The sequence below is a fragment of the Gorilla gorilla genome, chromosome 3 (assembly GCF_029281585.2).
Source record: "Gorilla gorilla gorilla isolate KB3781 chromosome 3, NHGRI_mGorGor1-v2.1_pri, whole genome shotgun sequence".
Taxonomy (NCBI): Eukaryota; Metazoa; Chordata; class Mammalia; order Primates; family Hominidae; genus Gorilla; species Gorilla gorilla.
This window is the reverse complement of record NC_073227.2, coordinates 121,251,778-121,828,493: the sequence shown is the minus strand read 5'-3', so window position 1 is coordinate 121,828,493 and position 576,716 is coordinate 121,251,778. Positions and strand designations below refer to the sequence as shown.

At 36.5% G+C, this 576,716-nt stretch overlaps 2 protein-coding genes and 1 non-coding gene across 5 annotated transcripts; 2 read left to right on the top strand and 1 right to left on the bottom strand.

Moving 5' to 3' along the window:
- Positions 1–153,267: 153,267 nt before the first annotated feature.
- On the bottom strand, positions 153,268–154,793 carry LOC134758402 (uncharacterized). Its single transcript, XM_063705704.1, has 2 exons — positions 154,642–154,793; positions 153,268–154,146 (listed from the first exon to the last, which is right to left on the bottom strand). The coding sequence occupies exons 1-2, from the start codon at positions 154,791–154,793 to the stop codon at positions 153,378–153,380; spliced, it is 921 nt and encodes a 306-aa protein (XP_063561774.1). The 3' UTR covers positions 153,268–153,377.
- PPP3CA (protein phosphatase 3 catalytic subunit alpha) lies at positions 153,904–478,117 on the top strand. Of its 3 annotated transcripts, none has more exons than XM_055385444.2 (14): positions 153,904–153,922; positions 305,340–305,540; positions 392,708–392,832; positions 401,982–402,093; positions 403,192–403,337; positions 407,804–407,943; positions 418,319–418,396; positions 420,957–421,051; positions 438,244–438,369; positions 440,439–440,513; positions 461,059–461,143; positions 469,198–469,295; positions 472,346–472,375; positions 475,480–478,117. In XM_055385444.2, the coding sequence occupies exons 2-14, from the start codon at positions 305,432–305,434 to the stop codon at positions 475,674–475,676; spliced, it is 1,416 nt and encodes a 471-aa protein (XP_055241419.1). In that variant the 5' UTR covers positions 153,904–153,922; positions 305,340–305,431; the 3' UTR covers positions 475,677–478,117. The 3 variants fall into 3 exon arrangements, with proteins under 3 accessions (XP_055241419.1, XP_004040243.1, XP_004040244.1); XM_004040195.5 differs by lacking the exon at positions 153,904–153,922 and adding an exon at positions 154,550–155,410; XM_004040196.5 differs by lacking the exons at positions 153,904–153,922; positions 472,346–472,375 and adding an exon at positions 154,550–155,410.
- On the top strand, positions 171,736–171,847 carry MIR1255A (microRNA mir-1255a). Its single transcript, NR_106389.1, has one exon. It is a non-coding gene; the product is annotated as a microRNA mir-1255a (primary transcript).
- Positions 478,118–576,716: the final 98,599 nt, after the last annotated feature.

Genomic DNA, 576,716 nt, shown 5'->3' with positions numbered 1-576,716 from the left:
TACATAAGTTTTGGCAGATTGTTTCTTACAAGGAATTGGTCCATTTCATCTAGGCTATCAAATTTGTAGGCATAGAGTTATTTATATTACTCCATTATTATACTTTTTAAGTCCTTAGGGACTCTAATGATATCCCTCTTTCATTTCTGCTATTATTAATTTGTGTCTACTCTCCTCGTTCTTAGTTAGCCTGGTTGGAGACATTAATTTTATTGGCCTTTTAAAAGAACCAAATTCTTATTTCATTGATTATGTCTATTAATTTCCTGTTTCAATTTCATTGATTTCTATTCTAATTTTCATCCTTTATTTCCTTCTGTTTTTTTTTTTTTGGATTTGATTTCATCTTCCTTTTCTAGTTTTGTAAAGCTGAAGCTTAATTATCTTAGATTTTTCTTATTTTCCAATATATGCATTTGATGATATAAATTTTCCTCTGAAAAACAATTTTTTTGCATCTCAAATTTTTATAAGTTGCATTTTCATCTTCATTTGGTTCAAAATATTTTTAAACTTCTCATATTTATTTTTTGACCTTTGTGTTATCTAAAAGTGTGTTGTTTAATCTCCAAATAATTTGGTGATGTTTCAGCTATCTTTCCACATTGATTTGTAGTTTAATTCCATTCTAATCTGAGCAAACATTGTATGATTTTTATTCTTTTAAATTTGTTCAGCTGTGTTTAATGACCTAGAATGTGGTCAAACCTAGTGGATATTCTATGTGACCTTGAAACAAATGTATAATCTGTTGGTTTGGGATGAAGTAGTAAATTTCAATTACTTCTGATCAATGGTACTGTTGAGTGCTACTACTATGTCCTTACTACTGATTTTCTGACTACTGAATTGGTCATTTCTGAAAGAAGGGTATGGAAGTCTACAAGTATTATAGGGGATTTATATATTTTTCCTATACATTTTTGTTTCTTGCATTCTATTCATTTTTGCTTCATATGTCTTGATGCTCTGTTAAGACATCTAACATGCTTATAACACTGAGAATTGATCTGTATTCTTTAAGAACTGATTCCTTTATACTTATATAAAGCCAATCTTTATTCATAATTTTACTTGCTCTAAAGTTTGCTGTTTGTGAAATTAATATAGGTAATTGAACTTTATTCTGATTGTTTGCATGGCATATCTTTATCACTTTGCTTTTAATTTGTATGTGTCTTTATATTTAAAGTGTTTTTTGTAGACAACATATAGTTGGGTGCTTTTTCATTCACTCTGACAATCACTGTCTTTTAATTGGTGCATTCAGATTATTAACATCTAAAGTGATTATTGACATAGTTGAATTAATATTTATCATATTTGTTACAATTTTTAATTTTATCCTTTGTTCCTATTTTGGTCTTCTACGGTTTTTCTGCCTTTTGTGGTTTAATTGAGCATTTCATAAAATTTCATTTTCTCTCCTTTCTTAGCGTTTCAATTATACTTTTATCTTTACATACTTTTAGTGGTAATTTTAGATTTTGTAATATACATTTACAACTAATCCAAGTCTACTTTCTATTAACACTATACAGCTATACATAGGTAATACAAATATCTAATGATTAAAAAATACTTCTCCAAGCAGAAGAAAGAATTTCAGAGCTTCACTACTAGTCTCTTGAGCTAATCCCGTCTGACAAAAATAAAGTAAAAAGAATTTTTAAGAATGAGCAAAGCCTATAAGAATTATGAAATTATGTAAAGTGATCAAACCTATAGATTATTGGCATTCCTGAAAGATAAAGAGAAAAAGTAATCTGGAAATTATATTTGAGGGAATAATTTAAGAGTATTTTCCTAACCTTCCTAGAGAGGTAGACATCCAGATATTAGAAATCCAGAGAACACCTGTGAGATATCATACAAGATAATTATCACCAAGGCAATTAGTCACCACACTATCCAAGTCAATGTTAAAGAAAAAAACCTTAAAGGCAGCTAGAGAAAAGGGTTAGATCATTTACAAAGGAAACCCCATAAAGCCAATACCGGACTTCTCAGCAGAAACCATACAATGCAGAAGAAACTGGGAGCATAGTTCTAGCATTCTTAAAGAAGTTCCAACCAAGAATTTTATATCCCACTAAACTAAGCTTTACAAACAAAGGAGAAATAAAATCTTTTCCAGACAAGCAAGTGCTAAGGGAATACAATACCACAAGACCAGCCTCACAGGAGATCTTTATGGCAGTTCTAAACATGGAAAGAAAAGAATACTTGCTAATACAGAAACACACTTAACTACATAGCCCATATACACTGTAAAGCAAAAAACACAATGGGAATTACAAAGCAAACAGCTAACAACTTCATGACATGATCAAATATTAACCCTGACTATGAATGGTCTAGACACCCCACTTAAAGGCACAGAGTGGCAAGTTGGAGGAAAAAAAAAAAAAAAAACAAGACCTACCTATCTGCTGTCTTCAAGATACCCATCTCACACATAACAACATCCATAGGCTCAAGGCATTGGAGAAAGATCTACCACACAAGTGGAAAACTAAAAAGAACAGGGGTCACTGTTCTTATATCAGATAAAACAAATTTTAAACTATCAACAGTGGAAAAAAAAAAGGACAAAGAAGGTCACTACATAATTATAAATGGTTCAATTCAACAAGACTTAACTATCCTAAATATATATGCACTGAACATTGGAGTACTCGGATTCATAAAATAAGCACTTCTAGACCTATGAAAAGACCTAGAAGGCTACACCATAATAGTGGGGGACTTCAACTCCCCACTGACAGGGTTAGACAGTTCATTGAGGGAGAAAGCTAACAAAGAAATTCTGGACTTAAATTCAACACTTGTCATTGGACCTAACAGACATCTATAAAATACTCAACTCCAAGACCACAGAATATACATTTTCCTTATCTGCACACATAAAGCTATCAAAGATTTACCACATCCTCTGCCATAAAGCAAGTCTCAATAAATTCAAAAAATTGAAATCATACCAAGCATATTTTGGGACCACAGTGGAATAAAAATAGAAATAAATAACAAAAGAATCTCTGAAAAACACACAATTACATGGGCAACTTGCTTTTGAATGACTTTTGGGTAAATAACAAAATTAAGGTAGAAATGAAAAAACTTCTTTGAAATGAATGAAAAAAAGAGACACAACATACTACAATTTCTGGGATGCATCAAAAACAGTGTTAATAGGCAAGTTTACATCGTTAAATGCTAACATCAACAAATTGAAAATTTTCAAATTAATGATCTAACATCACACCTAGAAGAACTAGAAAAACAAGAAGATACTAACCCCAAATCTAGCAGAAGAAAAGAAACATCTAAAATCAGAGCAGAGCTAAATGAATTTGAGACCAAAAAAATCCATATAAAGAATCAAAATGAAAAGTTGAGTCTTTGAAAGGATAAGAAAGATCGATAGACTTCTAGCTGGACTAACAAAGAAAAAAAAAGAGAGAAGCTACAAATAAGTACAATCAGAAATGACAAAGGAAACATTATAACTGATCCCACAGAAATACAAAAGATCCTTAGAGGCTATTATAAATACCTCCATACACAAAAAGTAAAAAATCTAGAGGAAATGAATAAATTCCTGGAAACATACAACCTCCCAAGATTGAATCAGAAGGAAATTCAAACCCTGAACAGAATAGAAATGAGTTCTGAAATTGAATCAGTAATACAAAACATACTAACCAAAAAGATCCTGCAACAGACGTATTCACAGCCAAAATCTACCAGACATACAAAGAACAGCCAGTACCAATCCTGCTGACACTATTTTAAAAAATCTAGGAGGAGAGACTCCTCTCTAACTCATTCTACAATGGAAGAATAATCATGATACTAAAATTTAGTAAACATAAAATGAGAAAAGAAAACTACAGGCCAATATCTCTGATGAACATAGACACAAAAATCCTCAACAAAATACTAGCAAACCAAATCAAGCGGCACATGAAACAGTTAATTCACCATAGTCAAGCAGGCTTTATTCATGGGATGCTCGCTTGGTTCAACATTTGCAAATCAATAAATGTGATTCACCACATAAACAGAATTAAAAACTAAATGATCATCTACGTAGATGCAGAAAAAGCCTTCAATAAAATCCAACATCCCTTCACAGTAAAAACCCTCAACAAACTAGGCATTGAAAGAACATACCTCTCAAAATAATAAGAGCCATCTATGACAAACCTACGGCCTACCTCGTACTGTATGGGCAAAAGCTGGAAGCATTCCCCTTGCGAGCCAGAACAAGATAATAGTGCCCATTCTCACTACTCCTATTCAACATAGTACTGGAAGTATTAGCCAGAGCATTCAGGCAAGAAAAAAAAATTAAAAGAGAATTCAAATTCTTTCTCTTCACTGAAGACGTATTTCTCTACCTAGAAAACCCTAAACAGTCTACCAAAAGGCTTTTAGACCTGATAAATGACTTTGGTAAGGTTTCAGGATACAAAATCCATGTACCAAAATCAGATCAGTAACATTTCTTTTTTTTTTTTTTTTTTTTGAGATGAAGTCTTGCTCTGTTGCCCAGTTTGGAGTCCAGTGGTGCAATCTCGGCTCACTGCAAGCTCCACCTCCTGGGTTCACGCCATTCTCCTGCCTCCCGAGTAGCTGGGACTACAGGTGCGTGCCACCATGCCCAGCTAATTTTTTTGTATTTTTAGTAGAGACGGGGTTTCACTGTGTTAGCCAGGACAGTCTCGATCTCCTGACCTCACGATCTGCCCACCTTGGCCTCCCAAAGTGCTCGGATTACAGGCTTGACCTACCACACCTGGCCCAAAATCAGTAACATTTCTATACACTAATAACATTCAAGCTGAGAGCCAAATAAAGAATGCAATTCCATTTATAATAGTCCTCCCCCCCAACCCCCACCACACACACACACACACACACACACACACACACACACACACATTCACACAATACCTAGAAATACAGCTAACCAAGGAGGTGAAAAATCTCTGGAAAAAGAACTATAGAACACTGCTGAAAGAAATCATGGTTGACACAAATGGAAAAACATTCCATGCTCATAAATTGGAAAAATCAATATTAAAATGCCCAAAGTGATCTACAGATTCAATGTTATTCCTATAAAACTACCAATTTCATTTTTCACAGAATCAGAAAAATACTGTTCTAAATTCATATGAAAGAAAAAAAGAGCCTGCACAGCCAAAACAATCCTAAGTAAAAAGAGCAAAGATGGAGGCATCACATTACCTGACTTCAAACTATAATACAAGGATACAGTAACCAAAAGAGCATGGTACTAGTACAAAAAAAATGTACACATAGATCAATGGAACAGAATAGATAACAAATGGATGTCATGGTGGCTCATGCTTGTAATCCCAGCACTTTGGGAGGCCAAGGCAGGCGGATCATCTGAGGTCAGGAGTTCGAGACCAGCCTGGCCAACATGGCGAAACTCTGTCTCTACTAAAAATGCAAAAATTAGCCGGACATGGTGGCAGGCACCTGTAATCACAGCTACTACGGAGGCTGAGGTGGGGGAAATCGCTTGAACTCAGGAGGAGGAAGAGGTTGCAGTAAGCTGAGATCACACCATTGCACTTCAGCCTGGGCAAAAAGAGTGAAACTCTCTCAAAAAAAAAAAAAAAAAAACTACAAGTTAACATCAGTCCTACAGAGCTGTAAAAGAACTCAGGTGTAGAAAATCTACCCAGCACTGCACTGAAAGAATACAGCTCTCCTTTTTGCTTATTTCTAAGTTTTAGGTGATTTTTCTGACAACATTAACATATCTTTAGTAATTCTTTCTCACTACAATACAATTAATGAGTTCAATGTATTTGTATTCAAGGTTGCTTCTAATCTTATTTGTTTGGGAAAAGGATACAAAATATAGAATCAGGAAATTATAGAAGCTCCTAATTCTCTTACTTTCCACATTTTAAAACATAAGTTCTAAACTTCCAGTTTCCAGTAATGCATGTAAGGAGCTTGGAAGTCACCAGACCATCCTAGTAAGTACAAAGTTGAGCAAACTGAAAATTCAACAATATTTCTTAGGCCTGTAAGAAAGTGAGGTCAAAGGGCAAACTGCTGCACCAAAATTGGAGAAACAGAGAGACAGATACAGAGAATCACAACTCACTGGAGCAGAAATTTTTATGGATACAAATACTGGGGTAGAAAACCTGAACTTTAATTGATGAATTGCTTAAGTTTGAGAGTTGGAAACTCCAGGGAAACCCAGAAATTTGATGTATCTCCTACACTTTTATAAGTTTACCTCCAGGAGCTGGAACAAGTTCTCACAGTAATTAGCAGAATAAAATTCACTCTGGCTTCAAGGAGGTTAAGAAGGAAAAGAAGCATTTTGAAATACACAAGAGAATTATGCTCTTAGTGAGGTCTTCCCTCATAAGAAACTAGTTACCGGAACCTAACCTACTGTGATTTTATCAGAGCCCAACTATCTGAGAAAAGGGAAATACCTAACTCCAGCCCCCTCTAGCCATCCTATTACAACTAAGGGGAGATTTAAAAAAAAACAAAAAACAAAACAAAACAAAAAACAAGATAAAACAATACTGGGAAACATTCCTCACATTGACTATCCAGAGGCACAGGCTCACTAAAAGGTTAAGACCTAACCATAGGATTATAGAATGCTCCCATTCCCCCACAGCTTACCACATTACTAAAGACCTACTCAAATCTGTTTATCATGTTCACCTATCAAGCAAAAATTGCAAAGCATGCTGAAAGGCAAAAAAGATAATTAGAAAAGACAGAGCACATATCAGAGCCATATATGGAAGGTAAAATAGAATTATCTAACAGAATTTAAAACAAATATGATTAATAAGCCAATTGCTCCTATGGATAAAGTAGATAGCATACAGATGAACCATGTAAGCAGAGAGAGAAAAATACTAAGAAAGAACCAAAGGCAAATGCTAGAGATCAAAAACACTATAAAAGAAATAAAAAATGCCTTTGATGGGCTCTTTAGTTGACTGGACATGGCTGAGGAAAAAGTTTCTGAGCTTTAGGATATATCACCAAAACATATGAAATTAAAAGGCAAACAGAACAAAGACTGGAGAAAAAACAGAATAGAATATTCAAGACCTGTAGGGAAGTACAAAAGGTATAACATGTGTAATGGAAATACCACAGGGAAGACAAAGAAATGAACAGAAGAAATATTTGAAACAATAATGTCTGAAAATTTTCACCAGATTAATGTCAAACAACAAAGTCAAGATCCAAGAAGCTAAGAGAACACCAAGCAAAATAAATGTACATAATAATAATAATAATCCTAGGGATATCATTTTTAAACTACAGAAAATCAAAAATAAAAAAAGTCTTAGAAAGAAACCAGAGGAAAAAGCACTTTACCTATAGAGGAGCAAGCATAAGAATTATATCTGACTTCTCAGAAACCATCCAGGTAAGAAAAGAGTGGAGTAAAATATTTAAAGTGCCGAGAGAGAAAAACAAAAACACCAAACTAAAATTCTGTATCCTGTGAAATCAGCCTTCAAAAGTGAAGGAGAAATAAAACTTTCTCAGACAAACAAACTTGAGGGAATTTGTTATCAGTAGACATGTCTTATCCCCTCACCCCGACCCATCAAAAAAAGTTAAAAGATGTTGTTTACAGAAAAGGGAAATTATATACATCGGAAGCTTGGATCTACATAATGAAAGGAAGAGCACCAAATAAGAAATAGGTAAAGTTCAACAAAACTTTTCTTTTCTTATTCATTACTTCTAAGAAGTAATATTTTGTTCAGAATAATAGCAATGTGTTTGATTATATATGCTTAGGTATATATATATATCCCATCTAAGGGATATATGTATTATTGTGTATATATATGTATATATAACTGTGTGTATACACATACATACATATTTGCTTAGGTATACTTAGATATGAGAAATGAGTGACTATGATACAAAGGATGGGGTGGAAGAATTAGAATTATATTGTTATTATAACATATTCACACAGCCTGTGATATAGTATAGTGTTATTTGAGTGTGGGCTTGGATTCATTACAAATGTATATTACAAACTATGGAGCAACAATTTTAAAAAGTTAAAAAAAGAAGTATAACTGATATGCTAATAAATGAAAGGAAATGAAATATACTCAATTAAAACCACAAAAGGGAGAAAAAGAGTAGAAGACAAAGAATAAGAGCAATATATAGAAAACAATAGCCAATATGATATTAACCCAAATATATAATCACTTTGAACATTAAGGGTCTAAATGCACTTATTAAAAAACAGAGATTGTCAGAATCAATCAAAAAACAAGACCCAACCAAATATTGTCTGCAAAAAACACACTTTAAATAAAGACATATACTTTAAAAGTAAATGAATGGAAAAGATATTCTATTGTAACATTAATTTTAAAAAGCAGAAGTATCTATGTTATTTTTAGACAGCTGACATTAAAGCAAGGAAACTTATCGGGGGAAAAAGAAGGAACGGCATTATGCGATGATACAGGGGTCAGTTCTCCAAGAAGATATAAGAATGCTTAATGTGTATGTGCCTAAAAACAGTGTCATAATACATGAGGCAACAATTGATAGAACTGCAAGGTGGTGTAGATGAATCCATTATTACAGTTGGAGAATTTCAGACTCCTTTGTCAGAAATGGACAAATCCAGGAGGCGGAAAATCAGTAAGGGCAGAGCTGAACTCAACAGCACCATCAATCAATGGGATATAACTGACATCTATAGATTATACTTCATCCAACAGCAGTTGAATATACATTCTTCTCAAGCACATGAAACATTCCTCAAGATGGACTGCATTTTGAACCATAAAATACTTTAACAAATTTAATTAAATGAAATAATAAAATGTCTGCTCTCAGATCACAATAGAAATCAGTTAGAAATTATTAACAGAAAAATAAATGGACAATTCCAAAATACATAGAGATTAAACAACACACAGTTCAAAGAAGAAATCTTGAGAAATTTTTAAATATTTTGAACTAAATAAAACTAAAAACATTTTTGAAGAAGCTTGTCAGTTTTTTTTTTTACAAAATGAAACATACTCTTAGCATATAATCCAGCAATTACATTTTTTGATACCCTAATGAGCTGTAAACATATACAAGGATGTTTAATTTATTCTTAATTACCCAAACTTTGAAGCAACCAAGATGTTCAACAGTACGTGAATGGATAAACTGTGGTATATGCAGACAATGGAATATTTTTCAGCACTAAAAAGAAATGAGTTATCAAGTCTTAAAAAGATGTGGAAGAAGCTTAAATGCATATCGCTAAATGAAAGAAGCCATTCTGAAAAGACTATGTACTGCACATGATTGCAACTATAAGACATTTTTGAAAAGCCAAAATCATGGAGACAGTATCTAGATTAGTGGTTGCCAGGGGCTATGGAGAGGAGAGGGATAAATAAGCAGAATACAAAGCATTTTTAGGGCAGCAAAACTATTCCGTATGATACTATGTTGGATATACGTCATTATAAGTTTGTATGAAGCCACAGAATATACACCATCAAATGTGAACCCTAAGGTAAACTGTCAACGGGGTGATAATGATCTGTCAATGTATGTTCAGCTGTAACAAATGTACCACTGTGGTGCAGGATGTTGATAATGGAGGAGGCTGTGCACGTGTGGGGGCAGGAAATGCATGAGAAATCTCTACTTTCAATTTTACTGTGGACTGAAGACTGCTCTAAAGTGCATTTTTAGGCCGGGCGCAGTGGCTCACGCCTGTAATCCCAGCACTTTGGGAGACCAAGGCGGGTGGATCATGAGATCAGGAGTTCAAGTCCAGCCTGGCCAAGATGGTGAAACCCCATCTTAGCTAGGCATGGTGGCTGGTGCCTGTAATCCCAACTGCTCGGGAGGCTGAGGCAGAGAATTGCTTGAACCCAGGAGGCGGAGTTTGCAGTGAGCCGAGATTGTGCCACTGCACTCCAGCCTGGGCAACAGAGCAAGACTCCATCTGAAAAAAAATTTTTTAAAGTATTTTTAGAATATGTGTATATATACATAAGTATATATATGTATTCCTTCTACTTCAGTTAACTGTCCCCCACAATACACACACATATACACACTCAAAGTAGAGAATTCAGAGCAAAAACATAAAAGACAATCTCCTCAGCTATCATGCAGTCCAGTAGCTCTTAATAGCTTTTGACTAATAAGAATGAAGTAAATGTTGTATTGTCCAAAAAGTGATTGGATCATTCAATTTCCTCCTTAAAACTGAAGATAGCCACTCAGCGTTTTTGGTTGTAAGGATGGAAGACTTACTCAGGCCCACCTTGAAGATATATTAAATTGGAATTGACAAATTGTTAAGGCAAGACATTGCTGCAGATGAGCTCAAGCCTCTACAGCTCTCTGTAGTTTCTCTCTCCTCTCATCTTCTCTCATCCCCTCCCCCCAACTCTCCTTTCTCTTTCTGTTCTTTCCCTTTCCTGAGCCTCCTGTCCTCTTCTCTCTGTGCCCTTTTCCCTTCCTCTTTCTCATGTAATTTCTATTTCTTGGCTTCTCTGCTTCCCATTGAATTTATGATTTGTTCTTCTAAAATATAGATAAAATGGCTGTTAACACTCCCTATTCAATATAAATTTTGAGAACTAGAATTATTAGTGTATATAATTATCAGCACATACATTAGGAAAAGCCCTTTGTACCACAATGTTATGGATTTTCACAAGCCCATGCTGAATATTCTTGGAACAGGGGCATTTCCAGTCTAATAAGTAGCTGTTCATGGGGAAAGGAAACTTAATTTCACTGAAACATGAAGGTAAGGAAAACTTTCAGGTACAGAAAAATACTAGACATGGCAGGCCCTGTGAATAATGAGTCCAATTAAAAAAATCTAAAAAATATATTTCATTTCTTATGACTTTGTGTAAATTTAAAAATAATTTATTAGAGCATGCATTTAATATATTTTCTGCTTTCAATATAAGGAAAAACACATTCATTTTAGAAAATATAGCTATTACAGAGCAAAATGAATAAAATTATATCTTTTAACTCTGACACAGAGACCACCACTGTTAAAATCTTGAACAAACATATCTGAGCAATCTGTGTATATATAGATACAACTGAAATGATATCTCTCTATATATATACTCATATATACTCACGTATATGAATAAATCTGTTGATAAAGTTATACAATTAACTTTATCAATCATAAATTATTGGCATATTCTTGGAGTTCAAATTTTTGCTTAGTATAAAGATAATATAACAAACAAAGCAATAGACAGATGTCTCCACATATTAATGAGTATTTCCTTAGGCTTCATTTATAGATTTGCTAAGTCCAAAATAAGCCAGTTTTTAGACTTTTGATATACACATATTTCCAAATTACCACCCAAAAAGTTTATGCCAATTTACATGCCCACAGGAAGTTCATAAGAATAGCATTAGTTACACATGATAAATTTTAATAGGCTCCATATTTTAAGCTTTAACAATTTGATCAAAACAATTTAAAATATATATGTAAAAAGTATGCATGACTAGTAAATCTATGAAAGACATATTTGACTTTTTCTGTTGTGAATTGCTTAAGCACGTCACTTTTTTATTGTTGATTTATAAAAAGTCTACTTTTAAGTGTATACTGATGTAACAAACCTGGACATTCTGCACATATATCCCAGAACTTAAAGTATAATTTAAAAAATTTTAAAATCTATTTATCATAGCGATATTGATCCAATATCTGATATCAAAACAGCAAGCATTTTTCACAATTTATCATTTGTCCTTTAATTTACTTGTTATGAAAATAACTTTACATTTTTTATTTAATTAAATATATCTATTCTGTTATAGATTTTTTATCACAGTAAAGAGAAATTCTACTTTACTGAGTTTATTAGGACTCACTAATAAACTATTTTATCTAATGCCTTTGACATTGATTACAGTAATATATTTTTAACCTATTAAATAAATTATATCAGTATAAATTATAACATATAATGCCTAAAAACTTTTGAGTTTTAGAAATATTTTAATATTGAAATGCTCAAATAAACAAACATTTTAAATAGTACAATGATTATCTATATACCTTTATTAGTCAGGGTTCTTCAAAGAAGCAGAACCAGTAGGATATGTATACACAGAGAGAGATAGAAATTTCTTTTAAATAATTAGCACATGCAATTATGGAGGTTTGGTAAGTCAAAATCTGATGGGGAAGTTGACAGGCCGGAAACTCAGGGAAGAGTTGTGGTTAGAGTCCAAAGGCAGTCTGTTGGCAGAATTCCTGATTGCTTAGAAGAAGTCAGTCGCTGTTCTATTAAGTCATTCAATTGATTGGATGAAGCACACCCATACTATGGAGGATAATCTGCTTTACACACAGTTCATCAATTTAAATGTTAATCTCACCCAAAAAACACCTTTACAGAAGCATTCAGAATAATGTTTGACCAAATATTGGGACACTGTGGACCAGCTAAGTTGACACATAAAATTATCCCAGTACCCATCATCTAAATATAATCATTGTTCCACAAAAGACCCCAAATAGCTAAAGCAACCCTGAACAAAAAGAACAATGCTGGAGGCATCACACTATCTGACTTCAAATTCTACTACAAAGCTATAGTAACCAAAACAGCAAGGCACTGGAATAAAAACAGAAATATAGACAAATAGAACAGAATAGAGAACCCAGAAATAAAGCCACATACCTACAGCCAACTCATTTTTAACAAAGGTTCCAAGAACATATAAAAGAGAAAAGAAAGTCTCTTTAATAAATGGTGCTGGGAAACCGGATATCAATATACAGAAGAATGAAACTAGATCCCCATCTTTCACCATATTCAAAAATCAACAGAAAATGGATTTAAGACTTAAATCTAAGACCTGAAACTATGAAACTACAAGAAGAAAGCACTGGAGAAATGCCACAGGACATTGGTCTAGGCAATGATTTTTTGGGTAAGACCTCAAAAGCATCAGCAGAAAGCAAAAATAGGCAAATGGGATTGCAACAAGCTGAAAAGCTCTGTGCAGCAAAGGAAACAATTAACAAAATGAAGAGGCAACCTACAGATTGGGAGAAAATATTTGTAAACTGTCCATCCAACAAGAGATTAATAGCCAGAATATATAAAGAACTTAAACAACTCAATGGCAAAAGCAACCAAAACTGAAATAATCATATTTTTAAATGGACAACAGACCTGAATAGACACTTCTCAAAAGAAGACATACAAATGGCCAACAAGTATGTGAAAAAATGTTCAACTTCACCAACCATCAGGAAAATGCAAGTGAAAACCACCATGAGGTATCATGTCACTCCAGTTAGAATGGCTGTTATCAAAAAAAGAATAAAGAAACAAATGCTGTGACGTGGACGTGGAGAAAGAGGAATGTTCATACACCGTTATGGGGAATGTAAAGTGGTACAGCTATTATGGAAAACAGTATGTAGTTTCCTCAATAAATTAAAAAATAGTACTACTATATGACCCAGCAATCCCACTGCTTGGTATATATCCAAAAGAAAGGAAATTATTATATCAAAGAGCTGTCTACACTCCCATGCTTATTGCAGCACTATTCACAATAACCAAGATATAGAATCAATCTAAGTGTTTATTGACAGGTGAATGGGTTAAAAAACCTGGCCATATGGCATGTTCTCACTTATATGTAGAAAGTAAAAACAAACAAACAAACAAAAAAAAACAAAAGTGAATCTTGTGGAGGTAAGGAGTAGAATGGTGATTATGAGACGCTGAGAAAGGAAGCAGAGATAAAATAAATAAAGAGAAGTTGGTTAATAGGTATTAAAAGATAGAAGGAGTAAATTCTAGTATTTGATAGTATAAGAGAAAAACTATAGTTAATAATTTGTGTGTATTTCAAACTAGCTAAATTTGTGGAACTTTGAACTTGAGGGAGATAATCTAGGGTATCTGGTGGAAGAAATTTCTAAGCAGCATAGCATTCAAGAGGTGACTTGGGTGCTGTTGAAGGCATTCAGTTTTGTAAGGAGAACTTACAAAACTGTAAGTTTTGTAAAGCACAAAAGTTCAGAAAATTTGTATTTCTATGTTTTGTTTTTTGTTTCAATTAGCTTTTGCTTGGTGGTAATATTTCTTTCATATACTTTTATTTGCAAAACAATTTTGCATTTCATCATCTACTGTTTTCTTATAGCATCTTGCTGTGGGATGTACATGTTCGTTTTTGCTTGTTTTTTTAAGATGTTAGGGTTTTTTTGTACTTTAATTAGAAGGGAGAGTCTATGGAAGTGGGTTTTCTGGTTTCTCAGTTTGATGGTTCCTTCTTCTGTTGCTGCAATGAACAGAAGTTGCTTTATTGCATCAAATCTTTTTGTGGCCAGGCTTTCACTAATTCTCTATTCCTGGCTGCTGTTTTCAAAGGACACTTGCAATTTTCATATTGCCTCCCTTTCTGTACTCCAGAAGTGGTGCCTTCCTAAGATTGCCAACTCCAGTCTCATGCACTCTGATGCCTGTTTTATTCAACTCCTCCATTGTGAGTCCTCTGGAATAGCCCATCTCACACCTGCTCTCAGCAATTCCCTGAGAGCAGGACTCTCTAATTCTGAATGTAAACTCTTAAACACTGATGTTATTACACTATTAGGGGCTCTGGCAACAACTCTGTCTATATGGTTTTCCCTAATTACATGCAAATTTGAGTGTATAGTCTTTCCATCTCCTATTTACTCTGTAGAACTAGGTTGTAAGACTTTTAATTTGCTCTTCTTTTACTATATGTGGATTTTAGGAGGAAGCACTAGGTGATTCCAATGTAGGTATTCCAACGTAAGCCATTATCCGAGGGAGGCTGAAATTCCTGGATTTCTTCAGCTTAATTTAAATTTTATAATCCACAATATTTAGAATAAAATAAGGGTGATTTTCTGTATGAATTCAGGATACAAAAGGCTTTCTTTAACAAGACTCAAGACGTGGAAGTTATATAGGATGAGATTGATAAATTCAACCACATTAATGTTAAGATTTTTGCTCAACAAAGTCAGCAAAAATAGACCAAAAAGACAACAAATTGGGCAACTAAAAGGACAAAAATTAATGTCTAATACATATCACTGACAAAAGATTGGGATCCAAAATGTAGGAATAAAATCAATGAATCAATGGGTAAATGACAAAAAAAATCTGATAGAAAAATGGCAAAGATATAAATAGTTATTTCATAAACAAACAAAACTCTGTGGTCAATGAACATATAAAACACATTCTAAACTGCTTTGGTAATTAAGGAAATGATAATTAAAACTACAGTGAGATATGAATGTGCCTCCACAAAATTAATCAAAAATGTACACAAGTCAGACAGTATGCAATAAAAAGAAATGAGCTATCAAGTCAGTAAAACTCATGGAGAAATAGGATAGTCATTATATTCTGGGGTTTGAGAGTAAGGATAAATAGTAATTGTAATGGGGCATGAGGAGAGCTTCTGTGGATAATATTGTTTCTTGATCTATATTCTGGTTACACAGCTGCAAGCAGTAATTCACTTGTAAAACTTATTGAGTAGTAACATATGATTTGTGCATTTTTCCATATATATGTTATATGATTAAAATGTTGAAAATTGCTAAGTTAATCATTAGAATAGAAATAAAACAGAAAGTCTTAAAACCCTGGTATGGGAATTTTTTTAACATTTATAAATCAAAGTAAAAATAATGAGTGAAATTTTTTAAATCAGATAAAAGTAAATATTTTTAAATGGCATTAATAATTTTAGGTAAGTCAGTAAATACATGCAGATTGGGGTAAACCCATTTTTATATAATTTATAAAAGATTAAAACAACACAACAAAAAAATTAAGTAAATGGATATACCATAAAAATACCAAGATAAAGAAATCAGGGGCCAGGCGCAGTGGCTCACACCTGTAATCCCAGCACTTTGGGAGGCCGAGGCGGGCACACTGCCTGAGCTTAGGAGTTCGCAACCAGCCTGGGCAACAAGGTGAAACCCCATCTCTACTAAAATACAAAACAATTAGCTGGTCATGGCCGTGTGCACCTGTAGTCCCAGCTACTCGGGAGGCTGAGGCATGAGAATTGCTTGAACCTGGGAGGCAGATGTTGTAGTGAGCCAATACCGCACCACTGCACTCCAGCCTGGGTGATGGAGTGATGGAGTGAGACTCTGTCTCAAAAAAAAAAAAAAAAAAAAGAAGTCAGGGAGCAGGGAGAACAGGTGCAGGGGTTCACACCTAATAATCCTAGAGCTTTCATAGGCCATGGCAGGCAGGTTACATAAACTCAGGATTTCAAGACCAGCCTGGACAGCATGGCAAAACCCCATCTCTACAAAAAACAAAACAAAACAAAACAAAACAAAATTTGCTGTAGTCCCAGCTTCTTGGGAGGCTGAAATGGAAGTTTGCTTGAGCTGTGTTTGTGCCACTGCACTCCAGCATGGGCAACAGAGGGAAACCCTGTCTAGACGGAAAAAAAAAAAAAAAAAAGAAATCAAGAGTGGCGGTTATTACCATAAAACAAAATAGAATTCAAGGGAAATACAGTATACAAAAATAAGAGAACAATTATATATTAAAAGTGCAATCCCCTAAATGATAAGAATCATTTAATTGTGTGAACCAACTTGCTAAGGTTCAAGTTTGATCAGTAAATAGCACCTCTCCCCTCTATGCATTGTGTCCAGAATTGATTCCTTCCAGTGTGTTCTCTGTCTCACTGACTTCAAGAATGAAGCTGCTGACTCTCACAGTGAGTGTTACAGCTCTTAAAGATGGTGTGTCCGGAGTTTTTTCCTTCAGATGTTCAGATGTGTCTGGAGTTTCTTCCTTCCAGTGGGTTCGTGGTCTCGCTGACTTCAGGAGCGAAGCTGCAGACCTTCCCGGTGAGTATTACAGCTCTTAAAGGTGGTGTGCCTGGAGTTGTTTTTTCCTCCTGGTGGGTTTGTGGTCTGGCTGACTTCAGGAATGAAGCTGCAGACTCTCACCGTGAGTGCTACAGCTCATAAAGGTAGTGTGGACCCAAAGAGTAGGCAGCATTAAGATTTATTGTGAAGAGTGAAAGAACAAAGCTTCCACCACGTGGAAGGGGACCTGAGCAGGTTGCCACTGCTGGCTCCAGTAGCCAGCTTTTATTCCCTTATTTGGCCCCACCCACATCCTGCTGATTGGCCCATTTTACAGAGTGCTGATTGGTCCATTTTACAGAGTGCTGATTGGTGTGTTTACATTCCTTTAGCTAGACACAGAGCACTGATTGGTGTATTTACAATCCTTTAGCTAGACACAAAAGTTCTCCAAGTCCCCACCCGACCCAGAAACCCAGCTGGCTTCATCTCTCACCATGTTCTGAACAAATTAAGAAATAGAAAGAGTTAAATAAATGGAGACTGAATTATCAAAGCTGATATTGGAAAAAGGGTATTTTTTTCCTGTGGATACCTAAGCTGTATAATAGTCAATCCCAGTATTAGACATTCACAGCAGTATTGCTAAACACTGCAGGCCTACCCTACAAGGGCAAGTTATTTACCCATAAGCTGATCTTACACCCATAAGCAATTGAGCACCCATAATCCCTATAGAAAGGTCAGTAACAAGAAAAAAAAAGAGAGGAAGAGGCAGAATCATGCCTGTCTAGTTCTTTATCTCTAAGTCATCAATTGCTGAAGTTACCCCCCAAGAGATAAATGGATAAGAAGGGTAAATAAAGGTCAGTGGTGATATGCTAATGACTCTGCCTCCATCTGGCAGAGATGGTTGTCACAAATATCCATATTTCTTTAATAATAATTTTTTTAAAATACTCCTTTGTTTCAGCTAGGTAGATGGATATCCAAATGGACATTGCATTTCCAAAGTCTTCCCTGTAACCTGATGAAGGCATATAAGCAGTTCTAAGCAATGGATTGAAAAAAGAAGTGATGTGTGCCACATTCAGATTAAGCCATTCAGGTTTATTTACTCTGTTGGCTGAGAGAAGGTGAAAACTTAGGACTCCAAATTGTAGTAGTCCATAGATAAGCCGATCAGCTGTCTTCAGCTCTGCCACCCTCAAGCCACATGTATAAGTCACTGTTCTTCAGGTTTTCTAGTTCTGACTACTTAGCCTCTACCCTAACTAATGCAAAACAGGTACCTATAAATGCAGTGATGCCAAAACGTAAACCTAAGACTGTTACATTAGCTATTAGTTGGTAGGAAATAATGGCAAAAATATTGTATGGTGGAAAGTTGACAATATTTATTGCACTATGATAAACTGTCATCTTCAGTAGGTTGAAGGATGGACTACGTGCTCACAGAGTGCCATAATTTTAGCAGAACTTATTGGTGTGTGTTGGAAGCTCCTTACTGCTTTCAAAAAATTCCTACACAAGCTAATTATAAGAAATGGCTCTAAAAAAGTGGAAATAGTTGGATAAAAGGTCCCAGCCTTTTTTCAGACCTTCAAATTAACAGTTTTCTACTAGACAGTGGGAAGAAACCCAGCATCAAAAAAAGAGTCATGTTCCCACTGAAGTCTAAGGACTGAAGTCTAAGTTTCCTGATGGCATAAAGGTAACTCAAATAAAACTGAGGAAGAAAATGGTGAGTCACACAAAAGGCAATTTAATAAAAGAGGGAAGCTGAAAGTTTTTTGCTGTTGTTGTTGTTTGTTTGTGTTTTGGGACAGTCACTCCATCACCCAGGCTGGAGTGCAGTGGTGCATGCTCGGCCAACTGCAACCACCACCTCCCAGGTTCAAGTGATTTTCATGCCTCAGCCTCCTGAGTAGCTGGAATTACAGGTATGCACCACCACGCTCAGCTAATTTTTGCATTTTTAGTAGAGATGGGGTTTACCATGTTGGCCAGGCTGGTCTCGAACTCCTGACCTCAAATGACCCTCCAATCTCAGCCTCCCAAAATGCTGCAATTACAGGTATAAGCCTGTAATTGCACACCCGGCCACACCCGGCCAGGAAGCTGAAAGTTTTAACAATTTTCTAAATGGACATCTTTTAAGATATAGATCAGGACCTTACTAAGTTGGAGAGGGCAATTATATTACCAAAAAAAAAAATCATATGTTTGACCCTCAAAAGCATGTCACTTTTCACTTTCATTCTCTGAAATAATTCGTTAACACCAAACCAAATTAACAGGAAGCAGTTGGTGAAAGCCACTCAGCTTCCAGTACTACTCCTGATGTTGCTGTAAAAGATGTTGAAATAATGTTTGCCTTTAGAAGACAAATCCAGAGACTAAACTGAATAATGAACTAGAGAGTTCTGCCTCCATGTAGAAAGAAAGAACTTTCTCCATAATAAGAGCTAGGAGTCAATACAAGTTCTTTCCAGCAAGATTTCATTATGGCTATGGCTCAGTGATGCTATGTGCTTCCTATTATTTCCTCTTCCATATAGGAATTACTTTAATTTGACTAGTTTTGGGAGGAATACAGATTAGACATCAATCAGGTCATAAATCATAGGGCAACAGGGAGCTATACTTTGATCTAGACACGGGCCACGGTTGGGATATTGGGTTGTCTCCCTTAAGGAGGGGTTTAGTGTATTCTAAGTGTAGAAGGTTCTGCCTGGATATGTGGGAACCAAAAAGAGCCCTTTCTGGCAGTGAAGACTAGTCCATAGATATCCATGCCTTCCTTCACTAATTATAGAACTCCTGAATTCCAGCTTTTCATATAGACTATACAAAAGATCAGTATTCAGAATCTATGGAGAATATTTAAAAGTCAAAAACATACAGAAGAAACAACTCAAAAGAAAAACAGAGTTCTTCTAGTTAAAGATGGCCAGTTGAACTCACAAATGACCATTGAATTCCCCTCCCACTTCCCACCTCACCCCCCCAAAGGTAAAAAAAAGTGAAGAGATTAAAGAGAAGAGAGAAAAAGTGCAACTCACAAAGGAAACAGGATCCAGGAAGGGGACAAGCCACAGCATTTTGGGAGCTGGAAAGCCATACGTAGCAGTCACTGACCCAGTGACTCTGAGCACACTGAGTCCTGAATAAGCAGAGGGAGGGCAAAAAAATCACCACTCTTCATGTCATGCTGCAAAGCTGGAAAGGCTCAGAAATGGCAGCAGAAGTCAGCTTGGGAGGTGAGGCTGAAGGTGGGATTAGGGATGGAGGAATGCTCAAAATCCAGAAATAACAGACTGGTTAATCTTCTCTCACTCTGTGCATGTAAGCAACTGCTCCCATACCCCATAAATGCCCTGGCTCCTCCCTCCTCCATGATGTTTATTTCCCATCAGGGCCTCCACTCAAGATTAAAGGATTATTATCTGGAGAGGGCAAGGTAGATGTATTGAATACTAGGAAATAGCAGGCAGAATTGAAGGCAGAGAAATTGTACTGAGAGAAGGAGCATTAGATGCAATTTGCATTGTGAGTGCTAAGAATTAGTAACTGCTTTTCATAAAAAATTTTTGCTCTGATGACTATGTCCTCTAGTTATTTTTATTTGAACTTACTTGATAAGTATGTGTGCCTCAAAATATTTGTTTTTGGCTCAAATCGTGGGTTTTATTTTCTTTCACGTACCAGTTTAATTCATTTATTTTTTAAAATAAGTGATTTATCTTGCCTTACTTACATATGATATATTATTTTATACATGTTTAGTAATGCTTCCTTGATGGTATTTTTGTTGCCAATTTCCTTGTTTACAAATATGTTTTTTCCTCTGTGTTCTGTTTTTGTAAGGTATATATCTCATTTTCATTCCCTATTTGTTAACTTTTAAGGCTTTGAAAGACCATATTAAATTAATCATAGTTTAATTAAAGTCAGAGCCAAGAATGAAATGGCATCATTTATATGCGTCCTCCTTCCTTCAAATGTATTAAATTCTTGTCTGACCACATGTGTTCCCAAACAGTTTCTCCACTAAACTCCTCTTGATCTGTGTTAGACTAATCTGGGGTTCTAAATCCAGGTAATTGTTATTTCGTGTTTTCTTTATATAATGTCTGTTTTATTTTGAGAATAGTTTTTTATTATATTCATTTGTGAAACAGATTTCTAATGATTTGATTTTTATATATTTAACTAGTTTATCAGTCAGGATCCAAAAAATACAGAAAAGTAGAAACTATTTTGCCTCAAGATGCAGAGAATTTAATGCAGGGACTTGGCTGCACAGGTGAAGGGTAGCTGAGAAGCCAAGCAAAAGACAACGAGGTAACCCAGAAATTAGAGAAAGCAAGGAGCCACTGCTGTCTCTAGGGACAAGAGGAGACAGTGATACTTGCCTAAATCACCCAGTGGTAATCATGGTAGGTCTGTCCTGAGAGAGCTGAAACCATCAGGGACCTACAGCCACTGCTGAATGTACTTCAGAGGAAGCTACCTTCCTTCATTTCTTAAATCTCCCACGGGGGCCTATCACTGGCTAAACCTCAGCCAAAAGTCATGACAAGAGGGGCTGGCAAGGGTTAGAGCCACATGATATATGGTAGAGCAAGGAGAAGTCAAGGAATTGATCTGAGGTCCACTTCCTTCAATTACTTAGTGTCTGTTCTCATCATTCTACTCATATTAATAACTACATGTTTCAATCTGACAGGCACTTATCCATTACACAAATGTAGATAATCCTACACTCTTCCCAACAAGGGGAGACACCAAAACCATCAGTCACTGAATCAGGATCAAGTTTAGGATCTTCAAGATAACCAGTCCTTACCATTCAGGTCAAATATGGTTTCTTGCAGACTAAGGCTTATAAATTAAGTTAGGTGTCGCCATCACATCTCATACAAAATAATAGTGGAAGGAGAATGGGGACTGTATTAGTTTATAATACAAATTTCTGCAGCCAGATTGAATTTCTCCTCAGAAAATGGGATTTTCTTTTCTATCACATGTCAGGCTGCAAATTTTGCAAACTTTTGTGCTCTGGTCTCTTTATAAAACTGAATGCCTTCAACAGCACCCAAGTCACGTTGTGAATGCTTTGCTGCTTAGAAATTTCTTCCACCACCTACCCTAAATCATATCTCTCAAGTTCGAAGTTCCACAGATCTCTAGGGCAGGGGCAAAATGCCACCAGTCTCTTTGCTAAAACATAACAAGAGTCCCCTTTGCACCACTTCCCAACGAGTTCCTTATCTCCATCTGAGGCCACCTCAGCCTGGACCTTATTGGTCATATCACTATCAGCATTTTTGTCAAAGCCATTCAACAAGTCTCTAGGAAGTTCCAAACTTTCCCACATTTTTTTATCTTCTTCTGAGCTGACCAAACTGTTCCAACCTCTTCCTGTTACCCAGTTCCAAAGTTGCTTCCATATTTTCAGGTATCTTTTCAGCAACACCCCACTCTACTGGTACCAACTTACTGTATTATCCTGTTCTCACACTGCTGATAAAGACATACCTGACACTGGGCAATTTATAAAAGAAAGAAGTTTAGTGGATTTACATTTCCATTGGCTGGGGAGGCCTTGCAATCATGGCGGAAGGCAAGGAGGAGCAAGTCACATCTTATATGGATGGCATCAGGCAAAGAGAAGGAACTTGTGCAGGGGAACTCCTCTTCATAAAACCATCAGATCCCATGAGACTTATTCACTGTCATGTGAATAGAATGGGAAAGACTTGCCCCCTTGATTCAATTACCTCCCACCAGGTCCCTCCCACAACATGTGGAAATTCAAGATGAGATTTGGGTGGGGACACAGCCAAATCATATCATTCCACCCCTGGCCCCTCCCAAATCTCACGTCCTTTTTACATTTCAAAACCAATCATGCCTTCCCAACAGTCCCCCAAAGCCTTAACTCATTTCAGCACTAACTCAAGAGTCCACAGTCCAAAGTCTCATCTGAGACAAGGCACTTTTGCTTATGAGCATGTAAAATCAAAAGCAAGTTAGTTACTTCCTAGATACAATAAGGGTACAGGCATTGGATAAATACAGCCATTCCAAATGGAAGAAATTTGCCAAAACAAAGGGACTACAGGCCTCATGCAAGTCCAAAATCCAGCAGGGCAGTCAAATCTTAAAGTTCCAAAATGATTTTCTTTTACTCCATTTCTCATATCCAGGTCATGCTGATGCAAGATGTAGGTTCCCATGGTTTTGGGCAGCTCTGCCCCTGTGACTTTGCAGGGTACACCCTCCCTCCTGGCTGCCTTCACAGGCTGCATTGAGTGTCTGAGGCTTTTCCGGGCACATGGTTCAAGCTGTCAGTGGATTCTGGGGTCTGGAGGATGGTGGCCCTCTTCTCACAGCTCCACTAGGCAGTGCCCCAGTAGGGACTCTGTGTGGGGGCTCTGATCCCACATTTCCCTTCTGCACTGCCCTAGCAGAGGTTCTCTGTGAGAGCCCCACCCCTGCAGCAAATTTCTGCCTGGACGTCCAGGCATTTCCATACATTGTCTGAAATCTAGGCAGAGGTGCTCAAACTCTAATTCTTGACTTCTGTGTACCCCAGGCTCAACACCATGTGGAAGCTGCTAAGGCTTGAGGCTTGCACCCTCTGAAGCTACAGCTGAAGCTCTATGTTGGCCTCTTTCAGCCACAGCTGGTGTGGCTGGGGTGCAGGGCACCAAGTCCCTAGGCTGCACACAGCACAGGGACCCTGGGCCCAGACCATGAAACCACTTTTTCCTCATAGGCCTCCAGGATTGTGATGGAAGAGGCTGCCATGAAGACCTCTGACATGCCCTGGAGACATCTTCCCCATTGTCTTGGGGATTAACATTGGGCTCTTCATTACTTGATTAATATATACATAGCTGCTATAATTTGTGAGTTTTTGTCTTGATCCAGGGCCACATTTACAAATTTCTTCTACCACCTGACACTGTTTCCCTTGCCCTCAGCAGTGCCTTAGTTGGTTGGTGTTTTTTACCTGGTGGGATAATATTACATCTTAATTCCAGATGTGGCTGTGTGCTTTGTGGCCCTGCCTTTTTCGATTTACTCCACTGACAGTTACTATCAGAATAAGATTACTAAGAGGTGTACAAGTAAAGTCCTAGGTTGCAGACATAATTCCAACTGCTCCCATTTGTAAAACTAATCCAAGTTCCTCCTCTATCTGTTAATTCTGTGGCTTGAAGGGCCTCAGATACTGAGGTGGTGGTCTGAACTTCTACTGATAGGGCCACTATTTTTTCTTCTGCCAGAAACATTCCACCATGGGAATAAAGAGCTCACCACTGCTATATAAGTCTTGTGGTAAAATCAATTCCTCGGTCAGAAGCAAAGTGTGGAATGCCATCATGGTAAATAAACTTTCTCTAAGTCCTCAATTGTGGTTGTTTGCAGTAGTAGCATGGCAAGTTAAGGAAAGAATGCAAACCCAGAACAAGTATCTGATCCAAGGAGGACAAATAATTGCCTCCTCTCTGATGGAGGAGAGGCAATGTAGTTGGCCTACCACTAAAAGATCAGCTGGTCTCCCTGGGAAATGAAGCCATAGGTCCCCAGAATTAGCTTCTACTATTGGCAAATTGGGCAGCAAGCAGGGACCGTCACCTTATTAACCTCGATGAGTGAAAAACCATCTTGTTAAATCCGTGCAAGTTTCCATCCCTGCCACTGTGGTCCTTTATACGTAGTTCTAAGGTGCCTGGAGAAACAGAATAGCTGACATAAGTTGGGCCAGCTAGTTTCACCTGATTTTTAAAAGCCTCCTCTGTAATGCCTATAATTTTATGAGAAATTATATGAACATGATATCATCCCACTCTGTACTCATGCAAGAGATTCATCCATATGCTTCTTTTCCAGACTCCCTTGCCATTAATCATCCAATCTTGTTTTTTCCAAGGTCCTGATCCACAAGCCAAGACATTAGTTACTGTCCATGAGTAAAATCCTTGAGCCATGCCTCCTGTCAGGCAAAGTGGAAAACTATGTGTATATACATATATGTATATGTATATATGTGTATATATATGTGTGTATATAAACACACACACACACATATTCATAGTTTTATATATATATGTATACTTTGTTTTCTTCCTTTACTAGAAGGCCACCTCTGAGTGGCCATGTAATATGGCAGTGGGGCAGTGGATCATTTCCAGCTGGTGCAAGCTTATACTGCAGAGTACTCTACAAACAAAGCCTGAGGTATTATTTTTTTCAGCTTATGTGAGCTATTCACAATAATTTTTCCGTAGGTGTGGGTAGAAGGAATTATGAAAATTAAGCATGAGTAGGCATCATGAGGGCCTGAGCAGCCTGTCCATGCAGTTTTCCTGTTCCTTCCATACCTGCTTGACCCTACTCTAGACCATAATACTTTTATTACAGACTGATTAATCCTGCACAATGTTATGGATGAATCTGACAACATGTATAATGGGGATCTCAGATTACACAGTACTTTAATGTCCCATGGTCTAGCACTCAGCCTCTACGAAGTCTCAATAGCAAGTCAGGAGTTTCTTCACAAAATAAAATAATTATCAGCAGAAGATTTTCCCCCAACTATAAGATTTGTGCCAGGCATCTTTTAGTGTAGTTTGCCAGAGTTCCCATATAACATCCTTATTTACCATTGATACTTAGAGCACCACTGAATACAGGGAATGACAGAGAGCAGCTTGCAAGAGCCTGACCCTGTTGCACAGCCTTCTTTTGCTTTATTCCCACTCAAAACATGCAGCAATAGGGTTGCTCAATAAATGGATCAGAGCATCATTCCCAAAAACCTCCAGACAATCCTGCCAAGCATTGTACCACTACCTTAATGGTAGGCAGTGGAAAGCACTTCTTACTTCCACTATGGAGGAAATATCGAAACATGCCTAAAATCTTTGGACTTCCAAAATTGACTCAGCTGGCAGACCTCCACGTTTTTATAGGTTTTACCTCAAACTCTAGCACACATGTATACAACTAAAGCATCTAGTGCACTAGATATTTCTCAACAGATCCAATCTGCATGATGTTATCAATGGAGCATATTCTGAAAGATAATCAACATGTCTTTAACCATAGACTGTATGATTAAAGAGATTTGGAAAGACAATCTTGAGGTAAATCAGTGAAGGTGCACTTGTATTCATGTCAAGGGAAAAATATCCACTTCTTGTCATCCGTGCTGCTGCCTATGCTCCAGCAGAATTTTTGCACACATGGATGCAGTCATTCCTCACATCCCTCTATGTCACTTCGTTTTGCCATTCTTCACGCAAAGAGGCTCATACTTATCTATCCTTGAATTTGACTGTAATTTGCTTTGAGCAACAGAATGCAGTAGAAGTGATACTGTGAGACTTCTAAATCTAAGCCTCAGGAACCTTGAAGCTTCTGCTCTTGCCCTTTCTACGTATAGACTGACTTGTAAAGAAGCCATAGATAGGATACCAAGGGATATGATAACTTTTTGGTTCTACTGTGGTGGAGGCTACAGGCAGTTGCAAGGGTTTCCCTTGTCTCACCTTCTTATATCATAACAGCTCTCACTCCACATATCAGGGAGGAAATGTAGGGAGTTTTCAATGGGCTAGAGTATTCCAACTCTGCATTCAGGATCTGAGAAGATATCCACAGGTTTGGTCTGTGGGCCCACTGGGCTCTTTGAGAGATGAAGTGAAGCTTGTAAAATATTCGACTCAGAAATGACATTGGTCACTGCCACTCAGAGCTCACTGACCAGTACTAATTATGTGCCTGTTCCTAACTAGAAGGGGCTGGATACTGTACAGAACACAGATATTTGTTGAGCAGTAAATTCTCTGCCACAACTGTCTTTTGCTTGCAGAAAACAAAACAAAAAAAAAGCACACACACACACACACAAACTAGCTTCAGTTTTATTCCTCTGTAGGTAACTTTCTCTCTGTTTTTTGTTTACCTAGCTATTTTATGGTATTTTTTTCTTTATCTTTGTTGTTTAAATGATTCCCAAGGTGAATATAAGCATAGACTTATTTTCATTGATTTTTCTGGGAACATAACCTACTACCATAAGTCCTGACTATTTCCTATCTAACTGTTTTCTGAAAGTTGCTAAATCCAGATTGTGGTATCAGTGTTATTAGCAATAAGGAAGATAGGAAAAACTGAGGGGTAAATGCAGAAAGCAGCTGAATGATGTACAGATCAAAACAAAAGAGAAGAGAAAGGCTAATACTTTTTCCTTGGCTTAAATGTTAAATTTCTGAGTCCACTGATAATGTGGGAAAATTATAAACTGTCTTTCTACTTTCTCAAGTGGTAAAATAAAATCTAAGTGTGCTATATGTAAAGCACATTGACTGAAGAATCTATCAGTGAAAAAATGTACAATCCCCTGAAGCCAGAGCAGATACTCAAGTTCTTTTCCAATGTCTGTCCCCACATCTCAGAGCTTATAAGGGTACACTGGCACTTAGGATATGAGACTTTGAATGATTGAAGTATACTGCTATGTTGCGATTTCACAAAATACAGGCATATATTTAATGCTCACCTACCAGCCTGTATCTTCCGTAATACGCCAAGTTGTTCAAAAGCCTCCTCAGAAATGCTTGGTTGTCTTGTACTGTTCTCACTGCCTGTACATTTCTCAGTTCAGCCCTAAATCCTACACATCATAGAAAACCACCAGCACAACATGCAAAAGAAAAAAAAAGTGGAAAGAAAATAATGAAAAAGAAAATGGATGTATCTACTTAAAGAAGTCTGGATTTCTTATTTTCTTATTGAAAGGTAAAATACATATAGAACAAAGCAGTTTCTGACCCATGTGTTTTCTCTGTCTCCTCTGTCTTGCCCATTTTCTCATTTGAGCAGTTCATAGAGAATAGAGAGAGCCTAGAGACAGAAGATACCATAAGCTAAAGGAGAATGAATCATTAAAAATGTGCTCTGTTGTACAGTTGTCACACTCCAGAGCTGTCCATTGCTTCTGAGCAGAACAACATGAACATTTCTCACAACTAATGAGGGACAGAATTTCCTTGTATTTATTTCCTTACCATTTCTGTTCATCAACGGATAGTTAACTATGTCTTCATCTAGCAGGAACATGTCTAGTAGAAATATGTACCTAAGTCTGATGAATATCTTTTACATTTCTCTGATGACTAATCCATTTTGAAAGAATAATAACATAGAAAATACTATATATTTGCTCAGTAGTCATTCCTTCTATTTAGAAGGAAAAAGAAAATTAAGTTTTTAAACAAAACTGCAATATTCTCTAATTTTCTGCTATTATTCACCATGTCCTCCCTCAAGCAGGTGGCTCCTCCATGTAAGAAATGGTAGCAAATCAGCTATAACATAGTTTTAAAAATCTTTAATCCAGCCATAATTTATCTTGAATGAAAATAATCCCTTTCAGATAAGAGAGTACTAGGATATGTCTTTACTAGAAAGGAATGATATTTATAAAACATAATAACAGTTTTATTTCCTGATAATAGCTTTATAATGTTATAGATAGAACTAAGGAGAATATGAAAAATGTGCTATAGAACCACAGATGGTATAAATAATGTAGATATTTTTGTCGACCTGTTATCCTGAAAGTCAATGCAAATTTGAGTATATTTATCAGAATGTTGATATTAGATGAATATCATCATCTGCCATTTTCCACTTTCCTATGAAATATATAATTATTACATTTCTCAAGTTTTCTATGACTACTTCTTAAATCCATAATTTTTAACTTCTTTCAAAATGTATATACATTTTTTATATTCTTATAAAGGTTTTAAGGCAAATATTTAGAAATAGATAAAGGAAGACTTTATGCCCAAAACTTAAACACAAGTAATATTCTCAATGGTTCCAGAATTCTTATAATGATAAAATGAGTTATAAATAAGATACAAGAGGCTGTCACTGGAAAATTGACAAGGGACTATTCATATCATAAAATTCAAGAGATACACTGGGGCTGAGACAACCAAAAGAAAAGAAAACCCTGTAAGGTAATTTTAAACTTTTATTTCTGAGAAAGCAATGCAAAGCTCAAGGTGATAAGCTAAGAATTTACTAAAAAAATTTAAGCTCCCTACTAATATCTTAAAAATCCAGGCAAGAAATAAAAATAGCAATATCCATGTACCTTAACAAAGTGATCTAGAAAGGTTAACTATAAAAGAAATAGAGAAACAAATATTACTGGAAAATGACATCTATTAGGAATGTATTCTGTTGGTGCAAAGTAATTGCAGTTTTTGCCATTACCACAATTACTTTTGTGCCAACCTAATACGTGTTTACGGAATAAATAAGAACACACACATGAATAAAACAATAAATACCAAAATGGGATTATAAAAAAATTAATATTCATTTATAACTTTAGAAAAAGCAGGATTCAATGAAGGATAGAATATTTTGTTAACACAATAAAGGATATTTATGTAAAAACAACAATCAAACTGTATGTGGAAAAAATTAATGGCTATATCATTAAGGAATACTAAAAGAATGCTGACGGTTTGATTTAATATTTCCGAAAGTGATAATGGAGTAAGACAAAAATATATTTCAGATTTAGAAAGGAAAAACTAAATGTATTGGTCTGTTTTCACACTGCTATAAAGAACTGCCTGAGACTGGATAATTTCGAAGGGAAAGAGGTTTAACTGACTCACGGTTCTGCATGGCTGGGGAGACCTCAGGACATTCGCAATCATGGCAGAAGTCGAAGGGAAAGCAAAGCACTTTCTTCAAGAGTCTGCAGGAGGGAGAATGAATGCAGGAGGAACTACCAAACCCTTATAAAACTAACGCATCTCCTGAAAACTCACTCACTATCCTGAAAACAGCCTAGAGGAAACGCCCCCATGATTCAATTACCTCCACCTGGTCTCTCCCTTGACCCCTTCACAGGTGGAGATTATGGGGATTAAGGTGATTACGATGCAAGGTATTTTGGGTAGGGACACAGCCAAACTATATCACCAAATTATTACTTAGAAAAATCAAAGAAATTAACTAAAATTATTTTTAAATAAATTTAAAATACTAGCCAATAAAGTGAGACAAGAAAAAATAAATAGCTAAAATTTTTATAAATAATTTTATAAGCACTAGTGAATGAAGAAAATTTTTTTTCAAATTTATAAAAAAGAAAAATGATCATCTACCTAGGAAATGATAATTATTTTTAGAGAATTTCATGAAGTTTTTGGCTATAAAATATCATACACAAAATCAAAACACTTTCTATATACTTGCAATAATTAGGAATTAAGCATTATTACAGAAATTCCAAGGTAAATCACACAGCTTGAACATGCTTACTTCCATGCCCTGTCAAAATGGCAGTAATTTAAGAGTTTACGGCATTAATTTATAAGGACAAAGGAAATGGGATTGGTGAGAAATGAGAGCAAAGAAAATGATAGTTTTAGAACCTGGAGAGCAGGTGGATCAGATAAGAAAAAGATAAGTGCTTCTGGGAGGAGAAGACAAGAAACAAGCCCTGAGGCTGTATGAGTTCAGTCAGGAGTGAGGCCTCAGGTGCCACTGAAGGTGAGACAGCAGGTGGAGATGATAATAGGTCTCACTGAATTTCTATTCCGGGGGGGAAAAAAAAAAAAGTAAAGCCTGGAATTCCTGGCCCCTCCTCCCATGTGGGAGAAAAGAACCTAACATTGAAAAGAGAACCCAGAGAAAGCAAAGTAGAGGCAGGGGGATAAGTACATGTTCAAAAGAAATATGATTAATATCCTCGGAGACTTTTTTTAAGAGATATTGTATACTTAACAAAAATAAAAGGATAACATTCAAAAAGACTAATGGCGTTGGGCACAGGGACCCAAGCCTCTAATCCAGCACTTTGGGACTTTGAGCGACCAAGGCAGTAGGATCACTTGAGGCCAGGAGTTCAAGACAGGCCTGGACAAGATAGCACGACACTACCCCATCTCCACAAAAAATTGAAAATTAGCTTGGCATGGTGGCACACACCCGTAGTCCCAGCTACTCTGGCTGAGAGAGGAGGCGTGCTCGCACCCAGGAATTGAAAGTTACAGTGAGCTATGATGGCACCAATGCACTCCAGCCCAGGCAACAGAGCAAACAATACTGTTTCTAAAACAAAACAAAAAGACTCATTGAGGACAGCTCTTATAAAGGTAAAGAAATAAAAGGCAGAAGGAAAAAAATTATTACATGTATTATTTTTCAAGAAGGCTGTTAAATAGAACATTTTTAAAAGAATAATAAAATTCAAGAAAGAAAAAAGAGAGCAGATAGCAATGGAAGTGGAGGAGAGGGAACTTGAAAAATGAAGACCCACTGAATGCTCAGCAGATTTAATAATGGAAAAGGAAAACTCACACCAAGATACCTCATTATAAAATTTCAGAATACCTAGAGGGGTAAATTTTCATGTTCTGAAACTTTTAGGAAAAAAAATATCATTTGCATAGAAGTTATAATTAAAATAGCATCATTTAATATTGTATAACTGTGCAGGTGTTTCCATTGAGGAAATATGAGGGAAGAATACAAGGGACTCTTTATAATTTTGGCTATTTCCTGTGGGGCTATAATTATTTCAAAATAAAAAGTTTACAAGATTTCTTCAGACACTGCAACAGCAACACTGGAAGCTAGAAGACAATTAATTAACTTAGCAAGGCCTGCACATATCTGATGGGAAATGATTTCCAACACAGAATTCTATCCTCAGCCAAACAATTATTCAAGTGTGAAAAAAATATATATTGTTAGATGTGGAAAGTCTCAAACAATTTTACTCCAAAGACCAATTTCTCATATTCCTGTAAGATGTTCCCTCACCAAATCAAGGGAATAAAACCCAAATGAATAAGACATGAAATCCAAGAAATATTACATCCAGATGAAAGAGAGGCTTAGGAAATCCTAACAATGCTGAGAAAAGGGCAGCTCTGGAACACAGTATGGGAAAACCAGAAAGCAAAAGACCAAGTTGGGAGTGAAGGCTGCCAGAAGCAATGTCTCCAAAATAAGTAAATAAAATCAACATACTATGTGATACATTTTAACCATTTGAAAAGAGATTTCTATTTCTTGTGAGAATCTGAGAATAAATTAATAATAATGGTTATATAGAAGAAAACAAGGCAAAAGAAAAATGAATTACTTAGCAACTCACAAAAAATAAAAAGATGACCAAGGAAAGCAATATGCAATGGAGTCATCATTTATAAATAATAATAGCAATGTCACAATAATACAAGCAGTGAATATTAATTTAACTAAAATGTTTGGGGTAGGTGGCATATAAAAGAGAGTACAATAGGAATCTATGGATAAGATACAAAATTCACAGTTCAAAAATAGCAATGTGATTATGTTTTTTAGAAATATAGAAGTAAATGAAAAACAAAAAGCTGAAATATTGGAAATGATTTCCTCCAGAGTATAACAATCAGATTGGGGCCAAGTGGAGCAAAGTGTTCTCATTTCTCATTTTAAGAACCATTTGACTTTCTAAATTATATTAATGAAATGCTTTGAATAACATTAGATTAAAGTAAAAATAAAATATAAAGAAACCTCTAGGTTCTCTTGACACAAAGTGAGCAACACCTAATTCATCTACCCTCAACTTCTCATGTTAATAGCAGTGAAAGCATTTTTCTTTAAGATTCAAAATTTCATAGGGACTGGAAACTTAATTTATAAAAGCCACCAATTTTCACAAAGTCAGATGGCAATGGCATTAATAAAATCTCAGAGGAACATCCTTGTTGGGGATATGCAAGAGGAGAAGACACGAGGAGAACTTCCACATTTTGGACACAGATTCCCACTACTCATTAGAAAGAGAGAAGCCTCCAAGCAAGGAGCTGCTTTCTCAGAGAATCACAGCTCTTGTAATACTCCCCTCCCCATCATCCTTCCCTTTAATAACTTTTTTGGCACCAATTGTGGAAATAATTTCATGGTAAAAGGCACTTGAGCTAAAAGCCACTTACGTGTGACAGTGTGGCTCTGACCTAAGAAGATCCATGGAATAGAACTCTTGAGAAATTACACGTTGGTTTGTTTTGGGTTTTTTTTTTAACTCACTGTTTTTAATAAGGAAAGAATCACAAAAACTTATGAGTATTAAAATTTATTTCTCACCAAAATAAGTCTAAGAAATAAAACCAGAAATTCCTTCTTCTGCCTAAAATATCCAAATTAAATACCAGCAAAATAGCAGAATTCTGGCTAGGAGTCCTACAGATTGAAAGAAAACAGGAATCTTTTCTTCATGAGATGTTCAATGACCTTGTCAACAATTCCAACCACCAACACACTTCCCCTACTCTCTCTGTCCCTCTCTCTTTTAGTTTTTCCAGAACACTTAGCATCATCTGACATACTATGTATTAAACTTAAGTATATTCTATTATCTGTAAGCTCTTCCTAAAGCCAAAATATAAGCTCCATAAGGATGGACATTTGTCTTTGTTGTGTTTTCACTGATACATAGCCCAGTGGCTAGAAGAATGACTGGCACATAGTAGACAATAACTCTTTGATGAATGAATGAGTAAATTTTAGCAGGCACCACGTGGATAATGGAAAGGATCAAGGACAAACTACACACTCAATTTACTGAGATCAGGCCTGAAGAGAACTTTCCTTATATCAAAATAAACAAACAGAAAGAAAAAAAGAACCATGAGGCCTAGAAAAAAAATAGTTTACAATCTAAAGGATCCACTATATGCTGGGCATTTTTAAATTGTATTATATTTTAATAGGTAATGTATTCAAATTGGTCAAAATCAAGACCATGGAAAGAAATACAAATGGAAATTCTGTTCCCTCCAATGTCCCTATCTTCATCCTCCCCATTTCCCCCAGCTAATCCCTATTGGTAACCACTCTCCTCATTCCTACTCCTGTGCTTCCTTCCACGGTTTCTTTATGCCAATACAAGCACACAGCAATGTAAATTCATATTTGTCCTTTATTTCAGAAGCATTTTATGAAATTTGCATTTTTTTTCCTTTTTAAAATTTTTATTTTAGGTTTGGGGATAAATGTGAAGGTTTGTTACGAAAATAAACATGTGTCATGGGGATTTGTTGTACATATTATTATATCACCCAGGTATTAAACTCAGTACCAATAGCTATCTTTTCTGCTCCTCTCTTCCTCCCACCCTCCCTGCTCAAGTAAACCTCAGTGTCTATTGTTCCCTTCTTTGTGTTCATAAGTTCTCATCATTTAGCTCCCACTTGTAAGTAAGAACATGCGGTATTTGGTTTTCTGCTCCTGCATTAGTTTGCTAACGATAATAGCCTTCAGCTCCATCCATGTTCACACAAAAGACATGATCTCATTCTTTTTTATGGCTGCATAATACTCCATGGCACATATGTAACATTTTCATTATCCACTCTGTCATTGATGGGCATTTAGGTTGATTCCATGTCTTTGCTATTGAAACATCCAGTGCTGCATTGAACATTTGCATGGATGTGTCTTTATGGTAGAATGCTTTATATTTTTCTGGGTATATACCCAGTAATGGGATTGGTGGATCAAATGGTAGTTCTGCTTTTAGCTCATTGAGGAATCGCCATGCTGCTTTGCATAATGATTGAACTAAGTTATACTCCCACCAACAGTGTATAAGGGTTCCCTTTTCTCTGCAACCTCACCAGCATTGGTTATTTTTTGACTTTTTAATAGTAGCCATTCTGACTGGTGTGAGATGGCATCTTATTGTGGTTTTGACTTGCATTTCTCTAACGATCAGTGATACTGAGCTTTTTCTCATATGCTTGTTGGCCTCGTGTATGTCTTCTTTTGAGAAGTGTCTGTTCATGTCCTTTGCCCACTTTTTAATGGGGTTGTTTTTCTCTTGTAAATTTGTTTAAATTCCTTATAAATGCTGGATATTAGACCCTTGTCAGATGCATAGTTAGCAAATATTTTCTCCTATTCTGTAGGCTGTCTCTGTATCCTGTTGATAGTTTATTTTGCTGTACAGAATCTCTTAATTAGATCCCATTTGTCAATTTTTGCTTTTGTTGTGATTGCTTTTGGTGTCTTTTTAATGAGATCTTTGCCTTGTTCCTATGCCCTGGATGGTATTTACTAGGTTGTTTTCTAGGGTTTTTACAGTTTCAGGTTTTACATGTAAGCCTTTATTCCATCTTGAGTTGATTTGTGTATATGCTGTAAGGAAGCGGTCCAGCTTCAATCTTCTGCATATGGCTAGCCAGTTATCCCAGTATCATTTACTGAGTAAGGGAATATTTTCCCCTTTACTCATTTTTGTCACCTTTGTTGAGGATCAGATGGTCATAGATGTGTGGTCTTATTTCTGGGCTCTCTATTCTATTCAACTGATCTATGTTCCTGTTTTTGTACGAGTGCCATGCTGTTTTGGTCACTATAGCCTTGTAGTATAGTTTGAAGTCAGGTAATATGATTCCTCCAGCTTTGCTCTCTTTGCTTAGGACTGCCTTGGCTATTTGGGCTCTTTTGGGGGTTCATATAATTTTTAAAATAATTTTTTCTAGTTTTGTGAAGAATGTTGTTGATGGTTTGATAAGAACGGCATTGAATCTGTAAATTGCTTTGAGCAGTATGGCCATTTTAATGATATTGATTCCTCCTATCCATGAGTATAGGATGTTTTTCCATTTGTTTGTGTCATCTCTGATTTCTTTGAGCAGTGTTTTGTAATTATCATTGTGGAGATCTTTCACCTCCCTGGTTAGCTGTATTCCTGGGTGTGTTGTTGTTTTGTGGCACTTGTGAAAGAGATTGCCTTTCTGATTTGGTTCTCAGTTTGGTTGTTGGTGGTGTAGAGGTGCTAGTGATTTTTGATCATTGATTTTTATCCTGCAGCTTTGCTGAAGTTGTTTATTAGCTGAAGGGGCTTTTGAGCCGAGAATATGGGATTTTCTAGATGTAGAATTATGTTGTCTGCAGACAGAGATAGTTTGACTTCCTTTCTTCCTACTTGGATGCACTTTATTTCCTTCTCTTGCTTGATTGCTTTGGACTTGCCTTCCAATACTATGTTGAACAGAAGTGGTGAGAAAGGCCATCTTGTCTTATGCTGGTTTTCACAGAGAATGCTTCTAGCTTTTGCCCATTCAGTATGATATTGGCTGTGGGTTTGTCATAGATGGCTCTTATTATTTTTGAGATATGTTCCTTCAATATCTACTTTACTGAGTTTTTAACATAAAGGAATGTTGGATTTTATCAAAAGTCTTTTATGCATCTATTGAGATAATCATGTCGTTTTGTCTTTAGTTCTGTTTACGTGATGAATCATATTTATTGATTTTCATATGTTAAACTAACCTTGCATACTAGGAATAAAGCCTACTTGATCATGGTGGATTAGCTTTTTGATGTGCTGCTGGATTTGGTTTGCAAGTATTTTGTTGAGGATTGTCGCATTGATGTTCATCAAGGATATGGGCCTGAGGTTTTCTTTTTCTTGTTGTATCTCTGTCAGGTTTTGGTATCAAAATGATGCTGGCCTCATAGAATGAGTTGGGGAGAAGTCCCTCTTCCTCAGTTTTTTGGAATAGTTTCTGTAGGAATGGTACCAACTCTTCTTTTTATATCTGGTATTTGGATGTGAATCACTCAGATCCTGGACTTTTTTTGGTCAGTTGGCTACTTATTACTGATACAATTTCAGAGCTTGTTATTGGTCTGTTCAGGGAATTGGCTTCTTCCTAGGTCAGTCTGGGGAGGGTGTATGTGTCCAGGAATTTATCCATCTCTTCTAGGTTTCCTAGTTGGTGTGTGTAGAGGTGTTTTTAGTAGTTTCTGATGGTTGTTTTTATTTATGTGGGTTCAGTAGCAGCATTTCCTTCATCATTTCTAATGTGTTTATGGATCTTCTATCTTTTCATCTTAGTCTAGCTAGTGGCTTATATAGTTTATTAATTTTGTCAAAAAACTAACTCCTGGATTTGTTGATCTTTTGAATGTTTTTTTGTGTCTCAGTTTCCTTCAATTCAGCTCTGATTTTTGTTATTTCTTGTCTTCTGCTAGCTTTGGGGTTGATTTGTTCTTGCTTCTCTAATTCTTTCAGTTGTGAAGTTAGGTTGTTAATTTGAGATCTTTATAACTTCAATGTAGGATTTAGTGCTATGAATTTTCCTATTCGCACTGCCTTAGCTGTGTCCCAGAGAGCCTGGTATGTTATATATTTGTTCTCATTTTCAATGCAGTTCTTGATTTCTGCTTTAATTTCATTATTTACCCAAAAGTCATTCAGGAGCATGTTGTGTAATTTCTATGAAGTCGTATGGTTTTCAGCCATTTTCATTGTGTTGACTTCTATTTTTATTGCATTGTGGTCCAAGAGTGTGTTTAGTATGATTTCAGTTTTTTACATTTGTTGAAGATTGTGTTATGCCTAGTTATATGGTCAATTTTAGATTATGTGCCATATGGCAATGTGAATATATACTCTGTTGTTTTTGGGTGAAGACTTCTGTAAATATCTATCATATCCATTTGGTCCAATGCTGAATTTAGATCCTGAATATCTTTGTTGATTTTCTGCCTCAATGATCTGTCTAATACTGTCAGTGGAGTGTTGAAGTCTTCTACTATTACTGTGTGGGAGTCTATGTCTCTTTGTAGGTCTCTAAGAACTTGCTTTATGAATCTTGATGCTCCTGTATTGGGTGCACATATTTAGGATAGTTAGGTCTTCTTGTTGAATTGAACCCTTTACTGTCATGTAATGCCCTTGTTTTCCACTTGTTTGGTAGATTTTTCTCCATCCCTTTATTTTGAGCTTATGAGTGTCATTACGTGTGAGATGGGTTTCTTGAAGACAGCATACCATTGGGTCTTGCTTTTTTATCCAGCTTGCCACTCTGTGCCTTTGAGTGGGGTATTTAGCCTGCTTACGTTCAAGGTTAGTATTGATATGTGAGTATTTGATCCTGTCATTGTGCTTTTAGCAGGTTATTATGTTGGCTTGTTTGTGTGGTTGCCTTACAGTGACACTGGTGTGTGTGTTTAAGTGCATTTTGGTATTAGCTGGTAGCATTCTTTCCTTTCTACATTTAGTGCTCTTTTCAAGATCTCTTTTAGGCAGATCTGATGGTAATGAAGTCTCTCAAAACTTGCTTATCTGAAAAGGCTTTTATTTCTCCTTCACTTAGAAAGCTGAGTTTGGCTGGATATGAAATTCTATGTTGAAGATTTTTTTTCTTTGAGTATGTTGAATATAGGCCTTCAATGTCTTCTGGCTTGTAGGATTTCAGCTAAGAGGTCTGCTGTTAGCCTGATTGGGTTCCGTTTGTAGGTCACCTGCCCCTTCTGTCTAGCTGCCTTTAACATTCTTTCTTTCATTTCAACCTTGAAAAATCTGAGGATTATGTGTCTTGGAGAAGATCTTCTTGTGTAGAATCTTGCAGGAGTTATCTGTATTCTCTGAATTTGACTGTTAGCCTCTGTAGCAATGTTAGGAAAGTTTTCATGGACAACATCCTGAAATATATTTTCAAAGTTGTTTTCTTCCTCCCCTCCCTTTCAGGGATGCCAGTGATTCATAGATTTGGCCTTTTTACATAATCCCATATTTCTCAGAGGTTTTGTTCATTCCTTTTTATTCTTTTGTCTTTATTTTTGTCCGACTTTCTTATTTCAGATAACCAGTCTTCAAGTTCTGAGAGTCTTTCCTCAGCTCAGTTTATTCTGCTGTTAATACTTGTGATTGCATTGTGAAATTCTCGCATTGTGTTATTCACCTCTGTCAGACTCGTTAGTTTCTTTTGTATACCAGCTACTGCATCCTTCAGCTCCTGTATTATTTTATTGTGATTCTCATTTTCCTTGGATTGGATTTTGCCATCTTCCTGAATCTCAATGATCTTTGTTCCTATCCATATTCTGAATTCTATTTCTGTCATTCCAGCAAGCTCAGTCTGGCTAAGAAATCTTGTTAGAGAACTATTACAGTTGATTGGAGGACATATGACACTCTGGAAATTTGAGTTACCAGAGTTCTTGCATTGATTCTTTCTCATCTCTGTGTGTGGGTGTTCCTTTATCTGCAGTGTAGACTGTGTACAGTCAATAGACTTCTTTTCTGGATGTTTTCATTGGGCCATGGCTTTGTGTAGGGTTATATTTGAAGCTGACTTCTTGTCTCTGGTTTCAGAGTGGGGGTATGTTAGTGAGATATTTTTAGTGTTGAAGCTTTGCAGTGTGATCCAGCAGATGACACTAAGGCTTATTGGTCAGTTGATAGATTCTCGCTCAGTTGTGTGATTTCCTTATATTTCCTCACAGTTGTGTTCCCTCTCAGTGCTCTGAAAGTGTGAGTTCCTCTCCCCCTTAAGTGCTGGCTGTAGTTCATGACTTAGCACTCCTGGGCTTCCTACTGCAGCTCTGGGGCAATCTCAGTGTTTATGTTTCTCCCCTAGCTTAGAGGCAGCAGTAGTGGTGGTGGCCAAGGGTAGTTTGCCTGACTCCTGGGGGCTCCACCCAAGAGAAATGCAGGTCAGCCATTGCTCAGTGCAATCAGCCCAAGATGGAGGGTTTGTGCTGTGGGCCCAAGCCAGGGGTTCCTTGTCTGGTGATGAGCTGGGTGGTGGGGGCAGTGGTATGGGACCCATGGAAGATGAACTGACCACCTCTCCGTAGGTCAACTGCAGCTTGTTGGAGGTATGCATAAAGCACTTAGCGTTCTTTATTCCTTCATTAGTCTGAGGGTGGCAAGGGCAGTTCCTCTGCAGAGGCACTGGCAGAGAGGCTTTCAGTTGCCCCTGGAGGCTCTGTTCAGGGTGTTGCTGAGTTGGTACTGGCTCGATAGTTCTGGCAGGCTTGGCTGGAGGCCCAGGCCTGAAAGACATGCTCTGTGAGGAGATATGGGCAGGGGCACCCATGTAGCAGTCAGACCATGTTTCTGTAGGGCTGCTGCAGTATGCTTGGGGCCCACTCCATTGCCTAGTTATCTCAGATTTTCCAGAACCTAGAGGTGTCACCAATGAAGGCTGCAAAACAGCAAACATAGCAGCCTGTTCCTCTCTCTGGGAGCTTTGTCCCAGGGAAGTATGGACTTGTTGGCAACCCAAAGGCACCTGTAGGAAGTGGCTGGAGACCCGGGTTGGGAGGTCCCATCTAGTAAAGAGGAACAGGATCAGGACCCACTTTAAAAAGCAGACTGGCCATGTTTTGGTACAGTATCTGTCCTGTGCTAGGGATCCACTTCAGCCACTGGGTGCCTCAGACACTCCAAAGCCCAAAGGCTGGAATGGCTAAGTCACCCCAACAGCAAAGATGGTGGCCCACCCCTCCCTCTGGGAGCACTGTCTCAGGGGGAATTGATCTCTGTCAGCTGGAGAGCTCAGGCAGGGGTGGCTGGAGGCTCCAGTTGGGAGGTCCTGCCCAGTGAAGAGAAAGGGGATCAGGCACCCAATTAAAGCAGCAGACTGGCCACATATTGGTAGAGGAGCTGTGTTGTGCCGAGGGATCTTTTCCACCCTGGGTGGGCTCAGACTCCAAAGCCTGAAGGCTGGAATGGATAAGATGCCCAAACAGCAAATATAGTGGCCCACCACTCTCATCCCTCCAGCCACCGCCCCTGAGATCATAATGACAGGATCAAATTCACACATAACAATATTAACCTTAAATGTAAATGGGTTAAATGCTCCAATTAAAAGACACAGACTGGCAAATTGGATAAAGAATCAAGACCCATCAGTGTGCTGTATTCAGGAGACCCATCTCACATGCAGAGACACACATAGGCTCAAAATAAAGGGATGGAGGAAGATCTACCAAGCAAATGGAAAGAAAAAAAAGAGCAGGGATTGCAATCCTAGTCTCTGATAAAACAGACTTTAAACCAACAAAGATCAAAAGAGACAAAGAAGGCCATTACATAATGGTAAAGGGATCAATTCAACAAGAAGAGCTAACTATTCTAAATATATATATGCACCTAATACAGGAGCACCCAGATTCATAAAGCAAGTCCTTAGAGACCTACAAAGAGACTTAGACTCCCACACAATAATCATGGGAGACTTTAACAACCTACTGTCAACATTAGACAGATCAATGAGACAGAAAGTTAACAAGGATATCCAGGAATTGAACTCAGCTCTGCACCAAGCGGACCTAATAGACATCTACAGAACTCTCCACCCCAAATCAACAGAATATACATTCTTCTTGGCACCACATCACACTTGTTCCAAAATTGACCACATAGTGGAAGTAAAGCACTCCTCAGCAAATGCAAAAGAACAGAAATTATAACAAACTGTCTCTCAGACCACAGTGCAATCAAATTAGAATTCAGGTTTAAGAAACTCACTCAAAACCGCTCAACTACATGGAAACTAAACAACCTGCTCCTGAATGACTACTGGGTAAATAACGAAATGAAGGCAGAAATCAAGATGTTCTTTGAAACCAATGAGAACAAAGACACAACATACCAGAATCTCTGGGACACATTTAAAGCAGTGTGTAGAGGGAAATTTATAGCAATAAATGCCCACAAGAGAAAGGAGGAGAGATCTAAAATCGACACCCTAACATCACAGTGAAAAGAACTAGAGAAGCAAGAGCAAACACATTCAAAAGGTAGCAGAAGGCAAGAAATAACTAAGATCAGAGCAGAACTGAAGGAGATCGAGAAACAAAAAACCCATCAAAAAAACAATGAATTCAGGAGCTGGTTTTTCGAAAAGATCAACAAAATTGATAGACCACTAGCAAGACTAATAAAGAAGAAAAGAGAGAAGAATCAAATAGATGCAATAAAAAATGATAAAGGGAATATCACCACCGATCCCACAGAAAAACAAACTAACATCAGAAAATACTATACACACTTCTATGCAAATAAACTAGAAAATCTAGAAGAAATGGATACATTCCTGGACATATACACTCTCCCAAGACTAAACCAGCAAGAAGTTGAATCCCTGAATAGACCAATAACAGGCTCTGAAATTGAGGCAATAATTAATACCCTACCAAACAAAAAAAGTCCAGGACCAGACGAATTCATAGCCGAATTCTACTAGAGGTACAAAGAGGAGCTGTTACTATTCCTTCTGAAAATATTCCAATTAATAGAAAAAGAGGGATTCCTCCCTATCTCATTTTATGAGGCCAGCATCATCCTGATACCAAAGCCTGGCAGAGACACAACCAAAAAAGAGAATTTTAGACCAATATCCCTGATGAACATTGATGCAAAAATCCTCAATAATATACTGGCAAACTGAATCCAGTAGCATATCAAAAAGCTTAGCCACCATGATCAAGTTGGCTTAATCCCTGGGATGCAAGGCGGGTTCAACCTTTGCAAATCAATAAATGTAATCCAGTATATAAACAGAACCAAAGACAAAAACCACATGGTTATCTCAATAGATGCAGAAAAGGTCTTTGACAAAATTCAACAGCTCTTCATACTAAAAACTCTCAATAAACTAGGTATTGATGGGACGTATGTCAAAATAATAAGAGCTATTTATGACAAACCCACAGCCAATATCATACTGAATGGGCAAAAACTGGAAGCATTCCCTTTGAAAACTGGCACAAGACAGGGATGCCCTCTCTCACCACTCCTATTCAACATAGTGTTGGAAGTTCTGGCCAGGGCAATCAGGCAGGAGAAAGAAATAAAGGGTATTCAATTAGGAAAAGAGGAAGTCAAATTGTCCCTGTTTGCAGATGACATGATTGTATATTTGGAAAACCCCATCATCTCAGCCCCAAATCTCCTTAAGCTGATAAACAACTTCAGCAAAGTCTCAGGATACAAAATCAATGTGCAAAAATCACATGCATTCTTATACACCAATAACAGACAGACAGACAGCCAAATCATGAGTGAACTCCCATTCACAACTGCTTCAAAGAGGATAAAATACCTAGGAATCCAACTTACAAGGGATGTGAAGGACCTCTTCAAGGAGAACTACAAACCACTGCTCAATGAAATAAAAGAAGACACAAACAAATGGATAGAAGAATCAATATAGTGAAAATCGCCATATTGCACAAGGTAATTTATAGATTCAATGCCATCCCCATCAAGCTACCAATGACTTTCTTCACAGAATTGGAAAAAACTACTTTAAAGTTCATATGGAACCAAAAAAGAGCCCACATTGCCAAGACAATCCTAAGCCAAAAGAACAAATCTGGAGGCATCATGCTACCTTACCTCAAACTATACAACAAGGCTACAGTAAACAAAACAGTATGGTACTTGTACCAAAAGAGTATGGTACTGGTACCAAAACAGAGATATAGACCACTGGAACAGAACAGAGCCCTCAGAAATAATGCCACATATCTACAACCATCTGATCTTTGACAAACCTGACAAAAACAAGAAATGGGGAAAGAATTCACTATTTAATAAATGGTGCTGGGAAAACTGGCTAGCCATATGTAGAAAGCTGAAACTGGATCTCTTCCTTACACCTTGTAAAATTAATTCAAGATGGATTAAAGACTTAAATGTTAGACCTAAAACCATAAAAACCCTAGAAGAAAACATAGGCAATACCATTCAGGACATAGGCATGGGCAAGGACTTCATGACTAAAACACCAAAAGCAATGGCAACAAAAGCCAAAATAGACAAATGAGATCTAATTAAAGAGCTTCTGCACAGCAAAAGAAACTACCATCAGAGTGAACAGGCAACCTACAGAATGGGAGAAAATTTTTGCAATCTACCCATTGGATAAAGGGTTGATACCCAGAATCTACAAAGAACTTAAACAAATTTACAAAAAAAAATAAAACAACCCCATCAAAAAGTGGGCAAAGGATATGAACAGACACTTCTCAAAAGAAGACATTTATGCAGCCAAAATCACATGAAAAAATGCTCATCATCACTGGCCATCAGAGAAATGTAAATCAAAACCACAATGAGATACCATCTCACACCACTTGGAATGGCGATCATTAAGAAGTCAGGAAACAACAGGTGCTGGAGAGGATGTGGAGAAATAGGAACGCTTTTACACCATTGGTGGGAGTGTAAACTAGTTCAACCATTGTGGAAGACAGTGTGGCGATTCCTCAAGGATCTAGAACTAGAAATACCATTTGACCCAGCAATCCCATTACTGGCTATATACCCAAAGGATTATAAATCATGCTACTACAAAGACACATGCACATGTATGTTTATCGCGGCACTATTCACAATAGCAAAGACTTGGAACCAACCCAAATGTCCAACAATGATAGACTGGATTAAGAAAATGTGGCACATATACACCATGGAATACTATGCAGCCATAAAATTGGTGAGTTCATGTCCTTTGTAGGGACATGGATGAAGCTGGAAACCATCATTCTGAGCAAACTATCACAAGGACAGAAAATCAAATACTGAATGTTCTCATTCATAGGTGGGAACTGAACAATGAGAACACTTGGACACATGGTGGAGAACATCACACACTGGGGCCTGTCATGGGGTGGGGGGAGAGGGGAGGGATAGCATTAGGAGAAATACCTAATGTAAATGACGAGTTAATGGGTGCAGCACACCAACATGGCACATGTAAAATATGTAACAAACATGCACTCTGTGCACATGTACCCTAGAACTTAAAGTATAATAAAAAAAAAAGAAAAAGAAAAAAACGAACAAAACAAAGTCATCTCTACCACTCTTTCTTTATAGCTTGCATTCTTCTAAAAAGTACTCAGCAAAATGATGAAGATATTCTATCTCCACATTTATGAAAGTCTAGTAAAGAAAAATCCTTCTTTTGGCTGGGCACGGGGGCTCACGCTTGTAATCCCACCCAGCACTTTGGGAGGCCTAGGCGGGCAGATCACCTGAGGTCAGGAGTTCAAGACCAGCCTGACCAGGCCAGGCGCGGTGGCTCACACCTGTAATCCCAGCACTTTGGGAGGCCAAGGCGGGCAGATCACGAGGTCAGGAGATCGAGACCATCCTGGCTAACACGGTGAAACCCTATCTCTAACTAAAAATACAAAAAATTAGCCGGGCGTGGTGGCAGGTGCCTGTAGTCCCAGCTACTCGGGAGGCTGAGGCAGGAGAATGGCATGAACCCGGGAGGCGGAGCTTGCGGTGAGCCGAGATCGCGCCACTGCACTCCGGCCTGGGCGACAGAGCGAGACTCCGTCTCAAAAAAGAAAAAAAAGAAAGACCAGCCTGGCCAAAATGGCGAAACCTCGTCTCTACTAAGAATACAAAAAGTAGCCGGGCATGGTGGCGCTGGACTGTAATCCCAGCTACTTGGGAGGCAGAGGCAGGAGAATTGCTTGAACCTGGGAGGCAGAAGTTGCAGTGAGTGAGATCGCGCCACTGCACTCCAGCCTGGTGACAGAACGAGACTCTGCCTCAAAAAAAAAAAAAAAAAAAAAAGAAAGAAAAGAAAAAGAGAAATCCTTCTTTCATATTCTTAGAACAGAACTAAATAAGTAGAAACAAAAGTCTGTCTCTGACCATTAGCAGAGAAAATAGCCAAGAGCTAACATCTACACTATTTTAAAAGCAAATTGTTTCCCTTTTGGAATTTCTTTTTCTCTTTTCTTTTCTTCTTTCTTTCTTTCTTCTTTTTTTTTTTTTTTTTTTTTTTTTTTCTAGATGGAGTCTTGCTCTGTCACCCAGGCTGGAGTGCAGTGGAGCGATCTTGGCTCAGTGCAACCTCCTCCTCCAGGGTTCAAGCGATTCTCCTATCTCAGCCTCCCAAGTAGCTGGGATTAAAGGTGCACACCACCACTCCCAGCTAATTTATTTTGTATAGTGTATTTTGTATTATTTTGTAGAGATGGGGTTTCACCACATTGGCCAGGCTGGTCTCGAACTCCTGACCTTGTGACCCGCCCGCCTCAGCCTCTCAAAGTGCTGGGATTACAGGCATGAGCCACTGCACCCAGGCCTGCAATTTCTTACATTGTAAGAAAACTATATTCAACATTTAGTATCAATCAAAGGCCTAAGAGAAATCTTAATCTCTGAATTTTTTGAAATTATCAACTGATTACTTTTGTTGAGTGCATAAAATTCTGTGGGTTAAAATTAGAAGAAGCATATGTGTATCCAGGAGAAATGTTTACATACAGAAATTTTCCCCCAGGAAACCAAAATTTCTTTCCTTGTATGCAACTGTAATTTGTAATAGAATTAAAACTCTAAATTCTAATAGAAAATATCCTGTATATAATTGTGCATTGGTGGTTTTATAAGGAAACAGTCAAGAGGCTAGAATTGTTAATGGGTTAGTAAAAGAAATGATAACACTGAAGCCATATTTAGTTAATACTGAGTTGATTTTAAAAGGACTAGTGCAGCAGGGTCTGGAGACAGACTTTATCAGCTGTCTAACACTAGACTACCTGTGTTCCAGAATCCTGAAAGATTTGCAAAGTCTGGGATTAATAGAAGGCTTGAAGTATATGGAGAGAGATGAGGTTAATGTTTAAAAGAAAGCTGATGGGGATAGAAAAGATTTCAGCCAAACATGGTGTCACTGTTAACAGTTTAAGAGAGCTATTTTTTAAAAAGATGCAAGGAGCTGAAAGTTGAACTTATTGGTGCTGGGTATCATTCATTTGCAACTGCAGCAACTAAGAAAGTGACTTTACTTATCTTTACTCTTTTTCTTTGTTTGTCAATTGACTTATTATGCCATATAGAAACAAAAAAAAAAGTGTTAACAAACCAGAAATAGGATTTTGCTTGGTGTTCTGGGAAAAATTTTAGGTTAGAGTTAAGTACTCTGAGAGCTTGGATCAGATCTCCTATAAAAATATTTGTACTTAAGAAAATAACTTATATTCCATGGCATTAATTTAGTAATCAAGTGTAGAAGCAGTATAGGGTTTCAAAGCCTGGATTTTGGAGCAAGCTGCCAGGATTGAATCTCAGCTATGCCACTTACAAGATGTATACGTTGCAAAAGTTACTAAATGTATCTGTGCCTTGATTTTCTCTTATGCAGGATGGGAAAAGTAATAACACTTAGCTCATAGGGTTATTGAGGGAGTTACATGATTTATTATCTGGCAAGCATTTAGAAGAGTGCATGAGACACAGTCATTGTTTTAGCAATATGATGAGAACTTTGGTCTAGAACTCAGTGGTTTTCAGATTACTATAAGCTATGGGAACTTGGTTCGAATTAAATGCCACACAGATGTCTAAATAATAAAATAGATGGAATTAGAGATGTTTTCATTGGACAGACAACAATGGATTTGAGAATCATGCCCTCCATCTTTCCAAACCTTCCCAGGTGACCCCTTAGACAACATTAAGAAACCACAAAATGATGGAACACAGTTTAAAACACTAATGAGCCCTTCCAAAGCTGCCATAGCTCATTTATCAGTGGGGAATTTTTTTGTGGCTCGTAATAGAAATCTGACAACAGTGGTTTAAACATAAAGATCTACCCTTTCATCTAGAAGTTGAGCAGCGGGCAGCTAAGGCCAGTATGGTACTCTCCAAGGCTATTAGGAAACTATGCTCTGTCCTTCTGGAGCTCCAGTCGACATAGTCATGATCCAGACAGAAAATTATAGGAAGGAGAAAAGGACAAAAGTAGCTTTTTTATAAGCTTCACTCAACATCTTTCATTAACATCTCTGTTTGTCCCTACATACAGGGGAGGCTAGGAAATATAATCTTTTAGTTGGTTGCGTTTCTACCTGGAATTAAGTAAGAATTCTATTACTAATGAAAGAGATAATGAATTATGCTAAGCCTTCACCTCTTACATATTAATTTTAAAATGCCATTGTGTTTTATGAGTAGAAGAAATGTTAAGGCTGCCTCTTAGATCAAATAAACTGCGGAAAGAATAGTACATCAATCAAAATCTGACTCTTTTAATTGGCTTTCAATCACCCTTAATTCTTACATGGCTTCTGAAAAAGTATATTAACTCCTCTGGTAATTAAAATGATTTTCAATGAAAGTCTGCCAAATTCGTTTGAAAGTGTTTTCTTCTTGGACAGAGAAGTAAAAAAAATTGTTAAAGAGCTGTCCATCTATAAAGTGAGGGTAATTTGAAGTTCTAAAATAAATAATGCATGACAGAAGTATATATAGCATGATGTCCAGCATGTTAGGTTTACAATAGATAATAATTCCCTATTTTCTATTTTGTTAATCTGAACCCCAATTTCTTCATCTACATTATGAGGAATTTAAGCCAAATAATACCTAAGGTTTCATGAAACTCAAACATCCTGTGAGGCTATAAGAAAATTCTAGAAATTCAAAACATTTTAGGGGAAAGGGGCTTCAGATGCCCTCAGAATTAGGTATTCAATAGGTAACTTCAGGAATCTAGACTCTACATAGACTAGTTGTACTACCGGGGCATGGCAAAAGCTAATTATTTGCCCAAGGTTAAACTTTTCGGGGAGTACATTTTAACCTATTGCCAAGATAAACTTATAGAACTGGAAAGGAGAGGAAAATACTTTTTACCCTCACACAATTCATTTCACCTAGCTCAGTTAATTATAAATGATTAGTTCTCTCATTCGTCGTATTCTTTGAGCTCCTACTATTTACAGGGCCACTACCACTTGTAGTACTTTATGAGAAATACAAATGAAATAGAAGTTGAAGGGTCTGCCATAGACAGTCTTGAAGCATGGCAAGCAAGAAAGCATTACATCAACAAATATTCACTTAGCTTCTCCTGTTTGTCAAATCCCAAATAAGAAATTGGGTATTAAATGTCAAATAAGACCCAAAGCTTGATATCATAATGAGTCTAGTCACCAAATGTTATGCTCAGGACCACTGTACCCCTTGCACAAATCACGTTACTTTATTACTCAAAACACACCTTAAAACATTGTCTAGCAAATAATTCTTCCTGTTTCATAGGTCTTCTATTCTTATCAATACTTAAAGCTGACTCGATTTCTTTAGACTGAAGAAACTTCCACTCCTCTGCAGAACAGATCCTCTGAGAGTTTTCATGGGATAATTATTATGTGTGCCTGCAAGCAAAGGATTTGGCTGAATAAGGACACTTCTCCTAGAGCACATAGGAAAATCAAACTCTGGAATTTGTAGCAATGTCAAATTGGGGGAAAAAAAAGTCTGCCTAAACCTTGAAGAAAACCCACTATCAAAGTAAAATTTCAGTTTCAAAATCAAAATGAGATTTTTTTTTTTTTGAGACGGAGTCTCTCTCTGTCACCCAGGATAGAGTGCGGTGGCACAACCTCAGCTTACTGCAACCACTACCTCCCAGGTTCAAGCGATTCTCCTACCTCAGCCTCCTGAGTAGCTGGGACTACAGGCATGCACCACCACACATGGCTAATTTTTGTATCTTAGTAGAGACAAGGTTTCACCTGTTGGCCAGGCTGGTCTTAAACTCCTGACCTCAGGTGATCTGCCTGTCTTGGCCTCCCAAAGTGCTGGGATTATAGGCATGAGCCACTACGCCCAGCCAAAATGAGATTTCAGATGTTTGCCAAGCTCAGTTCTCCAAGATATGACATGGGAAACTTGTATGTGTGTTACGCTGAATTTAGCTTTTATTATCATCTACTTTCTATAGCATCTTGTCTCCTTTTCCTTTTCTCTATTTTGAATTTCTACTTTTCAGTCTTTGTAATGAAAAACAGCTGGAGGTGCCAGACTGAGTATGATCTCCATCTCAAGTTCCATACCAAATTTCAAAGTCTTCTCCTTCCCCACATACAGTACCTTTAGGAGGCCTGGGAAATGTCTTTATGTCTCTTCTTTGACTTTGTTCTTGTATTTTATACTTTAAAATCAATTATTAAGCCTCTGATTCTAAAATCAATTATTGAATTTCTGGTGATTTTTGTGGATTTTTTTTGTTTTCTGTTGGAGGTACTATGAGTAAGGATAGGATTTATGGCTGGGTAATAGGCAATCAACCTAGAAGAAAGGAGAGATGGCCCCTATTCTGCAATAAATAGATCATCCCCAATAAAATTTCTTGCTATTGCTGTCATACACTGGACAAATCTAAAGCCCTTCTAAGAGCTGCTTGGCTACCAGCACTCATGGACCAAGATGTTAAGCATTGCAGTTTCAAAACATACAGAATATTTAGAAAATTGAGAGTATGTCAGAAATATTAATTTGTGTTTCTATCCAGAAACAGAGTGTCTAAGAGCCCAGAACAAGTTTTTATCAAAATTCTATTTTGAACTTCTATTCTCCTTTAGAGTTAGAAGAAAAAATGTAAATTCTAGGAATATTTATGTAAATTCTAGGAGTATAAGAAGTGCCAAAGAAATGAAAGGAAGCCATTATCAATACAACAATGAGTGCTGGAATTAAAACTCTCCGTGTAATATATGAGTTAAAGATATGATATTGTTAAATGAAAGTTGCAATACCTTTACATAGGATTGAAATCAACTTTAAAAGGTAGATGATAAGGTGACTGAGAAAAGGAATATGAAAGCTTTAGTGATGAATTGAATATCATGTTTCAAAGAAAAAAATTCATGTGTTTTATGAAATCAGGTATGTAGAGCAACTAATAGTATATGGATGCATGACAAAAGATAGTGTAAATAAATATATGAATAAGTATAAACATTAGAATTTGCTTTATAAAAAGGTCTGGATTCTGGTCCCCTTGAGTTAGTATCATATGTGGGTTTTTACTCTTTTTCCTGAGACTAAGGTTAAATATGAGACAATTCAGAGTGAATAAAGCAGGAACCAATAGAAAAGGCTAGATTCAGTAAAGAAAAGGAAAACTGCTATAAAGTAGTAACAGAAAAATGATTCAGATATTCTTTAGATTGAAGATCATACTCCAACGTCTTTCTGATTCTATTATATAGGCCCATGTAAATAGCAAAGAATAGAGAAACCTAGAAACAGAAGGAAAAAAGAGGGCTATGACAATATCATAAGACTCCAGTGTTATCAACAAGGTCAATCACGTATTTCAGGAGTATCGCTGTGTCCCAAAACCATGACTTGGCAATAAAGTACAGGAAGATCCTACTGCATCCTGCTTCTCTAGAAGTGTTCCAAAATAAAGTACTTGGATAGGAGGGCATGACTCCCCACCTCTCAGTTGAAGCCCAGTGCAATTGTCCAGCACCTGTTATTTCCAATATGATAAATCATGCATAATTAGTAAGGGTTTTCCTCTTTAGAATCCCTTGTGAAGATGAAAAATTTTAATCAAAAAGATCAGTCTTTCTTATACATCTACTAGGGTGACCTGGAAAGAGCACTGATGTTCATATCAGTCAACTGGATTTGGAATTCAGCTGGACCTCTACTTACTGTGTGCGCTCAGGGAAGGTAGTTACACAGTCTGTTCACTGTTGAACTAAAGGTTGCAGTAATAACAACTATTGTCCAGGGTTATTGTTCCTATGAGCTCGGAAGTCCTTTGTAAAACTGCCCATGAGCATCCTTTTCATATTCTCAACTAAAATCCACACATTCCATTTGATGAAGGAGGAGGAGAAGAAGGAAAAGGAGATTCTTATTGATATAAGTATGCTAATTCACTTGTTAGTCTTCTAAAATAGGAAATCAATGGACATTATGTTCTTGGAATACAAAAACAGATTTCTTCCACTTGCAACATAGAATCACTTTTCTTTTAGGATGGTATCTAGTATTAAGCCTACTGTGCTAATCAGCAAAGATTGGGAAAGTGTAGTTTTAAATTGATCTAAAGCACTTAAATATATGTCCAGCATTTTGCTACTAATGTTTCTAATGTGGACAGTAGCTGTGAAATGGTTAATTATGGCATAAATTATTTCTATAATTCTAGTAGAATAATAATATAATTTTTATATTTAGGTGTCATTCCCACACAAAGACTGTGGAATGCTTTAAAGATAACATGTCATCAAGTATGTACTCACTGTTTCCCTGGGGCATCCAAAATATCTCTTTTCTCCTAATGAAGGAAAAGAATATAAGTCTTATAAATTACTGAAATCAAGTAGAATGACAGTGTTAAAGATGATAATAGAAACCATAATGTTCATTTATCTTTATATATCTAAGAAATAGATACATATTTTTCTAGTGTAATACATGTGAACTAGAGAAACTCATCAAAGAGCTAGCAAATTATTAGAAGAGCATCAAAAAAGGAAACTACAGTTAATACCCAGGGAGAATTAGGTTTCAATCAAAATTTAACTGTATTCTCTGGGTATTCTGTGAATTTTTAAATTTATATCCAGAATAGGAAAGCTGGGTTTTCAGTAAGTGAGATGACCCACAAGTTGAGAGATAGGTAGATAGAGACACAATTTATTATTGTTTTATAAGTAGATAAATTGAACTTAAAAATTCTTCTTTTATCAGTTTTACTGGTAATGATAAAGGTTTCATAAAATTTCATAGCTTCTGCCAAAAATGATGAAAGTCACTTTGTGACTTATGCAAAATATGTTGTAGTATGTACAAGTTGTTACAGGTCATATATACTGAATTGTAAACATGAATAGGAAAAGGATAGAAATACTCTTCTTTGATAAAGGCAATGGTAACAAGACCCTTAACAGCTAGGAGAAAAATCAAGAGTAAGAAAAGTTCTTCAAAAGAACAAAACAAAGAAATGTGCAACCTGATCATAAAAGCATGTTGAAGCTTTGAGAAAGAAGAAAAGCTCTGGTCTCAAATGAAAAGAACGAATAATTCCTCAAGCATGGATCATAATTACTGAAGTTCAGGAGCCCTGGGCAACTTAGGTGTACAGATGACTGATTAAATGCGAAGCCGTATGGTACGAGTCTAAAGGTCTTAAGCATTTAGGTATTTCTCCTAATGCTATCCCTCCCCTTACCTCCCACATACCAACAGGACCTGGTGTGTGATGTTCCCCTCCCTGTCTCTATGTGTTCTCATTGTTCAGTTCCCACTTGTGAGCGAGAACATGCGGTGTTTGGTTTTCTGTTTCTGTTAGTTTGCTAAGAATGATGGTTTCCAGCTTCATCCATGTCCCTGAAAAGGACATGAACTCATGCTTTTTTATGGCTGCATAGTATTACATGGTGTATATGTGACACATTTTCTTTATCCAGTCTATCATTGATGGGCATTTGGGTTGGCTCCAAGACTTTGCTATTGTGAAGAGTGCTGCAATAAACATACGTGTGCATGTGTTTTTATAGTAGAACGATTTATAATCCTTTGGGTATATACCCAGTAATGGGATTGCTGCGTCAAATGGTATTTATGGTTCTACATCCTTGAGGAATCACCACACTGTCTTCCACAATGGTTGAACTAATTTACACTCCCACCAACAGTGTAAAAGCATTCCTATTTCTCCATATCCTTTCAAGCATCTGTTGTTTCCTGACATTTTAATGATCGCCTTTCTAACTGGCATGAGATGGCATCTCATTGTGGTTTTGATTTGCATTTCTCTAATGACCAGAGATGATGAGCTTTTCTTTTCATATGTTTCTTGGACACATAAATGTCTTCTTCTGAGACGTGTCTGTTCATATCCTTTGTCCACTTCTTGAGGGGGTTGTTTTTTCCTTGGAAATTTATGTTCCTTGTAGATTCTGGATATTAGCCCTTTGTCAAATGGATAGATTGCAAAAATTTTCTCCCATTCTGTAGGTTGCCTGTTCACTCTGAGGGTAGTTGCTTTTGCTGCGCAGAAACTCTTTAGTTTAATTAGATCCCTTTTGTCACTTTTGGCTTTTGTTGCCATTGCTTTTGGTGTTTCAGTCATGAAGTCCTTGCCCATGCCTATGTCCTGAATGGTATTGCCTAGGTTTTCCTCTAGGGTTTTTATGGTTTTAGGTCTTATGTCAGGTGAGCTAAGTTTCGACAAAGACTTTCTAGAAGAAAAAAGCATCCCTGAGATTAAAGTTATAGTGATTTGAAGGGAGGTAAGCTTAAGACTTTTTAATATTCATTGTCCAAACAAGTGTTGTTCAAGGCCTTGCATGAATTCACATGCTATGGCTCTGACTTTTATCAAATATACAATTCAAAGTTCTCTGTTGTCTAAAAATTGAAGATAACAAGTATCTGAAGTTTTAACCCTCAAAGTTCCTGGCAGCAAAGCACAATAGGGGTGATAACAGATAAATTTAATGAACAAACAGTTTACAAGTCATAGGCAAGTTTATATGTAAAAAAAGAGGATATGGTGAATAATCTCAGGGCTAGAGACCATAAAGAGCCAATGCTTAGAGAGAGAAAGGCAAGATTAATTAGCAAGATACATACTTGTCAGGGAGAATCTCATTTTAGCAGCTATGGCCTTTGGTATAGGAACAAAGCCATAGGCAGAACCACACTGAAGCAAAGATGGATGGAAGTAGAAAGGGGGATATACACCAGGACCTCTTTATTTTCCCATTCTCTTGTTTCCTGCCAATGCCTCCTATAGACTGAACCCAGTGGAAACCAGAGGGAAAAGAGGCCCATTGTTTTATTCCTTAGAAGGCAGCCTACCCAGAGCTTGCAGTGAGCCAAGACCGCGCCACTGCACTCCAGCCTGGGCAACAGAGCAAGACTTCGTCTCAAAAAAAAAAAAAAAAAAGAAGGCAGCCTCCCAGTGCACAGAGCAGGGTAAGAACAAAAACATAAGGTGGAAGAGTCAAATAGAGACTATCTAGTACAACCGCTGCCCATTCGAAACATTCTCAGAGTTGCTTCAGTAGTTTTCTGAAAGTCAAGAGAACATTTGGGCAAAAACAAGGTCCATTTATTCTATAATTTATTTTGTGCCTTGTTCATAATTAACCAACATAAGAGTTTAACTGGCAGTCTACAACTATAGAATGGTAAGTACATTAAAATATGGGGTATTGAATACTCCAAGGATAAAAAAGATGATTAAAAATAATGAGGAGTTTACATTATGGAATGAAACCTTTGTTTCTGTACTATAATCAAAACAATGACATAAAATGAAATTCCAGATGTGAGAATGAATTACGCTAGTATAGAATGGGCAAGAGAGAACATTAAAAAGTGACACCTTTAAGGCCAGGCGCGGTGGCTCACGCCTGTAATCCCAGCACTTTGGGAGGCTGAGGCGGGCGGACCACGAAGTCGGTAGATCGAGACCATCCTGGCTAACAGGGTGAAACCCCGTCTCTACTAAAAATACAAAAACTTAGCGGGGCGTGGTGGCAGGCGCCTGTAGTCCCAGCTACTCAGGAGGCTGAGGCAGGAGGGTGGTGTGAACCCGGGAGGTGGAGCTTGCAGTGAGCCGAGACCGTTCCACTGCACTCCAGCCTGGGGGACAGTGCAAGACTCCATCTCAAAAAAAAAAAAAAAAAAAAAAAAATCAGGGCAGTTAACACAAGGACATTTACAAATATGTAGTTCTTAGGTTTGCAAGTAAATGTTCTTATACCCAAAATGCACCTGGAAGTAAGCACTAGACGATGGAAGACATGCAAAGGAAGATACTGTTATAAAGATCAGTTTGTGTTAACAGATTTAGTTTTAGTCATAAGTTAGAGGACACAACATAGCCAGGCTCCTAGTTAATTTAAGCTAGAATACAGATAAATTGAACATATTCTTCAATGTTCTGGCCTGAAGCTTAGTTCTCTAAATTTCTGCTGAGGGCTATGTGACAGACTCTTTTCCAGAAGCTAGATGCAGAGATGAATAAACTATGGTTACTGCCCTCAAGGAGGCTGTAGGGCTAGTGGGGGAAAGGGATGCCTTAATCCTTTACTCTAAAATGTTCCATTGAAAGAGGCTCTGATGAGATGGGAAAAGCAAGAAAAATGGCCAGGGCTGAGAATCATGGATGCCCAAATCACACTCTGCCACCACAGTTCCTTCCTCAAGTTCCCTGAAGGAGATGTGTATTCAAGGAAAAACATCTGAAAAGGAAAAATCTTGAAAGCTTTGACAAACAAACTCCAGTAGAGTCTACATACTAGACACACTCTCCCACCATTCCCACAGGAGAGAACTACACTGATTGTCTCATGAATAAACTCTCTTTCTCCTCATTTTGACATTGCTAGCTTGTACCATAAGTAAAAAAATATTCCTATTTCTGTTATCTATTACTGTGTAACCAACCACTCCAAAACCTAACGGCTTAAAACACTACTGTTTATTTCATTTTCTCTTGTAATTCTGCAGGTTGATGAGGCTCTGTTCTTCTCCTCCACTTGATGTTGGCTGGGGCTGCAGCCATCCAAAGGCTCAACTAGGCTAAAACATCGAAAATGGCTCACTCACATGTCTGGCAGTCCATGCTAGCTATTGGCTGGGAGCTCAGCTGTGGCGGTTGTCAAGAACACCTGCCTGTACTTTCTCCACGTGACTGGGGCATTGCACAGGCTGTCAGCTGTTGTCTGAGAAAGCATCCCAACAACAAACATTTGAAGGAAAGGATGCAGAAGCTGCCAGTGAGCTTAACATCTCAGCCTAGAACAGGCACAGTGTCACTTTCACCTCATTCTGTTGGTTAAAGAGTTACGGGGTTGACCCAAAATCAAGAGAAAGGAAAATAAACTGAAATAGAATTACCAGCCATCTTTCATTTGCTCCAATCCTTGAACATAAAAAATTCACATCAGCAGTCCCAAGAATGAAGTGAGGGTATGATGATGATGGGGTGCTGCCGAGAGTAGCCCCAAGTTCTCTCTAAAGGCTGGGATCTTTTATATAGGGAATTTGAGTAGCAGTTTGTCAGTGTTATTATAATTGACCAATAATGTCAACCAGTCAAAGGCTGGGGGAGAATTGCTTAGTTACTGACTGACTAAATTATAAAGCAGAATTTGCAAGTGGAAGAATACAGGTGAATTGAAAAAAAAAGTCAAGGGAAATAAATGCTCAAAATGAGATGAATTTGGGGAAATAAGTTGGGAAGTTGGTGCTAGGTCTGACCTCCCTGACTCTGGGAAGGTCCAACTTTTCCCATAAAGTGAGTTTCAGTTAAGAGTAAATTAAAATGCTGTGGAATTAATATAACATTTAGCAAAAATGCCTTTTTGGAGAATCTGAAACTGAAAAATGCAATATGAATAAGGTTAATTCAGTGTCGTGTCATTTGAATTGTTATTCCTGTGTTCTTCAATGTTCTCTCTTTCCCTGCAACCACTTAAAGATGCTTTTTATTTTAAAAAAAACAATGATACGCTATGGCGTTTCTTTAACTGGAAGCACAGTCTGTCCCATCAATGGGACCTCTAGCCAACACTCTCTTACAGAATGTGAAGGAATAGAGACTGAAAGAAGTTGAGGGAACTTCAAGTCAAATGTGTTTTTTTCTATTTGAGCTCATTTAACTTTTCAAAATTAAGCCAAGTTAAAACACAAAAATAAACCTTACTATTTCAAACTCATTTAAGTGTTTGTATATATTACATCAATTAGTTTTAAATATGTTTTTTAAATTTGCTGCCTTTAAATGAATTTTTATTTTATTTGTCAGAGATTTTCTTGGGGAGCAAGCTTCCAAGTTTATAATGGAAGTAACAAGTAGATCAGCTTTCATCAGTAGAGAATTGCTTTTATAGGCAATATTTATTTCACAAAGAGAGGTTTGTCTGTATTCTCTAGCTGACAGTTTGTAGCTAGTAGCTGTTCTTTGGGACTACTTTTCTGCTATTACCTTAATATCAAAATATTTGAAATTAGTTTATTTAGTAGAGGGGAAAAGAGAGACTGTGAAACAAATAATTTCGAACGGCTGAAACAGGAGTAGTTAGGCAAAGTTCCAGAGAGCAGCCAAGGCTATAACTACCCAGCTCCTACTGACATCAATGTGAGTAATAAAACTAAATCCTCTGGAGATATTTTGACATTTTAGCCTGCAGTATCTTTGTAAATGTTTCACCGTGAAATTGTATTTCCAATTCCACAGCCAATACTCATTCTAACCATCTCCGTCCCATCCTCCCAAACATACAATAGCATCTAACTCTGGTCATTTGCAGTGATGACTTCAATTTATATAAACTGAGCATAGAGAAGGGTAAGGCAAGCAGCCATTTCTGATTTGCCCATTTCAAACAGTGCTGCAACAGTGTTTTCTTTCCTTTGGCCAATTGACAAAGGAACTGTGTATAGCCTTTACCAAGTGTTCTAAGCCCTACCCAAAGAATCTTCAAAAAGGATGATTGGTAAACACTATAGAAATGGGTCAATCCTTAAAACGGAACATGTGAACCTCACTCTCATGGACAGGAGAGAGAAATAGGAGAGACAGGAGAGAGAGCACACGAATGAGGTCTCTCTCTCTCTCTCTCTCCTATCCCTCTTTTTATTGCTTATTTTTTTTTTTTTTTTTTTTTTTTGGAGACAGAGTCTGGCACTGTCGCCCAGGCTGGAGTGCAGTGGCAAGATCTTGGCTCACTGCAAGCTCCGCCTCCCGGGTTCACGCCATTCTCCTGCCTCAGCCTCCCGAGGAGCTGGGACTACAGGCGCCCGCCACCAAGCCCGGCTAATTTTTTGTATTTTTAGTAGAGACGGGGTTTCGCCGTGTTAGCCAGGATGGCCTCTATCTCCTGACCTTGTGATCCACCCGCCTCGGCCTCCCAAAGTGCTGAGATTACAGGCGTGAGCCACCGCGCCCGGCCTTTTTATTGCTTTTAACCTTTCCCAAAAGAGCCCAAACCACATCTATCATAAAATAATATGTGCTGTCTGTTTATCACACTTCATAGATCTCTTTGCCGCTCACCTAATGAAGATGTATTTGGAGTACTAACCCTATAGGGTGATTGTGAGAATTAACGAATATGAAGTGCTGAGAAGAGTGCCTGGCAGATAGCAAATGTTCAATCCGTGCTATCTGTGCTTATAAATCCTTACACAGGATTTGGATTGATATGCCACTTAGTCTATGCCTGGGTCTCTTCTGAACTGATCATTTAAACCACAGAAACACACAATTTTGCCTACAGACTTTTGCCCATCCTACTTCCATGCATATAAAATCATTCAATTTTATATCCAGAATTTTTAAAAGTAGGTAAAAATAATGGAATTAGTGCAGCCAATGACTGGCAGTTTGGTAATATATATAAACCCCTTGGAAAATTCACTGCCTCAAGAAATGATGATGATAGTGGTTGTGATGGTGGTAGTGGTGGTGACGGTTCACGTTTACTGAGCATCACATGTCGTCCAGGAATTGTGCTTCACTTATTATATAGTTATGTCCAAACTACACATCAGCCTTTTGATATAAGTATTTCTGTATCTGTTTTTATAGTGTTATCCAATTACTCTACTCTACTTCCTTAATAGCATTGTCCCACCCATCACTGAAATGAAACAAAACCACCTATGGTCTCCTTATTGCTAAATCAAGTTAACCCCTTCTCACCTTATCCTGCTTCGTGATCTCACTATCTAGCAAGTGACACTATTGATCATTTCCTCTTCCTTAAAAATGCTCACTATCCTTGGTTTTCATGACATTTCCTTCCCCTGGATTTTGCCTTTGTCTACTTACTGTCATCACTTTTTTGTTTTTTTGTTTTTTTTGAGACAGAGTCTTGCTCTGTCGCCCAGGCTGGAGTGCAGTGGCATGATCTCGGCTCACTGCAAGCTCCATCTCCTGGGTTCACACCATTCTCCTGCCTCAGCCTCCCAAGTAGCTGGGACCACAGGTGTCCACCATCACACCAGGCTATTTTTTTTGTATTTTTTCTTTTTTTTAGTAGAGATGGGGTTTCACCATGTTAGCCAGGATGGTCTCGATCTCCTGACCTTGTGATCTGCCTGCCTCGGCCTCCCAAAGTGCTAGGATTATAGGCGTGAGCCACCGCACCCGGCCTGTCATCACTTTTAAGTAGGTTCCTATTCCTCTGCGTCCCTTAAGGGAGTGGCTTTCAAATATTTTTATTGCAACCACGGGAGGAAATATATTTTAGATCACAATTCTTATTCAAATACATATTAATACACTTCATGAAACAATGCTTCCTTCCAATGTTCAATGTATTCTGATATATTTATTTTATCTCATTAAAAAGAATACTGTTGGTCATAACTTACCAAATTAATTTTATTGTTTACACATTTTTCAGCTTTCTGTCTCAACATTATGTTTTCTCTTGCATATGGCTCAAACAAGTTTTGAAGTGACCAGTCTGCCTGGTCACAGCCATCTAAACATCTGTCACATACTAGCACATGGTGGTAGCAAAACCCAAGAGAATAGGTAATAGTCTTAGCTAAGCTTCAAAAGCTTAGAGGAGAATTATAATTAAGTCCCCAAAACATTTTTTAAATGATCCCATAGATGTCGAAGAGGCATTTTGCTAAATGTTTTCAATTGAATGAACAAATGCCATGTTAGGGAATGGGTATTAAGTATTAGAGATAGATATATTTTCTAATTTTGAATCAACAAAAACACTTAATATGAAAAAAGGCTTTAAAATTAGAGTAAAATATAATATCAGAATTATTTTCTTATTTTAATATTCCATTGCATTATTTTACTCCTAAAAGGAAAGCAAACAAACCTGTGTATCTCTTGTCATCACTTCGAACTTCACTTATTCATTCATGAATACATTCGATCAGCAATAGCTATTTAGCATTTTCTATGTACAAGGTAATGTGCTTGAGGCCACAAATCAAACAAGGATAAATTAGACATGGACTTGTTTCTCAAAGGTGTTTCATGTTATTTATTTAGTCATGCATTATGTAGTGATGGGGATACATTCTGGGAAATGTGTCATTAGACCATTTTGTTGGGCAAACATCGTAGAGTATACTTACACAGACCTAGATTGTATAGCCTACCACACAGCTAGTCTATGTGGTGTAGTCTATTGCTCCTAGGCTGCAAACCTGAAGAGCATGCTACTGTACTGAACACTGTAGACAACTTTAACACAATGGTAAGTATTTGTGTATCTGAACATATCTAAACATAAAAAGTTATAGTAAAAATGCAGTATTATAATCTTACAGGACCACCATTGTATATGTAGTCCATTGTTGACTGTAACATTATTACACAGCATACGACTATATTTATTTATTCATTTAAATATTTTAACTAATAGTTACTTTTTTAGTACTTTTCTGTTTCTCAAATATTTGGAGATATATGATTCATTGACTTTTTACTCGAAGATCAAGTCATGTTTTTTAATCATGCTCTTTTCATTGCTACTATAAATTCAAATCCAATCAGTCATTTTCATGTGTTTTTATTTGTTTTTTACATAAAACTCAAGTGTTCTTTTTATTCTGAAAAGGTCTTGTCACTTGACAATTAACATTTAGATCCAAATAGGTGAGTGATTAGCTATGATCCAGTTGTATTATATGCAGTAAATATTAATCGCCAACTAGATTTTAAGCCAGAAAACAAAATCCCAATAAAGTGGATTTTTGTCTATTTTTAAGATGTGTTTTCATGGCTTTAGCAAAATTAGACAACAACCTCCTATTAACTGTTTTCTAATCTCAAAGAAAATGAAAGATTGTGTTTTATCTTCCCAGAGCCTGCAGAGTAACAGTATTTTTAATCTAGTAGAATTCTTTTCCAGTCAATATATATAAACTCTTGTAAACAAATCATGCAGGATGTTATTAATGAGTAGTTCTATAGGCACTTTAGGAATGACTGTGCCCTGACAATGGTGACTAAAGACAGGGTTCACGCTACACTCTTGGCCCAGTATGATACGCCAGGTACAGCTTATCCGAGATGATTTCTCTGTTTGGAATGGCAGTCAACCATGGCAGTCCAGACGGTAGACAGAAACATTAGTTTAACACCATACCAAGAAGAGTCTAAAGATATACGTGCCCTACAACACAGCAAATCCACTTTGAAATATACATTCTTGTATACATGCCAAGAAAACCTGCATGTGTGAGGTTGTTACTCTAAGTGTTGTTTGTAACAGTGAAAACCTGTGCTTATTTGCAGCATTATTCACAATAGCCAAGAGGTTGAATCAACCTAAGTGTCCATTAGCGGACAAATAGATAAAGAAAATCTAGTATGTATACTTAACGGAAACTTATTCATCTATTAAAAAAACTGTGAAATTCTTTCATTTGCAGCAACATGGCTGAAACTGGAGGTCATTATTTTCAGTAAAATAAACCAGCACGTAAAGACAAATATTGCATATTATCACTTATATGTGGGAACGAAAAAAGTTGGTCTCATGGAGGTAGAAAGTAGAATGATAAATACCAGAGGCTGGGAAAGGTATGTGTATGGGAGGAAGGGATGAATAGAGGTTGGCTAATAGCTACAAACTTATAGTTAGTTACAATAAATAAGTTCTAATGTTCCATAGTAAAGTAAAGTGACTACAGTTAGCAACAACATACTGTGTATTTCAAACTACCTGGAAGAGAAGACTTAAAATGTTCTCAACACATAGAAATGATAAACACTCAAAGTGACAGACACCATAAATACCTTGAGTTTATCATTACACATTCTATGCATTTAATAAAAAATTATAGGCACCCCAAAAATATGTGAAATAGTATATATGAATTGTTTTAAAAACTTAGGGGAACTCAAATGTCTAACATACACACACACACAACATGAAATTCTATTGTATGAATACTGTAAAGTAAATAATCTACTTATAAATGCATCATTGAACATAAATATGACTACTGAATGACAAAAATATAATTTAGAGATATACAGATAATATGCTATAATCACATGCACAACTTTTAAAAGCACACTATGAGAATATGGTAAATTATAAAACATACATAGAAAAAATACACACCAATTTTAAAAGAGAAGTTTCTTCTAGAGAAGGAAGGAGAGTATGAGAAGGGAGGGAAAGAATTTCATTTGCACCCTTAATAGTCTTTTTAAGGATTTGAAATACATGTGGCCAAATGCTGACAATTGTTAAATCTGGGTGGTGAGTAATTTGCATATTTTAATTTATTCCCTTTGATCTTTCTTATAATTCAACCATTAGTGATTTTTAAACTGTATTTTGAAATAACACAAGTGGCATGGAAATTTGGATCAGATCTAAGCCAGAGTTAATATCCAGTGTAAGAAAATTGAGGCTGGAGTCATCGGAAAGTCTTCATTCATCGCATCCAACTGATAGCACAATTATGATTTCAGGAAGTTTGTCCAATTTGAAGCAGACTCTAGATGAGGTTATTTGTTAACCAGCTGGTGGGTTGGTCTGGGTTGTAGTCAGGAATTATAGATCTCACCCAAGATGGAAAATAGCAGTATCAAGAAGGAACCTAGTCACAAGTACCAGGTAATAGCTATAACACTAGCGAGATCACAAAACCAATGTAGAATGTGAATCCATCATTGAAAAATGATCAGGATGAAGTCTTGATCCCGTGTTAGTGTTATTTAATATAAAAAATAAAGCAGAATTATTTGATATGGAAAAAAGTTAGTGTATCGCCTGGGCTCCCCTGATAAGCAGGGAACACCAATAACAGGATTACAAAAATAAAACTAAGTTGAGATCATACCCACTGGTTTTTATGGCATTTCTCATTTCCTCTATACCTTTGTCAAACTCTACAAAATGAGGTATTATGCCATGTAGGCTCTTCATATGCATTGCTTCATTTTATCTTTATGTTTAGGTTTGATATTATCATCAGATTTCATAGATTAGGGAACTAAGGCATTGTTTCCAAGTATTAAAACTGGACTTTACACCCAAATAGGAAAGGAAGGGAAGGAAAGGGAAGTGAAAAGAAGGGAGAAAGAAAGAAAAAAGGGAAGGAAGGAAGGAAGGAAGGAAGGAAAGTAGGAAGGGAGGAAGGAAAGAAGGGTACCTATATACACTATATTTCAGTAGAAGAAACCTTTAAAATATTCAGAGAAAAAAATCTCTTGTAGTATAAGGCCAATAAAATGTCTTATTTCTTCCATATCCAAATCCATTGTTGCTATTAATACAAGCGGAAACATTGACCAACAGTGTCTGTCCCTAAAGAACTGGTAGAAACTATCCTTATGCAAACAACACTCTTGACTCTATTTCAAAGATTTATGTGGTCTTTTTTGCATCTTTAAAGTGAAAATAACAGATGAACAAATGTAAAATAACCATGAACCAAAAAGACATATATGAATGATTTCCCATAAATTTAAATCAACATTCAGTTGAGGAAGTAGGAAGAAGACTGAACATATACCAGTCCAATGAGAATTTTATTTTTACATTTTATGTTTGACATTCTAGTCTTATGAGAAAAACTCATTTTGACATTTTTTTAAAACAAAATGAAGTTTTAAAAGCTATAGTTGACTCGCATTTTTGTGAGTGTCTGATGTTCTCATGAGGAAAACTGCAGTGTAGACCGAAAGTCTGAAAGACTGAATATCCTTTGGGAATACAATAATTTGGGCAACTTGAGAAAAATGAGAGAAAAAAATTATCTAGAGAATAAGTTCCAAGTAATATAGCAAAATTATAAATGAATTATGGCTAACTATATAGGAAAAAACCTTTTTATTTGGAGATATTTTTAATATAGAGAACCTTTAACATTATCATAGGGAATAGTTTTGTTTTCAACAGTTGAAAATAAAATGCCTTTGTGTGATAAGAATGAATGGCAGCTCCTGAACTCCCTCTTGCTGCACACCCTTCACCACTACCCCCATTATAGGGAAGAGCCAATGAATTAGATAAATGTAATTGAGACTTTAATCGCTCTTTAGATAAGAGAAAGTGAAGCATTTTTGTGATTCTGGCAGGCCCCAAGGTAGAACAGAAAAGAAGCCTTATGATTTCCAGTGAAACTGTAAGGCCCTATGAACTCAAAGCTTTACTAATTGCAAAAAGTTCCTTCCTCAATATAGGTTTCCAATATGGTTTCATGATGGGGAGCATACGATTAAGCTGAAGTACCAAAGTAGAATAAATGTTACATTCCAAAAGAGATGTTAGATAAAATGCCAAAGTCATAAAGGAATTTAACTTGGGGGGACAAAAACAGTTACATGTTTCTTGGGCTTGTTACCCACACAGAGATTAAAAGAGCCAGGTTAGGTAAGGGATTAGTGAGGAAGAGGGTTTTTTGGATATAAATCTTTGGAGCTGAACAGAGAATAAAATAGTAAAGTTTGAGGGGATTGTAAGTAAGAGATATCCATACATGGAGGCAGACTTCCACATAAACCATAAAAACTCTCCACAAAAGAAATAATCAGCTTCAAACATTCACTGGGATTGGAAAATGTAGAGCTATCTTTTGGCATCAAAATAAGAACTTTTCTGCTCTCCACAATCTATCTATTCTCCTTCCTTTATGTCCACCCACCCTAAACCCAGCTGAGACAGAAAGAGTAGGCCGCAATTGAGGACAGAAATAATTCAGAAGAAAAGAAGTGACTGAACAATCTCCCTTCCCAACAGGCTTAGAATAAGAATAATGATGGGTCATGAAGTCACTAAAAGCAAGCAAAACAAAATACCCTGCACTTTTCCCTGAATGATAAAAATTAAAATAGGCTTCTTTACAGAACTTTAAATAAGTAACTCAATTTTAACTTTCTGTATACATTTATATAGGTAATTTTTCAAATTATCATTTACAAACCTATTTCATTTCTCTTTATTGAATCCCTACATATCAGTTGCCAGCTCTATTAGGAAAACAATTTTTGTCTTATTCTCTGTGCGTCAATGGTAACATGCATACAATAGACATCAAATAGTGTTTTTTTGTTTTTATTTTTTGCCTCTGCACTGAGCTAAAGAGGTAAGAGTAGAAATTTGAAGAACCAAAATATTACCACATTCTTTCACATAAGCACATCTTTTCATGCAGAATGACCCCATCTTGGAGAATGTAAACGTGAGACAAAAAGTTATATTTCATCAATATTCAATTTCAGTCAGCCTTCAGTATTCACAAGTTGCGCATCCATAAATTCAACCAACCACAAATGGAAATTGTGGGATGGTTGTGTCTGTACTGAACATGTAAGAACATTTTTTTTTCTTGTCATTATTCCCTAAACCAGGGGTCCCCAAACCCTAGGCTGCAGACCAGTACTGGTCCACGGCCTGTTAGGAACTGGGCTGCATAGCAAGAGGTAAGTGGCAGGTGACAAGCATTACCACCTGGGCTCTGCCAGTGCAACATTAGATTCTCATCTAAGTGTGAAACCTATTGTGAACTGCACATGCAAGGGATCTAGCTTGCACACTCCTTATGAGAATATAACTAATGCCTGATATGAAGGTGGAACAATTTCATTCCAGACCTGCCATGCCGCCCTGTCTGTGGAAAAATTCTCTTCCATGAAACCATCCCCGGTACCAAAAAGTTTGGGGTCCACAGCCCTAAACAGTACAGTATAACAACTATTTACATAGTATTTACATAGTATTACAAGTAATCTGAGATTTTACATATATGGGAGGACCTGCATAGATTACATGAAAATGCTACACTGTTTTGTGTAAGGGACTTGAGCATCTGCAAATTTTGATATTTGCCAGGGTCTTGGAACCAACTTCCATGAATACTGAGGGACGACTTTATATGGAATAAGTAAAGGAGTAAAAAACCTTACTGCATATAACATTGACAACTCAAATGAGGAATCTGTGCAAAAGAACAGTCTAGCAAGTAAAATTTGTGACTTGTCACTATTAATTACCTAATAATATAGCAATGTTGGCAATGTTCTTTTTGTGGCGGTCTTCATTATAATAAGTTGCCATTTAACCTTTAGGATGCTAATTTCAGAAGAAATTTATTTACTGAATCCATTTTATTTTGATCTGATTCAATTTACTTTCCATGTCAAGTTATTATTACTTCTAAACACAATATGAGTACTTACAAAATCATTCCACTTTTATTAGAAAATATTAGTGTCCTACAAATGCTATTAAATTTAATTACCAAAATCTAAGTAGTCTCTAAAAAAAGATTCTGTATTTAGGCCAGGCGTGATGGCTTATGCCTGTAATCCCAGCATTGTGGGAAGCCAAGGGAGGTAGATCATGAGGTCAGGAGATCGAGACCATCCTGGCCAACGTGGTGAAACCCCGTCTCTACTAAAATACAAAAACTTATCTGGGCATGGTCGTGCATGCCTGTAGTCCCAGCTACTCAGGAGGCTGAGGCAGGAGAATAGCTTGAACCAGGGAGGCGCAGGTTGCAGTGAGCCAAGGTTGCACCACTGCACTCCAGCCTGGTGACAGAGCAAAACTCCATCTCAAAAAAAAAAAAAAAAGATTCTGTTTTTATAATGGTAGTATAATGATGCACATCTACTTTCCACTAAACAAACTGTAAACATGCTAGCTCAGCCAAAATTCATGGAGAATTTATCCACTCTGGCATTCTCACTTCCTATACTTTGTGTTAAGTGAAAACTTCACACAAAAATTAATAATTCCTTATGGGCAGGACTTTTGTCAAACAGTAGTGTAGTGACACTAACATTATGTCTTGACTTTATAAACTAAAAATAAAATCCTAAGCCCTCCACCCACTGAATGGACACCCTCTTGGCCAAAGGGACCCCAGGAAACCTTAAAAATTGAGCTCCCAGTCATGATGGAATAGAGAGTTGGACAGATTACACCCTCATTACATGTCCAACTCATTACACCCTTTTCTTTTTGTGGTTTAGACACAACTGACACAACTGACCAAAACTAATGTTACAATAGAGATCATAAGATGCACAGAACAGACTCTTCTGGCAATAAGATACCAAACTATAAGACCTAAGGCCATGCCAGGCAAGGGTTAAGTCATGCACCCCTACACTTACAGAACAGACTATGTTCTAACTGCCATGAGGTTTTTGTTGTTGTTTTGTTTTGTTTTTCTAGTAGCTAAACAAGCACTGGCCTTAAGATTAGCAATATTAAAACAATTTGCAGCTACATCAGATGCTAACTGGCCCTTTGTTTCACCAGCCATAATTATAGCTTGGATTGAACAAGAGACTGATTTCAGTAACTTTCTCCTGATCAGTAGACCACCAACGATGAACTGGTTCTGGCTGGTTTACAGAGACTGTGCACTTGCATGTCTTTGTGTCCTGAAAAGACCTTTTGACATATAGGTCTAATTGTAATACATTTAAATGCTATGTCTCCACCCCAAAGTGAACATAGGTCATATGTTACATGCACGTTTTTTAACACTCATGTGTCAGGACCACCTTCATGAATATTCATAGCTCCTTCTATAACCTGTTGAATAGGTATGTTTAGCCAACCTGTTCAGCATAAAGCTCCTAACCCAGCCTCTCCTCCTTCAAAGTGCCTGTCTCTGGTCTTTGCTGGAGGCTGTGCTTCCCAGCCTGCAGGATGGCCACCTTGTAGGCTGCAATCCTTTCCCAGAAATAAGGTCTCCTCACCTTTCTAATTGTATAAATTATGGGACTTTTTTCATTTAACACCTTCATCTAACAAACCCTAGAGAGAAGTTGGTAATTCTACAGAGGACTTGGATTGGGTCTTTGTGAAAAAGCTTTCTCTAGCTCTTAAGACTTATGGAAGTTAAACATTTCCTGCAACAAGACAAAAGAAAGCTGTCTTAGTCCTTTCATGCTGCTATAACAAAACACCTGAGACTGGGTAATTATAAATAATAAAAATTTACTCTCTTACAGTTTTATAGGCTAAGAAGTTCAAGATTAAGGTGCCAGCAGGTTTGATGTCTGGTGAGAGCCATGTCTCTCCTTTCATGGTAGCACTTTGAATGCTGTGTCCTTACATAGCAGAATGGATGGAAGTATTAAAAAGGCCTAATTCTATGTGAGGCCACTTTTATAAGGGCCTTAATCCCCATTCACAGGGACTCTGCCCACATGATTTAATTACCTCCTAAAGGCCCCATACTTTAATACTATCACATTGGTGATTAAGTTTCAGTACATAAATTTAGGGATATTCAAACCATAAAAATATTTTTTTCCAAGTAAAGAATAACAAGCACTGTCAGGCTGGGAGATGAGTAAATGTGTCTGGGTTATGGGTCTGCCAGTTAGTTCAGAGAGAGGCCCTGTCAGGCTGCAGAAAGCCCAGAGAGGTAATTATCAGGGCTTCTTATACCTCTAAACACATCAACCTAAATCTTCAGCATAATTCTGTAAGATGGTTGCAAAAATTGCCTTCATCAAGGCAAGATATCAAGCTTTATAATCTAAGTTTCAAGTAAATATATTATTCTAATAAGTATATAGTGAGCAGGCATCACATATGTACAATTATATGGCAGTCATTTAATAATAACTTAGCTGAAAATATGTCTAGTCATTGCAAGACTTAGGAGAGTTTAAGTGTGGCAAATTAGAGCCTACAAAGGGCCCACAAAAAGATATTACATTAGGAAATAAATAACATTATTAATAAAACCTCTCTTCATATAACAGTATTAAAATTAATATAAATAAGAAATGAGGAGTACAGGACCTCTTTGTTTTCCATTCTGCAAGACAAGGAGACCATTTTTAAAAGCATTTAACATTTTCTGAAGAAATATTTGCTATTGAAGAGCAGCCTCCATCAGCTTAGAACGTACAGACAATCTTCTCTCTAGTAAATGGGGTAGAGAATGGTCTCTTAAAGTCACAGAAAACCAGACCACTACATTGTGCAGTGACTGAGAGGCCCTAGGTCAGTACTTCTCAGCAGTAAGTCTATGTAACAGAGCTGAAAAGCTAAAGAAATAAAGAAATCACAAGTACAAAATGGAACAAATGCAGTGGAGGTAGTTTTGTTATCAAAAGCTTATACCATTTAACCCAGCAATCCCATTTGTAGGCACTTATCCATTATAAATACTAGGCTATATGTGAAATGATATATAATAATGATTCACTGCAACATTGTGTGCCATAGCAAAAGTTTTGGAAAAAGAATTACCATCAACAGGGACTGATTTTGTAATTTACAGAACATTTATATATTGTCATACTAAGCAGGTATAAAATGGAACTATGAACTCATATGGGACCTTAAAGATTTTTAAAGTGAAAAAGAGTACAGAACATTATATATAGCTTTTTAAACTTTTACTTAAATGGGGAAAATAAGAATATATATTCCCATTTGTTTTAATTATGTTTGAAGAGATTCCAGACAGATATCCAAGAAACTGTAACACAAAAGTAATTTCAATGGTTACAATAGAGTAGGTATAAGAATTGGGTGAATGAGAGACAATGAAGTGAATACTTTTCACAGTATGTACCAGTCAGAATCCCAGAAGAAAACAAATGACAAACTCAAATAAAGCTAACTTCAGAAATGTTTAACAAAAAAATACTTACAATGGTGTGGAGAGAGTGTAGGGAAACCAAAAGGAATAATTCAGTACCAAGCCTAGTGCTGATGTGGCTGGGACTCCCCCTACATCTAGAGATTTGAGAGATGGAGCAGTCAGCCCAACCTGGAAGAGAGCACCATGTAAGAAAGCATTGGGAAAGGAGAATTGCCTTTCTGTGAAGACACACGTGGACTACGATGACCTCATAGAAAGGGATCCAAATAAATAAGTACCCTACCTCTTATTCCTCCTCCTTCAGATCTCCTTCTAGAGCTAACTGGAATCCAGAGGGCAAGGAACCCTGCTTATGTAACTCACAGGTATCAGACTACATGGGCATTAAAAAAGTGGATATAGTGCAGAGAGGGTATGGGCAAAAGGAAGAACATCCACTAGTGTCCTTCATCCATGTATAAAGATGACATCAGCAATTCAAGGGACATATAAAATCCCATCTGCTATCATACCATCATTGAGTAATGCCAATTTTGTCATATGCCCACCTGAAACTTAAAATTTCTAACCAGTCAGTGTTCTTAATATGAGATGGAGAATAGAAGGGAATAAAAAAGATTATGTAACATAAATATAACTGCTACTGTTTCCGTAAGACATAAATGGTTATTGAAAGCTGTATACTTGTATTATTCTTCCTATTACCAAGTATGATGTCAAGAAACTTGACTGGACAGATTTTATGCTGAGTGGGGTGACTCAAATTTCCATTATTGTAGAATTTAGTCCTTGGTTGTCTTGACCTTATTGGAATGATGCAGTGTTCTCTTGACCAGGACTATTTTTTTTTTTTTTTTTTTTTTGAGAGGGAGTCTCACTCTGTCACCCAAGCTGGAGTGAAATGGCACGATCTTGGCTCACTGCCAAAAACCTCCACCTCCAGGTTCAAGTGATTTTCCTGCCTCAGCCTCCCAAGTAGCTGGGACTACAGGTGCATGCCACCACGCCTGGGTAATTTTTGTATTTTTAGTAGAGGCAGGGTTTCACCATGTTGGTCAGGCTGGTCTCGAAATCCTGACCTCGTGATCCGCCTGTCTCAGCCTCCCAAAGTGCTGGGATTACAGACGTGAGCCACCGTGCCTGGCCTTGACCAGGACTATTAAGCAAGGGAGTAAAATGAGGTACCCTAGTGAAACTCCAAGGTTCCAGACATAGTCCTTCTTCTTCCAGTGTATGTTAACAACCCAATTTCTCCCAATACTTGGTACCAAATTACTGTATGGCCATACCTTGGATGACCATTAATGCAATGGAATAAAAGTCTAAAAATGGCCAGAAGCTTCCAATACTTCAAAATCATTATTTCCTTAAGTACTAGTTACTCCACATCCACGGTGCTTAAGGGCATGATGACGGAAGTAAAATTTCTTAAAACTCATTGTTAGATTTCATCACAAGAGTGGCTACTTTAATGTCAAACCCTTGTTTTTGGCTATAGGAAACAGTCATGATACATGGCCTGCTGGATTAAGACATGTGCCATAAATTAGCAAGGTTTTATCAGTAGTAAAACCTGTAAATAAGCCTAGCTAAGTATTTTATTTGTAGAGACAGAGTCTTGCTATGTTGCCCAGGCTGGTCTCAAACTACTAGCCTTAAGCAATCCTCCTGCTTCAGCCTCCCAAAGTGCTGGGATTACAGGGGTGAATCACCATGCCCAGCCGGAAATACTTTTGAGTTGCAAAGTACATGTTGCTCTAAAAAATTAAGATAAAGAATTTTGAACCTGCATTTACATTTTTTTGGTTAGTGTTTTGACTTGCTAAGCAAAAAGAAGAAAATATACATTCATCTCAAGTATACATGAAATAGTTTCCAAGATACATTAAATGTTAACCCACAAAACAAATCTTAACAAATTTAAGGGGATTGAAGTTAGAAATTAATAACAGTGAGAAAATAGGAAAATTCACAGAATATGTAGAAACTAAATAGCACACTCTTGAACAACCCCCAAGTCAAAGAGGAAATCAAAAAGAAATTTTTAAAATTTCTTGAGATAAATTAAAATAAAAACACTACTTCCCAAAACTTATGGGATGCAGCAAAAGCAGTTATATTAAGAATAAATTTTATAGCAACAAATGCTTACACCAAAAAGAAGAAAATCCAGACACAGTGGCTCATGCCTGTAATCCCAGCTACTCAAGAGATTAAGGCAGGAGAATAGTTTGAGCCCAGGTGTTCGAGGCTGCAATGAGCTATGATTGTGTGCACTTTGGCCTGGGTGACAGAGTGAGAACCTGTCTAAAAAAAAAAAATGAAGAAGAAGGAAAAGGAGAAGGAGAAGGAGGAGAGAAGGAGGAGGAGGAGGAGCAGGAGGAGGAGGAGAGGGAGAAGAATCTGAAATAAACAACCTAAATTTACACCTCAGGGAACCAGAAAAAAATAACAAACTAAACCCAAATTTATCAAAAGAAAGAAAATAATGAAGATTATAGACAAGTAAATCAAATAAAGAATTTTAAAACTATACAAAATAATTTTTTAAACTGAGTTGGTTTTTGCCAAAGGAAACAAAATCAACAAACCCCTAATTAGACTAAGAACAAAAGAGAGAAGACCTAAATAAAAAAAAATCTAAAAGGAAAGTAAATACATTACAACAGATGCCTCAGAAATAAAATAGTTCATAACGGACTACTATGCACCGGGTGCAGTGGCTCACGCCTGTAATCCCAGCACTTTGGGAGGCAGAGGCTGGCAGATAACGAGGTCAGGAGATTGAGACCATCCTGGCTAACACGGTGAAACCGCGTCTCTAATAAAGATACAAAAAATTAGCCGGGCATGGTGGCTGGCGCCTGTAGTCCCAGCTACTCGGGAGGCTGAGGCAGGAGAATGGCCTGAATCTGGGAGGCGGAAGTTGCAGTGAGCTGCAATAGCAGCACCACTGCACTCCAGCCCGGATGACAGAGCGAGACTCCGTCTCAAAAAAACAAGGGGGACTATTATCTATTATGGAGAATCATATAACAAAAAACTGATTAACCCAGAGTAAATGGACAAATTCCTAGAAACGTACAAACTACCAAGACTGAATCCAAAAGAAATAGCCTGAACCCACCAATAACAAGAGACAGAATTAGTAATCAAAAACTTCTCAAAACAGAAATGCCCAGGAAAATATGATGTCAGAACTGAATTCTACAAATCATTTATATTTTATGAGGCCAGAATCATCCTGATCCCAGAGCCAGAGGAAGACATCACAAGAAAAGAAAACTGCAGGCCAGTACCTTGGATGGACATTGATGCAAAAATCCTCAATAAAATGCTAGCAAACCAAAATGAACAACACAGCAAAAAGATTATATATCATGAACAAATGGGATTTATCCTTGGGATGCAGGGTTGGTTTAATGTATGCAAACTCACTGATATGCTACACCACATTAACAAAATGAAAGATAAAAATAATATGATTATGTCAATAGATTCAGAAAAATCATTTGCTAAAGTTCAATATCCTTTTATGATTAAAAAATATTCTTAATGAAATATGTATAGAAGAAATTTTTCACAACATAATGAAATCCATTTATGAACAATTTCACAGTTTACATTATAATAGATTACAGAAAACTGAAAGCTTTTCATCTAAGATCTGGTACAAGGCAAGGATGCCCACTCTCACAATTTCTAATCAGCACAGTACTGGAAGCACTAGCAAGAGCAATCAGACAAGAAATAGAAATAAAAGACATCCAAATCAGAAAGGAAGAAGTAAAATTATCCATTTGCAGATGACATAATCCTGTATGTAGAAAACTCTATAAGGCTCCACCTACGTCCACACACAGACTGTCAGAACTAATAAATTAGTTCAGTAAAGTAGCAAAATACAAAATCAACGTGGAAAATGTGTAGCATTTCTTTACACTTACAACAATTTATCTGAAAAAGAAATCAAGAAAACTATCCCATTTACAATGTCAATGTTAAAAAATGCCAAGAAAATCTAAAAAACTGTTCTTGATTAAGGAGACTAAAGGGATGTAATCACTAAATGCAGTTCATGATACTGGTTTGGATACTGAATCAGGGAAAAAATATTATGCAGGACATTATTGGGATAATTGACTACATTTGATAATCGACTATATATTAGACAAAAGCATTTTATCAATATTGATTTGTCTAATTTTGCTAACTGTACTATAGTGATGTAACAAAATGCTTCTCTTGTAAAATATGTAATAAAATTTTTAGAGTAATGGGACACAGTATCTATAACTTATTGTTAAATAATTCAAGAAAAAGTAGATAAAGCTACTGTGACAATATATTCACAATAAGTGGAACTGAAATTGAGTGAAGCATATAGAGAATTTCTCTGTTCTACTCTGACAATTTCTCTGTAAGCTTGAAATTATTTCAAAATAAAATTTTTTTTAAAAAGAATTCCAATTCTACATAAATTCATCTGAAAAGCAGAAAATGAGTTAACAATCTCTCGGTGTTAGCATAACTTCATATTTTAGTGTTAGCGTAATTTCAAACTCAAATTTCAGAAATGGCAGGAAGAAAAAGGGAAATTACAAACCAATTAATGAAAGTGGATTAAAAACTTTCTAAACAAGAAATCCAGAAATATGGAAAATATAGAAAAGGATACTATTAAATATATTGTGACTAATCAATTAATGCAATTTACCACATCCACAGGGAAGCAGAGGAAAATCAAAGTCTTATCATTACATGACAGAAAAGATAAAATTTAACTTTGTTCCATGATATAAATTCTCAACAAACTAAGAACATGGAGAGACTTTCTTTAATTTCACAAAATGTTTATAAAAACCTACCGCAATTATTATAGTTAATAGTGAAACTCAGAAGTTTTTCCTTTGAATGTAGCAACAAGATAAGCATGTCTGCTGTTATAATTTCCATATAATGGGCAAAATGCTGGCCTATATATAAATGCCACAGTCATGCAAACAAAAGAAATTAAGAATTAGAAAAACAAAAACTGTCATTATTTGCATATATGTATCACATGCAAATAATGACAGTATACGTATAAATTACAGCCTCCAAAATAATCTGCAGATAAATTATTAGAATTACTAATAGTTTATCAAGTTTTCAAGATAAAAAATTAATATATCAGTTGCATTTCTATACCAGTATAAGAAATTAGAAAATAAAAATTTTAAACATAACATGTACTATTACATTAAAATATGTGCAGAATTTAAGAACAAATCTAGTAAGAGAAGTGCAAAACCTATATGGAGTAATTTTATTGAGGAATATTAAAAAGAACTTAAATAAGTGGTGACATATCATAAACATGGATTGGGATACCTAATAATATAAAGTCATTAAATCCTTTATATTGATCTATATAACCAAAGCAATTTATATCTGAATCCCAAATCCTATTCCCAAACTTTCACCCCCACTGTAGAATTTAACGGGCAACATCCAAAATTTATATGAAAGTGATAAGTGACAAGAATAGCCAAGACACCCGTGAAGAAAAAACATCTAGGAGAAGATGCCTTAGTAGGTCCAAAGACATAGGTTTAATTAAGACTATGTTGTATTGGAGCAAAGGCCAAGAATAGATGAAATGACCATAAAAGAGAATGAAGATTATGTATATATGTGGACACTTGCTAGATAGTTAAGTGCAGAAAGAATGGTAAATGATATTGTGACAACTTAGTATCCCACTGGGAGAGTACAGTTGGATCTGTTTTTTTTAAATGGAACAAATTTAGTTTAAGGATCAAAGTGGCTTTTATTAGCAATTCATGAATAGGGCAGCATCCCATCCAAAAATTGAAAGAGCTTCATTAAATATGGCAGACAGTTAGGTTTTGTAAAGTAGCTTGAGTAAGAATAAGGTAACAGAATAATACAAAAAAGTGGACTGGTTAACATACTTCAGATTACCTCAGGTTACTTTCTTTGCAAGGGTTAATGTGATATGGTTTGGCTCCATGTCCCCACGTAAGTCTCATCTCAAATTGTAATCTCCATAATTCCCACGTTTTAAGGGCGGGACCTGGTGCGAGGTGACCAGATCATGGGGGTGGTGTCCCCCATGCTGTTCTCATGATAGCAAGGGAATTCTCACAAGATCTGAAGTTTTATAAGGGGCTCTTCCCCTTCACTTGTTCACTCTTCTCTCTCCTGCCACTATGTGAAGAAGGCCCATACCTGCTTCCCCTTCTGCCATGATTGTAAGTTTCCTGAGGCCTCCCCAGCAATGCAGAACCGTAAGTGAATTAAACCTCTTTCCTTTATAAATTATCCAGTCTCAGGTATTTCTTCATAGCAGTGTGGGAACAGACTAATACATTAAGTTGGTACCGAGGTACTGGGGCACTTCTATAACATACCCCAAAATGTGGACGTGACTGTGGAACTGAGTTGACAGGAAGAGATTGGAACAGTTTGAAAGACTCAGAAGAAAACAGAAGACGTGGGAAATTTGGACCTTTCTAGACACTTGTTGAATGATTTTGACAAAAATACTGATATGGACAATGAAGTCTGAGCTGAGGTGGCCTGAGATGGAGATGACGATCTTATTGGGAACTGGAGCAAAGGTCACTCTTGCTATGCTTTAGCAAAGAGACCAGTGGCATTTTGCCCCTGCCCTAGAGATCTGTGTAACTTTGAACTTGAGAGAGATTATCTTAAATTGGAACTTACATTTAAAAGGGAAGCAGAGCATAAAAGTTTGGAAAATTTGCAGCCTGATGATGCAGTAGAAAAGAAAAACCTGGCTGGGCATGGTGGCTTACGCCTGTAATCCCAGCACTTTGGGAGGCCAAGGTGGGCAGATCACCTGAGTCAGGAGTTTGAGAACAGCCTGACCAACATGGAGAAACCCCATCTCTACTAAAAATACAAAATTATCTGGGTGTGGTGGTGCATGCCTGTAATCCCAGCTACTCGGGAGGCTGAGGCTGGAGAATTGCTTGAATCTGGGAGGCAGAAGTTGCAGTGAGCTGAGATTGTGACATTGCACACCAGCCTGGGCAACAAGAGCAAAACTGTGTCTCAAATAACAAAAAGAGAGAGAGAAGAAAAGAAAAGAAAAACCCATTTTCTGGGGAGAAATTCAGGACTTCAGAAATTTGCATAAGTAACTAGGAGCCAAATGTTAATTTCCAAGACAATAAGGAAAATGTCTCTAAGGCATGTCAGAGACCTTTCCCAAGAGAAAAATGGCTTTGTGGGCCGGGTCCAGGGCCCCCCTGTGTGTGCAGACTTAGTGCCCTGCATCTCAGCTGCTACAACCATGGCTAAAAGGGGCCAAGGTACAGCTTAGGCCGTTGCTTCAGAGGGTGCAAGCCCCAAGCCTTGGCAGCTTACACATGGTGTTTGTTCTCCAGGTGCACAGAACTGAGGTTTGGGAATTTTCCTCTAGAGTTCAGAGGATGTACAGGTAGAGGTCTGCTGCAAGGGCAGAACGTCATGGAGAACCTCTGCTAGGGCAGTGTGTAAGGGAAATGTGGGGTTGGAGCCCCCACACAGAGTCCTAGTGGATTCTGCCTAGTTGAGCTGTGAGGAAAAGGGCACTGCCTAGTGGAGCTGTGAGAAGACCACCGTCCTCCAGACACCAGAATGGTAGATCCACTGACAGTTCGCACCGTGCACTTGGAAAAACTACCAACACTCAATGCTAGCCCATGAAAGCAACCAGGAGGGAAGCGTGACCTGATATGAGACATAGAGTCAAAGGAGAACATTTCAGAGTTTTAAGATTTGACTTGCCCCACTGAATTTCAGATTTGCTTGAGGCCTGTCGTCCCTTTGTTTTGGTCAATTTCTCCCATGTGGAAGGGGAACATTTACCCAATGCGTGTAACTCCATTGTGTCTTGGAAGTAACTAACTTGTTTTTGATTTTACAGGCTCATAGGCAGAAGGGACTTGCCTTGTCTCAGATGAGACTTTGGACTGTAGACTGTTGAGTTAATGCTGAAATAAATGAAGACTTTGGGGGACTGATGGGAATGCAAGATTGGTTTTGAAATATGAAAAGACGTGAGATTTGGGAGGGGCCCAGGGCAGAACAATATGGTTTGGCTCTCCCCACACAAATTTCACCTCCATTTGTAATCCCCATAAGCCCCATGTGTTGAGGGTGGGACCTGCTGGGAAGAGATTGGATCATGGAGGCAGTTTCCCCCATGCTGTTCTTATGATAGTGAGTGAGTTCTCACAAGATCTGATGGTTTTATAAGAGGCCCTTTCCCCTTCCCTTGTTCACTCTTCTCTCCCCTGCCACCATGTAAAGAAGGTCCGTGCCTGTTTCCCCTTCCGCTATGATTGTAAGTTTCATGAGGCCTCCCTAGCAATGCAGAACTAAGTCAATTAAACCTCTTTCCTTTATAAATTTCCCAGTATAAGTTATTTCTTTATAGCATTGTGACAATGAATGAATATAGTAAATCAGAAAGGACTCCCTTATTATTCCAGCTCAGGTTGACAATCCCTTTCCAATTGGTTATTGTAAATCTCTTACTTTTAAGAAAAAATGGTCTGTTTGCAAATTTTTCTGCTTCCTTAAAGTGCCAGTTTCATTATGTGGCACTTTGCACATGTGACTCCATTTTGGTTTGGTCTGTTCGGGCCTAGTGTATGAGCTCACTCCAAAATAATGTCCTCTCATTATTTTATTTAACGGATTCTTACCTTCACCATATGCAAATATGAATTCCCTAGGGGTAAAAAGCAAATAAAAACACATAATTAACAAATAAAATATTAATATAGGCTATATCTTCATAACTTCAAGGTAGGGAAACATTTCTTAAACAAGTACAAAAAGCAATATTCATAAAAGACAAAGGTTGATAATCTGGACTAAATTAAAATTAAGAACTTTGTTTTTCAAATGACACCTAAAATGAGTAAAAACACAAGACAAAAAGTGGAGAACATATGTACAACACATTTAACCCATAGTTACTTGTATCTTAATTACATACAAGTCAATAATAAAAGGAAAAAATACATGATAAGAAAATGGGAAAAGAATATGAACCAGCAATTTACAAGAGAGAAAATCTAAATTGCTAAAAATATACAAATATGTTCAACTTCACTGGTAAAATAAAAATGCAGATTAACATAACATGATGGCATTTTAAATTTCAAAATAAAACATAAAATATCATAATATTTACCTACACTTTGAAAATATATATGCACATATATGTGTATCACATACCTGTTATTATTATACCTATTACAAAGCTCAGAGCAGAAAAACTCATCCAGTTACACATTTAACATGCTACAATAATCTCACCAATTAATCACTGCTTAGATACCTCCAGATATAAGGAACTCAAAAAAATTCATCTAATCTTTGAACAGCTCAGGATTGGAAAGTTATTGCTTTTCTTATTTCTTATTTCTTATTTTATTATTTATCTTATTTCTTATTGCTGTGATTGATTACCTTCAGTTTTGAATGAACATTTGTCTTCTCATTATTTTCTCCACTTGAATTTTATCTTATCCCTATAACCAGGCAAATTCTTTTTTCTGAACAAAATACTTTATAAATTAGAACCATCCAGTAATAGCAAAATTGAATTCAAGACATGGTAGCCTTCTACTACTAGAAGTATACTAGCACAGGATGAATTATCATTTTTCACCATATTATGAAAGGTCATATGCATTAAATGACTTCCTGAGAGACATTTAAGATTGGGTTTCATCCAGGCAATAACTAAAATTCCTTACATTATTTCCTGGGGAAAGCAGCTGCAGCTGGATGTTGCAGCAATGGCAATAGCTTGAGGGGAAGAAACAGGGGACAGCCCTGGTGCCTAATGACCAAGAAACTACCTAGGCTAGGACTTGCTCACTGCTTACGTATGTATGAGAATTGGCACTCTAAGACTTAGAGCTGTGCTGTATAATAGAGAACCACTAGTCATATATGGCTATTAAACATTTGAAACGTGGTAGTAAAAGTTGAAATGTGCTATATGTATAAAATACATACTGAATTTCAAAACAATACAAAGAATCTAAAATCTCATTAATAATTTTTATAATGATTGATTATAAGTTGAAATAATATTTTGGATAGCTGCATTCGATCAAATATTTAATATTTACAGTATTATAAAATCAATTTCATCTCTCTTTTCACGTTTTAATGTAAATACTGAAAAATTTTAAATTCTATATGTCTCATGTTGTATTTCTGTAGGGCAGCACTGCCATAAAACCATAGTAGAGTTCACAATCTGGTACTCTGTAAGATGAATACTGCTCATGGAAGTATTTTGTTTATCTTTTACAATATTTTTTAAATTTAAACTTAATTGCCAATTTTGAAAAAATCATCAATATTTTAATTAAACTTAGATTTTATAGAATTATTTAATTTTACTTTTCTTGGAAATCCAAGAGATCAGGCATTTCTTGGGCTGTTTTAATACATGGCACCAATTGTTTGGAGTGGAAGAGCTGCTGACTCATTTTTAGACCAGATTTTCTACTTTACCATGGTCCCCAGCATTTCCTAATGCTAGTTTTTACTCACTTCAACATCTGCATTTAGCTGTTACCTACTTAAGTACTACAGACTTTTGAATTTGTAAGCCCTTCCCTTTAATATTTTAGCATTCAACTTAAAAATGAATAGAAGATTGTTGCTTTGTTTTGGGGATAGAAAAAGTAGATTTTAGTGATACAGACAGTCCCTGACTTACAATAGTTCAAATTAACAGCTTTTCAACTTTAGGATGGTGAAAAAGCTATATGCATTCACTAGAAACCTTACTTCAAATTTTGAATTTTGATCTTTTCCTGGACTAGCAATATATCCTAAGATACTCTCACAATACTGGGCAGCAATAGAGAGCCACAGTTCCCTGTCAGTCACAGGAGTAGGAGGGTAAACAACTGATACTCTTCAGCGTACTGTGTTGCCAGATGATTTTGCCCAACTGCAGGCTAATATAAGTGTTTAGAGCATGTTTAAGGTAGGCTGAGCTATGAGGTAGGTGAGCTGTGATATTTTTCGGTTAGATGTATTAAATGCACCTTCAACTTAAAGATATTTTCAACATACAATGGGTTTATTGGGAGGTTAACTCCATTGTAAATCAAGGAGCATCTGTATATTATTCCACTGGCCCATTTCTGACTCAGGTGTTAAAAAGTAGAAATCTAAATTGGCATGTGGAGAAAACACATGTACAAATAATTGTTGCCAATTAAATTAGTTGGTTAAATGAATTAGAAGAGGTTTCTCACTCACTTGCTGAAACAGAGGATTTTGTTCAAAATGTGTATGAGGATCCCACATCCTGAGATCAATTGGAAGTAGTGATGCCTGTGTTAACTAGAAGAGAATTCAAGAGTAAGTGGTTTGTTAATTCTTGAAGAGAAACCAAATGGCAGCCCCCCGCAAGCCTTAGAAACAAAAGTCAAAGGAAGCTACAAAGCAGAACAAAGAAACTTTAGGGAGGTGGTGCCCAAAATCAGAGACGCCTTCATTCCCCTTTGATAATCAGTGTATAATGTGGCCACCAGGGGAGACCTAATACTACCAAATATACTGGCATTTACAATTACTTAGTCAAGATAATAGTCCTTTATATACTCTGTCCTTCTCAGCATTAGATTCTCCTAATTACCAGTTGGCCATTTAGAGAGCTGGTCTTTCAAAAAAGGCACAATTGCACGTTGTTTTTTAGCTCAGCACTCTTCGTGACAGAATTATTGAGGAAGCATTATGCAAATCTATTGTTTACCAAAGCCATAAAACCATCTGGTCCTAGAGGTTCATTTTTTGTAGCTGACTTCTGGAAACTAGCGTGGGTTTAACTTCCTCTGTCCTTCCTATTCTAGCTGCCAAGCCACTGTTGACAAAACACAGGTGTTTTAAGTTACTCATTTTTGACTGGGCTTTTTATCGAGACCCTTGTTTTATTTAACTTTGTTCTAGTTTCTGTAAGATCACTTTATCTTCAGGATTTCCATGACTTAGTCAGTTTCTATACTTTCACATAGGCTTCATTTGAAAACCTTCTGAGTATTTCCAAATGTAGTCAAATACAAAGCGCGTTTGTAGGAAGCCATAAAAATGACCTGGGTAATATAACCAGGGGACATGGCCATAACATTCAGATGGCAGGATCTAGGTTTCCAAAATCAGCTCATGCTCCTACTTATACATCCATACATTTTGAATAACAGATACCAGGAAATCTAAGATTTTGTTGCTGTTGAGTAGGTTGAATAAGTGAATTTAATTTTCAAGATCACTACATAAAATTATGCTCTTTAATTTTCTTTAATATGTGATTTTTGGATACTTCTTTGAACATATCACTGTTCTTTAATATATCACTATTATTCCAAATCACAGCAAATTCTTCCCTTACTTAGGGTGTGGAATTATATTTCCGCCAACAGAATTTCTCCAATATGATCTCCAGAAGGTGAAGTATATCATAGCTATCATAGCATAGAAGCTGAATGATGTCACTTTTAGGCACTAAATACCCTAATGGAGGGCAGCTGTCAGTTTCCAGCAGTTGGGGATGCCCTCTAATCTTCATACAATCTATATAACCATGAGCAGGAAGCAGGAAGCAAAGGGAAGTTGTTTCAGTGATGTACACAAGTAAAGAGGTACATGCTACAATATTTTCTATGACATAAAATGTTACCAACACCTAAGGGCTTTTAAGACCATTGTAAACAATGTCAGATTCACTGCATTGTCCAAGTACTAGTAGAATAGATTGAACTTTCTGTGTGTCTGGATAGTTGCAAGTTAGATCAGAGAAGGAATTCTGGTGGCTTTTTGAGATAACAAAGTCAGACAATTTTTAATATAGCATTAATACCCATTATTTGATTATGATCTTTTTCACGAGTACCCCTGTTTTACCATTTTGGCTAAATGAGCTCGGTTATTTGAAATCCCTAATGCCTAGTATTTTCTTAAATTGTATAACCTGTGTTATATACTAAGCTTATTATGAGTTGCTGACTTAAAAAGGGAGTAGGAGAGCAATACAAAGAAGATGTGAACTTTGGTTAAAGTCAGAATCTTTGGAGTTGCCATTAGCTAAAAAAAGAAATAGTGGGAGGAGGATGTGGCTCTTTGCTCAAAGACTTATAGCGCTTTTCTGGCAGCCACATCCTGCCTGTGGCTAGGTCAACCCAAGTACCACATCTTACTGTTTTCTTGAATGATAAAACATTGTCTACAATTGAAGGGGCCTCTCTTTGCAATAAATCAATCTGATTACGAAAGGTTAATAAACATTTAGGGCTATAGGAAACTTGGGGCTTTGAGCTTTGCAAACATCATATATATGTGAAAATGTATGTAGCCAATATATTTATTGATAATTTAAAAATATGTCATTATAGAAGACAACTTGGAAAAATACATAAAGGTGGAAAGAAGAAATTTAAAGCTACCTCCTCTGATGTATTGAGAATAGCATTTATTTCTGCTAGTACATATGTATGTGTGAATGTATATATATGCACATATAGGAATGGTTTTGATTTTACAAATATGTATGTACTTATGTATTTACAAATGGAAAAATATTATCTGTAATTCACATATGATCATACTAAATATACATAATTGTTTCTTTTTATTTGCTTAATATTATAAGCATTTTTCCATGTTGTGTTCCTTGAAAACACTGATTGCCTGTGTAATATTTTATTACATCAATGATTCTCAAACATTAGCATGTATCAAAATTAAGTGAATACTCTTATTCTACCAAATCGTCTTTGCTACTTAATATATTTCTATGTTATAAGTTGTTAGTCAAACTAAAGTCTTATTTCAGTTTACATTTCTTTCATTACTGATGGCAGCAGCCACCCATCTGGAGTGGCTCCCGCTATGACACTGGATGCTGAGGCACTCCAGGGATCCGGCAGGAGTCAGGAATAGGAAGAAACCCCTCCCCGTTCCAAGTTGGAGGGATGGGATCCCTGCCCTCCCAGGCACACCTGCACCTGCAGGTGGCTACAGACCTGGGCATCTCGGCATTCTCGTGGGCCAGGAAGCCCCCCTGCTCCCACAGGATCGGATGTGCCTGCTCCTGCTGACTGGCGTCTCCCCTCTCCTGGTGCTTGCTCCAGTTTCACAGCAAAGTTGTGGCCAGACCCAGGCGCTGTCATGTGCCCACTCAATTTCAGAGAAAAGTTGTGGCCCAGCCTGGATGCTGTCATGAGCCAGCCAGGTATGTGAGTGCTGATACACCAGATCCCTGCTGCCTCACCTCCCTCTGGACTTAGGGTGCCAAGGAGCACAGGAGGGAGGCCAGGGTGGGGCTAAGGGCAGCTCAGCATGGGTCCTGCAGGCACCCCTTAGCACAAACAGCCTGGACATGGTAGAGGGCATGTTAATGGTGGCAGGAGGCAGATAGGCTTCTGGGCAGATACAAGTGGGTCCCTGGTGAAACCCCACCTTCAGGACAGGGATGGCCTGAGGCCTGGGGTCCAGGCTGCCAGTTCAGCAGACCAGAGCCAGAAATTATGGTGCTTTTTCTGGGTCCACCCATAGCTGCCCATGGACCAATCAGCATGCACTTCCTTCCCTCTGAAGCCCATAAAAATCCTGGACTCAGCCAGATTCAGGCAGATGAGAGGCTACCTGCCTGTGGAGAGAAGCTATGCACTGTGGGTCTCCTCTCTAATGAGAGCTGAATACTCATTGGGATGACTTGCCTGCAGATAGGGTGTGCCTACCATGGGTCTCCTCTGAGCTATTCTATCACTCAGTAAAGCACCTCTTGGCTTTGCTCTCCCACCACTTATTCACATACCTCATTATTCCTGGACACAGGACAAGAACTCAGGACTCGCTGAATGGTGGGGATGAAAGAGCCATAACACAAACAGGGCTGAAACACACTCCTTGCTCACCAAGTTGCGGGTAACAAGGAGGAAGACAGAAGGAGAGAAGAGCTGCAGCCCTTCAGGGAGCCCAGACCTAGGAGCTCCCCAAGCCAGGGCTGTGACCTTCTTTGGGGCTCTGCAGTTCCTGGTGTCTCCAAGCTTCCAGGTGCCACTGCATTTCCTGGTGCCAGCCGTGGAAGCTACTTGCCATATATCTGGTCCAGCCACAGCCTTGCAGGGAACAAGCACCCATGCCACAGTGCCTGGAGCTGCGTGCCCCACCGCAGCCGGCATGCCTGGTTGTGTGTAGTGGCCAGACCCCACCCTCGCTCACTCACACACCCCTTGCTTGGCTTGCCCTTGGCAGGCGTGGGATCCAGGCCAGTAGCACAAGCCAAATGCAGCCTGCCAAGCTTGGTGGGCAGAATGAGCCCAGCAGGCCAGAGCAAAACTCGAGCAAAGGCTCCACCAGCCACAGAGGTTTCTGGCCAGAAAAATGACACTGCAAGAATCCTGTGACATTACCAGTGAAGTGAAATAGTTTATCACATTTTAAATATCTGTTTGAAAGAATGATGAGCAAAATTCTATGGCTATTTTCTTCAAGCTGTAGGGGGCTTAAGATTTTTCTTACCTGTGTCTAGGAAGCCTTTATATTTTCAGGAGATGAGCCTTTTTTTGGTCATATTTGCTATAAAATTTTTCTTACTTGATTGCTCTTTACTCATTTGCTGTTTTTGATAGTAATAATTTTGTTCTTTTCAATTTTTATGTAGCTAAGTCACCTTTTTCTTTGTGATTTATTTTGTTTCTTGGAAAATAGGTGTTTTAGTCCATTTTCACACTGCTATAAAGAACTCTCCAAGATGGGGCAATTTATAAAGGAAAGAGATTTAACTGACACGTAGTTCCACATGGCTGAGGAGGCCTCAGGAAACTTCCAGTCATGGCAGAAGGTGAAGGGGAAGCAAGGTGTGTCTTACATGGTGGCAGGAGAGAGAGAGAGAGAGCAAGCGAGAGAGCAAGCAAGAGAGTGAGCGAAGAAGGAAGTGCCACACTTTTAAATCAACTATCATGAGAACAGCATCAGGAAAACCACCCCAATGACCCAATCACCTCCCACCAGGTCCCTCTCTCAACAAGTGCGGATTACAATTAGAGATGAGATTTGGGTGGGGGCACAGAGCCAAACCATATCAATAGGAGACCTAAAACAAATGAAATTTTTTTTGAATTCTCATTTTTATGATTTTTATGCTTGGCATTTGCTAAACACTGAGGAATTTCTTGCCTTACCCTTCCCTACTTCCTTCCTTCCTTCCTTCCTTCCCTCCTTCCTTCCTTCCTCCCTCCTTCCCTCCCTCCTTTCCTTCTTCCCTCCCTCCCTTCCTTCCTTCCTCCCTCCTTCCTTCCTCCCTCCTTTCCTTCTTCCCTCCCTCCCTTCCTTCCTTCCTTCCTCCCTCCTTCCTTACTTCCCTCCCTTTCCTTGTTCCCTCCCTTCCTTCCTTCCTTTCTTCCTTCCTTTTTTCTCTCTTTCTTTTTTTGTTTATGTTTCATACAAGGTGAATTGAGTCCCAAGTAGTTAATTACCCAACATCATTTATATTGAATAATCATTCCTTTTCCTATTAAAATGTGATGCATTGTCACATTTAAGTTAATTTGCATGCTGGAAAATTAGTTCTTAGTTGTTATTTGAAGGGAATGTGAACCGATATCAGATAGTTTTTAGTAAAGCACAACAGGAAATACACGCATGACCAATAATGAGAAAACCAGAAATCAAGCCATAGTAGAGCAATATCATCTCAATTTCAATATGTGTCTTGGCTTCCACTTAGGGTTCTAACCAGTTGTTTACAGGGTTTCCTTGTTTTGTTCACTGCCTTAAAGATAATGTTTTCACAGAGACCAGTAAAAAAAAAAAAAAAGTCCTATTGCTTTTGGCAAATATTGAGAGTTGCGCATGTTTCCCAGAGTGTGGGTAAAATGGGCACTCTTGTTTAAAAATCCCACTGTATCATTGCACAAAGTACATATTTTTATTGTCTGGCCTCACTTTTTAAGTTCTTTGTCATTTGGTCTGCCAAACACTAGGCTTTTTCAGTCTATCATAATTAATATCTTCCCACCCACCTTAATGCCCTAAAATATATCAGGACTGCATTATGGAGGCTAAGAGAGAGTAAAATAACCTCTTGGCATTTGCTTTGCTAAAGTCAAGTTCTGTTTACAAAATGTTATTGTTTACAAATGTAAACATCTTATAAGTAGCTGTCAAGAATTCTTTAATATTACTGTAGCTCCCTTATCAAAGCATCTCAATTGCAATGCTAGTAGAAAGTATCACTACAAAATCTAATTTCTAAGGCAATGACAGTTATTCAGAATTTTTTCAGTTAATAAAAGTAATAACTGTAATTATCTTTAAAACACTGAGCCTCAGTTGTTACAATGGTAAAACTAAGGAGAAATGTCAAACTTTCAGATGATTAACCAAAGTAATAACCAATTTTCAGAAGAAATGAATGTCAGAGTAAGAAAGTATTTTTTCAACTTGTTTTTTCCAAGAACTCACATCTTATAAATTTTGAAATGGAGAGCACTGTTATTAAAGGAGACAAATATCACATGTATAATTCAAAGTCAATGATATTTTCCAAATGCACTTAGCAGTTGCATCTGAGACTTTTTTTTTTTAATTTCCAATAACTCTGGCACTACAGAGATTTGTAAACACTCATTTTGGGATTTGTGGAAATTACATTCAGATACTTCATTCTGGATCTCCTGTTCATTTCTTTCCTTTTTGTATAATCATACTAATAATAACAATATCATGCCTTTTTTTTCTTTAGACGGAGTCTCATTCTGTCGCCAGGCTGGAGTGCAGTGGCACGATCTTGGCTCACTGCAACCTCTGCCTCCTGAGTTCAAGTGATTCTCCTCCCTCAGCCTCCTGAGTAGCTGGGACTACAGAGGCGCAACCATGCCCAGCTAATTTTTGTATTTTTAGTAGAGATGGGGTTTCACCCTATGTCCATGTGTTCTCATTGTCCAACTCACACTTATGCGTGAGAACATGAGGTGTTTGGTTTTTCTGTTCTTGTGTTAGTTGCTGAGAATGATGGTTTCCAGCTTCATCTGTATCCCTGCAAAGGACATGAACTCATCCTTTTTTATGGCTGCATTGTACTCCATGGTGTATATGTGCCACATTTTCTTTATCCATTCTATCATTGATGGGCATTTGGGTTGGTTCCAAGTCTTTGCTATTGTGAATAGTGCTGCAATAAACATGTGTGTGCATGTGGTTTTATAGTAGAATGATTTATAATCCTTTGCATATATACCCAGTAATGAGATTGCTGGGTCAAAAGGTATTTCTTGTTCTAGATCCTTGAGGAATCGCCACACTGTCTTCCACAATGGTTGAACTAATTTACACTCCCACCAACAGTGTAAAAGCCTTCCTATTTCTCCACAGCCTCTCTAGCATCTGTTGTTTCTCGACTTTTTAATGATCATTATTCTAACTGGCGTGAGATGATATCTCATTGTGTTTTTGATTTGCATTTCTCTAATGACCAGTGATGATGAGCATTTTTTCATATGTTTGTTGGCTGCATAAATGTCTTCTTTTGAGAAGTGTCTGCACTTCGCCTCATGCACTTGCACCTGATACCAGAATATTTTATCCAGATATTATATATTAAATTAATCTCAAAGTATTGATACTTTTAGGTAAAGGGAGAAATAGTTTACAAATTACATTCTCCTTACCAGCTTCACGTTATATATTATTACATTTGAAAAAAAAATCTGTTAAAATTATTGCACTTAAACTGAGGCCAGAGAGGCAAAATGACTTCCCCAGTGCTACAGAACTAGTAACGTAAAAGCCCAGTTGAGAACTGTACAGAGTCTGCCCTTGTTTTCTCCTTAAAAGTTGGAAATATTTGCCTCTTTTTGAGCTAATGAACTTCCTGAAAGGAGAAAGAAAACAAAATAGGAAAGGCTTCAGGTGAAAGGTAAGGAAAAAATCAGGGGAAATACAAAGCTAGGTGAAAAATAAGTGTTAAAAACTAAGCAGGATTCCTATTAATTGAACCAAAAGAATGAATAAACAGAAAAACATGGCAATTTACATGGCAAAATTTTGTATAGGAGCTATTATGTTAAGATGACCCAGATTATCTTCAATTTATGGAATACCTGTGGGTTTTAAAAACTTCTCTTACCTAATACAAACTTTCAAATGCCATTCATGAAAGCATTTTGCTCCTCACCAGGTTCTTCCTTCTTCTTTCATTATTTTTTTTTCCTTGTTTCTCCTCCATTTTCAGGCTGAGGAGAATCTTCAGATTTTCAATATTTCCTCCTTTTGTAATAACTTGAAGCTGGGTGTGTCTTCCCTATGTAAACAAATATATTTACCTTCTGACACATCCCACCTTCGTAAGTTCAACTCATCCTATTTACCAAAACCCTAAAATTCTGCCTAATTCTCCATGACATACTGTTAGTCACAGGTCAAAATTTCCCTCCATTTTCTATATTATGTCATTGTCCCTGGGAAAATTATACAACTGGTAAGGAAAAGTATAAAGGAATTAAACATAGGTGGAATTATTTTTTTTTTTCAGAAAAACAGGACAAAATGGACCAGAAAAAGAAGAAATATGAATAAAATGAGGGAAAATAAACATTATGGCACAAGGAGAAATTACATTTTAATGTGTATATTCCCCAAAAGATAATTTTTTAAACCAAATCTCCACTCTTAACTAAATTATTTTCTAGAAAAGCTTGCAAAAGTGATTTGAGTATAGAAAAGTTTCAAGATGGTGAAGCAAGGCCGCAATGTGACTTGACATGAGAGTTAAAAATATATTGTCTAGGGGGAGGAGCCAAGATGGCCGAATAGGAACAGCTCCGGTCTACAGCTCCCAGCGTGAGCGACGCAGAAGACGGGTGATTTCTGCATTTCCATCTGAGGTACCGGGTTCATCTCACTAGGGAGTGCCAGACAGTGGGCGCAGGTCAGTGGGTGCACGCACCGTGCGCGAGCCAAAGCAGGGCGAGGCATTGCCTCACTTGGGAAGTGCAAGGGGTCAGGGAGTTCCCTTTCTTAGTCAAAGAAAGGGGTGACGGACACAACTGGAAAATCGGGTCACTCCCACCCGAATATTGTGCTTTTCCGACTGGCTTAAAAAACGACGCACCACGGGATTATATCCTGCACCTGGCTCGGAGAGTCCTACGCCCACGGAGTCTCGCTGATTGCTAGCACAGCAGTCTGAGATCAAACTGCAAGGCAGCAGCGAGGCTGGGGGAGGGGCGCCCGCCATTGCCCAGGCTTGCTTAGGTAAACAAAGCAGCCAGGAAGCTCAAACTGGCACAGCTCAAGGAGGCCTGCCTGCCTCTGTAGGCTCCACCTCTGGGGGCAGGGCACAGACAAACAAAAAGACAGCAGTAACCTCTGCAGACTTAAATGTCCCTGCCTGACAGCTTTGAAGAGAGCAGTGGTTCTCCCAGCACGCAGCTGGAAATCTGAGAATGGGCAGACTGCCTCCTCAAGTGGGTCACTGACCTCTGACCCCCAAGCAGCCTAACTGGGAGGCACCCCCCAGCAGGGGCACACTGACATCTCACACGGCAGGGTATTCCAACAGACCTGCAGCTGAGGATCCTGTCTGTTAGAAGGAAAACTAACAAACAGAAAGGACATCCACACCAAAAACCCATCTGTACATCACCATCATCAAAGACCAATAGTAGATAAAACCACAAAGATGGGGAAAAAACAGAACAGAAAAACTGGAAACTCTAAAAAGCAGAGTGCCTCTCCTCCTTCAAAGGAACGCAGTTCCTCACCAGCAACGGAACAAAGCTGGATGGAGAATGACTTTGACGAGCTGAGAGAAGAAGGCTTCAGACGATCAAATTACTCTGAGCTATGGGAGGACATTCAAACCAAAGGCAAAGAAGTTGAAAACTTTGAAAAAAATTTAGAAGAATGTATAACTAGAATAACCAATACAGAGAAGTGCTTAAAGGAGCTGATGGAGCTGAAAACCAAGGCTCGAGAACTACGTGAAGAATGCAGAAGCCTCAGGAGCCGATGCGATGAACTGGAAGAAAGGGTATCAGCGATGGAAGATGAAATGAATGAAATGAAGCGAGAAGGGAAGTTTGGAGAAAAAAGAATAAAAAGAAATGAGCAAAGCCTCCAAGAAATATGGGACTATGTGAAAAGACCAAATCTACGTCTGATTGGTGTACCTGAAAGTGATGGGGAGAATGGAACCAAGTTGGAAAACACTCTGCAGGATATTATCCAGGAGAATTTCCCCAATCTAGCAAGGCAGGCCAACGTTCAGATTCAGGAAATACAGAGAACGCCACAAAGATACTCCTCGAGAAGAGCAACTCCAAGACACATAATTGTCAGATTCACCAAAGTTGAAATGAAGGAAAAAATGTTAAGGGCAGCCAGAGAGAAAGGTTGGGTTACCCTCGAAGGGAAGCCCATCAGACTAACAGTGGATCTCTCGGCAAAAACCCTACAAGCCAGAAGAGAGTGGGGGCCAATATTCAACATTCTTAAAGAAAAGAATTTTCAACCCAGAATTTCATATCCAGCCAAACTAAGCTTCATAAGCAAAGGAGAAATAAAATACTTTACAGACAAGCAAATGCTGAGAGATTTTGTCACCACCAGGCCTGCCCTAAAAGAGCTCCTGAAGGAAGCGCTAAACATAGAAAGGAACAACCAGTACCAGCCACTGCAAAAACATGCCAAAATGTAAAGACCATTGAGACTAGGAAGAAACTGCATCAACTAACGAGCAAAATAACCAGCTAACATCATAATGACAGGATCAAATTCACACATAACAATATTAACTTTAAATGTAAATGGACTAAATGCTCCAATTAAAAGACACAGACTGGCAAATTGGATAAAGATTCAAGACCCATCAGTGTGCTGTATTCAGGAAACCCATCTCACGTGCAGAGACACACATAGGCTCAAAATAAAAGGATGGAGGAAGATCTACCAAGCAATGGAAAACAAAAAAAGGCAGGGGTTGCAATCCTAGTCTCTGATGAAACAGACTTTAAACCAACAAAGATCAAAAGAGACAAAGAAGGCCATTACATAATGGTAAAGGGATCAATTCAACAAGAAGAGCTAACTATCTTAAATATATATGCACCCAATACAGGAGCACCCAGATTCATAAAGCAAGTCCTGAGTGACCTACAAAGAGACTTAGACTCCCACACATTAATAATGGGAGACTTTAACACCCCACTGTCAACATTAGACAGATCAATGAGACAGAAAGTCAACAAGGATACCCAGGAATTGAACTCAGCTCTGCACCAAGCGGACCTAATAGACATCTACAGAACTCTCCACCCCAAATCAACAGAATATACATTTTTTTCAGCACCACACCACACCTATTCCAAAATTGACCACATACTTGGAAGTAAAGCTCTCCTCAGCAAATGTAAAAGAACAGAGATTATAACAAACTATCTCTCAGACCACAGTGCAATCAAACTAGAACTCAGGATTAAGAATCTCACTCAAAACCGCTCAACTACATGGAAACTGAACGACCTGCTCCTGAATGACTACTGGGTACCTAACGAAATGAAGGCAGAAATAAAGATGTTCTTTGAAGCCAACGAGAACAAAGACACAATATACTAGAATCTCTGGGACGCATTCAAAGCAGTGTGTAGAGGGAAATTTATAGCACTAAATGCCCACAAGAGAAAGCAGGAAAGATCCAAAATTGACACCCTAACATCACAATTAAAAGAACTAGAAAAGCAAGAGCAAACACATTCAAAAGCTAGCAGAAGGCAAGAAATAACTAAAATCAGAGCAGAACTGAAGGAAATAGAGACACAAAAAACCCTTCAAAAAATTAATGAATCCAGGAGCTGGTTTTTTGAAAGGATCAACAAAATCGATAGACCGCTAGCAAGACTAATAAAGAAAAAGAGAAGAATCAAATAGACGCAATAAAAAATGATAAAGGGGATATCACCACCGATCCCACAGAAATACAAACTACCATCAGAGAATACTACAAACACCTCTACGCAAATAAACTAGAGAATCTACAAGAAATGGATAAATTCCTCAACACCTACACTCTCCCAAGACTAAACCAGGAAGAAATTGAATCTCTGAATAGACCAATAAGAGGATCTGAAATTGTGGCAATAATCAATAGCTTACCAACCAAAAAGAGTCCAGGACCAGATGGATTCACAGCCGAATTCTACCAGAGGTACAAGGAGGAACTGGTACCATTCCTTCTGAAACTATTCCAATCAATAGAAAAAGGCGGAATCCTCCCTAACTCATTTTATGAGGCCAGCATCATTCTGATACCAAAGTCTGGCAGAGACACAACCAAAAAAGAGAATTTTAGACCAATATCCTTGATGAACATTGATGCAAAAATCCTCAATAAAATACTGGCAAAACGAATCCAGCAGCACATCAAAAAGCTTATCCACCATGATCAAGTGGGCTTCATCCCTGGGATGCAAGGCTGGTTCAATATACACAAATCAATAAATTGTAATCCCGCATATAAACAGAGCCAAAGACAAAAACCACATGATTATCTCAATAGATGCAGAAAAAGCCTTTCACAAAATTCAACAGCCCTTCATGCTAAAAACTCTCAATAAATTAGGTATTGATGGGATGTATTTAAAAATAATAAGAGCTATCTATGACAAACCCACAGCCAATATCATACGGAATGGGCAAAAACTGGAAGCATTCCCTTTGAAAACTGGCACAAGACAGGCATGCCCTCTCTCACCACTCCTATTCAACATAGTGTTGGAAGTTCTGGCCAGGGCAATTAGGCAGGAGAAGGAAATAAAGGGTATTCAATTAGGAAAAGAGGAAGTCAAATTGTCCCTGTTTGCAGATGATATGATTGTATATCTAGAAAACCCCATTGTCTCAGCCCAACATCTCCTTAAGCTGATAAGCAACTTCAGCAAAGTCTCAGGATACAAAATCAATGTACAAAAATCACAAGCATTCTTATACACCAACAACAGACAAACAGAGAGCCAAATCATGAGTGAACTCCTATTCACAATTGCTTCAAAGAGAAAAAAATACCTAGGAATCCAACTTACAAGGGACGTGAAGGACCTCTTCAAGGAGAACTACAAACCACTGCTCAAGGAAATAAAAGGGGATACAAACAAATGGAAGAACATTCCATGCTCATGGGTAGGAAGAATCAATATCGTGAAAATGGCCATACTGCCCAAGGTCATTTACAGATTCAGTGCCATCCCCATCAAGCTACCAATGACTTTCTTCACAGAATTGGAAAAAACTACTTTAAAGTTCACATGGAACCAAAAAAGAGCCCACATCGCCAAGTCAATCCTAAGCCAAAAGAACAAAGCTGGAGGCATCCCACTACCTGACTTCAAACTATACTACAAGGCTACAGTAACCAAAACAGCTTGGTACTGGTACCAAAACAGAGATATAGATCAATGGAACAGAACAGAGCCCTCAGAAATAATGCCACATATCTACAACTATCTGATCTTTGACAAACCTGAGAAAAACAAGCATTGGGGAAAGGATTCCCTATTTAATAAATGGTGCTGGGAAAACTGGCTAGCCATATGTAGAAAGCTGAAACTGGATCCCTTCCTTACACCTTATACAAAAATCAATTCAAGATGGATTAAAGACTTAAACATTAGACCTAAAACCATAAAAAACCTAGAAGAAAACCTAGGCATTACCATTCAGGGCATAGGCATGGGCAAGGACTTCATGTCTAAAACACCAAAAGCAATGGCAACAAAAGACAAAATTGACAAATGGGATCTAATTAAACTAAAGAGCTTCTGCACAGCAAAAGAAACTACCGTCAGAGTGAACAGGCAACCTAAAAAATGGGAGAAAATTTTCGCAACCTACTCATCTGACAAAGGGCTAATATCCAGAATCTACAATGAACTCAAACAAATTTACAAGGAAAAAACAAACAACCCCATCAAAAAGTGGGCGAAGGACATGAACAGACACTTCTCAAAAGAAGACATTTATGCAGCCAAAAAACACATGAAAAAATGCTCATCATCACTGGCCATCAGAGAAATGCAAATCAAAACCACAATGAGATATCATCTCACACCACTTAGAATGGCAATCATTAAAAAGTCAGGAAACAACAGGTGCTGGAGAGGATGTGGAGAAATAGGAACACTTTTACACTGTTGGTGGGACTGTAAACTTGTTCAACCATTGTGGAAGTCAGTGTGGCGATTCCTCAGGGATCTAGAACTGGAAATACCATTTGACCCAGCCATCCCATTACTGGGTATATACCCAAAGGACTATAAATCATGCTGCTATAAAGACACATGCACACGTATGTTTATTGCGGCATTATTCACAATAGCGAAGACTTGGAACCAACCCAAATGTCCAACAATGATAGACTGGATTAAGAAAATGTGGCACATATACACCATGGAATACTATGCAGCCATAAAAAATGATGAGTTCATGTCCTTTGTAGGGACATGGATGAAATTGGAAATCATCATTCTCAGTAAACTATCACAAGAACAAAAAACCAAACACCGCATATTCTCACTCATAGGTGGGAATTGAACAATGAGATCACATGGACACAGGAAGGGGAATATCACACTCTGGGGACTGTTGTGGGTTGGGGGAAGGGGGGAGGGATAGCATTGGGAGATATACCTAATGCTAGATGACGAGTTAGTGGGTGCAGCGCACCAGCATGGCACATGTATACATATGTAACTAACCTGCACAATGTGCACATGTACCCTAAAACTTAAAGTATAATTAAAAAAAAAAATATATATATATATATATATATAGTCTAGTGGATGAAAACTCTCTTCACTTGCATTTATTCTCACAAATTGTTTCAGGGAATAACCTACATCCACTATATTACAATTGGGTTTTGAACTTTCAAAATGTGTATTTTATTCATACTTTCTTGTTTTCTTCACAATATCTCATCTTCATTGACCTAGTAATTATAGGATTGCAGTTAAATGACCCACCTCTGGAAAGATAAAATCTCAAACAAATTTAGAAGATTAACATTTTGCCATGCCATATGGTGGGAACCCAAAAATGTTTGTTTTAATAACTGATTTTGGAGAAGTATTTGAAGTTGAGAGTTCAAGAATGGAATAGTAGGTAGAAGTTGTCAAACAAGCTTTCTTTGTTTTGTTTTGGTTTTGAGATAAGGTCTCCAACCTTTGCCCAGGCTGGAGTGCAGTGGTGTGAACTCGGCTCACTGCAACCTCTGTCTCCCAGGCTCAAGCGATCCTCCCTCTTCGGCCTCCCAAATGGCTGGGATTACAGATATCAGCCAGCTAATTTTTTTTTTTTTTTGAGGCGGAGTCTGGCTCTGTCACCCAGGCTGGAGTGCAGTGGTATGATCCTGGTTCACTGCAGCCTCTGCCTCCCGATTTTAAGACTCCTGTCTTAGCCTCTAGCGTACCTGGGACTATAGGCACCTGCCACCATGCCCAGCTAATTTTTGTATTTTTAATAAAGATGGGTTTCACTATTTGGTCACACTGGTCTTGAACTCCTGACCTCAGATGATCCACACACCTCAGCCTCCCGATGTGTTGGGATTACAGGCATAAGCCACCATGCTCGTCCTTTTTTTTGTAGAGACAGAGTTTCACCATACTGCCCAGGGTGGTCTCAAAGCCCTGGGCTCTAGCAATTCCCCCACCTCGGCCTCCCAAATTGCTGGGATTATAGGTGTGAGCCACCACATCTGGCCATCAAGTACTATTAAATAACAAAATGAGCTATCATTTATTCTAAATATATATATATACATATCATTAAACAACAAAATGAGCTATCATATATTCTAAATATATATATACGTATGTATCATCAAATGGGAGATCAATGGAGAAGATCATTATTGAAACACTTAATCAAGTATTCTGAATGCCTTTTCACTACTGTTGGAGGAAGAAGCACTGAGAGAGAGAGAATAGGAAGGCCTTGTACCACCTTAGTGAGTATAGTAAAATCACTCTTATTTGATAAAATTAGTAGGAGTAGTTGGTCAGGTCATTTTATAAAGGTTAAAACAATCATATAAATATTATATGTGTGTGTGTGTGTGTGTGTGTGTGTGTGTGTATAGTCATGAACTCTGAAGACTGAGATTCTACCCTTCTTGAAAGCTAACAAGTTAGCCTGCCACAGTTTCTTGGATGCCAGCAGAAGACAAGAAGCTCCTGTATCAGAAAAAAAAGTGTCAGAGCACAGCAGGCCACACATTTGTTCTTGTCCCACCAAGTCCCATATAGGTAATGCCAAATGGCCTGGGAGGATGCTACACAGGAGATGAGTTGTATCATAGCAGAGGAATCTCCAACTTGGGAAACTCCAAACTTCTGTAAGGGGGATAGAAGCAAGACTGCCCAACCTTTGTCTGAGAGGTAGATATTAGCTTTATGATCCTTTACTGCAAATAAATCTACCTTTAGCTCTAGGGAGAGACACTATCTGTATCTTCCAAAGCTGTTATGCAAATACACTTGGAAAGATAATCATGGCAAGGGCTGCTAATGCCTCTGCTAAGAATATGTGCAGAAATGTGAGAGACCCATGGAGAATTATCTGCCAACACACACAATAATTTTTTTAAAACAATTAACATAGAAAATATGAATGTATTAAATCATACACATAATTTATCCTCTGCTCTTTCTATTTAAGTTTATTTAAATTATATTAATTTTTTTCTTTTTAAGCAATTTACATTTCTGGAATTTTGTCAATGCCAGTGCATGCAACTTTTTTTTTTTTTTTTTTTGAGATGGAGTCTTGCTGCGTCACACAGACTGGAATGCAGTGGCGTGATCTCAGCTCACTGCAACCTCTGCCTCTCAGTTTCAAGTGATTCTCCTGCCTCCGCCTCCCGAGTAGCTAGGATTACAGGTATGCGCCACCATGGCCACCTAATTTTTTTTTTTTTTTTTGAAATGGAGTCTTGCTCTGTCGCCCAGGATGGAGTGTAGTGGCAGGATCTTGGCCCAGTGCAAGCTCCGCCTCCCGGGTTCACACCATTCTCCTGCCTCAGCCTCCCACGTAGTTGGGACTACAAGCGCCTGCCACCACACCCGGCTAATTTTTTTGTATTTTTAGTAGAGATGGGGTTTCACCATGTTAGCCAGGATAGTCTCAATCTCCTGACTTTGTGATCCTCCTGCCTCAGCCTCCCAAAGTGCTGGGATTACAGGCATGAGCCACCGCGCCTGGCCAATTTTTGTATTTTTAGTAGAGATGGAGTTTCATGACGTTGGCCAGGCTGGTCTTGAACTCCTGACCTCAAGTAATCCGCCCACCTCAGTGTCTCAAAGTACTGAGATTACAGGCGTGAGCCACCATGCCTAGCTGCAGCTTTGTATTTATAGGAACCACTCTGTCTTCACACACATTTAATCATATAATATTATTATTAATTAAATAATTGTTTATGTATTACATAATAATTTTGTAATATCAGTTAATTATGTAGCTATAATAAACAAAATGATGTAGTCAAAAGAAACAAACACAAATGTTTGGGTACCAGACTAATTCTTAGTAAGCAAAAAAACTGAAAACATGAAAGCAGAGTGGCATAAAAATACTAGAGTAGTCAGGCAGCATCGCTAATTCAGTGTGGTATGAGTATCAGTGCGTTATATAGAGGAAATGGAAAACATTGGTTAAAACAGCTAGCCAGAGGGCAGTGTATCTACTACAATATGTTGATATTCTAATATATTCTCATTTAGTTGTTTTATTGAGGCCCCTGTGTAAAACTATGCCCAGTAGGTGGAAGATAGAGCCTACACTAAAGTGGGTGCATATTCTGAGTGTCAATGATCAATGTTGGGAGGATCTTAGACAGAAAATAAATTTAGGTTTTTTATTTTAATTTTTATTTTAAGTTCTGGGGTACATGCTCAGGATGTGCAAGTTTGTTACATAGGTAAACGTGTGCCATAGTTGTTTGCTGCACCTATCAACCCATCACCTAAGTATTAAGCCCAGCATGCATTAGCCAGTTTTTCCAATGCTCTAGCTCCCCCTATTCCACCCTCTGACAGGCCCCAATGTGTGTTGTTCCCCTCCATGTGTCCATGTGTTCTCATTGTTCAGCTCCCACTTGTAAGTGAGAACATGCAGTGTTTGGTTTTCTGTTCCTGCATTAGTTTGCTAAGGATAATGGCTTCCAGCTCCATCTACATTCCTGCAAAGAACATGATCTTGTTCCCTTTTATGGCTGCATAGCATTCCATGGTATATATGTGCCACATTTTCTTTATCCAGTCTATTATTGATGGGCATTAGGGTTGATTCCATGTCTTTGCTATTGTGAATAGTGCTGCAATGAACATATGTGTGCATGTATCTTTGTAATAGAATGATTTATATTCCTTTGGGTATATACCAAGTAATGGGATTGCTGGGTCAAATGGTATTTCTGGTTCTAGAACCTTGAGGAATCGCCATACTGTCTTCCACATTGTTTGAACTAATTTACACTCCCACCAATAGTGTAAAAGTGTTCCTATTTCTCCACAACCTCGCCAGCATCTGTTGTTTCTTGACTTTTTAATAATCTCCATTCTGACTAGTGTGAGATAGTATCTCATTGTGGTTTTGATTTCCGTTTCTCTAGTGATCAGTGATGTTGAGCTTTTATTCACATGTTTGTTGGCCACATGAATGTTTTCTTTTGTTGAGCAGCTGCTGTAATAACATGTCACAAACACAGATTGGGTAGCTTAAACAATAGAAATTTCTTTTCTCACAGTTCAGGAGGCTGGAAATCCAAGATCAAGATGCAAGCAGGGTTGGTTTCTGGAGAGACCTCTCTCCTCAGCTTGCAGATGGCACTTTCTCAGTGTGTCTCACATGCCTTCTCTCTGTGTATGCATAAAGAGAGAGAGCTCTGATGTCCTCTCAATTCCTCTCAGATTAGAACCCAACCCTAACAACTTCATTTAACCTTAATTACCTCCTTAGAGTCCCTGTCTCCAAGCAGTCACACTGGAAGTTAGGGCTTCAACCCATAAATGTAGGAAGTGGAGCACAATTCAGTCTGTAACAGATTGATGGGAGAGAGAACTAGTAAATTTCTCAGCTTTGCTCTCTATGAAAAGATGGCAAACTCCTCTTCCATTGCCATGGCAAATTTGATACCATCTATCACAAAACATCTAAAAATCATGAGCAAAATATTTTGAAGATTTTGTTAAAAACACTACCGAGGTGGCTGGAAACTGAGAGACATCTTAGAAGAAAAGATTGTTGTAAAAATGTTAATTTAACTTGAAGCTAGTGAGAGTCTAAAGACATTTTTAAATCTCTGATAAGGCCAGCCTTGCATAGCTGGGTAGGTGAGAAGTATCGTGAAGATATGAGACTCAGGAACCAATCAATCAGAAGCCACATTTTCAGGACTAGGATATGACACAAGCAGATTTAATATAGGGTGCCATGAGGAAGGGTAACAGCCATCATTGTTGAGTAGAATCTGGGCGACTAGAGGGGGACCTAAGTCTTCAGGTAGGAATTAGTGTTGAAGGCTTATGACCAACCCGAATCTGATGGTTTTAATAACCTTACACTTTAGTTATCCTATCTTCAGTGATGTCTTAAATGCATGATTGCTTGATTCAATTGCAGGTGAATAAAATTGCCTGTGTTCTTAATATTCTAGTCTAGTCTTATTTCTCTGAATAGCACCTTATTTATCTGTAGATTAAAAACCATTTATGTCAGGCGTGAATAAAACCGTTTATATTTATAATTCAAAGATCAAATCTAAAGGCAAGGCTTACTACATTTTTTACCTCTATTCTGAGAAGTTGAAACTATTTTATTTATGGTTTGTTTACTTATTATCAAAGGAAGAGATGGTAGAAGGCTTTATTTTGTACCTTGTCTTTAAATGGGGAGGAGATTTGTATATTTTTGTCTCCCTGACTAAACTGAAGTTAAAAAAATAAAATGACTTGCAAAAAGGTCAAGACTACAGGCAGGATATTATCTCTGCCTCCCCCTTTTTTGTCATCAGATTACTTGGCAACTCTCCTGAATACGTCTACTCTCGTCAGCCTCCCTTCAGGGGGAAAAAACAACAGACTGCAGTGGTTTCTTGGGTTTGAGCTTTGTGGGCTCAGGCTCCTGCTCACACTGTAGCATGACTAACAGGAAGTAGAACCCATCCTACCTCACACAGCCAGGTCACTATGAATCTTTCAAAGTTCTTCTGCCAAACTTATGGAAACTTTGTGTATCAGCTGAATAAATACAGATCTACCAGAGCAGATTATCTGATCACCCCTCCACCTTCATATAACTTTCGAAGTATGAAATAATTAATTAATTTAGGATGATCCACTGCATTTGCTACTTATGGCTATGTTAGATACTAATTGACAATAAGGTACTTTGGGGAATCTTAATTAAATATTGTTATTTTATTGGCACAGACTATTTCATTCTGACGTGAGGAAAATCAATAAAACTGTCTAGAGCTCAGTAAGGAGAGTACTTATTTGTGGGTAAAAGGCTATGATACTTTGTGGCTAGGCAGGTAAAAAGAAGAATATTTATATATGCAAGATATAACTTTTGAGAGGGTCATTTCTTTGTTTTATTGCTACACGAAGTATACAAGTTAAATATTACTGGCCGTTTGAACCACTGGGTAAGACAGCAGTTCTACTTGGATAGAAAAGATTTATATCTATTGTTACTATGCACTGTTTTCATTGAAGACAGTAAGGAAATTGTAACCATGCATCAAACATGCATCTCTTAAAAATATAAAATGTTAGAAATCATTTTAAAGGTATATTTTTTGAGAACACAGTAAAACCTGAAATATCCTGATTTACATATTTTTAGAGATTTTATTTTATTAGTAAAGGCTGAAAAACCCTGACTGATTTATATTTTTTCAGACACCTTCATTTTTATTTTATTGAGATTTGAAATGTATAGTGTTTGGAAAGTACATGAAAACTCATACAAATCAAAATTCCTGCCCAGAATTTATCAACAATATCATGTCCATTGTATACAAGTGTCTATATGTGTGAGAGAGAAAGAGAGACTGGAGTCATTTGTATGTTTATTAAGGTATTTTAAATTAGCTTGTCAATTTTAGATTTTAAGTATTTTTTTGTGTGTGTAGAAACAAGTTGAGATCAATAAATAAAAAAATCCAAAATTTTATTTTGCAATATCTATATTATCAGAAATGAAGACAAAGTATTCCAATAACAAATAAATAATTAAATGATGAGTACAAATTTCAGAAAAAAAAACAAAACCAAAAACCTCTCTTCCTCTGCCTCTTTCCCAAAACACTTGTCTCGTATTCTGGAAGGTGACTGCAGAAATTATTTTACCAGTTCTTTTCCTGTAGCGGACCAATTTATTGATGACTCTGCTTTAAAAAAACAAAGAAACAAATAAACCAGACACACATGCACACACACGAATCCCCACCAATAAACAAAAAAACAAAGACATGCCCCCCAAAGGAACTCTTTATTTTCTTCAGCAGCTCATTATGTCAAAAGACTGGGCCTGGTGTGGTGGCTCATGTCTGTAATCCCAGCACTTTGGGACATCGAGGTGAGCGGATTACCTGAGGTAGGGAGTTCAAGACCAGCTTGGTCAACATGGTGAAACCCTGTCTCTACTAAAAATACAAAAATCAGCCAATGTGTTGGTGCATGCCTGTAATCTCAGCTACTAGGGAGGCTGAGGTGGGAGAATTGCTTGGACCCGGGAGGTGGAGGTTGCAGTAAGTTAAGACGGCACCACTGCATTCCAGCCTAGGTGATGCAGTGAGACTCCATCTCAAAAAAAAAAAAAAAAAGAAAAAAAGAAAGAAAGAAAGAAAGAAAAGAAAAGAAAAAGATCAATTGGATTGATCTGACCTATGAGGGATGGCAGAGAAGCAAAAAAAATGGATTAGTAAATAAATAAATGAAGATCTAACATTAAGGCTTGTACTTCTCATATACCATTAGTGTTACTACTTCGACATTTCTGAAAGCAACTCTAATAGTGATAGCTTCACATTAATTTTTTGTGCTCTATATAGGATATGGGATTTTCAGTTTCTTTTCGTGAAAATGTTTGACATAAGTATTTGTTATTTTTGTAAGTATTCTCCTTTCTCAATCACCTTAATTTGTTCTCTACCATCTGACTTTCTGTTATCCTGATATGCACATAATTTCTGGGTTTTTTGTTTGTTTGTTGTGTTTTGTTTTGTGAGACAGAGTTTCACTCTTGTTGCCCAGGCTGGAGTGCAATGGCATGATCTCGGCTTACTGCAACCTCCGCCTTCTGGGTTCAAGCAATTCTCCTGCCTCAGTCTCCCAAGTAGCTGGGATTACAGGCATGTGCCACCACACCTGGCTAATTTTGTATTTTTAGTAGAGATGGGGTTTCTCTATGTTGGTCAGTCTGGTCTCGAACTCCCAACCTCAGGTGATCCACCCACCTCGGCCTCCCAAAGTGCTGGGATTACAGGCGTGAGCCACCCTGCCTGCCAATATGTCCATAATTTCTTCTGCCTCCTTGTTTCTTCATTCACCAGAAAAGATTAATGTGGCCAATATTATAATAAGGAAAACAAGAAAGTGAAGACAAAGATATGGAGAAAGCAGAAGAAATAATTTATTGAGTTTTATTATGCATTAGGCACTCTTCAAGGTGCCTTGCAAACCTTCACTCATTTCAAGTGTATGAGAATTCTATAACACAGATTCTGTTTTCAGCCACATTTTAGATGTGAGAAAACCAGTGAACAGAGATATTAAGTAACTTGGCCATGGTCACACAACAACTCCCAAACTGTAGACTTTCTAAGCTAAGGTCCACTGATAAAACCTAGGCCTCCTCCGCTTCTTTATGAGTACACTTTTGCTCACTGTGTCTACTTACTATAGCTTCTGGGAAGTTCAAGCACACATCTATTTCTTCCACAGATTTCTCTAGATCACTGAGATAGTACACCATGAAGTCTCAAAACATACAACTTAACCTGGCATAAGCTTAAAGCTTCACACATTCTCTGTTTTTTTATTTACTGACCTTTTATGTCAGATCACCTTTCTTAAAATCCTGGACTCAGGATAAGGCCTTTCTTTGTGTTAGCTATCAAGAGTCTTAATTTTAAAGCCAAGACTTGTCGAGCTCCCTCAGTGTTGAGCCAAACTTGTCAAGGTCACCCCATGTAGCCGGTTTTTCCTGGTACCTTCTTGTATGATCTTTCCCTAGATTTTATCAGTGGCCTTGCAATTAAATGTAGATTGCAAAGCAGTAACAGCAGCAGTGCTCAGGAGCGTCTAAAAAGTCTACAATCTTTAGTCCCACCTGTGGCCTATCATTCTTACACAAATCACGTTTGAGAAGCAGTACTTCCCGACATTGCCTGATGTTTGACGAATGGATCTAAGTCTCTAATGTGGTTTCCAAACTCAGTGGGCATTAGAATTACTGGGAGGGCTTGATAAAACACAGACTTCTACTTCATTGAGTATCTGAGTCAGTCTGGAACAGGGTGGGGCTTAAAAATGAACATCTGTGACAAGTTCCCCGATGATGCCTATGGTGCTGATCTGGGGACCACACTTTGAAAACCGCTATTGTACTTTCCCTGGATTCTATCCCCTTCTGTACTCAAAACTTCTGTAAAAAATGTGTTCTCCTTAACTACAGATTTATTCTTCCCTTTCAATAATTCAGATATGAAATTGTTCTTTGCAGCTAGCATATACTGGGGAGTAAGAGTTGAGGTGGGGTTGGATATCTGAAATTCCTGCCCTGATCCTGATATCTAGACCATTTCACATCTACTGTGATTGTTTCAGAGGATAACTTGACTGAAATATTCATAAGTACAAACAAGGGGGGATAAAATGTATATTGAAGGGACTGTAATAGGCGTTTCTAAACTAATCATTGTAAAGAGAGAAATTCAGGTAGGAAATTCATGGAATTGCTTAAGGATTGTGGTAGAAAAGGACAATCTGGAGTTGAAAAGAGAGAGCAGCTAGGAATAATAAACAATTTGTCTGCATCTTTACTGGGGAAATGTTTAGGGAGCTTCTTATTCTCAAATTGCTCTGGAAATTGATATTTTGAAATTTCTAAAGTGCATAAAAGTAAAGCTACATGTTATTTCAGACCAAATCACTAAGAAAATATAAATAATTTACCTGGATGTCACTGACCTATAAGATTGGAAAAATTCAAGGTATGCAATTGTGGGATACTTCACAGAACACTCAAGCTTTTATACAAGACAGCTGGGAACTTTCCAAAGTGATAATCACTTATAACAAGTGTTTCAGAGGGAATACAGAGAACTACCAATTATTCTTTCTTCCATTTCACAGAGGTTGTTAGAATTTAACATAAATAATTGAAACATTAAATATATAAGGTGATTATATACATATATACATATATATATACATATACACACACATATATATATATATACATATACACACACCCATATATATAAATCTGGCATACTTTCTTTAAGAAAACTGGCATTTATCTACAATAATATGAGAAAAATGAGGATCAGTAGTTATAATTTAGATTTTCAGATATTGTTCTACATCAAACATTACTGAAATACATTGAGTTACCAAGTTATTAGAGCCATGGTTTTACAATGGTCTTGAGTAAGAAGTACAGGATAATGATAAATAAACTCATCTCTGAAGTGTTCTTTTATAGTTTTATAAATAATTTGGAGGACGCAGGCCATAGCCAAATCTCCAAGTCTATAAATGGTGTAAACTTTTTATTGTGGTGAAATTGCAAGCTAAAGGAGATAAAGTGCAGAAATCTCTTTTGCTATGAGAGGGCATAAAAATGGCAAATGAATTCCTATATAACAAGATCCAGAAAGCAAGTTGCTTGTGGAGGGATAATTCAAACTTTACTAATGGAATGGCAAAAACTTGAAGCCAGCAACAATCTAGATAAAGGCCTAGGCAATCATTATAAACACTTGGGACATTGGTCTTCTGTGATATCTCGGGAAAAAAAAAGTGGTTATTTTTAAAATAAAATGTAAGAATTACAATATTACTTCTTCCATACTGCATCATTCTATTCATTACTTGGGTATTATACAAAGTCATAAACAAAAACAAAAATAGAAATGAAGTCCAACAATGGGAATCAGAAACTATTAGGATGCTGCAGAACTGTTGAATTGGATTAAAACCAAAAGATAAAATTTTCAACTTGTAAAAATGAGATACTTGCTTAAGATAGAAATCTTTGAAATATGAAATAAGTTAACTTATAAATTGGAAAAAATAGTATTTTACACAATGGGAAAATAAATTATCTACTACTATATCCTGAGAGTCAGATAGAATAAGCTTAGAAAAAGAATTCCAAAAGGTTTTTGATACCACCGTGGTGGTGGTCACCTGATGACTTTTTCTAAGTAAAAATGGTGGGATGGTGTCATTAGCAGATGCTTAAACTTTGGAGGGAGGTGGAGTGCGTGACAACCATAGATGAACACCACAGTCTCCTGGAGTCTCCTTTATGACAAAATATTATGCTGGATATACCATGCTAGCTATTTTCTTATATTATTACCCTTACTGTTCTGTAAAGTAGCTCTCTTTCTGATAAAAAGAAAATAATAATAATTATCCTATGTCTGCCTCAATCCTCCACCCCTGTTCTTTGGGTATTTGTGTCTATCTCCTGTTTTTTCTCACCTGTCCTACTGCTTGCTTTCTCTTGCTCTTCTCTCCCCACTATGTATTATTTTCTGTTCTTTGACAATTCATTCTAGGCCTCCTTTATCACTCTGTCTCTCATTTCTACTTTCTGAGTCTGCTTCTATACTGCAGTGTGCTATTCATACTGCATTGTCTTTTCTGGTTTTCTCTGAACCTTTGCTATGTGATGTTTGGAAATTTTCAGGAGGAGAAAAGTTAAGAAAGAGAATGGGACTACTGGAAAAGACAGAAAAAGCTTTAAGGTGAGGAAGGAGTTTTGAAAACTTTTGCAGTATCTGTGTGTCTATAACTATAGGATCATCGGGCTCACTGTAGTACTCAATATTCTCCCAACTTCATCAATAGTCCTCAATATTCCCCCCAACTCCATGCTATTCTAAGTAGGTAGCCAAGTGCCTGGATATACCTCCTTGAAGTTTGCTGGCTAGAAAGATGCAGAATCAAAAAAGATTACTCATAATCATCTGAAAAAGCTATTAAAATGCTCACTCATCTTCCAACTACATGTATCTCTGTGAGTCTGCATTTTTATTATATAATTTTATCAAAGATTATAATACAATGAATGCAGAAATGAGAATGTAGAAAAGATAATCTAGCTCATCTCCATAAAGCTAGACATTAAAGAGATAATGAAAAGTGTAAAACAGTGCCACTCCTCTCACTGCTTTATAGTGTGAAAAACACATTTATTTTTATAAAACTATTTTATGCATGTTAAAATGTAATGGGCTTATTAAAGCTCTTATTAAATAAATTACCAAATAAAACCTTTTACATTTTCTTAGTTTTAATTTGTAACATGGTAAACAATGATAGCTATAACTACACAACAATAAAAGATCTTTGTTGCTCTTAATTTTTAACAGCATAATTTTTTCATAAATTATATTGTTATCCTTTAATACTATTCAAATAATACATATTTTTAATATAGTATAGTTTAATGCCTTAAGCCATTTCCTTAATTGAGCAGTAATTTGCATTTCTCAGCAGTGATCATCAGCTACTGAAAAACCTAGTGTATGGTTTTACATTGAGAGTTTTGAGCTCAGCTTTTCATTCCAGGATTTCTTTTATATTTGATAGTGAAAAAAAAACCTCTTGAAACAAATCTGTTGCAATCTTGGATAAACACATGTTTCAGTTCACAAATAACAACGAAACCCCTAGTGTCTCCAAAATAAGGAGAAATTGAAAACCAGTATTATAATGAGGCACTGGCAATTTGGCAGTCATAGAGGCTTTGCTGGGCTGAGTAATCAAGAGGCTTGGCCTTTAAAGGCCACGTGAAGCCCTGGGCACCTGCGAGTTGATGAGTTGGAATGAAGGTGACTCATACATACAACTTTGACCCTTGAAGGACATCATCCACCAGGAAAATGTGAGCTTCATTAAAATCTCTACACTTGAAAATGGATATGACAAAGGAACTTTGTGTCATACTTGGCTCCGGGTGAAAAAGAAAATCTCCCCTGAAACTGTATCCAAAGGTCTGCTTTAACAAGGTTAGAGATTTAAATTTAACCATGGTCTGGAAAGTTAATACAAAAAGTGTTTTCCAAAGTGGTAATGTTTCTAAGAAGCCTGGCAGGTGCAAACCCAAGACTTCTCTGTATGGATAAATCACCAAGCCATCCTTCCGGGATTCTAACAGATAACACCAGCTGAGGATGATTTCCCAGTACAAAATTTAAAAAACGCATTAAGAAAAAATCCAGAATGAGCCAGAGTCAACATAAAACAAATGGATGGCAGAAATATACTCCTAATACCATATACTCAAATGAGAGATTCATCAGATATGTCATATAAAATCATAAAGAGAAAAGCAAACCTTAAATAGATGTGAAATAAGATATTGTCCAAAAAGACTAGACAATTTGAAATGATAAACAAATAGAACTGTGAAAAATAAAACATATAATGGGAGATTTAAAAATTCAGAGGTAAGGATTAGGTTAAATAAAGATTGAAAATAATCTAATGAAGTAGAGTATATATCTGGAGACACTATTCAAAATGTAACACAATTAGAAAAAAATAGGATGTAGGAAGAAAAACATGTGACATGAAACATAAAATGAAAGAACCCACATACATCTACTCACACATAAAAGAGGAGAGGAGAGGAGAGAAGAATGGGAAAAAGGAAGATTCCTAGAGATAATTATAAAGAATCATCAAGAAAAAATGGAAGTCATGATTCCTCAGGGTCAAGATGTCTAATGAGTATCAATGTGAATTTGTAAAACCAAATTCTTTTTGTTTTATTTCAATGGCTTTAGGGGCACAAGCGTTTTCTGGTTACATGAATGAATTTTGTAGTGGTGAAATTTTAGCATAACTGTCAATCGAGTAGTGTGCATTATACCCAATATGTAGTTTTTTAATCTGTCACTCCTCTCCCATCCTCCCCGCTTCTGAGTCTCTAATGTCTATTATACCACCCTGCATGCCTTTGCATATCCATAACTTAGTTTCCACTTATAAGTGAAAACATACAGTACTTGGTTTCCCATTCCTGAGTTACTTAATTCAAAATAATAGCCTCCAGTTCCAACCAAGTTGCTACAAAAGACATTATTTCATTCTTATTTATGGTTAAGTAGTATTCCATGGAGTATATATAACACATTTTCTTTATCCACTCATTGGTTGATGGGCACTTAGGTTGGTTCCATATCTTTGCAATTATGAATTGTGCTATAATAAACATATGTATGCAGGAGTCTTTTTGACATAATGACTTCTTTTCCTTTGGGTAAATGCCCAACAGTGGGATTGCTGGATCAAATGGTAGATCTACTTTCTCCACTTTGAGAATTTTCCATACTGTTTTTCATAGAGGTTGTACTAATTTACATTCCCACCAGCAGTGTGTAAGTGTTTCCTTTTCACCACATCCACATCAACATCTATTTTTTTTGACCTTTTAATAATGGCCACTCTGGCTGGGGTAAGGTGGGTATTGCATTGTGGTTTTGATTTGCATTTCCCTGATCATTAATGATATAGAGCACTTTTTCATATGTTTGTTGGCCATTTGTATACCTTCTTTTGAGAAATGTTTATTCATGTCATGTGCCCACTTTTTAATGGGATTTTTGTTCTTGCTGATTTCTTTGAGTTCCTTGTAGATTCTGGATATTAGTCCTTTGTTGGATGCAGAGTTTGCAAATATTTTCTCCCATTCTGTGGGTTGTATGTTTACTCTATTGGTTATTTCTTTTGCTGTACAGAAGTTTTTTTAGTTTAATTAGGATGTATTTATTTATTTATTTATTTATTTATTTATTTATTTATTTTGTTGTTTATGCTTTTGGGGTCTTAGTCATATATTCTTTGCCTATGCCAATGTCCCAAAAAGTTTTTCCTATTTTCTCCTAGAATTTGTATGGCTTCAGATCTTATATTTCATTCTCTGAGCCATCTTCAGTTGATTTTTGTATATGATAAGAGATAGAAATCCAGTCCCATTCTTCTACATGTGGCTATCCAGTTTGCCCAACACCATTTATTGAATAGGGTGTTATTTCCCCATTTTATGTTTTCATGTTTTGTTATAAATCAATTGATTGTAAGTGTTTGTGGCTTTATTTCTGGGTTATCTATTCTATTTCATTGGTCTGTGTACCTACTTTTATACCAGCACCATGCCATTTTGGTTAGTATAGTCTTGTAGTATAATTTGAAGTAAGGTAACGTGATGTCTCCAGATTTGTTCTTTTAGCTAAAGATTGCTTCAGCTATTTGGTCTCTTTTTTGGTTCCATATGAATTTTAGGATTGTTTTTTCTAATTCTGTGAAAAATGATGCTGGCGTTTTGATAGGAATTGCACTGAATCTGTAGATTGCTTTGGATAGTGTGGTCATTTTCACTATATTGATTCTTCCAATCCATGAGCATGGAAACTGTTTACATTTGTTTGTGACATCTATTATTTATTTCAGTTATGTTTTGTAGTTCTCCTTGCAGAAATCTTTTACCTCCTTGGTTAAGTACATTCTTAGGTATTTTAAAATTTTTTGCAGCTACTATAAAAAGGATTGAGTTATTGACTTGATTCTCAGCTTTGTTGTTGTTGATGTATAGAAATGCTACCAATTTGCATACATTGATTTTGTAATGTGAGACTTTACTGAATTTACTTATCAAATCTAGGAATCTTTTGGAGGAGTCTTTAGGGTTTTCTAGGTAAATGACCATATCATTGGCAACAGAGACACTTTGATTTCTTTCTTTTCCAATTTGGGTGCCCTTTATTTCGTTCTCTTGCCTAGTTCCTCTGACTAGGACTTCCAAATTCTTTATACAACCTAAATAACTTGTAGTGAAAGTGCTGATCACTGATGACAGAAAAAAAATCTTAAAGACAACTGATAAGAAAAACAAGTTCTCAGAGATCATGGCGGGCAGGAGGCAAGACCAGGTTGCAGCTCCCACTCGGACAGGCAGAGAAGTGTGTGGAGACTTGCATCATGAACTTTGCCTTCAGAACTACTGCAGGAATAAACCAAGAAAGCCAAGAGAACCCACAGACCCTCTGAAGGAAGCAGATTAATCCTCAAGGACCCAGGAGACACCCGAAATACTGTGCTGGTAGCCGTGGAAGAGAGACCTACAGACAGTTCACATCACAGGACTCTGTGCAGACAACCCCCAGTACCAGCCTGGAGCCTGGTAGACCTACAGGGTGGCTAGATCCAGAAGAGAGATAGCAATCACTATAGCTCGGCTCTCAGGGAGCCAAATCCCTAGGAAAAGGGGGAGAGTACTACATCAGGGGAACATCTTGTGGGACAAAAGAATCTGAACAGCAGCCTTGAGCCCTAGATCTTCCCTCTGTCATAGCCTACCCAAATAGGAAGGAACCAGAAAAACAATTCTGGTAATATGACAAAACAAGGTTCTTTAACACCCCCCAAAAATCACATTAGCTTACCAGTAATGAATCTAAACAAAGAGGAAATTCCTGATTTACCTGAAAAGGAATTGAGAAGGTCAGTTATTAAGCTAATCAAAGAGGCACCAGAGAAAGGTGAAGTCCAACTTAAGGAAATCAATAATGTGATAGAAGAAATGAGGGGAGAAATCTTCAGTGAAATAGATAGCATAAATAAAAAATAATCAAAACTTCAGGAAATAAAGAATGCACTTAGAGAAATGCAAAATGTTCTGGAAAGTCTCAGCAATAGAATTGAACAAGCAGAAGAAAGAACTTCAGAGCTTGAAGACAAGGTTTTCAAATTAACATAATCCAACAAAGACAAAGAAAAAACAATAAAAAAAATGAACAAAGCCTCCAAGAAGTTTGGGATTATGTTAAACAACCAAACCTAAGAAGAACTGGCATTCCTAAGGAAGAAGACAAATATAAAAGTGTGGAAAACATACTTGGGGGAATAATCAAGGAAAACTTCCCTGGCCTTGCTAGAGACCTAGATAACAAAATACAAGAAGCTCAAAGAACACCTGGGAAATTCATTACAAAAACATATTGCCTAGGCACATTTTCTTCAGGTTACCTAAAATCAAGGCAAAGGAAAGAATCTTAAGAGCTGTGAGGCAAAAGCATCAAGTCATGTATAAAGGAAAACCTATCAGATTAACAGCAGATTTCTCAGCAGAAATACTACAAGCTGGGAGGGATTGGGGCCCTATCTTCAGCCTCCTTAAACAAAACAAGAACTTTGTACCCAGTGAAACTAAGCTTTATAAATGAAGGAAAGATACAGTCTTTTGCAGACAAACAAATGCTGAGAGAATTCACCTGTACCAATCCAGCACTACAAGAACTGCTAAAAGGAACTCTAAGGCTTGAAACAAATCATGGAAACACATCAAAACAGAACCTCTTTAAAGCATAAATCTCACAGGACCAATGAAACAAAAACACAATGTAAAAAAAAGAAAAAGAAAACAAGGTAAACAGGCAACAAACAGCACGATGAATGGAATGGTACCTCGCATCACAATACTAACATTGAAAGTAAATAGCCTAAATATTCTACTTAAAAGAAACAGAATTGCAGAATAGATAAGAATTCACCAACCATCTGCTGCCTTCAACCAACTATTTGCTGCCTTCAAGAGACTCACCTAACATATAAGGACTTACATAAATGTAAGGTAAAGGGGTAGAAAAAGATATTTCATGCAAATGGACACCAAAAGCAAGCAGTAACAGTTATTCTTATTTCAAACAAAACAAACTTTAAGGCAACAGCAGTTAAAAAAACAAAGAGGGACATTATATAATGATCAAAGGCCTTGTCCAACAGGAAAATATCACAATCCTAAATATATATGCACCTAACACTGGAGCTCCCAAATTTATAAAACAGTTACTACTAGACCTAAGAAATGAAATACACAGCAACACATTAATAATGGGGGACTTCAATACTCCACTGGCAGCACTAGACATGTCAAGACAGAAAGTCAACAAAGAAACAGTGGATTTAAACTACACCCTAGAACAAATTGACTTAACAGATATTTCCAGAACATTCTACACCACAACCACAGTATATATGTTCTATTCATCAGTGCATGGAACTTTCTCCAAGATAGACTATATGACAGGCCACAAAACAAGTCTCAATAAATTTAAGAAAATTGAAATTATATAAAGTACTCTACCAGATCACAGTGGAATAAAACTGGAAATCAATTCCAAAAGGAACCTTCAAAATGCAAATACATGGAAATTAAATACCTGCTCCTGAATGATCATTGGGCTGACAATGAAATCAAAATAGAAATCAAAACATTCCTCGAACTGAATGATAACAGTAATACAACCTATCAAAACCTCTGGGATACAGCAAAGGTGGTACTAAGAGGAAAGTTCATAGACCTAAGTGCTGCCTACATCAAAAAGTCTGAAAGAGCACAAATAGACAACTTAAGGTCACACCTCAAGGAATTAGATGAACAAGAACACATCAAACCCAAGCCCAGTGTAAGAAAAAACCAAGATTGGAGCAGAACTAAATGAAATTGAAACAAAAAAAAAAATTACAAAAGATAAATGAAAGAAAAAGCTGGTTCTTTGAAAAGATAGATAAAATTGATAGGTCATTAGCAAGATTAACCAAGAAAGGAAGAGAAAAAATCCAAATAAGCTCAATTAGAAACGAAACAGGAGATATTACAGCCAACACCACAGAAATACAAAAGATCATTCAAGGATACTATGAACACCTTTATGTGCATAAACTAGAAAACCTTAAGGAGATGGATAAATTCCTGGAAAGATACAACCCTTCTAGCTTAAATCAGGAAGAATTAGATACCCTGAGCAGACCAATAACAAGCAGCGAGAATGAAATGGTAATAAAAAAAAAATTACCAACAAAAAAAGTCCAGTACCAGATGGGTTCAAAGCTGAATTCTACCAGACATTCAGAGGAATTGGTACCAATCATACTGACAGTATTCCATAGGACAGAGAAAGAGGGAATCTTCCCTAACTCATTTTATGAAGCCAGTATCACCCTAATACCAAAACCAGGAAAGGACATAACAAAAAAAGAAAACTACAGATGAATATCCCTGATGAACACAGATGCAGAAATCCTCAGCAAAATACTAGCTAGCCAAATCCAGCAGCATATCAAAAAGATAATCCACCATGATCAAGTGGATTTTATACCACGGATGCAGGGATGGTTTAACAAATGCAAGTCGATAAATGTGATATACCACATAAGCAGAATTAAAAACAAAAATCACATTATCATCATCTCAATAGACACAGAAAAGCATTTGACAAAATCCAGCAACTGCCGGGCACGGTGGCTCATGCCTGTAATCTCAGCACTTTGGGAGGCCGAGGCGGGTGGATCATGAGGTCAAGAGATCGAGACCATCCTGGGCACATGGTGAAACCCCGTCTCTACTAAAAATACAAAGAAATTAGCCAGGTGTGGTGGCAGGCACCTGTAGTCCCAGCTACTCAGGAGGCTGAGGCAGGAGAATGATGTGGATCCAGGAGGCGGAGCTTGCAGTGAGCCAAGATCGCGCCACTGTACTCCAGCCTGGGTGACAGAGCGAGACTCCATCTCAAAAAAAAAAAAAAAATTCCAGCAACCTTTATGATTAAAACCTCAGCAAAGTCGCCATACAAAGGACATACCTCAATGTAATAAAAGCTATCTATGGTAAACCCACAGCCAACATAACACTGAATGGGGAAAAGTTGAAAGCATTCCCTCTGAGAATTGGAACTAGACAAGGATGCCCACTTTCTTTGCTTTTATTCACTATAGTACTGGAAGTCCTAGCACAAGCAATCAGACAAAAGAAAGAAGTAAAAGCCATCCAAATTGGTAAAGAGGAAGTCAAACTGTTGTTGCTGTGTGCTGATGATATGATTCTATACCTAGAAAACCCTAAAGACTCCTCCAAAGAGCTCCTAAAACTGATAAATGAATTCATTGAATTTGTGTACAAAATTAATGTACACAAATCAGTAGCTCTTCTGTACACCAACAGCAACCAAACTGAGAATCAAGAACTCAACCCCTTTTACAGTAGCTGCAAAAAATAAAATAAAATAAAACAAAATTCTTAGGAATATACTTAAGCAAGGAGGTGAAAGATCTCTACAAGAAAAACTACAAAACACTGGTGAAAGAAATCATACATGACACAAACAAATGGAAATATATCCCATGCTCATGGATAGGTAGAATCAATATTGTGAAAATGACCACACTGCCAAAAGCAATCTACAAATTAAATGCAATTCCCATGGAAATATCACTATCATTCTTCACAGAACTAGAAAAAACAATCCTAAAATTCATATGAAAACAAAAAACAGCCCACATAATCAAAGCAAGACTAAACAAAAAGAACAAATCTGGAGGCATCACATTACCTGATTTCAAACCATGTTATGAGGCCATAGTTCAAAACATATACTATAAAGTACTGGTATAAAAATAGGCACATAGACGAATGGAACAGACTAGAGAACCCAGAAATAAACCCAAAAACTTACAGCCAACTAATCTTCAACAAAGCAAACAAAAACATAAAGTAGAGAAAGGAAACCCTGCTCAATAAATGGTGCTGCAATAATTGGCAAGCCACATGTAGAATAATGAAACAGAATGCTCGTTGCTCACTTTATACAAAAATCAACACAAGATGGATCAGGGACTTAAATCTAAGAGCTGAAACTGTAAAAATTCTAGAAGATAACATGGGAAAAACCCTTTTAGTCATTGGCTTAGGCAAGGATTTCATGACCAAGAATCCAAAAGAAAATGCAGTTAAAAACAAAGATAAGTAGGTGGAACTTAATTAAACTAAAGAGCTTTTGCACAGCAAAAGGAATAGTCAGCAAAGTAAACAGGCAACCCACAGAGTGGGAGAAAATCTTCACAATCTATACCTCTGACAAATGACTACTATCCAGAATCTAAAACGACCTCAAACAAATTAGCAAGAAAGAAACAAACAATCCCATCAAAAAGTAGGCTAAGGACATGAGTAGACAATTCTCAAAAGTAGATATACAAATGGCTGACAGACATATGAAATAATGGTCAAACATCACTAATGATCAGGGAAATGCAAATCAAAACCACAGTGCAATACCACCTTATTCCCACAAGAATGGTCATAATTTAAAAACCAAAAAATGTTGGCTGGGATGTTGGTTTGGATGCGGTGAAAAGGGAACACTACTACACTGCTTTTGGGAATGTAAACTAGAAAAACCACTATGGAAAGCAGTATTCCGTAAAGAACTAAAAGATCTACAGTTTGATCCAGCAATTCCACCACTGGGTATCTATCTACTCAGAGGAAAAGAAGTCATTATATAGGCCAGGCACAGTGGCTCATGCCTGCAATCCCAGCACTTTGGGAGGCCAAGGCAGGCGGATCACGAGTTCAGGAGTTCGAGACCAGCCTGACCAACATAGAGAAATCCCATATCTACTAAAGATACAAAAAATTAGCCAGGCATGGTGGTACACGCTTGTAATCCCAGCTACTTGGGAGGCTGAGGCAGGAGAATCACTTGAACCTGAAGGGCAGAGGTTGCCGTGAGCCGAGATCATGCCATTACACTCCAGCCTGGGTGACAGGGCAAGACTCCATCTCAAAAAAAAAAAAAAAAAAAGTCATCATACAAAGAAGAATCTTACACACACATGTTCACAGCAGCACAGTTTGCAATTGCAAAAATGAAGTACCAAACAAAATGCCCATCAGATAAAGAAACGGTGGTATATATATACATATATGATGGAATACTACTCAGCCATAAAAAGGAATGAATTAATGACATTTGCAGCAACCTGGATGGGATTGGAAACTATTATTCTAAGTGATGTAACTCAGGAATGGAAAACCAAACATCATATGTTTTCACTCATAAGTGGGAGCTAAGCTATGAAGATGCAAAGGTATAAGAATGACACAGTGAACTTTGGAGAAAAGGTGGGAAGGGGATGAGGGGTAAAAGATGACAAATTGGGTTCAGTGTATACAGCTCGGGTGATGGGTGCACCAAAATCTCACAAAACAACACTGAAGAACTTACTCATGTAACCAAATAACACCTGTTTCCCAAAAGCCTAAGGAAATAATTTTTTTGTTTTGTTTTTGAGATGGAGTCTCACTCTGTCACCCAGGCTAGAGTGCAGTGGGGTGATCTCGACTCACTGCAAGCTCCACTTCCTGGGTTCACGCCATTCTCCTGCCTCAGCCTCCCAAGTAGCTGGGACGACAGGTGCCCGCCACCACGCCAGGCTAATTTTTTTGTATTTTTTTTTTTTTTTTTTTAGTAGAGACGGGGTTTCACCGTGTTAGCCGGGATGGTCTCGATCTCCTGACCTCGTGATCCACCCGCCTCGGCCTCCCAAAGTGCTAACAGATTCTTATAAACAAACGACAATAAATTTTTTTCAACAACAACATTAAAGCCACAAAACAGGGCAATAACATTTTTAAAACCCAAAAAGGAAATAACTAGTACAGGATCATTTTATATCCACTTTAACTATCTAAAAGTAGACATAAAATGAGGACTTTTAAGAAAAAGTAATAGAGAATTTAGTAAAAGCAAACCTCCAAAAATAAAATTTAGAATGAAAAATATTGAACACAGAATGAAAAACTGAAAAGCAATAAAGAAAAGAGGAATAACTGGTAATTATGAATGTAAGTAAGCACTTAACGTATTTAAGCATGCACTGCAAAGTAGAGAAGTATAAACACATAGTAGTAATAAATACAGGATTTTTTAAATGTAGGGCAGAATGCAAGGGCAATCTGAGTGAAAGAATTCTAAAGCTCATTTATTGTTAAGGAAACCAATTAACTTTGGACTTTGTTATCTCATGTCAATATTTTAAGGAAAAACAAATTAAAGAATAGAAATAGAATATATAACTTCTATAACCAGTAGAAAGGAGGAATAAATAAAACTTGAGCAATTCCAAGGAAGTTAGAATAAGAAAACAATGAATATACAATGAGAACACATGGACACAGGGAGGAGAGCATCACACACCGGGGCCTGTCGGTGGGTGGAGTCTAGGGGAGGGATAGCATTAGGAGAAATACCTAATGTCGAGTACGGGTTGATGGGTGCAGCAAATTACCATGGCTCGTGTATACCTATGTAACAAACCTGAATGTTCTATACATGTACCCTAGAACTTAAAGTATAATAAAAAAAAAGAAAGAAAGAAAGATTCGAATGAACATGCCAGATGATTGCATTTGTATTCACTGAATTGGGTGTAAGATGAATCGTGTTTGGGGCTGCCTTAGCATGTACCCTCTCCTAAAATTTGGCTGTGGCAACTATGGAAATAAAATGGAAGATAAAAGTGAAAAAAAAAAGAAAACAATGAATATAGAAATGCAGGTAAGTAGAAACAAAAACTAACAAAAATAAATGATGGTATAACTCACTTCACAATAAATATAAACATACCGGCTAGCTTATTTATAAAAATAGTTTACAAAATTGCATGTATAAAAATGTATATGCTGTTTTAAAGGAAATAACTAAAACTTAGAAAAGATGAACATAAAAAAATAAAAAATATAAAGAAAATTCTGAGAAGAAAACTAGGAAAGCTGTATTAACACCAGACAAAAATACACAATTAGTCAAAAAGGATTTTTAAAGATAAACATTGATCCTATAGTATTAAGAAAACTCAATAGGAAGATATAACAATGAAAATGTGTGAAAAAATATATTTTAAAAATATGAAAAGCAAAAATCAACAGACTAAAATAAGGGACTATTGAATTTCAACATAGTGGGAGGTTTTAACATATATCTTTCATAAGATGCACAGAAAATGAGAATAACAAATAATAAGTTTGATTTAACAGAGAGAGATATATATAGATATCTATAATAGCAGTCAACAACTAACAGTACCTATTCTTTTCACACATATGTGAAACATTAACAAAAATAACCCAATTATTAAGCCATAAAATGGCTTTAAATATATATGAATTAATATTAGACAATCCAGATAATCCATTCATATAATAATTCTCTACGGAAATACTTAATACTTTCAGGGAGAAAAAAATCATATAAATATCACAATAGAAGAAGATTAAGCATTTCTACAATTAAATACTCTATGCATAATAATGTTTTTAATAAAACAAACTCTTAGCAAACTAAGAAAAGAAGAAAATTTCCACAACTTAACAAACACTACTAAATTTTTCAGAGTACAAAATGTTTAATGGTATGAACTTAGAATTTATTTTTCAATTATTTTTCAAATCAGGAGCAATACAAGAACGTTTGTTTACAGTAATTATATTTACATTTTTCCCAGAGGTTGTAGCTAATGTAATTTTTTTTAAATTAACAACTAAGGCATACGCATAAAGCAAGACTTAATATTTTTGAAAAATACAAAAACATAACAAGCATACTCTTGGACCAAAGTAGAATAAAAATAGCAATAAATGCTGAGAAAATCTCTCAAAACCACACAATTACATGAAAATTAAATAATTTATTTCTGAATGACTTCTTGGTAAACAACTAAATTAGGCAGACATCAAAAAAATCTTTGAAATAAATGAAAACAGAGAAACAACATACCCAAATCCCAGAGCTATAGCAAAAGCAGAGTTAAGAGGGAAGTTTACAGCACTTGACGTAGTAAATACCTACATCAAGTTAGAAAGATCTCAAATTAACCATCCAACATTGCACCTAGAGGAACTAGAAAAACAAGAATGAACTAACCCTAAGGGTAACAGAAGAAAAGAAATAACTAAAATCAGAGCAGAACTGAGCAAAATTTAGTCCCAAAAATCCATACAAAGGATTAATGAAACCTAAACTTAGTTCCTTGAAAGTATTTAAAAAAATTGAGGCCGGGCGCGGTGGCTCACGCCTGTAATCCCGGCACTTTGGGAGGCCGAGGCGGGTGGGTCATGAAGTCAGGAGATGGAGACCATCCTGGCTAACATGGTGAAACCCCGCCTCTACTAAAAATACAAAAATTAGCCGGGCCTGGCGGCGGGTGCCTGTAGTCCCAGCTACTCGGGAGGCTGAGGCAGGAGAAGGGGGTGAACTGGGAGGCGGAGCCTGCAGTGAGCAGAGATCGCGCCACTGCACTGCAGTCTGGGCAACAGAGCGAGACTCCGTCTCAAATAAATAAATAAATAATAAAAATAAATAATTGAAAGAACACCACCTGATTAACAAAGAAAAACAAAGAGATCAAGACAAGCACAATCAGAAATGACAAAAGTGACATTACAACCAATCCAGCAGAAATAAAAAAGATCCTCAGAGACTATTATGAACACCTCTATGCATACAAACTAGAAAATGTAGAAGAAACAGAAAAATTTCTGGAAACACACAACCTCCCAAGATTGAATCAGTAAGAAATCGAAATCCTGAACAGACCAATAACAAGTTCTGAAATTTAAAACAGAAACAAACCTATCAACCAAAAAAAGCTCTGGACCAGATGGATTCACAGCCAAATTCTACCAGACACAGAAAGAAGAGCTGGTATAAATCCTACCGAAACTGTTCCAAAGGATCGAGAAGCAGAAGGGACTCCTCCCCAACTCATTCTATGAAACCAGCATCATCCTGATACCAAAACCTGGCAAAGACATAATGAAAAAAGACAACTTCAGACCAATATCTTTGATGAACACAGATACAAAAATTCTCAACAAATTACCAGCAAACCAAATCCAACAGCACATCGAAATGTTAATTCAGCATGATCAATTGGTTTTAATCCTGGGATGTAAGTTTGGTTCAACATATTCAAATCAATAAATGTGATTCACCAAATAAAAATAATTAAAAAACACCCCACGATTGTCTCAGTAGACACAGAAGAAGCTTTCAACAAAATCCAATGTCCTTTCATTATAAAAACCCTCCACAAACTAGGCATTGAAGAAACAGACCTCAAAATAATAGGAGTAATCTATGACAAACTCAGAGCCAACATCATAGTTAACAGGCAAAAGGTGCAAGCTTTTGCTCCGAGAACTGGAACAAGACAAGGATGCTCACTCTCGCCACTCCTATTCAACATAGTACAGGAATTGCTAACTAGAAAAATCAGGTAAGAGAGTGAAATAAAATGCATCCAAATAGGAAAATAATTTTCTCTCTTCACTGACTGTATGATTCTATACCTGGAAAACCCTAAAGACTCCACCAAAGGGTTCTTAGAACTGATAAACCACTTCAGTAAAGTTTCAGGATACAAAATCATTGTACAAAAATCAATAACATTTCTATACACCAATAACATTCAAGCTGAGAGCCAAATCAATAATGCAATCTCATCTGCAATAGTCATACACAAAAATGAAATACCTAGGAATACAGCTACCCAAAGAGGTGAAAGGTCTCTGCAAGGAGAACTACAAAACACTGCTGAAAGAAATCACAGTTGACATAAGCAAACGGAAAAACACTCCGTGGTCATGAATTGGAAGAACAAATATTGCTAAAATAGCCATATTGCCCAAAACAATATATAGATTCAATGCTATTCCTGACAAAATACCAATGTCATTTTTCACAGAATTAGAAAAAGCAATCTTAAAATTCATGTGAAATCAAAAAAAGGGCCCAAATATACAAGGCAATCTTAGGCAAAATGAACAAAGCCAGAGAAATCTCATTACCTGACTTCAAACTATACCACAAAGCTACAGTAACCAAAACAGCATTGTATTGGTATAAAAACAGACACATAGACCAATGGAACAGAAGAGAGGACCCAGAAATAAAGCCACACACCTACAAAAATCTGATCTTTGACAAAGTCTACAAAAATAAGCAATGGGGAAAAGCCTCGCTATGCAATAAATGGTGCTGGGATAACTGGCTGGCCATATGCAGAAGAATGAAACTGTACTACTACCTTTCACCATATACAAAAATTAACTCAAGATAGATTAGACTGGGTACAGTGGCTCATGCCTATAATCCTAGCGCTTTGATAGGCCAAGGTGAGCAGATTGGTTGAGCCCAGAATTTCAAGACCAGCCTGGGCAACACAGTGAAACCCCATCACTACAAAAAATACAAAAATTATCCATGTATGGTGGCATGGACCTGTGGTCCCAGCTACTCAGGAGGCTGAGGCAGGAGAATTGCTTGAGCCCATGAGGCAGACGTTGCAGTGATCTGAGATCATGGCACTGCACTTTAACCTGGGCAACAGAGCGAGACCTTATCTCAAAAACAAACAAACAAACAAACAAAAACAGATTAAGGACTTAAATGTAAGACCTGAAACCATAAAATTCCTACTAGAGAACCAGGAAACACCCTTCTGGGCATAGGCCCTGGCAAAGATTTCATGGCAAAGATTTCATGGCAAAGATTTCATGACAAAGATATCAAAAGCAATTGGAACAAAAGCAAAAATTGAAAAATGGGATTTATTTAAACTCAAGAGTTTCTGCACAGCAAAAGAAACTGTCAACAGAGTAAACAGAAAACCTACAGAATGTGAGAAAATATTCATAAATTATGCATCCAACGAAAGTCTGATATCCAGAATCTCTAAGGAACTTCAACAATTCAACTTAAGGAACTCTAGGGAACAAATAACCTCATTAAATAGTGGGCAAAGGACATGAACAGACACATCTCAAAATAAGACAAAGCAGCAGCCAACATACATGAAAAAATGCTCAACACCACTATCATCAAAGAACCACAAAGCAAAAGCACAATGAGATATACACTAATCAGAATGGCTAGTAATAAAAAGTCAAAATAACAGATGTTGGCGAGGCTGCAAAAAAAAGGAAAAGCTTTTATACTCTGTAGGAATGTAAATTAGTTCAGCCCCTGTGGAAAGCAGTTTGGAGATTCTCAAAGAACATAGAACAGAGCAACCATTCGACCCAGCAATCCCATTACTGGGTATACACCCAAAGAAAAATAAATTGTTCTACCAAAAAGACACATGCACTTGCATGTTCATCACAGCACTGTTTACAATAGCAAAGACATGGAATTAGTCTAGGTGCCCACCAATGGTAGATTGGATAAAGAAAATGTGGTACACATACACCATGAAATACTATACAGTCATAAAAAACAATAGAAGCGTGTTTTTTGCAGCAACGTGTATGCAGCTGGAGGCCATTATTCTAAGTACTTGCCAAAACAGAAAACCAAATGTTTCACGTTCTTACTTGGAGGGAACTAAACATTGACTAGACATGGACAATACACACACAGGACTGCTAGAGATGGAGCTTGACGGACGGGACAAGAGCTGAAAACTACCTTTTGAGTATTATGCTCACTACCTGGGGGATAAGATCAATTGTACCCCAAACCTCAGCATCACATAATATAGCTGTGTAACAAAACTGCACATGTACCCTCTAGATCTGAAATAAAATTTGAAATTAAAAACAAAAATAAAAAACAAATAAACAAAACTAAGGTATATAGATTAAAAAGGAGTAACTACAGTTATTCTCATTTTCAGCCATTGTACATCATATCTTTTTTTTTTTAGAAATTTTACTAAAATAACATGAAAACTTAGCAACGTTGCTTGATACAAGATCAAGATAAAAATTGCAAGTTTCCAATAGTGACAGAGTTGCTTGTATTGGACCAACCCTTCTGTTTATAACAATTACAATAATCATAAATTCTGGAAAAACATATTTTTTTAAAACTGTCTTTTGGAAAGAGATGAAAAACAAGAAAATTTGAAGCGATCTTAAGTTTGAAGGGAGGAACCTGCTCTGGGGAAAATTAGCATTTATATGACTTTTTGCCCTAGAAAACTCCCTAATGCAGCATCTAGAACTAAGTCAGAAAGCTAGTTATCACTGCTCTCCTACAGTCTCTTCTTGAAGCTACTGTCATACTATGGATTTCAGGCTACTTTTCTTTCTTCATTTAAGAAAATATATGATAATGTAGTTTATCGAACATTTTCTTGATGTTAGGCTAAAAGCAACACTACTTTTTACAGCTTTCTGTACAAAGTCTTAATATTAAATAGATGAAAGCAGAACTCTTCCCAATCCCACACCACTCTTTAGCAAAGTCATGTCCAGGTGCCAGCAGGGTGATTTTCATCCCAGCTATTAGTTAGGGCCAGATTTCATGTGTTGGTGGAAAGAGTGCCCACAAATATTTTTAAAGTTGTTTTTAGGTAAGATTCATTAATATTCATTACTGTAAAGGATTCTGTTCTGTGAGTATATCAGATTTCACCCATTCTATGTTTAATGAACATTTGAGTTGTTTCCACGAGCAAAAATAAAATAAGACACCGAAGAACATGTTTCAAGAGGTTTTTTAATGCACACGTGCACAGATTTCTATTGACTACAAACTTAGAAATGAAATTGCTGGTCTTCTGGAACATCCACATTAAACAATAGTACATAATGCTAAATGGTTTTCCAAAATCCTTGTTATCAATCCTTTTCAACTGTGTAATTTACTCCACAACCTCTCCATTACAAGCTTTATGACACTTTATAATTTCAAACCATTCTGGTAAATGTAGAGGAATCTCGTAATTACAACTGGAATTTCCCTTATGACTAATATGGTAGAGAACCTTTTCATATGTGCATTGTCCACTTGGCTATTCTAATTTTTTAAGTGGCTGTTAACATCTCTCACCTATTTTTCTATTGGCTTGTATTTTTCTTACTAGTCATATTCGTAACAAATATCTCCTCCTGCTGTTTGACCTTGTCACTCTCCTAACAGTATCTAGTGATGAATAGATTTTTGTGCTATTTAAAAAATATTTCTTTACACTCAAAGTCCTCAAGAAATTTCCCTATAATCTTGCAAAAGTTTACTGTTATGCTCACATTCATATCTATAAATTGTATGGAATTGATTTCTGTGTCTATTGTGAGGTAAGCATCCAAGGTTTTTTCCTCCATTTGCATATTCAACTTCTCCATTACTATGTATTAAAATACATAATTTCCTCATGTCTCTTTGGTGTCATCTTTGTCACAAATTGCATATCTGCACATGTAAAGGTTATATTATGGGGGTTTTCATCTGTTTGATTATTTGACTTTTCTTGAATTAATATCTTACTAACTAAATTACTGTAGCTTTTTAAGTTTTGTTATCCAGTAACATTAATTTTTCCACTCTTTTTTCCTTTCTTGAATTTCTTGGCTATTCTTGGACCTATGCATTTCTATATAGATTTTATTTTATTTTATTATTTATTTATTTTACTTATTTTTTTGAGACTGAGTCTCACTCTGTTGCCCAGGCTGGAGTGCAGTGGCACGATCTGGGCTCACTGCAACCTCTGCCTCCCGGATTCAAGTGATTCTCCTGCCTCAGCCTCCTGAGTAGCTGGGACTACAGGCACTGGCCACCACGCCCAGCTAATTTTTTGTGTTTTTAGTAAGATGGGTTTTCAGCATGTTGCCCAGGCTGTTTTCAAACTCCTGGACTCAAGCAATCCTCTTGCCTTGGCCTCCCAAAGTGCTGGGATTACAGGCATTAGCCACCACACCTGGCCACATTTCTACATAAATTTTAGACTCAACTTGCTAAGTTACATTTTAAAATATTATCTGAGTTTTTATTCGCTGATTTCATGAATTTTTTCCTCTGATTTTTGGGAAGGTTTTTGTGCTATTTCTACATGTGATATTCTTTGTATTTATGCTGCTTTTTGTCTATTGTGCTTATTATTAGCAGTGAATTTTGTACTTTCAGGTGATTACTTATTGCTCATAACATCCTTTTCTTTCTGATCGAAGTATTGCCTTTAGCATTTCTTGTAGGACAGGTTTGGTACTGATAAAATCCATCAGCTTTTGTGTGTCTAGGAAAGTCTTTGTTTCTCCTTCATGTTTGAAAGATATTTTTGCCAGATATACTATTCTAAGGTAAAAGTTATTTTTTTCTTCAGCACTTTAAATACATCATGCCACTCTCTCTTGACCTGTATGGTTTCCAGTGAAAAATTTCCTCCATATGTATTGGAGCTCTAATTTTATGTTATTTGTTTCATTTCTCTCGCTGCTTTTAGGTTTCCTTTCTTTACCTTTGGCCTTTGGAAGTTTGATTATTAAATGGCTTGGGATAATCTTTCGGTTAAATCTGCTTAGTGTTCTAAAACCTTCTTGTACTTGGATATTGATATATTTCTCTAGGTTTGGGAAGTTCTGTGCTATTGTTCCTTTGAATGAACTTTCTACTCCTATCTCTTTCTCTACCTCCTTTTTAAGGCCAACAACTCTTAGATTTGCTCTTTTGAGGCTATTTCTAGATCCCGTAGGCATTGTTTTTTATTCTTTTTTTCTTATCTCCTCAACTGTGTATTTTCAAATAGCCTGTCTTCAAACTCACTAATTCTTTCTTCTGCTTAATCATTTCTGCTATCAAAAGACTCTGATGCTTTCTTCAGTATGCCAATTGAATTTTTCAGCTCCAAAATTTCTGCTTTATTCTTTTTAATTATTTCAATCTCTCTGTAAAATTTATCCAATAGAATTCAGATTTCCTTCTCTGTGTTATCTTGAATTTCTTTGAATTTCCTCAACACAGCAATTTTGAATTCTCTGTCTGAAAGGTCACATATCTCTGTTTCTCCAGGGCTTGTCCCTGATGCCTTATTTAACTCATTTGGTGAGGTCTTTTTTTTTTTTTTTGGATGGTGTTGATGCTGGTAGATGTTCTTTAGTGACTGGCCATTAAGGAATTAGGTATTTACTGTAGTCATCACTATCTGGGCTTATTTGTAGCCATCCTTCTTGAGAAGGCTTTCCAAATATTTGAAAGGACTTGGATGTCGTGATCTAAGATATATCTGCTTTAGGGGACAGCCCAAGCCCAGTAACACTGTCGTTCTTGCAGACTTGTAGAAATACCACTACCATGGTCTTGGACTGGATCCAGGAGAATTCTCTGGATTACCAGGCAGAGATTCTTGTTCTCTTCTCTTGCTTTCCCCCAAACAAATGGAGTCTCTCCGTGTGTGTGTGTGTGTGTGTGTGTGTGTGTGTGTGTGTGTGTGTGTGTGTGCTTTGAGCCACCTAAAGCTGGGGGTGACGTGACACAAGCACCCCTGGGGCCACTACAACTATGACTGTGCTGGGTCAGACCTGAAGCCGGCACAGCACTGAGTCTTGCCAAAGACCTGTGGTAACCACTCCCTGGCTACTGTCTTTGTTCACTCAAAGCCCTAAGGCTTTGCATTCAGCAAGAGGCAAAGCAAGCCAGGCCTGTATCCTTCCCTTTAGGGCTGAGAGTTCCCACAAGCTCCTGGTGGGTCAAGAGGTGAAGTTTGGGAGTCAGGGGCTAGAGTCAAAAAGCTTACACATCCAGGGCTTGGGGGAACTCATAGCAATTGACAGAAAGGATTATTCATCATGACCAAGTGGGATTTATCCCTGGGATGCAAGGGTAGTTCAACATACACAAATCAATCAATGTGATACATCATATTAACAAAATGAAGAATGAAAAACTTGATGATTTCAACTGATACTGAAAAAGCATTTGATAAAATTCAACATCTCTTCATGATTAAAAAAATTCCTCAAAAAACTGGGGATACAAGGAACATACCTCAGCGTAATAAAAGCCATATATGACAGACCCACAGCTAGTATCATATTGAATGGGGAAAAGCTGAAAGCCTTTCCTCTAACCTCTGGAACATGATAAGGATGCCCACGGTCACCACTGTTATTCAATGTAGTACTAGAAGTCCTAGCTAGAGCAATCAGACAAGAGAACTATATAAAGGGCATCCAACTTGGAAATAAAGAAGTCAAAGTTTCCTTGTTTGCAGATGATACGATACTATATTTGGAAAAAACTAAAGACTCCACCAAAAATCTATTAGAACTGATAAACAAATTGAATAAAATTGCAGGATACAAATTAACATACAGAAATCAGTAGCATTTCTATGCCAGCAATAAATAATGTGAAAAATGAATTAAAAATGCAATCCCATTTACAATAGCCACATATAAAATTAAATATCTAGGAATTAACTTAACCAAAGAAGTGAAAGATCTCTAGAATAAAAACTGCAAAACACTGATGAAAGAAATTGAAGAGAAAATGGGAAAAAAAAGTCCGTGTTTATGGATTGGAAGAACCAATATTGTTAAAATGTCCATACTGCCTGAAGCAATCTACAGATTCAATGCAATCCCTATAAAAATACCAAGGATAGTCTTCACAGAAATAGAAAACAACAATTCTAAAATTTGTGTGGAACAACAAAAGACCCAGAATAGACAAAATTATCCTAAGCAAAAGAACAGAACTGGAGAAATAACATTACCTGACTTCAAATTATACTACAGTGCTGCAGTAACCAAAATAGCAGAGTAGTGGCATAAAACCAGACACATAGACCAATGGAACAGAATAGAGTACTCAGAAACAAATTTGCACAGCAAAAGTGAACTCATTTTCAACAAAGGTGCCAAGAACATGCACATGTCTCTTCAATAAACAGTGCTGGGAAAACTGGATATCCATATGCAGAAGAATGAAACTAGACCCATGTCTATCGCAATATACAAAAATAAAATCAAAACAAATTAAAGGCTTAAATCTATGACCTCAAACTATAAAACTACTAAAAGAAAACACAGGAGAAAACCTCCAGGATCTTGGTCTGTGCAAAGATTTATGGAGCAATACCCCACAAGCTCAGGCAACCAAAGCAAAAATGGAAAATGGAATCACATCAAGTTAAAACACTTCTGCACAGCAAAGAAAACAATCCACAAAGTAAAGAGAAGCCCATAGAATGAAAGAAAATGTTTGCAAACTACCCATGTGACAAGGGATTAATAACCAGAATATATAAGGAGCTCAAACAACAGTATAGGAAAATGTCTCATAATCCAATCAAAAAATGGGCAAAAGGTTTGAATAAACATTTCTTAAAAGAAGACATACAAATGGAAAACAGGCATATGAAAAGGTTCTCAACATCACTCATCATCAGAGAAACACAAATCAAAACTACAATGAGATAGCATCTCACCCCCATTAAAATGGCTTATATCCACAAGACAGGAAATAACAAATGCTGATGAGGATGTGGAGAAATGGGAACTCTTGTACACTGTTGGTGGGAATGTACATTAGTACAATCACTATGGAGAACAGTTCAGAAGTTCCTCAAAAAGCTAAAAATTGAGCTACCATATGATCCAGCAATCCCAGTGCTGGATATATACTCCAAATAAATGATACCAATATATCCAAGAGATATCTTCACTCCTATGTTTGTTGCAGCACTGCTTGCAATAGCCAAGATTTAGAAGCAACTTAAGTGTCCATCAACAGATGAATGGATAAAGAAAATGTGATTACACACACACGCACACACACACACACACACACACACAATGGAGTACTATTCAGCCATAAAAAATGAGATCTAATTATTTGCAACAACATGGGTGGAATTAGAGATCGTTACGTTAAGTGAAATAAGCCAGGCACAGAAAAACAAACATTGCATGTTTTCACTTCTTCTGGGGATCTAAAAATCAAAACAATTGAACTCATGAACTCAGAGAGTAGAAGGATGGTTGCCAGAGGCTAGGAACTATAGTGGGGGTGGTGGGGGGAGGTGGAAATGATTAATGGCACAAAAAAATAGTTAGAAAGAATGAATAAGACCTAATATTTGGTAGCACAAAAGGGTGATTATACCCAATAATAACTTAATTGTACACTTCAAAATAACTTAAAAATATAATTGGAGTATTTGTAACTCAAAGGATAAATGCTTGAGAGGATGGATACACCATTCCTCATGATGTACTTATTTCACATTGCATACCTGTATCAATACATCTCATGTACCCCATAAATATATACACCTGCTATGTACCCACACACAAAAAAATTTTTTAAACCTTAGAAACCAACTGGGCACGGTGGCTCATGCCCGTAATCCCAGCCCAGCAGTTTGGGAGGCTGAGACGGGCAGATCACTTGAGGTCAGGAATTCGAGACCAGCCTGGCCAACATGGTGAGACCCAGTCTCTACTAAAAATAGTAATAATAAAAAAATTAGCTGGGTGTGGTCGCACATGTCTGGGGAAGCTGAAGCATGAGAATCGCTTGAACCTGGGATGCGGAGGTTGCAGTGACCTGAGATGGCGCCACTGCGCTCCAGCCTGGGGGCAACAGAGCAGACCCTGTCAAAAAAAAAAAAAAAAAAAAAAGAAAGAAAGAAAGAAAAAAAGAAGGAAGGAAGGAAGAAAGGAAGGAAGGAAGTAAACAAGAAAGCAAGAAAGAAAGGGGGAGAGAAGAAAAAAAAACCTTAGAAATCTACCTAGTGTTCAATTGTAGTATGGCTGAGCTATTGAGGCTTACCAATTTTATTGATCTTTTCAAAGAATAAGCTTTTGATTTTGTTTATTTTCTGTATTGATTTTTGTTTTCCATTTTATTGATTTCTGCTCTAATTTAGATTTTTGTATATATATATATATATATATATATATATATTTTTTTTTTTTTTTTTAAATTTTTGGCCAGGGTCTTGCTTTGTTGCCCAGGCTGCAGTGCAGTGCAGATCATGGCTCACTGCAGCTTCACACTCCTGGGCTCAAGCTATCCTCCTGTTTCTGTCTCCTGAGAAGCTAGGACTACAGGTGTGCACCACCACGTCAAGCTAATTTTTTTCTTTTCTCTTCTTTTCTTTCTTTCTTTTTTTTTTTTTTCTTTTTTTAGTAGAGGCTGGGTCTTGCTATGTTGCCCAAGCTGGCTTTCTTTGTTTTTAATATATGAATTTAACACCATAATCTTTTCCTCTACACACTGTTTTTGTGGCATCACACAAATTTTAATATGTTATGTTTTCATTTTTATTTGTTAGAAATATTTTTCATTTCTCTTGAGACTTTTAACCCATGTGTTATTTAGAAGTGTGTTGTTTACTCTTCACATATTTTTAGATTTTCTAGGTATCTTTCCATTATAAATTTCTAGTGTAATTTCAGTGTGGTCTGAGAGAAAACATGGTATGATTTCTATTATTTTAAATTTGTTAAGATATGCTTTATGGTCTATAATGTAATTTATATTGGTAAATGTTCCATGTGAGCTTGAGAAAAATGTATATTCTGCAGTTATTTAATAAAGTAGTTTACAGATGTCAACTGTATCCACTTGAGTGATGATGTAGGTGAATTCAACTATGTACTTATTGATTTTCTGGAGAAACCTTTTGGATCCCTCCATTTCTTACAGAAGGGGTGTTAAAGTTTCCAACTGTAATAGTAAATTTGTCTATTTCTCCTTGTAGGTCTATTAGTTTTGCCCCATGTATTTTGGTGCTTGGTGGTTGGGTACATATATGTTAAGGATTGTTATGTCTTCTTGGAGAATTGACTCCTTTACTGTTATGTAATGCCCTTTTTTATTCCTGGTAACTTTCTTTGCTGCAAAATCTTCTTTGTCTGAAATTAATATAGCTGCTCCCACTTTCTTTTGATTAGTATTAGCATGGTGTCTTTTTCTCTGTTTATTTACTTTTAATATATATGTGAATTTATATTTACGTTGGATTTCTTATAGAAACCATATAGATGCATCTTATTTTTTGATCCACTCTGACAATCTCTGTCTTTTCAATGGTGCATTTATAACATTGATGTTCAAAGTGATTACTGACACAATTGGATTATCTGTTATTGTTTTCTATCTGTTATTGTTATCTATTTATTGCCTTTTTTCTTCATTCTTAGTTTTGTGTTCTACTGTTTTTGTCTCTTTTGTGGTTTTAATTATGCATTTTTTTTTACTCTACTTTCTCTTTATTCTTAGCTTACCAGCTTATACCACCATTTTTACTTTTAAAGTTGTTGCCATAGAGTTGGCAACATACATTTATAATTAATCCAAGTCCACTTCAAATAATACTGCATCTCTTCACAGATAGTCTGAGTACCTTATAATAATGAAATAGTCTTAATTCCTCCCTCACTTGTAGCATTGCTGTCATTCATTTTACTTACATAGTAGCATGTATTAATACATAAGATATACACATAAGCATACATAATTGAATACATTGTTGCTATTATTATTTGGAAAAATGCTATCTGTTACATCGATTAAAAATACCAAAAAGTTTTCATTTTGCCTTCACTTCTTCCGTCTTTGATGATGTTTCTTTTTTTATGCAAATCTGAGTTTCCACCCTCTATTATTTTAGCTCTCTCTAAAGAGCTTCTTTGACATTTCTTGAAAGGCAGGTCCACTGGCAACAAATTTCCTTTTTTGTTTGTCTGAGAAAGATTTTATTTCTGCTGACTTTGAAAGATAATTTTGCAAGGTACAGAATTCTGGCTTGGTGGTTTTTTCCTCTCAAAATTTTAAATATTTTGCTACAATCTCTTCTCATATTCATGATTTCTGAGAATTCACAGGTAATTTTTAACTTTGCTCTATAGGCAAGGTGTTTTATTTCTCTGGTTTTATTTTTTTCTTTTGAGAAAAAAATGCCTATGTGTAGGGTTTTGGGGGTTGGTGTTTTTTGTTTTATGTTTTGGGTACTCAGTATTTTCTGAGCTTCCTGGATCTGCAGTTTGATGTCTAACATTAATTTGGGGAAAATTCTCTGTTATTCTTGTTTTAAATATTTCTTCTCTTCCTTTCTCTTTTCTTTCTCTTTCTGGTATTTCCATTACATGTATGTTAAACCTTTTGTAGTTGTCCCACAGTCTCGGATTTTTTTTGGTTTTCTTTTTTCTTTCTTTCTTCCTTCCTTCCTTCCTTTTTCTTCCTCTCTTCTTTCTTTTTCTTTTACTTTTTCTTCTTCCTCTCTTTTTTCTTTTTCTTTTACTTTTTTTTTTTTTGGTGGGGGATAAGGTCTCATACTGACACCCAAGTTGGAGCGCAGTGGTGCAATCACAGCTCACTGCAACCTCAACTTCCTGGGCTCAGGTGATTCTCCCAACTCAGACTCCCAAGTATCTGGAACTGAAGGTGTGTGCCACCATGCCTAGCTAGTTTTCATATTCTTTTATAGAGAAGAGGTCTCACTATGTTGTACAGGCTAGTCTTGAACTCCTGGACTCAAACAATCCTCCTGCCTTGGCCCCCCAAAGTGTTGAGATTATAGGCATGAGCCAACACACCCAGCCACATTTTTCATCTTTGTTACACTTTTTTTAGTCTCTACCATTTTTCTCGTTATTTTTTAAAATTTTCATCTCTCTACTTACATTACCCTTCTGTTCTTATATGCTGTCTACTTTGTCAGAGTAATCTTAATTGTTTTAAATTCCCTGTTTGGTAATGCCAACATTCCTTATGTCTGGTTCTGATGCTTGCTCCGTCTCTTCAAACTGTTACTTGCATTTTAGTATGCCTTGTAATTTTTTCGTCATAGACAAATATGACGTATTGATTAAAAGGAACTACTGTAAATAGGCTTTTAGTAATATGGTGGTAAGGTATAGGGGAAATAGACATGTTCTATAGCACTACAATTAAGTCTGTCTTTTAGTGAGTTAAGGCCTCTGGTCTCGAACTTCATAAGTGTTCCTCAGGCTTTTCCCCCTCCTTTCTTGGGTGAGACAGGATAGCAAAATTGGGTATCTCCCTTCTCTCCCATGGAATGGAAAGTGAACTGGAGTTTGGTTTTCCCTTCCCCTAAGTCAGTTGGCTCTGATAAAACACTAGCAGATTAGGCTCTGGTTAACCAGTTTCTCTTAAGAGCATACTTTGTTAAGAAAAACAGACTAGTGAGAATCTGGTTGAGCTCCTGGAGATAAACCTCACAAAAATGTGGAGGCCTCCCTGTGACTGGGTTTGTCTGGAATTTTTAACTCTCATACTTGAGCAATTAGTCGGTTACAGTTCAGGTTTTTCTACCCTAGCACTGCTTCCCGTAGAGTTTTCTGCTGTGATATTTTGTCATTTTTCTGTATCTGTCTGTCTGTCTCTCAAGTTTGGGGGCATCAGTTTTCCCTTTGACCTCAATTCTCTTAAAAATCCAACAACTGTTGACTTTTTCAGTTTGTTCAACTTTTTACTTGCTGTCAGGACAGAGTAAAGTTTATTTATTTCTTTTTTTTTCTTTTTTTTCTTTTTTTTTGATGGAGTCTCACACTGTCACCCAGGCTGGAGTGTGGTGGCATGATCTCAGCTCACTGCAAGCTCTGCCTCCAGGGTTCACACCATTCTCCTGCCTCAGCCTCCCAAGTAGCTGGGACTACAGGCGCCCGCCACCACGCCTGGCTAATTTTTTTGTTTTTTGTATTTTTAGTAGAGACGGGGTTTCACGGTATGGTCTCAATCTCCTGACCTCGTGATCCACCCGCCTCGGCCTCCCAAAGTACTGGGGTTACAGGCGTAAGTCACTGTGCCTGGCCAGGACAGAGTAAAGATTTCTAAGCTTCTTCTACATGCCTGATTATAAATTGGATGTATTCTTGCTGTCTTTTTAAAAAAGTTAATAAGAAATGATATTTATAAAGTCTGTTTAAAATGATTTGAAGCTGGGCATCAGTTTTATAAATTCCATTCTATTTCTGGTTAGCAATCATTCCTAGAGTGTACCCCTCCAGTAACCCTATTGAAAGCCAGAGATTTTACTGGGGCTCCTTCTCCTTGGAGAATGCCATAATTTAATTTTTTTTCCTAGTTCTATTACACTGATCTTCTTGGAATGTGGAGAGGTGCTTATGATTTGGCAAATGCTTTGAGCTAGAAAGCTATGCCAGATACTGGGCTTATTTCAGTCTCTTTCTTCTCTCTCAGATCTTAGCCTATTAGGTTCTTACTTCTTTATTAGTTGTTCAATTGCTTTCAGTTTTTCTAGTTGTTTTGTCTCTGAAAAATTTTTATTGTATAACAACTTACACAATTGCAGAAAAAGCTGGGGAACTTAGGTTCTAAAGGAAGAAATTTAAAAATCAGAGAAAAGGCACTAACTAGCTCTCCTGAAGCCAGGCACTTTTAGCTGTTGGAATGACAATGCACAGGAGTATTGATGGAGAAGACTGTGGAAGGCTGTTGTTTCTGGATCTGGTAGAGAGCTGAGGATTGTGACTGGTCATCAGGCCAGCTATCATGAAAAGCTAGACATCATGAAGGAAAGAAAGGACAAGCTAGAAACTACCAAGATGGCTGTGCCCGTCTCTCACCATTGTTCACAGTCATGATAACCTTCAAAGCAAAACGGCGTCTGCTTCACTTTTACCTTCCAAATCTCATATTTGTTTCCCTTTCAGTCAACTCTAACTGGAACCATACAGGGAAGGAAATTTTGGTAAACATAGGTCTAGCCTAGCCATATTGACACAGTACAAAATCATCATGGATAATGGCAAGCAATTTACCTGAGTGGAAACCAAATGGCCAGTAAACATAATAAAGGAGGTTAAACTTCACATTTACTCAAAAAATTCACTTTGACAACGTGAGATACTGTTTCACCAGCAGATGTATATTCTGCTGTTATTTAATAAAGTAGTTTACAGATGTCAACTGTATCCAGTTGAGTGATGATGTAGTTGAATTTAACTATGTCCTTATTGATTTTCTGGAGAAACCTTTTGGATCTCTCCATTTCTTATAGAGGTGGTGTTAAAGTTTCCAACTGTAATAGTAAATTTGTCTATTTCTCCTTGTAGGTCTGTTGGGTGAAACAAAAGTGTTAATATATTAAAAATAGGGACCGTATATTCTGGACAGAGTGTAAATTGGTTCATCCAGGTTAAAAGACAATTTGAAATATCAAATAAAATTAAAGATGTGTATAGCTTTCAACCCAGTGATTCTACTACTAGATATGCACTATTTACACTTGTATGCAAAGATAAATGTATGAAAATGTTCATAGCGCATTGGTTTTAATAGCTAAAAAAATAAATTTGCAAAAGAAAATTAAATGTTAGTGGGACTATATATAAACACCTACTTATTTGTATGAGAAAAACCTATGCAATAGTTAAAATTAGAACTAGACCTAAATGCAAGAAAATGAATAAATCTTTAAAATAATGTTGAAAAAGCAAGTTGCTAAAGAATGTATAGAGTATAATAGCATTTCTATAATCTTAAAACACTCAAAATAAAAATTCAAAATAAAACTATATATATTTATAGAATTCATACCTATGTATGAATAGGTAAAATAATCTTCATTTGACTATGTCTTTAGGTAACCGCCCTTAAAATCTGAGACATTAATATTTAATTGTAATTTATTGAAGTTACTACTACAGAAAACTCAAATAAGATATCCCAGGAAATTAGCACATTCACAGCAGCCTTATTATCTTACGCCCTTATACAAATGAGCATCGGCCTGCACTCTTTGAAAACTGGAACCAAACTCTGAGCCAGCTAATTCTTCCTACATGGTTACCAAAATATTTCAAACATTTAGTTTACGGAAAATCCAAAAAAATATGTAAAACACTGTATTAGTCTGTTCTCACACTGCTAATAAAGACATAGCTGAAACTGGGTAATTTATAAAGTAAAAAGGTTTAATTGATACACAGTTCAGCATGGCTTGGGAGACCTCAGGAAACTTACAATTATGGCAGAAGGGGAAGCAAACATGTCCTTCTTCACATGGCATCAGGAAGGAGAAATGCAGCACAAAGCAGGGAAAAGCCCTTTATAAAACCATCAGATCTCATGAGAAATCACTCACTATCATGAGAACAGCATGGGGGAACCATCCCCATGATTCAGTGACCTCCTACAGGGTCCCTGCTAGGACACATGGGGATTATGGGAACTATAATTCAAGATGAGATTTAGGTGGGGACACAACCAAACAATATCAAACACCTCTTCCCCCTAAAACTATTAGGCAATATTGACAGAAATTAAATATTTAAATAAATGGAAAGATATAGTATGTTCATGGTTTGAAAGATGCCACTTTTCTTTAAATTAACCTAAAAATTGAATGCAATTCTACTTAAAAGTCTCATGTTTTTCTTTTTTCTTAAAATTTTTAAAATTAATATATCATTGTATATATAAAAAATGTATATTTTATACATGTGATATTTTGATACATGTGCACAATGTGTAATGTAATAATACAATCTGTAATATAAGTCAGGATAATTGCAATATCTATCACTCTAAACATTTATCTTTGTGTTGGCAACATTACAATTCTTCCAGTTATTTTGAAATATACAACAAATTAATGTTAACTATAATTTCTCTACTGTACTATCAAATACTAGAAATTATTTATTCCTTCTATCTGACTGTATTTCTGTACCCAGTAGAATTTTTTGTACAGATACACATTGAAATGCAAATAACCAGGGCAATCTTGAAGAAGAGAAAATGGGGAGAACCTGCTCTATTCAATATCAAAATAAATACAGAGCTACAGTAATAAGGAAATAGTGATATTGGTACAAGGATAGATGAATCGAATAATGGATCAGAATAGCGTATTCAGAAACACACCTGAGTGTATATGAATAATTGATTTATGTCTGATGTGGCACCCCAGAACGGTGGCAAAAGGACATTCTTTTCACCAAATAGAATTACATTTCCATATGGCAAAAAATAAACCTTAACTACAACCTCACACAATAAATAAAAGTCATTTCCAGGGGGTTGTAGAACTAAATGTGAAATATAAAAGAATAGAGCATCTAGAAGATAATGTAGAGAATATCTTTATAAATTTGGAAGAAACAAAGATTTCTTAGAACACAAAAAGTACTGATCATAAGGGAAAAAGATGGACAAGTTGGACTAAAAATTAAGAATTTCTCTATATTGAAAGATATTATTAAGATGGCAAAAGCCAAACTGCAGAGTGAAGATAAAAACAACAAAAGGTTGGTATCCAAAAATATAGAAGTTCTAAAAATCAATATGAACAAAAGACAATCCACTAGAAATATGGCATTAGACTTAAAAAGTTACTCACAAAAAGGGATGTCAAAATGGCCACTGGACATATAAAAAGGTGCTGAATATCATAACACATTAGGGAAACAAAAGGTGAAAACATAAGTTTGGTAAGTGCATGACAGTATGCCACCAGAATGGCAAAAACAAAAACAAAAGAGAAAACTAAGGGCTGGTAAAAGTACGGAGCAACAAGAGCTTTCTATTGCTGAGGAGTGAAGTGTAAACTCTTACAGACACTTTGGAAGATTGATTAGCAATATGAATTCAAGCTAACCATCATACTTCATAATTCAGCAAAGAATATTTTTTTTACCCTAAATAAATGTATGCGCATGCATAGCAAATGACAAGCTTAGTAATATTCACTGCAGTATTATTGGTAATAGTCCCAAACTGAAAACAACTAAAATGTTCATCACCAATATTTTTGATCATCAAAATATTTTGTTCACCATTTTATTGTTCATCAAATAATAAAATATTCATTTATTTTATTTAAATAAATGTTTAAATAATATACATCAATAGTAATGCTATTCATGAAAATGGAAAAAACAGAACTATGCACAAAACATAAATCGGTTGAGTGAAAGAAAACAGATACATATTTTTTGTTGTTGTTGTTGTTTTTGTTTTGCTTTTTATTTTTATTTTTTTTGAGACAGGGTCTCACTTTGTCATCCAGGCTGGAGTGCAGTGACTTCATCATGGCTCACTGCAGCCTCGACCTCCTAGACTCAACAATCCTGTCACTTCAGCCTCTTGAGTAGCTGGGACTACAGGAATGCCGCCATACCTGGCTAATTTTTGTGTATTTTGTAGAGACGGTTTTTGGCCGTGTTGCCTAGGCTGGCCTCAAACTCCTCCCATCTCAGCCTCCTAAAGTGCAGGTATAAGCCACTGCACCCAGTTGAACATGTTAATTTTATTTTATTCCATTTACATAACCTTCAAACTAGCAAAAAATTTATCTCTGTTGTTATAAGTCCTGAGAGGTACCCTTAGGAAATAGGGAGGGTAATAGGTAATTGGTAGGGGTCTTAAGTGGGGGAGTAGGTGATTCCAAGCTGCTGGTAATGTCTTTCTTTCTTATTTATTTGTTTATTTTCTTAAGGCAGAGTCTCCTTCTGTCACCCAGGCTGGAGTGCAGTGGTGCCATCTCAGCTCACTGCAACTTCTATTTCCCAGGTTCAAGCTATTCCCCTGCCTCAGCGTCCCGAGTAGCTGAGATTACAGGTGTATGTCCCCACACCTGGCTGATTTGTGTGATTTTAGTAGAGATGGGATTTCATCATGTTGGCCAGGCTGGTCTTGAACTGCTGGCCTCAAGTGATCCGCTCACCTTGGCCTCCCAAAGTGCTGGGATTACAGGCATGAGCCACCGTGTCCAGACTAATGTTATTATTTCTTGATCTTTGTGTCATGGTTACATAGGGGTGTGTTTACTTTGCAATAATTCATTAAACTATACACATGACTTTTGCACTTTTCTGTATGTATGTTATACTTCGATAGCTTTTTTTATTTAAGTACACAGGCTCAAATGAGAAAGTGCTTAACAAATTGTAGTAGCCAATTTTAAAGCTTTTGAACTAGAAGGACTTTCTAGAAAATCTAATCAGTTTGACAATATTCCCTATAAGTGACATGAGTACACATTTCTGTATTGTCTAATACATTCTCTACATTATTTTAACTGGTCTATTCATAGGTAAAAGAGAAAAGGAAGGAAAATGAATATTTGGGAGCATATACGCTATGTAAAGCACAATGATATATGATTTCCATGTGTTTTTAATCCTCAGAAATGTACCATGGGTAGTTAATATTATTCATATTTTTTAGTTTAAGAAATTAAGACTTTTATATATTAAACAACTTGCCTAAAGTCATATCCTCAAAGGATAAATATCCAAGGAAATAGCTAGTAAATGTCATTCAGATTTCACGTTACATTGTTTAGCTCCATAAACTATATGAATTGGACATGAACCTGTGTAGCATGGGAAGAATCTGTATCATACTGTCAGAAGACCCGACCTTATGCCATAGCTGCATCATCTACTGTCTATAGAACCCTAGCACAAGATACTTAAATCTTCTGAGCTTTGGTTACTTTATTTCTCTTTCTTCTTTTTCTTTTCTTCTTCTTCTTTTTTTTTTTTTTTTTTTTTTTTTGAGACAGAGTTTCGCTTTTTTTTGCCCAGGCTGGAGTGCAATGGCGCGATCTCAGCTCACCACAACCTCCGCCTCCCAGGTTCAAGTGATTCTCCTGCCTCGGCCTCCCGAGTAGCTGGGATTACAGGCATGCCCCACCACACCCGGCTAATTTTTTGTATTTTTAGTAGGGCCGGGGTTTCTCCATGTTGGTCAGACTGACCTTGAACTCCCGACCTCAGGCAATCCACCCCCCTTGGCCTCCCAAAGTGCTGGGATTACAGGCGTGAGCCACCGCACCCAGCCTGGTTACTTTATTTCTAGATAAACAACTGGAGACATTTTTGATGCTCCTCCCAGATTCCCTTTACCATCTAGATTATCCATCTCCCATTTCCCCTAAGTATTGATGACCACGTCCCTTTTCTCTACGGAATTGCCTCCAGAGTATTGGTCAAACAGGAACTTCCACCTGCCCTCAGAGACAGGGGTACGGAAAGCCAGCCTCTTGCATGGAGGGGATACAACTCTGTGGCGCAGTTTGTGCACAAAGCTTGTCTGCGGGATTAGATTGAAGCTAGTGACCAGCTGAAACCATTCACTTGTTTGTCTTCTAGTTCTTGTCCTGTTTGGGTTCTCTCACACCCCCTTCTCCTGAGGATACTCCCTCAATAAATCATTTGAAAAGAATTTGTATCTCAGGCTTTTAGATACAGGCAAAAAAAATGTACTCAAAGTTCATGAGAATAAAATGAAATAACACATGAAATATTTTATTAGCTATAGAGTACTATAAAAATTTGATATTAGCATTATGCAAATTTATAAAACAAGTAAAATTAATTACCCCTAGAATATCAAAAAAGACCATCTTTTGGGTACCTAATATACTTGTGTTATGTCTTCTCTTTCACCTGTCACAACTAGAAACTAGCAAATGCTTGAGATCTGGGGCACTAGGCTAATCGGCCAAAGTGTGTGGTCCTAGGTCATGAGACATTCAAGAGTCTGAAAAGAAAAGAAATGGGTTTGCCCAGCATGTCTTGGTCATAGTGATTAAGTCTGGGTGAATATGTTTTGCTGATCTAGAGATATCCAATGTTTTTGCTTGAGTGCCTCCAAAATAGTTTTTTACAGTATATTTTTCAGTTGTTAGCTAAAGTTTTATACTGATGATTTAATAGTTAAACATAATTGTAATTTCCAGCAAATTGTGTATTGCACTTATATGTTAAATATTTTTCATCAAAACAGTAGAGCAGCACGTTTAACTTAATTAATTTAGAGAAAATGTCTGCCAAAGAACTTCACTGGCAAAGCCAGCTCTTAATTGTGAAGCAATAACTAAAGTGGAATTTTCTGTGAGGAAAAAGAAAACCGTGATTTTGTTTTTCAATTTCAATAAATATGTAAATATGTATCCCCACTATCATCTCACTTCCAAATTCTAACATACATAAGTAACACATGGTTTTCAGGAGATAGATCAAGTCACAGGGGCCTACCCATCAGTCTTTCAGTCTTTCAACCTAGATTAGAAAAGGCACTTTCTGCTTCAATATTTCATACATTGATGCCTTCCTGGATGCATCTTATGATGCTCCAATTCTCAAATTATTTATTTGTATGAGACCCCAGAGGGTTTCACATCCTGGAATAATGCACCATAGTAATTTCCAAAGAGGGAAAGAAAGATAAAGTTTCTGTAAAGAGAGATATGGGGAAAAAAAAGAGGCAGTACCTTCTAGAAAGCCTTCTTATATCCCAGGGCTATGCTTGTCACCACTATAGCCTCTGAGCCACCCCTCATTCTGCCAGACCTCTGGAGAGAAGGTAGTTCCACAGATCTAGACCCAGGATTTGTCCTAGTCAGAGTTTACAGCTGAGAAACTGTGTTACTCTTAGTTTCCCTTATTATTTTTAAGTCTAATTATAGGTTCACAGCAAAATTGAGAGAAAGGTATGAAGATATTTCATATACCCACTGCCCCCACACATGGATAGCCTCCCCCACTGTCAATGTCCCCCACCACGGTGGTACGGTGCTACAACTCATAAGCTACGTTGATACATCATTATTACCCAAAGGCCATAGTTTACATGAGGGTTCACTCTTGGTGTTGTACATTCTGTGAGTATGGACAAATGTAGAATGACATGTACCCACTGTTATAGTATTACACAGGGTAGTTTCACTGCCCTAAAAATTCTCTCTGCTCCACCTATTTATCTCTTCCTTCCCACTGACCTCTGACAATCACTGATCTTTTTACTGTCTCCATACTTTTGCCTTCTCTAGAATGTCACATAGTTGGAATCATACACTATGTAGCCTTTTCAGGTTGGCTTCTTTCACTTAGTAATATGCATTTAAGTTTTCTTCATGTTTCTTTATTGCTTGATAGGTCATTTCTTTTTAGTGCTGAATAACAGTCCATTGCCTGAATGTACCACAGTTTATTTATCCATTCACCTACTGAAAAACATCTTGGTTGGTTCCAAGTTTTAGCAATTATGAATATATTTCTTTATTACTTACTACCCTTTGGTTGTACATAACTGAAATTCAACCGAACTCCAGCATAAAATGCTAATGAATTATAATAATGTTGTGGGGGTCTCATGGACCCCAAGGGCTGTCATGTAGCTGGGTCATGGGAACACAGTGGGGTCAGGAAATGGAATACCAGCAGTCTTCCTTCTTTCATCTTTGCTTGCTCTTTTCTGCATGACTGATTCATTTTTTTTTTTTCTGTAGAACCACCTTCTCTTCTTTCCTAATCCATATGGTAGAATAACACGGCTGCTGAAAGCTTCTTAGTATCAGTGTGATTTGTTTTCCAGAGAAAAGACTGAATTCAGTTTTCCAAAGAAAGAAATATCATGGGAAAAGAAGGCAACATGTATCCAGTCTTGATCTATGGTACTATAACCTTTAGATGGGGTCATGTAGAATCATGTGGGTAAGTCATCTTTGAAATGAGGCTTCTGAGCAGACAAAATATCCAACATACACCTAATGCCTTCCCAGCCTGGGAAGAGGGGTACTGCAAATATCTGGGACAGATCTCAGTTCTGAGTTGACTCAATATACTTCCTGTTTTAGGAATATTTTCATTTTACCTATCAAGGAATTAAATGCTATATTCCGTGAGTTAAGAATTTCGGGCAATGGAGGGTACATCATTTGGGGATTAGAAACAGGGAAGGAATCTGCCCAGGAAATTCATCATCCTTATTCTTAGGATGGTAAATTCATTGTGGATGTGGGAGAAGGAGAGTAATCTGAAGTGAGATAAGAAGAGATTATTGTTTTTTCCCCACTGCATCTTTAAGTCGGTGATCTGGTCATTTTCCTTGCACCATCCCTCTATATCCAAGTGGCTATCAATTCTGACTAGCACATGCTCTCAGTGCCTCGACCCTCAGCCTGTCCCAAACTTTTCCATTTCCACAGCAGCTCCCTCTGTGCTTGTATCTGCATCTTTGTCAGACCACTGTCCTCAGGCTTCCTCAGCCTTTGCCCAAAAGTGGAGAGAGCAGGAAGTGCCTAGGAATTCATATCTCTCTGAGGCAGTCTGATCACACAAGCCTAGTGGGTACAAATACTCAGCTCCCTGCTCCCTGATGGGAACAGCTCAGAGGTGTGACTTATAAGTCTCCAGAGGACCCCCACAGGATTGGGCCAAAGTTAACCATCTTTGCTTGACATATCACCCTTGCTTGGCTTTCTTCCCTTCCCTGTCACTTTTCCTGCTTCCCTCCTGATTTTTCCTTGGAACACTTTTTAATAAATCACCTTTATATGAATATTTATCTTAGGGTCTGCATCTGGGTACTCCAACCTTAGATAGCTGACTATGCATTACAATTACACAGGAGGTAGGTAGTATATATTTAGGAGAACAGAAATTCTTAGGTCATGAATGAGGAACAAAAAGTAAATTTTTACCCAAAAAATTTTAATTAAAAACTTTAATTTTTAATAAAGATGTAATATGTTTTGTGTGTGTGTGTGTGTGTGTGCGTGTGTTCCACAGTAATTCCAGGACTAACTGTGGCATGTGAAACAGATAAGACAAATGTCCTAGTCACTGGGTTGTAATGAGTAGCATATGGGTCCCACAGGATTAGATGGGTTATTTAGATATGCTGATTGGCATTATTACCCTTTATAAATGTTTGATCTCTAATTTCAGACATGTGGGAGAATCATATAACTCTGCCTCCCTTGAAATTAGGTTTAGCCAAATGATGAATTCAGCCTATGGAATGTGAGTGTGGTCATTCATGAGTATCACTTCCAGGTAGAAGCATTTGATTGCTAGGGCTTAGACCTTCAGCCCTCTCCAGCCCTATTGGGTGACTGTGGAACCAGGTGTTAATATTTGTGCTATCTGATTGTAGCAGGCTGGAATGCTGAGTCAGCCTGGAGGGCTGCCCAGACCTGCAGAGAAATTCAAACTTCTGTTAAGCTACCAAGATTTTCCATTTTTACTGCAGCATAGCCTATAACCTGCCTGATGATGACATGGCAATAGGCATGGAGAATATTCAGTCAATAGCTCAAAAATTCCCCAAGACTGCCTAGTCAGAGTCTATCTATCCCTCTTTCCATCCATACCAATTTTTCTCCTTTAATTTTTTTGTACTGAGTGTGCTATAGAAACAATGGTATGGGCAAGGATGAAGGTAGAATATGGTCATTCTCTGCTGAAGAAAAGCATTGCCATAAGCACCAGAATTAGTAGGTGAAAACTTACAGAGGGCATAAAGTAACAATCTTAGCTGCTCTTTTTAGGGGTCTTTGGTTGTAAGGAACATAACAGTCAAACTAGCTGTAGAAAATAGGGTTTATTGTAAGGGTATTGAGGGGTTTATATATCCAGAAAAAAATTAAACAATCATGCCTTGGAAGGACAAAAAGAACACAGATTTTGAAATGTCTCTTTCTGCTCTCTCCACCCCTGTTGAATCTGACCTATTACCCCTCTACCCAGAATGGCTTCATCTGTTTACATGCCTTGCACATGAATCATGTGCTAGTGGCTACGTTAACCCCAGCCTGCATTTCCCTTTATTCAAACAATAACCGTACACTTTCCTTTGAATTTTAAGGGCAAGCCCTTCACAGAAGGCATCTGATTAATCTAGCTTACTTGTGCAAATTAGATTAGGGAAGTTAAAGGTTACCGGCCCATAGGTACCCCCTAGTCAGATGTTCATCCACCCTAGTCCAATCCCCTGTAATGGCAGTAATTAAACCTGTGACCTGATGATCACTTGGCAGGTGAGGCTACTGAGGCATTTTACCTACAGCAGGGATATGGGCAGGACGGGCACCCTAAAGCATATTAACACAATTTCTAAGACAGACTAGATTTCTTTGGGCTGGGCATAGGTAACACCCTGAAATAGAGAGGGAAACTCTTTTGAGGGACTGCTCCTAAACAACCGTAACCCAAACCGTATCCACTTCCTCTCTGAAAATTGCTGCTATCTGTCCTAACTTATCACCAGGGAATAGCTTAGATGTTGCAAGCAAACAATAGAACCCTTTGTGTATTTGGAGAAGGAAGAAATATGAGTAATACTGTGTCTTCCCTTGGATCTATATAAGTAATTATTCTTACAGTACGGATGTGTGAGAGACACACCTCATGCTAAAAACTAAACTCCTGAATTCCATTTGTCATCCTCAAGGCCTGAGTCCACTCTCTACGAAAGTTGACTTTGTAACTTTAAAAAATCTAAATGTGAAATTTTAGTTTTTCCTAAAAATATTTGAAATGCTTATTTAAACTATTTCGAAGGTTAGAAAAACTAACCCAGACTAATATTGTAATCAAATATTTGTTTTTTTTCAACAAACATATATTAAGCACCTGGAATATGGTAGGCATGTTACAGGCGTTAGAAATTCAATTGGGAACAAAACAAAGTCCCTGCTCTCAAGGTTCATATTATCTAAGTAGATGACAGAAGACCAACAAACAAATAAATCAAACACAGCACACATACAGATGCAACGTCAAGTAGTTATAAATACTGAAAAGGAACTGAATCCCTATAAAGAGGCAGAGAGTGATGCGCTATTTTCGTTAGGTATACAAGTCTACTTTGTCAAGATCACAAATAATTTCTCCTTTTATTAAAATCAACAATCAAATTTCAGTTGTCATTTTACTTAACCTATCAGCATGGTTGACACAATTCATTTGCTTGACTGTGGGGACGTTACCTTTCTATCCCAGAAGCTGCTTCTTTCAGTTGGTTTTGCTGGAACCTCCTTTTCTTCCTACCTTCTAACTGAAATAAAGCACTATTATGCCCACGATTTCCAATTTTATATACAAGACTTTCAAGTTCAGGCTTATATATCCGACTGCCCACATGCCATTTCCACTTCCATGTACAATATGTGCCTCAGAGTTAACATATCTAAAGCTAACTTTAGATCTTCTCCACCAAATATGCTGTCCATTTCTAATGTTTTCTTTCTTAGTAAATGTTAACTCTTATCTTCCATTTGCTGAGACTCAAAATCTTGTAGTTCTTGATTCTTCTTTTTTATTTTTTCTCACATCCTGTATCCAATCCATCAGCAAATTCTGTTAGTTCTACTTTTAAAATGCATTTTTGGTATTGGATGCTTTTCACCACTGTCTTCTAAACTATATAACCCAAACTACCTTACTTCTATTGGATTATGACAATAGTCCTTTAACTACATCTTCCCATATCTATTCATTCTTCCTTCCCTCCATTACATCCAGGGTCAGTTTTTACAAAAGAATGATTGTTTTCTTTAAACTTAAGTCCTATCATATCATTTCCTAACAAAATCCCTTTCATTTCACCCAGAATAAAATTCAGTCGTTCCTATGGTTAAGGCCCTACATAATCTGACCTTTCATGATCTCCCTAACTTTATCTTGTACCACTCTTTCAAGTTCATTCTGCTCCAACTACCCTGGCTTCCTTTCAGAGTCTGTAAACATGTCAACCAGACTCTTAACTCTGGACCTTTGCATATGCAGTTCCTTTTACTGGGAACTCTCTTCTTCCACATAGTGGCATAAATATCTTCATTATTTTATTTGAATCTCTGTTCAAATATCACCTTCTCAGAGAGGCCTTCCCAGTCCAAGCTGTCTACAACAAGTACAGTGGTACTTTAGTATCTGTGGAGTTTGGTTCCAGGACTTCTTGAGGATACCCAAATCCACACACACTAAAATCCCTGATATAAAATGGTGTAGTATTTGCATGTAACCTTTGCACATCCCCCTGTATATTTAAAATCATCTCTATATTACTTATAATAGCTAACACAATGTAAATGCTATGTAAATAGTTTCTACACTGTCTTGTTAGGACATAATGACAAGAAAAGAAAGTCTGCACATATTCAGTACACAAGTAGTTATCTTTTTTCCCGAAATATTTTTGATTCAAAGTTGGTCGAATCCATGAACATAGAATCCACAGATACAGAGGGCTGACTATAGTACCCTTCTTCTCATCACTTCCCTCAATGTTCTTACCACTATGCATTGTTTGCACTTATTACTTAGTCTGCCTGACATGTTGTGTGTGTGTGTGTGTAACTGTTATTAATTGTTCTTTACTATTATCTGTCTCTCCTCACTAGAACATAAGTTTTATGAGGGCAGAGACTTTGCTTTGCTTTTTTTCATATTATATTCCAAGTGCCTGATACGTATAGGTGTTCAATAAATACCGCCCCCCCCCTTTTTTCTCCTGAGAGAGAGTCTCGCTCTGTTGTCCAGGCTGGAGTGCAATGATACTATCTCGGCTCACTGCGACCTCCACCTCCCAAGTTCAAGCGATTCTCCTGTCTCAGCCTCCCAAGTAGCTGGGACTACAGGCAGCTGCCACATGGTTGGCTAATTTTTATATTTTTAGTAGAGATGGGGTTTCACCATGTTGGCCAGGCTGGTCTCAAACTCCTGACCTCAGGTGATCCACTCACCTTGGCCTCCCAAAGTGCTGGGATTATAGGTGTGAGCCACCACACCCAGTCTCAGTAAATACCTTGTGAATATATGCCTTCCACTAGCCATGAACAGTAGTTAAAAAAAAAATCTCACTAATTGGAAGTAAATGGAAAGAAGGCTAGCCGATTCTTCTAAATGGTAGAATATTTACTTGCAAATTCATGAATTTTTAATCGATAATTGGCAAAATCTGTTTCAAGTAAAAAATATGTCTTTGCCAACTTAGATGAGTGAAACTCGTTACTAATTCTTATATTGATTTTGTATATGCAAATGTGCTTTTAAACGCCCTGACAAACTTTCTCCTAAATTGATTTACCAGGTCTCCTACAATTTGCCTGTACCTGTAGTTTGATTAGTAAGCCTTTTGCTGGTATTGTTGAAGTTATTCTCAAAGCACCTAAAATATAAACTTAGCTCATTTCATGTCAAATATTCTGAAATTCTAAGTTTAGAGAATCCATAATACATAAAGTCTTACAGCATGTATATTTCTTGGATGTTTAAAAATATAATAGCACATATATTTTAAATGCAAACATTTATGACTTGGAACCATTAATTTATTCATAATTTTCAAAATGTGTAATAAAATTAGAATTCAAAGTAAGAGAAAGGACTAATAACATTTCTCTCCAGCATATGTGTGTGTGTAGGGGTGGGGATGCATGTTTTTAATTTCATGGGTCATATTGAAATTTCTCTGAGAGTAGGAACTATGTTACTTAGGCTAGTAACTTATATAGTGGACACCAATACATTTTAAAAATTCATTCAACAAAATTTGTTGAGCACCTACTCTGTGCCCAAAACTAGGATATGAGATGATGATACAAACATATTAATAAATAAAATAAATATGAAAATTTATTAAATACAAATGTATAATGATCACAGATTGTCTTGTCAAATTTTACATAAAATATATCTGTCTGTATTACACTTAGCATATAATTCCATAAATTATAGTTTAATCCTAATGGGAAAAAATTAAATTTATTCCTGAATACATTTGATACAAAAATTTTTAATGTTCCTCAAAAAATAACTTCTCTAAATGGGTAAAACTGCCCTCTGAAAGAAACAAGGCTCAACAAAATTTCAAGAGCAATAAAAAAATAAGTAATAAAACTTCCTTTTAGTTTGAACCTCAAATTAGATCTATGTAGAATAGCATATTTCATAGAACCTCTCTGGAAGTAGGGTAGAACTAGAAAATGGGAGAAGGAAATGTCACAGGAATTAGCTTTAAGATAATAAATCAAAGTCTCATATACATTCATGGCCCTATCAGGATTGACTGTCCTACTTTGCAGGTTCCTCAGCATTGTGCTCCACTAACTTAAGCGAGGATAGAGCAGACATACTGCTGTCTACCATCAGCTACTCAGAAAAAAGTGAATGCCTCAGAAGAGTCATAATCAGAAGTTTTTTTAATTTTTTTTATTTTTTTTTGAGATGGAGTCTCACTCTGTCACCCAAGCTGGAGTGCAGTGGCATGATTGCAGCTCAATGCAATCTCTGCTTCCTGAGTTCAAGCGATTCTTCTGTCTCAGCCTCCCGAGTAGCTGGGACTACAGGCACACACCACCACGCCTGGTTAATTTTTGTATTTTTAGTAGAGACGGGGTTTCACCATATTGGGCAGGCTGGTCTCGAACTCCTGAGCTCGTGATCCACCCGCCTCGGCCTCCCAAAGTGCTGGGATTACAGGCGTAAGCCACCATGCCCAGCCATAATCAGAAGTTACTACTCAACCGTAATGTCCAAATGATAATAAATTCATCCAAGAACCAAAAATGAGTTCAAAATTTTGAAAGCCTGTTATTTTCAAAACAGAATATAACATACAATATTTTATTTTATTTTTAAAACTAAAACATCTGATAAAGCACTTAATAGTATACTAAAATGTACTTAATTTACTGTGATTTGCACCAATGGAAGTAAGCTCTGTGGAGCACTTAAATGCACAGATGACTCCAAATCCACAATATTTTCTTTTTTTTGCCCACATATTTATCTTCATAATTACTTTTGATAAATCTAATAGTTTTTCTTCTCCAATAGAAAGAGGAAGTAGCACCTTATACTTAAATGTTTGCAAATATAATGTATATCTAATGATCATATAACAAGACTTTTAAATCCTTGAATGAAGGAACAAAATCTCTGAATCCTTCTTTACTCCCTACATTTTATGCATCATGTAGCATAGGGCCTTACACAGAACAGGTGTGGTCAAAGAATATTCATTAACAGATAATTAAGATTTGATGCTCATGTATTAAAAGAAGTAAGAGTATTTTTAGTCTTCTGGTAGTTCTCTTATATTACAGTAAAACAATAATTCTAGGTTTTGCTAAGGAATGTACTTTTTGAACTAACATATTACTTTCGTATATTAATTTGGTAATATTAACTAGTCTAACAAACATATCTTCACATTGTAATGGAGTAACACAATAAATGAGTAAAGCCTAATGCCTATTTTCTTAGTAACTGGGTAGCATTCCTCTATGTGGTAATTAAGGGACTCTTGTCTTTGTCTCTGGGGTTCTGCCTGCCCTGGGTCTTAGAAGTCTCTGCATTCCGCTAAGGATGGGAGTCCATAGACTAGAAAATGTATATCTACTGCTTAACTGCCTTGTCCTGAGAGTGACCAACCATCTTAGTCCACAGTCCATTGATCAGAACTGGTCACATGGACCTTCTTCGAAGAAAGCAGGGTCAGGCTAGAAATGGAAATCCCTCTCTGGGCAGACACTTCCCAGAGTGAATTATACTAAGGGAGGGAAAACACATTTTTTTGGTAGACAAAAAGTTGTCTTTTTTCAAGCTTTTCCCCCCTCCTATTTCTTGATAAGCAGGACATTGCCAAAGTCAGCATCTGGAAACTGAAGTAACCCCTTCAAAATGTAAATTCCAAATATAAAGTATTCTCATGCAAGCAGTAATATAATTATGGACTGCTAGGGCAGTCTAACACGGAGGTTCCCAACCCCTGGGCCACAGAACAGTACCAGTCTGTGGCCTATTAGGAACTGGACTGTACATCAGGAGATCTGCAGCAGAGTGAGCAAACATTACTGCCTGAGCTCTAACTCCTGTCAGATCAGCAGTGGCATTAGATTCCCATAGGAGTGGAAACCTTCCTGTGAACCGTGCATGCAAGGGATCTAGCTTGCCCGCTCCTTATGAGAATCTAATGCCTGACGATCTGAGGTGGAACGGTTTTATCCCGAAACCACCCCCCACCATCATCCATGGGAAAATTGTCTTCCGCGAAACCAGTCCCTGGTGCCAAAAAGGTTGGGGATCTCTGGACAGGGCAGAAAAAGAATGGCAGTAGGAGAGGGTAGGACATCTGAAACAGTAACCAAATAAAAAAGATGATCTGTCTGTCTACTTCAGGAGGTCAGGTGTATGAACACAAGTAGTCCCTAGTTAATATGCTGCCGTCCTGTTTCCTTAGAGCAGGATCCAATTTTGTTTAAGAGGTGTCAGTGTTGCAGCAGTTATGGAATCATACACAGGCATTAAAAGTTCCTGTTGATAATGTGTTGGGAAGTGATTGTGAGTCATAACTTTTTTTTCCCATACATACCTTAGCTAGGAGGTGTCCTAGACTTGTAGCGGACTAAAGGGTGTGCCTGAAAGGTGTGCCTTTATTTCCTATCTGTATCATGTAATTTTATATGGTGCTGACATTTTAAGCCTTCTGATCTTTGTTCAAAGATGTTTATCCTATACCTAGTAAAAAGTTATTCCAAATAACGGTGGGAACTTCATTTTTCTCTAATATGTAGGAGAGAATGTCTTGGCCTTGGAAATGAGCATCCCTGGACATGGTTTCCTGGTCTTTCTGAAGCAGGCCCTCTTCACCCACAGGTCTTGGCATCGCTCCCTCACTGTGTGCCATCTGGCCAGGGACCAACTTCCCAAATCTGCCTTAGCAACTAGCTCTGCCCGTGCTCAGGAGGCTGTTTTCAACAACCCCTTCCTGAGGAGATTACAGTGACCTCTCAGAGCTCATAATTTTATGTTCTCTGAAAATTCTAGGCTTTATTGAGGGCAAGGACAATTTTCAAATACACTCTCTCCCCACCTAATTACCCACCACAACGTCTGGCATATAAATAAAAGGAGTACAGAAAATATCTTTATTGAATGAATTGTCTAATTGCCACCCAGTATCTTGGGGTTGGAAATTGGGCAGCAGAATCTCAGTGCCAGTGGCAGCCTCCCTATCTTGGTGGGACACACCCTGCGTCTGCTCCTTTTGCTAGGCCTCGACAGAGGTATCTAGTGTGTGTTTCTATTCCGTGCAGTCCACATCAAAGTCATGCTGCAGCACAATCAGTCTCTTACTCAAAATTGATTTTCAAGTTTGAGCTTTAATCTAATCCTTGTCTCCAAAACATTTCTTTTGGCTTCATCTCCCAGCTCCCTAAACTTTTTTTTTGTTTTTGTTTTCTTTGTGTGTGTGTGTGTGTGTGTGTGTGTGTTATTTTAAACCTTTTATTGGACCCGTGGTCCAATTGAGGAAATAGGAAAAACCTGATACTGAAGGACTTTGGAAATACAACAGGAAACATGAGGGGTGAGAAATTTATTCAGATTTCTTCATAATTCCCCCCAAAAGCTCCAACCACGTTGCCAGTACTTGGGTGCTGCAGTTGATCGGGGAGAGGGGCTGTGTGGAGGTCACCTTCTGGTAGACGGAGACCCGCTTTTCAGACTCTGTGGCGCAGCAGGCGGGCCAGGAACATTTGGGCCACTATCGCTCTTAGCCCTGCCGCTCCTGACTTTCTCTCCTCTACTTTCCTTCCGACTGTAGGGACAAGTGTGGGGATCCGCTTTGGGCTCCAAGGCCCTGCCCGCACTGGCAGCACCAAGCGGGTGTAGAATGACTGGAAGGAGCAGGGAAGGAAGATGGGTGTGAACTGTCCCGGCCAGTGGCTGCGTGAGTGTGTGTGTGTGTGAACAGGGAAAAGGCCACCCTCTCCCATGTTTCTCCCGTCTCCTCGGTTCTCCTCGGAGACCCGCAGGGCTGCCCCAGGTAACTCCGAGTTGCCTTGGGTCGCTGGGGCTTGGTCCGCATCCTCCTCCGCTAGTCCGCTCCCGCGTTCCACAGCGCCGCGCCGCTCGGTGTGCACGCCTGGGTGGGACACAGTAACAGCCCCTACGCCGCCAACGCAAAAGCAAAAAAAACCGTACACCGCATCGCAGTCGTAGCTCTTCTCCGCAAGGTAAGTTGTTTATTCGTCGCCGTTTTGGCGATCCTCCCTGGACAGCTGCGGCAGCGACGGCAGCTGCGCCGCGGGCGCCGAGCTCCCAGCCTCTTCCTTCCTCCGCCCTCTCAGGGCTGCCTCTCACCCCCACCCTCTTCCCTCCTATCCCCGCCTTCTCTCTTCTTGCCCTCTCGTGGGCCACGCACACACCCGGAGACACCCTCTGCACTTGGCTACTCACACTGCGGCTTAACCCAGCCGACAAGGCACGCTTGCCAAAGAGGCGCGGGGGTGTGTGTGCGGGTTCCGCGTTCGGAGGCCAAAGGAGGGTGGCGTGGTAGAGCCCTTCTCCTCCTGGCCGCGACGCCTTGCCCACTCTCCTGCCCTAATCTCGGCCTGCCAGCAAAAGTGACACCTGAGCAGGGACTGGTCGGTAGAGGCGGCAGGCCCGCTGGTCCGGCAGCTGGGAGAAAACAGAGCAAGGGGCGGGGACAATGAGGAGGAGCGGGAGGCGGGACAAGCGGGGAGGCCGCCACCTGGCACTGAGTGATGCGCCCTCTAGCCAATGAACGCGCGGAACTCCGGCTTCGGGGCGGGAGGTCGGGGGCGGGCTCAGTGGGGAGGAGGAGGCTGCAGGCGCGCAAGAGGCGGGGGCCGGGAGGAGGAAGAGGAGGAGGCGGAGGCGGGCGCGGTGTCGGCGGCGGCGGCGGCGGAGGGGGGTAGGTTGTGCCCGGGACTGTGTCTGCCGAGCTCGGCGGCTGTGCCTTGGTGAGTTGAGGAGCGGCCCGGGGAGGCAGAGGCGAGCGCGGGCGATCGCGGCGGCGGGACGTCTCCGGCGGCCGCGGCACCAGCGGTGGCGCTCTGGGTGGAGAAGCAGGGGCAGCGGCATCAGCAACAGCGGCAGCGGCAGCAGCAGCGGCAGCAGCGGCGGCCGCCTCTCCGCCGCCGGGGACGCCAAGGTGCGGCTGGTGGCACTGACATCGGCGGCCCTGCCTCTCCTCCCTCGCCCCCGGCCTTCCCCATGTGATCGGTCTTAATCCTGGCCGTGTGTGCGCGCGTGGGGCTCCATTCCGCGGTGCTGGGTCTCCGTGCCGGGGTGGGTGCTCGTGTGTGCGCTTCTCCTCCCCATCCCCCTTCCCCCAAGAATAAAAGAAGAACCGGGAGGCGTGCTCAGAAAATAAATAAATAACCACCACACACGCGCAGCCCGGAGCGAGTCGGCGGGGCTGGCGGCAGCGGCGGAGGAGGAGTGAAGGCGGCGGCGGAGGAGGAGGGACGCGCGGAAAAGGCAGCAACTTTAAAGCCAGCTCAGAGCCTAGACCTCCAGCCGAGCGGTTTGCAGCGCGGCGGCGGCGGCGGCGGCGGCGTTGAGTGTCTGGCCCGCCGGTCCGGTCGGGGTGTGCAGTTGGACGGACGAGCAGCGCGTCGCTGTCCTCCGGCAGCTGGAGATGTCCGAGCCCAAGGCAATTGATCCCAAGTTGTCGACGACCGACAGGGTGGTGAAAGGTAAGCGGAGCGCCGCGGTGGCCTGGGTGCACCGTGTGCCGCAGGCGCCAGGGCAGCTTGCCTCGCCTCGCCTCCCCTCCCCCGCCCCAGGTTCTCCTCTGTCCGCTCCAGCCGCGGACCTTCTAGGATATTGTGCAACCCGCGAACCCCGCGAACCCCCCGCCCCCGCGGCGCCCTTCCCCCACGCGTCCCACCCAGCCTCACTTGGGGCATTTTTATTGACGGGGGCGTCAGTTGGCAAATGGCTGAGCCGCGGGGAGGTGGCGGCGGGGGTGGCGGTGGTGGGAGGGGGCGCCCGGGGGGTGGTTGCTGGTAGGGTGTAGCTGCTGTGACAGAAATAGGAAGTGGGTGGCTGCTCGCAGGCTTGTATGGGATCGGGTTTATGGTTTTCTTCTGCAGAGGGAGGGGTGATTTATGGCTTTTTAAAAATTAATATGGCATTTTTGTGTGGCCGTGGCTTTCCACCGACTGCCTCACTCGGGCAGGGTTCTCTTGGAGCTCCATTGCAGCAATTCCCTCCGCGCCCCCCTCCCCCTCCCCCTGGAAGGGCCTGCACAGGACTCGCGAGAGAGCGGGAGAGCGTGGGGGGAGCCCGGCGCTTCCTTCCGCGCGGGGCGGGGGCGGGGGCGGTCGCTGGCTGGAGGGTGGCCGCGGGGGGCGCGGGAGGCGGGGAACGACCCGAGAGCACCAGCCGTTGCCGCCCCGGGATTTCCCCCGCACGCCCCGGGGAGAGACACGAAAACCACTTCTCCAGCTTCTCTTGTCATCCCCGGCTGTCCCCCGCCGACCTGTCATTGCTCTTAAAGGGTTCTCCACTCGTGCACACCTCCCAAGTGATAACCTCATTCCGCCTGCTTCCTCCGTGCCGTGGCATCCTTTTTGTAACGGACTGTTGGATTCCTATTATTGCCTCCTCTTCCCCCCCTACGGGATGATAAACTCCTGGCGAGGATGCACTGAGGTTGCTGGCAAAGAGAAACTGGGATGTGCGGAGTGAGGAAGGGGACAGGCTGTGGTTGATCTCTCTGTCGCACGGGAATCTACCGGCTTGCTTGTATTCCTAGGTGTAGTGGGGGAGGAATCATCCTATGAATCCTGGAAGGCTGAGGCAACAGAGCAGATCCACTTGGATTAAGTAGTATCTCTCATTCTTGGGGGTCAGGACACCAAGCAAAGCAGAGATGGACATGAGCTGTGCGGGGAGCGGGCCTCTGAAATTGGAAACAGCACTGGCTGGTGTAATGTGTGTGTGTTGTGTGTAGAACAGAGATGGTATCTAATGTGGCCAGAGCATGCAACTAGAGTGCAAGGCAATCAAGTCGTTTGCACCATGAGCACTTAAAAGTGAAGTAACCCAGCAGCCCAAAGACCATGATACACAAGTCCCTCTGGGGTTTCAGAAATGATTCTTTCTCTTTAGAGGTTTACTCAGTTTTTAAAGTAATTTTTCTGTGTGAGTGGTGGTGGTGATGGGGGAAATTACGTTCCCTTTTTTCAGAAAGAACAAAATATCTTCTTTTATTTTGGTTTTACTGGAATCATTCCTGCTTCAGCTTCGGTGCAGGATTCATATACCCATGAAAATAATGAGGAAATAGCTCTGCAAAAATGATTCGAAATAGGGCTGCAGAGAGATGCACAGCTATTTTATTTTTCCTGCAGGCATGGATTTTCATGGAAACAGTCCATTCAGATTTATTTGAGAGAGCTGTGTTTTGCATGAAAGGCTTCTGTTGACATTTTCAAAAATTGAGGCCCTTTGCAGAAATATCAGAGAATGACAATTATCTCCTTAATGTGTGAAGTTTAGATGTAGCTCCAATCTAGGTTGAGATCAAAACAATGTAAAGCTTATAATTCAAATGATAACTAGTGAACGTGTTGGCAATTAAAAAAACACTTGTGCACACATAAGGTCACATTCCCTGTTTTAAATCATAGGATGTGGATTCTTAATGTAGGTGTAAAGTCATCAGGTGAACATGTAAAAATAAATGTTTATACTTTCTGGCTTAGTTTCTCTACCGCTTAAAATGGAAGAGCCCACTCAACCATTCCAAGGCTACTTTGCCTTGCTTTTTTTCAATACTGTACCATTATAAATGACTTTTCATTTTAGGTACACACACTCACCCATAATTTCAAAAATTTTATTTACATACTGTGTGGATAATAGACTCAAAATAGGAAAAGTTTATTTTGCATTTGTTTTGAAAGAGATCCTGATGTGAGTTGTAACGTGAAATTTTGTTTATAGAAGTTTTGTTGATGAATCCTGATTTTAAGGTGGATACACTGTTATTGTTTATCCTGTTTTCTTGTAGAATATTATTGGCATGAAAGGCATTATACAAGGTTGGATTCAACCTTTTGTCATACATAAGATTTTTATTGTTAGTTATTTGAGATAATCTATTTTGATTATTAGCTTTCTGTGAAATAATATTTCCCCTTGAGTATGTATACACGTACTGAATGAATGGAAAGTACGCGTATGCTGGATGTGAAACATATTAACAAATGATTTAATTTGCAAAAATTAGATAGTATGGAGTTTAGAAACCATTATTTACTTGAAATTTTGTTAGAACTTCATCTCAATGGCTATTTAACTCATTCTTTAATACAGAAAAGAAATTATCTTTGAGGAAGTATTTGTGCTCCATAAGTTTTCTCTTTTTTACAAAGTATATGTAGTATTATTTACTATATATACATACAAAAATAAATATTCAGATTGTTATTACCATGGTATGCCATGGCATTTGCTTACAGTTATATTTATTAGTGTCATCTGGCTTTTGTTGTATAAGAAATTGCTATTTACAAATAAAGATGTGCTTGTGGTTTGTAGTAATATGATGTGACTGTTTTCTTAATTGTACTTTTAGAATGCAGCTTTAGAGACGTAGGTTGAGTTTGTCTCAACTATGTTATTTCTGAGGTTTATAGAATCTGCTAGCATGTATTCAGAGACCCTGATCGGTTTTCTAAACCTTAAAAATGAAAGAGAATGATGGCAGTGGAGATGAAAAGTATTTGTTTAGATTATCCCAGGAGAAAAAGTTACTTCAGTTAGCAAAACTAGTGCTGTATCATTTTGACTCTTCTTGGATTAAAACAATGGAAAGTAGAAAAATTCAGAGAAAACGTCTTGGTAATGACCTTTGCTGGAAATCAAAATAATATGGTCCGTTTATTGCTTTACATTATATTTTTAAAGATACATACAGCAAACCGAGGGCAGTAAATAGAAGAATAACTGTCTTCCTCCCCTCGACCCCCGTCCTGATTTTTCTCTTAGTGGTACTCTACAGGCCTTGTCTCAAACTTTGGCTTTTCTTCATTTCTCTCTGTTCCTGCCTAGAATGCTTTGTCTGGCCCTAGCATTCCCTATTTGTCATGGAACTTTGCTATGTGATAGTTAAAAATACTTAGAGGAAATTAAACCCTATGTGATAATGAGTATTTGGCTTTGTTAAATCTCTTAACCTACCTTCCCTCTGTTCCCATCTCCAAGTATTTTGTGATGGGACTTCTACCTTAACTCAAACCGATGGTAATGGTAGAAATTTTAGAAACTATGGGAGGCTGTTGAGGGATAAATTTCTGAGAAGAGTTTTGTGGAATCTCTCAGAAACTATAGATAATGCGTTGTTGTGCTTTGTGTAAGGTTGCTTTTGGCTGTAGTGAATGAGCTGTTTTCCAGGTGTATTGCCAGCTTACGTACTTCATGTAGACAGAGTACACATAGGAGAATTCTGAAAGATACTAAGATCATAGAAGCAAGAAGATGCTAGTTAAGTATTACTAAGTAAGTAAGGATTCCAGCCACTAGTATTTCTAGCTGGGTGAGACTGATAATACTACTTAAAAAGAAAACAAATGTATCACATTCGTAGTAACTGTCGTGTTTAGACCTTGATGCAACAGAGTAGTAAATAATGTCATTTATTTGTGGTGTTCCAGGAAGAGCTTGTGAATTTATTTTACTGACATTTTGTTACCATCAGTTGAGTTTCATGTATCCGGTTTTCAATTTGAGTATAGTGAAACTTTATTAATTCAATATCATGAATTTAAATTTATTGTGAAAAAACACCAGTGTTTGTTGGCTGAAGTTTACATCAGCACTGGATGTGAAGAAAGGGGTCCGGTAACCAAAAAGTATAAACAACATAGTTCCAGCATTGTTAATATACCAAGAGAACAAATTCTTTTCAATACTTAGTGAACAGTATGCAAATTCATCCTGTTCGTTACAAGTTAGGTTGGTCTATTTATTAACATTTCCTTTTGGGACTATTATAAAGTGGATATAACGCAAGTGCATTGTTGTAAAAACATTCAGTAAATTTAATGATTAATGCAACAATTGAGACAGGGATTCAGGGGAATTCCAGTGATTCTAAAATGCCATCAATTAGAATAATCAACATTTTGAAGATAATAGTTTTTCTGAGAAGTGTGGGATAGAACCCTTATTTTAAATGGACAGTATATCTTAAGACATCCAGTTAAAATAGGAAAAAATTAACATCTAAAATCTAATTAATGAGGTTTACTCTAAGATTTGTTTAAAAATATGCCTTTTAAAATTTGTCTCTTTGTTTTATTTGTAATTTTAGCGAGATGAAATATGATTTTGATATAACATTCATTTATAACTTTTTTAATTGGCCTCTCATGCTTTTCCTTATCTTTTTTTGTGTCAGCTATGTGTAAATTTGAAACTAATTATGACACCAAATAAAGAATCCATTTAGGGTGACCTCATTGGAAAACAGCATTTTTGCAGATACTCACTCTCCTTTTACCAAATATGGTTAAATTACCATTTTGAATACTTCTAGAACTACGAAGAATGGTGGTGATTCATGATATAGAATTTTGATAATTACTAAAAATCATTTTGTCAATCTTTTTCCAGCAGCTTTCTGATGTAGCAGTCTCTTGATATGCAAGAGGGATATGGTGAGACCTTGAACTTCAGCTTTCTGTAATTCCACTGGTATATGTTATAACTTCACAGGCTAACTTTCTCTATACATAAAAGGGGAGTAATTGTATCCGCTGCCAACTTGTGAGGACCAAAGGATAATCAAATGGGAAATGGGGAGTGTGTGGTTAACACTTTGTCCACTGCCTGGTAATGGCGATTCAGTCACTGCTAACACAGAATTAGAAATGACACGTGTTATGTATTTTCTGGTCACCTGAGAATAGTCAGAACCATTAGCATTGAAAGCCATGAGTGCCTTGGGTCAAGAGTAGCTTATGATGACATTTATTTTTATAGTTAAAGAAGTGGAGACAGAATAGATAGAATGGTTACAGGTAAGTGTAAACAAATTATTTTCTTTATTAAAGAGGCTTTTCTTGCTTGAAAATATTTTTGAAAATTGCCACTGGCCAGGTGTGGTGGCTCACACCTATAATCCTAGCACTTTGGGAGGCTGAGGTGGAAGCTTGGGCAACATAGCAAGACCATATCTCTTAAAAAAAAAGAAAAAAGAAAAAGAAACAAAAAAAGAAAATGGCCACTTCTTTTGGTATATTTAAGATGTCTTCATATTTCATTTCGCATTTTGTTTTACTAAATACTTAACTATGTAAAATAGTTTAATTAGGAGAGGAAGCTTTTTATATTTCTGTTTTTAGCAGACATCAAATTCTGGTGATAAATATTATAATTTAGTTTGACCTTGGCCTGAGGTTTACTAAAGAAATATTGTTAAACATTGCTTTCTGTTCAGGTAAATATATACACAGAAATAGAATAGTATACTCTCCTGCAAAAGAATGTTATTTACTTTCATTTTGAAGGATGTTGTCTTAAGCCTGTTTTTCTGAACTCCACTTAATGACCCACACTGATGCTCTGGTTTGACAAACAAAATCTTCAGATTTGATGATTTTGTTAATTTCTAGAGCAGGCTCAGGTGAAAATATCAGCCAGTGATTCTCAGGTGTTGCATTCCTATTTTTAAAGCAGTCATTAGGTGGGACTAATGTAGGCAATGAAATAGGATTTTAGTTTGTAAATTAAGTCTTTAGTACTCTTGACATTTTCAGCATTTTAAAATCATTTTATTTTACACTAATTCCATCTTTTATATGAATCCATCAATTATATTTCATATGAGAAGTCAAATAACAATTTTGTATTCCTCCATGGTTAGGGGTTCTGAATAATGGCTTAAATCAGATGGGTTATCAACTTTATGAACTAGCCCAGTTGCTGGTATCTGAAATCCGTTTTAACAAATATGCACTCGGGTAGTGGAAGCTTTAGATATTAAAAAAATAAAAGCCCTCACTGACGAAGTGGCAATAAATTATTAAAATGCTATGTTTTTGGAATTCAGGTAGATTCTTTTTGAGACCATCATAGAGAGGAATAGAACTTTGCTTTCCTTCTTTTTGTTTTCCTTATCCATGCTTTTGTCTCACAGCAAAATATACTATGACTCTATTTTAAAAAATGGTCTGCCTGTCTGTGAACTTCTGTCTCTTGCAACTGGAAATTTTGCTTGTGTCTGTCTGCAAAAGAGGGAAACAAATAGATATCAGGGATTTATAAAAGCTACCTCAATATTATGACATACTACTTTACAATGTTTGTCAATTTCAGGTACTTTTGACAACTGTGAAACCAGAAGAATGATGGTTTTTGTTCAAAGACAGAGTTTTATTTATATGGAGCTAAATTAAAAAAATTTTCATCAGCTCTAAGATTCTTAGACTTAGAGTCTTTCTATGGTGATTTTATTGTCCCAGTTTTCCTTTCTTTGGGGAAGAATTAGTAGTAGTTTTTATTTAAAATGTCCAGTTCTTTCTATGTAATATCAGAATGTTTTGGAAATTCTAGTATGTCAGTGTCTAAACTATGTGTCTTGGTTGCTGCATATGCTTGGAAGTTGCATAAAATTGTTAATATTTGTATTCAGAGTTTTAGTTTGGAAAAAATGGTCATTGTCTTATTGGTCCCTAGCTCAATGCCTTGCTTATTAAATGCACTGAATAAATTCTTTTGAATGAGATGGATATTGTAAAATTCTCATGTGCCTCCTGAAGCCTTCTAAATTGTTTTTATTTTGAGTGTATTATATTAAGTTCCATTTGTAAATGGTTCTGTATGGTGACTGGCGAATTGGAGTGCTTCTTTCTCCAGCCCAATCAGGGCATGGAGTATGAGAAGGAGGCATTAATAAGGTTACACAATTAGAATGAGAGCTGTTCTGTTCGGTCACTTGAACTCACTTTATCCCTGCTGAATGTAAAAGGCTAAGTTCTATTCAATTTAATTTATTTGCTTGAACCTGACAGCTGTCTCTCAGTTTTTATTGTATTCCCCTTTAGGCTGGTCAATTTCTGACAAATGAGAAAAAATATGTTAATCACTGAGTGTTTGATTATTGGATGATTTGTGTATTTTAGTTATTGTCTAGATTTGGACTTGAAGATAAAATGACCTGGTAAATTTCATGAAAAAGAACAAATTGGAAAAAACCTCTTTCCCTGTTTACATCTCAATATATCATTTCCTATAATGCTTCTGTAATCCAGAAATGCTGCCTTCTCCAACATGACCTCCTTCCCTTCTCTGGCCCCCAAAATGTCATTGGATGCCATCCAGTGGAAAGATACATGGGCTACGAAAAGTTAAGAAAAAGGTGGCACTAACGCTGCTGTCTCCTTAGATTCTCACAAGTGGGCTTTGAGCCGTCCGTTGACATTTGTTTTTTAAAACATCTTGTAAGTTATGCCGTTTTATCAAGTTAAATTAAAAGCAAGATATGTTCTTAAAAAGATGGAACCTGAGTCAGGAATTCAAGTTTGTTTTATTTTTTGTTTGCTTTTTACAAAGGAATTTGATTTTAAAAAATGATAAATCTGGCATTGTTGGTTCATGTATATTTAATGCTATTAAAGTTACACACATTCCTGGTCTGCGTGGGCCTGATTATTGGGATAACAAATGTTCTCCTGATCATTCAGTTCTCTTCTTTCGAGCTTCAGTTCAGAAGTTACCTCCTCTGAGACCTGCATCTCCTGACACCTTCACTTAGAATAAAGGAATTGAGCCTCTTCCTTCTCACAGAGGACACCTTGATAAGAGCATGTTGCTGTGATGACTTGTTTCCTTGTCTGCCTCTCCTCTCCAGGAGGTGGAAAGTCCTAGAGACAGAAGTTCTATCTACTTTTGTGTCTTTAGCTCTAGCACAGGGCCTGCTGTAGAATAGGCATTTGATAACATGGTTGTTAAAGGAATGAAATAACATAAAGGATAAGATGGATTTAAATTTCTAAATTATGGGGTTCCTTTATGTTTTGAAATTTTGTCAATCTTAAATCGTGATCAGTACGCAAACGTCTGATGAGTCTTGACTTGTAAGCTCCAGTCTTTGTAGAAGTGTGTTTTCCTGTGAGTTTTTGAAGTGCAGTATTTTATTAACTGGCATTATATGGATTTCGCTCGGTAGCCAGCATGCAGAAGCATAACTGGCAGAAGTGGCCTTCCCATGGGGAGTGCTTGACTTTTAATGGATTATTGTCACAAGGTGTATAGGTTGATTTCCGCAAAGGTGAGTGATGGTTTCTTTCTCAGGAAAACAGGTGATGATACTAAATTGAGGGGAGAGCCATTTGACAAGCATATGGGAGGCCCGTATTAGTCTTCACAATGTGCAAATTCAAATGAATAAAAATGTATAAGATTAGGAATTAGAACAGAGATTAAAACGTACTGTACACCCCGATAGGTGATAACTTACTGTGTATATACCAATAAAAAATCTTCAGGCCCATCACGAGTACAGGCTGCTCATGAGTCACCTCTCCTGATGGCATGTCTGCATGGTGAGTGTTTTTAGAAAAGCTCAGTACTGGAATCCACACCAACAGAGTGGCAGTATAGTGAGGCACTTGCTCTTAGTCCCATCCTTACAGAAGACCACTAAAGCTGCACTACCCCAGATGTGGTTGTATGACTTCTGGTTAAAGAAAGCTAGCTGGGCCTTTCCAAGCTCCATTTTATTTTTGTTCTGAATGAATATTTCCAGTCTCTCACATGGGCTGGGATATACTTTGTCTCACTAACACAGAAACACTTTCATTTCAAAGAGTTGAAGACTAAGGAAACTATAGTTTCCTACATAAAATCTCACTGTTAGTTTCTGTTGATTTGCATTCAGCAACCAGGAGGGAATCTCTGTTGTCCTCGCCTCTGGTCAGAATTCTCCCTGAGTACTCTATCTCGTTCCACGTGCCCTTCCAGAAACGGATGTGTTAAATTTTGGACTAGGTTTTACAAAACAGTCCCCAAGATGATTAAAGGACTTTAAATAAATTGTGACAGGAAGTGAGAGATTATTCAGTCTGAACAAAAAAGGGTGAGTGGTGATTTAACTAGAGGCTTCAAATATTAGAAAGTCTCTTTCTGTAGTGGATCATACTCAGAAGTTGTTCATCACCCCAGTCAACTAAAGAAGAGAAAATATTTAGAAGCATCAGAGAATTAGGTGATTTTTAAAAAAATTTAACCAGTTAGGGGCATTTAACATTGGGATGGTTTATGGGAATCTTCTGAATGGAGAGAATAAATGATTCTTATTTATTTTTGTTGTAAATGTGAACTTTATGTGTGCTGAAGAATAGTCTAAACCTAAAATTATGGCATTTTGAAGCTGGAAGGAACCATGGAAATCTAATTTTCTGTCTGGCTCAGAACCCTCTATTTGCTGGGGAGAAGGATTGGGGGATGTAGGGGAGACCTTTGATCTCTTACACTTGCTCATGCCTGAATTTAGGCCTAAAAATGAGACTCCCAGAATTGGAAGGTACACCAGAATTCTAGCTAAGGCTGTCTCTAATGTGGAACTCCCTGTCCAGCCTCTCTGATGGATAGAATCCCGCCCCTGCATGTACACATCTAGTGAGAGGCAGCTCCCTATTCCATATACCTCTCACTCCATCCTGGACAACTCTGCTTTGAAGAAATATTTTCTTATTCTTGATTACAATCTGATGCTTTGAATATACATTACTTGTTCTTAGCATTGCCCTACAGAATTCCATAGAATAAGTCTTACCTGTTTGCCTCCAGAGAGCTCATTTGCTATTAAAAACAGCTTTCTTTTTTTTTTTTTTTTTTCATTTTTTTTTTTTAAGACAGTTTCACTCTGTTGCCCAGGCTGGAGTGCAGTGGCACGATCTTGGCTCACTGCAACCTCCGGCTCCTGAAGTTCAAACGATTCTTGTGCCTCTGTCTCCCCAGTAACTGGGACTACAGGCATGCGCCACCATGCCTGGCTAATTTTTTTGTATTTTTAGTAGAGATGGATTTCACCATGTTGGTCAAGCTGGTCTTGAACTCCTGACCTCAAGTGATCCACCTGCCTTGGCCTCCCAAAGTGCTCGGATTACAGGCGTGAGCCACTGCGGCCGGCCAGCTTTCTTGTTCTTAAGTCTTCTAGCTATTCCTCACCCAGCACGTTTTTGTTTGCTTTTTTTTTTGGAGGTGGGGGACAAAGTTTTGCTCTTGTTGCCCAGGCTGGAGCCCAATGGCGCGATCTTGGCTTACTGCAAGCTCCGCCTCCTGGATTCAAGCCATTCTGCCACCTCAGCCTCCCAAGTAGCTGGGACTACAGGCATTTGCCACCATGCCTGGCTAATTTTTGTGTGTGTGTGTATTTTTAGTAGAGATGGGGTATCACCATATTGACCAGGCTGGTCTTGAACTCCTGACCTCAGGTGATCCACCCACCTCGGCCTCCCAAAGTGCTGGGATTACAAGTGTGAGCCACCATGCCCGGCCAGTTTCTAGGTCCTCCTCCATCCTAGGAGTCTACCTTTAAATCCAAGTCAGTCTATTGGAGTCCCTTGAAAATGGAGAAGTGAACAAAGGTTGATCTTGACTGACTTCTTCCATGGAACCTCCAGCATCTTGTGCTCTCTTCCTTGGTACTCTTGCTTGCCCTTCTGTGTCCTCATGCCAACTTGGAACTCAGAAGTCTTTCACAGGTGGGCCCAGTTTAGCATCCCGAGATACCCCTTGGGAGGGTGAGGATTGCCACAGTCATGATGCTCTTAGTTCTCATGCCTTTCCCATTGAAATTCCCTTGTTATTTTTTCCCAGAACTTAGGCAGTTTCAAGTTGTCAAATGCCTAATCTGGTCTATAAGTAGAAGTCTCTGTAAAACCTAGATAGCAGATGCGTTTTAACAGTGACTTTCTAAAGGCATTGCTCTCACTTTTCATTTATAATACAGGCAAGTAATAAAGACGGGATGAAAGCATAGCACCATGTGGTGATAGTGGGGCTATTGAGAGACAGGCCATGCCCCCTTTATTTGCTTTTCAAATCATGCCACAAAGACAGCTAGCTCAGCACCTCACTTGACCAGAGCCAAACCTGCCTCTTCTGCTTGCTTTCACTTGTGCCTAATCTTTGAAGATTGTCTGCTCCTAATGCCATTGAATTTGGCAAATGTAAAATTGGTTGTAATTTGATAACTAGTTTCAGTTTCACTGAGATATGAAGGAGACCAGTGGCTTCCAACTATGGTGTCAACACGTTGTGTTAAACTCAGCTGTGAGGTATTAACAGCTACTGATAACCTAAAGAAGTTTGCAGATGACTTATTTTAAGATATCTACGTATAAACGAGAGTGGATTTACGTTCAACCCTAAAATGCTACTTTCACTTGCATTCTGACATGAAGGGATGGAGCTGCAACTGTCATGGTGGGCATTTTGTATAAATTGCAGTTGCTTGATCTTACTGATAAGTCTTTAATCACAGTGGAAATTACATATGTGTGTATTTCCCTGAACATTTTTTTTTATGGTGGTTCATTAGAATCTGGATTTGTTTATCCTAGTGTTTCGTAGAAGTGAATGTTATATCATGTATATCTCTGGGGGGAAGAAAGGCCGAGACCTGTCATGGGAGACTGTGCCTTTGCTAGCCAGTCTGTAAATTGAATAAACTTGAAACATTTAGGTAGGCACATTTGGGGTGACTTCAAAGTGCTTTATGAAGTCTTCTCTCCTCACACATCTCCAGGGACTACCATACCTGAAATTTCATGATTGTTTAAGATAAGAATGGCTTTTTTGATAGATATTTCAGAAGTAACTGATATTGAAAACATAATTTACTGAATTAACTAATTTAAATTTTTTTCCTTTTGGGTAATGTTGAATCTAGGAAAAAAATCCTGTTATTCAGGAGCCTTTTTGAGAGTTAACTTTCATGCTTCTTTTTAAATCCATATCCCATGCCTCTTTGAAAGTGTCACTCAGGGGTTGGGCGCGGTGGCTCACACCTGTAATTCCAGCACTTTGGGAGGCCGGGTGGGTGGATCTCCTGCGGTCAGGAGTTTTAGACCAGCCTGGCCAACATGGCAAAAAAACATTTCCACTAAAAATATAAAAATTAGCTGTGCATGGTGGCATGCACCTGTAATCCCAGCTACTTGGGAGGCTGAGGCAGGAGAATCACTTGAACCTGGGAGGCGGAGGTTGCAGTGAGCAGAGATCACGACATTGCACTCAAGCCTGGGCGACAAGAGCGAAACTCTGCCTCAAAAAAAAAAAGTGTCACTTGGTTTTCTATATGTCCCTATTTCCCATATGATATAATCTCCTGCTCGGTAAGTAGATTATTTGGTTGAGTGTAAAATGGCTGTTAAAAAGATACTGCTTCTACTTATTAAGCCATCCATCTACCCATCCTTCTCACGTATGTGTCAGACTTTTAGTGCCCACTGCATGTGTGGCTCTGCACTGTGTTCTTGGGGTCTAACATAATGTAGGCAATCTGAAGGTTACTGTCCAGTGTGGGAAGCAAAAGGAAATCACGGTATAAAAGTTTTGCTTTCTTTAATAGCAGAAGGGGCTACATCCTACTGTGGGAATGCAGAAAAGGGAGTGATAAGCTGCCTTCATAGACTGTGCTTTCATTTTTTGCAAAAATAAATGTAATCAATATGAATTTGTGGAAAGTGTAGCATATATTGCCATGTGTTATGACTTTGAGCTTATTTTAAAATAAAGATGGATGCCTGTTTTTGCCTAACATGTTAGTCGGTGTTATCAAAGACAAGAGGCAGACCATTCATTCACTCATTTCCAAAACACTGAATGCCATTCTGTGCCTAGCGCTATACAAGGCATGGGAAATTCAGTGTCAATAAGTCTTTGCTTTCCAATCAACAGGGACAATTTTAATTATAGATTGTCTTCCTATTAAGTATGAATTTTAGCAGGTATTAAAATTAGTTTGATAATATGAGAAAAAAATGAAGATTGAGGCTGGGTGCAGTGGCTCATGCCTGCAATCCCAATACTTTGGGAGGCTGAGGCGGGAGGATGGCTTGAGCCTAGGAATTTGAGACCAGCCTGGACATCATAGTGAGACCTCATCTCTACAAAAAAAAAAACCAAAAAACAAAAAACTGGGCATAGTAGTGCATGCCTGTAGTCCCAGCTGCTACTCAGGAGGCTGAGGTGGGAGGATTGCTTGAGCCCAGGAGGTTGAGGCTGCAGTGAGTCATGATCATGCCGTTACATTCCATCCTGGGTAACAGTATGAGACTCTGCCTCAAAAAAAAAAAAAAAAGAAAGAAGATGGCATTATATTTGGAATTCTGCAGCTATTGTAACTCACTTGTGAGCAGGGTATATGAGATAGAATCATAGACTTTTGAAGGTGGAAGAGGGCTCAGACGTAAGCTAGTTAAGCTGTCTTTCAAAAAGAAAAGATATTTCTGTTAGATGGTTAACAAGCCACTCTTCACTCTGCCTCCCTCCACATACTTCCAGTGATGGGGGAGACAGCATCACAGTGTGGAAAGAGCATTGGTTTACAGCTAGACAAAATCTGTATTTAAATCCTCTGTCCTCCATATGCCAACTGTGTGTCCATGGGCAAGTCATGTAACCATCTTGAACCCATTTTTCTTACAGAAATTTGGAAACGATACTAATTTTTTAAGGTTGTTGTAACGACGAGAGGAATATTATGTAAAATGTCTAGCCTTAGTGCCTGCACAGAAAGTGTTCCCAATATATGTTAGGTATTGTAATTTTGCTGCTGGACAGCTCCTTTGAAAGACATGCTTTTTACTTGTAGAAATAGTAGTAATTTTCATTAAAGTAATACACTTCCTCACCTCCTATCCACTGTCAAATCCGTTATACAGTCATTTGGGGGGCCCTACCATTCCATGGAGGCAGGTTGGCAGTGGCTGTCCAGTGGCTGGTTTCTGTGATATTTGACAGGTGTCACCTTGTTTTTCTCGAAAGGTTGTCCTCATTGGCTTTCATGAATTTCTTTTTTTTTGACTTTTTTGCTATCTCATCTTGACTGAATCCTAAATGTTGATGTTCCCTCATCCCTTTATACCTTTCTCTAGGCAGTCTCATGTCCTTACACTTACAGGATTGATTAATGCCTATAGGCTGATCACTGGCACATCTGTATTTGAAACCTAGACTTTTCTCTTGAGCTGTCTCTCAAACCCTATATACAACAGTTGCTGTGGATGGGTATGGTGAAAAATACAGTTGGGTGTCTGTTCTCCTGTGTTTCCTATGCTTGGTGATGTCACCACCACCCATCCCAGTCAATTAAACATACCTCTCAGTTCAAGTCTTTTAAATACTTCTAACCTAGTGCTGCAGGAGCCTCCCAACATCAGTGTCTCTGCTTTCAACCTTTTTCTCTTGCATACACATATCTTTTGTCACATTGTCACTAGGATTATTTTTCTAAAATGAACATTTGATTATGTGGATACCTACTTGGTGGTTGATCCCTTTTTTTACTGGTTTGCAGGAACTCTATATTATGGAATTTGACCCTATCACATGAATTCTGAAAATATTTATAATATAGCATATGTTACATTGTACTGAACTTATTTTAAGTCTCCAATTTATTTAAATATAAATTTTTGGGAGCTGAGAACATTTTTTATTTATATGTGTATTCTGAATGTTTATCTGTGTTTGGCATATAATAAAAGTTGATTGAGCTGAAGGACTTAAAAACCTGAAGCACACCTTCCATGCTTTTCATTTGCTTTACCTCTGCATGGAACACTTTTAGTCTGTCTCTCCTGTGTGAAACTTCTCTGAAACCCTTACCAGCTGTCTGTGCTGCTGCTTGTCTGTTGTACGCACAATGGATCACAAATGTTGGCAACATTTTTTCTTCATTAACTGAGAAATCTCTGAGGGGCAGGGTCTTATCCACTTGATCTCTCCAGTGCTTAGTGCAATGCCTGGCACATTATTCTTCATTTGTTTTTTTACAACAAAAAATTGACTGGGGAAGATATTTCTGTTTATTATACAAGAATAATGAAGCAAAGTACTTCCTGTCCTCCCTTCTATTCTAAAAATTTTAATGACATTAATATCCATGGCTTGCATGTATATTACCTCATTTTAAGTACCTTATGCAAAGTTTCCTAGTGAGTAAGTGGTGGATCAGGTATTTGGACTCCAAGTCCTGACTCAGATCCTGGGCTTTAACCACCATAACACTAACTTGAGGGCAAGATGAGGCCAAATATATTAGATGGTGTCAGTGAATTGATAGAAAATACTTGTTATTAGGGATTTGTTTTTATATAAAATATCATTGCTCCTGGAAATCATTTTGGCTGAACATCTGTGGCATTTTCTGTGGGAGAAAAATCTAATACTTTTCGTGGGGCAGTTATTTTTGTCCTCTTTGTAGAAATATGTAGTTGAGGCCCACAACAATGGGACTGGACCATAAATTATGCTTTTCTTGGCATTATTGACCTTATTATGGTGTTATAACACAAACAATCCAAAACATAAAAAGAAGTACCAACTATGAGAGCCATAAAAAAGTCATTTTAATTGGACCTTAAGTTTTTCCCCTAGGTTAAGGCTATGAAAAAAAAATGTAGTGCTAGTTATTGTACACTGTTAGCCTTTTTTTGTAGACATTGCCTTTTTATACAGGCATATTTTAGAGATATTGTGGCTTTATACAGGCATATTTTGGAGATATTGTCGGTTTGGAGATATTCCAGACTGCCACAATAGAGCGAGTATCACAAGAAAGCTAGTCACACAAATTTTTTGGTTTCACAATGCATGTTAAAGTTATGTTTACACTATACTGTAGTCTGTTAAGTGTGCAATAGCATTATGTTTAAAAAAGCAATGTACATACTTCACTTAAAAAATACATAACCGTTGTGCTAATGATCATCTGAACTGTCAGTGTCTTGGGGTGGCTGTTGCTTTATCAGCTAAATGTATGTAGTATTGGAAATCCTTTGAGTTGCTTCTCAAGGATGAGCAAAGAAAGTAGATTTTTTAGATTCTAAAGAAACTATCTTCTTTGCTCATCCTTGAGAAGCAACTCCTTATCCATTAAAATTTTATCATGGGATTGCACCAAGTCAGTCCTATCTTCAGGATTCACTTTTAATTCTAGTTCTCTTGATATTTCTACCACATATGCAGTTACTCCCTCCTCTGAAGGCTTAAATTCCTTAAAGTCAGTTTATTTCAAACTCTTGTTAATGTGGATATTTTGACCTCTTTTCATTAATCATGAATGTGCTTAATGGCATCTAGAATGGTGAATCCTTTCCAGAAGGTTTTCAATATGCTTTGTCCAGATCTGTTAGAGGAATCACTATGTATGGCAGTGACAGTCTTATGAGATGTATTTCTTAAATAGTACAACTTGAAAGTTTAAATTACTCCTTGATCCATGGACTGGAGAATGGGTGCTGTGTACAAGATCAGAGCTCTTGGATGACTAGGTGCATTGCAAGGAGCAGTAATATTTTGAAAGGATTTTTTTTTTTTCCCTGAGCAATAAATCTCAATCTCAGCCAAGAGCTTAAAATATTCAGCAAACAATAACAATGCTGTAAACAGATGTGCTGTTATCCAGGCTTTGTTGTTCCACTTACGGAGCACAGGCAGAGTAGATTTAGCATAATTCTTAAGGGCTTTAGGATTTTCAGAACGGTAAATGAGCATTGGCCTCAACTTAAGTTACCAGGTGCATTAACCCCTAAAAAGAGAGTCAGCCTGTCCTTTGAAATTTTGAAGCCAAGAGTTGGCTTCCCCTCTCTAGCTGTGAAAGTCCTCGGCGGCATCTTCTTGCTATAGAAGGCTGTTTCATCCCTATTGAAAATTTGTTGTTGAGTGTAGCTGCCTTCATTAATGATCTTAAGCAAGGTCTCCTGGATAACTTGTTGTAGCTTCTACATTAAAATTTGCTGCTTCACTTTGCATTTTTATGTTGTGGAGATGGCTTTTTGCCTTAAATGTCATGAACCAACTTCTGCTAATTTCCAACTTTTTCTCTGCAGCTTCCTCACCTCTCTCAGCCTTCATGGAATTGAAGAGAGTTAGGGTCTTGGCTGCTGATTAGGTGTTGGCTTAAGAGAATTTTGTGATTGGTTTGATCTATCCAGACCACAAAAAGTTTTCTTATATTGGCATTAGGCTCTTTGGTTTTCTTATCATTTGTGTGTTCACTAGATAGCACCTTTAATTTCTTTGAAGAACTTTTCCTTTGCATTCACAACTTGGATGTTTGGCGCAAGAGCTTTGGGCCTGTCTCCACTTTCGATATGCCTTGCATGATAAACTTAATCATTTCTACCTTTTGATTTAAAGTGAAACATGTGCAACTTTTCACTTGAACAGTTAGAGACCATTTTAGGGTTATTAATAAGCCTCATTTTCAATATTATTTTGTCTCAGGGAGTAGGGAGGCCCAAGGAGAGACAGAGAGAGATGGGTAAATGACTGGTCAGCACAGCAGTCAGAGTACACACATTTATTTGTTAAATTTGTTGTCTTATATAGGTGTGACACGAGGTGCTTTAAAACAATTACAATAGTAACATACAAAACCATGGATCACAGATTACCATAACATACAATAATAATGAAAAAGTTTGAAATATTGTGAGGATTACCAAAATGTCACAAGAGACACAAAGTGAGCACATGCTGATGGAAAAATGGCACCGCTAGACTTGCTTGTGACAGAATTGCTATAAATCTTCAATTTGTAAAAAATGTAATACCTGCAAAGTGCAGTGAGGCAAAACACAATAAGTGAGGTGTGCCTGTATTCATTTTCATATTTTTGTTGCTGAAGCAAATAAAGGAAGCCACACATAGCTAAAGTGAAAGCCACTTCAAGGAGACGTCACATGAAACATTTTGAGGAGGGAGTTATGTGGTTTCATTGTAACATTTTAGATGCAAATGTGAATTGTTTTGAGATCAGAATTTTTCGTTTACTACTTTGAACTATTCTTGTACTATGATGAATGTTTAGGGTTAGCCTAGTTGTACACTTATTAAATTGTTTGAAAGAAAAGATGGTAATTGAGAATTTTAGTGCTTCTCCTGAGGCAGGTGATTGGAGACAGTTTGTTCTTGTGATTCATAAACGTATTTTGAATCCAACTGAACCTTGTTTGATTTACTTTGAGAAATTCTGTGGTTGAGGTAGTTGCAGGTCATAGGTTTAGGTGTAAGGGAAGATTTAACACCCTGCCCTGATTTCCTGGGTCTGTAAATTCGGGGAGCTCCAATTTCACACGGAGGCCTCTTACCATCTCTTGCTTCATGGTGAATACCTCTGCGTGTGGGAAAATTTCTTCCTGCTGGAATCAGCTTAGGTTCATATTTTCTTTTTCTTCTTTTTTTCCCTGGTGATATTTTTGTGGACCCTGAACTTCAAATATATTTTTTTTGGTTGTTGTTTACAAAAGGTGTTCCAGTACCATGTAGATGAAAAATTTGAGTAACGTTCGTACAACTAGAGTGTTTTGTTGACAGTTCTCATTTTGTTAATATATATTTATTGAAATGTAAGGGTTTTCATGGCCTGAAAAAACAAAATATGCATTACAACTTTCCTGCTGTGTGTGTTTATTTCAGTTCTGAAGCTAGCCTGAAATAAGCTCTACTTTATAAGGAAATGGATGCTGAGTTGTCATTATGCCCAACATTTATGATACATATACAGCTAATTTGAATGTTATAAGTATAGAAAAATACCACGTAAGTCTGTATTCAAATTGGAATATCAAAGTAAAATAACCAATGATTAAACATTCCAGTGGTAGTACATGTGAACCAAGTGAGAAAATATGTAAGAAACATGCTTGGATTTTTTGTCTTTTTTCTTTTCTCCCACAAATGTGGATTTAATTTGTGTCTTACGAGTGAAATTTTAAAGTAGAAGATTATGAGAGCTCTTCTTTTGGGAATTCCCCTAGTAAATACAGCTTCTAAGTTCACTGTTTTTGTTCTTTCTTGAGCTAATGAGAGAGGTTAACATATTTGTAGTAGATTCCAGGTTTTAGAATTTTGTCTTATGGAAGAGAGGCAAACTGGAATCCCATTCAGTCACAATATTTGGTTCAGTCACAATATTTGATTAGACTTCAATTGTCTTGGACAGAAGTAAGACTGTTCTCCATATTCTTAAAAAATGGAAATGTGCATAAATTATTTTCTGTACATTCACTATTTTAAATAATTGTTTCCCTTTCACTCTTATGCTGAGCTGTATATTGTGACCACATGGATGAAAGTCTACCTCTTTCCTTCTTCACAAGGTTTCCAACAATGAGATTTTGTGAGTGATTTGGTTTATTTCAAGAATGATGGAATTATCACAATAATGTATATTTTAAAATGCTTTTGTAGTTATGCCGCAGAATAGGCAGATAGATACTGCCCATTCATATTTGAACTTCTGTCCTGTGAAGAGCTAGCCCCAGAAGGGATCTTTTGCTTTTGATTATTTAGCCTATATTTAAGAGGTTTCTTTTCTCTTGAATTGTTATCCCCAGCTACTTGTTCAGAGATGTTTGTAAACGAAGGGAGTGAGTGGGAGGAAAAGCTTATGTTACTTGTAGACCAGAGAATAGTATAGCAGCTAGAAGTGGTGTTTGTCTGTAGGCTACCCTTAGTTGATTTGTGTTGTCATGAAAGAAACACTTTGATGTATTCATTTCAGGACACGGCATTTTGGAGACTTCATTAAATGCTACCTGTTGCTGTCTGTGATGGAATCTGGTCTAGAATGTTAAGAGGCAGTAGAAAAAGCTGAAATGGCAAGAAGATGGCACTCTTCAGTCTTTACAGATTCACCTGTTTGCATTTTAGAAACACATTACCATTCTTTTTGCTTCTCTTAAAATTGGAGCTATTTGGATTAAAATTAAATTTATCATTATGATGTGACCTACTTGGTGTTAGTTATTTTTACTGTTTCTTTTAATCCCTAAGGTAATCCTGTGAGGAGGTTAATATGGAAATCTGTTCTGAAGTCTGTGAATCAAAGATGCTAAATAATTTTCTCATGATCAGAGAGCTAGTAAGTGGTCAAGCTGGAATTGAAAAACAGAACATTTAAAAATTATTTTGAAAAAATGTCAAATATATGTAGGAGTTAGGAGGACAGTTAACCCCCACACACCTATCCCATAGATTACTTATGGAGATTTTATTACATTTCCTTTATTCCCTCCTTCCTTTTTTGGAGACAGAGTCTCACTCTGTCGCCCATGCTGGAGTGCGTTGGTGCAATCTCGGCTCACTGCAACCTCTGCCTCCTGGGTTCAAGTAATTCTCCTGCTTCAGCCTCCTGAGTAGCTGGGACTACAGGCACATGCGACCCCACCTGGCTAATGTTTTTATTTTTATTAGAGATAGGGTTTTGCCATGTTGGTCAGGCTGGTCTCGAACTCCTGACCTCAAGTGATCTGCCTAACCTCAGCCCCCCAAAGCGCTAGGATTACTCTTCTTTTTTCTTTGCCAAAGTATTTTAAAGCCGATCCCAGACATCATGTTAATGAATGCGCACATTTTAACTGTGAGGCTAGTGTTTAGAATTCTGTACCTGATGGCCTAAGGTATAAAAGAGCATGACACAATATGAAGACTGTGAGCAGTAGAAGCCGTATTTTTTCTACAACATAAGTTATATATCTGCATTGAGTTTTCTTGATATGGTTAGCCGTCATTTGCCACTCATTTGTTAAAAAAAGATCAATGCAATAACTAATATTTATTGAGTACTGACTCTGGGTTAGGAACAGTCCCTCATATTTTATGCATATTAACTCATTTAGTTCACAGTAGCCCTGTGTTCTGTAATCATTTATTGTGGGTTCCAGTTGCTTGTCGAAAACAGTTACCTCTTTTACATAAAAGTGAAATATTCCACATTGCTTTGACTTGTGATATCTTTTCCATTCCTTACCTTTAGTAGTTATAATTTGTTAAGGAATGTATAGAACAGTGCTACTCAAAAGTGTGGTCCACATAACAGTAGCATCAGCATTGCCTGGAAGCATGGTAGAAATACAGAATTTCAGGCCCTACCTTTTGAATCAGAATCTGCATTTTAAATTAGGTCTTTAGGTGATTTATATGTATATTAAAGTTTGAGAAGGTTTGGGTTGCATTTAAACTGCCTTGCAAGCATGGTCACACATTACAATCACTTGGAAAACTTTTAAAGCTACCAATGCCCAGCACTGTCCCTGAACAATTAAATTAGACTATCTAGGTAAGCCTCCAGCATCTTTTTCCTTTCCTCCCCCTTTAAAAAAAATTAGATTCTCTAAATGAGACCGTAGTATTGTTATTGTTGTTTTTCAAGCATCCCAAGTGATTCTTAAGTTTGGCCATGCTTTAACATGCACTGGTTTTATAGGAGTAGAGTATCTTTGTGTTCTGTTCCAGCTTCTTAACACTGAAGAGAACATTTCAACTTGTAAATCATATGTTGAAAATGATGCCAAATGAGAGTCAAAGATGGAAGAAATTCTGGGCTTATACTTAGTCTTGTGTCGGTAATTGGCTCCTGATGGCATAAAAAATAATTTCCTTTTTTGCAAGACTGAACTTCTTCGTTGTTCTTACCCTCACTTGGCAGTAGGGAATGAAAGTGCCCCCAAAGTTTATTGTCTTTTTTTTTTTGTTGTTCCATTCTTTCCTTCAAGTGAAGAGTTACACTGAGGGAGGCAGGGAGATACGGAATACCAAATGGACAAAAACTGGACCAAGAGTTGTTAAATAAATTCACATCATTACACTGGATAGGATTCTAAGTATTTTAATCTTTTTAAAATGTTCTTCTGTTTGTGCATGGCTGCTTCATTTTCTTTAAGTTAGTGAATTTAGTTCCAGGCACGTACTTTGTTCGTTTAGCTGCATTTAGTGAGTACTCAGTAAAAGCAGTCAAAAGAATGAAATAGCAAAAGGGAACTGGAACAGTGGGGAGAAATGGAGTTTCTATGTGCTCCTTACCTTTAGTTGCATATGGTGGAGTGGTCTGGAGCCAGACTACCTGTATTGAGTCCTGGCTCTGCTGCTTATTTGCCCTGTTGCCATGGTCAAGATAATTATGTGCCTCTGTTTCGTTTCCTTCCCTCCCTCCTTTCCCTCCTTTCCTTCCTTCCTTCCTTCCTTCCTTCCTTCCTTCCTTCCTTCCTTCCTTCCTTCCTTCCTTCCTTCCCTCCTTCCCTCCTTCCCTCCTTCCCTTCCTTCCCTTCCTTCCCTTCCTTCCCTTCCTTTCTTTTCTTTTCTTTCTTTCTTTCGTCTCACTCTGTCACCCAGGCTGGAGTGCAGTGGTGCGATCTCACTGCAACCTCTGCCTCCTAGGTTCAAGTGATTCTTGTGCCTCAGCCTCCTGAGTAGCTGGGTTTACAGGTGTGTGCCACCACTCCTGGCTAATTTTTGTGTTGTTAGTAGAGACCAGGTTTCACCATGTTGGCCAGCCTGGCTGATCTTGAACCCCTGACCTCAAGTGATCTGCCTGCCTTGGCCTCCCAAAGTGCTGGGAGGCGTGAGCCACCATGCCCGGCCTTGTGCCTCCATTTTCTTGTCATTAAAACACGGTAATAGCAGCTACCTATAGAGTTGTTATGGGGATTAAATGAATTAATATATGCATACAGTAGTTAGAAGTTTAGACACATACTAAGCGCTATATAAGTATTTGCTGATATAATTACTGTTATTAAATGTTTCCCTACCTCAAAGAGAAAGGGTGGCTTATATATGAAAGCGTAGACTCTTAGCCTAATGGTTTCGACATCTGAGAGATTATTTAGGTTAAAATAGGATTTTTGATCAGGGAAATTGGATTCCTGATTTGAGCAGGGATAGAAGGCATTCAGAAATATATTCTGACGCCATTTACTCCTCATTACATTGGGAAGTGGGTTAATCAGTCCATCCTTGACTGAAGAGGGAGCAAGTAACACTCATCACACGTACACAGTTAACCTTAGCTTGTTGAAGTATTTCAGATTCCTTCCATAAGAGTCGCTGAATAAATCCAAATTTTAGTCTTTAAGATAATTGCCTTCCCCAAAGCCCTATAGTAGCACAATTGAGTATTTTAAAAACAATTCATTAGATTAGTAGTATTTTATAGTTTCGCTCTATTTGAGGAACACCTACAGGTGTTCAGTTCAGGCATGGAGGAAATGGGGCAGGCAAGTCAGAGGGCAAGCAAGGGAGGAATGGAGCAATAGGAATACTAGAGCTGTCAAATGTGGGCCCTTCAAGGGACCCTAAAGACTACATGTTAGCCGAGTGCATTTATTTCCCAGAAGATGAAATGGCTGAAGTGTGAAGATTTTAGTATCTAATGAGAAATACATGCTCTATTTTTACTTATTTTAATGCTGTTCTCATTAATTAAATACATTGATACATATATACACACATATGTATGCTGAGTGTAGCAAAAAACAATAGCAACAGTAAATATTATTCTACAGTAACATATTTTTGTGTCTATTTTTATGTCTCTTCAAAATTGTGATATTAACTAAATATTACCTCTTTTTCACAGTTGTCTTAGTTCATTCAGGCTACTATAACAAAAATACCATAAGCTGGATGGCTTGTAAACAAAAATTTATTTCTCATAGTTCCTGAGGATGCAAAGGCTGCATCTTTAGATCAAGATGTAAGTAGAGGCCAAGTGCAGTTGGCTCACGTCTTTAATCCCAGCTCTTTGGGAGGCTGGGTCGGACGGATCACCTGAGGTCAGGAGTTCGAGACCAGCCTGGCCAGCATGGTGAAACCCGGTATCTTCTAAAAATACAAAAATTAGCCGGGTGTTTAGTGCACATCTGTAATCCCAGCTACTTGGGAGGCTGAGGCACGAGAATCGCTTGAACACGGGAGGCAGAGGTTGTAGTGAGCTGAGATTGCACCATTGCACTCCAGCCTGGGTGACAGAGTGGGACTCTGGTCTCAAAAAAAAAAAAAAAAAAAAGATGTCAGTAGATTTAGTGGTGTTTGGTGAGAGCCTGCTTTCTAGTTGTGTTTTAAGGGCACTTCCTAATCTCGTTCATGAGTGTCTGGCCTCATGACCTAATCATACCCCAAAGGCTGTATCTCTTAATGCCATCATTTTCCAACATGATGGTTAGGATTTCACCATATGAGTTTTGTGGAGACATAACATTTAGACCAGAGCGGTAGTGATTTTCATGCATTTTTGAATAGACTGTGCTATCTATTTTTTATGGGTAAGATTAGGCATGTTTTTGTTGGCATAGAAAAAATTGCTATGTGAAGAGAGTGACTGTTATTTCTCTAACATTTAACCAGAAAGCCTAAATATGTTCAAAAGAGCTCATTTGACAACGGTTCTAGGGCAGAAGTGTTAAAGGACAAATGAAACAAGGATTTCTTATTCTTAATTGGAGTTGAGGGAAAGGGCCAACCTTCTGTAGGGAAAATGACTATAAATGGTCTTTGCAGTTAAGACATCCTCTGTTGCAACAGCCACCTTTTTGATCGGCTTGTTTTTCCTCTTTCTTCACAAAGTACTGCTATTAAAAACACCTTTCTCTTGGCACTTGCACTCTACCATTTGACTCTTCAGATTTTTCTTGTTTCTGCATAAAATTTTATTGCTCTTAGTTTTGAACCTTTGTGTAGCCGTAGTACCAAGCTCTTTGCCTTTTTCTTCATTTGTTATTCCCATCTTGGAGGCTTATTCACTGGTACTCGGTATGCCTGGAAGGGTTCCCTTGTTTTATGCCAGATGACAACAACAAGTGAATCCTGCTCCCTAGTCCTTTTATAGATAGCTTTTGGGGGAAGAAAATTTAAAGGAAAAAATAAAAACAAAAATTTTATTGTCATTACCGAAGATGGAATGACATTCATTCTCATCTGATAGACTTTTTGGTCTCTGCTAATATTTTTTAAGCCTTGAGGGCAAGGATTGCTTTTCCTTGTTTTAGTGATGTAATATTCCATGCTAAAGTAACACCCAACACTGAAATGCTCTTTTCTTTGTTTCTTCAAATATATGTGGTTTCTGAACTATATCTGTTTTTTTAAATAATGTAGTTCTGTAAGTCGGCTATACCAGAGGACTTCTGTTTCTACTTTTTATTTTGGGTTAATTTATATAAAATAAATGTGTATGGACATGTTTACCTCTGTAGATCTATCCTTGAGTTTGTTTATAAGCATTATATCTGTAAAATGTAGGTGAGAAAATGGAATCACAGTTTTCGATCTCACAGATCACTGGTGGACATAGAAGCACAAATCATGACTTTTGATAGAAAATAGCTTAAATCCTGCCAAAAATACTTTGTCTTGTAAGTGAAAGTGCAAGGATTAGATTTGACTTTAAACACATACACAAACATCAATGTTTTTCTTGCCTTTACCTTTCTGTGATGCTTTCCTCTTAGGTGGCTTCACTGCCCTGTAGTCATTTTTTATGCTGGAGCAACGATACCCACCTTGTAGATCCAGATTTAACCTGGATCTCAGAATAATACCTGAGATCTTTTCACAAAGATCTCAGAATAAGACTGACATGGTATCCATCAGAATCATATAATCTCTCCCGAAGATTCTGAATGGATCATATGCCTACTCCTGGATCAGGCAATGTGTCCAGGTTTGTTAGGCCAGCCTATTTGCCAGCTAATGACAGCTTAATTATACATTGAAACATTGCTTGTTTAACTCAAGTTTGGAATGAAGGAATAGCTGTATGTCATGTTTTAGGCAAGGTTTTTAGCCAGAAGCATTGTTTCTTTCTATATGAAGGTTATTTCTTTCTAAGAACCATGACCAATCACCTGGAATCCAAGCCCCCCCGCCTTCCACTGGAGGAAACATTGACATATTGTCTGTATATGTGTGTGTGTATATACACAAACACACACACACACATACATACATACATACGAGTGGTTTTGTGTATGTGTGTGTACCATTCAAGCTATGCCATAGCTATGCTGATCCATTTTGAAAAATCTTCCTTTAGTACATAATACTGTTTTAGTAACAATGCAAGTAAACCATTAATTTTAATTGATTACATTTTATGTTAGTTGTTTTTGGGCAGCTTATAGGGAATGCCTCCCTAATGCTAATGCCTAATCTCAAATATAAACTTAAAATCACAGTTTTGAATAGGCTACTTCTGGAAATAAAAAAAAATTCGCTACAGATTCTGTGTGTGTGTGTGTGTGTGAGTACATGTACACACGTGTGCATGTGTGAATTCTTAGTTGTTTCTATAAGATAGAATGATATTACCTGATACTGTTTTGTTTTTAGAGTTCATGATCCTTGTTAATATTTTGGCTTGTTGTCCCTCTATTCACTGACTCCTATGGAAATTGGGGACTGGGTAGAGGAAAGTCAGGTATACACAATATCTTATATACTCTTCAAAATTATCCTAGAAAGCTGGTGCTATCTTTGAGATGAAATTCAGGTATAAGGCTACATGTACATGACGTAGTCTGCTTAATAATATATGATACCACAAAGCCAATTGTACTTAAGAGTTTTTGCTGGGTCTTCTTTATCACTCTTAGTATGCTATTTATTTTGTATTTAAAATAGGTTTCTTGATATAAGTTTATCCCTTGGATATTTAAACAGTTTTCATCAATTGATACCATTATACTTCTGTTCTAAAACATCTTCTAAATATCCCTGAATAAATTCTTACCTCAATTTTTTAACTGATTTGTGAGATTTCTTTTTCTCCATTAACCTGATTCTTATTGAAAGGAATGAACTGCTATTACGGAAGTACTGTCAATTTCATATCATCTAATCTGCCCATTTGAAATTGATGATTTAGTCGTAAAGGAGTATTTTTAGTTTGCTTTAATTAAGTAGCATGGCTTGTAATGTGAAAGTTTTGGGTACTCTTGAATAAGATTAGATTACAGAATTTATAGTTCTAAAAATTTATTTAAATTATTGAATCCTAAACATATGCTTAAGAATGTGAGTGAACCTTTAATTGGACACTTCCACTAATTTGTAGCCTTTCCATGGAAACATGCCACAAATCAATAGGTTAAAATAAAACTTAGTCACTTTGTAAATAGTATAATAAGAGTTTCTAAAAGTAATAATGCCATTTATCTTTCATTCTTTTTTGGGTATACATTACTGAATGGATAAACTCTCTGTTCTTCCTTTTTAAAGCCAGGCTTTTTTTTTTTTTTTTTTCCCAATATGGTATAACTCAGAATTCTTCACATTTAAGAGCCCAGTAAATTTTAATAAATTTTCTAAGCAGCTGCCTGCTTTTAAAATAATATTTGTCTTCATTATGTTCTCATTCATTGCTAATTTAATTTTTAAAAATAACTTTAGTTGAGAGATTGCTTGTCCAGCAGAAATGGAGCTAGCCTACATTGAGAAGAGAAAACCTGTGTAGAAGAATTTAAGAATATAGAGAGTTTGAAAGAAGTGAGAATCTCCAAGCTATCATTGCACATTTCTTAGATTCTAGATCCTTTTGTGCAAAGTTAAATGTGAGTGGAAATGTGTAATGGGCAGAACTTTGAGCTATTAGAATTCTCTTGATAGCGAGTTTAATGTTCATATTGAAAACAGAATGCTGACTATCAAGTTAGACTCAAGCATAAGGTTTTGGACCCCAACTTTAAGAACCTTTGAAACCTGAATCTCTTCCTTAGGTACAAATGAAAACTTTAATGACTCTTATTGGAAGCCATTGATTATATTTTTGTTCTTAGTATCTACTGCATACTTTTATGCTTATACTATATACTGGATATACAAACAGAGCAGTTACCACAATACCACACAGATACACAATTCTAACAATATAGTTTAATACTTCATGATTCATAAGTTAATGTATTATTTGTTAGGTGGTAAGTATGATGCCTATCAATTTGGCTGAAATCTTAGCACATCATTAATGAAGCCTGGTTTGCTTACCACTTCTGTGATTTCTTTATAAAATATTTCATTATTCAAGGAAAAATACACGTTTCTTTGTGTTTCCTTTCATGGGAAAGTCATTTTTACTTTCTAAAAGGAATTTAATAGCTGAAGTTCCTTTTAAGTATGCTATGAACTCAGTTTAAAAGGAATAATTTAATTGGCGCTGGGGTTTTCTGAGTCTAGGCCTTTTATGAACAGATGTTCGTAGATTATTTCAGTAGTGAACTTTTTTTATATCATTCTGTGGTTTAAATTTTTTCTGAATATTTCTTAAAAATACAACTCCAGTTTTCAAAAGCATGCATGTGAACATGCTATCATTTTGAGTGGGCAATTTATATTACCAAATTGTTTTGATACGTTATTTACTACACTACAACTATTTTTTAAGAGAAGTGAGAAATATAATAGGCAATATTTGTTGAGTGATTACATTTGTCTGGTACTATGTCAACCTACTTTTCACATAATAATTTTTTAAATACCGAGGGCAACTCCAAGAGGTAGATATTGTTGTTTTTCCAGTTTACAGAAGAAGGGACTTGAGTCACAGTGCACAGCTTGCCCATGATTGCACAGTTTGTAAGTGGTGATACTAGGATATCAACCAGTGACTATCGGTTTCAGAGCCCACTGTTTAACCATTAAACAATGTGCTTCTCAAAAGACTGAAAGATTGTTGAGACTTTCATCAAGTGGATCAAGTAGACCAAGTCCACAAAAGTCCAATTTATTAAATAGTGTTCTCTGATTTTGAAAAAAGTGGAAAAATAGTATTGTCAGTAGCCGAGTAGTTTTTGGTATGACAAGTAATATTATTACAGCAAATATGTTTTGATATGACATTATTTCTGTGTTTAATTTCGAGCCTCTTAATCATGATCTTTGGAAATCTGTGTAAATTTAAAGAATGATAAAATATACTAAAACACATAGAATACAACCAGATAAAGAATTTGAAGATACTGGGAATGTTTAGTCTTGCATTAAAGATTATGGGGAGATAAGGAACTTCATTTATTTTTACAAGTATGTAAAATGGAAGGAAACATTTTGCTGTCTTGATTATATGAATAGATTGAATTATTAGAAATTGTATCACTTTACTATTGGAGAAATTTAGGGCAGTGTGTGTGAGTGTGTGTGTGTGTGTGTGTGTGTGTGTGTGTGTGTGTGTTGGGAGTACCGAGTTAAGGGGCCTCCAAGACCATGTTGAAAGGATGACACAAATGGCCTGGTTTTCTTTTGCTGTGGACTGCTTGTCTGGCTTTGTCTAGCTGAATGCAGCCAGATAGATTGTGGAAAATGATTGTGGGAAGCTGAGAAGGTTTTTGAGAGAGGAGATAGATGGGAGAGTAAAGTGGGGAGGTAAATGCCATAGGGAATGGAATATTGGGGAAAAATACTTATAGAAAATTTTAAGTATGTTTACTCTGTGTATGTGAAATGACTCCTTCTTCTATCTTCCCAAGAAGATTTTGTAAAAAATGTACTTTCTTCATTAGTGCTTTTGAAGTCATGTTCATGTTTTTCTCAAATGCTTTACTATAAGACTGACTTCTAGAAGAAAAGACTGACTTATAAGTGAAAGCACAGCCAAGAAGGCCCTCTTACTACGTTCAACTTACAGATGTACCAATTATCTGATAGTGTTTTAAAATACTAACTTAGCAATAACACATTGGAGGATAGTTGTAGATCTCTATAAATAGTTGGACCTAGCTATTCAGGCAACTCTCAGATTTGATTGCTTATCAATATTTGCATTTTCTTCTGGATTCTCTATCTGGCTATTTGTTCATAACTTTTGGATATAAGAATAATTTTAGATGATAAATATCCCTTTAAACTTAGTGGCACTTCTACTGGCAGAACTTACCTTTACCTAAACCAACTCCCTGTATTCTAACCTTGGGAAAACATTAGTATTTATAAAACAAATCCCACCTGAGTTTGTCTGACAGAAACAGTAATTCTTTATAATGTAAATGTTGAAAATAGTTTCCTAAAATGTAAAACCACATTGACTTATTTGATTGCTTATAATGAGATGATTCCAATGGGGTATTATAGCCTCCCTAAGAAATAACTCTGGATATGTCAACCTCAATTATCTTTGATTTGCTTGAAAAATTTGATTATATTATGAATAAATTGGAGAATATATGCAAATTCCTGTGGCAAGTTCATCTAGTTGCCTCCAAATACTCATTTTTACCTTATGTTTTAGTAATAACACAACTCTGATTTTTAGCTCAACACATTGCCACCCAGCCAGAAAAACCTACATTTTGTAGATTCCTTTGTAGTCACGTGAGTCTGTGTGATAAGTTCTTTTCCTGGGCAGATGTTGAAGTGCTGAATGTTACTTTTGAGATGTATCCTTAAATGTTTCTTACCCTGCTTCCTAGAACATAGAATTGATGGCTGGAGCTCTGGCAGCCATTTTAGACCTTGAGGATAAGATTCACACTAGGCAAGCAACCAGCCTTATTTTGTTGTTTTGCTTTGTTTTAGGTTTTCAGCAGTCCGAAACCATGGTTTTTAGTTTATGTCTCTAGTGATGAGCAGAAAAGAGGGATGAGGAAGGGGCTGTACTGGCCCAACCAGAAACCAAAACTACGAACCCATGACTGTATTCTGTTCCTGGGACATGCCTGCATGGAGTAGTCCCAGTCCTTGATGACTTTGTGGAATTGCCATACTATAGGCTAGATTACCCACTTTGACTTAATTTCTGTGAGAGGGAACTGAGCTTCTATCTTATTTAAGTCATTGTTATTTTGGGTTTGTCATATACAGCTGAATTAAATTCTAGCAGATACCATTCTCAGTGAATAGGACCTTTCTTGTATACTTAATTGGCTTTATTCTTTTGGGCATATTTCTGCATCTTGAATGAGAGATTCTGATTCCCACATGTCAATGTCAGTGAATAATGAGAAACAGCAGAATATGCATGGGGGAAAGAGCATGAATCTGACTTTGAATTTTACTGATTATGTGATCTTGGGCAAGTTATTTTACCTTATTGAGCCTCAGTTTACTTTTTTATAAAACTGGGGTTGTACTGTGTCTTAGTTCATTTGGGTTGCTCTAACAAAATGCCTTAGATTAGGTGGTTTATAAACAACAACAGTTTATTTCTCACAGTTCTGGAGGCTGGGAAGTCAGGGTGCCAGCATGGGCAGATTCTGATGAGAGCCTTTTTCCTTCATAGATGTGTGTCTTTTCATTGTAACTTCACATGGTGGAAGGAGTAAACAAGATGCCTTGGGCCTCTTTTTTAAAGACGTGAATCCCATATAGGAGGACTCAGCCCTCATGACGCAATCATGTCCCAAAGGCCCCATCTCTTAATACGATCAGATTGAGTATTAAGTTTCAACATGTGAATTTTGGGGGGAGCACAAATATCCAGATGTTAAGATTTCTGTAAGTAGGAGGACTGTCGTATTTAATGAAAAAATTATAAAACCAAGAGCTGTTGTTTTGAATCATGTTTTGAAAAAATACAAATGAAATATGTTGTTCTTCTGCGAAGTGATTTTTATAAAAGAAGAAATTAAGAAGCAGTTACCCTTATAATGAAGGAAGGTAGCCATTCAGATAATTTGAAGAAACAGAAGAATTTTTATACTTTGTTTCCATTTTTCTTTCTCTAGTTCAATTGAAAAAAATGTCGAAAATATCTCATAGGGATTACTTTTATTTTCTTAGAAATATATTGGTAGATATTTTTCATTAAATTATTTAAGATCAGATGGAGTGAGAGGTATTGCCATTATTTATAGTTTTTACAGCAGAGCAAAAAGTAAGAGTTACCATTTTGAAAATTAAATCTTTTTTTTTTTTTTTGGTTTTGAGATGGAGTCTTGCTCTGTCACCCAGGCTGGAGTGCAGTGGTGCGATCTCGGCTCACTGCAAGCTCCGCCTCCCAGGTTCATGCCATTCTCCTGCCTCAGCCTCCGGAGTAGCTGGGACTACAGGTGCCCGCCACCATGCCCAGCTAATTTTTTTGTATTTTAGTAGAGACGGGGTTTCACCGTGTTAGCCAGGATGGTCTCGATCTCCTGACCTCATGATCCACCTGCCTCGGCCTGAAAATTAAATTTTTTGGTAACTTGATTAGTAACATCTTAATTGAAATTTGATAATTTAGAAGCCCATCTGCCGAACTTACTCCTTAAAATTAACATATGTTGAAATATCTACAGTAATGTTGCCAGTACAAGTGTTGGATAGTGTATTGCAAACATATTTTTGCAAATTTCTGATTCCTTTTAGTTTCTGGATTGCCTCCCAGTTTTAAACATAGGGTAGGTGATGAAATTGTTGGGCATCAAATGCATTTGAAAGTTGTAAATGTGTTCTATTTTCTTTTAAAATTATTTGACAGACTCTCATTAGTGTTTGTTGTACAATAACAATTGTATCTTCTAGTGTTTGCCCCTCAAGTGAAGTTCTCCTTAGAAGAGAAGATCTTTTGGGATCAGTTCCCCCCATTTTCTTATATGTTCACTAATCAGCTGGGGTTAACATTTAATTATTCCTCATATTCCTCATATTCACAACCACTTAAACATTTAATAGAGTTTTTAAAAATCCAAGCAATGTGTATCTTGTATAATTTTATTTTCATTTAAAATTCTGTTACCAAAAAAGCCAGGTTAGCCATTTGCTTATAATAAATCATGCCTTCTTTTAGGAATTTTTAGAGTCAGTTTAATGGGACTCCTGAGTTGACAGCTGTGCAGTCTGAATTGCCTTAGACTCTGAAAATGCTTCAGTTTTAAAATACTACCAACCAACATGGAGTACTGATCTTCCCACTTGTTGCCAAAGAGGCTAGTTAGGAAAACTAGGGACAGGCTGTTCTCTTGCAATTCAAAACTGAACATAAACTGAAATTGAGAGAAAGTCATATTAAATCTTCATGTCTGCCATGTTTGCAGAGGTCAGCTATACAAATATGAATGTTAATTTGAACTTCAAGAAAAGGACACTGCTAAAATATAATACATCTTGAAAATGAAGATGACTCTCTACTTGTTTTAATCAGAATCTCACTGATATGTCTCAGGGATTAATTTCATATATCATATCCTTAGGCTGAGTGTGTTGGCTCACACCTCTAATCCTAGCACTTTGGGATGCTGAGGTAGGAGAATTGTTTCAGGACAGGAGTTTGAGACCAGCCTGGTCAACATGGCGAGCTCTCATCTCAAAAAGAAAAAGAAAAAAAGACCCTTCAAGAACTCAGTTTTGTGGTATTAAAAACTGAGAGAGAGATGTTTATAATAAAAAAAATACAGTCCTACCCATAGGATCTTTAGTAATAAGTAAGGACAGAGCTTCAAGAAAATTGAAGTGTTTGAGAGGTATAAAGTAAAGGGTTTGGTTAACTTGGAAGAAGGGAAGGAAAGAAGAAATAAGATTTTGTACATTTATTAGAATGCTCTTCTCAGTAACTTGTATTTCATTGTGCATTTTAAAGTGCTTTTTATGTATTTTTTGCCTTCTGTAGCCAGAATGTTGATATGTCAAAGATGCTGGTTTTGCCTGCAACCACTTTTTAATGTCTCTGATGATGTATCTGGTGCAGTGCTTAGGAGAAAGCACTTATGCTTACTTTTGTGTTTTGACTGTCTTTTATACATTTTATTTGCTTGCTGTTTGTCACTTATTGTATTAATCTATACATTTTCTTTTAAAAAATTAATAATTAAAGATTATTTGAAGTTTCTTCAGTAAATGGTTATACAGCTTAATTTTTTCAGACCACATTTTACTAAAGGAGGAACTATTTTTTTTTAATTTTTCAATTTTTCACATAAGTCTGAACATTTGAAAAATGAACGGCCATTCAGCCAGTCTGACAATAAAGATAATTTGTGAATGTTCTGTAAGAATGTAAAAAGATGATTCTAGGTATTTTATTTATTTTTATTTGTTTGCTTTTTATTCTTAGGTAAAAACTCTTCTCCCGGGTGAATTCTTTTATTATTTAATAAAAAATAATGTTTAATAAGTCCCAGCTTTCTATATATGTCTTATGTCACATAATTTAAGTTATAATTTATATACAGACAGTTTTCAACTTAACAGTCTTTTGACTTTATGATGGTTTTATTGCGATGTAATGTCATTGTAAGTAGAGGAACATCTGTACTTAAAATGAAAATGAAATTGAATATATTTTAATGATCCATTTTATGTCATTGCAATGTATGCATTATATAATACATATATAGATGTATATTTCCTTTATTATTCAGTTTAATCAAAAGTATATGTAATCTCTTTATATTTATTGACTCCTGATTGTCTTTTTCAACTGCTTATAATTAAATGAAATGTCTGTGTAAGCCACATAGAAAAGTGCTTGGCAAAGAGTAGGCGTTCATTAAATGTCAACTATTATCATTATTTTAGTTTTTAAATGATACATAGTGATATAAAGTAGTAGATATTAGAGAGTTCAGCCTGGATAACTTACAAGTTGATTGTATGCGTGTCTTCATAACTACCTTGAGTGGAAAGAGATAAAAAAAAAAGATAATAAATTGGATGGCTTGGACAAGGTTGTATGTTCAGAACCTGAGCTTTACCAACAGAAAAATTGCAGCATCATACTGAGCGATGGTATCATTTTTTTGGTATCATTTTGGTATCCTTCTATCCCCCAGGCTGAAGTGCAGTGGCACGATCTCAGCTCACTGCAACTTCCACCTCCTGGGTTCAAGCTATTCTCCTGCCTGAGCCTCCTGAGTAGCTGAGATTACAGACACACGCCACCATGCCTGGCTAATTATTTTACTTTTGCTAGAGACAGGTTTTCGCCATGTTGGCCAGGCTGGTCTTGAACTCCTGACCTCAAGTTATCTGCCCACCTTGGCCTCCCAAAGTGTTGGAATCACAAGCATAAGCCACTGTGCCTGGCCAAGAGATGGTATCTTAATGTTTAGTATTGCCTTACAATATAGAGAGGCAGCATGGCTTAGGGGCCAGAACACCTAACAAATAGCTACAGACTTCAGGTAACTTACTCAGTTTTCATGATTTTTAAATACCTCCTTAGCTAAATAAGGATAATACTATCAAGCTGATAGGGCTGGTTGTAAAGATTAAATGAGATAATGTAAAGAATAAAGCACAGTGCCTTGTCACATACTAGGCACCAAACAAATTTTAATTCTCTTCCTCCTAAAACAGAGAAGAGAAAAATGATAGGAGTATAAGAGAAGAGGAAAATTAAATAAGTGGCATTGTGTTTACATAACTTTTAAAAAACATAAATTGATCTCTTGGAGTTTAAGTTATACTTGGATTTGCAAGCTAATAAGAAACCCTGAAGTGAAGGATTCTTCACTATTTCTTTTCTGTGAATTATTAACATAAGTTAGAATTATCTAATTTTTGATTTTTAAGTTAGTCTCCTTCCATAAGGTTATTTATTTTTTGCTTCAAAAATGTGTTAATATTTTTCACCATTCCATTCAATATTAATTACATTTTGTACTCTTTAGGATGATGACTTTGAAGTTGTTTGCTGCTTTCATTTTAAGTACATTCATTTAGGTGAATTGCCAAGTACATTTATAGTTTTTATTTAATTTGAATAAGATCCTTTGCTCAAAAATGTCTGTGCTTTCATTGTATTGAATTTTGTTGTGTATTTTATTGTCAAGTAATTTTTTGGATTTCAGTAGTTTCACTTTTCAAAATTAAACACATTTTTAATTTTACTTAATTCTGTTGTTATTTCTTCAGAGAGTGTTTCTCTCTGTCACTTAGGCTGGAGTGCAGTGGCGTGATCATGGCTCATTGTATTCACTAACTCCTGGGCTGAAGTGATCCTCCCACCTCAGCCTCTTGAGTAGCTAGAACTATGGGTGACACCACTCCTGGGAGATTTTTTATTTTTGTAGAGATGGGTCTCACTATGTTTCCCAGACTGGTCTTGAACTCCTGTCCTCAAGTGATCCTTCCACTTGGGCTTCCCAAAGTGATGAGATTATAGGCCTTTTTTCTTTTAAAATGGAGTTTATATAATTTACTATTTCTGTTCTTTGCAGGATACAAGTATCACTCTTTTTGAAAACCCTTGAGGTCTTGTGTGATTACATTAATAATTTCTGTGAGTCAAGTTGATCAATATTAAGATAGAACATAACCATCATTATTATTGGTTACTGAGAATTCGTGGTATTTCGATTTAAGCCTTAGTTTTATAGCATTGTGTTAATTATGAGAAATTCATTTTAAAAACCTTGGCAGTGAAAGGTAGAAAAACAGGAAGTTAATTATGGGAAGCTTTTCTTTTTGCTAACAAACACAACAATCAGTAGTACTACAGCTGAAGAGAGTACAACTGGTATATTTTAGTTAAACCAAAGTAGATTTTAGATACCATGATAATTGATTGAGTTTTCTCTTTATTTACACACTGATCTTTTCATTTGAAATACTGTCTCAAGCTTTCTAGGACACGGAATACAGAATTAAAATGTTGAATCAATCATAACGTGTCGTTGATAAATACATACTTTCTTTTTAAAATAGGGGAATATGTAGCACACTATTTTTCTACAGTATTTTTTGTTATTAAGTTGTATAAGAATATCCTATAGAAACATTCCATTGTATCACACGTTAGAGAACAGGGTCTCTCTTGGTTAATTCTGACTGCTTGACCATTCTTAGGGAGACTGCAACAAGAATCAACCAACACAACATGTGGATATCTTTTTTAAAAAAACGTATAATTGGAATTTTCACAGGGCCCTACATGGCAGATATATATTTTTCTGTTTAGCTGCTTTATTTTCAGGCAGAACAGCACATCTTTCTTTATAGTGTTCCAGTTGTCCATGTTTAAGAATGTTTTCCCTGAGTCCTAGAACAAGATGAGTTTATGGAACTGTGCAGTGCCACCTCCCCACCCTTTACCACCCCCCGCCCGCTTTGCTTTTGAGTTTCAAGTGTTTATATGAAACCTACATCACAACATAACTGCTTTAGAAGCCTGGCTGCCCCCTCTTCTGAAAGATTATGTTTCTTATAGTCTCTTATTTATGGATTATTATCAAGTAGAAATTTTTGTCATTTTATAATATCCCCAGGAATAAAGCCCCCTGTAACTGGAAGCAACAGGAAGTACCAAGATAATACCTGATGTGTAGTATCGTTTTGTTTCCTTTCTATTCCATAGATGACAAAGGCCTTGCTATCAAAGTACAGAAAAGGGATGACAGAGGAAGGTGGGGCTGGGGTTGGGAAGGTTTATTATTATTATGATTATTATTATTGTTTTTGAGACAGGGTCTGCTCCTTCACCCTGGTTGGAGTGCAGTGGTGCAATCATGGCTCACTGTAGCCTCAATAGCCCAGGCTTAAGTGATTCTTCTGCCTCAGCCTCGCAAGTAGCTAAGACCACAGACGCACACCACCATGCCAGGCTAAGTTTTGTATTTTTTTGTAGAGACGGAGTTTCCCTGTGTTGCCCATGCGCCACAATGCCCGACCAGGAGGTCTTTGTAGAAAACTCTGGATTCCTTTTTCTGGGAAGTGTCTTCCTCTTGCTAATGGAAAAATGTTTAATCTTATGTATATAAAATTTCACATTGCAGAAAGTATATTTTACCTGAATTGTGAAATTTTTTGTGACTACAAAATAAATTAATTTTGGCTAACACTTTATTAAAAGTAATTATGGGCCAGGTGTGGTGGTTCACACCTGCACTCCCAGTGCTTTGAGAGTGAGAGGACCTCTTGAGGCCAGGAGTTAGAAACATAGCAAGACCCTGTCTATGCAAAAAATTAAAAAGTTAGCTGGGTGTGGTGGTGGGTGCCTGTAATCCCAGCTACTTGGGAGGCTGAAGCTGCAAGATCACTTGAGCCCAGGAGTTGGAGGCTGCAGAGAGCTATGATCATGCCACTGCACTGTAGCCTGGGTGACAGAGACCTTGTCTGTTAAAAAAAAATCTGAAATATTACATGTAAGGGGATTTTGTGAACATTCTATATGCTAGGTATTGTGATAAAACTGTAACCAAGTATATTGTATATAGTATGGAATGATAATAATACCAGTATCTTTCATAGAGAAGTTTCTCCTTTCCAGTTTTAAAATTTAGGATTACTTTGGGTCAGGTCTATTCATCTTTGAAGAAAATAATTTTTCAAAATTCCATTGTATAACATGAAGATTTTTGTATGTGAAAAATACATTAAAATCTTGATAAATAACTTTTAATTTTACATTTCAGGCCAGACATTTGTTGTATGAATCTGTAAGAGCACATACAGAATTCCTTGTCATATGTGGACATGAGTCATTATAAAGTGTACTGTTAAATTGTTTGGAGGCACACCCAATAGATGAAAAGGCTAAAAAATGTAATATGTAATTAGGAAATTCTCCCTTGACTGCTTAGTAACCATTATGCTTTCTTTATCACTAATTATTTCAGGTAACAGATTCAATAGGTTTACAATAAGGATTCAAATCGTGAAGTGGAAGATTGTGTCTTTTACTGAAACCTAACTTACCATGGAATTGGAGTATAAATAGAATTTTTATAAAAGAGAAGTTTATCCTTAAAAAAGCAGTGTATACTTCAGTATAACCTCCTTGGTTACTTTGGTTTGTGTGAAAGCATTCAGTATGGTATTTGTGCTGGAGGAAGGCTTCACATACTAGGCACCAAGTGTTCCAAGTGTTGGCCACAAGTACATCTGGTAGATTTAGAAACATCCGAGAAAATTTCTACCAAAAACTGTTTTATACTTGACCATGTTTTAGTGTTTTTAACACTGGACTTATGACCAGTTGTAACTACATTTTATAGTAAGAATGGCAACCATTTGTCACATAATCAAGATAAGTAATTTGTTAAGCCAAAACTTTTTTAGGGAGTTACCTTCTTTATCTGTATATATTAGAGTTTGACTAATGAAGATTTATTTTCAGCTGATAAGGTCAGCCAACTATGGTGACGTATCTGATTTGCTAGGTTTTTGCTCTGCCAAACCACCTTCTCAGAGTTGTTTCGAAGGTAAAAGCCCCCAAATACTTGACATATGGCAGCTATTCTCATTTCAACACATTCTGTGTTCCAGTTCCTGCAGACCAGGAAAACTTAATCTGTAATCACAAGTGGAGCTAGGGCAAACATATCTTACCCTCAGACATTCAGGTTTTCCACATAAGGTGGGGTCATTTGTATAAATACATTGTACCAACAGAATCTATTTTTTTTTTTTTTGGTTCAAAGTGAAATTAGTGCAGTGATTAATCCCATTTTAGAGTCTTTGTTCAGCATGATTGAAGTTTAATGTTTTTGCTAGGAAAAATTACTTAGTGTTTTGATAGAGCTGTAACACCTACAATACCACCAGTAGCATTGGTTCTTGAGAGGAGACATAGCATGCATTCCCTCAGATATAATCCTTCAATAAATACTACTGAAGCAGCTGTCTACCAGGAAGGAAAAGAGCACTCATCCTCATCCTCCCGTGGACGCACTGTTTTTGTCTTGCCTATTCTATGCTGTAATTCTCACATCTTAACTAAAGGAGCTACCACAACTAAACAAACAGACGAAAAAAAATCAGAGTATACCTTCACAAAACAAGCAGTCTATATGAAATAAGGGAGTTGCATTTGGTTTTTTTGTCAGTAAGTCTGTAATGCTCGATATATCAACTTTCAGAATTACAGTAAGTCAGAGCAAAGAGAATGAAATCTGTAGCTCAGCTTGTTTATTTTTTGGTTTGCTTCTGCTGAATTTTGTTTCCCCCAAGTCAGAATACGAGTGTTTTTGTGTTCTCTCTCTTCTCTTATTCTTCCGAGAAGTGAAGGTGGTGGGTGTACAGCCCATATTTGTTTACTTTTTCTGTAGCTCATATATGTATTATTACTGGTGGTTTCTTAGTGGAAATTTTTCTTTCACTCTCACTTTGGCTTTACCTCCAAGTGCTTTCTTCTCTTGGCTGCAATTGAGCACTATAATTTGTGGCTTTCCGGAGGGGGAGCCTTGGTGGTCAGGTGGAGGAGGCAGGCCACATTCCAAAAGTGGAGTGGTAGGTGTTCCAGACAGAGTGCTGATTCAAGAGTGAGCAGGGGTGTAGGGTGAAAGTTGGCTACTGATTCAAGCCTCACCTGAGGCAGTGTTGCTCAAACAGAAAAGTGCCCTCTCTAATTAGCTGCCCCCATATGCGCTTAGATTAATGACAGCCAACTAACTTAGAAACCCCTTCCAGAGTAAGCTAGCCAAACAATAGGTGTTCCATGGACATGACAAAGAGCTAATTTTCTTGCGCTAAGGAATTTTTAGCTCTTGTATTTGTGGTGGACTGCCTCATCACCTAATGAAGGTAAAGTACATTCTCCATTTTAGGAGGCAGAGTTAAAACGTTTTCCTCTTGTGGATGTCTGATTAGAAAAAAAAAAAAAATTCTCCTACTTCACTGTACCTTTCCAGCAAGTCTTACCCTCTCAAAGCACTGTGTAAAGCTTTGAAATTAACTGGTTCAGTGAGTAGATTATATTTTGGTACTTTCCTATTTGTCCTTAAAAACATTTTCTGACTGTTGGATGTAAAAGAAGATATTAATGAAAGGTTGAAACTTCATTATCATTGATTCTTTTTAAACACCCCCCTCCATAACCTGCTGTTTTCTGCATTTGAAATAGGAAGATTGTGACAAATGATTTCATTCTGAAATTGCTGTTGAATAGAAAGTTTTGATATTATAACTCTCATTCTATTCAAAGAATATAAATTTCATTTATCTTTATATAAAAAATGGTGATAGTCATTTTTCCTCCATATTTGTACTCTGAAAGAAATGTATTCTAGGCTTTCTCATCAGTTAGCCTGGCCTTAAATGAAATCATGGAAACAAATAATTCACATCTTAAGTATTTTTTCAGTTTTCTAGAAAACTTTGTGACTAAAAGTTGCTAAGTTCATTTCACTTTTTTCCCAAGGTGTGAAATACAATTCTGTAAAGACATTTCCATAAACAATAATTTATGGGGTCACACTGTGTGGTACTTTCAAAGTTATGTGGAAAGTGTTTCTTTTGATCTCCTCTGAAACATGTGACTAAAAGAATAATACCTTTTGTGGTCTCAAATATTTCAGTTTTCACTCGTGAACTTTAAAATTCACATGAGCAAAAAGAAACACCGCCTGAAAACCACGCAGTTTTTCTTCCCTAGATGCCCAGAAACATTTTGAGCCATTCCAAACCACTGGGATCATTTGCTGTGATTTCAGATAAGCAAAATAAAATAAACAAACTCTTGCTCATGTGGGAACTGGTTCTGTGTCTCTTGTTCTAACCCTGCGAAGCCTGAATGTCTCCCCAGTATCTTTGAATGGGTCTCATTGTTTATTTATTGTGCTTTTCACAAGTGCTTGTAACTGTACCCTTGTTTTACTAATAGCTTTCTTCTAAAGTGGGTTGACATTTCAGTTAATTTTCAGTGTCCTCAATGTTTTTCCTTAAATTGGGCCAGACTGACTGGCCTGTTTAGTTAGTCTCATATAGATTGTAGCACATAAAAATAAGGAACATTTATTAGATATTTTTGAATTTGTTTTCTTCTTTAAGAAATGTCAGGTCAAGAGAAATTTTTCTTTCACATTCTTTAATTATTTGTGTTGATAAATAATTGAATAGAAGTTTTAAACCTGTGACTATCCTAGAAGTTTTAAGTTTTTACATTAAAACCTATTAGATATGTAAATGTATACATTTTTATTCATTTTTGAATGTAATTCTGTTTAAAATCTTAACATGAAGAATTTAGGAAATTGTTCGAAGTCTTGTCTAGATGAGCAATTTTGAACACTTTACATAACATTCAGATTTTTATTGCATTTATTTTAAAAACATATATAAAACCTTTTTCATCTGTAGAAATAAACTAGAAATGAAACTACAGGGAATATTGTCCTTGTACCAGGAAGTAAAATCTACCAACTGTAGGTCTGTATTGGCACAGAAATGGGCATCATTAGGCAAAACCCAGAAACAGGTTCCAGTACATAGTGAACCTTACTGAAATGAAGAAATGACATTTCTATTAAATAGGAAAAGCATGGATTATTCAGTAAATATTATGGCGTGGCTCTCACCAAAGATAGTACTACAAGGAAATTCCAAGTATAGTAATAGCACAAATAGAATCAAAAACCAATTTAAATAAAAAGTATTAGGAGAAAACATAAGAGACTATTAGTGAAATATCCTGATGAAAGAGGTCTTTGTACACACGTTAAGAAACTTTGATTGATAATGCATAATAACAGATTTGGTTGCGTAAGTAAAACATTCTCATTTATAAAAGACACCATAAACAAAGGCAAAATACTAGCAGAAAATATTTGCAACAAATATGGTGAAAAGAAGGTTAACTAATATGTACAGGGCATCAGCACATTAATGGAACAAAAAACAGTTTTGAAAGGACATATGAACATCAGACAAATTGCACGTTTGACCAGTGAAGATATAGAAATATGTTCAACATTATGAGTGGTCATGATAATACAAACGAAAACAATAAGATGTCATTTTTATCCCATCAAATTGGTGCACTTAAGAGGACTTCCAATAGCCAGTGCTTCTAAGAATATCAGATAGTTGACATTTTTATGTACTCATGATAAGAAGGTGAATGAAAAATGTACTTTTTCTCTCAGTGATCCTATCCCACTTCTGGGAATCCATCCTATAGAGAATACCAATACATAGAGTACGAGAATGTCTATTGTTAACAACCTGTATGTTGTGAATATAAGTTAATTGTTAAAGACTTATTTTTATTTGTTAAAAATATCAGTGAAACATTTTGAATTACATCCCATTCAAACTATGGGATGTCATGCAGCTATATTAAAATAATTGGATCACTGTACACTTGGGAAAATGTACATGATATTTTTGAAGTGAGCAAAGAAAGTTGTAGATATGTAGGTACATATAAATATATGGTCATCTATTTCATATAATTTTGCTGAAAAAAATATAAAAATGCATATGTTTGTATATTTTTGTGTACTTGTAGAAAAAATAAGGATATTTCCCTAGGGTGAGCTAGTGTATCTTGCTGGAGAGGTGGATGTGAAATGAATATGAATATTACATTTGTCATTTTAAAAGTATCAGTAGAATTTTACATATAAATTTTCGCCATTTTACTTTAGGGAAACATGTTATTTTGAAATGAGTCAGAATTACACATTTTTTGAACAATGTATTACTGAACCTAGGGATAAATATACAGAATTACAGAATCTGTCATTGTATTTCCCTCGCATTTTGACATAGTCACAGTGGAGATTGAATCTCTTTTTGATGATGAAAAATTTGTCTAGAGTTTTTTAAAGGAGGTATGAATTTTGAAGTGGAATATAGCTTTGAATGATACTCAAAACTAAATTTAATGGCCATTCCCAATTTTTAAGCCAGACATACATTCAACCTTAAAGTTTTCAACTTGATTCCTGTGCTTTGTTAATAACTCTGCCTTAGAGTAATTAGGGAGTCTGAATTGCATTTACTCTTAAAAGGCAGAGGTTGGAGCCAGAAACTTCTGTCTTGTCATGTTGGATTCTGTCTGGCTGACATGGGGCCAAATCACTCTTGTGGTTTTGGGACTCAGTTTCTCCCTTTCTCAATTGGAATGATAATATTGAAAATTAAGTGGTTTGTTTTTTAGATTAGTTTGAGTTCTGCATAAAAATGTGCTGTAGTCCCAGCTACTAGGGAGGCTAAGGTAGGAGAATCGCTTGAACCAGGAGGCGGAGGTTGCAGTAAGCTGAGATTGCGCCATTGCACTCCAGCCTGGGCAACAAGAGTGAAATTCCATCTCAAAAAAACAGAAAAGTGCCGTAATGGCAGCCTTAGAGATGTCATTTCATGTTCTGTTAATTGTCTTATTATTGAATGCTATAACAAACTTGTTACAGATTAACAGTCATCACTCTGTAATAGTGTGCTAACTTAGAAAAGTTTATCCTTGCTTTTTGAATTATAAGATTCTTGTAATAATATATCATCACAGTTTGGTCTTTTCATAATGTTAAATCCAGAAGGAACCTTGAAGATGAGGATGCATCAGCATTTTAAAGATGTTCAAACTGAGGTGAATTACTTGTCCCTGGTTACACAGCTGGCTAATGAGGGAGCTGATGCTTGATACTTCATTTGAGCAACATTCTGGGGAGTATTTCTGGCATAAAACCAATTTACAAATGAGATTACTCTAAATCTAGCACTCTATCTACAGCATTTATACATTTTGTTTTTCATTATTATCAAATGGAATAAATATTTAAAAGTATACATAGTCTCTATCAGTAAAACTAGTATCTAAAAAAGTATACCCTTTAGAAGCTGTGTAGCTTTGCATTCATTTTTAATTTTTTTCTTCGAAACAAATTTCTTTGAGATATTCTATAAACTACATTAAATGGGTCAATTTTTGCAGAAGGCAAATATAAATAATATTTACTTATTTGCATATTTTATTTTAATTAGATCATTATCTAGTAATTTCCTTTAACTGTGATTTTTAAAATTATATATATATATATAAAAAATATGGTGCTATATAATACTGCTTTAAAAGCTGGATGCGGTGGTTCACACCTGTAATCCCAGCACTTTGGGAGGCTGAGGCGGGTGGATCACGAGGTCAGGAGCTAAGAACAGCCTGGCCAACATGGTGAAACCCCGTCTCTACTGAAAATACAAAAATTAACCAGGTGTGGTGGCAAGTGCCTGTAAATCCTAGCTACTCGGGAGGCTGAGGCAGGAGAATGTCTTGAACCTGGGAGGCGGAGGTTGAGGTGAGCTGAGATTGCATCACTGCACTTCAGCCTGGGTGACAAAGCTAGATTCTGTCTCAAAAATAAATTACATATATATTATATATAAATATAATATATAATATATAAATTTAATATATACAATATATAAATTTAATATAAAATTTAATATAATATATAAATTTAATATACATAATGGTTGTTAACATTACTTGTGTCAAGGATTATCAATTGAATTGGGTGATTCATAACACAGATTTCATTGGAAATGTTTGAGTAGGGAGGGCCTAATATTTAGCAGGTAGTATCATGTTATTTGACATTAAATCAATTGAATTTTGTAGTTTCAGTAAACACAAATGTGAATGTTGGACATTTGAAGATATGAATGCTAGTTTGTATGTCAGTGTCTGTGTATATGTATTTATATAAATGAGTCATTTTATATACAAATATATGCATTTATGTAAATTTGTAAATGTAAGTATAAACATGTTTACTGTCTTGGTGTTTGAGATGATTCCATTTGTGGTGAATGGTGGTGACTTCTGTTTTAAGGATGTTTGGAATGATTTAAAGTAAAATCCTGTTCCTAAATCTAAAGATTGTGATAATTTTAGATGAATACTTTTCCCTTTTCATTATTATTTTTTGGTGTCTACTAGAATATTTATACATAGTGATAGAAACTGATTTTTTTTTGTATGGAGAGAACTCAGAATTATTCAGAGATATTATTATTTTGAGGGAGGCAGATATACAGTACAATCCAGAATGACATTTAGGACTACTATATGAAATATTACGTGGCAGAGTCTCATTCTGTCACCCAGGCTGGAGTGTAGTGGTGCGATCTCAGCTCAGTGCAACCTCTGCCTCCCGGCAGAGCGATTCTTGTGCCCCAGCTTCTCGAGTAGCTGAAACTGCAGGCGTGTGTCGCCATGCCTAGCTATTTTTTTCTATTTTTTAGTAGAGATAGGGTTTCACCGTGTTGGCCAGGTTGGTCTTGAACTCCTGGCATCAAGTGATCCACCTGCCTTGGCCTCCCAAAGTGCTGGGATTACAGGCATGAACCACCATGCCTGGCTGGCAAAAAGGGATTTTAAAATTAATTTAAAACATTAAAACAAAAATGGTTTTATCACTATGGTAATACTAATGGTGTTGCACCGGTAGGTTGCTCACGGTTTATGTTTTTGCTGTGATATTTGTCCTTTATGTGTTAGGAATACCCAAGCCAAGATGTGTGACTGCCAATTTTTGATCCTAATAGCTTTTCTGACTAAACCTGTTTTATAGCTACTATGATCAACATCTTCTGGATACAAAGTGTTTATATGGGTAGCTTGACTTGAGAGATTGAAATGTTTAATGAGTGGACATTAACCTTACTAATTTGTATCTGTTAAGTGAAGTTGGTAATATTGTAGCTTATTTGTCTGATTTGTGGTATGACCCTATTTGTGGTATGACCCAAGTTATTTGTCTCTCTGAAATAGCAGTGTGTTAGTCTGTTATCTGCTTATTTACTTCCTCCACCCCGCCTTCTTGGTAGACTATGTTTCTGGGAAGCAGAGGCTATTATATTGTTTTAATTTTAAAAGATTTTTATGCTTTTGAGAGATTATTATCTTGATCACCTTTGCAAATTCAGTGCCAAGCATGAAGCTGGGTACACATTCAAAAAAAGTGTGTTCAAAGAATTCCTTTTAAAGTAGCTGTAAGACTATGTGGCATGCTGGTCCTTGATGATATAGGGCAGACAGTGTTAAACATGGCCTTACCTCCTAATGCTTATGACCTGATGAAAATAAGTTAGACATTTTATAACGGAAATTATAAATTTATTTACTCATATTCATTTCCTGAGGCTCTGTACATATTTGGTACAATGAGGGTATTTAAAAAGACAAGTGTCTGTCCTTTAGCATTCCAAAGAGTTAGAGGACAAAACTGTAAAATTCTGGTATGTAATATTTATTTCTTATAAATAAATACATATATACACATAGCAGTCATGTGCTGCATAACGATGATTCAGTTAGTGACAGACCCCATATAGGACAGGGTCCCATATGATTATAATGGAGTATATTTGAGGCAGGCATGATGGCTCATTCCTATAATCCCAGTTACTTGGCAGGCAGAGGTGGGAGGATTGTTCAAGACCAGCCTGGGCAACATTGTGAGACCCTGTCTCTAAACAAAAAAAAACAAAAAACAAACAAAAAAACCTTCTGTCATTGTCCAGCTTCTAAGTCTTCAGTGTTTTTTCACTGATCTCAGAACAAGGACTGCAGGACTAATGGGGTCCTCAAGCCTTGTATCTGTAGCCTGGAACACTCTAATGGGCTGTATGTAGTGGCTTATGCCTGTAATTCCAGGGCTTTGGGAGGCTGAGACGGGAGGATCACTTGAGGCCAGGAGTTCAAGACCAGCCTGGGCAACATAGCAAGACCCCTTCTGTACCAAAAAAAAAAAAAAAAAGAAACCCGATATATGGCACTTGATATTGACATTGCAGATCAATTAAGAGAAATTATTGATATTCAGCAGTGGTGCTGAATATCATAGTTTTCCATGGGGAAAAAATATATACATATATACCATCTAGGTTTGTGCAAGTACACTCTAATGTTCGCACAATGACAAAATTGCCCAATTATACATTTCTCAGAGCATATCCCCATCATAAAGCAATGCATGAGTGTATACACACACACACACACACACACACACACACACACACACACACACACACACACAGAATAGACCCTTGAACAATTTGGGGACTTGGGGCACTGACCCCTCATATAGTCGAAAATTCATGCATAAGTTTTAACTCCCCCCAGACTTAACTACTAATAGTCTACTGTTGGCTGGAAGCCTGATGAATAACATAAAGTTAATTAACATATATTGTGTATGTTATATGTATTATATATACCATATTCTTACAGTAAAGTAAGCCATAGAAAAGAAAATGTTACAAAGAAAATCATTAAGGAAGAGAAAATTACTATGCATTAAGTGGAAGTGGACCATCATAATCTTCCCTGTTGCCTTTACATTGAGTAGGCTGAGGGGGAAGAGGAGAGATTCGTCTTGCTGTCTCAAGGGTGGCAGAGGAGGAGGTGGCAGGGGAGGCATGCATACTCTGTATAACTTAATGAAAAAAATTCATGTATAAGTGGACTTGGGAAGTTCAAACTTACGTTGTTAAAGGGTCCACTGTATATATATATACAGTTGTATATATAGATACATATATATATGTATATATATATATATCCCTGCTTGGTATAGGTATTGTTAGTTAGGTGTCTTTACATCAAGATTTCTTTTTCTTAGACCAATTTAAAAGGAAATATGAAGCTTTGGGGTCCTGAATGACATTGGGCTACATCTTAGGGACTCTTGAGTCTATCTGAGGGTACATCTTTCTGTAATGCTGGCATAAGGAGCTATGAAACCCATTAGCTTATTCTGACCCTAGGATATATATAGGAGAAATACTACAATCCTAGGTCTTTGGAACTGAGAGGAATCTCTGGAGTCACTTATTGGAATTGCCTATTCCCACTGAGAAAGCCGCGTGAGAATTTTCCAGGGGACACAAATATGAGGAGTCAGTTTAAGATCTGATTCCCTGATTCCTGGTCCTATTTCTTTGCATCAGTAATGTGCCCTCACTCCTGATACAGTGGAGAGCAAAGTAAAAACAGCTAAACTATTCAAAAGAAACAATAAGAAAACATTATAAGGCATGAAAACCCAATCAAACAGTTGTATTTCAACATGAGAGAAACAGTTTGCAGCAGATTTTCAGTTTAAATACATGTTTAATTTCATGTTTAACTGCAAGCCAAATCTCAGATTTAGGACAGGGGATCTTCATTATCCAGATGAATATTCCTGCATAAGGAAATAGGGAAAAAGGCCTGTAGAAACCTCTGTCATGGTAGGTTATATGCAGAATCCAATGCCAGCAGCTGGCTATATGTGTCTGGGCTGGCATGGTTGACTCTTTCCCAAGGATGGTCATCTGGTGGGCTCCTCTTCTTGACATCCCAGGTACAATTGGCCATGATGCCCTCTGCATGGTCAAACTATATGTTTCCTAAGAGACCTTGGGCCCACTTCTGTCACCTTACATGGATCTGTTAACATTACACTGGATAGGTTAAGCAATGACCTGTATTATGATAGCCAGTTCATGATGTCTATATAGTAATCTCTTAGGACGTGGTAAATGATTATGATCATCATTAGTTTTGCCCCATGTGTCAGGTTCTTCATTTAAACTGGAAGCTTATTCTTGTACTTACTATGTGCTAGGCACAGTGCGGAGAAATAATATTTATTTTCATCTGGAAATAATGTCATTCTAACTCCAAAAGAAATGACTAGAGAAGATTAGGGAAGCCCAGACAACTTGTCACGTAGCAGTCTCAATCAAAATTCATTAAAAAGAAAAGACGATTATAAATGAGGAATAAAGCAATATATAAATATTTCCTGTTTTATCATTATGTATTATTTTATTTGCTACTGTCTCTGAACCATGGTATTTTGATAGGAGTTTTATAAGTTCCTAGAATGATATTGTACTCAATTGTGCATATATTAAAACTTTTTAAAAGAAACCTCTTGGTGTTTTAAATATATGTTATTTCAATGTATTGCTATTTAACTTCAGAGTATTTCTGCAGTGGTTTGATGGCAGATTGGTGTTATAGAAGGGGCCACTAAATAAGTTAGCAGTGTTTTACTACGAGTGATTGACTAACTTCAGCTATAATCTTGAGTCTCCTAACTTTTAGATGTATGACTTTTTAGTTTATCAATTATAATCATGTATGCATAAATGTAAACTTTTGCACGTCTGTAATAAATGAAGCTTTATTTTAAAAAATGGGAAACAGAAACAATCTAGTTGAAACCCTCAGGAAAGTAAGCCTGTGATAAAACCCTGAAATGACATAACATACTCACCAGAATTAATAGGAATAATAGGAACATATGGGATTCCACCTTTAAAAAGAGAATGGACATATAATTACTTATCTGATTATTTTTGAAAAGTTCAGCTTAAAGCAAAAAAGATGAACTGGTTTATCAAAATATGGAGTGTAGTAGAATAAAAGTAGTTCATCTTTATTTTTCTTTAGCTTTCTCATGTATCTGTTAAGGAGCAGTAAAATGAACAAAAGATACTGTGAGAAATCTGGACTGTGGTAGACTCTAGATGAATAATCTGAAAATTTTTCACATACAAAATACTTATGTTTAGTTTTAAAAACAAACATAATAGCCTCTGAGAAATGGTTAACTTTCTGTGTTCCACTGTGAATTACATACCAATAGAAATTTAAAATGCTTTAAAGTTTGCTGTAATTGAAATCTATTGAATTTTATTTGGGAAAATTACCCCCTTTTATAAGGTTGGTAATTCTTAACAAGGTTAGGAAATTCCTTTTGTGCTACCATTTAGGAACATGTTTAAAATGCATATATATAATTCTAAGGTTAAACAGTCAATGTGACTCTCCTCTTGACACATTTTGCTTGAAAGACCTGTAATATTCCTTCAGAAACAACAACAACAACAACAACAACAACAACAACAACAACTCCAGCTTATTTTCAAATCTGTTACAAAAGAAAGCACAGAAGGAAACATTCTTGAGGTCTTACAGTTCCAAAGAAGTTTATCTAAAGTTCATAACTTGTTGGGTCTGATCCATTGGAATAAAATATCTCACTCTCTAGTGTTAAACTTGCAGAATGAGTGATTTTCTTTTTAAACTTTTTACACTTTCCTCTGGGATTCCAAACCTGTTCTGAAGAGAAATCATAGGAGGGAATGGAAACATCTTTAACTCATGACAGTAGGTAATGCCTATATGGCAAAAAGTTACTTGTAAGTTTGCTAATCATCTGGTTAAATTTATTAGTGTTGACAGCTAAAAGCTGTAATTTAAATCCCAAAGAGAAAAGTTTGAAGCAAAGTAATAATACCAAAGAATTGCCAAGTCCCCATTTTGTTTCATTCTGTCTAGACATGGTCTTAAATCATGGAGTCTACAGTAAGATTTTGAATGACAGTGTCCAGTTTTCCAAACAGAAGGTTAAGAAAATGTTATTTGGAATTTCTTCATAGTCTTAGAACATGCGTGTACTAATTTTGGAGGTTTTTCCACCTGTGTAAGCTTTATGTACAAAAATAGAAAATAGATGACCGTTTTGATAAAACTCATTTGCCTGACTATTCATAAAGGTGTTGAAGCCACTAAAATATGAGTGAATATACTTTCACACCAAGTATACCAGTAGCCCTTTTTCTTAAGTAATTGCCTATTGATCCCATAGCTTTACCTTGTGTATAAACATTAATGGACATTTTGTATTTTGGGACCCATGACTATTTAAATTATTTTAATTTTTTTTTTTTAGTGGTTTCCGGTGCAGGAAGCGGGTGGGTTTCGCGATGTCTGTAGTCATTTTTCATCGCTACAACTAGCAAGAGAGTGCTGGTATCTAGTGAGTAAAAGCCAGAGATGCTGCCAAACATCCTACAATGCATAGAACTCCCCCCACAACAAAGAATTATCAAGCCCAAAGTGTAAATAATGCTGAGGTTGAAACCCTGCCCCAGATGGAAGGAACCTTATTTTTCTCCTCTTTGCCATATATAATGTATTTTTTATGATTAAAATTCATAAAGCATACTCTTAGAATATACTAATATTAGAGACAAATATAGGCCTTAATAATATAAATGATTAAATTAGGTACATGTAGGGCATGAAATTATAGCATCTACTTGATATGTGGTTATAAAATTATAATACTGAAATACCCCAAGGCAAACAGATAAATAGAGATTTGGTAAAACCTAATGTGTGTCATAGAGTTACGTATTGCTGGACTGGAAGGAGCCTAATTTGATGGTTCCTAATTGGGTTGATGTGTTAATGAGCATCAGTGCTTCAGAATTATTTGATGAGATACCTAGTTCAAAGACGAATGCTTGGAGTCCCACGTTAATACTGGATTATGAAGGCGCAACGTCCAAGAAGTACTTTTTATAAGCTCACTCATTTTCTGTAACTACAAATATAAGTGATTCTTATTATATAAGTGATTCTTATGACCTCAGCCACCATCTCCATTCCACTTCTTCTGAGATTTACTGTTCTATCTGTATTACATGAAGGCTTGATGATGTTGACATTCCTCAGTTACCATTGTTAGTGAACTAAAAAAGCAGATCATTGTTTCTTCCTTATTGCTTTGTTAAGATTGCTTTTTAAATGTTTTCCTATCTTGGTTTTCCTATCTTGGTACATTCATTCTCCTTACATAATGCCTCCTGGCTGTCTTCTGCCAGGCCCATTCCTAGTGTCTGATGATACGGATATTGTCTCTGCCCTCATGGAGCAAAAGAGAAATAGAGAAAAAAAATAAGCAAACAGTAAAGCAAAGCTGTAGGAGTCTTAACAAATGGAGCAGAACATTCAGCTACAAGTGGCCTAGCAATCACATGGTTCAGCTGAGACCTAAGGAGTTGAAGTGACTTGCCCAAGTTCACCTAATTACGTGGCTGTGGTGGAGGTGAAGGGAGGGCGTGGGCCTCTGGATGTGTCTTCTCTCATTCCACACTAGAAGACATACAGGTGGGGAACAGGAGCATCTTCTACATGTGGAAAAATGTGAGGGACTGGCCCATGTGTGTTATAGGACAAGTTGATACCACCGTCAAGCCTAGTGGAGGTCAGGGAAGTTGTGGGCCATTCCAAAGACATTTGTTCACTCCACCCTTCACACTCTTATTGGAATAGGTAAACATCAAAGAGAAAGTGACCAATATTTCTTCCTTTCTTACGAGGACACAGCCATGGCTGGGCTGGTTGGTATTCCTTTAAAGTCTGAAGAATCAAGAGTTCCTGAGCGTGTCTTATTCCCTGTCCTGGCCGCTAGGCAGTCAGTGGCTGCCCAAATTGTGTTATGGAAAAGTGAAGCATGGGAAGACAGAAAAGGGGGGATAATATTATTACCTGTGATTGAGCAAGCAGGTAAAGGAGGAGAAAACGAAGGGTAGGAGGATTCGAGTGGGGAAAAGGGCATGTTTTCCATGCTGCTTTCCCTTTCCTGCTGTGAACTTCAGAATGCACTTGCCCATTGACCACATTGTGAGTGTGGGTTATGATTCTAGGCCAGCTTCCCAGACCTTACTTCACCAGTCATGCATTCTCTGACCATAACACTAAGAGTACAATGGTACCAAAATTTTAATGTAACATTTTTTAATAGTAGGTGAGATTTGGATAGGATGGTTAGCAAGTTGGTTTATCAAACTTAGCCTGTAAATGACCACACAGGTTTGGAAATAGAAAATAATTTACATTATGTGATGTAGTACATAAGATTGTCATGTGGAAAAACAATACAAACTAGATTGAATATTCACCATATGAGAAAAACACTTTCTTCCCTTTTGAATCACATTAGCTTTTAAGAATCTTCAAAACTTTTCAGGAACATGTTATATCCACCCCAACCCCTTGTTTTTTGGTTAATTGTTGTTTGCCCTATCCTGAGGACCAAAAGCTATACTTACTTCCACTTAGTTTGTCAGTCTTTTAAATTTATTTTTCTAAATTGAGAAGAGCCTGATTAAGGAGTTCTGTGGCAAGAGAAAATCTCTCTTTAATTCATTGCCAAAGCATAGTGGCTTCTGTATATAGTATTTAAAAGTAAAGCTCTAAAGTAATTATTTCCTTGGATCCTAAGAGGACTCGTGTTAGTGAAAGCAAAGCGGGGCTTATTTCGACCCACAAAGAAGAGCTGATTTAGAGGCCATGTGGTGATGCCATGGGAGAGGCGCGTGTACTGCTGGTTTAGGACGAGCTCTTCTGATAAGCTCTCAGCTGTTACAACAGATAAGAGAAAATCGATAGTTTCAGAAAGCAGTGAAAGTCAACTAGGACTACAGATAAATAGCATCTATGATTCTTTTCAAATGTTTGAGTACAAAACACCCATATTTTAATTTAATAAACAATTACTGGAGACTTACTATGTATAATATGCTAGAAATGTTAGAAGCTCTAAAAGAACGATAGGACAGAGTTCTGCCCTTAAAGACTTTAGAACTTTTTAGGGAAGAGTCAGGTCCCACTATAGGGGCCGTGTGTGTGTGTGTGTGTGTGTGTGTGTGTGTGTGTGTGTGTGTGTTCATGGGCTCAGTGCAGCCTCGAACTCCCCGGGCTCAGGTGATCCTCCCACTTCAGTCTCTCGAATAGCTGAGACTACAGGAGTACACCACCATGCCTGGTTAATTTTTTATTTTTGTAAAGATGGGGTTTCGTCACGTTGCCCAGGCTAGTCTCAAACCCATGGGCTCAAGGGATCTGCCCGCCTTGGCCTCCTAAAGTGTTAGGATTACAGGTGTGAGCCACTGTGACTGGCCCATGTGTGCTATAGGACAAGTTGATACCACCGTCGAGCCTAGTGGAGGTAAGGGAAGTTGTGGGCCATTTCAAAGACATTTGTTTACTCCACCATTCACACACTCATTGTCTCCTGCATATCACTCTGTCCAAGTAATCAGCCTGTGTTTGCTATTACAGATATTCATTCAAGTATTTTCCTTCCTTTTTGAAATGTCCTGGAGAACAAGGACGTTGCCTTATTAATCTTATTCTCAGTGTTTGTCAGTGTCTGCTAAACATTTGTTAGAGTTAATGATTGAGTGAATAATGCATGGATTAATTCGTGAATGCTTTGTGAAAGCAATGGAGATATGGATGTGGATTGGTAGAGTGGAGGACCGTCCTCTAATTGAGGCTTGAAGTGGAGGGCAGAGGAAGTACTCCAGAGCTGGAACAAGGACATAGTGATGAGCATGCCATGTGTTGGGAAGGCAATCCTCAGATTACGTAATAAATTAGAATGCATGCCAATACAGACTCCTTAGGTTGCAAGTCATAGGAAACCTAGCTCAGAGTGGATTAAACAACATCACACAGCAACTCTTGACTTTTTTCAAATGAAGAATTGGCCCCAAAGATTACTCCTATTAGTGAAAGCAAGGCAGGAAATTATTTTGACCCACGTAGAAGAACTAATTTAGTTGATTTAGAGGTTCTAATTATGCTAAGTAACTGAATAGCCTAGTTAAGGGGCAAAACATCAGGTACAGTTTGCAGCAGACAATCAAATAATGTAAACAATCCTGGTTATTTTGCTCTCTTAGGTTCTGCTTTTCCTACATTGTGCTTTCCTACTTATGATGGCTTCATTCTTATAGTAGCAAAATGGTTATAGTAGCTCCAGGCCTTGTCTGTTCACACCAAAATACAGTGGAGCTTGCTAGCTCCAATGTCTCTTGCGTCTGAATGACTCTGATTTTATTTGCATACCTCAAAACCAATCACTGTATCCAGGGAGTTGGGTTATGTCAGTCTGGCCCCATGCCATGAGGTGGTATTCATTGATTGCCTCCAAGCCCTCTTGTAGGTGCTGGAGATGATGTTTAAGTTGCAACCACATACCTGTACCCTTATTCTGGCACTCCCTGTGTTCCTTCTTTGTTTTATTTTTCTCAATAGCATTAACTGCCTTCTAACATACTATTTGACTCTTGTAGTGGGTTGTCTGTCTCTCCTTGTTGGAATGTAAGCTTCACGAGGGTGTATGCATTTTTGCCCGTTTTGATCGCTGCTCCATCCGCTGTCCAGCATATGTAGGGACTCTAAATATTTGTTTACATGAATGAAAAAATAAAGAAACAAGATTCTTACTTTCTTAGGCTTACATTCTCATGTATTTATATTATTTAAACAAGGAAATATTTATATTAATTAAGCAAGAAAATACCAGTTACTGATAAGTGTTGTTAAAAATAAAACATGGTGATGGGAAAGCAAATGTGAAGGGTTTTTAATGTGGATGGCAATTCCACCTCAGTTGTTGGGCCGTTAACAGGAGCGGAATGGGTGACCAAAGGAAATTCCTGGGACTGCACCAGATAAAGTCAAACTGGAGATAGAGGTAACAGAAATGATCTTTCTTATAGAATGCGTCTTATGACTTAATCAAACTAGAAACAGTTATATCCTTTAGAGAAATCACTATTTTCAAGATTTTTGCTAGCTGCTTCTTGGCAAGTTTTGTGAACTTTTGTTGACTTTTAACTTTATGTCACTCATCTCTTAAAACTGTAGATCACTTTTGTCTTGCTAGGTACAATGTTGGTGTCACACAGTCTTCATTACGTGCATGTGGGTGGCACATTTCTGATGTCAAGCTAGCTTCCTTCCTAACACTTCCTTGCACCATTCTAGCAGCATGATCTTAGGGCGTGTAAGCCCATTTTAATGTTAGTCTTAAACATCTGACACACACACGCACACACACACACATACACGGACATTTTGGGATTATAGTGATATTGTTAAATTGAATATATAACTGGAATCAAGTGACATTTGAATGAGACAGATTCACAGAAGTCATAGGCTCGTATTTGAGGGTAGGGAGAAATTTAATGTAAAATGAAAGATAAGTTTAAAAAAAACCTCACATATATGCATATATTATGTATAAAAAGAAAATCTATGAAAATGTATACACTAAATTATATATGTTTATACATAAGAGACTGGATTTACAATCTTTGACTCATTAACTCACCTGATAATTAATCATGAAATGATTAAATTCAGAAAGGGAGTTTTATTACATGAAGTTGCTCATTGCAGGTTTCACTGCAAAATGAGGAAGGCAATTGGAAACATCCGAAGTGTCCAAAAAGAGAATAGTGGAAATCATAATAGTCTACTTCAAATGAGGGTGATTGTATGCTAAGCCCATTCTATAAGAAGGCAGGTAGAAATAAATAAGCAAGTGGATAAATAGGTTATGCATTTGTGGAATATTATGGAATTCTTAATGATTTTACAAATATGTGGAGCATGTGGAAATGTTATGAGATGCCAAGTGAAAGTGCAGAATACAAAACTATAAGCAAACCATCATTACACCTATATGTATATATGTATTCTGATATACAGATATGAAGGAAATGTGCAAAATAAAATGCATATTTTATCTGTAGAGTTATTTTTGTTGTAACTTTTCTTTTGAGTATATTTTAATGTAGATATACATAGTTTTAATGAAATTGGCATTACATTTATAATGGGTTTATAAAAGATAGCAGACCAGTGTCATTTTTCTTTTTTTTTAAATTGAAACCAGCAAGTAAGAGCTTGTTTTTTTCCTCCTACGCAGTTGGAGAGTGACAGATATTGCTGATGACCCTCACTTTCAGGATTTCCGTCTTGCAGCCAAGTTGGGAGGAAATGTTTCTAATCAAAAAGGGGAAGGATGAGGAGACTCAAGGCACTTCATTTTGTGCATGCCTGTGTGTGTGTGTTTTCTAATGGGTTAACACATTGCCCCAGCTTGGATTATTTCTATCCTCAGAACAGCATATAAACATTTTTTTGGGGGGAAAAAGCTAAAATATTTATACAGCTGCTTCCTTTATTTTTTTTTTAAATACACAGATAATATTTTTACTACCTCACGAACATCATCATGTCTTTGTAACTAGCATGCTAAGCTTTATTTCTCCTTTTGGTAGCACTATTTTGTTATTAATCCCTTCTGCCCTTCCTCCTTCCCCTCCCTCCCCTTCCCTCTTATCCCTTCCTCCGACCACTCCGCTCCCCCTCCCGCTCCCTTCTCCCTTCTCCTCCCCTCTCCTTTCCTTCTTTTAAAAATTATAATCTGTTAATTTGTTTGAACCTAGGGTGCCTGAAAATTCAGATAACTTGAGAGTAATTAATTAATTCCACATTAGTATTCCAATGCATTTGTAATGACAGCCTTGCAATTTTTGGGGGGTAGGTAACCATTAATTTTGCCTCAGTAAAATAAATGGCCTTTATGTATAAGCTAAGACTCGTAAAAAAGTAGATTAATGTCCTTCACCTGTGACTCTACAACACCAATTCATTCACTTTGGTTTTTCAGCCAGACATCTGGCCATTTTAGTGATTTATTGACTTAACTGATTAATTTGGTAGGGGAGGTTAATACTATTGTGCCTTCAGATATAGCCTTAAGTTTCTGTCACCAAGAGGTGATGGCAGTCTAACCTGTTGGCCTCAGGATGTGCTTTGCCTTCCCTGGTTTCCTCAGACTCCTATTTTTATATCAGATTCTACTTTGGTTGCTGGCATGACTTTAAGCTGGCAGGGCAAAGGGCTTTCTTGAAGGTGACTGTCTCCTCAACCTGTCTGACTTAAACGGTTGGGTCAAGGAAGGAAAAAAATGGTATGATGCAGCAGGAATTGGGTTGTTGAAAACTGTATTTTATTTGCATTTCTTGAGTTTGCAGAGAACTTAAGTTACCAGCCTTTGATTAGCAATATAAATTTAAAGTTTGTCTTGGGCAAACTTACTGAAAACTCCTTTAGGCACTTTCCTCACATCAGTTAAAAAAAAAAAAGAGAGGTTAATAGAACACTAGCTACTATTTTGTTTCCTTTTTAATGCCACGTGGTCTGTATACCTTGGAAGGCAGAAAAATAATTTTATACTTGTGTTAATTGAAATAGCGTCTTTCTTGTCCTGGCTGTAGAATGATGGTGGGTCCTTTAAGCAGAGGACTTTGTGCACTTGAGTGGGAGCAGAAGACAGGCTGCTCAGGGTGTCTGAACTTCACACTCACATGCCTAGAGTTGGGCTGCATATCTAAGGAAATTAACGTGTTGCCACTGTTTTGATCAGAGGCTTGTGTTTCTATGCTGAATATTTTCAAAACAAGAATTTTGTCAAAAAGTAAAGGTCAACATCAGTTCTCTCTAAAGGCTTTTAATTTCTACTTCTTTTGGTGATGCACTCTAAATGTACACATTAAAAGTGTTATATAAAAATGAATGTGACTTTTTAAGTTGTGTTTCTAATGCTTAAGTATGTATAATTAAAGTAATCAAAAATGTAAGATGGTGGCTAATTCAAAAATTTTAAGCTTTGTTAAAACAAGGTAAATTAGCTAAGGTATTTCTGCTAGTAACTATTTTTTTTTGTCTGTCAGTTACTGGGTTTCAGAAATGAAATACAGATTTGAGAATGACCTTGTTATTTAATTTTTAAACATTAAAAGTTTAGTAAACATAGCCTCACATTACTATTTATTTTAAGAGAAAAGGTATATTAATATTACACACATACTTTTTTTTTTCTGTTGTGCAATCTAAAACCTGCTGGAAAGAATATATATGCTTTTCATCAAAAAAAGTTAACAACTTTTAAAATCCTACAGGTTCAAGTCCCAGCTGTCGAAAACTGATCCTGGGCTGCTGCAGCTAATGTACTCTCTTGTGAGAGGCTGAACTCTGTCACAGGTGACAGCTGACCCACTTACTCAGACCTTGATAAAGGACCAGGCTTCTTTTATAGGCCTTCAGATTCTCCTGAGATGGTCTGTCATGTCCAGCTATGGATGCTGAAGCTGAATTTCTTATACTTAATTTTTTATAGCATTTGTGTAAACTATCAGTTTTGGAGGAATGGTTAAAATTCTGACACAGTGGCCTGTAAGAGTATTTTGAGTTCCATTTTGAAATTAAGGCTAGCAGATGCTATGAGTTTGGTTATAGAGCCCCTTAAAGTGTGTAAGACAGTTTTTGTTTTTTAATTAGTTGTTTGAATTTTATTAATGTAATTAACTTCATAACTTCCATTTGTGAGATTCCAGGATTTTTCTGCCTTCTTGGTAACTTTTCAGTGAAGTAGATATTTCCAGGTGCAAAACTTTATGACCTAAATAATTTGTAATCATTTCCATAGTATATGCCAGTATTTTAAAGGAGCCAGGTGTCTGAACAAAAGCCACCTAAGATTGTGGTTGGCATTTGTGTTTATTTGCCTTAACATACATATATTGGCTTTAGCATATTTTCTCTAAAGCAGGGGTCCCCTGGGCCTCCAACCTGTAGCAGTCTGTGGCCTGTTAGGAACCTGGGCACACAGGAAGTTAGTGGCGGGCCAGCGAGCATTACTACCTGAGCTCCTCTGCCTTCTGTCAGATCAGCAGTGGCATTTGATTCTCCTAGGAGAACAAACCCTATTGTGAACTGTACATATGAGGATCTAAGTTGGATGCTTCTTATGAGAATCTAACAAATGTATGATGATCTGAGGTGAAACAGTTTCATCCTGAAACCATCCATCCACCCCCACCTTGTACATGAAAAAATTGTCTTCCACGAAAACGGTCCCTGGCACCAAAACAGTTAGGGACCACTGCTTTAAAGTATATGTGCTTTTGCATTGCAATTTAGGTGTAGGAGTTTATGCTGTTTTTGCCTTTTTGTTTTCATTGTGTAAATTATCAGCCAAAACTTTTGTCAAATGACTGCAAAGTCTTGGTCTGTGTTCCCTGGACCGGCTTTGTGATGATTCACACTAGTATTGATTAATGGCATGATTCATAGCAGCTTGCATTGATAAGTTCAAGAACTCCCCTTGTTGACTTTGTGGGTCATGCTTGACCATCTTGGGAGAGGTGTTTCCCTGAGATAGGAGTAGCCAATGTCGATATGTGTTAGAAAACACACACACACACACACAGTGGCATTTGAAAGGGAAGGGAAAGGAATTAGTATCCATTAATTATTTGAAATGTATCTCTTTGTTTCAGATGATGTGGGACACCGGTTTGTGCGATGTGGTATAAGAAGGGGGAACTCTTTAAGCCGTACAAAAACATGTATCTTAAGTGATTTGATATGTACAGGGGTTATAAATCTTGTATTCCATTTATTTACAGATTAGTGATATTAGATGTAAATCTATTTAGCAGGGAAAGTATAAGCAATTTATCTTTAATGGAAGGGATGGTTGGGAGGCCATAATCTCCTCTTCTACTACTTGATAAGATATGATTAAAGGAAAGCAAGTTAAGGATAATGATTATTTAAACACAATCCTTTATGTCAAAATTAATATTGCATGAATTTTGAATTCTATATTTACCTGAAAGAAACCTGTAAAATCTCGGTGCTGTGTGGACGTTACAGATTTTAGTGCATTGAGGTGTGAGACAATGAGTACGGGTAGAGGGTTAGAATCCTTGTCTCCCATCAGTATTTGGGTTTGTGTTAGTGTGGTTTTCCTGCTGTTGTTAGAAACAATACGTTTCTTAAGAAGATGTCAAAAGAACTTGCTTTAGCAAGTTGACATCTACTGATGAATAAGTATGACATTTTAATCCCCATATTTTAAATGATGTTTGGTTACTATTAGTTTAAAAGCAACTGAATAAAAACATCTTCAGCTATCCAGATTCCAATCTGTACAGGTGACTAATCATGTGGAATATTTGAACATAAAGGTTCTAGAGAAAAATAAAAATTAAAACAAAAAAATGTAGTTGCTCCCAGATTTGAAAGTACAGAATGTTTTCTGTGCCTTTTAGATATGGGTAACTATGACATTGAAAACAATGGTAACCATGGGAAATGCACCTTACAAAATAAATAAGGGGAAAAAAAAAAGACATGGGGGTGGGGAGTAGGAAGGAGTTGGTGTAGTAACAGCTTGGCGAGTAAATAAATATTTAAACTTCATGCTTTGTTACTTGTGTAATCATGAGATTTGCAGAATTATGTTTTATATTACATTTTTAGTTGGTATCTTTTTTATCTTGTGTTAAATAATCTGTTAAGCCAAATTTAAGTACTGTTCAGAAACAAAAGCAAGTTACAAGCTTTGTGGGTGTTAATGTCTTCATGTGTAAAAAACCAGGAAATTGAATTAGATATATCCTAAGGTTTTTTCCAAGCTTTTAAATTCCATGATTCTGTGACCCAGGAGGTGTCCAGGAGTCATGTGAGTAAACTTTTAAGTTTTGAAGTAACGTTAACTCCAAGACTTGAAACCCTTGAAATTGGCTAGAAATCCTATACAAGATTTCCAGAAAGTTACCATTATACTTCCTGATTACGCTTATGGATACAAATATAAAGCAAACAAAAACCAAAGACACATAAAACAAACCCTGATTCTAGCAGTTTAAGAAAAGAGGAAATTTATTAGAAGGTTCTGGGGGATCATTGTCCAGTAGAACTTTCTGTGATGAGGAAAATGTTTAGAGAATCTGAGCTATCCAGCATGGTAGTCAATAGTCATATGGGACTATTTAGCACTTGAAATATGTCTAGTTCAACTACAAGACTCGATTTTACTTTTTATTTAGGTTTAATTAATTTAAATGTAAACTTTTAAGATTTAAAGGAATCCTGAGAGTACCCGAAACATCGGTCTTGAGAAGAATAGGAAGAAACAGGGTGGCCTTAGGGACTAAGGACTGCTTTGGAAGCAGTAGTGGTGTGTTCTTCAGAGTCATACCATGACTTAGTTATTAGTGGTACCCAACCTGGATTTATCAGATAACAATGGCATCTTCCAGGGAGAGAAAATCTGATTGTCTTTACATGAGTTCGGTGTCTACCCTCCAAATCAATCAACTGTAGGTTGGGTTGCAGAATGATTGCGTACGTGCCAGAGTGCTGCCAGTTCCCAGGGAAGGAGGAAGTGGAGCCAGGCAGCAGTCTTAAGAGCGGTTTGCCACATTACTTAAGAGAAATATGTTTTTCCCTGCAAGCACTGATTTTTCTAACTTTAAAATACTCTTATTTTGTTAATTTACTTGTATTGCACCTGACTTATTTACCTTTTTTATTGCTAATTAAAAATACCACTGTATGTTGAGTAAACTTTTACTAACCTGAGAGACTAATGACTTATAACATTGTGTAGAAGGAAATCAAAGAACATTACAGCCAAAAGCAACAATATGAGCCGTGCTAGACAATGCTCTCTTGTTACAGAGAGTATTGATACCAAGGCTTAGATGTTTTGCTATTTCAAGTCACGAAATTATTTGCCACATTAGGGGTAGATACTTGCTTTAATCTGAACCTATGTTGTTGACCAGCTACATATTAAAACCAAGTGTCTGAAAACCATCTTTTTGAAATTTGACGCTTTCCCGTAAATTTTTATTTTCCTGTAAAGTGGTAATACTAATAATTTGTGAGAAAACTGAGTAGTGCAGGTTTTGATTTTCAAGGGTTTTTTGTTTTGTTTTACATTTTTAAAGCACGAAGAAAGAGCTTTGATTGAGAATGTGTTAATTGTATTATGTGAACCTATAAAATTAACTCTTATTATTTAATACATATGAACCAAATAATACTTGACCCAGATAAGTGAAGGATAGATAGAAAGGAAAGGCATTTACTTAAAATGGCTGCTTATTTTATCAAAGTTAGATTTCAAATTAGAGTTGGATGAGCTGTTTTAAAAGTCCATGCTAAATGTGTTGGGGACTGCCCCGGAAACAGGTTTTCCTCCTCTGTGTAAATCAGCCATGTTTCTGTGGTGCGAGGTGGGTGGGAGCCTTGCTTTACTTCCTGCATCTCAGCAGGCTCAGGAAGGGAAGCTTGCTAGGGTGTTAAAGCAGCCACATGCATTATGTTAAATTAATTCTACCCCAGTCTTTGGACATCTGTTGACAATAGTATTATTTGGGTTGCAAAATCAACAAGTGAATAGACCAAAGAAGAAATGGGGAAGACCCCAGAATGAGTGTGAGTCAAACGCTACCTTGACACGGGAAGCCAGGACTAGAAGCCCTGAGATCAGTCCGATCCAGGGAATATGCTGACTGCGCTGTCATTTAGAACAGGCCACTGGAATTCAGGACCTATCAGGTAAGTCCATGTCTTACCAACTTAAAGCAATCTTCTGGGAAGAGGTCTGGACCTGTATCTAACATGAATTCTAGTGAGGTCTGTCCATCACATTTCACTCATCTAATCACCTTTGTCATTCTTCTGGTTTTCACAGATAGGATAGAAAAACTGTAGTTTTTTTCTGTTGCCACTTAGCTCTTGGCTGCAGGGGCCTGTAGGTGGGTGTGAAGTGGTTATCAAGGCTTTGACTGTCAAAAACACTTCTACTCAAAATTGGCCTTAGCAGTTAAGCCAGATTTAAAATGATTTTGGTAGTGGATTATCTAAGCTCATATAGAATAACTGCAAGTCACTTTCAAACTTGCCATAGATGCGAAGATAATATATTCTCATTTTCTGGACTAGCTTTTCCCAGGAAAAGGTATGGGGTGGAGGGATATCAAATATCAATTTTTGTAGATATGGAAAGCTCCATGAATGTGTATTTATAGGCCCCCTGAGCTCTAATTGAATGTATGTTGAATGCAAATTCTTCTGTTTTCCTCCCCAGGTTTGTCATTTGGCAACTAGTACAGGAAAAAAGACCCTCAATAACTAGCAAGTCTGTCTTTGTTATATGTAGACAAGCATTTTGATTAATTTAGGGAGGATGCTTTTTTCACTATATAAAATTAAAATGAAATTATGGAAGAACCTAGTTTGTTTTCTTACTTGAGTTGAATGCTGTTTAACCACTTTCTTATTACATTTGATTGACTTAAAAACCATCTGTAGCATAGCCTAAATAACTTAAGAATTTCAGAAAGTTGTGGCAAATTTTTTTTGATACATTCTCATTCATAGCCAACTCAATTATATTAATTTTTTATACAAATCAAATTATATTATAATCCATACACATTAAATTTCACTTAGAGCAAAGAAGAGCCAAGGATTCTTTACTGGATCTCACCCCCTCTTACCTATTTAAGAGCATTGCCCCAGGAAGTCCTCTTTTCTGCATCAGCATTTTCTACTCTTTGTTGGATCATACTCATTAGCAGAAGATGCCATAGTTTTTACTGTCTTGAAATAATAAAGCTTCTCCTGAGCCCATGTTCTTATCCAGCTACTGCTGCATTTCTCTTCAGAGCAAAACTCTCCAAAAGAATTATGTACGTTCACTGTCTCAAATTGCTCTTCTCCCATTCTTCCTTGAACCCTCTCCAAAGCTTTTCCTCCTTCACTGCTTCAGAGCCTTCTTTTGTCAAAGTCTCCAATAACCTCAGTGTTGTCAAGTTGAATAGCAGGCTCATCCAATTTGACTTAGCAAAGCATTTAACACAGCTGATGACACTGTCTCTCCCGGAACACGTTCTTCGCTGGAGTACTTGCAAATCACATGCTCTTGGTTCTCCTCCTGCATCATAGGCTCTTCTCTCTCAGTCATTTTTTTTTTCCTATTTCTTCTTCATTTCTCCAGCCTCTAACCATTTAACCATTGGAATGCCCCCTTCTCTTTTCTATATAATGCACTTGTGGAGTGAGCTCAAGCATTCTTCTTTTATGTATGACACTGATGGTTTCCAGTTTTTTTTTTTTTTTTTTTTTTTTTTTTGAGACTGAGTCTGGCTCTGTCACCCAGGCTGGAGTGCAATGAGGTGATCTCGGCTCACTGCAGCCTCTGCCTCCTGGGTTCAAGTGATTCTCCAGCCTCAGCCTCCCAAGTAGCTGGAACTGCAGGTGCATGCCACCATGCCCGGCTAATTTTTGTATTTTTAGTAGAGATGGGGTTTCACTATGTTGGCTAGGCTGGTCTCGAACTCCTGACCTCAGGTGATCCACCCCCCTCGGCCTCCTACAGTGCTGGGATTACAGGCATGAGCCACCGCACCTGGTCCGTTTCCAGTTTTTATCTACAGTTTGAATCTTTCCTCAGTGCCTCTAGTCTCATATATACAAAATACCTGCTTAACACTTTCACTTGCCTGTCTAAATTAACTTGTCCACACTCAGACTCTTGCTTTCCCTTGGTCTTTCTGAGCAGTAATGGTGGACTTCTTGATATTTATTTAAAAAAGAAAACAGATTCACAGCTCAAGGCCTTTATATTTGCTATTACCTCTGTTTGCCATGCTTTTCTCCCAGATACCCACATGGCTTAGTCTCCCCACCTCCTTACGTCTGCTCAAATATCACTATTCTCAATCTGGCTACTTTTTCTTCTTAATTTTCTCTCTAATGCTTATTTGACATGCCGTATATTTGTCTGTTTATTGCTTTACATTCCAAGAATATATGCTCTAAGAGGGCAGTGACTTTTGTCCATTTTATTCGCTAATGTGTTCCCATTTCTTATTACAGTGCCTGGTCCATAGTAAGTGCTCAATTAATATACATTGAGGGAAAAGACTACATGAACATTACTACCACGATGATGTTATAGTTGATTTCAGTTCCAGGAACTGAAAATGTGAAAGTGCTTCAGTCAATTTCTCCTTTGAAACTTCACTTTAGATAACTTACTTCTTTAGTGAGAAACAGCAGCCCCTTATTCTTAAAGGAAGATTTCCATTGTGTGCCTTTTTCTTCTGCAGCCGTCTCTGAGCAAATTGCTCATTCTAGCTTCTTCTTGGAATGAGTCTCTTCTCTGAACTTCTCTTGGCTCTTCCCTCTTTCAGCTTGGCTTCTGTTCATGGAGCTTAGTTCTACTTCCTGACCTCACAGAGCTTGCCCTTTTTATAGTAAAAAGCCTGTGGTGATGTCATTGGCTCAGCTGGTTTCAATCAGGCTGCTCAGTTGAAGCTGATGAATGACTCTGCAAGTTATCTTTTGGAGGGCTATACTTACTCTGATACAAAATACGCAGTTATATACAGCATTAACCATTTAGCAATTATCCCATGCGAGTCATGGGAATGCTTTTTTCCACTCTTTACTAACGGAAATTCTAATTGATCATTGGCTGCCCCACAAGCACAGCAGTCAGGTATCTGATGTTGGTCAACTGCTTACTGGCTCTTACTCTGCTTCTAACTCTCTAGGACCTCCTGCAGCCTTTCTCTTGCCTGTTACTTTATTCTGCTTTCTAAATGTCATTCCTTAGATCCTTAATTAAGCTACCCCAAACTTCTTTCTCACCTTGAACCTCTGCCTTACTGTTACTCATCCATTTGCTGCTCTTGGATCACACATTTTTTTTTGACCTTGCCATTTGTAAAATGTAATTGAATTGTGTGTGTGTGGCTACCCTTTTCTTTTTTAATTCTAGGCACTCATCTTTACTATTAATCCTGTAACAATTGCTATTTTTTATTTTAGAACATTGTCCTAACTTTTTTCAGTGAGAAGGTGATTGGTTTGTGATTTATTTCTGGTAATTTTATGCTTCTAAGTCTGATGCAAGACATTTTAATTACATTTTTTAGTTTGGAAGAGAAAGGCTTTATTGGGAAATTGATCGGTTTTCATAAAACAAATCTGTCATGTTTAAAAATGGGCCTGCATAGAATATAGTGTGTATGAAAAGTGGTGGCTACAGAATCCTTGTAGTTAAAGCTCAGAAAGTTTTGATAGCCAGTGGCACAAAGGGCGCCAGATGTCCATGGGGGTGATTGTTTAAAGGGATGGTAGGGAAAATGTAAAGTGAATGTGTAGAATGAAGGGGTGCTTATGACCAGGGTGAACTTCTAATTTATTGTCTAAATCAGGATGCTTTGAAGATGAACGTTGTAACAGACATAAACTGGGACTGCCCACGCAAACCCTACCTATATATAACATTGCCAACACACCTCAGAATTATGGGTAGGCCTGGTTGGCCTTCATGATCAGTTGTTTTTCAGGACACAATGAAGTTAATATTCCACCTCTGTGGTATCCGCAATCTGCTTTATAGCAGAGCAAGAGTCTCAGGAAACACAGTTTGAGAGCTCCAAGTTCAATATGGAGAGGTCTGTTTCTGAGCAGCAGCTATTTCTAAGCCACTGCAGCTGGGAAGGTGGTAGAGGGAGTGATGAGGAGGGGATCAGGTGTCTTTGGGGCACTTAATGGACCTAATTCTGAGGGTTAGCAAGAGGCAAAATTTGGGGTAATGGGGTAATAGCAGAGGGCTGACAAATGACAAGTAGACTAAGCAATCTTTAAATAAAATTGAATATATTTTAAAGACATGCTTACCTCATTGTAAGCTTATAATTAAGAAACTGAATATGGCAAAATAATTGCAGTGTTAAATTTATTTCATAACATTGAATTTAAAAGTCGTAGTTAAAATAACTGTTTTTAATTTTTTTTTTTTTTTTTTTTTTTTACTAATGGCTTTTAAAGTTTCATTTTTTATGTTTGGTGCCAGAATTAAGAAGTGGCCCTTTTTCCATATAAAGCAAATGGAGTTTTATATGCTAGATTCAATGTTGTGAACTGGGAAAAACATATCTGGTTTTATATAGGCTTTAAGAAAAATCAGGACTGATCCTAGGAAGATTAGGAAGGGGATTTATAAGACTATAATATAGTCACTGTCTCAGTGTTATGACTTACTGCTTTGGTTTTCATGGAAATTTCTGCTAAAGAACATTGTGAGTCACTGGTGTAGACAGAATCCTGAACACTCTTAGACCACTGACAAGTAGAAAACCCTGTTTGCAGCCAGCAGGGTCTGTGATTTGCCCATAGTAGGTGCTTAATAAATATTGTTGACTTGATTTGGCTTAGGTTTGTCCCTGGAAAATGTAAAAGCCAATGCACATTTATAGATTGATTTAAATTTTGGGGAGCATTTTTGCCATGCTATGTACATTTAGAGAAATAATGGCTGTTTTTGTCCAACAGGAATTGTAGGCATGCGTAAGTTCAATGTGCAAGATGGACCTCTGAGGAGACAAGAACCATTAGAAACTTTTGCATACCATATTATCTGAATATTCATAAGCAAATGCAAATAGAAGAGCAATTTCTGTCAAATTAGGACATTTAAACAAATCAAGTGTTAACTTTGTTATTAAATTTTTAAAATGCATTTTTTGATATTTACCTAAATGAATTGGAAATGTAGGTCCACACAAAAACCCATACTCAAATGTCCACAGCAGCTTTATTTTTAATTTCCAAATAGCCGAGATGTATTTCAATAAGTGAATGGATAGATAAACTGTGGTACATGCATATGATGAGGTATTATTCAGAGATATAAAGAAATGAGGTATCAAGCCACATAGAAATGGAGAAAACTTAGATGTCAATTGGTAAGTGAAAGAAGTGAATTTGAAAAGGCTGTGTATGATTCCATCTATGTGATATTATGGAAAAGGCAAAAATATGGTGACAGTGAAAAGGTCAGTGAATCCCAGGGCAAGTGGGTAGATCTGGGGAGTAAGAGGGATGAATAGGTGGAGCACAGGGGACTTTTAGGACCTGAAAATATCAGGTCCTAATATTTTGAAAATATCAGGTCCTATCCATAATGCTGGATAGATGTCATTATACATTTGTTGAAATCCGTAGAATGTGTAACACAAAGAATGAACCTCAATGTAAACTGTGGGCTTTAGTTAATAATAAGTTATCAACGCTGGCTCAGCAATTAATTTCAACAAATATACAGTACTAATGCAAGATGTTAACATAGGGGAAACCATGTGGGAGGTAAAGGGGTAAACGGGAACTCTGTACTTACCATTCAGTTTTTTTTTCTCTAAATCTAAAACTGTTCCAAACAACACATTTTATTTTAATATGGTAAACATGCAAGGGCAAACCCTATTTCCTGTACATAGTGGATGTCTGATAAATACATGGTACATGAATGCATGATGGGATGAGTGAAGAAATGAACTGCGTGATAATGCATGTGAAAGTACCATGTAAACAAACTGCCTGACAAATGTGGGGGGAAAAGCTAGTGAGGAAAAATGGAAAACAAATCATGAAAAACATTCAGTGTAAAAGTTTGAGAAGGCATAAGAGGAATTTGAACTAAAGACTGAAACTATTTTAAACTGTTTAATTTTCAGAAAAAAAATATAGTTTTTATTAAATAAAAAGTTGATACCTATGCTTTCAGAGTCTGTGAATTAGAGACACCATCTTGACACCAATTACTTCTCATATTAATTTGGTTTTGTTCTAGAGGCTTCAGCTTACAAGTTTCAGAGGAGGTCCTTCTCTAAAGGTGTTTTTTGTTTCCTTCATTGTTTAATATGGGCAGGTTTCCGTAATCTTGATACAAAACCTTTATAAGGCCAGGAGCGGTGATTCAAGCCTATAATCCTAGTGCTCTGGGAAGCTGAGGCAGGAGGATCGCTTGATGCCAGGATTTCGGGACCAGCCTGGGAAACATAGTCACATCTTATCTGTACAAAAAAATTAGAAAAATTAGCTGGGCATGGTGGTGCACCTTTAATCCCAGCTACGCAGGAGGCTGAGGCAGGAGAATTTCTTGGGATCTCGAGTTCCAGGCTGCAGTGAACTATGATTTCCACAGCACTCCAGTCTGGGCAACAGAGCTGGACCCTGTCTCAAAAAAAAAAAACAAAAAACAAAAAACAAACAAACAAAAAACAAAAAAACCCCACACATACACACAGAAAACAAAAAGCGAAAAAAAACACACCACCCCAAAACAAACAAAAAAGATGTAAAAGTGACCTTGCACATAACAAGCTTCCAGCCAAGAAGATTGAAAAGCAATTACAACAAATAGAGGAATAGGTAGACTATCATTTGCTTAGTATTTTATAATTTTGAGTCTTTGTTCTGAAGAAAATGTGACCTTTGTTAAATTTTAGATAAATATGAGAATGACCTTGATTCTTTAGTTTTATCTTCAGTAATGTTAAAAATGCAAGTATGTTGAAGTCATTTGTTGTTTTTCTCAGCTAAGCCTCGTGTATTTGAAAATAATTGGAATGATTTCTGCTCGGTAGTAGTATGATTTTCCTAGCCTTATATCTTTTATGCAGTGCTCTCAAGGAACATGGGTGGTACAAGGTTATAATACTGGCAACTGTGTTTCTTAAGGATTTGACGTGAAAGAAGGTATAACTTTCTATAGGCGATTACAGATAAGAACATGGTACTGTGAGAGTACATAGGAAAGGTGCTTACCTGTAGCCCTGAGGATCAGGAAGGTGCTTTATGAGAAGTGACAACTAAACCAGGACCTGAGATATGGGTGGCAGTTAACCAAATAAGTTAGTGAGAGAAGGGATGTGAAAGTAAAGGAATAATTACTGCAGAAGCTTGGAGTCAGGGCTGCAGAGAGTTTAGAGATCAGAAAGATGCTCTTCGTGGCAAGAATATATACCGTTAAGTATGAGGGTTATGAGGAAATAATGAGGCTAATGAGGAAGTAGGGTCAGTGAAAGACTTTCTGCCATGTTAAATAATTAGCTTTTTGGAGCCCAATCACTGAAAATGATTCAGTTTCATTTTTGAACTTTCGAACATTTTGTGATTAATAAAAAGATGTCAATTATTGCTTATTAAAGGCTTTCAATGCTATTACTCACACAATTTATCTCATATGAATTGTTTTATTGCTTAAAGTGTCTTGGATTATAAGAAAGCGCATGTTAGGTTTGTAATGATCTAAATGCAATTTCACTTTAGCTTGATTATTGGTATTTATGAAATTAAACATTCAATGAATTACATATACTAGATTTGTGGGAAGGAAGGCTTTCTTTAAAGGCAGAATAAACTCCCAAAGATTTTACTAATTGGACAACATGTATTTTTCCCTATAGAAATGAAAAAAATATGTAATCCATGATTTTCATGCTGTAATACATACATAGAAAAAAAGATTTTTGTAAAAAAGAAAGGGAGTATTTGTGAACTCTGGAAGAATCTCATGTTGAATAAGAAATTGTGAAATCAGAATGTAGTGTGGGTTTAGTATTTTCTGTACAGAATAAGTTTGCCATAAATTACTAAATAATTCACAGATCTTTTATCTGATTAATTGAAATAAAATAATTGAAGATTTGTTAATTTTGGATGTTGTGCCCAATTAACAGCTGAAATATCCTTCAATACTAGTTGAGTAAAGACTCAAAATAATTTAAGACATGAACATATTTTCTCATCTATGTTATGTTCTCCTTTATTTATTTATTTTTGAGACGGAGTCTTGCTCTGTCGCCTAGGCTGGAGTGCAGTGGTGCAATCTTGCAATCTCAGCTCACTATAACCTCCGCCTCCTGGGTTCAAGTGATTCTCCCACCTCAGCCTCCCAAGTAGCTGGGATTACAGGCACCCGCCATCATGTCCGGCTAATGTTGGTATTTTTGTAGATACGGGGTTTTACCATGTTGGCCAGGCTGGTCTTGAACTCCTGACCTCAGGTGATCACCCGCCTTGGCCTCCCAAAGTGCTGGGATTACAGTCATGAGACACCATGCCCAGCCAACCTTTAATCTACTGTATGCTATTTAAAGAGTTATTCTGCAATTTCTTTGTATAAAGATTTTTTTTCAGGTGTTAGTTTTTTTTTTTACTTAATTATAAAATTTAAGTTAAATATAACCAATTGCTATTGCTTCTTGGCCCAAGATATTTTCTTATTTCATCATTTTATTTTCATTTGCAATGTTGACCGTTTTATTTTACTTCTGTAGAGGAGGTGTCACTCTTGGCCATTTTTGCTTAAATAGTTCTTTTATTCTAATCTTTCGTTCATTCTGACCTTAGAGGATTTATGTATATTGAAGCTTATTTTTGAAAAGTAGAGAGATAAAACTACTCATGCTTGGGATTCAGTTTCTTAAATGTGAACTGTCTTCATAAAATATGTAATTTTAAAGGCCAGGCGTGGTGGCTCATGCCTGTAATCCCAGCACTTTGGGAGGCCGAGGTGGGCAGATCACAAGGTCAGGAGTTTGAGACCAGCCTGGCCAATATGGTGAAACCCTGTCTCTACTAATAATACAAAAATTAGCTGAGCATGGTGGCATGCACTTGTAGTCCCAGCTACTTGGGAGGCTGAGGCAGGAGAATCACTTGAACCCGGGAGGCAGAGGTTGCAGTGAGTAGAGCCTGCGCCACTGCACGATCACTCTGTCACTCAGGCTGCATAGGTGCTCTGTCCAGCCTGGGCGACAGAGCAAGACTCCATCTCAAAAAAAAAAAGTAATTTTAATTATTTTCTTTTATTAAAAATAGAATCTCTGAATGAAAAATGTGTTAATTCTTTAAGAGTAATAGAAACCATTTGGTACAGGTATTGGGAAGTTACAAAAAGATTCTTGACTTAGAAACACATACCAGTTTGTATTCTCAAAACAATTAATATCTATCCTACTTACATCTATCAAGTCATAAATTGGAGGATCAATAATGAAAATTTATAAAATTCTTGTCCTTTGAACTCAGGATGATCTGAAGGTCTTATAGTACTTCAAATGACCAAAAGTCAATCTGGAGAATGTTCTTTTGGAGTTCTGAAGCCAATTTAGTTTCTCTTCTGCTCCCTTCCTGCTTTAGTTGTTAGCTTTTCGTTCCTACCTGGGAATAGTTTGCTCCTTGTTTGCCCCCTTTCAGCTAACTCCCTTACCTTAAGGGAACATTAAAAAGTATTTGGGTTACAAGTTATTTCTCCATAAATAAAGTGCATGTGTATCAACAGAGTTTTCCATTAAGGAGATTTGATACAGTCTACCCACAGAGAGTTTTTGTTTAATAAACACTTCCTTACTCTGTGCCAGGCACCGTTTCAAGTACTTTGTAGATATTAATGCATTTAATCTCATGAGGTAGATAACATTATTGTCCACATTTTGCATGTGAGGAAACTGCGGCACGGAGAAGTAAGTGGAGGAACTGAGGTTGTCTGACTATATAATTTTGTGTGCTACTTCTCTGAGCATAAGAGAAGGATCAGTACTAAAGAGAAGCATGCAAATGATCAGTAATGTTGAAAACATACTTTTCTTGGATGAATTTCTGTTGAATAGATAAGTGAATCTTGATATGATTGCCTTATTGTCCTATGTATCTTGTATATTATAGAATGAGGCATTATATCTCTGGAATTTATCCAGGCTTTGGGGGTTAACAGAATTGGGTTTAAATTCTGACTGCCACGTACTTATAATTGTTATAATTATTTATAATTCTAAGCAATGTCTTTAAGTATAAAATGGAACTAGTAGTACTTCCTAAGGTAGTTATGGGATAAATGAGATAATGAATGTAACAGGCCAAGTATATTAAAGGCATTCAATAAGTGGTATGTAGTATTAAGTGCTATAACTAGGATGGTAGAAATAGAAGTTATATAGTGGAGGAGATAAACCTAGAAACAGTTTCATGTAATCATATTATCAGCTAAGGATGGTGATTGAGGAGTGGCGGGGTGTAAGGGAAGCCCTTTGAAGCAAATTAGGCCTAAGTAATAATAAAGAAAATTTCATTATTCCTATTAAGTGAATTAATCATTATCTTGTTATAGTATAATGATTATGAATGACTAAGTTAGTAGTTAAAATGTTACATTTTAAATTTTGTTTTAAAAAGGTAAGTTGTAGCAGTGAGCAACATAGACATTTATTCACCAACAGCACTTTCGTTGTTTGTGTTTTGTGTGTCGTTAATTCTGTCCACCACATTTTTGGGCCCATCTTTTACCCTTGTTTGTGGTTTATCTACACTGTATTAGTTTATGGGGAGACCTTTCCTCTTAATAAATAGCAGGAAGCTGTCCACTTCCGGTGGTGCTGACTCATGTAGCAACAGGAAGAGGAATGATTCCTAAAGATGGGAGGGGAAGGGGCATGATCCTCTTCCCTCCCTTAAAGAGACAAATTCGGGACAGAATTACAAAGCAGTTTATGTGATGGATAAGTAAGCCATGAGTTAAAAGTTTTTCTCCTTAATTATGCTTTTTTATTTGTGTTTTATTCTTACTGTACTGGCTTACCCATGTGAAAGCAATTCCTAATGCCCACTGCCTTTGAAGTTTATGTTTACTTTCTCTGATTAGAAGATTAAAGAGAAATATCATGTTTACACTTACAGTCAGTATTAACTTCTGCTTTTAACTGGTGGTATGCTGGTGGGAAAATGGATAACTAGCACTTAACAGTGATGGTTGGCACCAGTCAGTTCTTATTGGTTGAATCAAAATAATTACTGAAAGGATTTTAACTATATAAGATATAACTTACTAGCTAAATGCATAAATTGTTAGTACATGTCATGAGTTTATTGTCGACTGAAAGCTGCTTTTTTAATTATCAAGTTTTGGAAAACATGTAGAATCCTGTAAAGAGAAATCCAGAAGATTTGAGAAGACAGGTGGGAATGCTGTTATTTGGAGAACGGTTTCTGTGTGTGATGTGAACTCGCTGAAAGACCTTGAGGAGGAGGAGGTGAACATAGATGAAGTGGCTGGCTGAGGTGGGAGGATTGCTTGAGCCCAGGAGTTTGAACTGTACTCCAGCCTTGGGTGATATAGCAAGATCCTGTCTCAAATATATATAACAGAGGTCTAACTAAAAATTATTAGAATTGATTTTTACATGTAGTTTATGGAACAATTCTTAAAAATTCATAAAGTCACACTGTATTTAATCTACTTTGGGGTTCAAACTTACAAAAAGGACTTTTAGGCAATGATTTTTTGGAATGTAAAAGATACCATAATTAAAAATGAATATTATCGAATTGTTAAGTCTTATGTAGGGCATCAAGGACTTCACTAGCCCACCTGTAAATTAAGAAATAAAAACCATTCAGATTAAACAAAGCAAGTATAAAGGAAGTTGGATGGACCCTTTTTGCCAATGTGCAGATGTATCATTTCTAGAAGATGTACTTTAATTATGACCACTTAATAGACCAATACTGTCTACTTGAAAACCTCTTTTGGTATCTAATTTCTTGCAACATAGTGCATCTCAAATAACTGTTAGGAAATTGTTTGTGTCTTTAAACATATTTTTAGTGTCTTTAAACATATTTTTGTTTGTGTCTTTAAACATATTTTTAGTGTCTTTAAACATATTTTTGTTTGTGTCTTTAAACATATTTTTAGGAACGTATGGCATGATGCATACGTCCTTTTCTTTGAATCTGGGAGGTGGAAGAAAGCTTAGTTTGAACAAGCTTATCTAGTACCTGACATTGAACATCCCTGTATGCCTTGTGATAGAGTAATAGATTGAGACACATATTTACAACAATTGATAAAGTTTTTATTGGTTGTGAAGGTGCTATGCACACGTATGAATGACCTGTCACAGATCTCACAGATACTTCCTTTTTATGCAGTAGCTATAGCCACTTTAAAAGATACAGATGTTATATAGTAAAAATACTACAAACTCAGAACCTCTTAAAACAATTTTTTGCTTGTTGCAAATTGCTGTCTTTATGCAATATTCCTCAAAGATCTTGTTTGCAGTGAAGCATCCTTTGAAGCATGTGAAATGTATTTTTCATTACCATCTCACATGTTATGTGCCCTTAATTCCATTTGTAGGAACTCCTTCTAACATTTAATGAAATCCTCAGCAGCCAGCTCTATGCCACAGAGATTACCATGGGTTAACCAAAATTTTATGAAATGTTCACATGTTCCTGGAAAAACCAATGAGCAGCTTATAGAGACTGGTAAAGTAAAGGCCTGACTTCTACTGATGTTGCATTTCTGTAGTACTGCCATATTTGGTCACTTATCTTACAAATACTTATATGTTGTCTTCTTCATGATGTTCATGTTGAGGTGTGTAATTATGCCAGCAGTATACTTTGTGTTTCACAGCTATGAAACAAAATGGATATTACTACAGGATGCCTGTGTTTCCAACAAATATTTAATGAATGCCTGTTAATACCAAGACGTTTTCCAGGTTCTGGGGATACATAGCAGTTAAAACACACACACACACACACACACACACACACACACACACACACACACACACACACACACACACACACGTTCCTTGTTTGTATGGAGCTTATGTTCTTTTCTGTGCATGATAAGAGAAGACAAAACCAAATTGAATTCTATCCCCATTTTCATGGATGGGTATAACAATTTAATATTATTTATTTGTATTCTAGAATATAAGTCAGAGAGAATTAGATTTAAAAAGGTAGTTTGGGGGCCACAGTGTTCAAAGCCTTGTGTAATGAACTAAGAAAGTTGCATTTAATTCACTTGTGAATGTGGAGCTAATGAAGATTTAGTGAATATTTTGAGGAGGATAGTGGCATGATTGTTGCTAGGCTTCCGGAAAGATGATTCTTCCATAAGGGTATATGGCGAATTATAGTCTGAATCGTAAATAAAGAGTGGTTAAAGTTAAGTCTGGCAAGATTTATTATAGCCTGTCACAGATGATGAGGAGGGCATCTGTGTAATCTTACAGCAGTGGGTCTCAATCTTCTTGACAAATTTTTGAAGACAGGGAACAACATTGCTAAAAGATAACAATAAAAATGAAAAATGCTGACTAAGTTGGTACAATTAGAGATGATAAACGAATTTTATATCTGTTCTTCTGTAATTTTCATAGCAGTTTTCTCCTGGGCTGAACAAATAGTTTATAAACTTTGGGCAGCTGATATTTAGCAGGACGTCCCATGAGCCAACTTAGTAAAAAGAATAAAATAATCAAATACTAACACCAGTTTCAGGAACACAGCATAGACATCAAATTGTGATATTGTCCTTTGACTTTTTTTTCCCATATTAAGGAAGATATCTTGAGTGCACAGAAGTCTTGGACATTTGGTTCAGATATGTTACTTGTATATATGACTAATACATTAAGCCTAATGTGTTCCAGCAAGTATAAATAATATGCTATAGGGATTGTTATAGGCTGCGAATCTTCCTTAGGTTTATGTAGGTATAGAGGTGAGATAAAGTTGCAATTTTATTATCTTTAGTTCATTAGCAGTTAAATACAGTGTTACTCTATGTATTGTTGACTGTCCGAGTTGCAGGTTTTTATAGTGGTATTGACATATTTAGGGTACTATTGTAGAGGAAGATGGTTTTACGTATTTAAGTTGATTTCAGCATTGTGGTCCTGTGGCACCATAAAAACTGTGAGATTGGAATTCTCTGAAATTGTTGAAGGCCTACGAATTACTATGTACCAGCTTAAGAATGTAATCACTGAGATGTGAAAGAATTTTGCCTTCTTTTCTCAGACTTCTTTCACCGATGATTAACTAGGTGCAGGTATTTTTGCAGAAAAGTAGTAATACCTCTTTTCCATTTGCTTTAGTTGAAAATTAATGAGAATTTGTCAATTTTTCTTCTTCATATTGATTTTTATTATTGTTATTGTTACTTATTTATGTTTTTTAGAGAGTGGATCTCTCTGTGTTCCCCAGGCTGGAGTTCAGTGGCACAATCATAGCTCACTGCAACCTTAAACTTCTGGACTCAAGTAATCCTCCTGCTTCATCCTCCCAAGTAGCTGGAACTATAGGCACATACCACCATGCTTGGCTAACTTTTTAATATTTTTGTAGAGACGAGGTCTCATCATGTTGGTTAGGCATATTGATTTTAACTCAGGCTATCAAATATAGTCCCTGAAAAGGAGGAAATTATTTCAACTAAAAAGGTTTTAAAAGTTTAAAAACCATCTTCTTATGCAAGTTAACGATAGTATCGATAGTATAAATATTAATAGTGGAGTAAATATTGGTGTATAAACTATGGTTATAAATTCTTGCACAATACAAATCTCATCTTGGACTCAATTTATTGAACATTTTTAGTAATTTTGTCAGTCTGGAGTTCACTTTTGTTAGTAGTATAAATTGCATTTTCCAGAGATAGCATATGTTAATATTAATCTGCCTGGACACATTTCCCTCCACTTCTTTGTCAGATTAGGTGTCATCTCCTTTAGAGGCCATTCCTCAGATCTGCTTATCCCCTTCTGCCTCCCATCTGAGTATAGTATGGGCTTCATGCACTTCCATTATTAAACTTTATGCTTATAGCCCTAAAAAGCAGGAGTTGTAGCACAGTTTCTGTACTGTAATTATTTGATTACTTGGTTGTCTTTCACACTAAATAATGAGTACCTGAAGTACAAGGACATTGTAATCCCAAGTATATAACACAATTCCTAGCATATCATAGGCCCTGAGAAATATTGGTTGGAAGGAAATCTTTATTCACATTTATGGATAATTCATACCTATTATGTGTTACATTGGCTTATGAAAACCTTTGATTCTGTGGAAATTGAATTTTATTCAACTTTTAGATGAGCCATTAATTCTATATTTAATGCATATTCTGTACAGTACATGGATTATCCACTAATATACTTTTTTTCTAACACTGAAGTAATTGAGTTCCATTATCTAGAGTCCTCCTACTCAGTTTGAGGTTGTGGAAATCTGTGTATACATATTATTTCATTCCTAGTTAACTGAGGACGCCCCAGGGCAGAGGCAGATTGGTAATAAGGTCTGACTTCACACCATGGCCCTATCAGTGGTCTGAAAAAGACAGCTAGGCATGGTATTCTGAAAAGGACAGCTAGGGGTGTTCGTCTGTCTCATGCTCCTACAGAATTTGGCTTAAATGAAGAAAATAGTTGGTCACATTCTCTATATGAGAGAAGACAGTATCAGTAATCAATAATGGTTGAGCAATTGCTACTTACTTTCTCCTTTTATACCCAGAGATACTACTGGAAAGATACTCTTCTCTTAATTTTCTTAAGTGAATGTGTTTGTGTTTGCTACACATAGCCCCTAATTTTAAATTTCACTTTCACTAGTTGAACTCAGGTTCAATTGCTAGACCAGTATGGGCTGGTCTAGTATGGACTGTACTCTTGTTTCTCATCCAGTCATCTCTGAGTCTGTCAATGTAAAGAAATTTCTTCATGTTTATCCCAACCTTGATATTTCCTTGAGATTTCATTAGGCCATCTTTAATTATAGGTTTTTAATTTTGTTTTTAATGGACAGTTGATATAGACTGAATAACACTGTGATTTTAAATAAGATTAATCGCGCTATATAATACTGTAACTGATTTTTATAATGTAGTAGTAACCATTCTTATAATTTAGTAGTAAACATAGCTAGGGCCATATCTAAATTTAATAACTTGATTGAAAAATGCATTCACTTAATAATCCTATTTATTTTTTGTACCTATGATGTAAATACTTATGATGTAAGATATAAATAGTAAAGGTGTAGAGCTGTATGCAACTTTTATTCTCTTTATTTTCTTCTATTAGTAATTTACTGGCTTTACATATTTTGACAGAGTTAAAAGAATAAGAATATGGGAACTGATGTAAGACAATACAGAGTTTTCATGAAAAGTAGAGGAAATAGGTGAGGTAAGAAATAGTGAAAACAGTCTGGAATTATTAATTATTATTATATCTAAGTCACTTGGTAAGAAAGTAAATAAACCTGTTGAGGTATAAATTATTTTACTTCCTCTTTGTGTATGTAAAGGTAGTTCTATATATAAAGGTGATTCTCCACAGGCAGTAACATGTAAATTCCATAATCCCTCTGTATGCTATCACAAATACATTAAAGAAACACTTTTTTTTTCCAGGTAGAGCATGTGAGCTGCATTATCTTAAAGACGTTTATGTTGCTTTCTATGTTTATTCCCCTCTATTACATGACCAGGTCTTTCTCTACTTTGTAAGTGAATGACCAGTGGAGTTTCTTAGATGGTTTAATTTTGTTATTTTGGGATCAGGGTAAATGAGTTATGTTTGTTTTGAAGCAGTGTTTGTATATCTGTTGTTTATCTTGTGTGGTTTTTATTTGGGTTATCATTTGACTTTGGAATTTAGCCACTCCTTACCTTTCATTCATCTTCTCCTTCAAAATGCTGACACAAGCAGAGAAGTGAATGAACAAAAACTCACTGTTTGTATTTATTCATGTTTCCAAGTGATTCATGTTTAGTTATCCTTTCCTTGAATCACCATTCATTAAAAGTGGTTTGGTCTTCTTTATGCCTATCTTCTCTGTTTGTGATAATCTTTCTATTCTTTGGGATTCAGGTCGATTTACTAAGAAAAACTCAAGATTAAATATCTTGAAGAAAGCAGACATGGGCTGGGTGCTATGGCACACACCTGTAATCCCAGCAGTTTGGGAGGCTGAGGTGGAAAGATTACTTGAGCCCAGGAGTTTCAGACCAGCCTGGGCAACAGAGCAATACCCTGTCTCTACAAATAAATAAAAAAAATAAATAAAAGAGTAGCTGGCTCCCAGCTACTCAGGAGGCTGAGGCAGGAGGATCGCTTAAGCCCAGGAGGGTCAAGGCTGCAGTGAGCCCTGTTTGCACCACTACTGCAGCCTGGGTGACAGAGGGAGACTCTGGAAAACAGGCTCTACTGCGTTATTTCATATGGCTAACAAATTATAACCTACAGTACAACAAAATTCAGCCAAATTCTTATGGATATAGTGGTAATATAAATTTTTGGTTTCTCTCCTGAATTGTTTTTCTTTTAATCGTCTAGACCAGAGCTGAAGGCTACTTCCCCCTCAGAGAGAATTGTTTGGCCTAAAAGAGATTTAAACAGTTTGTATTAGTTTCCATCATAGGGGATTCAGAAGATAAAATCTGACTTTTCCCTGCTACCTCCTTTAATAATGGCATATATCACCAGAACTCTACCTTGCCTCCTCTATCCTGTCTTCCCTCATACATGCTATGTTTACTTTGCCTCCCCTGGCTCCTATAGGCATTTGAGTTTGTTGTCTTTTCTTGAATGATTAAATGAGATATTTGCTTAGTGATTATTTGAACTTAATAAACCATTGTGAGAAATTGAAGGTCACTGTGCAACTGGGCTTTTAGAATCTGGATTTACACTGAGACTGAGGGACAAAGATCTGCACAACAAACTGAATTTTATGTGCATTTGTACATTTTGCGTTTTTCTGTATGTTAAATAGTAATTGCTTGCTGGTCTCAAAAAACTGATTCATGAAGAATGTTTTCAAAGGAAATGTTATTCCTTCCTTCTTTTATTTTAATTTTTTCTTTTTGTTAACTTTCTTTTTCTTGCCCTGTCTTATGGTGCTGATTTTTCCTTCCTTCATATGCCTTAGAAGTCATTTCAGTTTTCATATTAAACTAAAGATTAAAAAAAGACTCAATTCCTATTGAAATTAAAAAGTCAAAAAATTCAAATGCAACTGTGAGCTACAGTGACTTCTCATTTACTAATAAAGTGCTCGGTCATAAAAAATAAATAAAAAGGAAGGACAGACAACAGAAACAGTTCCTGCCTTGGGGGAAAAAGACATGGGGGAAAAAGATATGAAAATGATTCATGCCTTATTTCATTTATTTGATGTAAATGAAGAACTTTATATGAAGACATATTACTTTTTATGTCTATTTTGAAATCTAGACATAGACTTCGATATTGGGGTCAAATTGCTAATTTAAGTACTGTGAGAATCAGTGTACTAAGCTAATCTTGTGAAAAGATAGTTTTGGATGGAGACTCTTCCCAGTAATTATTACGGAGTTAAGGCACCCTTTTTACCATCTTCTCTGTCGACCTAACTGACATGAATTTCTAACCTGGTAAAGTGAGAAGAGTGATCAGGAGAAGACAATTTGCATAGTATATATAGATTTCTATTCCATTTATATAAAACCCTTGAATGGTACCTTAATAGAAACAATATAAAATAAAGCTAATATGGGTTAGATGATAATGTGGTTAAATGGATTTTTTTTTTCCTGTCTGAACAAAAGAACTGCCAATTTAATCAATAGACCCCTGTCAGTCTGGAGAGATGCTTCTAGTGGTCAGCACGGCACTCTGGTCTTTGTGTGTGCATATGGGTGGGGGCAGGGCAGGGTGTTGCATTTTCCCATTAATCATGGTAAACATTAAAAAAAAACACTAGATATCAAAATGGAAATGTAAAGTTGACAGTGGAAAACAATTTAGAATTTTAGAAAGTTCCCTTCATTGACAGTAAGGAACACACCTTGTCTGTCTTTTCTTGTGAGCCTTATTGCCCTCTATGAAGGAAGTATTAACAAAAACATTTGTTTGTTGATTATAAGATTGAATGAGATACACCACATCTTTTACAGTAACAGGGACAAGAATGGCACTGATGCCTAGACCCCACTCTTAGAAATTCTGATTTGATTTATCTGGAATGGGGTCTAAGCAGTAGTTTTTTGTGTAAGCTCTTCAGACAATTGGACTGTCCAACCAGAGTTAAAGGGTCACTGGACTAGTCAGTCTAAGATATTCTGAGGCGGAGCAAAGATGACATATTCCCACATACTCTGCAATAGCTACTGCTGCCTAGTGACATGTATTTGTCCTGAATTTTTTCTTGATAAGATTGTAAGCTAAAGAAAATGAAAAATATCTCTCAAGGTTAGGGGATTCAAGTGTTCAGCTTAATTTTATCTTCCCAACCATGTACACACAGTACGCACTGCATTGTGCATCATAAGCTCATTCTCTTTATAGCTGCTGTGGATTCTATTGGTATATTTTCAGTGTTGTTTCTCTCCAGTTGAGTGCTCTTCTGCACCTTCCTCCTTCCTTTGTTTTTCTGTCCCTTCCCCTGAGAGAGAGCCTACAAGGGCCACAGGGTTAACCATGTGTTTAAAGCTTAATGCAAATTTTCTTCTTAGCAAAGTAGCCAGCCCACTAACTATGGGAGTAAGGTGGTCAGGTGGATAGTTAGAGCTCACATAAGCTTGATACACATTTTTCTGATTATTCCTAGAAGGCACACATACAGTTGAAAGTTATGGAGTATGCCATATTCCAGGAGAACAAAACCATGAGAGTCAGGAGACCTGCATCATAGTCTGAGAGGTTTAGAGTCCACCTAACTTCATGTGTTTGAGCACCTTACTTACCTGCCTCTATCTCATTTTTTTCTCTGCAAAATGAGAAGCTCAAACTAGCCACTTCCTAAGGTTCCCTCTAGCCTTTACAATATGAAGTGCCATTTTATTTTTATTATTAGTTTAAGAGAACATAAGCATCCACTTGTTGCTAAGTATTCTTTTCCCAACATAAAAAGGAAACCCAGACAAAAACTAAATACAAATTAAAGATTTCAATAATGTAAATAATTATATATACTTATATTTGGGTTGTTTTAATTGGAATGTGCCTTAACGATATGAATTAAGACATTACCAGTCCAGAAATATTTCAATCTTGGATGAGGGAGAAGACTGGGGGGGGTTGTGTATACTCTTGTTATTAATTTCACTTAAAGTGCTTCTGTAAAGTATAGATAACACTGCCTTTGACTGCCTATTTGCAGAGTGATTATTAGTAAAATGAGGGGGGACTTGGTGGATTCTTCTTTTTTTGCTAAAGAAAAAAATAAATGTAATATAAAAACTGTTGAGGTAAAAATCGGTCTTTGTATTTACCTTAGTTCCTGGTCAGTTTTTAATTCATTGAATAATTCTTAGAAAAATCATTGAATGTATTTTTTTGTTATTGTATAGGAAGGTTAATAACCTCTCTGAATATTTCATACTTTAATCCTACAGAAAAATATGAGTAGTTAGAATAGATTACCTTAAATAATTCTGGGAAGAATAATCATTAATGCTTGATTATTTCTTTTGATAGCTTTTTTTTTGGGTGGGGGGAGAGGGGAGGTTAAAACACACATTGACTGTAAGTTTTTTTAGAAATGAGTTCTTCAGAAGAATGTGTGAGAAAACTCATGATGATTTTATAGTTGATTTGGGAATTTGCAGAGCTCACAGTTAATTAGATATTTCTAAACTTATATGTAAATTTCTGGTAATGCTTTGCAATGAGATCATTGATACTTTTGAAGAAAGTGAAGTTCTATTTTTTAAAGTGAAAATAATTATACTACATTAGTCATTTATAAAGGACAATGCTTATTTTTTTTCAGACTGATTTGCTGAAAAGAGTTAACTATGTGGTGTTTGCAATTGCTTTGGAAGAAATGCAGATGTTTGGAAAATGTCTTTTAAAAATCTGGAAGTTGTAATGCAGCAATAATGTTACATTATGGTAGACAGAATATCTTGTTACAAATACTAAAGAGTAAAGAAATTTATATTTTTGCTCCAGATTTAAGGATTTGAGTCTGGAGTGCTCAATGCTAGATATGTTGCCTTCTTTTATGGTATTTTCTACAATACCATACTTTCAATACTGTGATTGAAAACTGACTATACTTCTATTATAATTCTTGAAGGAGTTTACCTCTGATATGCTGTAAGAGTCTCATCTCCACCATTTGTTTTAATCTTGGTCAAATGATTTAGTTAGTCAGACCTCAGCTCCTTATTTCTAGGAGATATTAATGGTACCTACTTGATGCAGTTTTATGGAAATTAAGTAAAGCAATACATATAAAGTGTTTAGCTAGAGACTGCTATATAGTAAATGCTCAACAGAAGTTAGTGATAATGTTACCTTGCTTTTGGAAGATCTTGTCAAAAAATCATTTGTTCTTTTGCCATTGGCTTGTGCTTTCTCTGTGAAAATGATACCTCTAACCCCTTTTCTTTTGTATCCTTTCTTTTAAGATTTCATTTATTCCCTGGGACAGTGGAAGTAATTAAGTGATTTACTTTAGTGGAACTTCCTTCTAGCTTACTCCAGATAGAAGTAACCAGAAAGTAGGTGACAATGTTAATTAGAAAGATAAATTAATACCTTTTATGTGGATAATTTACCTGATGATAATGACTGAGAAATCATTGTGAGATTGTCAGAGGGCAGTTTATAGAATGAATTACTTTTGATGAATGAAGGTTGCTTTTTCAGGGGCAGAAGATAGTTTGGACTTACATTTTAGAGAGAGAGGGAAAGTTACAATATGCTGCTGGCATTCATTGTTTAGTTAATAATTTGGCTCATCAGGGCTGAAACAGAGTTTGCCTTTTTTAATGAAGGATCATTTAATATAAAGGCTTATTTAGATGACCTATTGTCATTCCATAGAGATCTTGGGTATTTCAATATGGACTAGAATGGTGCTAGGCAGTAAAAGATTTTCTGGGAAATCAGATATGCTATTTTAAGGAATGATTTTATCAGGTCATTTAAATTTTGTGCTAGACTTCCAATATTTTTGTTTTGTTTTGATTACGAAGTCTTCTGTAAGACCAGAAAGGAAGCCAGCATGTTAAGAAAGTTTTAAAGTTATTATATTTCTGATACTGCATGTATACAGACACACACATACAAACACACCATTTCTTTTCCATCTCTGAAAATCTAAGGTAAGATTTAAATAACAGACAGTATGAAATCCTGTGATGCCAAGATCTTTATTAGAATAGCAGTTTGCACCTTTCTCGTTGATATGATTTGCCCCGTCTTCAGAAGCCTGTGCAGCTGAAGATGAGTCATTAAGAGAAACTGGAATCAGTAAAACTGCATTTTACAATAATGCTTTCTAAACTGGTCACCTTGCTAAAATTGGCTGAGGCTGAAGACAGCAGTTTCTGCCTTGAAAGGAAGGAGTAATTACTATTAACATTGGTCAGGAACTTTCTTATGTTCGTGCCTTGACAGCTCTTAGCACTTTATTTAAACATATACTTTGGAAACAGGTTGTGTGGCTTGCACAGATTTTAGGGGCATGAAGCTGATAAAGTGGGAGCATATTCACAATATACCAGTGTAAGAGAAGAGAGCGTGTGGCAGAAGATTGACAACTTATTTTAATTTGCCAGTCCAGATCTTCTGTTCTGATGGAAAGTCAACATCCTTTAGGATGGTGTGTGTGTGTATTTTAATCCAAAGAATCTAAAACAACTTTCAGAATTTGTAAATTTTCCTGAACATAATGATTTCAATGTAACATTATAAATAAATCTGGCATTATAATGATGTACTTTATAATCCTGACCGGGTTACTTTTACGTCATGCCGGAAACACATTTTTTAAGCTAGCACTTAGAAATATTACTTTTAGCTCCAGAAAATAAATTATCTGGTACAAAAAAGAACAAAGTTTTGACCTGTAAGGAAATGGTGCCCACCGTGGGGACTGGTCTGTGGAGTGGAGGGCAACTGAAGTTACTGGGATTTATCGATCTCCTTGGTGATCGTGGTCCATGTGGCATCCAGGCTCATTGTGGATGCTTGCTTGCTGAATGAATGAATGAATGATTGCCTTCCTGTCAACTGGGAAAGGAGGAAGAAAACCATGAAATTGAAAACAAACGTGTTTAGCAGTAAGATTCCTATCAGCTGGGTTCATGACCCATGTTCTGACTAGTTATCAAAATTGAATTTATCTCAAGGACACATGAGAGGAAACTGTTGGTATGTGGGAGGTGGCTGGAGAGGAATGATGATAGAGGAGGAAAGTACTTGTAGTGTAACTTTCCTCAGAATCAAGAGAAGGAAGTGCTTGCAGCAATAAAAGTATTTAAATATAAACTGAAGAACACCTCTGGTTCTCGTTTTTGGTAGATGGGGAAACCCAGAGCAGAGCTGAAGAGGTGTCATCTGCTCTCCAGATGGAGTCAGCTGACAACTCAGAAGCAGAAACCAGGTCTTCTGACTCTGGGCAAATGTTAGATGCTCCCTTTAGTAGCAGGAAGACCTGGGTGGAAATCCTGATTTGGAGTGTGGTTTGTTGGGCTTCAACAGTTCACTTGTCTGGTTTCTCCTAAAAGACATTTGATTTCACAGATATTTAATTTCTTTTGGGAAAGGAAACTGGACTTCATTGTCAAGCTTGAGAGAAGAGCCAGGCTTACCATTTCTCCTTTCTTTCTGAGTTTTAGCAAAGGAAGTCTCAAGCTCTTCAGGTAAAGAGATGAGGACCAGGAAATGGGTGGTGGTAAAGGAGTAGTTTAGCTCAGTAGTAGGTAAACAAGAAAGAGAAAAATATTCAAAGGAATGAAAAATTCCTCAGGAAGATTATGGTTTTGTGTTAAAGTCACACATTTCTTATCAAAGCAGAGATCATTGATTAGCTAACTCTAATTTAGATAGTATTTACTGTTTCCAGTTGGGAAGTTAGTGTCTAAAACATTGAGAGATTTGAGGGAACATATAGGTTATCTTCTTGTCCAAGAAGAAGACTCAGGTGTGGACAGTGCAGCTGCATCTTGTCCGGCCCTTCTCTTTCCTTTTGCTTGCTAGTGGTTCATTGGCTCATCAGAAAATTTGGGCAAGTTGACCTTGAGGGATCTAGACCATAGTTTCTTACCTCAGTGGTAATCCATTTGGATAGTTCCTTAAGAATCCTCTACAATGTCCACTTTCTTCGTGATGTTTTCCTTAACTTCTGTATTCTGTAGTTTTGACCATCAATAAGTTTATGATAACTTTGTATTTATACTTCAGATTTAGTGTTCTTGATTAAAGTCAAGACTTTTTTGGTAACTGGTTGTGTATTGTTTTGGATGCTTTACTACTACTGGAATTGTGCTTTATTTTGAGAATCATTTATGTATATATTTGTTTTTGCAGCAGATAGTTTTTGGACACCTACTTATTTCAGGGAATTTTTTTACGTTTCCCTGCCTCTGGACAAGTAGGACATAATGTTAATAAATTTGTTTTGAACACAGTTTCATTTGCTAACATGGTTTTAAGAGAAACTATTTTTGGTCATGTTTTGGAAACAAAGATAATACCTTTAGAATTGTCCACATTGATGATAGAGAGACAAATGTAAAATGTTCCTGAGTATATCCTAAATACAAATAATGCGTATTCAGTAACTAATGTTGTTGGGCTAAAAATAAACAAATAGTACGTTTATGGTAAGCTTGACACCTTTCATACAGCTGTTAACATTTTCTGTCATCTCTGCGTAATGTTCTGTATGTTTCATGGATGAAGAGGTACCTCATCCAACATAATAAAATTAAGTAGCACTTTATAGAGCATGCTACATGCCAGGCATTATTCTAAATATTTTACACATTGATTATTTTAATAATCAGAACAACACTATATGATAAATACTTTAAATATATTAATATATTAAACCATTAGTCTCTGATTTAAACACTTATAGGTGAGGTCAACACAGCCTATAAACAAATATTTGTGGACTTCAGAACAAACTGAAAGCAGGTTCTAAATGTCAAATAAAATGGCTTATAATATGTCCATTGGATCTGTCACTGAATGTGGAATTCTGAAAAAAAAAAAAAGTCTTATACATGTAGATGGAGACCTCTATCTCCCTAATCCAGGGTGGAGGTAACTAACCAACCCATGTCTTTAATATTTTTCCTTTTGGAACTTTAATATATCTTATCCTTATTAAACACCCCTTCACTAGAAGAAGACATCAAAACTAAAAGAATCAGGAGTAAACAATAACATGGAAGTATTTAACATGGAAAATTAACTTGGAGCTTAGTGTATGATTTGGAAACTCAGTCTCAGAAACGTTAAGTGACCCATCCAAGGTCACATAGCAGAACTAGAATGAGTTCCATAATAAGAAATACTAAGATTCTAATCCCACCCCTTCCCTACTTGGGCAACCCTGGCGAAGTTAATCTTTCACAGCCTCAGTTTCTTCAAACGTAAAACACATAGCAATGATAAAACTTACTTTACAGCATTAATGAGAGCGTTAAACAAAATAATATACTTGAAACTATCTAGTTCAGTGCTTTACTTCATAGATGGGAAACAATAAATGCTTATTTTCTTTTGTCCTCACCATCTCGATTAGTCTATTGGTGACTGAATCTGCTACCTAGGAATACAACCCTAACATTACAGTGCTTCTCAGGGAACCAGAAAATCCTACTTGCAAACATTCCCAAAACATAAAGCTGTTTCATATTAGGTCTGTTGACTCCTTCCATCATTAAAACTCTGCAATCATCATATCTCAGTTTAACTTCATCAGACTTCTTAATAGTCATTTAAATGGAAATTTCTATTGTAGATATGGTTTATTTGGTATCAGTGAGTACTAATAGTAGTGAGCAGGCAGCCTTGCTAGCCAAATATTTGCCTTTGGAGTTGGCCAGTGATTTTGATTGCTTTAAAGTACATGTAGTTACATTTCTAGCAGGTGGGTATTTACCATTTCTAGCAATGTTTATGTGCCATCATGTAATTAGCAACCTGTTGTAAATCATCCAGCCAGTGATGATTTGCCAGAATGAACAATAGCTGAGATTATGCATTGCTGACTTTGCTATTGTAACCCAAAAGACAACATCCTTTTTCCTGGTTGGTAGGAGTCTCTTCAGACATTAGATGATTTTTAAAAAGTTAACTCTATAGACTCTGACTCTATTCAGAGAGCAAACTAATATAGCATTTTTATTGTGCTAATAGCAAATCTCTATTAAGAATTCATATATGTACCTTTGTTACATTTTGTAATATGTTTTCAATAAAAATCTTGATGTAAGAAGAGTGGTGAATAGAACATCAGCACCCCTGTTCAGGGGCAGAAAAGAATATAAATTGTTAGGGATACTGGTAATCCACCAATTACTTTAACTATCTAATGACCATAGTTTAGGCAAAAGAGAGAGGAAAATGATTTAAAATTATTCATTATCGTATTTAAAAAATGGAGGAGGAAGAGAAAGGTGAGAACAGTAAAGTAGATTTGATGCTTATTTAATGCCCTCCATGTGAAAAAATAACATTAACACAGAACCAACAGTGATTATGGTAACAAAACAAAGTAACAAGCTAAACATGCTTATATTTTAGTACACTTTTGAACAAAGTATTTAAATGTGGCACTACAGAGAAGTGTAAGATATAAAAATGAGGCAATAAATACATCTTCAATTACTTAATTTTTAAAAATTTCACTTTTAGAGGATTAACATTAAAGTAATAGACTACTTTTATAGTTGCAGAATTTACTTACTTTTGGTTGACAATAAGATGTTAGAATTGTTTTTATTAATTTTAAAATAAAATTATTAAGAATGTGATAAATATAATAAAATATTAGAGAGGAGGGTCTGTATCTTAGTTTGATTTCTATTTCTGTTGCTGCCCTTCTAGTGCACATCTTTGTATATCATAAGTGCTAGTGAACAATTTATGTTAAACTGAAAAATGTAAAAACTGAAAACGGGAAACTGTAATTTTCACTTGCAAGTAGCGCATGTAAATAACATGGAGACATTACGTTGTTTCCTTTTTAAAAAGCTAACGACAACAGTAGCGTATCTCTTTCTTCCTGGTGAAATAAGAAATTAGGAAGATTTTGTAAGAGACGTTTTAGTGGATAGGCTTCTGAATATGGATTTGCAGTGAATTAGGGCAGAGTATTTCCCAGAGAGGAGAAACAAAATTGGAAGTCACAAGGGATAGGCTTTCTCATTTCAGTGATTTTTAAATCTGTAACATTTGAAGTTTTCTGTTTCCTCAAAGAAAAAAATAAGAGGAACTTTGTCCTGTATAACTTTACATCTTGTCCTGGGACTCATGCTTCTTATGTTTATTGTATTGTCACGATAAGGCATCCTTCATTCACATACTACTCATTTCCTGTTAATTACATACATACGAGGTCCTGTCTTATGCATGGTGGAAAATAAAAAGATTAATTGGACACAGCGTTTACTTTCAAGAATGTAGTAGTTTAGGGGGAGAATCAAGCTAAGGTCATTAAATGTTGGTTGAGTGGCTGAATAAAGCAATTTATAGACAATCATAGTGACTATAGGAACAAAATTTTTCAAAGGGCAAGACACAAGATTTAACATTTAGAGTAATGAGGGAAGAGTCAATTAATACTGCCTTATGGTATTAAATTTACTGACTGAAGTTGATCAGAGTCCATTTAGATAATGTTCTCTCTTTGATCATGTCTGTATGAATGATATCAGTGAACACCTTCCCAGTATTGAAATGATGTGTGGGTATAGTTTTTGTTTTATTTACAAATTATTTAATTTTTATTCTTAGAGATATTGTCAGGAACTATTAGCATTAGGTAATATGATTACCATTTTAGAGCCTGAAAAAAGTGATAGAGCAATCACAAATCAATGACTCTTGCTTTTAAAAAAATTTAAAATGCAATATAAACCATTTATACAGTACATAAACTGGGTACACACCTGTGACCAGCAAATAAACTATACACATTCTATAACTAGCAGAATATTTCCATTAAAATGAACTTACGAATTATATCTGATAATTCTTTCATTATTCATCAAGTGCTTAATATGTATTAGCTTCTCTTGCTGAATGCAGAGATCATTAGTGGACCCAGCTATATCCTCCCAGTATTAGTACTTCAGGCAGATACGTAAACCAATACATTTAGTACAGTTTTCTAAATTGTAACTGGAAGAACAAACTCTACTGGGACTTTGTGAGGATTAAGTCATACTGACTTGACCTCTTTGGATATATGTCTTGAAGGATAGGATGATTTTGCTTTTGATTTTACCTGACATGAGTATAACAATAGCTGTAAAATGCCTTATTACTATAGAATTTAAGTCTAATGATTATGAATGGAGGTGGGAGGGGCAAAGAGAGTGTACAGAGTTCAAGTGACCTCCTGTATTGTATAATTTTATTGGTTACACTTTTTGCCATATCCCCACAGAGAAAACTGGAATCGATTTCTACTTTTCTAAGGAGCATCGTAAAAGAGAGGTGCTGCCTCTTCCCCTCTTTCCTTCATATATCCACACATTTCTGAGACTAACTCATCATTCATTAAGCCTAGAATAATGTGAGTGTGGGGTAGAGGATGGAGTAAGCTCTTATTTAAGTCATGACATTATCATAATCTATCAAAATATGTTAATTTAATCAGATAATCTGTAAACACAAAATTTAAAGTCTACAGAGAAAATCAGATAATGTTTAGTAAATATTTATTGAACAAATGAGGATGTTGGGATTCTTTAATAATTGGCCCAAGTGATGGAGATGAATGTTTTTATTTAGCTTTTATTTAATACGATGAAATTAAAATAGATTTTATGTATCACAAATAGAATGTAACCCTTGAAGGTGCTTGGTATATGTATTCAAAATGTTGGAAGAGTTCAAGAAAGAAGGTGACTCTTAGTTTCAGTATTATCATTGTCTTTCTTTAATCTTTGATTAATTTTCTGAACTTAACTAGCTATGCAAAGAGCAGATGGTGGAACGGTGCCAAGTTAACATTCACCATCTGCTTCTCACATAATTTGTAAGAATGTATGCTAAAAAATAATATATAATAGCAGGGATATTCTATTTTGTGGTTGTTGATCAGGGAAGCTGTGCCATTTAAGATAATTGTATTTAAACATGAATAACTTCATTAAATAAACATAGCAAGAACACTTTTAATGAGCAATATCAGTATGTTGTTTTGTCTTTTATTTGGTCTATGAAATGTTGTTGTTTTTGGTGAAAACTTAGAATTTGCTCTTGGACCCTTTTCAGCTTAATCAGAGTTGGTTTCACAGTTTCTTAGAGAGGTGTCCCTGTGTATTAGGCTTCTCAATGAGTCCTTTTCTCTGCATGGGAAGCACATGCCTTAGCAAGCAGCAACCTCTTAGAGTCAGCAGCTGGCTAACAGCCTTGGTTCTCCACTGTTTCACTTTACCCCAAATATTAAGTGTGGGCCTCTTGGTAGACTGAAACTGACATGAGAGCAACTGTCTGTCAAATAAGAGAGACAGTTAAGAAGTACTTCAAAGGAGGCAAGAGGACAAGAGACAAAAGTAGTTGGGCCTCTGAGCCAGGCTGCAAATGTATAAAGAAGTTAATACTACCAATAATTTTCTTATACTTTCAAGTATCCATAAAGCAGGGTTATACCTGGACCTATATGTGATGAATGTATGGTCTTCAGAGGATCTGGAAACTAAAATTCCATGTAATATTTTTGTGTATAGATGCACATAGTTAAAAACCATTACCATGGAGTTATAAATGTGTGCAGAAGGGTTTTCTCCTAGACTCCTTTCACCTGTTTCACAGTGGTATGCCTTAGTTTTAGTTTTTTTTGTTTTTTTTTTTACCAACTGAGGGGGAAAAATCACATATAAATCAGAAAAAAAGATAAGACACAATGACGATGTTATTTTAATTGAGTGAATGCTTGTATTCCTTTAGTAATTCTCTACTGTATTTACAACCCTACCAAAGTCTTCATTTAGTCATATGACAGACAAACCAACAAATAATTTATGTTTACATTAGTTCTTTCACGACTAACGTGGGAAAATGTCATTGTGCTGGTAATATGGGGACAGTATGACATTTTGGCTAAGGACATGGACTTTAGAATCAGACTAGAGTTTGGATTCTGCTACACATTACTGATTGTCATTGTACATGTAGGCAGGCTCTTCAAACCTCGCTTTCTTTATCTGGAAATTGGAGATAATAGTATTTACTTCTTAGAACTGATTTTGTCTTAAAATCATAGTTTTAGTAATGGCACATGGGAATTGTGGGTACGTCCGTTTTCAGCAAGGTGTGACCTTTCTGAAACAAATCCTCTCTTGCAGGGGGATCTGGTCCTCAGTTTAAAACTTTGATGAAGAAGGAGGCAAGGTATTGGCTTATTTTTGTCCTGTGGTTCTCATTACCTCAACAGTCAGTACCTTTGGTATCTACATATGTTCTTGCTTATAGGTGGACATGAGATCCTGTTTTACTTTTTGCCTTCAGAAATGATGAAAGTTTCTTCCAGCTAGCTAAACGCAGTGTACACTTCATCTCTGAACCTCTTGGGAAAGGAAAGAGAGTGTTAGAATGTACTTTTATTATATATTTATTATTATTATAGTTGTAATTGGTTAGTATACACCTTTAGTTCACCTGTCACTTGCATGTTGCTTTTAATCTCTACAAGTTTTTTGTTTTCTGTTATTCAGGAAAAGCACTAGAGCATCCCTGTTGTTAACAATTATAGGACATTTAATGAACAGTCTTTGATTCTAAAGAGAGAAACATCATTGTACTCTATTCTGAAGAACTAGTCATTGTTGGATCCAACTTAATTTTTGTCCTGTGTAATTTACACAGGTGTTTCCATTTATTGTTAGCAACTAAGAATACTGTGTGTCAGTCATATTTTCACATAGTAGAAAAATCTTGTGTTGAGTTTTGTGATTAGCAAAACATAAGTAAAGATTTCTAAGGCCCTTTATTTATAAGTACAATATAATGAAAGATATTTACTTCTTTGGGAAAACATAGAAATACGTATACATAAATATATTTCATTTTTTTCTAATAAATGAAACTTTAAGGGACTTTGTTCAGCTTTCCCCAGTTGTTTTCTTTCACTGTTCTACATTTGTCTTCATATGATATAATTTTATGAGCCTATGAGAGCTAAGAATATCATTGCTGTTTCTTCTTAATGTTAATATTAATAAATACTAAAGAAATTAAAGATTTATAACATGAAAATTTTCTTTGTGTCAAGTGGAAGTATTGTTTTTCTGATAAAATTGAAAACATTATTCTCTTACAGGACTTAAAGATACATTATTTGAAATAAAGAACAACCTTTCTTTTTTTCTTTCCTTTGTTAGTCATCATACCAAACTGATTGTTCGGGAAAAGAGCCCCTTGGTAATCACAGTTGAGATAGTTTATTTGTCTTTAAAATTTTTTATTTCCTTTTAATATACAGGTTAGCAATCTATTATATTTATCAAGAAGAATACACTTGCTTATTAACCCTATTAAAAATTTAATAGTTGGAAAAAATTTAACCTCAGGGAAGAAAAAAATTGAGGCTAATGAATAGAATGGAAAAATTATTTTAAAGTCACTTCTAAGTAGCTAATTATGTTAATTTAATATTTAGGGGGTAAAAGTTACAGTTTTAATCTACGAGATTCACCTAATTGGAATGAGTTTCAAAAGTATGTGGGAAAAATATGTATTTTGAATCACAAGCTGCCAGTAAGTTAAGCAGAATGTCATCTGAGTTATAGACAAGAAGGCAGGAAGCCTGGATTTGTATGTAGCTGTTTCTTTGATAAGAACAGAGCTTCACATAAGTTTACCATCCTTTCTACGTAACATAACAATACTCTATTAAATATATTCTTATGGCAACATATGAAATACTCATTATTATGTCCTTTTTACAGATGTTGAAACTAAGGGTATGAGGATATGAAAGATACAGCCACAGGTACAGTATAAAACAGTAAGAAGTAGAGCTTGGATTAGTATTCAGGTCTGTCTGACTGTAAATCTCTAGGCATTCTCATAACACCACACTGCGTGACCTTGACCCAGACCTTAACCTAGGTGCTTAACTTATTTAAGTGACAGTTCTTAATCTATAAGAAAAGGCTTAATTTATATCAGAAATCTCATTGGCTCTCAAATTCCAAAAACTCAATTATTCTTGTGTTTAAAACTGAACCACGAAGCACTCATTTAATGTTTATTAAATAACATTGAATAAACTATTACCATCATACCTTATACAGCATTTCAGAAGTACAATCTGTAGACATCCAAAATCTAATGTTAAATGGCTAGCACTGAGAAAAGTAAAGAAACAGTAATTTGCTATATAATTTGGGAAAAATTCACTAGAAAATTAGTTTGCTATTTTGTATTATGTTGTAAACGTATTGAGGGAACTGTCTTCAAAATATAGAATAATATAAAATACTAACCTTAATTTGTTTTGAATAGTTTAGTTTTGTCATATTAAAACATGATATAATACATTATAGTGCTAAACTGAGATTGATAATATAATATTGTTGGTTTCTGTCCTATATTAAGAATAAAGCAAAGCAATGTAAATATTTTAAAAGTCATTTTGTAGAAGATAAAACTGAAAGCTAATGTTGACTGAAAGTTCTCTGCCATGTACTTAAAACCCAGTAATAACTGAAATGTCAGGAAATTGAAATATTAATATTTTACCCTCACAAAATATTAACTCCTTATGTTCAATGCTTTTTTTTGATGTTTAACTTTGGTATTTCAAGGAAGAGTGAATGTACTAAAAAACACACACACACACGTCTTTCCTTTTGCAATGGGTGAGAATTTCTAGCAATCTTGTTCCAAGGTAATTTATTGTATTTTTAATGGATGCTTTAATATAAGGATAAATAACACCAAAGGCATTGTTTTAAAAATATTTTATATTTTATGACATAAAATAAAAATTTATAGCTAAGTTTCTTTTAGTTTTGCTAATGCTATATTAAGGTGGATAAAGTGTCTGTAAAAGGGGGCCTGGAATCATCTGTGTAGTAGTACCTACATTTAGAAAAGCATTTTAAAATCCCCAAAAGCAGTAATTTGTTTTTTAAAGTGTCGTTTAACACTTAAGATTCTCTGACAGATGATTTTAAGATAATTCAGTTCAGATTTGAATTTCAGAGTAGCTACTAATGACAGAAGAAATAAATTGAATTTCATTAATTACAAGTCTGATACTTTAATCAGTGTGTAGGCATCCAGAGTCTTAGTACCTTTGGGAAAAAAGGACATTAGTAATCTGAAATGCAAAAAGGTAATCCAGCACATATTTTTTTTTTATCAACAGTATTGATTGAGTTGATTTTATATTTCCACCAGTTAGTATAATTGCTAAAGATGAAACCCCTTCCCCAGAGTAGTAGAATTTATAGTGGAAATTGATATGATGTTTACTATTAGTAAAAGTGATGACATATATATGTTTAAATATTTTAGAGATGAGAATGTATCTTTTATTTTGTGATGTAGCTGACTTTCTCTGAAGAATAGTGGTTTCCTTTTAATTCAAAAATTGCCATTTATTCCAGAGCAGTTATGTATTGCATGCATTAAAAGAATCATCTTTAATTCTAACAAGAAAACTACAAGGAAGGAATTCTAATCTAGAAATTTAATGCATATTTGGGTCTGTCTGGCTCTAAAACTCAAGTTATTTTTACATCATACTGCTGTCAGGTGACTTCTTCCACATTCTAAATTGCAAATAGTCATAGGATGTTAGAGACAGAAGGAACGAAGTATTGGTCATGTAGTAAAACTTTCTGGAAGGGCCAAAAGAGGTTTATGGACTTGCCAACAACCAACAGATAGTGGCCAGACTAGAATTTTTGTCTTCTAATTACTGATATTTGCTGTTTCCAAGCTCCTTTCCGTTAACATTCAGGAGCAGTTAATTAAACACCTACTCTCTTGGGACATTGTTTATATTATTCAACTCTCTCTCTTTCTCATATATGTGTGTGTGTGTATACACACATATATAGAGTTTTAAAAAGTGTGTGTGTGTGTATATATATATATATATATATAGGTTTTTTGTCCCTCTTTAGGCAGTGCATAGTGAAGTGGCATATATATAGTAGCACTCAATAAATATCGATTAGTTTACTGCTACTATTTTGTTATTGTGTTCTTCAGTATTGCTATTTTGCTCTTTTAGCCCTCTGACAACTGTAAGCAACTTTCTATATTAAAATTCTTTTGTTGAAATACCTACTTTGATATCTGGTTTCCTGATTATACCTTAATACATACAAAATAAATCAGAAACTGAATGAAAAAATATGTACAGGGAAAACATAATAAGCTGCATCACTTAAATTTTGTAAATTCTTTGCTCATGGTAAATATAGAAATGATGCTCATACTGTGTTTAGTACAAAATGCAGAATAGTATAATGGGACATAGGAAGGGTTGGTGGGGAAAAACCTTCTGTGATGGCAAAGAAGTAGACATATATTAAGATGACAAGGAGGCCTGTAATCCCAACACTTTGGGAGGCTGAGGTGGGAGGATCACCTGAGGCCAGGAGTTCGAGACCAGCCTCGCCAACACAGTGAAATGCCGTCTCTACCAAAAATACAAAAATTAGCTGGGTGTGGTGGTAAACACCTGTCATCCCAGCTACTCCGGAGGCTGAGGCAGAAGAATTGCTTGAACTTGGGAGGCGAAGGTTCCAGTGAGCTGAGATTGCACCACTGCACTCCAGCTTGGGTGACAGTGAGACTCCATCTAAAAAAAAAAAAAAAAAAAAAGAAAAAGAAAAAAGAAAAAAGATGACAAGGAAGACATTACCACATCTCTGTTAGGCATTAAAAAGACTTTATGTTGAGGGAGTATACTCTTCTACTCAGTGAGTTTGTGTATGATTTGCATTTGAATGCAAACTAATTATATTTGCTCTAAAGAAAGTGCATATGTTGTACTTACTGTATATACTTTGTTTTTCTCATAAGGTTGATGAATTTTTCTCATTCTGTTATTTTGTGGGGTAGCTAGAAGACGAAGGGTTATAGGAGAAGCCTGCAAATTCAAGGTTAAGTCAATTGGCTCAGAATGAGTTTTTTTCACCTTTGCCTTATTAGCACTACTCTTTAATTAAGTCTATTATAAATCACAAATAACAAAGCCCTTTAACTTTATATATATAGAAGGAGATGTGAATATATATCATATATATGCATATATACACATACACAGATATATATACATAGGTACACACACTGTGTGTATGTGTAAAACTATGTCTATACCGATTTAATTCACAGTTGTTTTATACTCGGAGTAATATGTGGAGGTTATTTTCTTGTTTATATAAAGAAAGACTATAATAAATACTTTAACCTCTATAGCTTGTAACTTGTTTCTAATTAAGATTTGATTATATATAGCTTGTAACTTGTTACTAATTAAGATTTGATTATCATTTGACTAGAAAATAGATGTCAGTGGTTTTGGATGTACATTTGGTCTCCTTTGCAAAAGTGGCCTAAAGTTTTGTTTTCAAATCACTTTGGATTGCCATAGTTGTTCATATGACTTCACTGGTTAAAGATGATCAGAATAAATAAGTAGCATCTCATTGGTCCCTTCCTCTCTTAAAACATACCAGTGCTGTATTCTAGTGTGTGGATTGTAGCTGATATCTCACTCTATATGGGCATTTCTTTGTATCAGGTAATAATACTGCCATCAACACACATTCATTTAGTCCCTACTACATGCACCTTTTGCTGGAAGTAAAGAAAATACTTCATAAGACATGTAGATACTTTATTTAAGGAGTTTATGCTCTAATTGGGAAAGATAGAAGCCTGTGTAGGATGAGGTGATTGGGAAGATTATCATGGAAGATTTCACGGTTGATGTATAACTTGTGAAGACTAGTAGAATTTAACTGTGTAGAAACGAGGAGGCAGAGATAGGTGGAGAGACAACATGAGCAACTGGGTTGGGAAAGAAATGAGTGACAATGGGTTAATAGGAAGGAGAAGGGAATTGAAAGCCAGGGTAGTGTATGGAATTGATGAATGATAATATAATTTCCAAAATTACTTCTTTAATGTGTGTTCTGAGGGGAGGAAGGGTCCCTTGTTCAAGTAAGTGTGGAATATGCTAGGTTAAAGATAAACAGATTACTGCACCTGAAGACTTCAGAAATTTTAGTATGTTAATATACACAGTGAGAATCCAAGAAGGGACAGTAACAAGCAGAATATCTCATACCTGATGGGCCGTCTGTATTTTTGGTGGTGGGGTGAAGGACAAAATATATGTTGATAAGTACTGTTATAGAATATTGATGGAACCAATATAGGATTTAGAGGATCTATTTACCTATTGTTTTAGGAAGATAAATCTTCTAGAGATAAACTGGATACATAGAGGAGTAAAAAATAGTAGCTCTTGAAATCCCTCAGGGGAGAGCTGATGACAGTCCGGTCTGGGGTGATAACAATGACTTTAGAGGATAAAAGGTAAATTCAAGACCCTTTTCAAACAAACAAAAAACCTGTAGGATTTTGTAGCAAATTGCAAAGTAATGGTAAAAGCGTACAGTATATGGTGACCGAATTCAATTCTTGTTTGTACTCTTCGGGATAAAAAGGTGACAAATCAGAAATAAGCCCTCGATGTTCTGTTTGAGGAGATTACAAATATGTTGGTGCTGCTAATAAGACTGAGCTCGGATACAGAGGAGCTGGTGCTCTTTGGGAGAAGATGGCAAATTAAACATGTGATAAACAAGTGCAGTTGGATGGTAGGACTATCCAGCAGTTCCATGTTGGAAATTGTCCTGCGCAGTCTGTGAGCCTTGTCCTTTGTGTAATCAGATTGCTTTCTTTTTATCTTTTAAAAAGCCTGATGGGAAGCCATTAAAAAAAATCTATTCGGACTAGTATGGAAAAACTATTCACGAATCTCATTAAATTTCACTAGATTTCTTTGAAATATACGCGGGCTGGTGTTTATGATAGCCCAATTTCATAGGCAGAGTTGATTTTTCTTTTCTTTTTTGTCAGTGACGCACATGAAATTATGAAATAGCTTTGAAATGACTTTAAATAGTCTCCTTTAAAGCCGTTTCCTACAGAGCCATGTATTTGGCATCTCTGAACATTTTGCAGGCAGGTATTTCGACGAAGAACAGAGAGCTCTGACTGTGCCAGTTTGAATCAGGTATAAATTGCATAGTAACTAATTCCAAACTTAACTGAATCATGTATAGCACAACTTCAAGGAATAGGTACTGAAGTATTTTGAATTCTTCTGAAACATATAAAGTGTATGCCACATCAAATAACAGATCTATTCTGTATGTTGTGTTTTCATGTGTTGATTTAGTGTGTTTGTGTCTGAGCTGTAGGCATCTCTTGTCTACCATGGGGGAGGGCGTACAGTGTACTCTTAATTGTGCTGTTAGTCAGTCCTCATTAGCACTATGGTGAGGAAATTGTTTCTCACTTGCTTTTATTCCGTGGTGTTGATTAAAAGCAGCATGTTACATGCTCTTGGAATACTCTGTGTGCTGACTTCTTTGTGTGCTGTTCCCAGGTTGTTCGACTTGCAGATTGAAGAGGTTAATTATATAACCTCCCTGTTGTACTCTTCTCTCACTAACATAACAGAAATGAAAAAAAATAGGAGATCCCTTAGAAGTGTGTGGACTCTAAGTTACTTTTGTGTGGTAAAGAGTAGACATTGGTAAAGAATAAAGACATGCATATTATTGGAGGTTGGTCCTGGTGTGACTTTTCTATAGAAGGCATTTTAGGAAACTAACTTGTATACAGAAATCATGTTTTAAAAATAACATTGGAACTAAATATGAGATGATTTAAGGACAAAATACCTACTATATTCCTTTCATGGTTCAAATATTTGGAAGATATGATCTTTCCTTTGGCATAGGCAAGTCAATATACTCTTCACTTAGAGACTATGATCCCAGTTGCCATGAGGTAGAACATTTGTGGTTCTGTAAAAAAGATACCAAACCTTATCTTATAAATCAAAACTTTTCTAGCTTCGTTTGAATTCACTTTTATTCTTTCAAGACTTAATAGTTTTGAACTGCAAAGTACATTAGCAATTTCTTTGTCCAGGGGTCAATGAATGAGAAAATTCAGGGTCAAAAAGATGGAATAACTACCCAAGACCACACAGGCATGTAGAGAAGAACTGGGATTTGAACTGAGCTGTTTAACTCCTGGCCAGGAATTCTTAACCATATACAGTCCTCCCTCGGCAACCATGTGGGATTGGTTCTAGGACCTCCCAAGGATACCAAAATTCACAGACACTCAAATCTATTATATAAAATGGGGTAGTATTTGCATGTAACCTATGGATATCCTTGTATATATTTGAAATCATCTCTAGATTACTTATAATCCTTAATACAATGTAAATTCTATGTAAATAGTGGTTATACCATGTTTAGATATGGTGACAGGAAAAAAGGCTGTATATGTTCAGTATAGTTGCTGTTTTTTTTCCCTATGTATATTTAATTTGCCTTTGGTTGAATCCATAGATGTGGAACCCAGAGATATGGAGTGTCAACTGTACTTATTTCCACAGCCCCAGTCTGTAACTCCCTGTGCTGTTTCTTAGCCTAATGCTTTTATACGTGGTTCAGAATGGGCAATATGTTCTATATCCTTAGGTGTACAAATAAGAGTATGCACTATGTCTGTGAGGATATGTGTTCACGTGTGCGTGTGTGTGCACACAAACGGTGTATATGGGAGTCAGGGAGCTGCCTAAAACAGATTGACAGTGGGAGTTGGGCAGTTTGAGGAAGCTGAGCAGAAGGAAAAAGCAGGAGTGGATTCCTCCAGTTTGTAGGTTGATAAAGGTGAGCTGTAAAGGAAAATGGGTTTGTCCTACATGTTTTCCTCTGGTTTTGAGTCATTCTTGTTTTGGAGCCACTGCCATGGTCATCATCAACCTTTCTGTTCCCTTTAACCCAGTAATATTCCACTGCACCAGCTGCTGACATATTAGTGGTTTACAGAACCCAGATTCAGTGGTACAATGAGCTCTTGTTCAAGGAATGAGGTCTCTCTGTGTTACCTAGGCTGGAGTGCAGTATGTGATCATAGCTTACTGCAGCCTCCAACTCCTGGGCTACAGTGATCCTCCTGCCTCAGCCTCCTGAGTAGCTGGGGCTATAGGCATATGCCACCATGCCCAGCTAATATTTTACTTTTTTGTAGAGACAGGGGTCTTGCTATGTTGCCCAGGTGATCTTGAACTCCTGGTCTCAAGCTATTCTCCTGCCTTCTTAGCCTCCCAAAATTATAGGCATGAGCAACCGCACCTGGCCCAGATTTCGTAATGTAACATATTTCGATAATGACACGTATAAGACACCCTGGAAGTCCTGCAAATCCATGATGCAGGATGTGGGTGGAGAATTCAGTTTTACTCTTTTTTTTAATTAAACCAATATTTTCCTTACTGAACAATCTCAAGCACATAGAGTAATTTAACTTAATTTTTATTCTCTGGCACTTGTCTCCCCTGAATTTGACCCTTCCTGTTTCTCCTTAGGACCTGTGTATTTGACTAATAGCTTACCAGTTTTCAATTGGAAATAAGTGATTTTTTAAAATGTAGTTTTCAGGTCATCTCACAAAAGTATGTTTTGTGTCTTAATTAGATTTTAAAAATAACTGATTAAAAAAGTAACTGATTAAGGTCATGTCATTAATTGCTTATCTATCCCCATTCAGTGTCTAATATGATGCTTATTGCAGTCATTAGTAAATAAACCATTAATGAGCTAATGCTGTCTGTAAACATTCATGTAATCTAGGTGTTTCTACTATGAGTCTTAAGAATTTCATTTTTAAGCATTTTTATATCTACACAAAACAAGATGCTAAATTACAAGTATATTTGGGGAACAGAGAAGGAAGTATTTTGAAGGCAGAAGAGTGAAACAGGTTATGTAATTGATAAGATGCCATAAAACTGATATCTTATAGTTCCAGAATATTAAAAGAATTATGACTGTGTAGCACAGTACAGTTAACAACAATCCTGAATTGATTTTACCTGAAAATACTATTTTGGTCATGTACTGTAACATTTTTACAGATACACTTAGCAATTTGACTAAGTGTACATGTATTAATGAATTCATTTTTAGTTTAAAAGCATGGTCACTGGAATCAGATTTTCTAGGTTTGAGTTGAGACTGTGTGATTTTTGGTATATTATCTAGCCCTGTATTTTAGTTTAAGTAATTTAAATGAAGTAAAAAAATAAAGCAAATAAAGATTTACAGGTGAAATAGATTCTAATAATACATTCTATCTCAGGAAGGTATTGTCAGGTTAATATTTCTAGTCTTTAAAACAGGACCTGGCAAATAGTAAGCATTGGATTAACATTGGCTATTGTTATAGACAACTAAATATTCCACAATATGACATTAATATAAATATAAAATAAAATGATTGGAATAATTTGATTTCAGGTTTAGAAATTATTTTAAAATATTCTTTCTTTTATTCAACAAATATTTGTTGAGCGCTTGCTTTTTTCGTTAGAGTTAGCAACATTAATATCACCTGTAATTTGTGTTATCTTTGATCTTTATAGTGCTCTAACATTTACAAAGGCCTTCCACATATTAGGTGGCTTTCCTGTCAAAACTATGAAGCAGCTAGGAAAAATGATATTGCTGGTTTATAGATGAAGCACCTTTCCATAGGAGTGCAAAGGTTTACCTCATTGCAAGAATGAAAGCCTAGGTCACTTCTCTTTTCACTGTACCATACCATCTCCTCTTATGTATCTTGGCCAGGCATGTTGGCTTATGCTTGTAATCCCAGAACTTTAGGAGGCTGAAGCAGGAGGATTGCTTGAGTCCAGGAGTTTGAGACCTTCCTGGGCAACATAGGGAGACGCTGTCTCTACAAAAAAATTAAAAATTAGCCAGCTGTGGTAGTGCGCACCTGTTCCTAGCCACTTAGGAGGCTGAGGTGGGAGGATTGCTTAAGCCTGGGAGGTGAAGGTTGCAGCCTGGATGACAGAGCAAGACTGTCTCAAAAATAAAAAAGAAAAATAGAAAAAGAAAAGAAGAAGAAAATCATCTTGCTTACATTCCTGTGGAACATATTGTTGCCTCTGCATGTTACAATGTGGATCTTTTGGATGTAGGGCAAATCTGTGTTGACTTGGAGTCTTCTAAGGTTGGATCACAGTAATTCCATCCTTATTTTTTTTTAAATTTTTAGAAAGATTTTCCGAATATTAGCAAATTTTGTATATTTTAAAATTGAAAGTATTTGATTTGTTGAGAAAACATTTAAATTCTGATGTGTCTTTTTATTCTTTTGTGTCTGTCTTACCCAAATCCTGCTTTCTCTTTTTATTTTTTCCTGTTTGCGTATCTGATTTCCCAGCCTCCCACATTGTAGATTCCAAGACCAACCTGGTTATTTTTCTTTAAACACAAACAGAAATCTTAATAAAGGGTGGGGGGAATAAAACTGCCCATCAGACATGTAATGGGTTTCTCTAATATACCTGAATGAATTGATTACTCTAGCAGCTCACTCAGTGGAATAAAAAGTGAAAGGCACTCGTCATGTAGTTGTAAATTTATTCATTGCAAAGAGCCTCCATTAATTTTATGTAATTTGGTACTTCCCAGTAGTTGCTACTGGAGTGGTTTTGTGTAATGATGTCCTAAAGGGCGAAAAGATTTTCAGAGAACTCACAATCTTAACTGTTGTTTTGTTCCTGTGTGTACTCTCACTTTTAGAAATGCGTTCATCTGCTGTATTTCTGAACCTAAGTATGTGCAGAACTATAGCAATAAAATTATGTACAAACCAGTTGATCCTGTGTTCCAGTAACTATCTACCTCACCTCCCCCCCGCCCCCAAATAAAAACACCAAAAAAAATTAAAAACTAGTCACTGTAGGCTCTTATTTTAAACCCCCTTAATCAAATGATTCTAGATTATATTTGCTTAAGATCTGCCTGATGTCAGTGTACAGTAAAATGTGTTTTACTGTACCCTTGGTGCACTACATTTTAACTGTTGTTGTATCTAAAGAGTGAGATGCCTTTTCATGCCTATGGAATCCCTGATGTAATTGAGAACCTAAAGGAGTAATGACTTTGATGAGGCAGTTTTAGCCAGTGCTGAGCTCTCAACTTTTATTACTGAATATCAATTTTGTATACAAGGCCCATGGCAGTCTTAATATGCCTTCATATTTTATCTTGGGTGTGACTGGAGAACAGTTGGGAAAGCAGAGGTAAACCATTAAAATGATGATCATTTTTAGCATTTTTACTGTCTACTTGTGAGTTTGTATTTAGCTATTTTCATATTTACCATCTACTTGCTTTTGTGTGTGTGTGTGGATTCTTCTTGCTTCCAAATTGTGATAACTAAATTTCCTAATTGTCCTTAGGTCCTCTCCTATACCTAAGTGGAATTGTTTTCTTCTGGAATTCTCTTTCTTCTGTTGGTAGACAGAATTTCAAAATTCAGTTTCTTGTTTGTTGGCATGTTTGTTTGCTTTCAGTTAGACAATTTGATTTTGAGATAACTTTACTGAGAAAGAAAAAAGGAGTAATCAACAGTGACATCGAACTGTTTTAGTGCTTTTGGAATAAGATTAAACCAAATGTTTAAATTTTGTTGAAAAGCAGAATTTAGTGAGACTGTGCCTTTTTAAGAAAATTACTTATTTGCTTCTGAGAAGGGCGAGATGTTTAAATTTGCATTTGATAAAGTAAAAGGGAAGACAGAACACTCTAAGTTACATATTAGCCTCTTTACTACTATTGGCAAAAATAAGTTTTGTTTAAAGTTCTGCCTGTGGGGCTCAGCAGCCCCTCACAATCTGTTTCCTGCCCTTCAGTAAACTTTCTCTGAATGACAGTGTTTGTAGATGGAGGAAATTAATTTGTCAGCAATAGATGTGTGTATTTGTTATACTTGGTAGTACTGGAAAATGGGAGGATGGTTACATTAGATTTTTGATCCTAAAAATAATTATGAGTCATCAAAGTGCCAGTAAAGCAATAATTGTGTAAGACATTCAAAACGTCTTAGGTCAGAGAAAGAATTAAGTCTCTGAGAAGGCTAGTTGAAGGGTAGGTGATAGGACATATTTGAAAACATAATTCTGGTTTCTCTTTTTGCATCCATTAGAATTGAAGCGCTTCCCACCAAAACGATTAAGATCTAGCTTGTGGCCTGAGATAAATATTGATTCTTGAAGTAGAAAAACGATGATTTTGGAATCCCATCTCTTTAAGATATGCACTTTAAGACTTCAAATGGCCCTAGAGGATTTTAGTACTTTGTATGGAGGAAAATAAGCTTGAATGTCTTTTCCACACCTCCTTTTTTAGTATTTTCTTTTTGATCTTTAAGCTAAAACTTTTTTTCATCTATTCCATTTTTTTAATCAGCTTTGTATGATGAAGATAATGTTATTCTAAAGAATTCATAAACTGCTTTTTATATTTAAATTCTTATATTGTAAAAAACCTGTTATTTCTTAAATTAAAAATAATCTTGAGATTTCTATAGAACTATTATCAGCTTTTAATAGATTTATGGTCTCAGAGTGAAGGACAAGGTATTAAATCAATTAAGATAATTATATTTTGTTCGATAATATTAAATAATATAGTGACATATAGTGATATGACTTTTTTAAAGCATATTTGTGCATCTTTATAATCAATTTTACTGTTGTCTTATGCTTTGAAAATGTATTTTTCTTTAAAAAGAAGGTTTGTCTGGATCTGGTGGCCATATCACATTCATTTATTCTACAAGTGTTTGTTGGGTAGTGTCTTTGGACAGGTTGCCGAGAAACAGAATGTAAGATTTGTGTGCAGTAGGTTTATTGGAGAGCACTCCCAGGACCAACACCTGTGGGCCTAAAGAAAGTTGGAAAGAGGGAGTTGAACTTTGATGCGGTAGGAATAGAGATGTGAGTCAGCCCTATGGTGAGCTCTGGAGCTGGGATAGCTTTTGAGTTTGGTCTTTACAGTCTTGCATTTACCAGGGAAATAGTGCAACCCTGAGTGGCACAGCTGTGAGTAGTCAGCAGCTAATACTCCTAAAAGTCGAGGGAAGGATATCCTTGATTCTGAAGGGGAATCCTGACTGGGGGATCTGGCCAGTGCCCCACAGCATCTGCTGCAGTTGCCCACCAAGTATCAGACTTTGCTGGGGACACCATGCTAAACAAAATCAGATATGCTCTGTTCGTTCAAGAAGTTTACATCTAGTAATGAAGATATATTGTTCAAAATTACGCTTATTAAAGCAAGCTTGTGGTTGTAATATATGCTAGTGCATGATATTATGAAAGCCAGTAGAGTAAGAAGCTAAAGATCAATTATGAAGCTATAGGTAAAATACTTAAAAATATATATATTGCTGGTAGTCAACCAAATCTTTATGCAAGTTCATTACTGGTTTGCCTTCTCTAATATAAGTTGATCGTGTATAATATTTTTCATGCTACTTTGTGTGGACATTGTTTTAGCTACTCAATAACTGAAATGCCTGTTAATACTCAACTCACCACTCCCTGGAATACTGGATAAATCTAATTTAGATGATTCAGTGGACACAACGATAATGTTATATTTACCCACTCACTTGGAAGAGTGTTACTATATACACATTAGACCTGATTATTTGAGAAATCACAATTGCATCTATGATATTTTCTGCTGAACTTTGACGTTGCAGGAGAAATTGTATTTTCTAAATAATAGAAAACAGAGAGCTAATAAAGGAAGGCTTCTCAGGCTGAATTTCAATCATAGTTAAAATAACAATACTATATCTGATTTTAATGATCTAGTTGCCAAGTGCTTTATATGAATTATTTTATTTAATTCTTATTAGCCTGTGATTATAAAAACTTTACACAGATTATGTAATTTAATCTTCATAATATCTCTATGAGATAAATGCTCTATTATCACCATTTTACAGATGAGGATACTAAATCTAGAGTCTTCATATAACTAGTAGGCAGAAAAACCAAGATTTAAGGCATCTCATTTGGGATTCAAAGAATACTGTTGAAGTTGCCCATTCTCCCTGCCAACTAGTCTTCAGTCTGTGTCACTTAAGACTTCTGGACATTCCTACTCCAGAAATTTTTTTAGCAAAATATTATGTTTATTTAAAACAATGAGTAGGTAGTGGAAAAATCAATGATTACTTAAAACATAAATGTTCAACAATTCAGAGGCAGATAAACAACTTTAAAAAGTGCTTCCCTGCCTTCTATAGATGATGAAAGTTAATTAATAGATCAAGGCAAAGGACTGGCCATTATTCCCATTCTTGCCCCTTGCTCTCATGGTCCACACAGCATAGAGAGAGATAATTTTGTTGAATTTTACTAGTTCGCTACCTACATCCTTTCATGACTTCCCATTGTACTTCAATATATATTCTTTAGTTTGGTGCCTAGCACTCTCCAACCACAGATGGTGTCCTCACCAACTTTGTTCAAGTTTACAAGGTTTCTTTCAATTCTTCTAAATGCTAAGCTCTTTCCCACCTCAGGCCTTTGCATTTGCTGTTTTCTGTGCCTAGAATGTGCTTCCTTCTGCTTTTCACATGACTATGTTTTTCTCATCCTTCAGATCTTGACCAAAATGTTACTTCCTTAGCAGAGCCAGTCCAATATTATCGTACTATTTAAAGTTTGTTTCCCTTTTTACTTTCTGTCTTTGCACCCTGTGTCCTTCATTGCATTTGCTATAATTTGTGATTATTTTATTTGTTCATTTGGTTATTTGTTACGTAGGTTCTTTACAAAGCTACAAATTCTATGAGTACAGGGCTGGAGTCTGTCTTATTCCTTTTCTTTTTTTTTCAGAGCTTGGCAGTCAGCGTTTTGTATCAGCTGTGGTAATATAATGGTCTTTCTAGTCCAGCCATGGTGAATTTGACATTTTTACTTGCTTTTTGTTTTTAGGCCCTTTAAATGCAGAACAAAGATTTAAATTTAAATACAGAAAGAATTGTTCATTTTATTGGAAAGTCATATGGGCCCTTATACAGTGCAAAGGGTATATTATCTGTTAAGAGTTAATATTCATTTTGGTTGAAAATTTATATATTATCCTCTATAACATCAGTGAGGGAAGCTGCACATGAAGTAACTCAGTTTTAGACAGATTGACTGTCAAATGAGTAATGATTATTCCACAAGACAGATGTCAATGGCCATAATATGCTATATTGATGAAATACATTTACTGAGCATCTACTTTATGCCTAGCCACCTTTTAGTTTCTACGGTTATAGAGAAACATAAACAATCTTTCTTCATGGAATTTATAGTCTAATGAGGGGAGAATTATTAATTAGAAATCACTTTTCATTGCAAATTGCTTTACATTCATGTCCGTGCTAACAGTGATACAAATGCACATATTATATATCCATTCTGTGTGTGTGTGTGTGTTTAGGTTCTGATATTGTTTATGCTCATATAGGTCTGGTAACCCTTTCAGAAGTTTGAACTGACATAAATTGAAGACTAGTTGGCAGGAAGAGTGGGCAACCTCAGTAGTATTCTTTGAATCCCAAATGAGATACCTTAAAAAGCTATTTTCCTTTAAATTTAGTCCTAAGGCAATTCAGGCCCATACCTAAAATGAGTTAGATGGATATAGCTTGTTGTAAAAAGTGTTTAGTTTCTTAAATTGTGTAAATTATGTATAATTTGGGCAGTTTAAATTCAGATATATCTTGTCTTAAAAAGTCTTATTTTGAAGTAGTCTCTCAAATAATATCTTCCATGTGTTAATAATTTACATCTTTAAAAAGGTACCTATCTGATTCACTCACTAGTAGTGTATATATATATATATGATTGAAATACTTGTAGAGTGCCTGTTTGCAATATTTATTGATGTATTACTCTATTGAAATATCTTCACATTTCTTCTAATTGTATTAGCCCTGTCCTTTAATAATTTTAGAATAATATTCAGACTCTTATTAGTTTGTAGTTAGAAAATGAACCAGCAGAGAATGTTTTTTGGGCAAAAAAGCTGTGATTAAGTAAAAGGTAATTATATGATGCTAATATTTATTTTTGTACGTCTTTTACTTTGAGCCTGTAAGTTTCTCACTGCATTAACTGCGAACTGCCTTAACTCATGTTAAAATGGTTGGAGTCTCTTTTACTTTTATTAATTTGCCAAGCAATTGGTTCCACTTTGTGATAAAAAAATAAAAATTGATGGATACTTTAATTAACCTAAAGCATTTAATAAAAATGACCCGATTTACAAGAAAAAAAGCATTAAAAAGTGGGGAAAGGACATGAACAGACACTTTTCTAAAGAAGACATACATGTGGCCAACAAGCATATGAAAAAAAGCTCAATATCACTGATCATTAGAGAAATGCAAATCAAAACCACAATGTGGTACCATCTCACACCAGTCAGAATGGCTATTACTAAAGAGTCAAAAGATGACAGATGCTGGTGAAGTTGTGGAGAAAAGGGAACCCTTATACATTGTTGGTGGGAGTGTAAATTATTTCAGCTATTGTGAAAAGCAGTGAGGCAGTTTCTCAAACAGGACTACTGTTTGACCCAACAATCCTATTACTGGGTATATACCCAAAGGAATAGATATTATTCTACTGTAAAGATATATGCACACATATATGTTCATTGTATCACTACTGAGAGCAGGAAAGACATGGAATCAACCTAAATGCTTATCAGTGGCAGATTGGATAAAGAAAATGTACATATACACCATGGAATACTGTGCAGCCATAAAAAGGAATGAGATCATGACCTTTGCAGGAACATGGATTGTGCTGCAGCCCATTCTCTTTAGCAAACTGAAGTGGGAACAGAAAACCAAATACTGCATTTTCTTACTTGTAACTGGGAGCTAAATGATGAAAACACATGGACACAAAGAGGGTAGCAACAGACAGATGGTGAGAGGAGGGAGAGGATCAGAAAAAAATATCTATTGGGTATGACGCCTCCTACCTGAGTGATGAAACAGTATTAACAAACCCTAGTTTGTATAGTATGTCAAACCTTCGTGACATGAGTTTACCTATATCACAAACCTGCACATGTACCCCTGCACCTAAAATAAAAGTTAAAAAAAAAAGACCTGAAAATTCCTAGATTAGGACTAAACGTTTTCATTTGAATTAAATATTTAATCATGTTGTTTTATTTTTATTTCATTTTATCTTTTTTTGTGACTTTCAGTATCACACATAGAGACCAGTTACCTTGATAATAGAAAGTGAAAAGTAAACATTATAGGCTGAATTCCTTATAGAAGTGAATTATCAAAACCATTTTAAGGTTTATTTACGTTTTCCTTTAAAAATGCGAACAAAATAAACATTATCCTGAACTGTTACAAGAAACCAAATTGTTAAATGCATTTATTCTCTCTTTAAAATGTTAATGACTTAGTTTCACTGTTGTGTAAAGAGTAATTGAAGATCTAAGTTTCAGCTTGCTATGTCAAAGAGCGAGCAGTTGGTTCCGTTTGCCCTGGACTATTGTGGATTTAGCACTAAAAGCCCTGCATCCAGGGAAACTTTCTCCTTAGTCCCAGGTAAAGTGTAAAGTAGGATGGTTGGCCACTCTAATGTTAAGTTGAAAATTCTTCTTACTAGTACACTCTTCCAATCATGTGTCTAGACAGCTGTTCTTTGTATCTGTACATTTTCGAATTCTTTCTAATATGAAGTTTTCAGAAATTAATTTGTTTTATACTTTAGGTGTAGTGTCTTATAGTTTTCCTATGAGTTAGGTGGCTTTTCCTTTGAAAATGGTTACAGATTAAAAAACAAAGTAAAGCAAAATCTAATTTGTATAGTTCGTATTTAGATAATTAATTTGGGTAGATAGCAGCCTAATATGTAGAAATGAAGAAGTTATTTTAATAAATACTAGTAAATCTGTATGGTGTTTTTCATTTATTACTGATAATTTCTTTTTCTGTTGTTAGAATACCAGAATATAGACCATTAAAAATGGAAAAACATCAGTTTTAAAAATTGACATTTTCAGAATAAAAGAACAAAAAATAATAATAGTATGTTTTTATTTAAGGTCATGAAACTAATTTAAAACTCAAGAGTGTTAGGAAGGAGGTTTTATATAGAAATGGAAATGCAAAGAGATATTCCTTTTTCTACAAAGCTGATCTGTGGTATGACCATAAGCTAATTGAAAAGAAAGCATGTAAAATTAAACTCATAAGTGTTTGGTTTCCATGTGGTCAGTCATAAGATATTGAGACCAAAACCTGACTCATGTATGAAGGAACTAAAGGTGATCAGGTTCAAGGCCTTCCAACTAAAGATAAAGCATTTATTTCTATTGCATATACTCTTGCTGATTTTATTTTGTCTCTTAGCATTGTCACTTTGTGTGAAGTAGCTACAATTTTTTTTGAAGAAAATAATTCCAACTTTGCTCAGTGGCCAAAAATTATACTTTAACTCCTGACAGACTATATAAAAAAATGTGTGCCTCTGGTCCCAGGAGGAACCAAATGGCTCAGTCAGCACAATTCATCATTACTACTGGCAAAAATAACTCAGCATGCCTGCGCTGCTTGGTGGTGAGTCAGTGGCATCATATTCATATACTGACAGCAATTTTTTTCTTTTTAGGAATTACCCTCTGTATCCTGAGCCAAAACACAGAGCAGTAAGATTAAATTAGGTATCAGTGTTTTAAAGAGCAAAGGCTGATGTTATTTTAAATTATTAATTCATTTTAAAAGGTCAAGTAGGGTTTAGGTGCTGAGGTGATGACAGAGGTCAATTTGATGATGGTCTTGCTCTTGGGGAGCTTATGTCTTATAGAAAATATGAGATGTACTTAGGTAATATTTTCAGCACAGAATGCTGAGTTACTGGTAATATTCAGTGGGAGTTCACAGGGAGGAATGAGAATGAATACTTATGATTGGGAGGGTTTGTTTTATTTATTCAGCAGTTTGAATACTACTGTGTTTTAGTAGGAATTTTTAACAAGGAGATTTAATTGTAGCTCTGACTGATCCAATAGTCCAGCAGAAATTTACTGAACGATTAGAATAAGTGAGATATTTAAATGAATAAGAAATCACTAACATACATTTTGTTTCATAAGTTAGTCATGATCCCATGGAGGGACACAGACAAATATCAAGTATTTGCAGCAAGATATGTGTTATAATGCATTTGTAAAGGATACAATTTCTTTCTTATGGTATATATTTGCCTTAAGCATTTATATGTATTTTTTTCATCAAAGCCTTCTATAGTCACTTTCGTTCAAATTGGAAAATGCCCACCACATTCTCTCATTACAAAAGCTAGTCTTCATTTGTCACATCAATAAGTCAAATGAGACTTAACTTGAGTAAGAAAAAGTATGACTTCCTTTTTCAGTTTAAATAAACTAACTATACCTCCTTCCCTAGCATCTCATTTCTGATTCCTAATTCTAAGATAAATGGACTCATTGATAAATAGTCTGACTTATAGATAAAATCATGGAGTCTGTCCTCTAGTTAGCGGCCTGATAAAATAAAAACTGCTGCCTTCCCCTTTTCTTGCTTTGCTCTTACAGAATTCTCCCCCTAGAGGAAAGCTCTCAGTTGTCTCCAGTTGCTTGGTGCTCAGGAGTTTTTAAGCCCTGGCCAGTGCATCATTGTAAGATTTGTAAACTGGAGAAGATCATTTGTGAGAGAGCAAGTGGAGGTGGGAAAGAAGAGTGGTCAAAAAGAGCATTCTGAAGGAGGTAGTTTTAGGAAAGAAGAGATTTGAAAATCGTGGATCTGGAAATTGATTCCTATGAAATCATCCATGCCCATGTGCACCCTGGAATGAGTTTGCATTTTGAAAATGATTCATGAAAGACAGATTATGAGGTATGAGTAAAATTTTCCTAGATGAGGAGGGAAAAGGAGACAGTTAAATAGTTCAGAGAATACACAGAAAGTCTTGAAACGATTGTGATGTATTCACGAAAAGTAGAAATCCTCATTGTGTCTTCAGGATAGAGGTATGATGTAGGAGTGGCAGAAGGTGAGACTAGAAAGCAGATTGGGTTCTGTTTGTGAAAATCTTTGCGTGCTATTCTAGTAATATGTAATTTAGACTTTACCTATGCAGGCAGAAGGAAGACACAGTGACCTTTTAGCTCGGAGGTGCTATTACAGGCAGCTAATTTATATGGCAGAGTAAAGGATGGAGTGGGTAAGTTGGGAGATGAGACAGGAAGCAGACACACAGTTGGGAGGCTTTATTCATTTTTTATTTTATTTATTTAGTTTGTTTGTTTATTTATGTATTTATTTATTTGAAACAGGTCTCTCTCTCTGTCACCCAGGCTGAAGAGCGGTGGTGTTATCATGGCTCGCTGCAGCTTTAGATTCATACATTTAAAAATGAACAATATTTTCCTCCACCTCTGAAATTGAGATGCAATTGATGACAAGTTATAAGCTTATTGGTGATTTTTTTTTATTTTAAAGATACAAAAATTAATGATATAAAGTCTGTGAAAAATGTAATTCAAGTAGAGGTGATGTTGGCCCAAAAATTAGGAATTGCAGGTGGGGATGGATAGAATTTTAGAGATATTTGTAAAGAAGAAAAATCTGGTTGACATATTAAAAATTTCTAGACGTATGACTAAATGCTTCTAAATATTATTAGAACTTAAGGTTTACGAATTATTGAGGCATTTATGATTCTGCTACAAAATAGATTAAAAAATAATCCAGATCTCATGGAATCACACTGGTGTGAGTTCTGAGACCTTAAGCAAAAAACATTTTTTAATAAAGAAGGAACTGTATTTATCTAGCCACCTCTCTTTATGTATCTCAATACTGGTGATAAATGGTTCCAAATATAGTTTTTTCTTCTTTTTAATATCTCTCTTTCTTTTTCCAATCTCTTGGGCGTTTTCTTCTATCCTTTCCCAATTTTTTTTGTTACTATCTCACTTTTCTTTTTGCCCTATTTGCCTTAAAAACAACTGCTACTCACAAAGCACTGTCTACCTTTTGATTTCCTTCTTTTCTGCCTCTCCCCATTCCTACTGCCCTTTTCACCCTCTCCATTGTGGATGAAACTGGGAATATGTACAGTACAGAAGGGAACAGTTAACTCAACATTTGGCCCAAGGGTTATAGTGGAGACTGACTCCTAAGAGCTCAATTTATACTAATGCTGCCTTTTGATTCATTTTTTTTCACCCAATACCGTACTGCCAAACTCCCTAGTTGTTTCTTCAAGTCAGGGTTTACTTTTGCAAAGAATAAATAGATCAAAATAGGAAGCAAATACAGTTCTTGAAAAGTACAAGAACTTTTAGAGAGAAGAGGCTATCATAAAATTATACATTTTTGCTAGAATGTTTATCTGATTCTTATATACTTGGTAATTAAATTCTGAAGAATATTCACTTTCTTTGCACAGGGGAATCAGCAGCATCCAGAACCTTGTATAGATAGCTGGCTTCTTAGACCCAGCCTGGAGACTCAAGCTGTCTTAGCTTTGGGGCTGGACAGTTGAAATTCCATTCAAAACCACAAGGCATTTTTCTTTTAATGTAGTTTGGTGTGTGTGTGTGTGTGTGTGTGTGTGTGTGTGTGTGTGTGTGTGTGTAAAATAATGAATAAAAGTTGTATTACACTTGTCGTGTTCAAGTTGTCACTTAGGTTGTATTGAATTCTTTTTCGACTGGTCCCTAAAAAATGTTTTGTGTTCTTGTACCACCTGCAGCACCTATTGAAGAGATATAAATTACTTATTAAACAGCTGGTCATTTTATTTTACACTGCAGTTATTTGCAAACCCATATAATAATACTGTAGAAACAGCTTATTGTTTTAGTGCTAAGTGAAGTGACAGGAGTTTGCATGCTGGTTGTCCAATCAAAAATGAATTCTCAAAACAGTCCCTCACATTTTATTAATTGGAAAATCAAAACCAATATCTACTGGGACAGCACCAACCAAACTTTCTGCTGGAGGTTATCTTTGTAGAGTTTGTATTTACTTCCAGATCTTTTCTAATGAAATGGCTCTTTTCACAGTCATTTATTTGCCATTGACTGTTGTTCCCTGGCAATTAATTAAGAAGAGGGGGATAGAGTTCACTTCTGTTAGGTTCCCTGTCCCTACTCCATTCCAAAGTTAAAATCTTTGATAGTTGGCTGTTTGTGAATTGCAGTACATGCCTCTAATCCACAAAAATATTTTTTTTGGCAGGAAAGAAAAGCCCCTTTTTATGAAAGATTTTTTTTCCCTAAATATGCATGGAGATATTTTGTTGTGATTTCTCAAGAACTGAATGAGAGTCCCAAATTAAAATAATTTGAAAAAAGAAAATGTAAAATTCCATTTTGCATGGTGCCTTTAATCAAGACTCTTTAATGTCATTTGTTTGGTTATTAAATTTCCATGTCTAAGATTGAAATGGTTTATATTTAAATTAAATTATATAAAAATTTATATGCTATGGATGCTATGTGTTCATAATTTTAAATTGTGATTTAATTCTCATAAAACTTCACATATTAGCACCTCAATAATTTTTGCTCAGAAATGCAGAATTATTATAGTTAAATAGCAGAGTCTCTGAAAGTATACTCTGAAAGAGCAGTCTCATGGTGATTTCAAAGAGAATTCTGTTTAGATGACAATAGAGAATTTATATCATGAAACATTCGTTGAAACATAAGTGTTTTCAATATTTGTTGTCTACTTAGAAAAATGATTTTGCATTTATTTAAATTATTTGTCATATTAGATTTTATGTGCCATAGAAGTTAACTTTATTCCATCATGGGTAGCTTGAATCACTGAAGAGAAAATCCCCTTTAAAAGGCCTGTTCATAGCAAAGACATGAAGTCAACCTAGATCCCCATCACTGGTAGACTGAATAAAGAAAATGTGATAAATACACACCATGGAATACTATGCAGCCAGGAAAAAAGAATGAGACATGAGCTTTGTAGCAACATGGGTACATGGATGGAGCTGGAGAACATTATCCTAAATGAATTAATGCAGGAACAGAAAACCAAATACTGCATGTTCTCATAAGTGGGAGCTAAACATTGAGTACACATGGACACATAGAAGGGAGCAATGGACACCAGGGCCTACTTGAAGGTGGTGGGGAGGAGGGTGAGGATTGAAAAACTACCTATTGGGTACTGTGGTTATTACCTGGATGATGACATAATCTGTACACCAACCCCCTGCAACATGAATTTATCTGTATAACAAACCTACACATGTACCCCTAAAACAAAAATAAAAGTTTTTTAAAAAAAGAAAAGGCCTGTTGGATGATGAGAGAAGTTCTGTTCACTCTCCTCTAAGCACCACTAGTGTGATTGAAACATCAGGAAGAGAAGTTAAAATTAAATTGAATGGCCTTCTATGTGCCAGGTACATTTCCTTTTCAACTCATGTAGTATAGAATAAGAAAAAGAGAGTTGATCAACAATTGTACTCCTATATGTGATAATACTACATAATTTAGTATATAAAACAAGAGGGGAGACGTAGCAGATTATGAAGAAAAAGCAGTGGTCAAACAGAAAAGAAAGATTTAGTTGAACTTTAAATTATAATCCAGTGAATTCCTTAGGAAATTGATGAGGATTTATTTTCCTAATCGAAATTTAATTATGTTGTGTTTTCTGTTTCTCCATACATGTGTTGTCTTTATTAAATGTCATTTATGTGTATGTATGTATGTATGTGTGTGTGTATGTACACACCTACCTACCATTACGCTATAGACATCTGTGTTTTCAACATTGAACCTATCAATAGAGCCACATTTGTTTTATTTTTGGAATGCTTATTTAAAGTAGATCATGTTTAATTGCAAAAGAACTATAAACATTTGTACCTGCAGTACTGCGTCTTGTCCATCATGTAAAAAAATAATTATCCTGAACAATGGACATGTTTGTGGTTGTAAATCTGTTCTCTTTTCTCTGCTTGAAGTGATAATGTTTCATGATATCAGTATTCTTCAAGCATTTATATTAGAAGACACTATGAATGCAGCGGTGAATGAATCATGTTCTTACATGAGAGATTTAACTCTGAGAGGCCATTGTAAATAGGATGTCTGTACATTTTGAAGTCTTAGGCTTCATATGAAAAAAAAAGAAATTCCTGTAAGATCTTTGAGTAAAAATGTTACTTGTGAAGGATGTGCCAGGTTTCAAGGACTTCCCAGTAGCCATAGTATGAATACAAGAAACACAGTTGTGCATTTGGAACTTCAGTTCAGTTATACCGTGAACTGAATTGATGAATTTACTGAGTTAGAACTTTTTTCGTTTTTTTGACAGTTGTTGAAAGGATCTTTATAGAGACTCCTTCACGTAGCAAAATTTTTTATGTATCAGTAGTCTGCAGCCTCTGACTTAGACCATTTGTGTTACAAATATGCACTACGTATTGCACAGAAGCCTGGGTTATTGAAACATGTAACCATTTCAATATCAGGAGGTTCTGCATTTTTCATATTTTGTCACTTTTAGGAAATTTTGCCAGGTGCTGGATAGGACAACAACTAGGGTGGAGAAAGGAAGGAGACAGGTGTGCGCATGTACCTGTATGTGTGCATGTCTGTAACTGGAAACTAGGGAAGATTGCAAGAAGCCTGGAGTCCTGAATAGTTCACAGATATCACAGATTTAGATCTTGGCAGAGGTGTTTCAGCACAGATCTGTTCACTACTTGTGTTAAAGACCTTCCTACTTTAGGGCCTATATCTATAAGGTTTTTGTCATGTAGAAAGAAGAATAATATTACTTTAATGTTAGATTCAAATTGTCAGGGATGTCAACATTACTATCATGACCATATTGTGTGACAGTTTATTTTCCATAACTATTTTGTATTAAAAGGAAATGCAGGTTTTGTCATGCTCATCATGTTTCTTACTCCCCACACTGAAACACAAATGTTCATCTTTATTGAGAAACTGATAACTTGATTGCCTGTTTCACATATTGATATTTGCTTTTTAAAGTACATTGACACAAAGTAGCCAGTATTAAATCTACCTGTATCCCAGATGTTTTAGAGAAGAAAAAGGAAAGTCATTCTTTTCCTATTAGTAGTCATCATATCATTTCTTAAGTATATTTTATATATACAATCCACAAAGACACCTTTACTTTTTCTATTTTAAATTTCTCTTAACTGCCAGAAAATCTCTGTTTACCATTGCTTTTAGAACTATCCTTAAACATAAAATTCTAATTTGCCGTGCCCGTAACTGATAACAGCATTCTGGAACCAATAAATTATTTAAAATCCAAATAACTATGTATTTCAAAGATACCTAAAGGGACATTTGCAAAATGGTCATTTGAACTATGAATTTTAAATCATCTCTTGGTAACCAAGGCTTGTAAAGAACTATTTATTACTGTTGTTCCAGATCACGAGACGTTTTTATAGGCTTTATTCATTTAACGGTTACATTTCTTAGATTATTAGCTTATTCATTTATTCAACAAATATTTGTTGAGCCCTTTTTAAAGTGTCAGTCATTTTTCTAGGCACTGGTGATACAAAAGTGAGCATATTTAATAAAAATATCTTCATGCTCATGAAGCTTCCATTCTAGTGACAGAAAAAAGATAAATTATAAATCAAATAGTGATTGTATGGGGAAAAGTAAAGCTAGAAAGGAAAAGGAGTTGTGCTGGGAGATGTTCCATTTAAAACAGGGTGGTTAGGGAAAGTCTCAGAACGGTAACATTTGTAGGAAGACCTAAAGGAGGTGAGGGAGCAGCTGAGTACTTCCATGGGGTTAAGTGTTCTAACCACAGCAAATCCCAAATCTCCGAGGCAGGGGTGTGTCTGCTGGGAATCTCAGAGAGGAGAGTTGGGTTGACTGGTGCAGAGTGAAATAGGTGGGAAAGCAGAAGAGGGCAAAAGAGGCATTGTGTGTGGGGAGTGAGGAAGATCATAGAATACTTTGTGAGGGCTTTCGCTTTTCTCTGAAGGAGGTGAGAAACCACTGGACAGCTTTGAGCATTAAGAGTTACTGAAGATGTCTTTGGAAACCCTAACCATGCTTTATGTAATGAAACTTATTTATAGTATTGGCCAGTTCTTCTGCACCATCCCCCCTGCCCCGATTTCGTTATTTATTCAGAATATTGAATTTCAGAAGACTTTATATTTGTAACACACATACCTCAAATTAGCTACGGCAGGTTTTTCAAAGTCCAGCTTCAGGTGATTTCAAATATACAACAGTGTGTTAGTGTAGGTTTAGGCAGAAACCAGCCTGCTGCTGCTGTCTTTCTCTTCGGAGCTCTAGCAATGACATTTTAAAATGGAAATACAGGTGTCATAAAGCTATTGCAGAAGTAATAGCTTTTAAAGGAGATTTTCAGACTAATAAAAATTTCTCACCTCAATTAATAGAAATGATAAGAAATGCAGAGAAGAAGGAGTAAAGGGCCTTGACTGATATTTTCCTGGATTGGAAAGGAGAAGTAGGGGTACAACAGAATGAAAGAAAAAATAATTTTGACCTAAAAAGCCAAAAGCATCTCAAAACCAAGGTGCTTAGGAATCCTTTAAAAAATCCAGCTGGTAAAGACATATAATTAGAGTGGCCATATGTCCTGTTTTATTCCCAGGACAGTAACGATTTATGCCTGCTGTCCCAGTGTAATTATTAATAGCACCCCTTTCATTCCTCATAGTGTCCTGGTTTTAATGATAAATTTGTGGTCACCCAACATGAGTCTGTAACTGTGCTTCACACCTTTTATGTTATTAGGAGTCATTTCAATTTTTGGTGTTTTCATAATTTTAGTTTAATTTAGAGTATTGTTAGTGCTAATTAGCCCCAAATTTTGTTTTCCCTTTCATTTTTTTCCCCTCTTGGAATGGTTTTATAGGTTTGTATTTAAAAAAGATTGGAGACTGTTGACTTTTCTGGTACTTCAGAAGAATATACATTTCTTATTTTAAGAGATGTTTATATTAAAGTTTATTTTCTCTATTTTTTGCCTGTTGAATGAGAGATTATTTTAGATTAAAAAATTATATGTGGTTTCCAGAGCGTTGCTGTTATAATGATATTAAGTAATTATACACTGAAGTTATGAAGTTTTCAGTTTTCATTTACGTATTTTATAAAAGCAATAGTTTGGTTTATGGAAGGAGATTGGCGAGAAAAATGTTTCTTTTTAAAGGGAAGGTTGGAATGAATGCTTTCGTATGTGTGTCCAGATTTGCTTTGCAAATACAGTATCCCACATTGAAATACCACTGTACTATAAATATTGCTATAACAGTCTTATGGACATGTAATTGTGGAATCAGGAGAAGAGAACTAAATTAAGAGTCAGGAAACCTTAATTCTCATTTTGTTTTCTCGGTAAGTGGAATGATGATTTTGCCAATATCACTTACCCTGTCTGTGCCTTAGAGCTCTCTGACCTAAACTAAGTCACAGGGCTGTTTTGCAGAGCCAGGGAGTTTAATATGTTTGAAACAACTTTATAAGTTATGATTTCTATCTAAATCTGAGATTGCATTAGGTCTGAGGGAACAAGGAAAGCCCTTTTAAGTGAGATAGTTACATTTCTTTCCTAAGGAAGTTCTGAATCAGTAAGTTAATTACCTCTCTCCCCTAGGGAATCAATCAGCTAATTATAAAGAGAGCCAAGGTCAAATTTAAGCCAGTCTTTCCATTAGTCTAGGAAACTACTTAGTTCATTTCTTCATGGGGGAAGTGCAGGAGTTAATGTGAATAGTTTGACAGGTTTGAGAGCTTGGGCAAATAGACCTAAGTAGACCTTTCACAATGACTTCTGTAATTTATTGAAAGTAATGTGCATTAATAGACTGTCAGAGATACCCAAATGTCTATCTTTCACATACAAATGATTTTTGGATTAAGTGCACCACTGACCTGCATGACTGGCATGGATAATTAAATTTTAACTTGTGTCTTTGCAGCTAATCTAGCTTGATAACTGTGTTTCAGTGTAGGACATAGCTTTCATCAGATATACTGGAGCAAAAATGAATATGTTTACATAGGCTAAAGCATATTCCTTTATAATGAAAGTTCATTCATAGTTGTATTTATTGATTAAGAGTAGAGCCTCATACTATCCTTGTACGATTGGCCTATCTTTGATGTAAATGATATTTTTATGGAACACATTTTCATCAGTGCAATGAATCATCTATTCCTGGATACCTGCCAATAGATAGTTATGACCTTGGAATAAAATAACAATTGGGAAAAATAATCAGATTTCCATATGTAATGTTGGGCAATTTAAAAAATATAAGGTGTACCCTTCCTCTAGTACACTTAAACACACAGAATTGAAAGAAAAATGAAGTTAATCTTTTGTGTATTATTGTATTTATGGACTGGAAAAAAACAATGGCTAAAAAGAACAATTATGGCATACCATTGTTATTGAATGTATTTTTAATGTGTATTTGAGGTGGAGTTGAGGGTGGAAAGTTTTACAAACTGAGATATCTGATTCTGTGGGGAAATGAATTGCATCCACTTATATTATCATGTGGTTCTCACATATATATTTGAAATTAAATGACTTTCTCTCCTAACTAAAGGAAAAGAACAATGTGTTTGTCATAAGGGCAAAACTGTTAACTTCATAAAATTCCTAAAATAATATATATGAACAAAGCAGTGATTTTTCCAGTGGTCTTAAAAAGCTTGATAAATGATTGCAATGATTTAAAGTATTTTTAGAATGCATTTATAATCTGGGTTTCAAATTTAAATACAAGTTATTTTATATTTATGAGAAGTAATAAGAAAAATTCAATAGATCTCTAAAGAAAACAAAAACAAGTGAAATATTTGTTAGATATCTCTTACTGATTTGATATCTCCTATTTTTAAGTGTGTTTGGGTAATATTAAGAATGCAATCTATAAGAAAGAACACGTGTGAACTTTCAGTTATCTCGGCTACCAGATAGCGAATAAGCCGTACATTTCTTTTAGAAGGAAGAGTATTTTGTTTCTTGAAACAGAAAAGTTACTAACTGATGCTGTTATATATTATTTTTGTACAATAAGTATGTTTTAGAGTTGCAAATATGATTATATATATGCAGTCATCCTTAAGATTGACATTCACGAACCATGAATATGCCTTACATTTCTGTGTGCCCATTGCTGGTGTTGGACTTGAATTTTTTATGTGGTTTTTCAATAAAGTAGTCTGTTTAGAATAATTTCTTCTTATATATTCTTTTTTATTTTGTTTTGTTTTGTTTTGTTTTGTTTTTTAGCAAAGTGAATGGAATTCTCAGAATTCCAGTTGGGAATTGTGGTTGTTTTTAAATTCTTGCATCTGTGAAGGGAAGCCAACTAGAATGCTGTTTACTTCTCAAAATATGCGTTTTATTTTAAACAAACTTTTAAGTGATATGACCTAGAATATGTCAGATCTGACAGAGTTAGAAACATTTGAAATTGATGTAAAATATCATTTTACTAAGCAATTCATAGGGATAGACTTACTTATTTCTGTACATAGCACTACAGAGGCAACTATATATTTCATATAATTCCATGTGAGTCCCTTGGAAGAGGCACTATAGCGTGGCTGCTTTTTTATGACCATCTGTTACTCTTTCTATCACAAAATTTAACACTTTACACAATGTACACTTGGAATTAGTTCTTCCTACCACTTGGTAACTAATGAAAAGTATATGTGAAACTTAGAATCTATGGAAGCAAGTCATTTCATAGGAGGAATTTGGAAGTCTTTCTCTTACCAAATTATAATATGAATGATTTTTGCTTAGAATCGTTCAACTCTACTTTGACATAATTTTTGATAATAAAAATTCTATTCACTGGAATTTCTGTTAAAATACTCATGTAAAGTGGCTAGAAACAGAATAGTTGGACTTTCTCATGACTTAATTCAAATAGGACAATCTGTTTCAATAAAACTACAGGAGGAATTTAAGGCAAAGGTGCTCATTTGGGCTTAGCTTAAATTTTTATAATGCAAACTTGGAGGCAAAACTGTGACTGGCACACCTGCCATAATTTAATGTGAATGAATAAACCTTTGTGTGTGACTGTGTGTGTATGTGAGTTATTGATAGAGAATGTGTAAGAGAGCTATTTGTTAACAGACACTGTCCTCAGGTGAATTGGGAAATTGGGGAAGTAAAATAACCAATTGTTTCATTTGCATGTAATAGGTAGGAAGAATAATTAAGAAAAACAAACAAACAAAAAACACCTGTTTGCCTAGTGTCAGTTGCACCCAGATAAGTTTTTCTTTCAGCATCAGAAAAGCTAGATCTTTTTATTAAAATCCATTTATTTATCTCTAGCTGAGATGCATCAGTGATTCTGTTAAATAAAATTTAGTGTTAATACTGTTATTTGAGAGACATTTTAGTTTGATTATAAAGAGATAGATTCAAATAGAACTAAAAATGGTTTTGGTAAAAAAGGAACAGGTTAATTTTTTCCCTTCTCATTTGACCACTATTTTAGCTATTAAGTAAAATAAACAAATAAAAAAAAAAACATGCTGTCAAGTAATTCTGAAAAAGAAAGCTTTGGGTATCCATAGAATTATTTTAAGAAAGTGTTCCCTGACCTTGTCTCAAAGGATTTGAAAAATGTAAACATCTTTTATAAAAATTAGGCCACTAAATCTGATTTCCTTTATATGAAAATATTCATATGTATTGTAACAACTATATAAGTGGCAGTTAAATATGTTTTATTCCCAAGTGTGATCATCTGTTTTACACTTAATGGAAGCAAAGTTCTTCCAGTTTTCTGATTATAATGATGACATGGCGTGCAAGAAACCAGAGTGTATTAATCAAACCTTATGATTAAATACTTAACTTCATGGAAAATGATCATTATGGACGTTCAGTAACATTTATTTGGCCAAATTACATGTAAAGTTAGTTCCATTCTTAATACTATAAAGCTATGCATTTGTGTATCTCATTATTGAAGGAAATTTAGAAATCTTTTGGGTTTGAATTCCCTCATTTCATTTTGCAATTTAAACAATACTTTTAGAAAATCAGTCTGCATTGTTACATGGAATATAATTTGTCAACCAGCCTCTCCCAAGATGACAGTACTGAAGACTGTAATGTATTTCAAAATATTCATTTTATTCTAGGTGTTGACTACTTTTAGGATTGCTTAATTAAAAAAAAATAGAGCTTCTAGGAATAAAAGTTTTATTGTTCACCATGGATGGTTGAGAATAATATAATTTAATACCTCATTTGAAATAAATTATAAGTGACATTTTCTTTTAGGCTTTTCTACTGAAAGCTAGGTGAAGCAGAATATGTACTTAGTTTAATGGTGAGGTTTTATTATCAAAATCTAATTATTTTTAAAGAGATTAATTCTCTTCTGTCTTTGCCTCCATGCTAGTTTTTAATATTATTCACAAGATGTGACTCAGAAGCTGTCTCATGAAAATAATATACTAGAGCTTTACTTTTAATTGTACTTCTGTGTATCTGCAATGTTCATTATACTCTAGAATATTTCGTGAAGGGAGAATAGATTTTATTAAATTGTGAAGCATGCAATCTGTTAACTATTAAGTAGAAGAATAATCTGGATTATACATAGTATACTTTCCAGATGCAGTGATGAAATAGGAAACTTTGAAGCACAAGACCATAAAATTGTAGCATATCAGACTTTGACAATAAAGCCCCAGTCACACCCTTCCATTTTCCCCCATTTTATGCCCTGCTGCAAAGTAAGATTTTAACTTTGATTTCATAACACCTAGCTCAGTGTCTTGACACATAATAGGCACTTTAACAAAAGCTTTTTAGTGAATGAACAAACTCACATCTTTAGCAGGTGTTTTCAAAGGGACAATGCGTTTATTTGTGCTGGGAAGAAGTATACGGATAGCCAGTAAAAACTATGGAGTACAAATAGTGGTAGAGAATATTCTTGTATTTTTCACTTGTGTCTGCTTTAAGACTTTTGAAAATGTGTATTTCTGTACATTTCAGCACTTAAAACTTGCCACTTTTTCTTGCATATCCATTTACTTCATTGTAGGTCTCTATTCTTTTTTTCTCAGAGAGTAGTTTGCTTTACAGTTTATCCCACCACTGAAATATTATTTGAGTTCCTATCTTATCGGGATGTTGGATGAACTATATTTTCCGTTATTACACATAATTTTTTCCTTTGTTTTTTCTAAATGAATTGTTTCTGGAAAGGAATTTAAACTGTGAGTAATTATTATTCAGCTTTCCTAGTGTTTGTGAAAACAGAAGTTGACCTCATATGGTGAGAGCTATGGGAAAACTTGGGTGTAACAACAACAACAAAAATTAAGCAAAGGGAAAAAAAATCAACAGTAAGGGTAGGAGAGTATGTTTCAATCCTTTAACATTTTAACTCTGAAAACCAGTTATTTAATGCTAAAATTCAGTTTTTAACGGGGTTTTAATGGGAGTTTTTAATATTAGCTGAATAGTATTTGATAGTAAAGACCAATTATCTTTTGATTTAACTCAGGATTTGCTGAGGTTAAATCTTATTATTTGGGAAAGGGGCATTATTCCCTCTTCCATTATTATTGAGGAGGAAAACTAGTGTATTCTTCATAGCTCCTTTTAATAACTCTCTCTTCCTCTCTTTTATCTTTCAGCTTTCCCTTCACACTCATTCTTTGACAGTTTCTCCTTCTCTTTTCTCTGTTTATTCTTCCATCAAGTTTATTAAGACCGTGTTCCTTGCTGGGCTCTTCCAAGACAGGTAGTTCATCCTCAAGTTCCAAAAAATGAAGATGAGTAATAAGACTATTTCATTTCTTTCCTTTTCCAACCTTGACAAACAAGTCTTTTATTATGATATATGTCCCTTGAGCGTCACTCAGGGCCTCTGTCTAGCCTGTGTCTACCCCATGCAGGAATGTAGAAGAGGTCCACAGTTTGACTCATTTTTGGGGATCAGGATTTCAGTCCCTCAGTTTCTGCCTCATCCAGACACTTGTGCAGTAGTCACACTGTACAACCGACTGCACTGGACCTTGTCTTAGGCTAATTTATGATTTAAATATGTTCCCCTAAACCTGTAGATTTGGGGATGTATCTGGGATTTGTGCAACAGAAGAAATGGCTATATATGAGAGATAAATATGTGAAGCCCCTGAATAGCTTTTGAAACGCAAAGTGATTTGAAGATTACTGGCACTGTTGGCTCATTTTAGCAATAAGGAAACTGAGCTATTGAGAAGTGAAGTGAAATGCCCACACCTATGTAGTCGGTGAGTGGCAGATCCTTGACTGATTCTCTCTGCTAACTTGAGGGCCAGTAAACACTACACTGTAGTGTTTCAATTCACTCAACATGTAAACAGAATTAGATTTCATAGTCTAAATATTGAATATGTTTCTGAAAGTTATTTTAGAATACTAGTTTTATTTAATAGATTAGGTAGTTTAGAAGAGAATAGTATGAACAGTTGAAACCAAATATACCTGAGTGTGCATCCAAACTCTGCTACTTAATAGTAGAGTGAACCTGAACAGGGTATTTAACCTTTTTTTCTTAATCTGTCAAACAGGAACAATAAACACTTATTTTACATGGTTGTGGTGGAGTCAGGCCCCAAATCCACATATTCAGAACTATTGATACCAGAGTAAAGTGCTCCAGGGATAAATGAAATCCACAGACAATGTCCAGCCTCAGTTTACCTGCTACTGTGGCTCATTTCTTCAACAAATTTTAGAAGTTTCTAAGAGCTAGCACCATTGAGTTGATTGATGCTCCTAAAGAGCATCTTTTACTTATGTAATTTTTTGAACATTTTTATTTTCACCGATCATTGAATTGTGTTATTCATATTTGAATGTGACTTTAGGAAGGAAATTTTTTTAGTAGCTTCTTTGTCAAAATGGTTTCTGATATGATTTGCCATAAATATATGTGGTGATTTTATTTAACTGTAAGAAGTAGGTTATGGGGCTGGCCAGGTACGGTGGCTCACGCCTGTAATCTGAGTATTTTGGGAGGCCCAGGTGGACTGATTGCGAGAGCCCAGGAGTTTAAGATCAGCCTGGGCAACATTGTGAAGCCTCATCTCTACTAAAATAAATAAATGAATAAATAAAAAATAAATGGATCTGGTGGTGTGCACCTATAGTCCCAGCTACTCAGGAGGCTGAGGTGGCAGGATCACCTGCACTGGGGAGGTCAAGGCTGCAGTGAAATGAGATTGCGCTGCTGAATTCAGCCTGGGCAGCAGAGTGACACCCTGTCTTAAGAAAAGAAAAAAAAAAGGAAAGTTTTATAATCTACAGGCCATTTTTGTAGCAATTGAGCAGTTCTACAAAGTGGTTTTGAAGGACTCACATGTTTTTGGAATATAGCACCAAAATCTGGTGATCTGCTGGTGAAATATAATTCATAACACCATGATTGGGGACAGTAAAGAAAATACAGGATTCAAAAGTGTATAATTATGCTCATTTGTTATCACCACTAGTTCCTTAATCTGAGACAGTGTCATTTATTATGCAGATGAGAAGGAAATTATGTAATTTAAGTTTATTTGAGGACCATGTTACTATTTTCCTTTACAGGGTACAATGTTTAAATAATATTTTTCAATGAGAAATCATTTATAATGCTGTGTAATTTATTGATTATGAAATATCTTTCCTTTGCATTCATATGTAGGTCAGCCAAAAAAATTCATCTCAAAAAGCACCGTAATTTTTAGATTCTTCTATTAGATATTAAATCTTGGAATAAACATTTAAGATTTAGGGACTTTCTCTTTTAATTAAGCGAGATAGTTGTTTAATACAAGATGTTCCAAATTTGGTAATGATGCAGTCTGTCATCTACTGAATATGTCTTCTCTTCACTCCTTAGTACTTTTGTTGAGCTTTGGTGATACAATTTTAATTTTAAACTGATCACATTGTTTCTAAATCTTTGCTAGATGGCGTTCATCTTTATACTATATGGAAAAATATGTCACGTTGAAAATAGATTAGTAGTGTTTTAAAATAAATTTACAATTATATCAGCAATATATTTGTTCTGGAGCCATTTGCATTAGCTTTATTAAATTAGAAATTTTTTAAATGCTTACATGATGAAAACAACTGAAGGTTAGTTTTATTTAGTTAGAAGGGACATTAGGATTAGAATGGTCACCAAGTCCTTGTCTCTGGTACACATAATTGAACTTTCTTTCCCCTTCATTTAGTTTTTTTCTGTACCAAAGGAAGGAAAATGCTTTCACTGTAACAAATTAAGAGTAAATTATATTTTGCTTACTTGGTAACTGGATTGTTAATAGATAATTAAGTTGAAGAGAAAAAAATAGAAAACTTTCGCTTGATTCCTTTTCTAATATTAGAAATGAGGAATTGGGGAGAAATCGGTATAATGCATGTAATTAAAGCATTCTGTGTTTTGGTAAAAACCTCATTTAGTTACGTCCAAATATTAGAGAAGTCTATTTATATTCTCTGATATTTTGCTTAATGCCTTTGGCTAGCTGAATAGTTTTTGTTTTAATTTCATGGCAATTTGCATTTATTTTTAAAACTTTCAAAACAAATTTCTCTTTTTTGCTTCAACGCACATACTACATTTGGTAAATGTAATATATAACACTGTGAATTATTATTTATATTACTTATAAATATTATTATTGTAAATATTGCATTTGGTAGAAATGAATTTCCGTCAAGGTACACTCAATTCAGAGAATATATACCAGACAAAATCTCAGGAAAGGACATGAGAGTTTTCTTAACAAAGAGGTACATAGTTATGCTGTTACACCTTAAGGATGATAATGTTTGATTATTGCTATTAGAGTGAATAGTGTTTCCCTAACATTCTTCTCTTACATTTTGGCTAAAGAATTATATTAATTTAAATGAAAATCAGGTAAATGTCTAGGAGGAAAATTGACCTCGCTAATTATAGGCATGTGCTTAATCAGTGTCAGTGATTGTGGATTTCTATGTAGTCAGAGCTTATCAAAATAAGACTTTCATAACAAAATTTGGCCCTTTGCCTTTGATCACTGATTATTTCAGTGAGATCTCCCAGGTGATTTTGGTGGCTAGTTACATCATTAAATCTATATGAATGACTCCTCAGAACACATTGGCTTGAAAAGGGGAGCTTTTACAGATTATCCTGCTGTGGGAGGAGTTAGTTTCATTATTGAGTTTTGAGTTTCATCTAATAGGTAGAAATTGAACTTCCTCCCGGGAGACAATGATCAGTGCAGAAAGCCAGCATGTCTTATTGTACGGAGGTCATTGTTGAATGGTGGCCTATCATTAGTCTTGATCTTTTTTCTGGTAACTCACAACTCAGGGAGTTGCTATATGTTTCTGATTTTGCTGTCACTTTGTGAAGTCTCATAATGATAATGGTAAATGTTTATTGACCACTTAGTACATGTCAGGCATTGTTTTAAGTTTTTGTATTATTATTATTATTATTATTAATCCTCACAACCACTTTGTGCTGTCATTATGCCCATTTTACAGATGAGGACACTCAGGCATAGTAGGATTAAATAAATTACCCAACTGTCCAGTCCTGGTAGGTATTAGGAAAAGGATTTGAATACATGTAATCGGAGTCTTAGAGCCTTGGGGCAAGCACAACTTTGTAACCCAAGCTTCTTCAATGTTAGCCCCCCAAAATAAGCACTAAATCTCTTATTTGAGAGTAAAAGTCCATTGTAATTAACTTGAGTAAACACTTAAATGACTGATAATCTTGGTTATCTCTGGCTGGCATATGAGTACAGATTGAGACTGTCTTAACGCTAGGTTTGAAAGTAGGGGGAAGATGGGAACGCCTACAGCTGTGGCAACCCTGTCACTTGTCAAAAACCAAAGATTTTATTTTCTTTGCTTGGAATTCTTCAGTTTCCTTCTCCTCTAGGTAGATTTTTTAGAGAAATAACAACTACTTTTGATAACCTACAATTTACAGGCATTTTCAGATGAATATAGTGAGCTTTAGTGGAGAGGGCATGGGATTTGGAGTCAGGACTCTCGGATTATGTCGTGGCTCTGCCCACAAGCTGCGTTATTTTTACCATTTAATGTGAACTCGTTTTCTTCACTCTCTTAATCTATAAAACGAACACTGTGATACCTATTACATAGGGTTATTCTGAAGACTGAATGAAATCATACATATGAAAATGTGTTAAAAAATGTAAAGCGTATGTGGATAGTGTCTTATGGTTGTTGGGTTTTTTTAAGTTGAAAACCTCATATTCATAAAAGAGGTCTTTGTTCCAAATGATAACTTTTCTTATGCCCTGTAGAGTAGCCAAATTAAGACCGCTAGATCAGTTTTATGCTGAAATTAAATATTGGGAATTTACTTATCCATCATTGGTTTGAAGATACCTAATACCATTTAGTAATCTTCAAATCATATTTGACTTAAACCAGTATTATACGACTGCAGTCACATACTATTAAGAAAACACTGTGTGCATTATAGGTTAAAGGATATTAACTTTTATTGCATGGTCATACACTGTTTCATAGTATGGTGCACATATGACTTAATAGAAATCAGGAATAAGAAACTTTTTAACTTTTTTCAAACTGATGAACAAGTATAGTATGTCCTTTCCTTAAAAAAACTATCATATTTATGACTGATTAAAATTTCTGGCTAGTTTTACTGATGGTATCTATTATAGAACATTCATGTTTGCATGAACTAACTCAGTTTGTCAAAATGATTAGCTATTTGTTTATAGTGTACTTTCTGAAGACATACTTTAAGATGTGTCAGGAGGACTGAGTTTTATAGGAAAAATGTTGGGAAATGAGGCATGATTGATTATCCTCTGAGATACCAACCAGACATATAGGTTATTCAGATCGCTAAGAAAACTTGCCATAAATAAATAAATTTAACTGTTTATAATATAGATGTTTTGGAGCTCCTGCCCACCCAGATTTTTTTTTTAATAAAACATCTATTAAACCAGAATTATAGTTGGGAAATACTGCCGTATACATAAATATTCTTGGAAAAGCCCAGTAGTTTTTTTAATTGCTGCTTTGAGCCTTCCACTAAAGACACATTATACTCATAATAAAATTCTCCTATTTGCCCATGATAATGAATAAAATTCTTGTTTAGACAACCACCTTTAGGCAATCTTTTTTGTTCTTTTTTTCCCCCTTCAACTTTTAAATTTAGGGGTACATGTGCAGGATGCATAGGTTTGTTACATAGGTAAACGTGTGCCATGGTGGTTTGCTGCACAGATCATCCCATCACCTAGGTATTAAGCCCAGGGTCCATTAGCTATTCTACCTGATGCTCTCCCTCCCCCAACACCCTCCTTGACAAGCCCCAATGTGTGTTGTTCCCGCACATTTATCCATGTGTTCTCATCATTCAGTTCCTACTTTATAAATGAGAACATGGCCTATTTGGTTTTCTGTTCCTGTGTTAGTTTGCTGAGGATAATGGCTTCCAACTCAAACCATGTTCCTGCAAAGGACATGGTCTCGCTGTTGAGGCTATCTTTGTCAGTTGCCAGATAAGTTCCATCCTGTTAGACCAATTAGATGGTATAAGCATTTACTTAATACTTAGGGCTTTTGTGATATATATATGCCAAATGAGAGTTTTCAAGTATACCCCAAAATACAGGCATGTCGAATAAAAGAAATCCTGTGGGAATTCACTGAAATAGAATAATGACAAATAATTAAGAATATATAAGTTAAACAAATTTGAATTCATACTTCACACCAGTATTGCACAAAGCACTTTTGCAAGTGTGGTCTCATTTAATCCTTTCAGTAGCTTCTTTAGTAAGTATTACTTACTGTCTCCATTCTACAGGTGATGAAACTGGTTTCTTAAAAATTTTCTCAAGGACACACAGCTATTAAGGCTATTATGTGAAGATAGGCAATTAGATAAATCAAAACAATAACCATGACAGTTTGTTGCATGTAGAGCTCAGTTTCTGCTCTGTGTTGCTGGAAATTCTCAACAGCAGGTTAACTAACATGCTTTTTAAAGAGTAAAGGCAGAGGAGGCACATTTTAAACAAAATCACAGGCCAATCTGAGAGGGAACAGCTAGCATTGATGGGAAGTATTTATTTTGTGTAGAACCCAAGCTCAGTGTTCATACGTGGAAATAACTTTGAGGGACTCATTTATCTCTGGACCAACTCATCAAAAATTAAATTAAAACAAAAAATATGTACCTTTTACAAGCTGAATACTGAACCAGTTGTTCCTTGTAACATTTTGGTCTCTTTTAAGGCTGGGAGCAATTAAATTAAGCAGGCAGAAGAGCCAGATAAGATATTCAAGGAGCAAACTGTGCATGCAGAATAAACATTATTGCATTTAGAAAATTATGTGGTGAGATGTGAATCATATACTAGTAAATCACTAGACAAATTTTTTTTTAATGCGTTCTATGCCCATCACTCTGGGTAGGGAATAGTGAACTCAAAAGTAAAGAGCATGATTCAGGGAAATCTGGAGAACTGGATGTGTACTTTGGGTTCTTCCCTTGATTACCTTTGGATCATTGGATGAGTCACTTATCTACAGGGAGGGGATAGCAAGGGTTAAAAGCACAGCCCCAAAGCAGAGGCCTGATGTGAGCCCTGGCTTCCCCTGCTTCTTTGCTGTGCGATCTTGGCAAAGTCATTTCATTTCTTTGTGCCTGGGTTTTGGAATATAAAAAGTAGAATAACAGTACCCAAATCACAAGACTGTTGTGAAAATTCAGTGAAGTAAATCTGCGTAACAATTGACTACATCTCAGATACTGTTCTAAACAATTTATATGTATATATTTACTTAACATTTTATCATTTCATTGTTATTATAATTACTACTCTTACTCTTTTTGAGCCTGTTTCTTCAACTAGAAAATTAGAACATGAAATTGGATGATATTTAAGAACATAACTACAGATGTGTAAACTTTTTTTGAACTTCGCAGAGAACTTGTCTAATGATTTGTAGGCTGCCTTGTAAGAGTAAAAATTAATACTGGCAGCGAATGTTTTATGTTTAAAGACAAAGAAATAAACACAAAACAAACTAAAGAATGCTGTATTTTGGTAATCAAAATATATTTTTATGAAGTGTTTAGTACTCAAGGTTGTGGTGGATTTGGATGGAGAGCAGGCTTTTTGTGTTTTGAGAAGTTGTGCTATTTGAATAGGGATGATTAGGATGTGTGGCCAAGGAGGTAAAACAAGGTAGTTGTTAATCATAAGGAATACTTGTGAAGTTTGTGTTGTGCCAGTAATGGGCCAAGCACCTTACAAATATTAGTTTGTTTAATCTTCAGCTATAGCATAGAACAATTAAATAATGTGCTCAAGATGATACGGTTTACCTAGGCAGTCTGGCTTCTGAGTTCGTACTTTTAACTCCTTCACCTTACTGTCTCTGAAAAGCTTGAAGAAATGTTTGAAATTGCCTGGAATAGTTGGGGTACTGAGTAATTGGTTATAGCCAGACCATAGAGTTTGAGGATCAGGTGGATTAAGGTGAGATAACTGGGAACTTGGAGAAATAGTATGGTCATTATCATAATAATCCGGACGGGGTAACTGAGGAACCAGACTAGATGGTTACTATGGTAATGGTGAGGAAAGCTTGGTGGAGTGGACTTTAGCCTCTTTGGGTCATGGACTCTTTTGAGAATCTATTAAATTATGGCCTTTCTTCTCAGAAATTTGTGCAACACATAAAATTGCGATGAAATTTCAACAATCTCCTAAACCCTTTATTCGATGCTTTACTCAGCTTTGCTTATCCTTTTTTGTAATAACTAGTTTTCTGAAGTTCTGTAATTTTTCTTTACTTTGTATTTGTTTTGTGCTCTATGTGTTTTCTTTTAATAATATTTAAAAGTATTTCACTTTCTTTAGATACCTGTTCTTCAGTCACTAACAAAATCTAATTTTGGTGGGCTCTTGATGACTTACTTAACATATCCCTAATTATTGTGATGACGTTTTCTATGTTTTTCTTTTTTTTGTTGCTTGAGTACAAAAGTGATGGTAGACCTTGTGGCCGGTACATAGGCTATCTTTACAGTGATCCACATCATTCTGTGTCTATTCATGTACACTTCTTATTTGTATAGCAGCATCTGGAATAGGAAAATTATGTGCATAAATAAAATACATCAGTCTTACATTCAAAATTGTACTTTAAATGGCTTCTTGTCGTGATTCTGATCCAAAATTTTGTCTTTGCTTCTAGGACATACTTTTTTCTTTCTTGAGCATGGCGATCCCCAGGGTAATTACAGTCTAGTGGTAAGGGAGTTTAGAAGAGGTTGGGTGACTGATTATTGTTTGTTTTGTTTATCATTTGGTGTGAGAGTAATAATTGGGTCCCCCTTGGCTATGTAGGGAATAAGTATTGCCAATACCTTTGGGAAATTGCTCTAGTAAAACTCACATGCTATTTAGGATTTTGCTTTAAAAAAATGCAATGTAACTTGGCAGTTTGGTTAGTTGAACTCAAATTTATATTCCTCAAATCATAAAAAATTGTTTATTTTCTCCTTATTTCTTTGATTATTGAACTTTTATTGCATTTTGGACTGTTAAAATCTCTATTATGGAAGTATAAATTATTTCTTTCTAATAATTACAAATATAAATATTCTCAAAAATCATGAACTATTGAACAGTTTGTTTTGAAGAATAAGAATATCAGAAAAGCGATTGTAGAAGTTTCTATATTTTCTGCCTTTGTCTTTATAAAGGAAAGTTGCTTTTACATAGTTTCCATTTATGTAATGAGTACAATGTGAGATTTTTCTTCCTCCAATATGTAATGAGTGCATGTACCCTACTATCATTTAAGAAAATAAACCCGATATAAAGAGTATTAGCAAATCAAAGAATATTTTGTTTCATTATGAATTACTGAATTCACTCTTTTGGGAATGAGAACCTTCTACTGATTTGAATTATATTCCAGAAAAGAACTGACAGTGTATATAAACCTTCAATTATATGCCATAAACAAGAAATGATATATTTCACTGAAATCAAATAAGACATGTATCTTTTAAAATTATTTAAAATTCTGTTTAAAGAGAGTATATTGAAATTGTATTACACCTTTCTCTTTCTTTGTAACAGAGAGCATTGTCTAGCAATCTGTAATAAAAGATATTTGTGAAATGTGGAATGTATACCATCACGGATATTCCATGATGTTCCTTAGGACTATCGTGAAATATAGAACTGAATATATGCACACTCAATTATGCCATGCCAGCATCCCTTTGTATTTAGTGTGGTAAGAATGGCTCCATTTTCCTCCTGTGGAATAAAGGACATGGATTTTGTGGTGAGGTTTCTCACCATTGCTCTAGGTGTGGAACTGCACTGTGGTTGTTGAGAACAATGGGAACCAAAGCGCTGAATAAATGGAGTATTATCATGTATCAAGGGACTTCAAAACAAAATACAACTCCATTGTTCGAGTAGCACACACTTATATCATCTGATTGTGTGTGTGTGTGTGTGTGTGATTACTTTTCACTTAACATATCCTATATCTTACATTTATATTAACCTGTTAGTAGTTCTACATTTAATCATGATTATTTCTTGAGTTAGAATTTTAAGCCAGCGAGTGATTTTAAATTATGTGATAATAAAAAATAGTGTATTTCTAGTCTGCTAGTTGTGACTTCCATATATGAAACTTGAATGAAGGCACTTACAGTGCTGCCTAAATGACTGCCCATCATGCCTAAATGAGTGTGTTTAATCTGGATAGTGAAAAACTTATGGAAGTGAAGCTTTTTGGATGCTTTGGGGAACCAAAGTCATATATCATGGGAATTAACATTATTCTGCTTGCCATTATATATGTGCTTAGGCTGAGTTAGATACTCTATTTATTAGCTACTCTTTTTTTTTTTTCTTTTTTGTTTAGACGGAGTCTCGCTCTGTCACCAGCCTGGATTGCAGTGGTGTGATCTCGGCTCACTGCAACCTCCGCCTCCCAGGTTCAAGTGATTCTCCTGCCTCAGCCTCCCAAGTAGCTGGGATTACAGGCACCTGCCAGCATGCCTGGCTGCTTTTGTATTTTTGGTAGAGACGGGGTTTCACCATGTTGGCCAGGCTGGTCTTGAACTCCTGACCTCAAGTGATCTGCCCACCTCAGCCTCCCAGTGCTGGGATTACAGGTATTCGCCACTGTGCCCAGCCTACTTTTTAGCTACTCTTAACAGCTGTATTTCTCAATAAAGTTTTCATTTGTGTCTACTGGTAAGATTTGGATTCACTTTGACTGGTAGCCTGTCATGCAGACACTGAAAAGAAGGGAAAAGGAGGCCTTTGTCCCCCTGAACTACTTCTGACTCTTGAGTTGCTGAGAAAGTGTTAGTCTATTAAGTCTTGGATATTGCAAGTTTAGCAATTAAAAATGTCTTTTTAATTGAATCATACTTCAATAAATGTATATTAATAGCATTCTTATAAACTAGGAAAATGTTCCTTTAAAGGAAATATTTGAACTGCTTTCTGAAATCCCATGTGATAGTGTTTTAGGATGTTAGCAGTGGGGCACTGTTGTACTGATGTAACATTATTTTTATTGTTACAGGGCTAATTTTGCATCATAAATAACAACAGATTTATTTGTGACCCTGCATTCACATATGCGATGAAAATCATTTAGTTTTTCAAAATGTTTGCAATTTTTTTTTCTTGTCCCTTTTCAGTTTTCTATCTGTTGCTCACTTTTGATCACATCTGTCTGTCTACTCTTTGATATGGGCCGCCAGCTTCACCCACACCATGTGGCATCCATGGTATCTTTACTCTAATGGCTACTTAAAAGACATTTACATTTACTAACTGAAGGTTTCAGTGTTCTGTTGTTTTGGCTATTGACTATCGTTTTTATAATTACATACTTTTAGATCTGAACAAGGCATTTTATTTTCTATTCTGTCTTCTTAGATTGCTTCTAGTACCACAGAAATATTAAATAAATTGTGAGTGAGATGGGGAAGAGACAGTCCTTTCTTACATTGACTCAAAAACACATATCAAATGCCAGAGTACTGGACTAGACACTCAATGGGACTTGATTGTTAATCCTTGTACTTAATTATTCTGTTTTTTGAGTAGTGATCATTGATTGACTCATTGGTTGGAGTGAGATTTGATGTTACCTGTAAATTTGCAACTGGCATTATAATTCCAGCAATCTCTTTCCTTAATTACTTGAAAGTTTCTTTTATGCACAAAATTTACCTTACATATGGATGCAAATTATCTCCCAAGAGTGGTTCTTTTTTGAGGAAAGGAATGCAGTTTGTTGTAGCTTTATTATGAAATTGTTAATTTTCCATTTGCTGGATTAAAAAATGCATGTTTGATTTTTAAACCAAAATTGTCAAGTTCACTTTAAAGATAAATGAAACAATTGAAAATGAAGTTTGAGAGAATATTATTGTAGGTGGTAGTCATTAAGACATTCCAATTTTTAAATAGATGTGTGAAGATTATGATTTGGGGAGTGAACATTAGAGGTGCAGAGAATTGGAACTTCCTGCATGCTTCTGTGTTATTCAGATGAGTAAGTGGTTCTTAGAAATGGTGAACCGCAGACAGTGGATGAGAACAGGTCTGGTCATCAGAATGAAGCAAACAGTGTAAGCATTACTGAAACGTGGAAAGACCCAGAGGGCCTGATGTTTTGCTGCAGCCTGCTCTAGAGCCTACATCTAGAGTAGGGCATATTGAGCCAGAGCAGGTGGGAATTATATGCACACCTGGGAATTTAGCTCCTGCCCTTGGCTCTCTGGGGGGTGACTGTCAGGCAAAATATTTCAATCTTTGCTTCACTGTGGTCACAGATACAAGATGCTGTATGCTGGATTTATTATTTTTTAATGGATCACCTTTTACATGCAAAAATGGTTAACATTCTTAAATTGTCACTTAAGACTTACGTTATTTGATATCATTTGGGACATATGTTTGCCATTTTATTAAGACCCTTTGAAAGAAGAGAAAGTCAGTTCATTAAATAAAATGATTTTGATGCCTATAGGTGTTTTAACCACAGAGGATGGGGATGGTAGGTGGGCATGTGGGCATGGAAAATGTGTTGGCCCATAGAGTTGAATGAAGAAGGTAAAAGGAACAAGTTATGGGTGGGAATAGATTTTTTTTTTCCTATCAACTTACCAGTTTAGGATTGAGGACTAAGAAGGCAAGTACTATGTTTTGTAAGGTTTATTAATACAAAGGTTTCTAAAATTTATAGTGACTAAAGAACTGTCGAGTAGTTCAACTCAATAGCTAAAGTCCTTCCTTATATTTCATGTCTTACTTAGGCTGTTGAGTTGAGGATTTCTGAGTGGTAAAATGTACCTGGATTCATGTACCCCAGAGCTTAATTATAAATAAATAAATAAATTTTTAAAAATGTACCTGGATTAAATAAAGTTTCAGAATCCCTGGGTACTCCTCATTTCTAAGGAATAATTATCATGTTTAAAGGGACTGGCTCACTTGAGAAATAAATTCATCTAGTCTTAAAGTATCTATTCTTGTTTGTTTCTTGATTTTCTTATTCTCCTATGGCATTTTTCTCTGGAGAAGAGAGTAAATGTTCAAGGCCAAAAAATAAATGTATAAATAAAAAGCCTCTCTCTTTAAATTCATCCCAGTGAGGAGAATTTCGTGCATTTCTTTAGTTTGCTATTCTGGGGATTAGTATAAATATCATTTGCTGAAAATATTGTTGTAATAATTTCATCTAGTATGGAGATCCAAGATAGTTGGGGCACCTCATGGTGTACCTGAATATATATATATTTTTAAAGAAATTTAAAAAACATTGTAGACTCGTATAAAATAACAATTCTTCAATTATATATTTAAATTTTTTAAGTATTTGACTTAAACTTATAAATTAAGACATTTAATATTTATAATTCTAAGTTTAATCTAAACATTCGATAGCATATATTTCAAAATCAGTAAATATAATTTTGCTTTTATCATGCCCATGTATGCAATAATTTGTGATTGGCATTGTCCATGTGTCAATCACTGGACTTGTGTGTATAACTTTTTTTTTTTTTTTTTTTTTTTTTGAGATGGAGTCCTGCTCTGTCGCCCAAGCTGGAGTGCAGTGGTGCCATCTGGGCTCACTACATGCTCCGCCTCCCGGGTTTGCGCCGTTCTCCTGCCTCAGCCTCCGGAGTAGCTGGGACTACAGGCGCCCGCCACCATGCCCGGCTAATTTTTTGTATTTTTAGTAGAGATGGGGTTTCACCGTGTTAGCCAGGATGGTCTTGATCTTCTGACCTCGTGATCCGCCCGCCTGGGCCTCCCAAAGTGCTGGGATTACAGGCGTGAGCCACTGAGCCCGGCCTACTTGTGTGTATAACTTTTAAATTTTGAACAACATTAAAAAAATCAGGGCCAGGTGTGGTGGCTCATGCCAATAATCCCAGCACTTTGCGAGGCTAAGGCAGGAGGATTGCTTGAGCCTAGGAGTTTAAGACAAGCCTAGGTAACATAATGAGACCTTATCTCTACAAAAAATTAAAAAAATTAGTCAGGTGTGGTGGCATGCACCTGTGGTCCCAGCTACTCAGGAGACTGAGGTGGGAGGATTGGTTGAGCTCAGGAGGTTGACTGAGGTGGGAGGATTGCTTGAGCTCAGGAGGTTGAGGCTGCAGTGAGCTGTGTTTGCACCACTGCCCTCCAGCATGGGCAATAGAGGGAGACCCTGTCTAAAAAATTAATAATAAATTTTTAAAAATCAGCTTTTATTTAAACTTATCAATAATGCTGAAATATTTTGAAACCATTAAAATAACTTTTTTCAAATAATCTTCAGTGTTGAATCATTATTACATAATTCATTATATAAGCCATTTGCAATTGTAATGAAGTAACCAAAATATCAAAAATTAAAGTAGTGTTGTGATAGAACTTCTCAAGACTGCATGCAGAGGAAGTTGTGGACTGTCACTCATTTCTGTGTCCTTGAATCCTTAGATTCAAGAATATGTGGTGGAAGGAGCATGAGAAAATCTGTACATGGGAAGGATAAAGAATAGATATACATAAATAAGTATATTTAAATATATATACATAAACATTTAAAAACTATTTTGAAATTCAGATAATAAAAGAAGCTCTGTCCTGCTCAGGTACTTATTTTCTCTAATTAATTATTAATACCTTATAGTTGAAGAATAATTTTGTTTGTTTGTTTTTTTGAGATGGAGTCTTGCTCTGTCGCCCAGGCTGGAGTGCTGTGGTGTGAACTCAGCTCACTGCAACCTCCGCCTCCCGGGTTCAGGTAGTTCTCCTGCCTTAGCCTCCTGAGTAGCTGGGACTACAGGCATGTGCCACCACACCCAGCTAATTTTTGTATTTTCAGTAGAGACAGGGTTTTACCATATTGGCCAGGATGGTCTTGATCTCTTGACCTCGTGATCCGCCCACCTCGGCCTCGCAAAGTGTTGGGATTACCAGAGTGAGCCACCGCACCCGGCTGAGGAATAACTCATTTAATTAGTCTGATCTTTATTAAATAATTGCTTGTAGCACATTTCAGATTTAATCTCAAAAAGTCCTGGGTATAATATATATTCTGTAAGCCTGAGAGAAAAGAAGAATGCTTATTTCAATAAGTGCTTTGAGTACCATAATGCCCTTTAACACATTGGTATGTTATGTAAGATACTATTTTGCTATATTTTTATGTGAACATTCAGTGAGCATTCAAATGAGGTATTCAATCTGCTAGCAAAATGATCAAGACTCATACTGTATCTAACAACTGAATACATATGAAGGCTCAGGACTGGTATAGTAGTATTTAGAGGAGGTGAGTAAGGAGGTTTCTGACAAGGATAGAAGAAGTCATCATAGCAGCAGGAAAAAAAACCAGTAAATTACTAAGTTGTGTTTTTATTTATAGATCTTTGAAAAAATCATTTTTAAAAATTTTAATTGTAACTGGATATTTCTGTTTACAAGTCTAATATTTAACCACACTTGAGATGGCCGTATGTATTTTTTTTGAAGGGAATTAATATCTATAATAAAAGTGAAAGACTTTCAAACACGCAAGTGATGAGTGTCTGAAGGAGTAGCATAAGTAGAACCCTAATAAATATGTTCTTACAGTTCTTCTTAGGGGCTAGCTGTGGTTAATTTTTAGCTCTCTCTCCCAGACAGCATGTTTTGTGTATCTTTGCATCCAGAATATCCATTCTGTGCATAAATAAACACATATCCCCCATACTGATATACTTTTTTTTAATCTAGAAGAATATAAGTTAAACCTAATTGCTCAATATTAGAACCCAAATAAAATTCAGTGAAAACTCCTTAGTACTTACATATCTCTTTACTCTTTGTTCAGAAGTAGAATCAGAATTCACGTATTTTGGTGATGGAGCTACTTTTTATACTTCAACTGGTGTATATTTTACAATAGACATATTCTACTTTTCATAAGTTAAAAACAGAACTTCATCTCCTGGAGTCATCTAAAAAATTAAATATTTATAATATACTTTAAACAAGAGAAATGTGCAACTGGATCAAAGAGTTTCCAAGAGTTCAGACATAACCTTAGGATAGAGAGACACAATTTTTTCTTACTACTTATATATTTTTTTCTCATCGTCTTTAAACTTGTTCTTTAGTTTTGCAGTTTAACACTTTGCCAACTATCTCAAGCAAAAACTAATAATTATACCACCTGGTAAGCTCTTCAGAGCTTGGGTTGGCTTATGTTTGTTATCTGTGGCCCATTTCTTCCTGCTCCTCTCACTGCCTAGCATGGGATACAGTGCATAGTTGGTGCCTAATAGGTGCTGCTGATTGATTGATTCATTGATATAGTTTGATTAGCATGGTGGACTGTGACATACACAAATGTCCACAGGGGAATAGATGGTGTTCCAGTCTAAGGAGGTCAGGCCAGAAAGTGTTTTAAGCTGTGTCTGACATGTGATATGCTTAAGCTGTTCTCTTAACATGTGCTGACATAAGTATCTTTGACAGTCCTTGTTCACACAGTAGCCACATGAAATATGGGACAAGAGCTGTTCCTGTACATGTCCTTGTTACAGAGAGGGATGAAATAAATGTGTCTGGACTTGCAAAGACATTGCATCTGTTGTGGTTGATTGACTGGTGTGGAGCTTGTTAAGAGGGAAAATTAAAGTGCCCAGCATTTTGTATGCCTTTACTTATGGTATGGATCAGTGGATCTCAATCTGGAATTCATATTTGTGTAACCTGGGATTAGGTAAAAATAGGCCAATGCCCTGGCCCTACCCTAAACCAGTTAAATCAGAATTTCTAGACATAGGGCATGGGCATCATCTTTTAAAAAAGCAATTCTCAGTGTGCAACCAGTTTTGAAATAGGTTGAGGTTTTGTAGAAATTAAACCGAAGTTGGGAAAGAAGAAAGGCTAAGAAATTTAATTTCCACTCACCTTGTTCTCATTTACTTAGAAGGATGCAGGGTCTAGAATACTACTGTCCAGTAAAAGAAAGCTAGATAAGCAATTGTAAATGTTCTAGTAGACATATTTTTTAAAAGTAAAAAGAAATAGTTGGAATTAATTTTAGTAACAAATTTTATTTAGCCCAATATGTTCTAAATATTATTATTTCAACATAAAATCAATATTAAAATATGAATTTTATATTTAACTTTTTAAAATACTGTATCAAGTCTTCTAAATACAGTGCTAACTGTGGATTTGCAGCATATCTCAGTTTGGAGTAGCTATTTTTTGAGTAGTCAAAAGCCATATGTGACTAGTCAGTACAATATTTTGTAAATATAGAGGGTAAAGTGCTGGAATGGAAATCAGGAGACCTTAGTGTTAGTTTGGCTAGCTAGTGACTAATCCTTTGACGCTGGATGATTCACTCATCCTCTCTCTGGACTTCACTTCCTTTTATTTAGTATGAGAGTGTCAGTCTTGATTGGGAGTTTTCTAGTTTTGCTCCAGAAAGCACCAGGATTGTGTAAGCACTCCTTAGCAGCCATCATCGAGGAGAAAGGAGGCACACTGCTTTAATCCCTTTCTCCTTTGGATATACTTATGTTTCCTGGCATAATTTTGTTTGAGGGGGGAAAAAAAGGAGGAAAATACAGGCTCAACAGATCACTAGGCTAAATATTCTCTTGAATCTTTTTTGTCAGCATTTATAGGACTACTCCAGGAAGAGGTGAGGCAGTAGGTAGCCTGTTTCTGATACTTAAAAATACGCATTGGCATATTTTTATACATCCCAGGTTACATGAATGTGAAGTCCAGATTGAGATCTACTGATTGATACCATATAAGTAAAGGCACAGAAAATGCCATTTTAATTCTTTCCCTCAAACAGTCTCCACACCAGTGATTCAATCATGACAGATGCAATGTCTTTGCAAATTGACTGGATTTAGAAGGCTTGATACAGTATTTTAAAAAGTTACATATCCCACTAGTATTTTCACTGACCATCTTCCAGTCAAGGTGTCACCATAGCAATGACCCTCAGATGTTTCCTATTAAATAGTGGAATCCCTTCATTAGTGGCTGAGAAGCAGAAATCCTAGATACCTGGAACTACCCCAAAGTGATAGTGGATCACTTATGCTACTGAACACATGTTTGTGGTCTAAAATTAACCTACCCTCAAACTCAGAAAGTGATCCCTGGATCTTTCTGAGATGTAGTTCCCATAGTCAGCCAGAATGAGGGCTAGGATTACTCTGGCTGCAGGGTTTTTGTGACTTGAAATGTGTTTCTCTCTGGTAAATGTATAACTGACAACAGCTTTAATAATAGTTATATAGATGCCAATATGGGAAGCATATGAGTTTGGTTCATAGGTAGACTAGCAACCTTTCTCCGTATCAGATAGATAAACTCTCTGCTGGAAACAGCAGATAGAAAAAGAAACAATTTCATGTCATTGACCCTTGAAAATCAGTCTCTGCCGGATTTCCACAGTCAATGACATGAGAACATAATCCTAGCTCAATATGTTGTTTGCCTTTAAAGCCTTCTGTGATGTTTTCTGTTAGGAGTCAGTCAAGGACTTACATGTCCCAGATTTTATCTACTTTGCTGTTTTATTAATTTGAGGAAAAAAGTGGCATTGAGTGGGAATTGTGAAGTAGAGAAAGCTGAGAAGGTTTCTATCTATTTTTAGGATGCTTCTAAGAAGTCTTAGCACTATATTCTGTGTTTACAGGCAGTTACAAAAAAAATTGTTTTGGAAAGAGCCAGCCCAAATATCAACAGCTTTTTCTGAATTTTTACTAATGTGCACAAACGTAATTTCTCTAGTCCTGGCCTGCTCATGTATCAATGAAAGCAACTTGTTGTAAGACTCAAAGCAAAGGAAGGAAGGGGAAATCCAATTTTGTTATATTAAGCGTAGCAACTTTCACAATGAATTAATTAAATAAATGTTTTCCAAGCTGATTGGATTCTTTGGTCTAAATAGTTTTTGCTCAGTATTTGGCACAGGTCTTCATGTAGGATTCTAGGTGAATAGAGAAAGCAAATAAATGTGACCTTTGTAAGGCTGGTATGCTTTTTATGAAGCCAAAAGGTGCACAAATGCACAAATATTAGCCCAGTCTTATTTTTTGTCCTAGAAAACTTTTCACTGGCTGGCGGCATCTCTGTGTTCAGTCTTTGGCATCGTTACTGCTCATCTTGGTTCCCTGCAGGCTTTGCCATCTGTTTAACTGGTAAAGGGCCCCATCTCATCAGGATCCCTTCCATCCAATTGGAAATAGAGCCCTCTGATTGGCCTTTTTCCTTTCCTTTGTCCCCCCTGTTTATTTGGAACCAGCTCCAATATCTCAGAGCAGGTGTCTTTACCTTAGCCAGTTACCTTAGGATTAGCAATTACTGGAAGGTAAAAGATCTGCAGTGGAGGGTGGAGCATCTGTTATTGCAGTGATCTTGGCCTTGGATGGAGTCTAGGGACTTGGAGAAAGACTAATTCATGAAGGTGAGGCACTCCCTGGGGTGCTCTCCTGTTGCCTCTCACCTTCGTAAATGCTTTGGCACTTTCAGATTTAATTCTGTGATCTATCTTAAGTTTAATCAGGCCAGCAAGTGCATGTGTGGCAGAGACCCACTGCTTTTATCTGCCTGACAATATATTAGCCTCCTTCCCTTCTGTGCTCCTGTGATTCTTGCCTGACAGTTATGCAGAGCCACTTAAACCTTCACTGTTGCCTAAAACACCTTGGAAAATCATTTTTTAAAAATTCAGCTCTTGCCCTTACCACAAGCATCCTTTTGAAGTTTACCCCTTTATAGCCCCCAGCCCATATCTTGACTCATGGTCTACAGCCTGGGGAATTTTGGGGAGTTGCCAGGTAAGATATTTTCTAATCTCAAAACATACATAAAGACCTGCATAAAGAAATGTGGCTGTTGAAAAACATCTACATGTTTTCCTAACAAGCATACTCTATCAGTCAAGCGAGGAAAAGCAGGGAGAGCAGAGGAAAAAAAATAGAATAACCCCCAAATGCCTCAAATTTAATGACCTAATTTCCTCTTTTTCTCCCCTCCTTGTTTAATCTTCAGATTTCTTTTATTATTTACTATTCTTTGGCATTATACATTTTGTCTTTTGTTTTTGTATTATGTATCTATTGTACTATAAGCTACTCAAAATAACTTTTGGAAAATAAAAGGAGTATTTGTGAGAAATAAATATCTCTCAGTATTAGAATTTCAATTCTAAGAAGTGATTTATTAATCATTTTTACTTACTAAGCCCTATCAAGTACTTTCTGGGAAGTAATGTAGTTTATTTGTTACAGGTATTCTGGCATCAGACTGTTGGGGTTTAAACTCACCGAGTTATACACATAAATCACTAGATAATTATCTTGGGCAAGGTGCTTAATATTTTTGAGCCTCAGGTTTCTCCTGCACAGTAATGTTACGGGGGCTAAATAAGTTTATATATAAACACATGTATGTATGCCTTACTCATCTTACAGTTTTATTGTTGTTTCTGATTTTATTACCTAAACGATGCCTGGCATAAAATAAATACTCTATAAATATTAGCTACTACTGTTACTATTTACTCTAGTTAGTATAACAATCCTCAGATAGATGTAATCCTCACTTCACAGGTGAGGTAACTGGAGCCAAAGAAGGTTATTTAACCTGCTCAAGGTCATAAGCTGGTGAGTGTGCAGAGTGCAAGGTTCACACCCAGGTTTGTCCGACCACAAAAGCCTCCTGCTCAGCCACCAAATCTGCCAAGACTGCTTCAATATGACAGCATAGTGAAGTAGATGTGGCTGGATTGTCCAGAAAATCATGCTTGCATCCATCTGTACAGGTTCATTTCCCAGTTTTTCTTTTCTCTTAGTTATAATTTCACTCGGGATTACAAATCTATGCCATTAGATTAACACAATTTTTTAGCCTAGGTCTCCTGTAAGTCTTGCTTCTTTGAGAGACACTTTTAGGAAGGGAGAGGGCCAAGTTTATTCCGTTAACATCAAGTGCTTCTCCTGAGAGAGGAGTCATCCAGTGGAGATGCTGTATGTCTGTTTCCTAATGCACACGGCACATGAAAGATACATGGGATGATGTTTCTGCTGCTTGCCAGATACTTCTAGTTGTCCAGTGAATGAACCGTCATGTGAAACAGAGAAATAATGAGTTTTTAAATGGCTTTTTGGACATTTATTGCAAATTTAACCTTTGTGGTACCATCTCTGACCATAGAGCTTTTGGATGCAGGGCAAGCTAGAGGAGTTTAGTGAATGTCCTCTGGCGGAATGAGTGAATGAATGTACTCACAAATGTAGAGGAAGGCATTAGCTACAAGAGAGCTTCTTGCTGTTAAGAAGATGCGGGTGAGTGGAAGAGAGAATGATTGCTTCCAAGCCTGAGCAATAATTGGACTTTGTCATTGTGTCATTTTTAAAAATACCTGTATCTCGTCCCTGACATCCTGATCTTTCACTTTTAAGGAGGTCCCTTCAGTGAGAGCATACACACTCACCTGCAAATCCTGATTTCCTTATCAGTAGTCAGTGCACTTTTGCCTTTTTGCTTTTAGATTCCTGCTGTTTTCTTATACAGTGAGTAGATTAGTTATCTCAGATCTGACTCTAGTTAGAGCAGCAAATCTGGTTGGGTAGACCTCTTCCCACTCCTCTAGTCCCAGTAGAGGAGCCTGTTTTCTAGTGGAGACCCATCTTTGCACAAGTTGGTTATGGTTGGATGTATAGGGACTATTTTCTTTCACAGAGTTGATTATTGTTGAACTGAAAACTGCTTTTCATTCCTTTTCTTTTTAACTTAATCAGGATATTATAGATGCAAGAGATAGTACTGGATGAACAAGAACTATCAATTTTGTTTAAGCAATCACATTATATCTAGAATCAAAGGAAGGATGCAGTTCTTAATTTTTGATAGATAGCCCTTGATCATATTTTAATTCAGCCACCCTAAAAATATTGTATTAGTTGGTTTGTGATGAGGATGGATATTTGGTGGTTGTTATTGAATTGTTTGTTGTTGAGTTTTGGCTAATGTAATAATTAGACCTTTTTTCTTTCAGCTGTTCCATTTCCTCCAAGTCACCGGCTTACAGCAAAAGAAGTGTTTGATAATGATGGAAAACCTCGTGTGGATATCTTAAAGGCACATCTTATGAAGGAGGGAAGGCTGGAAGAGAGTGTTGCATTGAGAATAATAACGGAGGGTGCATCAATTCTTCGACAGGAAAAAAATTTGCTGGATATTGATGCGCCAGTCACAGGTAAGTCCTGAGGAAGGAGGTTGCCCACTTGTATACACATTTTGTTGTTTATAGCATGAAATCAAAAGTCCTAGTTACCAGTGAGTCGTCAAATACCTTACTCATCATAATCTTTTACTGTTGAATCTGTACATTAGTGTAGTAAGTATATTATACATATATAGACATATTTTCATGTGTTAAATATCTGTAAGATTGCAATGCTCTAAGAAGTGGAATGCAACTTAGAGATGGTGATGATTTCTGAAGTGATACTTTAAGAAGTGATATTGTTTGTAAGTAGAAATACTAAGTGGCACACAGGATATTCATTGGGAAAGATTAGACAAAGTATCCCGAGACTTCCACAATGGTTGAGTAAGGGTATAAGTTAAAACAGTGGTTTTCAAAGTGTGATCCCCAGACTGATAGTGTCATCATCATCACCATTTGAAACTTGTTAAAATGTGCATTCTTAGGCCCCACTCCAGCCTACTGAATCACATTACCTGGGGTGAGACCCAACAATCTGTGTCTTATCCAGCCCTCTGTGTGATTCTGATGCACATTAAAGTTTGAGAAGCACTGAACTTTCGGAAGAAGGACACATTTTTTTCTCTTTTGCCCGTAGCATTTTGTCCCTACAAAATATCTTTTTTTTTTTTTTTTTGAGATGAAGTTTCGCTCTTGTCACCAGGCTGGAGTGCAATGGTGCAATCTCGGCTCACTGCATCCTCCACCTCCTGGGTTCAAGCAATTCTCCTGCCTCCGCCTCCCGAGTAGCTGAGATTATAGGTGCCATCATGCCTGGCTAATTTTTCTATTTTTGTAGAGATGGTGTTTCACCACGTTGGCCAGGCTGGTCTTGAACTCCTGACATCAGGTGATCTGCCCGCCTCAGCCTCCCAAAGTGCTGGGATTACAGGCATAAGCCACCACTCCCGGCCTTTTTTTTTTTTTTTTTTTTTTTTTTCGTGTTTTAGTTTTGTTACTTCTTATGGTCAGATACATATTTTGTGTAAGTATGCTTCTCTTAGGCCATAAAAATTAAATATTGTCAAAAAATTTTGTATGGGCTGGACGCGGTGGCTTACTCTTATAATCCCAGCACTTTGGGAGGCCGAGGTGGGTGGATTACTTGAGATCAGGAGTTTGAGACCAGCCTGGCCAACATAGTAAAATTCCATCTCTACTAAAAATACAAAAATTAGCTGGGTGTGCTGGTGGGCACCTATAATCCCAGCTACTCCGATGGCTGAGGCAGGAGAATCTCTTGAACCCAGGAGGCAGAGGGTGCAGTGAGCTGAGACTGTGCCACTGCACTCCAGCCTGGGCAACAGAGTGAGACTCCATCTCAAAAAAAGAAAAAAAAATTGTATAGTATACAGCTTCTAATACCAGAGACTTTGGATCTACTCTTTATGAAGTTTGCTTAATTTGCAGGTTTTCATTTTTGAAGAAGCTAAAAATGTTTTCCTCTTAAATATTATTCTGATTTAGACATAGAATAGTGTTCTTTTTGATATAAAGGGGGCATCTAAAAGTATTTCATATATACTAGTGATTGCTAATTTCTTTTAAAATTATTGGTCTTCAAATGAATATTTGAATTTGACTGTTAAGAAAGAGATAAGCTCTTTTGAGTATCAGACTACACCTTTCTTTATCAAAATATCTTGAATGATTCCCATTCTAGAGAGATTGACATTATTTACATTTTATTTTTGTCTGGCAATGCTATTTTTTTCTTATTTGTAATTCAGAAGTATTAACTATGTTTAGGGTCAGGTAGAGGAGGAATTGGCTCGAGGAGCATTAACCCAGTATTGGACCAATGGTGAGTAAGTCAAGCCAGAGACTTACTCTGTAAGTTACTGACCGATAACTTCTTTTGTGGAATTCAGAATTAAGCGTAGTAGATAGGTAAACTCTCAAAAGAAGTGATCAATATTTTATAATTAAAAAGCCACTACCATATTTTCCTCTAGTCCTTCCCTCCTACTTTTTGTTAATAAAAATGTTTCAGTCTCAGATGTTTAGAGAACAGTTGTACTAACATTTGCCATGGTTTGCCCCCATTTAAGAAAAACTGAGGAATTAATGTCCTAGTTATTGGAAATCTAGATATTCCTTCATTCCTTTAGCATTTTTTTAAAGTTAAAATGAACAAAGACTTTCTCTTCAAGTGTTCATAAGGCAATGAAAGGTTTGGGTTCATTTAGGATTTTTTCCCCCTAAAAATTCATTATGTTTTATTTTGGAGAAGTCAGAAGGACCAGGAAGCTGCCTAGTCCCCTGACTCCCTGCATCTGTCCGTCTGGAGAGGGAGTAAAGGAGTGTGGACTTGCCCTCACAAAGCGGATTTAGCGTGTGGATTTAGATAGGTGAGCAAACCATCTTCATAGGAGTAGAGATGAAGTTTATCCAGACAAGGGGGCCATGAGGCCAGTTCTGTTTTTTTTTTTTTTCTTCAGCTAACATGGCTGACTAGACTGGTAGCTGTTTCAGATTTTTAATTTGAAGACTATTTCTGTGTTGCAGACATTTTGTAAAGAAAAGTATTTTTCCTCTTTGACATTTTTTTCCCAAAAAATGTAGTTGAACTTATCTTTGTGTTCTTGCAAACACACAAATGGAACGTTGAAAAACTGTGGCCCCAAATCAGTGAGGCAACACATTTTGGTAATCCAATTTAATTAAATGTTTATTATACATTTACCTGGTACAGGTGGTATATATCACATACATGTGAATAAGACCTGGTCTTTGCCCTCCAAGGGCTCAGAATATAACAGGAAAAAATGGAAACAGATATCTAACCAAGCATAAGTACATTAAATTGTTGACTAAATTAAAGGGTATAACCTAGGTGTATTCAAGCAAATTAGGAAGTATCCAAGTGGATATAGCTAATTTAAAACCAAAATGTGTTCCTATCTTCTAAATGACTATTTCCTTGACAGTGCTCATTGATTATTACATTTCATCTTTGAGTAAAAGAAACTATTAAATAGCTGGGGTCCTACCTGTTGTGAATATGCATTGAGAACTTATTGAAAGTTATGGCTATGGATGATAAAACATATGAGACATAGAATATCCAAGGTCTAGGTAAGGGAGTCAGACACATAAAGAGATAATTACTATAAGTTTTTTAAGAACTGTAATGGAGGTACCTAAAAACTGGTGTGAGAACTCAGCAAAAGGAATGCAGAGAGCCAAGAAAGTATTGACAGATTACATGATATTTGAATTGTATCACGTATGATAAGTAAAATTGTACTATGTGAAAAAGATGGGGAAGGATGATGGGAGCAGAGATAACAGCACATGGAAGCCACTGGTATTTTTTGTAAAGTGGCTAGTCATGTTCTTTGAGGTTTGCTGTGAGAAGGCAGGGTTTCAGAAGGGTATGAGAGGTGGGGTGGAGATGGGAGGGTGAGACTGAGGCTGGAAGGCCAGGGTTAAATATTAATCTCTATAACCAGCACTTACTCTGATACCATTCTATAGGGAATGGGGGTTGAGGGGATCTTTGAGCAGGAGAGTTACATAATCATGTTTGTGGCTGGAATAGTGTCCTGGATGAGATGAGTAGGAAGAGGTGGGGAGGAATTCTTAAGAGTGGGGTGATTAGGAAACTTTCATACTTGTTCAAGGAAGCCATGGCAGGGTAGGGGGATTTAATCCTATTTTTATTACAAGACCTTTTATAAAATGAGTGTTCAAGTTTATTTTAAAACATCTGATTAGTTTGTATTTAAAACGTTAATATCTCTTAAAGTCTTCTTGAAAACAGTAAGATGATTTGTGCAGGGATCCAATTTACATTTCTCCCTGAAGTTCTCATATTTTCCTGTTTTCCTTTCACTTAGCAGAGAACATTCCACTCATTTGTAATGCAAAAGCAGACCGGGAGCTTAGGTTTTTTGAATAGAATGATTTAGAACTCATGTTCTGCTCTCTGGGCAGAGGGGATAGGCCAGCATCAGCTGGGCAAACTGCTAATCTCTCTGGTTTGTCTGTTTCCTGCAGTGGGGGATTTGTCCCTGGGGCAGCAAAGGATTCCCTCAGTGCCTGGGCCTGCCATTTAGCATGTCAGGCAGTTGCCAGGAGAACCCTCTGGCTTTGTTCCTGGATGTGAGAGTGGACTGGTGGCCAAGTTTAAGGTCATGGCAGTCCTTCCCTTACAGCAGCTGACGTCAATTAGGAGAATTCCCCTTGCCTGCACTCTGAGGAGAGTTAAGCAGGGATAGGAATCCGGTGTCTTCTGGGACCTAAAAGATCAGTGTTTATTCTCCTCATACTGTCATTTGTCACTATGAAGCAATGTGGCCTTAGTTTATATGGAGATAAAATATTTTGTCTGGGGCATTTTGCCCACTTGTGATTTTAGTGGCCAAATCTTTAGGGCCTGTCCTGCAGCCAGAGACCTATTTTGGTACCCAGCCCACTGCTGGCAAGTCAGCACATTTCAGTCCCAGCCTGTGGCAGCCACACATCATTTTGATGTCCATATACTCCTTAATTTCAGCCCTTGGTTAAAAAAGTGATTATATTATAAAAGGTGACTGCATGAGAGCCAGAGTCCTTTGATCTGTTCACCTCTGGTCTTGCAAGGTTGTTCTTGGAAACCCTTTTTACAAATGTGAAAAGGGAGACAGGTGGAGTCAGTGTTTCCAAACTTGACCATAGATCAGAATCACCTGTAGGGCTTCACAAAATACAGATTGCTGAGTTCTGCCTCCAGAGTTTCTGATTTAGTAGGTCTGGAGTAGGGCCTGAGAATTTGAGTATCTGAGTTCCCAGATAATGATGATGCTCTGGATCTGGGACCACACTGTGGGATTCATTGGTTTAAGAACTTAAACTGAAGTCTCATAGCGGGTAAGCTGAAGACCTTGCCTTAAACAGGCATTTATCTACATATCCTATGCTTAGCTATTATACTACACTATTCTACTTCTGCATTGTAGGGTTAAAGTCTTGGGCTTTTGTTCCCATGACTACAATGTTTTCCTGCTCATTACTGAAGAAAACATGCAAAGAATACTGATGCGAAGGGTCCTCAAGAAGTAGAAGAAATAAATTATTTTGACTTGATTATAATTTATTATATTTTAAATAAAAAGTGTGTTTCTATAATACAAGCAGGCAGGATGAAACAGAATGCTTGGCATATTTGGGACATAGAGTTTATGTGTATAGTTTTTCCCAGAAAAAAACATTCGTAGTTCTTTTCTTTACAAGCTCTTGGGGAGTTTACTATAGAAAGTTGCTACTGGAACAGTGTATCTAACAAAAAATGTAAGCCAGGGGCTCAAAATCAGGTATCAGTGAGCTGAGTGGTAATGAATACAGTATTCTATTAAGAATAGCTGAACCATAGTAATTCAGTATTTGTGTGTACGAATCAGTAATACTCTATTAACATCAATAAACATGTAGCGCTATCTATGGGAAACATTTGACAGTCATTACAGTTACGTCCTGGTTACATGAATAACTTTTACTTTAAGATGCAGTATACATATCCCTTTTAACATCCCTTTTATGTTCTCATGAATTGGTACTTTTCACAAATAATGACATATTTAAGCACCTTTGGTAAAGCAATGCCTGTTGTTTTCACAGGAAGGTAAACATCCCCAGAATTATTATTCTTAAAATTTGAAAACAATCACTGGCAGTAATAATGCTCTAATTCTTTTGGAGAAGGCTAAAATATATTAAAATCAATACTATCGTGGCTTTAAGAGAAGTGGTGTTTCAGGTGATACTGAAATGCCTCCAGATAAGGAAGGAATATTTTCTTAGGTACTTTAAGGAAAAAATTGTAGATGTTTTCCTTGGTCAACGCAGGTAATACTCATATTTTCAATCTCATCTATGCTATACTCATTTTTATACTCATGTTTCCAATCTTATCCGTATTCCATCTTCTCACTGAAGTGTTCCTAATAATTTCAGACTTCATTGATTTTATTCTCTTTCTGAGTCAGTAACATGTATGGACTATAATGAACAGTCTGAAATACCAGTCACTGGTTCCGATCCAATGCAAAATTTTCACTGATCCAGAGTGAAAATTTCATTTTCATTTTAGCGAAAATGCTTTCTTTTTGTGTATGACACTATGGTGACAGTAGATCATAATTTTTTATAGTTTTTTGGGGGATAAACTGAGTTGTTTTTGTTTCAAAGCTAACATTTGTTAGGTTCTTTTGGGTTTTTTTTTTTTGCTGTTCACTATCATAAACACTGTACTTTTTAACTCTTAGTGTTCACACAACCCTGTGAAAAAAGTACTGTTATCAGTTCCATTCTACAAATGAGGAAACTAAAGCTCAGTGAAATTGTCTGTCTTACTATGGTTACCCAGCTACGAAGTGCCAGAATTGGGATTAAATCCCAAGCAGTTCAGCTATGTCTATTTCTGTTTTATTTGGGGGTGGAGGTTAATTTTACAGGTTTATGAAGTCATTAAATCTGGAAGTAACCATATGTAACATGACATTAACTGTGTTGTCCTGAATAATATTTTTGTTTCATACTGTTATCCTACTAAATGTTGAACATCTGAGGACATAAACATGCATTATGGTTTTGTGGATATTATTCTATTTAAAAATAATTTTAGTATAACTGTACAGCTGATTTGTACATAGTAAATTATGATAATAATATAATGGAAATATATGAAAACCTCTAGAGTATGTGCTTATATATGTGTGTGTTTCTTTGTGTTAGTGTAACCATTTACATAACAGTTATCTTTTTAGTCTGTTCTGTTTTCCTGTGTTTGTTGATTTTATTGATTTCTGTCTTCTTAGTGGAGCGTTTTGGACACAGACACATGAGATACTTGACGAATACACAAGTCTGTTTGGAAGTTGTTTCTTACAGAAGAGTCTGTGGTTTAGTGGATTTATAAAAGAAAAAGAATATAAATTTTTCATGCAGCTAGTTTACTATTTTGTAAAGTTACTGTCTTGGTATATAAAATGTAATATTATTAAAAATATAAACTAAATGCTTTGAGGTCCACACCTCGCTAATGGAAAATATATTACCTGAGAGAAGGCCTTCAGGCAGTTCAGTCTTGGCTTTGTGTTTGACCTGGAGGTCAGATAGCTATTCTTCTCCTGTATTTTGTCTGCCTTGCCAGCAGCATCACTGAACATTGCCTTATGAAGTAACATGAAAGTCTGTGGAATGGTTTGATACCTAAGTCAGTCTGTTGAGGAGGTAGGGAAAAGCCTTCAAAAGAGCCCAATGTTCTTTTCCTCATATTAAACCCTAAAAGGTCTATGTAGCGAACTATATACATATATGTAAATCCATATCTAAAAGAGATAACAAACTCTTAAGAAGTTACATTTTTACATCGCTTTCATCATATGAAAATAATATTTATAGCAAAATGTATTTTGAAAAAGTAGGATTATACTGATTATACAATGATAGAAAAAAAATCTTATCCATGAGATAATCAAGTGTTTTTCAGAAATTTTTATGAAACAACATTGTATTTTAATATGAAGAGTAGTAGGAAGAAAAATTTTAGATAGAAATAAGGGAAGCCTCAAATGATTAACCCAGTTTTCTTTTGCTCTTGTGGCTCTATTTTTAATGACTTGTTTATCTTCATATAAATAGATGTCAAGATCACCATTTTATTTCACTGCTTTTCTTTTCAGATTCATATATTTTTGTCATATTCAAGATAGTATTATTGTTAGTTTTCTCTGGATTTTATGATTTGTGTCAGATATTTTAATACGAAAAGATATACTTGGAATTCATGAACCTGATTCCCAGAAATACAGTTATTAACTCTCACGATCTCTGAATGTGCTATCTAATTTAAGATGCCATCTGGTGGTATGCATTTGATACACCTAGTTCTTTTAATTGCTCTCAGAATCATACATCCTATATTGCTTATGAAGAATATTTTTGAAATGACATGCAGACATTTGTTTTCATTTCAAACAAAGGATTGTTTGTGTTTCCCTTTCCGTTTTCTCGAAGTAATATGCATGTTTGCTTTGGTCTTTGTTAATAAGCATAATCTGATTCTTTCTTACAAAGCATTATAATCAGGCTGCAAGTTTCAGAACTCAGCTTTGCTCACAGACATTTGTAGAAATTCATTATCCTCTTTAAAATCCTAGTTACATATTTTTCATTTAATTTTAAAAGGTAAAGTTTGAGTGGATATTTGGATACCATTTGGCGAATAAGAGATTCTCAGATAATCAAGCATGAAACAAATTATTCATTTGAAATGCTCTTTCTTATGTTTTAAACATTAAAGGCCAACTCCTTCAAAGGTGGACCTTAGCTTAATCTCAACCACTGCTTTGCCTTCTTCATGAGATAAGCTGGTAATATTTATTAAATATATATCAAAGGTAGATGAAAGCTAGACATTAAATTGCCTGCATTATTGATATAAAATATCCATTCCACTTGAGACTCTGAATTGAGGAAATGTTAAAAATACATGAGATGATTTTAGCCCCTTAGAAAATAAGTTGTGGCTGGTTAGCTTAGTTTATTAAGGACGTGGTGGCCATGAGCCATCTTACAGACTTTTTTCCTCCTCTGTAGCCTGTTTAGAATTCTCAGTTTATTTTCAAACTTCTGGTTCAGTCAGTTTATCTTAAAAAAAAAATGACAGAAATAAGAAGAGGTGATAATAGGAAGTGTGATTTAATCTCTGCTGTGCGGGTCACCTGAGGTGTATCACCTAATGACAGTGCAGCAGTAACTTTATTTTCTCCCTATCCAGCATGGTGTCCACATTAAAATTGTGAATCTCTAAATTAGCATTTTGTGTCTGCCACTTTCTACCTTTGTACCACTCAGCAGGATATTCACCTCTTTAAATCTCAGCTTTCTATCTATTCAGTGGTGTTAGTGTCATGCCTGTCACTCAGATAGAGTGAAATGCTGCAACCACAGCACAGATATGCCCAATGAGTAGTAAATTTTTGTTGTTATTGCTGTAACTGTTACTATTGTGACCGGTATTGTTGTTACGTATCTGTTACATCAACTGTTGATTCTAGTGTATGGTTTTTGGTGATTAGAAGTATAGACATCTTATAAAAACTCCATTAATTTGGATAATATAGCTTGCAGTTCCCCTTTTGTGGATGTAAGTAAAGACTGAGAGGGCTGTGCTGTGACAGAGTGTGCAGATAATTCCTCCTAACCACAGCTGTCCCCTACTTACCTTTTCTAAATTCCAAATGAGTTTTAATTCGAAAGAAAATAAATTTTGTTTTCATGAACATATTTTGCGCTATCAGTATATCAATTAGAAAGAAGAAAATGAAAAATAAAAAACGGGAAATATGAGCTATTATTTATTAGAAAACTAGAAGTAAATAGCCAAATATATGCAAGGGTGGGCTTTGCTAAAGAGTCCCATGTCAAAGTAATAATTTCTTTATATTTGATGATTGAGAATCATTTGGATGTAAATACATTTTCATTTCATGTTTGGGTAATTGACTTTTTAACAGTTCATGGAACTACCAACAAAGTGTACATTATTTGGATTTTACATTTCCCAAATAATATGCAACTTTAGATTGCTTTCTGACATTTAAATCAGAAAAATGTTGCAGGGATTTTCAGTGAGTTTTTCTCCCTCTCATTGGCAACCCTAAACTATTTGGGGGTATTTCGTTCTATACCTCTTTGTCAAAGCTTTCTAGGGTTTCTAGAAAGCTCAGGCTGTCTTTATAACAGTTTCTTAGTATGTTTCAACATGTTAATAAGAAAACACTAGGCAAATATCATTTCAGTTGGGGAAATGAAGAAATTGTGAGTTAAAGGATCATGCGTCAAAACAATATAATATTGATTGGCCTCAAATACGCCTTTATTCTTTTGTACACTATAAAGAAATTTAAACCATTTTTAGATAGGAGCTAATATTTCAGCTTCTGTTTTAAGCAATGAATGAACTCAGCAGTAACTCTGGGAGATAGGTGTTCTTTGGATATCCATGTAATAGATGAGAAAATTGAGACATAGAAAGGCTTACAGAGCTTGCCCAGGGTCATAGACTTAGGCTGTCCACAGCCTGGAGTTCTTGGTTCTAAGGCCATGACCCTTCCATTAAAATATTACTCAAGGCCAGGCAGTCTGGTTCCAGAGCCCAATGTCTTATGAGGCAGGGAAGGTGGCCATAAACCATTGATTAAAATACTCTTGAATAGGAATTTCTCCTAATATTCTCCACTAATGCTTTGAAACAGGTTTCTAATTGACACCCATGTTTATAAGCATCAAATTATTCCCTCAACATCATGCAACCTGTAAAGAAGGCATGCTACAGCTAGTGAAGTTAGTGAGGTGAAGTAAAAATTAGAATGTTTGAAGAGCTAGTTAATATTTTTAAAGTGAATACATAGTTTTTATTTTCTTTTGTCTTCTCCCACATGACCATGTTTCAAAAGTTTAGCTTTAGAAGTTGCTTTCAAGTACTGTGTTAGAGATATTGGAATCATTTTAAAACAATCTTGAAATCCTTCTAATGCCCCTCAATGAAATTCAGATAATTTACATAAGACCTCAGTTCCTGTTGGTCCTCCACTGAAGGATGAACCCCAGAATTATTTTCTTCTTCTTCCTTCCACCTCTTTCTTCAAAATTCTCATCAAATAGTATTTATTGTATAACACATAAAAATAGCAAAATATTATTACCTCACAAATCTTGTCTGAAATTTTACTTTTTTTTTTCTAGTTAGAAGAATTTTGGCATGCAAGTGCTGAATTATTTTATATATTTGGGCTATCTAAGAAGACAATTTAAACAACTTACTTTAGCATAGGACCAAATAAAATTTCATGATGGCATTTGACTACCATTTAAAAAGACATTTTGGACCTCCCTTTTGGCTTAACTAAGGCATATAGCTTGCAATTTTTTGCCTCCTGCTCCTTCTTGCATTTCTGTGGGACTGCCGCAGCTCCCCCAGTGACTGATTCCTGCTTGATGCCGCAGTGTGCAGCCATAAGCCCTTGCCTCACCCTGGAATAAAGCACCTAGTTTAGCCCTTCCCTTCTAACTCCAAGTGCTAAAGAATGGTAATTAGCATTCTTTGGACCTTTACTACATGCCTAACAATATACTAAAGGTTTTATATGCTCTGTTGAGCAATCTTGTGAGGTGTAGGTACTGTTGTTATTCCCAAAGTTAGAGAAGGAGATCTGTCTAGTAGATACATAGTGTGAGCAACATGTATAATTTTAAATTTTCTAAGAGACACTTACAAATTTTAAAAGAAACAGGTGAAATTATTTTTAATAATGTATTTCATAACTTCAGCTTTCCAAAATATTTTCATTTCAACATGTAATCAATATAAAATTGTTAATAACATATTTTGCCCTCTTTTTTTTACTAAGTCTTTTACTTCTGATGTTTATTTTATACTTAAGACACATTTCAGTCTGACTGTATTTCATGTGCTCAATTGCCACTTGTGGCTAGTAGCTACCATATTAGCACAGTTATAGATAAAGAAGCTGAAGCTTGGCAATAAGAGCCTTAGTAAATGCAGCCGCTGGAATCAAGTGCAGGGAACTGATTCTGGGCCTCAAGCTCTCAATCAGCACAGTATACCATCTCAGGACCTGGATAGGTTTCTTCCTTCAACTTACAAGCATCACCTTGTTAGATTCTTCTGTGGCTTTAACTGCCTGTATCACAACTAACGAACATAGTCAGGTTCCATTCTCTACCTATTTCTTTCTCTTTCAGTTGATCCTGTGGTGTTAGCTCTGTGTCTCTGATCCATTTTCCTGTTGAGTCAAAGGACATAAAATTACAGACCAGTGGAAGTCTATGGGAGTCACTTATCTTTTTTCTAACCTAGCTACCTTTTTCTTCCCGTAATTGTGAGCTTGGGCCTGTAGAATGTATGCACTATTTGCTACTTCCAGTTAGAAAGCCTCTGTAACTAGCCATTCCTCATAGTAGTGATTCTCAAAGCAGTGTGGCACAAGGTTCATAGGGTAAGTGTATCATAATTTATGATGAATCAGGTAGGGTTGAGTGATGAGTTATTGAAGCAAGAATGTGGAAAAGCAAAGCAGTGCAATAGCCTTGATAGAGAAAGTCAACAGCTTCCAGTCTGTCTTTCACACAACATCAAATAAAAAAAACTTGGATCAAGAAAAGGGATGAGATGCATTGTTCATAATTGTAACACAGTGCCCATTTTATAGCATGTAACTTTGAGAATCAAAATTTTTTTCTAAAATTGCTTTCACATATTTTTAATCACAAATGTTTTTGATTTTGAGATATCAAATAGAGTTAAACAGGGCAAAGGATTTTGATAGTTTTCATTAGAGGACATTGTAACACACTATTCTGTAGGATTGAGTTGATTGTACACTATTTTATCTCAACCTTCATTCCTCTAGTTTCTATTCTTTCTAAGTGGTACACATGGCCACTCAGCTGAAGACTAAATTTCTTAGTTTCCTCTATCACTATATATGGCTGAGTCACTAAGTTTTTGTCAGTGCGGTATGAGCAAAAGTAGCATGTGTTACTTTCAGATCATGCAACTAAAAATTTTAATGTCTTCCTTGCTTCCCTTTCCCCTTCTCGCCAATACTCTTAGGATGGCAGGAGCTAAAGATGCCATTCTAACCATGGGACAGAGGTCATATGTCGGGTATGGCAGAGCAACAAGACAGAAGGGCCGCTGGGTCCCAACATTGTGTACAAGCCATGTTACCTCAAATTGCTTATATCCAAAGAAATAAGCTTTTATCATATTTAAGCTATTGTTATAGCTGGGTCTTCTTAATCAATTTTTTGGCCTGCATTCTAATACTGTATTAGTTTGTTTTCATGCTGCTAATAAAGACATACCAGAGAATGGGCAATTTACAAAAGAAAGAGGTTTAATGGACTTACAGTTCCACATGGCTGGGAAGGCCTCACAATCACGGTGGAAAGCAAGGAGGAGCAAGTCACATTTTACATGGATGGCAGCAGGCAAAGAGAGAGCTTGTGCAGGAAATCTCCCATTTTTAAAACCATCAGATCTCATGAGACTTACTCATTATCATGAGACCAGCACGAGAAAGCCCTACTCCCATGATTCAATTATCTCCCACCTGGTCCCTCCAACAACACGTCGGAATTCACTATGAGATTTGGGTGGGCATACAGCCAAACCATGTCAAACACAAAATCTAGATTTGTTAATGCCTTTCCTGCAGATTGTTACCTATGTATCCTACCATAGCTACCATCAGTCCCTGCCGCAAACCCTGTTCTTTTCCAGAGAGAAGCCAATATATTGTTCTTTTAATGAACCTTGATTGTCTTTGTTTCTCTAACTTGAGATACATCCGAGTAATTTGATCTATCTGAGGTATGCCTTCTGTTTTGTTGTTGTGGTTTTGTTTTGTTTTTCCCCACCACCGTGAACTCTGTACAATGCTCAAGAGCAGGCTTAGGTCCTACGTCTTCTGGAAAGATTTTCTTGACTCCTCAGATAGCAAGGTCTTTCTCTTCCCCTAGTTCCCAGTGCATTTTAATACTTAAGCCTGTTTTATTTAATGTTTATTAGGTAGTATCTTCTCTCTCCCAGCTATCCTGAAAATTCCTTGAGGGAAATAACTGTATCTAAAACTTCTCGAAAGCAATCTTAACATCTGTCCCAATGCCTGTCTGTATTAGGTACTTAATGATTGTTTTATTCAATTTGATTTTGTTTAATACCAATAAAATGTTAATTGAATCTCAGTCTATCACCTTAAAAGTTGATAGGTCTTAGAGATACTTTTACGCAATTATTTTTTTAAAGAAAAATTAAGGCTGCTTTCCAATTTTTCCTGGTTTTATTGTCCTAGAAATAAATAGAGAAAAGCACAATATAGCCCAGTATGACAACTTAAGAGTAAATAATCATATATGAAATTGTTCAAAATCTTACCTTTTTATTCCATACAAATCACTTTACAATCAAATTATTGTCAACTCTTATTTTGATTTCGATAGGCTTCCTAGTGCTCATGGTTGTAATTTATAACATCCCTAATTGTGCTGTTTAGCCTGTCTCACCCTATATGTAAGTCTCCTCAGAATTTCTTATCTAAAGATGTGACAACTCATTTGTGTGCCTCTCATGGCAAATTCATATTGCTAAACATTCATGTAATCATAGAATTGTAAGATACTTTATTTTGTATAATCCTTTCATTGTAATGTGTTTCTTTTTTATGTCAAATGTGATTTTTGAGTGGTCTGGCTGCAAAGTATAGTGGGCTTTTCTGTGTATTTTTATCAAATCCTGCTTTTAGATTCCAGATTATACTTATTTGAGGAAAGTTAAAAATTGACAAAACTATTCGCATAACAGAGGAACCTCCACTTTATTTTTACTAAAATAAGTTTTAAAACACTTTTGTTTTCCCTTTATATTCTAAGTTATGTAAATTTCATTTCTTTGAAATATTTTATTTTATTTGAGCTTTGTTATGTTACCTTTGTGGACCTTGTTTTAAAAAGGATCCTCAGGTTTTTAGAGTATTGAGTATCTGATATCTTTTCTGATGTTAAATTCCTTCTACTTAGTAGCCATCAACATATTTATAAATGCCCATAATATACCCAGTAAATTCTGTGAAAGTCGAGATACTTGGTATGTTATTTTTTTAATTTTAATATGGTGATCAAAAACTTGTGATGGTCTACCAATTTGAAAAAATTCTCATGAAAAGCTAGTAAAGGGGAAAAAGTACTTACCAATATTATTTTAACATTCTTAAATATTTTTTAAAAATTATCAAAGCAACACTTATTCTATTTTATTTTATTTTATTATTTTTAGAGACAGGGTCTTGCTTTGTCACTCACCTGGAATGTAGTGGTGCAATCATAGCTCACGGTAACCCTGAACTCCTGGGCTAAAGCGACCCTCCCATATCAGCTTCCTGAGTAGCTGGGACTATTATGTAGTAATATAGTGTGCTAATGAGGTGCACACCACCATGCCCTGCTAAATTTTATTTTTTTGTAGAGACTCACTATGTTGCCTAGGATGGTCTTGAACTCCTGGCCACAAGTGTTCCTCCCTCCTTGGCCCCCCAAAGTGCTGGGATTACAGGTGTGAGCTACTGTGCCTGACCAAAGCAGTATTTACCCTAACATCATCATGACCCGTAAACCTAATTTACCATTAGTTTAGGTTATGGGTAGCTCTCAAATTCCCAGTATGAGAATATTGTTGGTGAATTCTTTATTACCAGGGTTACTGTAGTAAGATATAATGCTAATTATTTATTCAAAATAAAAAAATTTCAGTAATTATCAGGGAAGGTCAACTTCCAGAATTAATTTAAGGCATACAGCTATAAATAATAGGAAATACAACTTAACTGTCAAATGTCCACAGGCAGTAGGTTAAATGTGGATTCACATGCAGGCCTTTTAAAAATGGCCTACAAGGAGAGTGGTTTTATTTTCACAGTCTGTCCTTTTTTGTCTCAGTTATGATTTTTGCTAGCTCCCTAGTGACCCATAGCTATGTTTTAGCTTTTTACCAACCTAGCCAATTCTTAGATCATGAGTAGAACCCACTTGTTAATTATGGGTGCCAAATTGGATGATACTACAATTTATCCTTCAAACTGGTACACTTTTGAAAGTAAACAGGGAAGCTGTTACTAATTATACTACCACAGCACATTTAATCCAGGACTGTTCCAGATAAACCGGGATATTAGGTTTTCCTAGTACTATGCCTTGAAGGTCCCCAGTTTCCACCTCTTCTCATCTCTGCTAGATATGACCACATGTTCTTAATGTTGGCCAACTTGCACATATAACTTTGGGTGCATTAATCATGGTCCTATCATTTTTGGGTGACTACAGAATGATGTACTACAAGTGCAGATTGTAACTATCTGCACTAACAGTATGGAGGTGACTTCATATAAATAATATTTTACATGTAGGTTTTGAGTATGTTTGCATTTGAATGTAGACCTGAGTGATTCTTCAGAAATTAATACAGTAAAACATTAGAAATTTAGGACAGTGATGGTGGAGTGGGTCAGTTAGATGTGAAAAATTGTAATAAAACATTTCTTCTACACATGGAAGAATAGGCATTAAGATTGACACATTATCTTGATTCAAATATTTTAAAATATTTTTAGAATTTGTGTTTATTAAGTATTTACCCTGAAATAAGTACTGCACAAAGCATATTCATTCAGTATTGTCCAGTTGCTCTTAGCATGAAGTCACTGGTGTCACCTTGATGGCAGTGATGAGACAAATTACTTGTTTCACCTTTTTAAACATCAGATAGATTGCTGGGGACAAAGAGACAGCATGGCTTCCACCCATTACACAAGTCCCACTTCTGCAGCCAGGATCATGTCCAGGATGATGCAGTTATGGAAGACAGCATGCTGAGTTTCTATTAATTTGATGAATCACCAAATTGAGACCAGTGGTGGTGGTGTCCAGGGACAAAGTGAATTGCTTCAGCAGTGGGTAGATAACCCACTGTTTTTCAGTTAACTTTTTCAGCGAGGTAATAATTTCCTTGGGATGGTATCCAAAGGGTGGCAAACCTCTCCCTAAAAGTAGTGTAGATGAAATCTAGGCTCAGTTCTGTAGCTGTTTTCTTTAACTAGCACTCTAGGAACCACTCTAGGAACCAAGATTACACTTACATGAGGACTTGTGATGACCTGGACACCTCTTTTGTTTTCTACAATGAGAGTGAGATGAAATGGAGGGGGAGTGGGTGATCGTTCGAGAGATAGTTCAAGAAAGAGAAGAAAATTGTGGAGAGTCAAATATGATGAAGGGATTTGTAAGATTGGTGATAACAAGAAACAGTTGATTTGACCAGTAGACTTAGGTTCCACAGACAAAATAAGAATCATTGAGAGTTAGCCAGGGGTCATAGAAATAATTATCTGCTGACTAAGAGTGACCAGGGAATGCTAGTTTTGAAGACGAGGAAAGGATTTGTCAGAGGTGGTTTATGTGTGGTTGGATTGAATCTGAGGAATTAGGACAAGAGGGGCAATAGTAACACTTCCATTAATATGAGGGCTGTGTGAAGAACACTTACCAACTTGAGGGTTTTATGTTAGATTTAGTGATGTCTAGGTGTCATGACAAATGCAAATGCTTATTTCTAGAAAGGGACCAGTGGTAAAATTATGATGGGAATAGACATGGCCTTTTTGAGGATAGACCTTTAGAGGTTTGGGAGTTGACTTACTCTGGATAATTATGCAATTTAGAATGGTAAAGGCAAAGAGAGGAAGGGTTTTAGCAAAATATGCATCCTGATTGGTCAAAGGACTCTGGGAGCACAGTACCAAAAGTCTGTCCAGTAGAGGTCAATGGGAGATGGTGTCACTATATTTGTTAGATAGAATACATTATTTTCAGGGGCAGTATGACCATGATTTTAAATAAAAATTTCAAATGTAAAGGTAAGTCTTTTTTGGAGCAGATTTTGATTTTTTGCTTAATCAAGGCCTAATGCTAAAACTGTTAAGTATTCATCATGCTACTGACAAATAAAATCTGAATATTTGCATATAAAGTAAAACTGAAACATGGATTCATGCTTGTGTTCTAGATTCTTTCACATAACAACTGCATTTTATGTGTAATGGGCATGTTTTAAGGGTAATGCTTTGCCACCTAGTGAGATCATTGGCTTTAGAATAAAACAGACATAGGCTCTAATCCTGCCCACAAGTTACCTAACATGCTCCTCCTCATTTAAACTTCTGTGCAAGTGATTGAAATAATTTCTACTTTACAGTGCTGTGAGACTTGAGATAATGTTGAAAAGCTCCTCACGTAATAACTGATATGTAGTAGGAACTCAGTGACCAAAAAATATCACTTATTACCACTAAAATTGATCTATATACATATATTCACTGAAACCTTCTGTAAATGAATGGATATATATGTTTATATTTAGTAAACAGAAAAAATAATATTTCTTGGTATGTAGTAGTGTACTCTGGATAATGATAGTCATTGTTATAGGAATTGTGTTTTTTTTTCTGCTTAATTCAATAGTCATTCCTGGTAAGATATATCAAAGATTTGCTGATGTATTCAGTACTTACTTCATATTTGCCCTTCTGGTGTAAATCAGAAACAATTAAAATAATTTATAATAGAAAATTCAAAAATTCAATTGATAGAATTTATATAAACCTTTTCTTACTTTGTTTGATGTACTTTCTTAGCACCTGAATTCCACTTTTCATTTGACTGATATGAGTTGTTTGACATTTGTTTTGGTTCCAAGTAAAAGTATAGTTGTTTTGTTTAGGATCTTCTTGACATTACTGAACTAAAATAATCCCTTTTTTTCCCAAGCTTAACAGGAAAAGGAGGGTGAAAATAATAGTATTAGTGAAAACTATTGTCTAAAAGTGATGAGAGTACAGGACTACTATGAATCAGGAATCCCGAGAGATTGTGCCAGTTCTGACAATGTCTTCCTGTAATTCATGAAGAGGTTATTCTAGGTGATCTCAAAGCCCTTGTTGGTTTTCATTCTATGAATGCATTTCTTACTCAAACTATACGTTACATGACTTCAAAGGGAATATCTTGATTAGTCTAATCAGGGTTTCCTCCTGCTACACTTTAAAAACACCTCTGTGTCAAAGTAAGAGATAACCTCAACTTTTGTTATTGTGTGATTTAACTTCCCACCATATGATGAATTCCTGAACATTTTAAAACCACTAGTTTTATTTTTGTGAGTACTTCAATATCCAGAATGATTTCTGTCGTTAACGTAATGAAACTTCCACTCCTACATGTGTTTCTTTTGTCTTTAAAATATAGCAGGCCTGTTTCACAAAAACATTTTCTTCTTTAAATATGCATGCTTTTATATTCTTCTCATATGAATAATATGTGAATTGACTACTTTTTAATTTGAATAATGTTGTGGCTATAGAAAAAAGCATGGTGAAAAGGGAATGGATTTAGGAATTTTAAGTAAAATATCCTAGTATATCATATATCTGTTGATATTTTATTGGTCACATTTTATTGGTGTTTGTCACATTTCTCTGTGGTTTTTTGGGGGAGCTTCACAGTAGTTGTATTTTAGTCACAGTAATTAAAATTTAATAAACAGTTCTCTGTGATTTTCTCTATCTTGATTGTTCTTAAGGGTTAATCATTTGCCCCATATGTCTGATAATTGGTCATACAAATCTCTGTTGCTAAATTCTTGACTTTGAAGAATGTTTGATTTTCTTCTGTGCTATTTTCTGCTCTAAATAGTGATATAATTTTACTTTTGGAAGAGACTTAGAGACTACTCCAGCTACTGGCCTTACAGATTAGGAGGCTTGAGCAGTCAGGCACTGCCACTCACAGCTGGAAAGTGCTGAACTAGGCCCAGAACTCTGGTCTTCTCGATGCTCTTGTGGATTCTCTGCACCAGGTCCCCTGGCCCTTCTTTGTTTGTCATCTATTTCCTTCCGAATAACAATGGAGAAGGTGATGACTTTACTTCTGCAGCATGTTATTGTTGCTTTTGCAATTTAATTTCTGTTGGCTGTATTAAAATTTAATAAGTTTGTATACACTAATACATTTAACAGTTATTCTTCAGCAATAGATATGAGTTTTTCTACTCACAAGAACCCTGTAGATCACATAATAACTGACCTTTTCCTACTGACCTTTAAATAAAGCAATCCCTTAATGTACTGCTCATTTTGTCCTTGACCCAGAGCTCACTTCTGCTTTCTTACATCATATTTGGCAGCGGGACAGAGGTAATAACCTGAGAGGCGTGATGTTTGTGCCTTCCATGACTACCCCTGTTTAACTGCTGGGAAAGTTTCCCTCATCTTCTCCCATAATTATTTTTAAATGTCTTCAGACTTGAGGGAGTAAGGTTTTGTGGAGACCATATAATGCCGATGGGAGTGTACTAGAGATATCCATTCTGTATTTCCTGTGGAAAATGGAATAAAATAGAATGTTTTCAGTTTCTTAAACTTACTCCTCTGTGTGGTAGAATCAAAATCATTGTATTTATGCCTAAAGAGCAAACTACTCCACTCCTATACTGAGGTTTCTTACTGGCAATTCCTCTCCATTTGAAAATAGAAGATGTTTCATACACCAAAGAGCACTATTTTCTACCTGCTTCTTTCTCATCAACAATATAGGACAGACTCAGGCATACACATCTTTTAATATGGTATACAGCTGCAGAATTACAAAGAATTAATATGCATGCATCATAGATAGCTTTAAGTCCCTTTGGACTCCTTAGATGCTCCTTTTTTCACCAACATTCTAATAGAGTTATAATACAGCATTGCAGCTGGAAGAAACATTAAGGCTAAAACCAAATCAGGTAGTATGTTGAAAGGAATGGTGGACCTGCCACTAACCAGCTGGAATAATCTTGGAGCAAATCACTTCAACTCCCTATGCCTCCATTTGCTCATTGATAAAATGCATCAGCTAACAAGGTACAAGAATTACCTGGTGATCCCTTTTCTCTGATTTCATTCAATTATAGTTGGCTATTACTCTTTCCCAGAAGTCTACCACAGGTCAGCCCCTAAGTTGTAATTCAAGCTGTCAACTTTAGTCTTCCCTTTAATTTCTCAGAAGTAAAACGTTTTTTCTTTTACAGGCCCCTTCCAGTTTCTATAGCTTCAGAAACAAAGATGATGTCATTCCAGCTTCTTCTTCCAAAAATTCTTTGTTTCTTTTCTTTAGTCTTTGTTTTAGGATTTGTTTTCAAGGCATTTATATCTTTTCTTTCTAGCATTATAGATTATCTTAGATCTTTGTTATGTCTCCAAATATTTTTCGGGACTTTAAGTCTTACCTTAGTCCTCTGACTTCCCCCTGAACATGGATTTCACAAAGTACATCCCGTTATAGCCATAGTGCCTGGATTCAACCCAGCTCTGTCACCTCCCAGCTCTGTGACTGTTCAAGTTACGTATACTCTGTTTCAGCGTCTACCTAGAGTTGTGGGGATTAAGTGAGTTAGTACCTGTCAAGCTCTTATAGCTGTCTGGCATATAGTAAGTGGTATTTGTGTGAGTGCCAGGCTTTACAATCTTACCACAGGCTTTGTTCCCTTTCCCTACCTCACTATTCTTGGCCAACTGAGCATCTCACCTTCCCCAGACTTACACTTCATGTCCTTAGACTTTATCTTTTAGATTAAGAAGGATACCTCCATTGTCACCCACAGGCTCCCCTTAAATACTTTACAATATGTATAATTTTGTGTTTAGGTTTGCACACATATTCTTTATATTGTTGTCATCCTAAAAGTTATTCTCATAATACTTAAAGCTTTCATACATTGTTAGGAAGAAATGTTGTACTTAATTCAAGAAGATGTTTTAGAAAATATTTAAGCCAGATTATAAGAATACATAAATACAAAATGATGTATTGTTTCTTTTAAAAATAAATGTACCTAAAGTCATTGCACTTTAATGAAGAATTCCCTAACCCCAATTAATTTTGTGATATCTTAATGAAAAAATTAACAAATGGTGTGGTTGTTTCACTTCCTTGAAAATACATCGTTTAGATTCATGTTTCAAAAGAGCCAATTTTAAGCGATACTGAAGGAGACAATCTTACTGATAAAAACGTAAATATTTAATAGAGCCATAGTATATTAAAAGATTTTGAAAATATAAAGTTGATTGATTTCAGTAACTTCCAAACTATTTGTTAACAATGTGTTTTTTTTTTTTTGTTAGTTTGTTTTTCTGGGTGGGGGGGGGCGTAGTTTTTGTGTTTGTTTGTTTGTTTATTTGTTTTAAGAAAGGGTCTCATTCTGTTGCCTGGGCTGGAGTTCAGTGGTGTAGTCATAGCTCACAGCAGCCTCGAATGCCTGGGCTCAAGTGATCCTAATGCCTCAGCCTCCCAGGTAGCTGGGACTACAGGCACCCACCACCATTCCCAGCTAATTTTTAAATTTTTTTGTTGAGACAGGGTCTTGCTCTGCTGCCTAGACTGGTTTCAAAGTCCTGGCCTCAAGTGATCCTCCTACCTTGGCCTACCAAAATGTGAAGATTACAAGCATGATCCACCATGCTCTTTTTTTTCTTAATGAAATATTTAAATGCAAAATTCCAAATATAAAACAGAGGTTATTATTATATTAATTTAGCTAAATCAGGAATTTTTTTGATTGAAAAATTAAAATTATTTGGATGGAAGACATCTTTGCTAAACTGTTATTTAAAACTTATGTATGCTTACAGAGGGACCTCATCTCTGTGTCCGTTTTCATATCTCTAGCTATATAAATCCTGACATCACTGTCTTTCTAGTGGATAAGAATAAGTGTGTAGTGTAAATATGATACTGTTATATTTTAGCAATTAATAAAAATGTCAATTGCTAGGGCTGGATATAATTGCAGAAACGACCTAGTGTTTCACTTTGCTGTTTGAAAAAAAAAGCCCTCTAAAGTTTGGATCTTTTTTTTCCTTAGCACTCAGATTGTGAACCACTAGGTTTGCAAACTTTTGTACATCCAAGCACAGCCTCTCTCTTACCACAGGCCAAATAAACACCCTGCCTACCACACATCCATCTATTCCTCATTGAAATGTACCTGAGCTTATAGGACATTTCACTTACACCCCTCACCCCCTCATCCCCCAATAAAGGCAAAAGCCCTGTTCCATTAATCCCTAAAAGCCACTGTCAGTGCCCAGAATCTGTCTTTAGAATCTGGGCTGTGTTATTACACTGGCCCAATGGCTCTACTTTTACACTAAGAGGAAGAAGTTGTAGAGAGGAGTCTGAGGAGGGCAGTTGGCTTGTGGAGCTCCGTGTACATGTGGGTTATCATAAATCTGGGAATGCTGGATTTAAATGTCCAGTTAATTGTTCTTCAGTGCAAACAAATCTAATGTGTGCCTTGTAGTTAATTGATTTTATTAGTCTGAATTGTGAAAATAAAGTAGCATTGCAAGTTTCGAAGCCTTTTTTTACAGGATCATTAAAAATATATTTAAGTGAGGACGTGGGTTTTAGAAAGAACGAGAACTTAGAGAGTTATGTTTAATATGTCTTATGGGAATAAGAAAGCAAATGAATTCCCATTGTAAGTTAGAATTTGTCCTGATTTAAAAATTAGATTCAGCTTCCCTCTGCATTAGAAAACTAGGTGATTTCATGGAAATAGGGCTAAACCTCCTAAGACTCATTAGAGAAGGGGCCACATGTGCTTAGAAAGGAGTCTGAAATGAGGAAGGGGGACAAAGACTCGTTTTAAGATTTTAAAGGAAAGGAAAGTGAGGAAAACATTTTGGGGACATTTAGTCACAAGGGAACTGTGACTAACTCTGTTAGTCACAGTGCTGAATACTTTTTTTACATGTTTTCATAATTAAGGTCCTAAATAACCTCACAATTTGGTAATTAATGTAGCACCAACTATATTCTAGGTATTCTTGTAAGTTTTTGGAATATATCAGTGAATTAGAAGCAAGATGGGTACATAATTCTCTCTGTAGATGAAATAGCTGAAGCTCAGTAATGTTAAGAGCTTGTCTAAGGCCGCAGATAGAAGTGTCAGAAATGGGATTTGGACCAGTCTCTCTGGTTCTATGCTCAGGTTGTGGGAATATAGCATGAATTTCTAGACATACTCATGTTGAGGATTTTTTCCCTTACAGTAGGGTAATAATACCTCCACTGCCTGTCATGGGCTTATAGAGAGAGTCAAGTGGTACTCTGGATATGATGGCATTTTGTTTCTTCCTTTCTCCCACTGCTCTCCATCAGTACTTTGATAGAGCACTAATGCTCTGGATTAAGTCATTTACAAGTATGACTCGTTTAATAAGAAATGCACAGCTGCAGTCTACAGACTATCATTCATTCATTGAATCAGTCAGTCTACAAATATTTATTGAATGCTGTCATGCATTAGGCATTGTGCTATATATGGCAGTGACATAGTAAATGAGAGACATGCTCATTTTCTCATAATCCTTATATCCTGGCAGAAATGGGTATTAAACAGATTACACAATTGCATATATTTGTGGTAAGTATTACAGGGGAAAACTAGAGACATATTTATGTCTCTTATACCTATGCCTGTTTTTTACCAAGTAAATTAATTAGTAAATTAATGAATGGTGAGAATAAATTCTTCTACAAAGTCATGACTGAGCATGGGCACTCTAGAGTTATGCCAGGGTTCATAATCCAGCCTTATGCCTACTGGGCTTTGGGACTTTACATGAGTTACTTAACCTTTCCATGTTCCAGTTTCCTGCAGAATGGGGATAATAATAGTTTTATAAGGGCTGAAAGAAGGAACATTGGGAAACAGTTTAGAAAAGTGCAAGATATACAGTGAGTGCACGATAAGATTTAGCTATTATTATTTTTATTACTATTGTCGTGTAGCGGAACTTCACAGGCAAGTTCTCTTTTAACCATAGTATTTACCTAAGCTGTCAACCTTCTTTGAAGGGGTTTTTTTTTTTTTTGAAAGAATTGTTCATAAACGAGTATGCATCAGAACCAACTATGGAGCTTTAAATAATATACATGTTTAGCTCCTATTGTGGGAGATTGTTATTCAGTAAGTCTGAATTGAGCTCTGCTTTTCAGAAGCTCCACAGATGACCCTGATTCACACACCAAGGTAAAAACGGATGGCTTTCAAATGACACAGAAAGGAGATTTCACACATGGCAGGGAAGGAATGTAAACTACTGACAACCACCCAAAGGACTTTTCTCTGTGTACCTTGAGTGAGTATTGATAGCTACTTGGAAAAATGTGATAGTAAGTAAAACAGTAAATATTTAAGTATTCCTGTAGATGCTAGTTAATTCCTTTTTAAATGGGATTGAATTTTAATAATTTAAAAAATACCAAAATGATTATTTGCCCAAATAAGTTTGACTAGACTAGAATGCGAGCTCCTTGAAGGCAGGGATTTGTGTCAGTTTCACTGATATATTGGTAAATGTATCAGTAAATAAGAGTGCTCAATAAATAAGAGTTTGAATAAATTGAATGAATTTTGAAAGCTTAAGATATTTGGGGAACAGATAAGAATGATTAATTATAGGCTGGGCAAGAATTTTTGAGTGAAGGTAGATGAAACGTGATTATTCTGTTACTTTTCTTAGTAAAATCCAAGTATAGGTATATATAAGAAAAGTGCAGACATGTAGAGAAGAGATGCTAGGTGTGAGGTTGACTCAAGCATGGTGAACATTTTTTGGCAAATATGAAGCCAGTCTCCTGTTGTTATTTTTTTTTTCACCTCTCACCCTACTTCCATGATATTCTTTCCCAGCCCTTAACTCCTTTCCAGTTAGTTAAATTCCATTTATTTATTTGTAGTAACATGCAAAATGTTTATTGCTTTTGCTTTTTAAATTCTGACTGATGCTCTGTGTTATGTAGTTAACTGTGGCTTTAGAATTACCAGGAAAAATTATAGCCTTGAGGGTCCAGGAGATTAAAGCCTAACATCTCAGGTACTTTGCAGTATATTCTGCCATTGGATCTCTATGGGAGATTTTCAACAAGAGTCAGGAGGAGTTTTTTTTTCTTTTCTATGTAGTTTTATATAATTGTGGGAAAAAATGTCTTGATGCTCTAAATTACAGACTTTTGTGTTACTTGTTCTAAGGCCACTTTTCTTTTGTTATTTCAATTGGTAAGCCAAGAATCTTAAATTATTATCTGGGAGTAATTTAAGTCACTTTTGTATCTTGTGTTACAGCTGTTAATTGGACCACGTTTAAGATCAGGAAATGCTAGCAAATAAATACTGTATTTTATATGGAAAACTATAGAAGTAGGGGAAATTTCCATAATTGTTAGCAGAGCCCAAAAACTTGGGCCTTGCCTGATAATTAGCTGCCTAAATTCAAAATATACTGCATGACACTTACTGTAAAATGAACAGTCTTTTCAGAATCAAAACTGACTCCCCAAATTTAAGAGGATAAAAATCACCAACATGTCTTAAAAGCATGGTTTGTAAATTATTTCTGAGTCAGCATTTTTTGAAGCCTCTTACAGATTTCTGTAAGGTTGCAAAGTCATCACATAAGAGTCAGCAGTAAAAAAAAAAGGCATTTACTTCTTCTGGTATATAACATTTGCATGCTCTACCCCTGCCTTTTAGCAGCTTATAATCAGATGCTGAAAACATATTCACCTATAGAACTGGGTAAAAATCAAACCCATAGGTAGGCATTTAATAACTGTCTCTTTCTTTAGGCCTGTTTCAGTTTATGTTGATCTCAAAGGATATTTAGCATATATGTGCCATTACCGTGATTGCTTTTCAGCTTTAGGATAAAAGTCAGAGTCTGACTGATGCTCCCCAGGGCTGCCACAGGTGGTTGGGCATGTCTGCACTACACGTCTCATGACATGGTAGCCTGGTAAATAGCGCCCTCTGGAGTACTGTAGGACATAGCCAGAGCGGTCATTTGTAGTAGCCTTGGGCATGCACACCATTCATTCTTGTCTTTGCTGCTGACTGAGCATCTTCTCTATGCACTGTGCTAAATCCATGTAGAAGGTAAAAGTGATGAATTTCACTTACGAGCTTTATTAGAATTTAGGTAATATATTCACTTTCCTAAATTGCCTATACATGATTACCATACTAGGCACTCAGTTTGATCTTCAGTGAACAGGCAAGGCTGGTTGTTGACCTTTGTATGTAGGTATAATTGCTTAACTGCTTATCTGTAGTTCCTGTTTGCAATTAATTGCCCTTGTGCAAAAGTGAGCGTCTCAATTTCCTGTTTGCACTTGTGACTGAAGTCTATGAAGTAGCTTTATTATTGTTTCATTCAGTACCTATTATTGATCGTCCAGCAAATAGGTATGAAGGTGAAGATAGAATTATAAAGAATTATAATTCTTGTATCATTGCTTTAGAAGGCTAAGATGGTGGATTTAGCACATGTATCATCATATGTGTAAGCAGATATATCTGATACAAAAGACTGGTGTAAATTTCTGATATAATAAGAGGTCTTACTTGCTAGACATGTGGATAGTATGGCATAGCTCCTAAAAACTAATTTTTAAGGAGACGTATATATGGTCTTAATAGATACTATTCAGTTCAGTACCTGAACCTTTTTGCCATCAGCCAATTTTTAGTCTTCCTCTCATTGGACCTCCTGAGAAGTTGACACTCCCTCTTTCTTTCAATACTTTTTTCCCTTGGTTATCAGGATACCATGCTCACCTGCTTTTTCCTTAGTTTGTGGTCCTTTTTACTTAGTCTCCTTGGAGGTTCTTCTCCCTCTTAGAGTGTCCCAAAATTTAGTCCTTAGACTTCCCTCCTCTATCTACATTCACTGCCTTTGGATATTTTCCCTATTGTCTTGTTCTAAAAATTGTCTTTTGTGAGATGATTCCTAAATATTCTCATCTTTAGCCCGGTCCTTTCCTCTGTCCAGTCTCATATTTCTAGTTATCTGCTTTTCTCCATTTGCGTGTGTGAGACACACCTCAAATTTAAACATTTCCAAAGCCACACTTCTGACCTTCCTTCATAAATCTGTTCTTCCTACTTTGCCTTCCATCTTATTACACACGACTATATTCTTGACATCTCCTTTCTATTTTTTTCTCCATCCTGTACACAGTCTGTCTGAAAGTTCTTTTAGCTCTGTCTTTAAACTATGCCTGGAATTTGATCACTTCTCCATTCCCCGTCTGCACTAGCCCTTCCACTACCTTGGCTGGATTATTGCAGTGGCCTCTATCTAAAGTGTTCTCTGGCTTCCCTCTGCCCCCATTCTCAACCCAGTGGTCAATGTGATGCTGGTAAAACAGAAGTACCACCATACAGCCCTTCTGCTCACATCCCTCTAGGAGCTTCCTTTCCCACTAGAGAGGTCAAGAGGATAAGTGCTTTACCTCATCTCCAAGGCCTTTCTGATCCTTTGCCTGTTCTGCCTTTATGTCTTTCTGATTTCAACTCCTACTCTTGCTACCCTTGTTCATTCACCTCAGCCCCTCTGGCTTCCCTTCTCTTTCTCACACATGTTCTGTAGTTTGTGTCCTTTCCAGCCAGCCAGCCTGTCACCCACATAATTATACCGGCCCTGACCTTCTGTGTCTGTGTTTAGAAGTCACCTCCTAAGGGAGACCTTCTCTGACCACTCTGTGTGATAGCTCTGTCCCCCAACCCTCACCACTTCTCAGGTGCTTGTTATCACCCCTAGTTTATAATCTCCATTGCACTTATCATTCATTGATACACTTTGTAGCTCAGTTTTTTTTATTTATTAGTTATCTTTCTGCCTCTTTAGAATGTAAGCTGAAGGAGGGGAGAGATGTTTAACTCTTTTTTTCATTGCCCTATTCCCAGTGTCTAAAACAATACATCGCATATATTAAGCTCTTGGTAAATACTTGTACACATATTCGGTAACGATTTAAATGTTGACTAAGCTGCTCTTTGATGCTTTTTTACTAAAGCTGTCTAGGTGAAGAAAACTGTCTGGTAACCATGTGGCTGGGATTTACTCAAAAAACAAACACGAAAGTCACCATGCATCTCAGTATGCATGCAGAAGCAATTTGTTCTTAAGGTGCCTTAACCAAGAGCCTCTATAGTGATGTCAGGAATCATCATCCCTATTGCTGTTTAAAGATTATCTGCCCTAATAATGGGCATTTACAGAGCCTAGAGAGTTATTTCTCTTACAGAAATGTAATTTTATATTTGTCTCACCACTTCCTTCTATTAATGATGCCAACATGTTTAGTTAAGAGAATGGAATTTGGAGTTTGACTTGAGGCAAATCATTTCTCACCCGTCTTTCTCCTGAATTCAGATCAAAATGCTAAATTGCAGGTATAATTAAAGGAGGGACAAGAAAGACTAAGAAAATGGCTGTGTGCTGTTGTTTCGGTTTTGAATATTGTCTCATTGCTTTCTAATAATTTAGCTCTTGTTAATATCAACAAAGTAAATAAACCATAATGTTTTGGCTTGAACCCAAAGTAGCTTTCAAATGTATTAATATACCCTAAGGAAATATACAATGTAAGTGGTAACCAACAAATGTGTCTTCATATTGTTGTTGCTTTGGAATCCTTAGAGGTAAAAAGTATTTTATCTGTCTTTTAAATGATGAACTAAATACTTTTCAAATATTGGCTTCATAGAGTGTAATAACCATATGAAAATCCAAAATAACATAAGATGTTCTCTCCAGAGATAAACTGTACAATGTGGACTTAACGTGGCAGGGTGGGCCACTTGCAAACATGTCCTAAGCAATGAGAAATTGAATTCAAGAAATTTAGTTTTCTTTTCCTTTTCTCTTTTCTCTCTGCCTTTTTGGGACAACTTTCCATTGAGGGAGGTAAAATATTCAGGAAAAAATACTCTAAGGAGTCAAAAGAAATTTGTTTAAATGAGTAAACATTAAATCTTTGTTTTGAGACTGAATTTTGCATGATAAAAATCTGCTTTTTGGGTTGGAGGAACAGTGCGTTGCACTGCTCTCATGGGACAATTGTGTAATATTTTGGCACGAAAATGGGTTATCAGACACCAAAGAATTGTGTACCTCAGAAAAGCCAAAGTAACAATTGGTTTGAGGTGAAAGGAAAATCTAAGTGATGAAATTCAGAGTCTGGAAGAGAATATGTTGGTGTTTGATTGGCTGTAGTGGGAAGAATTTCTTTGCCTAGGAGTACTTCATTATCTAAATGGTTGTTGTATATGTTTCATCCTAAAATACTTTTAAGTTGGAATGTGCATGCAAATTCAAGTTTATCTTCTTGAAATCTGCTAAATGAATATATGTTCCATATTTTATCTGGTTGTATGTATTCTAATTGATCCCTTATGACTTAAATTTTTACTTAACTGATTTAGCAAGTCTACCATCTTCTACCTTTGATCATTCCATTGCTGTATCATCCATCCACTTTTCTTTTAACTAACCAGGTAAGACTAATCTTTTTTAACATGCAAACCACTTTTGTTGTTACATAGAAAATTTTATGTAGTATCTACGGCCTGAATGTCACTACCAACAAAGCTAATGCCAGTTTGAGTATATCTCAGTAATGTTATCTGATAAATTCCTTTTATTTTCATGTAAATTACCTATTGTTTCATAAAAGGCTGCTTTGTGCTTGTATATGGCCAATTCTCTTGAAAGGTTAGTACATTTTATTGATGTACACATGTAAGTATTATAATATTTGAACAACTACTTAGACATCAAAGCAGTTTCAGATGTTCAAGGTTTTTCTTTTATTCTTGGGTAAAGCAACAAGGGAAAAGGGTTTAATATAAAAATTGTATAAGTTGAGAATGATGTCTGATTGGTTAAAAGGTTAGGGGACTGTATGAAGCACATTGAAGGTTAATGTTCAGGTTAAGTTTGTGTCTGTCTGAATCTGTCTGTCTTAAAGATTGTACAGGTAAAAAAATAGACATAGCAAATGTTTTACTGTTTGTACAAAGAATAATTAGTCTATATTTAAAAATGGCATTATTTCATTTTGCAATGTTTGGGAAAAAGACTGCCTTTATGGAAGGAGAAATGTGGAATGTCTGTCTTTGTTTGATTATTCTTATTTTTAAACCATGTGCAGTATCCCTTACATCAAAAAGAGATACAAAGAAATGTGTTCTATTATAAGAGTCATCCAACATGAAATAAACTGCTTTTGCTGAGTTTGTTGCTGTTGTTGTTATTGCTGCAGCAGCTGCTGCCATTTTATTTAATCGCAGATTCCATAGAGCATAACCTTCTTTCAGGAATCATTTTTTTAGGGATTCCTGTACTGGATAGACTACTGAACAAAATCATCAAAATCTCTCCTGCCCTACCCAGAGTCAGTGCTAATCACTAGATTATAGTAAAATGATGAAAGAAATTTAAAAATTATGTATGTATATATGCCTATATACATGTGCAACATTGGCAGCCCTTTATCTCTGGTAGAACCGTTTTTTCTTCTGAGTTTTTTGGTGGATTAGGTATATGAACCTAATCCTATTTTAATTATGATAGATGCTATTGGTTTAATTTAATGCCTTTGCAGAGCAAAAGAACATACTGACATTATATTTTCATCTGATCCTCACTGCCCTCTCTCTGCTGTGGGGGATATTTTACTGGTCCATGAAATCCAAGTCTGGGAACCACTGAAGTAAGTGATCTCAATGGTTATATCGTAATCATTCTATGTAAATCTACCCAATTAACAGATTTTGCAACGGCTTTTAATTGTATAGAGCCAGGACCCTAAAAAAAAAAAACTTAAATCCCATTATTTTTAGAAATAGCAAGTTATACAGAACTGATAGGACCTTATAGGGGACAAGAGGGAGAGGAGAAATCAAAACAATTGATTCATTTAGGAACTTCTTATTGACACATATTCAACAAGTATTTGAGGTATTATTATATGCCAAGTACTGTTTTAGGCACTTGGGATATGACAGTAAAGTTTCTACAAAGTTCCTTACTGTCTTAACAGTAGAAGACAAAACATAATAAATCCAATAAAGTATAAATAACTAAATTATAAAAGATGTTAGAAGGTGATAAGTTCCATACAAATAGAAAATTGGGAGTGGGATAAGGGAGTGGCAGGGTGAGGGTGGGTGGAATTGTTAAGTAGAGTGGTCAGAATAGGCCTCATTGAGAAGGAGAGGAGATTTGAGCAGACTTGAAATAGGTGAAGAGGTAGCTAAGGAGACACCCAGAGGAAGGGCTCTTCATAGCGTGAACAGCTAGAGCTTGGCTCCCAGAAAGAAATATTACAACATCAAGGAGGCAAGTGTGACTCAGAGTGAGCAGGCTGAAGGCAGTGTACCTTATTGTGGTTTCTTTCATAGTATTGCTAAGAGTCTGTCATCTTATAAACCTTGGGTTACTTCATTTGTAATTAATGGGTTTGTTTTGGTAAAATTGAAACTTGAGTATTTATTAACGCTGAATTAGATTAAATTATATAACATACTGCTTATGCTGCTCATGAAAGGAACAATATTTTTACCAATATTTTCTTCCAATTGTGTTCCAGTGGACATTTATAGGTGGAGAGAATGAAGGCCTGGATGTGAAATTACAGATACTAGAACTCTGTCATGTGGCCAGGCACAGTAGCTCACACTTGTAATCCCAGCACTTTGAGAGGCTAGGGCAGGCAGATCGCTTGAAGCTAGGAGTTTGAGACCAGCCTGGGCAACAAAGTAAGACCCTGTCTCTACAAAAAAATTAGCCAGGCTCCGTGGTGAATGTCTGTAATCCCAGCTGGTCAGGAGGCTGAGGTGCGAGGATCAGTTGATGGCACAGTAATTCAAAGATGCAGTAAGTTATGATTACACCACTGCACTCCAGCCTGGGTGACAGAGCAAGACTTCGTCTCTAAAAACAAATAATAAGTAAATAAAAAATAAAATAAAAATAAAACTGTGTCTTATACCAACTTCCACCTGAGGTCATGATAGAAATCTATTTATTCATGATAAATAGCTACTGGCTAAGCCTTTGGCCCTAAACCTCAGTATAGTGCCTGAGGAGCTAGACCAAACCAAATGTAGGACTCTGTTCTGATTCCCTTAAGTGACTTAAAAATAAGGTAAAATTGGCTTTACTTATTTCTACCCCTAAATCAACCAGAAACTTTAAACCATGGTGTACCTATCATATATGCCAGAGCAAAATATGTATCCTAACACCTACTGCTGTGCTTCCGTAACCCAGCCCAGGGCTTACGCAAGTGTGAAGAGTAGAAAGAGAAGAGAGGGAAGCAGAATAAAAATAAGGATGAACACACCTTGTCCAGATGGTTATTTAAGCCTGGAAGAAAGGGTGGGAATAAGAAAGGATGAGAGAATATTGTCTTGTCCTCATTAAAGCCTACACCAAGCAATTACAGAGACCACACTGTCTATGCTACATGTTTTTGTGATCTCTTTTAAAATACCACAACTTTGACTTGTGGGCCAATGCATATCCTGAATTGATAGATTCAGATCATTAGTTTTTCTTGAGAGAAGGGACTCAGGGCGAACAACAACAACAAAAGCCCCAGATATTTCACACTGAAAAGAGTTTTAAAACAATGAATTAAGTATCTTCAAAATTTTTAGAAAAAGCAGAGGAATATCAGTTCAGGTTTCTTGTTGCCGTTGTTCACTCTACTGCAAACTGTGAACAGGAGTCCAGGAAACTGCCATGCACAAATGCAGGAAATGCCTGCCAAAGCTGTAACTACTCCATAGCCCCTAAACTGGTGACTGGAATTGGAATATGGAATTTCCAGTTATTAAAAAGTTTTTACCAAAACCCGTAGTCAGTAGCCATGTCAAGTGCTGGGGATGGATGACTTTTACCTTCCTTTGCTTTCAACTAATCACATGATGTGAGTACATCTCCTTCGCTGAACCTAAGCCTTATCCAGAACCCTAATGGCAAGGGAGTCTGGGAAACATAGTGCTTCAGCTTCCAGCTCCTATAGCTCAAAGAGAGTATAGAAGAGTGTGGTAATAAATGCTGACTGACAATTAAGGTTTCTCAAAGGCATGGCCATTTTCTAAATGAAGAAGTGAAATTAAATCAAAATTCTTATAGGGAAAGGATGAGTCAAATTTGCTGATGAAAACTTTTAAACCCGGGGCAAGAAACTGTAAACTGTATGTAATTAGTGTGCATGCATATGTGTTTGGGGACTCCATTTCTTTGAGTGGATCAACTAAGAAATTCATTGTCAAATGTTGCACAGGAGGTCACATTTATATTCCACAAAGTGTCAAAGATGCAGAAATCAGTTCTATACCTGATACATTTCCCTTTATTTATTTATTTATTTATTTATTTATTTATTTTGATGGAGTCTTGCTCTGTCGCCCAGGCTGAAGTGCAGTGGCGTGATCACGGCTCATTGCAACATCTGCCTCCCAGGCTCAAGCAATTCTCTGCCTCAGCCTCCTGAATAGCTGGGATTACTGGCACCTGCCACCACACCCAGCTAATTTTTGTATTTTTAGTAGAAATGGGGTTTCACCATCTTGGCCAGGCTGGTCTTGAGCTCCTGACCTTGTGATCCACCCGCCTCAGCCTCCCAAAGTGCTGGGATTACAGGTGTGAGCCACCATTCCTGGCCTTTTTTTGTTTTGGCCAGAGTCTTGCTCTGTCTCCCAGGCTGGAGTGCAGTGCCGCCATCTTGGCTCACCACAACCTCCCCCTCCTAGGTTCAAGTGGTTCTCCTCCCACAGCCTCCCGAGTATCTGGGATTACAGGCACATGCCACCATGCCCGGCTAATTTTTGTATTTTTAGTAGAGATGGGATTTTGCCATGTTGGCCAGGCTGGTTTCGAACTCCTGACCTCAGGTGATCCGCCAGCCTCGGCCTCACAGAGTTCTGGGATTACAGGTGTGAGTCACTGCACCCGGCCTATTTCACTTTTTTTAACCTCGATATGGACTATCAAGGTAAAATTTTTCTGTAGAATGTATATATAGCCAAGTCAAATGTCTGCCTGTGACAAAATGATCACTTTGCCTGCTTTTAGGCAACTCCTATTATGGTATGCTGGTGTAGACACTGGCCTTCCCTGTTCTTTTGGAAACAAATGACTTTTCTGTTACACATCAACTCCATCTGTTCTTTTTCCTGTATTCTTCTGAAATTTGCAACTTTACTTGAATTTGTTCAGAATTCTTTACCAAATATTGTAAAGCTCTCACCTGTATGTGTTAAAAAGAGATTTTAGAGTTGTGTAAAATCCTAATTGTCAACCGAGCATTTTTTTTATGTCTGTATTTAAATGATTCTTAGGACTGCCAGTCTTCTAGAGCTAATGAATCCTTTCCCATTTGGCAGCAGACAGCTTACTGCCAACTTCCTCCCATCTGATAAATGTTCCCATAGCAACACTAAGGCAATCTGCTTAGTTTCATTAAATACCAAAATTATAGCCTGAGAAAAATGTATAATGTATTATACCATATTACAGCACCTTATGAAATAATTCATGAGTGATTGAATTCATTGTGATAGGGAGAGGCTTGTTCAAATACTCAGTAAAAATGTTATAGTCACACTTTGCTTAACAACAGGGAAACATCCTGAGAAATGCGTCATTTGCCGATTTTGTTGTGGGAACATCATAGGGTGTATTTACACAAACCTAGATGATATAGCTGATACAGGGTCTACTTATATAAACCTAGAGAATGTGATGTAGCCTATTGCTTCTTGGCTACAAACCTGTACCACATGTTACTGTACTGAATATTGTAGGTAATTATAACACAAAGGTAAGTATTTGTGTATATAACATATCTAAACATAGAAAAGACACAGTAAAAATATGATGTTATAAACTTATGGGCCTACCATCATGTAGGCAGCATGTCCTTGGCCAAAACATTGTTATGCAGTACGTGACTGTATTTCTTTGTAGAAGGAAGAAAAAGAAACCCTTGAAATCTGAGTCATTATTTTGAACTTCAACAGGGATTCAGATTTTGTCTTGATATTAGCAGATCTAATATCCCAAGTCCATTTTCTCTACATTCCTAAAACCTAGCCCCTTATTACCAATTTGGATACCTTCACTCATACATATTCTAAAGAACATCTTCATTTGTCTGATTAAAAAAATATTTTTAAAGAATAGTTATACTCTTGATATATAAAAAGAAGAAATAGCTATTGATTCATGAAAATCACTATCTTTTAGAGTAGTGTAAGGGTGTTTGCTACTTGAGAGGGTGGATATGCTTATTCTAAGCAACTCCAGTAACACCTTGACTTCATAGAAATGAAAGAAAGGATTATTAATAACTTTGCAAGACTTGTTTTGCTTCTTGAGTATTCACATAGCTATCCTATAGAGCACACTCTGTGCATTTACCATGATCGGACTCCCACACATTTTATTAATGCATAAATTTGAAATTATTGTTTTTGACCAAGTTGATGAATATTAAAGTTTGAGGAAACTAAAGAAATCACGTTGGTCATTTTCCTGCTTCTTCAGATGAAAAAATGGGGGCAAAAAGGATAAGTTATTTCCCTAAAGTGAGCCAAACTTTGTTGGTAAGGACTAGAATGACTTATATCAGTGGTCGTTGTCAATGGATTTTCCATGGGGAAGTAAATGTACGTACTTGAGAATTTTGTTAGCGACTTCATCATTGCAGTTACTGTAAAGGTTTGTACTTAGCACACTTTTAAATTGTATGGCACATTGCAGTTCAAGATAGAAGTGTGGAATGTAGCAGGCATGCACCAACCATACTTTTATATTTTACTTTCTAGTTCACATTTTTCTTCTCTACTTTCCCAAGGTAGTTGTCACCTTATCCTAGCTTGATTATTATAATGATGCATACATGAATATTTTTTCTATTGGGCTATTTTCAGTAAGAATCAGACAGAGTATTTTATAGATAGTTCACGTTTTTGTAACTTTAAGAATAATACTGAATACTGCTTCCAGCAATGGCCCCATTTCTGTGTACAGATGGTTTTGATGTATGTATTTCAGGTATCTGAAGCAAGCAGAAAAAGGCAGCGCCGGTTGATACCTATTTTAGAATCAGCCCTACATCCATAAATATATATTTTTGAAAGGTTTATTTCTGGTATTTTGCAATCCTGTTATAAGACTATATTCTGTGAATTTTTAAAGTAGTGACAATATAGCACATAGGATGGGAATAATTTTAAGACTAGGGGCATTATGAGGGTTTCTGAATCAGTTTTACTTAATAAAAATACAGCTGTTCATTTAGATCATTATTAACCATTAATAAAGCTATCTTTCTGTTGACACCAGAAAGAAGGCCAGTCTAGTTCACTCAAGTGACAAAACTTCTGGTAAAAAATCTGTCACAGTCTAAACCTGTTTCTTTTGGGTGGAAGTGTTGGGTTACTATAAAATCCCTGGTATCTTCCCCTTAGATAATGTAAACCCAGATTAAATCAGAGGCTGGCACTGTTCTTATCCTGGGGTAGGGAATGAGGGGCTGGGGAGGTGGGTCAGTGGGCAGGTATGGGGTGAGGAGATAAGAGATAGAGGGAAAAAACTGGTGAGTACCTAGTTAGAGCAGCGTGGCCTGCAGGAATAGCACTGGCCTCTGAATCACTGTTTTTTTAGAATCTACTTCTTTTCCAGTTCCAACTTTCTACCACCTAACGAGCTCTTCTTGGGCCCTGCGGCCAGGCTGCCAGGATTGGTTCACATCTTGGCTGACTGTATAACTTGCTACCTTAAGAATTTTGGCCACTTCCCTAAAACTCGCTGAGCCTCAGTTTCCTCGTCTGCATAATGGAGGTAATAATAGTACCTTTCTTAGGGAACTGTGAGGATTAAATTAGCCAAACCCCCAGAGGAAGCTAAGTCAACTACTATTATCTTGGTTTAAGTTTCTTAATAATTTTTGAGCCTTAGTTATTTTCATTCATAAAATGGAGTATCGTCACTACTGTGAAGATTAAATAAAATGGATGATATTGGTTAAAAGTACTTAATAAATGTTACTGAGACATGAATTAACTTTTAGCCGATTAAAATGCTTTAACTATTATTTGCCATTGCATCAAATATTTGAATAACAAAGCTTTTACTACGTTTGGTAAACTGTAACTTATTCATAGGATTCACTAATTTGGGTATTGAATAACCAGATACCAAACAACAATTGACTGACTCATTCAGATATTTATGGGCACCAGTGATAGGCAATCACAGTAGAGGCCACAGTTGAGGTCACTGAGGCCCCAAAAACCTAGACCTGCCGTGTGGCACCTAGTTTTAACTACTCTCATGATTTCTTGTCTGACATTTAATTATAATATGATACAGAGGCCCAAAGTCCTAAACATGGAAACTGAAAGGAGAGCCCCCTTAACTCATCTTCATTTGAACCTCAACAACAAAAATTAAAAAGGAAAAACAGTTGCTCCCTTCTTAAGTACTGCCTTTTAAAATGTTCTTGTTGCACACTGCTTCAGCTTTTCTCTGCCCACCAGGCTTCCATTTGTGATCTGTCTGAAATAACTATTTTTGCATAACACATTCTTTCTTCGCTGCTGATCTTCCCTGGAGCTGCTGCTGCTTCCCGTGGGAAATACAGATGAGGCTGGTGATGCACCAGGAGCAGGCCAGGGGACTCTGAGATGATGACTCTTTGTCATTGTGAATAATTCTCTCTGAATTCTCAGGTTTCTGGTGGGTTTTTCTTCTTTCTTTTCATCTTCTTGGTATAAATCTAGTTTTAATTATTTCACAGAATATTTGTCTTTCTGAAAGCTTCTCGTGCAAAACAAAGACAAAACATTAACATAGTAAAGTTATTTCATCAGTAGCCTTTCTCTGTCTTAATTAGGATGTATATCAATATGACATCATTATTTTCATTATTTAAATGTACAAAAGTTTAAATACTTGTAGCTTTTAGACATGAATTAAAAATAGAACTATTTTGAAACTGGTCATGAAGACTGAGAGGTTTTTTTTGTTTGTTTGTTTGTTTTTTTGCCTCCTAAGGAACTGTTTAGGATGATTCATAAAGCATTTTCTGAAATAAAAGGCAGAACCGTACAATTTTGATTTTAAAAAATCAGGGAATTAGAGTACCTCAGTCTTGCAGCTTTAAAAGAGCAGAAGAAAAAAAGCATTGAACAAACTTTACATTCTCTTGATGGGTTTCAAAGAACATCAAAATTATCTAAGTCAATTCTCTTCTGCCAGACAGGAGTTCACTTGCATCATCAGTCTTTAAGAACTTTGATTCAGTGCACACAGACACCAGTATCATTTTCCTTGTACTAGGTTACCTCTAGGATTTCTTTAGCCTACTCAAGGCACTGCCATCCTCCCTGTCTCCCAGGCTTGAAACTTTAGAGACTGTCTTCATTTCTTCTTTTCCTCGTCCCCTTTCTCTAGTCAGCCACTAAGTCCTACTTTTCATTTCAGTGTCTTTTGTGTCAGCTTTCTCTTTTCCTATTTCTATTGTCTTCTTCTTGACACAAATGCCTGGAAGGTGAAAGTATAAAATATCTTGATATTACTAAGGAATTAATGTGTGGAACTTTCACAATTAAATCACTACTGTCATTACTATCCAATAATTCATTGTTTATTTCTACACCTGCAGTTGTGGTTTACCTGGAGGTACTTTGCATACAGAAACATTTTTCATCACTTACTAAGTGAGAATAGGACCCTGGCCTAGGGGGAAAAACAACCACAGACAAACCATACTTCCCTGAGAAGCAGGAGCATAGTGCTGGCTAATGAATTGCTTTCACAAACCGACCTCATAACTCTGTGCCCTAGAAAAATTAGAAATGGGAACATTTGGAGATCGCTTGGGAAAAGTTGAAATTATGAATGTTAATCTGTGATTGCTAAGGGGCCATGGTATTTCCTGCCTATTTTGTCTGTAGTTTGTCTCTTTCTCTTCTAATTCATTTTTAAAACTCTGCTAGATTAATTTTGCTAAAATAACATTTTGCACTCCTCATTCCCTGTTTAAAAACATGCAGTGACTCACCATCGGTTTTAGAAATCGATTCAAAGGACTTCATGAAACTGGTTTCAGGCCACCCACAGTTTGGCCCATACCTATCTCCTGTTCTCCTTCATAAACCTTTCAAATCTAGCCAAATTGCTTTGTTCTTTGTCCCTGGAGTATGGCTTTCTCTTTCTTTCTTTCTTTCTTTTTTTTTGAGACACAGTTTCGCTCTTGTTGCCCAGGCTGGAGTGCAATGGCACGATCACAACCTCCACCTCCTGGGTTCAAGCGATTCTCCTGCCTCAGTCTCCCAAGTAGCTGGGATTACAAGCATGCGTCACCACACCCAGCTAATTTTGTATTTTTAGTAGAGACGGGGTTTCTCCATGTTGGTGAGGCTGGTCTCGAACTCCCGACTTCAGGTGATCTGCTGGCCTCAGCCTCCCAAAGTGCTGGGATTACAGGCGGGAGCCACTTCGCCTGGCCTGGAGTATGCCTTTTTCTATTGCTGTGCTTTATTCTGATTTTTGTTGTAGAATAGCTTTCAAATCTTATTCTGTTTCTTTAATCTCTCCTGTGTCTCTGTTTTTGCCTTCTGGGCTTCACATGGGGACTGGGGTGGTTGTAAAGGCCCCCTGAATTGAGATGTGGAAGCACCCTCTGTTACAGAGTGAGGGATTGACTCACTGAAAAGAACTATTCAAGTCATTCCTGAATTGCTTACCTTTGGTACTTCTTGATTTAATAAAGCAGATTTCCTGTTTTCATATGAAAAGCGTAATTGAATCATAGAGCAGGTACTAGGAATCAGACTGTCTGGGTGTGAAACCCCACTCTGACTTTTACTAGCTCTTGACCATAGGCATAGTTTCCATATCTCTAAATGCATGTAAGGGTCCCTGTCTACCTTGTAGGGTGGTTGTAAGGATAAAAACAATACACAGCACATGATAAGAGCTCAGTGAATATTAGCTGCTGCCGTTGTTATTCGTATTCATATTATTGTAGATATTTTCTCATGAATTTGATACTCGTTCACCATTTACTTCAACACATTTCGAGTTAAAAGATATTTCCTGCTTTGAGAATAAAATCTATTTCAAGTTAAAATAAAAATTAATCTAATATACCCTTAAGTAGTAATGAGGCATGTAGTTAGTGCACTGAAGTAGTTATGTGCTTCCCAAAGTGGGAACTTAAAACAAAGGAATCTTTTAAGCTTAACAATTCCTTATGTTAGTCATATAATTATCCCTTTTCTCAGAAGCCTGGGGCCAAATGGATCTGTTCCTAGGAGAAAGGAACTATCTCTCCTGGCTTAACAAAGATTCAGTTTAAAGGCTAGCTACCCTCTGAGTCATACTGCTTTCCTGATCTTGGAGTGCTTGCCTCTGTCCCATGAGAAAGAAAGGTGGATGGACAGCACTTGCAGGAAGGAACTTTCATCTTTCTTGAAGCCAATCCAAGGCCTCAGATGCAGAAAGAATGCCTACCTTACCTCTTCAGGGGGAAAGGGGTTTGATAAAGGTGCTCTACATAATGCGAATCTGTTTTCATTAATTCATGGATTCATCTACTCTTTTATTATGCATTCAATTCCTCAACCATTTTTTGAGTATATACCTGGTGTCAAGCACTGTGCTAGCTACTGGACACGTCAAAAGGAAAGAATGAGATTTTGTCCTCTGCCTTGAGATTAAGGTAGTTTTTTTGTTTGTTTGTATGTTTTAACATACCAAGTCCAGTTAAATCTTAAAGTATTTTTTATATGGCTGGGCGCGGTGGCTCACGCCTGTAATCCCAGCACTTTGGGAGGCCGAGGCGGGCAGATCATGAGGTCAAGAAATTGAGAACATCCTGGCCAACATGGTGAAACCCTGTCTCTACTAAAAATACAAAAATTAGCTGGGTGTGGTGGCAGGCACCTGTAGTCCCAGCTACTCTGAAGGCTGAGGTAGGAGAATCGCTTGAACCCAGGAGGTGGAGGTTGCAGTGAGCCGAGATTGCACCACTGCACTCCAGCTTGGGTGACAGAGCGAGACTCCATCACAAAAAAAAAAAAAAAAAATTCTGGGAGTGAATGTGTTCTGAAGCAGATTTACATTTGCTAAATTCCATGCCAGGCAGAACAAATGTAATTCAGTGCATATTTGAAATTCATAAAATGGAAGTACTGGAGTAGTTGGAGAACCTGTTATTGAGGTGAAGAAACTCAATCATGATTAGAGTCATAATGATTACACTGGGTAGAGTCTAACCAGCAATTTCTAAAATCCAGTGACTCTCTATTATCTCTGTGACAAAATGTTGGAATTTAAATATTACTTCTGGAAGGCCAGGTAATTTTTAGATGTGTTGGAACACTTTTATTGCCCCATAGCATAGCTTTAGATTTTTTTCTTTATCCCACCCTTTCCACCAATCTGGGAAAAGAACCATTTCCGAATTCTTGTACAGAGTAAATCACATGCTCTTTAATTGTTGGAACTAATTTTAAATTTTGATACTGTTTATAAATTTACTAGTCAGAATTCTGTTACTTGATATGTTACTTTGGGTTTGAAAATGTTTCTCTTTTTTATTCACTGGTAGAATACCTGACTTTTGGGAGAACAGCAAATATATCATGGTGGTAAACTTGTTTTAATTAGCTAACAGGACCATTCACAGTTTTTGAAGCATTCTGACCAAGAAGTAATTTAGAGTGGAGGATAGAACTGTTTTCTTCCTGAAAACAAGAAGGGAGGCAAGCAGTGTTCATAAGGATGACATATACAAGCAAATGTGGTACTTCATAAAAATCTCAGTTGGTTCTATTGTTAAGTAGCATATTTACTCCTTTTGACTTGGAAATTTTTTTCTTTTAAAAGTGGCCATGGGCTTTATTTAATAACTTTTACCAGAGAGCAACAGAGAAGGCCATGCATATTTCCAAATGTATTGTGCTTTTTTTTCCTGTAAAATCCACATCCTGTACAACCAAATGTATTGTATTAAAAATGAACTGTGATAGTAACTTGGTAACATTGCAGGAAGTATGCCTGAGCACACAGTGGCTCTCTTAATGTGGTTCTGAGATTTTCATGCTGCTTGTCTTTGTTGACTTAATCCCACTAGGAAGAGGTCTTCATAAAATTCCTTTTTGCTAGGTAGATAACCTGTGGGAGCTGTTTGTTTTTTCCTAAGCAAGGAGAATACCTACTTGAGTGCTAATAGGATTCTTAGTTTGGTTTTCTAATTGGAAGCCCTAATTAAGCTCTGACAAGATCTCTTTTTGTTGATATTTTGACACGCTCTTTGTTGACGTGATTCTTTGTTCAAAGATCTTTTAGCAGCTAAACAAACAAATGTGAGGTGATGACAATAATTTTATATTCCATGTACCAAGTGTTTATACAATTCTGCTTTGCCAGTAGTATATAGTATCTTCAGAAATCTTGAACTATATGTGTACTGTTGAAATGAATGTTATTAAGAAAGATGAAATAAACATAGTAATTTATTTTTTGCTGATAGTTGAACTTAGCAAGCTCTGTTGTTAAGGGATGTTTATTTGGTATAATGTCATGCTTTCTTTAGGTTCCATGTTGAGAAAAGCCTGAATTCTTTTCTTTAAAATAATGCCTGCCTCATTCAGACCCACACACACAGTTTCTGCACATACAAGTCGGTCCACTACCCCTACACAAAACCCTTTAATAGCATCTCTTTGCCCTTTGGATAGAATCCAAACACTTTACCGTCCTACCACTTCACCCTGAATGCTCAGAGGGCTGCTTTCTTCTTTCTTCTCCAGCCTTCTCTTGTTCCTTTCCCCTTAATCTCCAGACTCTAGATTTACTAGATACCTAACATTTAATGGAATTTGTTAAGCTCCCCTTTGACCCAGATAAACCTTACTCACCCTTTGAGTCTCAAATTAAATGTCACTCCTATGGGAAATCTTTATCAACAGAAGTATACCATCTAATGCTTTCGCGCTTTTTTTCCTTTTCTGTTTTTTAGTGAGACTAGTACACTTAGATTTACTTTTAATCACACATTCAGTGGCCTATGTTATCTGTGATCTTTCTAGAATATATGTTTATTTCTTGCAAGGACTGTTTCTCTGCCTCTTTCTTCATTGTGTCATACTGTGCTTGCCCCATGGTAGGTTATCTTAAATATTTGCAGATTGACTGGTTGATTGGTTGATAAGGAGAAAGAGTTGTACAAGGACTTAATGGCATGATGGAGAAATCTGTTTCTAGTAAAATTTACTCAAGTTATGTTATTGCATTTTATATTATTTTCTGTCCAAAATCTGGTCTTACAACTGCCAATTTTCTTGCTTTGTGAGTAGCCTATGACATTACATGATCTTACAAAGTAAAATGTCTTTATTCAGCACCTACTACATTAGAATGTGATCATTTGGACAGGGTGTACTGACAGCTTTTAGAGATAACTCATAAAAAGAAAAATCTTTTTCAAATATCCAAAAGCATTATAGATGTATTATTTTACTTACAAACACTTCTGCTAGTTATTCTCAATTACTCTTACCTATTTCTTATCAAGTTTCATAAAGATTTATGTTAATACATCTCCACCTAGATCAAAGTACTATATGATTTTCCAAATATTAAAAGTGCATTTTTATGTCTATCTAATCATTAATCTGTCCAGTCAGTGCTTTTTAACTGGAAGAATAAATTAAAAGCATCTTTAATACTAAATTATGGATATTTAGAAAGAAATTTAGAATATTACCTCTGCTTTCTTCAAATATTTGGAAAAAATTCTTAAGTTTCAAATTTGTAGCAACTCAAATCTGCACCATACTTCTAGTTATGTTGAAATAATGAGGTTTTTCTATTTTGTATTTCCAGAATAATAAAATATTTGCATATGTATAGAAAAATAGGAAACTTGGCTGGGTGCGGTGGCTCACGCCTGTAATCCCAGCACTTTGGGAAGCCGAGGCAGGCAAATCATGAGGTTGGGAGATCAAGATCATCCTGGCTAACATGGTGAAACCCCGTCTCTACTAAAAATACAAAAAACTAGCAGGGTGTGGTGGCATGCTCCTGTAGTCCCAGCTACTCAGGAGGCTGAGGCAGTAGAATTGCTTGAACCCAGAAGGCGGAGGTTGCAGTGAGCTGAGATTGCGCCACTGCACTCCAGCCTGGGCAACAGAGCAACACTCTATCTCAAAAAAAAAAAAAGGAAACCGTGGCTTAGCTAAATTTTGGGAATATTCTTTATCTTTTCCTTTGTTGAAAAATGAAATGAGAGTAAACATTTCTTTTTTTTTTTTTTTTGATACAGAGTCTTGCTTTGTCACCCAGGTTGGAGTACAGTGGTGCAATCTCAGCTCACTGCAACCTCCACCTCCCGGGTTCAAGCGATTCTCTGCCTCAGCCTTCAGAGTAGCTGGGACTACAGGCGTCCGCCACCACGCTCAGCTAATTTTTGTATTTTTAGTAGAGACGGGAGTTCACCATCTTGGCCAGGCTGCTTTTGAACTCCTGACCTCGTGATCCACCCCCGTTGGCCTCCCAAAGTGCTGGGATTACAGGCGTGAGCCACCGTGCCCGGCCTGAGAGTAAACATTTCTATATGGAAATGAATCTTTTGAACCTCATTCAGATAAACAAATGAATATTTGGCCAGAACAATGATTATTCAACCATTATATTCAAATCTTGACTGAAGGTCCATGGTCACGGTCTGTGTGCCATTGATGAAGTAGCACTTTATAAAAAGCTGTCAATGTTAAAAGTAATGTTTAATGGCTAATGTTAACAATAAAGTTATATTATTCTAAAGTCTTCTTATGAACTTAATTTTGAGATATTATAATTAATTTTAAATTTTGATTATACCTTTTTCTTTTCAATAGACCTTTGTGGATTACATGTGATTTATAGCATGGTAGAGTGGGCCTAGAAGAGACACACATGAAAAAGTATGGTTATGTCCCCTAAGGACTGGGACTTTAGGAGACTGAACTAATGTTTCCCCAAATAATATGTCGTATGCTGTGATAGAGTCCAAAAATTAGATGAAAATAAAGTATTATGTGAGTGCCAAGGAGGAAGCGATTAATATTAATTTGTAGAATCAGAGGATGCTCTGTAGAGCATTTAGACTTTATTTTGCTTCTATACAGCTTTATTAACTATTCTATACTGTGTGTCATACGTAATGCTTTATTTAGCAATGTTTTCATTTCAGTTAAAAAATACTTTGGTCCCAGTAGGTTAATGAAAATAAAAAAAGATAACAACTGTCATACCAGTCTATATCATTATATTCTAATAGTGATACCAATCATTACATAAAGTGGCTTATTCTCAAAGCAGTTTAATACATGTTCTCTCACTAGCAAAGTGAGGCAAATAGGATGTTAGCTTCATTTAGTGAATGAGAAACATGAAACTTAGAAGTGTTGTTAGTAAAGAGCAAGATCTGTTTTACCTATGTCTTCTATTGCCACACAGAGCTCTCTTCACACTGCACAATACTGCCTGTTCGAATTCTCAAAATTTCAAAGCACAAAGAAAGCTTAAGAACTGTTAGCAGTACAAGAACAGAATTTGGAAGAATCATCAGACAATCAGACCTAAAGACCTAGGAAGAATAAACTACTAAGTATAGTATTTTGACATTTGGATTTTTAATAATGATGGGCCTATTCTGAATCTTTCAGTTTCCTCTAACGTTCTGATTATTTTATTCCTTCTATTTCAGTCTTTATATAGTGGGGTGGGTGAAAGTATGTATATTATCATTCTACTCAAAATATTAGTGTGGGTAGTGTAAGCCAGAAGTCAAAAACACAGACTATGGAGTTAGATGGCTTGATTTCAAATCCTGGCTCCACTTTGAATAGCCCTGTGACTTTGGGACCACTGTACTCTCTCTCCTAGCCTTAGTTTACTCATCTTTAAAATGGAATAACAGCTGTATGTGGGCAGTAGGATTATTGTGAAGTTTAAATAAGGTGATCTACATAAAGACCTTACTATGTGGTTTTGCTCATTGCAGACTGTGAATAACCTGGCCATTGTTAGGATAATGATCTAATGAGATAGCTGAAATCTTGAGAGTGCTATTGATACTACCTTTGTCTGCCACTTAAGGTCTAAATTATAATTTAACAACTGTACGTAATAATTTGTGAGTGTTTGATAAATGTTTGAGGAATTAAAATATTAGGCTTGAGTTTGCACTGCTCAGTTCTCAGCTGTTGGTTAGAGAAAATCATTAAGTTGAGAGACTTAATGTTGGATTTTTAGTACCTAATACTTCAGCAGTGTGTAAAACACAAAGACAAAACAAACATTGCCATTGTTTTGGTTCTGATATCAAACTTATTCTAGCAAAATTTTTTAACTTAGATTAATGTTTGACTTTCACCTTTTCCTGGGGTTGAACTGATACAGGATTTGAAATGTTAATCTTTTGGTTATATAAGCTAGAGAATGAAACCAATTTCTTTTGTTATTTTCTGATTAATACATTGGTTTGTTAACCTGTATAATTTGTCTAAAAGTGATGTTTTCTAACACTTAGGAGAATTATGTGATAAAGCATGTGAAGGCAAAGCCAATTTGTTTAACTTGTAGCTTCTTTTAGTTACTAATGTTGCAATGCATGTGAAGAAAGATGGTGCTTTATACATTCCAAATTCAATTTTATCTATTTTTTATCATAAGCAACTTCTTTAGAGTTTAACAGTTTATGTTACATGTGATTATAGTTTCAAATACATAATTGCAGCTTTTTCAATAGCATTTTCAAAAATACTGATTCCTGAAAATAAACTTTTTTTACGTTTTAAAATATAGGAAACTTCAACAAGACACAAATTTTAAAAAATTATCTTTATTCATTAATATGGCATGCTAGTAAAGAATGTAAGAACAATTTCTGTGATAGAATGCTTTAAAAATCAGAATACATTATGCTTTAACAATTTTTTTTTCCTCATTTGGAATCTGATAATAGGATATTCTGAGAGATTTGCCAGCTTTATTCTTTTTAACAAACATACAAAAGGTGTCATGGTAACATGTTTGAGAGAACCTTTGACTCTTATCTTTCACTAAAGCCTTACACTCCTTGTCCTTTCCTGGGTCTGATGGTTCATTTACCATCTGAGATAAAAGACATGCTCAGGCACCAGGTCTCTTGGGATCTTAAAGCACTATCGGAATCCAAAGAGGTGGCAATCCAGCTTCTTTCTTGTTACTTTAAAATATATATGCTAATTCGATCAGGAATTCAGCTCACAGAAGTAAATTAATTATTCTGCCTTAAGAAAAGTATATCAAGAGATTAATATCTCTAAGAAATTCACTATTTGTAAGTATAAAAAATAAATTATGGTAATGTTTCTTTTCATGGCATCTAAAATTCCTGTTTAGAAAGATAAATTAACTTTCATCATCAAGACATTAAATAAATAAATAAACAGCCTAACTGCGGCAACTGAGTTAAGTGTTTTAAATAATTCTACATTAAAAAGTGATATTGAGAAACTAGAAAATGTCACAAATTTTAATGGGAATACTTAAATTGATATAATTATTTTAAATCATATATGTAATTTAATATTCAGATAATTCTTTAAAAGCCATATTCACCTTTCTTGGCTTTATTTTATATCTAGCTCAAAGGAAACATTTTTTTTCCAAGTACATTTTAATTCAATAAGACCAGATTTTTCAAAATATCATGACAAGACTTAGCTTTTAGTGTATTTCAGCAATAATGATAATTTCAGTGTATCCTAAGGGAAAAACTGTTATCTTATATTTTGGTTGAAAGAGTTGAAATAAACATTTTGAGAGGGAATTGTTATTGTCTACAATATGTCCTAGACCAGTGAAATTATCTGATTGTGTCTATTTTGGACAGAGACGTGGATCTTAGCCACAGTTACCTAACTGACCAGATTTTGGAGTTACTCAATTTCCCTCATAATAACTAGAGACTTGTGACAGCTAGAAAAAATAATGCAGTTAACTTTAATTTTATAGTTTCTAATTTGATAAATATTAGCTATTTTACAGTATAGGCTGTTGTTAGCCACAGAGGAAAATATAGTATATGGATATGTGGTTTGAATCTGCAAATCTGTGTGTGGGTATGGGTGTGTGTGTGTGTTTATACAGAGTGAGAATGAACTATGGATGAACAAGGAAAAAATTAGCAATTGTAGCAAATGAATTGAATGCACTACAGTTTTAAAAGAATAGCTCTTGGAGAGAATCCAGATTGGTTCAATTTCAAGTAGCAAAGGTAGCAATATCTGTGAATTACCTGTATGCCAACATTCTTGTATAATATTTCAATGGGCTCAGCTTTTTCTCTTCACTGTAATAGGAACTCTGTGTCTTTTTTTAGTTAGTACACTTTGATATTCTCAGATAAAAGGCATCCTTTTCAATTCTTTGATCATACATGACAGCAAGCCAGCAAACTCTCATTCATGACATTTTTGAAAAATACTGAGTCTTCTAATTTATTTTAAATTATTGAACAACATGGCAACCTTTTACAGTAAAAAGTATAAAGGAAATTAAGCCAGAATTTAATGGCATGCTCTAAAGAACAAGTGGAAAATTATTGGCCATAAAAGAAAAACTTTGAACTCTAAATCCATCACTTTATCAATTTTTGACAATTCACTGTATTGCCTTTAACAACAGAGTCTAATGGGAATAGCCTAGACTTTGGGGCAAATCTGGGTTCAAGCCCCAGCTCCGCTACTTATTAGCTATGTGATCTGTAGCAAATTTTAACCTTTCTCTCCTTTTCTCTTCTAATTTGAAAAATGAGGATAAAAACAGTACCTATGTCAGAGGAATGTTATACAAATTAAATGAGATACAGGTTAAGCATCCCTAATCCAAAGCTTGAAATGCTACAGAATTTGAAACTTTTTGAGTGCTGACATGATGCTCAAAGGAAATGCTTAGGGCTGCTGAACCAATAAGTATAATGCAGATATTCCAAATCTGAAATCTAAAAAACTTCTGGTCCCAAGCATTTTGGATAAGGGATATTCAGTCTGTACTGTATGTCAAGAACAGTGCCTGGTAGATAGTAAATATACAATAAAATGTGGTTCTTGGCGAGGCGTGGTGGCTCACACCTGTAATCCCAGCACTTTGGGAGGCCGAGGTGGGCAGATCACGAGGTCAGGAGTTCGAGGCCAGCCTGACCAACATGGTGAAACCCCATCTCTACTAAAAACACAAAAATTAGCCTGGCGTGGTGGTGCGCACCTGTAGTCCAAGCTACTTGGGAGGCTGAGACAGAAGAATTGCTTGAACCCAGGAGGCGGAGGTTGCAGTGAGCTGAGATTGTGCCACTGCACTCCAGTCTGGGCGACAGAGTGAGACTCCATTAAAAAAAAAAAAAAAGTGGTTCTTTCTCTAGTACTGGTTCTACTACTCCTAAATGTCCTAAGTCAAGTTAATTAGTTCATCCTTTATAAACATAGGATAACACTGACTTTCAGGATTGTTACAAGAATTATGAATGACATATGAATTATCTAGCACTTCCATTACCCTGTTGCCTGACACACAGAAATACTTGGTAAATGGTGGCTTTACTGCAAAGCTCCTACCTAATCTGTGTTGTTCTTTGAGGTGTTTTTGGATAAAGCAGAGAATATGGATTTCAGGCTTTTAGGGAATTTTTAGAGTAGCAGAGACTCAACTACAGAAAACACGTAAGCATAGGTGAGAATATTCCGACTTGCGGCATGAATAGAGAAAAACTTCATAAACTTAAACTATTCTAAATTTCTATTTCTCGTACTTAGATCTGGACCAGGCTGAAGTTTACTTTGAAAATTTCTGTGAATCAATGGTTTTTTCAACTAAATAAAATGTGAAATGTAGTTCAAAGGGACAAGATTAGCTTTTAACATAATATTTTTATGATTTTAAGCTCATAGGTTATAAACAAAATGCTTTTGTATTCATTAAAGCCAGAACCTTTAATTTTTAGAAATAGTTTACAGCCATGTGTCAACTTCAGTGAGATAGCATGTTATTTCTTTTTAAATATTCTATATTTTTGCCACTATTTACATGGATTTTCTTACATTTTAGTTAAATTCTGAGTGCTTTCCAGTAACATGTAATTATTGTTGGGTAAGAAATAATTAACTATTCTTTCTAATTATTTTTTGTAACCATTAGCCATTCCCACTTTTTCCTTATCCCCAACTACCCTTCTTAGCCTCTGGTAACCATCATTCTACTCTCTGTCTTCATGAGTTTAAATGTTTTAATTTTTAGCTTCCACAAATAAGTGAGAATATGTGATATTTGTTTTTCTGTGCCTGGTTTATTTCACTTAACATCATGCCCTCCATTTCCATCCATGTTGTTGCAAATAACAGGATCTCATTCTTTTTTATGGCTAAATAGCACTCCCTTATGTATATGTACCATGTTTTCTTTATCCATTCATCTGTTGATGGACACTTAGGTTTGGCTATTGTAAACAGTGCTGCAATAAACATGAGAGTACAGATATCTCTTGTATATACTGATTTCCTTTCTTTTTGGCATATACCCAACAATGGGATTGTTAGATCATATGGTAACTCTATTTTTAGTTTTTTGGAGAACTTCCAAAGTGTTCTCCATAGTGGTTGTACTAATTTACATTCTCACCAGCAGCAGACAAAGTTTCCTTTTAAGATTTATTTTTTCTGAAAACATTATATATAGAGCAGTGTTTTCCAAAATGTGTACATCACAGTCCACGAGAAATGAAAGCAGGTTATTGTGTCAATCTAGTATTTTTTTATTTAATGCAAAGAACTAGTCTAGGAAAGAAAATATGAGTTTACTATACCAATCAAAGGGAAGTATTTCTAATTTTTGTGTTTGTATTCATATATGTTTATAATGGCTTATGATGTAAAATATATTTCTAAGCTTGATTAGTGATCAAATAATTTACAAAAGCACTGCCTAAAGCACAAAACCTTGCATAAAATTTGCATTGTTCAGAGATTGTGGCATAGGAAATAAAATATGAAATAGGTTTTCTTTATCATGAATGGTCAACCTCAGGGAATATCTAACAGTAGATTGAAGTGGACTAAATAGAATATCATTCTTCTATTTAGCTCAGAAATGTTTGTTGATCATTTATATTTATAGGATCTAGAGTCACAGGGTTAATAAATGTAGTATCTGCCCTTAGTGGTATCATAGTCTCCTAGGGGAGACAGACTGAAATCAGTCTATTATAAAAATTATGATGCATGTGTAAAACAAGAACAGTTTGCAGGGAATAACAGACTTCAAAGTGAATAACTTTGTGGATACAGGTCAAAAGGCAGTAACTTCTGATAAAGATTTTGAAGGACAAAGAGGAGCTTACCAAGACCGAAAGGGGCTAGGGAAAGAGCATTCTAGGCATTCAAATGTGTCCTAAGGAGCAGAGGGATGTTTTAGCTTGATATATTTGCAAAACTATTTTCCAGCTGAGGGAATGTGCCAGGAGAGAGATTGGAGAGTTTGTCAAGGAAAGTCCCCTATGCTAAGGATAAGTACTTTAAGCTTTTAGTATATACGTATATTCCAAAGGGTATTTAGTAAGGAAAAGACTTGATCCTATGTGGTATATGTTACTATTATGTTTTATTCACTTGGACATGAATCTGAAGTTAGTGCTGGAGGGAGCAAGGCTGAAGGCAGAAATTCCATCTAAACTTCATGTAATGGTCCAGACAGCGCTTGAACCAAGACAGACATAGTGGCAACAGCAGTGGTGGTAAAGATGATAGGATTTTAATAAATATTTAAGATTTGGGGTCTAAAGAAGGAGGGTGATGAGTGGAAAGAGAAATCTAGGATGATTTTCAGTTCCCTGGTTTATGTGACTGGTTTATGTGACTTGATAGATGGTGATGCCATCATCCAAGACAGGAAGTGTATGTAGGCACAAGTTTGGGCAAGAAGGCAATGGATTCATTTTAAATCGGCTGAATATGAGCATTTTATGTGACACTTAAATGAAACCACCCAGTTGTAACAGCTGTTTGTAATTTCTCTGGAGTTGATTTGGGAGATCTGGTTTAGAGACACCATTCTGGAGCTATCATTGTGTAGACGTGGTAAAATCGTGCAAGTAGATGAGATTACAAAGCCAGGGATAATGCCTGCAATTAATGAAAAATCAAAGGAAGTGGGGCCACAGAGATTGAGAAAGAACAATAGTCTAGTGGAACCTGAGGAGAGATGGACTCAAGAATACCTGCTGGGTTTGACAGTTAGGAAGTAACTGGTGCAATATGTCCATAGAAATGGAACAGAATGGCCTGGGACAAGGCCATTATGATTATAGTGAATCAAGAGTGATTAGGGAGAGTGAGGAAAAAGAAGATACTCAGGGTGGACTAGTCTTTCAGGTAGCTTGACTGAGAAGAGCTATATGACAGTAGCAACAGAGAATGAGAGAGACAAGGGAAAACTTTATGACCATGGAAGACATTCAAGTGTTTATAGGCAAAGGGAAAGAAACCATTTGAAAAGAAGTTAGAAATAGAAGAAAGGGAGTAAATAATTGATGATGGAGTGTGATCCTTGAGAAAATAGTCATGAGAATACTAGCAGACTGATTAGCCTTAGGTAGGAATAAAGACCTTCTGAGACCATAAGGAAAGAAAAAGTATGAAGATAGAAAGGGTGACGTGACGTAGGAAGTAGAGAACCAGAAAACAGAGAATGTGGATCCCAGCCCACTTTCTCTCTTACTTGTGTGGTAGAAATTAAACTATGTGCTGAAAGTGAAGGCTAAGGAGAAACCTGGAGATGGTATAGAAACCTCCTGAAAGGGTGGCTGGGAAAGAGAACTGACCAGAGAGACGGCAAAAAGTAGAGTGAGATCAGCACAGGGATCAAGGTATATAGCCAAAGAGGCTTTGCACAGCCCAGTTCCAGAAAATGCCACTCCTCACTTGAGTATTGTTGCCTCCCTGATCATTAAATATTAGCAAAAATACTGTAGAATGATGGAATCCGCAGCTGCCTTGCTGTGGAAAAATGGATTCTACAAGATGATTACCAAGTTTGTTTCCAGTGTCTATTTTCTTACCTGAATTAATTATGAAAGTTCTTTTTAAAGGTTTACTTTAAGAAAAGAAGGGAAGCCAGGCTCAGTGGCTCACACCTGTAGGTCCCAGCTACTCAGGAGGCTGAGGTGGAAGGATCGCTTGAGCCTGAAAGTTTGAATCCAGCCTGGACAACATAGTAAAACCCTGTGTCTACAAAAAAGCTGGGGCGGGTGGGTGGAGTAGGTTGTGAGGGTTAAAGGAGGTTATGCATGTAGGGTGCATTATATAGTGTTGGTCCCATAATTGACACTCAGTGATTGATAGGTATTATCATTATTATTGTTGTTGCTATTCATTCTGAAAGTCTATAATGTAGCTTTGGGCTGTATTTAGCTTTCCTCTTTCTCACTGTCTCCACTACTCTGCCGATATCACGATTTTCTTATCTTTTCTGATTCACTAAGCAGCCCTTCCTTGTATGTCAAAGTCAGGTATAGACAAGTAGTTATCCTATTTCCTCAAGCTCCTGGGGGTGAGATTTACAGGAAGTCCAATTTAGTATTTATAAAATGCTTACTTCTGTACAGATAATTAAAATGCTATTCAGGAAGGCAAAGTCTACCATTTCTAGTATACTTTGGTTCCATGCTAATTTTTGGTTGGTGTCTTTAATTGTATTATGTATTATTTTTATCCAAACAGATAATTTGTGGTAGACCACAATAACTTCTTCTTTTTTTTTTTACCTTGTTTCCTCCTCTAAATGGTGTGAAATGCTTGACAATTGGAGTGCCTTTTCCTATCATCCTCCATTGACATGCTAGTATTAAGTTTTATTGTACCGCAACTAAGTGGAATCTGAGATTATATTTACCACTTTGTGTTATAAGTGTAAGTTCAGCCTTTGTATCACCCATCCTATACATTCATTCATTCACTCAATTAAGAAACTTTTTGAGGCAGTCACTGATTAATAAGTCAGGATGCAGGAGTGAACAGTCTCCGTTCTTGGGAAGCGGTGTTCTAGTAGGGAGAGACAAAGAAACTGGTAAATTTAAAGAATACAAAATAAGTGAGGTTGTAACAAGTGCTATGAAAGAATATTAAAGAAGAGATAGAAAGTATCAGGTAGGAAATACAAGAGATGGGGATCAGGGAAGACCTTTCTGAGGAAATAACTCTTCAGTAGGGTACTCAATAAATAAAGGGGAGAGCACAGGACATGTTTAAGGGGAATAATTCTGTAGGTAAAGGAAGTGCAAAGGACCTGAGGTAAGAATTGGCCTGGTATTTTTAGGAGAGCATGACCACTGTGGCCAAAGCAAAATTAATGACTAGGAGAGAGGGAAGCTGTGGTTAGAGAAGGAGTGGGGGCCATAACACAATTCAAATATGACACTGCAGGGGTTTTTTGTCTGTTTTTTTGAGATAGTGTCTCTCTCTGTTGCCCAAGTTGGCATGCAGTGGCGTGATCTGGGCTCACTGCAACCTCCACCTCCTGGGTTCAAGCAATTCTCCTGCCTCAGCATGTCAAGTAGCTGTGATTACAGGCATGTGCCACCACGCCTGGCTAATTTTTGTATTTTTAGTAGAGGCGGGGTTTCACCATTTTGGTCAGGCTGATCTCGAACTCCTGACCTCAAGTGATCCACCCACCTCGGCCTCCCAAGGTACTGAGAGCCACCATGCGTGGCCCACTGCAGGGTTTTGAGCAGAGAAATAAAATATTGGTTTTATGGTATCTTTAGATTTTAAGTATTATTTCTGTCTCCATTATGTTTTAGCCTCTTTTTTGACTCATGAGCAAGTAATCAAAATGATACAGTATTCTATGAAATGTACTACTAGTGAAAAGTATCTCATAGATAATTTAGGCTCAAATCCCCACTAATTTACTTTATGTGGGTAGAATGCTAAAAACAGATAATATTGTTTCTGTTAAATTCAATCATGTGACTCAAAGAAATGGGTGTCTGTGGATAGAGAGACAGAATCATAATTCTGTTACTGTGTACACATATTGGGAATGCTTTTGACACTGCAGTCATTCTGCATGATAATTCTAATATCATTTCTCTTTGTCCATAACACAGTGTTTATAACTTGGTCACAGATACATTTGACTTTTACCAAAAATGACTTCAAAAAAAGGACTTTGAGTTTCTTCTTCTTAAATAAAAATATAAGCATATTAGGGCCCAATTTTTCATCTGATTCTGAATCACATAGGTAATGCATCTTACCCAGAGAAGATAATACTGATAAAGGAAAGAAGAGGGGAAAAGAAAGTGTCCTCAAGGCCTAATATTGCATGACTAATCTTCTAAGTGCTGCTGAGGAGAGCTGATCAAATCTCCCAGCACTTCCCTGTCATTACACGGCCCAGTATTTGCATAGGGCATGCAGTGGGCTGCTGAGATCTGTGTCTTGAAAGGCCAGTATCTTGAAAATGATAATATTATTAAGTCATTAGTGCTGAATTCTGCACTCAGAACTCAGCATGGATATACACTAAAATCTAGTTTAATTTGAAGAGTAAATTGCAAAGAGAAATACAGGATGAGTTCCACTTTAAAACTGACAAATGAATGTTTTCACAAGTAATCTCCTTTAGGAAACTGAGAAAGAGTGATGTTTGGACAATTATGAATTACCTTTTAAAAATTGCTATGTAAATTATTCATTAATAGTTTAGAGAATTTTTATGCTAATCATTCACTTCTAGTCATAATACTATTCCAGTAAAATATGAAAGTGCTATGCAGAATTAGTTGGGAAAGCAATGTAAAAGAGATAATTTGTTACCAAAAGCTAAAATTGTATGGTAATGCCTTTTTGCCACATGGCTTAAAAATACCCGGAAAAAAAAAAGATTTTAAAGACTTCAGGTGACTTAACTGTATTGTTCTATTTACTCTAGCATATCTTTTCAAGTAGTAATAGTTGTTGCAATGGATTTATACTCCAAGCCAATAGAAAAAAGAGTTAAGGTTCTCAAAGCCTTTTATCTTTTATGTTATTTGTTGAGTAGTTACAGGACAAAAGCACACAAGCAAACCCAACAAACAGCAACAACGACAAAAAAAAAACACAAAAAAAAACCCTCAAAAGTCACTTTGGGTAGAAGATCCATTCCACTTTGTAAATTTATCAGGACTCTGTTCATGTTCACTCTTTCCTGGCATATACCCAAAGCACTGTTTCTACATCTGTCATATTCTTTTAGGGGTCAAATAAAGTATTTGTGAGCTCCTACAATGTACAGATGCAAGGCATAATCTGGGTACTTAGAGGACACAGAAAGGCTGTCTTTGTCTTCTGAATGTCTGCATAAATTTGTATGAACATTAGTAGGAATTAAAAGAATCCTGGGCTTGACCCTATCACTGGTCAGCCAAAATACCTTTAATGGGTTGTCTTTTTTTTTTTTTTGAGACGGAGTCTCACTCTGTCACCCAGGCTTGGAGTGCAGTGGTGGGATCTCAGCTCCCTGCAAGCTCCGCCTCCCGGGTTCACACCATTCTCCTGCCTCAGCCTCCCTAGTAGCTGGGACTACAGGTGCCTGCCACCACATCTGGCTAATTTTGTTTTTGTATTTTTAGTAGAGACAGGGTTTCACTGTGTTAGCAGGATGGTCTTGATCTCCTGACCTTGTGATCCACCTGCCTCAGCTTCCCAAAGTGCTGAGATTACAGGAGTGAGCCACCACGCCCGGCCTAGTTTCCTTAAACTGTTTACATAAATTAAAATACTTGGATTGTTTACTGTTTTATTTGAGGATTAAGGAAAATAGTATATGTGAATGTGTTCTTAAAAAGTGTTTTTCACGTTAGGTTTTCATAATATTTTGACATTATTTATATCACTTCAATTTCATACATTTGTCATATGATAAAATTATTAACAATGAAAAGTTACAAATGTAACCTTATACATATGTAAGTATCATAGTCATAAGTTTACATCTGTAACCTTGTATGTAACCATATGTAAAATACTCATGTATTGTATCAGTATACAATGAATAGTAGAGCAAGCCTAATTAGATTTCAGACAAATAAGAGTACAGAGTGGAATGCTTTTGTTATACAGGGGAGCATCCCTAATCTGAAAATTTGAGAATTCCTAAAGGCTCCAAATTTTGAAACTTTTTGAGTCCAACATGACACTCCAAGGAAATGCTCATTGGAATATTTAAGATTTTAGATTTTTGGATTAGGGATGGACAACTTTTCAGTAGATAAATATTCTAAAACCCAAAAAATCCAAAATACAAAACACTTCTGTTCCCAAGCATTTCAGATAAGAGATAATTGACCTGTAATAATAGCTACCATTTATATAAACCTACTATGTTTCCGCTAATGTGCTCGGTGATTAAATATATCACACAATAAACCAATGAATAGATGTCTTATTTCTGTTTTAGAGATGAGAACTCTGATGTTCATTGGAGCTTAGTTACTTACCCAAAAATTATGCACTTAAGGAAAGAAAAGCCAAGATTCAAATCAGCTATGTAAATATCAAAGCTCAAGCCCATAACCATTCCAACCATTTCTCCAAAGGGATTGATGAGACAAGGCTGCAGACGTGAGAGAGAACCAGTTTGTATTGAGAGGACAGAATATGTTATGGTAGTGCCATGATCAGGAATTTAGATTTCTGTCATTTAGGCAAAAGGCAACCATTGCCTATGTCTGCCCAGATAAGTGATATGAGAAAAGCAATACTTACAGATTAGTGAGATCTTGATTTTACAGATACGGAAATACAACTGCTCGCTTGTTAGTGACCTGTTTTATATAATGCAGAATAATAAAGACAAAGTCCTTGCTGGTTTGAATTTTTTATTTTTTTGTGCATGTGTGTGGAAGGTTTTTTTTTTTTTTTTGTGGACTGACAGCTGTGAGTTATAATGAGCTTCCCAAATTTATGTGTACCTACTCTCAGCCCATGGAGAGTAGTAAATTGCTCTCTTTCTTATGACACATTTAGATTAGGAGAAAACGTTGAGAGGAGGGAAGCATTGCACTGGCTAGTTAAAACTAATGTAGGATGATGATCCTGTGAAAAGAATAAAATCAGCCACAGTGAAAAGTAAAAATATCCCACAGGTAGACACGTAGACCAGAGAGAGTGGGTGCTCAGCTCTTCCAAAGGACATCAGCCTACCCTTGCTCTGGGAAGACCTAGCCTTTGGTTTGGTTGGGTAGGGAAGGGATACTGGCATTGAGGTGCTCCACAGAGAAGCTGTGGAAATGACGTGATTCCCAATAGCACACCTGGGAGAGCCTGGACAGGTTTAGTTGCGTTCTCACACCAACGAGCATGACACCTGGGAACTGCAAACCATTCCTCAGCCACAGAGACAGCCAGCTTTGTTGTCTCTGTAATTCCTTATTTAAAGTGGTCTTTTAGTTGTATTTCAGGGCATGACTCAGTCAGATTCCCTACTACTCCCCCCGTCTTGCCTTTTTAATTGCTTTGGGATGAAATAATCCTAGGTTTGGAAAGTAATTTAGCAATCTTCTACTGTAGATAATATCAGAAAATCCCCACTGTAATATGCCTGGTAACCTGTACTCCATTAAGCAAATACTTGTTGAGCCCCTCTTTTATGTAACTACAGAGGTACATATTTAAATAGACGCCTCTCTTACAGTCAAGGAAAATTATACTAATCAAACAACAATATATTTTACAATTCTAAGGTGCACTTTTTAAAATATTTTAGCTACTATGAAATTTGCCTGGTTCTCAAGTGGATGTTGGTCAAACACTAGTCATGATATATTTATAGTTGTCATTGCCTGCTCATGCACGAACTCAGGTATAGCTGTTTATATTGTCTCTTTGAGTTATAAGCATTGTTGGAACCACGTATGTTGAGTTTAATTGCTATTTAATGTCTTCAAGTAACTAAATGTTATTGTTCAAAAACACACAGACAAAAGGCAGTGAGGTGCAAATTAGTAATAGAAAAGAAAATATTCATTATTGATTGGATGACTGTCTGCATTTCCCAATTTTCACACAAAACAAAACCCAAATGCTTTGTAGGAAGGACTTGAGAAATAAAGATTACCATAAGCTGATGAAGCCTGTTATATTTTCTTGCCAACATACAAGCAGAAGAGCACATATCATACATCAAACAAGGAAGTCCAGCAACAAAATCCTTGTTATAATACTGGAGTGCTCCTTTAAAAACATTGCTTCATGAACACGTTTTTTTTTGAGGCGGAGTCTCGTTCTGTCGCCCAGGCTCCAGTGCACTGGCGCGATCTTGGTTCACTGCAACCTCTGCCTCCCGGGTTCAAGCCATTCTCCTGCCTCAGCCTGCCAAGTAGCTGGGACTACAGGCACATGCCACCATGTCCAACTAATTTTTGTATTTTTAGTAGAGACGGGGTTTCATTATGTTGGCCAGGCTGGTCTCTAACTCCTGACCTCCAGTGATCTACCCACCTCAGCCTCCCAAATTGCTGGGATTACACACCCAGCTGATGAACACATTTGATAGCACAGATGATATTTGGTGTAAAAACATGAATGATACTGATGTGAAAAATGACTGATGAGCCAAAGTCAATGGGAAGAAGATTTGGGAATATATTAATCAATGTTTCACTTATAAAGTAAGATAAAGATTCTAAGTGATAGGAAAACATTTTGTTGTTTAAAAATAAACTAATCATATGTCTTATAATCAGTGGTATATTGAAATATGGTATTGACAGCCACAATGCAATATACTTTTTAATCCTCAGACAGCCCTGCAAGGTGGAATATTATTATTTTAGTTTTACATATGAGAACATTTAAATGAATAGTTCAATATATCATAGCTGATTAGTGCTAGTGCTGCCATTTGAACCAGAGTTCAAGCTGTTTACGCAAAGTAAGTTGCCATGAGTGAAGAGAATAATTAATCAGAAAGAAGAAAATGAAAGTAAAAACAGGAATAGGATAAAATAAAAATAACGACTTGGTGTTTCACACTTTGCTTAAATGTTTCTAGTGTGGGTGATCTCATTACATCACAGTGCCAGCTATTCCATTCTGAATGGTTTTCTTGTTATAAATGAATTTTCTTTTTCTTCAGTTGAACTAAGTGGGCTTCCTTTTAACTTTCACTCATATGCTTTTATTCTGCCCTCTGGGGGAGAGGAGGGAACCAGAGAAAATAAGTGAAAATAAGCCTGGTGCCTCATGCATGAAAGCCTCTCTGATACTTGAGCACAGGTATCATGCTGCCGTTGATTCTGTTTTTTAGACCAGGTAGTCTCCGTTTTTCTTATAAAACAGTGTTTCAAGACCCAGAATAATGTTAATCCTGAGTGTATTCTGTTTTGCTAGTGTGTGTTAAAAATATGGAGTTCAGAATAAACTGTTGCACTAAGGGTTTCAACACAGACATGGCAGACATGGCACACATTGCATGGACCAACGACTAAAATTTCCAGGACATTTTTCAGGTGATCGTTATGGACCCAGCCTCCTCACATACTGATTTTTTTTTTTTGAGAAGGATTAAAATTTTTTTATTGTTATTATACTTTAAGTTCTGTGATACGTGTGCAGAAGGTGCAGGTTTGTTACGTAGGTATACATGTGCCATCGTGGTTTGCTGCACCCATTAGCCCATCATGTACATTAGGTATTTCTCCTCATGCTATCCCTCCACTAGGCCCCCACCCTCCCACAGGCCCTGGTGTGTGATGTTCCCCTCCTTGTGCCCATATTTTCTCATTGTTCAGTTCCCACTTATGAGTGAGAACATGCGGTGTTTGGTTTTCTGTTCCTGTGTTAGTTTGCTGAGAATGATGGTTTCCAGCTTCATCCATGTCCCAGCAAAGGACATAAATTCATCCTTTTTTATGGCTGCACAGTATATATGTGCCACATTTTCTTTATCCAGTCTAACATTGATGGACATTTGGATTGGCTCCAAGTCTTTGCTATTGTGAATAGTGCTGGAATAAACATACGTGTGCATGTGTCTTTATAGTAGAATGATTTATTATTCTTTGGGTATATACCCAGTAATAAGATTGCTAGGTCAAATGGTATTTCCAGTTCTAGATCCTTGAGGAATTGCCACACTGTCTTCCACAATGGTTGAACTAATTTACATTCCCACCAACAGTGTAAAATCGTTCCGATTTCTCTACATCCTCTCCAGCATCTGTTGTTTCCTCATGTTTTAATGATATGGCCATTCTAACTGGAGTGAGATGACATTGTGGTTTTGATTTGCATTTCTCTAATGACCAGCGATAATGTGCTTTTTTTGTTTGTTGGCCACATAAATGTCTTCTTTTGAAAAGTGTCTGTTCATATCTTTCACCCACTTTTTGATGAGCTTCTTTGTTTTTTTCTTGTAAATTTAAGTTCCTTGTACATTCTGGATATTAGCCCTTTGTCACATGGACAGATTGCAAACATTTTCTTCCATTCTGTAGGTTGCCTGTTCATTCTGATGATAGTTTCTTTTGCTCTGCAGAAGCTCTTTAGTTTAATTAGATCCTATCTGTCAATTTTGGGTTTTGTTGCCATTGCTTTTGGTGTTTTAGTCATGAAGTCTTTGCTGACGTCCTGAATGGTATTGCCTAGGTTTTCTTCTAGGGTTTTTATGGTTTTAGGTCTTACATTTAAATCTTTAATCCATCTTTAGTTAATTTTTGTATAAGGTGTAAGGAAGGGGTTCAGTTTCAGTTTTCTGCATATAGCTAGCCAGTTTTCCCAACACCATTATTTAAATAGGGAATCCTTCCCTCATTGCTTGTTTTTGTCAGGTTTGTCAAAGATCAGATAGCTGTAGATGTGTGGTGTTATTTCTGACGCCTCTGTTCTGTTCCATTGGTCTATATATCTGTTTTGGTACCAGTACCATGCTGTTTTGGTTACTGTAGCCTTGTAGTATAGTTTGAAGTCAGGTAGCTTGATGCCTCCAGCTTTGTTGTTTTTGCTTAGGATTGTCTTGGTTATATGGGCTCTTTTTTGGTTCCATGTGAAATTTAAAGTAGTTTTTTTCTATTCCTGTGACGAAAGTCAATGGTAGCTTAATGGGAATAGCATTGAATCTATAAATTACTTTGAGCAGTATGGCCATTTTCATGATATTGATCCTTCCTATCCATGAGCATGGAATGTTTTTCCATTTGTTTGTGTCCTCTCATTTCTTTGAGCAGTGGTTTGTAGTTCTCCTTGAAGAGGTCCTTCACATCCCATATAAGTTGTATTCCTAGGTAATTAATTCTCTTTGTAGCAGTTGTGAATGGGAGTTTGCTCATGATTTGTCTCTCTGTCTATTATTGGTGTATAGGAAAACATGTGATTTTTGCACATTGATTTTGTATCCTGAGACTTTGCTGAAGTTGCTTATCAGCTTAAGGACTTTTGGGACTGAGATGATGTGTTTTTCTAAATATACAATCTTGTCGTCAGCAAACAGAGATAATTTGACTTCTTCTCTTCCTATTTGAATACCTTTATTTCTTTCTCTTGCCTGACTGCCCTGGCCAGAACTGCCAGTACTATGTTGAGTAGGAGTAGTGAGAGAGGCCATCCTTGTCTTGTGCCAGTTTTCAAAGGGAATGCTTCCAGCTTTTTCCCATTCAGTATGATATTGGCTGTGGGTTTGCCATAAATAGCTCTTATTACTTTGAGATATGTTCTATCAATACCTAGTTTATTGAGTGTTTTTAGCATGGGTGTTGAATTTTATTGAAGGCCTTTTCTGCATCTATTGAAATAATCATGTGGTTTTTGTCCCTGGTTCTGTTTATGTGATGGATTATGTTTATTGGTTTGCGTATGTTGAACCAGCCTTGCATCCCAGGGATGAAGCTGACTTTATCGTGGTGGATAAGCTTTTTGATGTGCTGCTGTATTCAGTTTGCCAGTATTTTATTGAGGATTTTTGAATAGATGTCCATCAGGGATATTGGCCTGAAATTTTCTTTTTTGGTTGTGTCTCTTCCAGCATTTAGTGTCAGGTTGATGCTGGCCTCATAAGATGAGATAGGGAGGAGTCCCTCTTTTTCTATTGTTTGGAATATTTTCACATGGAATGGTACCAGCTCATCTTTGTACCTCTGGTAGAATTCGGCTGTGAATACGTCTGGTCCTGGGCTTTTTTTGGTTGGTAGGCTATTAATTACTGCCTCAATTTCAGACTTGTTATTGGTCTATTCAAGGATTCAACTTCTTCCTGGTTTAGTCTTGGGAGGGTGTATGTGTCCAGGAATTTATCCATTTCTTCTAGATTCTCTAGTTTATTCATGTAGAGGTGTTAATAGTATTCTCTGATGGTAGTTTTTATTTCTGTGGGGTCAGTGGTGATCACCCCTTTATCATTTTTTAGTGGTTCTATTTGATTCATCTCTCTTTTATTCTTTATTAGTCTGTCTAGTGGTCTATTTTGTTAATCTTTTCAAAAAACCAGCTCCTGGAATCACTGATTCTTTTGAAGGTTTTTTTGTGTCTCTATGTCCTTTGGTTCTGCTCTGATCTTAGTTATTTCTTGTCTTCTGCTAGCTTTTGAATTTGTTTGCTCTTGCTTCTCTAGTTCTTTTAATTGTGATGTTAGGGTGTAGATTTTAGATCTTTCCCACTTTCTCCTGTGGGCATTTAGTGCTATAAATTTCCCTCTGTACACTTCTTTAGCTGTGTCCCAGAGAATCTGGTACATTGTGTCTTTGTTCTCATTGGTTTCAAATAACTTCTTTATGTCTGCCTTCATCTGGTTATTTACCCAGTGGTCATTCAGGAGCAGGTTGTTCAGTTTCCATGTAGTTGTGTGGTTTTGAGTGGCTTTCTTAATCCTGAGTTCTAATTTGATTGCACTGTGGTCTGAGAGACTGTTCATTATGATTTCCATTCTTTCACATTTGCTGAGAAGTGTTTTACTTCCAATTATGTGGTCAGTTTTAGAATAAGTGTGATGTGGTGCTGAGAAGAATGTATATTCTGTTGATTTGGGATGGAGAGTTCTGTAGATGTCTATTAGGTCTGCTTGGTCCGGAGCTGAGTTCAAGTTCTGAATATCCTTGTTAATTTTCTGTCTCATTAATCTGTCTTATATTGACAGTGGGGTGTTAAAGTCTCCCACTATTATTGTGTGGGAGTCTGAGTCTCTTTGTAGGTCTCTTAGAACTTGGTTTATGAATCTGGGTGCTCCTGTATTGGATGCATATATATTTAGGATAGTTAGCTCTTCTTGTTGCATTGATCCCTTTACCATTATGTAATGCCCTTCTTTGTCTTTTTTTTATCTTTGTTGGTTTAAAGTCTGTTTTATCAGAGACTAGGATTGCAACCCCTGCTTTTTTTTTTTTTTTTTTTTCGCTTTCTATTTGCTTGGTAAATCTTCCTCCATTCCTTTGCTTTGAACCTATGTGTGTCTTTGCACATGAGATGGGTCTCCTGAATACAGCACACCAATGGGTCTTGACTCTGTATCCCATTTGCCAGTCTGTGCCTTTTTATTTTATTTATTTATTTATTTATTTATTTATTTTGAGACAGAGTCTCACTTTTGTCACCCAGCCTGGAGTACAATGGCACGATCTTGGTTCACTACAACCTCCAACTCTTGGGTTCAAGCAGTTCTCCTGCCTCAGCCTTCCAAGAGCTGGGAATACAGGCCCCCACCACCATGCCCCACTAATATTTGCATTCTTAGTAGAGACGGGGTTTCACCAGGTTGGCCAGACTGGCCAGGCTAGTTTCAAACTCCCTAAGTCTGACCAAGCTAGTTTCAAACTCCCTAATCTCAGGTGATCTGCCCACCTCGGCCTCCCAAAGTGCTGGGATTACAGGTGTGAGCCACCACACCCAGCCCAGTCTGTGCCTTTTAATTGGGGCATTTAGCCCATTTTTATTTAAGGTTAATATTGTTATGTGTGAATTTGATCCTGTCATTATGATGCTAGCTGGATGTTTTGCCCATTAGTTGATGGAGTTTCTTCATAATATCGATGGACTTTACATTTTGGTTTGTTTTTGCAATGGTTGGTACCAGTTTTTCCTTTCGATATTCAGTGCTTCCTTCAGGAACTCTTGTAAGGCAGGCCTGGTAGTGACAGAATTCCTCAGCATTTGCTTGTCTATAAAGGATTTTATTTCTCCTTCATTTATGAGGCTGGATATAAAATTCTGGGTTGAAAATTCTTTTCTGTTAAAATGCTGAATATTGGCCCCGACTCTCTTCTGGCTTGTAGGGTTTCTGCAGAGAGATCCCCTGTTAGTCTGATGGGCTTCCATTTGTGCGTAACCCAACCATTCTCTCTGGCTGCTCTTTACATTTTTTCCTTCATTTCAACCTTGGTTAATCTGACAATTATGTGTCTTAGGGTTGCTCTTCTCAAGGAGTATCTTTGTGGTGCTCTCTGTGTTTCCTGAATTTGAATGTTGGCCTGTCTTACTAGGTTGAGGAAGTTCTCCTGGATAATATATTGAAGTGTATTTTCCAACTTGGTTCCATTCTCCCCATCACTTTCAGGTACCCCAATCAAACATAGGTTTGGTCTTTTCACATTGTCCTGTATTTCTTGGAGGCTTTGTTCCTTTTTATTCTTTTTTCTGTAATCTTGTCTTCATGCTTTGTTTCATTAAGGTGATCTTCTATCTCTGATATCCTTTCTTCCACTTGATCAATTTGGCTGTTGATTCTTCTATGTGCTTCATTAAGTTCTCGTGCTCTGTTTTTCAGCTCCATCAGGTCATTTATGTTCTTCTCTAAACTGGTTATTCTAGTTAGCAATTCCTCTAACCTTCTATCAATGTTCTTAGCTTCCTTGCATTGGGTTAAAACATGCTTCTTTAGGTCAGAAGGAGTTTGTTATTATGCATCTCTCTGAAGCCTACTTCTGTCAGTTGGTCAAACTCATTCTCCATCCAGCTTTGTTCCCTTGCTGGTGAGGAGTTGTGATCCTTTGGAGGAGAAGAGGCATTCTGGTTTTTGGAATTTTCAGCCTTTTTGCACTGGTTTGTCCTCATCTTCATGAATTTATCTACCTTTGGTCTTTGATGCTGTTGACCTTCAGATGGGGTTTCTGTGTGGACATCGTTTTTGTTGATGTTGATGCTATTCCTTTCTGTTTGTTAGTTTTCCTTCTAACAGTCAGGCCCCTCTGCTGCAGGTCTGCTGGAGTTTGCTGGAGGTCCACTCCAGACCGTGTTTGCCTGGTTATCACTAGCAGAGGCTGCAGAACAACAGATTGCTGCTTGTTCCTTCCTCTAGAAGCTTTGTCCCAGAGGGGCACCCACCAGATGCCAGCCAGAGCTGTCCTATATGAGATGTCTGTTGACCCCTGCTGGGAGGTGTCTCCCAGTGAGGAGGCACAGGGATCAGGGACCCACTTGAGGAGGCAGTCTGTCCCTTAGCAGAACTCAAGCACTGTGCTGGGAGATCTGCTGCTCTCTTCAGAGCTGGCAGACAGGAATGTTTAAGTCTACTGAAGCTGTGCCCACAGCTGCCCTTTCCCCAGGTGTTCTGTCCCAGGGAGATGGGAGTTTTATCTATAAGCCCCTGACTGGGGCTGCTGCCATTCTTTCAGAGATGCCCTGCCCAGAGAGGAGGAATCTAGAGAGGCATTCTGGCTACAGCGTCATTGCTGAGCTGTGGTTTGCTTTGCCCAGTCTGAACTTCCCTGGGCTTTGTTTACACTGTGAGGGGAAAACTGCCTACTCAAGCCTCAGTAATGGCAGACGTCCCTCACCACACCAAGCTCAAAAGTCCCAGGTCAACTTCAGACTGCTGTCCTGGCAACAAGAATTTCCAGTCAGTGTATCATAGCTTGCTGGACTCCATGGTGGGCTCTGCTGAGCAAGACCACTTGGCTCCCTGGTTTCAGCCCCCTTTCCAGGGGAGTGAATGGTTCCATCTCGCTTGTCTTCCAGCCACCACTGGCGTATGAAAAAAAACTCCTGCAGCTAGCTCGGTGCCTGCCCAAACGGCCGCCCAGTTTTGTGCTTGAAACCCAGGGCCCTTGTGGTGTAGCCACCCAAGGGAATCTCCTGGTTTACGGGTTGCAAAGACCGTGGGAAAAGCGTAGTATCTGGGCTGGAGAGCACTGTCCCTCACAGCACAGTTCCTCAAGGCTTCCCTTGGCTAGAGGAGGGAGTTTCACAACCCCTTGCACTTCCCAGGTAAGGTGACGCCCCGCCCTGCTTCTGCTTGCCCTCTGTGGGTTATAGCCACTGTGTAACCAGTCCCAGTGAAATGAACCAGGTACCTCAGTTGGAAATGCAGAAATCACCAGCCTTTTGCATTGGTCTCGCTGGGAGCTGCAGACAGGAGCTGTTCCTATTCGGCCATCTTACCCAGGAATCAAAAATTAATTTTAATAAAAAATTTTAATTGACAAATGATAATTATGTACATATTCATGGTGTACAACATAGTGATGTTTCAATACATATAATGTATGATGGATGATCAGACCAAGGTAATTAGCATATCCATCATCACAAACATTTATCATTTCTTTGTGTTGGGAACATCCAATATCCTTTTCGCTATTTGAAAATACATAAAATATTAATTCTAGTCATCCTGTAGTGGTATAGAACACTATAACTCATTCCTCCTATCTAGCTGCGATTTTGAGAAGGATTTTTATGTTAGCTCTCAGGGCACATAGCCTCTTATTAGGATAGGGAAGACTGGACAAGTCTGTGGCCTAGACATCTCTATGTGAGGGATGCCTTTCCATAAAGACTCAGGGGCTTATGATGGCAGAAAGTCCTATATGTACATCAGAGATGTAGTAGCTGACATCAGTAAGGATGCTGTATAGAGCACAGTCCCCAGAGTGAGACTGCCTTGGTTTGAATTCCAGCTCTGCTACTTATCAGCTTGGACAATTGCTTAATCTTTCTCAATTCTCCATCTGGGAAATGATGATAAATACTTGTACTCACCTCCTATGGTTACAGAAAGGTTAATTGAACTATTGCATCCAAAATGCTTAGAAACATTGCTTGACATATTTTAAGACTCAAAATGTTGTTGTTGTTATTGTTGTGCATATGTATAGCAATAGAACTCAAATAATTGAGAATACATTTGGTGTATTTGTTTCTTAGGGCTGGCCTCAACAAAGTGCTACCAACCAAGTCACTTAAAACAACAGAAATTTATTGTCTCACAGTTCTGGAGGCCAGAAGCCTGAAATCAGGATGTACGCGGGGCCTTCTTGCCTCTGAAACCTCTAGAAGTAGATCCTTGCCTCTTCCAGCTTCTGGTAGCTCCAGGCCTTTTTTTGGCTTGTGACAGCAAGATTCCATTTTCTGCCTCCATCTTTACATGGCCTCTCTGATTCTGCCTGTGTTCAAGTGTTTCTTTAATTATAAAGACACCAGTTATATTGGATTAAGGCCCATCCCAATCAAGTGTGACCTGATTACATCTGCAAAGATCCTATTTCTAAGTATAGTCACATTTGTGGCTACCAGGGGTTAGGTCGTCGACATATTTTTGATGGGGGGTAGAGCACAGTTTAACCCATAATATCTAGAACAGAGACATTCAAAGTAGAGGAACTGGATGTACCAGAAGCAAGCAGAGGGCACTAATGGAGTTGGGGGTGAGGTGGAAGATCTAACAAAAGCTGATATTTTGACATTTAACTAGTGAATAGGCCTAGAGATTTCTCTGAATAAATGATACACCCAAATCAAACCTCAGATAAGGGAAAACAGGATTTCTGTCCCCTGGGGTGGGTGTAGGGGGCAGAATTTGGACTTAAATCCTAGAGGAATCTGGGTATTGAACAGGTTCTCAAGATATAAGCAGTAGACTTACACTTGGCACTTACCCTATTCACTTTTGGAAATGTCTTTCCTTAAACATGGGATAAGTGGCATCTTGGCAATTTCAAAGTGTTAATGTACTATTAACAACCTTCATAAAAACAGCATTGTAGATTGTAGTTGCCTGGCCATTTTCCAACACAGGTAGATTTTACTTATGTGAGGTGTTTTTGAGATCTTCTGGGAATGAGAATGTGTTTATTTTCTGTTTTTGATACTTAACCAAGTTTGCTTTGTGTAGCCAATAGGTATTGTCTCATCTTGAGAGCTTTACTGGTGGATAAATACGAGTTCGTCAGGTTTTTGAAGTGTTTAAAGATACAATGAATAAAAGGTGCATCATAAATAGAGGTCTATTATCATAATCTCTGTATCTGTACGATCAGAATTTCCATAGTAATCAGTCTTCATTTCCTAAATACAGGATTATGACTATAAGTAAGAAGCAATAATCGCTGAAATATTAAGGAAATTCATCTTTTGTATCTTAGTAAAAAAGTATTTTGTGAATACCATATTAATGACAACTGTGGAAAGAGAAATATGGAAATTGTACTTAACTTAGAATTTTCTAATCCTTACAGGAATTTGAATCAACGAAGATTAGATCATCCCCTAAGTGGGTTTTTATATAGTTGTTTCATTTCCAGTTTTCCATGCCTTTTTAACACTTGATCTTTGTATGAAAACTACTGCCATATTCAGAGACATGAGTCATGGTACTTAAAATGTTTTCACCATATTTTAGACATCACAGGATACTACAGTAGGAGAAGAGTAGTCTCTTGGCATTCACAATTTTTACATTGTAAGATTTGACCTTTCACAGTAGTTCATTACATGTGTTAATTTAACTCATGCATTATTCTAGCAGATTCCTCAGTGTATGAATTTCATTTTGGCTTTTACTTTAAAAATATTGTGTATAAATTTACCTGCACATCTCTCTTCCTACCCCCTACCATGTAGTATGCATGTTTATTTCCTATGAAAAAGATATCCATGAAAAGAAAGCAAGTTCCACTGAAAGTGAGAAGAAAGTGATGAGGTGATGACTTAATAGCCAGAAAGAATGGCTTCAGATAAACTAAAGAATAAAATGTCATATTGTTCAGGGATTTAGATCTGTAATATAAATGAATCTATTATAAATTCTATGCAGAAACTAGGTGGGGTGAATATAAAATGGTTTCAATGAGTTTTCCAGGTCTTGCCAAGATTGCTGAAGTAAGAACCTGACCTCTAGCCAAGGCACTGGAATGGCTACTGCAATGATCTTTATGATAAAGAGAAATATATAAGAGTTTTTACTTCTTAAAAAATGCACAAACCCCTGTTTGTGATTGTTGCCTGGAATATTTTTCCCAATCCCTTTTCTTTTGATAATAGGCTTAGCCTTCCTCCTACCAGTAGGAGGGAGTGAACACATGACCCAAAACTGGCCAGTCAGTGTGCACCATTCCCTGGATGCAGTGATTGACTCATGAGTGTGCAGGGGACCTTCAGAGGGCCAGTCACATTTATTTCATGGTGTAGTTTTGCTGGAATTGGTGGATCTAACTTTTAGGTTATCGAGCTGGCTGGATGTGATTTAGAAGATACTTGGAGTAGGTGCAAGTGCAGTAGGTGAAAGTAAGATCAAAGTGCAGAGAGAAGTTGATCAAGAGTGAAAGAGGCAGGCTTCCTTTAAGCTCAGATCCATTTGCGCCTGAAGGCGGAGTTTATATTTTACTGCATTTTATGAGGGAAAGATATGGTTAGTAATGTTCGTGAATGGCAAGATTTGCAAAGAGCTTAAGAGAAGATCCTGCAAGTGGCTTAAGTTTCTATAGTATCTTATACCCCCCCGCCTATGTGCTAATGAGCATTTAGACTTCATTAGCTTTGAGGCTTTGATGAATTGAATCTCTGTTTTAAGATACTTCGAAACTCTTTGCTTCATTTGAAGTACATTATATTTACAAACAGTGAAAAGAATATTTTACATCTGTAGATGAAAAGTGAAAGCAAGATGTAAAGTGCATCAATTAATAATTCAGTAACCTGTGAATATTTAGCTACTTTAATAATGAATATCAATGTGAAAGAGCTCTGTAAATGACGGGATTTTAAAAGCATGGTAATAAAATGTGCTCCTCAACACCAATACAGTTTTCTCTTTCTTTCTTTCTTTCTTTCTTTCTTTCTTTCTTTCTTTCTTTCTTTCTTTCCTTTCTTTCTTTTTTTCTTTCTTTCTTTTCTTTCTCTCTCTCCCTCTCTTTCTTTCTTTTTCTTTCTTTCTCTTTTTTCTTTTTTTGAGGCAGAGTCTTGCTCTGTTGCCCCAGCTGGAGTGCAATGGCACGATCCTGGCTCACTGCAACCTCCGCCTCCTGGGCTCAAGCAGTTCTGCCTCAGCCTTCCAAGTAGCTGAGATTACAGGCATGCACCACCATGCCTGGCTAATTTTTGTATTGTTTTAGTAGAGACAGAGTTTCACCATATTGGCCAGGCTGGTCTGGAACTCCTAGGAACCTCAGCTGATCTTTCCACCTTGGCCTCCCAAAGTTCTGGGATTACAGGCATGAGCCACCACACCCAGCCCAACATAGTTATTTCTATGTACTTCATTAATATGTAATTTCTATTTTAAATATTTCTGCAGTTTTTTTTTTCTAATTTGGTCATATTGTGTGAAAAGTGGTAAATAAGAAAGCAGTGTCATCTTGCTTGCACTTTACATCTACAGATGTAAAATTGGGACCATCAGCTACCCATTACCTAGCATTCATTTAAAGAAGGCAAGATAGAAAGTAAGATATACAAAACTCTTTAAAAGCCTAGCCTGATGCTAGTGATATTTTAACGTTGAAATATTATTGTAACCATTTATTAAGGGGATAGTTCTAATCAAGTGGTGCTAAAGAAAGCTGTGGTATAGTAGGAATAGGGAACTTACCTTCTGCCGAAGTATTAACCTGTACCAGTTATTCTAGCTGTCTTCTGTCAGAGTACTATTCTGTACCAGTTACTACAACTTTATCAAATTTTTTATCTTTACAACCACTTTGTATGGGAGATGATATTGTCCTTATTCTTAAGAACTTGAGGCTTAGATAGGTATAATTACTTGCCAGAAGCAAGATAGAGTCTTTCTGTTGCCCATTTTTCTTCCATGGCTCCTCTTTGGATGAAATTCAAGCTTCCTAGCCTGGATGACAAGACCCTGATTATCTATCCCTTGTTAATCTTTTGGGTTTTTTTTTTTTTTTTTTGGTATATTTTGTAGAGATCTGGTTTCACCATGTTGCGCAGGCTGGTCTCGAATTCATAGACTCAAGCAATCTGCCCACCTCCACCTCCCAAAGTGCTAGGATTATAGGCGTGAGCCACTGCGCCTGGCCTGTCCCTTGTTAATCTTTACAGCGTCATATCTTTTCATTCCACACCTAAACTTCAAGTTTATAGATATTTCACTTCCTGTAATATGACATATGTTGTTTCTACTGTGAGCAGCATTCCCTTTCATGTCCCACTGTTCTGTGACTAACTCCTCTTCATTCATCAAGTTTCCGCTTAAGTGCCACATCCTCCAGGAGACTTCATCAAGTTCACCATTGATGAGCATGATGAATGAGTCCACCATGAACAATGCCCATTGCATTGTTCATTCATTCAGCAAGTATTTATTGAGGATCCCATATGTGCCAGGCACTATCCTAGGCCCTAGGAATGCAACAATAGACGAAGAATAAAAATCTCTGCCTTTGTAGCTTGTACCCTAGTATTATTAATTATTTAATTCAGTGTCACTCATTAGATGTTTACTTCTGTTAACATTCTTGGGGTCTAACACAATGGGATATTATAAGAATGTGGTAAGCATTTAATATTTATTGAATCAAGGGAGAGATGAATGGCTTCACTTATTATTTTAATTTATAATTGTCTTGAAGAAGTCAAAGAATGTTCTGTTTGGCCCCTTTTATCTTTTCACACTGCCACCATCATAATACCAGACCTCGTGATCTTGTGACTGTAGTAATGCAGCAAACCTCAAATTAAAAGCAACTTTTTTTTTTCAATTTTTCTTCACCATTGGATTCTGCATAGAATTACCAGATTTATCTTCCTAAACATTGCTGGAATTGTTCTCCTCGAAATACCTTATGCTGGAATTTGAGACCCTTATAATATAATGTCACCATCCTTCTCTGATTTATCTCTAGATGTTTGGCATATACTCTCTGTTCAGTCCAGTTTTTTGTTTGTTTTTTGCAATCCACTTATTTTGATTCATTTGCACCTTTCTGCCTAGAGGTCTTTCAGCTTATGACAAATTTCATCAGTGCTGCAAGTCACTTCTTTTTGGTTAAGTCTTCTTTGATAATGTCAGCCAACCTTCTTTTCCTTAATTTCTGATTTCCTGTAAGAATTACTGTCTATACCTGTAGTATTCCAAAGCCTTTTGTAAGCAGGAGAATCTACCCTGTATCACATCTGTAACATAAGTACATGTGCACATATGCACACATGTGCCTGTGTACACATACACACATACAAAGAGCTCTTACATGGAAATCCAAGGTATAAAAAAAGTTGAAAGTATAGCTTCCTATACTAATGACCCTGACACTCCTCAAGAACCCTTCCGCTCCACAGAACATACTTGAAGCCAGTGTTGTGACCTCAGTCACGCTGGTCTTTGGTTCCTCTCACTATTCCAAAGAAAAAGTCAGAAGTGGTCAGGATGACTTAGCATTGCTGAGAGAAAAATTACTTTCTCATGAAACAGAAGGAAAGAGTCATATTTGTCATACCTGCTGCAGCAACCATTTCAAGCCTTGTGTTTTTTGACTTCCTATCACTTCCCAGGAAACATGTGCAGGGAACAGGGAGTAAAGTCAGATTTCATCCCTTTCTCAAGTTCTGAGACACTTGAAATGCTAGAGAGCCTCTAAACTAGATTCTTCTGAAACTGTTTTAGCAGTTCACATTTCACATATGTATGGACCACAGAGAAAAGTCCATGGTCAAACGTCAGTGTCTCCTTATTGATAAAAGGCCAGATCAGGAGCAGTTAACCAGCTGGAGGCCCCATCTGTTTTCTGTTCATATGTGTAAGTCTGTATATCCCAAGCATACTCTATGTTCCTTGAGAAAATCAGTTGTATTTGTATACTGTAACTATAAAGTTACTCATTATTTTTAAATTATTTCATATAGGCTTATCTTCCCAACAAGTTCGAAAAAATAATGACTATTTTTTTTAATTCTCCATTACACCTATGTCATAGCAGGTACTTAATAACTACCTGTTAATTAAAATGAAATAAAATATCCTAGTTTATGTACTTAGCTATTATTTAGAGTTTTAGAACATTTTTCTGTTCTGACATATTAACTTTATATAAAATATAACTTTGTAGGGAAATCAAGTGTTATTTGTAAAATATATTTCAGATTTGTGACATGACTAATAAAAGATTTAGGATTTTTAAAGACACTCATGTCTTTAAAAATATGTATTAAGAACATCTAAAATTTTTGTTTAAATACATTAAGGAATATAGAAGATGCGAAGAATTTTGGAAATTTAATGAAGTAAAGTTTATAAGGTAATGCAGCTAGAAATTGTGTGGTTTTATAAGGCAAACTTTTCTCAATAAGAAGCAGTTTAATAACTTATCAAATACATATTTTGAATATGTGTTTCAATTTTCTGCCTTTTGTCAAAGGAAGGAAGAAGAGTTGATTGATAATCCTGATTGATCTTTTTAGCAATTCTAGTATATAAACAACACTCATCATTTTTAATTGACAAAAATTTAACTAAATTTGAAATTAGGATTACTAATGAATCACAGTTTATTATGAACTAGCAGCTATTTTGTGTTTTCCAAACACCTGTGTTAATTTTCTATGATCACTCAGTTTACATGCCATATATACCATGTTAGGCAAACATGATTTTTGCATAGTTTCCTTAGATATTTGTGGTATACTGAAGAAACAAGAAACTTAAGACCTGATTCATGTTTAAATTAGAGACAACCACATATGTAAATTTTCAAAATATTCAAAGACTTTATGGATGTTATGATTTAAGTCAGTTTAAGATACTGTGACACCTATTTGTTTCATAGAGGTAAACAAAAATGATTCATCTCACTGTGGCATATAAAAAAACTTTTATATAGTGTCTTCAATTGAACATTAGTCCTGACATGTAAATTTAAGATTATCTAATCTAAGTAATCAAATTTTTAGATTTGTACTTCCTTTGGACAAAGAAAACAATCTCATGCCTTTTCTTAATGTAATTTGAAATTTCAAAATGAAAACATCATTATAAAAGTAAATGTAAAGTATTTATAATTTAACAATTATTTTTAGAAAAATTATATATGCTACTGCCTCTGTTGAGTAATGTGATGGATGGAAATGGGCAATAAAATGATTTGCCCATATCAGACATCAATGGGAGACCTAAGGCCTAAACCCGTAGGAGTTTCCAGTACAGAGAGGGAAATCCACTGATGTCAGGAAGCTGATGCTTTTCAGTACCATTGTTTATATCTACATCTTCTCAAGTATGCCCTTCTTGAGGCCATATTTTTATTTTTATTATTATCCCAGTATAATGCAGCACAAGTGAAACGTCAACCAGTCTTCAGTGTTTATTCATCTTTTAATACAGAATATTTAGTAAATATTTCATGTTTCAGTGTTTTATTCATTGTTTGGATATTTAACTGAATAAATATTTCTGGAATATCTACCTAGTGAAAGATATGTAAGGGAATGAAAGATAGATTTCTAAAATCTAGTCAGAATTAATAAATGGGTTCAATGCCTTTGTCAGAATTATTTTTCAGATAACGCTTTTTCTTAACACATTTTCTTAGATTTTAAATGAACCTTTCAAATATGTCCGAACAATATTTTAATAATTTGTCAATTCACAATTACATATTTAATTTCCAAATATGCTACACATAACAAGTAAGCTCATATATTTTTACTGAGGGAAGTGATAGTGGATAATCAGTCTAATCATTCCTTTGCTTAAGGCATTTAAATATTGCCATATAAGAATAGCACTTATTAGCTTTGTTCACTTACTGGAAATTAGATGGAGCTGAATACTTAAAAGTCAATTTTAGCCAAAACCCTTCTGCTGATATTCCCACTGCCTATAATTGCCAAATTAATAATGAATATGTGGACTTTAGAATTAAATGTCATTCCTTGCTTGCCATAAGATTTTAAAATATTAAAAACAAAATAATCCTTTAAATTGTCAAAATGTGAGGACTATCATGACAAGGAAGAGGAGTGATTTTCTTTTTTTCCCTATGTAGAAAATTTTTCTTAACTGAGTTTTCCAGAAATCTAAGAAAGTTTTGGTTTTTTTTTTTTCCCCAAAAAATCCATTTGGTGAAATGTCTTACATTACTTCTTTTTACTATGTCACTTCCAGCTTTTGAAACGTTACTACCATTACATAGCTGTGGAACACAGTGGTCTTGTAAATGAGCTTTGCTACAAAAGAAAATGAGACTAACTGGAAACTCGTCACGGTGCTGCCACTCTGAAAAACTGGTAGTATCATCAAAGCCATTTAGAGATATTTCCACTCTTAGAAAATGGAAATTGTGGAGTATGAGACCTACTCTATTTGATTTCAGCCTTAATAGCTTTCAATATATGATAGCATACATTTCGATAAAAAGTGGAAAAATATAGAACAACTTTTTGTGTAGTTTGCTCATGGCCACATTGATTACAGATGTTTAATTCATCTATCTAAATCTTGCAGAACATTCAAAATGTTTCTTAGGTAGACAGTCTCTGAAATAACTGCCCTGTCTGCTGTTTCACATTTTGTTAGTACATACCATGTGCCAAGCTTTTTTCTTCCTTACGTTGCTTCATTGTTTAAAAAAAAGAAAAAAAAATCTGTAATTTCTGAGTCTCCTTATAGATGAGGCAGCAGAGGCCTTTTACAAATACCTCTCTTGTTCCAGTTACACAAGTCATAATTTACTGAGCACGATAGTAAAATCCTTTAAAAATGTAGTAAAAAGAACAGTGTGCATATGCAAAGGAGGAGATTGGGGAAAGCAAATTCGAAGAGTCTATGCATTCTGTAGACAGTGAAAGCTGGTTCAAGCAGAATGAATAAGAAAGTAATTAAAAAAGAAGGCATCACTTATTGACTAAGGTCAAACAGGAGGAATACACATAAAAACCAGAAACTAACAGCAATTATGATGATAATATTCCAAAAAAAATCTGAGTGAAGAAGAAGAAGAAGAGTAATAGCAGACCCTTGTGATAATAAGTGCCAGGTGTGTAGTATGTGCTGCTATTAAAGTAAATGATGTTCAGTTATTTAATTTATAATTCTGGTTTCGTGATAGTCCTTTAAAGGGAGTGCTATTTTGATGTTCATCTTTACATGTGAAGAAACAGATAAAGAGAGATTAGCTGATTCTCCAGGGTCACTCAGCTGATTGGGTGGTGGAAATTGGCTTTGGAACCAAGCAGTCTGGCATCGTAGTCTTAGTTCCTAACCATTGCACTATACTGCCTCTCCAAAGGGTGAAAGAACATATCCAGGAAAAAGCAAAATGCCAGAAATGAAAGAATACTGAGACACATTGTTAAGAAACACTAAGATTTTTTAAAAGCCCTGGAAACATAGGCTTGGAAGGCCCAAAATGGAAACACTAAGACAGCTGAACACCCCAGATCTGGACAGTAATGACAGTCCATCTTTCAGGGTCCTAGAGGGAGTTAATCTGAAACCTGAGATGAGTATTTCTAAAGTGAAAATTAGTAATTTATTAATAATAACTTATTAATATTTATATGTAGTTTATATGTACTGATCAAATTTGTATACATTCGGCTGAAATTATATCAACTTATAATGTTCATCCAATACTCTTGATGGGCTGGTGATGATAATCAAGGACCTTGTAAACTACATAATGTAAATAAATTCACATATCAAATAGCCACTGGTTTCCAGGACTGACCAAACTTGGACACAAGAACAGGGTGATGAACAAATTTAATTAAATACTGTCATAAATGTTATACATACTTACTTATTGTAATTATATATTGGCACCACAACCATGACTATAATTTATATAATGATATGATGCTATTATAAACCCTTAATAATTAGGCATCTTTATTATAATATTATTTGGTGCTAAAATGGAAAAATAGTGGTATCCGATGGAAAAAAATGCATTCCTTATTCAATAAATTAAGTCTTTTAAAGTATTCAATCAATGGAGGAAAAACTGCAAAAAAAAAAGAATCTCAATGGTGAGAACACTTATCTTTAGGACAAAAACATAAACATAGGTTGCATTAATTTACTTTTTATTGATTGCAATAGTACACTGTGGTCATAATGATGGTATTGTATATGCTTGGGCCTTTGATAAAATAGTTTTTAACATGTAGACTATTCTGTTTTGTTTCCATCTGATTACAGTTATGAGCTGAGAATTAGGGGATGAATGAAGTATTTAGTACTGGTTTATTGTAATTGTTAATAACTATTGTAATCTACAATATATTTTATTCTTTCTTTTTTAATTTTCCTGCACTGTTTCTCATTAACATTGGCTAACAGTTTATTTATCTTCATAAAACAGCATCATAAATATAAAGAAATGTTTAAAATACTGCTATTAATCTGTACTGGTGCTATTATTGTTTTGTATTTTATTTTATAGCTTTATTGTTTCTTTTAAAATCCTTGCAATTTCATATATATGTAATTTTTTATTACCAAAAAAGTGCTGGTAGAAATTTCTGTATTTACCAAATTTTGATTTGATTTAGAGACTTTTTCATTATTGTTCTATATCATCAAACCAGAGTGACCTGGTTAATAATTCACAGTTTGTTTTTTATAAAGTGCCTAAAACATATTTATCCTTTGAAAAAGTAATATTCCCTATGGGAAAATATTATTTTGAAATATACCTCTTTGGTAAATTAGAACGATGTTATTTTTTCTTATTTAGTTTATTTTATGATAGATACAGATTTCTAGATATAAGCAAATGCTGTAATAAACTGCAGTGTCCCCTTTTTCTGAGTAATTGTCTGATTTTAGAAGTTTGTGCATTCTGTTAATGAACTACACATAGCTGGCTAGCTGGTTTGTACTTGAACTTACCATCCACTTATGGTTCCATAACCCTGAATTATCAACAGGAGGAAGCAGATATATACTTGTAGTACCCACTGTGGTTAACCTCTAACAAAACCTCTAAACAAAATATTTCTCTGCAAAATTGTAGATTTTGGAAAAGAGCAAAGTTTTGGTAAATAGAATATCCAAAAACCAAATCAATAAATTCAATAAATTAATCTCCTCATGCTGAGAATTAGACATAAATTTAGTTATTTAACATTATGGATTTTATTGTCTTGGGGAACTGTGGCTATTATGGAAAAAACACTGGGTTGAAGTAAAGGAAGCTGAAAGTAGTGAGGAACTCCAGTGGTGAAAATTGCTAAACGATTCAGTAACGTCTTTTCTAAAGGAAAAATTGTGATCTGTTAGTTTAGTATGAACTGGAAAAACTTGTATAAGAAGTTTTTCTACTTCATGCAAGTCTTCCAAGATGATAAAAGCCAGTATTTTGGAGAAACTAAAAGGTCTTTATAGAAAAATAAATAATGAGTCAAGAATTAAGAGCACTTGACTTCTAAATCGTAGTATTGACACAGTCTTGCCGAACAGTTTTGAAATGCTGATACATTAAAAATCTAGTTTTCATTTGCAGTTTGTAAATTTATTGTTTCACAGTTTTTAACAACATACTCCTCTGTCCCCAGACAACCTAATTTTCGTAAACTTTAACTTGAAATTATATGATATTATAAAATTATTGCTCATTGTTAACAAGTTGACCCAATGATGTTCTTTAACGGATTTCCCTTTCATATAGGCAAGTAAATAGGACCAAATGTGTAATTCTTTGCACTAAGTGAAAGATATTGTTGAGTAATTTTATGTGAAAATATATATTTTATATTACGTTAGTTTTGTATCTTCTATTCAGGGTGACAGTTATATTAGAGTTCTTTTCAAGCTATTATTTGTATAGCTCTTATAGCGAAACCTTACCCTAAGGTGTTCAGTATTATCTACTTTGGTTTACATTCTCTAATGCAATAATTTAATTGCCAGTATGAACTTAGAAACAATATAATTCCTTGAAAAAATAATCAAATTATAATATATATTTATTTGTAGATTTGCTAAATTTATTTAGACTTGCATACCTAACACTTATATAAAACAAGATTGGTTCTTGTTTTGAACACCTATCCCTTCTCATTAAAGAGCTACCAGCATCTCTCTGAACAGAAGATCCAAGGCAAATGCTTGGTTCTGGTCATGTTTATCCTTCTGACTTGTCCTCTCTCCTTTGCCAAGATTCTATTCTCAAAGGCTTCTTTGTCCTCAATATGCTGGCTATTATCTTCTCTACTTAGAAGCACACTGGTTTTAGGGATTCTTAGACTCGCCCCGTGACTGATTCATTGTTCAGTTTGTGTATTGCAAGAGCTTACTCAGCTAACTACAAAGAGTCCCTTGTCACTGCCCTTGGTTCTTATTTTTCTCTCATCAGCACTACTTTGCTGTAATCTACAGTGAGTAAAGTCCTGAACTTCTGTTTAATGACTCCTGGACTACCACGCCGCCCATTAGTCTCTGAATTCCTCCTTTGTGATGGGTGGCTTTATACACACACATAGACACACACATTAATGTTTATGTTTTTGTTTGTATGTACTTGAACCCCCATGCCTGTGATTTCAAAGCTTTATAGCTTTCCAACAGTGATATTGGGGTGGGGGGAAGCTCTTCCTTTCCCTAAGAAATAAAGACAAATACTTTCTGCATGTTATTTTTCTGTTCCTATTTCAAACCTCAAAATGCTTCAACTTAGATCAAAAGTCTTTGGCACCACTCCTTTGTGAAAATTATTTCCCATAAAGTTTTGCTTAAAATGGGCTAATGGAGGGAAGGAAGCAATATTAAAAGGCAGTTACGCAAAAGTAATTGTTTGCTTAGGCCTTAATTAGTAGTTGATTATTTAGGCAGAAGATATGTGTTTTCTGATAGAAAGAGATAAGTGATAGTGTATAAACATCACAGGATATTGGCCACTCTTGCCACCGTTTGTTTAGATTAGCCATATTCAGAACTGCTGAGTGACCCGACTTAGGGAAATTACCAAGATAGATTATATTAGATTAATTGCACCAAATAGATTAAACAGCTCAGTGTATCTGATAGTTCTTACTTTTCCAGTACAAAACAAATGACAGGTTATTTCTCACAGGGAAAATAGCCATCAATATTTGTGTCATATCAGGTTGCTAACAGATATGAATAGTAATGCTCCAGAAAAATAAACTTATGTTTTATTTCAATATATTTAATGTGTTCATTTTGTTAAATGCTATAACTCTCTAAATTTCTGACATAAGTATATACAGTTCTGTTAATAACCTGCTGAAGACATAATACAATTTTTGGAATATTCAGCCAGATGAATGGATATTTTCATAGAGCGCTAGGAGTGTTTTAAATACTTGTATTGTGCATCTATGTTTTTGATGCTTTTTAAACATCATAAGTATTTGGGTACCCCACCCACCAGCATTCTAATTAGGAATAGGAAGCAAATAATGGGAAGCCAGGAGAATGTGGGAAGCATTTAAGTGTGAACTTGCCTTAAGGGCAAAAAAATTGTCAGAGCCTGGTTGTTCAAGAAGTGCTGTCAAGGCCAAGTAAAGTAGAAGAAAAAAGGACCTAGCCTCCTGAGGATTTGGGGGCCCTGAGCAACCAAGCAGACAGCTTGTATCATCAGTTGGCATTGGCATATTGTGCTGCTCTTTGGACACCAGTATCTTGGGTAACCAAGAAGGTGGAGGATGGGGACCAATAGTAAGTGAATATTATAGCCAGGCAAGCCTTTACTCTGTGTGATGTCATGGGCCCACCCTCCATCCTTTTGGGTACCTCCTGGATACTTTTGTGTGTTGACCACTTTCTTCCTGAAATTTGATATCAAAACGGTGAATGAGATAATAGGACTTAAGGATAAATCCCTTATCTTACAGCTGAAATATCCAAGGCCTGAGCAATAAATACAATGAAATACCCAAAGACATGTGGTGTTATCAGCCTTGTCAGGTTCATCCCTCCTTCCTAGATGCCATCAATCACTTATGATTCTTTCATATAATAGTGAAGTCCTAATCTCACAGCAACCTAGAATGAGCAATGAAAGAGGTTGCCTTTCCAGTGTTCATCTCCTCCACACATAGGCCCTGTGAGGGGGACCATACTAGTACGCAGAATGAAGGCTGTGTGTGCTGTGAGAGGCTCAAAAGCATAGGTGTATTTAGTCATACTGAATAGGTAAGGATAGATCCAAGAGCTTGTTAGTGAATCTGCATCTCTGGAGATTCTGATTCAGGGCCCATAAATCTATAGTTTCAAAACCTCTCCAAGTGGTTCTGATGTAGAGTTAGGTGGGAAAACAACCATAAGATGTGTGGAGGTTCCACATTCTACCCCAGACTTGCTGCACACTGTATTGAAACCTGTGACTTAAAGGCTTAAAATAAGCACAATCTCAGATAAGTTGAAGGCCTTTGGTTTCCATCAAAGCAAACTCCACAAACTTGTCAATCTCTATCAATCACAAGGGTATCTCAAAATCTCTGGCCTCTTAGTTGAGGATGTTCAAATTAAGCATAGCGTAGGCCCAATAGAAGAATCCTAGCACAGCAGGTGTTTCTTGTGTGCCTCCTGGGCACACAAGTGTCTAGGCACTGGGGATATGGCGGACAAGACTGACAAGTTATCCAGCTTAGCAGTGGTTATATTTCAGTGGGAAGAATCAGAGAAGAAACAAGCATGCAGATAAATCAACTAGATAATGCTAATTGTGACATAATTACTGTGAAGAAAGTAAAGGACGATAGTGGAGGGAGTTTGCTCCTTTGTACAGGATGGTCAAGAAAGACCTTACTGAGCATGTGACGTGTATGTGAGACTTTATGGATGAAAGGAAGGTAGCCTATGAAAATTCGAGGAAGAAAATACCTCCATTTTTTCCATTATGTTTTATTTTGAGTTACTGTTTTGTTGGGCTTTGAATTTTTCTGTGATTATATGCACGTCATTTTCCTTTACTGAACATTATGATAGGTGGTCTTTCTATAGCAGACCTATGGCTATTCTAAGGTAAAGTCAGCGACAGTGTGATGATATGTGTAACTAGATTTCAGGGTATTTTGTTTTCCATGCAGAGTTTACAGCAATTACTTTTTTCTATTTTATATCATCAAGCCAAAATCCAATTACTGCAGTGATACTGTAAATCATTGAGATTATCTCTTATCACAAAGTTATTATAGACCAGGAAGAAGAGATTAATTTTGTTTTTGTAAAACTAAATTCATGATAATGTACTTCTATACTTAAGCAAAAGAAAAATATCCTTATAATGTTTGCATTGTCTAGAGACATTTGTTTTTCGTTCTGGCTGCCAGATTATGCTTCAGTTGTATGTTAGTGGCTATAACTGCTTAATGCCTAACCCGCAGTTTACAACCTAAATTAATGTCTTGGTATTTATGTCATTTACATATACAGAGGTAAAAATCAATTATCCTTGAATCTTCAGACATGGCCAGGAATTAAAATGGAAGAGTAAAAGAGATACAAGAAGCTAGAAGGGGGAGAGAAAGGAAGAAGATGCTTTAGAATGTCTCCAGAATGCCTTCCACTCCTTATTCCCCCCACCTCCAAGCACCAGAGTTCTATTCTGTCTGGGACCTTGACATTTTAAATACAGCCATTTTGAAATGCCATTTTGATACAGCATCTGTTAAATTCTTATTAGACTCCAGAAACTCTTCTAAGCTTGTTACGATATTAACACATTTAATTCTTACAATAGCCCAATAATGTAAGGTACCAGTATCACCCCCATTTTATAGATAAATACATTTGAAGCTCAGAGAAGTTGAGTAAATTGTCCAAGTTCACTCAGATAGTAAGTAATACAGCAAGGGTTGGAGCCTCGGTAGTGTGGATCCAGAGACTAGGCCTTTAAATGATACCCCACACCGCCTCTAATGCCTTTGATTAACCATTTTGTCTTGGGGATGTTTTAATAACAGCCTAAAATATGACTGTTAAACTTGCCATAGAGATTCCAAATAATGTCTGAAGCCTATGTCTTAGCCCCTCACTTGGCTTCCTGTTGTCCCTGAGCTTAACTTACAAATGTTTGACCCTCACCTCTCTGTTAGGCAGCAAGGAGAGGGAGAGAGCCAGTAGCAAGACATGAGCTATACAAAGTATCAGCGTCACACCCATTGATATGTGAAGGGCTGCATAAAATTAGTTGCAAGGAAATGTCTTGCTTCATAATTTGTTTCCTTGAAGTTCCTTCCTTCAACTTTCAAACCTAATGGAGGGCACGTGAAGGCATGGTTTCCAGCAATATATTTTCTGTTTTGTAATTTTTGGTTTGAAACATGTCATATGTATGACAGATATAAAGTTTCCTACAATTTGAGAGAAAGTGGTGCTTGTGATGAGTAATCCATGCCAACTATAATTTCAATAATAGATACATAGGTAGAAGAGTAATTATATTATTACTTGTTAGCTAATAAGCTTTATCCTTGCCTATTTAAAAATTTGGTAACAAAAATGTGCTAATTAAGGTTTTAAGATGGATATTTTTAAAATTATTATGCTCATATCTTATTATATATACACACATATATAAAATATATAAAAGTTTTAAGAAGTGTTTTACTATTTATGTTAGTTTTTACAGCTCCAGTTATAGCTGTGGAAGTCCCCAGAGCAGGTACTGGCATCCATGCCTGCCAGTGCTTGGACCATCCCATCCAGTGTTCTCTATTTATTCCCCCTTGGTTTAAATATCACATGTGATTACAAAAAAGCACATATGTCTCTCACAAACCAACTTCTCAATGCCTCAGAATATGGGTTTATTTGCTCAGCTCTAAGAATAAAAAAATTATTTATAAACTATGTTTTAAAACATATTTTCTCAAAAACGGAAGAATATGTTTCTGGTGTTTCTACTGTGTATCTCATGCTCAAGAGAGGGAAGAAGCTATATGATTGGAGTCTACCAAAGGGATGCATTAGTAGTTAAAGATCCTTGTTATTTACAGCCATTTTGTTAGTATTTAAGATTGCCAAGTGCAGACATTCTAAAATGGAATCCACCTGTACCTACTTCATGCTTATAGTGCTGTGGGTTCTTAGTAGCTAATTCTTGACAGTAAAGACAGGAATTTATAGCATGTAACATTTTTATTTCATTGTTTTATAATTATTTCATCATTGAACCCACTTGACTCTTTTTTTCTATGATCTTTTGTCAAGTAAGGAAATAAAATTTAAAACATTTTAATAACTTGCTTGTAATTGCAGGATATAATGTGTTAAGATCTACTTTTGGCCTCCTGATTTCTTATTCACGAATGCGTTCATTCTGTGTAACTCTTAGTGTTGCAGAAGCAGCCACATCATGTTCACCATTCAAGCACAAAATTTTTAAAATATTACACAATATATATACACATACACACATATATATTAGTATAAATATATAAAAATATCAAAGATACCATAATGTGGTGGCTGACAGGAAAAGCTTTGGATCAGGTGAATCTGAATTTAAGCCCTGGGTCATTTATTTTTAGGAGTGACCCTACCAAGCCACATAACCTCTCTAAGCTATATTATTTCATTATCTGTATAATAGAGATAAAAATATTATTTTTAGAGTTCTGAAAGTAGAAACGAAATAAGTATTAAATAAGTGAGTTTTTAAAAGAGACAAAATAGCTCTTCCAAGAAAGTTGGTTTAAAAGAGAAAGTGAGAATGTTAAGAAATACCAATTCCCAGTAATTTTTTTGTATTATGTTTCACAGCTTTTAATACTTGTAGTTTTTTTCACTTTAACATTTTGTAAAAATGCTCCTTTATAATTTGTTTAATTGGAGGTTTTGTTTTTTTTTTTGCCTTAGTGGTACGTAAACTAATGATGTGTCTTATAATGGATAACATTCTAGATTCAGTGAAATGCAGGTTTTATGATACATATCTACATTTCTTTCTCTTCAGGAGGCAGTAATGTGTAGTGGCCATGTATTCAGACCTCAGTTGTACATAGATTATGCCAAATTCCTGAACCATTCTTTGGTGTCATCTTTTACCTGCAAAATGAAAACATATCTCATGGCATTTTTAGGGTTACATTAAAAAATGTGTGTAAACATCCTGGCAGCATCTCATAAAGAATTTTTCAGTGCACAATGATAGCCGTTATTGTTATTATTCTCTTCTTTTTTTTTTTTTGTTTTTAGTTAATCTATATACTAGTGGACTCAGACATTAGAGCCAAGTTTGCCACTAATTAAATTTGGAAACGTGAGCAAAATACTTAGCTTTTCTGTCGTATTTCTTGTTCTGCAAAAGAATGTTTTGGCTCAGATAAACTTGAAATTAATTCTGGCTCTAAAATTTTGTGATTTTATTATTTAATTTAAAGTCCTAACATAATATGACCACAAAATGAATTTTGTTTCTTTCAGTTTGTGGGGACATTCATGGACAATTCTTTGATTTGATGAAGCTCTTTGAAGTCGGGGGATCTCCTGCCAACACTCGCTACCTCTTCTTAGGGGACTATGTTGACAGAGGGTACTTCAGTATCGAAGTAAGTCTACATCATGCTTCTTTGCTGTTCAGTTATGGATTAACAGTATCTCAAAAAAATAAAAGCAGTAAATGTTATTGCCTTATGGAAACCTCTAACAATGAAATTTAATTCACTTAATTCATAGGATATTACATATTATATTTTCAGTTGATTCCCATGTGTTTTTTGTTTGTTTGTTTTTGAGACGGAGTCTGGCTCTGTCGCGCAGGCTGGAGTGCAGTGGCGTGATCTCTGCTAGTGAGCAGAACCTCTGCCTTCTGGGTTCAAGCCATTTTCCTGCCTCAGCCTCCTGAGTAGCTGGGATTACACGCACCCACCACCATGCCCAGTTAATTTTTGTATTTTTAGTAGAGATGGAGTTTCACCATGTTGGCCAGGCTAATCCCAAACTCCTGACCTCAGATGATCCGCCCACCTCGGCCTCCCAGAGTGTTGGGATTACAGGCGTGAGCCACCATGCCCGGCGTGATTCCCATATTTTTTAATAGAGATGCCAAAAAATGGTAAATAGTAAGATTTTGCCTTTTGTACATTTTATATATTTGCAAATTTTAAAAAATTACGTTTTGCTTTACAATAAATAATTCCATTTTCCATTGAAAGAACTAATCAATGTTGATCAAATAAGCAGGAATGTATTTGCATGTTTATGCCTTATAATTGTGAGACAGTAACTTACCTTTGTAAATTGATAGCAAACTGCATGTGTCTCTGTCTGTAGTTGTGTATGTGTGAGTTCACTTACAGCTGCTATATTTTGTCTTTTTTGGCACCTGTCATCTAACTAGGGTAATTTGTCAAAGTCATTAATTAAAACAAAACAGATAACCTTTGAATAGAGGTTCTTCCACAGCCTCCCATCTGCATCTGCTTTAGGTAAGTAAAACTACATTCAAAATAAAGGCAGAGACCTTGTTTTATTCATATCTTTGTTCTTCTGGTCCTAACACGGTGTGTTAATAAATAATTTATTGAAAGAAATGGTTTGAAATTGAATAAGTTTTAAAGAATCAGACCTCATGTATAGTAGCTGACATGGGCTATCAAAAGAGATCATTAAAAAGGAAAATGATTATTCTTAATTAAAGAGAGAAATCAACATTATTGTCTCACACCAACATCATATATTCATAATAATCATAGAAAAACATTCTATATTTCAAAATTTTTATTACAGTGTTTTATTTGCTAAAGGGATATTTAAGGTTGAAAAGCATGTCATCCTTAAACAGCTTTTGTTTATACAATTATATCAGTTTTATTTTTCGGTTATTTAATTCACCTTTAGTCACTGACTACACGCAGACACAGAAAAGTTTATGTAGACATATATGTATTTCCGCCAACATAATAATACCGTCTGCATTTAAAGATCACAGATTTCTTAATTATTCCTGGTGATGATGACGGAAGAAGGAGTGGTGATGGTATATAAATCCCAAAAGAGAAGTTAAATTCTTGGTATTTCCTCCATTTGATAAACAAGTATGGTCAAGCATATAAAATGTATATGCACCATGAATAGGACTGTGAGGAATTTAAAGAAATGTAACATACATTCTTGCTCTCTAGAAACCTAAATCTACGTTGCAAAACAGAACCATAAAAATCTGTTTAGAATCAGAAGCCTGGAATATGTGATTATCCAGAGGTCAGTAATTTAAATGGATTATTAAAACCTTGTGATAAAGGAGATACAAAATAGTAAGTGTGATTGGATTAGAGAAAAGTGAAGGAATATTGAGAGCACACATGTTTTGGGAAGACTGAATCAAAGAACAAGTAAGTTTTAGCTGGGAAGGAAATTAAAGTGAGCAAAAGTACAGAGGAAGAAATTAGTGAACTCTGCTAACCTTGTTTTTTTGTTCTTGGGGCCAGCCTGACCAGCTTAACTGATGGAAAAGCAATTGAGTACTAATTTTGTAAGACCTTTATATCACATTAGGACTGGTGTCTGCCGGGATTAACAACAACAAAACAAAACCCCTACATAATGGTGGTTTGGACAAGATAGATATTTTTCTGTGTGTAAAAGCCCATAGACAGCAAGCCAAGACTGGTGTGGCACAGCGTGGTGCCAGGGCCTAGGCTCCATCTGCTTTCTTGCTCTGATTTTCATGGCCTCATTCCACAGACAAACTAGTAACCCAAGATGGCTACATCAGCTTCAACCATCATTTCTCCACATAATATTCAACAAGGAGGAAAGGGAGAAAGAGAAGGGTAAATCTTCTTGTTTAAGGATGTTTCCCAGAAATGGCCCAATTCCTTCAACTTGTATCCCTTGAGCCACAGTTTGCTGATATGGCCATAGGTGATTTCGTATGTGGCCAGGATTAAGGAAGACTGTGGTAGGCAATGAACAGCAATGGGAGGACAAGGATTTCTGCTCTTCTCCTTGAATTAGGGTTATATAGAATGTTTTCTTTCTTTCTTTCTGTTTCTTTCTTTCTTTCTTTTTCTTTCTTTCTTTCTCTCTTTCTCTCTTTCTCTCTTTTTAAATGAGACAGGGTCTCCCTCTGTCACCCAGGCTACAATGCAGTAGCACAGTCATAGCTCACTGTAGCTTCATTCTCTGCAGTGGCACAGTCATAGCTCACTGCAGCTTCAATCTACCTGTCTCAAGTGATCCTCCCGCCTCAGCCTCCCAAGTAGCTGGGACTACAGGCACACACCACCATGCCCAGTTAATTTTTATTTTTAGTAGAGACAGGGTCTTACGAAGTTTCCCAGGCTGGTCTCCATCTCCTTAGCTCCAGCAATTCTCCCACCCTGACCTCCCGAAGTGCTCAGATTACAAAGTGTGCAAACCTGTATTCTGTCCTGGGTTATGTAGAATCTAAGTGAATATTTTAAAAATTATTTTAGTAACTCTTAAATTCATCTTATTCATTTAACATTTGTAGCACTCCTAATAAAGTTTTTCAGGATGAATGAAATAGGCATCCTACTTTCCTTGAAGCTTGCATTCTAAGTGAGGAAATCCCAAGACTATCATGTTGGAGTGGTTTTTTTTGTCAGTCAAATGATGTTGTGCTACGTTGGAAATTTTTTTTATTATAACATTTGTGACTTTTCACAACTTCCTATCTTTCTAAAGGTAATCAAAGGCCACAACACTTGCTTATTAATTTTATAATAAAGTACGATACTACATCATGTGTGGCTTGAGTAACAGCTAGCATAGTTGGACTTTTCCTTCTTTGTGCCACCAACTCCATCTTTGGATAATATTCTTTAATCTTATTGTTCTTTATTTACCTTTGTGTTTTTTTGTTTTTTTTCTTGAAGAGTGCGGGCTTCTGAATCTCTGTCCTCAAACCACCTGAAATTTTCTAAACTTTTTCTAATTAGAGCATTTTAGAATTGTTTTTTTTTTAAGTAAAGATGTTGCCGGGTGTGGTGGCTCAGCCTGTAATCTCAGCACTTTCGGAGTCTGAGGCAAACAGATCACGAGGTCAAGAGATCCAGACCATCCTGGCCAACATAGTGAAACTCCATCTTTACTAAAAATACAAAAGTTAGCTGGGCATGGTGGCATGCGCCTGTAGTCCCAGCTACTCCGGAGGCTGAGGCAGGAGAATCGCTTGAACCCAGGAGGCAGAGGTTGCAGTGAGCCGATATCGTGCCACTGCACTCCAGCCTAGCGACAGAGCAAGACTCCATCTTAAAAAAAAAAAAAAAAAGAAAAAGGAAAAAAAAGAAAAAAAGATGTCAAGAAGCAGTTTACTAATTTGTTCCTCAGCAGATTTTTTTAAAGTCTACAATTAATCTAGATATTTGAACTATGAAATTTGCTATGTTTTGTTTAGTATGCTCCTTTTGAAATTCAAGCAAAGGATCAAACTGGATGTTGGTGACATATGAAGTGTAGGAATTATGGGGCATTTAAAAGTTCTAAGATGCATGTATTGGAGTCCTCATCTTCAAAAACAGCTCTTTAATTAAACTTCAAGAGTCTGAGACTACAACCCAGGGACTTGCCACATACATACAAAAATGACAAAATGACTCATATGTGAAATGTTCCATTTTGATTAGACTGTGACCTTTGAGAGGCTTTGGAATGGCTCATTGATATCGTATGTAAAATAGCATGGACATTTATATAAAATGTACCTTCTGAAAATACTTTAAGGATTTTTTATTGTGGATTAAGGAAACTGACATTGTTAGCATGTTGTAAATGCTGTTGTTTCAATGGTTTGAATGACCTCATTTATTCTTGACAGTTTTGGAAGGAACATGTAAATACGTTCCTTTTATGAGTGCAGGAACTGAGGCTCGGGGGTCACACGTGGTAAATGGCAGTGCTGGGATTCAAAGCCTGTGTTCTTCTACTAACCCCAGGCCTTCGCCATAGTATATTCATTACATGTACCACAAAGCACCACGAAAAAAAAAATCAGTAATGCAGAAACTGGTACACACTATTATATTCACCCATGCATGAACAAACGTACACACAGCCTTCTCCCTATCTATATAATCTGAAGATCAAAGCATTAGATATACAATGTTCCCTGTGAGTATGATACTGTTGTTTTAAGAAAAATCCTAAAATAAGAGCTCAGTTTTCCAGCGTGTATTATCCTAACAGGCTTCAAAAGGATCTCAATTCATCTCAATAATTCAGGGCTCCACTGCAGGTATTCTCCTTTGGCTATCCTCTGGGCAAAGGGGAGCACTTCAGTTTAATTTTTACCAAGTCAGCTTTGAAGGATAATTTCAGATTTCAAACAGTCTCTGCTGGGTATATTTATAAGCACTAGGTAATGTGCTCTGGGCAGTACATAGAGCTCATTTTATGCATTACCCCCACCCCAGTCTTCTCCTTTGCCAAAATTAGAAATCATTTCCCACAAAGTTAGCCCAAATAAGACAAGCAAGCTTTTGAGTAGTGATGAAAGAGGTAATTTTGTTTTGAGTAATAATTTGTCTTACACCAAATACTGCTCTTGCCGATGATTGCATTACAGTACCTAAACTCTTTGATCAAGCACATGTGTATATATAGGTCTGTGGCTGAGTGTGTTTCTCTGAGAACACAAGGAAAAACTTAGAATTGCAAACAGAGGCATGCACAGCTGTTTCCTTCTATTCACTTCCTCAAACTCCCTTTCTAGCCGTTTTGCACTACACTGCCTTGAGCTGGCTTCTCAACTTAGATCCAGATCTCAACTCCAGGCCTCAAGCAAGTTTAAGTGTGAAGAGGTGTTGTGTTTATTAGCTGTGAATTCGTAGACCAGAATGAACCACAGCAAACCAGACAATGTTCCATGCTTCTGCCTGAGAATAACAAGCAAGTGGCACAACAAGAGATGTTAGGTGACAGAGTAATGCCACAGACATGAGGAAGAAATTGCCTGGCTGTCTCCCTGTAGCCAGTCGTCTATATAGTGCATTGCTCTTCCACTGCTGCCTGTCTACATGCTTGTCAGACCAGGCAAGTGATGTCTTAGAGGAGCTACATTTGATATTTCAGGAGTTTGGATCTTTTCCCAACTGATGCAAATCCTTTACTTAGTTTTCTGATGATCGAGAGGCAGCACTTTTGATTGGAATGTTTCACAGTACGAGTAGTTACTTTAAAGAGCTGGTTAATATGTACCTAAAGCTGTCCATTTTCTTTTTTACTTCCTTGCTTCCTCTTTTACATCCTTCTTTACTTCTCTATGCAATTTTCAAGACTACTTATCATTAAAAGCATAAATTACAAAGTAAATCATTGCACTATTATTATCAGTGAACCAATTAACGAAGAAAATTATATTCTTAGTGCTGCTTCATTGGGGAAGATATGAGAAAATTAAACAGGAGAAAGCTATGTCTGTGGCAAAAAATTAATTTTAAAAATAGAGGATGCTCCATCTTTCATATTGAGTAACCTAAACTAACCTTAAAGTGTAAATATTTGTTTAATTAAGAGTCAGAATAGAAAGACAATAGGGGTCCAGTTGAAGTGATTAGCGCACCTCATTTACATCTCACCATGCAGAAAAGGCCAGTGTAACACAGCCCTTTGTTTCTACCTTAACCAATTAATTCACTGAAAATTTGATTCAAATTAGCCATCTGATACCACATAGACAAAAATAAACAATTAACTAATTGTATTTCATTGCTTTCATTGATTGTGATTTTTTTTTACAAGAGACTTCCCTTTTTTAAAAAACTATCAGGTTATGATTTGCTGAAGATCTTCAGTTCTTCAGAATGTTAGAGCTTTAGATGGTAAAATAGTTGCCGGCAAGACAGTGTTGTACTTGGCAGCTCTCTCCCACCAGATGTTGAGGGAGAATGCTGGCAGGGCTCCACCTCCAGTCCACCCTTGCCCTTTCATTTACCATGCCACTTCTTCCATATTGGCTGCATTTGTGGTTTTAGTCAATGTTTGGGAAGATATTTTATTCTTGTCACAGGGGAGAAGGAAATAAAATGTGAAAAGAAGACTTATTTTTAGGGTATTTTGAGCTAAGAATTTAGAAATTGAGTTATATTCTCTCTCTCTCTCTCTCTCTCTCTCTCTGTCTCTCTCTCTCTGCCTTCTATTTCTCATTCTGTCTCCCTGTTTCTCTCCCCTCCCTCTCTCCCTCCCTTCCTCCCTCCCTTCCTTCCTTTCTCTGCCTCCCTCCCTCCTTTCTTTCCTTCTTCATTTACAGAAAAGGAACTAATATTTCCTCAACTCCTGTCATATACTAGGTACTTTACATCCATTAAATAATCAGGGATATTACATGTATGTTGCATCATTTAAAAGATGTAAATAGATAGGATAGAAATATTTAGCATCATGCATTTATATATCCCACTTTGAGGTTTCAGTTATGAAAGAACTATGGTAATTAAGACTGGATGGGATAAAGCCACATGCTAATGTCAGAAAAAGGTCTTTAATAGATAGCAAAAAAAGAAAATGTGGGTCCTAGAATGTGATTCCTCTAGTGGTATTTGAGTGGGGTTACAAAGTTCCAGTTTAGATTTTAATTGGAGAAGTAGAACTTTGCCTTAAAAAAAATTGTTACAGGCAAAACTAATCTAAAGAAGTCAGAATTATAATGACATTTCCAAAAGAATATTGACTAGGAGGAGGCTGAAAGGAGCCATCTGAATGCTGAAATGTAACTGGATCTGGGTAGTGGTTTCATGGGATTTGTGTAAAAATTAATTAATCTGTGATTTGAGTTATGGACGTTTCACTGGATATATTATACTTTTCTTAAAGAAAAAAAAAACTTTAAAAAAGTAGCCTAAGTGCCTTCAGAACATGTATTCTCTCCCCCAGCATATAAATGAAATATATTCAAAATAGCAATTTCAACATGCAAATGTATTTTTAAAGGCGTTTTCATATCCATTCATATTCCAAACTAGACATCCTAAATTAACGACCAATTTGGAAAAATACATATATTACTTTCAGATTAAGGTACAGCCTTAGACATTTTAAATTGGGGACAGTCCTCCCATTGACATTAATAATAGTTTATGAATATCTTCCCTGAAATGTGAGATAAGCTTGAGTAATACAAACTCTTTTTATTGAAACATGTAAGTACAGCTATAAAACCTGATCTGTAGCAGAGACTCATTAAGCTACCGGACTACTCACTGAGGTAACAGGAAACTTTACATACGTCAACAGATCATGATGCTTTAAGGATCGCTTGTACAGGCCATTTGGTCAACTTTTCAGACGTATTAATATCATTAGTCACATGAACTTTACCTAATAACTATAATCAGAAAGTGGTAATTAGAAACTTAAAGTAACATATATAATTTAATGTCAACCTATTGTTTATTTCAATCATAATTACATAGAGATAATATCTTGCTTGAACAACAAAATAATAAACATTTGTTCTGATAATTAGTATTTTCTCCAAAACTTGTGCTGTATAGTCAAACATAATTAGTTCTCACTCATTTCATAAATTATCATATAAGCTAAGAGAGATGATTACTGTTTACAAGTAGTACTACAAATAAATTGTCAGCAGCTTTTCCCTACAGATATTATCCAGGATATCTACTGTATTGGAAAGCCAATTATTAATGTATAAATCTCATTGATTTTGATTTCAGATTTTAGTAACCAGAATTAGACTTGTCTCAATATTTTTGTAGTTTTTATATCTTCTTAGCTTCACTTTGGGAATACAGGTTTTACGAGGATAAAAGGGCATACTTGTTTTTCAAAGCCTGATTTTCTGTTCCCTATGGATTCTTAACAAATGTCAGTTGACGATAACAAATTACTGATGTTAATACTTGAATATTCCAGTTGACTTAATGCTCATTCCAGGAAGGCTGTGTCAAATGTAGATGTATCCCCAACTTGGTGAATGCATAATTGACCATCATTTTTACAGACTGCAATGCCCAAGTAACTAAGTTGAGAATTTTAAGGTATATCAAATGTATCCTGTAGCTTTTAGTACAATATGATTAATGATTAATAAGTAAAATAAAGTCACTTCTCTTTATAAAGCTAATTATTTTTAAAAATCAGGTAACAGAAATGGAAAAATTGGAAAGATAAAGTACGACAAAATGAGGAGGCAAAGCATTGACAAGCTCAGCCTAACTTGAACTGCGTCTCTATTTTCTATTACTTTTCCCCATCTCTAGCTCCCTGCCTTCTTCTCTCCCAACATCTTGTCTTTTCTATCAGTGTCTTTGGTATATAAATCTGAAGTTTTTGATTTATGTATCTATTTAATTAAATTGAAGGTCAGGGAATCTCACTACACATAGCAGTATTTCTTCTCATCTTTTTAAACCAGTATATTTTTATTTCTAGTATATTTTAGTTAAGTTTCTTCCCTTCCATTTTTTTTAAACTCCCACTCTCCTCAGGTCACATAATTCTCCTTCTGTTGACCATACGTAATCCATCATTTTCTTGTGGTATATGATCCTCAGTGCGTGTATGTATGTTTTAGGTGTAGATGGACCTTGGCTTTTTACCAAAGTAATGTTTCCTATTTGATTGTCAATATCTTCTCTACTAAGTTCCAGCCTTTTGGGGGACTTTTGGTCATGGTAATACATTTTATTCATGTCTTTATGATATGTGAGCAATGAAATGCATAAGTATTAAGGAAAAATATTTATTTTTATATTATTTTTATTTTTCTCAGTGTGTGCTGTATTTGTGGGCCTTGAAAATTCTCTACCCCAAAACACTGTTTTTACTTCGTGGAAATCATGAATGTAGACATCTAACAGAGTATTTCACATTTAAACAAGAATGTAAGTATACTTCACCCTCCTTCCTTTAACACTATATGTGCTAAAAAGTAATTTTAATAAATAATAAGATACATACAATATAATCTATTGCCTAAAGTCAAAGACTTAAAGTGACACTCTTTCATATTATCCTATATTTCTTTCTAAGCATGGACATTTATGAGAATTCAGAAGTTCTTTTTAAATTAGAACTTCTTTATAAAGTGATTGAAGAATTTGAATTAAGATTTGATATAATTTATCCTAAGAAACAAGTGATTTAGGGATACTACTGTTTGGAACAATAATTCTACTCATTAATCTCACATTACTCAAAAAACGCAAATGGAGGGCAAATTCAACCCTATGCCTCTGTTTTGGACCCAATAAATGAATACTAGCTTCTAGTGAATCTTATAAAACTGAAGATGATGTCATTCTTTAGACATAGACACTAGGAGTGTGGAGTGCTTTTTTCAATTTCTTTTTCCTCCTTACAATTTTTCTTATTATTCACTGAATCTTACAAAGGTATAAAACCTTACATTTTTGTTTTATATATAAATACAGTTAAATGGAAGAGCAGGGAATCTCTCTATACATATCAATATTTTTCTCTTTCATTTAGTCCTATATTCAATGGAGCATAAAGACTTCTCCTCTTAAAACATTAGATATAAGTCATGGGAAAAGCAATGTGCAGTAAGATAGAAACAGCTTTAGGAAATGTCTTGCCATCTGCTTTTCTACAAAATCATTAAGGAATATCAAGCAGCTTTATGGCTGTTTTCCTATTGGTCTTCCAGTTGTTCATGTACATTTTTTTGGTGAGACATCTGCAGATAAATAGCCAGAATGTATATAAAAATTCTCTTGCTATACAAAAAGTTATGACAATTATAAAGTATGAATTAATGAATGACAAAAACAGGAAATACTAGATATAAAAGATTAATATGTTACTTTCAGAAAATCTTAATTATGTTTTGGAATTTTGCAGTACGTGCCTTTATGTTAGTAATACAGTCCTAGCAAGAAAACTTCTCAAAAAACCAAAACTATTTCAGTGAAATGATCCTGCCTATAAATCATAAGTATTCTTTTAATCACTTCTAAAAGGTAAAATAAAGTATTCAGAACGCGTATATGATGCCTGTATGGATGCCTTTGACTGCCTTCCCCTGGCTGCCCTGATGAACCAACAGTTCCTGTGTGTACATGGTGGTTTGTCTCCAGAGATTAACACTTTAGATGATATCAGAAAAGTAAGTTTTGTTATTTTCCAAGTCTAATCATTTTGTGCGCTACAGTAATAAATAGAAGACATTAATTACCCTGCCTTTATCACTGACTTTATCCTTTTGAGTTCAAATAATTTAAAGTGGTCATGAATCTCTCCTTTGTGTTAAATTTTTATCTAGAAAGAGAGATATGTTTATACTTGGAAGAATTTTTATCTCTACAACCTCAGGGTTGGTCTTACCATCTGACATGTGTCTTTGGAAATATAAAATATTTGACCTCTAAAAAAAATATGCCTTATCATTTCCATTTGGCTTTTTTCAAACAATCCGTTGTATATTCATGATGTGTTATGCTAGAAATGTTGCTTTGCCCTTGGGAAAATATCATAACATAACCATTAAACTGTGCTCATTTTATGGTTTTTTAAAAATCTATTTGTTACAACTTGAGACTTTTAAGTAGCAATCTTACAAGGACAATGATAATATTTTATTAATTTTACTGAGTGGCTGAGTGAAAAACTGGACTTTTTAAGAAGTATTTGTAAGAAGTTTTTAAGAAGTACTCCAGTTTAGCATTGGCTATTAACAGTTGTTTAAACCAGCAAAAAGATGAGTTACATTGAATGTGGAAGTGGATTGTGTCTCTTTCTTGAGTAAATCTAGTAACATGGGATAGTTTTATGTAGTACAATAGATAGACAATCTTTTATTTCTTTGGTTATGTTTCTAACTCTGATTGCAACGATGTAAGGTAAAAGATAGAGAGTAATAAAAAAATCGCAGTGTATTTTTCTTGGTGCCAAAATCGGACCAAAGAGAGAAAGTGATGTAAATGTTTTCTTAGGTCATTTTAAAATAATATTACTTGGAATTATTTTAAAGTATGATAATTTCTTCACATTAATATTTATAACATATGTTATTGAAAATTTGTGCCCACCATTAAGCTTTCTATCTAGGAAATCTAAGCCAAATTTTTTCTGGAGGAATTATAAACAGTTGAAAACTGTATTTATCTTCTTTCCTCTACTTTTAGAGACCTAAGAAAATACGCTTGTACTTATCCCATAGAACAGAGGGGTGAAAATAATTCTAACCTTTTATTATTATTCTCACCAGTAATTTTAGCAAGAATAAATTGGTCACATTGTTCTAAATTACTGTATTTGAACTATAAAGATTGGAATTTTGCTGAGATTTCTTCTAAAGATACATACTACTCAGTATATATTTAAGCCTAATGTATGATAGGTAGACTTTGGCTTCAAATAAGTGATACACTAATCTCAAGGTGTACAGAATTTATTTCTTAAGTTATAGGTTCACTTAAGAATAACCATGGGCACAGTTCAAATTCTAGATCTTGCTTATCATTAGGGGCATTCATACGAAGACTCCCTTGGTGTCACTTGTTTGATTGATTGCCATTTAATTGTTTTTTTTTCCATTTCTTCTGAGTTTGGAAACTTGATTGCTAAGTCTGAGAAGTCTATATGATGAACATTTGCAAGTTAATTCTATCAGCTGCCATAAGTTATTAAATTAGTAAACAGTGTTTTCCCATTGTGTTCAGTGGAGAAGGAAAGCAAATATTTTATCTATTCATGTATCCATGTATCATATTAACCTGATAACCACTTATTGAAATAGGTTTGGAAAATGAAAAAGGTCAAATTACAAATAAGTATAGTAGTTTCTGTTAGCAAATGATGGGCATGAAAGACATGCATTTATGTTTTATTCTCTTGCCTTGATCAAATTTCATGGCCTTGGATGGAAGATGAGAAACTTACTAAGTGTCCTCCTTCAAAGGGGGATTAGTGAAAACTTCCATCAAAATAGTGTTTTCATTATTTGAACAAAACTGATACACTGAATAGAGTTCTGTACTGTAGAGAATAAATAGAAAGGATAAGGCTATTTTACTATTTTGTTTAAGACGCAATCACCAGCAAAAAGGTTGTAAACCTCTACTACAAAATGAATAACCATTTTCATATAGCTCTCATTTGTAGTGTTTCTTTAATACTTTTGTTAATGAAACTCATGGTTTTGAGGAAATACTTTAGTAAATTATGAATGTATTTGCATACCATAAGTCTCTACTACCATGAACTCAATATTCTTTTAAAGTTCATTAGTTTTTAGAGAAAAATTATTTTCAGGTAAAATAAAACATTCAAGTTCTTCCTATCATTGAGGTTCAAGTGTTCAAGTATAAAAATAATGTGTTTACTTTCCTATTGGAAAGAAAATGCATGCTTTTTATTTTAAAATTCAAGCGAAAGCACAATAAATAAACCTTGTTTCCTGCTCTGTGTCTTTGTGTCCATTTTTGCAAGACACTATTTCACACTTCTATAGAGCATAGAGCATTGGTCTTTGCTCTATATTTAAAGTACAGTAGAGATGTGATGCTGGTTCAGTATAAAATTGTTTCTTTCTGGGCCAAGCGTGGTGCCTCATGCCTGTAATCCCAGCACTTTGGGAGGCCGAGGCAAGTGGATCATAAGGTCAGGAGTTCGAGACCGGCTTGACCAACATGTTGAAACCCCATCTCTACTGAAAATACAAAAATTAGCCAGGCATGGTGGTGCGCGCCTGTAATCCCAGCTACTCAGGAGTCTGAGGCAGGAGAATTTCTTGAACCCGGGAGGTGGAGGTTGCTGTGAGCCGAGAACGTGCCACTGCACTCTAGCCTGAGTGACAGAGGGAGACTCCGTCTCAAAAACAGAAATGTTTCTTTCTGCATGAATGTAACTAGCTCATTCTGTAATCTGATGGATTTTTTTTAAGTAAATAAACTTCACATCATAAATTAAGTAGATTTTTTAAAATGTCACCTAATATCCCTAGGAGTTACTTCCCAGGATATTTTAGATATTATATTCAATTTTCATACATATCATTAAGCTCTGCACATGGCCAGAAAATGATTTTTAAGTTTTTATCTTGCCATATATCAATTCAAGTTTTTTTGTATTTGTTTATTTTTACTGTCAATTATATTAACTTTTAGAATGCACTGTATACTTTTTCCAGAATAAATGTTATATTCTGGTAGCTTTGCAGACCTTTAGTTGGGGATTCATATTAATCAGAAACTTTCCCCTCCTCTACTGTCCTACCCTTAATAAGTTCTTATTTTTCAGAAAGAAGTTCTGTATTTTTAGGGACAAGTATTATTTTTCTTGAATGTATTGTTCCAAAAGCATAAATTATTTAAATCTCTTAAACAAGTTTAAGTTTGCAATGAATATTTTGTGGCTAACATAATGGTTGAAATGTAGTCTTGTTTTATTGAAGTTTTTCATTGGGTATTGAAAACGTAAAATATTGCCTCATTCTCTATAGATACTAATAAAAAGTAGTGTGCAACAAAACCATTACTTACATCTTGTATGTCCCAGAAAAAAAAAATAGACAATTTTATTAGTTGTGAGCAAAATATGTTCACTTGTCTTCATTGGATTTTTTAAAAATATCAATATGAAGAATATCAATTCTTAATAGATTTTCAAAGCTATTGCATGCTTTTATTCAAGAACCTTTATAATATCTGCTGATTCACCAAAGATCCTTTAATTGCAGTTAAATCAGGATAAACTAAAGTGTTTAAAATTGATCGTGATATGTTATTTCCAGTGATTATATTTCTAATATGCCTTCTAAATGCACCTTTTAAAATTGAAATGTGACTTCACTAAACATTTATAGCTGGAAAATTGATTTCATATGAAGGCTTCAGGTAAAATTATAAAGCTTAGAACTGTGAACTGAAGAATGACCCGCTAAAGTTGAGTTTATTTTACTGCTTATCATTACTCATATTTGTACCCACTAAGATCAACTACAGGAGGCTTGTAGTTTATCATTAGAAACCTAGATAGCCCATAATGAAGTAGTATCCAAAATATCATATAGCAAGTGGCTACTTTTAAAGTAAAAGCCATCTTTTCTCAAAGTCATGTTCTTAAATATAAAAAAAAACATAAGCATGAAAACTAGGAGTTGTTTTCCATCCAAACTTCTAAATCACAGTTTAATAGAGGCAGTAATAGGAATTTTCCCAAAGAAAGTAATTCTCAATAAATTGAAACAGGGGTAGAGTCATAATAACTGGTCATGACAAAAACATTTGGATAGATAAAGTAAGTAAGGAGAGAAGGACAAAATGTAGAATAGGAGAAACGAGAAACTGAAATCTAGAGATAATAGAGGCAAGAGGGAGGTAAAGGGTTAGATGAAGATAGATACTAAATGATCTCATCAGAAGGAAGCTGGAAAGAAAATTGGAGAGAGATGAAGGATAGGAAAATGAGTAGGAAGAAGGACAGGAAGAGAGAGAGAGGTAGAGGACATTTCACCCTGAACTGTAGCTGGGGAGAAGAGGATGGGTTCTGCACAGTGCTTGTTTCTTGTATTGTCAGAATTCTAAGTTTCCAAAGATTAGTATTTTGCTCTCTGTCTTCTATTTTTCTTAGTTAGACCGATTCAAAGAACCACCTGCATATGGACCTATGTGTGATATCCTGTGGTCAGACCCCCTGGAAGATTTTGGAAATGAGAAGACTCAGGAACATTTCACTCACAACACAGTCAGGGGGTGTTCATACTTCTACAGGTAAGAATAGAGAACTTGCTCTCTGGAACACGTTTGCATCATAATGCTAGGATTTATCAGTCCATGTGTTTGATTTATTTATAGTGTTTGTATTACTTCTTTTATATAAATGAAAGGCTCACTAGCATTTATAAAATGAAAATATAAATAAATGAATGTGAGTAAATAAATGTGAAATAGATATGTATACATATACAGGTGTACCTTGGGGATGTTAAAGGTTTGATTCTAGACCACCACAATAAAGCAAATATTGCAATAAAGCAAGTCATTATTTTTTTGGTTTCCCAGTGCATATAGAAGTTATGTTTACACTATACTGTAGTCTATTAAGTGTACAATAGCATTGTATCTAAAAAAAAAAACAAACAAATGTACATACCTTAATCAGAAAATACTTCATTGCTAAACAATGCTCATGATCATCTGAGCCTTCAGCTAGTCATAATCTTTTTGCTGGTGGAGGATCTTGCCTCGATGTTGATGGTTACTGACTAATCAGGGTGGTAGTTTCTTTCTCAAAAGAAGACATTTATGTGGCCAAAAAACAATGAAAAAATGCTCATCATCACTGGTCATTAGAGAAATGCAAATCAAAACCACAATAAGATACCATCTCATGCCAATTAGAATGGCGATCATTAAAAAGTCAGGAAACGGATGCTGGAGAGGATGTGGAGAGATAGGAACGCTTTTACACTGTTGGTGGGAGTGTAAATTAGTTCAACCATTGTGGAAGACAGTGTGGCGATTGCTCAAGGATCTAGAACCAGAAATACCATTTGACCCAGCAATCCCATTACTGAGTATATACCCAAAGGATTATATATCATTCTACTATAAAGACACATGTATATGCATGTTTATTGCAGCACTATTTACAATAGCAAAGACTTGGAACCAACCCAAATGCTCATCAATGATAGACTGGAGAAAGAAAATGTGGTACATATACACCATGGAATACTATGCAGCCATAAAAAAGGATGTGTTCATGTTCTTTGCAGGGACATGGATGAAGCTGGAATCCATAAGAACTATTATTTTTGACCCAATGCAACAAAGTATCACAAGAACAGAAAACCAAACACCTCATGTTCTCACTCATAAGTGGGAGTTGAACAAAGAGAACATATGGGCACAGGGAGGGGGAACATCACACACCAGGGCCTGTCAGGGGGTGGGGGGCTAGGGGAAGGATATTATTAGTATAAATATCTAATGTAGATGACGGGTTGATGGGTGCAACAAACCGCCAGGGCACATGTATACCTATGTAACAAACCTGCACATTCTGCACATGTACTCCAGAACTTAAAAAAATACTCCAGTATTAAAAAAAAAAAAACTGTACCAAAAAAATCCAACACCAGCCTTGATTGTTTTAATTCAATTATGTTATCACATTTAAAAGTTTTACCAGTTTCTGTAACTCAGATCAGAAAAACAACTTTACATTCGTTAAATCAATCATTTAATTCCTTCTTACATTTGTTTATCAGGCTTCCTGGATAAATTAAAATAAGCAGCTTTACAGTATATAGGAACCATAGTATATTTATTTTTAGGACTTTGACAAGCCAAGTTGAAAATATTTTTATAATAATTTTTACATTTTACAAATCGCTAGAGATTTACCCATTACATGACATTTTATAACACTTCAGAAAGGAATCTGCAACACGATTAGGTTTCTGCATGACCTCACTGTCTTCCTAACGTGTCACCTCAGTTTTATCCTCCCAGATGTAATCATCCTCAGTTTCACTAAAGTCTCTTATCATTATACATACAGCTTATGTGAAAATTGCGAGAGTGAAAGAGAAAAGAGGTTATGAAGAAGTTGAGAATTTTTAATTTTAGAATACTTACTCCTCCTCTTCTCCTCCTTCCTCCTCCTCCTCTTCTTCTTCTTCATTATTATTATTATTATTATTATTATTATTAGATACTTAAAAACTTAACCTGATGTTCCCTGAAGTTAATGCTCAATTCCAGCCCTGGCAGCTAAGCTAAGGGCAAGGCTGGAAGAATTCTGTAAAATACATCCAGCTGTGTATCTTCTGTCTCTAGAGTAAGCAAATATCCTTCTATAGGACTGATCTGATGCCTATTTAGTAGTAGGACATTTTGTTCCATATACTAAGTTTTCTTATGGGGGAAAAAAGTTTTTCTGTCTGTTGATGTGATTGATAAATTAAAGTTCATGAATAGAAAATCTAGTGCACTATAAAGCGTCTTTCAAAGTATAGCTTTCTTTATATGAATATTAACAGAGAGGTTTGTTCTAAGCATATTTATTTTAAAAATTTATAGTTCACCTCTATATTTTGGAAATGTGGTTTAATGAATCCATTTTGGCTGAATTAAAGACGCATGGTATAATATTTCTGAAAAGCCTAAAATTTATTTTCAGTAATTAATTTGGGAGTAATCTTTTATTAAAGATGTTTAAACTTATAGTGAAAAGTTGGCATTGTTAAAGTACGTCAAAGTTATGTGTTCAGTTTTCCAAAGCTAATGTTAACTTTCTAATTATACCCTAGATGTTTAAATTGCCTGCTTGATATCACAGTTATACTTCAGTAACATAATATCAAACAAAATTCAAACTCTTGATTTTGATATTGAGTCCTGTTGCATTAATAATAGTATAGCATTCTATTCGTTTTCGTGTCAGCTGTTCAAATCATATTCTAAGCAGAGTCCCATACTGAACTTACATAATACTGAACTTTTATAATATTATGGCATTAGACACAGATGTGTATATATTATGTGTATATATTATAATATAGACACAGATATGTGTATATATTATGGCATTAGACACAGATGTGTGTATATATTTATAAAATAAATATATAGAATATATTTAGAATAAGGCTACCATCTTTAATAATAGAGGATAATCAGAGAATTAAACATATTTTCACTTTTGTTTTCAGCATTATGATTATTTCACTTGTCTCATTAAATATCCTTTTTTTTTTTTTTTTTTTAAGACGGAGTCTCACTCTGTCACCCAGGTTGGAGTGCAGTGGTGCGATCTCGGCTCACCACAACCTCCACCTCCCGGGTTCAAGCGATTCTCCTGTCTCAGCCTCCCGAGTAGCTGGGATTACAGGCATGCACCACCATGCCTGCCTAATTTTTTATTTTTAGTAGAGATGGGGTTTCTTTCTCCATGTTGGTCAGGCTGGTCTCAAACTCCTGACCTCAGGTGATCCATCCACCTCGGCCTCCCAAAGTGCTGGGATTACAGGCATGAGCCACTGCACCCAGCCTCATTAAACATTCTTAATAAATAATGATTTTTAGCCATGGCAAGTATAGATTATGTGAATAGCTGAATATCTAAATCTGTGGCCTATATATAGACTGACTAATGTCAAAGCAGTCTGGATTATGTTTTATCTAAGGAGAAGAAAAATGTCTCTCATTCTCCTACAGCTTTTTGGTCCTTTTGTCTTTAGTGCCACCTTGAAAGTATGAAGGCATCCTCTGGGATTATGGTTTATAAAGTGGATCTAGATGGGCACAAGCAAGCCATGAAATTGGTAGAGAACCTTAGTGGCAATTACCAGTTTGAATTATTGGCAGGTATTTTGATCCACAGCTCTCAGTTTTATTTAACACTTGTATGTGTAGTTTGTGTGTTTACTTTGCTATGCCACCCTATCCACTATCTAACATGTTATCTGGGCCATTATTTAAATAAAGTTATGCAGAAAATATGCATCAGTCAGAATTTAACACTGTTCCTGAGTTATATCAGATAGGCAGTGTGACAGAAAGGAAAGAATCCATAAGATCTCTGATTTTGCCCCAATGTACCATTATCTTTAGAATCTTAGACCAGAGTTTGCACACTCAAATAATACCTATAATGTTCAGGCAGATAGTTGAGATACTTGGAGCAGGGCAATTGTTAGATTCTGGAGATTAGTGAGGATCATGACAAATTTTCATTTCATGTAGACCAATGAAAACTGGCAGCTGGATTTGGCGTTTAGGTTATCAATCTGTATTTCTGCTTTGGATGAATCATATAAGCTTTGTGTCCTGGGTTTACCTTGCTTCAAAATGGAGTTAAATTAGACACCCTAAAGCTCTTTTAAACTCTGAAATTTTAGGGGTATCTTGACAGTGATTTTGAAGTGTTTTGGAAGCTACAGGTGGCAACTCACTCAAATCACTACTGGTCCCTTAATCACGAATCAGCAGCCTTCTCTTCTCACACTGCCCAGCTTCTGTGCAGCAGTTGACACTCTTATCAGCCGCTTCCATCTTGAAATCCTCTGGTTCCTTGTTTATATATCCTGATTCTCCTCTGACTTATCAGGGCAATCCCTGTCTCTTCCTGATGCCTCTTTTTTTTTGTCTTTCTTCTGCTTTGGCATTTTTTTCTTCACACTTTCCTCTAGGAACCTCACCTACACCCACTTCCCTAGATTCACTGTAAACTGTAAACTCTATGGCCAGTTCCTGAATCTATGTCTAGCCCGCTTCATCTCTTTATCTTTCCTGAGCTCAATTCCTGTATGTCTAGTTGTCTGCTGGAACTTCTTATCTAGGGATTCCATTTTCACCTTAACCTAAACTCACCATGCCTGAAAGGGCTTAATTACTTTCCCACTTGCTTAATCCCCACTGAAAATTCCTCCTGTTTTTTGTTTGTTTGTTTTTTGTTTACTGTTCATTCTCCCAGCCATGCAGACTAACAGGTGTCTTTGCTTTTTCCTCTTGTATTGAAATCACCACCAGTCATCACATCTTTATAAATATCACAAGCATCTAAACCATGCTGCCTTTCCTCTTTCCTACTGTGAGTTCAAGACCTTTATTTTTAGTCTATTGAAATCACACCTGAGCTCTCTGCTTCCAATTTCATTAGTATCCTCCCTCTTCCCTCTAGAGTCCCAATGCATACTGTTCCATTCATGGGTATCTTTTTTGAGAATTTTTTCACTCATTCAATTATTTAGCACACATTAGCTGAGCATTTACTGTAGTATATTCTCTCTACTAAGTTATTTTCTTTTCTTTTCTTTTTTTTTTTTTTTTTTTTTTTTGAGATGGAGTCTTGCTCTGTCGCCCAGACTGGAGAGCAGTGGTGCGATCTCGGCTCACTGCAAGCTCTGCCTCCTGGGTTCACACCATTCTCCTGCCTCAGCTTCCCGAGTAGCTAGGACTACAGGCGTCCACCACCACACCAGGCTAATTTTTTATATTTTTGATAGAGACAGGGTTTCACTGTGTTAGCCAGGATGGTCTCCATCTCCTGACCTCGTGATCCGTCTGCCTCGGCCTCCCAAAGTGCTGGGATTACAGGCGTGAGCCAACATGCCTGGCCTCTCTCTACTAAGTTTTATAGATGCTGAGTCCCTGCCTTCAAGAAAATGGCAGTCCAGCAGCAGAGCCCACAAAGCAGAAACAGACAAGTAAAATACAAAGTGAATAGTGCCGTCATTATAAATGTGCAGGCTATTACACACACGCACACACACACAGGTTGGGGGGGAGGGGGAGAGAGAGACAGACAATCTGAGTGAGTGTGTTGGGAATCCTAACCCCAAAGGGGAATGGATTAGGTTCAAGGGACTATTCATGATGAAGGCATTAGCAGACCTGAGTTTTAAAGGATTAGTAGAACATATCCAACCAGAGTCATTGGGGAAGATTTTTGCAGGCGGGGAAAGCGGCATCATGAAAATATGAAGGAATGTAACACTGGGAATTCTGCAGAGAAGGTCACCTGATCTTACTTCACCTCTACTCCCAAATTACATTAGCTGCTTCATTATCTGTTAAAACTGAACATTCATATTACCAAGCTATTCAGCCCCTATTTTATATCCTTTAGAAATGTGTCTGTAAGTGCATCAAAAGACATGTGCAAGGTTAATCATAACAGCCAAGAAATGAAAACTCAGATATCCATTTAGTAGAATGAATAATAAATTCTAATATATTTATACAACTAAATACAGCAAATGAGAATGAGCTTACTAAAACTACACATAACATGGTTGAAGATCCCAAGCATAATGACAAGTGAAAGAAGCCGATAGTGACCAGTATATATATACTGTATGATTCCACTGAAATAAGAGTTCCAACATCAGAGAAAACTCATCTTTCATGCTATAAGCCAGGATACTGGTTACCCATAGAGAGGAGGTGACAGTGAGAGAGATATGAGGAGTTTCTGGGATTTGATAATGTTCTGTGTCTTGATCAGAGTGCAGGTTCCAAGGGTGTTCACTTTGTGAAAGGTCATCAAATTAATTTTTGCCTTTTTCTGTATAGATGTTTTACTTTACTAAAAAGTTTGCCTTAAATAAAAATTGCTTGCCACTTCTGAACTTAAATTCTGGAAAAGTTCTGGCAGGAAGAGTTGGCCCCTTAGGACTTGATCCCCATTGGACAAAAATGAAATTAGATCAAGATCCCTGGGACAAAAAAGAAACACAGCAAGTCCTAGGAAAAGGTAGGTCTGACAGCATCCAGGTAGCCCCAGGACACTCCTGGGCTAAGTACCCATTCCCAGACCCCAAGAAGCAGAGGAGGAGTTGAACAATCAGGCAGAGTCTTCCCTATTACTGGATCTGGAAGAGGACAAGGACACCAAAGAGACTGTGGCTTCCTCCTTGTGTATTGGCAGGGGATTGCAGGCTGCCTGCCTCTGCTTTGCCGAAGCACTGAGGGAGGGAAAGAAACCCTTTGCATCTCTCACCTGCTTGACTGCCCCTATTGAAGCTACTTCAGCAATTGAGCATAAGCCCCAATAAGCTGACAGATTGCTGCTAAGCATTTAAGATATGAAAATGCAAATGAAAAAGCAGTGTTCCTCTCCTAAGGCATTCACTATTGCTGGAGCACAGAAGTATAAATATAATTTACACTACAACATGATAAGTGATATATTAGATACATATATTGTAGGAACACAGTGGATACAGCAGTTGTGTACACCTTAGGTGAGATAGCCTTGAAGAGAATGCTTCACAGGTGATAACTTGTGAAGACTTGGCAGAAGAATAGGCCTTTCCAGGAGGAAAAACTGCACAGGGAAAGTATCCATAAAGGCATAAAAACATTTAAAAAAAAACATTTTAATAATGCCCACTAGCTATGTCATGGCTAAAGAGTCTTACATCTGGGAGATTAAACTCAAGGTTGAAAATATAGTTCAATATGATATAGAAACAAATACAAGAGAATAAACAGAATTAATCTAATAGTAACTGTTTGCTCTACTGCCAAGCCAATTTTTCTATCATTTATTACATTTTTTTTCTTTTCTACCTTCCTTACCTTTGTTCCTATTCACTCAGCTTCTGATGATCCCTCTTCTTTTCCGAGCAGAATTCTAACCCCTTTCCTATCTACCAATCTGCATACGTCATTCTCTTAAATATATAACAAAAGATAGATATTTTTCAAAAAGATTTCTCTGATTAATTTCAGATGCGTTCTTGCTTGCTTTATAATATCTTTATAAAACTTCTATTTTATCTTCAATGTGTTTTATAATATAGTAGTTTTTTAAAAGTATTTTTTATAATGCTTTATGTTCCTAAGATAATAAATACCCTTAGGACAGAAATCTGCCTTGAACTTATACCGCCCCTCCCTGTAGCTAATACTGTCTTCTAACAAATGGAACAATCATCACTGGGCCTCTGCTAAATTACTGGGGAATAAGTGATTTTTCATCTCTTTGGGGTGTTTAGGTGTTAGCAATATGCTTTTCCTGCCGTTCTCTCTCTCTCGCTCTTTCTCTCTCTCTGTGTGTGTATGTACACAGTGCTTTTCAGCTTGAACATTTTGTGATTTGTGACAATTTCCATTAAAAAGCATAAAAGTGGAACAGAGTTTCTGTTTCTCTTTTGTAATACTATTAGAAACTTCTGTATATCCTAGGTAAATAGTTCAGCAACAGTGGGAATCTAGATGATATTCAAGTATTGTCTAGATCTATGAGGAAAGTGTTGGTATTTCTTTGAAAAGCTGAGTATATGATGGCATATGTTTTGAAAATGTCTAAAGTTTTTCTTCAAAATGAATTCCCTCCAAGTCAATAATGCAAATACTCCTCACTTAATGCTGTTAACCTAGCAAATTGGCACTTGATTAATTTTATTTTTTTCAGATTTCCAATAAAAATCAGGTATATATTTTCATGGGGAAAAACTTAGCTTAAACACATAAGGGTATCAAACTTAGTGTGACAAAAATATTTTAAAATTATTCTTTCTTAAGAATAGTGTAAGTTGTTCCAAAAGGGCAAATAAGAAAGAGCAACTAAGTCATTTGCCAAGGGCAAAAAAGTGACAGACATAGTCAGGCAACCTGTCTGACAGTGGTAACAAGACAATATACTTCTATACAGAGGCATTGCGAAGGCACAAGGAATTTAAGTGAAGGCCTCAAAAAAAGAAAAAAGATAGGGAAGGAACATTTATTGAGAACCTATTCTGTGCCCCTTAGCTGGGCCTTTTATAGCTAATATATGCCAAAGAAATCTGCTGTTTTTGAAAGACCAACCAGTATCTCTGAAAGTAAAGTGGTTTTTTCTTTTTGTTTTTGTTTTTTTTTTTTCCTCTGACACACACTTACCTGGAAAGGTCATATATTCACTTTTCTTTAAGCAGAACAGAAGCCTTTGAAGACACATGTTGGTCAACACCTGATTCTGGGTACCAGATGGGCATGTTTCCATACAGAGACTGGGCCATCCTCTCCAGTTTCTAAGATACACTCATGTTCATCAGTTAGGTGTTTTATTTATTGAATTGACTGGGGACAACTAGGAAGTGGAGGCCCCATGGTTATCTCCTCTTTTTCTCCCTTTCTCTTACAAAACACACCACATATGGACACATGAACAGAGACTGTTTTCAGTTTCAGATCCCTTTTTGCCAAAGAACTGAATCTTTTTTATAGTCAGTATCTCTATAACTGTATGTTATCTTTTTTTTTTTTTTTGAGATGGAGTTTCACTCTTGTCGCCCAGGCTGGAGTGCAATGGTGCGTTCTCGACTCACTGCAACCTCCACCTCCTGGGTTCAAGCGATTCTCCTGCCTCCGCCTCCCGAGTAGTTGGGATTACAGGCGCCCACCCCTAAGCCTGGCTAGTTTTTTGTATTTTTAGTAAGAGACAGGGTTTCATCACATTGGCAAGGCTGGTCTCGAACTCCTGACCTCAGGTGATCTGCCCGCCTCTGCCTCCCAAAGTGCTGGGATTACAGGCGTGACCCACGATGCCCGGCCAACTGTATGTTATCTTAATGACAATTTTTTCCTGTTGGTCAGGGAATTTGTACAAAATGTGTAATACAGAAACTATCTTTTCTTTTATAATAAATTATTTGAATAACATACATTACTAGAATGTTTCCCTGCAGTGCTATTTTTATAATTGATGAATGTTTTCAATGATATATAGTTTAAGTTCTAGTGAATATATGCAGTTTGAATATTGGTTTTCTGTACCTTGATTTGCATTGTCAAAAATTTATTTTTTATAATACACATTTGTTTCATTAAAACTTCTTAGAGCAGAGACATAATGACTGTAAAAGGTTTTTCAGGTTTAATTTATGATTTGAATTTCATTTATAATGAAGTTATTTGAGTTTGAGACTCTTAAATGACAAACATAATTGTATATTGGATGTTTTATTTAGTCAAGATAGATAAGTCTTAAGATAAAGTTCTGCTGATCATATTTAAAGGACAAATTCTAAAGCCTTGTGAATATCCATAATTTTGTTTAGGTTTTGAATGATATAATCATCTTATTGTACCCATAATGTTAGATAAAGCAATAACTTGATTTCCCACCATATGGGAGGAGTCTTAAATCTGGGAGATTATAGAAACAAAAATAATTAGGAGGCAGAAGAGAGCATATGTATTCTCTTCTGCCTGCAAACTCAGTTATCTCTGTTGTTTACACATACGTGCACACATATGCACAAATGGTGCAATATTTGAGAAAATTGAGACTTATATTTTAAATTCATTATCTTGTTGTAGTTATGCTCCGTTCACTTTGTCTTTAAATGTAGACTTTTAAAAATTTATTTTTATGAGAGTGGACACTTTCCTAATGTTTTATAATGGCTTACGTTTTTTCCCCCAGTTCATGCACCTCAACCCCTTTCTGATTATGTAAAAAGTACAGCTGTAGATGCTTTTTCTGCCACAAGGATAAACTTGGCCTTAGAGTCAAGAGGCTTGTTTCATGAATGATGTATGTTTGATTATCTTTGATCCAGTCACATAGATCTGGATGTTAGAGATAAATGTGCTACTCCTGATGATTTCATAACAGATGCTTCTCTTTTCTTTTTGTCTCTGGCAGTTACCCGGCTGTATGTGAATTCTTACAGCACAATAACTTGTTATCTATACTTCGAGCCCACGAAGCCCAAGATGCAGGGTGAGCAGTTTTGAGCATTTATAAAAACCATGCATTGTCCATTTTCCAGAACTTCCTCACTTTGCTTAGGCTCTGCAGGTTCCCTTTTACCAGGCTCACTCCCAAAAGGAATTAGAGCTTAAAATTATCTTCTGATGGATGACACAGGTATGACAGAGTCCTAGGGAATGAATGGCTGCAGATGTATCGTGCAGTCTCCTGTAAAGTTCTTACATCTTTAGCCTGAACAAGTCCATTTTCAGCTTGATTTCTTAAGTACTGTAAGGGCACCTCCTCTTATTCCTCTCAATTGTTGCATTTACACTGTCATATAAGTGAGTAAATTACCAGCTACTTTTCAGTCTTGTTGAAAATATGAATGAGAATTATACTAAATATTTAACAGGTATTGCACATTTTACTGTTGTTTTAAAGAATACCATTCCTAATCCTGAATACCATTCCTGATCCTTGTAGTATCCCTGATTTTAAAGGGAAAGGAATAGGGAAATCTTTAAAAACAGGGAAAAGTTTATGTTCTAACTAGCAAATGATTACATAAAGTTGATTTTGTCTCACCTGGTAAGTTTCTAAGATGTAGAACAATTTTGGAGGTTTAGAAAATTATGAAATTTCAGATGTTCACTTTAATAGTATATTAAATCTACATTAGGGAGAAATTAGACTACTTTTAAGATTTGAGGTCTGATACCGTTTCCCAGTAGGCTCCACTGAAAGGCATTGCTTCCCTTTGAATAATTAAACTCATCCCTTCATAGTCTAGGTTTTCTGAAAAGTAGTAGCACTTCTTTTTATAACCTGTGTGCTGAAATTGGGAATATAGATACCTGCATTTTGAAGGAGGCCCATGTCTATGACATCCCTGAATCAAGGAAGATACCAAGTTCATTTCACAATTAGCTGTTTTCAAGCAATCAGTCAACAGGTGTGAACGGATCCAGTGTTATATACTCACTGTGTTGTAGCTGATGTTTGAAGTAACCTGTTTATATACCCAGCCAGTCAGGTCTTCAAATAATTGTTCTCACTTGTCAAGGCTATGGTGTCACTATGCTATTTTGGCTGTGTTCCAGTCGGCTGACTGCCCATTTTTGGCAGATTTATCCTGATTGCACTACATACCCATAACCACTGGCTTACTTGAATGTGTGTTAAGTGCATCAGTTAATATCAAGTATTTTTGTTTAAAATGAGAAGTTGATTGATTCATTGGAAAAATTGAGATTATGTCATCCAGTTTCTTTGTTTTTGTTTGTTGTCAAGTAGGCATAGTCACCCTCTGTCTATAAAGTCAAGGTACTAGGATTAAGAGTGAAACTGTCTTTCACATGGATTTTGTTTCCATAACGAAGCTCAGTTCCATAATCAGAATACATACTTTTAGAACATTTCAAAAGGTTTTTAAGGGGGCATTTTCTTTTATAGTATGACCAAGTTCCATAAAGAGAGGACTCACAGTGTTTTTAAAATTATAAATGTTAAGGTGGCTGTTTATCTATCTAAAGATACTTTTTGAGCTACTTTTAGAACCTAACTATATTAGGCACGGTTCAGTCTACCGGAAATAAATGACACAGATCAACGAAGAAATGATAAAATGTTGTTTTGAAGAGGTATTTCTAAACTGATACTCCTAAAATTGATTACACAGAGGTCATGAGATACATTTTTATCCTTATGTAAAAGAGACACAGTCACCTGTATTTTTAATTGAGAACTAAAGTGTTACATTATAAATTATTTCTGCTTAGTAACTGGATTGTTGGTTTATTTCCAAAGTTCTTGTGCATGTTCTGTTTCATTACTGATTGATTAAATATTACCCTGCTGAGACAATAATCTTTGACCTGTAGACACCAGCAGAGATTGGTAATAAATAAAATTCTAAAATAGAAACAGTCTCAATTTGTAAAATTTCATAGATTTAAGGGGACATTCTTTTTAAAGAAAATTACTTAGTCTAGGCAAAAATGCTTATATATACTGCATCTAGGAATTGCATTAAATCTATGAATTAAATCTAATTATTAATCTAAAAATTCATAAATTTAAGGGGACATTCTTCTTAAAATCACTTAGTCTAGGCAAAATGCTTTACAGAATATTGTGGATTTATCAGATAATTGGCCTGGTTATTAGTGGTAAGTCTTTATATCTTGCTCTGCTTATTTGGTCTTTTTATGTCAAAAATGTTGACAACATTTTGAAAATTTTGGGTGGGTACAAAGTATCTGTGTGCACTAATCAGCCTTCTGTTGAACACATGGAAATGAATTAAGATTTTCCAATGAATTCCACCCTCTCTTGAGGTTTGCTAACTTAGAAAATACCTGTTTGGAAATTTTACATATGAATGTATGTTTTCATACCCACCCCCCTGAAATGTATTAATACCTGTGTATAACAGGCTTCAGAGATAAATTTTTATTTAGTGTTATATGATTGGAGGCCCTTTGAATAATGGAACTTGACTCATCTAATTTTCTATTTCTCAATCTATGATTTGATATTATCTTTTTTTCCATACGAGCTTTGTTTTGACTGTATTTGTTCTTTTTAGGTACCGCATGTACAGGAAAAGCCAAACAACAGGCTTCCCTTCTCTAATTACAATTTTTTCAGCACCAAATTACTTAGATGTATACAATAACAAAGGTAAGTGTTTTTAAATCCCTCTTGCAGTCTTACATAATATGTGTAATAATTCTTAAGCCGTTTTATTTTGGTTTGGTCTTAAGTATTTTAACCAGTCTTTTTTTTTAATTTTTTTCAGTTATTGTTTCATGCATACTTTGTGATTATCCTCAAAGATACAGATTCAAATTTGGTCAGAGATTGGGCTTATGCACTATTAATTTTTTAAATGTTTTCTAGGACATTTTAATTTTTAGCAGGGTTGACAGCTGCTGCTCTAGTAGACAAAAGACTTTAAAAGAAATAATAATTGGAAATAATCCAAAATCATGCTTCTTAAAAAGAATTTGGATTTAAATAGAATAAGTGTGATTGTCCATGGAAAGGATCAAGAAAAATAAAAAATAAACCCAGTAGCTTGAAATTCAAATTTGAATTGCATTTATTGAATATCTACCATTAATCGGTTCCTATGCTAGGCAAGTACGTGTTTATTTCTTTAAAAAGCAAAAAAAAGTAAACTTCAAGGTAAATATTATTAGCTACTCTACCTCCTCCTTTTTTAATATGCAGAGTGAGTCCCTGTGGTTAATTGCCTTGTCCAAGGTCACTTAATTAGGAAGTAATGAACTAGGTTCAAATCCATACTTCTGGTTCAGTGTCCTGTGCCTTTTTTCTGAAACTCCATGCCTGAAAGAAACATGAAACAAGAGGGCATTATTACTTACTATAGGGAAAAGAAGAAGAGCAAGGGGTGCATTATTATCTTCTTTCATAAATGTAATCTCTTTATTTGGAAATATTATAAAGTGTTCCACATGTATCACATGGGTGATAAAATGTGAAAAAGCCTTTAACTCTATGTAGCATTGGTCTGGATATTATATAGGCAGCATGTCCGAGTGTGGCTTTCTGAGATTAAGAGAAATGGATCACGAAGTCAGGAGATCGAGACCATCCTGGCTAACACGGTGAAACTCCGTCTCTACTAAAAAAACACAAAAAATTAGCTGGCCATGGTGGCGGGTGCCTGCAGTCCCAGCTACTCAGGAGGCTGAGACAGGAGAATGGCGTGAACCCAGGAGGCGGAGCTTGCAGTGAGCCGAGCTCGCACCACTGTACTCCAGCCTGGGCGACAGAGCGAGACTCCATCTCAAAAAAAAAAAAAAAAAAAAGAGAAATGGAAACAGAAGGAAAAAAGCAGTCAAATAACATATCTAAGGTCAAATATAGTCCAGAAGGGGTGGTAAAAGGCAGCCTAGTTTCTGCACCAGTCTGAAAACTCCTGGAATTAGGAGCCATGCCCCTTCATAAATGAGGTATGATGGGTATCTTCCTGGCCCAGGCCTGGTGTCCAGGATGCCTAATATGGGCCTCGGCCACCTTTATTCCCAAGCACCTGTTGAATGTCCTTAGTCCTTTGTTTCCTTTCATGTATTCCACTTTCCCATAGCCCAGAGAATGACATCTGCTGGATGGTGTTTGCTGTAGCCATACGGTCTTTTACATTGCCGTTTTGACCATAGTGGGTCCTCCTCTATAGTGAAGGAGCATGGTTATCAGTAAGGCATAGTGCAGTTTTTGTTGTAACCATGGGGAAGAAAGGAGGCAGTTCCTAGAAAAGAAGTGCTGCCATTAGTAGTCTACGGCAAGAAGAATGCAAAATAAAATAAAACATGTTCTCTGCTTGCCACGTGCTTTTAAGTATGTGGGAGTGGGAGTCAGTGATTCACTGCTAAAGTGAAGATTATTGTATTTGAATAAAATTGATGTCACCTAGAATTTTGAAAAGCACTGCAATAAAATTGGGTCACAAGCACCTTTAAAACACAATCAATGGAGAAATAGCTGTGAAGAACCTATGAGTTAATCATTTGATTGTTAGAAACAAATGATCATAAAGGACTCTAGAATTATAAGCTGATAGTTACAGTATGATTTGATTTTTAAAACTACTGTAGAGTTGACAAAGTAAGACATTTGGGTAATTTAACTAAAAATATAAGACCCAAGATGATTAAGTGTAAACAAAGAGAGTCAAACACGAAATACATTTGGTAAGGGATAATTTTCTAGAATGGTCAGAGAAGACCTTAAGATAAAATATGATCTGGATGTTAAAGAATAGTGAATGTTTGATTAGAAAGAGAAATAAATAGTATCAAGGCCAATGAATATTTTTAAAGCAGTAAACATTTATTGTATAAAACTCATAAAAGCTAATCTCTTTGACTGGATGAGGATTCTCAATCTTGCACGAGAGAAGGACCCTGAGATACCTGCAGGGAATGCAGGAATTTAGTAATTCATATTGTATATCCCAGTCTCACCATGATCCTATAATTTACCAAAAGTACATAAAGTATGCTTTTATATATTTTTTATAAACATGAGTGTATTGTTCTATGGCATTAAGATTTTTTACTATTAAACTGAAGGAAGGAAATGTCCCCTAAAAGTCATTTTCTTGCCAAAGACTGATTACTAAATAGCATGTACTCTACTTAGAAGTTTCCCAACAGTTTCTAAAAAAGAAAACCGAAACAGTAAAAAAGGAATAAAAATTGGGATTTTACTCCACAAAAACAAACCTAGACTCTTTCAATTCTTCATAATGCTAGGTAATGCAGTTTTGCCTGAGACCAGTAGCTATTTCTCAAATAAGGTGTCTATTTCTTCTTTTTGTATAGTTCTGATTTAACAAGTTTGGAACTTAAAAAAAAAAAACAGATACCAGTGCATCACTGACTTTGAGATTTTGTAGTTCTTTCACTGTGTTCTTGCCTTTGGGGTAGATCAGAATCTCTCAGGAAAGGGAGTAGAACTGTTTCATTTTGGGAAACTCTTCATAAAAGAAAATATTCTCCGGAGAGAAAAAGATAAACTGATAGGGAAGAGAAAGATGTATTCTTTAGTTTAAACAAAATTTCAAAAGACTTTTATGTAAAATTTCTGAAGCACTTTAAAGCTATTATGCTAACAGTGTATACAGTATGTGGGAGTGGGAGTCAGTTATTCACTGCTAAAGTGAAAATTACTGTGTTTGAATAAGATTGATGTTAACTAGAATTTTTAAAAGCAATGTAATAAAATTGGATTGCAAGCACCTTCAAAACCCAATCATTGGAAAATAGCTGTGGAGAATTTGTGAGTTAACCATTTGATTGTTAGAAACAAATGATAATAAAGTACTTTGGAATTATAACCTATTAGTTACAGTATGATTTGATTCTTAAAGCTCCTGCAGCTTAAGACAGAAGTAATACTATCTGGCAAAATGAAACAGTGAGAAAAATAGGTTTATTCTTGCCATCTTAAAACCAATAATAGTTGTGATCAGATTCATATTTAAATGTCCAGTATTTCTTATTAGTACTTCATACTTATCTGTAATTAACAAATAGCATTCAGAAAGTTATGAGGACTAAATGTTCCATCTCTTGGTATAGCCCACATTAATTAGTTCAGTCTCATCCTTTCCAGTCTGCACTGTCTTCCTGCCTGTCTCCCTTCCTCTGTGTCTTCACTCTGAGAGCTCTGCAAGATGCCATAGCAAAAGATGTAGGTTTGAATCTCAGCTCTGCCATTAAGCAACTAACTCATGTAAATTTATTGGACATGCAGTGGCATTGCTATGAGATGAGAAAAAATATTCGTTTGTGAATACTGCATGAAATCGCTTTGAAACAAAATGCTGTGCAGTATTAAGACATTATCATTATTGGATATTTTATGTTGTTATTATTTTGTCACATGTTAGTGCAAAGCTTCACAGAAGCTCGCAGGAAAATTCCCTTATTCCTCAGTTTCTTATTTATAATTTCACTATATGCCTGAATCTACCATTATCACCTGTCTCTCTGCTTATCTTGGAGTAAACCTCATTGCCCTGAGCAACTTTGGCTTTCTGTTTCTCCACTTTTTCACCTGCATACTTATTTCTATCCAAAATATTTGTCTCATTCTTCTGCCTAAGTGGACTAGACCCACTCCAGTCTGCGTTTCCATAAGACTTCTGTTGGTGGTCCTTCTCGGAATGTCTGCAATGCTAATCATTTTCTCCTGTATTTATTGTTTACGTTTTTCGTGTTAGCTTTTCCATGCATTCCTGTTATTTCCCAATGAGGTTATAATTAGTTTGAAACATGAGGCTTTTTGGTACACATTGTAAAGCCAAGTTGCATGCCGTGTACATGGTAGGCAGTCAATACATGCATTGATTTAAGCATTTTTTTTTTTTTTTTGGAGAATTAACAGCAAGACTGTGACCAGAAGTATCCTATCAATATTGACCCACAGATCTTTATCTCACTTTAAATCACTCGTATAACCAGTGCTGATACCCTTTCTAAATTGGAGTTAAATTTATTTGCAGAGCACTTTGCACATCTGAATTGTTGAATTTTCTCCTGTGAATCTGTAGACCTAAAGGAAAACCTATTTTCTAATTACTCAAATACACCAATCAGATGAAAATTACAGTAATGACACATAGCTTCAATTTTTAAAAAAATTATTTGCCCCCTGTAAAAGTGATTTTAACTATACCCACTCACCAATACAATAAACCTTTATTGAGAACTTACTATATACCAAGCTCCATGCTAGGTGTTGGGGATATAAATGAAACAAGACAGAGATGGTCTTTAACCTAGTGTGCTTAATAATCTGGTAGTATGATAGACATTAAATAAATAATTCCACCAATGATTATTTATATGTATTTGGAAAAAGCAACAAAGAAAAGAGTGGTGTGATATGAGAGTGAAAATTAGTCTATGGGGACTAATTGGGGAAGTGACATTTAAGCAATCAGAGTAAAATCTCTCTGGATTGAGAAATAGAGTGGCAGATGTGAACATCGGCTTAAACAACTCAGTTTGGCCAAAAATTGTAATGAACCTCTGGGAAAATGTATTTTATACCTTGATGTAAACACTTGAATTCATTTTCTCTGTAGAGGTATACCTGTGCTTCAGAAGAATCTAAAGTAAACGACAGTAGGTTTCCGTGTGGTACAAGTTCTCTGTAGTTCAGATGAGTTGTTGGATGGATGGGTGATTAGATGAGTGGTTAGATATATGATATATATGTAGAGAAATATAAACATATATACCAGGGGTATGTAACTTAGTTCCAGTACACACTACTGACAGTAAAATTAAGGAAATTTGTTAAATGAAAATTATTTTGGATTTGAGAGGAAAGTCTAATGGCAACGAAACTAATTTAGTAATCAAGACCAAACATTTAAATGATAACCAAGAAAGAAACTAATTCAATATTAAAGTAGTTAAGGAAGAGAGAGGTAGAAAATTGCTTTTATAAGACGCACATGGAAAGCATCTGATGTGGTTTTGCTGTGTCCCCACCCAGATTTCACCTTGAATTGTAATAATCCCCACCTGTCAAGGGCAGGGCCAGGTGGAGATAATTGAATCATGGAAGTGGTTTCCCCCATACTGTTCTCATGGTAGTAAGTCTCACAAGATCTGATGGTTTTATAAATGGGAGTTCCCCTGTGCAAGCTCTCTTGCCTGTCACCATATAAGACATGCCTTTGCTTCTCCTCTGACTTCCACCATGATTGTGAGGCCTCCCTAGCCATGTGGAGCTTTGAGTCCATTAAACGTCTTTCCTTTAAAAATTACCCAGTCTCAGGTATGTCTTTATTAGCAGCGTGAGAACAGACTACTACATCATCATTTGCTAAAATTCTGAGATGCAAAAGTCTATCCTTTTTGATAGGGAAAAATATGATGTTTTGGACTTATAAATTAGCAACTTGATATAATTGCTGATAAAAAGCATTTTAGTCTTGATTTTTTCCATATCCTCATATATTTTCCAATCAAAAAGGAGTCATAGGCTTCAAGAAGATACCATTTACAAATAAAAAGAGAATTTCTGGCTTGGCAGGAAGATACCATTGTAAGAGAGAATGGAATTGCTGCTATAATGAACCAACATAAGAATTTTGTTGGCAGTCATGATGTGAACAGAAAGGAGCAGATGTAACGTATCCGATGCCAGCTTGACTTGGTCTCCTGACTTCTGGCGGGAACCCTCAGTGACACTGTCTACATAGTGTGGTATGGCCAGACCTCAGAAGCTCATTCCATACTATACCACAATTTTTTTCCACTAGGAGGTTGTTTTATCATTCAGGAATATTTTTCACAAACTTATAGATATCTGCTACCCCTGTGGTTCACAAGCCAAATTCAGAATCAGCTAGCTCAGATCTTTTTGAGAGGGAGATGAGGGGTCTCCGAAAGGAAAGTGGAATCTATACCCAGGCGTCTCCAAGTAGCATATCTGTCTCCACCACAGCACATCAAAGAGCTCACTCCCCTACAAAGTTGAACCATGTTTTACAGCAAAGATCCATTTCTACGAGCCTGAGGCTTGTCTTAAGTATGGACATAACTTTTAGTGTTGACTTTTAAAGCACTTTTTTTGTATCCTTACAACCACAGGTTAAATATGATCACTGGTTGCTTTAAAAGTTGGATAAAATTAATCCAGAGACTTTACCCCGTAACAACAGTTTTCCCAGCATATGCTTTTTCCCTGCCATCATCTCAAACCTGAAGATCCTCTTAGTGGGTCCTGAGCACTTGTTTGCCCCAGATCACTTACTGCAGTATAAAAAATGTAAACATACAGTCAGGGCAGTATATTTGGTACTTTCTAGTAATTGTAGGCCAAGGTTGTTTTACTTTTTTTTGTTTTTTGACTAAAGCAAAACAATAAGACATCCCCCCAACCCCTAATTCATTCCTTCATTTATTTGATAAAGATTCTTAAAGCCATATGGGTATGATAGAATCATACACACTAGAAAGGTAATTTCTTCATAATGATTATTAAGCCTAAGAGAGTTCACTGAGAAATGTTATGAAATACAATAATTTATATGAAGGAATAAAGTAGAAATTACAAACAAAACCTCTTAGTATTCTTTTATTATCAATATGAGGTGGTAGATAGGCCGGGCGCATCCCAGCACTTTGAGAGGCTGAGGCGGGCAGATCATGAGGTCAGAAGTTCGAGACCAGCCTGGCCAAATGGTGAAACCCCGTCTGTACTAAACATACAAAAATTAGCCGGGTGTGGTGGCCTGCACCTGTAGTCCCAACTATTCGGGAGGCGGAGGAGGAAGAATCACTTGAACCCAGGAGGCCGAGGTTGCAGTGAGCTGAGATCATGCCATTGCACTCCAGCCTGGGCAACAGAGTGAGACTCCATCTCAACAAAAAAAAAATGTATATAAGTGTGTGTATACACTATATATACACACACACACACACACACACATATATATATATGGTGGTAGAAAATAAATTTATGTAAACATTTAAGGCTGAAGAGAACCCAAGGGTAGGAAGTTTTGATTGGCTTTTAGAAAAATCACCCTCTGAGATGAATGATTAAAATTCACTGCAGAGAGGTTTCAACAGAATGTCTCCTCTCATTGCATTTTATATCCAAGATTCAATATGTGTAATTAATCCAACTGTAATATTAATTTCATTTACCATTGTCATTATCATTGTCTTGAGTGATATAGCTTGATATATAGATATATATATATAAATTTTTTTTTTTTTTTGAGAAGGAGTCTCGCTGTGTCCCCCAGGCTAGAGTGCAGTGGCTCAATCTCGGCTCACTGCAAGCTCTGCCTTCTGGGTTCACACCATTCTCCTGCCTCAGCCTCCCGAGTAGCTGGGACTACAGGCACCCACCACCACGCCTGGCTAATTTTTTGTATTTTTAGTAGAGACGGGGTTTCACTATGTTAGCCATATTTTTTAAAGTCTTCAGTTGGTTATATATTTAGCAAATGTAAATATTTCCCTTCAGTTGTGGTAGCATACTATACCTATGCTGTTCACTTTGTTCCTATAAATAGCATATAATAATAACTAACATTTTTGAGCACTTATTATGTGCCAGACACTGCTCAGAGTTTATGTGTATAAATGCATTTAGTCTTTCAACAACCCTATGAATTACTGTATAATCTTGATATTATTGATGAAAATCTATATAAAGGAACTGCATATTTTTCCCAAGGTTGACACAAGCTGATATCAGAAAGCACTGAGATTGAAACTCAGCTGACTGACTGCAGAGCCCACATGCCCACATATTAACCTCTGTGTGTACTCTTCTGCCTTAGCTTTGTTGTGTGAAATGTTTGTGAACGATCCACTAATCCACTCTTCACCTCATGGTTCCATTATGTTTAGGTGACTCTAACCATTCTTCAATAAGAAAAGAAAGCTTTTGAAATGAAGAGTCATTTGTTATCACTTTAAAATTACCTGAGTGTTATGCATCCAAATACATGCATTATTAAAAGAAAGAAGTTAGAATACCTTGTACATTTTTCTAAAATAAACAATTCATTTCTCCCTTTAACATGTATTCCCTAAAGCACTTTTGCTTTTGTTTATTCAGCTCCACTGTGAAAGTGTCATTGCTGGAGGCCACTTTGTAAATAGGTTAGTTTTAATCCAGTAGTCACTTGCTCACATTTAAACATTTAATTAATGGAAGGGATGGTAAAATATAAACTATCCCATTAAAATTTAATATTGAAAGATTCCTTGTACTATATATTTTAATTGAGTGAATCTACACATAATCTCTGTATCTTTGTGCCAACAAATGACCTTCTTGATTTCTTAAAAATCACTACTCTCTAATTGTAAATTTAGTTAAGTAGTTGTGAAACCTCAACAAAGTTAAGACACAGCGTGTGAGGTAATTCTTGCTTTTCACAAAGCTTTGCCTATAGAATTACAGGATTTCAGATGTCAGAGTTAGGGGAGACCTTACCAGGGAACAAAGGAGGAGTCAATGCTGAGTCCTCCATACAGATTCATTGCCAAGTGCTCTTCTGCCACCAGCTGAAAAGGGTCAATCAAAAAATCCATCTTAAAGTATTGAATTCCGTTGTCTGATAGCCCTGATAGTTGATTCTTCGGTTGAACTAAAACCTACTTCTCTAGAAATCTCATTCTCTATAAAGCATTCAACAAGAGAAAAACAGTAACAATCTGAGGAATGTTAAAAACTTAAATTAATGTGTTGTCACTTGCTATTCATTATCTAGGAATTCTAGACCTGCAAGAGACTCTTAGACTTTACTCTTACAGTGTCAAAAAGTCTGTCATAACATTATTTCCATGGAAAACAATGTTGATATGAAGTGTAGGAACTTTAACTCAGTGCCAAGGATATCTTGGAGATAACCTAGAATCATTGCAAGCTATAGCTCAAGGCCTGATACAAAGTCCAAGCTTGAAGTTGAAAAGGGTCTTCTACGAATGTGTAGTGATAACACCAGTTTCAAAATACCTCCCACCAGAGTACAGTTACCCTTATTAGGCTTTTGGAGCTGCACTGAATGAGAGCAAGGTGAAGGCACAGTGTTTGCTATGCCCATGCCATCTCCAATAGCTTAAAGCTTCAGCTAAGACTCTCTCTCTCTCTGTTTTTAGTCTAGATTTGTGTAAGCCTCACTTTAGCATTATTATAATATAGATTAGAACATAAATGAATTCACTAGCTGAAACTGTTAAGGAACTGATAATTGCCAATGATTCTTCCTTATTAACAAAAAAAAATTTTGCTAGAAGAAATTCAAATACTCTATGCAAAATTGTAATGTTAGAAATGATTCACAATGTTTAACTGGACTTGAGCTACATACAAAGATCAATTATCAGCCCCAAATTCCCTGGATCGTAGTATGTAGGTATAACACATTAGGTGGGAATTATAAAATGGCAAACTATTTAAAATAGATAGCCATGCCTGCCTTGAGGAATTTGAAACAGACTTATAATACATTTCTCAGGGACAAAATATTTCATCTGATTAAGATTATTATGCATATTAATCATACGTATTATTTTTTTCCCTGGCCCATTCTCAGCAATTGGATTATTTCATCTTTATACTTTAAAAATGAGAGGGCATATATTATTCCTATTTTATAAGTTTGGAAGGTAAAGACTAAATAAGGAGAAATATTTGCCCAAGTTCATGCAGTTGCCATGTGACAGAACTAGTATCATTTCCACTGTTCTTTAATTTACATGCTCTTACAATTTTAAAACAGTTTAGCCTTTGAAGTGGCACATTGCCTTTTACCTAAATTCCTTTATGTTTCCCTCAGATTTCTGTTTATATTTTGTTAGTTATGTTTTTAGTATCCTGATTAGTTATATGCTTTGTGTTTCTTTCCTCTCTTTTTCCGTCTTCTCCCATTTTCTATTTTCATTCCTTAGGTTTTTTCTTCAAACAACACAATTAAGCATCAACCATATGCCAGATATAGTACATAACACTATTAAAAAAAAGGGATCTGTGCCTCCCTCATTCCTTCTATTGTCTTCTTCCCACTTACTTTACCCAAAATTCTATATATGAATAATAACCTAGTTAAGAATTTGCTAACCCTATATCAAGAGTGGAAACACATACAGAATTGACCCTGGAGCAACACAGCAGTTAGGGGTGCCAACCCCCACTGCAATCAGAAATCCACATATAACTTGTGATTCACCAAAAACTTAACTACTAATAGCCTACTGTTGCCCAGAGCCTTCCTGATAACATAAACAGTCAATTAACACATATTTTGTATGTTATGTGTGTTATATTCTGTATTCTTATAGTATATAATACACAAAACCTAGAGAAAAAAATGTCCTGAAGGAAATCATAAGCAAGAGAAAATATATTTACTATTCATTAAGTGGATGTGGATTATCATAAAAGTTTTCATCATCATCATCTTCATGTTGAGCAGGCTGAGGAGAAGGAAGAGGAAGAGGGGTTGGTCTTGCTGTCTCAAGGGTGGCAAAAGCAGAAGAAAATCTGCATATAAGTGGACCCGTGCAGTTCAAAACTGCATTGTTCAGTGCTCAACAGTACACACACATGCACACATGCACATAGTCATAAGATTACCTCATATTGTTTCACAGAAATATCTATTGCCATCTCTGCCCTTCATGTAGGTAAGATAATATGAGTATTTTATTTAGGAGACTTGTAACAAAGTTTGAAAAGGTGTTGTAGGTACTATGAAGGATGCATGTACAAGTTATATAAGGTATATGGAGGTTGAGAATGTATTTCCATTTCCACCTAGTGAGTAAGAGGAGCGGGGCAAGGGCTAGAATGGACATAAAGTGATTATATATAGTAACATACATCTGTGTCCTTGATACACACAAAATAATTTTCATAGCTTCAAGGAAGTCATATATACCTACTATTTGTATCCACTAATAACAAAATATTTCAGATTGGCTGAAATTTAGTCATTATGAGCCAGGCATGGTGGTGTGTGCCTGTAGTCCCAGCTACTTGGGAGGCTAAAGCAGGAGGATCACTTGAGCCCAGGAGTTCGAAACTGCAGTTAGCTATGATTGTGCCATTGCATTCCAGCCTGAGCAACAGAGCAAGACCCCATCTCTTGAAAAATAAAGAAAGAAAAATTTAGTCATTTACTGAAAATTTGCCTGTGAAAGACCCTATATTAGGTACTAGATGAAACAATATAAACATTAACTTTCCCATACTGAAGAATATCATGGTCAAATTACCTAAAAATTTAAGGCTTGAAGTCTATCTTCATAAGTGACTTGAACACATAACTTTCACTTAAGCTTATGATCTAGAGAGTAAAAGTTATGAATACAGTCCTTGCTCACCAAATACTGTCACCATCATGAATTAGTACATTTCCCTTTAAGTTATTAATAATATTAAAATAATCTTTTTAAGACAGAATTCATCCAGCAAGAACTAGGACATTGAAGGGGAAAAAAAGGAGGTGGAAGTTAGAAGTCAGATTTTAAAATGGAAGGAATTGTAGAGACTGTGTTCATGAATGCTATAATATATACTACGGAAAAGTATGCATATATGTGAATATGCATATATACATATTCACACAATCTTAAATGAAAATTGTACCCCCAAAAAGTAATTTTTATGAGAAAATACAGATTTTTGAAAACTAAGTAGCATGGTTCCCAGAATTTAAAAAAACCCCTGCATGCAGCATACCAGCATAATCTTCAAATGCTGCCATAGAACATTATGAGTTGCATGGGTCCTGCTTCAGGAATTCTATCCACCAAGGCATTATGCCTCCTTTCGTGATGGTAGGACTTTGCCAAAAGAACACACTGATGCTAGTTTTTCTGCTAGGGCATCTGCGGGTGGAAGAATTGGAAGGAAAAAACATCCTGGGTCTATTATGCAATTTATTTGTGCTTTTGCTATTTCTGGATGGATTATGATTCTGGAATGCCCCCATTCGGTTTCTTCTCATCTTTGTTTCTTTTCTCTCCCTCTTTCCCATCTTCTGAAGGTGGAAGAGGATGGTCAGTTAGAGATAAGGAGATGAAAGACACTAGCAAAAGGGTGAGAATAGGAATAAAATTCAAGTCATTTTTCATTCTTTTGATCTCTTCTCCTGTCTTAAAATCAGGACTAGTGGTGTGAAGAATGCCTGAAGTATGTTGGAATCATTACAGTTACAGGTTTTTCAGAAAAAGAACTTTGTATTCCTCTGGACACCCACTTGAAAAGTGCTTAGTCCATGTGTGGTTTGGTAAACTGGTTAATACCACTTGTTAGCAATAATTTTGATAGCTGGTCTTTAATTAGAAGCTTTTTATTATTATTATTATTATTATTCTTTAAGTTTTAGGGTACATGTGCACAACGTGCAGGTTTGTTACATGTGTATACATGTGCCATGTTGCTGTGCTGCACCCATTAATTCGTCATTTAGCATTAGGTATATCACCTAATGCTATCCCTCCCCCCTCCCCCCACCCCACAAGAGGCCCTGGTGTGTGATGAAGCTTTCTTTTGATCTTTCTACTCTTGTCATTCATTGCTTTGTCTCTAGTTTCCCTGGGTGATTGAAATTGTAGAGAGCATGTTGTGAAATGTTTTCATGTTCTTATGAAATACTAGTTTTTTTTTGTCTCATCAAAATTTCAAATTAAAGTAAGAAAGACCCCCTGTTTTACAGATTTGGATATGGTCAGGCAACTTAGTACATGGCTTGGTAGACAGAGCAGTGGATTAAGATAGAGATTCTATTCCTTGGACTTCACTATGTACAGGGAGCCAGTTGTGTTATTAGAAATAATCGAGGTCCAGTCCGCCTTCCCCATTCACCAAGTAGGAGCAGGCCCGTGATTACTAATTTTACATCTTTTACAGCATGTCTTTGAACACAGGGTTCTACAGGTACTATAAAAATGAGTGGATTGTCTTTAAGACAGTAATTTTGACATCAGAAAAAGGACTGGCAGTCAGTCTTCCAGATTCGTGGGATTAGTATTCTTTTCATTATACCAAATTTCCTTCCAGCTGTTCTTCATACCTGCAAGTACAACAGAAGAGCATTTATTTCTGTGGTGTCTGGTGTGCTCTGAATGATGGTTAATAATGTCAGGCCTGCATGTATGTCACAGTCTCTCTGTTAACAATTGTTAAGTGACAAGAGGTCATGTGGAATTGCCAGTAGAATAAAGGAGCTCCTTGGTAGTAGACTTTTGTTCTTTTTTTCTCTGTTTCTCAGACAAGGTCTCAGGAGGTGGTCTTGAGTGATTATTGAAGTACAACTATTTGTATTATTTATATTGTACTGGAGATAAACGTCTTTCAAGTACTTCAGAGAAGAGCGCACTGTTAGGGCTCCAGTTGGGTTTTGTAATCCCAATGACAGTCGGAGGCAGGTGGCAGGGGCGGAGGATGTGGGAGGTGGAAGATGAAACGTTAACTGTGAATTTCGTGACTGCAGATATTTTGGACTGTTTTAGTTTTTTTTTTCATGTATTTCTGTGTTATATATTTATTTTACAAAAATATCAGAATTTTGAGTAACTTACTAATGTAAGGTTATTCAAAAAGTATTTTTGCATAAATGTGTTGCTGAAGAAAAAAGAATACATATTGTAGTTTCATCTTTTAATTTTAGGATTTTTTGAGCTAGAGAAAAATAAAAAATTCTATTTATAGCCTATAGAACTACTGAGAATATTATTTTTTGCATTAGTGATGAGGCCTTTCATTGTTAACAGTGAAGTTTGTTAACATCATTCAGATCCGGAAGAGACTTTATAAATTATCTATAAACCCACATAGTTAGGTAACTGAGACTTAAAGATATTAAGTACCTTAGTCTGGTGAATAATTAGTGACAGATTCCATCTTGTAGTCTGGCCTCCTGGCTTTCCAGTCCAGTGCTCTTCTTTAAAGAGATTAAACATGGAAGGAGAAAGAATGTGTGTCCAAAACTTGATAGACACTGAATGATTTATACTATTAGGATGAGTATATTATGATGTACTAGAAGGATCAGAGACTTTAGACTCAGGCCAAAAGTGAGATTTACCTCTTTCTAAGTGTGACTGTGGGCAGATAACCTCTCTGTTTGCTTATTTGCAAAATATAAATGATAAGAACCACTTTTGAGGAATATTGTGAAGATTTGTAATTATGTTTGTAAAGGGCCACACATAATGCCTGGCATATATCAGATACTCAGTAAATAAATGAAAATAAAATCTGAAAACAATATTTGCTTTATCAGTAGGTACTCAAGTAAATTGTATTGAGCCAAGGTCAAATGAACTTTTATCTCACCAACTACAAAACAGAACTTCTGTTTTATCTATTGGATGAGACTTAGCCTTGCTGGTAAATTGCATCCTGTTTCACTCAAACGTGTATTTTGGCAAAAGCTAAAACCTCTTTGATTATGAAATCCATATTCAAAGTTAAATTATTATAACAGCTAGGACTAGAATTCATACATTTATAATTTATGAGAGACAGCAGGGAATGAAAGAAAGAGAATGAATTTGGTGTCAGAAAAAGCTGAGTTTAAATAATGAGTGAGATCTGTCAGTTACTGGTTGCATGATCTTGAGCAAGTTTCTCCATTTCTCAACCACAATTCCTTTGTAACATAAGGGCAGTCACACCTGCTTCTCAGATTTGTTGTGCAGATTATTATATAAAGCCTGTCTCTTTCTTCCAGGGCACTGTTAATTACAATATTTACTTTCCTTCCTCCTGCTATACCACCAACCTAAGGTTAATAAAAAGTGGGGGAACTTAGAGGAGAAATTACTCTTCAAAAAGACAATTTAGAGCCTTAAAGATTCATCTGAAGATATGAGGATGCATTTCTGCTGTGAACATTCAGTGTTCTGAAATAGTAAAAACCTTTTACATGGAGCTAGAACTCTGGTAGCACTTAGCAAAGATGGGAAATACTTCACCTTTCTCATACTGAAGATCAAAAGTATTGATATGATAGTTTGCCTTGATTTTTTTATTTTGCATGTTTTTAGCATCATGTAAATGTATCCTAATGGCATAAATGATAAAGCAACGTAAAAGGGAATGGGTTTACAGAAATATATGCAGGAATTAGTATTCCACAGGAAGAAGAGGATAACTACCTTCATATCAGTATTGCCTACACTATCTACATTTCTTGTCCCCAGAGTGTCTGTGATTATATGTTCCCTGGAACCATGTTGGTCAGCCAGAAATAGCAATTCAAAGCAAAGGCCTTACCATTCACAAGTACAAGTTTAGTTAAATGCAGGCTGCTAAAAACATCACCATATTGTTAGGCTACAATATGATATATATAGTATCCACACCACAGAAAATGATCTATTCTCCCCGTACTCTGCACTGTTCAAACCAACCTAGATGATTATATTACTTCTGGGCCACATTTTAACAGAGACATTGCCAATCTGGCATACATTCAGAATAGGTTGAGCAGGATGAGCTAAAGCATCAAGAAGCCATATCATATTAAAGAGGGCGAAAGGGGATAAAAATAATTTGCTTGAAAAAGATTGTAAGGCAGATACCAAGATGTGTCTCCAGCTCCTGAGCATCCATTCTGAGTAAAAACAAAAAAGTAAAGAAATGATTACTTTTCCTATATTTTCAACCCCATAACATAAGCAAGAAAAGATCATATGATATCATATAAAATCTGTTGGTTACTGTCTTCTAATGTAATACAAATTATGCCCTGAATAGATAATAAAAATGAAATCTTGCCAAAGCCTAAGAAGGTATGCTTGAGTATCATATTTAATATTTAAAAGGCTGTCATTCAGAAGCAGAATGACATTAAATATTAAATATGAAATGCATAGCAAAACCATGATCAGTGACTGGTAAAGGCAGGTTTAAATGCAACCTGAGAATTTCCTGCAACTTCAAATTGTCTATCCATACAATAGGTGACCTCATTAAAACAGGTGACTTTTCCTTTACTGAAAGTACTCACAGAGACGTGAAGCATGCAGATTTGTCTTCCTGAGTCATGGATGGACATCTTTTTCAGAAATCAAGGATAGAGTCAGATAGAAGCACATTATTTTATGTGGGATTCAATCCAAACATTTTATTTTATTAAGTCAAGAAAGCAATCTACTATAGGGTAACTATAGTTAACAATAATAGATTATAATTTCAAATAGCTGGAAGGAGAATATTGAATGTTCCAAATACAAATAAATGATAAATGTTTGATATGGTATTTAATGTATAGCTAATTACCCTGATCTGATTACTGTGCATTATATGTATCAAAACATCACTATGCACCCCATAATTATGTACAATTATTATATTAATTTAAAAAATAAAATAAAAATAAAGCAATCTAACTTAAACTATTTTGTACAACTATTGGGAGTTCTATTGGATGAAGTTTTACTTTTTAAAAATAAATTCATTCAAATATTTGAGGAGATTATTATGTCAAACTTAGCTGTGCCACTTTTATTAGTGTCATCAGATATCAAATTTTAAGACTAAAGTATTCTTGGCTGAAAGGGGAGCTTGAATCAATTCCTGACAGACATCGGATTAACTATTTTGTGTAAATATTTTCCAATTTGTTATACAATTGCATATTAATTATTCATATATTGTGCAGTTATATATTACCCTGAGTAAGGTTTAGGTCCATAAGTTGTATAAGCATTCTGGGATGCCTAAGGTGTGAGCCTGGATGTTTTGGAACTTCAGTCAAATGGTTGAATTTTCTTGATGAGCTAAAGCCATACATAGAAGCAGAAATATGTTCTGTGTTTCTAACATCCTCTTTTGGTTATTTTTAGCTGCAGTATTGAAGTATGAGAACAATGTTATGAATATCAGGCAATTCAACTGTTCTCCTCATCCATACTGGCTTCCAAATTTCATGGATGTTTTTACTTGGTCCCTTCCATTTGTTGGGGAAAAAGGTATGTTGTGGAATCCTGAGATGTTCTTCTTAAAATAGTTTAGGAAGGAAGGAAAGGAGATTAAACACTCAGAAAGAGAAGAACTTTGGCCCAGCCAATAAAATTCACAAGTTGTACAATGAAAGATGTGATTTGGAAGTGGCAGTGTGTCACTCTGTATCCTATTAACAGGACACAATTGGTGAATGAGGGGGAAGAAAAAAAACAAAACAAAACACAGGAATATTTAGGAAATTTTTACAATCTTATTAGAATAATATAACACTTTAAAAAATAATGGAAATACAGGTTTACCTGGTTTCAAGTAATGTCTACCCTTTTTCCTTACCCCTTTGTACTATAATCCCAAAGGACTATTTAATTTTACAAATTATCTGCCACATTAAAAGATTAGGATAGCCATGCTCTCCTTACATTTCTGATGTTAATAAATTATTGTACGATAGTGCTTAATGGCTACAATATTTTGAAGAACAACATGTACAACACCAAAGTAGTTCATCAATAATGTAGGCATTAGTGCATTATAAGGCACAGAACAGGAGACAAATTTACATTTTAGAAAGTTATTTGTTAACTTTCTTCCTGCCTTCCTTCTTTCCCCTTGTTTTGCTTTCATATGTTGACTTAAACCCCAACAAAAATTTTGAGGAAATGCCTGCACCAATTGTTTTTCATTCAGGAGGCCTAACAGTGATACACGGATTGATTATCATGTATCTTCTCATACTTTCCATGAGAAGGTGAATGGGCATTGTAAGAAAAATAAATGTTCCCATACGTATCAGAGTAATGATGTTCTATGAGGAGTATCAGAGAAAAGCTAAATATTTTTCTGAAACCCTAATTGTTGTTTTCCCTTTAAATGCCCTAAAATGATTAAACCAGTCAAGTTATGAGTTGCTGGCAAAGAAGCCTTCCCTTTGAATATCGAAATAATCAAAAGTAAATTTTTAATAGTCTCTGATAAATATTCCCAATACTACTCCATATTGCAACTTTCTTGCACATATCAAATTGGAGTAGTGTCATCTGTTGGCTTCGCTGGAAACAGAAGCAGTGTGGATGCTGACAACTATGGGGCACCTTTTGAACATCCTTTATTTGGGTTGTTTCTATTAATTATTAAAATTTGGGACATTTATTAGAAATTAACATATTAATCTATTGGTACACAAAATCCAGTTTTGATAATTAAACTGAAACTCTGGATCAGTGTTGGCTCTATTGAAGTTTGACTCTCTATCATTCATCTTCAATTCTAGAAGGACATTTTTTTAAATAGCGTATTACTTTAAAAAGTAGCTCTCAAAGAAGCAGTAGACAGGCTTCTTTTCACGTGCATGGTAGAATCCAATCTAATTTCAAAAAATATTAAATGTAAATAGCATGGTTTGTAGTATAAAAATAATGCAGTACTAATTTCCTCTGTACAACACTTTTATGTAATCCTATTGTAATCTATTAAGTAAATTTCTGATTAAACTGCAACTGTTTAATTTTTTAAGCATTTTTGAAAATCAAATTTAATGATATTTCTGTCAATACATTTTTAAAATTAGTATTCTGAAAAATACTTCAAATATATTAGTTTATCAATCAACAGTTTGTATTAAACACAAAACCACATGCCTGTAATGGAGTGAAGTTCTCTAGGTGATTAAAAATATAAGAAAAATCATCATTCTTAGTCCCTACTGAACAGAAGTTTGTAATCTGATCTAGATTAAGCCTTATCATTGTGTGAATAATAAAAATTCAAAAAAACTACTTTCTCTTTCATTGATTTATAGTATATTCACATCCACATATTTGATTTGTCATTGTCTATTGACCTAGAGCTAGTAAATGTTACTATTAGATATCATAAGCATGAGCTAATAGTTTCATAAAGTCTGCATAGAATCACAAAAGCTGTCTTTTATGATCTGGATGTTTACTGAAACTGCTTCTATATACAAACTAAATAAGAAATGTTATTGCTAAGTTTGCTCATTAACAATGCCAGAGTAATAGTTAAGGTTATAACAGAAAACCCTGACTTTTCTTTCTTTGCTTTCTCTCTTTAGTGACTGAGATGCTGGTAAATGTCCTCAACATCTGCTCAGATGATGAACTAGGGTCAGAAGAAGATGGATTTGATGGTAAGAGGCTTGAGCCTTTGTGCTAATGCTATTTGCCAGATAATTACTTAGAGTCTCATTGCTAAACCTAAGAATAAATTTCTAAGATTTGGATTATGTTTAAAACGTAACATTATTAAGAATGAAAGATATGATTTCATTTTCTGTTTACTTTTTAAAAGTATAAGAAACAAATATGAGAATTTTCTCATTACTTTAAAAACATTGTTAAAGTAGTAAACTGTTTTAATAAGCTTTCAGTAGCTCACATTGCTAAGTGACCTTTTTTGGCTTTTTGATACAAATTTAATCCTTTATTTTCTAACAGATGTTACCATTTACTGGACAATTATTTTTTCTTTTACCAGGCAATTTAAACATGTCCTCTAATGGGGTTGCTCACATCAATTATTCAAGTTTTGATGTTTATGATAAAAAAGGCATTTACATATTGATATATTGGTATTTATTTCAATCTGAATATTTCTTCTTTCTGTAGTAATAGGTAATGAATAAACTATGAGGAGTTTTTGATGTTTTTTAAGATATTACTTGGTGTTTAATTACCCTCAAAGGGTATGCTTTTTCTGCAGGGGGCACAGATCCGTGAAGTTAAAGATGAAGGGGAAAATTACCCTGAGTCTTACAAAAGCACCTCAAAATGAATGGAAACTGACAAAATGTACTTAGAGAAGAAAAGCATAAGAGCAAACTTTACTGCATTTAAGAAGTACAGTTGGAGCCGGGTGCAGTGGTTCCTAGCACTTTGATAGGCTGAGGCAGATCACTTGAGACCAGGATTTTGAGACCAGCCTGGGAAACATAGGGAGAATTCATCTCTACAAAATATTAGCCGTGTGTGGTGGTGCATGATTGTGGTCCTAGCTACTCAGAAGGCTAAAGTGGGAGGAAATCTTGAGCCCAGGAGGTTGAGACTGCAGTGAGCCATGGTCATACCACAGTACTCCAGCCTGGGTGACAGAGCAAGATCCCATCTCAAAAATAAAAGCAGTACAGTCAGCCCTCCGTATCTGAGGGTTCTGTATCCATGGATTCAAACAACCTCAGATTGAAAATAATTCAGGAAAAAGTTGCATCTATACTGAACACATACAGACTTTTTTTCCTTGTCATTTTTCCGTAAATAATACAGTTTAACAACTATCTACATAGCATTGACATTGTATTCAGTATTGTAAGTAGTCTGGAGATTACTTAATGTATACTCAGAGGTCCTAGATTCAGGACACCCAGGGCTACAAGATGCATTAAAAACCTGTTCTTTGAAGAAGTTGAAAACTGGTTGGAGAGACTGATGCATAAACCAATAATATCAATAAAATGACACAAATTATAAATAAAGGGTGAAGAGGGCAAGGGAAACTAGATATTATGGTGAGTTTAAATGGATAAAATGTATACCTTTAAAAACTGCAGTTCAGTAAAATGAAAAGAGAATGTGGTCCTTTCTAAAAGTTGGTTTCCAAATGACATGATTTAATGTTTACCTGGGCTTGATACAGGTCATGGGTATAAATGCAAAATACCTAATGCTGCAGGCAAAAGTATAATAAACCTGTTCATACACTCATGTAAATAGAGTCTATACACTTAGGTAAATTTAATGTATGAGATTTATTTCTAACATCTCATAGTTTTTCTCCTCTATAACTTCTCTTGTCTTTATTACTTGTCTTCATATACTATTTTTGAGTCATATACCACATCGCAAGGAGATGTGCAACATAGGGAAGGAAAGGGGAAAATGGATATATTTAAAAAACAACTTTACTGGGCTAAAATTAAGAATATATAAGAACTTAAATATATTGGCATACTTTGAAATATGCAAGAGATCAATGGACATTTTGTGCTTTATCTAAATTCTAGATGTTTCATATGTTATAGCCACAGTTTGCTACTGTTATCTTTTAAATGATAACACTGTTTTCAGAATGGCGGAAATTTTTTCCTAGAAGAATACTAACCAAATGGAACCTAAATCATAAACATCAACAAACATTTTTCAGTATGTACCTTTCACTATATTCCTTTTATTCTTTAAAAGAAAGATTAACATTAATACAATAATAATCCCCTATTAATAAATGTTTGTTTTTTGCCAAGTCCACTGGCCAGTATTTATGATATAGAGAACAAAAATGTAACATACTTTAGAGAATAAGAATGTGTAGACCTACATATGTTTGTGATTTTTATGTTAATCCATTCACTCAGCAAATATATATTCAGTATCTACTAAGTACCAGGTACCATAGCCAAAATGACTGCACATTTCACTGGTACATGTTATTCCTGCACAGTTACCAACATTACCAAGACTAACCCTGTGCTTACTTCACTTCTAGTAAGTTCCCTTTACTCACCATCTCAATCACTTACATGAAAGGATTTGTTTTGTCAGTTACTTTATTTTAAAATAATTAGTTCTAATCGATGTGCTGTGCTCACCACCAGTTGCTTTTTAAACTCTGTTTTAATTCCAATTGTAGGAGTGCATGTTTGTCTTAAGGTCCTTGGAAGAATTTTTTTCTTTCTAAGCAGACCCCTGAATTCCCCCTTTACCACTCTTTAAGTTTTAAGTCAGTCCTGCAGAGAAATTTTGTCCTACCAGGTGCAGGGAGGAAGATGGTCAGGAATGCCTAACCTGCTCTTACCAGCTAGAAAAGATGAGCTTTATCTCTCACTTTTGTCACCTTCCTTCAGTGGTCCATTCCTGTCAAGTTAAACATCATTAAGTTATTTATCTTTCTGAACAGTTTCTTCTGCTTTAATTTATTTCTGCTTAGCTATATTAACAATAAGATTCGTGTTTTCAAAATTTTAAGCAAAATTTACACACAGGCTAATGAAAGTATTCAATGCATATTAAAAGTCCTATGTGTCTATATATAACTTATCAGATTGGGAGCTAGCAGAAAGAGATAAAATTATTGCTATATAATTTTTAGGGATAGACAATTTAATTTCCTTGGTTTCCTATCTCATGGACCTCACTTAACCAGTAGTATGTGGGTGTTTTTTCTACCTTTTTTCTCCCATCTTATTTAAAATTTGTTGGTGTATTTCCCTTAGTCAAACTAAAGAGAAACAATCATCTAATCTTATGTTTTATTTCTTTTGTATATGTACATATGAGAGGAGGAGGAAGAAAGAGATGAGGAGAGGTGAAAAGAAAAGATCCTTCTGCCTGATTGGGTTTTGCCAGCATATGATAGCAGTGCAGGCCTTGGTTCCATGAGCAGCATCAGATTCAAATTTCATAGAAAAAGAGCCCAGAGGAACTGAAGAAGAGAAATTAAATTCAACAAGGAGAGGCATTGTGTACATTATGCATTAACGATAGGTTATGATTGAGAAGAAGCTGGTGCTTTGGGAAAAACATACTAGGTTCTACATTTACCCTTTTTGAATAGTTTTCTCCTTTCTAAACGGGGTGATAATAGGAGAATGCTGAATGCCTCTCCATTGAATTTGGAAACTGCCGGGCCAGCATTAGTGTGATATTGTCTGCCCACACTGTTCTAGATGCAAGTTTAAGATCATGTTCAGTGTGAACATTGAGGACTTTAGAGATCTGAGTCCGAGATGTGTCAAAGTTAATGTTAATAGATGCTGTCCTCATTTTGTAACTGTGACTTCTAAATGTGACCTTTTAGTTCATATCTCATAAATTTGTCATTTAAGAAGAAACACAGAAATGAAAGTTTTAAGTTTTAATTAAAAGTATATCTTGCTGGGTGCAGTGGCTCATGCCTATAATCCCAGCACTTTGGGAGGCCAAGGCCGGCAGATCACTTGAGGTCAGGAGTTGGAGACCAGCCTGGCCAACATGGCAAAACCTTGTCTCTACTAAAGATACAAAAAAAATAGGTGGGCATGGTGGTGCACATCCATATTCCTAGCTACTTGGGAGGCTGAGGCACAAGAATCACTTGAACCCAGGAGACAGAGGTTGCAGTGAGCTGTGATTGCACCACTACACTCCAACCTGGGTGACACAGTGAGACTGATTCAAAAAAAAAAAAAAAAAAGTCTATTCTACTTAAGATACTATATATTTCAGTATGAGCAATCAGGAGTCCTAGCACTTAATGTAACATGACATCAAAACTGGATTTCCTCAAAGGGTTAGGGTTAGGGTGCTTAAAGATGCTCAAAGAATAATTTGTAAAGCTTCTCAGAAATCCTTGGTTTTCTTTGGGAATACTGTTTATTGACAACGTATATTGAAGTGAGTTTTTTTTTTTTTTTTTGGTAACATTATTTCCAACCTTAGGATAAAATTTCCAATTGCGGCACCCTGTCCTTCCTGCCTGCAGCCTTTAGCCTGTCTCCCTCATGGGGCTGGCTCTCTCCTGCTGCTTGCCAGGCTCCTTATTTGTTGCCTGAAAAGGCAAAGCAGTAATCAGAAGACATCCAAAGACTTAAATAAAACTCTTCCTTAAATTGTTGCTTATTTTAAGTGGGCTATCCCTTCATGAGTCATCTATCAAGACCTTCTCAATATTTCATTCCATTTCCAATGTCAGTGGGAAAGTCAGAGGTAATAATAGTTCCTGTACAGTCCATGACTGTCTTTTATCTTATCAGCTTGACTTTTTAGTGTCTGTAGCGCCTATAGCAATTTAGAGATGCGCCTATAGCAATTTAGAGATACTCCTCATTTCCTTCAGAATCTGTCAACTCCTGTTTACTATTTAATGATGATGTTAGTGACAGCAGCTAACACTTACGTGTTAGGGATCAAGCTTAGTTCTTTAATTTGCTTATTTTACCTTCTGGCCAACAAAAGATTTGTTATTATTAACTGTCATTTATGTTAAGTTTACTAGGCAATTTATGTACTATCTTTCATCCTCAAAACAGCCTATTGATATAGGTACTATTATTATCCTTATTTTACATATAAAGTGATCCAGACTCAGTAAGTTGAAAACCTAAGTTCGTCCAGCTAGTAAAGTGCAACAGAGCCTGGATTCAACTAATGTCTGCTTGGTTGTCAGGCTCTTAAACTTCCCACCACATGTGGTTACAACGTTTGAAATCTTGTTCATTCAGTGTGATGATTTTTTTAAAACAAACAAACAAAAAACACTAATAAGCAAATATAATATGCTTTAATTTGTTCTGTTAAATATACTGTAAAATAAAATATAAATATAACACAAATATAATATGCTTTAATTTGTTCTGTTAAATATACTGTAAAATAAAATATAAATATAACAATATATAAGTATACTGTAAAATAAAAATATTCTATGAAATGAAGAAATAGATTTTGCAGTATCATTTGGCCATGAAAGTCAATGCATATGAAACAATATCATTCTATTATTTTAACATAGGCTAAGAAGAAATGTGTTTCATCTTGTAAAAAATTTAGGTGTATCTGAGCAGACAAAAAGTCTTCTGGCTCACACGGGCTTCTGGATAGGAAACCATGTCATGATTCTCTCTTCCTTAGCTTCTGTCTTATAAATAAAGGAATTTGATAGGCTGTCTGGAAAAAGATTGCTGTTTTAAATTGGCCTCTGGTCTTCTATGTTGAAAATAAAATTTAAAACTTCTGTTATCTTGTAAAGTTTGGAAGCAGTTTAATGCCAATGAATGTCTTTTGATGATCTAATTTATATGTAATAGGGTCTTTGTTTCCTGTTTCCACTTCTTATTTCGAATGTTAAAATGATAGTCTGGTTTCAATTTAGGGTTGTTACTCACTGGAACACTTTAGAGAAAAAAGAAATCCAAGTAAAGATATCTCATTTGGCAGATAATGCTCATTAATGAAGAAGGCTCATTTCAGACCAAGGTTTAGTAAGTGATTCCAAAGTAGAGCTAACAGAAATCAACCTTCATTACAAGAGTTTCTTTATTGTTCATTATTATAATAAGGAAGTCTGGAGAAACAGTAAGCATTAGCAACCTAGTGATAGTTTTGTAAGTTAGGAATAGTTGTTTATCTGGGACTGTCTTTTAGGTCCTAAAATCGTAGGCACGGAGATCACTTTTTTAAATAATACAAATATGTTTGAGACTGTGATATGTGGTAAGTCTCACTCACCAGAAAAAAACTGTGGAAGTTAAACTGAAGCCCTGTAGAATGAGAAAGGAAAGAAAAAATAATAAAGTGAATACATTTCAAGCCAAATATAGTTTCAGGCTGCACTGGAAAGACTTAATATTAAATTAGAATTTATGTGTCTGCTTTTATCTAAAGAGCAAACCACATGGTAGAACTCTTATCCTTTGTCAACATTTTTGCCTTATCCTAATGTTAACCATAAGCAAGTGAATATGGAATCAGAGTAGCTTTTTGCATGCCTCTATGAAACCATCTATATCGTATACCAAAAAATTATCTTCCATAGTCTGCCTTGAATTAGATAATTCTTCGTAGCTAATACCACAGGTTCCAGAGTGTCTCCCTACCTATTTCTGTCTAGCTGTTAACAGTTGTACAGAACTTAAAGTGCAAAGTTGGGAATTAGTGTGACTAATGTTGTATCTTACTGGTCCTTGAGGAATACTTTTCTAAGGGTATGAATACATTATTTTCTACCAAAACTGTATTTATTTGCCATGATGAATGTTTGACCTAGCAAAAAGCGTTTGACACTAATAATTCCTTTGTAGAAATGCCTTGGCACCCCAAGCATAAAGGGATTACCCCCAAATCATTACTTTCAAATAGTCACAGAATCTAAATGGGTTTGGTTGATTTAAAAATCTAAATGGAATTAATAAATTAAGTTTAAAGATTTAACCTTAGAAAGTCCCATCACTTTGTGCATTTAGCAGCACATATACTAAGAGCCATTAGCTTGGAGCTTTTTTTTTGTGCTGTGATTTTTATTTCTGAGCAACTCATTTTAGCATCCTATATTTCAGCTTCCTCATCTAAAAAAATCATGTTATAGCCTGTACAGTTTAGGGGGAATATATTAATTTTTAATATACAAAATAGAAAAAAAAACCATTTAGACATACAAAAGAAAATATGCTCTGAGGAACACAGTGGTGATAAGATTCTTGTTCTGTCAACATTGAAGCCTAACCTAAAGTTAGTAAGTCAAGGAGTAACATAATAAAAACAGTATTTGAGAAAAAGCAAAAACTTTTTCAAGCTTAGATAAATGCTTGGAAAATGAACAAAGGATGAGTAGGGATATAATTTAGGAACTGAATAAAGTATCTTGAAGTTGCAGTGACAAGATCTGAACAAAAATATTGTTAAGAAAAACATTTAAAAGGAACTGCTCAAAAGACCTTTCTGAGGACTTATGACGTAGAATCAACAGGTCTTAGACAGAGGGGCAAAGGAAACAAAAGCTGAGTTTGACGGTTCAAACCTAGGGGCATAGGAGGGATAATAACATTTATGGAAAAAGTCACCACCTCCAGGAGAAAGATTGAGTTCTGTTACAGGCAGGAGTTTGAGTAAAACTGACGTGTAATTCTAGAAATGCCCAAGCAGGATTTGGAAAAGGAGTCCTAGAAATTGAGAAAGAAATTGGGGCTAGTGACAGAGGCATAGGATTAAGTAATAACTGAATTTATTAAGAGTGAAATAGGCCTCCAAAGTTGCTGATTTGGAATAAAATCTTGCAAAATTGAGGACGGATTTTTAAAATTAGCCTGCACTGTTAAAGCTGGAGATGAAAGAAGGAGAAAATAGGAGTGATGACAGAGCACAAGAACCAGGTTTGTGTAGCAGTTCAGGCAACAGCTACTTAAAAATATTTGCACCCAGTGCAGAAAAATTAATATGAGATATAAGTCTGGCCAGAATTAGGACCATAACTTTGGCTATCAGACATCAGATTGTTGAAAGAGATGAATAGCAAAATTTATTTGATTTTTACAGTGGCACGTAAAATTGAAATCATTGACAAAAGGAAAACACTAAAATAAAATTCAGTGTGCCCTATTCTAATATCACATTGTTTTTACTTTACATATTTTTATTTCTGTGTATTCATTAAAAGCAAATATTGACATAATATATTTTACCATATATTCAGTGCTGAACAGAACACATATGGTCCCTGCCTTCATTGATCTTGGAGTCAAGTAGAATAAGAATTAAACCAGTTTTAAACATGCTAGTCATGCAGAGGATATAGGTGTTTAAACATGCTAGTCACAGGATATAGGTGTTTAGGAGAGGCAGCAGGAATTGGGATAAAATATTGAATAACTAAAGGAAGAACATGGGGGACATCTTTCTTTTTCTACTTCTGAAAAGCCAAAAAAAAACTTTTATGAATTTTGATGTTTTAGAAAATGTGGCCATGTGTTAAGTCCATATTATTTTTTCAAAGAAATTATATGCAAGGGTGGACATCCATTTACCAGTTTTGACATCTCTTATATTTTTATAATAACTGAGTTTGCATGATGTAATTAGGGTACAGGGAAAGAAAGATGTGTAAAAAGGTAGGTTATTTAATGTTTTTAAAAGACTAAATTCTTCTCAGGCTTTTTTTAAATTGTTTTCCCAGTTTATTGTTGGTTTTTTTGTTTGTTTGTTTTCAGTTGCCTAATATTTTTGTGTCTAATTTAAAAGCTAAATCGTTTGTCTTTATAAGTTTATTATTTATTTCTTATACCCTTTATAAAGTACAGAATATACCCTTTATAAAATACAGAAAACTGCTTGTTTCATTATGCTTTCATCTTAAAAAGAAGACACCTTGTTATAGCTAGTATATCATTAAAACTAAAAGATGTCTGAAAAACACATGGGCATTTATTAGGTGTAGTTTGGTATGATTCTTATCGTATTTAGGGCTATTGACATTTTGAAGCCTTGACTATCAAATAAGCTTTTACCTGGTTAGCTATCATATTTTAATTAGTTTCATCAAATCTGGCCTTTTATCTTTGGTCACGATAATTAAAATCGTTTTAATTTAGCAATTAAAATGATGCAGTAATATAGGCATCAGAAGTACTGCCTTTTCTTCATATTGTACTACTATGACTGCACAAATGTGTTTCTTAATTATCTGGCATAATTTTCACATTGCATGGAAGCTCATAATTTGCAGAATAAACTAAATGTTAAAAAAACAGCCATATCCCTGTTGCAGCTAATTGGCTGGATAATGTCCACCATTGACCAGCATATTATACTCACAGTAAGGTAATATTACAAAAAATACTCCAGATTTTACACTGTATTTCAACATGCAGTATTATATGCATGTATAATATATATTTTATACAGCTTTTGAAAGAAATGATTTTTTTATAGCATTAGTTTTTATTCAACTAATGGTGACATTAGCCAACGTATACTAAACATTAGCTATTGCATATCTAAGCATAAATGGATTTATAAAATTTATTCGAGAAAGCAAACCATGTTGCATAAGGGAAGTAAACATGTGGCCCTATAAACCTTAATGCATTCTTTATTTGAAAGGCATTGAAATAGAGAGCTCTCTTTCTCAGTGAAAGCAAAGAATCTCTGTATTTTAGAACACTTTACTTCTCGCAAACAGGGTTGAGATAATTGGCATGTGAAAGAGGCATTCTTTGTAGAAAGGCCTGTAGTAAGTAATGTTAACTAGCTGAAAACTAATACCAAAAGAAAATAAACTTTATTTTTCAAACTTTTCTGGCAGAGCTTTTCTGATTCTGTTTGTACTAAAGCAGTAATGGATTCAGGTTCTTAACTTGAAGATTGTACTTTTATTAGAGTAATTGATAACTGATTGAACAACTGCAAGAGAGTTGTGAGTCCACAGTTTCTAAAACATTCTTTTTAGAGTAACTTATCTCTTATGGCAGGTGTAAAGGCTATACTTAAAAGTTCGATAAATGTCCACAAAATTTAAATTTTAAAAGTATTTCTTTCTGAGATTTTCCTATTTTCATTCTTCTAGAAATCTGTTTAATTTTTTCCTCTTTATTCTTAGCTCATGAGAAGATATAAAAGCTGTTCTCCCGTTTTGTCTCAGAACTCTGTAGAAATAGAAATGTAGATTCTATTTTGTCAACCGCATCTTTTTGGAGTGGTCTATTTTGTTCTGACTGCAAACCCAGCAGCATCCTGGCTGCTCTCATTGTCTCCAAGTGTGTTTGCCATAATCTGGGGTCCAGCCTTTAGCCTGGCTGGCACAAAACATAAATGAGGCCACATCTCAGGGCAGCTTGATATTCACCAAGATCACATAATACATCGTTTAATTTACAGAGAGAAATCTAACTGTTTGAAAAACTGGAATGTTCATATCTGCACAAGGGTTTCTTCTTAATAATACCAAGCATTTTACAATACTTCCCATATACCAAAGTTCTGTTCTACGTGCATTAGCAGGTAGCACCCTGACTGGCACATTTATTTTTTGAATGTTGAGAATGAATGAGCACATTACTTATTTAACTCTGCCACCACGAGTGAAGTAGGTCAGTCAGCTGGTACTGTAATGAATCCTGGTTCTGAATCACCTCTAGCTAAAGACCTTAGGCGAATAATGTTTTGTTCCTTAGAATTATTCTCTGTCAAATGGAGACTAGCAGTACCATCTCCATGTGGTTGTTGTGAGGATTATATGGAAATAATGCATTTAGAACATTCCTCACTTTATAGATAAGGAAGGTGAGCCTTAAAGAGACTTAATACTTGCCCAAGGTAGCACAGCTGGTAAATGATAGTGCTGGGACTTAGACCAAGGTCTTTTATTCTAGGCACAAGTTCTTTACCTCTGTTCTATTCTGGCTTTCAAATGCCAATTTAGTTATATGTCTTAAGAGAAGTGGAGAAGCCAAGTATTTGTGATCTGAAGCTTTGCAGTAGGACCAGCACACCTCACAGCCATTTGGCCCATGGACAGTACTTCCCAGAACATTTCAAATGTTTGCCTCAGCTGCTCTTCTTTACTATGCGTCTGTTGCAAACCAACACATTTTCAACTAGCACATCCGTTCTCCTGATAAGATAATAATATATTTATAATAATATATTTAAGTGATGTTAAAGTCTTATGACTTGGGGACCATCTACTTTTTGAAGTTGCCTGTGCATGGGTCACTGGCCAGAACCTAGTGCTTGTTTTCTCTACTTCTCCTTCTTGGGCAAAACTTTACTACATCTCCCACGAAGTAACAAAACACCGTGCCTGAATTGTGAATAGCAAAAGACCTTTGAATGACTTCTTTCAGATAAGCTCATTAGATGCCAGTGCCTCAGCCATTCTCCACGGTCAGATGAAGGAGTTGTATTACTTCTTTCCATCTGCTTTTTATTATGCTGTCAAGTGGTACTCAAATTAACTTTTTATCTAGGGTAAAACATGAGACAATCAAATGTAATATTTAATATGTTCGTTTGTTTTCTCCCTTCACTTTATATCATTGCAGAGATAACATGTAAATGTCATTCTAGTATTTGATAAATGTATAAATCCATATGGGCCCAGAATTAAGTTCCAGTCTGAATGCATTCTTCCAGCACTTATCACGTATGCACAATTATGTCCTCAGTAAATCCTATTAAACAGTTATATCCTGATCCATATCAAGAGCAATCTTTGATTAGACATCCAGGCATTATGACTACTTCCCTTTTAGCTAATAAATTGATATTATTAAATTTAGATTTATTCCTTTTTGTTTTTATTTTCTGTTGTTACTTTATAAAATTGATGTGTTTTTGTCACGATAAAGGGGTTGAGCCAAATCAGATTTTATGGCTCTTAATTGCTTCCTTGGTAAATATTAAAAAACAAGGGTGGGGGAGCAATATCCTCTGTAAGGCATGAGCTAAATATGTGACCGTTTCTTGAAAAATCAATGGAAAGTTCCTAATCTACTGTAAAGTCTTTCATTTTCACCCAGTTAGAATTCTGCTTATAGTCAGCTTCTGCGACTCAACCAAGGAGTCATTAAACAGACGGAACACAACATCTTAGAGAACAAAAGTGCATGGAATCCAATTAGAGTTTGGAAGTGAAAGTGACTTATAATTAAACAGAAAATAACCAAATAATGACAGTAATTGGACATTTGAGTGTAGTCTGTCCATTTTTAAGACTTCCTATCCAAAGAATTTGGTTATGTTTTATGACAAGAGAGGTGGAGAAAAATTTAGGCTCTTCTGGCCTTCCTTAAAATCCATTGAACATTTAAAATCCGTTACACCCTTAAAATCCATTACACAGGAGAAACTTTTTTAAAAAAAATTATATTTTAAATGCTCTTCTATTGCTTTCAAAGTGGGTTGTAAGACAGAATAGCCTTATGCCAAATATCACACCATTCATTGCAGGCTCTTAATATATACTGAGATTGTAGTCAAGTTAAAAAAAACACATGGAAGAAATTCAGGATGTTTGCTTTAGAGTGATTTGGAGTGAGTGGCTGTTATGTCCCAATTTTATCACCTATGGGAAGGATAGGTAATAGAGTTAGGATCCATATTAGAAAGATATTCTAAATATTTTAGTTTGTAATCTTCAAAAAGATGAATTTTTACCAGGATTTTTTTCACTTGTTGTCTTGAATGTGTTTCTCTTTTGCCCAAAATAGTAACTTATATAGGCATACATATGGCTTTTTTTTTTTTTTTTTTTTTTTTGGTGAGAGAAAGCAAACAATCTCTGGATTCATATTGACTGCACTGACCCTAAGTAGATGAACGGTGCAGGATTCCGAGGTTTATGGCTAGTTAAGGAGTTCTTCCAATAGCTGTCAACTCTAGAAATAGAGTAATCTAATTCTTGATAGAACAGCAGTCTTCAGGCTGGAATATTTGTACTGTCGCGATTACCCTAAGACATTTCAAGAGGAGTTAAAAGGAATCCATTTTCACATCTTCAGCCACCATAAGTCTTATTTTCTTAAAAGTGATCAGCCTGAGAAGACACCTTGGCTGGAGGCCTTATTGCAGCTTCTCCTTTCCCGCCTCCTCTTTCTCAAATGCTCTTTTTCCATTTTAACAGAAAGGCACAGGTCTCCCTAGACATAGTCACTGTGAACATTTCCTTGAGCTATAAAAACCTCTGGGGCACACACAAAAAGAGACATTAGAAAGCTTAGTGTCTAGGAAGTCTCCTTAATCAAGGGAGCAATGTAATTTCCCTCCCCTCTTTATCATTAAAGAGATGGATTCCAATAAAATTTTATTTCTGTGCATTTTAATATTTATGAATAATTATCGTATGTTAGTGCTCTCTATCTCAATTAGGAACTAAAGAGTTGATAATTGTGAACTATCTATAATAATAATTATTATATTATTTATTCCAAAGGAATTTTTGAACACTTAGGACTCATCACCTCAGGAAATTTCTAAAATTTAGTTAAATTTCTAAATATAACATATAATGTAGTGACAAAAATATTTTAAAGTTTAGCATACCTGTAACCTCACTTGGGAGACTGAGGCGGTAGGATCACTTGAGCCCAGGAGTCCTAGTCCAGCCTGGGCCACATGGGGAGATCCTGTCTAATTTAAAACATGTATATATTTTAAAGTTTATAATGCACTGGAGTAAAATTGGGGAAATTTAAAGTGGAACTCAATTTCAAAGAAAAAAAGAATAATATAAGATTTCTAAATATCAATGAGGATTTTATTCATGGACTTTTCTCTAAATGAATGATAGTGGGACTCAAGTTGCTGTGATATTTATATGCCATTGGTAACAGAGTAATATAGCCATTTCGTTTTAATCTCATAATGTTTACAACATTATTTACAACTATTTAAACATGGAATGGGAATAGTATTCTTTGGGGATATTATTTTGTAGCTACATGAGTAAAAATTATAAAGGCTACAATTTTGAAGCCATTCCATCAGAGTAAACAGTTATCCATTGCTTATGGTGCTTTTTTTAAATCTAGGACTCAAGCGCCTGGTTGTGTAGGAAAATGTACTGAAGCACTTGTCACAGTTCATAGCCAACAGCAAAACTGGGTGGATATCTAAAGTAACTTCTGCATAACATCCCTTTGCTGGGATATAAGAGCTCAAGGTTTGTTATTGTTAAGTTAGGTCAGGAAAGAAAAAGACAAGATAAGGTTTAGGGATTACTTCAACTGTTGGACATGTATTTTCCCAAAGAAGACAGTCTTTATATTCATAATTTTCATCATCTGTAAAAAGCTATAAAGACCAATTACACAAGTTTCTTAGAGGTATCTGAAGTCTGCTCTGTCTTATGCATTATATCTTCTATTTCAAAGGTGCTGATTTTGGATGGACACAAAACCCATTTTTATCTTTAATATAGCACAACAAAAGATATTAATTATCTCAATACCTTATGCTTCATTTCATCAAGAGGTTTTATTCAAATTCAGTAATTGCTCTGTTTGGCAAAAAATAAAATCTGAAGGAACATCGAAACTCTGTTTAATAATATTGACCCATGATAAAAATTTTACTTTCAAGTAGAATAGGAACGAACTTTGTCAAGTTTTAACAAATTTGGAAGTGGTGAGTGGTAAAAAAAAAATTTTCTCAGAATTTGGATTAAATGTTTCAAAACATTTGAAGTCTACCAGCAAAATATAATTTTAAAGATATATCTTTCCTTTTAAAACATACAAAAATTTTTAGTATAAATATACTTTTTATATATATTTCATTTAAATACATATGCTGTGGATGCACTTGCATTAGTTATACGTCCTGTAAAGAAAGAAGCCTAAATGATAACAAAAAGCTCATGGCCAATATAATGATCAATTGGGAAATGTCTGCTAGTGTTTCTATCAAATAAAATACAACTCAATAACAATAACAAATTTTAAAAGCAGCTTTTTCACATTCTAACGTAAAAATATTTCTTTTCAGAAGATACTTAAGTATAATTTTTTCAAACTGGTCGTTTTTATTTCTTACAGTTGTAAAAATGTGTTGAAACTAATAAGAATCTGTTGGATTAGACTTTTAAAACAAAATACTGCCAGTTCAGTTTTCTCCTGGATTTGGTGGAGAAGAGAGATGGGGAGAATGTAACTCCAGTGAGAAGTCTTCGTTGCCTTTTTCAGCAAGCTCATGCATCCTCCCCTATTACATAAAGGAAGGGCAGGGCAGGACATAGAGACTTCTCTCCCCAAAGCTGCTATTTTTCTTTCCCCACAAAACCAAATTTCTTCCAAGTATAGTTTCATTTTTTGACATTTTATTACAAAATATTTTAAACATACAGGAAAGTTTGAAGAACTGTATAGTTTATACTTAGATACCCATCACTTAACTTTCTATAGCTAATAATTGACTATATTTGCTTTATCACATGTCTGTCTCTACTCATCCAGCAATCTAACCATTTCTTTTTTGGTATCTGGCAAAGTAAGTTTTATTTAACTCTATTGCATACATGCTAATATCTAAACTTCTTGTTTGCATGTACTACTATGCTAAAGCCTTTACAGGTTAGCCCAGGCATTTCCTGCTTCTTTCCCACCCTACCATCTTCCGAGTTTACTCAAACTTCATTCACATCAAACTTCTTACCCATCATCTGACCATAATGTGGAGTTTTGCTGCCTTTACACATTTAAAAAAATCTCTATGGAGAATGTCATTCTTCTTTCTTTTTGGCGTTTATTTATCCTTCAAGATCCTTGACTGTCACCATTTCACTGAAAAGTTTTTCTTGTACCTGCAAGCAGTTTGCACCTGTCCTCCCAGGGAAAATGGCCCCGGTTTGTAGCATTTGCAGATTTTCATGGTATAAATGTTTCCCCTACAGCTGATTTGAAGCTACCAACATTACTGACCATGGAGTTAAGAAGGAATACACTCAGTATCCTCTTACCAGCTGACAGAAGCCAGCTCCAGTGTACCACTGCTACTTTCAATATAATATTTGTCACGGTCTATTGTTGTTGTTCATGTGATCTCTGAAAGCAGAGGCAATGCCTCATTCATATTTCTATTGCTAGCTAGCACATGGCAGGCTGTATAGTAAAGGAGTCACAAGAATATTTGATGAAGGAATGATTTGGATGGTAATTTGTACTCTACATAACACTTTCTGCACACCACTAATTCAGGTGTAACTGAAGAATTCACAGTAGTAGCTCCACAGTGGTAACTGAACTGGAAGTCAGAGCCAACATCTGTTATGTGTGGTAGATACCCCAGGTGGTAAGAATCTCTCTTCAGCCAAGCACTTGCCCCCACTCTCTGTGGTGCAAATGCCTTTTTCCAGTTCCTTTCTAAGGCTGAAATCTACCCTGTGGCGTTGCAACAGTCACTTAGAAGGCCATTTGCCATAGATATCTTAAAACTTCATGAGAAGTTAGCAAGGTGCTAAGTTAGGGGCAAGAAGGATATGTATTAAAAGCAAATCTTTAAAGATCCCCTTGGTCTGTGTACTAGCCTCCCCCATGTTGAGGAAAAATTGAGTTTTCAGGGTTGCTTAGATTCTGGAAATAGTAGCATCACACCCCAGGCATAAAAGAAGATCAGAACTTAAAAAGTTGAAAGGAGAGGCCAAAAAAAGAAGTGATTATTATTTGAAACAAAATGAAATTTTACTTAAAATTACTATTTTTTCTAACATATGAAATACTACCTTTCAGTTTTGGACTTCCAAATTGAAATAAGTGATTATATGTTTTTTTAAGTGGAAAGAAATCACCACAGTTTTCATTTAAAAGGTATTTTATGTGTCTTCATTATTTAATATACTAAATTTTAATTTGAGCTACTGTGGTACATTTTCACAACTTAAACAGAACAGTACCAAGAATGTTTAATATGACATTATCTTTGCATGTTGCAGGTAGTAAAATTCTGAAAAACATGTACTTATTCTTGATCTTTCTGTTTAATTATGGACTGTGAGGATTTGGAATGGAATAAGTTTTTGAAAAAGAGTTTTAATGATCTCTGGAAAATACCGAAAACCTGGGATAGCAATACTAAGTATAGTATACCAGAACATTTACATCTGAACTTAATTCTCTCCTGCTGTTGTTCAGCTCCTTTACATTGAATTACACATCAATCCACATATTTTATTTCAGTATTATAAATCTTTGTGAGATTATATATGTGTGGTTAGAGCTAATTTTGATTTTGATTATATGGAAAAGATTGAAGGTACTTTTCAGGATAAAACATTCAGAGAATAGTTTAATGTCTCTTTTTACTGTCCATGGTCAGGTTATTTTACTTTTTGTGTAAATATATTTCAGTTTTATAAGAGGGATAATAAAACTCCTTATCTGGGTTATTGAGAAATTTTTTTTTTGAGATGGAGTTTCACTCTTGTTGCCCAGGCTGGAGTGCAATGGCACAATCTCGGCTCACCCCAACCTCTGCCTCCCAGGTTCAACCGATTCTCCTGCCTTAGCCTCCCGAGTAGCTGGGATTACAGGCATGTGCCACCACACCCAGCTAATTTTTTTGTATTTTTAGTAGAGACGGGGTTTCACCATGTTAGCCAGGATGGTCTCGATCTCCCGACCTCATGATCCGCCCGCCTCGGACTCCCAAAGTGCTGGGATTACAGGCGTGAGCCACTGCGCCCGGCCAAGAAATTTGAAAAAGAGAGTTTTTTTTTTTTTTTTTAATTAAGAAAAGTGCTAGAGTGTGTTGTGATTCACTATTTATGGGGAGCACAACTACATATACATAAAGTAGAATATCTTTTATGTGCTCTCTAATCATTCATTTTATCTGAAAATATAAGGAATAGTATACTCACTGTGAGAATGTTCATTTTACATTTAAAATTTAGTATGTATTTGAGCATTTTTCTGATCATCAGCTTATACCAAGCTAAGAAGCACAGCTTTACATAATTTATTTCCCTCCTTTTCCAGCGTAGTTTCTTACTTTTCATTGCTGTAGTTACGATTTTTACAAGTTTTTTATCAGAAATCTTCTGTGAGATTATTCTTCATATATATTTTTTTACTTATTTGATTTTATATGTTCCTCCTCTCACCTCACTTAAATACATGAAGTTTTATTTTTAGACATCTTAGCCACTCCTATGCTGCTTTTCTTGTTGTGCTTCTAAATATAGTGACCAGTTTTGGAGCTCTCCCACAGTTTCCATTCTTTGTGTTCATTGAATTGATTTCATGATCTGGCCATATTGTTTATTGGAGAGAGCCAGAATATTTTCCCTTGCTCAGCACATCATGACCCCTGAGTTCACAGGTCCGTTGAGATAGGGAATTTTAAACATAGAGTAGTAATAGGACAATGTTAGACTGAAAGCATCATTGAATGGAATAACTGAAATATATATATATATATATATATATATATATATATATATATGAAGACCACCCTAAGGGGACTATTTGCCATCCCACTTAAAAAAAAAAAAAAGAAAAAGTCTTTTCATGGTCTCTTGTTCATTAATCATCTAAAATCCAAGCACAGAGAATTCAATTTTAGATGGTCTCCAGAGCAGAATTTGATGTGTAATCTTAATTACAAATCATAGATAATTAATATTGTTTACAAAATCAGAATATGATTAGAGGCAGGGATCCTGCACACACCCTATTTTCCTCCCCAGTGTTCTGGCCGAGAGACTAATTAATAATTCAAGGAACTTATAGTGAATGAGAACCCATGGTTTTGCTTGATTATCAGAACAGCTAGATCTGAGAACAGCTGTCTCCCACATGGATGGAAACTTATTCCACCCATTTGCAGGTAGAATAGCTGGCAATAATAAGTCCTTCCCATTGGATATGTTGAAAGGTGCCTGCCATGGCATAGTTGCCACAAGAGAGGAAGAAATGGACATAAATGTAGGCTGTTTTCAGGGCAGAGGGAAGGTGGGAGGAAACCAGCTTGCTGGTTTTCACACACCCTCTGGGGAACACCCATGCACCTGTGAGATGGGTTTGTGTTAGCATCACCTCTGAAAGATTACCCACCCAGGCAAAGAAAGTGATCCATATGTTTTCACTTTCTTGGAGTGGAGGGGAAAAAAAAAAAAAGCAAAGACCTTTTTTCTAACCATTTCAAAATTGTGTGTGTTGTACAAGTTTTCTTTCTCATGGAAATGTTGGCATATTAATTGATCCACACAATCAAATAGATTCCAAATGGTTCATAAAAGCCCTCTAAGGGAAACAGTAGAAATCTTTTTTTCAGAACCCTTCTGTGAAAGTTTGCTGTTATCACAAATTATAATAAAAGACCAAAACACATACCAGTTATCATCTATAGACTGCCGTCCCTGAGCAAATTACGTAACTCAAACTGTTCATTTGGATTAGGAACGTTTCTGTTATTATTTGAAAAGAATATTCTGTTGTATATCTATTAGAGGCAGTAGAATTAGACGATCTGCTTGTGTTAATGCTTTCTATAAAATCCCACATAATGAATAAAAAGGATAGCTTATCCATTTTACCTTGGATTATAAAAATCTTGACCAGGTGCGATGGCTCACACTTGTAATCCCAGCACTTTGGGAGGCTGAGGCAGGCAGGTCATTTGAGGTCAGGAGTTTGAGACCAGCCTGACCAACCTGGTGAAGCCTGTCTCTACTAAAAATACAAAAAAAGTTAGCTGGGCGTGGTGGTACATGCCTGTGCCAGCTACTTGGGAGGCTGAGGCAGGAAAATCACTTGAACCTGGGAGGCAGAGGTTGCAGTGAGCCAAAATCGCACCACTACACTCCAGCCTGGGTGACAGAGTGAGACTCTGTCTCAAAAAAAAAAAAAAAAAAAAAAAATTTGTGAGGTATTTTTTCTGTTTTATACTTCTTCCAATGTACCTTGGGAATTAAAAGAAAAAATAAAATGGGCTCATTAAAGTATTATTTTAAAACATTATTTTAAAATAATATATTTATTTGTAACAATAATCTATGTAATTAATTTTTTTAATTTGGAAAATGTAACAAGTGGTAAGACTTACCCAGAAAAACCATGCATAACTTTCAAAAATAGTACTAAAGTGCAAACCATGGTGCCATTGTCTCTTACTAAATCCAATTTAGCAGTTCTCTACTCTTTTCTCTAGAACTCATGAACCAACCAGAAGATGAAAGAGTATCAAGTACTCAAACAATCATCATCAAATAATTATGAATGATGTTGCAAGGCAGATAGGGAATTAAGAGACTTCCTAGTTTAATCACATCAAAGGAGAACTTTTGGAAAAGCAGTTTCCTAAAGTAGTTTTCCCAGCATGGAGACTGCAAATGAATAGAAGATGGTGATAAGGCACTTAACTCTTCCTCCCAATGCGTGGTCTCTGTATAAATAGAAAAGAAGGGGAAAGTCAATTGGAAGAGGAGGATAGGAACCTACCCCTCTCTGCTGAGTGATTTTCCACTTAGCTTCTTACTCACCTCCCCTCTGGATATCTCGAAAGTTTTCCTTTGGCACTATGGGGACCTCTCAAAAATCACATCCTAGTATTGGTGGCCAAAAGCTTAAATTTTCAAATTTGATTTACAGATAAATCCTCTTAAGGGAAAAAAAAAAATACTGATTTTGCTTACTGGAGTCTGTTGTATGTGTAAATGTGTAAAATCAATTACAATTAGATAAAAAATTACTGACCACTGAACTCTGTTTGAAAATACAGGTGCAACAGCTGCAGCCCGGAAAGAGGTGATAAGGAACAAGATCCGAGCAATAGGCAAAATGGCCAGAGTGTTCTCAGTGCTCAGGTGGGTGCATTCATACTCTGTTTTTGTTTCAAATTGTATTATGTGTCACCTAATAAATACTTTAATACTTTCATCTGGTAATTTAAATATTTTACTAGAGAATATTTGTCTGTTTTTCCTTTTAAATTAAAAATTGAGGAAAATTAAATGAGAAATTGGCAGTTTCTCACTATTTTAGTTAAATTGCAATCTACTAAATTATTTCTGTTAAGAAAGTCTTGAATTGCATCACATTTTATTCCTCTATTTGCTACAGGACTTTAAAACATTGATTTCACAGTAGGTTGAATATCTTAGGAAACAGGAAAAGCTATTGTAATTTTTTTTGTTTTGTTTTTCGTTCTGGCTCGTGGTGAAAGATGTATTTATCAGACACATTTCACTAGATTTCTAGGAAATGAACATCAGCCATGAAGCTGTTCATGTGAATCTATGTTATTCTAATTATTGAGAGAAAAATTACTATGTTTCAATTTCCATGTAGTAGTATATTTTGTAGATTATGAATCATTATTATTAAGCATTAATTTAGAAAACAAATATTTTCTTGAAGGAAACTCCAGTTATTTCTAAATAATACAATGTAACATTTCTCTTCAAAAGATTACTTTAAAATATGATATATTTATATGTAAGGAGTCTACAGTCAATTCAAAATGATACATATTAACGAGTAAATAGGAACACCTTGGGAAATATTACATCTACAATTGGATAATTTAATAATCAAATTTTTTGCCAAATTTTTGCCCCAACTCTTTCTCATAGAGTATCGACACTGGCTCTTTTGATTTCTCCTCTTGCTATTTCTATCCTCTTCCTGGTACAGTCACTAAAGAGTAACTGAATGACTTAATGCCAAAAGAGGTAGCCATGAGAAGGATGAAAAGCATTATCGTGCTCTCTCAGAGACACCACATCAAAGGCAGTGAGAACTCTGTGGTAGCCAGCACAATCACGACCAGCCGTGTTCAAGCGGAAAATAGGGCATCATTGCTCCCTTCCGTTATTGAATGAGGCTACCTTTGCTCTATTGCTCTACGTTTCCAACTACATTTTCAGGGCTTATTCATTCATGCCATAAGTAAATATAGTGAAACTTAAAGCATTGATTATGTACCATGGAGAAAAGGAATAAGGTAATGTAGAGATGGAGCAAGTGGGAGATAAAGAACTTCTTTTAGTGTGTGGTCAACAAAAAACTTTCTGAGTAATGGTATTTGGGCAAGCATAGGTGACCTTCATGAAGAAATGAGGTAAGGGAGTTCAAGGCAAAGACAATAGCAAGTGCAAAGATACTTAAGTAAAGACAAAACTGGCAGTTTTGAGGACCACAAGGAGGCCTGTATGGCTAGAAAAATGTTCTGTGGGGACAGAGGCGTATATGAAGGTCATAAGCTTAATTGGAATTCTGAGTAAACACTTATTTATTGTGCCTCAGATTTACCAATAATGCTTTTATTTCTTATTCTGTCTGAAGTCTCTGAGGGAAAGTAAAAACAGCTCTAGAATTTCCATGACTATCCCGTGATAAATGGACTATTTGAACCCAGTGATCAGTGACTTGACTTAAAATTGCACATGTTAATAGAAAATAAAAGCAAGCTCTATATTATTGTTTTTCTATAATAAAAGCATCCATAACACATATGCAGAATATAGAGAGATCCTATCCAGAAAAAAGTAAGTTAAGCTTAGTAAATAATGATTGAGCATTAACTGTATACCATGCACTGAATTAGGCAATCTAGATACCAAATTGGAATGCCAGCCAGATAGACAATAAACTAACAAAAGAAAATAAAGTGGCCGGGTGTGGTGGCTCACACCTGTAATCCCAGCACTTTGAGAGGCCAAGGTAGGCAGATCACAAGGTCAGAAGTTCGAGACCAGCCTGAGCAACATGGAGAAACCCTGTCTCTACTAAAAATACGAAAATTAGCCGGGCATGGTGACGCGTGCCTGTAATCCCAGCTACTCAGGAGGCTGAGGCAGGAGAATCTCTCAAACCCAGGAGACGGAGGTTGCAGTAAGCTGAGATCGCACCACTGCACTCCAGCCTGGGCGACAGAGCAAGACTCCATCTCAAAAAAAAAAAAGAAAAAAAAAGTGTGTGCTAACTACATGAATAGATACCCTGCTGTGGCATTAGACAGGAAGGAACCTTGTGTTTCCTGACTGGAGTGTTCATAAAGAGGTTAAAATTGGAGGAGTGCTGTGAAGGATAGGCTGGATTCCAGGGCAGGGAGAAATGTGGTGAAGGCATTCCTGGAAGTGGAAAAATTATCAGGAGCACAGCCACACAATCCTAAGAGCACTATCAATGGCATCCTTTTATGGGGCACTTGCTAAGTGCCAGGTTCATGCCCCATGTTATGCACATTTGACAATAATCAACACAGGAAGCTTGCAAGGTTGTGGTGATTTCACTTTCCTGTGAGGAAATTGAATCTGAGAGAGGCTAAGCAGAGTGTCCAAACTCACTCAGTTGGGGAGCAACACTAATGAGAGTCTTACTCAAAACTGTGCTATGTAGTCTAGTATAAATTCTAAGCAATACTAGTAGTCTAGTAATGAATTCTAAATGTATTAAAGGACTGACTAGCAAAAGACATGAAGGTGAGTGAGGAATCTAGTTAAAAAGGAGACTGAAAATATACTGAAGTCCATATCCTTGAGTGTTTTGAATAGCATGTTAAAACATTTAATTTTTGTGTGTGTAGGCAATCAGGAGTTGTAGAATTATTTTCATGAGATTAGAGGCATGCTCTAACCCATGTTTCACTATACATGTTAATCGCAACATGAAGATTGGCTAGCAAGGTGACGTATGGATAATGAAAAAAGTGAATAAATATAAAATAAAATGTAAATTAAAAAAAAACCATTTAGGAAGCTTTTGAAGTAATCCCAGCAAAAGGCTGGACCAGGCTATGGGGGGGAGAAGTGCAAAGGAAAGGACAAATACAAGGAATTTGGGAAAACAGGACGTGATTAATGAATGTGGAATGTGGTACAAATATGTCAGGTATACTTGCCCAACATGTTTCTTACGTTTTGGAAATGTGCAACTTAAGGGAACCAGAAAACTGTCTTTCAGCAGTCCTTGCAGATAAAATACAAGTCTGTTGCCTAGGGTTTGCCAGTCAGATAAATGCATGTAAGGCTTTGTTTCAAATTGAGCATCATGAGGAAGCAGCAAGGCAGGACAGCAATTGTCCTGTCAGGTGTGGAATCTCATGGGCCAGCAGTGGAAGAGCTTCCACCTCAGCATTTTGGGAGCTAACTACACAGCATTAGTATGAGCTCTGGCATTGGCTATGAACATCAGTGGCAAGCCTTTCATGGAGCCCACCCCACAGTATGAACAGGTACTGTTACCCTTCCCAGCTACAGAGCATCGAAGCCCAGTTCTCTGGATCTGTGAGCTCTCTAATACCTTTAATATATCTCTTTCCTGTTAAAATTAGCCGGAATAGATTTCCGGTGTTGGCTATAAGAACCCTTACCTATATGAGAGGCTACAAGAGAGAGGAAATATTCCAGAATATTCTACAGGGGTTCCAGTCTATGCCATTGATAGGATGCCATTGTCTAAAGAAGAGGAAGTACTTTTCAATTGAAATACCTAACAGGTATTTATCGGGAAGAGTAGGATGCACTGAATTTGGCAGAGCATTTATGTAGAGGCACGTAGAAATTCTGCCCTGGAGGTTCAGAGAGAGGCGAGGGTTAGAAATGTGGACATAAGGCTGGGTGCGGTGGCTCACGCCTGTAATCTCAACACTTTGGGAGGCCAAGGCGGGTGGATCATGAGGTCAGGAGATCGAGACCATCCTGGCTAACACGGTGAAACCCCATCTCTACTGAAAATACAAAAAAATTAGCTGGGCGTGGTGGCAGGCGCCTGTAGTCCCAGCTACTCGGGAGGCTGAGGCAGGAGACTGGCATAAACCCCGGAGGCGGAGCTTGCAGTGAGCCGAGATTGTGCCACTGCACTCCAGCCTGGGCAGCAGAGCAAGACTCCATCTCAAAAAAAAAAGAAAGAAAGAAAAAGAAATGTAGACGAGAGTAAACAACACAGACACAAGAGTACAGCAATGTAAGCTGATGGTCTTGCTAAAGGATAGCGTGAAAAGTGAGAGGAGGAGAATAAAGAATTCTTCAGAACATTGCTTTCCAATAGAAATAAAATGTGAGCCACATCTGTCATTTTAAATTTTCTAGAAACCACAGTAAAAGGGGTAGAAACAGAAACAAAAGAAATTATTATAATACAGTCTGTTTAACACAAATATCCAAAATTTTATCATTTTGACATTTGATCAATATAACACTTATTAAAGGGACATTTTCTATTCTTATATTTGTACTACATCTTTGAAATCCCATGTGTATTTTACACTTACAGCACATCTTAATTCGACTAGTCATGTCTCAGGTGGTTAACAGCCACATGTAACTGGGGCCTACATATTAGAAAGCACAGATCTGGAGATAGAAGAAAAAGATCAGCCTAGGAACTGAAAAGATGTCAGAGAAGGAGAAGGAGAAACAGGAGAAAAAAGCATTACAACACCTAGGGCAAAGAGTCTTTCAGGACGGAGGGCATGGTCATCAGAGGAAATTACTGCAGAGATATCAGTTTGAATGAGAATTCAGCAGAGATAGTTGGAATTGAAAAATGAAGAAGCTGCTAGAAACCTTTGAGGGCATGGCTTCCGTGTGAGGCAGGAATGGCAGTCACAATTAAGGGAAGTAAGGAATGTGGTTGAACAAGAAAGAAAAAAAGAGCAAGGAAGGAAGGAAAATGACCATCTTCTATGCTGAGGCTTTTGTAACAGTGTATCATTTAATCTTCATGGAAATCCCATAATTACAGTTGTGATTTTATAGATAAGGAAACTGAAGCCCAAGAAAGTTAAATGATGTCCCAACATCAGTCTTATGACTGAGATGTTAGCCTGAGTGTGACCCCCACAAAGATGTGATTTCCCAGAAAGATCTTCCTACTGTTGGTACAAAATTAAAATCTTGAAGATTAAAAAGAATACTTCAGATTACCGGAAAAGTTTTGTAGGTAAAAAGCTAATAATTTACTTGGCTTTCTCAGAGCATTATGGGTTGTAATTGTTTTTTTTTTTTTTTTTTGATGAGTCCCATATTTTGGGGGGGGTTTTGTTTTTTTGTTTTTTGTTTTGTTTTGTTTTTGAGACAGTCTCGCTCTTTCGCTCTGGCTGGAGTGCAGTGGCACGATCTCTGCTCACTGCAGCCTCCACCTCCTGGGTTCAAGCAATTCTCATGTCTCAGCCTCCCAAGTAGCTGGGATTACAGGAGCATGCCATCACACCGGCTAATTTTTATATATTTTTTAGTAGAGACGAGGTTTCACCATGTTGGCCAGGCTGGTCTCAAACTCCTGGTCTCAAGTGATCTGCCCACCTCTGCCTCCCAAAGTGCTGGAATTACAGGTGTGAGCCGCGGTGCCCAGCCTGAATCCCATGTTTAATACAGGATTTGACACCAAGATTCTGTATGTAGGAATTATAATCACTCATGAGGCAAAAGCCATATTTTGAATATGAATGTAAAAGAAAATTGTGTTCGTTCTTTAGAGGTACTCCCAATTTTCCCAACTCGTATTATCATTCAATATATTTCTTCATGGGACCTCTAGTGGTTTGACAGACCACAGAAGCTTAAAAAGTTTGAAATACCTGCATGAAAATAAACAATAATTAATTATCTCAAACCTATTATTTTTAAGTAAACTTTGCAGTAGAGGATACAGAAATCTAAAATATGGATTAACATTTCCATTCTCCATTCAACTTTTACTGTTTTATTTTTGGCAAATATTTTTGAAATGTGAGCTATGTACCAGGTACTGTTCTAGTCTGGGTGCTGTGGATGCAGCAGTGATTAAAGCAGACAATAATCCCTGCCCTCATGAGGCATGTCTAGCTGGGGGAGGGGGTGAGGGCATGGTGGGAGGGGAATGGAGTGGACAGGAGACCAGAAATAAGCAAGTAAACACACTGTATCATTTTTCAGGGGTGATAAGTGCCTTAGATAAAAATAAAATAGGCAAAGAGAGAAATAGTAGAGAAAGGGATTATTATTATTTTAAATGGCATTCCTAAGGAAGTTCTTGCTTAGAAGGCGATATTGGAGCAAAGATTAGAAGGCAGAGTGGGAGTGAGCCACACAGATGCCAGGGCAGGAGGATGACAAAGAAAGTGCAGCGCCCCTCAGTGGAGTGTGCTGCGTATGTCTAAGGAAAGTGGACATTGGTAGGAAATGTTGACCAAGAGATGGGTGCGAACAGGAGAGTGTGGGGTAGCTGTTTATTTTAAGGCCTTTGTGAAACCTCCCTTTCACCCATCAGGAGAGGAGAAGCCATTAGAGAGTTCTGAATACACAAGTGACAGGATTTGGCATAGGTATGAAAAGCCTCACCCTGGCTGCCATACTGAGAACAGCTGTGGGAGGAGGGGGCAAGAGTGTGACTTGGGTGGAGCAGAGAGACCATTCGGAAGGCTCCTGCAATCCAGGTAGGTGATGCTGGTGGTGAGCAAAAGAAGGAAGTCACAGAAGGCTGTATTTTGTATTATTTTATTTATATGAAATGTCCAAGAGAAACAAATCTACAGAAAGTGACTAGAAGTGATACAGGGCTGAAGGAAATAGGGAGTGACTGCTTAATGGGTATGAAGTTTCTTTTGGGCGTAATGAGAATGTTCTAAAATTGATTATGGTGATGGTTATACAACTCTGTGAATATATTCAAGACCATTGATTGAATCCTAACACTTTAGGTTAATTCTGTGCCAAGTTTATATCTCAACAAAGCTGTTGTCAAAAGAGATGCAGTAGTAGCCTTGTGAGAATGGTTAAACTAGAAATATTTTGAGGGTAGAGCCCTCAATTTTTGCTGATATAATGGATATAGAATTGGGATGAAAAGAATTAAAGAGTGATCCTTTACTCTTGAGTAACTAGAAGATGGAATTGCTAATTTCTGAGTTGAAGACAGATTGTGGAAGCAGCAGGTATGGGGAGAAGTTCAGGAATTCTGTTTGAGTCATGTGAGACACCTTCGTAAAAATTTGGAGTAGATAATTCTACATACTAAACTCTCTCCCTGTGTGTGTGTGTGTGTGTGTGTCTGTATGTATGTATATATACACACAAATATATGTTTGTGTATATGTGTATATATACAATTTGTATTTTAAAGACTTTTTTCTGGTTATATAGGATTGCAATATTGCTATGTGGAAAGAGTGAGTGGTTATTTAGTCATGGTTATTTAATTATGAGGATTTAACAATTCAAAATGATTAATAGTGTCAAGTAATTAATAAATATAATTAAAATAATGATGTACTTAAAACTGTAAAACAATTGTCATGCTGAGTAAGAAAATAATTTTATATTAGCAAATCAGTGGGGAAAGTGACTGAAAAAAAAAATCTGGGAAATTTTACCAGTAGGTTTATTGGCTACTTGCCATTATTTTATGTGTTTTTCATGTAACATCTAAATTACTAAATTCCTTAATTTCTCAAAGTCCACTGAATGTAATTCCTGATTCCCTAATCCACAAATCAGATTTTTTTCAATCTCCATATGCTCTGTTTTTTTATTCCGTCAAATCAAATCACTTCCACTTATTTTTGCTGATCCTTGGCTGAAAAACTTAACATCAGCATTCTCTATGGCTCACTTTTAACATACAGAATGCACAACAAACACTTTGTATTGAGATGCCTGATTACAAAATCAGAATGGTTTTCTTTATCTTCAATACTCAAAAGAAACAGAACCTCCCTAATTGGATAATGTAAACTTTATTGTAGCAATCGTTTATGGAACATTACTAGTATATAAATAAATTAAAATAAAGTATGTTAAAAAAAATTTAAAAAAAAGATCCGGAGAGCCAAGATAGAGGGAAATGTGGGTGCTTATATGCATTTTTTTTCCTTTGAGTCATTTCTTTTTCACAAAAGAAATTAAAAGTTAATGTCACCCCTCATTGTGCCTTCCAGAGAAGAGAGTGAGAGTGTGCTGACGCTGAAAGGCTTGACCCCAACTGGCATGCTCCCCAGCGGAGTACTTTCTGGAGGAAAGCAAACCCTGCAAAGCGGTAAGCAGGCTGATGGGTATGACTGTGTGCTGGGGCATCGCAGTCAGCTGTGTCATTAGAGCCCTGATTTATTCATTCATTTGAGCTCTGTCTTGGTCTTCAGTTCTTCTTCTCAGCTGGCAGAAGGGCTGAAACCCCAATCAGTTTGATCAGTCATGTCCAACATAATAGCTCCCTCATTCTCTGGAATGTGGTCTTTACTCCACCTTTCCCCGTTCCCTCATTCACATGTTAATCTACATATTCAGCCTAGCTACAGGACAACTCATTTAGGTTGCCTACATGCACAATAGGTTTGACTACTTTGAGCCACTCCGTTGTCAAAAACAACTTTTTAATCACATTTTTAATAAGTATTCTGGTTATCTGTTTCATTTATGAGATAACACACACACAACCACTAAAATATACCTGTATGTCTAGATTTTAAGGAGATGATTTCATTATCCTCTTGAATGGAAATTGGAAGCCATTTGTGTCTTTTCTCTGATTTATCAATTGAAAACAAGAGACTGAATAGAACCATATTTTATTTTTGAAAAAAGAGTAACATTTCCTTTATAATACAGATTTTGTGTTAAAATGTGTAGCTTTCTAGACCTGTGCCGTCCAACAGAGCTCTTTGTGATGGTGGAAATTTCTGTATCTATACAGAAGCCACATATGACTGTTGAGCATATAGGGAATATAACCAAGAAACTAAACGTTTTCTTTTATCTAATTTATATTAAATTTAATTTAAATAAGCCAGGAGGCTAGTGGCTACCATGTTAGCAGCACAGTCCTATATATTCTTTCACTTTTGTTACATTTGTTATCAATTTTAACTACTATTATTATTACATACAGTACAATTTTAACAATAGGAAATTGCTATTAGATGAGGCTTTAACAGAAAAAAATTAAAATGAAAATATGCTATTACATTTTTCAAAACATTCTCGGCCTCTTGCTTATTTTCCTGTATCTTTCTTTGAATCTTTTTTGTATTTTCTTTTCTGTCCCTGCCCTTCAACCTAGAAGACTCACTATTCTCATTTATGTTATTCAATAAACTTCTACATGAAGAGTAATGATCAACTTCATGAATATAGTATTGCTGAATGATCACATCATGGCTGCATCACATTAATTGTCTTTATTTTCAGATGAATATATTCCGAATCAGTGTCTTTTGAGTTTTTACAAAAAGACAAAAATTTTTAAAAGAAGGTAGGAAGATACATAGTATTGAGAAGTAAACGTCCCCTTTAAATTTACAGCTAGGAATTATTTTAACAACTTTAAAAAAAAAAACACAAAAGTTTTTCTACCAAATTAATTAAATATCTTACTAAAACATTAGCATAAATGGATCATTTACATGTCCAAAATGTACCATCTACCTAACTGACTGAAATCTAGTTTCTGATAAGCACATTTTAAGGCACAGCAAGTGTATTATCAGAAACTGTGGGCTTTAGAACACATTTAATAGTGTTCATTTAACATTCGCTTTAGAACATTTAATAGTGGGCAGTACATAGTTCTAATATGTCAGTGCTGGTGTGATTCTGGATGTTTTGCTTTACTTTTAAACTTACGTTACTTAAGTTTTTCCAGTTCTTTGTTTCATTTCCAGATTTTCACTTGTGTTTTTACTTAGGTTATTTGGTTTTCTTTTATTTTAAATCCATTGGTTTGTGTTTTTCTATGGTTGAACCTACACACAAACACACATACACATAAAAGACATATGGGTTGGAACCTTTCTATATGGGTTTGAAAACTTACTATATATTTTAAACCACATACATCGATATGACTCCAAAATGTATTGCCTGATGCCCTTCAATTTGTCTAAAAGGGTAGACTACTTACAACTTTGCTATGTACTCTCTCTCCATGGTGATAACCATTCTCCATTTTTATCATAACGAATCTAGAATCCACCGTAAGTTATAGTGCACATTTTGCAGTTGCTGTAGTTTTAAAATCTTGAATTATAAGAAAAATGCAAATTAAAGTCAAGGGGTAGAATTTTAATATTAAACATTTTGGAGTTACAGAGAAGTTTTGCATTTTAAGATTTCATTAAGGAAGTATAAACTAATCTTAGTAATATAGAAAGACTCATATACTTATATAGTGAAAGTTTAGACCCTAACCTTATTACAAAAATTGCTGATAAACCAGTGGGCTTTTCAAGTTCTGCCTCTGAAATATGCTGTTTCTGTATATTCAGTATTTAGGCTGCCTATTCTTTAAAATACTGATAGAATTATTGCCACTACTGGCACGTTACCACTTGATTTGTAACATTTTAAGAATTTTACTTCCAAAAAGGATATTCCACTAAGGAAAAGAAAACATAATTGGGCTTGCTGGAAAAAGAAGTCCAGATTATATCATTCGTTTCCTTTTTTCTTTTTCCTTCACCCTCTTCCTACCCACCGACCCGCAAATCTAGTAATGCCTGATGTGTTTATCTTTAAAGAGTCACATCCATTATCTCCTTAGACACCCTGACTTTTATTTCTCCTTTAAATTTGAATCTCCCTGCTTTTCCATCACATCAGGAAATAGTGCCATTTAATATTAAATAGTGTGAATGATCCCACTGATATTGTGGCACTGCTTCAAATTCTGCCATTTTGTCTGGCATTTTAAAACTAAATCACCAAGCATAGCAGAGGTTATATAGTATTCTGTGTGAGTCAGAAGTACAGTTGAGATTTACACAATCTCTTATAATTCAGTCCATGTAAAAGAAATTTTCCAAAGTGTTTTCCTAAAGGGTTAATTGTTTGTTATTTATTTAGTGGGAAAAAACCAAAACATTTAATTCAGATAGGCGTATCCAGCTCATAAATTAAATTTATAATTTCTGTGGCATTTTTTCTTTTCTTTTTTTTTTTTTAGCATTTCTGTTTGTTGTCTGTGCCAGAATCTAGCACTTACAGGAACATTAGTTCTCTTAGCTCCTTTGGTGGTCACTGATTTGTTCTTAGAGTTAAAAAATCCTCTGCTCATTTTTCTCATTCATTTTGCACCCCCTTTCTTCTCTTCAGCTACTGTTGAGGCTATTGAGGCTGATGAAGGTAAATTGGCCAGTCCCCTTTCTGTTGTACCTGCAACAGATAAGGGCTCTGCTGGGTGTATTCATTTTTTTTGCTGTAGCTTGTACAGAGTGTGTGGGTGTTGAGCTAACAGTTGTGGCTCAGTATTAACCAAAATGTTCTTGCTTTAAAGGGGAAAATGTCCTTCTATGGTTTGTTTGTTTGTTTCTTTCCCTTAAAGCTATGTTTGACTTTTGTATATGATGAATAGTACAATCACAGAAAACAAAAGGATTATATATTTTGAATGATGTGGGGTGGGGGTTATGGCAGCTGTTTTGACCAGTAGCTTATAAAACAATAATCTTTGAGCTGAACCATGTCCCTCCCTCAAATCACTTTCAGGCAGCACTGAAGAGAATAAAAATAGCCATCTTAATTCTAGTCTTCAGAAGTTTGTAGCCAAAGGAAAAAAATGTTCATTTAAATAGTGCTTTGTTGTAGTTCAACATTAATTTGTATCTCTAAAAAATATTCCAACATGAGACAGCTGTATATGAGATGAACAGTTCTGGTAATCTTAAATCAAATTGTAACCTACTGGTATTTGTATGAGAATTAACACCAGCAAAATATTATAAAAAGTTCAAAAGCATCTAGTGGCTGTGGAAGTGGCCAATAACAAGAATAGCAGTATCAAGTAGCACTCAATTGATCAATGTGTACTGAGTGTCTGCTTTGTGCCAGGCACTGTACTAGGAGCTGCAGGGGACATCAAGAAGTGTCCGTCTCCAGCTGTGTTCTAGCACTGCTCAAGGACAGTAGAGTCGACCCTTTAGTATTTGCTTTTTACTTGACTGTTGTTTAAATATATAGTTATAAGAGAACTGCATATCAAAATAGTTTTTAATATTATACATACCATATCCTTTGGAAATTTCAAAAATAATAATTTGAAGTTCCCCTTTAAAACAAAATTCTTCAGTTGTATTTTGTTCTTGCAAGGTAACTTTTTTGTTTTTCTCAAAATTATGTGCATATGGTCCTTTGGTGTGATATAAAAAGTGCCACTTTAGACTCTTCCAATTTGTACATGATTTGGATATGGTAGGGGAAACAATAGCACTGTAAGAGAAAATACAACTGCTTCCTAAATAGCAGTGAATAAACTGCTATTTATGTGGGAATTCTCTATTCCTCTTGGCAAATTCTAATCTGCAGTGTGCATTCTTGTTGATAGTTTGGCTGTTTTCTGTGGTTTCTGTGACTCTGTGTTGTGTTAAGTATACTACCAATGTAAATTGCTAATACCCATTGTCTGACCAGCAACTACAGCAGAGCACATTCTTCCATACCAGGATGACAAAAATGATTAGAAATGGAGCCCCATTCCAGAAGTATCCATTGTTCTAGCTAGATTTTTAATTTTAACACTCCCACCCTATTGGCTTTTAAAAACCTAGAAATTTCACTTTTACCGTTTAAATTAATTAAATCATTTCATAAATGATAATGATGACAAACTTTTATACCTGCTAATTATGATGAAATTATATTCACAGTTGTCTAAAAAAGACAGTAGAGTACCACTTCATGCTATTCTTTTGTATTTAAAAATAATTGAGTTAGTTTTCAGGGTGGGTGCTCGTTAGACAGCTCTATTATTTTGCAATTTATTACTAAATTAGAGAAGAATTAACAAGCTTTGCTTTGGGCCTTGGTCTTTCCCCATTTTCCCATCTTATTCCTCTCACAGTTGACTAATCACCATTATGCTAACCTTTAAAATGCAGAGGGGGGAAAACTATTTTTCGTCTTTTAATAAGTATTGAAACAACTGTGTGTATCTTTTAGGAATCTCATCCATGCTAATAAAAGGCACTGCACATTTGTGTAGGAGTGGCTGGTAAAGTTTCAGCTTGAAACTGCTTTCCTTTTTTTTTTCCCCCCCCAAATAAGGTTGGGAGGATAAAGGTACCATGAAATTATCCTTAATCAGCCATGGTGATGCAGCCCAATTGAGCATTGGTGATTGGCCCTGAAATATCTGGCTTGCACTTCACAGGGAGTAAAGCAAACTGATGTCATTGGTTCCCCATTTATGTGTTTTATTTGCAGCTCACCAGTTGGTGTACTCAATGAAGAAATCATTAAGTTTTTGGTACAAATGCCTTACCTATCTCTGTAGCACACTAAAGATTACTTTTTAAAAAAATCAAATATCATTCCCACTTTGAGAATTCCATGTTTTAATTGAATAGGACCAAAACCAGTTCAATTCATTTTTGCTAAATATTGTGAAAGGCATTTTTTTCCTTGTTATTATTTAACCATCACTTACATCTACATTGATCTACTGAGTTTTTCTTTCATTTAGGCAGTAATGGATACCAGATGAACATCAGTTTGACCTGTTCACTGCTGAAGGGCAGACAATACGTTTCTACCTAGTGACCTTATCTTGATTTTTTTTTGAGTTTCTCTTACCTTGTCACTCACTCCACATGCTTCCAAAGTTAAGTGGAGACAGGAGTTTATAATTTCATTTTTTTTTCATGTCATCATTGAGTTGCTTGTCAAGAAGTTCTTTCTGGGATTCTGAGATGGCATGGAAATGCCCCGGTTAATTCCTTTTCTAGCTCCTTTTAGCTCCTGCTTTAAGCCCTTTGCTAGGTTTTTAGGTATAGCAAACATACTGATTCCACTGAATTTGCCATTACCTAGCACAATGGAGGAATACAAAGAGGGACATGCTGCAGCCTGCCTAGGTTAAGGTGTTTGATGCTTATGATGTGGCCAGTTGATGCTGGTTCTAGAGGCTTGTCCCTGAAAGCAGCTTTCCTCTTTATGTGTCCACTTTGGATTTCTTTGATCTAAACTTTCATGAAGACAGGAGAAATGCTTACATCTTAATAACTTCAAGAGGACATTTTGGTTGGCAAGAGACATTGGCTGTTTTCAAACCTTTGGTTACTTCCGAGTATGGTAAGGAGTCTGTTGTGTGGTGTGCAGGTCCCGTCACTTTGTTCTTCACTGAAGGATTCCCTCTCACTGAGAAATCTCTAACATCACCTGCTGCAACAGCTGTGCCCTTTGTTTTCCTTTGGATAATCCTGGTTTTCTTTTTTTAATGATTTTCTGTTTAGCTATCAAAGGATTTTCACCACAACATAAGATCACTAGCTTCGAGGAAGCCAAGGGCTTAGACCGAATTAATGAGAGGATGCCGCCTCGCAGAGATGCCATGCCCTCTGACGCCAACCTTAACTCCATCAACAAGGCTCTCACCTCAGAGACTAACGGCACGGACAGCAATGGCAGTAATAGCAGCAATATTCAGTGACCACTTCCTGTTCGCTTTTTTTTTTTTTTTTTTTTTTTTTTTTTTTTGAGCTGCGGGGCATGATGGGGATTGCTGCATATCAGCAGTTGGATGTTCTTGCCTCTGACAGTAGCTTATTTGCTCTGGGGGCCAGGAATTGGATTCAGTTTACACTATCATTAAAAAAGAGGGAGAGAGATAATAAACTATATTTTGGTGGGGATGGTGATTAAACACCTCTTTTGGGTATGCCTTTTAAAAATGCTTATAGAGGAAAAAAATTTAAAAAAGAAAGCTAACGCTAGTATATACTGCAATGTTAGGGGAATGAACATGTTTTCCTACTGCATTGGGGACTTCTAGATAGGTTAATGAAAGGCCTTTTATTCTGTTACTGGACATGAAAACTTTGTCTAATTTCTTACTCTATTGTACGTTTACAGTCGCAGCACTAAAAATGGATGACATCAAACATTTTTAACAAAATGATGTACAAACTAAGGACTATTTATTGATAATGTTTTGCTACTCTTGTCAGACAATGGCTATAAACTGAATTAGGCAGTCTTAAAAAAAAAAAAAAAACAGAAAAAGAAAAAAAAGAACGTTGCAAATTTGTTAAAATGCCAAAAAGGACAGTTTAATTTTGTACAGATTATGCTTACCTCAGGTTTCTTTAGTGTGCTTGAATGCCCTTCTTTCCATATAACAACACTTATCTTATTAATTTGGCAATGGAATATCTTCTTTTCTTTAAGTTTTAAAAAAACTGGAATAATTATATCTATCTTTTTTGCTGTTTATGTTTAGGGGTTTTTGTTGATAAAATCAAGTCTTGGTTGTGGCTTGCTGAATTAAATATTTATGAGTGGTGCATTTTTAAGTATAGTGAACAAGACACCATATTAAGTACAGTGATAAAGCATCTATATTCTGTAAAAAAAAAAAAAAATCTGCCTATGCATGTTTTTTAAGAAAAAAAAAAAAAATGGCTGTATCGGCCTGTATGGGACTGTAATGCGCTTAGTGGTCTGACATATACTGGAAATGTATGTATACTGGCGTACTTTATATTCTCTAAAATGCTTAATGCCTTTGAAATTTTGTAATCAAAAAAAAGCTTTGAAAAAATCTAAAGGGGAGAGTATTCTTTAAAGTTTTTAACATAAGCTTGTCAGTGCACATGTAGATGGTTAGCATGTTTAGCAAACCTTGTGAAATTATAATAAGTTTGTAGTTACATGTGAAACTCTAAATGCATGGTAACTGTTAATGTCATAACAGTTTAGTTATTTTGTTCTGTTCTGTCATGTGCCACAAAATATGTACTTTTTTCACCTTTTTCCCTTTGTATATCAGTTACGGGTTACAACTGGTTCATTCTGAAAACAACAACAACAAAAGTCCATTCATATTTTTTAACAATTGTATAAGTGCCCAAGTAATTCACTACAGCCTAAAGCCTTGCCTTTGTAATTTGACTTCTGACATGTTGGCAATCAAAGCATGCACTTGTAACAATGAAAAAGAAAAAGCATTTTATATTACTACTCAATAAAATGTGCATGAACTTACAGAATTCTCATCCTTCCACTGAGTCCGCTGAAGGGATTTATGTGCACAACCACCATGTGACTTCTAGGTGCTGGCCCACCACCACACATCACAGGCTGATTTCCACAGGCTTCTTCCTAGGGGCCTCGTGATCTGAGGGGTGGTGCCTACTTCCACTGTAAGAATCTTGGTGGATTTGTGTCTCAAATCAGATAAGAGAAGTCTATTTAAAGAGCAGATGCCATCTTCTGGCTTCCTCAAGGAGCCAGTTAAGAAACCAGAGCATTCCTTTTTATTGAAAAATAAAATTAATTTGTTATCAGGTTGTTTCAGTTGTATTGGATGCCCTATCTGCTAAAGCAAAAAGTACTAGGCTACTAAGTGCATTTTCATCACAGAAAAGAGTTGCATTTGTATTAATAAGAAATTTGTATACCCACGCTTCAGCTACTATCTAATCACCCGAAGATTTAAGATACACCAAATTTCAGTTTGTTTGTAACATTGTTCATCTTTAGTGCACTTTGTTTTATATAATAAAGTATGCCTGTTATATTAAATAATAAGAATATGGCAATTAATTAGCGATATAGCATACCCAAACAAAGACGTTCTAGATATAGTCTGGCAAAGACTATCCCAAGTTTATTTTAATGAATTCAGACATTTTTTCCTGTGGATATTTCTCCATCCTAAAAAAAAGTGGCAACCAAGGAAAATATTTAGATGCAACTTACTAGAATGATGTGAAAGAAATGGTGATTCTGGTATCACGGTGTTTGTTTTCTTTCTTATAACTGCAGAGAAAATATCCTGACTAAAAAAAATTCATTTTTTTGGATTCCTTTCTTTTACAAATTGTGCTGAGGCAACTATGGCATAGAAATAAACATTTGACATTAAAATAAGCAGTTGATGTGAGTATTGCTTGGTCTTTCTGATGAGTGGTTAGGAAATTAATACTGTGTATTTTTCCATAATAGTTTGGTCTCTCAAAAAAAGTTGATAGAGAACTAGTTATTTATTCAAAAGGGATAACCTTTCTAGACCATCAATTATTAGGTTTCTCTCCTTCACTTTTGGAGAAACTATAGAAATCTTTAGTTGCTCATGCCAGTGTACCTCTGGTTACACACACAGACACAGACATACACACAGAAACAACCTCCTGTCCCCCGACCTCCTGCACCCAGTCCCCACGGTGACTTCACTCTCATGGGATTCAAACTCACTCAGTGCTGAATTTTCAACTGTTTTCAAGAACGAAGAGCTAGATTTGACTGACCCTACATCAGCTGTTTTTCCTGTCTAAAATATCCTCTACTTCTGTTCTCCGTAAATGGTATTTGAGAAAAAGAAAAATCTTCAGAGACCAAACTTGTGCGATGAGGTGAACGAACTGGAGGGGAAGAGAAACATCTCTGCCCATCTACAGTGTATGACTTAGGATGACATCAAAGCTGGAAGTATCTCGTGGCATCAGCCCAGAACGTGGTGTCATGGTGATGCTGAAACCCTCAGAATGGCCTTATCCTGAAACACTTCTTCCCTCTCACCCTCGCCACATCCCATGTGAAATAAATTTTAATACACATCTATTTTTCTACTCAATACCAGGGCCCCCAACATGAAGTCAGCCCCGTAGGAGGCACCATGGGAATGGTCTGTCTTAAATGTCTCACACTTTCACCTTACTACTTCATGTCTCTCACTCACTGGATCCCTCTTGTCACACTCCATTTAGAAAAGGGGACCTTTCAGTTTGCCCCACCAGTTTCTTCAAAACTGAAAGCCCCTTGGGTTGAACAAATTTGAGATCTCCGCAACTGAAGAGATGTCCTTTTCCCTTGTTATGTGGCTTTTTATTTTATTCATTGCTCAAACACCAGGTCTCTGCCATGTTCCTTTCACTGTTCTAGGTTCTTATTTTTTCCACATACACACACAAAATGCCTGCCAATCTTAACAACATACCAGTTTTTATTATAATGTTAAATGTCAGCATTCCATTGTACAGTGAGTCACTGTCAGGCTTAACACTGAGCTGCTCTTTTCATTTCATGGATATTCCTTCTTTATATATTTTAAGGTAATATTAGCCAGAAAAGCCCCTGACCAGGCCCTTTCAGGACAAATGTCTTTTTTAAAAAATGCATACATAGAAATGGGAGGCAGAAAGTAGTGAAAGAATTGTTGCACCTATGTCTGGCGATGGAATTTTGAAAAGGCAACATTGTCAAATCGGAATGCATGTGGGAGAATGGAGATCCAGCAGGAGAGAGAGTCTGCTTTAAGGAAGGACTGAAGAAACTTAAAAGGTGAGCAGCAGAAGTCATCATAGATACAATACCAAGTTGGTTATCCCAAAAGACGTTCTTTAAATCAGAAAGATGCCTAATTACCATAGGATAGAAGCTTAAGGAATGACTCTGCTTAACCAGAGAGTAAGCTGCAGGAGAGTGCAAGTGCCTCCCCTTTGCTGCAAGTGTTAAAACCTGGGCAAACTTTATTCAGTGCCTAGACACCTCCTGAGTGATGCTGCCTGGAAGGAGTTATACTGGATGTAGTTGAAGAAACTCTCTTCAAAGATAGACATTGAACTAGGTGATATCTAAATTACCCTTCAATCGTAAGATTCTAAATATCCATGCAATTATTCAGTCTTCTGAAAACACAGAACTTTGATTTGCAAACTGTTGGCTAGAAGCTTGTATTTCCAGGAATACTGACGTGGGACTGAGCTTTCTGCATCAACCAAAGCAGCTCTTTTATGTATGTTGCTGTATATCAGCTGAAAAGAGTCTCCACTAGATTATCAAAGTTTTAATTGACTATAGAATATTAGCTTAGAACAAAGTTGACTTAAACTTCACCCCTAAGGCATTTTTGTCATGTTATATTTTCAAATCTTTTTATACCAATTGCTGGAAACATTTAGGCTTCTCAACAACTCCAGATTGTCTGCAGGACTGCCCTGCAGAGAGTCTTACAAGGTGGCATGTAAGTGTATTCACGATCTGATTCCTGCCAATCTCATCTACCCCAGACTTGACCCTGAGCTTCGGCCATAGTGGACTTCTCAGAATGTTCGGAAGACACCAGGCTTCCTCAATTCTCTGGGTCTGTATGCATGCATCTTCTATGTGCAGATTTCAGATGTGTCTTAAATACTGGAATGAGTCATTTCCTCCTCTCTAAGCACACAGTATCCTGTACTACCTCCGTTTTGACACTTAATCCACTGCATGTAATTGTTTATTGTCTATCTGGCACTGCAGTGAGCATTGTTGCTATCTTTGCATTCTTAGGATGAAACACTGCCTGGCATAGTGTTTCTTGGAAGAAGGGGAGGTAGGGAAGGAGAAATAAAATATTTTTTGGCATGGCCTTATGGTGTGGGCACTCCCAGATTCCAAATGGCAAACCATTATTGAAGAACAGCTGAAACACTTACCCCATTTCAATGTTACCTGTTCTTTCTTGTAAGAATTTCCTGGTCCCCAAAGGTCTGGAGTGGAGCCTACATTTTAATAAGCATCCACCAAAATTCTTGTGGATCAGACAAGTTTGAGAAACCTAGTCCAATTTATTTCTAAAGCTAACTTAAATTTCAGTTCTATATTTTTATTTCTACAGATTTTCTAGCACAGGCAAATATTTTACTGCTTAACACGGCTGTTACACAAGATTATGCATGATTAATTTTCATTTATAGTTGTTTAATGGATATGAATTTACACAAAAATGTGGGAATTATTTAAGTATGTAATACAACACTCGCAACTAAAAAGGTTATGAGAAGAAAGCAGTGGTTTTGTTGTTGTTGTTGTTGTTTTAGTGTATTAGACTTCACCCAGAAAAAGGAGATAAGTGGTGGTGGAGTATCTGGAGATTCCTGGTGAAGAATCAATGAAAAAAGTTGCCTGTGCCTTGAAGAGAATGGAATGCTTTCATATTGAAAAGATTGCTTATTTCACACCACCCCACCTTACCATAACAACCACACCCATTATCACCATCAGCTTGCCAGAATTTGCTCACAAAATGCCTTTTGAATATATATTCAACACTGTTTACCTTCCGGAAGTTTTACCATGAGTCATTCCTTTGAGTTCAAAAGCACCTTCTCTAAAAATCTTTTTTTTTTTTTTTAAGATACAAATCAGAGAAGGAAACCACCAACCTTTGTCAGCTATTAACATCTTAGTAAAATTTAACTCATATGGTTCTGACAGGGCTAGTCACAGGCTAATAAAGATAGCTGTGTTTATGGAGAGGGGAAGGCCACAGCTGGAGCACGTGAGAGTGCTTGGGGAGAGGACTACCACCTGATCAACTGGGTGCATTATTGTGTAGCTATTTCTAATAGGCCTGTGTCAGAGAAAGGAGTACAGTGAAATTCAAGACAAAATCTAGTCTCTCACAATATGCAGTGGCAGTGAAAATAAATCAATGTGTGTGCCACACATACTCACTTCTGTATAGGGTTCTTGACACCAGTCCTGGCCTACAGTTAGGCCTGGGTTGGAATTTTTATAGCTCTGATACTTATTAGATGTCTGTGTGACCTTGAGAAACTAAGCTCTTTAAATCTCATTTTCTCCCTGGTGATATGAAGGCAATGACAGTAATTACTTAATAAGCTTTTCATGGGTTTCAAAAGGGATGATGCAAATAAAGTAGTAGGCGTGGTGCCTGGCAGAAAATAGGCACTCAGTAAACTTCAGTTATTGTTGTATTCAGCAGCATGCAGAGTCAAATGAGTGCTTCAGATATTCCGTAGGTGAAGATTGTGTATGCGTGTGTGAGCACCTGTGAGTGTGGTGGGCGGCTGAGAAGGTAGGTGTAGTCAGAAAAACCTAGGCAAAGCTGACTTGGTTGGAATCTTCCTACCTAGAGGAAAGCTGGAAAGGCTGCAGAGGGGGCAGGCATAGAGGGGGCTCCAGTGTGAGAGGAAAAAGTGAGAGCAGAGGAAAAGATCCAGAAAAATAGTGATATGTTGACCACTTGGTTAAAGCAAAGGAGGGGTGGGGCACAAAAAGTGATGAGAATGAGAAGCTAAGATGGAGCCAAATCAGTGTTTGTATCAGGAGGTATTTCGGCTGCAAGTAACCAAATACCTAACTGGGTTCAAACCACAGAGACATTTACAATTCCCAGACAAGGACATCTGCGACTTCGAGGGCCCAAGGTTAGTTTGGTGGCTCAACAGCATCACCAAGGACTGAGGCTGTTTCTATCCTTCTCACACTATTCTTCTATTGGCTTCCGTCCTTGTGGTTGCAAAGGATGGTCACAGCTCCTGGCATCACTTCCTCATGCAATACTGTTTGACTACTGGAAAATACTACCAAAGCAGCCTATAAATAAGACAAAACTGAATTCATTGCTTACCACAGTAATGTAACCACTACCTTGACAGAGGCATAGTAAATCTAGATGGGGAGGACAAAAGAATAATACTTATGATATATTTCTTTCTTTTTGTTTTTCTTTTTTTTTTTTTGTTTTGAGACGGAGTCTCACTCTGTCTCCCAGGCTGGAGTGCAGTGGCGTGATCTCAGCTCACTGCAACCTCCGCTCCAGGTTTCACGCCATTCTCCTGCCTCAGCCTCCCGAGTAGCTGGGACTACAGGTGCCTGCCACCACGCGTGGCTAATTTTTTTTGTATTTTTAGTAGAGACGGGGTTTCACTGTATTAGCCAGGATGGTCTCGATTTCCTGACCTCGTGATCCGCCTGCCTCGGCCTCCCAAAGTGCTAGGATTACAGGCGTGAGCTACTGCGCCTGGCCACTTATGATATATTTATTTTAGTTAAGGTGAATCTTTCCATGTAAGAGTCTAATAAGGACTGGACAAAGTTTATGACTTTGTAATTTTAAAGTGGTAGAAACAACAAGGGGGGAATTACTAAGTGAATTTTGAAGAGATAACAGTAAGTAGGTAAAAATAATAGGCTTTTTTTCCTCAAGTTTTTTAAGATATGTATACAATTGAAAACAAAAATTATAAAATTACAAGATGCTGATAAAAAAATCAAAGAAAACCTACAAAATAGAAAGACACTGAGTTCATTAGAGCTCAGTAGATTGGAAGACTTACTGTAGCTAAGATGTCAATTCTCAAATGAATTGGCTGTCTAGATTTAATGCAATCCCAATCAAAACCCTGGCAAGTTTTCCTTGTAGATATAGACAAACTGATTCTAAAATCTATGTATTGTAGAAAGATTAAAGAACTAGAATAGCCAAAATGTTTTTCGAAGTCCAACAAAGTTGGAAGATTCACATTAGCCAGTTTTAAAATTTACTCCAAATCTATAGTAATAAAAAATGTGGTATTGATGGAAGGATGGAGACATAAATTTGTGGAACAGAGCAGAAGGTCCAGAGATAGACTCACAAATGGTCAATTGAGAAATGTACAAAGATATTTCAATGGTGAATAGATAACTTTTCAGCAAATTAGTGGTAGACAATTGGAGATCCATTGGCAGAGAAAAGGAATTTGACCTCTACCTCATACCTTATACAAAAATTAACTCAAAATGGAACATGGATTTACAAAATCTAAAATACTAAGTATAAAATCTTTAGATAAAAGCATAGAACAATATCTTTGTGACCTAGGATTAGGCAAAGAGTTCACATAAATGACACCAAAAGCATAAACCAGAATGGAAAAAAAAAGATAAATTAGACCACATCAAAATTATAATTTTTTCCTTTGTAAAAGGAAGTGTTAAGAAAATGAAAGAACAAACAATTGTCTGAAAGAAAATGTGTTCGAATCACATGTCTATCAATTTGTATACAGAATATATACAAATCTCTCCAAGTTTAATAACAAATTTTAAAATGTGCAAAAGATTGAACAAACATACCAGACAACGTATATAGATGACAAGCATATGAAAAGAGGCTCAGTATCATTAGTTAGTAGGGAAATGCAAATTAAAGCCACAATGAGATACCACTACACATCTATTTGAGTAGGAAAAAAGAAACCTACACACAAAAAACCTGATAACATCAAGTGTTTAAGAAAATGCAGGGGCCGGGCGCAGTGGCTCACGCCTGTAATCCCAGCACTTTGGGAGGCCCAGGTGGGCGGATCACAATGTCAGGAGATCGAGACCATCCTGGCTAACACGGTGAAACCCCACCTCTACTGAAAATACAAAAAATTAGCCGGACGTGGTGGCAGGCACCTGTAGTCCCAGCTGCTTGGGAGGCTGAGGCAGGAGAATGGCATGAACCCAGGAGGCGGAGCTTGCAGTGAGCTGAGATTGCGCCATTGAACTCCAGCCTGGGCGACAGAGCAAGACTCTGTCTCAAAAAAAAAAAAAAAAAAAAAAAAAAGAGAGAGAATGCAGAGCAACTACAACTCTTATATATTCCTGGTGGTAATCCAAAAATGATACAGCTACTCTAGAAAACAGTTTCAGATAAAGTTACTATATGACCCAGCAATCCCACTCCTAGATAGTTACCTTACAGAAATAAATACTTATGTTCACACAAAAACTTGTATACAAATATTTAGCTACATCACTCATAATTACCAGTCTGGAAATAACACAAATGTTCTTCAACAGACAAATGGATAAACACACTGTAGTACATCTATCCAATGGAATAGCAGTTAGCAATAACAAAATAACAATACTTTTTATGGGTTGAATTGTGCCCCCCCCATAAAAAGGTATGTTGAAGTCCCCACCCCCAGTACCTCACAAAGTGACCTCATTTAGAAATAGGGCCATTGAAAATGTAATTAGTTAAGAAGAGGTCATACTGGAATAGGGTGGCTTCCTAATTCAATATGACTGGTGTCCATATAAAAGGAGCCATATGAAAATAGACACATACATAGGAAGAATGCCATGTGACAAAGAAAACAGATTTTAGTTATGCAACTGCCAGTCAAGGAACACAAATGGTTTCTGGCAAACCACCAGAAGGCAGGAAGAATCAAGAAAAGATGTCAAGAGAGAGCACAGCCCAGTTGGCACCTAAATTTCAGACTTGCGGTCACCAGACTCCTGAGAAAATGAATTTGTGTTGTTTTAAGCCACCCAACCTTTGATAGTTTGTTACAGCAGCCCTAGGAAACTGATACACTAATGCTACATAAAATAACCTAATGCCTCAAAACACATTATGTTAAGTGGAGGAAGTATTAAGAATTGTGAAGTGTCTGAGGCTTTATCTTCCTTCAAAGTTAACAATTTTGCCTACCACAGTGTCATAGATGCTGACAGAAAACAAGAGACTCCTGGGTCAGAGACAACTTAATTACTCACAGCACAGCAGCCAGCATGTGCTTCATGATTCAGTCAGTGCCTCTAGTCCCCAACCCATGGGCACAATGCAGTGGCAGACTCAGATGAACATGAGTTTTTGTCACAGCTGAGGAACTCTACCTTAGAAAACCCACAGCCGGCCAGGCACGGTGGCTCACGCCTGTAATCCCAGCACTTGGGGAGGTCGAGACGGGCGGATCACGAGGTCAGGAGATCGAGACCATCCTGGCTAACATGGTGAAACCTCGTCTCTACTAAAAATACAAAAAATTAGCCGGGCGTGGTGGCCGGCGCCTGTAGTCCCAGCTACTCGAGAGGCTGAGGCAGGAGAATGGCGTGAACCCGGGAGGCAGAGCTTGCAGTGAGCCAAGATCATACCACTGCACTCCAGCCTGGGGGACAGAGCGAGAGTCCGTCTCAAAAAAAAAAAAAAAAAAAAAAAAAGACAACCCATAGCCTTGGCCAGCCAGGCACGGTGGCTCATGCTTGTAATCCCAGCATTTTGAGAGGCTGAAGCGGGTGAAGCACTTGAGGTCAGGAATTTGAGACTGACCTGGCCAACATGGTGATACCCTGTCTCTACTAAAAATGCAAAAACAATTAGCCAGGTGTGGTGGCAGGTGCCTGAAATCCCAGCCACTCAGGAGACTGAGGCAGGAAAATCGCTTGAAGCTGGGAGGTGGTGGTTGCAGTGAGTTTAGTTGGCACCATTGCACTCTAGCCTGGGCGACAGAGCGAGATTCCATCTCAGAAAAAAAAAAAAAAAAGGAAAAAGAGAAAGAAACCCCCACCCTGCACCGCCCCAGCCTTATAAAAGGAGCTCCAGCAATTATGCCCAATGTTTGCCTCAAAAGAAGACAGTACCTCTATCTTAACAAACATCCTTGAAACTATCATAGAAAATGGCCTCAAAAGGACAGCCCAGAACAAAAGCTACCACAAGATGTGTGGAAACATGATGAAGAGTTTACCCAAACAGAAGTCACTCTCGAAAGATTACTTAGTATAAGATTCCATTTTCATGACATTCTGGAAAAGGCAAAGCTATTGTGACAGGTTACATGGGCAAATGATTCTCAGGAGTTGTGGTGGGGGTAAAGGTCAAAGAGAAAGGATGAAGGAATTTTGGAGTGTGATGGAACTATTCTTTTACTTGGTTGTGGTGGTGGTTCTATCAATCTACACATGTGTTAAAACTCAGAAATGTACACCGAAACTACAGCTAGTTTTAATGTATATAAATTTAAATGTTAAGAAATTAATAAAAACCAAATACTAACAGATAAAGAATATTTGTTTTAAAAAGAAGACATTGAATCTGAAAGGGTTACACTTACAGTTCTAATCATTCTTTCTTTTTCTAGTTCACTAATAGTTTCTAAAATGCTGCTTTCATTTAAGGGATCAATGATCACAGACAGCCTGGTATGAATCATTTACACGAGCCTAGGAAAGTTCATGTATACATGTCCACAGGAAACACACACAATACGTCTTTGAGAATTAGAAGACAAACATTAGTATTTTAATGTCTGATGCTGACATTTGCTCAATTGAAGAGGAATGAGTCTTCAGGGAAAATGGTTCTCCAATTGTACCAAATTCCAATTAATTTCAAGCAACCAGTTATACGATCTATTTCTTTAAAAAATAAAGTTTTAACCTGACCTCCTTGGCTGAATCAGAAGACCAGACTTTTCCTGCCAATATGTAGGCATTTTTCATTTTAAAAATGAAATGGAATGCTACATTATACCTGACCTCTTTTTCCATCACAAACCAGGTCATCTGCGCTGAAACCCTTTTTTCCCCCCTTCAATTTTAATTTATTTTCCAGTATTCTTTTCTTGTAAAGAACATTTTAACTTTAAACTCTTCTCAGAGTATGTCCTAAGGCATAGCTGATACTTTGGGGAACCAGCATAGAAGGTGGCTAATTAATTTCATAACAAATGTTTTTGACCTCCTATTACCAAAGCTTTTTGCATGGAGTAGATATTATGTGTAAAATGAGCCACTTAGGTCATAAATATAGTAGCTAAAAAAAGGATAGAATGTTGCTGTGTTTAATTTAGCACATAGGTCCAGCTTCTCATCTATGACTTGTTTTACGACTATAACAATTAAAGCAATTTCCTCAGGTTTTTCAGCTCTTAAAAAAAGGTAGTAGAGAAAAATTAATTATACTACTGCACATAGAAAGTCACCTGAAAACACTAAGTTCATTGTTCTTGCTTCCAGATGTTTCTCCTCAAATCTTCTGACACTTTTATTTTCCTTTGGGTTCTGGAGGCCAGTTTCCTTGAGTCATTCCAATCCATCCTCCCCACAGCTGTGCCACATGCAGCCCTGACGGGAAAGAGACATCCGAGAGTCACACTTTCTTTCTTTCTTTTTTTTTTTTTTTTGAGACAGAATCTCGCTCTGTCACCCAGGCTGGAGTGCAATGATGCGATCTGGGCTCACTGCAAGCTCTGCCTCCCGGGTTCATACCATTCTCCCACCTCTGCCTCCCAAGTAGCTGGGACTACAGGTGCCCGCCACCATGCCCAGCTCATTTTTTGTATTTTTTTAGTAGAGACGGGGTTTCACAGTGTTAGCCAGGATGGTCTCAATCTCCTGACCTTGTGCCGCCCGCCTCAGTCTCCCAAAGTGCTGGGATTGCACCCAGCAGAGGCACACTTTCTATCACCTGCTTGCAACCTTAAGCTATCTGGCATAATTTTATTTTCTTTTGTCATTCTAATTTTGTTTATTTATAATATCTGTATATTAATTCCTGCATTTTTATTATTCAATACAGCCAAACAATTTTGCCCAAAGCCATTGTGAGTACAATTACAAACAAAATACTTCAGAAGCAGAATTGCTCATATGACCAACTGTGACTAGGCTCCATTTTAATGATGAAAAAGTTTGGTCGCTCAGTTATCTGAAGACACTCAGAGAAATAATGAAAATGGGATGCCAGGTCTAAGACTTTGCTTTCTAGCTCACTGCTTATTGAGGGAAAGACTGGAGCAAACCATTTTGGCAGCAAAGTAGAATACTTCTTTAGAAATGAAAATTGAAAAAGTGCAAATTCCTAGCCAAAATCTCCAGTCAGAAGCCACAGCTTCTTCTCTTAGGTAAGTATTGTTTAATCTGAACCCTGGAAGAACAAATTACTGCTGTTACCAAACAGAGTTTGAAGCAATCTCCTGGTCTGCCTCTTTAACATTTATCAGGACTTGGCAGCTCTATCCTATTCAAGTACAGCCTTTTGGCCATCACTGTCAGTCTGCTCCACCATCTTCTCTCCCCCTTACCTGCATCCTAAATCACAGACTTTCTTTTTGCCTTCTTACAGTTTTTCAATGTTATTCCCTGAAATTACCTTTCTCCAGTTGGCCCAGTGTATTTTAAAAGGGATTTTATGACTCCCATCTTTCCCAGTGAACCATTGCTGCTTCTATTCCAATAGAGATAAACATTACTTTTTTTATTTAGCTACTAAGAGTTTTCAAGTAACACTCCAATCAAATTTTATTTTAGTTGATCTCATGTCATATGAAATCAAGATGGTTGCCAGAGTTGAGTATGCACATTAACATGCAAGCTATTTAAAGAACACCCAGGTTCTTCCTCCAACTAGGTGCTTAATACATATCTGTTGAATGAATGAATGAATCACAACTAGCCTCTACTATCATATGGGAAATATATGATATACTAAACATAATTTACAATTCATTCCTTAGGAACTTGAATTTGGATCTAGCCAGAAGTGAGTGAGGGGGACTACAGTGTAATAAATGGAATTTTCTAGCAGATGGGAATCCTCTGTGAAAGAAGGCAATGGTGGGTGTCCAATGGCCTGCTTATCAAACATTAGAAGAAAGAATGAAATGAGACAGAGAAATGCTATACAAAATTAACAGCAGTCTGGGAATTACGGAATGAAATACAGAATCCAGTCAAAAAGAAAGCATAAAAATGGATAACAAGTTCAAAATATAGAGCGTTTACCTGAAGATCAGAATGGCAACTGGTAGCTTATGAGCAGCTGAAAAGCCCAGAACACCAGGGACTTCTACTGTGAAGTGAATGTACAACTAAGAAAACAATTATCAGCTTGTAGAAGTCACCAAAAGGCATCAGCAGCGGGGTAGGAGACACTAGATGGGCTGTTGGACTCTGAAAGATGCCCTTAACTTCTGTTAATGCCCCTCTCACTTCACATATCCCCACCCAAACACACATACACATACACGCAGCAAGAGTCGTCCTAGATGGAAAAGGATATGCTGTACAATGTTTATATCTACAGAGGAATGCTAAATATAGTATTTATATTTCATTGGGCAAAGAAAGTAGCAATCACGCCCCAAGTCACTTGATAGGGTTGGAAAATGATGAACTGAGAAATAATACTTGAATTAAAGAGGCTGAACTTAAATTACTTCTTGATATTTGGCCCAATTAGGAGGGTCCCCATTATTTCACAGTAGAAGTTACCAAGAAATTTTAACTTTAGAGTTAAAAAAAGCAGACCTGAATCTCTAGCTTGCTGATACTTGAGAAAATAATCTATAGAATTCTCATGATTCTCAGGCCAAACCTGAGCAAAGGAGCACTAGAGACATTTTAAATAAAGGGAATGAGAAACTATAGAGGAAGTAATGCCTTCATCAGACTTTAGGAAGAAACCAGGTTAAACAGGAAAAATGATATGGTCTAGGCGTTAACTAGCTATGGTTATTTACATGTTAAGTTTAAGAATTGCTAATGATCCAGTCAACTAGTTGTTTTAGCAACATTTAGCCCTACAGGACCAGATTGGAAACACACTATTTTATATTCTTAAGGTGTGAAAAAGAGACAGCACAAGCCACATCTCTTTAGATATGTTTATAAATATAAGTGAGATGCCTGTGTAAACATACCAACTGTACTTGCTAAATATTCAGACAGTAGTAAAGATGAGAAGGCAGTTAAGTGTGTATTAAGACTTCTTTTTTAAATATAGTATCCTTTGAAATGTCTCCTAAATTGTTCAGTTTGAACAACAATTTCCTTAGCTCAGTAAATCTATTCTACTCTCACATTCAACAGTAATTGGGAGAAGCTGCTTAATGAGGAACTACTCTCCCCTTGTCTTTTCTCACTTCCTTTCCCTTCCTCTCTACTCCTATCTCCCAATCTTTTTTTCTCCCCCGCCTTTTGTTTTCTCCCCTCCCCTTTTGTTTTCTCCCCTCCTTTCCTCTCTCTTGTCTCTTCTCTCATCCTCCTGTCTCATTTTATACTGACCTTAATTAGGCGCAGAAGAAACACACCTTGCAAGGAATGGAAAAGATGCTTTTATTTATTAATTCAGTGAATAACTATAGAGATTTACCAAGTTCCAGGATTGAAGCTACGCACTTTTGATTATGGAGCAAATAAGACAAACATGGTTGCTACCCTTAGAGTGTGTACAGTTTATAGGAAGACAGATAGCCAAGAGGCAATAACAAAATGCATGTCGTGGTAGGTATGTTGATAGGACAAACCATTAAGGAATCCCAGAATAAGAGAATTTTACTTAGTTCATGCTATTTCTCTAGCCACATGAGAACATAATCTTACTGAATTTCTTGAAAGAGTCTGAGTATGACAGGAACAATTAGATTTTAATGGATTCCATACTGATAATTTGACAAAGTTCTCCTGCCTGTTCATTTTTTTTTAGCCTTAACTGTAGTTGTTATGAAATCAAACAAGGTGAATTAAGGATTTTTGAGTGGTATTTATACAATTCTGAAAGAAGTACATGTTATTTTAAAAAATTATGCATAAGAAAGGAATTTTCTGCTATTTCATTTTTCTTTTTTTTTTTTTTTTTTTTAAGGCCCAGACTTTCTTGCTCTAATCATTATACTGGGCTCTGGGAACAAATGGTGGATAAATTATGCAGAGTCCTTGCTCTTGTGGGCATTTGATAAAGCAAGTAGAGTTAAATTTAGTTACCTTCAGTAAATAAGTTATTAAATATAGCAACAGAGTGAAAGATATTTTAGTTTCAGTTTTACAGAAGCAGAGGCTGATACAAAGCTTTGGATGCTTGCAGTTTATCCTAAGAAGCAGGAGTGAGGGAACAGAGAAGGTGGGGTGGAAATCATCATTCATGTGCTTGAAAAGTACAGATTCCCCCTAGAACTGCACCCTTGAAAGAAGAAATGGTAGAATTTATCCATCCACTCCCATTGGTTGAGGGCTGCTCACTGGGGCATAAACTCTTCCAGATTCCCGCACTGTGCCGGCATGTGGGCCACAAGAGCTCCTTCTGTGTCTAAGGACCCAGTACAGAATGAAGAAAGATACTCTGCTGGGGCTTGGGGCCTGAAACTAAGATGAGTGTGAGCAAAGGAAACTGCCCACCACAGCTGCACTGAAACAGAAGTGCAGAGGTTGAAGGGATGTTTCAGAGACCAAAGGCATGGACTACAAATGGCATTTTGAGTCTGTTTTTCCTGATGATGAGCAAAAGTTTCCTGAAGATGAGCAAAAGCATCAGGATTCAAGTCTCCAAGAGAGAAAAAAAAATAAGCAGACAGAAATCTATTTCTATTCAACTTTCTTATAAAATTGGTCTGAGGATGAGATCCAGTCCCCAAATAATTTATCTTGATTCATTTTATCCAGCTTAGGAAATACCCTGGAGACATCCAAATCAAATATTTTGGTCCTCACGGCTTTCTTTTCTTTCTGCATAAGCCCCATGGTCCCATGGCCTTATGTTGTTTGAAGAGGAATTGATACTATGATGAAGGAAACAGGCAGGAAGCTATAGACAGAACAAACAGATTGATCCCAATAGGCTTTGCCAAAGGAACATGCAGGAACTATTTTTATATGTAAGAGTTATGCTGTTATTTGTATTTGAATAGTGTATTCCAACCCATCAGCAGCACAGTATAATGCTGTTTTTTCCTGAATAACGGAGATGGGTTTACTTTTATTATTCTACACCTTACCTTGGACATATTCTGGTCAGTAGCAAGCATTTGTAATTAAATGATATAAATAAGGTTGGTAGTCTGTGCCTCTGGGACCAAGTTTAAAAGTACCTATGTGAGGGCTGGGCATGATGGCTCCTGCCTATAATTCCTACTTTCGGAGGCTGAGGCAGGAGGATAGCTTGAGGTCAGGAGTTTAAGACCAGCCTGGGCTCCACAGCCAGATCCCATCTCTACAAAAAAATTAAAAATAATTAGCCAGGCATATGGCACAGGCCTGCAATCCTAGCTACTCAGGAAGCTGAGGTGGGAGGATCTCTTGAGCCCAGGAGACTTTGAATGATCACACTGTTTCACTCCAGCCTGGTGACAGAGCAAGTGTCTCCAAAAAAAAAAAAAAAAGGTGCAGTGACTCACACCTGTAATCCCAGCACTCTTGGAGGCCGAGGTGGGTGGATCACAAGGTCAGAGAATGAGACCATCCTGACAAACATGGTAAAACCCCATCTCTACTAAAATACAAAACATTAGCCAGGCGTGGTGGTGCACACCTGTAGTCCCAGCTACTCAGGAGGCTGAAGCAGGGGAATCGCTTGAACCCTGGAGGTGGAGGTTGCAGTGAGCTGAGATCACGCCACTGTACTCCAGCCTGGTGACAGAGCAAGACTCTGTCTCAAAAAAAAAAAAAAGAAAGAAACGAAGTGCCTGTGTGACTAAAATATTTCACAATAATATTTGCCATTTGCTTTTTGTGGAAAAGTGTTAAAATTGGTAAAATAAGGTGAAAGCTATTTAGGAGTCTCTTGTATTATTCTTCCAACTTTTTTGTAAGTTCAAGAGTTTTTTTTTTTTCCAAAATGAAATTTTACCAAACATTGCATGATACATGACTATATAAGACATATGTATAAGACATATATTGATGAGAAATGGTCAAAAGTATAAATAAAATAAATAAGATTTTTAAAATGAAGATATACTGTTATCCAAAAGAGATAAGGTGGTTTTGCTATAACCTTCTAGACTTTTTCTCTTGGAAACAAGTTATATACATGTACATATAAATAACATTATAAAATAGACATATATTATATGTGCCAGTCTTTCTATAAGGTGCTTTTTCTCTCAAAAATATTCATGATCTCTTCTCTGTTAACAAATATGTTAATATATTCCTTCCTAATAAATGCCTAGTATTAAATCATTTGGCATATACTTGTAAATGTTTTAATACCTTATTGTTATTTATACCTTTGGTCTAACAAATGACCAAATGTTATAATTTGGTTTCCAATTTTTCTCTATTTTAAATATAATTATATTCCTCTGATATAATATATGATGTAATTTTAATTATGTTATAATTATTACTGTAGGAAACATCTTTGTACATACAACCAGGCCCTCCTGTGGGCATATTTTGATGACGTAATTTCCTCTGAGTAGCTATGTCAAAAGTTATGCACTTTCAAAATTCAGGTGTTTGATATTTTGCCTTCAGCCAATATGGAGTTACAAGTTTTGATTGTATCCTCCTGCCTAAAGTAATCGAAAACAATAAACAAAACATATAAAACAAACAATTAATTAATTAATTAATAATTTATTTATTTATTTATTGAGACGGAGTCTCACTCTGTCACCCAGGCTGAAGTGTAGTGGTGTGATCTCGGCTCACTGCAACCTCTGCCTCCCAAGTTCAAGCGATCCTCCTGCCTCAGCCTTCTGAGTAGCTGGGATTACTGGTGTGCACCACCATACCTGGCTAATTTTTGTATTTTTAGTAAAGACTGGGTTTCACCATGTTGGTCAGGCTGGTCTTGAACTCCTGACCTCATGATCTACCTGCCTCAGCCTCCCAAAGTGCTGGGATTACAGGCGTAAGCCACTGCACCTGGCCAAAACAATCATTTAAAATAAACTGAACAGGGGGCAATAAAGGACCGTGATCTCTGAGAGAGGACAGAAAAGATTCTACATTTGCCCCCATTTATTACCTTGGGAGAGTATCCAGGCCCTGGCACAGGGAGGCAAAACTCAATATTCATGAGCACTGAGTACAGTACACAAATGGTGTATTAGTCCCTTCTCATACTGCTATAACTAACTACCTGAAACTGGGTAATTTATGAAGAAAAAAAGGTTTAATTTACTCACAGTTTCACAGGCTTAACAGGAAGAATTACTAGGAAAGCTCAGGAAACGTAGAATCATGGCAGAAGGTGAAGAGGAGGCAAGTATGTCTTACCATGGTGAAGCAAGAAAGAGAGAGAGGGGGAAGTGGCACACACTTTTAAACCATCAGATCTCATAAGAACTCACTACCAAGAGAACAGCAAAGGGGAGACTGCCCCCATGATGGAATCACCTCCCACCAGGTCCCTCCCCCAACAATTACAATTGAATTGTAATTAACAGTTACAATTCAACAATTGCAATTGTTGAATTACAATTCAACATGAGATTTGGGTGGGGACCCAGACCCAAACCAAATCATTCTGCCCGTGGCCCCTCCAAAATCTCATGTGCTTCTCACATTTTAAAACACAATCATGGCTTCCCAACAGTCTTCTCAAGTCTTAACTCATTCCAGCATTAACTCAAAAGTCCAAGGCCAAAGTCTCATCTGAGACAAGGAAAGTCCCTTCCACCTGTGAGACTGTAAAATCAAAACAAGTTAGTTGCTTCCAAGATACAATGAGGATACGGTTATGGGCAATGGATAAAAGCTCCCATTCCAAATAGGAGAAATTGGCAGAAACAAAGGGGCTACAGGTCCCATGCAAGTCCAAAACCCAGCAGGTCTATGAGTAAATCTTAAGCCTCCAAAATAATCTCCTTTGACTCCACTCCATTTCTCATTGACATCCAGGGCTCAGTGATGCAAGGGGTGGGCTCCCAAGGCCTTGAGCAGCTCTGCTCCTGTGGCTTTGCAGGGAAAGCAGCCTCTGTGTCTGCTTTCACAGGCTAGTGTTGAGTACCTGTGGCTTCTCCAGGCACACAGTGAGAGCTGTCCCACACAGTGGGTCTACCATTCTGGGGTCTGGAGGACTGGTGGCTCTTTTCTCACAGCTCCACTAGCTAGTGCCCCAGAGGTGACTCTGTGTGGGGGCTCCAACCCCACATTTTCCCTCTGCACTGCCCTATTAGAGGTTCTCTATGAGGACTCTGACCCTGCAGCAGACTTCTGACTAGACATCCAGTCATTTTCATACATCCTCTGAAATCTAGGTGGGGGTTCCCAAACCTCAGCTCTTGCCTTCTGCACACCTGCAGGCCCAACACCACATTGAAGATGCTGAGGATTACGGCTTTCACTCTCTGAAGCAATAGCCCAAGCTGTACCATGACCACTTTTAGCCACAGCTGGAGCTGGATCTTCTGGGATACAGGGTGCTATGTTCCAATGCTGCACAGAGCAGCTGGGCCCTGGGCCTGGCCCATGAAACCATTTTTCCTTCTTAGGTCTCCAGGCCTGTGATGGGAGGGGCTGATGTGAAGGTTTCTGAAGTGCCCTGGAGAAATTTTTTTTTGTCTTGGCTATTAACATTTGGCTCCTCATTACTTATGCAAATTTCTTTAGCCAACTTGAATTTCTCTCCAGAAAATGAGTTTTTATTTTCTACTACATGGTCAAGCTGCAAATTTTCCAAACTTTTATGCTCTGCTTACCTTTTAAATATAAGTTCCAGTTTTATAACTCTTTTTGTTCATGCATATGAGCACACACTTTCAGAAACAGCCAGATCACATCTTAAATGCTTTGCTGCTTAGAAATTTCTTCTGCGAGATACCTGAATCATCTCTCTTAAGGTCAAAGTTCCACAGATCTCTAGGGCAGGGGCAAAATGCTACCAGTCTCTTTACTAAAGCATGGCAAGAGTGACCTTTACTCCACTTCCCAAGATGTTTATCATCTCCATCAGAGACCACCTCAGCCTGGACTTCATTGTCCATATTACTATTAGCAATTTGGTCAAAACCATTCAACAAGTGTCTAGGAAGTTCCAAACTTTCCCACATCTTGCTGTCTTCTAAGTCCTCCAAACTGTTCCAACCTCTGCCCATTACCCAGTTCCAAAGTTGCTTCTACATTTTCAGATATCTTTATAGCAGTGCCCCATTCCCAATACCAATTTTCTGTATTAATCCATTTTCACACTGCTATAAAGAGCTACCCGAGACTGGATAATTTACGAGGAAAAGAGGTTTAATTGACTTGGAATTCTGCAGGCTTAACAGGAAGCACGACTGGGAGGCCTCAGGAAACTTACATTTATGGCAGAAGGCAAAGGGGAAGCAAACACTTTATACCATGGCAGAGCAGGAGAGAGAGAGAGCAAGGAGGAATTGCTACACACTTTTAAACCATCAGATTTCCTGAGAACTCACTCACTATCATGAGAACAGCAAGGGGGAAATCATCCCCATGATCCAATCACCTCTCAACATGTCCCTCCCCCAACACTGGATATTACAATTCAACATGGTATTTGGGTGGGGACACAGACCCAAACCATATCAAATGGCCTTGCCTCATGAGTGGCAAATAATTGGCTCACTTCTTAGCCCTGCTCCAGTCCCCTGTATCCCATCTCAAAAGTAAAACCTGAAAGGATAATACTGCTTCCAAGGAAATTAACTGCATTCTAAAACAAAGTTTAAGAATATTTATGGAAGTATAAAATTATCCACTACCTAAATAGGTAAAATTCACAAAGTCTGGCATTCAATAGGAATTATCAAGCATTATGAAAATGGAGGAAAATATGACCTACAAAGAGAAAAATCAATCAATCAATTAACTGAAATGGACCCATAGCTCACACAGATGTAAAAACTGGCAGATATGGACATTAAAAGTGTTATTCAATCTGTATTGCAAACAGAGCAAAATTAGCACTTGGGCATCCCTGAGAGTGAGTGCCTTCTTAAATTTTGGAACCTAGATGATATGTCTCATCCTTCATTTTAGTCCTGGTCTGATTCCAGATAATTGAAAGTTAAATAGTGGTATGAAACATGTAAATAAAAATATAAAAATAAAAGAACCTCAATTCAAAGCTTTAGAAATGGAAATTACAATGGTGAGATGAAAAAATACATTAAATGAGATTAATAAAAAATTGCACATTACAGAAGAAAAGATTAGCTATCTTGAAATCATAATAATAGAAATTACCCAAAAGGAAATAATTTAAAGAAAAACATAAAAACAAATCTGTGAGTGTTGGGATAATTCAAGAGACTCAATATATAGAGAGTCTACAAAGAAAAATGAAGAGTGGAGGACGGTAAAAATCTTTGAGGAAATAATGGTTTAAACACTTCTAAATTTGATGAAAATTATAAATTTATATATGAAAGAAGCTTAGCCCCGAGCATAAAATCATAAAGTAAACTACACCAAAACACAAAACTAAATTTCTCCAAACTAATGATAAAGAGAAAATCTGGAAAGAGGCCAAAGAAAAAGACACATCATGCATAGAACAAAGGTAATAACAGAACATTTCCTGTAGGAAACAATATAGGTAAGGAGACAGTGGAAGAACATTTTAAAGGACTGAAATTTAAAAAAAGAAGACCACCTAAAATCCTACATTCAGGAAATATTTCTATAAGAAATAAAGGCAAAATTAATACATTTTCTAACATACAAAAGCTGAAAGAACTTATTACATGTAGTCCCACACACTACAAGAAATTCTAAAGGAAATCCTTCAGGCAGAAGGAAAATGATGTCAGAGGAAAATCTGGATCAACATAATGAAAGAGCCCCAGAAACAGTAATTATAAGAAATTGTGGATGGTCTGAGATTTTACCCTGCCTGCAAGTTAAGAAGTTAACCTTCCACAGTTTCATGAGTGCTGGCAGAAGATTCAGAGTTCCTAGATCAGAGACAAATAATTTTATAAGTCATAACACAGCAGACAGTATGAGCTTCATGTTCATGCTGAGTCTTTTTACCTCCCATGTCCCATGGGGTGAAGTAAGCTGATCCAGATGGATTATATACATTGATCCTTGTGTCACAACTAAAAGACCCTGAATATAGTACAATGCACATTTCTATATATAATGAAATGTAAGCAAATCTGTCTAAACTTTGCCAGAATGGAAGGCATCATCTTCAGCATAAGAGACAACAAAATCTTTTGTCCTCTGTCCCAGAAGTAGACACTATCTTAATCATTCTAGGCTATTCACTACACAAATATTAGGAAATAAAACCTGAAACAAAAGCTGTCAGTGTCTTTGCTCACAAGATCTCCAAAAACTTGTCAAACACATTAAGAATTGTCTCACAAAGTAACTGCAAGAGTCAATACACAGGGTTTTTTTTTCTAATTATTGAAATGTCTTCATGAGACTATAGACTGTTTAAACAACAACAACAAAGTTAGAGATTAAAATATATCTAAATTGTAACGCAAAAATAGCACAAAGCTCAGGAGGGAAGCAATTAAAATAGATGGCAAAATTCTTATACCATGCAGAGGGTGTTTTAATGTCACTTGAAAGGAGAATGGATTATCATAAAAATGAACAGTATAAACCCTAGAGCAACTGATAAAATAACAAAATAGAGACTTGTACCTAATAGGCCAACAAATGAGATAAAATAGAGTCAGAAAAATTTAATCATTAATTTTATTCAATTAAAGCAGAAAAAGAGAAATAGGAGAACATAAACAAATGGAAAAATGGAAAGCCCACAGTAAGATGAGAGATTCAAGTCTAGCAATTTAATCATATTAAATATAAATGGTCTAAATACCAACTAAAAGTTAAAGTTTAAAAAGTGAGACCCAATTATAAGCTGACTACAAGTAACATGCTTCAAATACAAAGACACAATTAATTAAAAGGATGGAAAAAGGCTGGGTACAGTGGCTCATGCCTGTAATACCAACACATTGGGAAATGGGAAGATTGCTTGAGGCCAGGAGTTCAAGACCAGCCTGAACAATATAATCAGGCCCTGTCTCTACAAAAAATTAAACAGTATTAGCCAGACCCAGTGATGCATGCCTCTAGTCCTAGAGGCAGGAGGCTGCAGTGAGCTCTGATTGTGCCACTGTACTTGAGTCTGGGCATTAGAGTAAGACCTTATGTCAAAAAGAAAAAAAAAAAAAAAGAAAGAAAGAAAGAAAGAAAAAAAACCTGAAATATATACCATGCGAACAAACATCAAATGAGTTCTGGAGAAGTATGTTACTATAAGAAAAGTATATTTGAGAGCAAAGAATACTTCCAGGGATAATAAAATTATTTCATAATAACAAAGGAGTCTTTCACCGTGATCAAGTGGAATCTTTCCCAAGGGTGTAAGGATGGTTCAATACATGAACAGAATGAAGGACAAAAAAATACAATCATATCAACACATGTAAAAAGGTATTTTATAAAATTCAAAATTATCTTATGATAAAAACTCTCAACAAATTAGATATAAAAGGAACATACCTCAACATAATAAAGGCCATATATGACAAACAGCTAATATCATTCTGACTGGAAAATGCTGAAAGCTTTTTCTCTAATAACTGGAACAAGACAAAGATGTCAGTTTTCTCCACACTTATTCAACCTAGTACTGAAAGTTCTATCCAGAGCAATTAGGAAAAAAAGGAAATAAAGGGCATCCAAATTGAAAAGAAAGAAGTTAAATTGTTCCTGTTTGCAGATGGCAGTATGTTATATATAAAAAACCCTGAAACCTCCACCAAAAACTTTCAGAACTGATTTAAAAATTTGGGAGGCTGAGGTGGGCAGATCACCTGAGGTCAGGAGTTCGAGACCAGCCTGACCAACGTGGTGAAACCCTGTCTCTACTAAAAAGACAAAATTAGCCAGGTATGGTGGTTCATGCCTGTAATCCTGGCTATTCAGGAGGCTGAGACAGAAGAATCGCTTGAACCTGGGAGGCAGAGATTGCGGTGAGCTGAGATTGTGCCATTGCACCCCAGCCTGGGCAACAAGAGTGAAACTCCTTCTAAAAAAAAAAAAGTTCAGTAAAATTGCCAGATACAAAATGAATATATAAAAAGTTAGCAGGATTTCTATGTACTAACAACAAGCTGTTAGAAAAAGAAATCAAGAAAGCAGTAAAATTTAAAAGTAAATTTTATACAAAAAGTATAAAATACCAAAGAATACATTTAACCAAGGAAGTGGAAGATATCAATAATAAAAACTGTAACACTAATGAAAGAGTTAAAGAGTACACATGCAAAAAATAAAAAAGCATCCCATGCTCATGGATAGGAAGAATTAATATTGTAATAATGGCCATACTACCAAATGAAATCAACAGATTTAAGGCAATTTCTACTAAAATACCAATGACATTCTTCACAGACATAGAAAAAACAGTCCTCAAATTCATATGAAACCACAAAAGATTATGAACAGCCAAAACAATCTTGAGCAAAAAGAACAAAGCTGAAGTCATCATACTGCCTGACTTCAAAATATACTACAAAGCCATAGTAACAAAAACAGCATGAGTGGCATAAAAGTAGACATATAGAAAAAATGGAACAGAATAAAGAACAAAGAAGTAAACTCACACATTTATGGTCAATTGATTTTTTTGACAAAGGTGCCAAGAACACACAATAAAGAAAGAACAGGCTCTTCAATAAATGATGTTTGGAAAACTGGATATTCTCATGCAGAAGAATGAAACTAGATCCTTATCTCTCACCACATACAAAATTCAACTCAAAATGTATTCAACTTGAAATTTTTTAAAAATTTAAATATAAGACCCCAAACTATGAAACTACTAGAAAAAAACATAGGTGAAACATTTTTGGATACTGGTCTGGGCAAAGATTTTATGAAGAAAATATCAGAAGCACAGGCAACAAAAGCAGAAATAAGCAAGTGGAGTAATATCAAACTAAAAAGCTTCTGCACTGTACAGGAAACAATCAAGAGTGAAGAGACAGGCAGCCAAATGGGAGAAAATATATACTAACTATTCAGCTTACAAGGGATTAATATCCAAAATATACAAGGAACTCAAACAACTCAAAAGCAAAAAACAAATAATTTGATTAAAACATGAGCAAATAAGCTGAATAGACACCTCTCAAAAGAAGACATACAAATGACCAGCATGTATATGACAAAATGATCAACATTACTAATTACCAGGGAAATGCAAATCAAGACCACAATGAAATATCACATCACCCCAGTTGAAATGGCTATTATCAGAAAAATAAAATATAACAGGCACTGGTGGGGATGCAGAGAAAGGAGAATTCTTACACACTGTTGGTGGAAATGTAAATTAGTATAGCCATTATGGATAACATTATGGAGGTTCCACAGAAAACTAAAAATAAAATTACTATATAATACAACAATCCTACTATTAGGTATATATCCAAAGGAAATAAAATCAGTATGTCAGAAATATATCTACACTTCTATGTTTATTGCAACACTATTCACAATAGCCAAAATATGGACTCAGTCTACATGTTCATCAACAGATAAATGGATTTAAATATGTGGTATATATACACAGTAAAATACCATTCAGCCATAATAAAGAATAAAATTTTTTAATTTGTGGCAATGTGGATGAGATTGGAGGACATTATGTTAAGTGAAATAAGTCAGGCACAAAAAGACAAATATTGGATGTTTTCACTCATATATGGAGGCTAAAGAAGTTGGTTTCATGAAGAGGGAGTAGAATAGTTATTATTAGAGGCTTGGAAGGGGGAGCAGATAGCAACAGGTAAGTAAAGGAATACAAAATTACAGCAAGGTGGAAGGAATAAGTTCCAGTGTACTATAACACCATTGGATGACTATAATTAACAATAATTTATTTTTATTTTCAAATAGTAATGATCATGGATTTTGAATGTACCCAATGCAAATTACCCTGAATTATTACATATTGTGCATATGTGTCAGAATATCATACTGTACTCCATAAATGCATACAGTAATTATATGCCAATTAAAAATAATAAAAGCAGTTGAACATGGTGGAGGCTAAGGAAGGAGAATTGCTTGAGCCCAGGAGTTTCAGGATGCTGTGCACTATGATTGCACCCTATATCCTCGGTGACAGAGCAAGGCCTCATCTCTAATAATATTAATAATAATAATAAAAAGTACAAAAATATATAACTCTCAAAATTCAATAAGAAACCAAAACCATAATTTATTTTTATGTTATTTTTATTCTTTAATTGACAAAATGGTTTATATTTATCATGTACTGTTTTGAAATATGTATACATTTTGAAATGGCTTAATAAAGCTAGTTAACAGATACATTACCTTACATATCATTTTTTTGTGGCGAGAAACTTCTGTCAGTGATTTTCAAAATACAATACATTGTTATTAACTACAGTCACCATGTTGTACAATTGATGTCTTAAACACACACTCCCTATTCAATTAAAATTTTCTGTCCTTTAATCAACATATCACCAACTCTCCACCCACATCCCAGCTCTAGTTACTACAATTCTCTCTACTTCCATTAGTTCAACTTTAAGGTTCCACATATAAGTGAGATCATGCAGTATGTGTCTTCTTTTGTCTGGCTTATCTCAGTTAAAATAATGTCCACCAAGCTTATCCATATTTTTACAAATGACAGAATTTCCTTCTTTTAAAAGCGGAATTTCTGTCGTATGTGTGTTTATCAGATGTACGTGTAATATATACATATTATATATGCATAATACATAATATGAAAATAATATGTTGTATATAATATTTAAAAATATATTTTATACAAATAAAATATATCTTATATATTATTTATACAAATAATATATTTTATATTACAAATATATATTATATATTTTATATTTTATAAAAAATATGTTGTTTTATATAACATATATTATTTTATATAATACGTAAACAATGTATTCATATATTATCTATAATATAAATAAAATATATTTTATACATAATACATTTAACATAAAAGAATATATTATATATAAATATATGTTATATATGAATACATATAAAATATATATTTATAAAATATGTGTTATATATCATTATCTTTATCTATTTTTATGAATGGACACTTAGGTTGATTCCATAGATTGACTATTGTGAATAGTGTTGCAATAAATATGGAAGTGCAGCTATCTATTTGACATACTGATTTTATTTCCTTTGGCTATATACCCAGAAGTGGGATTGCTGGGTAATATAATAGTTCTATTTTTAATTTTTTTGAGAAACCTTCATACCATTTTTTATAATAGCTGTACTAATTCACCTTACTGTCAACAGCATACAGGGTTCTTTTTTCTTCATTTCCTTGACAACTTTTATTGTCTTTTGTCTCTGAAAAAAGCCATTCTAACTGGTATGGGATGGGATTCTCTTATGGTTTTAATTTGCTTTTCCATGATGATTAGTGATATTAAGCATTTTTTAATATACCTTCTGGGCATTTGTATGTCTTCATTTGTGAAATGTCTACTTGGGTTCTTTGCCCATTTTAAAATCAGGTAATTTATCTTCTTGCTATTGAGTTGTTTGAGCTTCTTATATGTTTTGAATATTAACCCCTCATCAGATGTATGGTTTGCAAATATTTTTTCCCATCCCATAGGTTGCTGTCAGGCCTCTGAGCCCAAGCTAAGCCATCATATCCCCTGTGACCTGCACATATACATCCAGATGGCCTGAAGTAACTGAATAATCACAAAAGAAGTGAAAATGGCCTGTTTCTGCCTTAACTGGTGACATTACCTTGTGAAATTCCTTCTCCTGGCTCATCCTGGCTCAAAAGCTCCCCCACTGAGCACCTTGTGTCCCCTGCCCCTGCCTGCCAGAGAACAACCCCTTTGACTGCAATTTTCCACTACCTACCCAAATCCTATAAAATGGCCCCACCCCATCTGCCTTCGCTGACTCTCTTTTTAGACTCAGCCCACCTGCACCCAGGTGATTAAAAAGCTTTACTGCTCACACAAAGCCTGTTTGATGATCTCTTCACATGGACGCAAGTGAAATTTGGTGCTGTGACTCAGATCTGGGGACCTCCCTTGGGAGATCAATCCCTTGTCCTCCTGCTCTTTGCTCCGTGAGAAAGATCCACCTATGACCTCTGGTCCTCAGACTAACCAGCCCAAGGAACATCTCACCAATTTTAAATCAGGTAAGCGGCCTCTCTTTACTCTCTTCTCCAGCCTTTCTCACTATCCCTCAACCTCTTTCTCCTTTCAATCTTGGAGCCACACTTCAATCTCTCCCTTCTCTTAATTTCAGGTCCTTTCGTTTTCTGGTCGAGACAAAGGAGACACATTTTATCCATGGACCCAAAACTCTGGCGCCGGTCACGAACTCGGGAAGACAGTCTTCCCTTGGTGTTTAATCACTGCGGGGATGCCTGCTTGATTATTTACCCAAGTTTCAGAGGTGTCTGATCACCGCGGGGATGCCTGCCTTGATCCTTCACCCTTAGCTGCAACCACCACTTTTCTGGGGGGCAAGCACCCCCCACCCCTTCTCTTCGTGTCTCTAACCCTTTACATTGTTTCTGGGGGCAAGAACCTCCCGCCCCTTTTTGACTTTCCTGGGGGGCAAGCACCTCTCACCCCTTCTCCACTTTCCTGGGGGGCAAGCACCTCCCACCCCTTCTCCACTTTCCTGGGTGGCAAGCACCTCCCACCCCTTCTCCACTTTCCTGGGGGGCAAGCAGCCCCCACCCCTTCTTTCCATGTCCTTACCCTCCCTTTTCTCTGGGCTTGCCTCCTTCACTATAGGCAACCTTCCACTTTCCATTCCTACCTCTTCTCTCTTAGCCTGTGTTCTCAAAAACTTAAAGCCTCTTCAACTCACACCTGACCTAAAACCTAAACACCTTATTTTATTCTGCAATGCCACTTAACCCCAATACAAACTCGACAATGGTTCCAAATAGTCAGAAAATAGCACTTTCGATTTTTCCATCTTACAAGATCTAGATAATTCTTGTCATAAAATGGGCAAATGGTCTGAGTTGCGTGACGTCCAGGTATTCTTTTTCATATCCCTCCCAAGTCTCTGTTCCCAATGCAATTCCTCCCAAATCCTCCTTCTTTCCCTCTCACCTGTCCCCTCAGTCCCAACCACAAGCATCCTGAGTCTTTCCAATCTTCCTTTTCTGCAGGCCCATCTGACATCTCCCCTCCTCCCCAGGCTGCTCCTTGCCAGGCTGAGCCAGGTCCCAATTCTTCCTCAGCCTCCGCTCCCCCATCCTATAATCCTTTTATCACCTTCCCTCTTCACACCCGGTCCACCTTGCAGTTTCATTCTGCAACTAGCCCTCCCCAACCTGTCCAACAATTTCCTCTTAAAGAGGTGGCTGGAGCTAAAGGCATAGTCAAGGTTAATGCTCCTTTTTCTTTATCCGACCTCTCCCAAATCAGTTAGCGTTTAGGCTCTTTTTCATCAAATATGAAAAACCCAGCCCAGTTCATGGCCCGTTTGGCAGCAACCCTGAGACACTTTACAGCCCTAGACCCTGAAGAGTCAGAAGGCCATCTTATTCTCTATATGCATTTTATTATCTAATCTGCTCCCAACACTAAATAAAACTCCAGAAATTAAATTCTGGCCCTCAAACCCCACAACAGGACTTAACTGACCTCGCCTTCAAGGTGTACAATAATAGAGTAGAGGCAGCCAAGTAGCAACATATTTCTGAGTTGCAATTCCTTGCCTCCACTGTGAGAGAAACCCCAGCCACATCTCCAGCACACAAAAACTTCCAAAAGCCTAAACTGCAGAGGCCAGAAATTCCTCCAGGACTGCCTCCCCCGGGAACTTGCTTCAAGTGCTGGAAATCTGGCCACCGGGTCAAGGAATGCCCGCAGCCTGGGATTCCTCCTAAGCTGTGTCCCATCTGTGCAGGACACCACTGAAAATCGGACTGTCCAACTCGTCTAGCAGCCGCTCCCGAGCCCCTGGAACTCTGGCCCAAGGCTCTCTGACTGACTCCTTCCCAGATCTTCTCGGCTTAGCTGCTGAAGACCGATGCTGCCCGATCGCCTCGGAAGCCTCCTAGACCATCACAGACGAGGAGCTTTGGGTAACTTACAGTGGAGGGTAAGTCCATCCCCTTCTTAATCAATACGGAGGCTACCAACTCCACATTACCTTCTTTTCAAAGGCCTGTTTCCTTTGCCTCCATAACTGTTGTGGGTATTGACGGCCAGGCTTCTAAACCTCTTAAAACTCCCCAATTCTGGTGCCAACTTGGAAAACATTCTTTAATGCACTCCTTTTTAGTTTTTCTCACCTGCCCAGCTCCCTTATTAGGTTGAGACATTTTTACTAAATTATCTGCTTCCCTGACTATTCCTAGGCTACAGCCACACCTCACTGCCACCCTTTTCCCCAGTTCAAAGCCTCCTTGGCATCCTCCCCTTGTATCTCCCCACCTTAATCCACAAGTATTAGACACCCCTACTCTCTCCTTGGAGACTGATCATGCACCCCTTGCCATCCCATTAAAACCTAATCACCCTTACCCTGCTCAATGCCAATATCCCATCCCACAGCATGCTTTAAAAGGATTAAAGCCTGTTATCACTTGCCTGTTACAGCATGGCCTTTTAAAGCCTATAAACTCTCCTTACAATTCCCCCATTTTACCTGTCCAAAAACCGGACAAGCCTTACAGGTTAGTTCAGGATCTGCGCCTTATCAACCAAATTGTTTTGCCTGTCTACCCTGTGGTGCCAACCCCATATACTCTCCTATTCTCAATACCTCCCTCCACAACCCCTCCACAACCCATTGTTCTGTTCTGGATCTCAAACATGCTTTCTTTACTATTCCTTTGCACCCTTCATCCCAGCCTCTCCTCACTTTCACTTGGACTGACCTTGACACCGATCAGGCTCAGCAAATTACCTGGGCTGTACTGCCGCAAGGCTTCACGGACAGCCCCCATTACTTTAGTCAAGCCCAAATTTCTTCCTCATCCATTACCTATCTCAGCATAATTCTTTATGAAAACACACATGCTCTCCCTGCTAATCATGTCTGGCTAATCTCCCAAACTCCAACCCCTTCTATAAAACAACAACTCCTTTCCTTCCTAGGCACAGTTAGGTACTTCCGCCTTTGGATACCTAGTTTTACCATCCTGACTAAACCATTATATAAACTCACAAAAGCAAACCTAGCTGACCCCATAGACCCTAAATCCTTTCCCCACTCCCTTTTCCATTCCTTAAAAAAACAGCTCCCACACTAGCTCTCCCTAACTCATCACTCCTTTTTCATTACACACAGCCAAAGTGCAGGGCTCTGCAGTCAGAGTTCTTAGACAAAGCTGAGACTGTGCCCTGTAGCCTTTCTATCCAAACAACTTGATCTTACTGTTTTAGCCTAGCCCTCATGTCTGTGTACAGTAGCTGCCACTGCCTTAATATTTTACAGGCCCTCAAAGTCACAAACTATGCTCAACTCACTCTCTAGAGTTCTCATAACTTCCAAAATCTATTTTCTTCCTCACACTTGATACATATACTTTCTGTCCCCCTCCACTACGTCTCAGCAAGCCGAACTCATTGCCTTAACTCGAACCATCACTCTTGCAAAAGGACTTACGCATCAATATTTATACTGACTATAAATATGCCTTCCATATCCTGCACCACCATACTGTTACATGAGCAACAAGAGGTTTCCTCACTACACAAGGGTCTTCCATCATTAATTCCTCTTTAATAAAAATTCTTCTCAAGTCCGCTTTACTTCCAAAGGAAGCTGGAGTCATTCACTGCAAGGGCCATCAAAAGGCATCAGATCCCATTGCTCAGGGCAGTGCTTATGCTGATAAGGTAGCTAAAAAAGCAGCTAGCGTTCCAACCTCTGTCCCTTATGGCCAGTTTTTCTGCTTCTCATGGGTCACTCCCACCTACTCCCCCACTGAAACTTCCACCTATCAATCTCTTCCCACAGAAGGCAAATCGTTCTTAGACCAAGGAAAATACCTCCTTCCAGCCTCACAGGCCCATTCTATTCTATTGTCATTTCATAACCTCTTCCATGTAGGTTACAAGCCGCTAGCCCATCTCTTAGAACCTCTCATTTTCTTTCCATTGTGGAAATCTATCCTTGAAAAATCACTTTTCAGTGTTCCATCTGCTATTCTACTACTCCTCAGGAATTTCTCAGGCCCCCTCCCTTAATGGTCTTTTAAAAACACACCTCACCAAGCTCAGCCACCAACTTAAAAAGGACTGGACAATACTCTTACCACTTGCCCTTCTCAGAATTCGGGCCTGTCCTTGGAATGCTACGGGGTACAGCCCATTTGAGCTCCTGTATGGACGCTTCTTTTTATTAGGCCCCAGTCTCATTCCAGACACCAGACCAACTTTCACTGCACCCCAAAAAACTTGTCATCCCTACTATCTATCTTCTGTCTAGTCATACCTCTATTCACCGTTCTCAACTACTCATAAATGCCCTGCTCTTGTTTACACTGCCAGTTTACACTGTTTCTCCAAGCCATCACAGCTGATATCTCCTGGTGCTATTCCCAAACTGCCACTCTTAACTCTTAAAGTAAATAAATAATCTTTGCTGGCAGGGCTATGCTGAACCTCCTTGGGCACTCTCTAATTGGATGTCCTGGGTCCTCCCAATTCTTAGTCCTTTAAGACCTGTTTTTCTCCTTCTCTTATTCTGTTTAGCTTTTCAATTCATACAAAACGATATCCAGGCCATCACCAATCATTCTATATGACAAATGTTTCTTCTAACAACCCCACAATATCACCCCTTACCACAGAATCTTCCTTCAGCTTAATCTCTCCCACTCTAGGCTCCCACACCGCCCCTAATCCCGCTCGAAGCAGCCCTGAGAAACATCGCCCATTATCCCTGCATACCACCCCCAAAATTTTCGCCGCCCCAACACTTTACCACTATTTCATTTTATTTTTCTTATTAATATAAGAAGACAGGAATGTCAGGCCTCTGAGCCCAAGCTAAGCCATCATATCCCCTGTGACCTGCACATATACATCTAGATGGCCTGAAGTAACTGAAGAATCACAAAAGAAGTGAAAATGGCCTGTTCCTGCCTTAACTGATGACATTACCTTGTGAAATTCCTTCTCCTGGCTCATCCTGGCTCAAAAGCTCCGCCACTGAGCTCCTTGTGTCCTCTGCCCCTGCCCACCAGAGAACAACTCCCTTTGACTGTAATTTTCCACTACCCACCTAAATCCTATAAAACAGCCCCACCCCTATCTGCCTTCGCTGACTCTCTTTTCAGACTCAGCCTGCCTGCACCCAGGTGAAATAAACAACCTTGTTGCTCACACAAAGCCTGTTTGCTTGTCTCTTCACACGGATGTGTGTGAAAGTTGCCTCTTCACTTTGTTGATTGTTTCTTTTTCTGTGCAGAAGCTTTTTTGTTTGACATATTCACATTTGTCTATTTTTGCTTTTGTTGCCTGTATTTTAGGGTAATAGTCAAGAAATCATTGCCCAGGCAAAAGTCATGAAGTGTGATGACTTCAGCTTTGTTGTTTTTGCTCAATATTGGTTCAGCTGTTCGTGATCTTTTGTGGTTTCATATCAATTTGAGGATTTTTTTTCTATGTCTGTGAAGAATGTCATTGGTATTTTGGTAGAAATTGCATTAAATCTGTTGATTTCTTTTGGTAGTATGGTTTACAATATTAATTCTTATCAGTGTTTTATGGTTTTCATTGTAGATATCTTTCACTTTCTTGGTTAAACTTATTCTTTGGTATTTTATATTTTTGTAGCTATTGTAAATTTTATTGCTTTCTTGATTTTTTTGGCTAGTTTGTTCTCAGTGAATAGAAATCCTACTGATTTTTGTATGTTCATTTTGTATTCTACAACTTTATTGAATTTGTTCATTAGTTCTAACATTTTTTGCTATAGTCTCTAGAAATTTTTATTTGTAAGATCATGTCATCTGCAAGTAGGAACATGATCAAGGGATTCCTAGGATGCAAGATTGGTTCAACATAGCCAAACCTACAAATGTGGTACACTACAGTAATAGAATGAAGGACAAAAACCATATGACAATTTCATTTGATGGAGAGAAGTCATTTGACAAAATTCAATGTCCATTTATGATACAAAGTCTTAAGTTAGGTACAGAAGGGATGTACCTCAGCACAATAAAGCCATGTATAACAAACTACAGATAACATGATATTCAAATTTGAAAAATTGTAATCTTTTCCTTTAAGATCAGGAGCTAGTCAAACATGCTAACTCTAACCACTTCTGTTTAAAACAGTACTACAGATTCTAGCCAGATAAATTAAGCAAGGGAAAGAAATAAAAGACATGCAAATTGGAAAAAAAAATAAAATTTAAATAAAGACAACAAAATATTTGAGTTTTCACTTTACTGATGGAAATATAAAGATGGCACATATCCACATGGATGGAAATATATTCCACATTGTTAGTTGTTAAAGAAATGCAATCTAAAATCACAGTATACACACACTAGATTGTCAAAAAATAAAGACCAGTAAAATCAGGTTATTGCCAAGATGTTAAGGAACTAGAACTCTCATTCATGGCTGCTGGGAATGTAAATGGCACAATAACTTTTGAAAACAGTTTGGCCATTTATTTAAAAGTTAAACATATTACTACCATATAATCCAGCTATTCTACTCCTATGTACTTACCCAAGATGAAAGAAAGCTTATGCCCACACAAAGACTTGCAGCAACACACAAATTCATAGAGATGTATTTGTAACAACTAAACACTGGAAACCATCCAAATTTCTATATGACAGGTGAATAGATAAACTGATTTTGCCATATGATAGAATACTAGTCAGCATTAAAATGGAATAAACCACTGGCACATGCTATGGCATAGATAAGTCTCAAAGTAATTATGCTGAGTGCAAGAGACCAGATGAAATAACACATACTGTGTAATTTCATTTCAGTAAAATCATAGGTCATGAATGTGGACATGAAGAAATGTCAGGGATGGTCACAAGAGTGGGCTTATAAGGGACATGAAATTTTGGGGAGTGACAAATATGCTTATTATATTGATAATGGTTATGGTTTCATTGCTATAAACGTATTAAAAGTTTTCAAATTATATACTTTAAGTATGGGCGGTTTATAATATTTCAGTTATAGTTCAATAAAACTTCTTTTTAATAAAAAAGACTATTGATACATAATGCTAAACTTTCGTTCAGTAAGATTTCCCCCATCACTCTCCCATTAGCATTATGGGAAAATGCTGGCTTTTCCTCATTCCTAATTGCCAATCTGAGAGGTTATGGTGACACTTCACTGTTTTCCTTTGCATTTATTTGACTGCCAGTAAAACTTAACTTCATTCAAATGTTTAAAGAAAGGTTATTGCTCTTTTTAAATGCAGCATGGAATTTGACTAACACTGGCTTTCCTTATTAAATTTCTGGGCAGGGTAATTCCCAGAGGACCTTGGATTCTGAATGACTTGGCAATTATTTGTATAAGTTGGAAAAAAGAGAAAACTGATGAGATGGGACAACGTATAAACGCAGGAAGTTGAGTAGATTTTATTTTTGAACCATTGTGAAAATGCATTTATATATTAAAAGAACCTTGTCTAATATACAAGGAAGAAATGTTTTACTTATTCTCCTCTAGTCTGATTGATCCCCTGGACCTTAATCATAGATTGGTTTTATTTATTCTCCTCTTATCTGATTGATCCTCTGGACCTTATTCATAAATTATTTTATATAGTACAGCAGAAAATACAATGTTGCATCTACATGCAGAGAGATCTCCCTTTACCTCCCCTTTGTAGTTTGCAAAATAGTGCTAAAATATTTTTAATTACTAAAGAAAGAACAATGACCTCTGTAAAAAGTGCAGCTGGGCCCTAGCATGGAGACAGCTGGAAAACATTTTCTCCTCATGAGCTTTGTAAATCATTCCTGGCAGGAGGCATCACTGTCTTCTTAACTCTCTTGCAGAGTCTCTAATGTGGTTTTCAGAGACGTTGTTAGGATTCTGGGAGCAGAGAAATTGTTCACTTTATGACATCTACTTCGAGATCTTGGGGTTTAGAATTGGTAACACAATAGGAACGGCCCTAGAGTTCAAGAGGCTTGAAGTGTGCTATGTCAGGGTAAGTTAGGGAACATGCTAATGGTTAAGTATAAGAGCAGGGACTAAGTTAGGGAAAGTGAGGTAAAGAACAAAGGAAAAGGTCTACTTTTGGGTTATTCACACTCTAGGTACCCTTCTCTCTAACTTGGCTTTCTTTTAAAAAATCAGATACACACAAATGTAGAAAGTATAATATCCTACTATATCTATCACCAAGCTTAAACAATGGCCAAATATGTTTTGCCACACTAGAGATTCTCAAACTTCAATAAACCTATTGATGAACTTGAATGTTAAAGTACAGTTTTTTATAGTTTAGGCTTGAGTCTGAGGTTCTTCATTTCTAACAAGCTCCTAGGTGATGTGGATCCTAGCTGGTAGTTTACTCTTGGAGTAGCAGAATTCTAATACTCCTTCTTACTTCTACACTTGCCCACTCAATATTTGGAAGCAAACGCTGGGTATCATATTATTTCATTCATAATTATTTCAGCATATATTCCCAAAACGTTTGTTCGTTGTAAAAGCATAGCCACAGTGCCATTATTCTACTTTAAAAAATAATAATTCTTCAATAACATTAAATGTCCAGCCATTGTTCAAATTTCCCCAATTGTCTCATAATTGTTTAATTCCCTCCACCTCTCAGATAGTTTGATAGGATTGAAATAAGATCCATACATTGTAATAGATTAATGTTTCTTACTGATTATTGCAATTGGTTCATGTTGCAATTGATTGTTGTCTTTAGTTTATCTTTTTTTTCAATCTGTAGGTTCTCTAATACACACACTTTCTCTTACTCTTTCCCATCTCTTTATATTTCTTTGCAGTTTATGTTTTTGAAAAAAATCCATAATTTGTCCTGTAGAGTTTGAATAGTATAAATTTTCCTGATTGCATAGTTTTCATTAACGTGATCCTTGGCTCCCTATACTTCCTGTAAAATCATAGTTACCTATTTTGATGTAAGACATGTGTACTTGGTCTCTGTCCCTGGTTCCTAGCACACAGCTCCAAAAACCCTTGAAATTTCCTGAGAGATATGAATACTAGAAGCATCTTTTTTTCTATTTCGTCTCTGACCCCAATTCCTGAAACATAGCTCCTTAGAATCCCTTCGGATTTCCTGGGTGATAAAATCATCTTTTGTTCTAATGAGGTGACTCTTCATTGGCTCTTGGCTAGTTTCGGATGGGAGCTGGTCATCAGAAAGAACCAAGACATGATTAGAAACTTGGAACTTTCAGCCCCCCACACCTACCCTATTCCTCCCCAGAGGAAAGAAGGGCTAGAGATGGAGTTAATAATCAATCGTGCCTATGTGATGAACCATCCAAAAAATTCCTAAAACATGGAGTTCTGAGAGCTTCTAAGAAGTCTGGTGAATACATCCATGTGTTGGGAGGGTAATGTGCCCTAATTCCATGGGGACAGAAGCTCCTGTCTCAAGACCCTTCCAATGTTGCCCTAAGTGCCTCTTCACCTGGCTATTCATCTGTATTCTCTATCACATCCTTTATAATAAACAGGTAGATATAAGTGCTTCTCTGAGTTCTGTGAGCCATCATAGCAGATTATCAAACACGAGAAGGAGGTCATCAGAACCCCTGATTTGTAGCCAAGTCAGACAGAAATGTGGGTAACCTAGGGGCCTGCAATTGGTATCTGAAGTAAGGGACAGTCCTATGGTGTTTATGCTAACTCCAGGTAGCTAGAATAATAAGTGAATCGGAGCACACCCATTTGGTGTCTAGAGAGTTGGCTAATGTGAGAAAAAATTCACACACAAGTATAGAGGTTACTTTTGAGGAAGATCAGAGATTTGGGGATGTGGTAGCCATGACTATTTCATGAATAGTGTTTTGTAGGTAAGCAATCACCTGATTCTTTTCTACTTTGTCATGTTAGAAGCTAAATTCATTAAATAATTAAGGATTGTAAATAGTGACATTTTATCATTTCTGTATCACTTATTAGCTGGCATACATTTATAAAAACATTTTGAAGCAGGATATTTCTCTGATTGCTTCACGGAACTCATGACGGGTTTCTCGTTTACTCAGCCTGCAGCTTTCAACTCCTTGTGGGAAGGAGAGTGCTAGCTAATGAGTTGGGAACTGGAGTGCAGGAATGCTGGAACCTGATGGCCACTTTGGCGCTGGCAGGGGGGAGCTTCGCTCACTCAAAACCACTGCATTCCACCCCTCACAGGAGGGAGCATGCAGGTGAGTGGGTGCAGAAGCCAGGGCAAGGGCTTTTGGGTGTCAGCCAGAGAAAATTCCATAGGGCCCTGTGGCAGCATCTGGTGGGGGGGGGGGGTGCCTGTGACCCCTGAAGCCTCAGATGGGGTGTTACAGTGCTCTTTTAGCTCTGCTATTCACAGAGAGCTTAAGTGTTAACCACTCATTGGGCCCTCTGTCTTTTCATGCGAGGCAGCTGCCTTCTGCCTGTGAGGGCAAAGGGTCAGTGTGACAGCCTTTTGTATCCATACTCGTGACTCCTGAGCTCTTGTCCAGCATCCAGGAGAAATGAGGTCACACGAACGAATTGAAGGATGGTAAATGTGGGGATTTTATTGCTGATGAAAGTGGCCCTCAGTGGGAAGGGAAGCTGAAAAGGGGACAGGGTGGGAAGGTAATATTTTCCTGAAGTCCAGCCATCTCTGGCTGGATTCTTCACTGAAGTTATGCCATCAAGCCGCTCCTCTCCAATGTCCAGCTGCTTCTCCTTTCTGCTGGCTGAGTCTGGGATTTTTTCCCCCCACGAGATGGAGTTTTGCTCTTGTTGCCCAGGCTGGAGTGCAATGGTGCATCTCGGCTCACTGCAACCTCTACCCCCCCAGGTTCAGGAGATTCTCTTTCCTCAGCCTCCCGAGTAGCTGGCATTACAGGCATGCACCAACATGTCTGGCTAATTTTTGTATTTTTAGTAAAGATGGGGTTTTGCCACGTTGGCCAGGCTGGTCCTGAACACCTGACCTCAGGTGATCCACCTTCCTCGGCCTCCCAAAATATTAGGATTACAGGTATGAGCCACTGCATCTAGACCAAGTCTGGGATTTTTATAGGCACAGGATTAGGGTAGGGTGGGGCCGTGGGTGGTGTTGGAAAAGGCAACATTCAAGCAGGAAAACAGGGATGTAAGTTCTTGCTTTGGGCCATGGTGTCAGGCTTTACAGTTTGAGGGTGGGGCTTCACCAGGGACCTGCCCTTTTCTGCCTAGAATTTCTCTGCTTCCTCTCCCTATCAGTTTCCCTGTATATTTGGACTCTTTCCCCTTCTTTACCTTTTTTGAAAATAGAAATTTGATTACTTCATGTGCTTTGAAGGTGACTAATCATTTATTTTCAGTGTGAGGAAATATCATTATGAATACATAAATTTAATAATATTTGATGTTTCACTCCACTGTAGTTATTCTTATTGATGCTGAAAATGTTTGTCCATGGTAACTTCTTCATGTTGGCTCTTATGTAGCATTATTCTGGCAAACACATTCTCAAAAAAAAAAAGGCCATAATATTTTAATGACAGTGTCAGAATATTCTGAACATTTAACAATCAGCTGCTATGAGCCTGTGTGTCCTGACTCTAGCACACCACTACTCTTGAGACTTGTCAACGTTACCACTTGTTTCTAGACCCATTCAATAAATATAGCTAGGGAATTCGTTTCTTTTCAAAGATAATCTACATATGAGTTTATACTGGTATTTCCCATTTTAATTCAGGATTCTACTGTTTTCACTTAACTTTATCTTTCATCTGTTTCTCTTTTCTCCCACACAGAAAATCCCAGCTCCCAATGAATCAACATAATTACTCATCTGATTTATCCCACAATTCATGTGTAAAAATCTTAGAATAACAATACCAACACTGTCTGCAACAATGTGGTTACTGAAACATTTTAAGATTTCTTTCTTTTTTTTTTTTTTTGCTGCAATTCCTTTTGTCTTAGGGCACATACCACTGGGAATATATAATCAACTTATTGTGTTGTAAAGTTGCTTGAACTTGATAAATATTTGCTTTTTATTCAATTTTGCTTTTGCTTCTTAAGAATTTTTTTAACTTAATTTTGTGTAATAATTATATAAAAATTTCAAAGTCACATTTATAAAGCAAAGAGTATTCAAGAAGTCAATACCTATCTCTGCTCCTTCCATGCTACTTTTTTCCTTCCCCATAGATAGTATTTTTAATAAAGAGTTTTTGGGTTTTCCTTACATTAAAAATACAAACTAATGTATATATAGTTATATTTATTCCTTTCTTACATGAACTTTACTATGCATGTTTTATTCCATTTTAGTTTTTTACCTTATATATTATGGAGCTCAATCCATTGCATGATATAGAGATACTTCCCATGCCCTATTCACAGCTTTATAGTAATCCATCATATGAATAAACCCTTGTTTATTCAACCAGTAACATAGTGATGAACTTTTGGATTATTTCTAGTCTTTTGGTATCACAGATAATGCTATGCTTGGGTTTTTGCCAGCGTACCTTGAGGATAGATCCTTTGAAGCGGCCTTGTGAGGTGAAAGAATGAATGCATATATAGTTTTACTAAACATTCTTTACTTGATTATTGGCCACCTTTAAATGCAAAAGACAGAGAATAGTAGAAATCCTGAAGCTCAAGTTTGCCCCTCACTGGTGCTAATTTCTGAGATTTATGTTGGTCTCTCTGACTTCAGTGACTTCTTAGCACTGGTAAGTTATCCTTTTTTTTTGTTTTTCATGAACACTTCATTCTGTTTTCTAAAAGCATCAAATGTTTTGTTGAATTTTTAATATTGAATTTATTCGAAAGATTATATATAAACAAATATAACACAAAATATTAGGTTTATAAAATTTTAGATTTGGAATGTATTGACAATCTTTTCCTTCATTAAAATGGGAAGGAGGAGGTAGATATTAAACAAATGAATCAAGACTACAGAGTACATAACTGACAGAGGCAAGATTAGAATCCATGTCTCATTCTCTAGATGCAGTAATCTTTAATCTACTTCTTGGATGTTCAATCTGGTATGCCAGAGGACATGTGATTTCATAGGGAGATCTTGGAAGTGATTCCATGGTCAGTAATTTGATTCTATGGTAAGTCAATATGATTCTGTGGGAAGTAATATAAAACATTTTCTATATTTAAATAGGCAAATATTTCTAGTAGAATGAAAAAATAAACACATGGCACTTTAAATAATAAATTAGAGGGCACTGAAAACACTTCCTAGCATGCCAAGGGCCATGTGACATCCCTGAACCTCCAGTTCATTCTCCTCTGCTGAGGACACTTAATGGAAAAGTTTAAATAGCATTGCTCATCACCATACTTCCTTCCCACTGGAGTTATTGGGGATCATTTCTACCAGTCTGGTAGTTAGCATTTTCACATCCTCCCTGAATTGAGCCAGGTAGGTAAAGGAGGAAAAGAAAGAAAATGAAGCAGCCACTGGGGTATCCTGTCCCAAGAAAGGAGTTGGCCTCACTGTGATCCACATTTAGGTAAAAAATACAGGGAGAAGTGAGGAAAAGAAAGAAAATGAAGCAGTGACTGGGTTATCCTGTCCCAAGAAATGACTTGGCCTCACTGTGACCCACATTTAGGTAAAAAATAAAGGGAGAAGCACACTGGCTTCCTTACTCAAAACTCTGTCTCTTTCAAATATACTGAAGGGACGTTCTGAGATTTTTGAGCCTGAAAAGTCTCAGAGCCTTCTTTGCTACCACGCAAAGGTTATTACAAAACAAGGAGACACTGGGGATGGAAAGGAGTTGCTATAAAAAGCAAATTTTCTCACTGTATTGAAGAGGACTATACAGTCTTAACTGCTGACACATGGATATATGAAGATAGAAAATTGCATTATAAACAAAGACTAATTATGAAGAAAAGTTGCTTACGGCTTAGAGTTGTGGTTCAATTTGAATGCTTTTTAATTCTTTTGAGGACCCATTAGCTCATTTCTTCGGAGGAATCATAAGGACTAATCTCTAAAATCAATGGAGAATGTGAAAACAAAGTATGGAAAAAGTTATTATCAATCCCTTAAATCAACCCATGGAGTGTACATGATTCTATGCATATATCTATGCATATACAGTGATTTATTTGCAAATCCAAAGCTTGAACAAAAAAAGTAACAAAAGAAAAAGCACTGTGCAGATGTCTGGGCCCTCAACCCATTTTGTTTTGAAGTTAACTGTTAAATTCCCAGTAGTTAATAGTAGAAGAAAATTCTAAACTTTTCTTATTTACGGTGTTTATACTTTTCTGACAACATTGTCAATGTGGAATGTTGTGAGAATGGAGGACAATCACCCTGTGACACCACACTGACTTCACACCATGTGAACCACAGCAGGAGTGGCAAGCACGTCCTGTTCTTATACTGTGATACTGCATGAGTAACTGAGTGCTGCCACCATTGTTAATCTTAACAGGCAAGGCTCATATTTAGGTGGTACAAAGAGGTAAGCAGAGACCAGTTATTACAGGCAACATCTGTCCCAATTGGTTGGTGTTTGTGTGTTTTGGTTATTATATTTATTAAATATGTGGTTGTAGGAATCAAGTAATATGCTGGAATTGAAGCTTACCATATACAACATACTGGGTACTTCCAATTACAGGTCACAGGATATGTTTTATATGTTATAGTATTATTTTTCCTCTGATGGAGTATTTTTACACATTATGGTCATCTTCTTAAGTTACTATGACCCTAACTGTTTACCAACAATGAAAAATGTGACTAAGTCAGATTAATTGAGCTGGTTCTGCCAGTTAGCCCTAGGAGCTTGTTTAGCTAATTAAGATAAACAGTGCTGAAGATTGTCCATAATGGATTATTTTGGAAACAAGCCTGTCCTCTTGGGTGCAACTTCCAGTTAAAAGTCTGCATGTTTGTGCTCTGGGAAGCAATGGTAGTTTCTGAGCTGGAAAGTTGCTTAAGACCTTACGCAAGTGAAAAGCAGAACTAGTGGCTTATGAGCAGTGGAAAAATAAGACTGGTTAGGAAGAGCTTAAGGATGTTTTCAATGTTTTTGGATCTTTTGCCACAATATGCTTCCAGTTATTTGATCACCAAAATGTGCCTTTTTTTTTCCATTGAAGGATTTGCATAAACTATCTGTTTGGCTGGCCCAACTACTTGGAGAGTTTGCAGTATAAAAAGAGCACAAAATAGTGGAGTGTATCCACACTGGGCAAGAGACTGACAAGCCCATTTGTCACACTCAGGGGTTTAATACTGATTCAAAAGCCGTTGATGAGTCATGGAATTGAGGGATCCATTTGGGGAAACTTGTGGAAGTGTGAGAATGGAGGACAATCGCCCTGTGAGACCACACTGACTTCACACCATGTGAGCCACAGCAGGGGTGGCAAGCACGTCCTGTCCTTGTACTGTGATACTGCATGAATAACTGAGTGCCCATTTTTTGGGGGCTCTCATCTTTCACTGCCACCCCTCCCTCACACCATGCAACCTATCAAAGCATTTGTCCCAACAAACACACAGCCCTCATCCTGAGAAGAATTCTGATAATTTGTTTCCTTATATTTCCCATAATGCTTTTAGTACCCGTTATAACTAGTCCCTTGGAGGCCTCAGTTTGAAGCAGGACCAGGGTGTCTGAAGTCAAAACACAGTTTTGAGTCCCAGCTGTCTGCCACTTACAATTATACTCTTAGACAATATATTTAACTTTGGTAATCTTCAGTTTTCTCATGTATAAAATGGGAATAGCTATATATTTTTTAAACTGGTAAGAAGGAAGTTGAAATGTAAAGATGAAATTCAAAGGGGCTTCATTTATCTCTGGGACCCAATGCCTCTTTTACTTTGAAAAAAGTTTATTATTAGAATGAATAAATGTAATTGCTGATATATGACATTTTTTGGCCTATAGAAATGGCAGTTTTATATGGTTTAATGTTATTGTGTCCAACGGATAAGTAGAGACGAGGAACTAAATTGATTATGAAAAATTTGGCCAGTTGGCCCGGCATGGTGGTTCATACCTACAATCCCAGCACTTTGGGAGGCCAAGGTAGCAGGATGGCTTGAGCCCAGGAGTTTGAGACCAACACGGGCAACATGGTGAAACCTCATTTCTACAAAAAAAGCCCAAACCCCAATCCAAAAAAAAAATACCCCACAAAAATTAGCAGGACATGGTGGCAAGCGTCTGTAGTCCCAGCTACACAGGGGCTGAGGTGGGAGGATCACCTGAGTCCAGGCAGGTTGAGGCTGCAGTGAGCGGTGATCATACCACTGCACTCCAGTGTGGGCAACAGAGTGAGGCCCTTTCTCAAAAAAAAAAAGAAAAAAAAGAAAAAAGAAAAAAGAAAAATAATTGGCAGGATGTTGATCCTACACAAAATGTTTAACATGCACTCCATCCTGTTATCTCTCAATTACTTACATAATTGTCTTGAGATCTAAGAGATTACTAGATTACTAAAAGCTATGCCTGCATTAAAATATGACTTTTTTAGAAGACAGTTCTTCTGTCTTGTTAAATTCACTCCTGAAATAGGGCCTCCTTAACATAAAAAGCTCATGTTATTAAAAGTGTAAATTTTTGCTCAAGAGAATTCTTAAATTCCAAAAAGGACAAAGGAGAAGAAAAAATATCACTCTTTACTTGTTTTTTTTGTACCTCATACTTTGTCTTTATATGTCCCTATGATTTTACAAAACATGAATGATCAGGTCACCACCTATGTTGGAAAATAAACTTTATTTTCAACATACGTTCATAACGGCCTAGTGTCTAAAGCTGTTTCCACTGGATAGAAAGGAAAAAGAGTGTGTTGTGTCTTCCATGCTAGCATCGGCATGCAGGAACTTTGAAAAACACACCAAGTATCTCATTTAGAGACTTTGGGAAAGCATCACAAAGCAATAGTACTTGTGGCAAAAGCCAAAATGAAAATCAGTATTTTCTTCTTTCTTTGCCAATTCTAATGGCAGGCTCTGGCCTGCAGATCCCAGAATTTTAAAACGTCTTTCCAGCAAGGAATTGCTTTCATGTTTGCATCCTCATTGCTAAATCTGGATCTCTTCTCACAATGTCCTTCTTGCATCGTGTCCAGGATGCCTTTCTGTTTGGAAGAGTGCTGAATTCCCTCTTAATGGAAACCAAGCCCCCAGCATGCACTTATCTAAATGTTCTTTCTGCCTTCATATGGTGGAACATGCCTTGCCAAAATGCTTTAAAAACAAAATCCGTTTGGGTAAAGGTCATAAAATCAAACTGTTTATGAGCCTTCATGCTCTTGATTGAAGACTTCAGAATTCCGTTCTTTAAATCTTTCTACCTGGAAGCTATTAAGAGTTTTTCATCCAATTGCAAACAACAACCACAGAGAGTAACAAAACTCCAAGTGTTACAAAGTCCTCAAGTAGTTGTGATGCTCTTATCTTCCAGATGTCTTTTTTTCTCTATTCACTTTATTATGTCCTAAAATTATAAAGCCTCGGAGGTTTTTGCAAACAGAAGACTGTTTTGCCTTTAAGAAGTTGGAAGAAGAGCTTGAAGAATTAAGTCAGTCGGTATTGGTGTGCTTCTGTTCTTCTTCCTCAATAGGAACTGTGGATAAAAGACAAATAACACACAATTTTTGTCCAGAAGGATGTTCTCATCTAGTCAGAGAGAGAAATAGAAAAATTATGGGTTATGATTCAAGAGTGCATAGGTTGCCATAAGAATGAAGGGAGGTCACTGAAAGGTTGCAAAAAAACTCTTTACCTGTAAAACTTAACAAAAGTGTGAAATAACACATTTCTTGCTAAGAAAAAGCATGTGCAAAAGCAGAAGAGGTAGTATAGTGCATTGGTTCTCAAAGTTGTAACCATAGGGAAAATTTTAAATGATATAGATGCTTGAGTTTCATCCCTAGGGTTCTGATTATATTGGTATGGAGTTCTGTTTGGTCATTGGGATTAATGGAAGCTCTCTTGGTCATTAGAATATACTACTTAGGTTGAAAAACACTCTTATAAATTACCCTCTGTCTAGAATGTAGAGCTTGTGGGGATAAGTAAAAATAAGGCTTGCAAAGTAGGTTGAGTTTACTGTTTCCAGCTCAGAGTTAATACCAAAGGTAATGGAGTAGTCCCTAAGGATTCTGTATAGGTGAATCGCAAGATCAAATTTGCATATGAGAATGAGGATTTTGATAGGTGGCAGTTGAATGGATTGTGGATGTGACATTGTGAGTGTGTATATACACAAGTAGAGTAGGGAGGGGGATGATACCGGGAAAAGGGAGACTTCTTAGAGGGAGCCTATGGCTGGGAATCAGAAAGAAAATAATGGAAGCTAGAAATCAGGTGGTGGCAGGGCTCCACAACTGTTGCATCCTGATTGAGCCGCGACAGAAGAAGAGCGGGGGGTTATTAACCTGGGTAACTCCATCCACATGCCATGATTTTCCATGCTGCAAGATTAAGGAAAGGCTTTGTCTGAATTACCTGAATAATTGTCATCTGCACTGTCCTTCATTTTTGCCTGTGGAGAATAGTCCTCAGGGAACTGTTGCTAAGCTCAAAGCTAATCAGAGTGGTAAGCATCTTTTAATAAAGAAAATGAAGACATTTGATAGGATTTTCTTTCCTTCCTTCGTATTTGCAAGCCAAGGCACATTTCTTTGCTTTCACTACCCTTACTCCTTTGAAAGCTGCAACAATTTTATAAAGGTCATCTGCCCGAGTTCTCTGAGATCCTCTTACTTTCTTACTCAATACCAACCAGTGGGGCAGAATCACCACTCCCCAAGGAACTAAACCCACAGACTGCCTTGTCCTTGATCTGTATTTCTCCTTTCCCACAGAAAAACTGATTTATTCTGGTACAGTCCTTTAAAGAGCTAAACAGCCTGCAAGTTACCTATCAGAATAATTGTGGCCAGAAGAGATGTAGCAATGGTTTCTGGCTAATTGGCAGGGTGAGCTCTGGCTTATATAACAGTTACCTCTGGCAATTTGTCTCAATACTCTTTTGGCAGCAATGCTGTGGTATTTTTAATGGTAAGAGCTTGGCCAGTTTTCATCCAATCTGCTTTTTTATTTTGCTGGCTGCAATTAGAATTACTGTTTCTTTCACCTTGTTTCCAGCCAGACCTGGTTCTGTAAATATGTCACTGGGGGTTTGCATGGAGCTGTGTTCTGCTTCAGTGCCTTAAATCCATTATTTCACTTCAAAAATCATTTTACCTTTATACAAAGAGGGCCCATGATATATCTGACCTTAATCCCAGGTGTCAGTTGGACCTGTAGAGAGGGAGTTCAATGTTCCCAGATTTTAATGACATTTTACAATTTGGAAAGGGGATTTAGGATTGTCAATAGAGAGGAAAGCAGCCTGGCCCTCTGGTGTGGTGGATTCATTAGGAACTGCCTTATATACCTCACACCAATCATCACCTGCTTGCAGTCAGCAGCTTTCAAAGAGGCAGAATATATCCTGAAGAGGTGTAGACAGGGGAAAGGAGGTTCAGTTTTCCAGAATTCATTGTCTCCTTTTTAACTTTATCACCCCTGCCAGGATCTGTTCTGTAGTTGCCAGTATTGGCTATAGATAAAGAACAGAGCTTCCTTCTTCACCTTTGCCAGATCTAGGAGTTTTTTTTTTTTAAATGGACTTTAATTTGAAGAGAAAACCTAAGTGTATTAATGCACAAAATACACTTTTTTTTTTCTTTTTGAGACAGGGTTTTGCTCTGTTGCCCAGGCTGGAGTGCAGTGGTGTGAACCCGGCTCACTGCAACCTCTGCCCCCTGGGCTCAAGTGATCCTCCCACCTCAGTCTCCTGAGTAGCTGGGACTACAGGTGTGTGCCACCACACCCGGCTAATTTTTCTATTTTTTTTGTAGAGAAGGGGTTTTGCTGTGTTGCCCAGGCTGGACTCGAATTCTTGTGCTCAAGCGATCTGTCTGCCTCAGCCTTCCCAACTGCTGGGATTACAAGCATGAGCCACCACACCCAACCCACAAAATATACTTTAAAAATCATGAATGCTGTTTTCCCCAGAGAGAAAATGAAGATTTTGTTTGTCTTAGTTTCTCTGAGAAATTGAGACCAAGAAAATAAGGGAGAACCTTTGAGTAGTATGAAAAGAGAAACTCCTCCAGGAGAGCTAGATAGGTTGATTGTGTGCTCTCTTCACCCATCAGAGTTAAGAGGCCCAGGAGTCATTTCTAAATTTTCCTCTAGCAATAAAAATTTTTCTAATTAATTGCTGTGGTTTTAATATGCCCCTCAAATTCCGTATATTAGAAACTTAATTCCAAATTTATATGTGGATTAGAGGTGGAACCGTTGGGAGGTAATTAGGAAAGGTATCATGGGGCCCCCTTGATAAGACTGGTGGTTTTATAAAAACAGGAGAGACCTGAGGGGGCATACTCTTGTGCTTTCACTATATGATGCCCTCCACCATGTTATGATGAGGTAAGAAGGCCCTCACCAGATGTGGCCCCTGACCTTGAACTTACAGCCTGCAGAACTGTAAGAAGTAAATTCCTTTCTTTATAACTTACCCAGTTTGGGCCGCGCGCGGTGGCTCACGCCTGTAATCCCAGCACTTTGGGAGGCCAAGGCGGGCGGATCACGAAGTCAGGAGATCAAGACCATCCTGGCTAACATGGTGAAACCTCGTCTCTACTAAAAAATACAAAAAGTTAGCCAGGCGTGGTGGCGGGCACCTGTAGTCCCAGCTGCTAGGGAGGCTGAGGCAGGAAAATGGTGTGAACCTGCGAGGCAGAGCTTGCAGTGAGCCGAGATCGTGCCTCTGCACTCCAGCATGGGGGACAGAGCAAGACTCCATCTCAAAATAAGAATAAAAATAAAAGTAAAAATAAATAAATTACCTAGTTTGTGGTATTCCGTTGTGGTAACAGAAAACGAACTACGGTAACTTTGTTGCCTAGGGTAATGTTGGGAGGCAGAAAAAAAAAAAAAAAAGAATAAATATTCATGCTACTACAGGTAATTTGGACCATAAAAAAAGAATAGCCTTCAGAGTGTCAAGGATATATTTTGAAAACATACGTCTAGAAGTACTTCCTATCCCAAAGAATAATAAACAGTGTATCTGCTTCTCTCCAGAATGCCTCGTTTTAATTGTGTTCCTTCTTAATATCTTAATATTACTGCCCTTTTTTTCAGTTAGATAATAATGACATATATAAAACCTGCTAATCTCCATTTTAACAAGGAGTATCCATATTGTCCTCCTTTGTCATCAGAGGCAATTCTGAGGATTGGGAAAAGGGAAAATAATGGAAGGGCCCTGGGACAGAGCAGCAGGAAATCTAACAGTTATCTTCACTCTCTTCTGTCTTTTAACCTTTGCCCAAGCCAGACTAAAGGACTGGTCAGCAGGATCACTCCAATTACTTAGCAAAGCGAGTAACTTGATCCAAATCCTGCTGCAGTAGTCAGCATGCTAAAGTGGAAATTTAAAAAATAAGTCTAATTGGCATCAACCTAAATGGGTATTTTTTTCTGGCACACATGTGCAGGCAAAGTAAGCTGAAATTATAAAACCAAATAATTCATAAGCATGCCTAATGCTTTGTCTGGAACCAGTGAATATTTTATTATCCAAATTTTAACCCTTTATCATGCATATCAAGAGGTAGATTGGCTTAGAAAATCTAAAAGGAAAATCGAGTGGAGTATGAAACCATAGAACAGTGGGAAATGTTATGTTGAATATTTTTCACTACAGTGAGTTTCCTTTGGCCAGTAAAAAATTTAATCAGTGAATCTGCACAAAATATATTGTTTGGTTAATTGCCCCCAAATAAAGAAATCTGTGTGCATCACCCAGAAAAAGAAATAGAGCATTTTCAGAACCTCAGAAGACTTCCTGAAGCCCTCTGTCAGTCACTAACTTCTTCCTCAAAGATAATCTTTCTCTTAAATTCTAGCACCTAGGGATAGTTTTGGCTGCTCTTATATTTTGAATAATTTTAATAATACATTATTTGTGTCTGAATTCTTTCCTTCCATATTTGTAGGATCATCCATGTTGCTGCATATAGTGGAACTGTATTCATTTTCATTGCTGTACAATATTTGATGTTTGAGTATACTTTAATTTATTTATCCATGCTACTATTGATAAACTTCTCAGTTATTTCCAGCTTAGGGATATTATGAATAGTGCTGTGAATATGAACACTTCATTTGTCTTAATTTCTCTGAGAAATTGAGAACAAGAAAATGGGAGAGAACCTTTGAGTAGCATGAAAAGAGAAATCTGCAGGAGAGCTAGATAGGTTGATTGTGTGCTCTCTTCACCCATCGGAGTTAAGAGGCCCAGGGGTCTCTTATGATATAAAGGGAATTGGTGGGCTATAGGATATGCATATTTTAGATTTAGTAATCACTGCCAAGCAATTTCCCAAAATTATACTCATCTGATATTCCCACTAGAAATATATAAGTATTTCAGTTATTCTATATCCTTGCTAATATTAGGCAATGTAGACAATATTGTGTATATCCTTCCTAATATTAGTATAATTATAGCCATTCTCAAATGTACTTATGGGTATCTCTTTAAGATTTTAATTGACATTCCCATGATAAGTAATGAAATTGACCACATTTTCATATGTTTGTTGGCAGTTTGAATGTCCTCTTTTGTGAAGTTTCCGTTTGAGTCCCTTGTTCCTTTCTATAAATTTTTCTGTGTTAAAAAATGATTTATAGAGTTTATATATATATTCTGGATACAAGGCCAGAATCAGTCTTGCCTGGAATTTATTTTGTGGGAAAGTCTGAAATATAGATTTGCTTTATTTAACAGGTAGAGGACCAGGCAGATTTTCAATATTTTTCTGTTTTCAATTCGGTATAGATTGTGTTTTTCTGGAAATTTATACATTTCATCTCTATTTTAAAATTTATTGGCATAAAGTTGTTTATAATAACCTCCTATAATCTAATAAATGCCTGTAGGGTTCATAATGATTTTTTAAATTCTTGGAATTGTTAATTTCTGGCTTTAATATTCATCAATTTTTGCCAAAGTCTTTTTAATTTTATTAATGTTTTCAGACAACCAATATTTGAATTTATTGATCTTCTCTATTATATATTTGTGTTTCATTAATTAATTCGGTTTTCTTTTTTTTTTTTTTTTTTTTTTTCAGACAGAGTCTTGCTCTGTCACCCAGGCTGGAGTGCTGCAAAGGTGTGATCTCGGCTCACTGCAACCTCTGGTTCCCTGGTTCAAGCGCTTCTCCTGCCTCAGCCTCCTGAGTAGCTGGGACTACAGGCATACACCACCATGCCCAGCTAATTTTTTTGTATTTTTAGTAGAGATGGGGTTTCACCATGCTGTTCAGGCTGGCCTCAAACTCCTGACCTCAAGTGATCTGCCTGCCTTAGCCTCCCAAAGTGCTGGGATTACAGGCTTGAGCCACTGCGCCCGGTTCATTTTTTATCTTAATTATTTTCTTTGAACTAATTTCATTGAATGACTTTGCTTTTTAGAAAACTTTAGAAGGGTACATAGATCACTAATTTTTTCTTCTTTTTTTAAAAAAATATATACAGTTAAGGCTTAGCATTCCTTTCTTAGTGTGACTTTATTTACAGCCCACTATGTTGTATTTTTATCTTCATTTTGTTTAAGGTATTTTGTAATTTCCACTGTAATATTTTTCTGACTACTAAAAAGAATACTTTTGACTTTATTTTAACATTTGGAGATCTTATAGATTTTTTGAGATTATTGTTTTCTAATTTAATTCTAATGTGGCTTTAAGAATATACTGTGTGTTTTTAATTCTTTGAAATTTGTAGAGAATTGATTATTATGTCCCCGCTTATTGTCATTTTTGGTAAATATTTCATATGCACTTGAAAAGACTGTCCTGCAGTCATGGGGTGAAGCCTTTTTTTTTAAGGGCAGGATTTTCAAATTGTTTCTTTGTAAATTCATTACTGACGTAGTACATAGAATCTAGGATGAATTTAGTAAATATTAACTAAGTGAAAAAATGTTTCTAATATGATTAAATCAGATGACTCAGCAATCAGTTAATTCATTTATCTAGATTAGCTATCTGGCAAAGAATAGGTATAATATTTGTGGAGTTAATGAATCATTTTTAATATTGGGTAAAAAATTACTTTATTTTGAAGATGCAGGGATTTTTTAAAAAATAAAATGATCTTCCACAGAATAAATTCAAAGTTAGATGAGAAAATTGAGAAGTTCATAGTTGGTGAAGATAATTTTTGAATTATTTTTCTGAAAATTAAACCTAAATTCTTCTTTGCAGAACCAAGATTAATTAAGGGTGAAATGACTGGGATACTGATCATTTGAGAACAATCAATTAGCTATAAGACCATAAAAAAATTTGTCAAATGTACAACTACATGATTTATCTCAAAGTTTTGACTGAGAAGCCATGAAAACCATATTCTGCAGATGTTTAAAAATTAAAGAAAACCATGTCCATCATACACTGTTCCTAAACTCTGTGAAACCTTTATACTGAGCAAGTAGGACTCAATTGTCATAGGACTATATGTGGACATTTAATCCCCAAAGATTTGGAGGAGCAAGTACTGCTCAGCCAGTAAAAAATTACTGGCTAATCTTCTGGAATATATGATTTCTGCAATTATATATCTCTGAAACTAATTTGTATGTGCATAATTCAGAATCTGCAGGTCAAATTGCATTTTATCAGATGGTGCTATGAAAAGTTTTTAAACCCAGGCAAATGAAAAAAAATCTGCTTTTCTGTGAATGTAGTTTCCAGTGATTTCTTTTCAGGTACTGAAATCAGGGCAGTTAGCTGCTTTGCATCCTATTCAGTCTCTGTGTACGCAAGAAAGAGAAAGCATGTACGTTAGATTAATTGTACCATGTCCATGCTTTCAACTGGACTTTCTGAATGAAGATAATTGCAGAATTCACAGCATATTTTGTTGATTCCACAGCTGATATAATAAAAGGGAAAACTTACCAAATATGCATTATGTTGAGAAACATAGACATATAGATGGTTATATGTTGTGCAAATATGTATTCAGGCACATCTCAACTTAATATACATTGTGTTTGTAAGTTTTAAAAATTTAATAGTTATCATAATATTCTTTTTTGTAAGTATAACATAAACAATTATTGCTTGGCCAGATCAGCATTCAACAACCTATTTAATTTATAATATGACTGGAAAATTATACATATGTAATAAAAGATCATACAGAAAATATAATTGCCACACCAGGAATTAACTACATTGAAAGTAATAATAAAATTTAATTTATTTTTATTATTAAATATAGATTCTTGAGAAAAATTTTTAAAAATAGTGACAGAAATGCAAAGCTTTGTTGAAATTTGTTAAGGAACTTCTGAAACTGTTAAAGGAATTTATATTTTCAGAGTGCTGGTTTTTCATTTTTTCCAATTTTATATCAAAATTATGGGTTTTCTTTTCTTGATAGAGTGCCATCTCTTATCTACGTTTATCAGCCATGGTTGGATTGATATTTGGTTTGCTAATGGGAAATGAGAAGAAAAGTAAAAAGAAAAGTGGGTTTTTCCTTTCTTTTCTTTTCTTTTTTTTTGAGATGGAGTCTCGCTCTGTCACCCAGGCTGGAGTGCAGTGGCGCCATCTCTGCTCACTGCAAGCTCCGCCTTCTGGGTTCACCCCATTCTCCTGCCTCAGCCTCCTGAGTAGCTGGGATTACAGGCGCCCGCCACCACGCCTGGCTAATTTTTTGAATTTTTAGTAGAGATGGGGTTTCACCATGTTAGCCAGGATGGTCTCGATCTCCTGACCTTGTGATCCACTGGCCTCGGCCTCCCAAAGTGCTGGGATTACAGGCTTGGGCCACCGCCCCCGGCCTGAAAAGTGGGTTTTTCGTAAGTAGCCAGCACAAAAAGTAAGTATGCATTTCGGAAAGAAATTAGTGAAAGGTTAGTGAAACATGGGATGTGTAGATGGGGTTGAAAACCCAGAACCTGAAAAATCTTACCAGGAGAGGAGGCAGCATGAAGGGAGCTGCCGATGTGAAGATTCCACGCTTATAATTTGGAAAGTACACAGGAACCGTCTATAGAACACCCTCTTGATTATTCTCAAAGAGAGTATCTACAATGTGGTCAACTCCTGACAAACCTTGCTTTTAAATTTATTGCCCTTGCCTTCTGTGCCTGCGTGCTTGATAACATATGTCTCTATTAATGTTGCATAGCTGTATTTTTTCCCTTCATTCACATTTCATGACTTTATGTTTACATGTTATGCAGAGAAAATCTTTGAAACTACTCCCCTTTTCAGGATTCTTTAAAAACTAAAGATGCAAAACCCTAATAACTCTAAGTAAGTTAATTATAAGATTGAGTTAGATTACCCTGGAAAAACACAAAATTAGGAAATTGAACAGCTTTTCAACTTCTCTAGTTGACTTTCCCACGGTAATGTCAACTGATGCTGGGTGGGGCATATCCACAGAGTCAGAGAAAGGAGCCACATAGTTGACTCAATGCTCCAAGTAAGAATATATATTGTCAAGGGGCTAGACTTAATAGAGAGCGCCCAGAGTTATGAGACAGGAGTGGAAACTAGTTAATGACTGAGATTATGAGTTTCGGATGGAAAATTGTCAGGGATTTCTGGGCCCTGAAGCACATAGTAATTGTATAGCAAGGACTTATTCAGCCATTTCTGCTATTCCTTCCAGGAGTATCCACTACCTCTCTGTTCCTGGTCTTGATTGGAATTCTTTCTGTTACAGCTGACTAGAAAGGCTGGGATGAATGAGTATGGATGGTGGGGTTTCATTCCAGACTCACATTTTCCTGTGGAAGGAGGTAAGGGAGAGCGCTTGCACACAGATCCATCTCTCTTTGCCTGCCAGCAACTGTGGTAGGTGGCAATCTCAATGTTTATGCCATCTTGATGGTGAGAACCTTTCAGTAGTCATAAAAATGTTGCATAAAATCCTTTTTTTTCTGTATGGTACTAACTGATATCCTCACATCTCTCTTATTTTCTTTGAGTTGAATATAAGAATATTGAACACACCTATATTCAAACCTAAATATTAGCATAGGAATATATTTAAGGCTGAAAATAAAGAAATTTTTTGAATCATCAAATCATTTAGAATTATCTGTAGTGTCTTCCTTATCTCAGCATAAATAGCAGGATATGAATATATGTGTTATATATGTGTGTCTATTTTTATGTACCTTCTTCTTCTCTGATGCTGGCAAAAACTCTCAAAATATTGCTTTGGAGTTGTTCTTTTGATTTTATCCCCAGAGCATTTATTCAAGAGAATAAATTTGGCCATTTTAAAGCTGTGAGAATATGGAATGCATAAATTTTCCTGCTATAAAATACTTTTTTAGTGTATTTATGTAACTCAAAACAGATGCATCTACAAAGTTTACACATAGAAACACAGACTACTGAAGGAAGAGAGTCAGGTCTGGCTTGGAAAAGCTTTTGGTATTTTTACCCTACAAACATTTCCAATGTATAAAATTGGTACTAAAGACTTGGATCCAATGGTTGGGCTCTGGGGAGATTCCTATAAAATGGCACAAGATGAGCATCTGACTACACAGCATTTCAGCTTTAGGTCTGCAATTTTAGGAACAGCCATTTTTTTAAAAAATTTTATTTATTTATTTTTTTGAGATGGAGTTTCACTCTTGTGGCCCAGGCTGCAGTGCAATGGTGTGATCTCAGCTCACCACAACCTCTGCCTCATGGATTCAAGTGATTCTCCTGCCTCAGCCTCCTGAGTATCTGGGATTACAGGCATGCGCCACCATGCCCTGCTAATTTTGTATTTTTAATAGAGACGGGGTTTCTCCATGTTGGTCAGGCTGGTCTCGAACTCCCGACCTCATGTGATCCACCTGCCTCGGCCTCCCAAAATGCTGAGATTACAGGCGTGAGCCACTGTCCCCGGCACAGCCATGTTTATTCTTAAACGTGATTGGAGACAAGTCAAAGGTTGTTTCTGCAAGATTTTTCTGAATAGTGGTAGCATGGTCTAGTCTGAAATTTCACTAAGTTTAAAAGTCGAATTTCTCTGGCACTTGATCAAATCAGCAATATAGTAATCCTTATTGGCTTTTAAAATGGAAATGGGCCTTTTACAAAAGGTTTCTGGAGTCTAAATTTAATATGTAGACCACCTGTGAAATGGATTCTCTGTATGATGCAGTTACAGAAAGGAAATCTCAGTGTTGGTCTGTGGATTGAGGTGTCAAAGTGGTTGAGCAGCTTTCTCCGAGTAAGCACCACCCCATTGGTATAAAACTTGTATCCTTTTGCCTTCTGAGAAGGGGGAAGTTCAGAAAACAGAGGCAGAGGTGGGAAGGGACCAGTCGATGCTTTGGCTCTAGCAATATCAGGAAGTATTTAAGAATGTATGTGGTTCCTGTTAAGGAATAAAACACATCTGATCCTTGATACTAATTGCCCAAAACTTCGTTTCTATCTTCATTAAATAAATTGTCATAAGGTATGCCTGGACCACCAGTGGATAATAAACTTCTTTTCTTTTTTTTGAGACGGACTCTCGCTCTGTCGCCCAGGCTGGAGTGCAGTGGCACGATCTCGGCTCACCGCAAGCTCCGTCTCCCGGGTTCATGCCATTCTCCTGCCTCAGCCTCCCGAGTAGCTGGGACTACAGACGCCCGCCACCACGCCCGGCTAATTTTTTTGTATTTTTAGTAGAGGCGGGGTTTCACCATGTTAGCCAGGATGGTCTTGATCTCGTGATCCACACTCCTCGGCCTCCCAAAGTGCTGAGATTACAGGCGGGAGCCACTGCGCCCGGCGGATAAATTTCTTTAAAATAGATTTGGGCTCAATTTTTCATTCCATAAATATTTGCTGAAATATTACTTTGTGGAAGGCACTCATCAGTGCTACTTGACAGGGGATTTGTGCCCCCCTTCAATTAGTAGGACTGAAAATTCTCATTTCTTTTATTAAAACATCATTTTTAATTTAAAAATCTGATAAATTGAAATAATCACTTTTAAGGGGCTTTAATATTTTAAATAATATTATGCAGTTAAGACGTTTAATTCCTTTAAATATTTCAATTATATGAGTAACAAACATTTACAAAGTACTTAACATGTTCTTTATCACAACTCTAACAATGCAGACTTATAGATATAGTCATGGGTCACTTAACTACAAAGATATGTTTTGAGAAATGCATTGTTACACAATTGCATTGTTGTGTGAACATGATAGAGTGTACTTACACAAACCTAGATGGTATAGCCTACTACACACCCAGGCTATATGGTATAGCCTGTTGCTCCTAGGCTACAAAATTGTCTAGCATATTACTGTACTGAATATTACAGGCAATTCTAACAAATAGTATTTGTGTATCTAAACATCTCTAAACATAGAAAGGGTATAATGAAAATATGCTATTGTAATCTTATGGAACCACCATTGTCTGTGTAATCCGTCATTGACTAAAATGTCATATGGTGCATGTATCTTAAAGTACAGTATATCTTAAATATGTGATAAGATATTTTTATACTTTTCAATTTAAAATCACAAGTGAAATGAGTAATCAGACATTTAAATTGTAGTCACAACTCAAATGTGCCAAATTATCTTAAACATTCCAAATATCTGAAGTAGAAACCTACAAAGAGTATTGCTTAATTTAATGCAAAAGTATTACTACCATGGATTTAATTTACTTCATTGTTTCTAGCTTTAATTCTCAGTCTTCCCAGGGTCAAAGCATTTTACCCACAGATTAATTTTGTTGTTGTTGTTTCCTAAGCAATTTGTTATTTATCCCAAGCAAACTGGTGTCTTTTCAAGGGCAAAGCATTTGGCTAAGATCTGTAGCAGCTGACATTCAGGGTGATTTTTCTCAAGATCATAGGAGACAAATCAGAGCCTTCCAAATGGTAGATGGAATGTGAGGATAGATAACAATAATAAATACTATTTTTGGTATGAGCAATTCAGTAGAGAGAGGTATAATTTACAAAATGAAAAAAGATGGGGAATAAAAGCAGATTTGAGAGAGAAAACTAGAGCTTCATTTTAAATTTCTTCACATTAAGGGGCCACTTTGAAACGAATTTGTTAGAAAGCTGAATATAAGTTTCCAGGTAGAAGGCTGGGCTTGAAATTTAAGTTTGTGAGTCACAGAAGCACAGATGTTGTTAAAAATCTATGGAACTAGTCTGGGTGCAGTGGCTCACATATGTAATCCCAGCACTTTGTGAGGCTGAGGCGAGAGGATCACTTGAGCTCAGGAGTTTGAGACCTGCCTGGGCAACAGGGTGAAACCCCATCTCTGTAAAAAATACAAAAGTTAGCCAGGTGTGGTGGCATATGTCTGTAGTTTCAGCTACTCCAGAGGCTGAGGTAGGAGGGTTGCCTGAGCCCAGGGACAAGAACAAGCTTCTGAGAGCTGAGACAGAACAATGATGCAGGAAGGAAACATCAATGACAGTGTGAGAGGGCATGAAAACTGAGAAGAGAATGCATCAAGGAGAGAAAATTTCCAGAAGGAAATGGAAGGTGAAAAAAAAAAAAATCACACAGGTGGGGCACGGTGGCTCACACCTGTAATCCCAGCACTTTGGGAGGTAGAGACAAGCAGATGACCTGAGGTCAGGAGTTTGAGACCAGCCTGGACAACATGGTGAAACCCCGTATCTACTAAAAGCACAAAAATTAGCTGGGCATGGTGGCAGGCGCCTGTAATCCCAGCTACTTGGGAGGCTGAGGCAGGAGAGTCGCTTGAACCCAGGAGGCAGAGGTTGTGGTGAGCTGAGATCACGCCATTTCTCTCCAGCCTGGGCGACAATAGAGAGACTCTGTCTCAAAAAACAAAAACAAAAAACAAAACAAAAAAATCACACAGATGAAAGCCACATTTTAACAATTTAAATAAAAGAAAATATAAATGTAAATGTAAATGGAGGTTATCTAGGGTTGGCTTGAGGAAACTGCACAGAGTGAAAGAGAAAAACCCAAAAAGATGTAGAAATAATTTCAGAAAAAGGAATAGATGTGGATGACAGAGATAAAAGAGAGCAAAAGAGGTCAACACATATGGAATAACAACAAAAGAAATGTCTAAAGACACGAATAGTGAAAATTTTATCTAGCATAAAGAACAACCTGAATCTGCAGATGCCTGAGCAAAATTAATACAAGGCTGACAACAGGATTTTAGATCTAGTTAAATTATTGAATTTCAAAGGTAATGCAAGGACCCTTATAGGGTTGTGAAGCAACAGGTTGTGTGCCTGATATATAAGCACTAGATAAATGCTGCTTCAACTCTTGCTTTTTCTCCTTTCCCTCCTATTGTTGTTACTGTGATTGTTATTCTCCTCTCTTCCACCATTAAATGTTGTTATTGTTCATGACTGGGGCTTCAGCCCTCTCTCTTCCAGTATATCTCCCTCCTGAGGCAATCTATTCTGCACCTGAAATTTCAGTTGTTCTCTGCTTTCTAGTGACTCCTAGAGTTACATCACTATTTGGATGTCAAAAACTACCTCAAACTCAAATAATCAAGATATATCTCATTCTTTCCTCTCCTTTGGTGATTCCTCTACTGTTTGTCCAGAAAGCTAAGCACACTTCCAGTATTGCCAATTTGTAGGAATGGTACCAGTGCTTCCCAGGGGCAGAGGTCAAATGCTTAGGAGTCATCCCTGACCTCTCCTTCTATCTAAGCCAATGATTGCATCTGCTTCTGGCCCTACCATATGTTCTTCATGCAATGGCCAGAATGACCCTTACAGATATAAGCCAGATTATTAAATTCTGCAAATAATCTTCCAATGCCTTTGAATTTCACATAGGGCCGTGGTCTATGCTCCCTACTATTTCTGTGACCTCATTTCCAATGTTCTCCTCTTGCTGTATTATCCCACAGCAACCACAGTAGTATCTTTTCCTCTTCTAAATTACACCAAGACTGTCGCTTCAGGTAACTTCTGCTTAGAAATCAGTCTTCACAGCTGTCCAGATTCTGCTATCCTTTGCTTCATTTAGTCTCTGCTCAAATGTTACCTTATTGCCAGTTCTCTCTCTGTTCCCCTAGTCCTTTGCTTTTCTTCTAAATACTTATCATCACTGTGTGACATATTTCATTTGTGCTATCTATGTGTTTATTTGTTTTCTGTTCTCTCTCTTGCTCTATAAACCCCACCACACTTTTTCTTTTTCAGCTACTTGCTCTTGCCACAGGACCTTTGCACATATTTGCTCTACCTGGAATATTTTTTTTCAACCTCTCCCTCTGTACCTACTTTCTGCCTTTTTACCTACTTAACTCCTTCTAGTCTTTTTACTTTAGCATGAATATTGCTTCATCAAGTATGCCTTGCCTGATCCATAACTCTCATCAGTGTCCTTTGTTTATGCCTTCATAAAAACATGACTCTTTTATTCATAGGATGCATCTACATCTCTTACTATGTGCTTATATAATATGATTATTTGTATATGATTATTTGGCCATCACCCCCACTAATTTATTGCTTAACTTTGTGGTATCCTCTGTGTTTAGCTCATAACCAGCTCATTCAATAACAAAATATTTAACAAATGAGTAAATGAGCCCTTGGACCATGTAAGATTCTCTGCTTTTTATTTGTTTTTCATATCACCAATAGGTTACTTGGCAATAACCTAGTAATTAGCTCCAATTTCTCTTCCTTCGGCCTCCCTTACACAGTTGTCAAATTCACCTTCCCAAAACATACTTCACATCCCATCAATGGTCTTCTAGTCCTATGAAAAGAAAATAGAAACTTCCTAACTTCAAGCCCCTTCCTTGCTTCATTTTCAGCCTTACCCTCTCTGTATATAGTTTAAGATCAATTGTAAATTTCATTAATAAATAATTTATGTTTTGTTATATTAGTGAGTGACTAACATCTGCTTAAAATAAATAAAAAAGAGGTTCCAAGATGATGATATGGTTCCTATATCTTGAGAAAGATATTCAGGATTGGAATTGTTTGTATCGTTATTATCATTATCATCATTATTTTATCTTATTTTTATAGGGTTTTGAGGGACAGGTGGTGTTTGGTTACATGAGTAAGTTCTTTAGTGGTGATTTGTGAGATTTTGATGCATCCATCACCCAAGCAGTATAAACTGCACCCAATTTGTAGTCTTTTATCCCTCACCCCCTTCCCACCCTTTCCCCCAAGTCCCCAAAGTCCATGTATCATTCTTATGTCTTTGCATCCTCATAGATTAGCTCCCATTTATAAGTGAGAACATACGATGTTTGGTTTTCCATTCTTGAGTTACTTCACTTACAGTAATGGTCTCCAATACCACCCAGGATGCCGAGAATGTCATTATTTTCTTCCTTTTTATGGCTGAATAGTGTTTCATTATGTATACACACACACACACACACACACACACACACACATATATATCACAATTTCTTTATCCACTTGTTGATTGATGGGCATTTGGGCTGGTTCCATATTTTTGCAATTGTAAATTGTGCTGCTATTTGTTGGAATAAATCACTGCTAATGAGATGTATGGCATTCAACAGTGAATATTGCAGAGAGAGACTATTAATTGAGTATACTTACTTTATTGGAATGTGATTTTTCTTCGAGAGACTCTCTTAGTTCAGGGTTTGGTTTAATTATAGCATATGACTGAAGAGAAAACTCTTTTTATTCTATGAATTGAACATATTATCCTGTGTTTTGCTGTTTTTCTAGATTGTAAACCTAATGGATCTTGCTGTGGTGTGACCTAAGATCCTGAACATATTTTGATAATAAGATTATCCTAAGAAATAAAAAACAAAGCCTTTTTTTTTCCTGAAGGGGATCAGAATGATTCAATCCCCCTTCCTGTGGTATTACTTGATGATTTAAAAATTGAAAACAGTTTGCAGTAGTTAAAATGTGTCACTTTTCTTACTTGAAATAAAATAAACATTACTTTAAAATTTTGAGATACAATAAAAATTCAGAATATGATCCTCATCTCATATTCCTTCATATTTTTGTACAAAATGCTTACATGCAAATGCTATTTTCAGATATCTCTTAAATATGTATGGAAGGCTCTTAGGTAAAGACACTGAAACTCAGAGAGGTTGTAGGTGGCAGAGTACAACCTTGGCTTAGTGTTTCTTGCATTACATACTATACCACATTACAGCTTTCAACCAAGTGTAACCCTCCAAATAGTACTTTTTATGCTGAATCCTTTTGTCACTCTGAAGGTCTCTATTATAAGTATGGGGAAATAAAAATATAGAAATATAGGGAATATATAGGCCTAATTTTCCATCTTTCCTCTCTTTGGTTTTCAAAATGGTGAAGCAGTTCTGCTCAATAGCTAGGATTGTTGATCTGGTTTGGGAGTCTACTCAAAGAACATTTTTTCTACCCAGAGGATTCACAAAACTTATTACTTAACCTGAGCTTCCTCCAGCCCATATGGCACCTTTCTTCTTCTTCTGGGCCAATGCAGATGTGGGTTGAGCAGATGGCTTGGTGAGTGAAATCTGGAATGCAATTCAGCTCCCACTCACTCTGTCCTGGTGGCATTGTGCAGAGTACCCCAAGACAAACTACAGATCCTAGCTCAGTCTTTAGACAACATTAGAGAGGAGAAAAGTGTGCTTATTATTAAGTTAGGTTGCTTTCTGAGAACTTGATGTCACTAGATCCTGGAGGGTTATTTAAGAGTAAACTTAACATTCTCTTCATCACACAGAGCACCTCAGAAGTGCTGGACCTGTCTTATCTATGGAGTCATATGTACTGGAAATCACCCGAGTCCACTTTTAGGAATCTTCATTAGATTGAACACAAGGGACTTAGTTAAAGAAATTGCTTGAATGTTTCCTGGCTGAAATAATCTCACTACTGTTTTCTGGATGACAAAGAGAGTCACATATAACCAACTGATTACCCATTTTGAGCCTCAACTAGTTAATTATAGAAATTCTGCCCAAGGACTCCAGGATAGGATTAATTAATGTGTCTGAACAAATCACATAAGTCTGTTTGAATGAGGATGGAGTGGCTTCTCTGGAAAATTAATTTAAAGAAAGACCCAAGGCCCTGCATGGGGAAGAAAGTACCCATGTAGGGCCTTGGGTCTTTCTTTAACAAGAAATAACTTGTCACATGGATGACAGTAGTGATCTTAGTTTAATTTGCTGGCTTTCTGTTGAATGTATCTTTGGCAAGTCCTTGAAAAAAATGTCTGATTCTAGGCAGAAATAGAATAAGTAAAATTAAAAGCATATCAAACACACTGAGTGCTGCTCCACATGCTTTAACATCCTGTCTTAACATTTCTGTAAGCCAAAACTACATGCAACTTACAGGTAGGGTTGCTGTACTTATTTGCATTACTATGAGCAAGCACATGCACAATTCAGTCCTTAACAAGTTGTTTTAGTCTATTGGTCTACTATAACAAAACACCATAAACTGGGTGGCTTCTAAACAAGGCCTCATTTTCTGATTGCTATACAATATTTTCCTGCTGTGTCCTCACATGGTGGAAGAAGCAAAGGATTTCTCTTGGGCTTCTTTTATAAGACCACTAATCCCATTCATGGGGGCTCTGCTCTCATGATCTAATCACCCCCAAAGTCCTCACCTCCTAATACCATCACCTTGGGGGTTAAGATTTCAACATAGGAATTTTGTGGGAGTACTCAAATATTCAGACTATAGCACAAGTCCTTTTAGATGAATACAGTAAAATATAAGAGAGAGGAAGCAGTGCTTCTCTGCTTAGCAAACTCTAGCCAATTAGTTTGAGGAAGAAATGAAGCTGTCTTTGCCAGGTACAAATACTGTTTTCTCATCCCAGAAATATGAAGTTAATTTCCATTCTCACGTGGACAGCTTGTGCTTTTAATACAGGTGTACTAAATATAATGCCTGTGTGCTCTTCTCTTCAAAGATGCAACCATGGAAAACATGGCTGATTAGTCATGTAACTTTTTCCAGAGCCAGAATGTGACCTGAGAAGTCTCCTTAGCACAGTGCTCCAAGAAGTAACTAAAAACAAACTTGCAACCCCTGTTCTAGTATATTTTGAAACTAAAATATGCCATCTGGAGACATAGGTTCTTTATTAGAAAGGAAAGTTAATCCCAAGTTATGCTCTATTTAAGCACATGATCTTTTTAAATAGTAGCTATCTACAAATGAGGGATCCTTGCAGGAGGAAGATCCTTTCCCTGAGCTCAAGGCCACCATGAAAACATAACTGAAAGTTGAAAGGTTTTAGCCTGAATATTCAGATTATATTTCTGAAACACTCAAGACACTGAACACTTCTTTAACCTCCAGTTGCTGAATAGATATGTTTGGCAATACACAAGTCAGTTTACCTTTGGTTTTCAGGAATGGATTAAACAAAAGGAACTTAGACATTTTGGCTAGAGTTTGACTTGCTGACTTTCTGTTGAATGTATCTTTGGCAAGTCCTTCAAAAAAATGTCTGATTCTAGGCAGAAATAGAATAAGTAAAATTAAAAGCATATGTCACTTAAAATTTTATAAGATTAGGGCAGTTGTTCAACCAACATAAAGATGGAGCTCTTTTGATAGAATACGATATGGAGAGGAAATTTTTATGTGAAATATAGTAGACACAGATAAGTTCCCTGTCTACTCCAGCCTTCTTAGATTCTTCTTAAAGGGGGGCTCTTTTTAGAGGAGTTTCCATCCCTGGAATGGATGGATATTTGTCTCTGAATGCAACGAGATGAAAGGAAGTGGGTCTGTGTTCATTGAGGGGCATACAAATCACTCTCTCTGAATGGATGACTTTAAGGATAGTAAGATTATTTTAATAATTTCTTCAGTGTAGTGTGGTTTTTTGGTTTTTATTGGTTCATTCAAAGAGGCCGAACCAATGGCTGATGAAGACAGACACTGGACTCATGTGTCTACTAGTTATTGAAAAAAAAAAGGATAAACTTTTGTTACTAGCAGCTGACTCATTCTTGGGCAAAAAGAGACAAAGCAAGCATGAGGAAATAGTAGGTGAGGTGATTTATTGGTTAGCCAATTTCCTAGCCAGACAAGACAATGTATGAAGTGCATAGAATCTGGGTCTTAGGGCGTAGGGCACATTGACCAAAGGGGTAAGGGAGAAAGGTTGCAGAATAGCTGCATATTAAAATATATATTAAGACTTTATCACATTTTTGATACTCAGGTTTGCTGGTTTCCCTGGCAACTAGAGCCCACCTCACTTGGTCGTGCAGTCTATAACAAAGATAGACAGGTAGCTAGCTAGATGGATAGATGGATAGATAGGTGGCAGGTTACTTTTGTACTAATATACTGAGGTTTTATCACTGTTAACTCAAAATTCCACTGAAAATATTTTACATTTGACAATGTGGATTTGACAATCTTTCTGTAGCAGAAATATGATGTATGTAGCAGTATAAAAGAGAGATTGAGCAACATTATTGAGTATAGTTGGCCCTCTGTATCTGTGGGCCCACATTCATGGACTTAATCACAGATCAAGAATATTCAGGAGGGTAAAAAAGGGTAGTTGAATCTGTACTAACATGTAAAGACTTTTTTCCTTGTCATTATTCCCTAAACAATACAGTATAACAACTATTTATATAGCACTTACATTGTATTAAATATTATAAGTAATCTAGAAATGATTAAAAATACACAGAAAGATGTGCATGGGCTATATGGAGATATTACAAAATTTTATATAAGGGGCTTGATCACCCATATATTTTGGTGTGGGAGGGATCCTGGAATGAATCCCTCATGAATACTAAAGGAAAACTATATTTAAGAGCATGAGACTGAAATCAGATGATCCCTGGACCTTACTAGTGGAGTGACACTGTACCGATTTACAAAACTTTGCTAAGCTTTAGTTTCCTCTTCAATAAAATAGGGCTTATAATAATAATTATAATAATAATAATCACCTTATAATATTGTTGTGGGGACAAAACACACATTTTATATGTATTTTAGAAAGCATTGCCTGATAAAATACAGAAGATCCTGTTACATTTGAAATGCAGATAAATAACACTTTTTTTTTTAGTATGAGTATATACCATGTAATATTTGGGACATATTTACATGAAACATTTATTTATTGCTTATCTGTATTTTTATTTGCTAAATCTGACAACCTAGCCTTAGAGGATGAATGGACAAAAGAGCTTCAACTCCCAGTGTTGTTGGTACTGCATGACTTTGGTGGACAACAGCCACAGACAGTGCCCAGACCAGTGGAAACAAAGGTGAGTTTTCTCTTTGAGACCTTGTAGAATTTAATGGCTTTGGCAGCAGATATATAGATAGAAATCCAAAAGTAGAGTGAAAGAATGGGAATATGGTAGAATCTGTTTTATAGCTAAAAGTGCTATGTTTATGACACATTAATTAGACACTCAATGGGGACTCCCAAGATTGGAACAGTGGAGTTGAGCTTCCACAATCAACTCAGCAGCCAAGGTAAGAGAAAATACTGTTTGAAAATTTTAAAAACAAAAACTCCAGTTGCCAAAGTTGCCTGTAGACACATGGATATGCAGAAAACAGGTTTCCTTGGTGTTGCTTCATGGACAAACTAAATCCACAAAGGACATGGCAAAATCAGAGTGTTTGGGGGAATATTTACAACAGAAATGCAAAGCAACCCTGAGCTTCCAATGTGATTTAAAATGGTTAATTCATTGTTTCTTCCTGGTGAGGAGGCAAGATTTAGTGATTAGGCTGTAGATGCTATTTTCCCTGGTGCTGTCCTTGTGGAAGGTGGTCAGCAACATGATTCCCTCCTGGGCAATGTTTGAATTTAATTATGTTCAGGGACTACGCAGAATGCATCAATTTATTAACCTTGTTTACTTCAAGATACCAAATTGATGCACTTATTCAAATAGGGTAGTTTCATATACTCATTCTGAGCCATTCACTTGCAAAAGAAAAATGTCATCTTTAGCAAGTAATTATAGCTTAAAAGGCTACAACTAGGTAATAAGGCTTTAGAATAGAAGCAGTAAAGATTGCTTTAGCAATCTGCCTCGGGAGAACCAGAGAGCCTGGCTGACACGTTTTGAGCAAGATGACCAAGTGTAGCATGATACGACCCACACTGCCAGCCCACATTCTCATATGACCCACATAGCTTAGACTTTTAAAACAGTAATTTCTACAAATGAGGGGTGGATGATCAGCCTGATAGACTCCTAATATGGGAGACAAGAGTATTATTTTCCAGAAAGGCAACAATCTTGATAGAAAAATTTATATCCACACAATGTACTATTTTTCTGTATTATTTTGCCTGTTGTTCTAGAACAATTTCAAAGTGTACAAAATCTCTAATTATTCTCTGAAGACCACAGTCACATTAGGAAAACTTTCCCAATATGCCCACCCTTCTTTCTATAAGAGCCCTTCTTTTAATTGGCTTGCTTGGCCCAGCAATAACCCAGAGGCTACTGGAAACCCACTGACTCCAGGCCTCTGAGTTTCCTTGAAAAAATTGACTCAAATCACATTTTTCTGGTTAGCTAAATCTTGAATCTACTTTTGTTTCAATGCTAGGGTTTCTCTAGGAGTTTACAATAGCACTGAAAAGTCTCCAATAGGTAAAGTAAAGGCCTTGTGTTTGAACAAATGCTGGGCATAGAAGGTGGCACCTGTCAGGATACACACAGCATCTCCAACCTAGATTGTTTATTCTCTGACTTCTCCCTGAAATTTCTCTCCTGCTCTTTATTACTTAAAGTTGACCCTTTCCTCTGCAGCTCCTAAAGCTCTATTATAGCAAACCAGCTGTTGAGGCTCTAAAAACAGCCTTTTCTGTATCTGGTAAAATCTTTGCAGTGAAAGAAGGAGATGGTATTTTTTTTATTTATTTTATTTTTTTATAAAGAGACATGCACATGTATGTTTATTGTGGCACTATTCACAATAGCAAAGACTTGGAACCAACCCAAATGTCCAACAATGATAGACTGGATTAAGAAAATGTGGCACATATACACCATGGAATACTATGCAGCCATAAAAAATGATGAGTTCATGTCCTTTGTAGGGACATGGGTGAAATTGGAAATCATCATTCTCAGTAAACTATTGCAAGGACAAAAAACCAAACACTGCATGTTCTCACTCATAGATGGGAATTGAACAATGAGATCACATGGACACAGGAAGGGGAATATCACACTCTGGGGACTGTTGTGGGGTGGGGGGAGGGGGAGGGATAGCATTAGGAGATATACCTAATGCTAAATGACGAGTTAATGGGTGCAGCACACCAGCATGGCACATGTATACATATGTAACTAACCTGCACATTGTGCACATGTACCCTAAAACTTAAAGTATCATAATAATAAAAAAAGGAAAAAAAAAGACGAAAATACTATAATAAAAAAAAAAAGGTATTTTTCTCCGTTGTCCCCCATCAATGATGGGAACCATTGGGCACAAAGTTGTGGCTCAATACATGTGTTACCTGTTCCTAAGACCTCCCTAGCACAGGGAAGAGATGATACATACCTGACACATATGCTGTCATTTTAACTATATTTCCATTCCTACGCTTATGTTAATTGTTCCTGCTGAGAAGCTTCAGAATTCTTCTCCCCATACCATTGAAGTCTTTCCACTACCAAATAGAATTTCTCTGCTAAATGAAACGAGCTGCAGAACCACAATAATATTCTTACTGTAAGCAAATCACACCATCTATCTTTCTGTAACTCTGAATCCTTATTTTCAGGTTCAATCACAACAAAAACAATAACAATGTACAATGATAATAATGTCAGGCACAGTGCTGGGCATATCACGCATATTCTCTCGAATCCTTCAAATAGTTCCGCAGGCATTTACAAAGAGGAATGTGAAGCCCACAAAGGCACACAACTATGATTAGGCAGTGCTGAATTCATACTCAGAAATGCCTGGGTACCAAGTTGGTGCTTTTTCTTCTAAGACATTTTGTTGCCCAGAATTATGGAAACTGTTTTAATAGGAACATTTTGCATATGAATTTGCAAAAGGGAGGATATTTTTTTTCCTTCCCAAATAAAGAACCGTAGGGTTGGTTAACACCTCAAATATATTTTCTGTATTCTGGGTGAATTAAAGTTTCTTGCTTTGAGTTAATAATATAAAAAATCACTCTCCTTAACATATAATTTTCTTTCCTTTAGCCTTGCCCCTTTCTTAGTAGAACACCCAGCCAACTCTTCCCTTTGAATCAGTTCCTGATAATGGAGGCTGATTTTGCAGTTTTCATCTTAAAGAGAAAATAAAGGCAGGTTTTCTCTATCATTGATTTGTCTCAAGGAACATAATAGCAAAACATTCAGGTAGAATTGAGGTGTAGACCTTATGCCCATACACTGATTTTCATGTTCTCAGATGTTCACACCACCTAGTGGGCTTGTAAAGCTGGTTTGTGATAGTTAAGACTATCATGAGCATATCAATAGGAATATGCTCCAACAGTTTGCTTATTACTGAGGAAAGAATTGTTAAGATAGATTACGTTTAAGTCTCATTTTCCTCATTTATAAAATTAGGGAATTTTCAAACTTTTAAAAAGCAGAAGTCTCTTTTATAAAATAAAATCTTTGGATAAACTTCCAAAAATAGAACTGATAAAAATGGAAACACTGGGGTTAAAAAACAGGTTGGGATGCACAACCAGAAGCCCAGGAGTCACCCCAGTCCACACCCTTTAGTTGCTTTTGGGACGTGTGCTTAGGAAGCTCTCCAAGACACAGTGCGGCAACCACTGGATGAGATGTTCCTGAAGGTCATCTCTAGCTCTGGCATTCAAGGACCTGTGTGTGTCCCTCCCTACCACATGCTAGTCACATCAGTGTTGCAGTAGGATGTTCTTGCTCCTCTACAGGCAACAGACTGCAGCTCTCCATTTCTCTCAGCCCATTTAGGCAATGCCCATACCTTTCTCGTTTCCTCAGGCACTGTTGTTAATGTCATGTTCTCAGAAACTTTTGCTGAACCACTATCATCTTTCTTCCTATTGCATATAGAAGCCAAGATATCCACACACTTAAACAGTTTTTAAGAAATATTTCAGCACAATTGAGTCTCGACAGTCTGCGGAAGGAAGAAAGTATTACATATTCACTTCCTGGTAGAAATGGAGACCTCAACTCAAAGCAAGTTAATGATAATAACTTGAAGTTTAAGGTTTGGTTTAGACTACCACTACCTTCTGGTAATCCTCCTGGTGCATTGACATGATGATCTTCCAACAGAACGATGAGAGTTTTAACGAAAAAACACAGCCAGTCCAACGTAATCCAATGCAGATGAGCCCTTATCTGCTGATACTTAGTAATAACACCATTAGAAATGGGCTTGGTATCCTCTGAGCAAGTGTGTTCTGGAATCTACGTTTGCATCTCAGCTCTGCCACTTTAAAAGCTGTGTAAGAGAGGGAAAATAACTTAATCGCTCCGAGCATTAGTTTCCTTTTCTGCAGTGGAAACGATGCCTACCTTGCAAAGTTTTGTGAGAATTAATGACATGGCATGCTAAACTTTCCACCAAATGACTGGTACATAATTGGGGCTCAATATAAAGGTTGCAGTTTTCCTTTAAATAGAAGGGGCACAGCTGCAGACACTGGAAAAACTTTGTGAGTACATCCTATAGCCAAAAGCAGAAGAATAATTTCACTAATGTTCAGCAGAGGAAATATGATTAATTTTACCCCTTTGCAGTTAAATATTAACAAACACTATGAATGTTATGCCATCTTAGTACCAAAAAACTAAAAGAAACCAGGGTGGCCCTGAAAATTGTAAAACAGCAAATGATATAATTTCCACCTAACTGTATCATATTAAACTCTCTTCTCAGAAAACAAAAGAAAAAAAAACAGAAAGAGAGACTTGAAAAGTACAAAGAATCACATGATTTTTATAGTGTCATGTAATGGAGTTCAAACTATAAATTATTTATCTTTTCTTTCAGATAAATCTGCAAGTAAAAACTATTAGAAGAATGCTGGAGATATTTTTTGGTTTGAATACCATGTTGTGGCAACATCCTTCTTTTTTTAAAGTTCTGTCAATTTGCATTAAGTTGTTTTCTTAGCAATTTTATCATAAGGAGGAGTCAGTGGGGGTGGATATGCTATTTGGGGATAATCTTTCAAGAAAAATGATCCAAAATACTCCATAAGGATGAGCCAAACGAAATAGCATTTGAAAGGGAAGAAGCTCAAGTGGTAGGTTATACAATTCATATTCCCCACACTAAGAACTTACTGACAAAAGCCAGCAAGCATATACAAATAAGTCTTTTCGCATATTGATTATCACCTGAAATTTTATCTGGAATATTATTTCCAGGATTATAACAACAGAAGAGATCAGAGACAAACTACACTGAGAAAGGAAAATTTTACTGAAAGAGCATTTGCAAACATAAAGTCACATACCTCAGTTCAGAAAATAAAACAGATAAGCTGATTTTATATAAGCTCCAGGAATATTGTACGTGTGTCCCTCTTCTGTAGCTAATTTGGACTGTATGTACATGCAGAGCTATGTTTAAGAAAAACCAGTTACCATGGTGACACAGTACCCCATCTAAATGCAGAATGAGATATCTAATTTTGTGTGTTAACTATTTGGCTGAAAAATGAAGAGTGGCTTGGAAGCTACAGATGGATCAAGAATATCTGTCTAGGTTTCTTTATCTTTGCCCTACCTCTGTCCTGGTCTGTCTCTTCCCCACTTAGACAAAATACTAATTTTTATCCTTCATTATTAAGTCAATGATGCATTTTTCCTGAACCTGACAAAAATAATGCAGAAAGGTAAGCTACTTCTTTTGTTTAAGATAGGACAATACTTTGACATATTAAACAAGTAAATTAATCTTTAAATAATTTTCTTGTTAGTTCTCATTAGAAGTGACATTTTCAAAATAAATCCCTAATATTAGAGCTTGTTGATCTCTCTAATTTTAGTCTTTTTCCTCCCACATCCAGTCACAAGTATATTTATTTTAGAGTCATGCTCTCTGGCTGGAGTACGGGGAAGCTGTTTTACATGAAAAATGCTACGCAAGTACATATGGAAATGAACAAGAATGTATAAATTCTTATCTTCAATCTTTTTAGTGGTTTTTTTTTTCTTTGAGACAGAGCATTGTTCTGTTGCCCAGGCAGGAATGCAGTGGTGCAATCACAGCTCACTGCAACCTCTGCCTTCCAGAAAAGAAGCCTCCCAAGTAGCTGGGATTACAGGCGTGAGCCACTGCGCCCGACTAATTTTTGTATTTGTAGCAGAGATGGGGTTTCACCATGTTGGCCAGGCTGGTCTCAAACTCCTGACCTCAAATAATCAGCCTACCTTGGTCTCCCAAAGTGCTGGGATTACAGGTGTGAGCCCCTGCACCCAGCCAAGAATATTGCTTAAAAATCCAATATCTGTTAAGAGTCTTTCAATATTCACAACAACAAATGATACCTATGAGACACATTTTCCATGACTTTGTGCTTATGCACTTGCTCATTTGTTGGATCAATGGCAGAGGTACTTTCGGGGGAAACTACCAAAGGGTATGAAAGAAGCCTAATAAGATACTGACTAAAGTCAAGTCTTCGTTACCAATGGTCTAACAGGTAGTCATTGCATGAGTCATGAATCAAACACATAACCACCAGCCAATCTTCCTATGAAGTTAAATATAATAAATACATTATTAGTTTTTATCTCCTCTACGTTTTTCCACATTGTAGTTGATATCCAAATAAACTGAGCATGCAAAAAGCAGTTATTGGGTGAACAGAAGAATGAAAATATTATACTTCATCAGTCGCCAAACAGAAAAGTCATGACTGGGAAGACCAAGAAAGAGCAGTTGCCTGTTTCTTCTATGTAGTGAATTTAGTCTTTCCTGATTCAAGCAAGTGTCTGATGCACTTTAAAGTGACATTGCCCTTTACTTAGTGATATAAGAAACTTTTTTAAAAAAAGACTACCTGACCTCCTAAGCACTCCTAAGTATAGAAATAGGAATATACAGCATGTAATTGGAATCAGTAAGTTTTAAGGTGGTACTGTTTGTGACTTTAATGTCTAAAGCCCCTGTGAGTCCATTAATGTAAAATGTGCAACTTGTTCACCATACAGCTGGGAGTCTTTAAATATCATACCTAATAAGAGAATTTCTGATTTTGAAAGAATTCAAGGTATTCAAATTAGATGGTAATAGAAAGTACAAATTCTAGTGCTGTGTCAGTGAACACAGCTAATCCATGGAGTACTGGATATAGGATTTATGTTGTGTGTGATCTCACTGTATACTTATGTTTTTCGTCTTTGTATAAGTGATCATGAAAATTTATGATCCATCTGTTTTATTTGTTTGCACAGCTAAATGCTCATTCCGAAGAAAACCTAACAATTGCTTTTCTGGTAAGATTTCAGAACCATTCACTACAAATTTTGGGGCAACTCTAATGGCAGAATGAACCATCCTCAGGAGAGTGAAATGGACATTAGGGTCCCTTTCTCCTGCTCAGTTCTAGTAATTATGCAGGTGAACCGAGATTTGGTTGAACTTTTTAAAAGAAAATTCTTCTTTGTTTTCCGCAGGGTGCGGTGGCTCACACCTGTAATCCCAGCAGTTTGGGAGGCCGAAGTGAGTGGATCATGAGGTCAGGAGATCAAGACAGTCCTGGCTAACATGGTGAAACCCCGTCTCTATGGAACCCGGGAGGCAGAGTTTGCAGGGAACCGAGATCACGCCACTGCCCTCCAGCCTGGGTGACAGAGCGAGACTCCATCTCCAAAAAAAAAAAAAAAGAAAATTCTTCTTTGTTTTCAGATTATGCAACATGGCTATTGTAAATCATGCAAACAATACAGAGGCTTATAAAGATCCCCCCATCTTCATTCCTTAATGATTTGCAGTCAGCTAATGCTTCCCCTTCACCACCACAGCTAAACTACCTACTCCACAAAAAAATCACTGCTAACAGTTTGGTATGTGTCTTTTAATATATATGTGTGTGTGTATATTATATATAATATTATTAAATATAACATGTGTGTATTATATATAATGCTATAATATATAATATATGTATTATATATATATATATATATATATATATATATTTGCATGTGCCATCAAATGCAAATATGGAGTGAACCAGTGTTGACACACTTGTCTCTGGAGTCCAGGGGTTGGTGCAAAGCAGTTCTTTACTTTTTCTTCACATCACCTATCAGTTCACAGTACTTACTTTGAAGGTATGAGCATAACCCTCTTCCTTCCCTCCCCTTCTCATTTTAGTATCCTCCTTCTCTTCTTCCACAAGCCCTTGGTCGTCTCCATTATTCTCCCTTCTCACTAAAAACTTTGATGCCTGAGTACCTGGGCATCACCTAAAGAAGTGGGGGTCTTCAGTGGCCCCTGAGCAGTGGAGAGCTGGCAATGCTGGAGGGCCTCACAGTCTTCAGAGGGAAATACCCACAAGCCAAATCCATATTTTTTTCTGGATAATATTGATGATATCCTTTAGCAAATATTTGTTATGCTATAAAAGTGACAGTCTCACCAAAAACCATGGACTCTTAATAGAACTGATAAGAGCAGGGACAGAGAGGAAGAAAAGTAAGAAATGGAAGAGGAGAACTCCAAGTATTTCCCAGAACTTTCCCTTTCTGTTTCTGTCTCTGTTGTGCTCTCTCTCTCTCTCTCACACACACACACACACACTTTAAAGATGAGATGATCCTATGTAGATTAGTCTATATATTTTTTATTTAATGGTTTCTGATGGACATATCTACAAAGTCAGCATTTTTAAAAAGGTGCATAAAATTCAATGTTTTGAATGTACTTTTTTATTGATTTAACAAATTCCCTATTTTTGGAATTTAGTGACAGTGCTGTTTTTCACCTATTATAAAGAGTGTTGCAAATAAAATATTTTTTGCACATCATACATACTTGATGAGTTTATAAATATGTAGTTTATTAATCTAGGAAAGAAGATATGCAGATTAAATGAGGAGGTAGGGAATGAGTAACCATAACTAAGAAATACTGAACTTTTTGGTGTAATTTTGTTTTGCAGATGATCTTCTTGTTGCCTTTATTCTGAAGCCTCTCTTATTTTTATCTTGACGCCATTTATTTTTAGTTCTACCTCTTTTTCATTTATCTACTAGTCCATCCATCCATCCATCCATCCACCCATCCATCCATCCATCCATCCGTCTATCCAACCATCCATCCGTCCCTGTATTTTACAAGCTAATATAACCACTTTGGAACAAGCTATACTTGGTTCCAACATCCAAGAAACTTAGTGTCTCACAGGGAGATTGGCATTAATAAATCAGTGTATTAATTAATTACAATTTAGATGAGTATCACAAAGAAAAATACTGCATGCTATACAATCATATAATAGAGGACTCTTAACTAACGAACACTTGTTCTTTGAGAGCCATCCGGTACTTCACATTTCCACATTCTGAAGAACTTTAGCACTTGACCCCTCCTGTCTACCATCATCCTCATGTTATTCAACATCCAACACCCTGACTCACAGTTCCTTCACTTCTACACTCCTGTATTGCACGCTATTTAATTTCAACAACTCATCACAATAACCTCATCTTAAAACTCCTCATCTAAAAACATCCAGAATGGTTTTATTACCATAGTCTCAAATTATGATATTCTTTTTCTCTGACTACCTCATTTCCTCACTCCTACTGAACATACTCTTTGTCCTCATTGGAATTGCATAACTTCAATGACTGTTTACAAAGTAAATGTTTTACATATGATTGTCTCATGGAGTCTTCCCTCAAATGCTATGAAATAAGTATTGGTTCAGGAACCTATTAAGTATTGCTAGTACAATAGAGATTTTTCCATTTTCTTATGCCAAAGTTTGCCTAGTACTTTTATCAAGTATCTTAGATAACAGCATCCTATGTACGTTTTCTGAATGAGTCTACCACTCAATGTTACTTATCTTGTTTTGTTTCCATTTGATTATGTTGCATCTTTAAAAATTGCCTTTTTATGTCTCCCTTTCATCCACAGGAATGTAAACTCTTCGAGAACAGAGACCTTGACTTTCTGTTCACTGCTTTTTTTTTTTATTCCATCATCAGAACAATGCTTGAAACATGCCAAAGAGATATTTGTTGAATGCATCTATGGGGTTTAATGGTACTTAAACTCTGGCAGTCAACAAAACCAGTTTTTTTAAAAACTATCCGTTTGTCCATTTTCTGCATACTTTCTTTTTATTGTTGTTTCTCTCACATAATTAAAAGAAAAATTTCAACAATGTGCCAAGCATTGCATTAGGCACTAGGAGAGTAAAGATAAATAAGACAGTGACGTCCTGATGGTGTCACAAACACACTGGCTGATGGAAAACTAGGCAGAACAAAAAGTATTATTGCACTGAGAAAAATTAATTCATAAATATTTTGTTGAAACTCTGGGGGAGATAAGCATTGAAAAGTTCTATAACCAAAGTATTAAAAAAGAAAATCAATTATTTCTATCTTAAGATGCATAAAATGTTATTTTTGTCTTTAGTATTTTTTTTGGTGTCTTTATTGTTTCATATTAAAGAATATTATAAATACATTTTATATAGTATCTAAAAGATGCCAAGATCAACTTTTCTAGGGATTTTTATTATTAAGAATAGAATAAACTATGATTAAAAAAAACAGATCCTCAATAGCACATTGGCTCAGAACCAGTAGGAGTTTATTTCTTGCTCATATAGAGACTGAATCTTGTGTTCCTGGTTAAACAGCAGTTCTCCATGTGGCCACTCTGGGAAGCAGTTTCCTTCTTGTGGCTTCATCATTCCCTAGGCTGTGGTTCAGACCAGTGGTTCGAGAATCAGTAGCATCAGCATCACCTAGGACCTTATAAGAAATGCATATTCTCAGGCTCCACCCTAGACCTACTGAATTCAAAATTCTGAAGGTAGGTTCCAGCAATTAGCATTGTAAACAGCCCTCCAGGTAATTCTAATGCATGATAAAAGTTAAAAACCACTGTTCCAGGCCTTCAGCCCTCATGTTATTTGTACCCAGTGAGTGGACAGGAAAAAGTTACACTTGCTTCTGAAAGGTCTTGACTCAGATATGCCATACGTTCATTACTTTGTCCATATTTCATTGTCAAAAAACTAGTAACACGGCCACAAAGTCTCTTCTACAGATGTCTTAAATGCAAATTCACCTACTATGTAGGAGAATTCTGTATTCAGGGGCGAAGCGTTGGTGTGGTGGAATGTACTGGAACATAACGCTTAGAATTGGATTGCAGAAGACCTATTGTGCTTTGTAGTGGCTCTAATACAATTTAATAGATTCCGGCAAGATTTTTGGTACACAACACTTTTATTTTAATGGTCTCTAGTGGGACTATATATTCTGCCTGAATAATGTGAAAGTGTAAAAATGTAAAATAGAAATGTGTAAAGTGGCTAATGGTAAATATGACTCCACTCTGAAGAATAATTATCTTAAAAAAATAATGTAACAGGAAGAGAAACTTGCAGCAGCGATATGAGACCAGGGCCAGTTGTTTATTTGGAGGGGAATGGAAGAAGATATGGAACTGCTGAGAAATAAACTTGAGCCTACCTCAGAGCCATCGAGAGGGCTTATTAAAACCCAGGTTCCCTGGCCCCACGATCAGAGTGTCTGATCCAGCAGGTCTGGGGAAGAGCAAGAGAATGTCATTTCTAAATCATTTTCAGGTGATAATGTTTTTGTTTAGGGAGCATACTTTGAGGATCACTGACTAGGCATTGTAAAAGAAATCTTTCAGAGGAAACCTGGATTTGGGGTAAATTCTCTGTGCCCTGGGGCTTTTTGATAGGTGTTTCTGTGACACGCAGGCCAAAGATTTTTCTTTTCCTGGCTAAGTTTGATGTGTGCTCCCAACTTGAGGATTGGAGAGTAGATATTGGCTGCTCTCCAAAGGAAAAAAATCAACAGGTTTGTACCTTTAGGGAATGTTTATTAATCTTTATTATTTCAGCAGTTTCTCCTGTGGTGGGAATTAGGAGCTAAAGGTGTAACTCATTTCATTAATTAGACAAATAATCTTGTTCAGTTACAAAGTATTTTATTACTGTTTCTTCCTCTCTCCCCCTACCATCAACACTTTTGAACATTTTTAAATAGACTCATAGATACATACTCATTTCCAATTTCTTACACCTTCAATAAAAGGCTTGGTTTTGTGGAGCTGCTAAGACATCAACTTTCACTATGTAAAATAAATGCATTAAGAACACATAATACCCTGCTTATTTTAGCTGACTCCTGTAGAGAGCTTGCCTAATAAGTATTGTTTTTCTGCAATTTAGTCTGAGTCTGTGAATTCATTGAATTAAATTGCTCTTTCTACCCTCAGATCTCTCTCTCCATTGTTGATTCTGAATTAAAACTGTGCTAACTGAAGCCCAACATTTTACAAACTGCAAAAGGTATATATTCTCCTTGTGTGTTATTTTTATTATGATATAAATTATAACATACACTGCCAACTGAACGTCAGCAGTGTCCCAAGAATTGTACTGAGCAAAGAGTTTGACAAGTTCCTTGCCTAAGGATTATGTAAAAGCCATTCAAGTAGAACCGAGTTAACATATGACTTAGTTTAGTGTGGCTTAACTTGAATATTGATTGATTCTTTGGATGTGAAATGAGTTTGTGGGAGAGCAAAAGAAATGAAATATTAGGATCTGTTTTTCTGAAACATCTGCTGGTTTCAACTAAAAACTCAGTTTTCTCTGTTGAAAACAATCCTTGTTTATCATTTTATTTCTTTGAGTTGAAATAGTAGGATTGATGGCTTCAAGTTAGCAGTAAGAGAGTGACAATAATGTCTGATGTTTTAATCACCTTCTTTTCTATCCAGGTATAATGGTGTGCTCCAACTACTTAACATTACATTTCTTCATTCCTTCTTTGTATTATAGGTCGATGAGATTTAGCTATTTGCTTCATGTTGAAAAGGTTTGAAAATTTCTCCATTTTTCTGAGGCACTCAACTCATCTTATTTTTAAAATAATTATTGAGGTTTATCATACATATGGATAAAGTACATAAAGTACACTAATTGTAAGTGTGCAGATTGATTTGATTTTCTCATAGTTCAAAGACAAAAGTACAATAAATCTATTTAGCAGATCTTAATTGGCTTTTATTTGCAATTCTAGAATCAGACAGGAGTTTGAAACAAAAATGGCTCAGAATGCCCCACCCTACCACCTGTGCATGTTATATTTACAGTCAGAGAAAAGGAAGTGACATTCAGAAAATGGAAGTGAGGTACAGAGACAGCCTGATTGATTACAACTCACATTTGCCTTATTTGAATATAATTTGAATAGTTGGTCACCTGTGATAGGCTGAGACACTTATTAGTTCCTAAACTAGGTTTTCAGTTTGTTTGCATTCTGAGTTAGGTTGCAGTTAGGAACTCCTAAGGAGGCTACCTTGGGCCAATTTTAGTTTGATTTAACACTAAATATCACGCTGTGTAACCACACACAGCTCAAGACAGAATATTCTCATATCACAGAAGTTTCCCCATGTCCCTCTCCAGTCAAAACCTCTCCAAAAGTAATTACTACTTTGATTTCTAACACCATGGGTTAGTTTTGTATCTGCTTGAACTTCATATGGAGTCATATAGTATATACTATTTTGTCTCTGATTTCTTTTGTTCATCATTACTCTGGGAGAGTCATCTGTGTGGTGGTGTGTATCAGTAGTCTATTCTTTATTGTTGTGTGGTATTTCATTTAATGAGCACACGCAATTTGTTTACCTGTTTGTTGTTGTTGTTATTGGTCACTTGGATTGTTTCCAGTTAGAGTTATTATGACTAATGCTGTTATCAAGATTTTTGTATTTTTTTGGTGTTCACATGAACTAATTAGTTGTGAGCCATGAAATAGGCAGATGATTAGCTCTAATTTGTAATGCCACTATTCCAAATAATTGTGCTGATTTATACTTCTTCCAGTAATGTATCAGAGTTCCAGTTGCTCCGTATTCTCATCAACATTTACTATTGTCAATTTGTAAAATGTTAGCTGTTCCTGTGGCTATATAATAGCATCTCTTTGTCAGCCTATTTTAAACAATCAATTAATAAAACTTCTAGATTAAATAAAAAAGAATCTTTCAGATTGATTACTCAGAAAAGATAAGTTTAATCAGCTGTCAACATTTTAAAGCCACAAGAGGCATCTATACAGTTATTAACTAAGTTCTAGAATAATTGAAAAGCCAAAATTTGCCAAGCCTGTAATAATAATAATGATGACGCCCACTAGGTCACAAATAAATTGCTAAATTATTTCTTTGTAATGACTCACTTAAGGTGTTGAGTTTTGTATTCGACATTACTATACTTGTTTCTAAACACACTCTGAATTTGGGGCTGCTTTTGACCATTAATATAATTCAGACTTCGTCACTTGCTCTAAGTACATCTTTCTGAAAACAGTGAATTCAGTCTTCATAGCCTCAAGTATTTACTCTGAGAACAGAACCGCAAATTAAACAAGATAACATTTTTCCCCTCACCTGCTTTAAGTACATCTTCCTGAAAACAGTGAGTCCACAGTCTTCAGATCCCCAAGTAGAGTTATCTCTTGGTATATGCTGGGGATTTGTCCAGGACCACCTGTGTGTATCTACATCCCACATATTCAGCTGGTTCTTCAAAACCTGAATATACAAAAAGTCAGCCCTCTGTATACACAGGTTTCATATTCCAAAAATGCTGCATTTTCAATCTGCACATGGCTAAAAATACCTGCATATAAGTGGACCCCTGCAGTTCAAATCCATGTTATTCAAGGATCAACTGCATTTACTTTGAGAATAGAAGCACAAACTAAGATAACATTTTTTTTTCTAAAAAGCTACTATCAACATTTTGTACATTTGTGTTTTTTTTTGTGTGATCATATACTCTTGGGTCACTAATATTTTTCAAATAATTTCATTTAGAAAAAAATTGTCTTTGCACTAAAATGGCAAAGTTACTGAATGATTTTTTTCTCTTTTAATTACTTTAGAGAAAGGACTATTGTTTACTCTTCAGTTTGTCTTTGGGCTTGTTTCTGCTTACCTCTCTTTTGGGTGCTAGCATATGGGCTGACCTGTCCATGGACAACACAACCTCATTTTTAAAGATTGGTTGGCAATCAAAATTTCTGTGCAGAATTAGAAGCAGACAAAAACCCTGAAGGAAGTTGAGCACATCTCAGTTTGGGCACTCTGCGGTTTTTTTGCTCATGTCTCCTGACAATTGTCTTTGATTAAGAAATACTGAGTAGAGAAATAGTACGTTGAATGAAAGAGTCATTAAAGTTACTTTTTAAACATCCTTAGCAATTACAAGAATGACTTCCATTTGTGGTTGGACACAAATGTAGAGGCCAGAGAAGAAAGCAAATGCAGTCACAGAGAGGAAAGTGCTTCAGTAGTGTGTAGTGTTGACGAGGTCCAGTGCAGCAGTGAAACATAACTAATAAGCACAGCAACAATTTGATGGAGAAAATAGACTCTTCCATAAGAGTAAACACCTTCCGTAAATGTAAACACCTTCCATAAATGTAAACACTTAGGTATCCACATGAAAAAGAATAAAGTTAGACTCCTATTTTCCAACATATTAAAAAATTAACTTAAAATGGATGAAAGATATAAACATAAGAGCTAATACTGTAAATGTCAGGACACAAAATCATTGTACAAAAATCAGTAGCATTTCTATACATCAATATCATTCAAGATGAGAGTCAAATCAAGAATGCAATCTCATTTACAATAGCCACATAACAAAATAAGATATTTAGATATCCATCTAACCAAGAAGGTGAAAACATCTCTACAAGGAGAATCACAAAACACTGCTGAATGAAATTATAGATGAAACAAATGAATGGAAAAACATTCCATGTTCATGGATTGGAAGAATTAGTATCATTATAATGGCCATACTGCTCAAAACAATCTACGGATTCAATGTTATTCTTATCAAACTGCCACTGTGTTTTTTCACAGAACTAGAAAAAAACTATTCTAAAACTTACACAGAACTAAACATCAGCCTGAAGAGCCAAAGCAATCCTAACCAAAAAGAATAAAGCAATAGGCATGACATTACCCAACTTTAAACTAAACTATAAAGCTACAGTAACCAAAACAGCATGGTACTAGTACAAAAACAGAAACATAGACCACTGGAACAGGCTATAGAACCCAGAAATAGAGGTGCACACCTACAGCCATCTAATCTTTGACAGAGTTGACAATAATAAGCAATGAGGAAATAAATGGTGCCAGGATAGCTGGCTAGCCATATGCAGGAGAATGAATCTGGACACCTACCTTTCACTGTATACAAAATTTAACTCCAGATTGATTAAAGATTTAAATATAAGACCTCAAACTATACAAGTCCTAGAAGTAAACCTTGGAAACACCATCTGGACATTGTTCTTAGGAAAGAATTTATGACTAAGTCTTCAAAAGCAATTGAAATAAAAACAGAACAAGACATGTGGGACCTAACTAAACTAAAGATTTTCTGCACAGTAAAAGAAGCTACCAACAGAGTAAACAGAATACCTAAGGAATGGGAGAAAATATTCACAAACTGTTCATCCAACAAATGTCTAATATCAAGAATGTATAAGAAACTTAAGCAATTGAACAATCAGGAAAAACGCATTAAAAATGGGCAAAAGTTGCTTCTCAAAAAAACAAATATTTCTCAAAAGAAGACATATAAGCAGTGAACAAACTTGAAGAAACACTCCATATCACTAATCATCAGAGAAATGCAAATCAAAACCACAATGAGATACCATCTCACACCAGTGAAAATGACTATTACTAGAAAGTCAAAAAAATACAGATGTTGGTGAGGCTGTGGAGAAAAGGAGATGCTTATACGCCATTGGTGGAAATGTAAATTAGTTTAGCCACTGTGGAAAACAGTTTGGCGATTTCTGAGAGAACTTAGAACTATCATTTGATCCAACAATCCCATGACTGGATAAATATCCAAAGGAAAACAGATTGTTCTACCAAAAAGACATATGCACTCACATCATGCTCATTCCATCATTATTCACAGTAGCAAAGGCATGGAATCAATCTAGATGCCCATCAACAGTGGATTGGATAAAGAAAATGTGGTACTTACGCACTATGGAATACTACACAGCCTTAAAAAGAATAAAAACCTGTCCTTTGCAGCAATATGGGTGGAGCTGGAGGCCATTCTCCTAACTGAATTAATAATGCAAGAACAGAAACCATATACTGCAAGTTCTCGCTTATAAGTGGGAGCTAAACTTTGGGTATTCATCCGTGTAAAGATGGCAACAATAGACCCTGGGGACTTCTAGAGGGGGAAAGGGTGGGTGACAAGAGTTGAAAAACTACTTGTTGAGTACTATGCTCAGTACTTTGGTGATGGAAACTTTCACACTCCAAACTTCAGCATCACACGATATACCCAGGTAACAAACCTGCACATGTACCTGCTGAATCTAAAATAAACATTGAAAATAAAATTACAGAGATATTAACATTTTATATCTATATCTATATCCATGATTATACTATTTTGGTTTCTGTTTTAGTGATTTTATAAGGTCTTGTACATTTTCCAAATATGAAATTTTATAATTATTTTCAGCACTGGTAAAAGACAAGTGTGAGATTGTAGAGCTGGGAAGAAGCAAGAGAGGAGCTCTGATGGATCATTAAAGCAGACTTAGGACTTTGTCCAGATACCCTAGAAAAAGGTAGCTAAGCACAGCAATTGTTACTAATGTGGTAAAGACAAAAGCTTCACAGGAACCCTGTATCTGATATAACTTTAATACTTTATTTTGCTCATGCAATTATCCTCTAGTTAGTGTGCAGACCCCAGAGAATATGGTCTTTACAAACACAAAAATACAAACAATAATATATGTTTATTGTCAAGTATCAGAAAATATAATTTAAAAAAGAATAATGGGGGTGGAGAAGAAAATAACTAATATAAGAAAATTTGGAAAACAGTATCTATAAAGTCAAAGAACTGTACATAAATACTGTAAATGAGTTTGTACTTTTTTCTCTTATAACAATGTGGGTTAGCAATTCTGAAACTGCTTTTTCTGTATATTAGGATTGCACAAATAAGTAAAGCATACTGTAGATAATAAGATCTAGGTTTCTTGCAGTTGGAGAGAAGGGTTACAAAAAAGAAAAAGGAAAAGACTAGAATGAACCCTGGGTTTTGGATTGATTGATATTGGAGGTATCAGTATGAATTCATAATTTTTAATATGTTTATGCAGATAGATACAGAGATACACATAGATGTGTGTATATGTAGGTTAGAATATATACATGTAAATACTCTATATATTATATACATGTAGGTTAAAATATATGTAGGTAAAAAACATGTAGGTTAAAATATATACACGCATATATTTTCTTTTTAAAATTTTTTAATTTTTTAATTTCAATAGGTTTTTAGGGAACCGGTGGTGTTTGATTACATGAATAACTTCTTTAGTGATGATTTCTGACATTTTGGTGCACCCATCACCTGTACAGTGTACACTGTATCCAATGTGTAGTCTTTTATTCCTCACCACCCCAACCCTTTCCCCTGAGCCCCAAAGTCCAATGTATCAGTCTTATGCTTTTACATCCTAATAGCTTAGCTTCCACATATGAGTGAGAGCATACAATGTTTGATTTTCCATTTTTCTGAGTTACTTCAGTTAGAATAATAGTCTCCAATTCCATCCAGGTTGCTGCAAATTCCATTATTTCATTCCTTTTTATGGTTGAATAGTATTCCATTATGCATATATATATACTAGTTTACATTCCCACATATATATATATATAATATATACATCATATATCTATGATGGAATATATACATCATATATCTATGATGGAATATATTCCATAATATATATATCACAATTTCTTTATCTGCTCATTGATTGATGGGCATTTGGGCTGGTTCCATATTTCTGCAATTGCAAATTGTGTTGCTATAAACATGCATGTGCAAGTATCTTTTGTGTACAATGAATTTTTTTCCTCTGGATAGATACCTAGTGTGGGATGGCTGGATGAAACAGTAGATCTACTTTTAGTTCTTTAAGGAATCTCCACACTGTTTTCCACAGTGGTTGTACTAGTTTACATTCCCACCAACAGTGTACAAGTGTTCCCTTTTCACCAAATACCCACCAACATCTATTTTTTTTATTTTTTTGATTATGGCCATTCTTGCAGGACTGAGGTGGCATCATATTGTGGTTTTGATTTGCATTTCCCTGATAATTAGTGATGTTGAACATTTTTCTATATGCTTGTTGGCCATTTGTATATTGTCTTTTGAGAATTGTCTATTCATGTCCTTAGCCCACTTTTTGATGGGATTGTATCAGAGACACATGTAGATGTGTGTATATGTAGGTTAGCATACATACATGTAAATACTCTATACATTTTGAGACAATTCTCAAAAGACAATATACAAATGGCCAACAAGCATATAGAAAAATGTTCGACATCACTAATTTTTCTTGCTGATTTGTTTCAGTACTTTGTAGATTCTGGATATTAGTCCTTTGTCAGATGTATAGATTGTGAAGATTTTCTCCCACTGTGTGGGTTGTCTTTTAACTGTACTGATTATTTCTTTTGCTGTGCAGAAGCTTTTTATCTTGATTAAGTCCCATCTATCTGTCTTTGTTTTTGTTCCATTTGCTTTCAGGTCCTTGGTCATGAAGTCTTTGCCTAAGCCAATGTCTAGAGGGGTTTTTCCCATGTTATCTTCTAGACTCTTTATGGTTTAAGGTCTTAGATTTAAGTCTTAGATCCACTTTGAGTTGATTTTTATATAGGGTGAGAGATGAGGATCCAGGTCTTGGAGCCATGGATACCAGCACCTGCTCCGGTGGAGGTAGCAGGGGGGTGAAGTGGACTCTGTGAGGGTCCCTGGTTGTATTTTTGTTTAGTGCACTAGTTTTGTGTTGGTTGGCCTCCAGGCAGGAGGTGGCACTTTCAAGAGTGCATCAGTTGTGGTCCTATAGGGAGAATTCAAACTTGCCCTAGGGACACCTGGTTAAGTATACAGGTTTTTCAGGCAGTGGGCAGGGCCTTAGAACTCCCAGGAGATTATGACCTTTGTCTTTGGCTGCTAAGGGGGTAGAGAAAGTTCACCAGGTGGGGGCAAAGACAGGCATATCTGAGCTCAGACTCTCCTTGGGTGGGGCTTGCTGCAGCTGCTGTGGGGGATGGGGGTGTGGTTCCTAATCCAGTGAAATTATATTCCCAGGGGAATTATAGCTGCCTCTGCTGAGTCATACAGGTCCCCAGGGAAGTGGGGGAAAGCTGTCAGTCACAGGCCTCACCTGCTTCCACACAGCCTGCAGTCCAAAAGGCTGGTCTCACTCCCACCGTGCCCTCCGAACAGCACTGAGTCTATTCCCAGGCAGCCAGTGACCAGGGTTGAGAACTTGCCCCAGATCATGAGCATCCCCATTGAGAAAGCAGGCAGACTCAGTTTTTCAGTGTCTCAGGGAGACTGCAGGGGTGATCAGCTCCTTCAAAGGGTCTGTGGATTCTCGGCTTTCCTGGCATGTTCCTGCAGTAGTTCTTGGAGCAAAAATTCATGATGTGAGTCTCTCCACATTGCTCGGTATATTTGAGCAGGAGTTGCAAGCTACTTCTGCCTTCTATCCGCCATCTTCTTCCTGATGCACATATTTTCTAACTCCGTCCACAGAGAGGGCCTAGAGGAAACAAGAGTCCAGTAGCAATGATCATACCTAATTTCCCTGTGGTTTCTGATTATTCAGGGATCTGGAGAAATGGTTGATTCCAAGGCCGGGTTAAGGAAAATATGATAAGATCCTAGAAAATCTTTTGTATCATAAAATAAGAAAGTGAACACAAATTAGTAAAAAAAACTGGTAAAATATGAATAATGTCTGTAGTTTAGCTAATAGTATGCCCCATTATTAATTTTTTGGTTTTGAAATTGTACTAAAATTATATAAGATAGGGAAAGCATAGAGAGGGATATGTGATAAGTCTGTCATCTTTTGGTAACTTTTCTGCAAGTTTAAAATTATTCCAAATAAAAAATTTTAAAAACACAAAAACCATGTAAAATGCTACTACTGAAAAAAATTTAACACAATGTTTTTTGACTTTCTATGTGTATGTACCTATGTTTTTTAAACAACAAGAACAACAACAACAAAATATTTCTTGGTGTTTAAGAGCACAGATGCTGGAGTAAGAGAGACTGCGTTCAAATCTCAGTTATCCTAACTACTAGCTTTGTTCCCTTGGAAAAATGTTTCTCCAGTCTTTGCATCTGTAGCTCATTTGAAAAACAGTAATAATAATAGCTTTCTCACCAAGCTGCTGCAGGGATTACATGAGTTACTAAATTTACAGCACTTAACACAATATCTAGCACATAGCAAGTTCTCAATAAATAATTGTAAAAATCACTTACTGTCTTGTAACCCTGGACTAGATAAGTATTTCAGGGCTCTGGATGTTTAATGTGTGTGAGTTACTTGGGTGGGTAAGAGAGACACTTTCAGACAGACGGAGCTAAAATCATAGGTGTGAAATCTAGAATCACACAATAAGACATTAATGTAATTATTGTGCCTTTTAATTAACGGAAAGTTTTGAGTTTGAACCACTGTGCTGTCAGTTCAGACACTAAATGTACCTACATAGCTGCAGTTGATTTGTGTCTTACATGTTTATTTTCTTCCTTCATGAGTATTAGTTAAATAACTATATAGAGTAAGATTATATGGAAATTGTATAATAAAATACCAAGCATGCTTGACTCCCACTAACTTCCTTCCCCAAAATTCAGAAACAACAGGGAATCAAAACAGAAACAGGGGAACAAACCTTACTTCTGCCAACAGTGCTGGTTGCCAGAAGCCATAATCCAACCAACCTGGAAATCTCTTCCCTAGAAGCGACATGCTGAATTAGCTGATCCTCAAAGGGGATCTCTAATGAACTGAGTATATTTTAAGAATCTGGTCAGCATTCTTGGAAGTTAGTAAAACAGAGCCAACGCTAGAACCCCATCTAATTACCTTTTCCAAATCTTCAAGTAAATAGTGACTCACTGAAAGAAGGAAACGCAAGGCCATTTTCTTTCTGGCAAAGATTGATATTCTACTCTATGAGTTAAGATTGGTGGGAACATGAGACCCACATACTTAAGCACTGTAAAGATTAAAACAGCAATTGCAGCATATTGCTGGCTTTTCCCCTTGTCATTCATTCCATCCATATTGTTCAGGCGAAAGCATTATTGAACATATGGGCTATGTCCTGAAGGTTGGAGAAAAACATAATAACTCAGCTGACAGCCAGATTGGGAGAGAAACACCCTGTGGTGGAAACTCCTTACTTTGAGAGACACTTTATCAATAACATTCATCGGTATTTTAGGAACACAGCAGCTGATTTGACCCAAGTAGTCCCTCAGGGAAATGGGTGAATTCGAAGCTAACAACATAAACATGAGCTTATTCATAATAAATGCATGACCATGGAGTTTCTGTCAAAATAAATTGCCTTCTGTTGTTTTATCCCACTTAGACTTATACATATTCATGAGTAACACCAATATTGGAGATGTTTGAATCACCAAATTTTACTTTTAACCGTTGTCACAGAAACCTAGAAAACCCACCACAACCATTTTTTAATGAACTTTCCCAAAGTACAGGGAATATGTTATTTCTACCTCTGAAATACCCATTTGATTCTTCTCTTTATCCTTTACCAATGTTTTCATCTTCTGTCCTGTGCACTAGTGCAATGCTTCTCAACAAGTCTTTTATTCCCTTCCCTTAAATTCATAGCTATGTCAAATCCCTTCATCAAATCCTTTGATAGGTCTCCATTCTGCACAGACTGAAATCCAAGCTTCTTGGAATGACTTGTAACTATTTCACAATCTGGTCTCAACCTGCCTTTCCAATCTCAACAGCCACTTTTTTTGTTTTTTTTTTTTTAGACAGAGTCTCGCTCTGTCTCCCAGGCTGGAGTACAGTGGTGTGATCTCGGCTCACTGCAACCTCCACCTCCCAGGTTCAAGAGATTCTCCTGCCTCAGCCTCCCTAGTAGCTGGACATGTGCCACCATGCCGAGGTAATTTTTGTATTTTTAGTAGAGAAAGAATTTTGCCATGTTGGCCAGGCTGGTCTCGGACTCCTGACCTATGGTGATCCACCTGCCTAAGCCTTCCAAAGTGCTGAGATTACAGGTGTAAGCCACTGTGCCTGACTCAACTACTAATTATTTTTTGTATCCGATGTTATGTAACACACAGGTGTCATATACTCTCACACCTCTGTGCCTTGCTTCTCATTGTTCCTTCTACTGGAATGGCTTTCTCCTTTACTTCTAAAGTTGTAACTTGATGCTATTCTAATTATCCTTTCCATCTCAGCTCAAATATGTTTTCTCTGATGCTCTTCCCTCTTTACTCTCCTGGTTTGAATTAATTACTGGCTTATTGCTCTACTTATACAACTACAACCAACTATATCATAAAGTATTTATTGTATTTAGTTATGCATATACCTGCCTCTATAGATTATGAATTGAGGGCAGAATCCATGTCTTACTCATGTTGGCTCATCTCTGCTTTTCTATTCTTAGTAGAAGTTTAATAAATGTTAAGTGTACGTATGATCAAATGATGAATGAAAAAATAAATACATAGCAAAATATTGCAACCTAGGGCCTTACATACTCTCAGAGACTTAGGTAAAGGTGACTAAATCTATTGGTGTTTGGATGAACCTTCTACAATCTATGGGACTGTCCCTTGCATTGTGGACATAAAGCATGTAAATGGTGCTCTGGAGTTATCATGACAATCCAAAACATTGCCACACATTTCCAAATGCCCTCTAGCTGCTGTGAGGGTAATATCACCCAGGTTGTAAACAGTTGCCAGCTTAGCCTCTTCACTGTGCTTCATAAGAAATCCAAGCAGACTTATGATCTTGGGAGTAGGAGTATGGGATGGAATAATATTATGCATTACACAGCCTTCTCTCAGCTTATTGACTTCACTTCTCTGGATTTTTTCCCTCAAAGTTCTTACTTCCAAGACTTGACAGTCCTGCTGCCTTTGTTTCATAGGAACTATTATCCAATTTCTACCTTGCCAATTCTTTTTTTGTAGAGAAAATGGGCCAACCTGGATGGTCTGTTTTCTCTTCCATGATTTTCTATTGGTTAAAGCCTTATCATTTTATTATTTAAAATATTGCATATTATACTAATAGTTCTAAGTTTCTTGTAGGCATTCTCAAATATTACTTACAAGTTCTTGAGACAGCTCATTCTAGTTAAAGGACTGTTATGAATGGAAATGTTTGTGTCCCCACAAAATTCATATATTGAATGAAACCCTAACCCCTAGTATGGCATATTTGGAGATAGGACCTCCAAATCTACTACTAAAGAAGCGATTTGAGGTTAAATGCATAAAGGTGAGGCTCTGCTCTGACAGGATTAGTGTTTTATAAGAAGACACAGCGGAGAGCTTTCTCTCTCTGTACACACACACTAAGGAAAGGCCAGGTGAGCACCCAGTGAGATGGCAGCTGCTTACAAGCCAAGAAAAGAGGCTTCAGGATGAATCCCATCTTGCCATCACCTTGATCTTGGACTTTCAACTTCTGGAAAAGTAAGAAAGTAAATGTCTGTTGTTTAAGACGTCCAGTCTATGGTATTTTGTTATGGCAGCCCGAGAAGACTATTGCAGGGCTCATGATTTGTTCCTTAGCTTTAGGCTTAAGAGAGCTGATTGGAGAAGTTCTGAACTGACATCTGCTAATTAGGATGTAATGTTATAGAACTACTGAACTATTACAGCAAATCCTAGATCACCTTCTATTCTCCACCAAGTCCTATTTGGACTCCCTTTCATGCCTTGGGTTTCTCTGTAGATCACTGCTTGGTCCATACAAATGCCCTTCCCATGGGGTTCCTCTGCAGCATGTCTCTGCCCAGCCTCAGTCGAATGTTCTGATATTGATGTTTTCTTGCTTCACAAGGTTGTGATGATAGTTTTAATTTGCATAACCTGAGACTGAGTCTGCAGAAGCCCTACTCCCACAGGTATTTGCTACGTTTCTTCTCATCTCTATCCCTAGGCATACAGGAGTACTTGATGGGAGTTTCTATATTGAAGTAGACAAAGTTAAAGTATGGCTACAAAGAGTGCTGGGCAGTCTGCTGGAATGAGTTCGCAATGACTATGCTGCTGTTGGCCAAGAGAAAGCTCAGTGCATTGAGAAACATACCCAGCACCAGACAGTGAATGCTTCCTGTGTAGATTCCTTGACAGAATGTGTACTCCTGAGGCACAGATTGCCTGAGAATTTCATTATGCTGACACAGGAAAAAGCTAGCTGACCAATCTCTGCAAATACAACCACATTTCTCTCCCTTCCTTGCGCCTTTCTCCCGGAGGGCCTGTGGATGTCTCTCATTGCCTGCTTGATCTTTTGATCACAAAAGAGAAAAGCTCTGATGATCTGAAACTGAAAATAGACTTAGCTATGTTGGCATCATTAGATCTCTAGCTCTTCCAATCCGTTTTTATAATTCTCATGCCAAGCCTTGCTAACTAACTGCATCTCTTCCCATCCTCAGGATTTTGTTTAATCTGCTTCATCATCATGGAACCTTCCCAGGTGTACTCCATCCTGCTTGTCAGTCACTTCAAAGTCGTCTCAACACTTGTGTTTAATTATACCTTGTTTATGTTTCTAACTGTGCTTTTATTTTCCTTTTGCTGTGTTCTTATGAATTCAGTGGATGTTTGCCTTTCCTTCTCTAACAACAGCAACAACAGTGACAAATGACAACACCATCATTTGTCGAGTCTAACTATGTCCCTGAGTTACACACTTTAGAAACAAATGGTATTTTGTTGAAACCTCATGATTATCTTTTGATATTTAAAAAATTTTCTCCGAAAAGTAATATATTAATGCATGCACACTGTGAAATATTTAAACAAACAGAATTGTTTATAATGAAACTGAAACTTCCCCTCCTACTCTTTTCCTCATTGTTACCATTCATAATTGTGGGATGTGATTCCTTTAAGATCCTGTGTGTGACTGTGTGTGTGTATGTGTGTTTATATGTGATTTCTTTGTTACTTAACAATATATCTTAGAAGTAGCATGAGGAAAGAATAATTTTTCTCATGCTATAGACAAAGAAACACAGGCTTGGAGAGGTTAAAGAACTTTATCTTATTAGCTAGTAGTTTCTGTTGTCTGACAGGTTCCTTGAAGGCAGTATAATCTTTCTGTTGTATGTTCAGTTCCAGTGCCTTCTACTCTAGTTTTTATAGCTGCCTTATTCTATATCTTCAATGCTTCCTTTATACTCTCATTGTTGAAGGTGGATCCTTGTTTCTGTCCATGTGCTTGAGTATCAGTAGCCTGCCTGGTACCTGTGATTTGGGTCATACTTTAATTTTGCTTTGCCTTATTTAGATAGTGCATGCCCCACTGCAAGGAACTTTCCATCTGCTGACAGGCTTCCTGATGCTGCCTCTCTGCTTCTAGAATGTTACTTGCTCCTGAATTTGCTATATTTTCAGATTTGACATTTGACTTATTGGAGCTACTTTTTAAAATTTTCTTTCTGAGCATCTGCTGTATAGTATTAGTTGTGCTGGGCTTTTCTGAGTGCCTAAACTGAATTGACTTTCTTCACTCCTCTCCCATGCCCCTTTATATGCCTTACTTCACAGGTTGAATCCTGTTCCAGGTCCCTTGCAGCGTGTTTGATCCCACCAAAATCCTGCCTGCTTTGCCTTGAGGTGAAATGCAACTTTAGGAGAACATTAGATCTGTCCTCAACATGAATTGAGATGACAGTACATTTCATGGAGAGAAGCAAATAACACAGACAAGGCTGTGGAATAACATAAAACAGATGAAGTGAATTAACAATTAACATGTTTACTTCTCATTTCTTTAACATTTATGTAATGATTACTGTATTTAGGCTAACCAGCAACATTTCCCTTCCTATCCTGAGCTTGATTTTTTTTTTAAACAAGGAATAATACTTGCTTTTTTCTTTTTCTTTTTCTTTTTTTTTAGGCAGAGTCTTGCTCTGTCGCCAGGCTGGAGTGCAGTGGCGCAATCTTGGCTCACTGCAATCTCCTTGTCTTGTGCTGGCATTCAAGGGGATGCTTTCAGCTTTTCCCCAAGATATATTCCTTTATGAAATACTGTTTGTTTGTTTGTTTGTTTGTTTGTTTGTTTTCTGAGATGGAGTTTTGCTCTGTTGCCCAGGCTGGAGTGCAGTGGCGCGATCTCAGCTCACTGCAATCTCCGCCTCCCGGGTTCAAAAAGTTCTCCTGCCTCAGCCTTCTGAGTAGCTGGGACTACAGGCGTGTGCCACCATGCCCAGCTAATTTTCGTATTTTTAGTAGAGACAGGTTTCACCATGTTGGCCAGGATGGTCTCGATCTCCTGACCTCATGCCATCCACCCGCCTTGGCCTCCCAAACTCCTGGGATTACAGGCATGAGCCACCGCACCTGGCCAATACTTCTTGTTTTAAGAAATAAGCTTATTGTCTAGATATTGAAGGATTTTTAAAAAGTAGACCTTCAAAACACTCAGGAGGCTTTTCTAGTTTAGTAAATAGTCTTTCTTCATTTCTCAGAAACCCTTATTAATCCTGCTTCCCTGTTTTTAAATTAATGATATGCTGATTTCACAGTCACCTCAAACAGGAACAGGGGAATCATCACTGATGTTCCCTCTTCTTTACCCTCTATCACTGCCGTCCACACCCTGGACAGGAACTCATAAGTACAGCCTTACTAATCTTCCAGACTCCAGTGTGCCCTATCCTTTATTATCTCTCTACCCCTATGCGATGATATGCTTCTTGTGTAAGCATTGTTTTTATTATATATTTTCTATATTCACACTCAAAAAGCATAAATGCTTCCTTATTGTCTACCAGAGATAAGCTTAAACGGATTAGAATTACTTACTCTTTTCTCCCATGTGACCAGCCTGCTACCATTTAGTGTGTCAGATTTGATCAGAAAAATTTTAGTTTCTGGGCTTCATTTGTAGTTCAAATAATTATCCTTAGAAACAAATCAGAGCCCCTGACTTCAAAATTCAATCTAGTTCCCTTGGAGAGTTGGCCTTCAATAATCCATAACCCTCAGTAATCAAACTCTATTCTAGTATCCAATCTTAGTCCATCTATTCCCCAAATGAGAACCTTTTCACTGTCCTGTGAATATGCAGTGCATCTTTCTGCTTCCAAACCTTTGATCATGCTCTATCCTCCCCAGCAACACTTTCTTTTTCCTCCTGATGGATGGGAAGGTAATTGACTATAACATCTGTCATCCTTGGCTTCTACCAGCACATCTTGCCCCTTTGTGGGAATTGCAAAAGGATGTCCACACTGGATGGATCAATTATATAAAGGCACAGCTTTCCTCTAACTCTTAACATTTCTCTACTGGGATGCTTGGCTTATTAAGCTAGTAAGGGTTGGATTTTAGCCCTCATTCTCTCCCTCCCTCAGCCAGGTGCCTTTGTGTAGTATACACACTGCATGATAGTGTATAGCAGCCCTGTTGAATCGATCATCCCAGATCCATTTGTTGACCTGGCTGGTGAAGAGAATTTATTTTTTTCCTCCAGTCTTTCCTTAGGATATTGAAATTCAATTCAAGTTTCATGGACCAGCTTATAACTTAATTCCTGGATGAGGACACCAACCCTTGAAATGCTCTCTTTGCTGAATAGCATGTACATAATTGCTGTCATCAAATTTAATTCATGGTTATGGTATTTCTTAGTTTCTGAGTATTTCTTGGGTTGGATATATCTTTCGTGATTAGGAGATTTTCTTAAGATTGAGAATATGAGTTAGTTCTTTTCTCTAGTCAATAACATATTCAACATAAAACTAAGCACTTACATTATTTTGTTAAATCAAAGTTGCCATTTATCTTAGTCTATTTCCTGTTGATTGTAACAGAATACTTCAAACTGAAACAGAGTAATAATTTATAAAGAATAGACATTTATTTCTTATAGCTACAGAGGCTGGAAGTCCAAGCTAAATGGGCTACATCTAGTGAGAGCCTTCTTGTTGGGAGGGAGCCTCTTCAGAGTATTGACACAACACAAGGCACCACCTGGTGCAGGGGCTCAGCATGTTAGCTCAGTTCCCTTCCTCTTGTTACAAAGCCACCAGTCTGACTCCCACATAACCCATTAATCCATTAGTTAGTGAATGTATTAATCCATTCATGAAGGCACAGCACATGTAACTAAATCACCTCTTTAAGGCCCTGCCTCTCAATAGTATGACATTGGGGATTAAATTTCAAAATGAGTTTTGGAGGACAAACATAATGATTAATTGTAAGATATATCTATGTTGGTTAATATTACATGTCAACTGACAGGATTGAGGGATTCCTAGCTGGCTGGTGAAGCACTGTTCCTCAGGATGTCTGTGAGGGTGTTGCCAGAGGAGACTGATATTTGAGTCAGTGGACTGGGAAAGGAAAACTCACCCTTAATATTGGTGGGCACCATTCAATTGGCTGCAAGCTCAGCTAGACCAAAGCAGGCAGAAGCGGGGGGGGGGGGGGGGGGAGGTAAGCTTGCTTGCTGAGTCTTCTGGCTCTCTCTTTCTTCTCCTACCTGATGCTTCCTTCCTTTTCCCCTGCCCTTGGACATCAGACTCTAGAATCTTCAGCCTTTGGACTCTGGGATTTGCATCAGCATCAACAGCCTTCCTGGAACTATCAGGTCTTTGGCTGCACACTACAGGCTGTACTGTTGGCTTCCCTGGTTTTCAGGCTTTTGGACTTGGACTGAGACACTACTGGCTTCTTTCCCTAGCTGGCAGATGGCCTATCATGGTGTAATCATGGCCTATCATGGTGTAATCATGTGAGAGAATTCTCCTTAATAAAACCCCTTTTGTATATGCTTATATCCTATTGATTCTGTCCCTCTAGAGAACCCTAATGTCATTGCTTTATGTATCATTAAAAAACACTGAAAATTGAACAATGATTTAGAATTTTTATTTTAAATTTGTTGAGATTTTGATTATCCAACATTCTTACACACATATAAAATGGAATATATAAGGTAAATATATTGGTTAAGATATTCTTAAAGCTTCTTCACAGATTCTGACTATTTTGAATAATATTCAACTCAGTTGTTAATGCCTGTGCTTTCCAACAATCTTGTTCTCTGTGCTTTTATGAGCAACAGTAATGCAGCAGTACTTTTTTCTTCTTTTTAATTTTTTTTAATAGAGACAGTGTCTCCCTTTGTCACCTAGGCTGGAGTGCAGTGGGGTGATCATAGCTCATTTCAGTGTTGAACACCTGGGCTCAAGCAATCCTCCTGCCTCAACCTCCTTGGATATCAGACTCCATGACAATAAACAATTATAATGAATAACCATTGTTATTCATTTATGTCATTACTGACACCCAGCTAAAAGCAACAATAAGAACCATTGCTTCTTAGACTCATCTCTATTTTAGAAGAGGTAGTAAGTGGAAAAATGTGTCTTAGTGTTGATGAAATATGGGTATTTGTTCAGTTGAGGTCAATTTCAGTTGAATTAAAAGTGAATATCAAAAATTTCAAAAATGAGAAAGATCATGTGTACGAGCCAGCATTGTTATGTAGAAAAATCACTGGACATATATTACCAGGGCTGTGGTCCAGGTTTTGTCATTAAATTATTTGTGACATTTTAATTTCACCTATTGTTTCATTGTTTGAAGAATGAGGGCTTTAGCTCTAAATGATTTCTAGTGGCTTTCCAACACTAATAGTCAAGGCACCCCAAAGCAATGAGATTGAAGTTTGAAGTCTTTAGCCCAGATTCTTGTCCAGAGAAAAATCCCTTGGTCTGAAACTTTGGCCTAGATATTTGAATTTGATAAAATCTGGCAGAAGCCATGTGTGGTAAAGGATGGGCTCATGGGAGATGATAATATGTAATCCCTATCCATCTGAGGAGAAATCGTTCATATGCAAACTCTCTTGAGGATAGGGGAGAGAAAGTAATCAAGAAGATTACTGGGAGAGTTCATTTGTATGGAAAGAGCTAGACCCTTGGAGAGCTCCATATTTTCCTCTGAATATTGACAAAGAACCAGAGACATTCTGCTTGAAGAAAATTAGATTGCAAAATGGTTAATCCTCCCCAAATGGAAATCTGGTAAAAAATTTATGTGTGGAGCCTAAAATATACACAGCAGAGCCAAGTGACTCAGTCAATTTAGAAAAGATCACATTTTAATTAAATGCAATGGCAGAGAGAAAGAAGAAATATTATCCTGCTTTTCGAAGATACATAAAACTACTGTAAATATGATGGGTAAGTAATGTTATCTTCTTATTCTGCAGTCAAACCATGAAATACACAAATAAGAGCATTTATTTTTTATTATCATGATCCTTTAGCCCCTTTCATTGTAGTTAGGTCTCCTCAAAAAGCAAGCACTACTGTTTTTTTGAATATATTATATTCGAAGAGTGCTGGCTTAAAAAATGAAGTACGGCTGCTAAGAGGATTCAATGTTTTATTATCATTTTTCTTTCACATTAAACAAACAACTTCAATGTTTGGGCAGGACTGTGACCTGGGTAAGAACATTTTTGTGTGATCTAAGGTGACAAATTGGTACCAACTTGTTTGGGTCTACAGATTAGGATTTGTAATTACACATGGTGTATTTCACCTAAGCAGGGAAAAACAGATGGCTTAAGGGGCTATTACAATGTTTCCAAGAATTTTCAAGTTTCAAAAATATACATTTTATTGAACTTTTAATATCAGTCTCCTTAAATTCCACTGTTCTAGGTCAGTATCTTTAATTGCTTTACTACATTATATGAAGAATCAAAATCCTTAACACCTAGTACATTTAGTGTTTAATAAAAAAGAAACAGAGGAAAGAACATGGGTTTAAATTCAGACAAAACTGGCATCAGTCATATACAGATAGTGTGATATCACTTAAGATAGTTAACTCCTCTGAGTTCTGATTTACTCACCTTTAGGGTGAGACGTGTAGCACAGATTTTTGTGTGGCTTAAATATGATAATAGAAGAGAAGTCATAAACACAGTTTCACACATTAAAAAAAAACAAACCCTCAACAAGTGGTAGCTACTATAATAAGCAAACACACTGAGAATATATGGACCTGTATCTGAATAGTGTGGATAGGAAAAAGAAAGTGGACAAATAGATTTTGATTGCCAGCAATGTAATAAGCAGTAGTCATATGTTATAGATTTCTAATCCCATAAAAATTACTAAGAAGTATATGTATATAATTTTTCTCTTGGCATCATGAGAATACTTCAGTACAATTGGTCATATATGAAAGGGGACATATTATGTCAAAACATTCACTTGAGCAGTTTTTAAAACAAGTAATTTGGTATCATGGGGTCAAGCACAAAAGCATGCACAAGGCAAACTTGTCTGGGGAACAAGCTGATTTGTGTAGGTGATATATTTTTCCACAAACAATAGCCATTTGCTCCCATTTAGTTAAACTGCATCTACTCGGAGAGCCTTGTTTTCCTTTTTAGGATTATACATAGAGGAAGAGAAAGTGATCTTCGGAAATCATTGTCTCAGACTTTGGACAGCATTTGAAATGAATAGTAATAGTTGTTTGTTTGTTTGTTTGTTTGTTTTGTCAATAAGCTTACAAACACCACTACTAATGTATCTGTTATTCAGCATAGGCCTTAAAGGAATGAAAATCTAGTGGTTTGAAAGCATTGTAGAACTTAATCTTGCTACGTTCGTCTTGCTTTTCTTGTGGCAGTTTCTCTGGTATTAAGAGAAAACTACATTTAGGACAAACCTCTTCCCCATTTGACTCATTTGGTTCTCACTTAAGTTTTAAACGTATTTGCATTCAGGCTATTGAAAGACTTGAGATGCCATTTATAATATATTTACTAGAACAGTTCTCAAAAACAAGTCATTAGTCAGCTACTTTGATATGGTTCTCTTAATCAAAGATTTATTGGGACAGTTAGAAATAGTCAGATAAATGTTCTCTCTACTTGGGAGATGGGAGGCTTAAGCAGTGCTCTGTGGAAGATTTATGCTAAATTGCTTTATGCCGTCTTGCATTTGATTAACTTTTATCAACCAGAACAAAAAACCCTTTCTCAATGCATCATTTATATGAACTTTATAAATGAACCATCTTTTATAGCCTGTATAATTCACCACGATAAAGCCATTTTTAAAGTCTCTGAAAGGTAAGCAATTAACACAGAGATTTTTGGTGTGGCATTTCTGCAACAACCTTATGTTGAAAAACCTAAGTGTACTACTCTGCAATCTGAAATTGTAAAGGATTTATATCAAATGTTAAGCTTTCCTGAGAACAGGTAGAAAAGGTAAATGGTTCCATCCTATCACCTTCTTGATGCCACAAACAGTTTTTGATGAGAGTAAGCCAAATAAAAGGTCAAATAAAAGGTTTGATTTATGAAGTGAGTTCCATATTATCCAAAAGAATCTATACAGGTCTCCATCATTTGTACATACTTCCTCAGCCTGAGATTTCAAACAAATACGACAGTGGCATTTTTAGATCTGAATGACAAAACTTAGGTAAATTGTGCTGAGTGCTCAAACATGACACTCAGAATTGACTTTAGTTCAATTAGGAAACACACTTTTAAATAAATGTAAAGGCTGTTTCTGGTGAAG

Excerpts from the sequence above, each read along its gene's own strand:
- LOC134758402 (XM_063705704.1), bottom strand. The coding sequence starts at position 154,793 with ATGCCGCTGCCCCTGCTTCTCCACCCAGAGCGCCACCGCTGGTGCCGC. Across the intron at positions 154,147-154,641 it reads CGCCGAGCTCGGCAGACACA|TGTGAGTAGCCAAGTGCAGA; the intron begins GTCCCGGGCACA and ends GTTAAGCCGCAG.
- PPP3CA (XM_004040195.5), top strand. The coding sequence starts at position 155,353 with ATGTCCGAGCCCAAGGCAATTGATCCCAAGTTGTCGACGACCGACAGG. Across the intron at positions 402,094-403,191 it reads TTTCACATTTAAACAAGAAT|GTAAAATAAAGTATTCAGAA; the intron begins GTAAGTATACTT and ends CACTTCTAAAAG. Across the intron at positions 418,397-420,956 it reads CACGAAGCCCAAGATGCAGG|GTACCGCATGTACAGGAAAA; the intron begins GTGAGCAGTTTT and ends TGTTCTTTTTAG.